General features: G+C 36.0%; 15 protein-coding genes across 27 annotated transcripts in view; 5 read left to right on the top strand and 10 right to left on the bottom strand.

The window, feature by feature from the left end:
• Nucleotides 1-143,571: 143,571 nt before the first annotated feature.
• Nucleotides 143,572-170,229, bottom strand: ugt8 (UDP glycosyltransferase 8). Its single transcript, XM_051114822.1, has 6 exons — nt 170,005-170,229; nt 163,373-164,199; nt 156,288-156,430; nt 151,064-151,140; nt 148,743-148,962; nt 143,572-146,122 (listed from the first exon to the last, which is right to left on the bottom strand). Exons 2-6 carry the CDS (start codon nt 164,195-164,197, stop codon nt 145,762-145,764), a joined length of 1,626 nt encoding a protein of 541 aa, XP_050970779.1. The 5' UTR covers nt 164,198-164,199; nt 170,005-170,229; the 3' UTR covers nt 143,572-145,761.
• Nucleotides 170,230-180,354: 10,125 nt separating this feature from the next.
• Nucleotides 180,355-245,206, top strand: spock3 (SPARC (osteonectin), cwcv and kazal like domains proteoglycan 3). Of its 4 annotated transcripts, none has more exons than XM_051114867.1 (11): nt 180,355-180,472; nt 200,645-200,755; nt 217,621-217,660; nt 223,605-223,713; nt 228,090-228,195; nt 228,390-228,489; nt 236,192-236,305; nt 236,430-236,651; nt 238,187-238,249; nt 240,682-240,819; nt 243,798-245,206. In XM_051114867.1, exons 2-11 carry the CDS (start codon nt 200,645-200,647, stop codon nt 243,938-243,940), a joined length of 1,146 nt encoding a protein of 381 aa, XP_050970824.1. In that variant the 5' UTR covers nt 180,355-180,472; the 3' UTR covers nt 243,941-245,206. The 4 variants fall into 4 exon arrangements, with proteins under 4 accessions (XP_050970824.1, XP_050970833.1, XP_050970816.1 ...); XM_051114876.1 differs by having other exon boundaries at nt 180,375-180,477; XM_051114859.1 differs by lacking the exon at nt 180,355-180,472 and adding an exon at nt 200,446-200,553.
• Nucleotides 245,207-255,837: 10,631 nt separating this feature from the next.
• tll1 (tolloid-like 1) lies at nt 255,838-303,028 on the bottom strand. The gene is made up of 22 exons (XM_051114810.1): nt 302,943-303,028; nt 301,459-301,904; nt 289,204-289,314; nt 285,880-285,960; nt 283,806-283,976; nt 283,607-283,724; nt 280,263-280,441; nt 279,318-279,423; nt 279,091-279,215; nt 276,871-276,986; nt 276,572-276,674; nt 276,332-276,448; nt 274,517-274,662; nt 273,714-273,909; nt 273,500-273,625; nt 272,389-272,549; nt 272,063-272,243; nt 268,054-268,179; nt 263,927-264,054; nt 262,131-262,344; nt 261,541-261,791; nt 255,838-260,281 (listed from the first exon to the last, which is right to left on the bottom strand). The coding sequence occupies exons 2-22, from the start codon at nt 301,634-301,636 to the stop codon at nt 260,147-260,149; spliced, it is 3,069 nt and encodes a 1,022-aa protein (XP_050970767.1). The 5' UTR covers nt 301,637-301,904; nt 302,943-303,028; the 3' UTR covers nt 255,838-260,146.
• Nucleotides 303,029-318,310: 15,282 nt separating this feature from the next.
• cpe (carboxypeptidase E) lies at nt 318,311-344,827 on the bottom strand. Its single transcript, XM_051114835.1, has 9 exons — nt 344,337-344,827; nt 331,311-331,507; nt 327,955-328,122; nt 327,748-327,865; nt 327,089-327,271; nt 324,355-324,494; nt 324,101-324,200; nt 319,920-320,038; nt 318,311-319,837 (listed from the first exon to the last, which is right to left on the bottom strand). The coding sequence occupies exons 1-9, from the start codon at nt 344,575-344,577 to the stop codon at nt 319,739-319,741; spliced, it is 1,365 nt and encodes a 454-aa protein (XP_050970792.1). The 5' UTR covers nt 344,578-344,827; the 3' UTR covers nt 318,311-319,738.
• Nucleotides 344,828-348,227: 3,400 nt separating this feature from the next.
• msmo1 (methylsterol monooxygenase 1) lies at nt 348,228-353,719 on the bottom strand. The gene is made up of 6 exons (XM_051114887.1): nt 353,590-353,719; nt 352,716-353,004; nt 352,453-352,601; nt 352,192-352,318; nt 350,193-350,347; nt 348,228-348,935 (listed from the first exon to the last, which is right to left on the bottom strand). The coding sequence occupies exons 2-6, from the start codon at nt 352,968-352,970 to the stop codon at nt 348,749-348,751; spliced, it is 873 nt and encodes a 290-aa protein (XP_050970844.1). The 5' UTR covers nt 352,971-353,004; nt 353,590-353,719; the 3' UTR covers nt 348,228-348,748.
• A 1,757-nt stretch (nt 353,720-355,476) lies between these two features.
• klhl2 (kelch-like family member 2) lies at nt 355,477-379,358 on the bottom strand. The gene is made up of 15 exons (XM_051118538.1): nt 379,021-379,358; nt 378,614-378,739; nt 376,101-376,207; nt 375,654-375,775; nt 372,418-372,580; nt 372,169-372,278; nt 370,039-370,155; nt 369,799-369,948; nt 365,286-365,403; nt 364,398-364,595; nt 364,107-364,208; nt 362,886-363,014; nt 362,423-362,563; nt 362,151-362,294; nt 355,477-356,843 (listed from the first exon to the last, which is right to left on the bottom strand). Exons 1-15 carry the CDS (start codon nt 379,035-379,037, stop codon nt 356,815-356,817), a joined length of 1,773 nt encoding a protein of 590 aa, XP_050974495.1. The 5' UTR covers nt 379,038-379,358; the 3' UTR covers nt 355,477-356,814.
• Nucleotides 379,359-381,110: 1,752 nt separating this feature from the next.
• rapgef2a (Rap guanine nucleotide exchange factor 2a) lies at nt 381,111-424,958 on the bottom strand. 3 transcript variants are annotated; one of them, XM_051106918.1, is made up of 29 exons: nt 424,255-424,958; nt 407,245-407,315; nt 407,104-407,160; nt 404,771-404,854; nt 404,614-404,689; nt 404,362-404,529; nt 403,610-403,627; nt 399,408-399,530; nt 398,740-398,917; nt 398,511-398,647; nt 398,274-398,432; nt 397,437-397,589; nt 396,138-396,302; nt 394,940-395,047; nt 394,631-394,834; nt 394,426-394,534; nt 394,085-394,328; nt 393,753-393,913; nt 391,058-391,298; nt 390,583-390,966; nt 390,245-390,456; nt 390,029-390,152; nt 388,893-388,916; nt 387,596-387,813; nt 387,213-387,341; nt 386,951-387,055; nt 384,290-384,449; nt 383,629-384,158; nt 381,111-382,028 (listed from the first exon to the last, which is right to left on the bottom strand). In XM_051106918.1, the coding sequence occupies exons 1-29, from the start codon at nt 424,321-424,323 to the stop codon at nt 382,003-382,005; spliced, it is 4,437 nt and encodes a 1,478-aa protein (XP_050962875.1). In that variant the 5' UTR covers nt 424,324-424,958; the 3' UTR covers nt 381,111-382,002. The 3 variants fall into 3 exon arrangements, with proteins under 3 accessions (XP_050962875.1, XP_050962877.1, XP_050962886.1); XM_051106920.1 differs by having other exon boundaries at nt 386,951-387,052; XM_051106929.1 differs by lacking the exon at nt 388,893-388,916.
• Nucleotides 424,959-439,720: 14,762 nt separating this feature from the next.
• On the top strand, nt 439,721-444,558 carry LOC127166536 (uncharacterized). Its single transcript, XM_051111898.1, has 5 exons — nt 439,721-439,829; nt 440,915-440,988; nt 442,583-442,751; nt 444,060-444,139; nt 444,262-444,558. The coding sequence occupies exons 1-5, from the start codon at nt 439,721-439,723 to the stop codon at nt 444,556-444,558; spliced, it is 729 nt and encodes a 242-aa protein (XP_050967855.1).
• Nucleotides 444,559-451,721: 7,163 nt separating this feature from the next.
• npy1r (neuropeptide Y receptor Y1) lies at nt 451,722-481,716 on the bottom strand. Its single transcript, XM_051120743.1, has 3 exons — nt 481,604-481,716; nt 472,050-472,888; nt 451,722-455,232 (listed from the first exon to the last, which is right to left on the bottom strand). Exons 2-3 carry the CDS (start codon nt 472,773-472,775, stop codon nt 454,816-454,818), a joined length of 1,143 nt encoding a protein of 380 aa, XP_050976700.1. The 5' UTR covers nt 472,776-472,888; nt 481,604-481,716; the 3' UTR covers nt 451,722-454,815.
• Nucleotides 481,717-484,848: 3,132 nt separating this feature from the next.
• On the top strand, nt 484,849-487,083 carry med28 (mediator complex subunit 28). Its single transcript, XM_051119095.1, has 4 exons — nt 484,849-485,042; nt 485,349-485,415; nt 486,177-486,289; nt 486,449-487,083. Exons 1-4 carry the CDS (start codon nt 484,881-484,883, stop codon nt 486,644-486,646), a joined length of 540 nt encoding a protein of 179 aa, XP_050975052.1. The 5' UTR covers nt 484,849-484,880; the 3' UTR covers nt 486,647-487,083.
• A 72-nt stretch (nt 487,084-487,155) lies between these two features.
• On the bottom strand, nt 487,156-492,246 carry tmem144a (transmembrane protein 144a). Of its 2 annotated transcripts, none has more exons than XM_051119078.1 (12): nt 492,033-492,246; nt 491,785-491,946; nt 490,937-491,062; nt 490,769-490,865; nt 490,609-490,689; nt 490,396-490,474; nt 489,898-489,974; nt 489,375-489,493; nt 489,178-489,297; nt 488,391-488,488; nt 488,243-488,296; nt 487,156-488,149 (listed from the first exon to the last, which is right to left on the bottom strand). In XM_051119078.1, the coding sequence occupies exons 1-12, from the start codon at nt 492,109-492,111 to the stop codon at nt 488,066-488,068; spliced, it is 1,176 nt and encodes a 391-aa protein (XP_050975035.1). In that variant the 5' UTR covers nt 492,112-492,246; the 3' UTR covers nt 487,156-488,065. The 2 variants fall into 2 exon arrangements, with proteins under 2 accessions (XP_050975035.1, XP_050975043.1); XM_051119086.1 differs by having other exon boundaries at nt 491,785-491,943; nt 492,033-492,245.
• Nucleotides 492,247-494,789: 2,543 nt separating this feature from the next.
• On the top strand, nt 494,790-500,698 carry LOC127170398 (membrane-spanning 4-domains subfamily A member 4A-like). 2 transcript variants are annotated; one of them, XM_051118280.1, is made up of 7 exons: nt 494,790-494,874; nt 495,367-495,538; nt 495,769-495,885; nt 495,964-496,020; nt 496,552-496,659; nt 499,487-499,573; nt 500,108-500,698. In XM_051118280.1, the coding sequence occupies exons 2-7, from the start codon at nt 495,380-495,382 to the stop codon at nt 500,114-500,116; spliced, it is 537 nt and encodes a 178-aa protein (XP_050974237.1). In that variant the 5' UTR covers nt 494,790-494,874; nt 495,367-495,379; the 3' UTR covers nt 500,117-500,698. The 2 variants fall into 2 exon arrangements, with proteins under 2 accessions (XP_050974237.1, XP_050974226.1); XM_051118269.1 differs by having other exon boundaries at nt 499,436-499,573.
• Nucleotides 500,699-507,422: 6,724 nt separating this feature from the next.
• On the top strand, nt 507,423-510,850 carry LOC127169928 (membrane-spanning 4-domains subfamily A member 4A-like). The gene is made up of 7 exons (XM_051117611.1): nt 507,423-507,458; nt 507,945-508,123; nt 508,355-508,474; nt 508,563-508,619; nt 509,508-509,654; nt 510,075-510,212; nt 510,392-510,850. The coding sequence occupies exons 2-7, from the start codon at nt 507,968-507,970 to the stop codon at nt 510,398-510,400; spliced, it is 627 nt and encodes a 208-aa protein (XP_050973568.1). The 5' UTR covers nt 507,423-507,458; nt 507,945-507,967; the 3' UTR covers nt 510,401-510,850.
• Nucleotides 510,851-520,466: 9,616 nt separating this feature from the next.
• Nucleotides 520,467-560,141, bottom strand: gria2a (glutamate receptor, ionotropic, AMPA 2a). Of its 5 annotated transcripts, none has more exons than XM_051108720.1 (16): nt 559,834-560,141; nt 559,485-559,625; nt 542,196-542,435; nt 540,336-540,532; nt 540,130-540,183; nt 536,795-536,953; nt 536,471-536,638; nt 536,274-536,378; nt 534,659-534,766; nt 534,356-534,562; nt 533,880-534,247; nt 533,158-533,356; nt 530,206-530,453; nt 526,659-526,773; nt 524,996-525,211; nt 520,467-522,458 (listed from the first exon to the last, which is right to left on the bottom strand). In XM_051108720.1, exons 1-16 carry the CDS (start codon nt 559,904-559,906, stop codon nt 522,294-522,296), a joined length of 2,763 nt encoding a protein of 920 aa, XP_050964677.1. In that variant the 5' UTR covers nt 559,907-560,141; the 3' UTR covers nt 520,467-522,293. The 5 variants fall into 5 exon arrangements, with proteins under 5 accessions (XP_050964677.1, XP_050964643.1, XP_050964653.1 ...); XM_051108686.1 differs by having other exon boundaries at nt 525,077-525,211; XM_051108696.1 differs by lacking the exon at nt 526,659-526,773 and adding an exon at nt 526,111-526,225 and having other exon boundaries at nt 525,077-525,211.
• Nucleotides 560,142-564,077: 3,936 nt separating this feature from the next.
• glrba (glycine receptor, beta a) overlaps nt 564,078-576,716 on the bottom strand; it is a 33,606-nt gene continuing 20,967 nt past the window's right edge. Inside the window, exons 9-12 of one of the 2 annotated variants that reach the window (XM_051105694.1) lie at nt 575,257-575,409; nt 572,788-572,936; nt 566,886-567,035; nt 564,078-564,841 (exon numbers count right to left, since the gene is read on the bottom strand). In XM_051105694.1, coding sequence (XP_050961651.1) covers nt 564,545-564,841; nt 566,886-567,035; nt 572,788-572,936; nt 575,257-575,409 — 749 coding nt within the window. In that variant the 3' untranslated portion in view covers nt 564,078-564,544. Of the gene's footprint in view, nt 564,842-566,885; nt 567,036-572,787; nt 572,937-573,095; nt 573,167-575,256; nt 575,410-576,716 lie in introns of those variants that run through there. The other variant, XR_007827429.1, reaches the window with a different exon arrangement.

Here is a 576,716-nt window from a genome sequence, read left to right as displayed (position 1 = left end):
AGAAAACTGTTATTTTAAATTGCAATAACATTTCATAATATTACTGTTTTTTCTGTATTTTTAATCAAGTAAAAATATTTTTTCTTGTCATATTTTTGTCAAGATCATTAAATCGTTTTATCATAATGATGCAGATTTTTAAACTTTGTCTTTGTTATTACAGATAAAGTCAAAAAACATCTTTCAACAAACATTATTCATCAGTAATTACGTCAATGACATTAAAACTGGTCTCGTGAGAGTGTTTTGTTATCACTAGTGCTGTACCAAAGGGCCTTATCTCCCAAGTAACAACCTTTCATAAATCCAAACAGCTTTTCCCAAACTGAAATAATCACTCACAATGATGCTAATAATACCTGTAATACATAAACAGCACCAGAGTTCCAAAGCTGTCATGCACTTCATTGAAATTACGTCTTTCAAAGAGTCACTTAGACATTGAAATCCACAATTTATTCATTATCTGAGACAGAGGACATAATATTCACCTCATATTGTGCAGAGAAAAATAATCTGGTCTGACTGCTATGCCAATTTGATGAGTTGTGTCTTTTTAAAATGCCTTCCATTCAGAGAGCAGAATGCAATTATATCAAGTCAAAAGAAATGACACGGAATCTGGGCAAAAATAGCTGAGAATTTAAACGTATGTGTGGGAGACGTGTTTAAACAGGGTTTTTTTTTTTTTATCTATCTAATCATGAACTGCTACTTGAAAACTTTGAGGAGTAACACTGAGATAACACAGATGAACCGCTTCATGAATTGCCTTGTGGCTGTGTAACAGTGTGTAGGGGGTTATTGTGTTATTAGCGCATGGTTAAAGTGTGTGTCAGTCACAAGTGTTCTTGTGGCTTAAACTGTAAACATGTTGAAGAAAGCACGTGGGTCTTGTGGGTGTTGTGGAGCTGCGTGGGAGTCTTACATAGTGTGTGTGAGAGTGTATGTACGTGTACTTGTACGCGTATATGTGAGTATTTCTCTGTGTTAAGGTAGATCGTCACCTCGGTCGCTGTTGTGGTGAACCACATCCCTCTCTCCCCTCCTCCATGTTTGTAAGGAGGACGTAGGCGTATAACTGCCGATACACACAACCTGCTCAACACACACAATTCGCAGCTTTTTCTTATAAGTCTTGATCATCCCTTCTTCACCAGCTCTCCCTCTTTTGCTTTCTCTCTTGACTGTTGTACCAGTCATAACTGAAAGAAAATCTGTCCTTAAGTTACTCACCCTTACGTTGCCCCAAACCCATGTGATTCTCTTTCTCAAGGAGATATTTTACAGAATGCCCAGGCCGCTTTTCTTTATATATAATGAAAACTTACAGAAGTGTTGAGGAGGTTTATTTCAATTTAAATTTAGTTAAATAATTCAATTAAACATATTTCTACTTTCTAGGTGTGTTTGTGAGTATAGAAAATATATATATCAGCCTTATATGTATAATAGTGATACAATAAAATAAAATAAAAATAAACCTTTATTTTACAAATTTTACAGAAAACTGGCTGCTTTTCTTTTAATATAATGAAAACTTACAGAAGTTTGTTAAAAGTTGTACATTAACATGTTTAGTTAAATTAAAAACTAGTTAAATAATTTAAATTAAACATACATTTACACACAAAACAAACGTCGGTGTACCTATCATTATAAGGATTTTCCAAAGACATAATAGTTTTTATACTATTATGTTAAATAATAGTATTATTTTATACTATTATAAAAATAATTATATTTTCATATATTTTCTATACACACAAACACACCTAGAACGTATAAATAGTTTCTAGGTGTGTTTGTTTGTATAGAAAATATATTCAGCCTTATTTATATAATAATGATGCGTAGCAATAAAATTTAATAAAATAAAATAAACCTTTATTTTACAAATTTTACAGAATGCCCAGGCTGCTTTTCTTTCCATATAATGAAAACTTCAAGTGTGTTAAAAGTTGTTCTGTCAAATTAAAATTTAGTTAAATAATGTAAATGAAACATACATTAACACATAAACAAACGTAATATTTTTTATACTATTATGTTAAATAAAAAACAACTTTGGAGTTTGGAAACTTCTTAAAATAAAATAAAATAAAAAATAAAACAAAACAAAACACACCTTTATTGTAATTTGCAAAAAGATCTAAAACTAGATAAATTTGTGTCTGTTGGTGAATTTGAAGGCATCATAAAGAGAGTGGTATTGGAAGCTTGTGATTGTTTTTGCTGTTTAAATATTATTGTAATGTGTATTTGTTGTATTTTAAAATTGTTTTACTGTATGGGTGCTACCTTGGCCAGGTCTCTCTTGTAAAGGAGATTTAAATCTCAATGAGACTTCCTGGTTAAATAAAGGTAAAATAAAATAAATAAATAAAAAAAATAATTACAGATTTTACAGAATGCCCAGGCTGCCTTTTTAGTATTAAAATAATGATATTTTCTATACACACAAACACACCTAGAAACTGGTTCTACTTTCTAGGTGTGTTTGTGTATATAGAAAATATATACAGCCTCATTTATATAATAGTGATGCATAGAATGAAATAAAAACCGAGGAATACACACTACAAAAAGTTCAGTCAGTAAATAAATAAATAAAGTAAACATTGATATAAAAAATAACCAAATAAATTTTGCTTTTACGTGTTCTATTTATCATAGTTCATAATAATAATCAAACTATAATCATACTTCAAATCACAGATTATAACAAAAACAAACAAACAAAAAACAGCCCAACTGTTTTCAACATTTATAATAATAAGAAATATTTCTGGAGCACCAAATCAGCATATTAGAATGATTTCTGAAGGAACGCGTGACATTGAAGACTGCAGTAATGATGCTGAAAATTCAACTTTGTCATCACAGAAATAAACTACATTTTAAAACTGTTATTTAAATTTTGATTCAGAAAAAAAAGCTCTTTGATCAAATAAATGCAGCCTTTTTAATGGTAATACACCTGCCGAAACGCAAGTGAACTACTGAATCATTTATTTGAACCATGTCTAAACTGATTCACTACAACTGAACATCATCCGTGCAGTCCATTATATTCTAAAAAAGGCCTGTTTCCACCTTTATTTCATCTCACAATTAAAAATAAAAAAAGGACTTCCATCATTTTCCAAACGAAGAAATGAAAAATTGTTGCCCTCCGCAGTAGCTCTCAAGTCTTATTTGTACTTAATTGCAATTATTCAAACTTGTTCTGTCGCAATCAGTTACGGGACAATTCAAAACAAATAGTTTCATATTTGGCTCAGCATGGTTTCACACAGTAAAAACAAATGTCTGTAAAAGATTAAATAGAACTTTGCAGGTGTGCACAATAATATCAAATAATCATTACGTTTTTTTCTGTGATTAAACAAATAACAGTTTCAATCACACATACAAAAATGCATGCACACACACAGTGTCTCCGAAGCTAACCTCTGTTGCAAAATATATGAAAGTGGGGCTCTAGAGCTTCACCAGTGCTTAACCCTGCAAGAGTGTGTCTGTGTGTGTAGGTTGTAGTAGCCTGTTGTGCCCCAGGCAAGGCAGTTAGCATTCAGCTCAGAGGCTTGCAAAGCCTTTCAGGAAAAAAGGGCTACACACCACACTCGCACACATACATGTTGAACTCATGCACAGGAAGACATCCACACGTTTTTGACTAACTATCATACATTAGCATATGTGCGTTGTTTACACTCCTGTCTCACGCTGTGTGACTGCGGGAGCGTGTCTGGATCTTAAAGAAAATCAGCCACATAGATTAGATTCACTCCGCTGAAAATTAATAGACAATAGTCTCCTTCACACTCTCCTGATAGGCGCACACACACACGGCTCTCACTAGGATCCCTGCAGAGTTTTTATTTTCCTCAGAGGCCAAAACTTTCCCATAGCACCTGCCGCTACAACAAAGCAGACACACACAAAACTAATGTTACACACCACACTCATTTTAAGTGGAAAAAGTCAGATGTGAAGCACCAGGAAACACACACACACACACACAAACACACACTGGAGTAGTGCTGTGAGGCCTGGCTGATTGGATTGGCTGGTAGCAGTGGCGTCACGCACCTTTTTTAATTTAAAGAGATTCAGTGACTTTCTAGGTGAGATAAGACATTACTAATGAGGAAAAAATGTTGAGTTCAAACACTGACTTAAAAATTCTTAATAAAGCTGATTGTCATTTGGACTGAGCAAATTTAAACTGAATGGGTGATTTCCACAGAAGTCTGTTCCTGTCCGAGAGTGAAGTATAAAAAAGGTGACTGTGAGATTAAAAAAAAGTATTGTAAAAAATTGCATTGTTAAAGTTACAATTACAATAAATAAAGTTGCAGTATTTGTCACAATGTAAGATATAGCTATGTTTATGGAAAAAAAAAATGACACTGAGAAGCCTCAATTTTAAGAAATAGTGAAATTGCAAGATGTTGTCAGGTCATTCTATAATTAGGGATACATTTAGAATTTGACAATGTGAAGAAAAGAGTTTTCTTTTTTCCCAAAAATCTGACCTTTAATGACCTTACATAGCTGCTTTGAAACAATTTATATTGTATGAAGTGCTATATACAGTCATGGCCAAAAATATTGGCACCCTTGTAATTCTGTCAGAAAATGCATCCCTTCTCTCAGAAAATTGTTGCAGTTGCAGTTACAAATGTATTGGTACTTACATGTTTATTTATTTATTTTTTTTGGTTTGCATTGGAAAAACACACACACACCAAAAAAAAAAAAAAAAACAGAGAAGAAAAGTCAAATCTGATACAATTCCACACAGAACCCAAAAAATGCACTGGACAAAATTATTGGCACCCTTAACTTAATATTTGGTAGCACCCCCTTTGGAAAAAATAACTGAAATCAGTCGCTTCCTCTAACCATGAATATGTTTCTTACACCTCTCTGCTGATATTTTGGACCACTCTTCTTTTGCAAACTGCTCCAGGTCATTCAGATTTGAAGGACGCCTTCTCCCGACTGCTGTTTTGAGATCTCTCCACAGGTGTTCTCTGGGATTCAGATCTAGACTCATTGCTGGCCATTTCAGAACTCTCCAGTATTTTGTTTGTAACCATTACTGAGTGCTTTTTGAAGTGTGTTTTGGGTCACTGTCCTGCTGGAAGACCCATAACCTCTGGTGGAGACGCGGCTTTCTGACACTGGCCACTACGTTGTGCCCCAAAATTCTTTGGTAATTATCAGATTTCATAATACCGTTCACACAGTCAAGGCATCCAGTGCCAGAAGCAGCAAAGCAACCCCAAAACATCTTTGAACCTTCACCATGTTTGACTGTAGGGGCTGTGTTCTTTTCTTTGAAGACTCATTTCTTTTTCTGTAAACAGTGCCATGATGTCCTTTACCAAAAAGCTGTACATTTGTCTCATCTGTCCACAGTACGTTCTCCCAGAAGGATTGTGGTTTCGTCACATAAGTTTTGCCAAACTCCAGTCTTGCTTTTTTATGCCTTTGTGTCAGCAGTGGTGTCCTCCTGGGTCTCTTACCATAGCGTCCCTTTTCGACGGATTGTGCAAGCTGACACTGTTGTACCCTGTGTCTGCAGAGCAGCTTGAATTTGTTTGGAAGTTAATCAGGATTCTTTATCCACCATTCGAACAATCCTTCGTTGTAATTTTTTTAAATTAATTTTGCTCTTCCGTCCATGTCTAGTGAGGTTTGCTACAGTGCCATGGGCTGTAAACCTCTTGATGATATTGCGCACAGTGACACAGGAACATTAAGATCTCTAGAGATGGACTTGTAGCCTTAAGATTGTCCATGATTTCCACATTTTTTTCTCTCGAATTCACACACAACTCTTTACACTTCCTTCTTTTCTCCATGCTCAGTGTGATACACAACACAAAGGTTGAGTCAATTTTCTCCATTTTAACTGGTTGCAAGTGTGATTACTATATCGCCCACACCTGTTACTTTCCACAGATGTGTCTAAATACAAATTACAGGAGCATCACATGCTTGAAAAGCAATTATTTCTTACAATTTTGACAAGGTGCCAATAATTTTGTCCAGTCCATTTTTGAGTTATGTGTGAAATTTTATCAAGTTTGACTTTTCTTCTCTGTTTTTTGTGTTGTTGCAGTGGAAACATAAACAATAAGCATGTGAATACCAAAACATGTGCAATTGGAACAATTTTCTGAGAGAAGTGTTGCATTTTGTGACAGAATTGCAAGGGTGCTGATATTTTTGGCCATGGCTGTAAATAAAGGTGATCTGTAGGAATATGTGCATAAAATACCATCTATGTTTGCTACTGTCCACCATGTTACCTTTACTGGGTAACAGAGTTGACAGGTAACTTAGTTGACATTTTTAGTGTTTTTAACCTGATTTTACCAAGTACGACATGTTCCTGGATCAACATCTTTACTGACGCTGGAACAACAGTTTATAGTTTTTGTGAAGTTTAGGCTTACAATCAGTGTTTGGTGGTTGTACATCAGTGTCATTCATCTATCATTTCCTCTGATTTTAGGGATTACTCATGGGTAAGTTTAGGTTTAGGTGTAGAGCTGTGGTCAAGATTAAAATTTTGGATTAAAATGTTGTTCCAGGGTCAACAAAATATGTTGACCCAGAAAACCATCTAACTCAGCAAAATCAGGACGTGCCTGTGCGTAACATGGAAGCCTGGAACTACTGAGCGTATGGTATGTTTAGAAATATATCAATGACTTGATAACCTTTCTGAAGGCAAAACATTGAAATTAATTTATATTTGAGGTAATTTTCATGCTTAAACGCAGCATAGAATAAGCAGAGGAGAATACCAGGGTTGTATATGATATGAACATCATTTTTGAACAAAAGATATGGCTTTTTCAACATATAGTAGTGTAATTGGGAAAAATATAATTGTGTACTAGAAAATTAAGCATCAGGGCTTTATATTAATAAAAATATATTAAAAATATACTTCACAGACATGAAATGTACCCACAATTATATAATGACCCATTCACACTGCAGGGTAAAAAGTCACATTTATGAGAAATAAAGTTGCTATTCTTAGAAATAAAGTCACAATTATGAGATATAAAGTTGCCTTTTTTATTATAAAATTTGTAGATGGGCTTTCTTAGGATTTTGCCTTAGCATAAATTGTTAAAAGAATACTTCACCTAAAATGAAAATTTGGTCACCCTCAGGCATTCCAACATTGTTTCTTCATCAGAACAGATTTGGAGAAATGTAGCAGTACATCACTGGCTCACCAATTTGATTTTCTACACTGAATGGGTGCCATCAATATGAGAGATTATAAAAACGTCACAAAAATCTATTATTAATCTAGATTTTTCTCCTGATTCAGATGAGATGACTTCAATATAAAAAGCAGTATTATGGATAGAAGACTTTAAATTTTAGCAGAAGCAATGGTCACCTTAGTTATGAGATATAAAGTTGCAGTTACACTCTCTTTCTCTAAAGGGTATAAATATGCTTCCTTAAGTTTTTGGCATAGCATTTCAGACAAGTATTTTTTTCCTTTAGTACTCTGCACATTTTAAATAAAAAATTAAAATGTATTAATAGTAAGATTGCACTGACTATTGTTTTTATATACAGTTATGGTTATAAATACCATAACCCTATCTAACAGAATTTTATTGTTATTTTTAACGTTATTTACTTAATTTTTATATCATTTGGACATCCCCAAAATAAGTACAAATTTGTCCCCAAAATATGGTGAAGTAGGTACACAGTTGACTTTCCATCATGCCTTTTTAAACTATGTGACTTTCTCCATATTTCAGACTGTGTCTTTCTCTTTTCATCTAGCCCACCTTTATAATAAGTTTGCCTTTATTCCCTCCATCTTCCATTCCCCTCATTTTCACCAGTTCTTCTTCATTCCCTGCAGCAGTGTTTGGCCAGCAGTGAAAGACTTTAATTTATAACTGCTGTAGAGAGATTAATTTCAGTAGCTGGTTAATTGGCCTTGAAACAACTTCCATTTAGAAACCAATCACAACACCACTTGGCATGATGGGTAAAATCTCATAGTCACCTCCTTAGAGCCTAACAGCATATAGGATTAGATCATACATTTTGTTGTCAGGATTGTGAGGAGGAGATAGAATGTGTGTTAAAAACATCAAGAACAGTCGTCCAGCACCTTGCAATTTCAATTAGGATAAATCTGTTCCACTTTTTTTCTGAAAATAATCTAGTATTTAAATTTAGTAATATTAATAAAAAAAAAAAATCCATATGAAGATGGATCAGACCTGTTGAGCAATATGTTTTGAATGCTTACATTTAAAAATGTATTTTGGGTCCCATTTTATATTAGGTGGCCTTAACTACTATGTACCCACATTTAAATTATTCATATGGTATAATGCACTTACTGTGTACATACGTTTTTACATTGTACTTATATTTTTAAAAATACCTATGTAATCACATCTGTTATTAATTTCTGTAATTACATTTAGAATTACACTGTTGACCCATCCCTTACACCTACCCATACCACCAAACCTGTCCCTAATCTTACCTGTAACCCACCTTAATAGAAGCAAAAGTGTTTTGCAATACAATATGACCACAAAAAGTACATTGTACTTATTTTTGGATGTAAGTACATAGTAGTTAAGGCCACCTAATGCAAAGTGTGACCGTATTTTTATTAAGTAAGCAGTGAAATATGCACTGGTTTAGACACTTAAATGTTAATAATTGATTTGAATATTAAGTGTTGGTTATAGAACTGATTATAGAAAATGATTCCTAACAAAGATCTAAAATGCACTTAAATTTTAGATATTAGAAATTTTAGATTTTAAAATATTGAGTGTTGATTATAGAATTGATTATAGGAAATGGTGCCTAACAAAGATCTAAAATGCACTTAAATTTTAGATATTAGAAATTTTAGATTTTAAAATATGAAGTGTTGATTATAGAATTGATTATAGAAAATGGTGCCTAACAAAGATCTAAAATGCACTTATATTTTAGATATTAGACATTTTAGATTTTAAAATATGAAGTGTTGATTATAGAATTGATTATAGAAAATGGTGCCTAACAAAGATCTAAAATGCACTTAAATTTTAGATATTAGAAATTTTAGATTTTAAAATATTAAGTGTTGATTATAGAATTGATTATAGAAAATGGTGCCTAACAAAGATCTAAAATGCACTTAAATTTTAGATATTAACTTATTGACTACTAGTTCAACTGTACTGTAGTTGACTGTAGCTCACATTTTAAAATATATTTTCTAAATAATTTTGATTTTTGATGCAGATTTTTGTGTTAAAGTGAAACTGAGGACAACAACACTGAAAATAATATTATTACTAAATATGATCACTTGATATTGATATACCTTTTAATATTATGACTAGTATAAAATGTCCTGGTATTTTAATAACAATTACAAAGTAGCATATTTTGCTATCTGTTAGAACTTGGAAAGGCATTTTGAGCAACTGCATTACCACCATCATCACTTACATTCATGTACATTAAGCATCTGGCTCATATTGGAGATCCATATTGGGGAATACATTAATCTCAATCTTTTTTGTTTTCATCTCCAAAATCAATATTTTGTTTGTCAACAGCTTTGTCATCAGATCAGAAAAAAAGGGGAATGATTGAATGATGATGTCCTAGGTCACAAAAGACCTGAGTTGCACATTTAAGGTTTGAAAGAAGTAAGAAAAGAGATGATAATATTAAGAAGCAGGAATGACCAGCACTCGATTCAAACTTTAAGACAATCAACAAAAAGAGAAATACTGCATGGGACATTTCTCAGAAAGATTGGTGTGTTTTACACAATATCTGTTGTTATTTATATTGTCAACAGTTTTGAAAAAGTCAAACAAATGACCAAAACAGAAAGCAGATGGTGGACCTCGAAACAAACTAAGGATGAAATCCCACGCTGAGCCAGAGGAAGGCTTGGAGTCTCACTTTCAATAAACCAGTAAGCTCAGTTTACTCTTTACTTGGTGTGACTTGGAGCTGATTTTGCAGTTTTGCACTACTCTCTCCTCACAGCAAAGAAAAAAAAAATAAAAAAAGATAGTATGCCGGAATTTGATTCCAGCCTGCTGTACTTGATGCTGAAATGTAGCTATCTGGCAATTTTAAAAATATCCTCAGAGCTTATAAAATTGACTCAGAATACATTGCTACATGAAAATTTTATCAGCACATCATTTTGAGCAAAATTTAAATCTTGGCTTCAGTCTGAGCATCCTGCAGGCTGGTTCTTTTATGAACATCCACATCTTACAAGAAAAAAGATATTCTTTTATAATGTACTGTTATTATGCAGACTAAATCATTCTTTCCTAGCAATGCTTGCATCACTTGACTTGACCTACAACTAAAAATAAATGAATACCTAAAATACCTAAAAATAAAGGTTCCAACACATTCCACTATTAAAAAAAAACATTTTGTTGATGGAAAGGCTGCAGGGATGTTACATGTCCTTCCGTGAACCATCAATGCCAGTAAAGAATATTTATTTTTAGTAATATTATGTTCATTACTGCAACATATCAAACCAGGCTTTACAGCATTCCATTTAACTTCATGTCATCATCTTGAGTGCCGCCCACTCTCTTCTGGAACTACATGGAAGACACTCGAACAACACTGGAGGAAATGAAGAGGAGTAGCGACTTGGCAACAAACGCAGCACGGTAACATGCAGAAAGGATGTAGAAGTACAGCACTCTACTAGAAGACATTAAAGGGCATGTCAAATTAACTTTCAAAAGTTCAGGGATGTGATAATAAGTCCAGCAAACCTGTGATGTGTGTGAGGAGAGTTATGCCTATAAATACAAGAGTAATGGCAGTGGTATTCTTTCATGACAATAAATTAATGGAACCCACGGGACTTTTTATACTGACATTTTAAACTAACTTTTCTAGGTTTTTTTGAGGAAACAAGAACTAGGAGAAAAGAGAGAGAGAGAGGGGTTGAAAAAGGTGAGAAAGGCAGTTTGCCAGAGAGTTGAGACGTTGCAGATAGATAGAGACATTTGAGTCCATCTCTATAATATACAGCACATATCATTCACAGCACTGCCTAATTCATTATCCACACTGCTGCGCAATTATGCAGCGTCGGCAATCCGGAGCACACACGCGCGTGCGCACACACTTCGTGTGTCACACTTTATCACCCGAGCTGAGGTCCGTCACACTAAATTACAGCGCCAATAAGACCTGTAGGCCAAAGCAAAGGGCCAGCCTTCCTCACTCACTCACACACACACACATACATATGAAATGTTATCACTTCCCGAAAGAGAGTGTGATGGTTACTCATTACTTCTGTGTTTATAAATGTCACGTCACACACGCTCGCATCACACCTCTACGGGCCGATCGGAGAAGCGGCTTTTTCTCATGCATCCCTTTATCCGCCTTCAATCACTCGGCGTCTTTCAATTTGGCACTTTGATCACCCTTTTCTCTTGGTGTTTCATTGTCTTTCCCTTCCCGCGTTCTCTCTCTCTCTCCATTTCCCTCTCGCCTCAATAAATGCCTCCGTAGAGACAATAAACAAAAACAACGACCTCTTTAAAAACCCTCAATATGGCTCACTAGCAAATGAAGTCGCAGGGGACAAATTACCGCGGCTCTTGTTAACGCCGACCTGCTTATTAATTCCGCATGTTTTTTTAAACGTCGGGTCGGGGCTGTATTTTAAAATGTCTTAATGGCCTCTGCCATTCCATTAACGTTCTGTTCCCCTTCTCTGCACTCTGACTGATGTGCAAGTCACCTAATTGCAGACAAATCGCTTTGCCACACACAATAATTTCGGTATTTTTGATGTTTAATTTCAGGAGCTGATTACGCGCAGGTCTTTTCCTTCTCTCTCGGTCGTTGTTTAACTCGAAGGCTATTTTTCTTTTGCATAAGGTGTGTAGTTTGTGTCTGTCTCGCAGCACGCATACACAATGAGGGGCACTGACTGCGCGGGAGATTGATTTCATAAATCACGCGCTTGTTTGTAATGGCTTTCTTTCCCTGGTGCTCTTTTTTCACCCAGCAGCAAAAGCCATTCAATAAATGGCACGTCACTGTTGTGTGTAATGCACGGAGACAAACAGCAAACTAATGACTGTAATGGGCTTCGCTGAATGCCAGGGTTGCCAAGTTTCAATATGCACGGGGGTGGGTTATAGTGCATAACCTGCTGCGTGGAGGCCCGTTGCTTGCATATGTGCTTGGCGTTAAAGTGAAGTTGGGTGAGAATGTGCATGTGCGATTCCTCTCACTACTCGCAACTAAGCCAAACAACTCTCCATCTTAAGGGGAGTGGCGATGAAACATCCACTACTTAATTGTCACTTTAACCTTTAGACTTTTTAAATGCGGCTGCCACCAGTGACAGCCTGTTTTAATCGATTTTCTCACTGCAGAGCACACTGTGGTAAATCATTGTGTGTGTCATCTTGCCTCCAAAAAGGGTAAAACTGTACAATATATATATATAACTATTAACCATGTGTCAATAAACTCCTAATAGTAGTTAGTTTTTAAGTATAGGTATTGCGTAGCATTAAGGGATCTAAAATGTGCTCATGCAGAATAAGGTGTTAATATGTGCTTTATAAGTACTAATGAACAGCCAATATGCTGGAAATATTCATGCTAATAAGCAATTAGTTAACAATAAGAACTCCCAATGAGAAGCCCATTTCCACCAGAGACAAAAATAAAAATAAAAATTAAATAAATAACAGTAATTTAAAAAAAAATGGAATTGCGACTTTTTGTCTCAGAATTCTATGTATTTTAAAAAATATTGGTGCAACTAACAGGCAGAATCAAAACAAAAATTTGGACATATCATATTGAGGTCAACACGTCTTGATAATCATAATTTGATTAAAATGTGCATACCCACAAGTGCATACCCATGTAAAACCAACATTAATACAAAGAGTACATTTCCAAGAACATGTTGGATGTTTTAAAATATTTATAGCGCTATATACTTTTGAATATTTCCATTTTCTTTATCATTAACTCTCATTTGTCACTGACCCTAATAACAAAAGATGTCAGTAGTGAGGTCCCACCATAATATAAAGCACTGGAAATGTTCTAATCTGTAGGGAACAAGTGACGCACAAATAAATTCAAGCCTTTCCATAAGACACTCTCTCAGGGTCTTTAAAAATAAGAATATACATAATATCTTTTTCCAACAAAATCAGCATGATTGCATGAGAGTGTGTGTAAGTGTGTACATACATGCTATAAGGAGGTTTGAACTAGATGTTTCGTATGCTGCCTTCAAAATAAGCAACACACATGCATTTTATTTCACACCATTTAGGCTAATCATTTGAAATGTTTTTCTATTATGCTTTATTGTTTATATATTTTAAGTTTGACAGGAAAACACTTATTCGAAATGTTAGTCTTTGACCTCTCTGTGAAAGGCGTGTCTGTGTAAGTGGAAATGATTCCCATCCATGAGTTTGATTCCTGAAGTGACCAGCCTCAGGACAGCGGTTAGCTATTGCTAGGCTAACTGACATGTTAATGAGGCTATAAAAGCATTACTCTTGACTGCTAATCATTAAAACCCATTAGCGAAGCTCCTAAATAAAACAACAGGAACATTATACTGCAGTCTCTCTCACTTTGAGTCTATACACAATACAAGAGGAAGTTTACCATATCAGCATTCAAACAGAGGTGTTCTCTATTTCTCTCTTTTCTTTCCTGCTGTAAATGTCAGCATCTAGATTTTGCTTCATAAAACTCACTCAACAGCACAACTTTCCTATAAAACGCAATTTAGACTTGTTGAAATCACTCATTTACACTCAATAATATAATTATTTATAGCTGGGGCAACATACTGACATTTATTCACATGATCGTAAAACTGATGCTAAATCTGTCAAAACACAGCAGTTAGCTACGACAGACTCTCACTAACAAGCACACAACAGCATGTATACAGATACGTTAATAACAGCAAGAACTCTACACCACTAATGCTAATGCACTAATGCTCTCCTCAGAATCATGCTAATGATGGAATATGTTTGTGCTATTAATTAGTGGTGACCAAATCACAGAAAAATGTTGCAGCATGAGTAGCACCAAAAGCCCATTACTTGCAGAGATTTGACAGCACTCTCGGTGAGTGACCAGCTCATTGCAAAAACTTTCTCCTAATTAGTACTTTACTCTTGTTTTTCAGTAAAATCATGTATTTTCTTGTCCCAAATGAACACTTTTTCTATTTTAATCAATAGTACATGGTACATGGTTACACAGGACAAGTTCTTGTGTTCTGTCTACAATATTTTTTAAAGGTTGGCCTTTATACAGATGCGTTGCATCACTTTTCACTGCTGTTCAGCATCTCACATCATGAGTGGCACATTTTTTAAATGCCATGTCATTTTAAAAACAATTATCTTTTTCTGTTGCACAGGGAATAAGTGCGGATTGTCTATCTAAACTAAGTGCAAATAGCCCGCCTTGTTGGCAGAGGCTATTTACGCTAACTCCGCCCATGAATGTGTGGTAGGGTTAGATAACATTGCAAAAGATGCAGGACTTCTAGTGGTGTAAGTAGTAAAGCGCGTAGCAATATTTTTTGACGTGATCAACCTAAGTACCAATCCACCTTTTGCTGAACTCATTCTTCTCCCTTTCCACATCACTTTGGAAAGGCATTTATTTTCAATAAAAATAAAGGAAATAATCGAAAATTGGAAAATAACACTCCTCACGGGTGTGAGCAGTACAGCCCAGAAAATGGAGCACAGGTGGAAGAAAAACAAAACTAGAGGTATTTCATCTTGCATGGAGGGAAAGTACTTCTACTTACAGAAAAGCTTTAAAACTGATAGATCTATTACTTTTTGTCTCTTTTACAAGAAAACAAACACAACACCAGGTATTTATTCGATACAGTGGCTAAATTAATGAAAAATAAAGCATTTATACAGATGCGTCAGACAGACAGGCAGACAGACGTTTAAGGTAGGAAGGACTTCGTTCTCCCAAAGCAGCATCCAATTAATACGTTTAATAAAAATTGTAATTTACACTCAATATGATATTTTTGCATACTGTTTTATAATGTACTACAATACTGAGGTGCAGATATCTGCCACTATTTGCACTAAGTAGTATACACATCATGTAACTACTATTATTGCAAAGGAAATTATCCTATCTTTACATAGTGTAAATAGAATATATTGCTATTTGCACTTAGTGTAAATAGAAAATAGAATGAAATCTGATTGTTCGTGCATTAACAAAAATCTGATTGTAATTAGATTTTAAACCACTAACAAAAGTGGTTTGGATTATGGACAAACTAACACTTGGTAAGTTGTAACACATGCGGTTTAATTATTTCCACACATGCTAGCATAACCAAATTTACGGTATTTACTAGTTGCCATAACAACACTATACAGAGAAAGAAGTGTACCAAAATTCAAAAGCCTTTTAAAGATATTGCTGAATATTTTGAAATTTTTGAAATTTTGAATATTTTGAAATTTTTTTCATCTCAGTTTTTAGTATTTATTTAAAATGAGACAAATCTGTGTCACGTATCGTGTGAGGAAGGGGCGAACAAAGACAAAGGTCAAAGCTAAAGTCTTTATTATATTCCACAGGTAAATACAAAACAGGTAAATCCACAGCAGAGGAAGTGTTTTTCTGAATGTCTGAACATTTCTTCATTTTTGCACATTGTTTTGAACTATACTGTGTGTTGTGGTCAGGGCCACCTCATGCATGCTTGCGATGTGTTCATTGTCAAACTTGTTACAACGTGCCCCTCACGTGTTAAATTGTACCCCACCTATGGGGCATGTTGTCACATTTCACTTCCTTTCTTTTGAGGTAAATAAAACAAGTAAATCCACAGCAGGAGGGTAAAACCATGCATACATTGACGAGACCGGACGACAAACACTGAACTGAGTGCAGCTTATAAAGACAGGTGATTACGATGAACATAATTAAGGCACAGGTGATACAAGGTTAACTAATGATGATTAAATGAGGACAGGAAACAGGAACAACCAAATATGGGCACAAGAGGGAGAAACCAACATAAACAGTCCACAGGGGTGTGACAATCTGCTATTATATTTTATTCTCCAGTCTGTTATTTATCAGTTTAGATCAGGGGTGCTCAACCCTGTTCCTGGAGATCTACCTCCCTGATCAAACACACCTGAACCAACTAATTAGGATCTGAAGGAGCACTTGATAATTACAGACAGGTGTTTTTAATCAGGGTTGGAACTAAACTCTGCAGAAAGGTAGATCACCAGGAAGAGGGTTGGGCACCCGTGGTTTAGATAGTTTATTAAAGCTTTGCAGACCAGCAGAAGACACTAACCAGTTTTAAATTACAGTTCCGCAGATGGGGAATGTTGCGTTACAATCTGCCTTGCTGTTATTGAACTTTGCTATTCTATGACATTAGCCATGTAATTTACACCATTTACTTTTATGGATTTTAATGAGAAACTACAAGAAACAGGTGAATAAAGACTGACAATCAATGTTTAATGTTCAGAAATTAATATTTCAAGAAATGTAAAGCATTTTGGTGTGTTCTATGAAAGGTGTGTGGAGGAAGTGTTTTTTCTGAATGTCTGAACATTTCTTCATTTTCGCACATTGTTTTGAACTATACTGTGTGTTGTGGTCAGGGCCACCTCATGCATGCTTGCGATGTGTTCATTGTCAAACTTGTTACAACGTGCCCCTCACGTGGTAAATTGTACCCCACCTATGGGGCATGTTGTCACATTTCACTTCCTTTCTTTTGAGGTAAATAACGAAAAACATATACACTTTAATTATGAAACAAAGCAACATTTTGTACTGGACAAATGTGAAATTAATGTGGATAAAGGGGCAGCCGTGGCCTAATGGTTGGGGAGTCAAGCTTGTAACCAAAAGGTTGCAGGTTCAAGTCCCAGGTCTGGCAGGGCCTCCCTGGGCGCCGCAGAGATAGCAATATGGCTGCTCACTGCTCCGTGTGTGTGTGCGTGTTTGTTCGCTACTCACTACTGTGTGTGTGTGTGCACTTGGATGGGTTAAATGCAGAGCATAAATTCTGAGTATGGGTCACCTTACTTGGCCTCATGTCATGTCCTTTCCTTTCCTTAAAAAAAATTATACTCTGAAGATTTGAGTCACATGGGTATATTGTATATTTTCAAAATATTAAAGCAATGGAATCACTTAATTGTGGTATCTTTTTGTTGTAAAAGATATATAGGTATAATTTTCTGTAACATTATAATTGTATTTATTGTAATTTAATGAATTGTATTTAATTGTATTAATTTCATTGCCGAATAACAGTATTAATCTTTTTGTATTATTAGAATATTACAGCTTAATTGTGGCCAAAAGCAATTTACCATCACCTATCAATTGTTTCTACCATGATTTCTTCAAAATGACTTGCCCAGCTCGAAAAGTCCAGCCTCAAATCATGAGGTAGGCATTTGTGTTGCCATTAATGTGTGCTCATCCTGTAAATACAATAATTCTAACATGGCTACAGGGGAAGCAGTAGAAAAGGTCTATTTTAACACTGTGGTGTTAAAGGTCTCTGTCGAGGAGTTCAGCAGTACATGTGTCCTATTTGTCTGGTCATTTTAGCTGCAGTGACTGTCTGGACTTGGTGCAGATCCAGAACTCCCCTGGGCATCTAATTAAAACAGGTCACAGGCATTTATCTAACAGTAATTACCCCTCACTCACTCACTGAGGAGAGAGAGACTGTTACAGACCAGGGTTCATAAAGGAACGAGAGAGGGAGACTGGGGAGAGATGGATAAACAGTATTGATGGCTGAACTGTGAAGCAGACAAATCAAGATTTCTATCTTATTTCTTTGAAATTATAACCTAAAGGAAAATGCATATCTGCAGAGCTGAAGAATTCTGTTTGGTTTTCTATAGCCACACAAAATACAACATGTATCAGTGATCATTGAGACACAAAACAAGTCCAGTGATGCAATTCGTTTTTACACCTATTTTTTTTTTCCTAATTACATAAGCATTATGATATAATTCCCTATTCCTAAAACAACATATCCTTAGACTCCACATTTCACCTAGATTTATATTAAATGTACAAAAACAGATATATAAGTACGTCTTTTAAACAAAACTTCCCAAGTTCCCAAATTTTAGGTTCATTTTAAAAGCAGCTTTTTTTCCTACAGTTTATGTTACAAATCTTTGTCAACACCAACAGACATGTATGAAAACATTTCTTTTACAAAAAGTCATTTTTCTAGGTCATGCAGACTCCTCTGAGTACATGGAGATAAAAATCATCTAATAGACTCAATTCATACATTAATTTTATACATTTAAGTGGATAGTATATCTGCCAGCATTTCTAAACTGATCCATAGAGAGTTATAGGCTAGTAAAAATCACACAAAAGAAAAGAAAATGACATAAGCAGGAGGTTACACCCAAACAGATGAATACATCTGAACATGTTGAACAGACTAATCCCGTACTAACCCATCACTCAAAAATCAAAATCTGAAAAAAGATGCCATGTGTGTGCCCAATGTCACCGATGCCTCTGTCCAGACAGAGTGTCTGGCCACCAGGTGAGTGATAAATTGCACTGCTAAGAAGGAGGGATGCCTGTCACATAAACACATACACACACACACAGTCCTGGCAGCTGATGTGTGTCCCATCTAAACACCTCAGTATAGAGACATCACGTCAAGGTCACCTGTGCCAGCTAATCAGGCGTGGTAGTGTGTGACCTGAAAATCACATTCATTGTGTGGATCAGTCAGCGGTTCCCAAAAGGCCTAATAAACATACTAATGTCTTCCTAAATTGTAAAAATAGAGAAAGCATTAGTGTTGGGGGACAGAAAATATAATTATCTCTGTATATATATATATAAAAAACAAAATGTCAGTGGAAATTGTGTCATGTCAACATGTCATGATGTTAATGCTGCACAAACATACAAACAAACATCTATTTTTTCCCAAATTCTGCTTTTACTGCTTTTAAAATTTTTCTAGATTATGTTTTTTGCCATTTAAATTTTTATCTATTTTAATTGTTAATTAAAAAATAAGTAATCAAAAAGCATGTCTAGTTAATTTAAATCGTGAAATTTTTTACGTGTTCATGTTTATAGCATTTTCATCTGTGTTTTCAACATCATGGAATTTGCAGGGCCCTGTTAATCATATTATTTTAGGTAAGTTTAATTTTTAGGTGTGGTTAATGTTTAAAAATATTTTCAAGTAAAAATATCAAAATATTCATAAAATAAGATTAAATTATTTGAGAAGTACCATTGGATAAGACTTTTTTTAAACATACATTTTGATACAAACATACAAATTTCAAATTAAACATTTTATCTTATTTTATCTTTATCTTATTTATATAAGATGTTAAACTGGTATTTCAAATTTATCTTAAACTGTATCAAAATATGAATAAAATAAGATAGCATTTCTTAAGAAGTAATATTGGATAAGACTTTTTAAAAATATTTTATTAAATATATATATTTTATTTCAAATATTAATATTTTATTTGATGCTTTTATTTTAGATCAAATATTTTATCGTAGATCTTGAATTAAAATTTAAAATGTATCTTAGATTATAATATTAAAATTTTAGTAAATTGAGATAAAAATACTTGAGAAGTAAATTTGGATAAGACATTTTTTTTTAAATATGCATTTTATTTTAGATAAAACATTTTACCGTATACGGTATACATATACATGCATTTTATTTTAAAGCAACCATTTGATTTTAGATTTTGCATTAAAATTTAAATGTATCTTAGATTATAATATCAAAATAATAATGAAATAAGATAAAATTACTTGAGAAGTAAAATTGGAAAAGACATTTAAAAAAAACCTTTTTCATTTGAGATAAAACATTTTACCGTAGATGTTAAATTGACATTTCAATTTATTCTAGATTATGATTTTTTTACATGAAGTAAACTTAATTTAAGACATATTCTCTGAAAACATGTTTTATTATCTCATAATTATGCTTGCAAATAGGGATTTATCTTCTGGAAAACATGACAAAAATACTAATTAAGATCAATTTTTGTAGGTCTGTATACTTGTGTGTGTGTGTTCTTGACTTTCTTTGTGCTGGCATTTAAACTTTAGTGTGTAAACTGATTGGTGTCCTCAGGTAAACCTCTATTCTCTGCTTACTTCACAGCTGAATAAATAAAGAATGATGTCCCAATTCAAATCATCTCAGATAGCTTCTCAGGTAAATCTCTCGCTCTTTTCTCTCTCATCTCTCTCTCTGTTCTTGTTCTCTCGTCTCTTCGTCTCGCTGTCGCTCATTGTGTCACTGATGAGGCTGAAGTGTAAATAGAGACAGGGAGCGAGGCGATGTGACGGCAGTGTTCATGTGTTAAACTCGATAGCGTCGTCTCAGATAACGCACTGCACTTCCTTTCCTGTTCCTCCACATCAGAAGATCAGAGACAACAGAGGTGTATGTGTATGTGTGTGAAAGTCGCCCCCTCTAAACCAGACGAGCGAATGGAGGCTTTGAATTGCATTCTAAAAACATATTCGCTTGCAAAGTATATGACAAAATCTCTTCCACAAACCCTAAGGGTAGAGAATATGTTCACCTTATCTGGAAATGAAATACATTGGCGTTTATGTGTGTGGGTGTACGTTCTTAGCTGTACTTTGGGGACAAATTTGTCCTCAGAAGTCAGCTAAAACTAACAAAACCCTCATTTAGGGACATCCTCAAATATCTACATTTGAAAAAATTAAAAAATAAAAAACAAAATTTCTGCAATTGCAATTTGTTACATTATGCTATTGTAGAAACACGCAGGAGATGCAAAGTAAACGTAAATCATCCTTTAACAGTGAAACACAAGGGATAATCCACAACACTGACTACAGCAGACACATGTACACCACGAGTAGAACCGACAAACGAAAGCTTCACAAAACAGGACCTAAATACACGGGGGAATAAGGGGAACACAGGTACACAGGATAACTAATTAGACTAAATAAGGACAGGAACATGACCATATACAGGCACACAGGAACAGAAAAAAGGTCGGAAACACAAGACAGGTCCACATCCCTGACATACTGCCCCGCTCCTGGAAGGCAACAGAGCGAGGCATGAGTGGGAACTTAAGAGGAGGCTCAGGAGGTGGACGGACATCCGGGAAAAGAACAAAGAGTCCATGGAGATGACGACAGAGGAAGGAGCCAAGGAGGAAACAGGAGGAGCCAGGGAAATGACAGGAGAGACTTGAAGTAGGCGGCGCCAGGTGGGACCCAGGCCACAGCCACACGGCCCACGGTGGAAACAACGGAGGGAGGAGCCATGGAGGAGGAAGAGCTGACGACTCCTGGGGGCTGACTGATAATGGTAGGAGGAGGTAGTGGAGGAGCCCGAGGCAAAGACGGAGAGCTGATGAGCCTGGGTGACAAGGAGGATCCAGAGGGCTGAGGTAGAGCCGGCAACCGATGCAAAGGCGTGGATCCGGGAGGCCTTAGTGGAGCCAGAGCGTCAGAGGACCAAGGTGGAGCCAGACAGATGGAGGAGCCTGACGGAGCCAGAGTGACAGAGGTACGAGATGAAGCTGAAGGAGTGAAGTCCCAAGTCCGGGATTGTGAACGACAGACCAAGGTGGAGGTGGAGGGACAAGGGAGCCCGGAAAAGCCAGTGGACTGCCGGGCCATGGCGGAGAGGAGGGAGCTAGCAGCCATGGTGAAGCTGCTGGGTCGTCGGGCCGAGGCGGAGTCCTGGACTCTGAGGCTGGATGCGGAGATGAGGAATCCTCCAGCCGTAATGCCGATGGAGACTGGCAGACCTGCGACAAGCCCACCAAACAGATGGAGTGCTGAGGGTGAGCAGAGGGGCTGCCAGATGACAGCGGAGAAGGAGCCACGAGTGGATGGGAGGACGGGTATTTGTGAGCCTCCGGGCTCTCGGGGATGCCCATAGGAACAGAGTCACTGTTTGGGTTGGGCTTGAAAACAGGAGCCTTCTCTGGGTTTAACACAGGAACGGGAGTCTCCTCTAGGCCAGATGTGGAAACCAGAGCCCTCTCTGGGCAGGATGTGGGAACAGGTGACAGAGGGCTCCAAAGAAGTCGGGAGAAGAGGGAGCAAGCCAGCATCCAAGTCAAAAAGATCATCCTCCGCATTCCTTATACCCAGAACCATAATAAGCTCACCCTCAGCTATGTTGCAGTGAGCGGAGCTCCTCTTCGCAATTTCACTGTGCATGGCATTCTCCCTCATGGTGGACTTTGCAGCCGGCTCTCGCACCTGCTCTGATGGCACACGCAGCTCTGGCTCCGCGGCAATGGACCTTTCTCACATTTCTGGGTTTCTCATAGCGGAAGTCATCATAGTTGGGTAAAATCCAAGAGCAGTGCATGGGAGAGTACCACAAATATATATTTTTTGCATTCCCATTTGCTCAAATAGGAAAAGAAAAACTACACAATAGTGTTTTCACGACTGATATCGGCAGTCAGAAAAGAGAACGATGTCAAATTTACTGTCCCTCTCATAGACACACCCTCGCATAGAGTTCACTTGATGAAAAGGTGATATAATACAAAGTATAGTGTTATAAATGTACATACATATTTTTAAAAATCTAAATATAAAAAACTTTAAAGGATTTATGATGATGATGACTGTTGAAACGCGTCGTCACAGGCTTGTGAAAAGGGTCCATTCTCAGCTTTGCCACTCCATGCGGTGATGGCTCATCGATCACGGTGGGCTTGGGCTCTCCATCATCGGTGGACTTGGGCTGATGCTCCGCACCACAGGGAGATGGTGGGCTGGGTACTGGGTCTTGGCTGTGTCCCGGATCGGAGGTAGATGCTCTCCAAACACTGGGTGTCTGGGAGGTTAATAATAGTAATTTGCAGTGAGTTCAGCGCAGCATCGTCAAACGCCAATAAATGGTGTGCTGGCTGAACTCAACTTCATACTTCAATAGGGAAAGGTCTTTGCGGGTGAGGGAGGTGAACCTTGCGGCCAGGGGATCCATTGGGAAACACTATGGAAACAAAAAATGAGAAACGAGAAACAAAATCGGGGGGTAAACATGGAGGGTCTTAATAGTGAAACACAAGGGATAATCCACAACACTGACTAGAGCAGACACACATACACCAGTAGACCCGACGAAGGAAAACTGCTCAAAACCGGAACTAAATACAAGGGGTAATCAGGGGAACACAGGTGCACAGGACAACTAATTAGATTAAACGAGGACAGGAACATGACCATATTCGAGCACAGAGGAACAGAAACAGGAATGGAAACACAAGACAGGTCCATATCCCTGACACAATTCTGACTTTTCCTTTCAGATTTGTTAGTTTACCTATTTATTCAGATATAAACTAAAACGTGTAAGATATGAACATGCAATTTTGTGACAGCTCAAAAGTCAACACCTCACAATTCAGAGTTGGGAGTTCATTATATCTGACAATTCAGACATTTTTTTCCTCAGAACTGAGAGATATAAAAATCTATGGATTTTAAATAATAAAAAATTGTGAGATAAAAATCTGCAATTAACTTTTTATAGGTTGGTTCTTATCTATATTTATAATTGGCTAAAAAGAATAGATCTACATGGTATGTTCCCATTTAGATATCTAGTCCAAACTTCCCTACAACATACAAAAAACAAAATACAAAAACAGCAAAATTATAAATGTACAAAGATGAAAGTAAAGACTTCTGAATGAATTTTGCTTTGGTCAGAGTTGGAGCGTGGGTGAAATCTCTGTGGGAGTTCAAAACATGCTCTTTTGCTTCATAGTGCGCAAAACTACTTTATGCAGCTGAGTGAGTGTCAGGCTTATTAAATGTTTCCGTCGATGAGAGAGAGAGAGGAAATGAGAGGGAGAGCGGGACTGAGAGAGAGAGTAATATTAATAATAATTGAGGGTTTTGCAGGTCTGGGATGTGGAGAAAGTTCAAAGCAACAATCACTCACCATTCAGTCAAACTGACATGATCTATGTGACAGGCCTTGCCAAATCTCTCCCTCACACACATAGAGAGAAGTTAAAATAAACTCATTGCATGTTGGTTCAGCTGTTTACTTGAATGAACTCTGAATACTCCTTTACTCCTACACACATACACCTCATGCATACATATATGCAAGAAAACATAATTATGTATGCAGATCTGTGCTATAAGTTCTAGATGTTTGTTGTCTTTCTGTATAACATGTTTGTCTATACAGTTTTCCCAAAATGTATTCGGACATTTTTGGACACAAGTCACACTTTAAAATATACAGTATGAATTTCTGTAGATAGATAAAATATTAAACCAGTTGACATCTAAAAACCAATGGGTCAATGACATTTAATCCTATCTATTAATTTATTTAAATTACAAGCAATTCATGCATGCAATGACTGGAATCTGGAATACATCTCTTATAAGCTAAGCATGTTTTTACTTTTCAGCCTATCTCCTGATAGCCTGATCATAATGAAGAAAAATATAAATGAATTATACATTTTTACAAAATTATAATTTTTATTATTTGATTAAGATGAAATAGAATCCGAAATATATTTATAAATGAATAATTCCTGATATTAGTACATATAAGTACTTTTTGCTTTTATATTTTAAAATGCATTTAATGGTTGAGCGATGCACAGTATATTTACATGTACTAAGGGCATGTTATTACTTTTTACAAGACAATCATGAAATAAAACGGAAAAAAGAGAGAGCCTGATATCCAAAATATATCTAAAAAAGTGCCAAAAGTTTTTGGTTTTGATTACGAAAATGTTTTGTTCTGGCACTGGATGTACAAGTGTTTCTGTGTTTGGCACAGACTTCTCAGTTATTTTTCTCTGTTAGAATCATTTAAAGTTATTAGTTAAAACCATATAAAGAAGAAACCAACATGAACACAAAGACTGCATTTAGAAAAACTTGGCACATGTATTTTCAAATACATTTTCAGAGATTTTTACCTTTTTTTTTTTTAATCATGGACACTCTTATCATTACTTTAACTAGTATAAGATCAGTTCTTATTGTCAAAACCTAACAATACAAAAATTAAATGTTAAATAAGACATGCATTATTTTAATCTGAATAAGTTTTGAGCCCACTGTATATACAGCTCTGGGAAAAAAAAGAGACCACTGCAAAATTACTATTTATAGTTATGTGTTTGAATAAAATTAAATTTTTTTGTTTTATTCTGTGAACTACTGACAAATCTCCCATATTTAAAACAAATATTGTCATTTAGAGCACTTATTTGTAGAACTAATTTGCAGTTACTAATGTTTAACTTAAAGTCCTGAAATCAATATTTGGTGAATAACCCTGATTTTCTATCACAGCTTTCATGCATCTTGGCATGCTCTCCACCAGTCTTTCAGATTGCTCTTAGGACTTTATGTCATTCTCTGTGCAAAAATTCAAGCAGCTCGGCTTTGTTTGATGGCTTGTGACCATCCATTTTCCTCTTGACCACATTCCAGAGGTTTTCATATGAGGTTCAGGTCTGGAGATTGGGCTGGAGTCTTGATCTGGTGGCCCTCCATTACACCTTGACTGACCTGGCTGTGTGGGATGGAGCATTGTCCTGCTGAGAAAAAAAAACAATCCTCAGAGTTGGGGAACATTGTCAGAGCAGAAGGAAGCAAGTTTTCTTCCAGGACAACCTTCTGCATGACTTGATTCTTGTAGCCTTCACAAAAACAAATGTCCCTGATTTCATCTTTGCTGAAGAACCCTCAAATCATTACTGATTCTCATTTCACAGTGGGTGGCTTGTAGGGCTCTCCAGGTCTCCATCTAACCATTAGATAGCCAGGTGTTGGAAAAAGCTGAAAATTGTATTTATCAAAGAAGATGACCTTACTCCAGTCCTCTATGGTCCAATCCTTATGGTCCTGCAAACCTCAGCCTGGCTCTTCTTTGCTTCTCATTGAAGAATGGCTTTTTTGCTTTGCCCTGCCTCTTGGAGCTTGTTTTGAACCATCCTCACCATGCACTTCACCTTAGCTGCCATTTTCCATTCTTTTTGTAGGTCACCTCATGTCATCCTATGGATGTTGGTGGTCATCTCAGTCAGTGAATAGTCATTTTCACCCTCTGCTGGTCTGTAGCTTTGTTATTTCCAATGTCTACAGCTTGACCTTGTTTTGTCTTTGAAATTTTGAGGATGGAAGCAACCTGATGTTCACTGTATCCTTTAGCCAGAAAAAAAAAAAGAATAGAACCCTTCTTTTTATCACTCAAACTTTTCTTTTTAACTTTTTTTGCACAGTCAATAGTTATTATTTGAGGGACTACTAACACTACTAGTCTTTACCATCCATTTGGTCCTGTTGCAAGAGGATAGTGATGACCACAGTAGTGGCTTTTTTACTTTTCCTCGATAAATAAGATTTGATTGAGGTGATCATTCAGCATCTGGCTCATATTCACAATCTCAATCATATTCGCAAAACTATCCTTTTAAATGAATTCAGAATCAATAGTTTAATCGATGACAGCTTATTCACCACATCCACCATCAAATAACAGTGACATTTATATTTTATTGCGCACAGTAATTGCTCTGGATTAAAGCCATTCAAACCAATTAAATTTTTGCTGTTTTATGCCTGTGATAATTACATGATGTCATTATTGTCCATCAAACAGTGCCACCTCGAGAAATAAAGGTGAACTGCACATATTGATTCATCAGATATTTACATATTTTTGTGCACAAAAATATACTTACACTATTACACACCTCGGGTCTCTAGGGACCATATACACTTAAAAAAAAATCAGAAAAAAGACATTCTTTTATATTTTGTTATTTTTTTTCTTGAAATATTGTTTATAATGAATAGATTGAGGAATACTAAGAAAGTTGATGTCAAACTTAAAAAAAAAAAAAAAAAATGAAGGAGGGAGAGGGTAGTGAATGACATCCCAGGGCGCAAAAGACCCGAGTTATGCATTTAAGGGTTAAAGGGACATCTGATGATCTGATTTTCCACAAGTTGGTATGATTCTTTAAGGATCTTCATGAAATGTCTGCAACATTGTTTGTCTAAAATTCCTCAATGGTCATGTAAAACAATACCCTTTTTACCTTGTCAAAAAAAGCAACCCGTGTTGGTGCATGACTCTTCAAATGATAATGAGCTACTGATCCCCCTCACCCCTCTCTTCCATTTTTTTTGTTTTTGTTTTGCGTGTGTATTTGGTAGTGCATTACCATCAAAACCAAAACTAATCCACTGTGTCCTCAGTGGCTCTGATGTTGGAAGAAAATGAAGACTCTTATGTACACTTTTACATCCAACTACAAAACATTGCTATAGCTGCTTGAGCACGGAGTAAATGGCGGTCAGCATACAACTGGCTGAGGGCAGAAATATGCTAATATGGGACAGTCTGTCAGTGGTTATGGGCCGGGCCTGAGGATTATGACACCATACTGCTCAGAAAATCTAAATGGCTTGATAAGTAAGACTGTTTAGATTTTTTGGGGATTAAAAAATAGGATTTTTATCATTGTAGGGTGGTTGTGTCCACACTGGTAAGACATTTATATGCAAACACCATGTAAAAGTGATTTTTGTTTCCAACGTCCCCTTTAAGAACAAATTGGAGTGGTCTCTTAATTTTTCCCAGAGCTGTGTGTGCTTTCACTTCAAATGACTTGAGTAACAAAGGAACTAAAGGGACAAAAAATTGAATTATCTGTCGCTTTGTTCATTCACTTTTTGTTCTTTTGTCAGCTGTATACATGAGTCATCTCCAAAAAGATATCCACCACCTCTTAATACCAATTACATTTGCCTCTCCTACCTCACAACTTAATGTGTGTGTGGGGCTGAAGCAGGGAGGACATGTGAGATGTGGAGGATGTTTAGGATTGGACCGTCTCCTTTGATCAGCGTTTCACAAAATTGCCACAGGCTGCCTGCAAACTCCACCACTCTCTCTTTTCCTGACACAGACAGACATGCACGCAATAGAGTGACTGAGAAAGAAAGGGATTAAAAAAAAAAAAAAGCAATAAAGTAAGGTAAATGAACGAAGTTGCTGGGTTTATTTGTAACATCATGTTTGATATGACAGGTACAGTGCATCATAGACACAATGTGCTCCCCGGTGTGTGAACTCCACAGATTTGCAATGTGTGCTAGACACAAAAGCCTGAGGTAGGATATTTCAGTCTCATGTGTGGCAGCAGCTTCTCCCAGATCTCATCAAACTGATTTGAGAACAGCTTTGAGAGTATAATAGAGAAGGTGAGGGTGAAGCGGCACCTCAATTGCTGTTAAAATTGGAAAAGGGTGGGTCAGCACAATAGCACATGCAACAATTTTTGTTTAGTGCTTCTCAAAAACAGCCATAGTCATGTAAAAATACGGATAGCAGTGAATAAAAAATTAGGCTGTTTTGCATGTTTTAAGCACAGTTAAGCACTGTCAGTATCATTGCACTTCATGCATCTTGAGGAAGTTCCACAGCTCTTCTATGGATTTATAGTGTCTCACATGCTTCTGTCTCCATGCAATCTTGGATGGATTCGATTATGGTTAGATCAGATCTGTTTGGGTCATACCATCTGCTGTAGGGCTCCTTGCTCATATGAAAATATCACTAGACTATTCTCAGAAGGAATGTGGGTATTTAAATTTGATATTTCCTACTGGCACACTAGCAAAAATCAACCATCTTAAAGAGATAGTTCACACAAAAATGAAAACTCTTTCATCATTTACTCCACTTATGTCATTTTAAAAACTTTGGTTAATCTTCCGAACACAACGTAAGATATTTTAATGAAACCTGAGAGGTTTATGTGCCTTCACTGAAAGTCAAGCTAACCAACTTAGAAAACACACAGAATCCATGTAAATCATACAATTTAATCCAAGTCTTGCAAAAAGATTATATCACTTTGTATTTTGAATTATTTATGACCTTTTTTCTTCTTTCTTCGTTTTGGTTTCTAAGACTTTCAATGGAGAGACAGAAACCTCTCAGGTTTCATTAAAATTATCTTAATGATGAGGGAATTTTAATTTTTTAGTTGAACTTTCCCTTTAACGCATGCATCTGTAAAGCATAGCACTGCAAGTTTGCGTGGCTCTCACTATTTTTGCTCTTTTTTGGATCACTTAAATGCTTTAAATAAATATCATTGCATCCTGCTGTTTTGCTGAGGTAAACTTGTCCAATTTTAAGAGATATTGAAGCAGGGGTTGTAGTAGGTTCAGACCTGAGACAGGCTTGTGCTCTTTAGTCAGCAGACATATCAAACCAGCAAGGTCTCATTAACCATCAGCAAATATATCAGCTAATCTGACTCAGCTTTATTTCAGCTGCTGTCCTCTCAAACACCCTGTCTCCATGTCTCTCTTTCACCCCGTTTCTGTCACTCTCTTTCACCCGATTGATTCAGTGTCAGTTCAATTAATCTTAAACTGTATTGCCTAGTCACTGCAATTGTTACATTTTATCTTACACATGATAAATGAAAACAAATAAATTATATTTACATTTGTAGCTAGCATTTCTGTGGTATCGTCTTTTCCATATATGTAAGGAAGTACTGTGTTTAGTCATAAGTCTGAAACAAATAATGGAATATTTCAAATTTAAGACATAAAAAGGGCTCTCTACCAGTGAGCAGTATTTGGAACAAATGACAAGAAAATTAATCTTAATTTTAATATTACTATAATTTGTTTTAATATCATTCATGAAACCTTTAAAGGGATAGTTCACCCACAAATGAAAATGCTATCATCAATTACACACCCTCATGTCGATTCAAACCCATAAGACTTACGTTTTTACTCACCTCGTGTCATTTTAAAGACTTCGGTTAATCTTCCAAACATAACTTAAGACATTTTAATAAACCTGAGGTCTCAGAATTGTGAGATATAAACTTACAGTTCTTTTTTTCTCAGAATTGCATGAGATATTGCAAGTTATTGCAGCTGCAAGTTATAAAGTCAGAATTGCAAGATTTAAACTCACAGTTCTTTTTTTTCTCAGAATTGAATGAGATAAACTCATAACTGCGAGAAATAAAGTAAGAATTGTGAGTTAAAAACACGCAACTTTGACTTTCTCACAATTTAGATTTTTTTTCCTCAGAACTGTGAGATATAAACTCGCAATTGCAAATAGTCAGAATTGTGAGATATAAAGTTGTGACTTTTTTCTCAGAATTGCATGATATAAAGTTAGAATTGTGAGAAATAGTCAGAATATCAAGTTAGAAAATGCAATACTGGCTTTTTTATAGAATTGTGAAATATAAACTCACAATTGTGAGTAACAAAGTCCAATTCTGAGGGGAAAAAAGACTGATAATGTATCAGAATTGCAAGTTATGTTTAATACTTAACTCCAATTCTGAGAAAAAAAGTCAGAATTGTGAGTTTATATCTCGTAATTCTGATAAATTTCTCAAAATTTGTGACTATTTCTCAGAATTACTGACTTTATAACTCACAATTGCAAGTTTATATCTCACAATTCTGAAAACTAAAAGTAAGAATTGCTGGTTTGTGTCACGCAATTCTGAGAAAAAATGCACTATTGCGAGATGTAAACTTGCAATTGCAAGAAAAAAGTCAGAATTGTGAGATAAAATGTTGCAATTCCTATTTTTCCATAAAACTGCATGCTTGACATGCAAGAACTAATGAGATGTATTATTGCACATCAAAGTTACGTGCATAGTTGTAATTCTGTACTTTGCATATTTTTCAGTGCATGAACATTTTGATTGTGTGGACTTTCAATTGACAAGCAAATAGGACAAGAGAATATTAAAAATATCTTCATTTGTGTTAATTGTGTAAAGATAAGCAAAAGCCTTTTGTGTTTGGAACAATACGAGGGTGAGTAATTGATGGCAAAATTTTCATTTTTGGGTGAACTATCCCATAATATTATACTCACAATAAAACCAAGTCACATTTTAGTTTGGAGACCAATTCTCACGATTAACTATTAACTATGACTTTTGCCTCGTTAAACTCCTAATTTGTTGCTTATTACTAGTTAGTAAGGTAGTTGTTAAGTTTAGGTATGGAATAGGATTAAGGGATCTAAAATATGCTCGTGCAAAGCATGGCATTAATATGTGCTTTATAAGTATTAATAAACAGCCAATACGCTAGTAAGATGAATGGCATGCTAATAATCAACTAAAGTGTTACCTAAAACTATATCAGTTTTCTTAATTTTATACTAAACTTAGTCTACATGCTGTTAATTTCTTGAGGACATTTTCATTAGTTTTGTATGTATAGCTTTAGAATTAACACAGTCTGAGTCAGAGTCTAAAACTAATTAAAGAGATAGCTCAAACAAAAATTTAATTTTGCCATAATTTACTCAACCCTAAGTCATTCCAAACCTGTATGCATTTCGTTCTTACGTGGAACATAAAAAATGATCTTTTAGATTTTCATTCTTGGGTGAACTACTGTACCTCTTCAAAGAGAAGCCAAAATGTTTCCCTTTACTGGATTTTTTTTTCCAACAGAAATTTTATTCCAATTTTAAGATTGTGACAGTGGTCACAACATTTTTATTTCTTCCGTCTCTGTCTGTCTCTCACTATGTCTCTGTATCTCCCCTGCCTATCTTTGTGTCTCCGTCTATCAGCCTATCAATGTCTCTTTGTCTCTCAGGTATCATGTTATGTACATGAGTGTGTAATGAATAATACTGTAGTTCCTGTATAGAGTATCAGGTCAGATCGATATCATCAACCTCTCCCTGTCTGCCAACTGCAATACCAAACCGCTGCGTGCCAGTGTGTGTGTGTGTGTATGTGTGAGGGAGCGTGCCAACTCCTGAAACATCTGATACACAGACGTTCGGATTTTAAAACATTGTCTAACACACACTTACACATGGACAGGAAGCTGGTCATCCTGAGATAAGATGACTTCTCTGACTTCCATTTCATGCACCGGTTTTTGAGCTACTGAAAAATACAGCACCTTCCTGTCATCTTTTTTTCCCTTCTGCCTCTCTGTCTCGCTTACAGGTGAATGGAATGGAAAATGCGGGAAACATGAAAGGTGATACCCGCATACAGACTGTTTCATCTGCTGAGTGCAGCGAGATGGAGCATTGGGACACCAAACTACATAACATTTCATAAGAAACACTGAGAAGCTGAGAGACTGCTGACTGATATTTTCAAATCATCACCTGTGGAGAGCAGTTTAAAATGAACCAAAACTGAAAAGAGTGTTGTATTTTCATAAGAAATAAACTGTTTCACGCTGAGTTTAACATTTTCAACAAATTCGAATTGGTATTGATTTTTTTCCTCACTACCTACCAGTATTAGAAGTATTCTCCTTTTCAAAGACCCCAAAGGGCAGACATGCTTTGGCATCAGGAATTATTCTTTCTCTTGGCACGTAAGTGGTGGGTCACAGATCTGTTCTGACAAAGCAGACAACAAAAGAAGGCTAAATACAAACAATAAATATCAATTAAATGTAAGTGCACATAATTAGTTGAATTGGACAGATGTCAGAAGGTTGCGTGTCTAATCAAACTCTATGGTCAGGGGTTCTCAATTCTGGAGTACCAAGCTCTCTGTGGTATGTGGCAGCATTTTTTAAATTAAATGTAAATACATGTCCCAGCCACATTTTCTTGGTTAAATAAACATTATTTACACTATCAGAAAAAGAATAATTTAAAGTAATAAAAACCAAACAAAACAGTGTAATCATTATTCTGTTTATTAAAGACAAGCATTAATCTCAGTCTGAATCTTAAGCATGAATCTTAAACGATATATTTTATTTGTGAACTTAAGTTAGCCTATTCTTTTTAATAGTGAACTATTTTTGCTTTTTTCGGATCATCAGTCATCATCAATTTTACCAAGCTTATTACTCACTAAAAACTCCCACAGATCATGGCATTTTCATGCCATTTTTAGTATTATTTTGATTTAACAAAGTAGTTATATCTAAGTGCGTGAGTTGTTTACTTACTTTTTAAATTAAGTTTTCCCAATAACGCCATAATATTGTTCATTCAGACTGATTCGTGAACGAGGAACGCACACAAACCCTAGAGGCAGGATTTATCAAATGAACCAATCATAGCCGAACATAACAAGTCATATCCAATCATATTGCAATGTGACTGGTCTGTTAAAACTCAATGGGCTCGGGAATGGCGAGAGAGACACAGACTCTCTGTAACTTTACTTGCTGGTGTTGCTGTCGGACAGAGTTTCTTTAGAAAAACAAGTGATTTCTGCACTTATTTTGTAAAACTGGCATTTTTGCACTACAATTTTTTTTCACCCAATATTTTGAGGAGACACTGCCTTCCTTGTCTCCTTGGAGGAAACATTCCTTTTGAAAAAATATATTTGAAATAGGTCTGCAATTCCATGTTGTTATCAGTGTTGTGGCTTAATATTTTTTGTGGAAATTGTGATGATTTTTTTTTCAGAATTCTTGGAGCAATAGAAAGAAACAACATTTCACCACCTTGGAATTATAAGGTTCTATCTGCATTCTGAGCAGTTTTGAGATATTGAGCTTCAAAGTTTTTGGGTATAGAACCCTTTTTGTGTCACGAACGCGGTCTCTGTGGCTCCCTCTGTCCTGCGCCAGCGGGAACCTTCGCCCGAATTCTGACTACATTACCCACAACCCCGTACCTGGGGACTCACGCTACCAGTTCCGGGTCTCTCTGTTCACTTCCCCTTTGGCGGCCATTTCAGCGTGCCTCGCCGGCTCGCTCGTTGCGAAGTTTTGCCGGCTATGTCCCCAACTCTGAGCGTTTTTCTATTGGACTGCTTTACTGTTGCCAACCGGACTGTCTTTATCGTGTGTGAACTCTTGCTGCCTGCCCTTTATCGACCCACGCTATTCCCACGGATTACTGCCTTTGATCGCCGCCTGCCCCGACCCTTTGCATGGACTTATACTACTCTTTTGGTTTTGCCTTCACCACGATTGTTTGCCGTTGTTGACCACAGCCTGTTTAAACTGTCCGATTTAAATAAACTGTTGCAAATGGATCCAACGTCTCATGACCCCTCTGTAGCCTCGTCACAGAAAACTTCGCCTAACACGGATCCAGCGACAGTCTCCCAGATCGCGACCGCTATGTCAGCCCAGGCGTCGATGCTGACCCAACACCAACAGCAACTCGATCGTCTAACCACCCTCACGGAGCAGCTGGTTCAAGCCATCCAAGGAATGCGGACCGCCCCGCCTCCCGTCCCAGTGCCTCCACCTGCACCACTCCCGGCGGCTCAACCAGTTACAGCCAGCCCGAAGCTCGCCTTCCCGGACAAGTTCGATGGTACCGCTGCTAAGTGTAAGGGGTTTCTTTTGCAATGCACTCTTTTTGTAAATCAGCAGCCTAACTTGTATGCCTCCGACGAGAGTAAGATCGCTTTTGTCTGCTCCCTCCTCACGGGGAAGGCTTTAGAATGGGCTACCGCGGTCTGGGATCTGGGCCACTCTACTTACCCCACGTTTGCCACGTTCCTTCGGAGCTTTAAGGAGGTTTTCCAACCGACTCCTGACAGCAGCGAGGCGGAGGAGAAAATTGTTTCATTACGCCAGGGCCGTCGCCCAGCCGAGGATTACGCGTTGGAATTCCGTACGCTGGCCGCTCAAAGTGGATGGAACGATGCTCCCCTGAAGCTCCACTACCGTAAGGGACTTAATCCTGATCTGCAAGTGGAGTTGGCGTGCCGCGATGAAGGTCAGAGCCTCAGTCAGTATATCGACTTGTCCATCCGTGTTGACAACGTGATGCGCGCTCGCAGACCAGCACGTCCCTTCACCATGCCGCTGCCGTCTTCACCCCCCGCGGCCTCAGGCTCCGAACCAATGCAGATCGGCACAACCAGGCTCACCATCGAGGAGAGGGAACGGCGGATTCGCAATCGTCTCTGTCTGTACTGCGGTGAGGCGGGACATATCCGGGCCACCTGCCCCACTCGACCACCTCGCTCTCCCACCTCGGTGAGTGTCTGTAGTCCCTCTTTAAATAAGTGTGAGTTATCTGCACTGCTCGTCTGTGGAGAGAAATCTATAAGGACCACAGCTTTAATTGATTCCGGCGCAGCCGGTAACTTTATAGACAAAGACTTTGCCAAAGCTAATCAGTTGCCTCTCCTTCCCTGTGTTTCCCCCGTGGCAGTGGCCGCCCTCGACGGCAGACCGCTAGGATCTGGACGCATTGAATTCATCACCACCGACCTCACCCTCCGACTTGAACCTGGTCACCAGGAAACCATCCGGTTCTTCACAATAACCTCTCCTCAGTCACCTCTCATCCTGGGATTCCCATGGCTGGATCGCCACGAACCCACCATCTCCTGGGCTAGTGGCATCATCACCCGCTGGTCTTCACGCTGTCTCCGGTCTTGTCTTCACTCAGCCCCCCTGGCGCTGCCCGGTGCCACCACTTCAAGCCTAAACCAAACCATACCGACCGAATACCAAGATCTGCTTGAGGCCTTCAGCACTGCAAAAGCAACTGAGTTACCACCCCATCGACCAGGGGACTGTGCTATAGACCTCACGCCTGGAGCTCTTCCACCTCGAGGCCATGTCTTCCCGCTCTCACAGCCTGAGTCGGAAGCAATGGAGCGCTACATCGAGGAGGAGCTCGCTAAGGGTTTCATCCGTCCCTCCACCTCTCCCGCTTCAGCTGGATTCTTTTTCGTAAAAAAGAAGGACGGAGGGCTGCGACCTTGCATTGATTACCGTGCCCTCAATGAAGTGACTGTCAAGTACCGATACCCCCTACCACTTGTACCTCCGGCCTTAGAGCAGCTACGGTCGGCACGTTTCTACACCAAACTGGACTTACGCTCGGCCTACAATCTGATTCGCATTCGTGAAGGGGACGAGTGGAAGACTGCCTTCTCTACGACATCTGGGCACTACGAATACCGGGTGATGCCCTTCGGCCTGGCGAATAGTCCATCATATTTTCAGGCTTTCGTCAACGAGGTCTTCCGCGACATGCTGAATCGCTGGGTGATTGTCTACATGGATGACATTCTCATATTCTCTAACACACGTTCTGATCACATCCAGCACGTAAGGGCGGTGCTCCAGCAGCTCATCCAGCACAGGCTGTACGCTAAGGAGGAGAAGTGCCTGTTCCACCAAGAAAGAATTGCCTTTTTGGGCTACGTAATCAGTCCAGAAGGCGTCGCTATGGACGATTCTAAGGTAAACGCTGTACGGAACTGGCCCCGTCCCAAGACCCTAAAGGAGTTACAAAGATTCTTGGGCTTTGCTAATTTTTATCGGAGGTTCATTCATAACTTTAGCTCCATAGCCGCACCCCTGACCTCCATGATAAAGAGGGGGAGTACTCGATTAAGCTGGTCACCAGACGCTCTGCAGGCCTTCCAGGACTTACGTCAACGTTTTACCACAGCGCCCATCCTCTGTCACCCAGATCCTCAGATACCTTTTGTTGTTGAGGTCGACGCCTCCAGCACCGGGGTGGGAGCTGTCCTCTCACAGCGCCAGGGTCAACCTTCTAAGACCTTCCCCTGTGCCTTTTACTCCCATAAACTCAGTCCGGCAGAGAGAAACTATGATGTGGGAAATCGGGAGTTGCTCGCCATCAAACTCGCCTTGGAGGAATGGAGGCATTGGCTGGAGGGGGCACGGCATCCCTTCATTATCCTAACAGATCATAAGAACCTGGAATATCTTCGCACCGCCAGGGTCCTTAATCACCGCCAGGCCAGATGGGCCCTGTTCTTTACCAGGTTCAATTTCATCATTAACTACCGCCCCGGCTCCCAGAATACCAAAGCCGACGCCCTGTCTCGGGTACACGAGCCCGAGCAGGTCTCCCAACGGACTGAAACTGTGCTGCCCTCCTCCATAATTGTTGCTCCTGTGGCATGGGATCTCATGACTGAGGTCACGGAGGCCCAGGCCCAAGATCCTCCTCCTGTCGACTGCCCCGAGGGCCTCACCTATGTACCGGCGGTCCTCCGCAAAAGAGTTCTCTCTGAGGTTCATTCTGTCCCCAGCTCCGGTCACCCTGGAATAGTGGCCACTGTTCACCTCCTCCAAAACCGCTTCTGGTGGCCTTCACTGCGCTCTGATACCATCACATTCATCAAGCAGTGTGTAACGTGTAACACCTCAAAGACCTCCCATCAACTCCCTGCTGGCTTACTGCAGCCTCTGCCAATCCCCAAACGCCCCTGGTCTCACATAGCACTTGACTTTGTAACAGATCTTCCCCCGTCCCAGGGACATACCACTATCCTCACTGTTATCGACAGGTTCTCCAAGGGCTGCCGTTTCATACCTCTTCCTAAGTTACCCTCTGCGATGGAGACCGCAGAGGTCCTATGCAACAATGTGTTCCAGTTCTACGGGCTCCCTGAGGACATTGTCTCGGATCGTGGACCCCAATTTACCTCCCGCCTCTGGTCCGCTTTCTTCCGGTTGCTGGGCGTTAACATCAGCCTCACATCAGGCTATCATCCAGAAGCCAATGGACAGGCGGAAAGATTAAACCAAGAACTGACCCGTTTCCTACGCTCATACTGTCAGGACCGCCAGGGAGATTGGAGTCGTTTTCTTCTCTGGGCCGAATATGCCCAAAACTCCATCCAGAAACCATCCACAAACATGACGCCCTTTCAATGTGTGCTGGGCTTTCAGCCGCCCTTGTTCCCCTGGTCCGGAGAACCCTCTGATCTGCCCGCTGTTGACTCATGGTTCCGACAAAGTGAGGCCACCTGGAACCTGGCGCATGTCCATCTCCAGAGAGCCGTCCGGCGCACCCAGACCCAGGCCAACCGTCGCCGCCGACCGAACCCCCCCTATGAGCCAGGACAGTGGGTCTGGCTGTCGACCCGGGACTTACGTCTCCGTCTGCCCTGCAAGAAGCTGAGCCCCAGGTACGTGGGTCCTTTTCAAATAACTCGTCAGATCACACCAGTATCCTTTAGACTAGATTTACCCAGCCAATACCGTGTCTCACCAACTTTTCATGTGTCTTTGTTAAAGCCCGCTGGTCGCCCAGGAGGGACAGAGGTCCTAGACGAGACCGCTCCGCAGAGGCCTGCCCCCCTGATCATCGACGGTGAGGAGGCGTATCGAGTCAATCTCATCGTGGACTCCCGGCGCCGGAGCGGTCGTCTACAGTACCTGGTCGACTGGGAGGATTACGGTCCCGAGGAGAGGTCATGGGTGCCCGCAGAGGACATCCTGGATCCGTCGCTCACCGCTGAGTTCCACTCTACCCACCCAGATCGACCAGGGCCCCGAGGTAGGGGTAGACCCCGGCGTCGGTTGCCTCCTCGTGCCAGGAGGCACTCGCAGGGGGGGGGCTCTGTCACGAACGCGGTCTCTGTGGCTCCCTCTGTCCTGCGCCAGCGGGAACCTTCGCCCGAATTCTGACTACATTACCCACAACCCCGTACCTGGGGACTCACACTACCAGTTCCGGGTCTCTCTGTTCACTTCCCCTTTGGCGGCCATTTCAGCGTGCCTCGCCGGCTCGCTCGTTGCGAAGTTTTGCCGGCTATGTCCCCAACTCTGAGCGTTTTTCTATCGGACTGCTTTACTGTTGCCAACCGGACTGTCTTTATCGTGTGTGAACTCTTGCTGCCTGCCCTTTATCGACCCACGCTATTCCCACGGATTACTGCCTTTGATCGCCGCCTGCCCCGACCCTTTGCATGGACTTATACTACTCTTTTGGTTTTGCCTTCACCACGATTGTTTGCCGTTGTTGACCACAGCCTGTTTAAACTGTCCGATTTAAATAAACTGTTGCAAATGGATCCAACGTCTCATGACCCCTCTGTAGCCTCGTCACATTTTGTTTTCTAAAATAAGGCCCAAAATGTACACAGCTTACAAGAGAAACACCACATAATGTAAATAAGTTGTCACAGAACAAGAATATGTGAATAACTAAATTTTGACAAAAACGTCAGATAGGACTTAATAATAATTCCAAGGCGACAATTTATTTATATTAAAAAAAAATTGTAAAAGTCACTGTAATTTTTTTTAGGTTATGGCAATAGTTTTTTATTTCAGTCTTTAATGTTAACGATATTACTTTTGTACGATAAACAATCAAAGGCAAAATGTAGTAAAAAAAAAATAAATAAATAAAAAAAAAAAAAAATGTAATGACCATTATATATATTTTACAGTTTTTTCTATTTTTTTTTCTAAATTTCAAACCCATTTGTCAGGACAGATCATAGTCTAAGATGTGGGTTTTCATTTTTTTTTATCCTACACATCTCACCACAAACCTTTGGGGTCCCCAAACCTTATTAGAAATCAATTGGTGTAAAAAAGACCTAGTTCTGGTCACAACTCAATGTGTAATTTCTGCATTTTGCCTTTGCATGGCAGTGTTTTGTGTCACATTTCTTTTGCACCTAGCAGACGGTTTAAAATGTCCTGTAGGAGATGTCTAGGTAAAGCTTTGTGTTCTGGGAAAGCTTGGTTTGTGTGGTTAGAGAGGAGCGGTGAGGCCAGAATTCACTCGCGTTTCAGAGTGCTATGCTACTGTGCCACTACAAACAGGCAATTATTGCCTCAGTCAAACCCACCTTAACAACCCATCAAAGCTTCCAGGGGGAAAAAAAATTGCCAGTCGCTTGAAGAATTACGATTTATTTTGCAAAGCTGTGACAAAAATAAATTGTGGAATAAATTCTGGGGAAGGGAGATGCCTCTCTCGCTCTCTTTCTGTTGCTCTCAATCTCTTCCTCTCTCTTCATCCATCTCTGTTCTGACACTCAGTGCTGCAGGGTTTAAACTGATATAGTAGAGTATGTGATGAAAATAATATACATTGATTTTGCTGAGAAACTTATAGCTGTTCATTTGCATTTTTAAACAGTATGCTGTATCATACATTTGGATTTGGAAAAAGCAAACAGAGAGGAAATTCCTTTCCCACTGGACAACTTAGCTGTTATATCACAAACTCCTACACCTGTCTACACGCAAAGCAACCAGTGATGCATGTCATGTTAGAGTGTTTACGAACACGGACCAATAAACTGCAACTTCATCAACAGTAAAATGGGTTAAAATCCTTCTTTAATTAGCATCCTTCTTTAAAAATGATGTCTAAGTATTGGTGTTGCCACAACTGGAGAATGAAAAAATAATTTTATGCATTCACAAATGCATTTGTAATTTGGAAAAGTTGCCATACATCGTTTGGGTAAAATTTGACAAGAATTTATTACCGTTTAGATATGACGCTCTAGATCATTTGCAGTAACTGAATTCTGATTGTATGGTAATGTGTGTTTGAGGCTAAAAACGCAGGGGTAAATGATGTGTATCAAAGAGTAAAGGTAAACTAGCAAAAAACAGTGACTGGAAAATGTAATATATTATCTATCTATCATCTATCTGTCTAATATTATTAAAATATATGTAGTTGATTTTATTTTTATTCAAGAGACTAGAAACACACCACAAGCTAGCTTTGATGTTATAGTGGAAAGGAAAGTTTTTGAATTATATAACAAATAAAATTCATTGCAAGTGGAAGTGGAGGTAAATAAGGTACCTGGAACAGTTCTGTGTCGTGTCAAAAATAGAAATGGGGTGTCTGAAGCAACAGACTCTTCCAGTGTAGTCAGCTTCATTTGTTACAATGTGCAAAATTTAGATTCTGTCTGCTCCCAATGCATTGTGGACCTGTAACCAGACAAGACATTTTTGTATATATGTGTCCATTATCCACTGCTTTAACACCTTTAACACTAAACTACTAACATACGCCTATTAGAAGGGGACCTGAGACCCATGGATGACTCACTAAATCTGTTTCAGACACACACACACTGAAAATCTTCCTGCCCACGCTTATTGATTAAAACACTTGCTGTAGTTCAGTACAGAGAGAAAGAGGGAACATTATCCTAATTTGGTATTCAGTTAAAGTTAAACATGATCCCGCTAAATGCCTCTAATTATTTCTGCTCTAATAGGGTAGAGTTTGGAGAGATGAGCCAGTTTAGAGTGTGTAGGTTAAGAGAGACAACCACACACAGACACACACACACACTTTTGAACAACATAACATGTAATTTGACAGCTATAAATCAGGAATATTAAAGGATAAATCAACCACCAAAATGTAACTTTCATATAACCATGCTGAAATACTAGATAAGCACTTTTAAAGGGAACGTGCATCAAAGACTGACACGGAAGAGAAGAAATTGTTGAATAAAGTTGTTATTTTTGTTTTCTTTGCATACAAAAATATTCTCGTAGTTTCATAAAATTAAGGTTGAACCACTGATGTCTGTTTTAACTATTTTAACAATGTTCTTACTAGGTTTTCTGGGCCTTGAGCGTGGTAGTTGCATTGCCGTCTATGCAGGTTTAAAAAGCTCTCGGATTTCATCAAAAATATCTTAATTTGTGTTCCAAAGATGAACAAATGTTTTACAGGTTTGGAATGACATGAGGCTGAGTAATCAATGGAAGAATTTTCATTTTTGGGTGAATTATCCTAGTCCCTTTTTTTTCTAAACTTAGGGGTGAAAACAAGTTTAAAATATCTTTGCAGCGGTATACTGTTAGTAAACATTGTAATGTGTTGTGACATGTAATGCACATGTTCCTTTCAATAATAATAATAATAATAATAAAAACAGCACAAAAATGACAGTGGTTGACAGCAGTTAAGAAAGCATCTGATTATGTTGACATGCATATGTTTGCACAAGCTCTGCAATTTGTCACTCCACTCCAGCTACATCATATTTATTACCACATTTATTTCAATGGCACATTATACAGTAGATTGCTTAAAGCAAGCAGCTTTAAAGTATTAAACATCAAAAAACAAAACAAACTTTAGTGTGCTCACTGCATGACAGATGGAGGCACCTTTGCAGCTATGTAGGCAATTCAAGCCTCTTTATTATGATTTAAATGGTTTATTAATAAAATAATGCTTAAAATGAACGACTACTAGTCGACCAGAAAAATCTTTAGTCGTAAAGTTTTCTGTTTATCTTTTGCAGCATTGTGCAGTGTAGCCAATCACAGAAATATCTGTTGATTTTTTTGGATGCTGTGGCCAATCAGATGCATTTAAAGGTGCAGTATGTAATATTGACAGCTAGAGGTCGAAATGGGTACTGCAGTCCAAATTCAAAATAGTGTTTCTCTCACCCCCCTCCTCTTCCTCCTCAGAAACGACGCTCACGCAGGTTGCCAGATTGAGAACACGCAAGAGGAATGAGCGCAATGATTTATCCATGTTTTAATATTCCTCTAGTCATACAACTTTTTAGATGGATGCCGAGGCTTTTTAGGTCAGGTAGACTTTGTGATCTCTCACCCAGTTCATTTGCCAACCTAGGCTCATTGGAAATATGTGCCTCTTTTGCAAAAAACGTAAAAAAAAAACCATGCCTATATGTATGAATCACTTAAGTTTCCAATTAAGTAAAACTCTGACAACTTTTATTCATTTTCACACAAATATTTACAGGTAGAGATCTGATTAATAAAGACTAATTTTCACACAATTACTTGCAGAATATTATGACTTGAAAACTGATACTTTTAAACGTTGTCATCACATATGCAGCTTCATGTTGTCTAATTCTGTATGTTTGCTCGATAGTTCATGCGATACAGTGCTGCACTTGAGTAATGAAGCGCTCTGGTACGAACACCGTGAAACTACGTTTCGACAAAACAGCTTTTGCATTTGTTAAAACTATCGGATAGTTTTAGGGTTGTGTTTGGTGTAGGGGATATTTTCTTTAGCGACACTACCTGGACATTTGAATTCTGAACAGCTCCAATGCGTACCTCAAGCTGCATAATAAAAAATGCAGCAATACGTGCCTGCACTAACATAATCAAAACTTTGAAACTGCCACAAAACGTACAGTAAGGTACGTAATTACAATGCTGCAGATATGTACATAGAGATATGTATTTTCATGAGCCTGGGTTGTCATTTGCTGGCTTCCATGGTTGCAATACACTTTGTTTTCTGCCAAGTGGCAACCCTGGGTGTCGAAATACTATTGGGTAAACTGGCACACCGACCAAAACAGACATTCCAACGCAGAACATACATTTCAAAGTACATTAATTGGCTGTACACTGTAAAAAATAAAAAACACAATTTGTTGAGTCAGCTTAAAATAATTTGTTACCCTGCTGCCTTAAAATTTTAAGTTCAGTCAGCTAAAATAAGTTTATTCAACTTGAAATGTTAAGTTGTACTAAGTAACAACTGAGATATTTGTGTTTGCTAAACTTAACAGATGGGTAAGTAACCCAGCTGCCTTAAAATTTTAAGTTGGTTCAACTCAAATATCTAAGTTGTCACTTAGTATAATTTAACATTTCAAGTTGAATAAACTTTTTTTGAGTTGACTGAACTTAAAATTTTAAGGCAGCCAGGTTACAAATTATTTTAAGTTGACTCAACAAATAGTTTTTTACAGTGTAGGATTGTTTTTGAGAGAAATAAGTATGTGAATTTTGCAAATATTAAGAAAACATGCTAACATATTATTTTTAAACTTAAGCACAGTCCAAAAATTTCATACAGCACCTTTAAATTAGAATCCAAACAAAGCTGTGTTTGTTCAGTGCTGAGTTCTGCACACTTATCTTGGAATATTAGTGTAGACACAATGTAAATAAGAGATTAATTGTGCGTTGTGGAGAGCTTCACTGATTTTAATTGAACTTTTGTGAGCTTGCAATGAATTAAGATTGACAGCTTTTTAGTGATTATGAAGGGAGCATTTGTCCGCTTTCTAGCTAAATATAATGCATTCAGAATTTGGCTAAATCATGCGTCACTGTTCCTACCACCAGTACAGAGAGTGAAAGAATTGTTTCCTTGGCCGGCAACACTGTCACAAGACAAAGATCAAGCCTGCATGCACCCTTGTCATTTTAACACACTTGCTCTTCTTAACGCAAATCAGCGATCCATGACTGCGAGTCCCGACCAAAGACAGTATGTGTCAGAAGCACAATGGTGGTGAATCAGCTACACTGTAAAAAACAATTGGTTGAGTCAACTTAAAATAATTTGTAACCTGGCTGCCTTAAAATGTTAAGTTCTGTCAACTCAAAAAAAGTTTATACAACTTGAAATGTTAAATTATACTAAGTGACAACTTAGATATTTGAGTTGAATCAACTTAAAATTTTAAGGCAGCTGGGTTACTTAACCATTTGTAAAGTTTAGCAAACACAAATATCTAAGTTGTTGTTTAGTACAAATTAACATTTCAAGTTGACTAAACTTATTTTATTTAACTGAACTTAAAATTTTAAGGCAGCAGGGTAACACTTTATTTTAGGCTGACTCAACAAATTATGTTTTTTTATTTTTTACACATGAATTTTTTGTTACTGTATTATAAACTAATTTGGACCAGTTGAGTGAAGATCTAAGTGATGTGAGCATAGATCTGTTTTTGCATGCTCATATTTTTCGATGTCAAAGATGCAGATGTTACAGTTACAAATTAACAAACTATAGTCTTTTTTTCATTCTGACAATAACAAAATGCTTAAGTATCCTAGGTTAATCTTAAGTATCTCGATTATTAGTAACTGACTAGCAGGCCCTTCTCTGGAAGATTTGCTAAACTCTTTCAAACTCCAGAAACTCCAAATGAATGTTTTGGCCCGATTTTGTTCAAAATGACATCACATGACTTTTTCTTTCAGTGCCTTTAAACCTATTTCTTTTTAAATAGACTCTTTGTGTTTCATTTTTAACTTGTTTTAATTAATTTTTAATTAGTTTCTATTTCTCTTTAATGGATCTTTGATGCTGAAGGCTTTCAAATATTTCTTATCATCTACTCTGGTTGACATACTACTGTCTGTATCTTCTCTTTTTATCCTTTCTTTTTCAATGATCTCCTTAACACAACACAAATCAGAGTCATGGGTCAGAAATGAGACCTTTCAGAGACTCCATGTGAAGAAAGATATACTAAAAATATATACTGTATGTTAAGTGTGCACTGTAGTTTATAACAGCTTGTTTTGTCAGAATGTGGCTTCACAAGAAAACAATTCAGTTCACCGGAATCTATAACTAACATTTTTGTGTGGATGTGTAAGTATGTGCATGAGAGAGAGAGAGATTCAGTGTGATAAAAGCATTCCAACTCTATTTATTTATTCATTCATTTATTTATTTAAAATATGCTTTGACATTCGTTCCTCTCATAAAAATTCATTCTCATTTATCAAGTGTGCTCCAGCCCGGAGCATCTTAGCAATTCAGACACATATAAAGCGTCCAGTTTAAAGGACAGCTTCGAGCCTTTTTCTTCCCTTCTTTCAGAAATTGTGGTTTTACCCTGAGAGCATACTGGCAGTGAATTCATCTCCCAGACCTTTTCACAGAGCTCAAATGCTCTGATAATGGCCCACTTGGACACTACATTAGCATACTAAAGTTACTGAAGGCACTGTCTAAATGAACTTATGCTTTACTACAAATACACCCGTGTCTCTTTCACATACTGTACCCGCCTTAACCCCTGCACTGCTTATCTAAACAGCGTTAGTCTAAATGCACTCCGAGCTGGCATAAATGTACTTAGGTGTCTTACTATAAATGCACTTTGGAACTCACTCTCAATCCATTTACCCTCAAATGCACTAATGTCCTTACATTGGGAGTAAAGACACCATGAGTAAAATATGGGGAACGACTGTCAAATAACAATTACTGCATTAATAAGGCTAAGAATTATACTAATAGCGACTTGACTCACTCTGACAGAAGCTAAATGATTCATAGTCTTAAATGCCCTGTGGCATAAATATCACATTAATTGCTGCACCGTTCTAATGTGTGCGTGTGTGGCCGTTACGGTGACTGAGATCTCACACTCGACCTTACATGCCCATTAGCTGTATGCTAAATGCTTTAATTGTTTAGTAATGAGAGACTCTGACCATATACAAGTGTCTGTGTGTGCTTGTGTGTGTTTGCAGTACAGGTACTCAGCTATAAACTGACTAGGGTTATGTTGCCATGGAGAGAGCTTTTGTGTTACAAATATTTTACTATCTTTTTTCTCAAAAAGCACATGATTTATGTTGCATTATGACTAACAGGCCTAACCAGGTCAAACAAATATTGGTTCTCTCTCATATTCACACACACTGACAAAAATAACAGGAGAAATGCCATCAGGATGAAACTGAGGTGGATAAACAGTAAACAGCAAAACAGTCACCACAGTAAATAATTTAATAATTACAATTCACAGCAATCTCACCCTTTGAAGATTCTGGGCAGCAGTTATAGATTGGATGGCTATGGTGCTTTAAAGGATAGTTCACCCAAAAATGAAAATTCTGTCATTAAAGGATACATAAAAACCACTTCCAGAACAATTTACAAATAATTTTCTCACCCTCTTGTCATCCAAGATGGTCATGTCTTTCTGTCTTCAGTCGTAAAGAAATGATGGTTTTTTAGGAAAGCATTTCATGATTTGTCTTGATATAATGGACTTCAATTGTGCCCCCGATTTTGAACTTCCAAAATGTAGTTTAAATGCAGCTTCAAAGGGCTGGGGCACAACTGAAGTCAATTATATGAAGAAAAATCCTGAAATTTAATTCAAATGTCCACTTAATCTAATAATATTTGTCCATTTCTTTATGACAGAAAAGCTACAGCCACTGTAATTTCTTAAATATTTCTTAAAATATTAAACTTTTATTTTGAAATCGCGACAAACAGTCAGCATATTGAAAAAGGTAATGATGTATTCTCATGTATTTGCATAGGTTTATAAATGATTTACCTTACAAATCTGATGAAATAGCCCCCGTTGCGTTCCCAGATGAACATTATAATAAACCCAAACTCACAACAACATGCAGAGATGGAGTTTGAGACACGTCCACTTGCAAAACAAAGATTATAATGTATTCACCCCATTGTCATCCAAGATGTTCATGTCTTTCTTTCTTCAGTCGTAAAGAAATGATATTTTTTGAGGAAAACATTTCAGCATTTTTCTCCATATAATGGACTGCTATGGTGCCCTGGGTTTGAACTTCCAAAATGCAGTTTAAATGCGGCTTCAAACGACCACAAATGTTGTTGTAAACAATCCCAGCCAAGGAAGAAGGGTCTTATCTAGCGTAACGATCCGTTATTTTCATTAAAATAATACAATTTATATACTTTTTAATGCCAAACGCTCGTCTTGTCTTACTCTGCCTGGACTGTTTTTTTCTGGTTCATGACAGTTAGGGTATGTCGAAAAACTCCCATTTCATGTTCTCCCTCATCTTCAAATGATAACAGTTTAAAGATGTTTAGTGAAGTCTTGTGCACACACATGCAATTTTAGCACAAAGATTGAATGGTAAGTAAGTAGGCAGTGACTGGCTTGTGAAAATTCTATTTTCTTTAATAGAAAGGGGGAGGGGGATGAAAATGCATGGAAGAAATGCAGAATAAAGTCGTTATTTTTGTTTTCTTTGCGCACAAAAACTATTCTCGTAGCTTCATTATGGTTGAATCCCTGTAACATGGCCTATTTCAACAATGTCATTTCTACCTTTCTGGGTCATGGAATGTTTCAGTTGCATTGCTATCTATGCAGGGTCAAAAAGCTCTCGAAATTCATCAAAAATATCTTAATTTGTGGTCCGAAGATAAACGAAGGCCTTACTGGTTTGGAACAACATGAGGGTGAGTAATTAATGACAGAATTTTCATTTATGGATGAAATATCCCTTTAATACAAAGTGCAAATGGGGCCTTTGAGTGACTTTTTAGATCTTGTTCTCTTTTTGTGTTCCCACAAGCAAACATGCACATTATATACACAACTGCCATGACTCACTTCTGGTGGAATAATGCACACAAACACACACACATTCACACACAGTTAACACATCGCCACACACTTTGGTTTTCATGTAGTTAATGGAAAAATATCACAAAAGTAATTACAGTTCTTACAAAAATACACACGCAGAGACTGTGTGATTGCTGTTGTGCTGGTTTCATTTAGGGGTGTTATCCATTGCAGCCCTTTGATGAACGTGATCTGAAATGTAACAGGCTAAAGTCGCTGCCACCACATACACCAAGAATGACCCCCAAATATTTTGACATTTACTGGCTCGAGAAAACAAAATGGCTACCTTAACTCCATCAAAAAATAATTTTGAAAAGATCATATGTAGCATGTTCATGACGAGTCCCTCAGTAATGGTGAACATAGTCATAAAAGAGTGCTAAAAATGACCTTAGTTCAGGGCATGACATTTGAACAAACTGAGGCATTAAGAGCAGAATGTGTGAACACAGGGAAAAGCTTAGCAATCGTGAGCGCACATGTATTTCCAACCAAAAACATGGTTCAAAGTCATTTTTGACCACACATTAACACCGATGATGGAAATATTTCATAAAAACGAACAAGTAACAAAATATTTTATCTACATCTCAAGTACATCTGTGAAGTATTAAGAGCGAGTTGTGTGTGTGTTGGTAAACTGAGTGATGTCCTTGCCGTGTGCTCTAGAGATTGCTAAAAGTGCTCTTATTTTAGACAAGTCTGATCTCTGAAGACCCATCGGCCTGCTATATGAAACCCTGCTAATGGATAACACATTGTCAGCCTGAGTGAGTGTGTGTGAGTGTAAGGAGGGCAGATACATCCATATCTGTGTGCTTGTACTCAGCGGTTGTATCAAAACTGAGCTCATTTCTTTCTAGCTTAGACTATATTTTCCAGTGAGTGAGTCAGCTGGCATATTCATGTTCTGAATAGCTTAAGTTTAAACCATAGATGGCTACAAACTCTCATAAGGTTGATGATTCACCTTATTTCTCAGGGTAGCAATATGTGCAGTAGATAGTCGGCATATATATAGCGAATAAATGCTTATATTCCAGAAATAAAATCACTCCAGGAACTGCATTTTTTCCCCCAACACATTTAACCAAGCACTATTGAAGCTCTCTCTCTCTCTTTTAATTGTTGCTACTATGGGATGACTTGTAGGCTCATTTTTTGTGTGTTTGTGTGGTTTAAAGGTTGCTTGGCAATACACACTGTAGTGTCATTAGGACTAATAGCTCACTTAAAAAGCTAAATTAATTCAGAGCATGAGCTACAAGGGAGGTTATTTTATTTAACACCTAATACAGTCCTCAGAGTGCACAGGTTATAAAGAGAGAACAAAACAACACTTGCTAACAAATTACAGTGGATTCAAGTCATAGGTACTGTAGTTACTAGTGAAAAAATATGAGATTGTTCTGGTGAGTTAATTGGACTGATTCATAAAGGGATAGTTCACCTCAAAATGAAAATGCTCCACAAATGTACAAACCTTCATTTAACTTGAAATCGGTATCTGTTTTCTTTTCAGATAGAACGTAAAACAAATAATTTAGCAGAATGTTCTGGCTGCTCTTTTCCATACAGTGAAAGAGAATAAGATCTAGGTCTGTCAAGGTCAAACAAACACCATAAAAGTAGCCCATTAGGCTTGTGCACTATATACAGAATCTGAAGTTCTTTGTGAGGAATAGGCTGAAAATCAAGTCATTATTTATGATAGAAGTAGGGCACCCAAACTTTTTATGCCAGAACCCACCTTAAGAGGTATAATCTTGGTAATATTTAGAGAGAATAATGAAACAAAACTGCAAGATAACCGTGAGAGAAAACCATAGACTGTTTAAAACGTGGACATAGTGTCCTTCTGGTTTCTGAAGAACATTTTTAAGCACAAAGTAGGCGGAGCCGGTCGCCGCCATCTTGGCAGTATGTCACTGCATGTCACTCCAGATAACTGATAATGGGCAAGGAGGTGGGACGTGGGTGGAGCTGAATTGCCTGGTTGCTGAAACCACGCCCACCTAGCTCAACGTAGTAGCGGCAATCCACCTGTCACTCAAATGGCCACGCCCTTAATTATGCAGAATTTTAAGGCTTAATATTATGGTGCAATGGTGCAAACATAAAGTCCAAACTAACAAAACTGTGACAGATCCCCACCCTAGGTGCAGGCGGGGATGCGGAAGCGACAGAAGACCAAAGTGGAGATGGAGGGCGGGACCCAATGGAGCTGGTGGACTGACGGGTCACAGCGGTGACAAGGTAGCTGTGAGCCATGGTGGAGCCGCTGGGTCGACGGGCTGAGGTGGAGTCCGGGGATCCTCCGACTACGGTGGAGCTGGAGACTGACAGACCTGAAGCGAATCCGTTCCATAGACTGGAAGCTGAGGATAAGCTGAGGGACTGGCAGGATGCAGCAGCAGCATGGCAGAAGATGGCAGATTGCTCATGAGAGGAGGTTGGAGAGGGAGGCTGGGTGAGAGTTCATGACAGTCGGGGATTTCAGGGATGGTGTATGCTACCCATACACACCAAATAGGGACTCCCAGCACAGGGAGTGCAGTAGACAGGAGAACGACCTCAATGGTCATGACATGGATGACAGGCAGTTTAGGGCATACAGATTCATTGCAGACCTCCATGGTCGTGACTGGACAGACGTGTGGCGGTGTTAAGGCCGCCGCGTAAGATAATCTGGGAAGGTATCGAAGGGAAAGATCGCTCAAGGCAAAGCATGCGGCGAAGTGGTCCATAAAGAAACAAACAAACCCACTGATCCAACAAATGATGTTTTATTAACAAGGTTCGGGAGGAGCGCGTCAGATACCTAGCCTAATTAACACAACAGGATTGACTCCTTTTGGAGCCTGTCTCAAGTGGTGAATTGCAGTTTAAGTCTCTTCTGTGTTGGATTCAAGAGAGAGACTGTAAGGTTGCCGCTTAGCAAAAACTTGACGGTGAGGTATATCTCAGAATATATCTCATACTTTCTTGATGGAACTGACAGCCTCAAGTAGTAACGTCAAGACTGATTCATAGTCATGATTTTAATGAGCATTTCTTTTAAAATGTTTTATTAAAAGCGCACATCATGCTAAAAAGTACACTTGTAGTGAATCCTAACAAAATATGCAAATACAAGTTATGCCCACCAATCATTTTTTTAATTAAATTTGAGAATTGACATTTTTCATATCTTTGACATTTTGCAACACAAAGTGGGAAAATGACTGGCATATAGTACTTTTATTGCACATTTTTGTAGTTTCACTTTTTTCCTAACCTTATTTGTACATATTTAAATTTTCTAGATGTATATTATGTTTTTATTTAAACCTACTTATTTACTTATTTTTCTATATTCTGTGTGTATGTATGCATATGTATTTATACCTTCTGGAAAATACACAAATTCCTTGTGTGCTTTGTGCACAGAGAATAATGCACATGCTGATTCTGATTCTAATTTTGAAAGTTTGACAGACCCAGTTCACAGCTGGGGCATTCTGCTATAATAAATAAAATAAGCATATTCTGTTTCACAGAAGAAAGAGAAACACATCATGAAGGCAAGTAGTTCATTTTGGGATAACTATTCCTTTACCATTTTGACTGATAATAATAATTGAGTATAGGTCTTTTGAACTTAATGTGAGGTTAATGTTTTAATATAACAATGGTGCCTTTAACACTGTGATCTGAACCTTGTTGGTTTCACACACATTTACATGTATGTAATTCAAAGGAGAGTGTTCATTCATTATGTTTAGCTAGAAAAACACCAAAGACAAAACTAATCAACATTTTCAAGGCAGCATCTGAGAGACTCCTGTGATAGTGCACTCTTTATAATGCAGGTGTGTATGCCGGTGTGTGTGTGAGTGCACTAAAACAGAGATTGGCCATCTGCTGTTGTTATGGTGTTGACTATAGGCCAGGCATGCACAGCTGTAATTTGCTGATGTCTTAAGACATATGGTGGACATGATAACATTATCTCTGCAGCTAAATTCACAAACCTGGGTGCACAGACATGCACGCAGATGAAGTTCAGCAGCTGTTGTATAAAGAAAATACATGTTCATTCAGTTGTATAAGCTTATACCTTATACGTATGCAACCGTGTGTCTCATTTCCCTTAAGCACCCATATATATTTCACAATACCGGTATACATGTTTCAAAGCTTGAGCTTGTGTGTGTACTTTATGTGATTTATTGAGTCCTCTGATCTGGAGCTGTTGCAATACTGCCCTATATACTGATAATCTGACCCCTCCATCGCAACTTCATGGACAGACCTCATTCGATTCTTACTCACATCAGACATTTGTATCCCATAACTATGATATTCATTGCATCTATAATTTATCTGCCCACATGCATGGCAGCCAGTGACAGCCAAGTTGCAGTATGAATAAAAAAGTAACATGAAATATTTTTATAACTGAACTAGACTTTGATGTAGCATCTGACATAGTGAAATCAGAGTGAAGTACTTCATAAAACATAAACACACCGCAATGGGACTGACATAAACCAATGCAGCCAACACATTAAAAACATGTGCATGAGCAACTGCAACAATATCACTACATAAAATGCTCAAGCGTGCAATCTGTAACGACACTCATATTCCAAGATTTTCACATAGGAAGCACTGAAAATATGGTTTTATATGGCTCATCATTTTAAAGTAAGACAGAGATAGAAAGAGGGGACAGAGTAACATACTTAAGAAAGCATTTACTGCATTAGGAACCGTCGCTTAGCTCTGTATGACTGAATAGTGTGCTTGGCTGAGAGAGCGTCTTCGCTCATGCAAGTCTCTTGGGTCCAGGCTCATGTTCTGTTATTGTAGTTGCGAGTATTTACTACAACTTCTGTGTCTAACGATCAATAGACCAAAAAGAAGACGATAATCAATCTCTTTTTTTTTTTCCATTTGTAAGTGCGGGTGGAGGAGAGGGCAAACAAGTTCGGGTTTCAAAAACCAACACACAGACTCCCATGTGTGTACCCAAACCTGAGATTAGGAGCTCACCGAAATGAATAATGTATTGCCCCTATTGCTGGACAGTGTGTCCTCTCTTCTAGTCGCAATGGATGCTTACATGAGAGAGTTTCAGTAGCGAAGACACACTAATGGTAACAACAATAAAATAAATCTAGCTGCAGGCAATCTCAGGTTGATAATCAGGCCAACAGCACAACTGTGAATGTGATGTGACTGCTTATGGTTAAACAGTTAAATAAACAAGAACTTGCCAATTTTTATTCTGCAAATAAAAATAGTTCTAAAGGAAGCCAAAGCAAGCACAAGCAACTCACAGTGTATTTAACAAACTGGTTGAGTAAATGATTCAATGACTCTCTCAGGCCTTGTCCACATTTATACATTTTCATTTGAAAATGCATCTTTTTCTCTCTGTTTTAGCCATCCACACTGAGATGAGCTTTTTGAAAATGCTCTCCAAAGTGGATAAACTTGGAAACGCTGTTTGGACTGTGAACATGTAGGCTTTTAAAAACAATGACATATGTTTAGTCATGTGATGCATATTGTACCAGATATCTATGTTTATACCGGTATTGTGCCCATTTTGTGTGCTACTTTCACACTGTTGCTAAAGATATTTTAGTTTGTACACTCTTCATATTACAGTCCTGCAAAGATGACAAAAAACTTACAATTGTACAATTCCTGGATGTGTCAGTGAATGGGGAGATATTTTACTAAATAAAATTATCCTGCCAGAAGAATTGTCATGTCTGTTCTAACTGTATCATCTCAGTGAGCTTTTTATGAGGTTTTACACATGAATGAATCAATCACTGTATTTAATAGGGGTTGAATGACTTCAGATTTTTAAAGTCGTCATTTATGAGATGAAAGCCGAGTCGATGTTGACATCATTAATGAAAAAATAAGCCTGAACCTTGAGCTAAGACTCAAATACCTTGTGCACAGCTATGGCATATAACACAGTGCTGCCCACATGGCTATTGGTCCTATAACAGCTCTTTTTTTTTATCAGTTCTTTTGTCTTTGGGTTGTTATATTTCTCACAGATTTCTAAATCAGATACAGATGAAGTAGCACATAAAGATTCGACTTATATGAATGCAATAGTGAGAGAGTGATTGTGTGTGGGAATTAATTCTACTTGGCAGCTTCTCTTTAATAATGGTCAAGCTCTGGGTTGTAGTAACTTATAAATATATGCTAGAACTTTTCAGTTTTGTAGCTGAGAAATCACAGAACAGTGTTGACAGTACATTTCCGCGCTGCTGAATGAGTCTGCATGCACGTGATTTTCGTGTGATGTACGAGCTAGTGTCTGTAGCCTGCATGTGTGTGTTGCAATTCAGCAGTGTATTCGATTAGAATAGCAACTAATTTACCTGTATAGTAAGCTGTTTAAAACATCCTTTTTTCCGCTAAATTTTGAGCATACAGATGGTGTAATTACACGTCTTCTGAAGCACTTTCGGAGTATGCATTTATTTGCATTTTAACGGTTTAGAAACAGAGCGTAAATGTGGGCTAAGATTTCTTATGCTGTTGTGCCCTCTACACTGTAAAAAACAATTTGCTGAGTCAACTTAAAATAATTTGTAACCTGGCTGCCTTAAAATTTTAAGCTCAGTCAACTCAGAAAAAGTTTATTCGACTTGAAATGTTAAATTATACTAAGTGACAACTTAGATATTTGAGTTGAAACTTAAAATTAAAATTAAAACATAAAACTTAAAAAAGGCAGCTGGGCTACTTACCCATCAGTTAAGTTTAGCAAACAGAAATATCCAAGTTGTTACTTAGTACAACTTAACATTTCAAGTTGAATAAACTTATTTTAGTTGACTGAACTTAAAATTTTAATGCAGCAGGGTAACAAATTATTTTAAGCTGACTCAACAAATTGTGGTTTTTATTTTTTACAGTGTATAGGACCAGCGACTAGTTGATGTCAAGCTTAAAGCGTCATGACACAAGTCGATTAGTCTGTGCAAGCCCTAGTACAGGGGTGCCCAACCCTGTTCCTGGAGATCGACTTTCCTGCAGAGTTTAGTTCCAACCCTAATCAAACACACCTGTCTGTAATTATCAAGTGTTCATTGAGATCCTAATTAGCTGGTTCAGGTGGGTTTGGTCAGGGTTGGAGCTGAACTCTGCAGGAAAGTCGATCTCCAGGACCAGGGTTAAGCACCCCTGCCCTAGTATTTAACAAACTGGTTGAGTATATTATTCAATGACTCACTCAATCAGCCATTGTGCTGATTGTGCAGTTGTGGCGTTACTGAATTAATCAGTGTATTTAACAAATAGGTTGAGTAAATTATTAAATGACTCATGCATAAACCAGTCACCTAACTGACAGCCTGGTTGGTGCAAATCCTGTGGTAACTCCTTTGGATAATTAGCAAAATGTCTAAGCTGCTTTTTTTCCTTAAAATGCAAGTGACTTGGGCCAAATTCTATTTTAAAACCATGGGAGACCACACACTTGATTGTAGGAATGATTTTACAGTGACACCAGACCTCACGGAGACTCACGAGATCAAATGTGACTGGAGAAGAAAAATGCAATTGACATTGTCAACTGGCTCTCCTGGCTTGTGTTCTGTTGTACAGTGCTATAGATGCACACAACACCTGGTAGCTGATGCTTGCTCACTCCCATTGGCTATCACATATATTTTGTCAGAGGCAGCCAGATCAAGAGTCGTAAAAATCAAATTTGTTCAGGGACGCTCTGTCTCGATCGGGAGCAGTTAAAGGGTAAGTTCACCCAAAAATGAAAGTTAGCCGATAATTTACTCACCCTGTAGGCATCCTTGGTGTATGTGACTTTCTTCTTTCAGATTAATCCGATCGGAGTTGTATTAAAAAATGTCCTGGCTCTTCTAAGCATTATAATGGCAGTGGGTAGGTGTTTTTGTTCAACAGTCCAAAAAACAGTGGGTAAAATAAGTACTGAACAGGTCACTTTTGTTTTTTTTACCGGTAAATATATTTTTAAAGGTGCCGTTGACATGAAATTCATGAAGAAATCCATACATGCAAATAAAACAAAACAAATAATTAAAAAAATGTAGTTATGTATAATTAAATGGAATGACATGGGGGAAAGTTGTTGAACTACTGAAATTTATTTAATATTTTGTAAATAAAGCTTTGTTGGTAATGACAGCTTCAAGACGCCTCCTGTATGGAGAAACTATTCACATACATTGCTCAGGTGTGATTTTGGCCCGTTCTTCCACAGAGTAAACAAATCTTGAAGGTTCTGTGGGCCTCCTCCATGAACTCTGATCTTTAGTTCTTATTTTCTGTTGATTCAAGTCAGGTGATTGGCTGGGCCATTCTAGCACTTATTCTCCTTTTTTGAAACCAATTTCTCTTTTTCTGAAACCAGTTGAGAGTTGTGCTTGGGATCATTGTCTTGCTGAAATGTCCACCCTTGTTCATCCTGGTACTTTAGGTGTTAGGACTGAACCAGCTAATAAAATTCCACTGACAAGGCGCAGGACTGCTTTCTAATTACTGATAGATTTCAGCTGATGTCTTGGCTTTCCATGCCTTTTTGCACCTCCCTATCTTCATGTGTTCAATACCTTTTCCCTGTATAAATCAATTTTATTACACGTAGCTTAATTTCTGAACTTATTTGTTTAGTTTTCTTTGTATGTATAGATTACTTGGGTTGTTACCAACATCTGGTGAACATTTCAAGTCAACAGCTTTAGAAATATATTTACTGAGAAAAATGGTGACGTGCAATAAAGTCCAATAAAGCACATCCATCCATAATAAAAAAGTGCCTCACATGGCTACGGGGGGGTGAATAAAGGTGCCCTGTAGTTTTTGTAAGAAAAATATCCATATTTTAAACATTCTAAACACTTTTCTTCAACTTCAGCTAACTGTGTGCAAGCCGTTCCGGGTGGATGACATAGAATATATGCGTAGCGCATGCGCCGGTGAGAAAAGGCTACTCTGGCAAAAAACAACTAAAGGAAGCGAAGTTCCTTTATTCACTCCCCGGAGCTGTGTGAGGCACTTTTTATTATGGATGGCTGCACTTTATTGGACTTCTTCTGGACTGTTGAACAAAAACACCTACCCACTGCCATTATAAAGTTTGGAAGAGCCAGGACAATTTTTAATATGACTCTGATTGTATTCGTCTGAAAGAAGAAAGTCATATACACAGTAGGATGCCTTGAGGGTGAGTAAATCATGGGCTTATTTTTATTTTTGGCTAAACTAAACCTTTAAATAATCATAATGACACCACACAATAGAGGATTTAGACAAAAAACTTTGACAAGCCTCGGATCGTGCCATGCTCCCAGTTTAAAATCAGCCTAAGTTAAGCAATATTTTACCATATAGTACAAGTATAGTATTACACCAGAGTAGCTTGATTGGCGAAGAGCTCTCTGAAGATTCATGAGTATTGTTTCCACCTGGAATTGCACTGTTGAACAAAAATAAGTTAGAGAAATAAGTTAATAATGCAGGCTAATGGCTTGAACTAAATTATATACCCTCGATTAACAACCTCAGAGCACACAATAGGTCTGCTTCTAAAGATTTATAAATTATTCTTCAAAATCAGTTTCCCTATGGAGAAAATGAATAGAATTTCTACTTCTGGAACCCGACTGTTGCACTCAGGTTGGTTTTTCAAAGAAATGGGTCAGAGCACTTGGAAAATAGTCAGCGAACTGCATGTACTTTTTTGCTGACACGCTTGGGTGCTTTAATTAGCACTAAAGTGAGTCATGACGTACAGCAGTTGTATCAAATTCACCCAACCATATATTAAACTATGTTAACGTTTGAAAAATTCATTATCTTTTTAAATAATTTTCATTATCCTTTTAAGTGAACTATCCCTTTAAGGTATGTTGTTGAAATTGAGACAAACAGCAAAAATGGTAGTAATTTATAGTCTCACACTGTGTGCATTTTTATAAACATCAGTTTCACAGACAGAAGTGAATGTATGACGGCTTTACATATTCATTTCTGTCTGCGCTTGACTTACGAAATCTTGCTGGGGTTTTTCCCCCCTCCAACTTCACCTTGACTGCCTGTGTAGGACGAAGCAGCCCTCAAAACCCAAGTGGATAGCCATTTTCACAGGAGTATGTGTGTGTGGTAATGCTAGGACTGTGTGAGTATGTGTTATTGGCAGGTGAAGGGGCTTGTCTTGCCCCTAGGGTCTCTGACATCTTCATCTTGATATTTCCTAATCTTCAGCTCAAATCCCAGACAAGGACAGAGACAGATTACCTTTAAAACTCTCTCTCTCTCTCTCTCTCTCACACACACATACACACACATACACACTAGCGGGCAACCACATGGCTTTAAGGGAGCCAGATAAAATTGGTACAAACATTCTTTCCTGTTTCATATTTGGGTACACTGCACACATCTAAATGGTTTGACCTGAAATGAATGACCTGACAGGGATTTAATCATATCATACCCGGTCAGATACAATTTTTTAACCTAAGCACAGAAAAAAAATACTAAATATTTAATATTCTTTGAAATATGGGATGCATATTAATATTGAAAGCAGAATTTGTTTTATAACCTTATTAAAATCTAGACATATTTAGGAATAGGTATGAAGAGTAACTAAATGATAGTTTACCAATCCAAAGAAATTAAAATTGACAATAATATTGTACTTGATAAATATTGTAATTGATTAAAATGCAAATGCATTTAAAAATGCATTTTAAACAGTAAAACCTAATAAACAGGCATGTAATTTAAATTAACAATGCAGCTTATTTTCTTTAATTCAGTTTTTAGGCTTAACTCTGTGATGGCTTATAACACAGAATAGGGCAGATTTTGAACGTTTTTTAGCTTGAGAGGAACATACATTGTGAATGAACTCTTCGTAGTTGCACAGGTTAGACAAATATAAAAATTCAGTTTCACACCCCGTTTGATGACAAACATTATAGAAATAACCCAGGTCAAATCTTGAAAGAAATGTATGTCTTTAATCAATCTTACATACAAGAGCATTCTCAAGTTCTTCATGACCTTTGTGAAGCTTTGAAACATTGTAATCCAACCTGTGTTATTAGAGGGGATAAAATGCTCTGGATCAATTTAGTGAGAAAGTATGGGATGGTATTTGCTGTAAAGACTTTAAAAGGTCTATGCGACAAGATAATGACAATTCCTTTTTTAGCTGCCGCAGAAAAAAAAAAAACGTTTGATGGGAGAAAGAATTGGCTCATTGAAAGACTAAAGCAGGGGTCTCCAACCCTGCTCCTGGAGAGCTACCGTCCTGCCAATTTCAGCTCAGCCCCAATCAAACACACCAGAACCAGCTAATCAAGGTGTTCAGGGTTACTTGATGGAAGATCTCCAGGAACAGGGTTGGAGATCCCTAGACTAGCACATAGTCCTATGAAGCCAAGATCCACAAGTGTTAGTTTATGCAATTGGAAATCATTTTGAACCATTTGAATGTAAGCAAAAGTTACAAATCAGCTTCCACTGATCTCCAGGTAAACATATGTGAGACTCTTCATGGCCATAAAACCAAGCTTAGGGCTGCTAACAAAATGGCACAAGTCAAAAGACCTGGCTGACCTGAGCAAATATCAATCTCTTTTCCTCCTCTTTCTCCTATAGTGTTTCCGATGCCAATGTCACCTACTACCACAACAAGATCAGCAGCATTTCAGACACCCACAGACAACATTCACTTCTCTCCTTTGCCCTCCTCCCCCTTTTTCCACCACCTTTCTGACTGCTTGTGACTTTTTCACTAATAAGGTGATCACCATCAATGAGTTTTCTACACCCACACCACCTACATGCAATCCTCTGTTTTCCTCTTTTCTTCTCTCACAGACACTGAAGTCTTGTCCTACAACCTGTTGTCTAGACCCTATCCTCTCCCGTCTTCTATAAGCGTTTTCTCCAACACTCACACCCAATCTCACATACACTGCCTATAGAAAATCATCATACCCTGTGAAAACCTTCACCTTTTGTCACATTACACCCTGGAAAATAAAATAAATTGACTTTTTTGAGCTGCATGTACACATTATAACCCTCATAATTAAAGTAAAAATATAATTTAAAAAATTCTGGAGGATTATTAAATACTAATCAGTGAAATGCCTGGTTTGGTGAAGTGATCAGCCCCTTAGAGTATAATAAACTTGCTCAGGTGCAAGCAATCAACTTCCAGATTAAACCCCAGGCTAATTGCCCCACCAGACATCAATAGTACTGGTGTTGATTACGTCAGAAAAAAAAGGGCTGTTTCTTGAAGATTCCACTGTTAGTAGTGTATGGCACGGCAAAGAATTCACCATGGTTGGAAAAATGCTTTCAAAAGACCTCCGGGATGAAGTTGTAGAAAGGCACAAGTTAGGAGAAGGCTACAAAAACATTTCAAAGGCTTTAGCTATCTCTCGGAGTACTGTTCAGAGCATCAAGAAGCGGAAAGTGTATGGTATCACCAGCACACTGCCTAGATCAGGACGTTCATCCAAAGTGGATGACAGAGCCGGCAGGACACTGATAAGAGAAAGGCAACTTTGAAGGACTTACAAGGCTTTATGGCTGGGTCTGGTCAGTCTGTGCATGTGACAACTATTTCCCAAGCTTTACACAAAGCTGGCTTGTATGGCAGGGTGGCACAAAAGAAGCCTTTCTCATTTGCGCTATGCAAAAACACATTTGGAGGAGTCTGATACCTTCTGGCAAAAGGTGCTATGGTCTGATGAGACCAAAATTGACCTTTTTGGACTGAACTCCAAGTGCTATGTTTGGCAAAGAGCAAACACAGCACACCACCCAAAACACACCATATCTACTGTAAAACATGGTGGTGGTAGCATTATGTTGTGGGGGTGTTTCTCTTCAGCTGGGACGGGGCGATTGGTCAGGAATGAAGGGAAAATGGACTACCAAGTACATCCAAATTCCCTCAGCTAGACAGCTGAAGATGGGCAGGTCATTCACCTTCCAGCATGACAATGACCCTAAACATACTGCCAAAACAATAATGAAATAGCTTAAGGATAAGAAAGTGGATGTCCTTGAGTGGCCAAGCCAGAGCCCTGACTTGGAAAATCTGTGGATGGATTTGAAGAGAGCAGTCCATTACCGCTCACCTCAGACTTTGACTGAACTTGAGCAATTCTGCAAGGAAGAATGAGCAAAAATTCCCCAATCAAGGTGTGCAAAACTAGTACAGACATATTCAAAAAGACTGATGGCTGTAATTAAAGCACAAGGTGGCTCTACTAAGCATTAAATCAGGGAGTTAATGACTTTTCCAACCCTGTTATTCAGTTTTTTGTTGTTTTTATTTCTTATTAATTTGCAGAACTGTTGTTTTTTCATTTGTTTGATGTTGTAAGACCAAAATTTTGAATAAAGCTGGAAAAGCTATTTGGAATGCGGTTTGATTTCAGGCTACAGGACAGATAAAGTAACTATTTCAAAGTGGTATGGTCATTTTCAATAGGCACTGTACAAATTAACCACAGGGTGCTCCAGGGTTCAGTGTTTGGTGCCCTTCTCTTCCTGACATACACTATTTTACTGGGGTCAGTAATAAAGACAAATGGTTTGTTCTGTACAGCACATACTTTATAAGACAAAAGACAGTGGTAGAGTTATACAACAGTGTTGTTTATTCCTCTCTTTACTAATTTTTCTTGGTTTTTATTTTTTCCTCTGGCTTTAAGTGATTTGAGTTGTGAATTCACTCTTCATAGTTAAAAAAAGAAATCAAGTTATATTTAGTTGAATCAAGTTTAAAATGAGTTTGACACCCCGTTTGATGGCAAATATTACAGTAATGACCCAGATAACATCTTAATAGATATGTATCTCTTTAGTCAATCTTAAATACAAGAGCATTCTCAAGTTCTTCTTAGCCTTTGCGGCACTGAAGTCTTCTCTCCAATTGTTCTACAACCTGTTCTCTAGACCAGGGGTGCCCAAATTCGGACCTGAAGGACCAGTGTCCTGCAGAGTTTAGCTTCAACCCCAATTACACACACCTGAATCAGCTAAACAAGCTCTTACTAGGCATACTAGAAAGTTCCCGGCACGTGTGTTGAGGTAAGTTGGAGGCAAACTCTGCAGGACAGTAGCCCTCCAGGACTGAGTTTGAGCACCCCTGCTCTAGACCCTATCCTCGCCCACCTTCTATAAGCTTTTTCTCCAACACTCACACCCAATCTCACATACCTATTAACCACGGGGTACCTCAGGGTTCAGTGCTTGGTTCCCTTCTTTTCTTGACAAACGCTCCTTTACTGGGCTCAGTCATGAATGCATATGGTTTGTTGTGTACGCAACATACTGTATAAGACACAAGAGAGCGGTAGAGTTATACAACAGTGTTCTTTATTCCTCTCTTTACTTCTTTTTTGCTTTAAGTGATTTAAGTTTTTATTTATTTTATATTTATTTATATGAATTGCTTCATAATTTTACAGATAATTAGGAACACATCTGACTGCTAGCCTACATCTGTGCTTCCACTTTTATGCTTTTCGTTATTACTTTTTTTTTTTATCACACTGAAAGAGAAAATCAATATAATGCCATGTTAGGTAAAAGCATAAGCATATGATTAACACATTCACACTGACAATGTGACATTTATCACTATATTGTGAATAAAAAATGTTTTACAAAGAACTTGTATTGATTAATGTTCTCTTTTATGAGAGCCATAGTATTATCAGAGCTGTATTATGGTCACGCATACTGCTGCTTCTCTTTTACACTTACGAATTAATGATTAAGCTCATATACCCTTTCTTATAGATGACAAAAAGTGATTAATAATAGACATACAATTAACACATATTCAGTGATAAGTGTTTGTTAACTAAATGTGTGTGTGGGGGAAATATCTAAAGCACGCTGTGTGTTTATATGTGTTAATTCTGAGAACACCAGTACACATGGGGATCATACTCTGTCATAATTATGTTCCATGTACTAATCATGCCTTCGCTCTCTCTCTCTTTGCATGCCACCCTTGCTTCCCATCTAATTTTCTTTTTCATATATTGGAAATTAGAGACCTTCTTTGGCACATCAACGTGCAACTCTACCATGTTAGGCACACTTTGCCCATAAGGTCACGCTAACATTTTCCATTTCACACGTATATTGAAAACTCCTGAACAGTAAATAACACTATCCATAAAACAAACCATGATGATCTTTCATGCTGCCACCCAGTCAATACTTTTTAGTCATGCACACAAAGCTAGATTAGTTCAGAATCAAATACACTGTGGCCATGAAGAAGCTTGGATTCCAGGTTTCAGGATGCCCTGTTTACTGCAGGGGGATTGTGCAGGGAACGGTACTGCAGCTGGTGTACTTTTGTCATTGCAGATTTTATAGTTGGCCTATTTTCTTTTACTCATGACTGTATATACCTTACCCGAGACAAAATGTTATAATAACATGATGGCTTATTCAAAATAAAAATCCTCTCGGCATTTATTTACCTAATTTGACGTGTCAAATATGTTCAGACTAAAATGGTGACCAGGGACTGTCAAGCTCCAAAAATAATGAAAAGCACCCTCACCATAAGTTAATAGACAACCAAATTCTGACAGAAATGATGTTCCTTAAGGTTAAAAATTTATTTATGGAGTTCTTATATCAGCTTCTTAGTGTTCAATTGATTTCTGCATCTCTTTCACCTTTTGCAACAGTATCGGCAGGAGCTTGTGAGCCACTGTGAATTAGAATCATTCATTTTGAAAACATGTTTCAGCAAGACAATATGACATTACAGGACAGTGCAGTTTTTTCTAAAGTGCTTCAATGGGGATAACAGCCGGTGTGTTTTGGCAGTTTTGTAAATATCACATTCTCAGCTCTTCCAAACTGTAACTTCTTGGGAGAGCAGGGCCACAATACTTCTGTTATTGCTTACTGTTAATCCAACTATATTCTGTGCCTATGACACAAGCAGATTCTAAAATCACCTGCTACTGTTTTTATTGTTTTATTCTTGTAGTGCCTCTTGTAAACACATTATTGTCATCTATTTTCCCACAGTTTAGTGAGTCGGTGTCTGTTCACAAGCACACATTGCCTTTTAGGAGAGAAGCTTTCGGTCAGCATTTGTCATGACAATGGAGAACTTTGTTGTCCCAACACAAATTGAATTTGTGGGCCTGACAAGCCCACTCAGTCAGCAGTGAACAGAAGTTCAGTGGTGAGAGGTCACCATATTCTGTGTGGACTTCAGGCTTACAGTTACTTTAAATCTAAGAGACAAAGGAACTGCAGTTAACTGAAAACACTGTTATTCATTCGTGGGAAAGCAGTGGTCTTTAAAATGAGTGAATAAGTAATCAATCATTCAATCACTCTATGCACACAGCTGTACAGACCAGTTTTCCTGATGCCATGTAATCTTCTATTTTTGATTCAACGGCAGGTGGATCCCAGAAAATTTGTATTTGAAATCAATTTTAAATCTTTAAGGCTGACAAACGTAACATGTTAATTTAGTACAGTTAATTAAACATTTTAAATATATAAATAAATAAAAAATGTTTGTGAAAATGGGGCATCAAGTGTACCTTGGACTTTGAGAAACTTGATTGTAAAACAGATTGCTGCTGACTGCAGGGCTGCAATGGGTTTGTCTTCATTGATATAGATGTAATCAATATACTGATTTCTAAAGTCACTTTTTATCATTTCAAATCTTTCTATCATCTCAAATCTATGATTCTTTAGGGTCTTCATGAAATGTCTGCAACTTACTTTGGTTAAAATTCTTCAATTGTTGTGTAAAACACCCTTTTTACCTTGCCAAAAACAGCTCTGTCCACAGCGACCTGTTTCGGTGCATTTCTCTTTAAATGATAATGTCTAATGATAATCTACTGCCTCGCCCCTCTCTTCTGTTTTTTGTGTAGGCTTATTTGGTGGTGCGTTACAATCAAAAACAAAACTAATCCACTTTGTCCGCTGTTCAAGCACAGAGAAAATGGCGGACAGCGTACAACTGGTTGAAGGTGGAAATATGCTAACATGGGACAGTACGTCAGCGGCTGTGGGCGGGGCCTGAGCTGGCTTAAAATGGACTGAAACACACACAGAATTACTAGAGGCAACAGCAATAATCAAAAGATGAACATTTATTATTAAGCATGAACACATGGACAAAATACAAGACAAATTGAATTTATTTGGGTAAATACAAGTTTACAATGTTACATACATTTAAACTCATTTAACAAGCATTTTAGACATAAAAAATGTAACATTTAAAAGAAGCATTTTAATTTTTGTGTACTGTTCTCTGTAATTGCTTATTACCAAAATAGCACTAATTTTCACGCCAATGTGTTGCTGAAATCTGAGCCGGTGAAGGGATGCTGTTCGCCGGGGAAGTACAAACTTCAGACCGTGGCCTCGCATTTCACTCATAGCTGAAAGATGTTGTGTCTGTCTCCAAAACCTGCCCATAAACTAACAGTACTGCCATTAGAGAACATATTTTAACATCAAAATTAAATTAAACTCAGTACTATAACAAATAAAATCCATTTATTTTATGCAAGGCAAAAGGTATTTCCATCATACGAAGTGACAGCGGCTGACGCAGCTAACATCTTGTCCTTATGTTGCGTTGCATAAATTAATACAATTTACAGCACAGTAAAGACTTTATAAATGAAATAAAATGTATGCAAACCTTTATTTTGCTTAAGAAGTGCAGCAAATCAGCAGCACTGGGAACCTCTCTCTCCTAAAGGGCTCAAAAAGCCTGTACACTGATTGTAACTCAGCAGCTGGGTTGTTTCATCAGTGACAGGCTTAACACAGCGGTTGGGGAGAAAAAAATAACTCGCGTTAAAAATGGCCTAGCTTAGTTAAAGAAAAACAACCCAGCACCTGTGTAAAAAAAAAATAAAATAACCCAATAAAATTACCCATCAAGTTGAACCCAGCATTTGGGTTAAAAAAAAAAAAGACCCAGCACCTGGGTAAAAATATTAAAAACAACCCAATAAAATGACCCAAAGGGCTGAACCCAGCATTTAGGTTTAAAAAAAAAAAAAAAAAAAAAAAAAACAGAATTTTTTAGAGTATAAATGTGAATTTTGCATCCGATGTTCCCTTTAAGTATACATATTTTTAAAGTAATATGTAAAAAATATGAACAGTCATTTTTTTATTTAATCAGACACTACCATAATTCCCTATATGACACATTTGATGTCATTTTGTTTAACACAATTTCTTGTTATTTTTTTTACGAACATTTGGTTTTATAGTTATTTATTGATCATTTCTGTATTTTTTTTTTTTTTTTTATAAATATATGTATATATTTAAGTATTTACCTCAGCTTGTAGAAAGGCTACTTGTGATTAACTCCCTTTTACCTATATTAGTACAAAAGAGATTTTATGGTCACACTTTAGTTTGGAGATCAATTCTCAATATTTATTAACTATTACTTTTGCCTCAGTAAACTCTTAATTTGCTGCTTATTAATAGTTGATAAGGTAGTTGTTAAGTTTAGGTATTGGGTAGGATTAAGGAATCTAAAATATGCTCATGCACAATAAGGCATTAATATGTGCCATACTGCTGTATGATATTTTGTGATCAAATGTGCAATTAAATCAATTTAGTTTTAATCAACCGACAGCCCTTGCTATTTTTATTGCATGCACAATTATCAGCCTCATTTTATGTACAGTATATATGAGGGGGAAAAAAAATACTGATCAGGAATTTAAAAGGAATCTAGGAATATAGCCGAAGGCCAAGTTGAATGCAGAATGAGTAATCACTGCAAGAAATATTAATATTTTTAGGGCTGTCTGTGTCCATTTCTGTCCATATCTATGGTCAAGCTATGTCAGTACTCAGACATGTGCATCATATGCCTTCGGTAATCTGTTGTTTTACCAAGGTTTACCAGTTTCATCTTAGAAAGAAACAGAAATAAGCCTGGCTTTTAATGCTGTAGTCATGCTCTCATGAGAATTCACACAACACTCAGTTCTCAGAGTCAAAAATACCCGTTCTCTGTAATTGGCATTTGGAGTCAAACCAAAGTTCTAGTAGCATTCAAAGTTTTTTGATCAACACATTCCTCTTGCTCATCTCTGGTGTCATAGCAACCCTTGTCCTTGCCATGGGCTTGGTTTGATGTGCTGTATTATCATTAGTATGTTTTGTTTTTATTAGCACAGCTCTGGAAAGGAATGGTGGGCTATTCTCTCATGCCATTAAGCTTTGAAAAATTTCACAGGTGGCGGGAAAAAAACCCTTTGTTTTCTGAAACACAAGTCACACAGAATGCAGTGCCAAATTAGCCGCATTGTTCATTAAATTCACTTTTCAAGCATTTCCACATAACGGCACTTTAAAAAGCAAACGAAGATACATAGTGGAGACATGGTAACGTTTGAAGAGACGGTGAGATGGCTAAAACCTGTGGGCAGAGCTGCTTCAGATGAGCCCCCTGACTGAGAAATTCTTTATGAATGGGGAACGCAGGGGGGCTCGAACGGCACTTATTATTAAAAGAAATGAATAATGAAATCTGTGATTCAGTGCAGATGGAGAAAATCTCTCAATTAGTGTTGTTCTGATAGCAGTACGGGGGAAAAGATAGAGTGAGCGAGGCAGGAGGGAGAACAGAGAGAAAAGAGAGAAGAAGGTTTAATGGAGTGAGGGAGAGAAAAAGAAATGGAAACACAAAAGAGACATTAAAAAGACTAGAAAAATCATTGTTTAATTACACTAAACTGCTCTTGTGTGTAAACTAATAGTCCCTTGTGATAAATATTATGCTCATTCTCTCTATCTCTTGCCCCTCTCTCCGAGGCACAGGACAATTTCAGCTTATTTTACAACCAATTACAGAGGATTAATCTATTCTTCCAGAGAGCAGCTCTAAAAGAGGGGAGCATGACTATGTGCTCTATATCAGAGAATGGAAACAGGTCAGTGAAGCGCTAGAACAACTTCAGTTTGAACAATTACAGCCAATGATGTCATTTTGAAGCTGCTTTCTTAACCTCTGATACTTAAATACATAGTGTTTATTGAAATTCAAGTTCATATAAAAATGAAAACTTTGTCATCATTTCCTCACATGCATGTTATTCCAAAATAGCATGCTATTCTTTTTTCTAATTTTGACACTTCTAATAATGTAGAGATCCATGCTCATCTCTTGTTAATTTGATGATATAATGATTTACGAGATCATTGATCAGGACACTGGTGGTGTGCCCATTCCGTTACACATCACCAATCAATAAACTCTTACTGATACACTTATCACTTATCCAGCATATACCCTTCCATAGCTGACCGGCTCAGTGGCTGACATAAAATGACAACAATACAATAAAAATGCTTCCAGGTCTACAACAAATAATTAACTTCACACATTAACCAATCATTAGGGGATGCACTGTTTGGATATTATGTAGGAAAATAACATTGGAGTCAAAAAATAAGAAAGAACAGAGAAAATGTTTTGGCTTTTGGTGATCAGAAAATGTTTAGCCTAAAGCTTTGAAATTCCAGAAGTTAAATGAACAATATCACACAAGTAGTTGTACAATATGGCTGTATATGAGCACAGCTGTGATTCAATCGTATGTAATCACAGCATGCTGATAAACAGCTATATTGCATGGCTACAAGTGTGATACTGCGTTTATACAATAGTTTGACAAGAGTATGTAAATAGATAAGAAACAACAACGGAATGTTCTTAAAAACCCTGCTTTGTGCAAACTACTTCCTTTTACCATGGATTGAAATTTCAAGCTCAGTTAAACATCTGAGCCCAAGCTAGAATTAGTGACGAAGGAACGCTGAGTTGCTTCATTGAAATCTTGTATTACTGTACGAATAGCTCAATGTATAATGTAAAGTATAATAAGAGAGATAGACTGAGCGAGTGTGATTACCTGCATCTGATACAGCAGCCATTATTCAGCTCAGTTTCATATTCGCAATAAAACGTTAGTTTAAATGTCTGCTGAGAAAAGCGATATCTTTGTCGTACTATCCTTTCATCTGTTAGGGGTGATTTCCGATGACAGCATTGCTCAGTGCATTTGTTGGCTGTGTCTTACAAGGTGTTGTTGAAAATAAAAAGCTTCCTTGTTTACAACCCCGTTTCAGTCTTTCAATTTAAAAAGTCTTTATTGCTGACTTACTCAAAAAAAACAGCCTCTAGTCGCTATCCTAATGGTGAAACAATCACCATCACAAACACACACACACACACACACACACACACCGTTTCTCAATTCTAAACACTATTATTAAATACTGCTATTATTTATATAAAATCTTATTTATTTAACAATAATATTTAATAAACAACAGCCATCATAAAAGTAGCTAGCATTTCAGTCATAAGTACCAAGGCATTGCTCTGATATACAGCATTAATGTTACATAAAATATGTATTTAATTTAGTAAAAAGTGTATAGGGTCAAGAGACCCGAGGTGTGTGTAACAGTGTAAGTATATTTTTTGTGCGCAAAAATATGCAAATATCCGATGACTAAATACATGCAGTTCACATTTAGTTCTCGAGGTGGCACTGTTTGATAGACAATAATGACATGATCTTTATCTCATAATTATCACAGGCATAAAACAATAGAATATCATCAGCAAAAATTGAATTGGTTTGAATGGCTTTACTGCAGAGCAATTACTGTATGCGATAAAATATAAATGTCATTGTCATTTGATGGTGGATGTGGTGAATAAGGTGCCAGTGATCAAAATAATAATTTTGAAGTCATTGAAAACAACAGTTTTGCGAATATGGTTGAGATCGCGAATATGAGTCAGATGGTTAATGTACCCGCTCTGAACCCCCCGTTCACACTACAAGCGACAGGCAGCGACAAAGCAACACGATCCCATTCATTTCAATGGAGAACTGGCGATTTTAGGTGACAAGAGCGACAGCGACCATTGGCGACCGGATGGGGCGTGTCTAGCGACGCGACAAAGTTCAGAATCCCTCAACTTTATGCAAATGAAAAGCGACTTTCGGGAGCAACAGCCAATAGGGAAAAAGACGATAAAGCTCATGTGATCTTTCTCCTCTCATACGTAGATAAACCAAGTGGCAACCTCCCGATCTCCCTCTTGAAGCCAACACGGAAGTGACTAAAACTGCAATTCATCGACTGACCGCTAGAGACTGGCTGCAAAAGGGAGTCAATCCCATAGACTCCCCATGTTAAAATGCCCAACTTCACAGCAGAAAAAAATATGTTTACAGCCTGGTTCAAAAAGTGTTTTTGGTCTATATAGCTAATTTTGGCCTTCATGTCAACTGTGAGGGGGGTGAATTTTTTTTTTAGAACTCATCCGTTTAATTTATATTAAGCCTTAAAGTTCTGCATAATTTAGGGCGTGGCCACTTAAGTGACAGGTGGATTGCCGCTGCTGTCACCACCGTCGCGCTAGGTGGGCGTGGTTTCAGCATCAGCTCAACCCACGTCCCGCCTATTTGCCCATTTTCGATTATCCGGGAGTGACGTGCAATGACGCGATTCCAAGATGGCGACAACTGACTCCCGCCCACTAAGAGCTTCAAAAATGATCTTCAGAAACCTACGGGTGACGTCACGGACACTACGTCCATGTTTTTTACAGTCTATGAGATAAACATACGCAATGGAAAAATATAGGCTCTGCTTCTCATTCGTTTTTGTTTGTATGTACAGATTTAATATATATTTATATTATATTTTGTCTTTTGCCTCCAAAATGTTTGAATTTAGCGGCAAGAAACCTGATTCGCTGTCAAGGCAACCAGCAGTGAGAAGGCCTACTAGCAACCTCGTCGCCATCCCCTGGCGACATGCAGCCAAGTATACCTGGCTGCAGCCTGCAGAACGTGGGGGTGGGGCTACACGCATCGCCCCGCCCACAAATGCTTTCATTGGCTAATGACATGTAATGACGTAGTCAACTCCGTAAACAGGAAATGCGGTTATGAGCATAGTTCAAGCTACGATTCATTTGTGATATTAAATATCTGTTACATATAAAATATTAAACAATATATTATAAAATTCGTTAATTATCTACATGTGATATTAATAAATGGTCCAGTTGGCTAATGACATGTAATGACGTAGACACCTCTGTAAACAGGAAATGCGGTTAAGAGCACAGCTGAAGCTATATATATATATATATATATATATATATATATATAGAATACCATTCGTGATATTAACTTACATACAAAAATAAACAATATATTATGAATTTGTTAATTATCTACACATTATATTAATCTATACCAAACATAATACATTATGTTTTCATTCATTATTTTGGGCAAAACTTCATTATTATTTCTAAGCAAGCATCCACTTCCTGCTTTCGACCTGTCATATCTTTGTGCATTAAGAACTGTATATCGCAACGATTAATGTTTATTTGCAAATTTAAATTATTTATGGGTTTTATTTACGCATTTACTTGTATTTAATGTATTTTTTTTTTTGTCATCAACTCAACACTTAAAGTTTCTTTGAAAATGTTGTCTTAGAATTATGAATTGATAAAGTGCCATTTTTATAAGAACTACATGACAGCTATTGCTTTGTTCTGATAACAAAACCTTTCACAATAAATTATGTGTACATGTAGAGATAAAATATAGAGATTACCTCATGTTAAAGAAAGTTGGAAGTCCAAAAGCGTTGGACTAAACAATATATGAAGAGGAATAAACTCAAAGAACATGAAGATAATGCAGTTTGAGTATTTCATTTTATTGGTCATACAAAACAGCAGTTTAACATAACTGTTTTATTAGCAGAGGCCCACCTGTTGTGTCTTCTGTTGTTACCACATACATTTAACATGTAATAATACACACACACACATACACACGAGGGCAGTCTTATTTTAACTACTTCACATCTCCTTATACAATCGCTCATTAGTGACATAATGAACGCAATGTAATCAAACATTACAACTAATCAAATAAGACAAAACTCGTAGCTCAACTACTCACCAACGCAGCGACAAACGAGTGGAAATAAAATCCTGCTGACCAATGATATAATTTGTGGGCGGGGTGACACATGTAGCCCTGCCCCACATGCAGCTCCACCCCATTCTGCAGGCTGCAGCCAGGACCTTCTCGAGTTTTATGCTATTGCAAAACTTAGAGATCCATCCGTGCTGGATATATGGGTTTGTTAAGTGATGACGTAATGTGTCCAACGAACTCACCAATGATTCTTTTTCCGGGTTCAAACCCCAACTCATTTCACTTTAGAATACTATCTCAGCAGCCGTTTATGAGCACTGTTTATTCATATTATACATTTAAGCTGAGTGTTTTCAAAAGTACGGTGCACACTAACAGTCTCCATACTCACAGCGTCCCAAACACAAATCATTTTTATTTTTATTTATTCTGGCTCTCTGAGATTTCGGTATGGAGTTATATGGTAGGATTATAATTTTTTGGTAGTATATCACATCACACATTGAGTGTATAATTAGTACCGCTTGTTTTCTCATGTCATCTGATATTGCGTTTGGACCCGGAAGTCACGGAAGAGGTGACACGTGACGTCAAACTTAAAGGAGAAGTCCACTTCCAGAACAACAATTTACAAATAATTTACTCACCCACTTGTCATCCAAGATGTTCATGTCTTTCTTTCTTCGGTCGTAAAGAAATTATGTTTTTTGAGGAAAATATTTCAGCATTTTTCTCCATATAATGTACTGATATGGTGCCCCAATTTTGAACTTCCAAAATGCAGTTTAAATGCGGTTTAAAACAATCCCAGCTGAGAAAGAAGGGTCTTATCTAGCGTAACAATTGATTATTTTAATAAAAATAATACAATTTATATACTGTTTAATGCCAAACACTCGTCTTGTCTTACTCTGCTTGGACTGTTTTTGTTCCATCTCATGTTCTCCCTCAACTTCGAAATCATCCTATATCGCTGTTTTAGCTTTTTTGTTGAGGGTGTTTGATCTTCTTTGCATATTCACGTTGCAAAGACTGTGTCAGAACTTCTGCAGCGATGTAGGATGATTTTGAAATGTCTTTTGAAGTTGAGGGAGAAAATACTATTGGAGTTTTTCGACATAGAATAACTGTCTTGAGCCAGAATACACAGAGCTCAGGGAGAGCAAGGCAAGACGAGCATTTGAGAAAGAAAACTATTTAAATTGTATTTTTTTAATGAAAATAACCGATTGTTTCGCTAGATAAGACCCTCCTTCCTCGGCTGGGATTGTTTACAACCACATTTGGGATGGTTTGAAGCCGCATTTAAACTGCATTTTGGAAGTTCAAACTCAGGGCACCATATCAGTCCATTATATGAAGAAAAATCCTGAAATGTTTTCCTCAAAAAACACAATTTCTTTACGACTGAAGAAAGAAAGACACGCATTTAAGGGTTAAATTTTGCATCTTGTAACTTTGTTTTTTGCAACTTCATATCCTTCATATCGTATTTTAACTTTATATCTACATATATAAGTTTAAAGTTTAAATTTTAAATTTACATTTTTATTTTTTTTTTATTTTATTTAGACATAAGCATACTTCCATTGTTTTGAATTATGTATGCATTAAACTATTTAATATCAGTGCCAAATGAAGAGCTGAAGAATGAAGAAAAGCCTTTACAATAATTGAACTACTTGTACCCTGTTTCTGTTTATCTTGTAAATTTCGAGGGTTTATATTGAGTACACAAAAATGGAGAAAGGAGGCGTATGATTTATTGCTAAATTGGACCTAGTTCAAAAACTTCTCTCCCTTCAACACATTTGAGGCTGATTAATTTGATTAGAGAGGTGTGATGTCTGTGTATGTCTAACACGTTTGGACTACAGCTCCCAGTGTTGCTATAGCGACAGTGCTGTGTGGCCAGATGCTATGAAAAGATGAGGAGAAGGATCTGAGTCTTAAACAAACATTACCATGAGGAAGATTAGAGACACACTTGCAAACACAAAGGCACAAAACAGAAAAATAATTACTTGTCAACTCAGAATAATTGTACACTCTGATACACAATGTTCTAACTAAGTGAACTTAAATACAGAATGAGGCACTCATACAAAACAACACTCACACGACTAAATGAACAGGTTGCAATTAGAGCATAATTAAAGATGAAGAACACAATGCATATTAAAATGTAGCTATTAGACATAAGTTATTTAAATATTAAGATCTAGATTTATAAACTTAAATAGATATTAAATATACAACAATACAATTCTAAAACAATGCTAATCACATTCTCCTGAATCATAAAAGTACACAAAGACAGAGATAACTGTGACACTGGGACAATATTATACTCATATATATACTCATACCCTAGACACATCCATATTATGAAGCACAAGCTGCTTTTATGACTTCAGAAAACATGTAAACAGTTGAAACTAGAAATACACATTTTAATATACTTTAAACCCCAAATATAACTGCAAGCAGCAATATGTAGGCTCCAAGATGAGCAGAAAGAAGTAGAAAATGGATTTCACAGATGTAACACAGCTGACACCAAAGTTCAGAACGAGTGTTTTAAGGACACCACATTTAAAGACAATATTGGACCTGGGATATTACATGACAATGTACAGAATTTGATATGGATTCAGGCCTTTGAAACCCTTAGGCTTAAGCCTTTTTCAGAGTAGAAGAGTCTTTTATATTCAGTATGACCAACGAAATAAAATATGAATCTATTACAGATAACTACAGGTACTGTAAAAAAGACAAGTGTAGAAGCACTCAGAACATCTCTAAAAGCTAAGTGATAAAATAACTGACTACTGCAAGTTAATGTATACTACAAATTATACACCTCTATGAGTTATCAAACCATGCTATTGCTAAGTGTTTGCAACAGGGTATTATTTATTTAGCTAGGTACTAGAAACACCAAGATTGTGGGTTTCGATGCCCACAGAACAGATAATAAATGTGTAGCCTAAAAGCATTATAAAGCACTCTTGGTGGAAAGCATTACATACCATTACATACACTATTGAAATGTTTGAGGGTAAATAAGATTTTATTTTAATTTTGTTTCAAAAAAAAAAAAATCCTTTTATTCAGTAAGGATGTCAGTATTCTATGTAAGATCGTTTCCACCACTGAATTAAAAAAGAAAAAAAAAGAAAAAAGGAAATAGTGATTTTTTTTATCTTTGATTTTTTTCTCCTATTTTTTTTTTTTAGTTTTTCTCCTCAGAATTGCGAGACATGAACTCACAATTCAGATTTTTTTTCTTAAAATTGAGATAAATAAACTTGCAACTCTGATTTTCTATCAACATATTGATATAAACTCGCAATTGCGAGAAAAAGTCAGAATTGCAAGATATAAACTCACACACAAGAAAAAAAGTCAGAATTGCGAGATGTAAACTCTAATTTGTGAGAAAAAAAGTCTGAACTGTGAGACAGACACTCGCAAGTCTGAATTGCAAGACAAACTTGCAATTGTGAGAAAAATAAGTCAGAATTGCAAGATATAAACTCGCAATTGCAAGAAAAAAGTCAGAATTGCGAGATACAAACTTGAATTTGCAAGAAAAAAAAGCCTGAATTGGAAAAAAACTCGCAATTGTGAGAAAAAAAGTCAAAATTGCAATATAAACAATTGTGAGAAAAAAGTCAGAATTGCAAGATATAAACCTACAATTGCAAGAAAAAAATCTAAATTGCAAGATATAAATTCTAATTTGTGAGAAAAAAGTCTGAACTGTTTGACAGACACTCGCAAATAGAAGAAAAGTCAAAATTGCGATATAAACAATTGCGAGAAGAAGTCAGAATTGCAAAATATAAACTCGCAATTGCAAGAAAAAAATCAGAATTGCGAGATAAAAACTCAAATTTGAGATAAAAAGTCAGAATTGGGAAAAAAAACTTGCAATTGCACTTAAAAAAATAGAACTGAGATATATATAAATTCACAATTGTAAAAAAAAAAAAAAGAGTCAGAATTGGGAGATACAAACTCGAATTTGAGAGAAAATAACCTTTTTTTAATATATATATATATATATATATATATATAATATTCAGTGGCAATTCAGTAAGATGTCTATTTTTTTTATCTTATTTATTTATTTTTTTAACTTTTTGAACTTCCTTAAGTTTTGCTTTTTTGTCGCCATCTCTCTTTGAAATCTGCAACTGCAGTTAATTGCAGAATATCTTTATATGGGTTGTGCATCGGCAGAGCTCCTCAGTGCAGTATTTCATTATATTACTGCTTTTACTGTATTTTTAATAAAATAAATGCAGCATTGGTGAGCATAACAAGCTTCTTTCAAAACCATTAAAAAAACATTAAAAAATCTTACTAATTTCAAACTTTTGAACAGTAGTGTACCGTATCTCACATATACAAAATTAAAGTATCATTTTAATTAGGTTTAATACAAGTTTAATTCCCTGGTATTTTCAGTGTCGACTGTATGAGGACGCACTGAGGAAAAATAGTGATGACTGTTAAAAATCTAAAGGAGAGCAACCTTATTCATGGCAGTCTGGAACTTCATGCAGAGTGTGGTGGGCGTATCTGCTTTCCGTTGAACTCCATGGGACTTAGAGTTTGAGTATCTGAAATCTGAACAAGACCAATACATGCCAGAACACCCCGAAGCTTCCTCCCGAATCTATTGATTCCAGCTCAGTTTCCAAAAAGCTCTATTTTTAGAAACTCTAAAGGAGCGTTAAACAAAACCCTACCGTTGAATGCATCAAAAAGTTCAGAGGCAACCTGAGCCAGATTAGCATAAAGGTTAGCGTTCGTACAGTAGCTGAAATTAATACACATACTGTAATTAAATAGAGTCAATGATTCATTATAGCAATTAAAGGCTAATTCACACTGCCTCAACAAATGCCACCAAAGTCCAGTGCTTGTAGGATCAACATGTTTGCTATCATGTTGACTATGGAGAACGTCAGATGGAGATGTGTAATTTGTTTATAATGTAGTTTTTTCTATTCTCCATCACAGCCAGAATGTGGAATATGTTTACTTGTGCTGTATCTCATATTGTGTCTCTCTGAAACAACAGACACATCTGGTCTAATGCAATACTCACACACATCTACACACACACACACACACACACATATATCAGGCCCATCAGCTGCTGTTTTTCAACCGTATCTCTCAAGGCCGTTTGCACACTCTTCATCTTCAAGGACGGATTCACCTTTGCACACCACAGCAGTATTCTCTCTCTCTTTCTGTCTCTATTTGTTGTACTAATGAAATAACACTTTTTCCTCTTTAAATCCCTCTGATGCTTTTCTTTTTCCAACCTTATAAAGAGATACAGAGTGAAAGTGAGAGCTTGTATTTCATGGCAGACCAATTTCAGGTGGCTTGTAGTCATCTAAAGGCCGGTTTCTATAAGCGTATGTGTGCTGGGTGTCCTCTAACTGACCGTGTTCAATAAATAGGGTCATTACAAAGATATCCAGCAGGCATCCCAGGTTAACCGAGCCAGTTAAAAGAGACAACTGACAAAACTGGTCAGAGAATAAAGTATAATACTCTAAAGTATTAAATAAGCAATAATTAAAATGATAAAAATGACTTAATCGCCTTGCAGGCCCCCTGAGACAAATCCCGATTATTATTACCCCACCATTTCTATAGCAATTTTAAAATGAATTTGACTTTTTTTTTTTTTTAGTAAAAGAAAACTTCCCTAAATATTTTTTCACTTTAGAAAAAAAAAAAGTGGGTTACCATGGTCCCTTGATGTACATTGTGGAACTGAATATGTTGACTTTAAGCATCTACCCACAGTAAGGTCAAGTTATATATTAGCACAAGCAAGGAAAAAAAAAAAAAAAAAAAAAAAATCGAATAGAGGCTGTCTTCTGAAGGCAAAATATCTGTTCCTGGGTTTAAAGAGGCTAAAGCAATATAGCACAACACACATGCTGAAGAAATGAAGGGTGTATGATTTCAATCAATAAGCACTCATGCCCTTAAGAAAACAGGCTGACCTCATCATATGCCTTTAATAAATAAGTGGAAGGAAGAGAGATCTCAGAAGTATGGAAGAATAGAGACTCTTGATCTGAATCCGAGCAAATGTGATAATTCTCAACTGATACACAGTTACAAACATAATCCTAAAAGATGAGCTGCAAATGAGATCTAATTGAAAATTATTCTTGTGGACTAAACCAGCATGAGGAAACACTGCCCTCTGTTGACTCTCATGAACACACACTCAAACATACCAAATTCACCTGACAGGTTTGAATCTCAAACATACACTTCGAATCAAAGTACATGTGCAGGTTTTCTGTATACCTTTGCAAGTAAACATATACAGGCACACATAACCCAAAACTGCCATATTGCCATTTCTCAGACCTGCTCGTATGTGTGCGTAAATGCCAGCAGTCAGAGTGACATCAGCTGCCCTGACATCTGCCACAAATGTCAATCATACAGCACATCTTATGTTCCGTCTCATTATGTGTGTGTGTTTGTGTGCCTGCCTGTCTGTTTGTAAACAACCAGGTGTTATGGAAGTCTAAATTATACTTACAGAGCAGTACACATATACAAAAAAAATATCTAAACTAAGATTAATACCAAAATGAATGGAAAATAAAAAGTCTGAAAAAAAAAATTAAAAAAGGAAACTTCAGTAGCTTAGTCTTTCTGCAGAGCATGCTGAATGTAACTAATGTAGCTGCTGCAATGATGACAAATGATGTGGAATTGTGAGCCTGCCCAGCTTGTTTCTAGTAGCAGATGCTTTTATCCTTAAAAATTAGAATAATATTCAGAAGCAAATTAACAAATGAGAAAATATTATTAGTGTTACAATATCAAATTTGAGTAGAAAAGTAGGGCTTGCCAGGGTTGGCTGGCTACAGTTCATTTCTGGTACATAAATGGATGCTCATTAAAATGTAATATTACAAAATGTTTGCCCTCTTGACCCACATTTGCTGATTATTATGAAGATTTTAAAACACTAAAACCACTTGTAGTGTGGACAATTTTTGATTCTACTATAAGATATATTATATATACAGTTGTATTCTACTTTATAAATTTTACTACATAGCAAAATACATTAAATAATAATAAGTATAACTAGTAGTAGTATTTATTATTTTAAAAAAGAATAATTTTTATTGTTATAGAACTATGTCGATGTCTTAACCGAAAACAACTAGACAAAACGACTCTTTGCAGGTTATGTAAATAATTTTTAAAGATATTACAAATTAATAATTTTGTTCTTTAAAACAGTTATACAGGGGTGAACATAAGTGGTGTGCAGGTGCGTATGCACGACCAAAATAATTATTTTTTAAAAAATGAGTTGGATAAATAGGAGTAGATTGTGCATTGTGGTGGCAGAAAAACACTGGTAATAAATGGAGGGAAACACGTAAAATTAGTAGAATGAGAGAAAAAAATATACTGTTGTGCCTTTGGATGTCAGAATTGGAATACAAATCATTTTTATAGAACATTGTTGTCAAAGACGCCATTTGAAGCTGAACATAGATGTTTTAAATGTTGCATAATGTTCATTTGCAGTTCATAGTACACATATTGTATTAACCCTACAGTTACAGCTAGGGCTGCCCTCAACTAAATATTTTTCTGGTCGACTAGTACTTGTTCATTTTAAGCATTGGTCGACTATTAGTCGCACGTTTATTAATAAACCATATAAATCATAATAATGAGCCTTGAATTGCCTACATACATAGCCTAATAAAAAAAAACTTACCACGACACACCGGCAGATAAAATAATTATGAATGTGTCTGGGAAAAACAGCAAGGAGACTGCATTACCGTTTTAATAATTTATTGATAAACAAGTGCTTTCTTTGTTTTGGGGTTAAGAGATCGGTGACACTGATTCGTCATCTGATGCGCCTGTATGCATGTTTCATACGGAATACTTATTCTCAGAATATTTGTTTACTATTTGAATTGGTTCATTTGAAAGTAGACATTTCACTCTCTATAAATATATTTTTCATGTCTGTAAGCAGTATACACAGAGTTTCGAAGTTTCACACTCAAGTTCACAGAGACCAAAACGGCAGAAAGTGCATCCTGTTTGCTTTCATTATTTTACAAAAGCACAACGTTTTGTTGTCATTCTGAGTGCACACAAATAAACGTAGAGTCTTTACAGATTCGAAAGATGTATTACTCTTATCTGTATGAGCAAAAATGTATTTTAAGAGCAAGTGACTGCACCCTCATGCAGGGAGCGTAATACTTCAGCTACCGCACTGACACTTTAATAGCACGCATTTTTCTAAGTTAACATTAGATTGAGTGGCCATGTAAAGTTGCTACATATATCTTTCAGATGAAAAGCCATATTTGAGGACAATGAATGATAGGTGATTCTTTTTTTTTATCTTTATTTTTTTGTGATTAAGCGACTAGTAAAATTATAGTTGAACAACCCCCTTTCGTCAACTAACGGTTAGTTGACTATTAGGGGGCAGTCCTAGTTACAGCATTAAATACAATTTAAAACTATAACATTTTACATCACATTTTATACAGTCTATTTTATCTCACAATTCAGACTTTTTTTCTCACAAATGCAAGTTTTTCTAGTTTATATTTATAACTTTAACTCAACAATAGCAATTTAACTCAACAATAGCGAGTTTGTCAAGTCTGAGGAAAAAAGTCAGAAGTGTGGGCTATAAACTATAAAGTCAGCATTTTTAAATATGAATTCAAATTTAACTTTTATTCCATGGCTTCCATAAACTGCTATTTGAAAACAGTAATTTTCCACTACCATATAGGCACCGCCCACAAAAAAAAAAAAAAAACAAAACGTCATCACTGTTTGCAAACACCAACATTGGGTTGTATTTTTAAGTGCACTGTAATTGTAATTGTCATTTTAAAATATAATATTATCACACTTTTTTGTTTTTATCATTTTATATTAAAAGAAAAAAATTGAAGAAAAAAAAAATATTACTACTACATATTGAGTAATATGAATTATTAATAAATGAGTCATGCTATGTGCAGTGTGAGCACCAAACCAAATCTTCAGGTGCTCCCATAAGAACCAGACTGAAAAACGTATGTACACCCCCTGGTTATATAAGACAAATATGTTTTTGAGCTATGCTAGTTTAGTCTGAATTAAATATTTTTATATTGTAATTTATATTTGTTGTTTTTCTCTTTAAACTAAAGCCTTTAAACACTGACTGTGCCAAACAATCCCACAACCTGTGCCAACTGTCCCTGTACAGAGTATGTTTTCTTCATTTTTGTTCCACTGGAGATATTCAACAAAGAATATGAATTCTTTCAACCATCCTTGGTCTCCCCACGATGACAGAGCAGATGTTTAAGTGCGGAACAGAAGAGAAGACTTTTTCAAGTGTAATACATTAAGGAATACATTAAAGACAGCATACATAGAGGCCAAATAAATGACCAGATTCTTTTGGCAGCTCAGCCATTATGGAGTGGGATGTTTGTACACACAGTAAAAAGAACAAGAGGCATGTGTTTATTGTTGCTGGCTGCAAACCAACTTTCACATCGTATGAGGTGACATACTTATTGTGTGTGTGAAATAAATATTTGAACAGCATCTGAGCTGGGTGACAGAATTATTTGAACAAACAATTACACATACAGTTGCTAAATTTAATCATTCATTTTCTATTATGCATTATAGTTGGGATTCATTCAATACACAGTGGTAATGAAACAGGCAGTGCGTGTGAGAGGCATGTGAAAGCACGTGTGTTGGGAAGAGTGTGCGGCACTCAAATGTTTCAGTCAGTCCCAGAGCCAGCAGTTTCCTGATCATAGCAGGACACCACTTAGTGAAACATGCAGATTTGAAAGAAAAAAAAAAATGTCTTATCAAATAAAATCAAGCTCACTAGGGGAGACCCTCAGAAAGAAGATTATAAGATGTGAAATTATTAAATATGTCTATATGCATGTGTGTGTGTGTGTCCTTGAGATGAGAGCAGCTTTCATATCAGCTAAATAAATGAAAGAGAATTATGAATAGCATTATATGGTGAAGAGAACAGATAAAATGGGAATCAATCTCACATGAACGGGAGGCTAAGAGAGTGTCCTGTTCTCACACACAAACACACACACTGCACACTTCTTAAGTAGCTTAACTTCAAAGACAACACTCAAAAATGAATGCAATTACAATAATTGTCATTATAGTTAGTGAATAAATAGCTGTACTGACAGAACTTTAGGCAACTGTTCGCATTTTACAGGTAAACTACAAAAAGCAGTATCAAAAAATGGGTCAAAAAGATAATTTGATTAGATTATTGATTAGTTTTGGGTTTCTTAAATGCATGGCTAAATGACAAAAAAAAATGGTAGAGTACAGCAGGGTTAATAGGTCCCTTAGGGCTTTTTTTTTACTCTCACAGCACTAAATAAAAACAAACACCACAGCATTTTCTTAAAACCTGTTCGTCCAGATGCACTGCAAAATGTTCCAACCTATAATGTAATTCTGTGCAATGACAAAAGGTTGATTCTGAGATGATATAATTATTCAAATAAAGTTAAAATTACACATAGGTCTTGGCATATAGGGTCAGTAAGATTTTTACACATTAAATGTACCTGTGGGAACTTTTTCACATGACACAAAATGCATACCAATAAGTACATATCACTGCAGTTTAACAAAAATGAACACTCAAAGTGGTAAAACAGAGAGCACTTGTAATCATTTTCATACACGATTACAGCTCCATGTTTCGCTTTGGATGTAACAATCTTGCTCGGTAGCTCTGCAGGCACGGAACTGGGCTCGATTGAAAAACAAGTTAAAATGGCATGCTTGTGATTGCAGTTTTATGACACATTTGCTTCTGTTCATACTATCAGGTAGGTTTAGGTGTAGTACAGATGGCACATTATTTTAAAATGTCACAAAGCATTACATTTACAGGACATTTCAAGTTAGAACTGTGGTGAAATGTACAAAACCAGCATCACATAAAACGTACCATAAGTACATTCATCCGGGCAAAAAATGAACACTCTTTTAGCGCCACTCAGTGGACATTTCACATCGAATATGTCACAAAACGTACATGGTGGTACGTGTTTTGCATCTTGCGAAAAAGTTTCCACAGGTACGTGTAACAGTTTTCTGAGACATTTATGATACATCACATTTGTGCCTATGGCCGAATGAGAGCCGTGCTGATATACAGCCATATCAAACTGCTTCGAGTGTGATATTTCCTTTATACAACAGTTTGACGGCACGAGTGTGGAAATACATAAGAAACAATAATGGAGTGTCTTTTAGTACCCTCTTTTGTGCAAACTATTTCCTTCTGCCACAAATTAAAGTCTCAAGTTGACAGTTTAACAGCTGAGCCCAAGCCTCCATTACTAATTCAAAAACATTACTTTAGAACTAGTAATGAAGGAACGTTAAGTTGCTTCGTTGAAAGCTTATTGCATTACGGCATTAAAAGCTCAGTGTATTATGTAGAGTATTATGAGCAAGGGATACATCTACCTGCATCTGATACAGCATTAATTCTTCAGCTCAGTCTCATATTCACATAAAACATTAGTTTGAATGTCTGCTAAGGAAACTATCCTTTCATCTGTTATGGGTGATTTCTTATGACAGCGCTGCTCAGTGCATTTGTTGGCAGTGTCTTACAGTGTTGTTGAAAGTAAAAACACCTTCCTTGTTTATAACCCTGTTTCAGTCTCTTTCTATATAACAGTCTTTACTGCTGACTCACTCATACAAAGTCTCTTGGCACCATCTAAAGTCAGACTAAAATGTAACTAAAATAACCATCACGAACACAGACACACACCATTTCCCAAAACTAAATACTATTATTAAAAACTACTGTTATTTATATAAAATCTTATTTATTGAATAATAATATTTAATAAACAACACCAGCCATCATAAAAGTTGCTAGGCAATTTAGTCAAAAGTACAAAGGCAGCACTGATATACAGCATTAAATTTACATAAAATATAACATGATGAGATTTTGCCCTCAGCCAAAACTACTTGCTCTGGAACAAATAATAGATTAATGAGACCAAAGACTACCCGTTAGATTTGTAAGGGATAATCAATGGTTGCCGTGCATTAAAGAATTTTAAATCCATGTGGACGCAAAGAACCGTCTGATGCGAAGTGGTGGGTGGTTGCCTCCGCAAAGTGCATTTCAATCATTCTGTCCATTTCAAATCAGACACAGAGATTAAATATTGCAGTGAGATCACATTTATTTAAATTAATTATAGCAATGATTTCAATTAATTATCGATCTAGAGAGACAGAGACAGAGAGAGAGATAACAGTTGTGTGTGCGTTACCTGTCTGCTGCGTATCTCTCTCCACAAACAGTTAATTCAAAAACAGCAATTTTACCACCTCATTGCTGAGGATTACAATGTAGCGATCTAGTATCTAGGATATTTTATTAATAAAAATTGCAGGGAAGTGTTGACAACAACCCTGTGTGTGCGCAGCGAAATCTGTGATCTCTCTCTCTCTCTCTCTCAGTTTGTGTGTTTGTGCGTGAGTGATGTGTGTTGGTTAGTGTGCATCAATTAAAGCAGCACATTAATATAGAACGCTGATTAAACTGACTTGGAACTACCTGTGCATTAAACGGTGTTACTGCATACCTGCCAGCCAATCAGAATCCAGTATTCAGACAGACCATGGAGTAATCCTTACATAAATTATATATCACTATAGAGACTTCAGAGCCACCGGCAAATTCCAGAAGATCTGGATGAGGTAAGGGTGCTGTTGGCGGGTTAATGAGTGCTGAACGGCTGCCGACACCTTGGAGCTCACATCTATGAAAACGTTGAAGCAAATTTTGAAACAGACGTTGTTATTATTATACAAACGGTATATTTGAAGTCTAAGCAAGTACATTATCTCCTAAAACTCTTAAAACTACATTCCATGACACAAATTATTAATAAAATTACAGTGGATTTGGGTGCCCGCCATGACACTTGCTGTGAGAAATACTGCAAGCGGAGTGATGTAAATGGTGAAATGGTTTGGAGATACGACATCACTAGAATATTGCACTCCTCTCAGCCAATCAGATTCAGAAACCAGAAAGAACTGCCGTGTCGGGTTGAAATGAAAAATAATATAGTAGCATCTCATAGACCCCTTAAAAACAGACACACAAAATGAAATCAATAGCAAACCACAACACCAATGGCACTGGGGATATTAATATGAAGCTGTGGATGGGTTCTCCTGCATTGTGAAGCCTATGAGCGATTTTCATCCCGTTATATATTTTACACCTGCTTTGTCACATCCTCATGCTTTGCTTCTCAGACAGAGCTGGGAGAGAGTGTGTGTTTGTGTTGGTGTTGTAGTGTGTGTGTACATACTCCACGCTTCAGTGACAGTGTCTGCTTATCTGGCTGTGCCACTATGTGAATTTGTGAGTGCGTGTTTACTCTTGATACACTCGTGCTGTATGTTCAGGGCTATCACTCTCACTGGAGTGTGACCATTGTCTTAATACGTCTAACAGGAAATGCCTGTATTGGAGTTTAGCCTTAAGGGGCACAGTTCTTTATCTGAATAAAAGATTTTGAGGGTCAGAGGAATATTTCTTGTTTTAAATTTGTACAGTCTGTAGGTCATTATGTTTGACTGACATTTTTTTTTTTTTTTTTTTTTTTTTTAATTGCATCTGTGACTTATAGAAATGTACATAAATATTATTTTATGCGTTACCCTTTACATGGTTAGATTTTTGGATGGGCTAAGATGAACGCAAGTGGGGGCTGAAGCTAAATAGAATAGCTTTTGGTGTGTATAGTATGCACACAGAAAGACACACTCACTATGCCATTTAAATCAGTCTACAGAATAACATGCACACATTTATCATTATTCACTGTAATTAAAAACCAGCTTCAGTGGTACAAAAATAAATGATATTTCACCCTGCATTTGAAACTCAGTTTTTGACAGAAATAAATGCATCAGAGAAGGTCTTTCAGGGCAAAGGTTCTCTATCATCTCAATCTCCAATTTGACTGGCTGACTTTGATAGAATAAGAAGCCACTCAGAGTCATTGAAGTTAAAACTACAAGTCACCTAAATTCTACTGTGTGATTTGAACCCTGTTGCATTTAGCAACATCAAAGCAGCAATTCATATTCATGGGGAGAAAGACCTTCATTTAATCCCGACTGCCAAGAACACACACACACATCTCCTTCATACACACAGACTATGATATAAAGTGTGTTGTTTGTAAGAACCAGTTATGTATGTGTGAAGTTGAGAGGCAATTTCCTTTGTCGTCTCCTGCTGCGTGATTATTAAGCTGACTTTTTTGTCTTTCATTTTCCCAGCGCCCTCTCTCTCTCCCTCTCTTTCTCCCTTGTGAATACAGTCTGTGCTAATAGACTGCATCTGTTAGCGGAATGTGGCTGCCAACCAATTTAACTGACCTGCCTCCTCAGTCTGGGGTTGTGTATGTGTGTGTGTGTTCTGTGCTGATAGCCGTACAATTGCTTTGCCCAAATTCCACTTCTCTATATAATCACGACAAAATCTGCTACGTAATCAGTTCGAGAGAAACAGAAGTGAAAAACAAACACTCCAACACTGTAATTGTAACAACACTTAAAGGCATACTTCAGGTCAAGTACAATTTAAGATCAATCCACAGTATTTGTGGATAGAGCATAGGGTTGCATAAGGTCCATAAGGTTGTTTATGACAAAAATGTATTGTCCCTAAATCTGGGTCACGGTGAGGCACTTACAGTATAATAGAGGTAAATATGGACAATATTATAGCCACAAGACACAATAAGCACATTAAAATTATTTTAGTGTAAAAAATTCCTTAATAACCTTTTCTGTGTTTTTGTATAATTTTACAATTACATTTAACTTTGTCACCCAATGTAACACCATATACCCTACGATGGTAAATTGACTGTAAAAATAATGAAGTAAAAGGCTTAACAGATCAAATAATACACGATTATTGGAAGAATTAAAGTGAATACGTTTTTACTTTGAAATATCAGCTTCAAAATCACTTTTATGATACACTGCTTTACGGCAGCAACAAATGCAGGTGTACAGAGATTACCACAGTGATATACAATATTTACGACAATGTCGCAAAAATACTCAAAGACAGACACAATGATTTTACATTAGTCAGGCATTTTCTACTTCTGTAGTTCCTGTCTGCATGCACCTGTCACAGATGAAGTGAATTCCAAGTAGCATTCACTAATTATGTACTGCTACATGTGACCATATAAAAAACAAAAAAACAATAGACACTATTATAAAATTTGTAATGGTTTTACTGGTTATAATGGGACTTCTATTGGTTTTAGAGGAACCCTGTGGACCCTTTTCACAACACTGTGATGATGCGTTTCAACGGTCATCATGATCAGAAATCTTTAAAGGTTTTTAGATTTAGATTTTTTTTTTAAATTATGTACATTTATAACACTATAATTTGTATTATTTCACCTTTTTCATCAAGTTTCAACAAACTAGTTAATGCTTGTGCGACGGTGTTTCTAATGATGCGTCTATTGGAGGGACGGTAAATTTGACATCGTTCTCTCTTCTGATTGCCGATATCAGTCTCTCACATTTTTTCCCTTTTGATTGAAAGTCGTGAAAACCTTATTATGAAGTTTTGTTTTTTTTTTTTGCTATTTGAGCAAATAAAAAAATATATAAATATATAAAACAAAACAAAAAATATATTTGTGGCACTCTCCTATTCACTGCTTTCCGATTTTACCCAACTATGACGACTTCCGCTATGAGAAATCCAGAAATGTGAGAAAGGTCCATTGGTTGCCTTTTATTGGTGGCCACTAAATCCTAATGGAATATGTCTCAAAACACACTACAGAAAACCGTTTTTTAATGGTTTTAATGGTTAAAAGTTGACGGTTTGTAATGTTTATAATAGTTTTTGTAATGGAAATCATTTGAATTTCTGTGATGGTTTCTACTGCTTTTTCAGCAGGGCCGTAAGACCTTCATTCATCTTAGGAACACAAATTAAGATATTTTTGATGAAATCCAAGAGCTTTCTGACCCTGCATAGACAATAACGCAACTGACATGTTCAAGGCCCAGAATGGTAGTAAGAAAATCAATAAAGTAGTCCATGTTCAGCCTTAATTTTATGAAGCTAGGACAATACTTCTTGTATGCAGGGTCAGAAAGCTCTCGGATTTCAATTAAGAATATCTTAATTTGTAGAGGTGGGACGATAAATTGATTTGTGGATCGATTCTGAGATCTTTCTGAGCCTAGATCTTAGCAGATGGCGCTCTAAAATCTAGTTTTTATCCACACATTAAAATGCTCATGAAGAAGATTGCTGAAGAGCACTTGTGTGTTCGACTAAGTCAAGTAATTTCACCTCGGCACAGAATGTTTTTATGACGCGAGATTAATGTAAACACAGCTCACTGTGCACACCCTTGTAATTCACTTAAACCTTTTCGAATTGTATGAATAATCATTTTAGGTTCAAGTGCATGTAAGGATTTGGAAACAAGCAGAGCACGGCTGTTTCTAAAGCAAGCAGTGCCATCTGCTCCCACTTGTAAGTCGCTTTGGATAAAAGCGTCTGCTAAATGAATAAATGTAAATGTAAATCTGCTGTTCAAAACTAAGCTCAGAATCGATTTGAGAAAGAATCACGATGTGTTCGGAAAATCTCAGAATTGATGCTGAATCATTTCTCGATTCGCGTTGCAATGATTTATCGTCTCATCCCTATTAATTTGTGTATCGAAGATTATTTTTTCCCCCATCAGTTTTATTTAGTTAAATATGAAAATTACATGAAATCACAGACATGAAAAACAGGTTTTGTTGAGCATTTCATTGTCACACATGGTCACTGTCATCTGTGAATCCAAGTCAGACAAAATTTCTAACCAGCATGGACTACTTCAAGTCAGATGCTGATCTGTCTGCACAGCATCACATGAAGTTGATCAGAGCTAATATCTCTTCTCTGATGACGTATATAACAGGATTGACCAATAGCCAGATGAGCTTCAATTCTTCCCTTTTAGCAACCTGTCACTCATGACACAATCACAGCAATTAGCTAAACAGCTCAATTCCCACCCTACATGTTCAAAAAGCTGTTTCACACATATACAACACAATAGATAAGAAAAAAAAGGTCACAATTTCCATTTCATGATGTCTTTTGTACTGAACTTAGAATATTCCTATAATATAAAGCAGCTCACTTCTGCTTCTGACAATGTTTTGCCAACAGCTTTTGCATAGAGAAGGTCAAGTGTTTGGGAGCTGAAGTGGGACTGTGGACTCAAATTAGGGCTGAAAGAAAAAGATGAAAGCATCACTTGTGTGTCCGCCGCAAGAAGGCCTTGAGAAAATCTACGCAAACACTATTGTAAGACAGTTCTACACACAATCACACACAGTTATGGAACCTCACAAGGTCCACTTGAGGAAGATTTGTGCAATTCTGTCATCACTGAAAGATAAGGGCAAAGAGAGGGGTTGAGGCATGAGTGAATGGGCAGCTGAGAGAGGGATAAATAAAGACCTGACGAGTGGATTCGAGCAAGAATGAGCAAGAGAATGATTAAGTGGGAAAATAAAGGACATGAGGGTGAGCAGTCAGAGTGGATTGTAATGCAAACTACTCACAGCGAGATCTGTTATTGTAAGGACAGAGTTAGTATGATGACTTAACGGCATCTGCGCAAGCCGCCCCTCAACCGTCTCATCTTTTTATTTTCATCCCCATTTAAAGAAATGAGAGTGAAAAATAGTCAACAGAGAAAATGGCAGGCTGATGACAGATTGAATGTGGAAACAACTGTTGTTGTTTTAGGTTTGAAAGGACATTATCTTACCAGAATCATGCCAGGTACAGCCAGGAAGGGAATAATGGAAAATCTGAGTGTGTTCCTACAGAAGAAGGTCATAGGGTTCATTTACAGTCTTAATCTTATCAATGAAACTATTCTGAGAAGTAAATAACCCAGCATGATATTTATAATGCAATAACAATGATGACTAATGTATAAAAATTAATTCAAACAATCCAATCATAGTATTGGGGATTGCACTGGTTTATGCTTGAGCTGAACATTGAACTGAAATACTTTGCTAGCAGGTTAATACACTCACTCAAACGCATCTTATATATATATGAGATTAATCGGCTGTATCCAACAATCTAAAGATAAAATTGCTGTTTACATTTGCTCAGGTATTGAAATGAATGCAGTGGTGAACATGAACTCAGTCACATGCACTAGTCACATAAGTGTACTGATGTAATATCTAATATCTGTCTTAAAAAATATAAATTCACACAGTAATTTATGATCAGTAGCTAATGCGTCAGCATACTCATTGTTTGATTTTATTGTAGGAGTTGGGCTTTTCATAAGAGCAGTTTTTATTTGTTGTATTTTATGTTGGCAATTCCATTTACATTACTGTTCTTTTTTTAAATTCAGCAACAATCTATTAAATTGATTCAAAGTGACAGTAATGACATTAGTAATGTTACAAAAGATTATTTTATCTAAATGCTGTTCTTTCCCATGCATCACTGTTTCCAATAAAATATTAAGCAGCAACTACTGTATTTTCACCATTAATAAGAAATGTTTTTGAGCACCAAATCAGCATATAAGAATGCTTTCTGAAGAACCATGTAACACTGTAATGGGATCTGAAAATCAATTTTAAAGATATTTTAAAATATATTACAATAGAAAATAGTTATTCAAAAAGAATATTTAACAATTGTACTGACAACAAAGGATACAACTGATGGATCCATCAAGGACCAGGTTATCTAGAGATTCATTGCACGCCGATGAAAAAGGTGATAAAAGGATTTTTTTTTTTTTTTGAGAGAAAATGTTGATTACACTTTTAAATGAGAGTATTGGGTTTCAGCTCCCTTGAATATCTAACAATACAAATGTACAAATGTAGAAAAGAAAAACTTTAAAGGGAACACAGGGTATTAAAGGAGAAGTCCACTTCCAAAACAAAATACACATATAATGTACTCACCCCCTTGTCATCCAAGATGTTCATGTCTTTCTTTCTTCAGTCGTAAAGAAATTATGTTTCTTGAGGAAAACATTTCAGCATTTTTCTCCATATAATGGACTGATATGGTGTCCCGAATTTGAACTTCCAAAATGCAGTTTAATTGCAGCTTCAAACGATCCCAAATGCAGTTGTAAACAATCCCGCGAAAAGCAGAGGAAGAAGGGTCTTATCTAGCAAAACGATCAGCTATTTTCATAAAAATAATACAATTTATATACTTTTTAATGTCAAACGCTCGTCTTGTCTTACTCTGCCTGGACTGTTTTTTTTGTTTTTTTTTCCAGTTCATGACTGTTAGGGTATGTCGAAAAACTGCCATCTCATGTTCTCCCTCAACTTCAAAATAGTCCTATATCGCTGTTATAGGTTTAGATAGATTTGTTTGGTAACGCTTTAGATTACAACCCGCAAAGAACTACGTAAGTAAACTGAATTTACGGTGTATGTTTCTGTAATTATAGTGTACCTATAAAGTACGTACATGTAGGTATAAGGGAACAATATGTTATATTTGGGTAATAAGGGGATAACAAACCAGATATTCAACCTGCAAAGAACTACATAAGTATACTGAATTTACGGTGTACGTTTCTGTAATTATAGTGTACCTATTAGTACGTATGTGTAGGTATAAGAGAACAATAGGCTATGTTACGTTTTGGTAATTCGGGGGTAACAACCAGATATACAACCTGCAAAGAACTGCGCAAGTAAACTTAAGTTACAGTGTATGTTTCGTATTTATATTGTACCTACGTGTAAGTATAAGGGAGCAATATGTTACGTTTGGGTAATAACGGGGTAGCAAACAGATATACAAATAATTTATAATGGAATTAATTGAAAACTTAACAGGAACCTGTTCTATTAAATCGTAAATTTGGTTTATCTATACGTAAGCTTTTTAAAATTACTGGGAAATTATACTCTTGTTCCATGTAGTTACAGGGTAATTGTGCCCTCTGCGGGCTGTAAATTAAAGTGGCGATTGTTCCCCTCTTGTTCAACGAAGTTACAGGGTAGGTACAATACATAAACACACAATTTGTTTTTTAATTTTTATAGTCGCTAATCCCACTTATACCTCTAAACCTAACGTTAACTATGACTGAACAGTAATAAAAATATAAAAAACAGGAAAGTGCAATCACAATCATTTATTTATTGCAAAAATGTCAACAGCCATACAAAAAAGTAATCCAAATAACGATGCGTTTGCAGCCGCAGTCCTCTCTGGCGGAATACAGTAGGTTTGAGGTGCAGTAGGATGAGAGCAGAATTTAAGTTGTTAATCGCTGAAAATATTATCCAGATTATTGTCTTGATCCACTCCTCGAAGGCGCCCGCGCGTCATTCCAACACATCTCACCAGAAACACGGCATGTCGTTATCTGTGACGAATGCAGGCGAGAGCCAATGAACGTCCGATTTTCCTGTCGCAAAATGCACGTTAGCACGGGTTTATGGCTGTTGCTGCTGGACTCGCTGCTAGAGATGGAGATGAAGATCGCCGGACAAAGCCTTGAATTTGGTTCTGGTCCTCGCAAATCGTATGGATTCTGAAGATCTGGGTTACAGCACACAAATAAAATGGTTTAATTTGTAATTATGATGCGTGTTCGGTGTATTTTATGGTTCTATTGTTAGTCACAGCATGTTAGAGAAAACGCCTTTGTGTTCCACCACGGCAAACGAAGTTAATATTACATGGATGATTAAACGATTGCAGAAATATTATTTATTTTAAGGGTTTACCGTGTAGTCATGATAACATTATGTAGACCTATTCTTGGAAACGAGCTGGCAACAGAAATCACACAGAACAGAATGAAATGTTATAATTTCATATTAAGTAAACGTTAAATGTTTAGATGATGAAAATATGTCAGTATTGTACATTTACTGTCTGTAAAAATGTAAATAAATGTACAGTTTGTAGAACCACATTTTACGTCGCGTTGTTATTGTACCTACCCTGTAACTTCGTTGAACAAGAGGGGAACAATCGCCACTTTAATTTACAGCCCGCAGAGGGCACACTTACCCTGTAACTACAGGGAACAAGAGTATAATTTCCCAGTAATTTTAAAAAGCTTACGTATAGATACACCAAACGTACGATTTAATAGAACAGGTACCTGTTAAGTTTTTTAAATTAATCCATTATAAATTATTTGTATATCTGTGATAAACGTAACCTATTGTTCCCTTATACTTACACGTAGGTACAATATAAATACGAAACATTCACCGTAACTTTAGTTTACTTACGCAGTTCTTTGCAGGTTGTATATCTGGTTGTTACTCTCTATTACCAAAACGTACCATATTGTTCCCGTATACTTACACATACGTACTAATAGGTACACTATAATTACAGAAACGTACACCGTAAATTCAGTATACTTATGTAGTTCTTTGCAGGTTGAATATCTGGTTTGTTATCCCCTTATTACCCAAATATAACATATTGTTCCCTTATACCTACATGTACGTACTTTATAGGTACACTATAATTGCAGAAACATACACCGTAAATTCAGTTTAATTACGTAGTTCTTTGCGGGTTGTAATCTAAAGCGTTACCATTTGTTTTAATAGTGGACTTCTCCTTTCAGACTTGTATGGCTTAATATAACACAAATGATGTCTCTTACTGAAATATGTAGTAGAAAAATCACATAATTTCATACATATTTTGGACTATGGGGCATCATTATTTCGATGACATGAAATGGTTGCACTCGGTGAGGAACTGCCGCTACCTGTTGCTATTTTTTAAGCACAACACAACTTGGAATACACAACTCAGAAAACAAAATACTGATACGATGCCACATTGTGCAGCTTTTGGTTGTAATTTTCAGTCAAAGGGTAACAAGAGATCTTTATGGTTTTCCTAACAGTAAGAAGAGGAGAAAAGGCATGTTTTGGAAGATGCCTGTGGACGAATAAAACTTCCTAAAGACCCATGTCTTTGTTCTCTAAAGCTTTTATTAGACCACAGCTACTGAAAGAGCTTACAATTGGCAGAGAAAAGAAATGCTAGATGCCATCCTGCCAGGATGTAAACATGCTGACGCTTGCCATGACGCTGCAGCCACTGAAGGGGCTTCTCAGTGCAGATTTCACTCGATGTGTTTAGACTCCTTGTGGAGAAAAATCGACATTTGGTTTAAGCCTATTCTTATTTCCAACGCTTTCCAACACAACGAGTTGTGTTGCACTAAAAATAGCAACAGGTAGCAGCAGTGCAACCATTTCACGTCATCAAAATAATTAATGCACCAAGGTGAGCATATTTAGACAGGTTGTGAACCCTGTTTATTTTTCAGACTGTTGAATATACTGAAAAAGTTCAGTAAAAATATTGTCACAGTTGCTAAGCGACAAGATCAATCCTTTGTAGGCTAACAACTTGGTCTGACCTTCGCAGCCTTCAAAGGATGCAGCATTCGAATTGCGACGCAGCTTAAGCCCTTCAGCTCCTTTGTCCAGTATTGTTGTGGTATACTTATGTGTAGACACACTGTTTCATTGCTGTGGATTTACCTGAGTCTGTTTTATTTAATACAGCCATGGCCAAAAATATCAGCACCCTTGCAATTTTGTCAGAAAATGCAGCACTTCTCTCAGAAAATTGTTCCAGTTGCAAATATTTTGGTATTCACTTGTTAATTGTTTTTTTTTGAACGCCAACAACGCCAAAAAAAAAAAAAAAAAAACAGAGAAGGAAAGTCAAACTTTCAAATTTCACACAGAACTTAAAAATGGACCGGACAAAATTATTAGCACCTTGTCAAAATTGTAGGAAATAATTGCTTTTCAAGCATGTGATGCTCCTGTAATTTGTATTTAGACACACCTGTGGCAAGTAACGTGTGGGCAATATAGTAATCACACCATCTGAATGAAAAGGGACGCTATGGTAGAAGACCAAGGAGGACACCACTGCATAAAAAAGCAAGACTGGAGTTTGCCAAAACATATGTGTTCCAGTGCAAACAAAAAATAAACATGCGAGTACCAAAACATTTGCAACTGCAACAATTTTTTGGAGAGAAGGGTTGCATTTTCAGAATTGCAAGGGTGCCGATATTTTTGGCCCTGACTGTATATATATATATATATATATATATTATTGTTTTGGAAACCTTCTGCATCATCTTTATCGTTATCGTACACTAAACGTGACACCTTGTTGAGCATAAGAAACTTCTTTCAAACATATTTTAAAATCATACCAACCATAACTTCAACAGTAGTGTACTTTATAATTGCATTGTCAAATTTTTACTTCGTTCAGCCATTACTTTTTTATAAAATTGTCAGTTCAACACATTAAATATGTATTTGGGACATTATATTTTATTAACTAATATTTAGTTTACTATGTAATATTTTATTGACTTAAATGTTATGCTTTTTCTTTTTCCTTAGAATAAAATAGGTTAAAATTAATTATGGAATAGTGAATAAACAGAATGGAGATTTTTCCAAAAGATGTCTAGAAATGTACATTTCCTATAAAAACAGAAACTTTAGACTCCACCGGGAGTAAAATAATACTCGTTTAACAAATCAATCAGGCCTCCAGCAACTCAAGGCCAAATCACATTAGCAACCGCAATCATTTTCAGCTTCAGTGAGAGAATCGACCTGACCAAGATGCTAATGCCAACGAAACAGATTATTCATTATCCATTTGTGTGATAGTTGGCTAAATGACAAATACCAAAACGCATGGGCAACTGTTAAAAATAATTTTTATGTGAAGTAATGTTTGGTTACACCAGTCAAATTATGTCAGAGCTCTTGGGAGCCCTCTTTTCTGCACCTTGAGGAATATCCAATGTTTAGCTGGAATCATTTAAACCATTTCAGTTGGTGATTTTACTGACTTGATTACCTTGACTTTAAAGCAGTGTTGAACTCTGTACCTAATGATGCACTAACTACATAATGTTTCCTATAAAATACCTGCTAGTAGAGTGTGTAAAAACAATTAATTCAGCACAATAGTGCACACAGAGGATATATTAACTTAAATGAATAAATAATCATGATTCGCAACTTTATATTCATAATCGGTTAAACTTCATCGCCTCATCTTTAATCTTTAATGAGAAGAGGGTCCATAGCATCAGTTTCACTTCTGCAAAAGCTTTTTGGATTTTGTGTGGTGCAATCAAGCATGTTTACTTTCTGGCAGAAAATCAATTTTAGATCACTGATTAAAGGTTGGATAAATGGGTTATTGCTGTATAACATTATTTTCATGCCCTGCATCATCATCTATATGTTAATATAGTAGATAAAAATACTGAACTTATCAAATCATCTTATCTTATCAAATATTTTTAGGAGGAATTAAATTTTAAACCGTTTTATACTTTGGTTTGGAGTGGATGCTGCCGTGCCGATGTCCTTGTGTTCTTTGTACTCACTAAAAAAAAAACTGGTAATTTTATATTCATTTTCATATTCAAAATGAAAAGATATTTTAATAAGTAACTTTTTTGTTTAGTCTGACACTCTTTATTTAATAAAGTAATAATATTATTAATCATCACATTAGCCTATATGAGTGCAATCATTTCTAATTCAAGGAAAAAGAAAGTGACCCCCCCCAAATTATTATTATTAGCCTTTATGTCTTATGAATCCATTTGGATTTTAAAAGAAAGTTCTTGAAAATGACACTTCAGGTATATTGAGTCACGTCTTCTGTAGATCATTTGCAGAATAATCTACTCTTCCTTATATTGTTAAAAACCCGCATGATTTTTCCAGTGTAATAAAATGTCAAAGCAGCTCAAATTTGCTTGTTTTATAAATAAAAACATACATGCCAGATCTGGATTGGAACCCAGGTCTATTTTTTTAAATATCTAGCCATCTAATAACTGGTGGAGCAGCCTTACTGATTTTGATGTCTCAACATCCATTCTACTGTAGTAGTAAGCCACTTCTACTGAGCAATGGCAAGTATTTATAAGCCCGTCTACCCGTCTTTTCCTCATCTTACTTTAAGCCTTTGTCTCATATACACGCATACACACCATTTATTTTCATTTAAGATGTCAGGCTACCCATTACGCACTATCACACTTTTTCCCCCTTTCACTGTTTTACATGTACAAGGCAGCTATGCTAAGATAAGATAAGACAAACTGTGTGTGTGTGTGTGTGTGTAGAGGAGGTCTTAGATGAAGTTTGCTTCAGCACCTTAAAGGTTAAGATATCTGTATCGACTGTAGCTTGACTCTCCTATCTAAACACGATTCTTTTTCCACCTCCATGCCTCTCTCATGTAGAATCTGTGAATTTACAGCCTTTCTTCATACAGATAGACACACCTAGATGGATTCCCTCATACAAATCTATTTCTGCTTTCAGATGACGTGTGCATCATCATGACACTGAGCTGTCCTCCAAATCTTAAGCACTGTGAGATTAACCTGTTATTATTATTAAACTGTTATTCCAATTAAATGAACCATAGTGAAAATGTTGTTTGTAGTATTAATGCTTTTTAAAACTAAAAAAAATTGAAAAAGGAACAAAATCTTGCTTTAAGAATAAAAAAACAAAAATCATTAAACATTGGGATTTCATCAAAAAAAAAAAAAAAGAAAAAGTTCTTCACTGTCAATATGTCTTAATTCTGCAACCAAATCATTCACTCACTGACTCAATGAATGATTTGAAATAACACCTGCTTTTATATGTATATATTTCAAAAGTTTTTAATGCTTTACTGAAGAAGTCTCTTCTGCTTCAGTAAAATTTTGAAATATTTTATATTAAAACAACTGTTTTCTATTTGGATATATTTTAAAATGTAATTTAATCCTGTGATTTCAAAGCTGAATTTTTAGCATCATTACTTCAGTCACATACTTCAGTCACATAATCCTTCAGAAATCATTCTAATATTCTAATTTGCTGCTTAAAAAAACATTAATTATTATTATTATTATTATTATTATGTTGAAAACTGTTAAGTTGGTTTCCTTGATGAATAGAAAGTTCATAATAATAATAATAATAATAATAATAATAAAGGTTTCTTGAACAGCAAATCAGCATATTAGAATGATTTCTGAAGGATCAGGTGACACTGAAGACTGGAGTAATGATGCTGAAAATTTAATTTTGATCACAGGAATAAATTAGATTTTAAAATATACTCATATTTAAATAGTAAAAATATTTCACAGTATTTCTGCATTTGCTGTATTTTGGATCGAATAAATGCAGGCTTGGTGAGCAGAAGAGAATTCTTAAATATATATATATATAATCATTATTGACAATAAAATATTAAATAATATTAATATTAAATAATTTTTCGAAGTATTTAAGTTTCTGTAGATGTTTATGCAATTAATTATTTTTTATTACATATTTTATTTAAATGTTTGTATTTTTTTTTTAACATAGTAAAATAAACCACAAAATAAAACACTAAAAACCAAATCAGTTGTTTTAAGCTACGAAGTAAATTCAGGGATCACAATGTTGTACAATATGGAAAACAGAGAAATAAATCAATAAAATACATAAAAAAAAAAAAAAAAATTCTATAACAGATATATTGTTTTCTCCTACTTTATTTAGATTTTCTCCAGCATGGCTGATTCTAGTCAAGTAGGGCATAGAATAGCACATTACACCTACCATAATGTATAAATTATTCAATTACGTAAAATCTTAGGCACTTACGACCATCCTTTAAAGCTGAACCTCTCAGATTTAGAATCTGATATTTTCTGACGGCTATGCTACGTGTTGTTTCGACCTTTAGGGTGTGACCTAATGCTGACAGTTAAATTGGGCAACGCATCAGCAGGCAAATTCTAACTCAAATGACGTGAATCTGACATGTTTTGACAACCTGTCTTTTGCCCACGTTTACAGCGAAGAGGGAGAGAATGTTCCAAACAGAGCGATTTTAAATGAACACAAGAGGAACCCGCAGTGTTTTAACAAGCCTCCTTCAGCCACGAATACACCACAGATTTTCACAGCAGAGAGAAAGCAAGTTTGATTTGAGAACATAAAAAAAAAAATGCTGTATGACATCCTTCCGAACGCACATACACACAAAAAATAACCCCATTTAACAGAAGTGACATCTGTGGCGCAGGTGATTTGCTTACAAGGTGACACTGCATCAGTCTTGGCGGCCATGTTTGGCAGCTTGTCAATAGAGGAAAGACTAGACATATGAAGATGGTGGAATGTGCAGCTTTTTACAATTTACGATTCCAACTGCCAGGAAGCCCAAACCTCAAGCTCAGAGGAAAGAACAGTCCGGAAAATCAATGACAAGGTAAATTTACTCAGGTTTAAATATTTCATGCTTGAAAATGTTTTTAAAACTCCCATTGCATTGAGAGGAGGGCTCGGCTGTCACTCCAGAACTTCTGCTTTAATGCAAACTTATTTTCCAAATTAAGTATTTTCCACCCACTCATTTTACCTCAGCCTTCAAAATGATTAGAAATCTATATTTCATACTTCCGTGCAGTACCGTGCCCCGCAACACTCACCCGGTTAGCCCTCACTCGCTCCCCTTTCATTCTCCCTCCCTCCTTTCATTTCATTTCAGATAATCTGTCTTGCCCGACTTCATACTCCCCGGTCTCACTGCGAGTTTTTTTTTTTTTTTCTCCCTGATGTTCAAATTTAGATTCATATGGATGTTATGCTTATTAAAAGCATGCAATAGGCTGATTCAATCTGGCCTTCTGTGTAATCTGCTAAATATATAGAGAGTCGGGGCAATCGATTTATGACATCATTTTACTTCTGATTGAATTTGTGCATTAGCTATTCAAATTGAAAAACAAACTTTTTGTGCCATGAGTGTTTTCATCTCGGGGGAAGAAAAGACAGAGAGTGGGGTGATGGAATATAATCATTTTGGGTGGAATAATTTAATAATAATGATTTTAGGTTTGTGTTTTTGCTTTCCATTTAGGCCTAGAACACAAGTGGAATGTGTAATGAAATAGCAGGAACAAAAAAGGTGCTGGAACAAACTGATATTTGAAATAGTCAAAATCCCCAGAGAACGTGAGATGCTTAGGCGCTGCTGCACTTCACTAAAAAGAGAAAACGATGGAGTACAGAATGCAGCGTAAATATGGTACAAAAATGATTTGGATAATAAATAACAAAGACTCTGCAGGACCATCTCAACCGGTATGAAAAGAGAGGCCTTTATGTTTCACATTTAGTACCTTTTTTGCAGTCCTCTTCAGCTATTTGACATCCCAGATGGAAAATACATAATGTGCTGACAGACACATATTAGAAATGTATGAGTTAAATCTAATTTCTCTTCCTTTTTTTAGTTTTGAAGGTAAATGTGATATTCTCTTATACAGATAAGACACAACTTATCATAAAGCACTTAAGGGAATGGTTCAGCCAAAAAAAGAAAATTCTGTCATTAATTAAGCACCCACATCTCATTCCAAACCCATAAGACCTTTGTTCATCTTTGGAACACAAATTAAGATTTTTTAATAAAATCCAAGAGCTTTCTGACCTTCCATAGACAGCAATGTAACTGAAATGTTCCCAGGCCCAAAAACGTAGTAAGGACATCAGTAAAACAGTGGTTACATTAGTGGTTCAACCATAATTTTACGAAGCTGTCTTAATTTGTGTTATGAAGATGAACGAAGGTCTTACGGGTTTGGAACGACATTGAGGGTGAGTAATTAATGACAGAATTTTCTTTTTTGGGTGAACTATCCCTTTAATTCATTCTATTTTCAAACTATGTCAAAAAACATAGGCAGAAAGGTAGATGAAGGTAAAAATAGAGGCAGAATGGTAAGGTGCATCATCGTGACACAAGCCCTCGTTAATTTCCGTCACTGTGACGAGGCAGAGATCAAAGAAGTTCACTTCTAAAACAAATATTTACAGATAATTTACTCACTCCCTTGTTATCCAAGATGTTCATATCGTTCTTTCTTTAGTCATAAAGAAATTATGTTTTTTGTGGAAAACATTTCAGGAATGTTCTCAATATAGTGGACTTCTATGGTGCCCGCAAGTTTGAACTTCCAAAATGCAGTTTAACTGCAGCTTCAAAGGACTCTAAACGATCCTAGCCAAGGAAGAAGGGTCTTATCTAGCGAAATGATCGATTATTTTCTAAAAGAAAATTGTACAATTTATATATTTTAACCTCAAATGCTCATCTTGTCTAGCTCTGCATGTGCTCTGTGCATTCCATTTCAAGAGAGTTAGGGTATGTTGAAAAACTCCCATGTTATTTTCTCCTCCAACTTCAAAATCGCCCTAAATTGCTGCAGAAGTACTGACCCAGTGTTTACAAAGTGAACGTGCAAAGAAGATCAAACGCCCTTTGCAAAAAAAGGTAAAAGTAGGATGTAGGACGATGTAGGACGATTTTGAAGTTGGAGAAGAAAATTAGTTTTTCAACATACCCTAGCTGTCTTGAACCAAGTACACGCAGACAAGACAAGCATTTGAGGTTAAAAAGTATGTATATTGTAAAGTTTAGAGCCCTTTGAAGCTGCATTTAAAATGCATTTTGGAAGTTCAAACTCACGGGCACCATAGAAGTCCACTATATGAAGAACATTCCTGAAATCGTTACGAATAAAGAAAGGAAGAGGGAGTGAGTAAATTATCTGTATATATTTGTTTTGGAAGTGAACTTCTCCTTTAAAAGATACAGTATGTGCTAAGTTTGCTATTACACTGATTTCTGAATTTAAAAGATAGAAAGAAGTCAATTATAAAAGGGAAAAATGGGGTGGGGTGATGGGGTTGAGGGCTGGTTAGGGGGACCCCCAAAATCTTTGACACAAATCAAACACTGACTATCAGAAAATTTAGAAAACAATTGAACATTGGTAGAAAGAAATAACACTTCAACCGTATAAAATTGACTGATTGCATGTTTTGGTAACAGTATGAACTTTGGAACTATTTATCAGTATTATTAAAGGCATTTTGTCAATTTTAATATAGCAGCAGCTGGACAGGATATGACTTAAGATCCCTGTGGTTAGGAAGTTCAACTAGACACTATTATTGTAAAATAACAGTAATAATAATAATAATAATAAACATTATATATGCTTTTCTGCTTTTTTTCTGCGTTTAAGCTACTGGCACTTTTGGCCCTCCGGTCATTTAGAAAATAAACTCCTAAAACCCTTTTCATACTCTTAATGGTTTAATTTGACTGCAAACAATGACCAACAGTGAACAAACATTTTTATGAAAAGCCATTAATGTTAAATCCATTAATGTGTCATTCCATTACATCTTAAATGATGCATTGTGATTAAAAACATTCTGTAATGAAAATGACTGATGGAAAATTATATTTTAAATAAGATGATGGCCAACCCTTGCTAGTCCTGATTTCATAGCCAACATTTTATATATATAAATAAAGGTTGATTGGAAATATGTACAATAAACTGTTGTATGTATTTATAATTTATTATTTTTAATTAATTAATTAATTAATTAATTATTATTATTATTATTGTTGCTATTGTGAGCCATGTAAAATCAACATTAAAATCCATTAAATACAAGGAATAAAAGGATGAGTAATCTGTGGTATGAAGTTATAATGCATAATTTCATTGTACACATTCTCAAGCCTTCAAAATATGCGACATACAAACCACATATACATGAAGGTTTTGAACACGTATTTATATCTCTGGTACTGCAGAAGAGAGGTATGATTCAGACTTCATGTTATTTATCTCTGATTTCTTAATTTAGTCTCCAGCTTGCCAACACTTTTCTTGGAAACCAAATGTTGGCAAATGTCACTGTGTCAAAAATGAAGCTGCCCTTGCTGTCTCATTCTCTTCAAACTCCTGACAGCATTTTGCTCAACCAGGTAATGATCAGCATCCAAGAAAATAAAGGCAAACCAAATCAGAATATCCACACATACAAAACTAATATATATAGCTTTTCTGCATATTAGATGATTAAGATGGGAATAAATGTCACACCATTTTTAATACGATTTGCTAGATTGTTTCTAAGTGTTAGTTCTCATTCATTACAGATTTCTGATGCACATGCCACGGCAATGAAGCAGCAGCATAGACCGTTGCCCATGGCAACACTTTAGGGCCATTTGTATTAAAAGAGCTCTTTGATGTGGTAAAGAGACTCAATGTCATGTGCCTGGTCTTTGTCTTCTGTATTCGTGTTTAAGGACTTTTATTTTGTAGTTTTTGTGTCTTATTGTTCCCTGCTTCCCTGTACCTCTGTTCCCTTGTTTGTTGCCATGGATCTTCATTGAACCACACCCACTCCCTCATCAGTTACCCCGGTTACCAATTAGATCATTACCTCACCCTGTGTATAAATAGTCCTTGTCTTTCCCCTGTATTTGGTCAGTTGTTTAATGTCTGTGATGGTTGCTCCCTGTTCTTGCCTGGATTCTAAGGGTTCCCCGTTCTGGATAATTTGTTGTTTTCTTTGGATGTACAATAAACTCTTGCACATAGATCCTCGTCTCATCTCCGCTTCGTTACAGAACAACTGACCAACTATGGATCTAGCAGGAGTTTATCGCGACCCTCTGAGCACTCTTTGCTCAATTTTTCAAAACGGCCGACCGATCGAATATTATGTGGAGGAGTTCCTTTATTACAGCCAGCTAGTGCCTGGAGATGACACCAAAATAAAGGACTGTTTCTGGAGTGGACTCGATCCAGAGGTTAGTTTAAACTTACCGGATGAGGACCCCAGCTGGACCCTGTCACAGTATATAGACTTTGTTTTGCTGTTCTGTGAATCCCCTTTTTCTGTTAAGGAAGTAGAAAGGGTAATTCACAGCATGGTCGCCACTCCTGAGTCTCCTTGCAAGATGGCCGCCAGCCCAGACCCACTGCACAAGATGGCCGCCACGCCAGAGCCAGTCGCAAAGATGGCCGCCACGCCAGAGCCTGTCGCAAAGATGGCCGCCACGCCAGAGCCTGTCGCAAAGATGGCCGCCACGCCAGAGCCTGTCGCAAAGATGGCCGCCACGCCAGAGCCTGTCGCAAAGATGGCCGCCACGCCAGAGCCTGTCGCAAAGATGGCCGCCACGCCAGAGCCTGTCGCAAAGATGGCCGCCACGCCAGAGCCTGTCGCAAAGATGGCCGCCACGCCAGAGCCTGTCGCAAAGATGGCCGCCACGCCAGAGCCTGTCGCAAAGATGGCCGCCACGCCAGAGCCTGTCGCAAAGATGGCCGCCACGCCAGAGCCAAAGATGGCCGCCACGCAAAGATGGCCGCCACGCCAGAGCCAGTCGCAAAGATGGCCGCCACGCCAGAGCCTGTCGCAAAGATGGCCGCCACGCCAGAGCCTGTCCACAAGATGGTCGCTGTCTCCAAGTCACGCCACATGATGACCCACGTGTTGGACTCACCCCTAATGGCTGTACGGACAGCTAAGATGGCGCTCCCTCTTGTTGCGGCAGCTACCCCTGATTCAAGTCAAGCTACAGGGCCGAGTCAAGCTACAGCAGCTGTTCCCCACGAGTCAAGCCAAGTCAATGTTGTTCCCGAGTCAAGCCATGTTGTTCCCGAGTCAAGCCATGTTGTTCCCGAGTCAAGCCATGTTGTTCCCGAGTCAAGCCATGTTGTTCCCGAGTCAAGCCACGTTACAGCAGATCTTCACAAGCCAAGTGACGTTATCGCTGCTGCTCTTCCCTTAATGGCAGTGGCCATGTGGTGTGTGTGGGCTACACACTGTGCTCCTGAGGTCACGCCTGTTCACAGGTCAGCCTCTGAGCTCTCGTCTGATCACAAGCCTGCACCAGAGCTCTCGTCTGGTCTCAAGTCTGCCCCAGAGGCCCCGTCTGGTCTCAAGTCTGCTCCAGAGGCCTTCCCCGTCGGAGAAGCTGCGCCAATGCCTCCAGAGGTGTCGGCGCCAGCCGTAGAACCTCTTACGGAGGGGGCGTTAACCACCAAACTCTCTGCTTCTCCCTTTTCCCTGTCTACATCCTCTGTCACTGTTCTCCCCAGGTCCCAGTCGATGACGCAGCCTCCTGTTCCGCCCGGGAGGGCTGCTCCGCCTCCTGTTCCGCCCCGGAGGGCTGCTCCGCCTCCTGTTCCGCCCGGAGGGCTGCTCCGCCTCCTGTTCCGCCCGGAGGGTTCCGCCTCCGCCTCCTGTTCCGCCCTGGAGGGCTGCTGCGCCTTCTCCCTCTATTCTGTCTGCCTCCTCTGTCCCTGCTCTCCCCAGGTCCCAGAGCGTGATGCAGATTCCTGTTCCGCCCCGCAGGGCTGCTGCGCCTCCTGCTCCGCCTCCTGCTCCGCCTCCTGTTCCGCCTCCTGTTCCGCCTGGGAGGGCTGTTGTGCCTCCGGCTCTGCCCTTGGGGGCTCTAGTGTCGCTGGCTCTGCCTCCGGCTCCGACCTGGAGGGCTGTAGCGCCGTCTGTTCTGCCTCCGGCTCCGCCCTGGAGGGCTCTAGTGCCACCTGTTCTGCCTCCGGCTCCGCCCTGGAGGGCTCTAGCGCCGCCTGCTCTGCCTCCGGCTCCACCCTGGAGGGCTCTAGTGCCACCTGCTCTGCCTCCGGCTCCGCCCTGGAGGGCTCCTGAGCCTCCTGCTCCGCCCTGCTGGGTACCGCCTGCTCCGCCGTGGAGGTCTTCTCTCATGATCTGGTGGTCCTCAGCTCCTCCCATCTGGCCGACTCCACCCTGGCCTCTTGCTCTGCTTCAGTCCCTTGTTTATCTCCCCTTACATGGACCTGGCCCTCCATCCCTTCCCCAGTTCTGCCTGAGCTCCTCCCCCTTCCTGGACTGGTATTTCTGTTTGGAGCGTCTGGAAGCCACTCTTTTGAGGGGGGGTTATGTCATGTGCCTGGTCTTTGTCTTCTGTATTCGTGTTTAAGGACTTTTATTTTGTAGTTTTTGTGTCTTATTGTTCCCTGCTTCCCTGTACCTCTGTTCCCTTGTTTGTTGCCATGGATCTTCATTGAACCACACCCACTCCCTCATCAGTTACCCCGGTTACCAATTAGATCATTACCTCACCCTGTGTATAAATAGTCCTTGTCTTTCCCCTGTATTTGGTCAGTTGTTTAATGTCTGTGATGGTTGCTCCCTGTTCTTGCCTGGATTCTAAGGGTTCCCCGTTCTGGATAATTTGTTGTTTTCTTTGGATGTACAATAAACTCTTGCACATAGATCCTCGTCTCATCTCCGCTTCGTTACACTCAATAAGTTAAAACTCCTCAAGAAATATCTAACACTCAGCCAAAATATGATGGACATCCTGGAAAGCACTGGAGTTTGAAAAATATATGAACACAGATTGGCACAGTATGAATTATAAATGATTTAACTCAAATTTTAAGGAAACATTCAACAAGATAAACATGATTTTTTTTTAAACCTCTTTTTTTGATCCGTTCCCCTCCCTCTCCGCCATGCAGGCACATTCTCTCATGGTCTCTGTCTAGCACCTGGTAATAAGTTGACACCCTTGCATTTCCTCTGTGTGAGAGTGACACCAGACCCAGGTTGCTGGCAGATCTGACTTCTGCTTTTTTTTTCCAGGCTTCCTCTCCGTTTTCATCTGTTAAATTAAACAAAGCAAATTGAGTACTGGTACTGCAATGTTTGTTTTTATGTGCACACAAAAATGTATACGCCATTCTAAGTAAATACGGAAAACTATAACATTATCATAAAAGTGGTATATAATGTTATATTTTGTTATGTTTCAAGTCTTCTGAATACTATCATAGCTTTCATAAATGAACAGACTGAAACTAAAGCTGCACCCGGTCCTCGCACCCAGGCTCACCGCCACCCGGTGGCTTTAGGAAAACACTGAGCGGTGAGCAATATGCATTTAAAGTGGTAAATATAGGACGAATATATCAAAGACATTTACATGTGCCAAACTTCCTGCTGCTAGCTGGTGGCGCTATAACTGAATATTGACATTTAGATGTCTTCAAGCCAGGATTAAACATATGAAGTTTGGTGCAGATTGAACATGGTATGTTTGAGTTAGTGTAAACCATGGCATATCCTGTTGCCAAAAGGTGGCGCTATGATTATAACTGAACATTGGCCTTTAGATGTCTTCAGGCTAGGACTCTTACTAAACATGTGAAGTCTAGTGCAGATCGGTCATTGCATGTGTAAGTTAGTGTAAACAAGTTATTTCCTGTTGCCAGCAGGTGGCGCTATGATTATAACAGAATATTGACCTTCAGATCGGCCTTTCTATTAAAGCTGTATGTACCACAACTTCCTTTTATATGGCGAAACATCGAAAATTTGTCATTCAGTCACGGACACCCCTTTAACAAAAATTCAAAAGCTTCCCAAATTTAACATTGCAAAGGCCTGTAGAGTAGACTGACCAAATATAATGTCATTAAAGGTGTGCTATTATGTTTTTTCACTTTTTGAACTTTAGTCAGTGTGTGGTGTGTATCTTTGGGCATATAAAAAGATCTACAAAGTTACAAATCTCAAAGTCCACTCCAAAGGGAGATATTTCGTTTTTAAAAAATCTCATTCCAAGAACTACAACAAACAGCTCCTTTGGACTACAGCGTTTGTTTTCCACATGCAATGATGTCACACGCTTCAACGAGCTGCAGGATGTTGGGTATAAACACAAGCATTGACTAGAATGGCCGCTTCAGAGCCGTAATGTGCCACAGACGTTTGCAGTACAGGGGGTTGAAACACATGCCGAAGCCATGATCTACTCCGGTTGCCGTGCCGGAGCCGTAACGCGGCGCAGACGTGGGCAGTGTGCGGTAAAAGATTTATTCATCGTACAGTGTAGATAGCTTCACTTATAACGCGAGTGTTTTTTTGAAATGCATAAACTTGCACTAGAATAGGCTAGGCTGATCAGTGATTATGTTTTTTGATAATGTTAGGCTGCTTTTAGCCTTATGCTGGAGCTGGTTTCGGGCAATGAAACTAAGTATGTAAAATAATTAAATAAATTAGCACGATAATTTCATGTATCAGCAATCTCGCAGGCTGACGATAGGACCCAACACTACTGTAGCGTATTATTTACTCACCCTCCATGCATCCTAGGTGTATATGACTTCCTTCTTTCAGACAAATGCATTCGGAGTGTAATAATAAGTCTAATAAAGTGCATCCATCCATAATAAAAAGTGCCTTACACGGCTCCCAAGGGTCTCCTGTAGCGAATCAACACATTTTTGTAAGAAAAATATCCATATTTAAAACGTAAGATTCACTATTAATCTAGCTTGCGCTAACTGCTTTGACAATCGCAACGCACTGGGTAGCTAACCAATCTTAACACATTTCCTTTTTTTGAAAGGCTGGCCTTCATTAAACCCGGAACTAATCGAGCTGTTTGTGCCAGGCTGGAAGACAGATATTGTAATAATGTAACTTATGTTAAAAATAATGTGTTTTTCAAACCACCAAGGATGAGAGCATGTTCTAAAACACCCCCAAAACAAAATCAAGACTTTGAAAAAGAGCATAATAGGACCCCTTTAAATCTCAAGGAGTTCATTAGAGCGTAAAACATGCCATTTCCTGTTGCCAGCAGGTGACGCTATGACTATAACTGAATATGGGCATGGACATGTGTTCAGGACAGGACTCTTATCAAACATGTGAAGTTTGGGGCAGATCGGACACTGTATGCCTGAACTGCAACAACTTCCTGTTTCATGGCGAAACACTGAAGTTTGTCAGGCCGCCACAGACACACCCTTTAATGAAAACTCAAGATCTTCGCAATTTAACGTCACAAAGGGCTTTAGATTACACTGACCAAACTTGGTGTTGATCAAATTAAATCTCTAGGAGAAGTTTGTTTAAATACATTGCCTGAAAATGGCAAAAACAGCACAAAACTTGCAGAGATAATTCAAAATAACAGACTTCCTGTTGGGTTTCAGACCTTATACCTGGAGACTTTTTGTATGTATTGGTGTCACATGAGTCTACCAAATTTCATAGATGTATATGATACATAGCTCAAATGGCACTTTGTTGAAATTTTATAGGCGCTGCTTTTGAGCCATTTTGCCACACCAACCTTTGAAACCCATTTCAGATGTAAATTTTCACCACTTCTGGCGCATGTGCAAAGTTTCATGAGTTTTGAGCACCTCAGGGCTCTGGCCCTAATTAATGTACTATTGGCTGAAAATCTGGAATTCTGCATTAACAGAAGTTCATTATGTATAGCTATGTCCAATTTGTGATAAGTCATTATTTCTTCTTCAGTGAATCATTTGATCCAGTTCACAGACCCGTTCTGAATGGTTTATGAATTAGACAGATGTGATTCCTGAGCTGAATGACTCAGTGAATTGGTCATAACAATTAACCACAGACTGGAGAAGATGATCAAATTTGAGTCTGTTCATCACACAAAGTTGTAGTATGACCTCAGAGTTAAAATATTCTTGTAGCTTTGTAAAATTACAGTTGAACCATTGATGTCACACAGACTATTTTAACGATGTCCTTACTACCTTTCTGGGCCTTGAACATGTTTGTTGCTTTGCTATCTATATAGGGTCAGAGAGCTCTCAGATTTCATCAAAAATATCTTAATTTGTGTTCTAAAGATGAACAAAGGTCTTACGGGTTTGGAACAACATGAGGGTGAGTAATTCAAATGCAAAGATTTATCTAGATTTAATCTGTCTTCTGGTAATAACTGGTAATAATAATTTTGCTTTGTTTCCTGCTGAGTCAAAGGTGGCTAATGAGAGGAACAGAGCATAAAGTGTGCATGTGTGCGTTTGTGAGTGTGTTTTATGTCTGGGCTAAATGTGGATTCATTGTGAGAGACTTTACATCACAGAACAAAACTGTTTTTTTCTCTCTCTGTCTCTGTCTCTCTCACACACACATACACACAAACACACACACACTTCTACAGGTTAAGCATATACACTCACATGCACTCTCTCTGACACACAGACACTTCAAGATTAGTATTCATTTCTCCCTGTGGGTGGGAGGTGTCTGCTTTGCCATTGTTTGTTTAGAGAATTAATTTAGCGCAAGCTCGGTGCCGTGCTCCGGCTAATTATTCGCACCGCTGCTCGTCAAAGCGGAACAGAACTGGTGACGGCAGGTGAATAGATGAGTGTATTTAACCTCAGCATCTTGCCGCATTAATGGCCTGACTCTCCGTTAACCGACAACACTGACAGTGACTCTGGTAGCCATGCAGAAAATCGCACCATTATTACATATTAGCTCTAAAAAGCATTCACATAAAAGGTATGAAATTAGGGCCCATAAACGGTACAGTACTCTTAGATTAAAAGCTGTCAATTTTTACCTTATTTACTTTTAAAAGGTGCACATTAGTACCTTAAAGTGTAATATTAGTAACTAAAAGGTACATATTAGTGCCTTTCGAAAAAAGGCTTTCTGAGAGTGTAGGAAAGAACTGATTTCCCATTTGTACCAATGTTAAATATCACAACTCTGAACACAAATGGATGTTTGCAGTAAATCATAACAGATTTTGCTAGGTTATTAGCTAGTGGTGATTTATTAATATTCTCTAGGCACTGCCGTTGTTGTTAGCACCGTAGCTAATGACACCTCAGCTCTGTTGTGACATCTATGGATTCATTCGGCTGTGTGAGCTATAATATCAATGAGTCTTTATTTAGTCTGGCTGGGGTGCCATTAATTTGGACAGTGGATGTTTAGCTGGTGCGTACAGAATCTCAGCAAGGGCTGCACAGACACTGACTTCTAACACAGGAACAAATTTAGATTTTTAATCAGTATTTTTCGTTTCTTATTTCTGTAAAAATGTGTAAACATTCTTATAATTGTAGCGTACATCCTTCTTTCAGAATCTGCAAAATGTTATTTTACCAAAATAAGAGGGATCATATAGTCCACAAGAGAAAATAATAGTTGAATTTATAAAAATGACCCTGTGTTTTATTTATTTATTTATTTTTTATCCCTTGGTCCTAAACCGTTAAACTGCCTGCTGTTCTTCAGAAAAATCCTTCTGGTCCTACAAATTCTTTGGTTTTCCAGCATTTTTGTGTGTTTGAACCCTTTCCAACAATGACTGTATGTTTTTGTGATCCATTTTTTTTACACAGGACAACTGAAGGATTCATACGCAACTATTACAGAAGGTTCAAATGCTCACTAAAGCTCCAGGAGGAAAAACCATGCATTAAGAGCCATATAACTATCTTCTGTAGCCTCTGAAAGGCAGTACTAAATGAAAACGTATGATATTTAGGAAAAATAAGAAAAAAGTACACATCTCCATTCTGTTCAAAAGTTTTCACCCCCTGAATCTTCATGCATCATTTTTTTCCTTCTGGAGCATCAGTGAGCGTTTGAACCTTCTGTAATAGTTGCATATGAGTCTCTCAGTTGTCCTCAGTGTGAAAAGATGGATCTCAAAATCATACAGTCATTGTTGGAAAGGGTTTAAATACACACACACAAACAATTGTATAGTCCCTCTTATTCTGGTAAAAATTGTTAACATTTTGCAGTTTCTGATGGGGGTGTAAACTTTTGACCTCGACTGTATGTCATGTGGTACATTTTTTTATATATATATATATATAAATTTGTTATATTTTGTTTTTTCATTTCCTATTTTGTATGCTGATTGTATTTCTTGACTTTCTTGGCCAACAAAAGGTTTTTTAAATAAGTCAAAGAAGTAATTATAAATATTGTTCCAAACTACCTTCATCAGAATTTGATCCTTTTAGATTTTTTATTTCTTTATAATAAAAAGCTGTATCTGGGTATTTTTGCTCTTATGCACTAAAAAATATCAAAATGAATTTTAATTTAACAAATTTAAAGCATTTTCATCACAGAAAATGTTTTTAAACCATTATATGTATGAATTATTATATGTATGAGTATTTAAAAAAAAAAGAATCTTGAACTAACCGATCTTTAAAAAGTGCTATGACTAATCAGTATTTCACGTAACCATCAGTCCACATTTATTACAAATCATTATTAATAGGTTAAAAAAGAAACAGCAATTATTACCTTCAGTGGTATTAAAGAGAAAACAAAGACTCATACACACACATTAATGAGAACCAACAACAACAACACACACAGAAAGCCACAGAAACTTCTTTCCATTAAAGCTAATTTAAATTGGGTCTAAACTTCCAAGCATGACCACTTTACTCCCTGTTGAGCATCTTTAAAAAGCTCCCAGAGCCTGTACAATACTCCCTAAAATAATAATCCACTCCTAAGGCTCTCTTGGAGTGTTGCTGTCATCCCCGTGCCCCACGAGACACAGAGGGTTGAATAGACCTGTTCTGACGTATGAATTTGTGGAATAACGATAGCGAGACAGAAATAAGGCCCTAATAAAAGAATCTACTCCCTCTAAAACCTGCTTTAGATAAGGGCCCCTGTATGCCGCCAGAGCCTTGAGAGCCACACAGAACAGAGAATTTCCATTTAGGTTAATCCACCCATTTTTCCCTATGGTTCAGGGGAGGGTGTTTGCACACACACAAATACACACACACACACACGCAATCTCTATTTCATACTGTTGTAAACACATGCACACTATTTCCTCTCATACACACACTTGTCCCTTTTTCTTTGTTAAATACACACACACTCAAACACAATGGCGGCAGGTCTTTTTGATTTGCAGGCTGCTGTTTTCATAAATTTAAGTGGGAACCCTGGAACAGATGTTGGCAAATCCTATAAGGAAGAAATCCCAATACCAACATAATCCCAAAACACAATGTTATTGCGCCAATCCTGCATCGTCGTGCACAAAATTATCCAAATCCAGGATTTCGACAGAGCCAAACACTGCACCGTTTCCAATCTCAAAACTCATTCTGCCTTACAGAGGAGCGAAGTTGTCAGAGGAGAGAAACGCGTTTAATAACAAGCATTAGTTCTCAAGGCAGACGCACCATTGGCAGACTTCAGTCATGTTCTCTTCTGGCTGAACAGTAGGCAAAACCGCAATCTTTCAGTCATACACAGTTTCTTCTTGTGAATTCTTATTCATAGGTTGGCTTGCTTCCACTGCTTTAGTTACACGGAGGAGTGTAAAAAAAAATGGAGAAACTAATATTACTTGCTACGGGTAATGTGTCAAAATACAATATTAAATACAGGATATCTAAACAAAAATGTACTCGAGTGAGTGTAAAAAACTAGGGACATTTTATCACATCATTAAAATATTTGGTTTCTAATAATACCCGGTATTAAAAACAGTTTGTTGCATTTGAGTGTTACGTAAGCCATAGTGCTCTCATGAACGGACATCAAAGACCGTCACGGAAGAGAGTCATTATTTTTAAATATTCTTGTTGGTTGAAACACTGATGTCTCATGGACTATTTTAATGATGACTACCTTTCTGGGCCTTGAACACGGTAGTTGCATTGCTGCCTATGCAGGGTCAGAAAGCTCTCTGACTTCATAAACAAATATCTTATTTTGTGTTCCGAAGATGAATTAAGTTCTTTTGGGTTTGGAACAACATGAGGGTGAGTAATTAATGACAGAGTTTTCATTTTTGGGTGAACTATCACATTAATTGAAGATATGACAAAGTGACATGTAGAAGGCCCATCCTCATATTTTATGTTTATAACCAATAGTACTATAACTTTAAAAAACAAATGTTTTGTTTTATTTGTAAAATAATTTGTAATAAATATAGTTGAGGTCAAAAGATTACATACACCTTGCATAATCTGCAAAATGTCAATTATTTTTACCAAAATTAGAGGATTCATACAAAATGCATGTTATTTTTTATTTAGTACTGACCTGAATAAGATATTCCACATAAGAAAATAAAAGAAAATAATAGCTGATTTTATTAAAATGTCCCCATTGAAAAGTTTACATACACTTGTTTCCTAATACTTTATCGGAATGATTCACAGCTGTATTTTTTTGTTAGTTTTTTTGTTTAGTGATAGTTTTTCATAAATCCCTTGTTTGTTCTGAACAGCAGTTAAACTGCCCGCTGTTCCTTATATAATCCTTAAGGTCCTACAAATTATTTGATTTTTCAGTATTTTTGTGTATTTAAATCCTTTCCAACAATGACTGTATGATTTTGAGATCCATCTTTTCACACTGAGGACAACTAAGGAACTCATATGCATCTATTACAGAAGGTTCAAATGCTCACTGATGCTTCAGAAGGAAAAACGATGCATTGAGATCTAGGGGTGTAAACTTTTGAACCGAATGAAAATGTGTACATTTTTCTTATTTTGCCTAAATATATATTTTTTTTTCATTTAGTACTGCCCTTCAGATGCTACAGAAGATACTTACATGTTTTCCAGAAATGGAAGGTGTATGTTTACTTTTGACCTCAACTGTAAATAATAATAAGCCCTGATATTATCAGTTTCCAATATCAGCTTAATGAGATACAGTGTGTGGTTAGGCAGGAGTCCATCTGTGTTACATAGTTTTTTTTTTATTCCTTCGTCAATATTTTTTCTGTATGACCATGTCTTACATAGTGTCATGGAGGACATTCTTTGTTTGCGGTTTATACAGGGAGGACACGACAGTTGTTTATAGAAGATAAACAGGTTTCCGTGAGCACATTTGTTCAACCGAGGGTTATGGCAGGATTTCTTGTTTGTTTGTTTTCGATTTGTACTCCTTGTCTTTGGAAGCACTGATTTGTGTTTGTCTTTGTATTAGAGTTTACGTGTATGTGTGTGTAAGTACGTATAGTTGTTTTGTCCATAAAGAGATTAATCTGTGTGTGTTTGTGTGTGTGTCACTGTGACAAGGTTCCAAAAGCCGCAGCCATCTTTTCCTTGTAGCCTCCCCTCTTCCCCGATCAATGCAGCTCCTGTCTTAGCCTTCACCTCCAAGAACACACATTAATTTCACACACACACACACACATATACACACCCTGGAACAAACCGCTGACTTTTCTGCAGAGCCCCAGCACACACACACATTATTTATGACCTGATGTGACAGATGGATCAATAGTTTAATATCAGTGTTTGTGGAGTGCAGTGTCTCTGTCTATCAGATATCCAGACAGGCTACGAAACACACACACGCGCAGAAGTAGCACTTGAACACGCACATTTGAGTGCCATCTGTTTGGTGGACAGACCGCTGCAAAAAAAATCATTGACACTCACTGACCCTCAAACATGACAACCACATGAGCAGCCCATCAGTGGGCTTTAGCAGCAACAGCCCAAGAGCTGTACTAGATGCCTGACCCAAAAAAAAAAAAAAAAATCTGTCTAGAGACAGAGCTTTTAAAGACCTCTAACCAAACAGAATGTGATCTCAGACATGGTTACTGGTCATTCATTATAACAGAGACAGATGCTCCAGACTTTCATCATTGATGACTTCTGATTATGTAAAATAACCAGATGACACAGTTAAGTGGGACATCACATTTGAAACGTAAATTCGGTTCATCATTCACAGCAGATTTTTGCATGTGGAGTAGATATGTACATACCAAAAAAAAAAAAAAAAAAAAAAAAAGAAAATTGTATCAAATTTATTTGAGAAGTAAACTATCAAATGTCAGTATGGCATTATTTCCTTTATGGAGCACAGAAGGAAAAACTTGTGAAAAATGTGATAGTTGCTCTTTTCCATGACATAACAATAAATGGGAACTGGAACTTGAAAAACAGTGAAAGTATTAAAAAAAGCAGTCCATAAGATCCATGTGTGATACTGCAAGACTGAAATTTAATTTCTGGGTGACCTGTAAAGTATGTAAGCCCGTTTGCACCACTAAATAAAAAAATAAAATTGCATGATATAAAATCGCAACTGCATGTTATAAAGTGAGAATTGACTTTTTTCTCAGAATTGTGAGTTTATATCTCGCAATTATGACTTTTTCTTGAACTGTGAGTTTATATTTCATCATTCTTACTTATTTTTGCAATACTGAATTTTTTTTGGTCAGAATTGTGAGATATAAACTCGCAATTACAAGTTATTGTCCAATTTCTGATGGAAAAAAAGATTATTGTGAGTTTATATCTCACAATTCTCACTTAACTAGCAGTTGCATATTATAAAGTCAGAATTGCGATATATAAACTCATAATTCTGAGGGGAAAAAAAGTCAGTTTCAAAATATAAACTCACAATTCTGAGAAAAAAAGTTGCAGTTGCATATTATAAAGTCAGAATTGGGAAATATAAACTAGCAATTCTGAGAAAAAAGTCAATTTCGAGATATAAACTCGCAATTCTGTGAAAAAAGTCAGAACTGTGAAATATAAAAAAAGTCAAAATTGTGAGTTTATATCTCACAATTCTGGGAAAAAAGTAAGAATTGCGAGATATAAATCGCGATTGTGAGAAGAAAAAAAATTGTGAGGATCAGAATTGTGGGATAAAATTACCTTTTTTTGTTTTTTATTCAGTGGTGGAACGGGGTTTCATAGCAAACAGATAGTTTACCTAAAAACAAACAAAAAAATTGTTTCATAATTTACTATATTTCATGACTCTCTATACTCTGGGAAACCCAGAAGACAATATTGTGAACTTTTATGTAAAAAAAAAAAAAAAAACCATTATCCATAATACAACAGAAAATAGAAAATAAAATGTAAAAATATTTTTGTTTACTTGCTTTTTTTAACATTTAATTTTCTTACCCACTGACAAATGTTTTCTTGTTTTCAGAATAATCTGCACTAATCATTGGTACATTTATTCTTAAAACATAATTATAAATCAACATTTGCCACTGGTGTAAATAAACTCCAGATTTAAATTATTACTCTTAGAGGAAAAGTCTTAAGTCTTCTTAAGAAGTCTTACTCTTTTTTCTCATTTGAATCTGTTTAGATATGTTTACTGGCAAACAAGACTAAAAATACAGATGAATAAAATGACTCTGTGATGTAATACACTGTAGAGCACATTGTTAGGTTTTTACAGCATTGCCTTAACACCAGGCGAGAACTTTATACATCTCATATGCGGCTTATTTGTCTTCTTGTTTAATGTTTTGTTTAGTCTGTTTTACAGCCAATCGGATTTCAGCCTCATCCGGGTTATTGATTGCTTGCGTGCCCTTATCCTCCAAGGCTGTTCCTTTAATAGACTACAGAGGGCTGTAAATATTATTGCTTACTGTGTGCCTGGCGCACAACAAATGCAATCACGGTTTTATGACAAATATAAACACCAGTGAGCCAGTAGATCAGAAGTTATCTGAGGTAAGCTTAAAAGAGAGATTTTATTCTTTTAATGTGTCGACCTATTTCCTTTCCCTTTCTTGTCTTCAGAGTTTTCATTTAAGCAGGTTGATTTGAACCTGCTGAGAGCCTTTTTGCTCAGACACCTTTTCTTAGAGCACCTAATGAAAATCATAGGGATAGTTTTTCACATTTAGTATTTCAGCAATCAGCTGTAATGTCAGACATTGCATCTACATATCAAACATTTATAGACTATCTGCAGGCTCTTTATGAATATGATTGACATAGCATCCTCAGCTGGGGGATGTCAGAGGCTAAGCACTTGAAAGCATGTTGTGCCTCTCTTATGGTTCCCTTGCTGCACTATTTTTCCACATTGCACATTTTCTATCTGTCTCATTCTTTCTGCTCCTTCCGCTTGCTCTCACTCTCTGGGAACGGCTGTCAGCGGAGAGTGCCGACAAGTTTGGAAAGTGTGTGTTCAGAGTTAAAAGTGAGTTAAATTACTGCAGGTTTCAGTATGTTCTCATAGCTCAGAATATATAGGCCCATCTAGGTAAAGTGCCACAGTTTCATTTCAATTTGGTTGGAAGTAAAAACATATGCATTTAGACATTTACAAAGACTACTAAACATTACTAAACAAATACTGAACATAAAATGTTTAAAATCATTCCTGAATTTGACCAGTCTAATCATGTTGCACTTTTCAGCACATTGTAGGGATGCTCCGATCCGCCTTTTTCACCTCCGATACAGATTCTGAAACCTAGGGTTTGGTGTAGGCCGATACCGATCCGACACCAGTGATGTTTTTTTTTTTTTTTATTAAAATAAATGTAGAATTTATATATCTCTGTGTGTGGAACTTATAATCGTTCTTTCACAATCTCACTAAATACAGACTATTTCATGATAAAGAAAAATAAAAAAATAAATATGAAAAAACATATGTACATTCATAATCTATGACAAAAATATATCATAAACTAGGTTAGTGGATAATTGAGCAGCAAAAATTATTCTAGAAAAATAAGTGTACATTAATTTCCAAACATTTAGTAAAAAACGTTATTTTGTGGGAAACAAATAAACTGTTGCACTAAATCTGGTAAAATGTTACAGATTGTTGTTTGTATTAGAAAATCCATTCACAACAAGCTATGCATCTATATATAAGTATATACTATAAAATTAAAATACATTTCTTTTAAACCGAAAATTGTCATTGACGGATTTTTTGAATCAGTAATGGAAAAATCTGAAGGCCGTCCGTCATTTTGACAAATTGCACTGAGGGTGATTTCTTGTAACTGTAATTCCCACCCCTGTCCAGCTGGTGGTGAGTGCACTCCAGTGTGGCAGCAGAGCAAGGAATCCAGAACAAAAACAAAACTGTCACGAATCATTTGCTATGTGTTTGATTCAAACAGCAACCTCCCGGTCTCCCTCTCGAAGCCAACACGGAAGTGACTAAAAATGCAATTCATTGACCGGCTGCAAAAGGGAGTCAATCCCATAGACTCCCCATGTTAAAATGCCCAACTTTATAGCAAAAAAAAAAAAATGTTTACAGCCTGGTACAAAAAGTGGTTTTGGTCTATATAGCTAATTTTTAAATTATATTAAGCCTTAAAGTTCTGCATAATTTAGGGCGTGGCCACTAGAGTGACAGGTGGATTGCCACTGCTGTCACCACCGTTGCGCTAGATGGGCGTGGTTTCAGCAACCAGCTCCACCCACATTCCACCTCTTTGCCCATTTTCAATTATCCGGGAGTGACGTGCAGTGACACGATTCCAAGATGACGTCGATGACCCCGCCCACTAAGAGCTTCAAAAATGCTTTTCAGAAACCTACGGGTGACGTCACGGACACTACGTCCATATTTTTTACAGTCTATGGTTTGATTACACACAGGCGAGTTTAAACTACAGCGAGCTTAAACTACTATTGCTTGCCCTGTATAGGTTCATGATTAGAAATGAAAATGTGAACAAAAAGCAACTAAATGTGTTAATATAATTAAAATAAGAAAATACAAATGACGGGTAATAATAGATTATGATAGAATTTTTATGACCCTGTTAAAGTCAAACGCAACCTCTGGCAACAACATATGATAGACGGGACAAAACAAATACAGTGCTGCATGAAGCACTTACAATACGCACATCTGGTCTGCAGAGTGATGTGCTTGAAGAGCAGCACGTAGCACTTGGCATTAAAAAGTTCAAAACACAGAGGGAAGAGAAATGATGCTGATGATGAAGTTTATTATATATGTGCAACAGTTTGAGCCTTTCTTTTAACAGTTTTAAATTTCAGTTACTGTGCACGTTAAAAACAATTTATAGTCTTTTCTACTCCCGTGTTTTGTTCTTATAGACACCCGGTAGCAAGTAACAGTATTTAGAAACAACATTAAACTCTGGCAAGATAAAGTACTTTTATGCAAAATCATAGACGTTTATCCCCAAATCAAGCATAATGAGAACACAGAATGATCTTGGAGAGAGCTTTACCGAGCTGACTGTCGTAACCGAACACGACCAGGGTTTGAAAGCTGAATGAATGACTGACAGCCACAGCGGATATAAGAGTTTATGTTAACTTTAATGTAAGGACTTAAATATTCATATGTTGTTTATTGATTTATGAAGCACATTTAGAAGGTTTTATTGTCTTTCTGAAAATGTTGTTCTTTTCCATAGTACGAACATGTATGACCACTGGCTGTCATGTTCAGTTCAGTTACACTTTGGCTTGGTTTATTAAAAATATATATTAAGTCAGGATTTGAACTCAAGTCGCCTTGTGTGCATTGTACCACTAGATATCTTCATCTTGTAAGCTGTAAAAGGTGTTATTTTTTTCTTTGGTCATGCCTTTTTGACTAGGACTGGAACTGCTTCCAAAAATCAGTGGTGGACGAAGTACACACAAATCAAGTACTTGACTAAAAGTACAGATACATATATTAAAATATTACTCCAGTAAAAGTACTCCTTTTTCAATTTTACTCAAGTGAAAGTACAAAAGTACAGAAAAAGTACACTTTTATGTACACTTTTAAAGTACAGATTTTTATATAGGCTACTTTTTATATAGGCTACTAATTTTATATTAATTCATATTAGCATATATATTAGATTTTCCCAAAATAACCACTATATGGAGTCAAGATATATTTTTGTTGTTGATATTGACTACGTTGATGAGAGTGATGTAGTAATGTTCTCTGTGAAGCTTACACTGCGATGTACCTGAGAGAAAACAGATTTGACCATCTAATTTTAACTAGTAAGAAAAAAAATGTTTTAAAGCTTGTTGTTTTGCATTACGTCACAGTTATATAGGACATGAGAATAAGGTCTTTAGTTAGCAAGAACATTTTAAGGAAAATATAATTATATCTTCAATGATGTTTTTTTCTTCTCAAACATTGTCTGTGGTGTAAAAACACCTCTGGCCAAACGCCCCCAGAGGGCATCACTTCCCACTTTGATAATTACTGTAGTTACCATGTTCTAAACATAACATCCTTTTTTTCCCCCCTTCGATGTAATCTGTCTAGGTGGCTGAATAAAAATATTTGGAATTTATATCTAAAAATTACATCAACTTAGCATCAGCAAGCTTGTTAGCTAAACAGTTAACATCAGCTAACTATATTTGCTTATTTCCAGTATGGTTATGAATAAACATTCATATCTGTCTCGGCTGGTTGATCCAAACAATATAAAAATGTATACTGTTGATAAACAATAAAAAGAGATGCCACATAGGGCTAAATTTTAATTAAACTGCTAACGTTATAGCAGCGGGGAATATGAACGTGCATGAGTTATTTTATTTAATCTGTGTTTTTTTTAATGTTTCATTTTTTGACCTAAAACAGACACACTGATGCTGATTTCAGTTGGCTTAAATAGATCACTCTTTACAGCATATGTAGTTCACAAACAACGGACAGTTTTGACCTAAATATGATTTCTAGCTACAATAATTAATCCTTAAATTCGACATTAGTAACTTATTTTTAGCAGCATCAGTTGCACGCGCTCACGCGATCTCCCAGTTCTTACTTGTGAATTCAGTTCACTGGAGACTCGCTCTAAACGGATCATTTTGAATCAGTGAGTTGTCGACTCGAGAACAGCTGCTGCAATCGGATCATTCCAGTTTGTGAATGAATCATTTGGTGCGATCTGCAAACCGATTTAACAGGTAAATTGAAAAGAATCAGTTTGTTCATGAATCAGACACTCTGCATCTCAGAGCACGTGATATATTATAAAGAGTAACAATATGTTTTATGAAATGCAGTGAAGTAAAAAGTACAATTTCGTGCTTTGGAATGAAGTAAAAGTTACTCAAAATAAAACTCCAGTAAAGTACAGATACTTGAAAACTATACTTAAATACAGTAACAAAGTAAAACTACTTTGTTACTGTCCACCACTGCAAATAATAATACTAATAATAGTAATAATTAAAAAAAATAAATAAACAGCTGATCTTTAAGCCTTGCCCAAAACCCAATAGTTTACCTTACTTAGATATAATTAGTTATCTTTACTTAGTTACTATACTATACTAGGTTTTATTAAGTTACAGCTACTTTCAAGGCAAATAAAACACTTTACTTACTGCTTTGAGTGATGTTTACTTAAAATATTCAAGTATCCACAAAGAAACCAAAGACATTAATAAACCAGTGAATATGTTGCTAATGTGCAACATAACACCAGAAGTTTTTGAGATGGGGCAATTTTTAGTAGACTTTTCACTCTTGCATTCACTCATTTCCCAAAGTCATCTTGAATGTTGAATTTTAAAACAGCTGAAATATTTGAGAGAACATCACATAAGCTGAATTCATAAATTAATGTTGATTTTCCTGAACATTTTTTTTTTTAATACACACCATTATAGTGAATAGTGTTACTTTTGGTCAGGCACTTGGAACTTAGTTTATATTACTATAGTTTTCTTTCTACTGATGGAACAATGCAACATGAAATCAGAGTTATTTGATTTAAAGGAAAGAAAAGTAATAAATAGGCTGCTTTTAGAAGGTGACCTATATTCTAATTAAATCATTAGGTTGTGTATTTTTCATATTGATTAATGAGCTTTTACAATTTTAGTTTTTTTAACTGGGTTGATACAATCTTTTAATATTTGGGGTAATGTGCAAGAGTCACACACTGACTTCAACATTCAGCACGTGAATCACAACAATGGTAACAATTCATTTTCATTTATTTTTCTTAACTCAGCCTCATCCTATCAATAACCATTTTATTACCTTTTTTTTTTCTTCCTTTTTGTTTTTTTGTTGTGCTACTACTGACACAAGACAGCAAATGAAATTGGCAAATACAAACAACAACAGTAAAGCAAAGCAAAGCAATTGCACTCTGGGAGTTAGTGAGTAGATATACTAAGTCAAGAGTAAACCTAAAGTAAAGAATCAAGTACCCCCAACAGTTCTTTGTTAGTTACTACAACTCTTGTGTAAGTAAACTATACTAAGTAAGCATTTGTCAGTACAACATACTATTCCAATTTCACTTTACTTAGTTTTTTAAAGGCAATCAGTTTCCACATTTTTTGTAAGTAAAGTCAACTAATTACATTTTACAGTGCAATTTTCCTAACTTTACCATGTAATCACATGGGAATCCTCATGGACCAAGGTCAAACCCACTAAAACGTGAAACTACCATTTTCTAATATCAATGTGGGGAGTAGCACCAATACTAAATTTCTGCCATGCTGCAATTTCATTTATATTCATCGGTATGAAGTGAGGCAGTAATTGTTGCCAGAACACCTCATGCCCATTCTGGCAAAATTGTCCCCTATTAGAGCAAGGAACCATGCATGACCAGTGGCTCTGCCATTATGATGCAAATGATAGAATGAAAGAATCAGTCAAACACATTCTAAAGTGAATTTGTTATATTCTATAATATTGCTTTCCAGTTCTGGAACCATTACCCATGGTTCCATTGTCTCTTCACTCGAGGTGAACTGATGGGGGACGAAATTGACTGTGACACTTCTGATGATGTGACTGGTTTGGAAACCCAGCTGTCAATCAATCAGAGAGAAACTATTAGGCAAATGAGGTGCTCAAAAACAAACATACATATTTGAATAAATAACAGTGCATCAACCAAGCGCTGCACTTAGAATCTGCACTTCGTCTGCACAAGTTTGAAACTGCAATTGCATTTTGGATGTTTTTAAACCAAAACTAGCTTCTAAAAGTTTGCAACTTAGCAGTGAACAATATCATCCAGATTGTTCAGTCCTTGAAAAGTCAGTTGAAATGCCCAGTTCGAAAGCCCATTGAAAGGAGCTGTACACTGTAAGTTTGACAATAAAATTGGGTTTATATCAGCTAAAGCATATGTAACATTTTTACCTTGCACTAAGACCCCAATGCAGTGTGTTTTTATTACAGTAACAAGCTATTATTATAAAGTCATCTTTTCCAACTGTCGGTTAACAAGTACTTTGTAGACACAGCAAGAAACGGTCCCTTTTGCAAAACACAATTCATTTAATAACACACAAAAACTCATTCTCTTTCTCTCCCTTTTTTCTGCATCTGCTCTAGCTTGTATACTAATCTAGCTAATACTTGAAACTTGGCATTGAGTACAGCAAACATTCTTGGCTGTAATGATAAATTGCTTGCAGTGTTCCTCATTTGTAATTCGCTTTGGATAAAAGCAACTGCTAAATTAATAAATGCGAAACGTAATGTAAATGATGGCGGCAGGCACAAGGTACACCTTTAATTTAAAAGAGCTTAGTGCTTGCTAAAAAAAAGTTGCTCATAGATCTTCATTTGAAGTAATTTCCATTCAGATGAGACCAAAAGTGATAATGTCTAAGTGGGTGAGCTGTTTACTTTTAGTTATTCTGTCTGTTTCCATCAGTTTCACTTATTCAGGCAAAACAGCCGTGAACATGATAGTCGGTTGTTGTCGCATTGACTAATTAGGCAATCAGAGCAACATGAGGTACTGCCTCCTCCCAATTGATGTTATTTTTAAAAAAATAGTGCTTAAAGGCCCGTCACACCAAGGACGACAATTATAAAGATATAGTTTTAAAAACTGTTCTCAATATTAAAGAATAGAAGAGTCCACACCACAGCTATAACAATAAAGGCACAGAGAAACAACATTATTGGAATCACTTTCAGAACAATTTTTTTCAGCTAATGAACGATAAAAACATTGACACCCAATCAGAATCAATACAGCTATAACAAGCTTGAGAATTTAAAGTGGCAGACGTGTGTGCTCAGAATAAAGAGACAATATTTTCTGCTGGTGTGGATGTTAATATCTTCATAGTTATCGTTCTTGGTGTGAACGGGCCTTTACACTTACCCTTTGATGAAAAAGCCCATGCTGTGTCACAGGGATAGTTCACCCAAAAATGAAAATTCTGTCATTAATTACTCATCAGAATGTCGCTCCGAACCCGTAAGACCTTCACTTATCTTTGGAACACAAATTAACATATTTTCAATGAAGTCTGAGAGCTTTCTGACCCTGCATAGACAGCAATGGAACTACAATGTTCAAGGCCCAGAAATAATGACTTTATTCAACCACAAAAAGTATTCTTGTGGCTTCATAAAATTAAGGTTGAACCACTGATGTCACATAGACTACACTCTTGGTTCTTTACAGTGATACCACAGAAGAACCATTTTTGGTTCCACAAAGAACCATTCAGTCAAAGGTTCTTTAAAGAACCATCTCTTTCTTACCTTTTTATAATCTGAAGAACCATCTTTCACCACAAAGAACCGTTTGTGAAACAGAAAGGTTCTTCAGATGATAAAGGTTCTTTAAGGAACCATTTAGACAAGGTTCTTCTATGACACCTTTATATGGCACACTTTTATTTTTAAGAGTGTATTTTAATGATGTCCTTACTACCTTTCTGGGCCTTGAATGTATTAGTTCTGTTGCCGTCTATGCAGGGTCAGAAAGCTCTTAGATTTCATCAAAAATATCTTAATTGTGTTCCCAAGATGAACAAAAGTCTTACGGGTTTGGACCAACATGACAGTGATTAACTAATGACAGAATTTTCATTTTTGGGTGAACTATCCCTTTAAATGATGAAGTACACTTCAGAATAGTACTACCATCCCTTTAAATGCATTTCTACAGTTCTGAATTTGAATTTTTTAAAGGTGCAGTGTGTAATTTTTAGCGGCATCTAGCGGTGAGGATTCGAATTTCAACCAACGGCTAAGTCCCCCGCTCACCCCGCCCTTTCGAAACGCATACAGAAGCTACGGAAGCTGACACAGGACAAAAATGTCGTCGTCTGTTACACCTGACAGTAGCCAATCAAGCGATGAGGTTTCTGTACAAAGGTAAGTCAAAGAATTATATTTACATAATTATTCAGTAAACCAATATGTTATTGCGAATATTACTGTTACTCATTGATCATTGTCTCAGGTTTATTTGCTGACTTTAGTTAGATTTTTTGTATGACAGTTAGTAGTGTTGGGCGACGTCTACCAAATTGGCATCGGACGAAGTCTACAGTGAAACATCATGATGAAAAGTGAAAGTGAAATGCGATCGTGCATACGAAATCAGTTTCAATGAGATGCACATTACTAGTGGCCCCCTGATGCCCACAATTTATATACAGTATAATTACTTAACGATATAACTGCGAGAGAAAGTAATGAAATATATATATTTTTCCATCTAATGTTTATTGCCTTTAAAACACAACTTTCTTTCCGAACATGGCATTGGGATGCGGTGGCTTGCGGGAGGGGAAAGGGAGGAGGGGGTGCGATGGGATCACGATGCCGGCTCAACATCGTTTCAACATTTCAACGTGGTGACGACACGAGCGGTCTCTTAAAACACCAACGAAGAAGTAGAACAACATACTGATGAAACGCGCTCTGTTTTGTCCGTTTAGGGCTACTATAGAAACATGGCGGCACTAAATGGCGACTTCCATGTAAGGGGATCCGCGTGTATGTAGATATAAATTGCTCGTTCTAAGGTTATAAAATCATAACGGCTTATTATGTAATGTCTTAACACACCTCTGAAAACATAGTTTTGTATGTTATATTGCATTTCTGCCAATAAATTCTCCTAAATATCACACACTGCACCTTTAAATGACAACCTTAGAAGGTTAAACATATGAACCTTACAAAGTCAGATTCATGACACACATAGGCCTATAGACCCATGTTAAATTAGCATACTGAAACTAAAGCCTGAGGGATATACTCAAAACAGTGCTCTCAAGTTAAAGACACTTTACTGAAACTGAATAAGAGTATGATAAGGTTATTCAAGGCTAATTTGAAGCCAGGACTGAAGTTAGGGAATGTTTCACATGTTGTCTTCCAAAAAACGGCTGCCTGGTATCATCTCAGAAATGAGGTTTGTCTTCAGGTGGGGGACTAGGATTATAGCAGCATGAATCTGTCCTCAGTCCAATATACTTTTAAAGGACATCTTACACTTGGTGACAAATGAGGGTAGGCTCTCAAAGCAGGGTTTAAACAGCGTCACAGAAAAGGTCGGAGGAGAAACATCTATCAATTCCTGACTCAACGTTGAAACTCACCGACAGTGATGGAGAAGACGAGTTAGACTATCGTCAAGGGTGAGAAAATTCCTCGTCTTTTTCAGAGCAACAAAAATGCTGATTAGAGGAGATGAGACGTGACTATATAACATGGGAGAAGACAATGTAGGAACTAGGGAGAAAATACTGATTTGAATTACTGAGAATTAAAAAATAGACAGATAAAAGGGAACACGTCAGGCACAAATCAAAGAGCTGCGTCACAATGTCTTACAAGACAAAAGACAAATAGACAAAGACAGGGAAAGGGAGGGAAAAGGAACAAGTGTAGGGGTAAAAAGAAAGATGATTCATGCTGAGTATGCTGACATTTGAGAAAGCTGGAGATGAAGACACATCAGAGGGAGTAAAATACAGCTTGACGTTTAAACCGATCACTTTTCATATGTTCATCCATCCACCACCATGACTTTCAAATCTTTTTGGCAGGTTTGTCACATTAAAGATCTGACTGTTAAATAAGTCAGTAACATCATAAAGGGGAACATGACCATTTTGAAGAAAATCAGCATATTTTCAGCAATTTTCTGAAAGAAATAAAAATGGAAACAATTCAATGCGATTCTGTTATTAAAGGAGAACTCCACATCCAGAACAACAATTCACAAATAATTTACTCACCCCCCTTGTCATCCAAGATGTTCATGTCTTTCTTTCTTCAGTCGTGAAGAAATTATGTTTTTTGAGGAAAGAATTTCAGGATTTTTCTCCATATAATGGACTTCATTGGTGCCCCGATTTTGAACTTCCAAAATGTAGTTTAAATGAAGCTTCAAACGATCCCAAATGCAATTGTAAATGATCCCCGCCAAGGAAGAAGGGTCTTATCTAGCAAAACGATCGGTAAATTTTTTTGGAAAATAAAAATTTTAATACTTTTTAAGCACAAAAGCTCGTGTAGCACAGGCTCTGGGATGCACGTTCATGTACTATTGAATCACGCCGAAAGGTAACGCGGAACGTAGGTGGAACCACAGACTCAGTGTTTACAAAGCGAACGCACAAAGACTAAGAAAGTGCAAGTAAGTCAAACACTGTTTACAAACAAAAAGACGCAATTCGTAGTAGTGATGGGAAGTTTGGATCAGCAAAATGAACAAAACTTGTCAAGTCATTTCATTAATTTTAGCAAAATCAGCATCATGTGACAGCCCCATAAGATGAACGAACGACACAAAAAAACGAAGACTCGAAACAGGTGAACTAACTCCAGTACAGAACCTAATAGGATGTTGTGCATACATGACTGAACGAATCACTCCCAGAGACGACTTGTTTCTTCCTGAGTTTCTTCCTTGGCTCTGCTCTTTGAAGCCGCATTTAAACTGCATATTGGAAGTTCAAATTCGGGGCACCAATGAAGTCCATTATACGCAAAAAAATTCTGAAATGCTTTCCTCAAAAACCATAATTTCTTTACGACTGAAGACAGAAATACATGAACACCTTGGATGACAAGGGGGTGAGTAAATTATTTGTAAATTGTTGTTCTGAAAGTGGAGTTCTGCTTTATAATACAATCTATGTATTTCAAAAAAAATAGCCTTAAATGGCACGTTTAAATGAAAAGAGATTACTTTTACATTTCATTAAGCACACGCTGTTATCCAAAGTAACTTACAAATAATGAATACAAGAAAAGCAACATATTTTAAACCATTTTTCTGAAATTAAATTACATGTTAAAATATAGCTGCAAGCAATGATTACTGGGGTTCAAGCACTTAAGGCATTTAAGCATAGAAGGAAAAAGACATTACACATTATTTAGCAAGGCTGTACCCACCTAAATCAATTATTAAAGCAAATCCAGGTCATTTACCATAGCAATACAGTGCTTTTGAGTCCTTTTTTAACTGTTATAGCACCAGTACAATCTCCTTAAAATGTTGCATGCTTGTTTAGAATCACCTGTCGCATGTGCTCACCAGGTTTTGTGCAGTTTTGAGATTTCCTTTAGGCTTTATAGGATTTGGGGTAAATTTAGACAGGCCCCTTTGTAAACAACCCATTATAGCCTCCCAAAGGGTAAATTTCAACATTTTTTGATAATGATTGACCTAGAGAGTCCAGAGAAGTGTTTTTTTCCAACATCTTCTCAATCATTTAACATCCGATTTGATTGACAGCAGTGGTTCTAGAGGCAAAGTTGTCAGGAATGAGGAGCGCATATGTGCAACAAACCGTGCAATGTACAATCGTTTACACCCTTGAAAAAAAGTGATATTGCACATTTTTCCCTCTAATAACACCACCAAGTGGCCAAACTCCACAATTTTTTTCCTGTGATCTTAGATTGAGCTTTTTCATAAGCATTCTGAGTTTGGCGAAGATATCTCATTCCGTTCAGGAGTTATAGGCATTTTCAAACGTTCTGTGGTCCCTTTGCGACGGTGAGTCGAAAGTTAAACTTTTTTTTTATATTTATTGATATTCACTCTCCAGAGAATCTTTCTGCATTGGTTTGGTTCCAATTGGGCAAAAAAACGTAGAACTAGTTCGCAAAAGTAGTTTTTTTGAAAAATGCAAAATACACAAAAAGTTAACTTGAAATTTTCAAGACACTTGAGCCTTCAACTGATGGTTTAGGTGTTATGAGCGATTTCGTACTTTTGTTTGCTGTAGTAGTGTTTGGTGATATGCTCAATTCTCATATCGTCCTATCGTTAGCCTCGTCATACACTGCATTGTTAAAGTTAGGCGCCTAATCTATTTTTGATGGATAATAATAACAATCATCTTGCTATCGTCAAATACACCAGCAACAGGCGATATCTCTGACTATCGTCGATACACGACACTATCATCTATCGAACAACCATATGCTGTAGCGCCCCCATTAAGCAGATTGGGGTCCATCAGGCCAAACCTTGGTCACGTTGTAGGCGGTGTGAGTACTACAATCCCTCAAAGTTTCAAGTCTCTACGACTTACGGTTTGGTCTGCAGAATCAGTTGAACATGGAGACATGGAGATCGCTGATCCATGACCATTCTAACACTTACAATAGGGTATCAGCGCTATGCGCTTGAACTATTAAATCTATAATTATGCCACAATCTATTTTAGAGAAATGCTGATGCCTTAAATGGCAAGTAAAATATGACAGACATGCTAATGCATTTGTTTAGCAGCCCCTTTTATCCAAAAAGAATTCCCAATGATGAACACAGAAATCAATTCATCTTCAAGAGGCAATAACACAAGTTTCAAACATTGAGCAAACCTAAAATGTGGAGAGATATAAGAAATAGTGAAAGGCTTTTCCTGTCAGCAGGACGCCGATAAGATTGGTTGGTTATCATGCTAGTCACATGGTCTCTCCCTGTCTAAATGGGCATTGTATAAGGTGCAGTGGGGACCAGACCTTATGCCTTTAAGTCAAAGGTCTTGCTATAAGAGATTTGCCTTATATAAACATCAACAAACCATGTAAATAAGGAGTCAGTTAAGATCAGTCGTAAGCCAATCTAAAAACTTCATTTCTTTTACAGATAAGAGACAGAAAGGAGACAAGGGATGCTGTTAGGCTGATGGAGGTCAAGAGATGGGTTGGAGGAGAGATAGAGATGGCAGATAACATCTGAACCTTTCAGCTGAGAGAGCCCAAAGCAAGGGTTGATAGAGGTGGTGAGATAAAATCAAACCTCCCTCGTGCCAACTACTAAAGGAGAGCAAGACAGAGAGAGACAGAAAGAGAGAGGAAGAGTATGAGAGAGGGGTCATATTCAGCAGTCACCTCTCCTCTCCAGACACCTCCAGACTTTATCATCAGACCATCAGAATGGCCTGTGGTCAGCACTGAGAGAATGACTCACAACTCTAGTCTTATGAGACCACCTGAAAGTAACACAGACATTTAATTCACACACTTCAGCATAATTTTATCCTTATGTTTACCTCCACCTTTTTACTGTACATCTGGGGGGAAAAGTTGAATAATTTGAATGAGGCAGAATTTAGCTTGACAACTCTCATGAGTTGTTGTAATAATTTGCATGAAAATTTACGATTTTGGTCACACATATACCTTCTACCCAACCCCTAAATCTAAAATTGACATTATATTGTCACAAAATATTTATATTTTAAATAAATGCTGTTCTTTTGAGCATTATAGTTTCAATCCTGTAACGTACACACAATACTAGGGCTGGGTTTTGACACAAATTTTACAGTTTGATTCAATTTTGATTCACAGGCTTGTGATCTGATTTGATTTCTGATATGATTCAGTTAGATTTGATTAGATCACATATTGTTTTTTTTGGATATATATCAGATACAGCACATTCCAAATTTTCTTAAGGAAAAAATATCTGATCTTAACAACTAATGCGGTGAAATGTGAAAAGAGAGTCAATTGGTACTACATTATTATAATATTGAAGGTTAACTTAACTGATTTTTATAAAAACACTTAAATTAAACTCAATTATATTTTTATAATAAGAAAGTTACAATTGCATTAAATTTAATATTTCTACCCAAATTTGTTTTTTAAAATATAAACATTTAAATGGTGGCTGTCAAATTAAATGTGCAGTAAAAATTATAATGAATATGTCATTTGGTGCATAAATTTAGCAAAATGCTCCTCTCTAGAGTTAATTTTTCTAGCTGACTAACAAGTTTATGGTCACCAAATATGTTTTTTTCTGAGGTAAATGTGACGTTACTGGACATATTGTTTACAAGCTGTTATACTGACGTCTTTCCGCATTTGAAACACTAATTGAACAATTACATGAGACAAGATATGATTTTGGTAAATTCTACTGTTTATTTTAATATACCTTTGGATGTTTATTAATTTTTAGTGCATGCTGAAACTGCTGAAACTTCTCTTAAACTGAAGCTGTTATTCCACTTTAAACAGCACCAAAACAGCATTTATTGTTTGAATACTGTAATAAAATGGGCAGAATTTAAAAGTAAGAAAGCACAAAGCTTATTCCGATTTATTGGATGGGAGGTACACTACAATATTCCTATCATTAACTGAAAACAGAATTTACAACCTGAGATTTTGTTTCATATCAAAAGAAAGCACAAAGCTTATTCTGATTTATTGGATGGGAGGTACACTATAATGTTCCTTTCATTAACTAAAAACAGGCTAGACTAATCAATTTTTGGTAATTTAAAAAAAAAAAAAAAAAAAAAAAAAAAAAAAAAATCAATAACGTTTCGTTAAAATGAGAATCGAGAAATTTTTTACCCAGCCCTACACAATACATGAAAGGATATCATAAAGGGACAATTTCTGGTAAAATTACACTGGTAATGCATGACCAGGTTTTCATGTAGAAAAGTAGTTCTAAAATGTTGATTTAAATAACTGCCAAACATGGCAGTATTTTGTACAGAGGAATTAATATAAGTGCTTTAACAGAACTATAACAACATTTCTTGTAAACACAATTTTGGCTTGTTTTTACAAAATGCAAAATGAATGAAAATTATTTTGTAGTAATCGACAGTCTATCACAGATCCTGTCAATTGAGCTTAACTTGCACTGAAACTAGAACATTCCTATGAATTTTAACACAACAATTGTAAGCCACCACTGTTCACCAAATGTGCTACACTAACAATAGTGCACAAGAGGGTTTAGGAGTAAATCCTTTTGCTGTATAGCATTGTTTGTTTTTGTGTATGTGTGTGTCCAATGTTTTGCCCCGACTCCAATTTTACTGAGCAGTATCCTGTCCTTTTTTCCCCTCCTCTCTCCCCATCTTTGTCATTGTGTTGAAATATCCGCACCCCAAATAAACGATTTGTCTTGATGAGGTCACCATACCCTGCATGAGATGACAGGAAAAGGACAGAAAAGCCTGCAGAATTGAGGTTGGTATAATCAGAGCCAGGACAACAGTTGGCTGACCATGTCCACTGGTTCTCTTCCAGCTCTCTTTTGTGTGTGTAAGTGTGTGTGTGTCGCCTGGTGTAGTTCCAGCTCATTTCAGCGTTAAACCTCCCAGAGATGATTCCTGAGTGTGTGTGTGTGTATGTGTGTACGTGCATGTCATGTCTAAGCTGTTTTCGGTGCTAAATCTCACTAAGACGACTACTGCTGGAAATGAAGAATTTAATCTTCAATCTACACACAACCTGTAAATATAAATCAAAAACACTCTCTCTCTCACACACACACACCTGACTTTGACTTGACTATGACTCAGTTGTCACAATCTTTGTGGGTTTGTGCAGGTAAATTTTATGTATTTATATACGGAAATTGTAATTTTGCACAAATATCCACAGAAGGATGAAAAACTAAAAACTTAATAAACATACTAAATAATTCAAATGCAGATCAGTTTGTATGAGTGTTATGTGCCCTTCAAGTGGATTTTTAATTATGAGTTCTGAGCACATGAATGACAGAGTCATATTTATGAGTGGGAAAATCTGAATTCTAGATGACACATAAATTGCTGAGTTGTGATGTTACAAGTCTCAATTTAAAACATTGTGGAAACATGAATCTAAAATAGAGGGTTCGCACTTACGTCACAATTTGGTCAGTTACCCGGGTGCATGGCCATGTCAGATGGATTGCATGGTAAATGTACTACTGAATACATTGATCTGCTAATCTATGCTGTCTAAACCACAAAAAAACGTGTGGAACCTGCTAAATCATATAGAGAAGGACTTAGTAAGCAGTAAAGGGTGCAGTATTTTGACAAACTTATAAAGTTAATAAGTGGTTAAGACACGTACAAGCAGTACTTAAATTTACTAAGTTATTAGCCAAATATGATAAGAACAAACATGAATATTGTCAAGATTCTTGCCCTGGAAATCCTGGTTCAGTTTGGTTAATCACAAACGCATTTTGTACCTTAGTTTTTAGCACTCTTCTTCTTGATTTGTAATAACTTTTGGCAGTCTATAGTCCAAATGTTTTTCCTCATCTGACCGATTAGTACAGCCCAAAATATGACAATAATCGACCATTTTCAGAAGCAATAACCAACAAAATATGAGGGTTTCGTTTGCTTCAGTTCAAATTGTTTTCATTTTACATGCTGTACTTTAATCCCTTCAAACGTGTGATGTATGGAACAGCTAATAATATTCAACAACATTCAATAATATTTAAGTTAATCACTCGATTTTCACGATTTGGTAGTGATATGCTCAATTTTATAATTTTAAACAATGTGTAAATAAGTGCTAAATTCAAACTTAGAGCTTATTCACTATATATATATATATATATATATATATATGTATATATATATATATATATATATATATATATATATACACACACACATATATATATATATATATATATATGTGTGTGTGTGTGTGTGTGTATATATATATATACACATATACATATATATATATATATATATACGTATACATATATATACATATACATATATATGTATACATATATATATATACATATATATATACATATACATATATATATATATATATATATATACATACATATACATATATATATATATATATATATACACATATACATATATATATACACATATATATATACTCATCTAAGTTACACTATACAGTTTATACTATTTACCGTACCGCTGAGAATGCAGTGTGTACTTGTGTTGGGTTTTGAATAATGTATGTATGTATATATATATATGTGTGTATGTGTATATACATATATATATACACATATACATATATATATACATATATATATATATACACATACACACACATATATATATATACATACATACATTATTCAAAACCCAACACAAGTACACACTGCATTCTCAGCGGTACGGTAAATAGTATAAACTGTATAGTGTAACTTAGATGAGTTCATTAAAGTGTGTTTGGTGCATTTATAGCAACTTACCTGAATGCTAACACACCCGGTTAACGTAAGAGACATTTGACTAAACTCTAACACCCCTTGACGTTTGTTTTTACCAGACTACGCAGGCGGGCAGGTCCCGCGTTGTAAGTTGGCCAAACGTTTGCGTAATTGAGAAAGTATCGATCGAAACACATCCGGTTTAATGTCAGTTGAAGGTAACTCTATCGCCCCCTTGAAGGTTTACCGCTATGTTTGATATTACACTGCTTTGTACATGGTGGGATTGCAGTTTGCCCCTTCGTTTGCGTCCTTGCGTTTAGCATGTTTATGTTTACATTTTCATTTAACCACATATTTCTGCCCTTAGGGTTAGGGGATAGAAAATCTCATTAGCTCATTATAAAAACAATAGATGTCAAAGACCTCATCCATTATCGAATTAACAAACGTGGGAGTGTTACATCTGAACATTACATGGTGTGTAATTGCTAGTGAGAGCAAATTTGTGGGAGTGTTTTATATTTTATCAGCATGTCCCCCTCCTGTATTTGACCCAACCTTGAGTCTTTTTTAACACTGTTCTAATCACAAGGTGAGGTGTCTAGGCTAACAGATGCATTTAGATGATTACAGCAAAATGTCTCTCAGCTGAAATAAAGCAATGTTATCTAAATGCACAGCAATATTATACCAGTAATATTATTTTTTTCTCCCCACACACACTAATTCTCAACATTGCAGAAGTTTACATCAGAAAAGCTGCCGTTCACTAATTCATCAGCGAGGACATGAGATGCAGTTATGAGAGTTAATGAGTGGAGAACAGAGCACCAGAACTGAAACAGCAAATATCCTTCATTTTACTAATCACTGTTTTATGCGGGTAAGTTTTATTTAATATTGGAAGCAACATGTAGTTCTGATTGTCTACGTTTATAAATCAACAGTGCCACCTGCTGTTTTCATAGAAATACTACATACATACAATACTACAGAAATACTTAAGGGCCTTGGATGCTTATGTAGAAATTTACAGGGCACACGCAAAAATTATATATATGTATCCAATCAGATCATATTAAACTCTCGAAAACAAAAAGTTACAAAAGCTGTCACTGTGGTGGTAAAGGATGCATTTTAGTAGGGTACAATGGGGCTAAAGGCACACCCTAAGTGCATTTTTAGGGCTTTTTACTGCGCCCAAGGTGTATGATTGCAGAAAAATATATACTTTTGCAATGAACATTTATGAAGCAACAGATTCTGAGTAAAAATAAATTATAGAAGTTGTTTATTTTGTTTTAAATCTTATAAAATGTATGAGGTGGCAGGGGGCTTTTACCCAACAAACAGGGTAAAGGGCTGAGCAGCATGGGGTAAAAGACACACAGTACTGATACAAATAATTTAGATAAAATAATGTTTTTTTGTTTTGTTTTGTTTTGTTTTGTTTTGTTTTTAATAAATAAAATTATTTTTTGTTCAGTTTAAATACTGGGATCTGAGTGTGAGTAGGGGAATGTGTTACTTGTTGTCTTTTATGTAATTTGTGTGATAATGTTAAATGTATTTTTGTGGTGAAGCCAAAGACAAATTTCCACTTGTGGACAATAAAGTGACTAAACTAAACTAATAAATATACTGTCATTACATATTTTAAAATACAGAAACAAAATCATTTTAAAACGTAAAGATTCTAAAAACTGCTGTTTTAATTATCTTAAACAAAACTGAAAATCGTTAAGAAGATCTTTGTCTCAGAATAGATTTTAAGAATTTTAACAATTCTCATTTGCTTCTTAAATCTACAACATTTTTAAAAACATCAAGTATGTGACCCTGGACCACAAAACCAGTCTTAAGTAGCACGGATATATTTGTAGCAATAGCCAAAAATACACTGTATGAGTCAAAATTATCTATTTTTCTTTTATGCAAAAAATCATTAGGCTATTATGAAAAGATCATATTCCATGCAGATATTTTGTAAATTTCCTACCGTGAATATATCAAAACTTAATTTTTGATCAGTAATATGCATTGCTAAGAACTTCATTTGGACAACTTTAAAGGTGATTTTCTCAGTATTTTGATTTTTTTGCACTCTCATATTCCAGATTTTCAAATAGTTGCATACCAGCCAAATAATGTCCTATCCCAACAAACCATACATCAATAGAAATCTTATTTATTTAGCTTTTAGATGATGTATTAAATATTAATTTCAGAAAATTGACCCTGATTTTGTGGTCCAGGGTCACATATTAGATGAAGGAAACACAGAATCGCGTCAAGGATCAAACCAGTTTGCACGTGTATCTTCAAAAGTGGATGTTTTGGAAAGTGCTAGCCACGTTTTTCCTGCCATCTAGTGGTTTAGAGGAAAATAATATCAAAGGCAGCTTTTACCCTGGGAGGCCTTTAGCCCTGTTGTACCCTACCTTAAAAGTACATATTAATACCTAAAATGTACACAGTATTACCTAAATGGTATATATAACCATATAATGGTATATATAACTTCAACTATAATCCAGAGAGAAACACACCCTCCAAAAACAGGTCAAGTAACCTGGAGACAGAACAAAAGACAAAGACAGAGCAGAACCCTATTTGGATAGATTTTCTGACCAACTAAACTGACTGTTTTTTTTTACTATTTACAGCAAAGGGTCAAGCATTTGCTGGTTAGCATGGCCCCATTAGCCTCTGCTGATACATTTTAATTACACCATCTGGCTGCAGAAAGCATCATTCTTAATTGCCATTCAATGGTCATGTATTCTATATACAAAGCAGCTATCTCACTGCATTTTAATATGATTAACCGCTTGCACTGTATAATATATACATATTTTTACCTGTTTGCTGCTTTTCACATCACAGCTCAGAATAGTTGCTAATGAAGGACTGTGCACATTCTTGTGGTGCCATCAGACAGTCAGTGCTGTCATGGCACCATTTTCCTGCATTTTCAGCTCTGGTGGGGTCCTGCCAGCCAAGCAAACTGTGATCAAGATGAATGAGAATGCTAATGAATTGTTTTTCTCTGTTATAGACCTCCTTGCTTTACCGATTATACAGACATAGGGATATTTTTTGTATGGAATGCAAAAAATAAATAAATAAATACATAAATAAATAAATAGAGAATATGTGCTTTTCTTTCTAAATAAATAAAAACAGCAACTTTAAATTCACAACAAATGGTCTTGTTCATCCCACAATATCAAGTTCTTGATCTTAATTTTATTTATATAAAATAAATTTTATTTATTCCCAACTCTCCAACGCCACGCTTTCCTGTCATTCTCTACTGTCCTGTTTCGTTAAAAAGCATGAAAAAGGCCAAAAACAAATAAAATATTATTAGTATTATTATTACTACTACTTCTACTACTACTACTACTACTAATATCTATCTGTCTATACACACACACACAAACACACACACACTATGGTCTTATCTTTTTCCCTGTCTGCTGCATTTAGACTTATCATGGTCATTAGGGAAGTACTTAGAACCATATGTACCCTGTGACGCCATCAGCCGGGCAGCGTTGTCATGACATCATTTCCCCTTGGTTCTAAACTGGTTAGTGTCATGATATTTACGCTGGGGTAATTGGCTCGAAAGCATGCAAGGTGCCCCACTTTGTGCCTGACAGGCCGATCAGGCTAGGGGTTGAGGCCTCATTAGCTTGTCAGGCTCAAATCGTGGCACCTTTCTGAATGAAGAAGAAAGAGTGCTTCTCAGAACACTAATTGATGCTTGTTTCCTTGCTCCTCTTTCAGCATCTGACCTGGAAATTGATTGAAGTTTGCCACTATGAAGTACATATCAATTGAACACACAGAGGATTCAAGGACTGCAGAGAGACAAAACGTCTAAAAGAGCTAAGAGCATCATACCTGGACCTTCCACTCACACTTCATGTTCCCAAAAGCACTCTCTTCTAATTGTGCCTCTACTATAGTTTTCAAAAAAACATATTACATACAATTCACTGTAGTTTCCAGCTGAAATTAACATTAGTGGTAGTAAAACACCAACAAAGCTTAGTCCTATTTACACAAATTACAAGGCCTGGTTATTCATCATTGAAGACTAATTTTTATGGTTCCTTGCACAAAACTATGTTATGATCTTAAAACAGTTTTACCACAGTGCATGATTTGTAAACTAATACATTTTGACATTTGCATCACATCATCAGTTCCGTATGTATGGCCTTTCTAATGTGGTAAACTTGCTCAGTAACTCACCTGGTACAGAATTGCACTTGCAATTTGCAGTGTTCATGTACAAATCCTGTGAAATACAAATCACAATAAAAGACCTAAAAAGGACTTAGAAACAAGCATGGTTGCTTCAGCAAATACTACTTATCTCCCGTTTGCTTTTTCAACACTACTGATTGTTTAATGTAGAGTTAAAGGCACAGTATGCAATTTTTGCTGCTATATTCTGGCACATATTCAAAACAAACAAAGGTGTAGATTGATGACGCTGTAATTGGGTGTGGAATCATAGGAGTTGCCGTCTTCATCCCCATAGCCAATGCATTCCGACGGGATTCTGGCAGAAATCATGTTCACGGATGAGCTAATGTGAAGTAGGGTGGGGTTAAAAGCCATGGAAGCGAAACGAGGCCACTGGAGTGATTGCTGGAGTGAATAAGAAACGAGCGTGACACGTGGCTCGAAAGCAGTGGAGCTTTTATTATGCCACATTAGACCGATTCCGCTCTTTTCAGTGTATGTGGGGTAAAGCAGCGCTGTTTTATCATACTAGATATATTTGTGTGTTTTGAAAGTTCTTTTATAATGCTACTCTGTGCGTCTGTCACCTGTCTAATGAAACGCAGAACATATTAAAATGTTTCCAGGTTTTCTACAAAATAAAAGCAGAATTGTGGGTATATATGCTGCCAAAGGCAGACTAGTTAAACTAGTTGAATTCTCTATTTCTCTGGATTTAAACATTCTTGGAAACATTTGGAATTATGTAAGTACACAAGTCAACAAAATATATAACACTTTTCTAGTGTTTTTTGGATATTTTAATTATAAAAAAAAAAACATACTGTGCCTTTAAGTGTAAGTGTAAGTGCACTATTTTCAAAAACAATAAAGCAGTAACCTTTTTAACCTTTACGTACGCCAACCAATATAATAACACATTGTCAGATTCACGTTCATAAAATGAGCTTTTATCGCCACTCACTGAATATTTCACTTGTGTCGCAAAACATGCACAAAGCAGTGTAATATCAATTTGCAGAAACATCGCCACAGGCTTTTTAAATGAGCCTGGGTTGTTTAATTGTGAAACCAGAAAAACAGTCTAATTAACACTAAACATACACAAGCATGCATGCTAAGACACACATCACATGCTAAACTGTCAGTGAATAATTAAGAGAAAGATGGGATAAAGTGTCAGTTTATCTCTTAATCAACACACACATACACACACACCCATCTAATGTGACAGTGCTGAAAACATAAGGACAACACCTGATACCTGTGGACCAACCAGCGTGTAGTTTTACAGTCCCTCATCCCCACTTGCAGTCATCTATTAACTAAGAAATCTGAAGTACCCTGCTGTTTTTTATTGCAAATTGTTAATTGCATTTAAAGTTCTCTTCACCATTTTTACAAGATAACAGTACTGAGTTAGCAAACCATATCAACCTGACAGCACCAAATGCTGTCACATGCAAGAACATTTTTTTGAATGAGGTTATCATTTAGACAAGTATCAATGAGGTCATGGGAAAAAAACGAGACAAAACACTTCAGGACAGCGTAACTTGAGAAAAGAAGTGAGATGCCCCACATGTGCTCTGTAACTTTCAGACTAGCTCACTGAATTTTCTTTAGTGTTACAGCTGCAGTGCACTGCGAAAGTATTCATACCCCTTCATTTTTTTTCGTTTTATGTTTTTCCCACATCAGTTTACACTCTATATGCCATAATGACAAAGCAAAAAAACAGATTTCTGACAACTCTGCAAATGTATTAACAATAAACACTGAAATAAGTACATTGCATAAGTATTCATACCCTTAACTCAGTAATTAGTTGAAGCACCTTTACAGCCTCAGGTCTTTCTGGGTATGATGTGACAAGCTGTGCACATCTGCATTTGGCAATTATCTGCCATTCTTCATCTCACCTCTTCACCTCTCAAGCTCTGTCAGCTTGGATAGGGGCTGTCAGACATTTTTAGGTTTCTCCAGAAACATTTATTTAATATTTAATATGTTCAAGTCAAGGCTTTGGCTGGGCCACTCAAGGACATTCAAAGTGTTGTCTATAAGCCACTGTGTGCTTAGGGTCATTGTCCTGTTGGAAGGTGAACCTTCTGCCCGGTCCTGAATGCTCTAGACTGGGTTTTCATTAAGGCTATCTCAATATTTTGGTGCACTGAGCTTTTCTTCTACTCTGATGTCCCTGCTGCTAAAAAATAGCCTCACAACATGAGGCTGTTACCAGCACACTGTACTCTTGGGATGGTACTGTGCAGGTGATGAGGTAATTCAAACATGATGCTTGGAATTGAGGTTCATCAGAGCAGAGAATCTTGTTTCTCATAGTTGGAGGGTCCTTTAAGTGCTTTTTTACACTGTCTTCACTGAAGAAAGGAGTTTGGCCACACCGCCATAAAGACCAGATTGGTGGAGTGTTGCAGTGATGTTTGTCCTTCTGTAAGTTTCTTTCATCTGCATATTTGATCATGGAAGTCAACTAGAGTGACCATCAGCTTCTTGATCACCAATATAACCAATCCACAAATCTTCACAAATCGATTGCTCAGTTTGGCCAGGAGGCCAGCTCTAGGAAGAGTCGTAGTTGTTCCAAGCTCCTTCCATTATGGATAATGGAGGCTACATGCTCCTTTGAACCTTTAATTGCAGCAGAATTTTTTTCTGAACTCTTCCCCAGATCTGTGGCTTGATGCAAGCCTGTTTCTGATCTCTACAGGCTTGGTTTTTGCTCTGATATGCATTTTCAACTGTTAGACCTTTTCTGCGAGGTGTGTGCCTTTCCAAATCATACTCATTCAAATGAATTTGCCACAGTTGAAGTGTAGTACATAAGCTAAATTTCAAGTGTCCCACAAAAGGGTATGAATACTTACGCAATGGAATAATTTCAGTTTTTTATTTTCTAATAAATTTGCAAAGTTGTTACAAACCTGTTTTGTGCTTTGTCATTATGGTGTATTGAGTGTAGATTGATGTGGAAAAAAGTATTTTAAAGCAGTTTAACATACAGTGCTGCTTGAAAGTTTGTGAACCCTTTAGAATTTTCTACATTTTTGCATAAATATAACATAAAACATTATCAGATGTTCACACAAGTCCTGAAAGTTGAAAAGAGAACCCAATCAAATTGAAAAGAGAACCCAATCAAACAAATGAGACAAAAAAATATACTTCGTCATTTATTTACTGAGAAACACGATCCAGTGTTAAAAATTTGCAAGTTGCAAAAGTATGTGAATCTTTGCTTTCAGTATCTGATGTGACCCCTTTTTGAAGCAGTAACTGTAGGTGACATATTTTATAACCGCTGATGAGTCCTGCACAACAGCTTTTAGCCCATTCTTCAGTACAGAAACACTTGAATCCTGTGATATTGGTTGGCTTCCTCCTATGAATTGCTTGCTTCAGGTCCTTCCACAACATTTTAATTGGATTAAGGTCCGGACTTTGACTCAGCCGTTCCAAATCATTAACCTTGTTCTTCTTTAGTATAATTACTTGTGTGCTTATGGCCGTTGTCTTGCTGCATGACCCACTTTCTTCTAAGATTCTGTTCTTGGACAGATGTCCTGACATTTTCCTTTAGATTTTGCTGGTTTAATTCAGAATTCATTGTTCCATCAACGATGGCAAGCCATTTGGGCCAAGATGCAGCAAAGCAGGCCCAAAACCATGATACTACCACCACCATGTTTACAGAATAACGTTCTTATGCTGGAATTAAGTGTTTTTCTTATGTTTCCAAACATAACACTTCTCATTTAAACCTAAAAAGTTTTATTTTGGTCTTATCCGTCCACAAAACATTTCTCCAATAGCCCTCTGACTTGTCCACATGGTCATGAGCAGTGTGTTTTTTTTTGTTTTTTTTTGAGAGTTGTGGCTTGTATATAGTATAGTTTAGTGATATATAGTAATGACAAACTATATATTTTCATCTCATTTGTTTGATTAGGCTTTTTTGGTCATATTTATACAGTAATATAGAAAATTCTAAAGGGTTCACAAACTTTTAGGCAGCACTGTAAGGCTGCAACGAAACGAAACATGAAAAAATGAAGGGTTATGAATACTTTCACAAGGCACTGTAGGTGGTTCTTATTGAGAAAGAGAATCACCAGACGACAGGTGTAAGCAAACAAAATATTTAATGTTTATTTACCATTAGTATTTTTGTTTGTCTTTTTATTTACATAACACAGACACACATTAAATCATTATGAAAAAAAAAACTAAAAAAATAAGACTAAACTCCTTCAAGCAGCCTTTAACAACTACTTCTACAAGGACTTTATCAGGAAACAGACTATGAGAGACAAAGAAAGGCATTGATGTACTGTAAGTGAAGTGGAGCATTGGTTTTAAATTATCAGTATATAAAGCCAAAGCTGGACACAAGTAGGCTCAAGCAACCCCATTCGAATGTACAAGCATACACATTTCACATATAAGAAATCGTAGTCTATAACCACTCACACACACACACAGCCTTTAAGGTTACAGCCCATCTGCAGCTTTTTCCTCTGTTGTTAACCATCTACTATTAATACTGAAAATCATACAAAACAAACAACTAGAAAAAACAATTATAATGTTCAAAGTGTGTGAGTGTGCGTCACTGTTTCACCAGTCATAGCTCTGATGCATTTGCAGCCATATTGCAGCCAGTGTATTTTCAAGTATGGACAGTCTAAAACAGTGCTTGGCTGAATAAATGCTTTAAACCTCGTGGTAAAAACAGTTTTTCAATTATTATGACGTCAGTGAATCTTCATTTAAGTCATTTTGGTTTAAGTGATTCGACTGTTTAGTGAACTGGGAAATATGAACAGTGTTGTGGTACATTTAAAACAATCACACTGAGAGTATTACTGGCAACAATTCAGTCTGACATTGAGTTGTAAAACCAGCATGTGATTTTATAACAGGTTGTCCAGTGGCATTGTTTTTTTAAATAAAACCTCTGAGGCTGAGAATGCACTTTAACGCACAAATAATGTACAGAAGTTCTGTTCAGTGCCACCTGGTGAAAAGTCACACAACTAAATGTTAGATCGACATGTTACCAAAATAGTACCTTTCACAAAACTTCCACTAATGAAAATGGCTGAAGGTTAAAAGAACCAGTAGAGCACCATGGGAAATGTTCGTTACAGTACCAAATTCCACCAGGTCACTCTAGGCCTACTGATTTGTGGGAACATGTCAGCAAACAATCTTTTGCAATCTTTTACTCGTCCAATACACGTTCTAATAAAAATTTGGGACATTTCGAGACACACAGGCACTCATGCATAAAAACTACTGTATCCTCCCCTCCCCCCGTTTTAAAAAAAATGTCCTCCTAAGCATGATTTGCTTAATAAAATAAACCATTGAGTAAAGATGAGGAAGAATTTAAACTGCAAAACCTAAACATCCATGAAGCAAAACAATAGTATGGGTAAAAAGGCCTAATAAATTGTATCAATTCGCTCATTTTAACCTATATCTGCCAACACAAGGATTGTGTGAAGGGATGTTCCACCTTATCTGAAACTACGCTAATTCATTAAATGAAATTAGCTGAGAACAGCTAAACAAAACGGAAAAGCGTACACCAGTATACTGGCTCCTAGCGTTCCAAAATGATTCAAGTTAAACTATCCCCAACAAACTCCCTAGCATTTAGCATTAGCTAGTGCAGATTTGTGTCTACAAGGAATACGGTTGTATGTTAGCAAAAGGAAAAGCGCATATTAAAGATTAAGGCAAGGCTGGCAACATAAACACTAGCAAAATGCTACCTTGCTAGCACTACTAACGTCCGAGAATTAATATTCCTGAAGAAAAGACAAAGTAGGGACGGAGTGCGTGAAACATAAATATAGAACATAAATTAAATTCAGTGCACAACTGTGCTCTGTGCACAAGAAGTATGAAATTTATATAAATAGATTTATATAATAGTTGTATTTGGATGTAGTAAAACCTGATGCCCCAGAGCATGATAGCTTCTTGTTAAAAACATTAATTTCTAAACTTCAAAACCGTTGCTTTTTCCACAAGGATAAACTCAACATTCAGAACCACAACTGAACATTAACTCCATTCACCTGGGGAAAAAAAAAAAACGTCCTCAGGACCTTTCCGTTTATGTTTTCTGGTTTCCTTTCTTTCTTCCTTACTTTGGCTTCCCACTTACAGTTTGTTGTTATAATGGTTGGTTTGTTTCTTTATTGACCCATGTATTTATTTCCTGGATAGGCCCTGCTCTTTGAGTGAAGAGTAGTTAATTCCTCTCTTTAGTGAAGCGTTAGTGTTGATTTCTCCTAGTGCTTTACTTTAGTTTCTTCTCCGTACTTTTAACATGACCATTTCTTTTGTGCTTGCCATTAGGAATTCCATTATGACAGTGTCCGTTCACCTTCTCCGCTGCAGATGAACCACGCCCCAGTCGTGATTGGATGCACTTGCCTATTCGGTATAGCACGTAGCCGAGTAGAAGCAGGCACACTCCTATCACCACAGCCACATCCAATAAGAAGTACTGGTAGGTGGGGATCTCATAGACTGCGGAGCGGAGGTGTTCGGCACCACGGTGACGGAGTATATAGCTTATCCAATAAACTGCCCGACTCACTGGATGACCAGGTTGATCTTTGTGAATCTGAGACAGCAGCTGTGCTCGCTCACGATACCTTAATAGAAAGAGAAATGGAGAGGTTTCAGAACACCTGAGACAGCACATCACCAACAGGATGTTGATCTTGATATAAAGGCCACAAGATGGCACTGTACCATAGTTCCATGAAACTGAACTTAAAGATAAATCAGGGCCTGTATTCACAAAACATCTTAAGGCTAAAAGTAGCTCATAACTTGCAGATTTGAAAGAAAATCTTAAAAACAATAAATAATCATATCCTAAATGTAGGACTTTTTGCTTAGAGTATTTCACAGCTCCTAAATCTGTGAAACATTAGGAGTAGTGAACAGGACTCCGAAGTCACTAAGATCAAATCACAATCTATCCTCCCTTCTAAAAAAAAACAATAGAAACCATCACAGAAATTCTAATGGTTTTCACTACAAATACTATTACAAACATTACAAACCTTCAACTTTTAACAATTAAAATAATAAAAAAATTATTTCCTGTAGTGTGTTTTTGGACATATCCCATTAGTCGTTTTAACCAGCCACCAATAGAATGTTTTCCTTCGCATCTTTTTTGATTTTAGGTTATCCCAACTCCAAATTTTCCTTTGATTATCCTTGTTTTTATTAACAAGTTGGGCAAGAAGCTTTGTGTTTGCATGTCTTGCTATCAGCCATGATTATTCTACTCTGTTAATTAAAAGGCTATTTATATGCATAATTGTCAGTAAGACACTGACAATTAACTGAACTTGTTTAATTAGTGAAAAGTAACCTGCATTTTAAAATCTTTATTTGATTTTTATTTTTCAACCTTCGTTTGAATATGGCAACATAATATCATGCTCTACAATATTTCTATGAACAATTTCCCCTATCAGCCAATCACAGTGTGCATAGTGTTCACATCATCCATAGCAATGAGGTCAACCCTTACTCTTAGCTTAAGACTTCTCTCTATTTAGGAGAACTCTTAATAGTAAGATACATTTTTTTATGAATATGGGCCCTGATCTTCATATTTTTGTGAATACAAATTAGAATAATTAGTTAATATTAATAACAAAAATATATTAGTAATAATTTTAACCCAGCACTGGGCATATGATTTACTCACACTCAAGGCATCCTAGGTGCATATGACTTTCTTCTTTCAGTCAAATCAAATCCGAGTTATATTAACAATTGGTTTTTCAAGCTTTATAATGGCTCATTGTTTTTTCATGCTTTATAATGGCAGTAGGCAGGTGTTTCTGTTCAACAGTCCACAAGAAGTCCAATAAAGTGCATCCATCCATGGCTCCGGGGGTTGAATAAAGGCCTCCTGTAGCGAATCGGTGCATTTTTGTAAGAAAAATGTCCATATTGAAAACGTAATAATCACTTTTCTCTAGCTTGCGCTAACTGTTGTAACAAAAAGACGTTCCGGGTATATGACTTAGGACATATGCAGAGGATTGGTAAAAAAAAAAAAAAAAAAAGTCAAGCCAAGAGGAGACTGGTTCTTTGCTAAAGTAAGGAAAATCTTGCTTCCTTTGCTCCTGTAAACAAAGCATATGTCCTACGTCATCCGCCCGGAACAGCTTGCACATATGACAGTTGGCGCAAGCTAGAGAAAAGTGATTGTTACATTTTAAATATGGATATTTTTCTTACAAAAACACATTGATTGGCTACAGGAGGCCTTTATTCACCCCCCGGGGACCATGTGGAGCACTTTTTATTATGGATGGATGCGCTTTATTGGACTTCTTTTAGGCTGTTGAACAGAAACTCTCGCATACTGCCACTATAAAGCTTGGAAGAGCTAGGACAATTAATATCCGATTGAATTCAGAGTCACAATCGGAACGTCACATACCTGTACACCTGGGATGCCTTGAGGGTGAGTAAATCGTGGGCTAAAATTCATTTTTGGGTGAACTATCCAAAAGTTTGGGTTAACATTTATTTTTTAAACTTTTAATGTTTTTAACCCAGCATTTTTAGAGTGAACATTAATGGGCTTCAATCCACCATAGTATGGGAAAAAACCCTTGGATATTTTGCTAAATATCTCTTTTTTTGTGCTGTGCAAGAAAGTCATTCCAAGTTGTAAAGCCAAAAATGCACAATAAATATTTAATAGTTATTGTCTCCCAAAAGAAAGAATCGACTGTTAACAGCCCGAATTCGAATACCACTTCCACTGCGGTTACACGTCACGGGGTAACACATTTGCGTGATACCTGCCTATGAGAATCACAGGAAAATGAGGTGATATTAAATGCATATTGTTTAACCTTGCATGCATGTAAATCTATTTAAGAACCTTAAAAGTGGCATAACAGGAGCACTTTAATACAGCTAAATCCTTCAAATTCAGCCTGTAGAATAAAACCTCTTTATGCTACATTGCTCACTGACTCCTTGGATTTGTTAAAACACTATGGGTGTGCAAATATTGACTCCATTGTGGGGTTTTCAACAGGTCTTGTTTATCATTAAACTTGAGTAACCCCAATTCCACAGTCATTAAAGATTAACCCGGCTCTGTGTGTGAGAGTTTGGATTTGTATTACCTGTTTTTTAATAGACGATTTACAATGACTGCAGATAGTACATGTTTAACAGTGCAACTTCATTCATTTTATACTGGCATTTTATACACATCTGAATTACCTTTCGTCTGTAATGACATTAACCATGGCGGTATAAAGGTCTTCTTCACTCATCCTTTTCCACTCAAGCATTATGCCCATGCCTTTGGCCTGAACTCGTGTCATGGTGTCATAGTGATCTCCAAACAGCGGCACACCGACCACAGGAACACCGTGATACATGGCCTCATAGATGCTGTTCAAGCCCCCGTGGCTCAAGAAGGCCCGTGTGTTTGGGTGGCCTGTGGGTGAACAACAGATGCAGTGTGAGAGGAAAAGACAACCATTATTGAAAAAATGTGCAATTTACGAACAGATACCATGAATCGCTGAACATTTACCATAATTTCTGCACAGTTCATCATTTAACTGTGGTATTTTGAGTGAGACTGTTGTAATAACAGGGTTAATGGATGGATGGCCTGGATGGCTCCACTTTACCCTATAACATTAATAACTATGGTTTCTTTAAAGGAAATCCTGAGTATTGAGACTTGTGTGGCTTAATATAACCTAAATTATGTCTCTTAGTGAAACTTGTAGTAGAAAACCCCGAAAGATTTACATTATTTAAAAAAATGACATAGTTTTTATACATATTTTGGACTATGGGGGCGCCATTACTTTGCTTGAGTCAAATAGTTGCTCTCTGTGATCAACTGGCGCTGCCCATTGCTATTTTTACCGCAACACAACTCAGAAAATACTGATAGGATGCCACATTGTTTGGTGTTTGGTTGTAATTTTCAGTCGAAGGGCAACAAGAGAAGCCATGTAAGTCTTCACCGCTTTCCTATCAATGAGAAGAGGAGAAAAGAATGGGACGGGCATGGAGATGGGCCTGTGGACACAAAGAGCCACGTCTTTGTTCTGTTGACTTTAGCCCTGATGTCTTTGAGGCTTTTAGAAGACCACAGTTTCTGAAAGAGTGTACAGGTTGCGATGGATATAAGCGTAGGCTTAAACCAAATACCGTACCATTGATTTTTCCCCACAAGATGTCTAAACACCCCCGGATATCGAGTAAAGTCTGCGCTGCAAAACTTCTATGCAGTTTCTATTGTGTTCTGGGTGGTTACTGCCACAAAATGAGTCCACCCCTATGATAATCTCGCTTCTAGATATGACGTGTGTCCCACCTACAGTTTATCATCAGCTGCTCGGATTTCTTAGAAAATTAAAGGCACGCCTCTCTTTGATAAGCGAATGGAGGTGAGATGAGTCAACAAAGATTAATACCGTGGATTTTGTATTCAGACAATAGTGATAAGTGCCTCACAGAAGCACAAATATAAAAATAAAAGTTAACAAGATTGAAGTTCTTCATTCAGCTGCTTCTGTATAAACATGAGCCACTCTTGGCCTTTACACCCATCCCTCCCTGTACATGCTAACTTCTTCCTCTGAATGAGTCACAATGAACACAGTGTTTTACTGGCCTTTCAGTGTCACTATTCGCTCATCTAGTACTCTTATATCTCTTTAAAAATACATTTAAAAACACATAGGAAAATCAAAGGGACATTTGCATATGTTTTTGTAAATTGGTCCGAGGTTTCTCACGGATAGGGTGGGGTTTGTACAGTATCACTCCCTCACAGGTACTGACATGAGGCAGGATATTTTTTTATTTTATGCATAAAGCTGCACACAGTATGTGTAAGTTTTTGAGCTCTGATTAAAATGGAATTCAAACTGTTGTTTATTATAGTATGTTGACCATGGGTCATTGATCTTGAAGTTCAATCCAGCTGAACTTTAGTCAAGTAAGTGTTTGTTTTAAACAGCTGGTTTGTCAGAGAGTTCCTTGGGTCCATTCTGTCTAAGGACTTTGCGTATCACAATGACTTTTTTTCTTGTCAATATTTTTAGTTGGATGAGCAATCCAAGCTGCTTTAAGATCAAAGCACAGAATGCATCAACTAGCTCAACAGAGAACAGGAAGTGTGGCAGACAGCAAAAAGATAGCGAGAGAAAGAGAGAAAAGAAAGAATGATGGAGACAGAAAGGCCCTCTGTGACCTCAAGCCCATGGTGCACAATGAAACAGAAACTCATTCACACAAACAAACACATGCACAGGCTTTGTGTCCTCTAATACAACAGAGACATTATACTAAGAAGTGCAGAAAAGAGCAATGAGGAAAATGAGCTTTCTCTCCCTCGCACAAAAAATCATGTTAACTAGTTTTCCAGTAAAATATATAAAGTGTTTTTAGAAAAAGAAAAAAAAATCTTTAAAAAGTTTTTTTTTTTTTTTTTTTTTTGCAGTGGGGAACATTCAAACTTCATATGCATTTCTGAATTCTCAGTGGTACTTAGTGAGCAATAGGATAATACTTACCCAACAGGTCATTCTGTGGCATCCAGTCCACTAGTTTAGTATTGTTGCCCAGATTGGAGGGAGGAACTCCAGAGAACCTGCAGAGAGATTGAACTCATTGAGATACAGGCATCCCATTCTACAAGTTTTTTAAACATTGTGGATGAGACAATCATCAGCTGACAAGAATGAAGAATTTGTTAGTTATTCAAAGTGTCATAGATATGAGTGAGATCAGGGGAGTGAGGTATACTTTGGAAAGGAAAGGCACATAGAGTATGAGAAAGACAGAGACCAAATATTTTGCATGCATAGATCAGATTAATACCAACGCGTACATTCAGAAGGCAAATAAAACGATGAAATACAATCAGCCAGCACCAAAAGGAAACCAGATCCCTTCTACCTTGTAAAGCTTATAAAGGCACCAAAAATGTTCTTTTTTTAGTTTTTTTGCAGTAATGCATGCCATATATTACACACAAACATGACAGTTATACTACTTATAAACATGAAATGAAGTTTGATGAAACCTTTGTACTTTTGAGAAGTAGGCAGTTTGTATTGAAGGCAACACGAAACTGTATTCGCAACCCATTTGAATATGTAAAGTGATGGATTTTCAAATGAAACAGAATATTCAAAGAGCAAAAACAATAATGGATGTTGGATGTTGAAGTAAATTATTGTGGTAAGCAACTTCTGGCAACACTATAGAAAGGTTGCTTTACCTACAACAGTAGCCTAAAACAATGCCTGAAAGGCTGTATAATGCTATAGGTTAGGATTTTTTTTTTCTTTTTTTTTTTTTGGCTGACCACATCAGCAGAAAAGAATATAACTTTAAGACTGTGAGTACAAATGATTTTGTCTTTAGAACATGCACTGATAAATCAATACAAAAAACACCAGAAACACACCACTGTTCAAAAGTTTGGTAGGATTTTTTTAAAAAGAAGTTATCATTTTTTATTCAGCAAGAACACATGGAATTGATTAAGTGAAGTAAATACATTCAGCATTTGTTCTGTTTCAAATGCTGTTTTTTGGATCTTTCTATTTATCAAAGAATTCAGAAAAATGCATGATAGTTTCCACAAAAATATTAAGCACAGAAATAAAGTCAAACAGTTTTATGCCATGAGGATAAAGTAAATAATGACAGAATGTTTGATTTTTGGGTGAATGACCACTATAAAATTTTACATAATTCCTATATAAATTAAGGTAGGGGTTTCAAAAGCCATTTGTGACCCTGGACCACAAAAACAGTAATAAGGAAATTGAGATTTATACATCATCTGAAAGCTCAATAAATAAGCTTTCCATTGATCTATGGTTAGGATAGGACAATATTTGAAAATCTGGAATCTGAGTGCAAAAAAATCTGAATATTGAGAAAATCCAGTTGTCCAAATGAAGTTCTTAGCAATGCATTACTAATCAAAAATTAAGTTTTGATCTTTACTTAATATTTTAATGATTTTTTGGCATAAAAAAAAAAATCAGTAATTTTAACCGATTTTGAACTTCTAAAATGTAGTTTAAATGCAGCTTCAAAGGGCTCTAACCGATCCCAGCTGAGGAAGAAGGGTCTTATCTTGGGAAACGATCATTTTTTTCGCAAAAATAAAAATTTGTATACTGTTTAAGCACAAAAGCTCATGTAGCACAGGCTCTGGGATGCACATTCACGATGCTACGAATTAGTGATGGGTCGTTCTTGAACAAATCTTTAATGTGACTCGGGAGGAAACAAGTCATCTCGGGCAGTGATTCGCTCAGTCGCGCATACGCAACATCCTATTAGGTTCTGTACTGGAATTAGTTCACCTGTTTCGAGTCTTCGGGTTTTTCGAGTCGTTTGTTCATCTTATGGGGTTGTCACGTGATGAACGAATGGCTCAAACCCGAAAACTTGTCAGATAAGAGGTGAGGTGAGCTAATTATAGACTAAAGACCCAGGTAAACAATGAATTCATCTTTTCTGTTTCTTAGCATTACAGTTTTGTCTTGTTTGCAGTGTAATCAATGTTTGTGTAAGTATTAGATGTGTTAGGGAAGTAACACAAAACATTTTAATTATATTTTGCTAAAATGAGCGAAATGAACGAAATGAATGATTTGACTCAAAAAAAGATTTGTTCATTTCGCTGAACGAGACTCAAAGGTCTGAGTCGGTAAAATGATCCGAACTTCCCATCACTACAACAAATTTAAGTTCATCATCTGTGTACCCCGGCTAAAAAAGGTAGAGTATGGCGAAAAACTCCATCTTATTTTCTCCAACAACTTCAGAATCGTCCGACATCATTGTAGCTTTTTGTTTGTAAACAGCGTTTGACTTACTTGCACTTTGTTAGTCTTTGCATGTTCGCTTTGTAAACACTGTGTCTGTAGTTCCGCATGACCTTTCGACGTGATTCAATAGTACGTAGTGGCGTGAACGCGCATCCCAGAGCCTGTGTTACACGGGCTTTTGTGCTTAAAAAGTATACAAACTTTTATTTTCCGAAAAAAATGACCAACCGTTTCGTTAGATAAGACCCTTCTTCCTCGGCTGGGATCATTTAGAGCCTGCATTTAAACTACATTTTGGAAGTTCAAAATCGGGGCACCAATGAAGTCCATTATATGGAGAAAAATCCTGAAATGCTTTCCTCAAAAACCATAATTTCTTTACAACTGAAGACAGAAAGACATAAACATCTTGGATGACAAGTGGGTGAGTAAATTATTTGTGAATTGTTGTTCTGGAAGTGGACTTCTCCTTTAAGACTGCTTTTGTAGTCCAGAGTCACATCTGTAAACTGTTTTAAAGAGTATTTGTCTCTGAGCCTTAAGGAATAGTTCACCCAAAAACAAGTTTTTTTTTTTTTACATTGAACAGTGTTTATTTCTTAATGCCAGTATGAAATCACATGCTTAACATAACATTGATTATTATCAATGTTAAAAGAGTAGTTCGCCCAAAAATGACAATGTTGTCATTATTTACTCACTCTCATATCGTTCTAAACCTGTATGAGTTTCTTTCTTATGTTGAACATGTACGTATATTTTGAAGAATGCTGGTAATCAACGACTGTTCTTCAAAATTCTTCAAAATATCTTCTTACATGTTCAACATAAGAAAGAAACTCATACAGGTTTAGAACGACATGAGAGTAAGTAAATAATGACAACATTTTCATTTTTGGGCAAACTACTCATTTAACATTGATACTAATGAATGTTATGTTAAGCATGTGATTTCATACTGGCATTAAGAAATAAACACTCAATTCTTTTGACATCTGCTGAATTTACTAATTAAACTAACAGTACAACAAGAGTTCTTGAGATCATTGGAAGCCTTTGTCTTTAAGTCTGGCTTGAGATTTAGTAAAGAGCAAACACACAGAGCCTAAAGGCCAATATGTGCCAAACCTAATGACAAACATTCTACAGTTACCAAGAAACCTGACAGCAGTCAGTGACTCTAATTACCATTACTATAATCTATGCACAGTGTGAGAGGGAAAGAGTTTGACCATATGTTCTTGACTTCATATCTGAATACGTAACACGAGTGGTATATTGTTGCAGCTCACTGTAGTGTGTCTGTCTATCTGTACAGCATATTTATGTATGTGTGTGTGTGTGTGTTCCCTTGGCATTTCCACTCCCAACAGTGTCCTCATTAGTAAAGTCTTGCCATGGCACATTTGCATGAATGCAAGAATGCAGCTGAGATTATATGGCATGACTACAGGAGTCATGACAATATGACTGCCTATGACAACAACAGGTGCTGCTATTTATAAGCATGCAGGTTCACTTAGGAAAAGACAAAGAGGAAAGAATAATAAATGCAGATGTAAATAAAATCAATTCAATGGGAAATTCAACGTTTACATGCACTTGTGACATTTTTTTTACACTTTTAAAAGTGTATGACGTCTCAAAATAATTTTATAAATGTTGCTTTATATAAAAGACAATTTAATAAAAAATATTTAAAGTAAATGAATCATTCCCTGAAAAATAAAAAAATTCGCCATTATTTACTAACCCTCATGTAGGTTAGTATTTCGCCCAGTGTGGTTGCTCTTTTCCATACAATTAATCCCTTATGGGGACTGCATGCAAAATTACCATGATTATCATTAAAGTGGTTTCCTATTTAAATTTTCATTTCTGTTTCGTCTATATAAAATTCTGTCATTAATCACCCTCATGTTGTACCAATCCCATAAGACACAAATTAAGATATTTTTGATTAGACAGCAACAGAACTGACATGTTCAAGCCCCAGAAAGGTAGCAAGGACAACGATAAAATAGCCCATGTGTTCAACCATAATTTTGTAAAGCTATGTGAATACTTTTTGTACACAAAGAAACTGATGTGAACATGCTTCAAAGACTGCCACAGAAGAGAAGAAATTGTTGAACAAAGTCGTTGTTTTGGTTTTCTTTGCACAGAAAATGTATTCTCAAAACTTCACAAAATTAAGGTTGAACCACAGATGTCACATAAACTATTTTAATGATGTTCTTACTACCTTTCTGGGCCTTGAACTTGGTAGTTGCATTGCTGTCTATCCAAGATCAGAAAAGCTCTCAGATTTCATCAAAAGATTTCAAAAATATCTTAATTTGTGTTCTGAAGATGAACGAAGATCTTGCAAGTTTGGAATGACATGAGGACGAGTAATTAATGACAGAATTTTCATTTTTAGGTGAACTATCCCTTTAAATGTGTATTACAGAAAAAGTTTTAAACTCTTACAACATAAAATAAAATTAAAAAATGATTATCAGAATAATGACATTTTCTTTTCTTGTCTTTTTAAGATTTTATGTAGATCATGACTTGTGGAGAGATCAAATATCCCTCTACTGCCGACAAATATATTGGGATTTAAAACAAAAATACTGAGATTTATCGTAATTATTGACAACGCTCTCAGTATATAACAAGTGAATCTGTACAATGCTTTAGTCCGAAATGAATACATAAAGTTTTGCATTTAGAAACCATTGGAAAGTCTAACGAAGCCACCAGATAATTTTGAATGAGGCTTTACTGGTTTGGAAATGGAAAACAAAATAGTTAGTTGTAGCCACAAACTTATCAGTGACCTGATACCACAGGTCAGCTGCCAATGGATACTATATGATAGAAAAGAAAAGTATAATGGAAAGACACACAGGTGATTTGATCTGTTGGATCACACGAAAGAAGAAATGAATGGCAATACCTCCAGATGACTCTCTGGGGAAGATGGCTCAAGGCTCCTGCAAGTTTCTGAGCAATGTCTTCTGACAGATACTTTACCCCCGCACCAAATGACACCACTACGAAACCATGCTCATCTGTATCCTTCACCCAGGCTTCAAACTCCTGTACACACACAAATCAAATACACAGTTCAACAACCTAGGATATATGTAATGACTATATTCACAAGACAAAGCAATTCAACATTATACGGAAGTCATTTTAAAGAATTGCACATTTCACGGTAGATGTAGTAGCATCTAAATTAAATGGTTTTGTTTGACTTTGTTTGAGTACATTAGGTTACATCAGAACTTACTTTAAGGGTCAGATAAGCTAGAAATATCTCCATAAAATTACAACTGTGCATAAATGCTGCTGTATATGAATGTGGTAATTATTCAGTACCACAGTTTTACCATCTGATACTATAGTAAGCACTTACCAGAAGAGATCAGGAAGTCTATTAGTGACACAATATTAAAAGTTTGCTCTGCGGTCATAAACATGCAATGAAATGTCTGAAGAATGTAACGTTTTATCGGTTTTCACAAGCACATTGCAACATAGTTTGTCCAAGGTTTAAAGGGACATTACTCACTTTGAACTTTCAATTTTTAAACAAGTGAAAACATTTTGTTCATAATATAAAATGGTTTTAAGGTGTGGACATTTATCTAGCTGCTTTACCTTTGACAGAAACAGAAACAGAATGCATATTTAAAAATCCCTCAACCTGAAAATGATCATGATTAGGATTTCTCAAAACCTGTTTTACCTATTAGGTCAGCCACAGAGAAATACCCTTTTTAGTGGTAACTGAAATGCCACCACAATGGATGAAATAAAAAAGACATTTACATTTGTACATCCCATTTGGTGGTGTAAATAAGACTTTAGACCAGGTGTGTCAAACTAATCGGACAAAACCTCAGGTTTTGTTGGATTATTTAAAAATAAATTTATTAAACCTTAAGCCTATAAAGCACATAATCACTTTATCCTGGTTTAAAAGCCAGTGTTGAAGTACATCAATAAGCATTACTAAGAGAATACAGATTACATACTGTACACATACAAAAATCAAAGAATATTAACCAAACAACAATATCACTAAGACAAAGAAACCCCCCTTACTGCTCTTGGCTGGATTTAGTATTAAAAGACCTTAGCTTTAATGAGCCACCTTAAGCAGAACATTAACACAAGGTTAAGACTACAAGGAGGTACTGTATGGCTAATATTAAACTTCAAAGTGAGACAGTTGTTTAAGCCAAAGATATTTTGTCATTTGATCATCACATTCAACATGTCTATATGAAGAGTTCAGATGCAAAAGCCCCTAAATCTATCTGACGTATTTCTTTAAAATTAGCATTTCTTTCTGGCTACTTTGTATAGGTTTCTATGTAAGTACTGGTACTTCCGATTGTGCTGAGGCTGGAATTTAACAAGTTTGAAGTAAAAGTATTTGATGGACGTATACTATGTGTCAGGAGCATTATCATTATCAGTATCATCTCATTTTTGACCGAGATGCCTTTTAGCTGGTTTTGCATCTGAACTCTTCATATACAGTTGAGGTCAAAAGTTTACCCCCCCCTTTCAGAATGTGCAAAAAGTTAATTATTTTACCGAAATAACAGAGAACAACTATCACTAAACAAAAACACAACTGTGGATCATTCAGATAAGAGCACAGCATTAAGAATCAAGGGGATGTAAACTTTTGAACAGGGTCATCTTTATAAATTCAACTATTATTTTCTTTTCTGGACTATATGTAAACATATTTTATGTGAAACATCTTATTCAGGTCAGTACTAAATAAACAATAGCATGCATTTTGTATGATCCTTCTTATTTTGGTAAAATAATTAACATTTTGCAGATTATGAAAGGGGTATGTAAACTTTCGACCTCAACTGTACTGTACAACTTTATCTGGTTAATTAAAAATCTGCTTATTCAGTTATAATAATGTGATTGTTTTTGGTTTAAAGGCTTTTTATGGAATAATAATTAAATTAATTTAACCAACTAAAAGCTTGAACCACACATGGAAGACTGCAGAATATATTTCTTTACATACTGTACACAGCAATAAATACACACAATTATTATAGCTGAAAGACTGAAATAAAATACATATCTATTGCTAATATTTACTGAGATTGTGTGCAGATGTATTCAATCAACTTTGTGGACCTAATTGCAACACAATGTTGTTAGACCCAGTAACTTTCACACAATATGTGCAAAATTACCAGAAAAGGGACATGATGTTACTATCTGTAATACACTGTTTACATTAAGTAAACATTTGAAACACATAACCAGAAGTTCATCCACCTAGAAAAGTAATCCCTTAAAAAAAACAGATTTACAGCTCAAATTATAGACTTAAATTATTATGAGTAATAAGTGTTTTACCAAAAACACAAGCATGCCATTTTAACCTTTTAATTAGTTGGTTTATATTTCTGAGATTTGACTGGTGATTGTTATATTACAACACTGTTTACATATTCAAAAGATGCTAGATACAATTCTAAGATGAGTAAGGCTTTGTGTTAGCTTTTAGCATCCATTAAAGCATGACTGTGGCCTATTACAATATTAACAATGCTAAGGAACTCAATTCTTAAACTGAGTGCATTATGGTAAGTAGAAAGTGCATTGTTAACACTGTAGTGCAGTTGTTAGCACAAAACATTAATGGTATTAATAAGACTTAGCATAAGCCTTTTGTGTTAGCAGTTAGCATAGCTTCAAAATGAGTAGGTTTTTTTGTGTAAGACCTGCTTTTTTGCTGCTTGAGGGAGTCCAGCTGCAGCTGAACAGCCTGCATTGGCCTGGCACTGACTGTCCGCTCCTCACACTGGTCTCAGTGTCCTTCATACACACCCGACAATGGCCACATTTACACACATAAACACACACTCTCACACCCAGCACTGACAAACACGCTATTTGCATTATGGCTTCACAGCATACAATGAGGCCATTTGGGCGCTTGGTATTCCAAAAGTGCAAGCTTAGGTTCAGAACCCCCACTCCTATTCAATGGACAGCTCCGCGCAATCACCCGCATCGATAAGAACAGCCTTTGTGAGCATAACGCCCACGAGACTTCATATTATTGAGCAGATATTACTGAGCAGAGATAATAATGACTTAAATACACTGGATATTTTCTTAATGTTTATATAGCTACTTGTTTATTTTCACCACATCCGGCCTGATGATATTTAAACTGGAAAGTGGACCTAGGTCACTTGTTTGAGAGGGTGGGTTGTAGCATTTTGTGTGAGGCTGGAGATTGGCATTCCTGTACATTTCGAAATAAAAATGTTCCTGCGTCAAGCGATCCCTATATCAGAACATGATGTCATTTTCAAGCTATTCATGAACTCAAGCGTCAAAAGCACTGCATGTGCACACACTGCATTTACTGAAAGAACAAGGGTACTTTGGAAAAGAAATTGGAACTGTAGTCCCAACAGTGGATTGTGGAGAAGACAAACACGTTTTGTTGTTTAAACTGATCCAAACATACAGTTCATTAGGTTTCCATTCAGAATGTGAACTAGGCAATAAAAAGATAAGCTGATAATTATTTTCATGCTAAGGCCAAAAACTGATTATAGGTCGATAATAAAATTCTCTACTAATTTATTTAAAGAAATAAAAAATAAAACACTAAAAACTGACATTTATTTTAAATGCTAAATTTAGGAATCAAATTATAATGTACAGTATGAAAACTGATGTTGTTTTATTTACTAAAGATTACATTTTATTACATACATTTTTAAATTATTATATACATTAATAAATTATCAGTGGTTTTAAAGATTAAGATAATGTTTGCAAAGGTGGAAAAGGTAATCCCTTTAGGGTATTGTCCCAGTGACAAGTTGTTGTACCCATAAAGGTACAATTTTTGCACTTTTTCTCTGACAGTGAATGCTACGGTGGCCCAGCAGAACACAATGCAGCAAAATTTAAAAAATCTTAACATAATTACTAACATTAAGCTACAGGGACACCCATGTTTTTAAAGCATTTTTTTCTTTTTAATGCATGATTTTATATCTGGTAAGTGCTATTTTCAGGCTCAGTAACAACAGTACAATATTCCTCATAAATAGACACATCAAAATTAAAATAAAGTATCAGTTATATGTTCTGTGAAGAGCCATCGCTTCTCTATATGTTGGGTATCATTGTGTCTGGTTTGTGCATTTTAATTCGCATAAATCCTACAAAATATGTAGTCTCTTAAAAACTGTGTCCTTTTTTGTCACATCGATAATGCATGATTATTTCCTTTTTTTAACATAGAAATTGTGTGCATTTACTGATATTTTTCTGATGTTTAGACACTATCAACAAGGGTTTATTAAAATATAAACAGATGGTTCGGTATATTGGTAACACATACATTCTCTAAGCATTTATATGTCACATCCATAACGCAACATTAGAATCAAGCCACAACAAAAATAACTAGATAAAAAAGTCTTTCAAGACAAGCTTGAGAAAGCCAGCCCAGGAAGTTTGAAAAAGTTTGAAAAAGTTTTATAAGCTATAAGTTTGAAAGTTTTCAGTATGAAGTAGTTTTAAAGATTACATTTTAAACATTTTGAATGCAATAGAGTCTATTAAAAAAATAAATAAAAAAAAAGATAAGTAAGTCTATGGGATTTTTATGATTTTTAATTTCAGCTTTATGAAAACCATAAGTCTAATCAGTTAGAAAAGATATAGCACTGAAGATCTGAAGATCAGCACTGAGTCTGAAGATCTGGGCTGAATTTAGTGGTTGTAGAGTTAAAGCAATAGGAGGAGTTAAAGTCAGAAATTTTAGTCTCATAAGAAAAAAGCTTTTCAAATAGCATTTCAGTAAGTTGGCTTTCTTAAACCAACTTAATTTCTCAGCCACACAGAGGGTGGTCTAAAGCAAGTGTCCTTAAAAAAGAATGGTACAGTCAAAACGGTTCAAATTTGTGGATTCCAGAGTTTCAAAATGAAACTCCCATATCATTTTCTCCGCCAAATTCAAAATTTTTTTTGTAAAGGGCATTTGAACTTCTTTGCACATTCACTTTCAGTAAACACACTGTCCGTAATTCTGCAGCGATGTAGGACAATTTTGAAGTTGAAAGAAAAGATGAGATGGGAATTTGAGACACTGTAATTTTATTTTAGAAAATACCCAATCATTTCACTAGATAAGACCCTTCTTTAGAGCCCTTTGAAGCTGCATTTAAACTGTATTTTGGAAGTTCAAACTCACGGGCACCATAGAAGTCCATTATATGGAGAAAATTCCTGAAATGTTTTCGACAAGAAAACATAATTTATTTACGACTGAAAAAAGAAAGACATGAACATCTTGGATGACAAGGGGGTGAGTAAATTATCTGTAAATTTTTGTACTGGGAACCAAGAAACATCACCACACCACATGACTACACAATACCTGGCTTGTGTGTGTGTCCATATGCAAAATTCAAGTGTTCATAGCAACAGACTGGTACAGTAAAACACATATGTTAGCTTTAACCTTAAATGCATACCTCGGGTCTTTAGCGACCCGGGACATCATTTACTACCCTCTCCCTCCTTCGTTTTTTTTTTTTTTAAATTTGACATCAACTTTCTTAGTATTCCTAAATCTATTCATTATAAACAATAAAACAAGAAAAAAAAAAAAAAAAAAAATATATATATATATATATATATATATATATATATATATATGTATATAATATATATATATATATATATATATATATATATATAAAAGAGTGTCTGTCTTCTGATTAATTTTTTGTAAAAAGTGTATAGGGTCGCTACAGACACAAGGTGTGTAATAGTGCAAGTATATTTTTCGTGTGCAAAATTATGTAACTATCCGATGACTCAATACATGTAATTCACCTTTATTCCTCAAGATGTTTGATAGACAATAATGACGTGATGTTTCACTCATAATTACCGCAGGCATAAAACAAAAGAATATCGTTAGCAAAAATTTAACTGGTTTTAATGACTTTACTGCAGAGCAATTGCTGTACGCAATACAATATAAATGTCACTGTCATTTGAAGGTGGATGTGGTGAATAAACTGTCAGCAATCAAACTATTGATTTTGAAGTCACTGAAAACAATAGTTTTGCTAATATGGTTGAGATTACGATTATGAGCCAGATGCTGAACGTACTGTGGAAGTGTGAGGATGACGCAATGGTAAAATCATCTGCTCAAATTTTCAAAAGGTAATGAAATATGCTTTATTTTATTCTTCTGTAATTGTTTTGAAAATACCAAGAGAGTTTTTTGCTATTGCAGAAGTTAGAGATCCGTCCATGCTGCATATGTAGGTCTGGGTTGCTAAAGATCTAAATATGTAATATTGATTGGCGAAACATTCATGCATTTAAGGGTTAACACTCTCTATGCAGTGGCTGAGAAACAGCACCACAAATTGGCCTTATCAAGCAATAGGGCAGCTCATTGTCTCCGGTGTGTTAGGGTGTATTGTCCCATATAAGAAGTCCAAGTTTTGAAAATGTAGATATTGTTAGGCCATTAGACAATGTACGATGCCAGGATCTTTTAGTGCAACTCAAACTGACTGGCTCATTCAACTGTAGTAATTGATATATATGAAGTACAAGTGTCCATAAAAAAGACTGGTAAAATAAAAATATGGATTATCGTAGATCACTGGAAACTGTATTAAATCCCTTTGTCTGATTTATTACACTTTTACAGGTGACAGAAAAAATGACTCATTGACCCTAAAGAGGAAGTTCACGCAATAATAACAAACTAATGAATAAGTAGTTGAATTTAGCCTTGTGATAATAGTTAGTTAAGTACACTTATGCACAGAAGCATTTCCAATGTTTCTTTTTCATTTTGTTGTAGCTTATTCCACTGTGTTAATTTATGCTTGCTTGCTTATTTTGTGCATCCCTAAAACTGATGCCACAAAAAATAGTAAAACAATGTTTAGAGATTGTTTAAATATAATAGCACTTGTTTCTTACCTGTGGCAAGGGGCTGGGGGGTTTGGTGAGGATGCCACCTACATAGACAACATGTGGCAGAGTGGGTCGTGGGAACTCGAGCGCCATGTCAGTACACAGCATCCAGAGTCGACTGTTTTGAACGAGATCATGCATGGACACAGTCGGTTGAATGTTATATTTCCTCATAATGCGATCATACTTGGGTAAAACCAGGAACTGGACACCAAATCTGGAAACCAGGTAGACTGCTGTGTTAGCTACCCGTTGGAACAATGACATATGGTCTGTTAGTAGAGAGTTAAATTCTGGAACGTATGATAGAGGAGCTGGCGCCCCAACTTCCGCAGGGTACCACAGTCCTGTACTAAACACTGCGTATTGGACACCCAAAATGTGAGCTATGACAAATCCACACATTTCATTGGGATCAACAAGCAGGAGGTCAAACTTTTCACGTTTTAGCTGCTCCATGACAGAAGCACTCCCAACAACGGCATCACAGTTTTGAGAATAATGGTCCAGGATGTCAAATAGCTCCAGTGCTGTGAGACGCCCTGAGAAGATGTTGCGAACTTTTGATTGAAGGAAGTCGTCAGCTGAGGTGCTGTTAAAGATTCCAGGGTAGCGCTGGAGACGATAATGGTTGGAAGGCGGGATCTCACGACCTTCGGACACCAGGAAGACTGTGTCGTGGCCCTCGGCGTGAAGAGCAGAGGCCAAGGTTTTAAAAATATACAGGTGGCTCTCAAACATAATTGGAGGAACTACCACGATCTTAGCTGCCCAGGAGAAACTCGTCGTTAAACACCACAGCAATGTGGCAAGCAGGAAAAAAGCCTTCATGACTGCAGAAAGAAAGACAACAAATGATTAGTGATACGTCTATCTTTGACCCTTGTACTGAGCAACTACACAAATCAATACTTTTGTGTTAGCATTTTAACATCCATGGAAGCACAACTGAGGACTGTTACAATATTGTGGTCTTCTGTTAACACTGTATTGCAATTATCACAAAACAGTAAATGGAAGTAAAGGAGAAGTCCACTTTTCAGGATTATCAGTCCATATAATGGACTGATATGGTGCCCTGATTTATAATGGCAGTGAATGGGTGTGATTTTGAAGCCCAAAAAAGTACATCAAACCATTATAAAAAGTACTCCACATGGCTCCAAGGGGTTAATAAAGGCCTTCTGAAGCAAAGCGATGCATTAGTGTAATTTAAAACATCCATATTTAAAACTTTATAAACCGTAATCTTGATTCTGCTAACTGTACATGTTTTCACGAAAGAGTGGCTTTCCAGCGAATGGCGTAGGACATAGCCTTAGTGTAAGCTCCAGCGGGAACTGACAAACACGGAAGTTCAGAGAAGAGAGCAAAACACAGAAAATAAGGATTTTTAAGACTAATAAAATGTAGCGTACAGCTAAAACAATTTAGTTCTTTACTTGGTTTTCTTTTGCTGTCAACAAAACTTGGATCTCGCGAGACTTACTCTATGCCAATAAGTCATAAAGTTTTAAATCTGGATATTTTTCTCACACAAATTCATTGCTTTGCTGCAGAAGGTCTTTATTAACCCCCTGGAGCCATATGGAGCACTTTTTGTGATGGACCTCCACTCACTGGCATTATAAAGCTCGGAAAAGCCAGGACATTTTTTAAACAACTCTGATTGTATTTATCTGAAAGAAAAAAGTCATACACAATCCTGAGAGTGAGTAAATTACTTTTGGGTGAACTATACCTTTAAGTACTGTTGCATGAGCTAAAGCTGGAAAACTTGTTTTTATTAACTGCTACTGTTAATGATTGTAAAATGTGTTTGTAAATGTTATGAGCTCTGACCATTCACCTGAATCTCAGCTACATAACAAAGCTTTTGCATAATCATAAAAGTGCAAATCTTCTAAATCTAAATCATTTATTTTGGCTGTAGTTATACAGCATTTGAACCCAAATAGAAAGGAATAGCATTTAGAATCAGTGACTGATTCAACCCGCTGGTCCAAGACGCACACTGTGTTCTCTGTGTGTCTGAGAAAATGTGCGTCATGACTGAGGTTATATGTGTGGGCCTATGACACTGTAGATTGTTTCCACTAATATAATAAGCAAAGTTCACTGCACATTCTGCAAACACACACTTACACAGACATTCAAGTCACTTCACCTTTACACACACATTTCACACAAAATAGCTTCATCGTGCTCCTAACTACACTGAAACGTTTATGGGTTGTGTACATTGTACACAGTTCCTATTTGTTAGTTCCTATTACATCTAATTAAAACAATCAGGTTTTCCCACACTCTTTTTAAACAATTGAACACAAGGAAGAATTATATTTCAGAATGTTCTTTTATATATACACTTCCAGTCAAAAGTTTTTGAACAGTAAGATTTGTAATGATTTTTAAAGAAGTCTCTTCTGCTCACCAAGCCTGCATTTGTTTGATTCAAAGTACAGAAAAAACATGTACATTTTCGAATGATGACAAATTAATCTTTGAGAAACAGTGTGAACTGATTCATGTAAGTGACTCAAACTTACCAAATCTAACATTGTTTTAGCTAGTAAAGTTTAAATCACTAAATCTCTTTTTTAACACTCCATGCCTGTAAGTCGTAAGTCTATTTTAATTACATGTTAATTAAACAGTCATAGTTGTCAGGGCCTTAAAAATACAATAAATCAATTAAAATGACCGATTTAGCACTGGTGCTCAGGAAACATCTGCATGCCTTAGCAAACCTAGACATTAATAACATGTTTTAAACAATCCCTAAGGCTTTGGTGTTCTCGTCTGTCATCTTTAAGCCTCTCTTTAGTCTCACACCTTAATTAAAGAACATATCCTACAGCAGGTCATGAGCCTGGGGATCCAATAAACAGGTGTATGCCAATGGTGTGAGGAGAGAAAGACAAAGATGCATATAAAGAACAAAAAGGCAAAGGTCTGTTCAGAAATTCTGAAGTCTCTATGTTGTTTCAAACAATTGTATCTTCATTTGGGCATTCATCCAAATGAGGATTACCACATTTCTCATCCCTCAGATAGCTAAAACAACAATGCTACATGGACAAACCCTCTTTAAAAACAAAAGCAATGTCCCTGTCAGTAAAAATGGAAGCTATGGATGTTTCTGCTGTGTTTAAGACTTAAAAAATGCTCCCCAATGACTATCCTAAAATGTCAAGAGTGATGAAATAAATCTAGAAACCCCTACCTGTAAGTAACAAACAGGTGTTTAGTGGTTTTCAGACACAGTGAAGCTTAAGAACAAGGAGACTTAAGAGGGTATGTTTCCCAGACCACATAAACCAGCTGTTGAGGTAAATTTCCTGTTTCTCTTGCTTTTAAATGACGGCTGTTGTTTCTAACGTGACCCTTCCACCATTTGGCTCTCTCAGTTTCAGGTGGGCTATCACTATTACAACATTTTTTTACCAGACTGTTGACGGTTGCCATGGAAACCCTGCCAGAGTCAAGCTGTACCCTAGCAACGTCATAGCTTGTGTTACTAATGGTTGGTTCAGGTTTCCTGCCCATCAGAAAGGAGAATCATTCGCTATTAAACACATGGAAAAGGTTGAGATGAACGATAAAACTGATATCGTGCTGTTTAGGCTTCCACACACACAAAAAAACACCAGATAAAAATATATTCTCTTGATTAAACTACCAATTATTTTCCATAGTTTTCTAAACTTATTTTAAAAGTAGATTCAGAATCAACCAATATTCCTTTTTTTAACTGATATGACATTGCTTTTGACAATAATGACTATATTATCATTAGACTACAAAAATAAAAACATATGAATATTTTACAAAAAAAAGTGTTTGTAAAATACAAATACTGTTTAATATTGTTGTTATTATAGTTTTTGTGATCTAAATGGTCAAAAAAGTTAATATTGGAAATAAAAAAATTATTATATAGGGTTGTCTGTCAAAGAATTCAGTTTATTAGACAATCAGCCTATCTCAAAATACTATTCCTTTTTTCCTTAATAACAAGATCTCAAAAAGTTATTTTTTTAAGAAATTCAAACCATAAATACCGTTTTGTGGCTTTTTAATGTGCTGTGACAGATCACTGTTTTGCCTTATTGGATCAATCAACACATGAACGTCTTATTCACTTAAAGTATGATATAAACATGAATGAACACCAGAACGTATTTTATTTTAACGTGGAAAGACGTCAATACACACAAAATTGTTCAAGTCCAAGTATGATTATGATTGGTCAGATCGCCTGTCAATCAAGCTGTTTGCAAAGGTTCAGTTGAACAAACACCCATATTTTGAAGTCATAGCCAAAAGTTTAGACTAATATGAATTTGTCTGCCATGTAGGTTAAAACCTTAGGGGTATTTGTGATTTTTTTCTCTTTATTTATGTATTCATTAAACAGAAACATTTTTAAGAGAAACACTGAATTTTACATTTAAGTAGTGCATGTGTCAGACTATAGCTTAACCAGGAACTTTCAAGGAGTCAGGGAGAGGTTATCTACACAAGAAGACATAACCTGATGTTATCAACATCCATTTTACATGCCTTTAAGACTTGAAGTCACATTAAGACATGTGCATTACGGTCGCATAACACATTATGACGGCTGCGATAGGTGATAAGAGATAATGAATACCTAGGCAATCTAAGTATCTATGTGAGTTTATCTAACAAACCTGTTTCCCAATTCACAAAAAAAACTTTTTATATTCAAACAAAGTATATTTCATGCTTTTTGTTGTATATTTGATACTTTAAGACTGAGCAAAAGGTACAAAAGTCAACACTGGTCAACTGACCGTCACAGGTCTTTTTCTGCTAAATTAGGCAACAAATGAACTTGATCTAAATCTCTAATGATTCACTATGGCCACACAACTGAAGTACTACAGGCGGCCAGATACAGCCTCATTCTAGGACCTTACATTGTAGAAAGCCCATGCTATTTAAGAACTCAGTTCAGAGGTTAATAAACAAACCCCCACCTAAGACCCCCACTGAAGACACTGCATACCTGGAAAGAATGACGTTAGTGAGAAAAAGCGATTGGCTAATGGATGCTTTGCGTGTGGTTGGCGAGTTCAAATGGACTTTCAATATGCAAAGAAATGCAAAACCCACTAGGCCACATCCTTTTCAAGGAAAAGATGTCCTCTATTCACAAGAGGACAAAACAGCTGATCATATCTTACAGTACTAATCCTAATGTCATGGAAAACAGATAGGATTGCTGTGTATGAAACTGATATCTTGCACAAAGAGCTAAGGAATAATCTCTGTCCAAAACAAACTTACGAACAAAATCATAAAACGCCAGTTACATCCGCAATTACGCCTTTTCTGATTAATCCTAGTAGTTTTCAGCAGAATTTCACAACATATACACACAGGTATAATGACAGCGGACTGAAAGGTGGAGTCCAAACAACAGGCGCTCATGAAGCAACAGACTTTAAACTGGCCTAACAGGATCTTCCCTTCCCCCACTGCACACATACAGTAAACACATTTACTAAATGCCCTCTAAATCATAATGCTCGATGAGATTGATGACAACAACTGAGAGCTGTGTGATAATTGGTGGGAGTTTTTCATATTATTTTTATTCTTATTTATGTATTTGTTTGAATTACATTAAATGGGACACTCACCCAGCACTGTAGTGCACAGGGACTAAAGGATATAATTCACATACATCAACTTTGAGAAAAACTTAATGTGTATGGCATGAATATTAGCAATATTATCATACCAGCATTCACCCAGGTTTCCATGCTTATTTTCATGGCATTGATTTATTAAGTTAATGGTTGGCATGAGTGGCTTGGCATAATCTTTTATTTTTATTGCTCATATTTTAAATATAGTATTCATTTTTGAAAAGTGTCTGTCTGAATGATCAGTGTAGCATAATTAAACAGACCCTTTTAAACTCATGACTGTGTCAAGGTCATAATTTTTTAACAATACATTTTAACGCAAAGGCACATTTTGTTCAAGTTGTTTTTGTTTACATTTTGTTAATTTTTGGGAAAGAGGCTGTGTATGTGAATATTATTAAGTAAAAATACATCACACCGGTCACAGTCAGAAACCATAACTATTTAACCCCCTTTCCAAAAACTGAAAATAATGATAACAACTGAAAACATATCGGAGACCAGGAAGAGATTTTCTATCAGAACTGATTTTATCTCTTCATGTTAGTTTCTTTCAGATGGATGTTGAACGGGAATTGAATGTCACTGGAAGATGCCCCCTGCTAAACTATCGCTCGCCGGTTAAATATTGATGAATGGGGCCGGTAAAAGTGAGCAGCTAAATCTTTCGATCAAGTCCCAAACACTCACTGGTTCCTAAGTTTTCAGAAAACAGTTTAAAACATGATGTGGCAGGTACTAACATATAAAACCCTATAATGAAAGCGAGCTTAGTTTCGACTGAACACCGAGAGTTCAAAACATGTCACATGCAGCTGTCTCCGCAAAATAATCCAGAACCCAAGGGACACACCTGTGTAGTCTACCTGTAAATAGAGAAGTCTAATTTTTCCGCACTCACTGAATGTTGCGCGCAACACCTGTTTCTAAACCGAAACACCGCCCTTCGCCGCTTACCTGTACAGGTGAACCCGGTAGATCTGTGTCCGAATGTCTGTGAAATTCACGTCCCCTCGCTCTCCTGAGCTTCTGACACTTTTACATAAATCCACAAATGGTGTTGGCCGGTTAAAACTGCCCGTTTGCCACAAGAGGCGAGGTGGTTTTCCCAATGGCTAAGAGATGGGGCGTTGAGTATCAGAACTCCAGGAGGGCGGGATATGCGAAACCTCAATTCACAGTCACTGCAGGGAGTGGTCTAGCCATAGCTGTGTAAACGCTAGAACAAAAGATAGACTTCGGCCTTCCCTCAGATCCCCTGGGAAGCGTCAGGTGCGTCGTTTGCTCTTTCGACACAGGTATATTTGCATTCGCGGTGCGTCATCACGGCGCTTCTATTTAAGCAGAGGTGTGCTATAAATATGAAGATAAAGTCGATAAAGGAGATTATAACATCATTCCACCTTTAACGTCAATTAAACAATACCTCCAACAATAAGCTAATAAGCATATCGAGTGCGTAATAGTTGTTTATAGTTATAATCATTTCGAAGGATGCCGTTCATAATACTTACTAAAAGTTTTCACTAGTTGGTTAATAACTACAACAACTGAGGTAGCCCACTAAGTAGTCTCTAAAGTAAGTTTTCTAAGATATTTTGAAATAAACAATAATTTTTAACCAAAACTTTATAGGTCTAGGATGAGGATGGGAACGGGACAATGACGCCTTTGTGTTTATGTGCATGTGCGTGTGCGTGTGTGTGTGTGTAAGTGAGAGAGCGAGAGCGAGAAATAGAACATGGGGATTGTGTTTGAATCATTGATGATTCTCTTCAGTTGGTGCGGCTCATGTTTCTGTGCAGTGCTTCTGTGGGTGTTTCAACACAGTTTAGAACCCCAACCCTTTCGAAATGTATTCAAGAGTCAAAAAAGTTACTGAAATGACAAAGAAATGCCTCAGGTATTTAAAATGAGCACCAGCTGAAGAATGTAGTGAGGGGGTTGCTGATAATCTTGACTGCTTGATTCCTGAATCTAGATTCAGATGGGCAGACTGTAGCCAATGAATTTCTTAGCTGAGTGTACAATGTGCTGTAGTCAAATGCTGAGACTGACCTATACCAGACATTTATGGATTGGGTCAAGAAACATTTGATGAAGAACTTCTGGACATGTCCCAGGAAGTACAACCTTTGTGGTGCCCTTTTAGTTATGAAGACGTCACCTTCTCATCTGAGCTTCTGAGAAATAATGATTCCTAGAAAACTAAAGGACTCAGCTGTGGTGACAGTTGAGCCCAGCAGTGCTGCTCCTAATTATGTGTTCAATGCCTCTGTAGACACTGCAGTGAGCTGTAGTTGTCAGATATCTCTGTTTGTTATTTCAAGGCAAGCGTTGTTGAATATGAAGCTATGAAGTTGTTTTTAATGATAAAAAGATATATATATATATATCAATAATAATAATGCATTAATTAAAATATTGGACAGAAATGGATTGCATTTTGAATTAAATTTTAAATGCTTATTTCTGACATGTATACATGTAGCAAAATATCAGGAAACAACCTCAACATAAATCCATGTGATACCAAAATTCCCTGTCACAGCTTATTAATACACCTTGATGATTAAGTCTTTAACTCAGAATGAAGATCTCTGACCTGTAAAATAAATGCAGACTGGAATTTCCAGTGTTCGTTCTTTATACCTAATAGAGGGTGTGGTGTTTGATAGGTTAGAGGAAATCTATATTATCAAAGGCTGTTAGCATTTCCATTCATCTCAGTGGCAGTTGTCATGATGTCACAAGATGACACGATTTCATCATACATTTCTACATCTGGTCCAGTTGCATAAACTTAGCCTCTATGTTAAGACAGTGTCTTAAGAAGTAGTTTAACCGACCAGCAGTTAACCAGGGGGTGTAATCAGTCTTGTATTGTGGATTCAGGCTAATGTAAGTTTTTATGTAACCGAATGTTAACATTTTGACCAGTCTTAAAGAAAAAATTAGATGACTAACTTTTAAGGCCAGTCTAAACCTTTAACCTTTATGCAACCAGCCCCAGAATGATGAAGTTACTCCCAGAATGGTATATCTGGCAGCCAGGGCTAACTGGCTAATGCTAACCAACAAAATCCTAACCATTTGTTTCAGTTTCTTTTATCTAAACTACCTTGCATGCCATTACTCAGAGTCATCATTAATTGGCCCAAACCCTTTGTGCCCTACTTAGAGTGTTTGCACTGTTTTTGCCAGTTAGATTAACAAGATTAGTCAGGTACATATAGTAGGTATTTATAACATTATGCAATATTTGCTTATTTTTTTAGAGTAATTATGGGTATAGTGACATTATGACAAGATTCAACAAATGTTATTATAGGCAATAACATTTCCTCGGTTGCAATATAACAACTAGGAACATTTCACAGACAGTTACATCCAAAGTTGCTCAAGGTTTCCTGGGACTGCCTTGCCAACACCTACAAAGCAAAGTAGTAATCTCTATTTGTGGATCTAATGATAATCCCTTGTTGTAACCATTAAGAAAACCCGTAACCGTTCTTCTGAATCTGTCCAAACACAAATTTCCTCAAACATGTTAAACAAACACTGGCTAGAATAAAAGAGTAGAAAATAAGAAAGAGAGAAGTGGACTAAAACCAGTCTGACATACAGAATGAGAGAGAGAAATACAGACTTGCAGTGCCATTACTACTAGGTAACAAGTGGTATTTAGGATTTAAAAATTAGTTCAAATGGACATTTGTTTTTTAACATATGCCATCTATAGTGCCTTGCGAAAGTATTCAAACACCTTCTTTTTTTTTTTTTTTTTTTTTTTACATTTTGTTGCTGCAACCTTATGTTAAACTGCTTTAAATAACTTTTTCCCCCACATCAGTCAACTCTCCATACACCATAAATGACAAAGTAATTTATTAAAAAAATTATTAAAATAAAAACTGAAATAAGTACATTGCGTAAGTATTCATACCTTTAACGCAGTACTTAGTTGAAGCACCTTTACAAGCCTCAAGTCTTTTTAGGTATGGTACAACAATGTTTGCACATCTGAATTTTCACAATTATCTGCCATTCTTTTACTCACCTCTTCACCTATCAAGCTCTCTCAGCTTGGATGGGGGCTGGCAGACATTTTCAGGTTTCCCCAGAATATCTGATTGCGTTCAAGCCCACTAAAGAACATTCACAGAGTTGACCACTCTTGCTGTGTGCTTAGGGTCATTATCCTGTTGGAAGGTGAACCTTATGCTCATTCTGAGGTTCTGAATGCTCTGGACTGGGTTTTCATTAAAGTTATCTCCATATTTTGCTGTGTTGAGCTTTCCTTCTACTCTGACGAGTCCCTCAGTCCCTGCTGCTGAAAAACAGCCCCACAGCATGAGGCTGCTACCTCCATATTTTGCTTTTGGGATGGTACTGTGCAGTTTATGAGCAGCGCCTGCTTTCCTCTAAACATGATGCTTGGACCAGAGAATTTTGTTTCTCACAATCTGAGAGCTCTTTAGGTGCTTTGTTGCAAATTCCAGTTGGGTTTTTATGTGTCTTCACTGCCACACCGCCATTAAGACCGGATTAGTGTTGCAGTGATGTATGTCCTTGTGTAAGTTTCTTCCAATTGTATGTAAGATCATGGAGCTCAACTAGAGTGACCATCAGCTTCTTGCTCACCAGTATAACCAAGCCCCTTTTCCATGGAATGCTCAGTTTGGCCATTCCAAAAGATTTCTAGTTGCTCCAAACTTCTTCCATTATGGATAATGGAGACTACATGCTTCTGTGAACCTTAAATGCACCAGAATTTTTTTCTGAATTTTTCTCCAGATATGTGGCTTGACGCAGTCCTGTCTCTGAGCTCTGCAGGCATTAGAGCAAGCATCCTGTCATCCTTTTTTGACCTCAGGGCTTGGTTTTTGCTCTGAAATGCATTTTCAGCTGTTAGACTTTTTATTGCAAGGTGTGTGCCTTTCCAAATCATACCCATTCTATTGAATTTGCCACAGGTTAACTCTACTCAAAATGTAGTAACATCTGCAATCGATATGAGTGCTCCTGAGCTAAATTTCAAGCGTATGAATACTTATGCAATGGAATCATTTCAGTATTTTTTTTTTTCTAATAAATGTGCAAAATTGCTACAAACCTGTTTTTTGCTTGTCATTATGGTGTATGGAGTGTAGATTGATGTGGGGAAAAAAAGTTAAACTTAGGGCTATTTAAGATGTGTGAAAAAATGAAGGGGTATGAATACTTTGGTGCTTATGGTGTGGACTGGCTTATGGTGCTTATTTGTTATTTCTCTAGCAGCTCCAGAAAAATCTATGTAAACATGCCTAGCACCTGCTTTTTATTGAAGAAAGAAAGTCATATGGATTTGAAATGACATCAAGTTATTTAAATCATGACAGGATTTGTAATTTTTAGAGACATATTACATTGTCATTGCCCACATCAAGTTATTTGAAAGTCTTGACTGTGTTCCAGTTATTTTTTTTGTATTTTTTTTTTTTTTTTTTTCAGGTTTATTTGACGGGGACAGTGTATGTAAATAATATGAATCTACAATGTGCCAGAATTAGCCAAAAAGTCATTTTATGGCACACTGCAGCATTGACATTATGCAAATTAGAATTCACCCTTGTTTCATTATGCTCACCTGTTTTCCATGTCTTGTTTGTTAATATAAGTAGCACCATTGTTTAATTTACATATTTGGCTTCCCTTTTCTTTCTCCACTTCTATACTGAGTGATGTTATCTTGTCTGGGAGGAAGAAAAGACCTCAACCTTATACTTCCTTGCATTATTATTTCAATACTCATTTAGCATTGAAATTTAGTGTATGAATGGCAACCTTTCAGGGCATCCATCCATTACAGAGAATCAACTGGTGAGGAAGTAATACTAAGCTTCTCCAAATCAGTTCCGATAAAGAAACGTTATCATCTTAAATGTTGAACTACAGAATAAAAGGACATCATTTTTTGAAAAGTCTGTTTTGAACTGTTAGAAGACTAAAAATACTTCCTATTGTTTTTTTGTATTTGGTATTTGTAATTTGAATAATTTGTAAAATATTATTGAAGTTTAAAATAACTTAAGATGTTAAACCTGAATTTTCAGCAGCGATTAATCTAGTCTTCAGTGTCACATGATCTTTGAGAAAGAATGCTAATATCCTTATTTGGTGCTCAGGAAACATTCTGTATTATCAATGTTGGAAAAAGTTGTGCTGCTTAATATGTTTGTGGAAATCTTGGTACATGTTTTAGGATTGTTTGATAAATAAAGTTTAAAGGAAAAGCATTCTGACATTTAATTTTCTGTAACAATGTGTACTCTCATGTTTGATTAATGTAATGCAAAAAACCTTACTGACACCAAACCCTAAAACTGATGCTAAACTTTCTGAACTTCCTTTTTTTTTATTCATTTGAAGTCAAGCATAGGGACACAGTGAGCGGAATGAGAACCATCCATGTCTAATAGTTAATGTGATGAACTACACCTGTAGTGACTCTACAGGTAGCACCTCTGTAAACTTGTAGGTAACTTACTTCATACACAGAATTATTTATTGATCACATTTACAAATAACAATTATAATGTAAATATACACTATTATACCTGTACTCTCATGCTTGTAGTAAAATCAAACAAAGATCTGACTCAGAATCTTTTCCAGGACTTATTTACTATTTGTCATTTGATCACAATTCAAATTTTACTTGTAATTTTAGGGCAGCAATGTGTGTGTATGTGTATGTGCGTGTGTGTGCGCGTACTGTCGCTTGGCTGGTATCATATGAGACACTTGAGACTGATATCAATACTTAATCACCAACTGATACTGAGAGATAGAGAGGAGGCACAGTACAGTGTAGTGCAGGAAGAAAAACAGAAAGAGGGAAAAAATGCTAATATTCGTATAAAAAGTCTAATTTAAAAAATTGTACAAAAAATGGTTAATGTAAGAACTAAATGGCAAGGAGAGAAAAAATGAGATAGAAAAACCAAGAGAGAGTGGTTTACGCAAGCTGCTTAATCATTCACAGCCACCATGGAGGATAACGTTTCCCTGTTATCACATTTAGAGGCAGCCTTGTACAAAGTCTAGTTTGAGGTCCAGAGAATGTAAAACAAAGGGTGAGATCATTTTATCTGTGCTGCTAGCTTTGGTGCAATGTCGTAATTATCATAATTAAGAGATTTCCCTTGTAAAAAGCATGTTATCACAACTCATAAACCCCAACTGCTCCAACATCATGCGGTAAAAGACAAAATGGCGGCAGCTCCAAATTTAGTGAAGTATCTTGTAATATTCTGTTTATTGATTCCTATGATTGATTCGGTAGCACTTTACAATAATGTGTAGTTAGTTAATGTTAGTTAATATATGAACTAACATGAACAAACTATGAACAACACATTATTGTTGTTAAAGTCGAAGTTCACTTCCAAAACAAAAATGTACAGATAATTTACTCACCCCCCTGTTATCCAAGATGTTCATATCTTTCTTTCTTCAGTCATAATGAAATTATGTTTCTTGAGGAAAATGTTTCAGGAATGTTCTCCATATAGTGGACTTCTATGGTGCATGTGAGTTTGAGCTTCCAAAATGCAGTTTAAACACAGCTTCAAAGGGCTCTAAAGTGTCCCAGCCGAGGAATAAGGGTCTTACATAAACGATTCATTATTTTCTTAAACAATTTTACAGTTTATATACTTTTCAGCCTTAAATGCTCATCTTGTCTAGCTCTGCGATGCGCATGCATAGTCTGTGTAGTCTGGTTCAATACAGTTAGGGTATGTCGAAAAACTCCCATCTCATTTTCTTCTCCAACTTCAAAATCATCCTACATCGCTGTAGAAGTACCGATCCAGTGTTTACAAAGTGAACGTGCAAAGAAGTTCAAACGGCTATAACGCCACGCCAGCAGAAAGAGCCCTTACCCATGCACTGACTGTTCCCGCTTCCTCTGCTGCTTCATGGGTTACTTCCTGTTTGGTGGCCATTTAAGGAGGCCTAAACCAAACTGGACTCCGAAGTATTGTTTTGCCTGTGTGGACTCTACCAAGCGTTTTTCCCTATTTTCATTGCCTTGTTTTTGTTATTTTCCTCGGTTTTGTTTCTTGTCATTGTTTTGCCTTGTTTTTTGCCATAGTTTTGTCTAGTTCCATTGCCATAGTTTTTGCCTAGTTTATTTGTTACTTCTGGACTGCTCACTTGGACTTTGACCTTCTGCCTGTTTATTTTGGATCTTGCTTTTGTCTTGCCTACGTGTAACTGTTTGTTTGGAGATTGACCCTGCCTGTCTTGACTACGCTGTGTTAAATAAAGCTCGCATCTGGATCTTACATGCTTCCCTAGAGTCCCGTTACAAAATACTTCGCCTACCAAAGATCCAGCGGCTTTTGTACACAGATAACCATGGATCCAGCATCACGCCTCTTCCGTCTCCGCCAAGGTAACCAGCCCATCGAAAATTATGTCATGGATTTTTGTGAACTCTCTCATGTGGTGCACTTTAATGATGTGGCCCTTAAAGACATTTTTCGAGTGGGTCTTAACGATCCCATTCTTTCCGGTTACCTGGAGGAAAAATTCACTGGACATTAGAACAATACATAGACCATGACTTATTATTAAGTGGTTTTGCTTTACTGTGGGGGTCGTGGATGAGGGAACCTGTGATCCTCCAGTAATCACCAAGCCAGCGCCTGCTAATGTCACGTCTGCCAAGCGACAGCCTGCGCTCATCATGTCTACCAAGCCAGAGCCCTCTCACGTCACGCCTGCCGCTCCAGGGCCTGCTCACGCCATGCCTGCCGCTCCAGGGCCTGCTCACGCCATGCCTGCCGCTCCTGGGTCTGCACCTGTCATGGCTGCCGTCCCAGAGCCAGTCCACAAGATGGCTGCCGTCCCAGAGCCAGTCCACAAGTTGGCCGCCATCCCCAAGCCTGTCCACAAGATGGCCGCCGTCCCAGAGCCAGTCCACAAGATGGCCGCCATCCCCAAGCCTGTCCACAAGATGGCCACCGTCCCAGAGCCAGTCCACAAGATGGCCGCCATCCCAGAGCCAGTCCACAAGATGGCCGCCATCCCCAAGCCTGTCCACAAGATGGCCGCCATCCCCAAGTCTGTTCACAAACAGAGATGGCTGCCACGCCTGAGCCACATCAATCCAAAATCATCTCATTTGAATCTCATCTCATATATGCCGCACCCAAAGTTAATCAAGTGATGCCTGATCCTCCGGTGTCAAGTCAAGTCAGGGCTGCACGTTCAGTGCCAAGTCAAGTGACAACTGTGATTCCTGAGCCACATCAAGTTACAGCTGTTACTTCAGAATCAAGTCAAGTTACAGCTGTATTTCTTGAATCAAGCCAAGTCACAGCTGTTCTCCATGAGTCAAGCCAAGATACAGCTGTTGTTCTCCATGAGTCAAGCCAAGACACAACTGTTGTTCTCCATGAGTCAAGCCAAGATACAGCTGTTGTTCTCCATGAGTCAAGCCAAGTCACAGCTGTTCTCCATGAGTAAAGCCAAGATACAGCTGTTGTTCTCCATGAGTCAAGCCAAGACACAGCTGTTGTTCTCCATGAGTCAAGCCAAGTCACAGCTGTTCCCCATGAGTCAAGCCAAGTTACAGCTGTTGTTCCTGAGTCAAGTCATGTTACAGCTGTTGTTCCTGAGTCAAGCCACGTTACAGCTGTTGTTCCTGAGTCAAGTCACGTTACAGCTGGGTTGTCTATGTTATGCCAAACCACACCTGATTTCCATGAACCAAGCCAAGTTACAGCAGATCTTCATGAGCCAAGTCAAGTTGCTGCTGTTGTTCCCGAGTCAAGTCAAGCCACAGTTGATCTTCATGAGCCAAGTCAAGTCATAGCTGACCTTCATGAGCCAAGTCAAGTCACAGCTGATCTTCCTGAGCCAAGTCAAGTCATAGCTGACTTTCATGAGTCAAGTCAAGCCACAGCTGATCTTCCTGAGCCAAGTCAAGTCATAGCTGACCTTCATGAGCCAAGTCAAGTCACAGCTGGTCTTCACGAGTCAAGTCAAGTCACGGCAGACCTCCCTGAGTCAAGTCAAGTCACAGCAGACCTCCCTGAGTCAAGTCAAGCCACGGCCGTCATGCCAGAACCTCGCCAGGTCCCGTCTGACCTCTAAGAGTTTTGTCGCGTTTCAGCTGACCTCATAGAGCCTCATCAGGTCTCAGCTGACCCCCCCAGAGCCTCGTCACGTATCAGCTGACATCCCGGAGCCTCGTCAGGTCTCAGCCGTCCTTTCAATGCCTCGCCAAGTCTCGTCTCATTGCCCAAGCCACGCAGAGCCCACGCTCCCAAGCCACGCAGAGCCCACGCTCCCAAGCCAGATGTCAACAGCGTCCACACCCTCAAGATCAGCAGGCATCCCACTACTGTGCTGCCTGTAATGGCTATCGCCATTTTAAGCGTGTGGGCTACACGCTGTACTCCAGGGGCCTCGTCTGACCACGAGTCACCATGGCTCCAGGCTCCTCTGAATCAAACATAGTGGACTTCTGCTCCAGTGTACCACTGCCTGCCACAGTCCCACGGCCCAGGTCCTCCAAGGTTCCATTGTCTGCCACTGCTCCACAGCCCAGGCCCTACAGTGTTTAACGATCTGCTACTGTTTCACGGCCCTGGTCCTCCAAGGTTCTACTCTCTGCCACAGATCCACGGTCCAGGTCCTCCAGTGCTTCACTGTCTGCCACTGTTCCATGGTCCAGGTCCTCCAGTGCTTCACTGTCTGCCACTGTTCCATGGTCCAGGTCCTCCAGTGCTTCACTGTCTGTCCCTGCTCCACGATCCAGGCCCACCTCCTCTGCACGGACATGGCCCTCCGTCCCACCCCCTGTTTTGCCTCTGTTCCCCCACCCTCCTGGACTGTTGTTGCTTGAGCGCCAGGAGTCGCTCCTGGGGGGGTGGGGATTCTGTAACGCCACGCCAGCAGAGGGAGCCCTTACCCATGCACTGACTGTTCCCGCTCCCTCTGCTGCTTCATGGGTTACTTCCTGTTTGGTGGCCATTTAAGGAGGCCTAAACCAAACAGAACTCCGAAGTATTGTTTTGCCTGTGCGGACTCTACGTTTTTCCCTATTTTCATTGCCTTGTTTTTGTTATTTTCCTCGGTTTTGTTTCTTGTCATCGTTTTGCCTTGTTTTTTGCCATAGTTTTGTCTAGTTCCATTGCCATAGTTTTTGCCTAGTTTCATAGCCTTGTTTATTTGTTACTTTTGGACTGCTCACTTGGACTTTGACCTTCTGCGTGTTTATTTTGGATCTTGCTTTTGTCTTGCCCACGTGTAACTGTTTGTTTGGAGATTGACCATGCCTGTCTTGACTACGCTGTGTTAAATAAAGCTCGCATCTGGATCTTACACGCTTCCCTGGAGTCCCATTACAACGGCCTTTACAATAAAGGTAAGGTAAGGTAAAGGTTTTTTTTTTTTTTTTTTTTTTAAACACTAACAGTTTCAAATAGTCAAGTGGATTCAAATTTATTTGTACATCTTAATTCATAATGTACATTGTTCCAACGCAGCTTTACAGAAAACCATGATGTAAATGTATATGTGACCCTGGACCACAAAACCAGTCTTAAGTCAGTATATTTGTAGCAATAGCCAAAAATACATTGTATGGGTCAGAATTATTGATTTTTCTTTTATGGCAAAAATCATTAGGAAATTAAGTAAAGATCATGTTCCAGGAAGATATTTTGTGAAATTCCTACTGTAAATTTATGAAAACTTAATTTTTGATTAGTAATATACATTGTTAAGAACTTTATTTGGACAGCTTTAAAAACAATTTTCTCAATATTTAGATTTTTTTGCACCCTCAGATTCCAGGTTTTCAAATAGATGTATCTCGACCAAACATTGCCCTATCCTAACAAACCATACATCAATGGAAAGCTTATTTATTCAGCTTTCAGATGACGTATAAATCTCAATTTTGAAAAACTGATCCTTATGACTGGTTTTGTGATCCAGGGTCACATATTCATGTCTTATAGTTACGTTTGCAGATTAAAGCTGGCCGCTGTGTGTTTTAAAATGAATTAAGGTTCTTAAAAAGAATTTAAGATTTTGTGAGGAAAACATTCCAGGATTTTTCTCCATATAGTGAACTTCAATGGTGGCCAACGGGTTAAAGGTCCAAACTGAAATTATAGTGCAGCTTCAAAGAGCTCTACATGATTTTTGAAGCTGGAGGAGAAACCTGCGTGTGACTTTTCCAATGTGATTACGCTACTGTGCGTGAAGACGTGCATGTGCTTTGCAGAGCTAGTGCGAGATGAGCATTTGTGGTTAAAAAGTATAAAAATTATTACTTTTTTTAGAAAATTACCATTTGTTTCGCTAGATAAGACCCTTATTTCTTGGCTGGGATTGTGTAGGGCCCTTTGAAGTTGCAATTTGGACCTTCAATCCGTTGGCCACAATTAAATTCCACTATACGGAGAAAAATCCTGGAATGTTTTCCTCAAAAACCTTAACTTCTTTTTTACTGAAGAAAGAAAGACATGAACATTTTGGATGACATGGAGGAGAGTAAAGTATCGGGAAAGTTTTACTCTGGAAGTTAACTAATCCTTTAATATATCACTATAGTTTAATATCATTTAGGTATGATTGTAAGTACAATGTTATATTAGTAATATATTTTAGTAGTTGACAATATAGATCACCGTGCAACACAAACACTGCCAGCCTTTCTAGAACACTGTAAATACAGACAAGTGGAGCGATGTAAATGGTTTGGATGTATATAAACACCCAAGTGCTATTATTTTAAATATCGCTGCTCTCAAAAAGCCACCACACTAATGGTCAGTTTTTATTGCCTTTTTATTGTCAGCCAGGCCGATCTCACGGCAATTCGTACATATTTTACAAGGTGGCTAATTCGTACGAATTCGTATGACCTCAAAATACGTGTGAATTTGAATCTGTTAGGTATGAATATGAATTTGTACGAATGCCCTACACCTAACCCCGCCCATAAACCTACCCGTCACTGAAAACGTACAAATTCGTACGAATTATAGCCACCTCGTAAAATATGTACGAATTGGTCGTGAGATAGCGTTACGTCAGCAGTTTTTTTCAGTCACTTTTCATAAATAATGTTACTGTTTACCCACAAGCAAACACTCTCTCCCAAGAAAGGGAAAGGAGCACACACTTACACACAGACGAATGGCAGAATGAACCCACTATTCCTGTTTTCGCTTCACACATTGCACTCTCACACACTCATGGCCAACTCAACAGATATCCTCTTAACAATGTGTTTATTTTTAGGGTAAACATATATTCAGAAAAACACATGCACACAATCTCAGGATCATCAGTGCTTGCTCGCCCTGTCGATGTTGATGGATAAACACCAAACCCGTGATTTCAGACTTGCTATCGAGATGCACACTTCGACTTCACTTGAGGTTGCTTGACAACTGTTAACAGACTATTACTGTATTATCCGTATGTAAGTGGACTGAAGCTATAGCACTTCATTCTAGACTTCCATGAATCACTAATAACAGGCCCTCATTGTAGTCACGTAACAAACAAATATTCAAAAGGTGTTATACAGTACAACAAGTGCAATTAAAAGTTTTATGACCGATCAAGATTTTCATTTCAACATCATGAGATCTGCTCTTTATTTTCATTTAATTGGTTAATTCATTATGAAACCAATCAGTTTTTAGTCATATGTCCTGAAGCATCATCACATATATATTCACATCTGAAATATTAAATGAAAGCCTGAATAAAAAAGGAAAAAAAGAAAAGTTACTTTTGAAAGATGGGAGCTTTTAAAAGCACTTAAATATTTTAAATTCTTCAAAATTGATTTTAGAAAAAACTCAAATCAATAAAAAGAAGAACAAAATCTATAAAAAAAGCTTCAGAAAAATGACACAATGCTTGTCTGGAGTTGTCAGTTACAGTAATACACTTTTATAATGAACGATTTTAGTATCAGCTTTGAGAAAAGGACTGAGTATCTCAGTGTAATAGATGAATTGTTCAGTGAAGCCCAGACAAATGAGGGTATCTGAATGTTTTAAAATTGCATTTGGAAAGTGCGAGACTTGAATGTCCTTCCACTAGTTACAGCTCCTACATAAATAATAAGACCACTGAGGGTCTGTTTTCACTGAGCTCAGACATAAAGTGGAAAAAGTGAATTATCTGAAGAGTATATATGTAGGCAGCATTGTATTGATAAATATATATCAAGCTCATAAAGCTTAGTGAGGTTTATGGTTGCTATACAATACTGTCATCCAGAGGTAAATTTAAAAACTGCATTGCGCTGTATTGTCCAATGCAAACCAGCAGAGGGAGACATATCCATATCCAAAATAAGTAAGCAGTATAATTTTCCAAGCTGAGTATTATATTGTTGGATTTAATGTTTTACCTGAATAACTGTGCTTCTATATATATTTTTGTGCTTCTATATATTTTAATGTATTTTAAAATGAAAATTATTACATTTATTTCTGTCATGGTAAAGCTGAATTTTCATAAGCCATTACTCCAGTATTCAATGTCACATGATTCTTCATGAATTATTCTAATATGCTGATTTGGTATTTGTATTTTTATCAACATATTATTTGTATTATTTTAAACATCAACAAAAAAAAAGCTGTGCTACTACTTTATATACAGTTGAGGTCAAAAGTTTACACACACCTTGGAGAATCTGCAGAATGTTAATTACTTTACCAAAATAAGAGGCATCATACAAAATGCATGTTATTTTTTATTTAGTACTTACCTGAATAAGATATCTTACATAAAAGACGTTTACATATAGTCTACAAGAGAAAATAATAGTTGAATTTATAAAAATGACCCCATTCAAAAATGTACATACATTTGATTCTTAATACATTGTTTTTACCTGAATGATCCACAGCTGTTTTTTTTTTTTTTTTTTTTTTTTTTTTTTTTTATAGTGATAGTTGTTCATGAGTCCCTTGTTTGACCTGAACAGTTAAACTACCCGCTGTTCTTCAAAGAATTTGTGGGACCTGAAGGATTTTTCTGGTTTTCCAGCTGGTTTTGTGTATTTGAACCCTTTCCAACAATGATGGTGTGATTTTGAGATCCATCTTTTCACACTGAGGACAACTGAGGGACTCATATGCAACTATTACAGAAGGTTTAAACACTCACTGATGCTCCAGAAGGAAACATGATTTATTAAGAGCCAGAGGGGGGCGGGGGCTTTTTGAGTTTGAAGATCAGGGTAAATGTTACATTTTGTCTTCTAGGAAACATTTCTTCTGTGGCTTGTGAAGAGTACTTAATGAAAATATATATACAACATTTAGGCAAAATAAGAAAAACGTACACATCTTCATTCTGTTCAAAAGTTAATGCATTGTTTTTCCTTCTGGAGCATCAGTGAGTGTTTGAATCTTCTGTAATAGTTGCATATGAGTTCCTCAGTTGTCCTCAGTGTGAAAAGATGAATCTCAAAACCATACAGTCATTGTTGGAAAGGGTTCAAATACACAAAAATGCTGAAAAAAACAAAGAATTTGTGTGACCTGAATGATTTTTCTGTTGATCAGCGGAAGTTTAACTGTTTAGGACAAACAGGACTCATGATCAACTATCATTAAAAGAAGAAGAAAGAAAGAAAAAAAAAAACAGCTGTGGACCATTCAGGTAACAACACAGTATTAAGAATCAAGCATATTTAAACTTTTGAACAAGGTCATTTTTATATTTTATAAATTCAGCTATTATGTCTTTTATGTGAAATATTTTATTCAGATCAGTACTAAATAAAAAATAACATGCATTTTGTATGATCCCTCCTATTTTGGTAAAATAATTAACATTTTGCAGATTCTGCAAGGTGTATGTAAACTTTTGACCTCAAATGTGTGTGTGTGTATACACACACACACACACACACACACATATATATATATATATATATGTTCTATATAAAAATGTATATATATTTCTTTTTTTTTTCAGGAAACTGTGATTAACGATTCTTTGATGAATAGAAAGTTTAAAAGTAAAAACAGCATTTATTTGCATGTATTTATAAATGTCTCTGTAACTTTTGACCACTTTAATGCATCCTTGCTGAATAAAAGTATTACTTTCTTAAAAATTCAAAAATCTCACTAACCCCAAACTTTAAGTGCAAGTGTATTTTGCGACAATTACAAACTGAACTTTGAAATCAAATTAGCAAGTGCTTACTGAGTGGTAGCTTATTATACACTAAATTTGCAATCCTGTTACTTAACGCATTTTAAATAGTAGGCCTCACATCAAGAAACTGCTGAAAATATCAAGTCTGCCCTTCAGCCATAGTGACAATAATCTCTTTTGCGTGAGAACAACCATACACACACACACATTTAAAGAACAATAAGTGTTGATAATAACTTGTTGTGCAAAGTTGCTAAAAGATTCTCTTTTCCTTTTGTGTGGTTCACACAATGAAGGACACAGGCGCACACATGGGTGTCCTGTGCTTTTACTCTCATTAATCTGATCTCTCACCTTCCTGTTTCCGTGTACACACGTACACGGAAACATACACACGTATTTGATTTTTGATTGCTTCTAATGGAACCATTTTGCCATTTGTGCACGATTACACACACACACATGCACTTGTAACCTGTAAGTGTGAAATCGTTATGCTTCACGTAAAACTCATTCGTGCCTACGGCACAACATGTCTGCTGAAAACTCGATTTAATTAAAGATTTATTCATTTACTTTCTGTATCTCTTCCTCTCTGTGGGCAGGTGCACAAGGACAAATTTGTCATGCTTAAAAAGCCCTCTGCGTTGAGATAACCCATCATGCATTTCTCTTCAGGCCTTTAATCTTTCTGTTGAGCCTGGTGGCTATACACTTGCGCTCCATTTTCCCTTTGTCTCTCTCATTCTGTCTGCATATATCTTATTCTGTTTTGCCTCCGTATCCTCTTGTATTTTTCTTTCTTTCTAATTTTAAAGGAATAACAAAGCAATTATTTTATCCTCACTTGTCTGCATTTAGTAGACTTAGATTTAGTTTTCCTCAATGCAACTGTAACATTTTTAGCAGTTTTCCTGAGAATCAAACACACAACAGTGATGTTGCTGACTACTGTTGGGTAGAATCAACAGTACTGTTTCAGAATCACATCCTCACCTGTAAAGCCATATGATAGCTTTGCGTGAGTCATTCTTCACATTCAAATCAATTCATTCATGCAAATCATTACTGTATGTAGCTCTCAAGTGACGTGAAATGAAGTATGACACCTATGGTGCAGGTTTGACACTCCAACCTGAGACATACAGAAAGTGCTACATATATTTTTGCATAATGAGTGTCATGAATGATTTTAGACGACAGTATGGAAAAATCTTAATCCTTAAAATCCTCCTTTTTGTGTTTTGGAGAAAAAGAAAAAGAAAAGAAAAAACATCTTGGAATGACATGTATGTTAGACCCTATACCATCTAAGCTACTAAAACTAAAAGTCATGAATTCCCTTCTGAATATAATTAATTGGTCATTTTCATTAGGATATGTCCCCAAAACCTTCAAACTGGCTGTTCTTAAGCCTCTCATTAAAAAAAAAAAACAAAACACAAATTGATCCTGGAGATTTAGTTCATTACAGACTGATCTCAAATCTTCCTTTTCTGTCTCCTCGCAATTGTATTCTTTCTTAGAGAAAAATTGTATCTTGGAGGATTTCCAGTCAGGATTTACACCGTATCTCTCATCAGAGTTACAAATGACCTGCTCTTATCTTCCAATCATTGTTGTATCTCTTTATTAGTGTCACTGGATGTAAGCACCGCGTTTGACACTATTGAATACAGCATTCTTTTGAATAGATTAAAAAATTATGTTGGAATTGCATTAGTGGAATTGCATTAGCATGGTTCAAATCATACTTATCTGACCATCATTAATTCACAGCAGTGAATGAAGAGGCGTCATATCTATCACAAGTGCAGTATGGCGTACCACAAGGCTCAGTACTAGGATCATTGCTTTTCACGCGTTACATGTTGTCGCTGGGAGATTATGATCAGGAAACATGGTGTTAGCTTTCACTGTTATGCTGATTATACTCAACTCTATGTATCTTTTGAACTGAGCTGGACGATGACATCACTGAATAAATGATGAACTGACTTTAACTGAAAAATTTAGTGTTTACTATTACCTTCTTGCATTATTTACACACATTTTTCCCACTGTTATGCTGCTTTGACACAATCTGTATTGTATAAAGTGCTATATAAATAAAAGTGACTTGACTTGACATGAGTAAATTATGACAGGATTTTCATTATTTATCAAACATTAATTTGAAAGATACTTTTTAAAACTCACTGCTTTTCTTTTTTGCACCATGAATAGTTAAAATTGCACTGGTAACCTACAACTGGAACATTAAAGAGCTCATTTAACCTGACTTACCTAATATAAAGTTTTGCTGGTTGTACACTACCAGTCAAAAGTTTTTGGACAGTAAGATTTTTAATGTTTTTAAAGAAGTCTCTTCTGCTCACCAAGCCTGCATTTATTTGACTCAAAGTACTGCAAAAACATAATTTTTAAAAATATATATATTTTTACTATTTAAAATATCTGTTTTATATTTGAATATATTTTAAACTGTAATTTATTTCTGTGATTTCAAAGCTGATTTTTTCGTTACTCCAGTCACATGATCCTTCAAAAATCATTCTAATATTTTAATTTGCTGCTCAAAAAAACATTAGTTTTTATTATGTTGAAAACAGCTGAGTAGAATATTTCAGGTTTCAGGAGAACAGCATTTATATGAAACGAAAATCTTTTGGAACATTAAAAATGTCTTATCATCACTTTTGATCAATTTAAAGCTAATCTAACCCATGCTAAATAAAAGTATTAATTTCTATAATTTCTTTCTCTAAATAAATAAAAACTTTATTTATTTATTTAGAACTCTTACATTTTTTAGAACTTTGGATCTTTCTATTCACCAAAGAATTCTGAAAAAAATTACTCAACTTATTAAATATTGCTAATACTACTACTACTAATAATAATAATTACAAATTATTGAACAGCAAATAAGCATATTAAAATGATTTTTAAAGGACACTGTGACACTAAAGACTGGAGTAATGATGCTGAAAATGTAGCTTTGATCACAAGAATAAACTACACTTTAAAAAATATTTAAATAGAAAACAGTTATTTTAAATAGAAAATATTTCAGAATGTTACTCTTTTTGCTGTACTTTGGATCAAATAAATGCAGGCTTTGTGAGCAGAAGAGATTTCTTTAAAAAAAAAAAAAAAAATTTGACTGGCAGTGCAAGTTAATGTATTTGGGTTGTATTCAGTGATGTTACATAATATTTTAGACTAGTTTAAACCAGTTGATTTAGATGTCACCATTTTTAGGTTACCATATACTGTGTGCATTTCTGTGTGTCTTTTATAATACGTATGTATATGAAATGCTAATATAGTAGATAGCAATGTATATATTCATATGTCCCAGTCCCAGGTGTCCCAGTTTGCCAAGGTGTGTCCCAGTGTCCTGTCAATTAAAATGTTAATATGTCCCAGTTCCAGTTGTCGGCTAAAATCCTCAATGTCCTTCTAGCTACTATCTCTGGTGACACGAAAGCTGACAGTGAGAAGGAAGCTGTTTCTTTGCCATTTCAAGTTGCTGATACTTTCATTCTAAAACATCTCTCAGCAAATTAGCTTGTAAATAGTTGCCATAACAACAACTAGCTGCAGGCTGCAGAAATGCCAAAACAAAAATGCTTTTTAATTAACCATGATCTGAAAGAACCCTATCTGCAGCATGTAAAAAGTGAAAAGAGGGATTTTGCTGTCACTGTAAATGTTATTTTTTTTCTTCGCCCACGGATGTAAATCAGACATTATAGATCACATTCAGACTCAGGCTACATTTGAAAAGAACATACATTGACACTCGCCACTTTTCACAAATTACAAGTGACTGAATGTTGTTTGTGCAATTACATCTTATAGTTTTGTATTTCTAATTTTTAAGATTTATTTTTGCCATTTTGCCTTTATTTTGATAGGATAGTAGAGTAATGATAGAAAGCGAAGTGAGAGAGTGAGAGGGGGGGCGGGATTGGGAAAGGTCCCCGACCGGGACCCAACACTGTATGTCGACGCGCTGCCCACGCGCCAGTTTTCATTCATTTTAATAATGCGAATATTTTACATACCAAAATATTGGCAAATTTACATACCAAAAGTCAATTTAAAAGGAATAGTTCCCCCCAATATGCAAATATACTCAGGCCATCCAAGATGTAGATGTAGATGTAGATGTTGCTCTTCAGTCAGCCCTCTGCAGTGAATAGGTTCAATTAAAAGCACAATATGTACGATTTTTTTATTAAAATATCCAAAACCACTACAACAATGTTATATATTTTGCTGACTTGTGTACTTACATTATCACATATATGGGTGCAGCCATTTGTACATTTTTTTGTGCCTGGCTTCCGGTCTCATTCACTTCCAGCTATTTTTAGCTGCACAAAAAGCTTGTTTTGCTGCTTGATATTACAAAATGGTGTGTCTTACCATATGATTTTAATGTATTATCTTAATTATGAACACATTGGTTTGTAGTGCAAACTGTTTAACGGTTAACTGCACTTCGATATTCTTCTCGTTATTTCCCTACGGTGGATTTTGAACCAGACGTCTAACATATTACCAGAAAACAGCTTATTTCCGCATTGAAAAATAAGGAGGATATTGTAACGGAGTCAAGGACGAATCCGGAGGCGTTGGATCCATTTGCAACAGCTTTATTAAACACTCAGACGTAAACAACAAGCTCGGGTCAACAACGGCGGACAGGTGTGGTGAAGGCAAATCCAATCGGGTAGTCAAAGTCCATGCAATAGGTCGGGGCCGGCGGCAATCAAAGGGGTTAATCCAAAGGAAACGCGAGGGTCGACAAAAGGCAGGCAGCAAAGGTTCACACACACGATACACAGTCCGGTTGGCAACGAGTAGGCAGTCCGAGAAAAGAACGCTCAGGATTGATAGCATGACTAACAAAACTTCGCGATGTGCGAGACCGCGAAGCGCCCTAAAATGGCCGACAGAGGGGAAGTGAACCGGGAGACCCGGAACCGGAAGTGACAGTCCCAGGCACGGGATTATGGGAAGGGTAGTTTCTAAAACTCCGGTGAGAGCTCCCGCTGGTGGGGGATAGAGGAGCCACAGAGACCGTCCGTGTAACAGAGCCCCCCTGCGAGTGCCTCCTGGCACGAGGAGGTAACCGACGCCGGGGTCTACCCCTACGGCGGGGGCCTGGTCGATCTGGGTGCGATGTGTGGTAGTCCGTGAGTAGAGAGGGATCGAGGATGTCCTCTGCGGGCACCCATGACCGCTCCTCGGGGCCGAAGTCCTCCCAGTCGACCAGGTACTGTAGACGACCTCTCCGGCGCCGGGAGTCCAGGATTGTGTTGACTCGGTAGACCTCCTCGCCATCGATGATCAGGGGGGTAGGTCCCTGCTGAACGGTCCCCTCTAGGTTCTCCGCTCCTCCCGGTCGACCAGCGGGCTTTAACAAAGAGATATGAAAAGTGGGTGAGATACGATATCCTGGAGGGAGTTCTAATCTGAATGAAACAGGTGTAATCTGACGGCTGATCTTGAAAGGACCCACGTACCTGGGACTGAGCTTCTTGCAGGGCAGACGGAGGCGTAGGTCTCGGGTGGATAACCAGACCCATTGTCCAGGTTCGTAGAGAGGACCCGCCCGACGTCTGCGGTCTGCCTGGGTCTTGGTTCGATGGATGGCTCGCTGTAGGTGGACATGAGCACGGTTCCAGGTCTCCTCACTCTGCTGGAACCAGGAGTTGACCGCCGGTAGCTCTGAAGGCTCCCCGACCAGGGAAACAAGGGAGGCTGGTACCCTAGCACACACTGGAAAGGAGTGAGGTTAGTGGATGGCTTACGGAGGGAATTCTGGGCGTATTCTGCCCAGAGGATGAAACGACTCCAATCCTCCTGGTGGTCCTGGCAGTAGGAGCGTAGAAACCGGGTCAACTCCTGGTTCAGTCTCTCGGCCTGCCCATTGGCCTGGGGGTGATAGCCGGAGGTTAGGCTGATGTTGACACCCAGCAGGCGGAAGAAGCTTGACCATAAGCGGGAGGTGAACTGGGGACCCCGATCAGAGACGATATCTTCGGGCAGGCCGTAGAAGCGGAAAACGAGTTGCACAGAGCCTCTGCCGTCTCCATAGCGGTTGGGAGTTTGGGTAGTGGGATGAAACGACAGCCCTTGGAAAATCGATCGACTACTGTGAGGATGGTGGTATGGCCAAGAGAGTTGGGTAGGTCGGTGATGAAGTCTACGGCAATGTGGGACCATGGTCGCCGGGGTGCTGGCAGTGGTTGCAGGAGACCGGAGGGTAGCTGACGAGGAGTTTTGGAGGTGCTGCACACGGAACAATTCTTGATGAAGGTGATAACGTCTGGGCGCAAAGATGGCCACCAGAAACGATTGTGGAGCAGCTGAATAGTGGCCTCTATCCCAGGATGACCAGAGCTGGGGGTCGAGTGAACCTCGGTCAGCACGCGAGTACGGAGGTTGAGGGGCACGTAGGTCAAGTTCTCGGGACAGTCATTAGGGGGCGGATCCTGGGTCTGACCTTCAGTAATTTCCGTCATTAGATCCCAGGCCACAGGAGCCACAATAACAGACGGGGGCAGAATGGACTCAGGTGGTGATACTGTGTGGTCAGGCTCATGGATCCGTGAGAGAGCGTCTGCCTTGGTGTTCTGTGACCCTGGCCGGTAGGTGATCTCAAAGTGAAAACGGGTGAAAAAGAGTGACCACCTGGCCTGTCGATGGTTCATGACCCGGGCTGACCGAAGGTATTCTAGGTTTCTATGGTCTGTGAGGATTGTAAAAGGATGAAGAGAGCCCTCCAACCAATGCCGCCACTCCTCGAGTGCTAGCTTGATAGCCAGAAGTTCCCTGTTCCCCACGTCGTAATTTCTCTCCGCTGGGCTGAGTTTGTGAGAGAAGAAAGCGCAGGGCACAGTCTTGGGAGGTGCTCCCTGTCGTTGAGACAAGACCGCTCCGACTCCGGTACTGGATGCGTCGACCTCCACGAGGAAAGGCTGGTTAGGGTCCGGATGATGGAGTATGGGAGCCGTTGTGAACCTTTGGCGGAGCTCTTCGAAGGCCTGGATGGCGGGAAGTGACCAGGAGAGACGAGTATCACCTTTCTTTATCATTGAAGTCAGAGGGGCGGCCACTGAGCTGAAGTTCCGGATGAAACGACGGTAGAAGTTTGAGAATCCTAGAAAACGCTGCAGCTCTTTCAGGGTTTTGGGACGTGGCCAGTCTCGTACAGCGGAGACCTTGGTCTCGTCCATAGCGACCCCCTCTGGACTGATGATGTACCCCAGAAAAGAGATGCTCTGCTGGTGAAACTCGCACTTCTCCTGCTTGGCGTACAATCGGTGTTGGATGAGTCGTTGGAGCACGGCCCTGACGTGCTGGACGTGTTCCGGGTAGGAGTCTGAATAAATCAAGATGTCATCAATGTAGACTATGACCCATCGGTTTAACATGTCCCGGAAAACTTCGTTAATGAAGGCTTGAAAATAAGAAGGACTATTGGCCAGTCCGAAGGGCATCACCCGGTACTCGTAGTGCCCCGAGGTAGTCGAGAAGGCGGTTTTCCACTCGTCTCCCTCCCGGATCCGGATGAGATTGTAGGCCGAGCGCAAATCTAGCTTGGTGTAAATCTTGGCTGTTCTTAGCTGCTCCAAGGCCGATGGGACCAGCGGGAGAGGGTAGCGGTATTTAACAGTGATGGCGTTGAGTGCTCGGTAGTCGATGCAAGGGCGAAGACCGCCGTCCTTCTTTTTTACGAAGAAAAAGCCGGCCGAGGCTGGTGAGGTGGAAGGTCGGATGAAGCCCTTGGCGAGTTCCTCCTGGATGTACTTGTTCATGGCCTCGGATTCAGGCTGCGAGAGAGGGAAGATACGTCCTCTGGAAGGAACTGCTCCTGGGACCAGGTCAATGGCGCAATCTCCGGCGCGGTGAGGAGGTAGGTGAGTGGCTTTGACAGTGCTGAAGGCCTCGAGAAGGTCCTGATACTCATCAGGGATGAGACTCTTGGGCTTGAGGGTCTCGGGTGAAGCAGAAGGTTGTACTGTAGGCTGACTGCAGTGAGGCTGGCAGCGGGAGGACCAGTGAGTTATTATAGCCTCGGACCAGGAGATGGAGGGTTCATGTTGGTGAAGCCAGGGATAGCCGAGGATGAGAGGTGTTCGGGGTGATGTAATGATGAAAAACCGGATGGTTTCTTTGTGATGGGGCTCGGTGTGGAGGGTGAGGTCCCCTGTAGTGTGTTCGATACGTCCAGTTCCTAATGGTCGCCCATCGAGGGCGGCCACTGCCACAGGGGAAACACAGGAGAGAATGGGCAGACGATTAGCCTTTACGAAGTCCGCATCGATGAAATTGCCGGCAGCGCCGGAGTCAATCAAGGCGGTAGCCCGAACAGATCTATCCTCATAACACAGAATCACAGGAATCTCACAGCGATTGAGATGCAACTTGTTTGAACTCACCGAGGCAGGCGGACGAGGTGGTCGAGTGGGGCAGGTGGCTCGGATGTGACCCGCCTGTCCACAGTACAGACAGAGGTTGTTCTTGAGGCGCCGCTCTCTCTCCTCTGCAGACAGTTTAGTCACCCCCAGCTGCATAGGTTCTGGTGAGGCCACGGGGATGGGACTGGTTGGAGGGATCATGGTGACTGCTCGACTGGGCTTGCGAGCGCGCATGACGTTGTCTATGCGGATGGACAGATCGATGTACTGGCTGAGCGACAGCCCCTCGTCTCGACAAGCTAGCTCCACCTGTAGCTCCGGCTGTAATCCCTTACGGTAGTGCAACTTTAGGGGTCCGTCGTTCCAACCACTCTGCGCCGCCAGCGTGCGAAAGTCCAGCGCATATTCGGCCGCGGTGCGTCGTCCTTGCTCTAATGCCATTATCTGTTCCCCGGCCTCACTGCTCTCTGGGCTGGGCTGGAAGACCTCCTTGAAGCTTTTGAGGAAGGCGGCGAAAGAAGGGAAAGTAGGCTGACCGAGATCCCAAACAGCAGTGGCCCATTCCAGAGCTTTCCCAGTAAGCAACGAGCAAACGAACGCAATCCGACCCTCGTCGGTGGGGTACAGGTGTGGCTGCTGGTTTACGAACAAAGTGCATTGTAGTAGAAACCCCTTGCACTTACCCGGCGAACCGTCAAATTTCTCCGGAAACGCCAGTCGGGGACTCGCGGTGACGGGCGGAGCGGCCGGGGACGGACTGGCGGCCGGAGGAGGAGAAACTGCCGGTGGTGCAGCGATCTGCAGTCCCTGTACGGCCCGTACCAGCTGCTCGGTTAGGGCGGTCAGATGGTCCAGTTGCTGCTGATGGCGTGACAACATGGAGGCCTGGGCGGAAACCTCGGATGCAATCTGACCTGCTGTCGCTGGATCCGTAGCTGGCGAAGTTTTCTGTAACGGAGTCAAGGACGAATCCGGAGGCGTTGGATCCATTTGCAACAGCTTTATTAAACACTCAGACGTAAACAACAAGCTCGGGTCAACAACGGCGGACAGGTGTGGTGAAGGCAAATCCAATCGGGTAGTCAAAGTCCATGCAATAGGTCGGGGCCGGCGGCAATCAAAGGGGTTAATCCAAAGGAAACGCGAGGGTCGACAAAAGGCAGGCAGCAAAGGTTCACACACACGATACACAGTCCGGTTGGCAACGAGTAGGCAGTCCGAGAAAAGAACGCTCAGGATTGATAGCATGACTAACAAAACTTCGCGATGTGCGAGACCGTGAAGCGCCCTAAAATGGCCGACAGAGGGGAAGTGAACCGGGAGACCCGGAACCGGAAGTGACAGTCCCAGGCACGGGATTATGGGAAGGGTAGTTTCTAAAACTCCGGTGAGAGCTCCCGCTGGTGGGGGATAGAGGGAGCCACAGAGACCGTCCGTGTAACAGATATAATGATAATTTTCTATTATAGATCAGTGGTTTTACCTCACATACGCATGACCAGAAGGAGCGGAAGCGTTAGACTGTGGCATAATAAAAACTCTGGTGCTTTCGAGCTGTGTATCGCGCTCATTCTTCATTAGCAATCTCTCCAGCATCCTCGTTTCGCTTCCACGACTTTCAGCCCCACCCTGCTTCGTACTACAGTGACCTCAATAAGCCTTTAATACATTAGCTCATCCACGGACATGATTTCTTACCGAGCCCCGACGGATCGGCTGTGGGGATGAAGAATACAACTTCCATGATTCCGTCATCAAGCTACGCCTTTGGTTCTTTGTTTGTTTTGAATTTGCGCCCTCTAGCAGCAGAAACTTACATATTGTCCCTTTAACATCTTGTGAAACAAAAAGCTGCATGTTTGTTATAAACAAATTTTTTTTGGGGGGGGGGGCTAAAATAGAGTCTTTTAAATATAATATTGCTTCCTACCAGTGAAACTCATCTGAATCAGGAATCAGAAATATGCGCAAATCAAGCACCATTTACAATAGCAAACAGTCCAAACAATTCTAAACAAATACTGATGTATTTTGATATGAGAGGTCAAAAGTGGATAGACTATTTCACTGGAGGAAGCATTATAACGGATTATGGTCTCATATTTCATCCAGAAGCAAAGGTTAAAATTTAAAACGCCCTAATGATGGGTTTCACTCACAAGACATTATTTCATGGACTGGATTCTTGTGGATTACTTCTGAATTTTTGAAGTTTTTGCGGTCACATTTGATGACACCCTCACCCAATCCATTGGTGAGCAAGTGATGTAATATTACATTTCTTCAAAATCATCATGTTGAAGAAGCAAGATGTACATCTTAGAGGGGTGAGGGAGAGTACATTTTTAGCAATTTTTCTAACTAAACTATTCTTTTAATAATACGTTGTACAAATTGCAAACCACTGCAAGTACTGCAAAGATAAGTTTTGCAGGCCTGTTTGTTAGGTGTGTTTGCAGACTTCCTTTTTTGAAACATCTGCTGAGCCATCTGTTCACACTTTCAGATTCCTTTTTGAAGAAAATATAGGTATGCATGCATTTACAAGTTAAAAAAAGTCCCATATTTTCAAAGGTAAATGAAAGAGGTCAAATTCTGCAAAAATGATATGAAATCAGCCACTTCCCCTGAAAACTCCTCTCAAAAAAAAAAAAAAAAAGCTTGAGAAAACATACCTCCCTTATCCCAGCTGCCAGCATACAGTACACATGTGGTATAGGTGGTAAGAGAGAGTGAAAGCTGAGGTGTTTTGTGTGTGTGTGTGTGTGTGAGAGAGAGAGAGAGTGTGAGCAGAAGGAAATCACTCTTTGCTACATCTCAAGCCTAGTACTGCATTTTTAATCATGCTTTAAATAATACAGAACATGCTGTGACCAGAACACTTGTCTTTTGCCCAGTGTGTATGTGTTTGTGCAAAACAGCAATGCACCTTAATGTAATTATTTTGTTTTTATCCAGAATTATTTTTTTGTTTCCCGCAAGTATGTTGGCACACAAATATCATACAAATTATTATTGTCCCATTATACCTCATCACTCAAAGAAAAAAAAAAAAACTAAACAAAACATGCAAAGTCATTATGTACAGTTTTTGACTTCTTTCAAACAGCAGAGGGTGCTAGACCTAGCCTTTGTTTTTCCTTTTCTAAGAATAATAGTTCCATCACACATTAAAAGCTTATTCTCACATCATTCTCCCTCATGGATTTAGGTGACCCACTAGCTCTTAGACCACTTTTTTTCTGTTTTAAATATTTCATTGGTCTTAGTTAGATGTGCCCCAGACTCCTTAATTTCGTACATGCTGCAGTACTTTCTTTGTCCACCATTACTTATTCATTTTTACTAGCCCAATAAACTCACCTCAAGTCCTGACTACAGATTCTCAGAAAATACTACCTTCCTTGCCTTTCTTTCCTCTGTGGAACATCTGTGTGTTCCACTGAAGAAAGACTGTCAGGTTTAGAATGACACAAGGGTGAGTGAATAATGACAGAATTTTAAAGAAATGTAGAAAATTTGTTGAAAATTAACTCACCCTCAGTTTTTAAATATTACATCACTCACCAATGGATCCTCTTTAGTGAATGGGTGCCGTCAGAATGACAGTTTAAGCTGCTGATAAAAACATCACAATAATCCTACACTATTCCTATCAGGCCTGCTTCACAATGCACACACAAACAATGTAAAAGTGAAGCAAAAACAAAACAAAACAAACAATCAAACAAACAAAAAAACAGAAATGAAGTGATTTCTGATTTCAGCCACGTTAATATGGTGCAGCATGTGAATACGAAGGAATTTTCCGTACTGATTTTTCAGTTCACAGTTCTTTTACATTAACCCCAACATGAGGTTTAAAAAACTGCTTACATCTAAAATCAGTCTTTTTCCCATTCTTTTATGTTTCTTCATAAAAGCCTATATTGCAAAAGATTGGGTTAATAAATAGCTTTAAAGTGCATTTTTTCGCTGAGTTCAGTGTGATACACAGCAAAAACAGGCTCAGCAAGAAACTATGTTCAGTGCCACGCCAGGGAGGATTCTGAGGTACAACATGCTCACGCGCACAGTGGGAATGCTGTAACCTGTTAATATAAGTGATGAAATGAATATCCGTTAGTCACACGTCAGAGGCTGTATGTGTGAAACAGGCCTAAGCAAGCTCTTGTGTTTGACGAGTGTAAATGTATGTTTAGTCAGACTTATTGTAAGTCTTATTGTAATACAAAAACTTGTATGCTGGTTTACGAAAATGTAAGACTGTATGCTGTGTGAAGGTCTGAGTAAAGTGTTTTAACCATTTTAGACTGATTTAGGATCCATAAGAGGAGTTTTAACTAGATGCCAATCTACGGTAATAAATGAATACATTTTAGATTGAAAGTTTTGATTTGATTCGACTTGCCAGAGCAGCTTTACAGAAAATAGAAAAATAAAGAAGTTCTATTATTGTTAAGGACTATTTGCTGTTTCTTCTTCAGGAAAAAAAAATAAAAAAAACAGTAGGGAATGCTAAGAAGGATTAAAGCTGAAGAAAATGTGAAGCAAAGCTTTTAACATGTCGTTCCAAAAACAGACAGAGTAAGTAAGAATTTGGTTTTAGCAAGTGCTGAGTGAGACTCTGTGAAGGCAGACTGGGCACAGGTGTGGGAGAACAATGCCAGGGGTAGATCTGGGTGTAACATGGAGCTAATACACCTCGGGATGAGCATCCCAAGGTGTAAGAGCATAAAAACAATGGCAAAAGGTATTAGTGACTTTAATAAAGTATATGGAAACATATCTTGCAGGGACTTTCATCCAAAGTGTTTTTTTCATGAGCTTATGTGACCCCTCCAACTGTTTGTGGTTGGAGTGCCAGTTTATGTACTTTGAGCTCCATTGTGCCTCAGTCCACTTAAAGGAATGTTTTGTGTTTAAAACAGCTTAAAGGGATAAACAAAAATAATGATTTTATTCAACAATTTCTTTTCTTTTGTGCCAGCCTTCAGCAGGTGCATTTACGAGAGTACCATGATGCACACGCATGGCGTTGCTGATGCAGGAGCCGGATATGCTGTGTTTACAAGCAGAGGAATGCATGCATGCAATGTGGAACTCTAATGAACGTGCATCAAAGACTGACAGATGAGAAGAAATTGTTGGACAAAATTATTATTTTTGTTTTCTTTTCACACAAAAGGTATTTTCTTAGCTTCATAACATTATGGTTGAACCACTGATGTCACATGGACTATTTTAACAATGTCCTTACTACCTTTCTGGGCCTTGAACATGTCAGTTGCGTTGCTGTCTATGCAGGGTCAAAAAGCTCTCGGTTTTCATCAAAAATATCTTCATTTGTGTTCCAAAGATGAACAAAGGACTTATGGGTTTAGAACAACATGAGGATGAGTAATTGATAACAGAATTTTCATTTTTGGGTGAACTATCCCTTTATTACTGTGTGTGGTAATCCACAGCATATGTGGCATGCTGATGACTACCAATAGACAATAATTATAGTGCTCATTTGTCAGAAAAAAAAACTGTCTGCACATAGTAATGCATGTCTAGGAAGCTTAAAATTTTAAAAACAAACAAACAAGCAAACAAACAAACAAAACACAATAAATAAATATATAATGCAAGATATATATAATATCCAAGATCACAAAAGATATGTTAAATGAACTGTGTATTGTTTGTCATTGCCAATAAAGACAAAATATAGTCTATAGCCATTTTGGTAGCCTTTCTTAAGACTTTTCAAGACTTCTAAGATATGTGTTTATATAAAGTTCATTTAGGAATTGACTTTAATTCATTTCTAATATATCTTTTTTTTTTCCTTTTTCCCCACACTTTTTTTTTTTTTTTTTTTTTTGAAATGTACAGAATATAAGTCATTTTTCCTTTTTAAATAATATTTTTGAGTATTACTCAGTTTTTACAGTCCTCATAAGAGTTTTAGGTAACACTTTACAATAAGGTTTGAGTTAACATGAGTTAACTACATTAGTTAACATGAGTTAATCACATTAGTTAACAAGAATCTTAACGTTAAATTCAGCATTTACTAATGCATTATTATATATAAGCTGTCAAACGATTAATGTGATTAATCACATCCAAAATAAAAGTTTTAGCTTGCATAATATATGTGTGTGTACTGGGTATATTTATTATGTATATATAAATATATACATATGCATGTATATATTTAAGAAAAATATGAATATAATAAAAATATTACTTTTAATAAAATTAAATATCAATATAATAAAAATTATATAATAAATATTCACAGTGTATATTATGTAAACAAAAGCTTATTTTGGATGCGATTAATAAACATGAACATGAACGATTGCATTTTTATTAACATTAACAAAGATGAATAAAAAATGTGGTAAGAGTACTGTTCATTGTTCGTTCATTTTAGTTGATACAATAACTAATGTTAACAAATGACACATTAGTGTCATCGAGTTTAATTTCTGGACCTTCCCAGTGAGACGTTTAAGCATGTCAGTAGTACTTTAATACGTTAACTTAGGGTTACTATTTATTTGACAATTTACATTTGTAATAGTTCTAATTCAGATGTAGGTATAACCCATATAGAGAGAAAATAATTAGAAACTCAATGTTAAATGGAAAGACAGCGCACGCGCCCACGTCCGCCTTCTCTAGCATACGCTTTATCTGGGAGAAAAGAGAGAGAGAGAGAGAGAGAGAGAGAGAGAGAGAGAGAGAGAGAGAGAGAGAGAGAGAGAGAGAGAGAGAGAGAGAGAGGTTGGTGAAGATCAGTTGAGTCTTAGCACGGAGCTGTTCAGTCAATGACAGCGCTCACATTCTCCTCTTGAAGGTGACGCATAAGGGATTACTGTAACGGTTATTCGGCATTTTATGTAGCTGTGTTTATCAAGGTGTTGATTTCTGTCTCTATCTCGATGCAGATGCTTGTGCTGGTCGGTGTTTGCGCGCTGCTGATCGCCGGAGCTTCTGCCCGCAACGGCAATTTTTTGGACGACAAATGGATGACCGGGAGATGGGACAAATTCAGAGATGTGAGTGCTGCTCTGCTTCATAACAGTTGCTCATTCCCTTAATCTAGAGAGCCGTCTACCTAGATAGCGTTTTGGGGCATCGAAAGCGCACTTGAATTGATGCTGACTAGATAGGCAGCTTATTTGGTTTTAAGACATCCTGTAATTTGGGTCTATATGTGTTGTTTGAGAGCGTGTCGTGTATTTTTACGGTTAGACGCTAAATGTTTAGTAAGAAGCAGCATGGGATTTCATTTGGCCTGTGTACAGCCCCAAGTACGCCTTTCGTAAATCCGTGTTTAGAGTTCCGTTTTGCATTAATTCAGTATTTCACGTAAGACAGTCACCAATCAATTAGACTCAGTGCGTCACTTCTGCGCCGCTAAGTGGGCTTTGGAAAGGCTATTTTAACCATGCACGAGCTAATACACTAAGACCAGGTCTATTAGCTTTGTGTCTGTCAGCCTGAGGACTTGGTTCGTTAGATACAAAGAACAGAAATGAGAGCATCTTACAAACAATAAGTATTTCTTTCACCTGCGGATGTTGCGATGCTTGACGCGTGTGTGTGTGCGTGCGTGTGCGCATGTCTTAGTGCAGTGATTTTCAACCGTGCTACTCTTACCCTAAGAAGTACTTGTTCTAGGGAAGATTTTTCTTTGCTAAATAGCACACAAATCATGATTTATGAAATTATAAAAATATTAGCACTGTCAAATTAAAAAATGAATATGCTGCACATGTGCTGATAGTCAGAACAACGACATAAAGATGTAGATATTGAGGAACTTTTCAGATAAAAACAGTGAGTTGTATTGTATGTTTCTTCTTTGTAAATAAAAATAAGTGCAAGAAGACAAAAGCATAAATCTAGTGCATGTCAAAAGTCAGTTTGGAATAGCTTATGTGATTTGTAACACTTGCACACTTGTAAACTCTGCTTTTAAAAAAAACACCGCTCGGCCAATTAAATTCAAGGACCGGATCTAACTATTGTGTAAACATATTAATGATAATGTCAAATATATTGAGTATTTTATGATGTAGGTGTAACTCATTTCTGGTTTTGTGTTGATTAAGATATAAAGCAAAGAAATACTGGGAAATACTGTGTCAGACCTGTTAGAACAATATGTGTTATAAATTTGCACACGGTAGCTGGCAAACCAAAAGTGGCGAGCCGTGATAGCTTATCTGAATGCACATCAACATCAAAACAACAATCAAGATGTGTCGAGTTACATAACAAGGTTCTTTATAAACATGATGTTAATTGACAGTGAACACTCAGTGTAATGATATCATCTGGACCAGAGGACTTCCATTTCCTCCTGTGTGCCTATTTGCAGTAATGTTGTTTATGTAAGGGATGTAGTTAAGACAGTCACATGGGTGGCATAGGTCTCGAACACAGGGCATGACAAATTGCTGCTTCACTACCTGATTATTCTGTCTCTCTCTCCCTCTCTTTTACTGTGTACCCACTCTCATTTTACTCAATTGTTCAAGTGTACTTTATGGGAGCACCAGTAAAAACTAACGCTTTTAAAATGGTAGAATCAAGAACACCGATGATATTGAGGTTTCATTTCAATATGAAGAATGTCATAATGCACTGACATTTTAATACCCGAGATTCTTACTGTATAATGCTACTTTCAGTCAGACAATATGTTCTCGTCAAAACTAAATGTTCGTCAAAACAACTAAAGGCTTCTTGTTCAACAAACTGCAAATTAATGCAAATTCACACAAAATTAATGTGAAAATTTGTTCCAGAGGACAACATTTTGCATTGCAAAGATGTTGCAGTAGTTTTGTATAGATAACAATGGCTTCAACAATTATCACAAAAATGCTTCATGAAATTCAACCAGTGCTGTGAAGGTTACTGTAATAAGTTACAGATTACAAGTTACTAATTTTGAATAATAAGCAGGGATATAATGGTATTATCAATATTGTGATATCACGATAACAAAACTTTCGATATTATCGTGGTCACATGACGATATGAAACGATAGGTCTTCCGGTGTAGTTTTTAAAATATATTTAAACTACTTATTCTAACATAAATGGTCTTTAAGTTGTGTTATGGGCCATTGAAAGCACAATATGGCTTAATCCCTTCATCAAGTCTGTTTTCGCTGCGCGTTTCAAAGCAAAGCGCGTTCCTCGTTCAGGCAATCAGCTCGTGATCCAGTGTTTTTCGAATGCAGTGAGCTCGTTTATTGCATGTTTGGAAATGAAACGTCCACCATTTATGCTTTATTTTCACGGCAGATGATTACAGCATTTCTTTAGATTTGCAGTGAGACGCGTTTTTGTAAGCCTGTTTTCACTGAAGTTGGAGTTTTCCATCAAAATAAAAGCTTAAAACTGCAGTATGAATTGTTGACAGCTAGCAGTTTAAATGGGTGATGTCAGTGCAGACCAAATTCAAAATATCTCTTTCAAGTGTAGAAATTAAAAAAAGAGGTATTGTAATTTCCCTACTGTAGTGTAAAGCAAAAAATAATGCACCTATGAAATATTAATTTTCATTTATTTTACAGTGTAGTTGTTTTACAATATATGGCTATTCTGTCATAGGAATAGCAATAATGTAAAATTGTTGTTATTATTATTATAGTCTAATTTGTTTGGCTTTCTAAACACCAGTATGTATGTAATTTAGACTGAGACAGTATACCACAACTAAAAAAGAGGGTTGAGTCCCCTTTAAAGTTCAGGTAAAGTAAGGTTCACTGACTTTTTTCTGACTTAAGTTTTCTTAGTTAAAAACATGGGTTGGAGCTCTTAATTTTGAACTGTCAAAGTGCATTAGACAGAATAAATTAACTTTAAAATGTACAAAATGATTTTTTTTCCCAAGTCTTCATTTGTCTTTTTTGTTTAATATTGCAATAAATATCACATTGTGGACTTCATATCAAGATATTATCGTATTGTGAGAGTTTTATATCATTACATCCCTAGAAATAAGTAGCGTAACTACTTCAATCACTTTATTGAACTAATGTAACTGATTACATTCGATTATTTTTTTTGATTATTTTTCTAAATTTCTAACGAATGTTTTCATTACAACTGTTATTCGTATTCAAACATTTAAACAATCAGGATTAACCTTACAGTCATTAACACTGAATACTGTCAGAGTTTAAAAATCCTTTATCACTTTAAATAAGATTATAAAAAAATTTATTTAAAACACAGGAACAGACTTTAGCACCTCTTTTTCACCTCTTTTGCACCACTTTTAACATTATAACAAGATATAGTTTAATAGCTATGATACTGTTTTTGAAATCAAATCGTTGCATAGCTATGACAGGAAACACTGGCGTCTAGCAATGCCTTGGAAAAAACAGTCAATCATAAAAAATAAAGCATATACAGTACATAAACCCAAATAGGAAATAAAACAGTTTTCAAATAAACGTGTCCAATTCTGTGTCCTAAACTCCTGAAACATCAGTCAATGCAATTGGGAAATTAATGAAGTAAGTAACTGTAATTTAATTACACATTATTCTCAGTAACGGCAACAGATTACAGTTACATTTATTTTTTAATTAAATTACGTAACTACGTTACATGTAACTAGTTACTCCCCAACACTGCAATCAACGAACAATAGAAAAAAAGATGGACTGTATTAACATACCATAAAACAAATAACTAGTCAGGCAAAACTATTCAGAGGTAACCAATACATTTAAATTCTGTCAAATTAAATATCTTCTTTTGTGTTCTGCACAAGGAAATGTATACACACAATACAAGGATGAGTAAATGATGACAGAATTTTCCTTTTTGTGTGAAGTATCCCTTTAAGAACAAGAAAGAAGAAATCAACAAACATTAAAACAGTAATTCTATAACAAATCCACATAATGAACTCATGATGCAATGTATGCTGGGAACTCACAAACCCTTAATAAATCAGCAACATTGCTCAAAAATAAACAGTTTGGGCAACAAGACAAGTTTAGAAGAAATTTAGTGTTTTTCTGAAGTTGAAGTATGTGCCTCAAAAATCACATATGCTGGATAAAACATAATTCCCTTTTTATTTTACAGTGCATGCACATATAAAATACTCTCTCAGTCGTCTTCTCTTGCTTCTTTTCTTTTCCCAGCTTCGCAGCTAAAGGCACATCAAAGATTACTTTCCATGTGACACTTCAGGCCATCAGTAAAGAGAAAGTGATTTATGCAGATTAGTTGTTCAGCAAACGCGGCTCAACAAGATTTTTTCCTGTAATCAACTGGCCCTTACAGCAAAGCAATTACTGAAAGACTCTGAGCCCTAAAATCACAGACCCCCAATCATATTTAAGTTCTGAGACACTGCACATGTACTGTACGGGAAGCACAGGCTGTCAAGCCTTTGTTTGGTGAAGTGTGTGTATGTGTGTGGCTTTGTGAGATTGACAGGCTGAAAATGGCCATCAGTAATCCCCCTGCAGTGTCAAACATCTTCTGTGTCTCTCTCTCACACACATACACACACTCTTGACTTCACTGTCAGCTGTGCTATAGTGACATTTTTAACGCTCTATCAACTTCAGGCTAATGCTGCCAGAGGAGGTAAGAAAAGAGTATAGAGAATTTTCTATGACTTTCTGAGAGGCTTGAATGAGAAACATAGCCAATCCACGGGCATGTGTTTGACTTTGGTGTAAAGGACACGACTGGAAAACATCCTAGTGACAGGAAGGACTATATCTCACAAAATGGAAAAACTGCAGTGCTTTTGCAGTACTATAATGGCATGTAGGTATGCTTAAATTCTGTTTGCAAATTCTCAAAGTACTGTTTATTAGAACCCTAAAATTTGCAGTCTAATTTATATATGCATTTACATGTGCATTACATGTATTCCGTGTTCGGAACTGGAGAAAATGCAATAATGTCACCAAAGCTACCATGAGTATAATTGTAATTTTTTCCTTAAAAGAGAAGTCCACTCCCAGAACAACAATTTACAGATAATGTACTCACCCCCTTTCTTTCTTTCTTTCTTCAGTCATAAAAAAATGTGTTTTTTTGAGGAAAACATTTCAGAATTTTTCTCCATATAATGGACTGATATGGTGCCCCGAGTTTGAACTTCCAAAATGCAGTTTAAATGTGGCTTCAAACAAGCCCAAATGCGGTTGTAGACAATCCCAGCCGAGGAAGAAGCATCTTATCTAGCGAAGCGATTGGTAATTTTCATTAAAAAAATACAATTTAAATACTTTTTAATCTAATAACGCTTAATAACGCTTGTCTTGTCTTGCTCTCCCTGAACTCTGTGTATTCTGGCTCAAGACAGTTAGGGTATGTCGAAAAACTCTGATTGTATTTTCTCCCTCAACTTCAAAAATCATTTAAAAATCATCCTATATCGCTGCAGAAGTTCCGACCCAGTCTTTGCAAAGTGAACATGCAAATAAGATCAAACTGCATTTTGGAACTTCAAACTTATGGGGAACCATATCAGTCCATTATATGGAGAACAATCCTGAAATGTTTTCCTCAAAAAACAATTTCTTTACGACTGAAGAAAGAAAGACATGAACACCTTGGATAACAAATCTGAAAAATGTTGTTCTGGAAGTGGACTTCTCCTTTAATAACATATCTAAACCGATAGCTAATATATATGTCAGAAAAGCTTTTTTTAGTTAATATTTTTGTAAATATTCAGTCCTCCTCCACTGACCAGTTTGTAAGACGTAAATATGCAAGACTGTGAGATGTATTGTAAAACATATGTAAACATACTTGCACTGCACATGCAAGGTATTTATTTAATTTGATTAAGAAAATATTCAGATTCAGACATTTATGTGCTTATTTATTTCTATTGCTAGGATTATTGCAGGTCTACACCAGCCAATCCAAATCTAAATGTTATACAGCTTGAGCACAGTCGGATCGATTGAGGTGTTTATATAAAGGCTTTACAGTCCGATTGAGCCATCAGTCTGATTTCAGTACTAATAGATTATTGAGGCATTTAACAAATCACAAAAGAAAAGCCAAAGTTACTGATATACTTCAGCTGACAAAGTTTATCTATAAAATCACCAATACTGTAATTCGAACTAAAGTTTACTAAAAAATTAAATTTTACATATTTTAATATCCTTTTATTTTTTGTATTTGAAGAATCTTCACACACTTTTACAATATTGTTTTTTAGGGCTGTTACGTTTCCTCGATTCAGTTCAAGTACTTGATTATAAAAAATCCTTGACTGCATTTTCCCCATTTCAAGTAAATACCGGAAGTGGCGCATTCCATTCAATGAAATATATATATATATATATATATATATATATATATGCGATGCAGGTTTAATGTATGCTCTTTAATTACTTACATTCATATAGGTTACTGTATTTCAGACCGGCTCCATTCACAGTAAATGCTGCTCCACACAAAGTATTTTACATTTCACACATTTACATGTGTGAAGCATTACAAACTCCATCTCTGCATATTGCTGTGAGTTTGGGTTTATTATAATGTTCACCATTTCATGAAGATTTGTAAGGTAAATAATTTATAAACCTACACCAACACATCATTATCGTTCTATATATGCTAACTGCTCATCACGATTTCAAAATAAAAGCTCAAACCCTCACCCTAAGTTTACACGTTTTGATGTCCACATATTCAAGAAATTACAGTGGCTGTAGCATTTCTGTAGTAAAGAAATGGACAAATATTAAAGATTAAGTGGACATTTAAATTAAATGTTGTTTAGTCAATATTAAACAAGGATTAGATCATGCTGTAAAGTGTAAAAACAGTGCCTTCTGCGTTATGCATTTTCACAGTTTTGTTCGATAAAACCATTTGATTACTTGCTTTTGATACTTTATTTAAACCTATTATTATTATGGCCTTATTGCTTTTATGTACTGTATGTATTTTAAGTAATTTTAAATGCTATTGTTTGCTTTGGTCTATTTTTATTACCTAAAAAAAATGTATAATAATTTTCAGGTTACTCGATTTATCGTCAGAATAATCAACAGATTACTCAATTACTAAAATAATCGTTAGTGACAGCCCTATTGTTCTTACTGAAGGACGTACAGTTTTTGAAATGTATGGAATCTCAAAATTAAATATGGTTAATGGGAGCAGGATGGCTGCCATAAAGGCTATTGGTTGCTTAGGTCTGTTTTTATTACCTCAAAAACAAAAATTATATATATATATATATATATATATATATATATATATATTTTTTTTTTTAATGATCTGTTTACTCGATTAATCATCAGAATAATCAACAGATTACTAAATTAACAAAATAATCGTTAGTGACAGCCCTGTTGTTCTTATGGAAGGACATACAGTTTTTGAAATGTCTGGAATCACAAAATTAACCATGGATAACAGGAGCAGGATGGCTTCCATTTATTTTAAAGCACAGGCCTTTGAGTGAAAATGTTTGAGACAGCTTTAAAGTAAGAAACATTACTGTTTATTCATTTGTAGGACTGTTGATTAATTTTGAGTGGTGCGATAAAAATGTTCCCCCTGGGAAATCACTGTTAGATCTCCCCCACAAAGACATTACCAATATTATTGAGAAGTAACAGTACATTACCACTGAGAATGAAATGTGATTTATAGAGTTTATTCTAAGGTCAAATGACTGGTTTTTGGACATTTGTTCTTTGTTCATCAATTCGATAGTGTTTCTCACTCTGAATTTCATTGTGGTTTCATAAACTCCTGTACTAGCAAATTGAGAGATTGTGTTGGAGAATATTAACTGAAGATAACTAATTCATACTCTGTACTTTGAATTGTATCTTCCTTTCTCTTTCATCCTTACAGCCTTGTCTCTGTGTCTGTCGCTCTGTTCTCTCATTCACCCTCTTTTCTTTGTCCTCTTAATGGAATGGAGGTTGGCAGTCTGCTTCAGGCCTTGAGCTAATGGAGAGAGAGAGGAGAAATTTTGCCATGTTTATGAAAATAGCCCCTAGGACTGTCCACATGGACACACAAACACAGACGGACAAGTGTATGAGTGATGCTAATATACATTCCCTCAACAAAATCTAACGCAGCTGATACTAATCATGAAGCTAATTGAATCTAGCTTTGCTTTACAAACCAAAGTGGCTGTGTGATGTGACACAATCACAGGGAGTCAAAAGATATTTGATGTTTAATGTGCAGTTTTTTATGGTGAAAATAAGACAGATTGAAGTGGTGATGATTATTCATCTCTAAGCTGCTGAATTTTTGAGATGTTGATTGAAGATATGATGATATATTAGCTACATTTTTAGTAGTATGATAGTAGGTTTTAAAATACAGAATAATTACAGACTGCTTTCCCCGATCAATACAAAAACTAAAAACCTGGCTGGATATACATCTTTTTTAATAGCATTTATGCATGTAGGCTATGCATGTATTTAGTGCTGGGCGGTTTCACCAAAAATCACTTTTTTTTTTTCTTTTTTTTTTAGGATTCTGGTGGTTTCATGGTTTATCATTGTTTTCCCCATTTGATTGTGCCTTTGTTTGAATCAGAATGCATGAAACAGTTTCAGAACCACTGCATTTTAATCATGATCCAAACAAACATATAGTATGAGCAGTTTTTGATTTAAATCAGAATGTATATTTTCAGAATTTAAAGCAAAAACATAATCGTCTTACCTTAGCTTTGTAAAATTATGCTACATAAAACATATCTGCACAAAACAGAAAATGCAGATGGGCTGAATGAGACGTAAATTCACTCTCTGCCAGCAGGTGGCGCTTATGGAAAAGCTGCAATATAGCAATACAGCTTGGTTTCAACTGTAAAGAAAGCAGCGCTGCACGTTTTCAAATAAGACATTATTATGCAGTAACACTTTAATATAGGGAGATTCTGAATATTAACTAGTTGCTTATTAGCATGCCTATTATTAAGACATTGGCTGTTTTTTAGTACTTATAAAGCACATATTCTGCATGACCATATTTTATATCCCTAATCCTACCCAATACCTAAACTTAACATCTGCCTTACTAACTATTAATATGCAGCGATTCAGGAGTTTATTGAGGCAAATGTCATTGTTTATGGTTTGTTAATAGCAGAATTGGACCCTAAAATAAAGTGTGAACTAATATGCATTATATAAAAGACATAAATAAAATCGTCTAAACTTTTTCAGAAGACTGTCATTTCCCCTCAAAAACACATTCATTTAATTTCAAATCAATATTTGTAAGAAATATTGTGAACAGAGATCTTGCTCTGCCTGCTACAGTATTTTTTCCTCTTTGCATCCATCTTCAGCACCTCTGGCTTCTGATAACGGTGGTTTACAGTTGGTTTATTTGCTACCTGGTCAAGGGTGAAAATGTACCTGTGGGAACTTTATCGCAAGACACGAAATACGTATCAATAACTACATATCACTGTACATGAGGAATGTACATATGGTACGTTTAATGGTAAAGGCCGGATAGTATACAGATGTACTGTACAATAATTACTGTTTTTGCATTATTGTAAGGGGTAGGTTTAGGGTTGGGGTAGATGTAGACATTAAAGTTTCATGAAACCCCAGACTACTTTTTCTGAGATTTGAGCAGAGGTGTTTATGTTGCACATAATATATGACAATGTTAGCATCCATTAATTTTAATTGTTGGAGAAAACTTGTTAATTTTTAGCTTTTTTGCTTTATTTTCATCTTCCGGGTTTAAAATCTACATTGTGCTGACGTCACAGTTTGTGTCGTGGCAGTGGACTATAGTACATCGATGACGCGTTGGTGTCTCAATTATTCATGAGGCTGCGCATTCTTATCCTATGAGAAAACGCTTAGTCTAATTATTCACGACAGCGCGTGTTGATTTGCTATGACAGATGCTTCGGACTGTGAGATTGTGTACAATAACTGAGAGAAACGTTAATGGTTTGAAGGAGACTGTTTGTATTTGTTTGCTTTGTAAGTAGAGTTCGGCACAAACGTGATTCATTCATAAGGTGAGTGTAATAGCGTTTTTTACAACTCTTTAACGCAACCTATCAAAAGGATTATGAATGCCACAAAATAAGCCTTAAAAGTTAATAGAGGTACAACAGCATGTTCATATCTTTGTTGTTGATGCAGAGTGCAAATGCCTGTGCATTTATTTGTGTTGTTAACTCAATGGGAGCGAAATGAAACTGTCTGAACCCGAAGTTGACTCTCTCCCATCTTCCCCCTCCGCAGCGCACCACGCCCACTTTTGCAGCATTTTTCAAAACTACGGTGAGAACTAACCAGTGCTGAAACAGGGGGGTTTCATGACCCTTTAATCAAACACTGTCCAATAGGTAGAAAATTTAATTTATTGTTAGTTTCCGGCCACATCTGTATCAGCTACATTTATGTGACTTTGGTTTTGTATGTGCCACTGCAGTTCTGACTTGAAATGTCCGTTGAGTGGCGCTATAACTCCAATGCTCCATGACAATTTAAAATAACGTACTATCTGCACTACACTGAAACCTACCCGATAGCATGAACAAAAGCAAATGTTTAGCTTGTTTTTTGATCTCTCATCTTTTAGCTCTTTCATCATGAGTCATGTTTTTCACAGGATTCGTACCCAAGGATTTCACATCCTAAGTCCAATTCCATGCCAGCTGAGCTACCGAGCAAACTTGTTTTCTCTGGTGTTCTGACAATTTGTGCTATATTGTTGTGTACACCTACCCCAAACCTAAACCTACCCTTACAGTATTAAAAATACAGTGTTGGTAACATAATCTGATGATTTGATAATCTGATCATTTCTGTTGGAAACTGCAGTGATATGTACTTATTGGTACGTATTTCGCATCTTGTGAAAATGTTCCCACAGATAAGTTTTTTGTCATGACAACAGGTTGTTTATTTGCCCAGTTCAAGAATTAGTTGTGTGTTATTAAGAGTTCTTTAACCATTAGTCCAAAATGTATTCAGTTAACAGGGATTTCCTCTAAATTCACGATGCGGTCTACATTGCTTAGCCACTTCCAGCTGTTTTTTGGCTTACCATTTGAACCGGTGTATCGCCCAGCACTAGTATGCTTGGGTGCATGCATGTTCACACCTCTATTTAAATTTAGATAATCACATATTTAAAAGATCACAAACAATCTTTCCAAAAAGTTTAAAAAAAAAAAGAATATTCTTCTGGTTTAACACCTTTAAAAATCAACAAATTTACAAGAATTTTTCAATTTGTGGTTCGCAAACAGCAATTTCTTAGTGATTTCTAAAGGATAAAATATTTTAGAGCTTGGAATAAGTAAAAAAAAATATATTCTTGTTATTTTCACACTTTTAAAGTCCATACATATATCCAGGTTCTCCAAGCAGTTTTAACCCTTATTCTTAAATAAAAAACTGAGGTTGAGGGACTTTTTTTTTCTTTCTGTCTTGGCCATTTAAATGCTTGTTTTTTTAAGGTAAAGTAATAGATTGATCAATATAAATACAAGATTCTGACCCCAGCTTGAAAACAGCTGTTCTAGTAGCTTCAGTGTGCAATAGATACTTTTTGAAAAGAGCAGCTTGATTATAGTCTAAATAGGAGATGACTAAACTTTAAAGCTTCAGCTTCAAATTAGAGTCTACTGAGCAGTGATCATAGTCTGCAGTCCCAATGGGAGTAACCTCATCAAATTGTTCTCATTTGCATAAAGCGTTGCCAACAGTCGCTGTCACTCATTTTGCAGGAAATCATCAACTGTCTTTAAAAATGAATGACTTTGTCACTAAATCACTGTAAGCTTGAATGCCTCTGAAGCGTTAGCTTTTATCGCTTGTATTAAGAAGCATCTGGTGTTGGAGTGGCATTGACTGATTCTGTTCTGATTCTGTGTAGTTTCTGCTTTCTCTGTAAGGTTGCATGTTCCTGTTTGTGGTACCCTTGTGAATGTGTATGTGGTTAAAGACTGGACAGAGAGGGGGGGGGGGTGCAGAGAGTCATAAAGAATGAATGATGTCAGAAGGGTGAGACGCTTCCGGCACTTTCTGCATGAGAGAACAGCCGCCTTGCTGTCATGCTGGCCGCCCTCTCTCTCTCTCTCTCTCTCTCTCTCTCTCTCTCACACACACTGACCTGCTCCTCAATATGCTAAGTGTGCATGGTGATGATAAAAAAGGGATTTTGCTGTACATTCTGTGCACTGTCACTGGTTAAATGTTGTACTTCTCTTAGTATTAACAGATTAATGTTGCACTGTTTCTTTATTGGTTATTCATTCGACATATGCTTGAAAGCCTTCTAATAATACCCTAGGAAATCCCTCTGTATGCTGAGAAATGCCCTTAAAGTGATTACAGTGGAAATAATCATGATTTATAGTGCTCAGACTATGCTAATCTGTTTGTGTATGTGTGTTTGAAGCATGAGAACTGTGGCGATAGAGAGTATATTTAAATGAAACAAATGATGGGAATTGCACACACTAATTAATTACTGTAGATTGAGATGCATTACAATGCAATATAATGTGACTTTATAAATCCCTGAGAAGCAATTTATTTTTGGCACAGGGAGGATCAGACAAACAGAAGCTGAGCTACAGGTGAAAACATGGGAATTCAATATGTTTAGATTGGAGTGTTAGGCTTACTTTAAAATGTCTTCCAGTAGCAAGATTCGCTTGTGCGAAGAAGCACTCTGTACCATATTTTAAAGAGCACTGATTACTAAAATAATATATTTATGAAATATACTTATGTGTGAATAGAATATCCTGGTTTTGGACACTTGACTGCATGTTAATTGCAACTTCATTAAAATCTATTTAAGTTTAAATTAAAATGAAACGCATGTAGCTAAACTTTAGTGTGTTTTTTTAGCCTTTTAAGTAAGACTTAAGTATATCTTTATTAAATTACTTATATTGTCTTTAAAATGTACTGTTTGTACTAAAACGTGTTTATGATTAAATAAATATTACATTTTAGACTTGTATGTCTTTAAATATATTTGTAATAACACATTTGTAATGATTAAGTTGCAGTTTAGTATATTTATTTAAATATAATTTAAATGTAATATTAAATAACACACTGCAGTTAAAGGGATAGTTCACCCAAAAGTAAAATTTACCATATGATTTACTCACGTTTAGGCCATCCTAGGTGTATATGACTTTCTTCTTTCAGACAAATACAATTTGAGTTATATTTTTTTTTAAAAATGTCCTGCCTCATCCAAGCTTTGTAATGGCAGTGAAAGGGTGTTGAGTACACATATTCATTCTGTTCAAAAGTTTAGACCCATGGCTCTTAATACATTGTGTTTCCTTCTGGTGCATCAGTGAGCGTTTGAAACTTCTGTAATAGTTGCATATGAGTGTTTGTCAAAAATGACGTATTTGGCATTATGATTGGTCAGATCGCCTGTCAGTCAACCTCCCTGCAAAGGGTCAATTGCTGCTTTTTAAATGTAACCGTAACAGAAAACAGTTACTCTTGTTGTATCACGATTATATAACACCCTTAGTAGTCCATTACTCCCTTAAGTGTTGTTGTGCACAATAAAATGTAATATGGAAAGTATACATAAATGTAAATAGGATAACCATAAACAGAAAGAATATACAACAAAATATATTATGGTATGTACAATACAAGATAGTGTACATAATAGAATAAAATATAAATAATTTGTACAAACTGTTATGAATCTATAATAATATCTGTAATCTTAGCATCTAAGACATAGTCTGGGGAATCTCTAGTAACAACTCCAGAGCTATCATCTTTAATGGCACTCATAATGTTTTGGGCCTCTTCTCCTGGTCTGCTGTTCATAGTGTCTAGACTTTGTAAGCCCACTCCAGTGGTTTCAGAGCAAATGTTTATGGTTTCCTGTTCTTGATTGTGTGAGTTGTGAAGCAGCAGACAATGGAGGAGCACAGATTACTATTAATATAAGAGCAGTAGAAAGGTTCGATGGCTTAATGGAGCATGCAGCATACACACACACACACACACACACACACACACACACACACACACACATATATATTCACCAGAAGAGAATGAGACCTTTACCCGAGCCAGGAAAAAAGTGAAACATGCAAGACATGTAAACACTCCAAATGAACTATTACATTAAATAAATATTTAGTTGAAAGTCAGTATATGGTTTCTGTGGTATCCTTGGTATGGTATTCCTTTATTTAAACACAATCAATCAAAAAATGTGATATTTGATCAATTAAGGACAATTTGTTTGCACTTTTAATTAGGCTTTTTTAAAAATAAAATTTGATGTGTTCTAGTACAACGGTGTGCCAAGTTTAATAAAAAAAATTGAAAATTACGAGATTAAAGTCGTAATATTTTAAGAATAAAGTTTAAATATTTCAAGAATAAATTGGAAATTATGAGAAAGTAAAATTTCAAGAGTAAAGTCGATATTTACGACAGTAAAGTCTAAATATTTTGAGAATAAAGTCAAAATGCTTCGAGAATAAAGTCAAAATTATGAGAATAAAGTCAAAATATTTTGAGAATAAAGTCGAAATGTTTCGAGACTAAAGTCGAAGTTACGTGAATGAAGTCGAAATATTTCGAGAATGAAATCGAAATATTTTGAGACTAAAGTTAAAATCGTAGCAATGGGAGCACCGAGAGAAGTTGCCAGGCCAACGGAATTTATTTGAATATATGTAGGATTATTAGCAAATCATACCATGCATTATACTTTTATTCTTGGAAATAATATTTCACATCTTCAATTGCATTCATTAGGCCTATTTGTAGTGCACCACCCACCCAATAATAGCAATAAGCTTTGTGCTTTTAGTACTTTTATTATAAGAAAGTCTCAGCTTTCAAAATCTGTCAGTTTTATAGTGAAAAACAAAGTGTCTTGCAATGTATTTTTCCACACTCTTTAATTATAGACAGTTATACACTATTATCAGCATATGTTGAAGTAGATTCGTCTCTTGTCGTCTCTGAGAGAATATGCACCTGAATGCAGACCTTCACCGGCATAACTTTTGTGCAAAGTTTGCACGTTGCTTGTGTTATATCCATTGGTTCACCATCATGGTTTAAAACAGAAATATTTCCAATATTGCAATGTAACCCCCAAGCGAAGCTATGTATCTTAAATGCAGGGAGACATGAAAGAGTAATCAACAATGCTGCACTGTCTGAAACACGTCTCTATGCTTGTGCGCGCTTTGGGCGAACATCCCACCCTCCCTGCAAATACTTTGTTCTCATAATTTCGACTTTATTCTCTAAATATTTAGAATTTATTCTCATAATATTTGGACTTTATTCTTGAAATATTACAACTTAAATCTCGTAATCTTAGAATTTTTTTTTTTTAACAATGCACGAAAACGCCGTCATATTCTAGTCTTTTTAATCAAATTTAATATTTTTAATTTAACAATTTAATTTAACTCATGTAATTGCCTCATTTAGTTGGGTTACTTTTCTAGATAGACAAGAAAATTACAAGAACTAAGCACGATTCCAACTTTAACACAGCAACAAAAATATTACCTAACCTAATTCCCTATCACTATTCCCTATCACAGGCATTTTACCAAACAAACAGAAAACTATTATTCATTATATTAGAGTAGAGAGTATATAAGAGTATATATAATATTTCCTGACCAGACCAAGTATCACCTTCCAGTCTGGCGAATGTACATGTTTGAAGCATCAGCAACAAGCAAGACAAGATAGGAGGACTGCAGTTGACCCATCTATTTACTTTGAAAACCATGCTATCACATGGCTTTCATAATAAGGGCACTTTCTAAGGCTATTCTATTTCTGTCCTGCTCCCTTACATTCTCTGTGTAGGTTATAGATGAATACAGTAATTGTATATAAAGATATAAAGTGAAAGAAAAACAGATGCACAAAATCAAATGTGATCTATGTGTAGATTGGGTGGCAGCTGTCTTTAGCTGCTGAAATGGAGGCACAAACAGGAGAAAAAAAACAATGACAGTGTTTACACGCACTGAGGCTGAGCAAGATAAAGTTCTTTGTGAGCGGGAAAGAATGGAAGGGATATTATGAATGACCAACGGAGACGCTGTAATGGATTTCATGTGCTGTTGTTTATCCCAAGATGCATTTGCATGCATGCCATACAAGCAAACACACACTCAGAGGAAGAAGAGAGTGAAATGGCAGTCATCAAAATGTGTAACTGCAAGAGGACCCGACTGCTGCCATATCACATCCATATCTCTGTGTGCCACCATATGGTGCTATCAGTCTTCGATGGACCTTTGATGGAAACTGACATATTAACTGTCTTAATTAATTAAGCATGAAGACAAGTGAAGACCAATCATTAAATGTGACAGGCAACAAATAGCCCAGTATAAACAGGCACAATGCCAATCCATACATGTGCATTTCATTATTACTTCTTTGTTTATGGAATATCTTGTTGTGGTCCATTTTGTGTTGTATTATTGAAGTGATGTGGGTTTAATGTTCTGTCTAATGTTTATTTGTTTTCTCCACAATGCTTCCTCTACAATCAGGAGGTGGAGGTTTGTATGATTGTGCATTTGTTTTTCCACTGGAACAGATTTTTTCTAATCTGCCTGATTGTTTGACGGAAAATTCTTCCAAGTTTACATTATTTGTTGTGTTTAATACTGTTGTAGTTGCATGATAATATAATAATGCAGTCTGCATTGAGTGTAATTGCTTGTAAGAATGCATAAGTACAGAGAAGGCAGGATAAAAATACATAGTTCGAACTGCAAAACTGATTACTTTATGTACCGTAACAAACAGAAGCTCAGAGAAAAGGAAATGAAGATTGTTGCTTAATTCTTCTGTTTATCAATTTCTGTTTTCTGTTTTAGGAACCAGGAACATGGAGCCCAGGAAAACCATTCGATCAAGGTAGGGCTGTCAGCCAAGGATAAGAAAATCATTGTGTTTTTCATGTGTGCAAAGTTGGAAATCTTTAAAGCAATTTTTTTACAACTACTTTTTCGTTTTTTAGTCAAATTCTTTCTCCTGACCAGCCAGACTCAGCAACAACTGCTTAACCAATGGCGTGAGTTTGAGGCGGGGTTATTTGTTTAACCAATTGAGAATCAGTGTTCATTAATAATTATTTTAAATAAAAGACATTATTTTTAAGTTTTTGTTCTTAAAACGCTCTTGCGTGCACAACTTTTTTCTAACATCACTGATTATGCCCAAGACGCCATTGCTAGTTTGAAAGCCTCACCCAAACCCTTGGCTGTTTCTAAGCAGTTATTAGAGTAAGGTTCTCTCTCTCTCTCTCTCTCTCCCTCTCTCTGTGTGTGTGTGTGTGTGTGGAGAGAATTTTGTGATGACCTGCATATACCCACAGCTTTCAGCCATACTGTAAAAAAAGTCTTTGAACAATAAAAATACATAAATCCTTAATACAAGATACATTTACTATACTTGAGAGACATGATAAAAAAAAAACTTTTAAAAATGTAGGATTACGAGATTAAAGTTTTATAGTGAAATACGAAAAATATCTTACAATAATGTGTTTTTCACACTATTTAATGTGGCACGACAGATTGCTGTATTCGCCTCATTAAGCAGCATGTGAATCAAACATCTTTTCAATTACAATGAGACGTTTGTTTCAATAAATTAGGCTATTCTGTTTTTTTCATGCCTTCTGATGTTTCTTCACATTTATATTGTGTTATAACTTGAAATAAACATGGAAAACACATTTCGTCACCTTAGAACGGTAAGGTTCTATCTGACATTTTTGTCAAAATTGAGTTATTTACATATTCTTATTTGGTGACAGCTTATTTACGTTATGTGGTGTTTCTTTTGTAAGCTGTGTACATTTTGGGCCTTTTTTTTTTTAGAAAACAAAAATGTTATCTACAGAAGTCTATGTAATGCAAAAACTTTGAAGCTTAATTTCTCAAAAGTGCTTAGAATGCAGATAGAACCTTATACTTCTAAGGCACTGAGTTATAATTTATATTTTGTGATAAAACTTATAGAATTTGAAAGCGGAGCTGTGTTATATTAAAAGCAACAAAGCACTAAATTATTGCGATTACTGGATGGCTGGCATGCTACAAATAATGAATGGATTTGAAGATGTTAAATATTTCCAATCATTTACTGTATTATACCATGAAACAGCTTGTGAATAGTCAATGTTATATAGCTTTAGAAAAGACAACAATATAACTTATGTTAATAAGTTGGAGCCCAATTCAACCTTTAAAATGTTTTATTGTTGTTTTTGAATTAAATACATATGAGGAATAAAAAGCTGGACGCCACAGATGTTTTTGCGGCGTAGGTAGTGGAATTTTCACAAAGAAAACAGTAGAATTAAATGAAATGAAGGTCTCATTGTAATGGAGCAATACAGCAATCTGTCACGCCACATGAAAGAGCATAAAAAACACATTATTGTAAAACACATTGTGTTTCACTATAAAACTTAAAGATTTAAAAAACTGAGACTTTATCAAAAGTTATCAAAAGTACAAAGCTTATTGCTATTACTGGGTGGCTGGCGCACTACAAATAATGAATGCAGTCGAAGACTGCATATTCTATGCTACATTCAAATCAATTCCAGTGGCCTGGCAACTTCTCCCGATGCTCCTGATCCGAGCAATTTGCATGTGCAATATAGGCTATACTCTCAAAAACTTAAATTGCTGCGATTTAATTCGTATAATTTCGACTTTATTCTCGAAACATTTTGACTTTATTTGACTTCATAATTTTGACTATTTTTCTCAAAATATTCCGACTTTAACTTTTAAATGTATAACTAATATATATATATATATATATATATATATTTTTTTTTTTTTTTTTTTACGTGGCACTAAAAACGTTGACATACTGTCGTTTTTTGTTGTTTTTAGAAATAAATACTTTTATTTAGCATTAAACTGATTGAAAATGACAGTACAAATAAAGTTCTGTTAAAGTTCTGCTCTTTCCAGCGATATATGAAGCACTGGTAGCTGCTTTTCTATTGGTCAGAGTGGCAAATTCACATGATCAACTTGAACATGAACAAAATCTGCTTTTTCTCCTTTTTTTTAACTTTTTCACACAAAACTCCCACTTGCACAAATTCCTTTTAAATTAATGGAATTCGTCTGCAAGATTTCACCAAGCAATGGTAAATGTGACTGCACTAATATGATAAGTACATCATAGTTAGTTCTAGAAAGTTAATCAAGATCCTGAAAAGTCTGTCAGCCAATCAGAACAAAGAATTCGGTGGTGTTGTGGTACTGTATACTTAATGTATGGGATTTATGCTTATAGGCAGTACAGTAATTTGCCAACATTAGCAACTTTACCAAGGATTAACTTTACCAATTTTGTTAGTAATAGAAATAGCAGCAGATTTGCCTTAATGATAAAAATGTTTTTGTTACAGGCTATTCATTTTATTGAGGTCAGTGGAAATGGAAAGATTTGAATCTCTGCTCCTTTGAGCCATAGCATCTTGTCGGTTATCAGTGTTGAGTGGATGTTAATCAGGCATATATGAGAACTCAGCTGTTGTGCTAATTCACAGTCACATGCTGTGGCCTAATACCCGTATCATCACGCTACATCCGTCTGAGAAAATGAGAAAACTGCTTTTTAAGACTCTCTATCACATCAAGCTCTCAGTGTGCAGTAAATCTTATGAGATTATGCATATTCGAAAGTCATTAGAAGCACGTTGAATATTCATCACGAGTTTGATATTTATGCAAATCACTATTGATAGAGCATTGAGTGAGTCAAAAAGAGCAAGCAGAGCAGTATGAAACAGATTCTGATCACACTCAAACATGATGATGCACAAATCAATCACAAATTCTGTCATAGACGCACACACACACACGGACAATGGACTCAGAGGGTGCTGAGGAGATTGGGATTGGATAAGCTCTAAAGCCTGTGCAGGATTTGACTAAGGCTCTTACCATGTGAGGTCAGAGAGCATTCGAAGTGTGGCTGTTGTGTGTGTGTTTGTACTTTGACAAGGAGAAGGTAAAGGATGAGTATGTTTGTAAGATATTGTCTTTCTTCCTCTTTGCATGTCTGTGAGCCTCTTAGGACTACAAAAGCACTTAATGGCATTAGGACTCTGTTACCCTTTCTTTCTCTCTCTTCTTCTCTATTCTTCCTTCTCGCTTACTTTTCGTCACAGAGCATTAGCCACTGCCCTATTTCAGGATATAACAGAAATAGAATCTTTATTCACACACACAAATCAGATCACACAAATATTACTTAGCATATGTTTGTCTGCAGTTGTATATGTGTCTTTCATGTATTTTTGTTGAAATGTGCACCTGAGATAATTCTTGGAGTTAAGTGGTTAGTAAAGGAGTTTACATTTGCTATTCAGCGGATGAATTGTGACCCTGGAACACAAAACCTTAACTAGCACGGGTATATTTGCAGCAATAGCCAAAAATACTCAAAATTATGACTCAAAATTATCCAGAAATCATTAGGATATTAAGTAAACATCACATACCATGAAGACATTTTGTAAATTTCCTACCGTAAATATATCAAAACTTAATTTTTGATTAGTAATATGCATTGCTAAGAACTTCATTTGGATAACCTTAAAGGCGATTTTCTCAATATTTTGATTTTTTTGCACCCTCAGATTACAGATTTTCGTATAGTTGTATCTCAGCCAAATGTTGTTCTATCCTAACAAACCATACATCAATGGAAAGCTTCTTTATTGACTCTTATAACTGGTTTTGTGGTCCAGTGTCACAATTTACTAAACCGTTTTTAGCGCAAAACCACCTGCAATCCAGTTTAACCAGGTGCTAAATGAGCTGAAATAGCACTTATAGGGCTAGTTCAAACAAAAATCAACATGTTATTACCCATATGACTTTTAATAGTCTTCAAAACACAAATGAAGGCATTTTAAAGGAAATCTAAAGAGATTTCTTGGCCCTTAACTGAAAGTCCACACAACAAACCTTTGATACTTCTAAAAGTTAGTAAAGACATTGTAAAAGTAATCCACATGAGACGAGCGGTTTAACATTGATTAGTGCTCATGTATACTGCAGAGCACATCAGATAAGATAAACAGCTGCTCAACCATACTTGCTTTAAATGCAAGAACAAACCTTATTCGAATCTGAAATGTGTTTGCATCACACACGAGTACAAACCTCATTGGTTCTTGTGCCATAAATAAGCATGTTTGAGCTTCTGTTTACCATATTTGATGTGCTCTATGTATGTGTTGATCAGTGTTTATATGTGAATAAAAATTCAATCTGTTTGTCATATAAAGTGTTTATCTTCAAAAGACCTATGACTTAAACGATAAGTTAATTTCCAGAATAAAAATTTCCTGATAATTTACCCCCATGTCATCCAAGGTTTTTGAAGGAAAAGTCCAGTATTTTTCTCCATGTAGTGGACTTCAATGGTGGCCAACAGGTTGAAGGTCCAAACTGCAGATTTAATGCAGCTTCAAATGGCTCTACACGATCACAGGTCTTATCTAGTGAAACGATCAGTCATTTTGCGCTAGCTCAACTTCATGCATTACGTAGTCACGTTGGAAAGGACACGTGGTGTAGGTGGAGATACCGACCCAGTGTTTACAAAGTGACGGTGCAAAGAAAGTCAAACGCCCTTTACAAAAAAATAATGAAACAACAATGTCGGATGATTTTGAAGTTGGAGGAGAAAATGAGATGGAGTTTTTCACCCTACCTTCCCTTTTTGAACCGAAGTACACAGACAAAGACCTAATCACGCATGACCTTTCCAAAGTGATTACGTAAAGTGTGAATCAGGGACGTGTATCACAGAGCTAGTGCAAGATAAGCATTTGTGGTTAAAAAGTATATAATTTTTCATTTTTTTTTTTTAGAAAATAACCAATGATTTCACTAGAGAAGACTCTTTTTCATCAGCTGGGATTGTGTAGAGCCATTTGATGCTGCACTGAACCTGCAATTTGGATCTTCAACCCATTGATCCCCATTGAGGTCCACTATATGGAGAAAAATTCTAGAATGTTTTACTCTTAAACCTTAATTTCTTTTCAACTGAAGAAAGAAAACCATGAACATCTTGGATGACATGCGAGTGAGGGGTGAGTAAATGATCAGGAAATTTTTATTCTGGAAGTGAACTAATCATTTAATCTTTTTCTGAACATTTTGAAGCATTTTTTTTTTTGTGTGTAAAGGACTTTCAATGAAAGGACAGAAATCTCTCAGATTTCATAAAACATTTTTATTTGGGTTTTGTAGATGAACAAAAGTGAGAGTAACTATATAACCCATTTGTCAAGGGGGTCATACAATGGACGAGAATTGCAGCAGTCTGCACCACTCACTTAAGTTTTCCATTAAATTACATAATATTCATCCCAAAATTATTTTTAATGTACATAATGTCGTCATGCTATGCTGGAAGATCATGTATTGTCAAACTCATCGATGCCACTTAATTTTTGAATTCTCACCTGTTTGGTACTGAACACGGTACTGAGTCTGATGTGAGTTGTCGTAGCCGCGGTGCGCCACTGTGCTTCACGTACAGTGGGCAACAACGTTCATTGTAGATTAGTATTTAGATTAGTCTTATATATTTTGTCTAATTCACAAAACAGTTCATTTCCAGTAAATCTGGTGCTAAAACAACACCGAAAACAACTGCAATTAACAACACTACAAGTGTCCATTCTTATTGAGTTTCCACCATGTGAAATAAATATTACACTCACATGTTCAGTATTTGCTATGTTTATCGGTTTTCATTGTTTGTATGCATGGGCTATACAAGTTTATTTTTATGTGTGTTTCAGCTCTGGACCCTGCCAAAGATCCGTGCCTCAAGATAAAATGTGGCCGCCGTAAAGTGTGTGTGGCTGAAGATTACCAAACACCCACCTGTGTTAGTCAACGTAGAATGAGGTAAACTTCCTCCACTCTATGTGACTCACAGTTTCTTCTCATTACTAAAACATGAGTAAAAACAGTGTACAGGTGTCGCCAAAATGATTGGCATACTTGCTGCCTTAAATTTGCGCATTACAAACACTCGAACATCATGGGTCAGTGATCTAGAACACCTCACAAAACACCCAGGAATGGTTGAAAACAAAACACTAAGTGGAAAGCAGAGCATCCAGAATTAATTTCTACTGAGTACCACTAGAGAAGTCTGAAAACAGCAGTTTGAGTAAACTGTTAACAAAAACACTGAATGTCATAAGAGGCTTTGGAACCGTCCAGTGGCTACACTACCAAATATCAAATTTATAGTGCCAATAACATTTGGTCCAGCTTTCAGTTTGTAATAATTCCATTTTCTTTTTTTCCAAGCCAAGTCCACTGCAAACTAAACAAACACATATGTGGATACCAGCAGATGTTTTATGTTTTTATTTGTTTTCCAGAAGAAATGTTTTAATATTTTAGGTAATTGTAATTGATTTTGGATTATGTAAATAAGTAAAGAGTTTCATAAGTTATGGGCTTGCTTTAACATTTTTGGAATTTTGTAAAAATTGATTTTACATGCGACATTTTCCTGCACATGTTTGATTCTAGATTTTTGAGAGGAAATAAGGACTGTTCTATGTTCTTACCCAGTCAACCTATACTGGAACTAACTGGGCATACTTGCCTGCCAAATCTGGGAAATGAGTTCTTCTGAGAGAGAGAGAAAGAGAGTGTGTGTGTGTGTGTTTGTGACCGAGGTGAAAATAAGGCACAGACTGACCTGGATTTTGCAAGCTACAGTTGTCAACAATGATTGTAGTTATGAAACTAATCAGTTGGTGAATTGGAGTGATAGCATAATACAATGTTTTTTTGTTTTTTTTTATAAATGGCCCAATGAAACACAAACAAGAAAATAAGTATGGAAAAAGAGAAGTATAAATAACAGAAGTATGGAAAAAAAACAACAACAACATTACATTCTCAGCTCGCACGCTACAAAAAGCAGTCACAAGTATGTTATACAGGGTTGTAGACATGAGGGAAAAATATTGTGATGTCGCTTATCATATAAATGTGTATATTTAAACAATAAAACAAAATGCTTATCAACCTTATCAAAAAGTCTTTATGTAATGTAGGGCCCTATGAAATCCATTTTATTTTTTCCCAAATTCTGTTTTATTTTTTCCAAATTCCGTTTTTTCCGTTTACATTTTTCTGGATTCCGTTTTTTCCTGTTTTAATTTTTTTTTAATGTTTAAATTAAATTTTATTAATCAAAGAGCATGTCTAATTAATTACAATTATTTTTTTCCCTCAGAAATTCTGTGTTGTGTATTTAATAAATGTTCTGGTTATCAAATGAAGGCATAAAACATTCATTTCATTTTTCTTTTAATTATTGAAAATTAAACAAACTTTTTTTATGGCAAACAAAGGGGAATTTACTATTAAAATTAAAACATGGAAAAAATGTTGTGTGATTATACCCTAAAAATAATGTTTGTTTCATTTTAGTAGTAGTAGTAATAGTAGTAATATATTTCTGGCACAATGTCTTCAAGTTAAACCGGACTTTTATTTTGACAGGTTGTCGTGTCTACCTTTACATGTATATGATATAACGCTAGTTTTCCTAAAATGGAACAGTCAAATGCTCATGAAGTGACATTCACAAGATATTGTTCATGTATTTATGTCCTCATTTAGTGAGACGACAGACGCTGAAATCACCACGAGCATCACAAGCACTTCAGTGTGTGTAGTAAACAAAACCGCTCCTCTGCTCCATTCACTAAAACGGAGACATGCAGAACCAGTGGCGGCTACTGGTCTGTCAAATAGGGGGAAGCTCATTTTCGGCCTACATCGTAAAATTGTCTATTTATTTATTCACAAGAATGTGCCTTATTGTCATAAGTCACAATGCAAACAATCGTAAAGCTTTAGTTTTATTATGCAAAATATGATGTATTTTTTCTTTTAGTCAGATGCTACTATATAGTATAAATATTTTGCAATTTAAATAAGGTTATTATGGAGATTTATTTATTTATTTATTTCTAAAGTATTTTAATAGAAATATAAGGTTTCATTATGTTATGTTAAAATTTTTCAAGATTACTATATATATATATATATATATTTATATTAATTTATAGTCATCCTCCATGTTAATATTTAATGTAGTAATCTATATATATATATTGATTACTACATTAAATATTAACATGAATGAATGAATGAACGATCTAAAAAAAATATTAAACTCTGTAAAAGTGAAACAAGGAATGTGGTGTATAATTGTGTGAAATGTATGATGAAAATCAAGCAATTTCGCCAAGCAAATATAAAGAAATAGGTTGCAGCAGTTTTATTTCGACTGAACTTGAGAAATCCACGATGGGACTGAGCGCGAATAGCTTCAGCGATTCCTTATAGTACAAAATCGCTGTCAGTCAAAAGGAGATGCAATCTTTCGACAGACCCTCCAATCATCACGCAGAAGCTCGGAGTCCAGGCCAGCCCACTCCTCATTTGCTCCTCATTCACCCCCAGAGACGCTGAGCGTCCGTGGGCGGGACATAATCGCAGCGTTTATCCAATGACCGTCTAGTTTCAAAGCACTGAAAAAAAACGTTCAAAGCAGCCCCATTGAAGTCAATGGACGCTGGGCTTCAACGGGGAAATGCACTGTGACGCTACGGGAATGTATGAGAAGAAAATCAAGTCAGCCGACCTGCTATATCTAACTGATTCTGAACGAACTCGTCTTTGAGATGAACGTTTTCTAACGCATTTTTAGTCAATAAAATGTTAATACAATAGTACATAATTTGACCATTAATTTTGTGACATTATAGGGGAAGCTGAGCTTCCCTTGCAGTCTTAAAGAAATCGCCACTGTGCAGAACATACAGGATTCACATTTAAATGGGATTTTTGCAGCGTAATATCTAAAGATACTAGTCCGTATTTCGGTTTTATTTAAGTGTAATGACCTACTTTGGATTAATTCATTCAAACTTTGACTAATTACGTGACATTCAGAAAATTTTGTCTAGTCTGGTTAGGCTTAGGGTTACAAGATATAATATAAGTCTCATGTGTCCCCAAAATGTGTCTGTGAAATTTCAGCTCAAAATACCCCACATATCATTTATATCATTTTAAAAAATGCCTAATTTGAGTGGAAGCAGAAACACTCTGTTTTTGTGCATGTCTCTTTAAATGCAAATGAGCTGTGGTATTGCAGCTCATACCTTAGATACTCTGCCAAAAAACATCAGTGTGGTTTGGATTATCATGTCTATCGCACACGAAATTATGTGTTTTAAAGCCATATTAGTTTAAACTTCTGATATACGGTTTTCAGAGTGCACACATCAGTAGCACGCACATAGAAAGCGGCTGTCACACGGCATGTGAGTGACTAAACTAAACTTCTCTTTCATGTCTTATTGCAGTTAAACTGTCAACAAGTTTGTGTTAAAAACACACATAAGTAATAAAAACGCAGTCGGTTTATGTCTGTGAAGGTAAACAGCTGGGAAATAAATCGCAAAAAAAAAAATGGTGACGCCGTGGGTAGAAACGTGCACATTAAGGGGCGGCAATATTATAATAAGATCCCCTTCTTAGGGGAGCGAAATCTGAGCGGCTCATTTTTTCACATGCTTGCAGAGAAAGGCTTACCAAAACAAAGTTAATGGGTTGTCATTTTCATGCACTTGGGAACCGATTATAGCACTTAAATGGAAAATGGTCTGATTTTCATGCTATGTCACCTTTAATTCTGGATTGGAAAATATCACTTTGGAATCAAATAGAAAAGCGAATGGAATAACACTGATTTACTGTCAACCCAAAGATTCATACTCCAACAAATTCAAAACAAACATCTCCTCAAAACCCATGAATGAAACTTTGTAAATAAAATAAAATATGAAGATATTCACTTAAAATGAGAATAAATATGATTTGTGTTGACCAGAATAGCCAAAGTGTGGTTTATGTGAAACCATCAGAGAGAATTTTTAAAACCAAAATTGCCTTTTTCCTTATTCAGTCTGTCATGTTAATAATGTTGCATACCGTTGGTCCATTAAATAAATTTCGATTGATTTTAGGTAAATTATTATTAATTACTTTTTGGTACTGTATTGGGTTGCCACTGAATCTCCCATGTAAATTACAGCTACTGAATCAAAAATAGTACAAAATCAGTGTAGCAGATGTTGGCAGGAAGAGGAAAAGTAAAAATAGGTTGCATTTCTGCAGATCAATATTGTTTGGTTCTTTATTGTTTGTGTTAAAAGAGCAATCTCTCTTTCTGTGTGCAGTTTTAAGGACATGAATTTAAACTCACCACTGCTGAAATGCAAAAGATGTCCAGTTGTGCACCCTTCACCTGTTTGTGGAACAGACGGACACACTTACTCCACCAAGGTAATGCGCACGCTACCTGATTGTGAGCATTGCCACTGTGTGTGTGTGTGTGTGTTTCTATACGTGTATACTGTCTGAATTGCTTTTCATAAAGCTGTGTTACAGAGGTATTCAACCAAGAGATTAATCCTCAATCAACAATGTACTTTACTTATCTCATCTTATCTTTATGTGTGTGTGTGTGTGTGTTGCAGTGTAAACTAGAATATCAAGCTTGCATCTCTGGGAAGCAGATTTCTGTGAAGTGTCCAGGACAGTGTCCCTGCCCTTCAGGAAATCCAGCAGAGAAGAGAGGTACACACATATTATTGATGTAGTTCATTTCTATCAAACCCATAAGGACACAAACACTGCCTTTGTTTTGAAAGGAAGATGTGCACTGCATACTGCATGGAGTATACACACTGAACATTTAATATGCAGTATGAACGCGCTAAGCATATGGGTCAGTGACCACGATAAAGAAAATGAAAATGCTTTAAAATTCTACTTTAAAACACATGTGAAATGTACTTGATATTCTTGTTGGTTTTGTATGGTTTTAGAAAAACATTTATGCCAGTTTTTAAGAAGAGTTTTAATTTAATGACACTAAAAATGTCAGGTGATATAACCAAGTAAAAAGGACATTTTTCCAGTCGCATTTTCCATTATTTTTTTCACAAAAATATAAAATATATACTGCTGTTACTTTGGGGCCAATAAGATGCAATAAATTTATCAAAAGTGATAGAAAAGGCATTTATAATTTTACAAAAGATTTTTATTTTAAATAAACCCTGTTCTGTTGAACATTCTATGGAAGCCCGTTTCCACCACTGAATAAAAAGGTTACTGCGATTTTTCAATCTCACTATTCTGACTTTTTTCTCAGAATTGCGAGATATAAACTCGCAATTGTGAGTTATAACGTAGACAAAAGAGATAAAAACTTGCAATTATGACTTTTTTTGTTTATATCTTGCAAAAGTTTTTATCTCGCAACTTTTTTCCTCGAAATTCTGACGTTTTTTGGTGAGATATAACTCGCAACTGCAACTTATATAGTCCAGTTTTAAGGGAGAAAAAAAGACTAATATGTTCTCAGAATTATTTATATCTATAGTTTATATCTAACAATTCTGACTTAATAACTTAAAACTGCTTGTTATAAAGTCACAATTGCAAGATATAAACGTATAATTCTGAGACAAAAAGTAAGTAAATTGTGAGTTTATATTTCACATTTCTGACTTGACTTTTTAGAATTGCGAGTTACTCGCAATTGCGACTTTATATCATGCAATTTTATAGTCACATTTTCATTTGTTTTTTTTTTCAGTGGTGGAAACGGCCTTCCATAACATTCTATTCATCAAAGAAACCTGAAAAATGTTTATTTTCAAATAAAAAGCAGTTTACACAAAAATATTAGGCAGCATAGCTGTTTTCAAAATGAATAATAGTAAGAAATGTTACTTGACCAGCAAATGATTTCTGATCATGTGACACTGAAGACAGGAGTAATGGCAGCTGAAAATTCAGCTTTGCCATCACAGGAATAAATTACATTTTATAATGTATTAAGAAAAAATATCATAATATTTCATAATATTAATGTTTTACTGTGTTTTTCATTAAATAAATGCAGCCTTGAGCATAAGAGTAAACAATCTTACTGAGCCCAAACCCGTGAGTCTGCACAAGTTTTCTTTCTTTTTTTTTTTTGTGAAATAATAATGGAAAGTTATGCTTAATTTTTCAACTTCATTTTAGGACAGTTAACACTATTACATTTTACACTTTATGCCCCCAGAAATTGCCTATAAATTTTTTTTTAACTTTGAAATTAAAAACATGCTCATCATAGACGAGGTGTATTCAAGTCCTTCTATGCATGAATTGAATTTTTTAATAGATCCAGACACTGTCATTGACCTATACTGCTTTCTTAATTAAAGGAATGGTGTTTAGTTATCAGCTTGTAAATCCAATTTTTTTTTCTGTAAAAAAGTTTTAGGTCTTGCCAATCTAGTGTCTAATGTGTTTTTTCTCCCTAAAGCCTTCATAAATGGAAAAGATGAATATCTTATGTCATTACTTGATGAACCAACAAATTATTCTATATCTGAAACTAATCTTTCATCTCTGTAGCTGTGGGAAGGGATACGTACTCTTTAGGGTGGGTACCTGGCATGTTTTCATCTGCAACGAGAGCAGCAAAGAGATTTCAATACACCAGACTAGTCTTATTTTGTGTAGAATCTCAAAGCTACTGAATCCCTTAGGAACTTATTAAATGTTTGCTGTTCCAGATTGGTTGTGTCAGTGTGTATTCGTGTACGTGTGAGAAAGACAGTGCGGTAATGTTTGTTTTCATCATTATCCCAATGAACATAAGAGGCCTGTCTTCAGCTGCTCTGCTTCAGGTCTGTAGAGGAAATTCACTTACATTCACCATCAAAAGATTGTCAGTGACACCTTAGAGCTCGAAGCAACGCAAACTAAACTTAAGATCATGGAACTGAAGTCACAACAGATTTCTGACGGGGTGAGAAGTATGAATATTGTTCTTACCAGCTGCCAAATATCGGCAAGATCAAAGCTCTTCATATAGACATGACCGTTCCAAAGTTTGAGGTCAGTATGAAATTGTTTTTATTTAGCAAAGAAACATTGCATTTATCAAAAGTGACGGTAAAGACTTATAATATTGCAAAAAAAGTTCCATTTCTTTAGAAGTGTGTTTAATAATCCTAAAAAAAAAATGCTTATGTAACACAACTATGTTTTTTATTATTGATAATAATAAGTTCCTTTAGCACCAAATAACCATTTAAAATAATTTCCGAAGGATCATGTGACACAGGAATATATTACATTTTAAAATATATAATAATAAAGCAGTTTTCAATAATATTTCATGTAATGTTTTTACAGTAGTTTGCTGAAAAAAGAAATGCAACCTTGGCAATCATCCTTGGTAATCAAGAGACTACTGGCAAAAATCTTATATATTATATATATATATATATATATTTTGTTTTTTTTGTTTTTTTAAATCAGTGACGGAAAAATCTGAAGGTCGTCCGTCATTTTGACAGATTACTCCGAGGGTGATCTATTGTAAATTGTAGCTGCAGTCCCACCCCTGTCCAGTTATCATAATGGCCCAAAATGCAACTTTAAAAATCTTTTATGTTAGAATAAGAAGTTTAAATATATTTATAAAACTACACGTTTTGCCTGGAATACCTATCGTTTTATATCGTCATGTGACCACGATGCTATCGAGATAATACTGTTGCATCCCTACATTATACGTATTTAGGCTAATAAACTTTATTTATTATTTATTTATTTATTCCTTTTATTAGTATTAAAGTTAGCCATTTATTGAAAATGCCTCTTTTATCTTATTGCTCTTGCAGACTTTAAAGGAGTAGTTCATTCCACAATAAATTTCCTGATGATTTACTCACCCCCATGTCATCTAAGATGTTCATGTCTGTCTTTCTTCACTGGAAAAGAAATTAAGAATTTTAAGGAAAACATTCCAGGATTTTTCTCCATATATTGTGTTGCCAAGTCTGCGGTTGTTTTTAATGTCCGCAGGTTGAAGCGACCCCAGTAACATCATATTTAGCCCCTGGATTGTGAATTTACCAGAGGAACCACGACAAACGACAAAAAGTGTGTATTTTAAACCCCAGAACTTGATTTTTAACGAGGGGACCCTCCTCAAAATGCAAATGGGCTAGTTTAGCAATTAGGTGGGTTTTGTTGTGAAAACCTGGCAACCCTGTCTATATAGTGGACTTCAATGGGGATCAATGTGTTGAAGGTCTAAATTGCATTTTCATTGCAGGTTCAAAGGGTTCTACACGATTCCAGCCAAAGAATAAGGGTCTTATATAGTAAAACGATCAATCATTTTATAAAAAAAATTAATTAATAAAAATTTATATACTTTTCAACCACAGGGTCACCCATGACGTAGGCGAAAGTATCGACCCAGTGTCTTTACAAATGTGGAGAAGTGTTATTATTATTATTATTACTTTTTTTTAAATTACCAATCGTTTGGCTAGATAGGACCCTTATTCCACACTGGGATCATGTAGAGCACTTCAGAGAACCTTCAGAGGACCTTCAACCTATCGATTCCCACTAAATGGAGAAAAATCTTGGAATATTCTCCTCAAAGACCTTAATTTCTTTTAGACTGAAGAAAGAAAGACATGAACATCTTGGATGACACTGGGGTGAATAAATGATCAGGAAATTGTAATTCTGGCATCAACTAATCCTTTAATAAAAGCAGTAAACCACTCAAGGCTGTGCGTTATAATGATTTTACAATGGTTAAAAGACATGCCATTCTTCAGAACACCTCTAACTTATAGTGAGAGGTGCAACAAATGGCTTCTTTTTGCTTTATCCGTTTTTCATTTTAATTGTGTATCCACAAGGGTTTATATTTGTCTGTGAGTTTTTATTTGCCAAGAGACATCAAATCATATTGACTGTTTTCCCAGACTTAATTATCCAGAGCTAATTAAAGAACAAACTGAAAAAAAATCCAAACATCCCATTATTATATATACTCAACACAAACTGATTTTCAAAAAAAACAGATACAAAATGTCAGAGGAGAAACAGCCTGATTTGTGTCTCTGCTAAATTCTAGAAACATTTAATAATTGCACGCAAGAATGGAAAAAGAACAAATCCGAAATTAGAGAACGTGAACATAAACCCCTTACAGCTGCTTCTGAATGCAAAGCCCCAACCCTTCCTTCCTTCCAGCACTACATCTTATCAACAATCAGCACAGATGTATGATGCACTAGCTACAAGAATTCAATCAGTTACGCTCATTAATTACTTACAACAAAACTAGATTTGTCAAATGCCCCAAACCATCCCCAAACAATATACACCGACTATTAAATCTAATGAACATATCAACACAAAACACATTGGATGCAGAAAATACAATCAAGTGAATTGGAAATTATTTATACATTGGATAAGTACACATCTTCCCAGCAGGCAGTTATTGTTGATGTTATCCAATATTATGGGTTTTATAGCCTGCAGCGTCACCAGGCAGGATGTACTGCCTACAGGACAATAATAGCAGGGATTGCTCTTCTCACCCTGAGGGTTAACTGGACTTAAGTACCTTCCTTAGGGGCACAAAGGTGAGAGAGCTGTTAGGTGAACAGTCACTCTCGACTTCATTGATAAGCCTTAAAACCCAACAATGAACCTGGATGTTTTATTTATTCCTAAACACTAATCAAGTTTATCTGTAATCAGTAAAGCTAGAATAGTGTTACTTGAAAATTTTTATACTCAAGTTAATAGAGTCCAACAATGTTCACACACATTTTCAGCAGCCCTGGGAATTTCCGCCATTCATTTAAATAGATTAAATGCCTGGTATTCCACAGCCAAAAATCTAGTTATCACTTTTATTAAAGGGGTCATCGGATGCTAAGTTCACTTTTACATTGTTTGAACATCAATGTGTGTTGGCAGTGTATGTACAAATCTACCCTGTAATGATAAAAATCCATGCAGTGTTTTTTAATTAATCTGTAAAAATAATATCCCCTTTTTCAAATCGAGCCATTCTCAGATGCCTGTCGTTGTTGCGTCACATCTGAGCTGTTGAAGATGCAGTGAATTACGTTTGTTTGTGAAGGGAATGCTCCTCCCGATCTACATATATCCGTCTATGTTCGCACAAATCATTCATGATCCAGCTTCACTTACAGCAGAAGTGAGTATAAGGTTTTTTTTTTTTTTTTTATTCTTTGCAATCGCCTTTCTTAATAATGTGCTAGTTAGTAAGTTTAGCGGCTAAATGTGGCTAAAGTAAACAGGCTCAGAGAGAAGAGAGGGGCGGGGCGAGCAGAGCTCATTTGCATTTAAACCAGCCACGACCAGAATGAGATGATTTTTGCAGAGCTGATTTTGGCAAAGTAAAAAGGGTTGTTTTACACAATCATTGTGAATTTTTAACCAAAGTATATTATACACTTTTCATTAAGACCCTAAAGAATCATATCAACTTGTGGAAAATGGGCATCCGATGACCCCTTTAAATTAACACATGTATATGTAACTGAAGTAGAGCAAAACAAGTACATAGGTATTTCTTAGATAATTTTGCCCATTTGGAGAAATGTGCCTACCACCACAGGCACAAATCAATAGAATCTGTTTATTTTACATCATCTAATTTACTGATTCATTATAGGCTTTATTTATTTATTTATTTATATGTATATATCTGTCATATTTCATATTATGAAGACTGGAAAAACAAATGCAAAATATTATAAGTGAAAATCCTAATAGTAATTCCAAATTGCAATAGCCTATGTTTCTCTATTCAAACAACAGCGGTTGCATAAGTGCATTTATTCAGCAATCACAAAACCAAACAATACAGTCGAGATCTCGTGACAGAACACAGACTGGTTGAGTGACACTTTCATTTTGATCGCTAAACTCCAGCTTGTTTGTCTGTGTTTTCAGATCATCATGGGCACTTCCGCAATGAAGAGCTAGCTTGTACGCATGGTTGCCAGATTGCTTCAAATAAGCAAAACACTGGGCAGAAAATGTATCCTTGTAACAGCGAAGCTCTGATTCAGGGATTTGATCTCTTGATATCTGGCAAACGCACTCATGAAAGCTCGCGTAGTAAAGGCGTGTAATACGTAAGGGGATGTAATATTGGACGTTCTGGACGTTCTTTTGGGAAAATATGCTTGAATTTGAAATATTCGATATTCACAATATTTTCAAATTTTATATCGTCGTCAATATTCAATATATCACCCAGCCCTATAGCAAGTCATAAATGATAAAATATAAAGTAACCTCTAAATGTTTGAAAATGCCCTTGCTACTTTTGACACCATCAGAATTTTTTTAAAGAGTGGGGTCAGAACAGAATAAAAATGATGCTTTTTTTTTCATGCTTGCTCATCGAACCATAAACAGTTATTATACAGGCACCTGTGGAACAGTCCTTAAGACACAGTTTACAAGCGACAGACAATGAAGGTCACAGATGCAGTAACTTAGGACACTAGAATAATCTCCTGATCACCAGTGTGAACAGGTCATAGTCCTGCAACAGTGAGGCATTAGGATGGCAGATGTGGCCAAAGCAAAAAACTGCATAATGTAAAATGCCTAAGACAGTGCTATGCAGACAGGAAGGACAGCTGATCATCCTTGCAGTGGGAAACCAAGTGTAACCATGTGTCCCTACAGAATGTGCAGGGACTTGCAAGTGCCTCCGTGGAAGAGTGAAGCAACATCTCACAGCAACAACTAGCAAACTGCTGCAATCCACGAGGATGAGATGCAATGTAGTACTTAGGCTACGTGCACATTTGAAAATGGTGTTTTTGTTTTAAAATGCTCTCTGTCCACATTAGCGTTTTCAAATGTTTTCCAAAAGTTTCTCATCCACACTGAAACGTCAGAAAACATTCAATTAGCCTTACTGTGCATATGTAAAACCTCACGAAATATGTAAACATCTTTTGTGAAATATCTTATTCAGGTCAGTACTAAATAAACACTAACATGCATTTTGTATGATCCCTCTTACTTTGGTAAAATACTTAACATTTTTGCAGATTCTGAAGGGGGGGGGGGGGGTAAACTGTTGACCTCAACTGTATCTGTACTCACTCTACTAAAAATATTTTAGCAGTCTGGCTCAATTATGTTATTCAAAATATGGCTTATGGTTAGAGTAATCTTTCACAGGAAATACTGCAACTAAACAGTCTTTTAAAAATGAAATCGCACTGATTAGTGTTGCTACAGGAGCACATATCATTGCTTAACATCACAGCCCCCAAGATAATCCCTAAAAAAGATTTCTCTTTGGAAAAAAAAATAAGGAGTGGTCATCTTCAGAAACTGTGTTGTGCTTGATTATTTAATTTATCTATTGGATGTTCTGTGTTTTTCTGTGTAGAGTGCGGTACCCCGGAGATGATTGAAGTGGTCAGCAGATTACGAGAGTGGATCACAGTTCTTCATGAAAGTGGCAATCCCAGCAAGAAATACAAGTTCCAGAAACCAGAGAAAAGTGAGCACATGCACACACACACAAATCCCAACAAGCTAATATTAGTGCTAACCTATTATCCATGATAATGAAATCAATGTCAAATTAAATTGTTTTTCTACGATCTCTCTGTATGTCTGTGTAGAGGTGGACACGAGTAAGGTGTCCCTCTGTAAGGACTCTTTGGGCTGGATGTTCTCCAGACTGGACACAAACTTTGACCTTCAGCTCGACCAATCAGAGCTGTCCGGCCTGAGCTCAGAGAAGAGTGATGTGTGCACTAAAGCCTTCCTCAGGTCATGTGACCCAGACAGAGACAGGCTTGTTTCCAGCCAGGAGTGGTGTTCTTGCTTTCAGAGATATCAAGGTAAACTTTAGCCCAATTCAGACAGTAATTATTTCTCAGGGGGATGTCTGTAAAAATAAATCTCAGTGATAAAATTCATGCATTCAGATGAAGATATATTCATGGTGGAGGTGTAAGTTTGTGATCCTCCTTGGTCAGTTACATTACTTGAATGAATAATAAAATAATATTTTATTTAATAATAGGAAAATTGTATAATATTTATGTATCAATAGCCTACCTAATAATAGGAAAATGGACACACTATTGTTTTTTCTGCGATACATTTTATCTCAAAATGATGGATGTCATTTTAAAAATGTTGAAATTAGTAGAAACAAGTTAATGAATCCTCCAGTTTACACAAGTTAACATATGACTCAGCTACTATTTCAAATGTTTAGATAAAATATTGTTGTACTGAAGGTGTCTGTCTTTAAAATGCATGCAAGTTCCTGCAAAGTTACTATACAGTACCTGGCAGTGGTCAAGAAGGATTTACAAAATAACTTTTGAATTTATCCCCTCTCGTAAACTCTTGAGATGTGGATTCGGACAGCAATTAAATTACCACAACCTTGGTGTTTGTCCAAAAAAAATGGATTGTGTGAGGAAAAAAAAGACATTTTGGATTCAGACAGCAGTAAAATTACAGACTAGGCCCTGCAAATGTGAAAATACCTTACATCCCCATGAGAAACAATTACTGTCCAAACAGGGATTTGTACAAACTTTTCCACTTGCTTCCAAAAAATTTAAGATGAAGAACTACTTTTTCTCATCCAACTCAAGTGTGTTCACATACTGTGGTACTAGCTATGAAACCTTTACACGAGCACACTACATAATAGGACTAAATACAGTTAAGTTACAAAACAGTTATGTAAGCCATAATAAACCCTGACAGGGAGATCAGGACCTTGGTGTTACGGTCCAGGACTTTGACGTGAACAGACATGAAAGTCTGAACACCAGAATGTTTCTACAGTATGACCATGGCTCAAATATAGTTTATACAAAATATAGTCTTTATACAAAAATATTTCAATAGGTAATGATATAATGTACCATTGAGAATTATGTCTTTCAGAGTATTTGGCTTAATAATAAAGTTCTATATGTTAACATTAATTAATTTGTTCTGAACTAACACTTTTTTTTTTTTTTTGTCTTACTGTTAATTTATAAATATACTATTCTTCATATACATGTAGTGTAAGTTCATAATGCTTTAGTTAAATGTTTTAATGTTTTTAAAATGTATTGTTTATTCATAAAATGAATAAATGTTAAAATACTAATATTGTTAACTTTACAAAACACATACAGCCTGGTGTGCAAGTTCATCTGAGAAAGAAAATTAGGACATTAAGAAAGAAAATCATTAACAGTTGCAACAGAAAGACATTCTAGAAATTATGCAGCATTGAGGGATAATCTAGTTCTGAGATATTTATATAGTAAATGACATAATGCCTGCAGTTAAAATCTCTCTACCAGAGGAATAATGGTGGAGGTATCTTTCTCACTGCTGATCTGAAATCAATGTGTTTCAGAGGCTCCCTGCCAGTCAGAGATCACCGTCATCCACAAACAGCAAGCTGGGAAGAAATTACTGGGTAAGTTCTTTCTCCTGTTTGTTTTGTTTATATATTAATTTATTAGTTTATCATAAAAACTTTTGGATTTTGGTAGCCCGAAATGAATTTGAGTAGCACAAAGTAGCAAGGTTCAGATCATATTACGAGTTTTGAGTCACAGGTCGGATCATTTTTCGGATGAGCAAAAATAAATACATACAAAAAAGATTAGGTTATCCTTGTTCCAGTTCCAAAATCTGCCAGCCTTCTTAAACGAGAAGTTCACTTACAGAACAAACATTTACAGATAATTTACTCATCCAAGATTCATGCCTTTCTTTCTTTAGTCATAAAGAAATTATGTTTCTTGAGGAAAATGTTTCAGGAATGTTCTCCATATAGCGGACTTCTATGGTGCCCCCAAGTTTGAACCTCCAAAATGCAGTTTTAATGCAGCTTCAAATAGCTCTTAACAATCCCAGCCAAAAAGAAGGGTCTTATTTAGCGAAACAAATTGACAGTTTATATACTTTTTATCCTCAAATGCTCGTCTTGTCTCGTCTCTGTGATGCACATGCGTAGTCTGTGTAATTCGGGTCATTACAGTTAGGGTATGTCAAAAAACTCTCATCTTGTTTTCTTCTTCAAGTTCAAAATCATCCTACATCACTGTTTTACGTTTTTTGTAAAGGGCGTTTGATCTTATTTGCTTGTTCACTTTGTAAACACTGGGTTAGTACTTCTCCAGCAATGTAGGACAATTTGGAAGTTGGGGAAGAAAACAAAATGGTAGTTTTTTGACATACCCTAACTGCATTGAACAGCAGACCTAGACAAGACGAGCATTTGAAGTTAAAAAGTATATAAATTGTCAATTTGTTTCGAAAATGACAGATTATTTTGCTAGGTAAGACCTTTTTTTCCTCGGCTGGGATTGTTTAGAGCCATTTGAAGCTCCATTTAAACTGCATTTTGAAGTTCAAACTTGGGGGCACCATTGTAAATTACCTGTAAATTTTTGTTCTGAAAGTGAACTTCTCCTTTAAAGCATAATGCACATTTAAAAAAATAAACAAATAAAAATACATGTATCTAAATACAACTCTTTTAAATATACATTATTGTTCAAAAGTTTGGGGTCAGTAAAACTTTTTTTGGTACATTAAATTGAACAGAAGTGACCAGTAAAAAAAATGAATTAATTAATTTAAAAAAAATCAAATAAATGTTGTTTTTTTGAAAAAAACATATCTCAGTTTCTACAAAAATAAGCAGCACAGCTGTTTTTAACATTGATAATAAGAAATGTTGTTGTGCACCAAATCAGCATATCTGAATGATTTCTAACGAATCGTGTGACTGTAGTAATGGTGCTGAAAAGTTCAGCTTTGCCATCATAGGAATAAATTACATTTTAAAAATATATTTAAAAAAAAATAGAATAGAAACAGTTAAAAACGTTTAAACTGTAATAATATTCTACAATGTTACTGTTTTTACTGTATTTTTTTTTTAAGAAAAAAAGCAGCCTTGGTGAACATAAGAGATTTTTTTTTTTTAAATCACATTATAAGTTAACTAATCCTATTTTAAATATGTATTTATAGACAGAAATTTTAATGGGTACTTTTATTATCTATATTAGCTAATTAATACATTAGTCTTGCACTGCAAATTCAAAAAAATTAATTTTTAAATTCATTTCTTTTCCAAAAGAAAAAAAATGTGCTATTTTTTTTTACCATTGTCATTTACACCTGACTAGACTACACAAACTAACATACCATATTGACAAACAAAATGCAGTAACATTAGACGCTAAAAATCTATTGTTACGCCAAAACATCCTAATACTTTACGAGCGTCCAGACTTTACCAGTTTTATTTCCCTCAGCATTTTACACCATGTTCATACAGAAAGCACTAGCATTTAATAACCATCTCAATGTCATCACAACCTGAATACACTTACAGTACAAGCAAGGTGTCAAACAGAGGGAAGCCAACATTAATTCTATTAAAGCTAGAAATCACTCTGAGTTTCTTTCCCTCTCTCTGAAGGTCGCGTGTTTAATTTGAGCAGGGGAATGAGATGAGGGGAAATTGGACATGAAAAGAAGGATATTTTTAACTGCTGTTTCTCCCCTGAGTGGAACGCACAGTGACGGCTCTATGGCTTCTGGCATTGAATTATAAAAAGACAAAAAAAAAGAGAAAGATTAAAAAAAAAAAGCTTGACTATGGTGATTCTGTAGAAAGAATCTGTGAAGTTGAAATGCAATGAATGTGCGCGAGAGACATAGAGAGAGCAAGCACTCGGAAGTGACAGTTATGTTCTCTGACATTGAATATATCATCTCCCTATCTGTGTGAGTGTGGCTGTGAGACACACTCTGTGGCTGTGTATAATCTTGTCTGTGATGTAACGTTTCCTGACATTAGGACTGATGCTAATGTGTGTGTGTGTGTAGGTCCGTACATTCCTTCCTGTGATGAGGATGGTTTCTACAGGCCTCATCAGTGTCATGGCAGCAGTGGTCAGTGCTGGTGTGTGGACCGCTATGGAAATGAGATTGCTGGGTCTCATACCCACGGGCATGCTGACTGTGGTAAGAGGGGGTGCCTCAGATCTTTTGATTCATTATCTAGTAATGAGAAAAAAAGTAAAAAAAGGAACTTGTAGGTTTATGTGATTTAACTTTTTCAACACAGAAGCACACAGGAAAGCCATGTCTTTCAGCAGATCCATCTATGTGCAGATATATTAGGGATCCGCTGACAGACTCTGCTTTCAAACACTTTTGTGTGCTTCTGTATGAGCGTGAAGCGATGATCATTGTAGCAAAATCACATTAATTTCTGTTGAGCACGTGAACACAATGGCCAATTAGCGCTGTTTAAAAGATCATCGGATGCCCATTTTCCACAAGTTGATATGATTCTTTAGGGTCTTAATGAAATGTCTATAATATACTTTGGTTAAAAATTCTCAACGGTAGTGTAAAACATCACCCTTTTTACCTTGTTAAAATGAGCTCTACAAAAAATCAATCGGTTCCGATGGATTGCTCCGTTAAATGCAAATGAGCTCTGCTCGCCCCGCCCCTCTCTGGGTGAGCTGTGCTCTGAGAGATTCTTTACTTTAGCCGCGAAACTTGCTAACTAGCACGTTATTAGGTAAGGTGATTGCAGAGATTCATTAAAAAAGCGCTTTAAATTAACTTGAATGATTTGCACAAACATAGACACATTTATGTAGATCGGGAGGCGCATTCCCTTCACAAACAAATGTAATCCACTGCATCTTCAGCGGCTCAGATGTCGAGAGTAAATTATGACCACTATGTTCATTATTACATCCAGCAACACAACACCTCAATCGCTTACATCCCTGCTCCGGCATCGAAACAATGGAGGTCGGACTGTTACAGCTGATTCAGGGTGGGTCTGAGGTAAGACGCTCATGTCAGTCAATTATCATGGGAGCGGCCTCTGTCAGTGTGGCGCCACAACGACAGACATCCAAGAATGGCTCGATTTGAAAAAGGGAATATTATTTTTACAGATTAATTAAAAACCACTGCATGGATTTTTATCATTATAGGGTAGATGTGTACACACATTAATGTTCAAACAACATGTAAAAGTGAACTTTGCATCCGATGACCCCTTTAAGAATCCGCTCAATGGCGTTTAAAGCGGGAAATTGACGTTTTTAAAATTTCAGTACCGACTGGTATCGGGGCCGTTACATTTTCGACAACACTATTCTGCAGGTATTTTGACCATCAAACCATCTACTTATTTTTTCAATGCGGAAGTAAGTCGTTTTCTGTGAATGTGCAAGACTTCCGGTTCATTAGCCGCTTCAAGGAAATATCGAGAAGAACAATAACGTGCAGTAAATGATAAAACTGTTTGGACTACAAACCACTGTGTTCATAATTAAGACAATACATTAAAACAATATGGTAAGATACACTAGTTTGCAATATGAAGCAGCAAAATGAGTTTTGTACAGCTAAAAATAGCTGGAAGTAGATGAGACCGGAAGTCTCACACATAAAATTTACAAATGGCCTTGCACACTCTTATGGGAAAAATAAGGTGGATAGCGAGTCCTTGGGCTCTGAGACTTAAACTGTTTTTAATTGGACACATTTTTCATGTAGTGTTCATGGCGTGAGATGCTGAAAAAAAAAAAAAAACAGTGAAATGTGGCACAACAGCCAAAAAAGTCTGACATCAATTATGCAGAGGAAACGAAAAAATGTGTCTTGTGTGAAAGTTTCCTTTGAATAAAATGAGCCCAAAAAAGCAAAGCATGAAATAATCTACAATATACTATATAGAACATGCTTTGAAGCACAAGTCTGGTGGGGTCTTGTGTGCACATTCCATATAAGATAAAAATAAAATATTACTGATTAAATTATTATTTTTAAAACGTGATATTAGTACTGCACTACATTTCAAAAGTTGGGGTTAGTGAGATTTTTAAAACAGTTTTGAATGCTCACAAAAGCTGCATTTATTTGACCAACTCTAGTACAAACAGTAATATTGTAAAATATCATTACTATTTAAAATTATTTGTTGTTTGTTTTAATATTTTAAAAAGTAATTTATTCCTGTGATGATAAATCAGATTTTTGCAGCCATTACTCTATTCTTCAGTGTCAAATATTAATATACCGATATGATGCTTTTTAATATTTCTGTGATACATGATGATAAATTATACATAGGATACATATTTTTCAGGATTTTTTTGATGAATAGGAAGTGCAAAAGAACAGCATTTATTTATTTATAGAAATGTTTTGTAGCATTATAAATGTATTTACATTCAATTATCAATTAAATGCATCCTTTCTAAATATAAGTATCAATTTCATATATACACTACCAGTCAAAAGTTTTTGAACAGTAAGATTTTTTACATTTTTTTAAAGACATCTCCTCTGCTCACCAAGCCTGCATTTATTTACTCACCCTTTATGTTGTTTCAAGCCTGAATGTCATTATTTTTTTCTTGTCAGTTGTCGACACTGTTAACAAAAAAAAAAAAAAAAAAAAAAAAAAAAATCAATCAATCAATAAAAAGTACAATTAAATTAGATCAAATGGCAGCTGTGGTTGCAAGTATGTCACTGCAATCAAGGTTCAGGTTTTATGGGATGGCATGTTATTGCCTGTATATTTTATAGCCATATATTTCTTTACTCATAAAACGTTAATATCTACTACCAATCTACTTGAAATATACATTTCTAAAGGTGACTGGAGTAATGGTGCTAAAAATTCAGCTTTGAAATCACAGGAATAAATTACACTTTAAAATCCATTCAAATAGAAAACAGTTGTTTTAAATAGTAAATTTGCTGTACTTTGGAATAAATAAATACAGGCTTGGTGCGCAGAAGAGACTTCTTTAAAAAAACATTAAGTTTAAAAACTTTTGACTGGTAGTGTGTGTATATATATATATATATATATATATATATATATATATATAGCAATGAAATGCATTCATTTTAACAGCTGAAAGTCTAGAAATCACAACAGCTACTGTTTTCCCTTACAGCCGCGGAGTCTTCTGGAGATTTTGGCAGCGGTGACTCTCTTCTCTCAGACGATGAGGATGGTGATGTTGTAAATGATGAAGAGGAACTGGGAGATGATGATGAATATGAACAGGTTGATGATGAGTATGGGTACCTGTCATAATCCATTTTCCGCTGTCTTTTTTTTAATTATTATTATTTTAAAACATTTAATGACAAGGAACCAAATAAAAAACAGACTTTCATTTGGTTTTAAAGCACGTTTGTAGGTGATCTCGGCGGAGTGCATTACTAACATTACTAAAGGGTTCATCTACCCCCGTGCCGTATAACATTTGTACAAAATTAATATCAAAACTCAATAACCACGTTTCATTTTTATTACATTTCTTATATTCATCCAAAGTGAATAAATATATTGACAGACCTAGAAGTTCAGGAATTCATACGATGGTTTGATGAGAGATTACTGAGGGTTAAACGTTTGCACTTATAAACATGCACACACATACGAAATCATGATTTCATGAGCAACTCGCTCTGTAACCTTTACACCTGCTAGGATGTGATTTTACAGTCATGCCATGAGGAGTTAACATCGATATTCACAGTCTCATTGATTTTTCTTTTTTTCCCATCAGCAGAATACTTAAAATTACAGATAAACTATCAAGATGTATCAGTGTTTGATATGTAAAGTTGGACTTTTTAGAGCAAACTTGTTTGAAATGGTTAAGACGTGCCTGGAGTGACCACACGTCAGACACACAATAAAATAGATGTGACTGCAGTCGATGTTAGGAGAGGACAGAGTCATGCTATTTACAGAGGCTTAAACACACACACGCACACACACTCACACACACTTATCTTGTGAACGCTTTGGCAGTCCTTGGGCATGAGGTGCCTTTGACGCAACATGGAGGAGCGGTGGAAACGAGGTCTGGGGAAAAAGAGAGAAGATATTTAGTGTTAGAATGTAGAACTTGACTGCCATATGAATCTTTAAAGAAAAAAAAAAGAGAGGTTTTTGCGTCACGTTCTCTGTTGTTTTGGTCTATAGGAGAAAGTGAAAATGATTAGTTAGTTTGCATATGTTACTGTAGACAACAAATCATATGATAGATGCTGCTGCTGTCACTTATTCTCCTCGTCCCTCTCAGTGCTTTTGCATTTTCTGTCAGATTTGTTTTCATGATGTGCATATGAAAATATAAATTTCCTTCTATGGACATTGTGGTGTTTTCTGAAAAAAAAAAAAAAAAGTTATTTGGTAAAATGAGTTTATGATAATCAGTTTCAGAGGTCAAAGGAACCACCTTTATCAGTGTTGTCCTGCTGTTGTCATAGAGATAACACATTTTGGTTTGTTTGTTTTTTACAGTATACATATAATTTGCTCAAATAAAGTTACACAGACCAAAACAGAGTTTTTTGTTCATTAATTCTGTGTGTGTGCACATGCGTGTGAGAGAGAAGGAGACAGAGAAATCCGGTGTGTCTGGTCTGGTTAGTGTTGCATTATGTATAAATGCAATTTTAATATTTCATATGCCACAATTTCTCATCTGTACACACACAAGTAAACTGGGGCATCTGTGAGGTTGAACACTTGTTCAATCATTAAAACACAATCATGTGCCTGTCAACTAATTTGTGTGTCTCTGGGTCATGATTACACTGTACACATATCCAAAATTCAAAATGTGATGCAAAGAGAAATTATTGGCTTGGAGACTACTAGAACATGTTAAATATGTTTCACATTTTGTACTATGCATATGTGTGATGCAAGGCTGTGCTGTGTGTGTATTAGTTTGTGTCTGTCTACAGCTCTCTACAAGGAACCAACTGGATAAACAGAAAGTGTTTTCATTCAACAGCTTTTACCCTTCCTGTCATAGAAAAATCACACTACTGCTGGCTTTGGTTTGAAATCACACACACACAAACAAAGGATCCTGAACGCATATAGTTAGGTTTGAATGCGAAGAGAGCCAATAGTATGTACACAAACACAAAGAAGCAACAAAACATTGAATTTCTATTATACAAGGTTTGCAAGCAGTTCTTTACAAAACACAAACTATAATTACAGGTGATCACTGGTTTTATCATGTTTTCAGGATTACCAGATGTTTTCCTCGTAATCTTAAAGAGACAGAGGCTTCAGATGGAAATTCGCTTACATAATCAGGCAAATTTGAAAAAGTTCAGCCTCAAACTGCCTAGAATACATAACAACATCCATGCATACAACATTGAGCCTTAGACTCTTTAAAAATAAAAAGCAAGGTTTATCCAGGTTTAGCTGAATAAAGACCTATTTAATTTTCCTGGAACACACACAAGGCCGTGATCTAAATGAATTTTTCATTGCACTTCAGAATGCTCAGATGAGGAGCAACCTAAATTTAGGAAACAATAGCACCCAAATATGCTGTATAAAGCCACTCCAGAATATCTTGAAGACATTTGGATTAGATATTGTGTAGTTCAGGGAATAGCAAACATAAAAATGCTTCAATTTGTCTACTCACTCTAAACTGTTACTCACCCTTTATGTTATTTCAAGCCTGCATGCCATTAATTTTTCTTGTCAGTTGTCTACACTGTTAACAAAATAAAAAAATAAATAAAAAAAATACAGTTAAATTAGATCAAATGACAGCTGTGGTTGCAAGTGTCAAAAATTATATATATATATATATATATGAGCGTAACACACAACACTAAAATAATGCAATAAACATACTAAATAAAATAAAACACTAACGCACATTACTGATAACAAAAATAATTGAAAAGAAAATAAAGAAAATATCATCAAACGTGATTTGATGTGCTTTTGCTTTTTGACTTTATGAAATCTACACGGACAGAGGTTAGACATGAGCTTTGAAGATTATAAGCATATACACTACCAGTCAAAAGTTTTTGAACAGTAAGATTTTTAATGTTTTGTAAAGAAGTCTCTTTTGCTCACCAACCCTGCATTTATTTAATTCTAAGTACATCAAAAACAGGAAAATTTTGAAATAGTTTTACTATTTAAAATAACGGTTTTCTATTTGAATATATTTTAAAATGTAATTTATTCCTGTGATTTCAAAGCTTAATTTTTAGCATCATTACTCCAGTCACATGATCCTTCAGATATCATTCTAATATTCTGATTTGCTGTTTAAACATTTATTTTAATATTATGTTGAAAACAACCGAGTAGAATTTTTTCAGGTTTCTTTGATGAACAAAGCTTAGAAGAGCATTTATCTAAAATAGGAAAAAAAAAAAAAAAAAAAAAAAAAAAAAAAAACATTAAATAAATTATACTAACTGCAAGCTTTTGAATTGTATAGTGTATAATGTTATTATATGTTTATTTCAGATAAGTGCTTATCGTTGGATCTTTCTATTCATCAAAGAATCCTGAAAAAATGTACTAAACTGTTTTAAATACTAAAAAAACTTAAAAAAAAAAAAAAAAAAAAAAAAAAAATAGTTGCTTTGAACAGCAAATCAGCATGTTAGAAGGTGAGCAGATAAGAATTCCTAAAAAAAACATTGAAAATCTTATTGGTCAAAAACTTTTGGCGGGTAGTGTACAGTCGGTCCTTTGATCAAAATACTGAAAAGCTTTTTTTAAAAAAAAAAAAAAGCAATAGCTAAGTCTTTCTAATTACTGTAAAAATATTTTGTTGTTAAACCAAGCAGTCATTGTCACAGGTGCAGACAGGCTGAAATAGATCCTTGACGTAATAATTGTCTGATAAATATGATTAATGCGTTTGCCTTCCTTTTCTTGTAAATAAGAAGCAGTGTAACCGGGTTCTACGTCAGAACACATTTTTGTGCACAAAAATTATTCTTGTAGCTTCATAAAATGAAGCTTGAACCACTGATGTCACATGGACTATTTTAATAATGTCCTTACTACCTTTCTGGGCCATAAAACCTGTCATTTGCATTATCTACGCAGGGTCAGAAAGCGCTCAGATTTCATCACAAATATCTTAATTTGTGTCCCAAAGATAAATGGTTGCATGGGTTTGGAATGACATGAGGGTGAGTAATCAATGACAGAATTTTAATTTTGGATGAACTTTCCCTTTAATATAAAGTATTTGGTTTTACCTACTAGGCCTGAGTTGTTGGCTAACTAACTGAGCACTGTTGAACACTGCTGCTGGAAGGTTTATCTTCATGTGTCATTTCTACAGCAGGATTAGAAGAGGAAGAAACATTTCCCCCATCCTCGCTCTCTCTGACTCTTTGTCTCTGTCCTTTCCTCCAATTTAATGTGAAAATCATTAGCTTCGATCAATGACTGTTCCACCTCCCTTATCTTGTGTGGAGCAAGCTGGCGGATTTTTTCTGCCCATATCAGCGTTTAAGAAGCCCATTAAAAACGAAGTGGTCACATGGCCAAGACAACTCTTCTCCGCTACACATCGATTCATAGTTTCTGTTATAATTGTCCTGTGTAGTTTTTATCAGAATGGTTTTAAATGGGTTTTCACCCAAGCACAGATTTTACTGTAAATGCAAAATACTGTCCCTAACCTTCCCTAGGGGTCATATTGATCTATTTGTGTGTATGTGTGTGAGTGTGTGTGTGTCTACAGTTCCCAGTAGAAAACTGATGGAGGTGGAATTGCATTGGGTAATAAACTATTTCCAGCATCGCTTAGCAACCAGAGCAAATAGAAGGCTGGGGAGAGTTATAGTTTGTAACTACTTGATGGCACACTTATAGCAGATGCCACTTTGTCCAATTCTGAGTCTTTAAAGGATAAGTTCAATTCCAGAACAAAAATGTACAGATGTCATCCAAGATGTTTGTGTCTTTCTTTCTTCAGTCGTTAAGAAATTATGTTTTTTGAGGAAAACATTACAGGAATGTTCTCCATATAGTGGACTTCTATGGTGCCCACGATTTTCAACTTCTAAAATGCTGTTTAAATCCAGCTTCAAAGGGCTCTAAATGATCCCAGCCAAGGCAGAAGGGTCTTATCTAGCGAAACGATTCAACATTTTCAAAAAAAAAAAAAAAAATTAGTACAATTTAGATACTTTTTAACCTTAAATGCTTGTCTTGTCTAGCTCTGTGATGCACATGTGAACTCTGTGTAATCCGGGTCATTACAGTTAGGGTATGTTGAAAAACTCACATCTCATTTTCTTGTCCAACTTCAAAATTGTCCTACATCGCTGTTTTACCTTTTTTTGTAAAGGGTGTTTTACCTTCCGGATTACACATCTTGACCCGGATCACACGTCTATTTTGCATGCGCATCGCAGAGCTAGACAAGACGAGCATTTGAGGTTAAAAAGTATATAAATTGTTCATTTTTTAAAAAGAAAATAACTGATTGTTTCACCAAATAAGACTCTTCTTCAGCTGGGATCATTTAGAGCCCTTTGAAGCTGCATTTTTGAAATGGAGAAAATTTCTAAAACGTTTTCCTCAAGAAACATAATTTCTTTACGACTGAAGAAAGAAAGACACAAACATCTTGCATGATCAAATTCAAAAATGTTTGTTCTGAAAGTGAACTTCTCTTTAAAGAGATAAATACACATCTCACTGATACTGCCTGGGTTTTTAAAATGAGTAACAATGTTTTTTTGTTTGTTTGTTTGTTTGTTTCTTTTACAAAACCTTATTGCAGTAGGCACACATCACAAAGGCCACATGAGCCACTGGAAGAAAGTAAGCAATACTTATATTTAATGTTTGTTTAGATGTTAAATGGGTTTCATTAAAAACATCTGCCAGTCCTAAAAGGCTGTGCACCATTCATAACTGAATCAGAAATGTCTTTTAAAATTCCATTTATATTGCTGAAACTGAGCTGAGGCAACAAACAGGATGCAGAATTGTGGTTAAAAGTTGAATTTCAGGAATGAAAATGTAAAAGAACTACACTTATATAACAACTGTATACAGTATTTATTCAGTCATTTTTTAGATATGATCCCCACAAACATGTTAAACACAACATATGAGGTATTTCGGTATATCCATTTGATTATATTAGAGTGATAAAATGCCATCTACAGAAGTATGATACATATATATATAGACAACAGTTCGACAGCACAGTGACTGTCTTAAAAAAATATTTTGTATGTAAACCCACTTCTTTGTGCAAGACCAGAACTATATATATATAGTGAGTTGCGCACTTGAAAACAAAGCCCACTAGACAGTGATCATGTGCTGATTCTGAACGCGATCCTCACTGATAAAGGAGTATCACGGTACTTTAAAGGCTTGCGCACTCAACTGTCTGCGAAGTGGAGCTTTGTGCTCTTGTATCCTACCTCTCTCATTCGACACAAATTCTACTATTCCATAATATTTTCATATTTGCGATACTAAATTTAATGTATTTCAAGTATTTATTCCTTGTATGTTTATATGTACTGCAGATTTTATAGCCTATATATGACAATTTGATATAATATTTAGTATTTTCACATGTAGGTGGAAAAATTGTAATTTGTACTACTGACTGTTTTTTTGTATACACCCCAATATATATATGGGGTTAAAAAGTGAGGTATATATTTGAGGTTAAGAATATATTTGAAGTAGTAAGTATATATTTTGTTAAAAAGTGTATAAATTTGTATTTCTTTTTAGAAAATGACAGATCGTTTCGCTAGATAAGACTCTTATTCCTCGGCTGGGATCTTGTAAAGCCCTTTGAAGCTGCATTGAAATTGCAGTTTGGACCTTCGACTCATTTACACATTAAAGTCCACTATGTGGAGAAAAATCCTGGAATGTTTTCCTCAAAAACATTAATATCTTTTCGACTAAAAAAAGAAAGCCATAAACATCTTGAATGACATAGGGTGAGTAAATTATCAGTATATTTTAATTCTGGAGTGAACTTGAAGCTTGAAAACATCACTCTAGATCTAGTAAGGAACGAACATTGAACTGCTTCACTGAAAACTTTTTATATTACTGTACTAAAAGCTTACTGTGTTATGTAGAGTATTATGAGAGCGAAATGGACTGAGCGAGTGTATCTCACAAAACTTGATGACTACTGAAATTCCTGTTGTGTGAATTTCTTTGAATTGTATTTTTCTTTTCTTGTTATTCTGATTTAAATTTCAATTTAACATCCAGTTCACACTCACAAACTGAAAGAGAGTTGATTGTTAAATTCAAAACTGTGCCGAAACTGCAGCCCATGTAATAATCATATCAACCCACATTTAAAAAAAAAAAAACAAAGGACCAGGAAATTTATTCTAATTAGTCTAACATTTAAAATAAAATGACAGGTTTTCCATGTCTGTCAAGGCAGGTTAATCCATTAATTGACAGTGTAGAAAAATAATTAGGTATGCGGCATAGCAACAGAAGAACTAAACCTACCACAACAGGTGTGTGCAGGGAATCAGCGTGTGTTTCCTGGAATTACTGTGTGTGATTGTGTGGGAATAATGGGGCTTTCCAGTTATCTGAGAGGTGGGTGATAAAAGGCTTTTACTGGCAGACAAAAAGAGTGTAATCATCATCATGATTAAAAAGAGGAAGGTGCTCAGAGAGAGAGAGAGAGGGAGAGGGGAAAGGAGAAGAGAGGAGAGAGATGAGGAAAGCAGAGGTTGTTTTCCACTGAAACTGTGTTGTTTATGGAGGTGACGCGTGTATGTGTGTGTGTGTGTGTTTTGAACAGATCAATGTAACTCATCCACTTAAATCTCCTGATCCATTCATCAATACAAACTAATGAAACAACCAGACACAGACAGACACAAATAGAGAGATGGGGGAGAAAGGGAAAATGAGAAAGACAGACAGAATGAAAAAATGGAAATACTGTTAATTACATACTGTACAAATATAACTAGTGCTGTCAAATGATTAATCGTGATTAATCGCATTCAAAATAAGTTTTTGGTTACATAATATATGTGTATACTGTGTATATTTATAAATACAAAGACATGCATGTGTATATTTAAGAAAAATAGTTATGTTTATATATATTACAAATATTTACATATAACAAAATGTAAGAATATAATATATAAATGTATATACATGTAAATATTTTCATAATATATACTGTATGTGTGTGTGGTTATATATACATAAAATAGTACAAATACATATATTATGTAAACAAAAACTTTTTTTGGATGCGACTAATTGCGATTAATCGCGATTAATCATTTGACAGCACTATATATAACATTAGCATTAGAACAATAACGTGTAGCTTGAGCTTTCAAGGTTATAAACAAAAATGTAATTATTATACAACATCACAAGTGCTATTGTAAGCCATAACAGTCCTGTTCATATTCAGACCAAAAGCAGGATTGTAAGTGTGATATTGTTATATAAAACGGTTTAATAAACAAGTTAATACTGAGTAACTTACATTTTTGGCCGGTTACTTTGTCTATTTTTTTTTTCTGAAGACGAAAACAGTACCAAACCAAGCCAAAGCAGATTCAATCACCTCAACGAGTCAATAGTGTTTTAAATGAATCAGTGGAGTGATTCAATGACTCGTCAGTGATTCAATGTAACTTGACACCACCTATTGGTGTAACAATATAACCTACAGAAAGTCAGTGTAAAACACAACGCTGTCAAACATAGTGATACAAACAGTGGTGGCTGAATATAAATCCAAACGTATTGATCTGTCATTCCTATATGTCTACAGTGGTTATGACCCTGCCTTATTGTACTAACGAGATACTAAAAAAACAACAACAAATGTGACTCTTTTCTAAAATGGTCTGTTGGCTCCAATCTAGCTATTAAAAGAGACCTATTAGTGCTGAGGGAAAATCCAATTAAAATCACAATGTTATCTCTGAGCAATTACCCAGAAAGAATGAGGGTGAAAGAGAAAGAAAGAATCCCTCAAACCTAGGACAACAGAGCAAACACAATCCAATCAATACAGCTTAAAAAACTAAAATAGTTATACAAACACACACTGGAGGGAAAATATAGAAAGATTCATACACAGTTGAACTGACGTCTCTTGTGTTGTTATGCTCAGAATTCAAATTCTACTCCAGACCACACTCACCTGATATTTTAAGTCACAAATACAAAACTTTGACAACGTTTGTTTAACTCATTTTGTTCTAGAGTCAATTTTGGCCTCGTGTTAATGTTAAAGAGGGTGCTGCCATCTGGTGGTGGTCTTTGATTAGCAGACGTTTTAAGTGTATTCCGGCTTTATCAAAACTGTTGTAATTTACAGGGCAATACGGTCACTGATAATATAATTTAACAAAATAAAATCATAGTATAATTCATCCCTGCAGAAAAAAACAAAACCGTAAGAAGCATCACAGAATTTGTAATGGTTTTACTGGTTATAATGGGAATTGTATTAGTTTTAATGGAAACTGTAATGGTGCCTTGTTACAACCACTAAATCCTAGTGGAATATGTCCCAAAACACACTACAGGAAACCATTTTGAATGGTTTTAATGGTTAAAGTTTATGGTTTGTAATGCTTGCAATGGTGTTTATAGTAGAAACCATTACAATTTCTGTGATTGTTTCTATTGTTTTATTTTTTTTCAGCAGGGATGTTATTTTAAATAGGCATATCTTAAAATGACAATAGGTCAGCATTGTTTTATAATTGTTTAATGTCATGTGATCCCTACAATGTAAAACACGATTCATGCACATAAATTATTTAAAAATGTCATGAGTTACTAGAAAGCTAATTATGAAATCTATTGATATTCCAGTATAATTTTAATATCAGTTAGTTGAATAGAATTACCTAAATAGTTTTTTTAATTAGCAATTCTAACTTTAACTTAGTCATCCATAAAGACATCTTTTACTTTTTATTTTTACTTAAATATGACGTTTGGATATTTTCCAACACTGGACGTTATGACATTTAATATCAGACAACAATTCAGTCCAGTTTAGTCTCTTGTATCAACCACCTTTTTCAAGACACATGAAAGCACATATTTACATATTTTTAAAAAAGAGACCTTATCAGAGAATATGTTAGTATAGTATGTTATGGACCACAACTGTAACAGTGTAAGTGTTAGCGCCCCCTTGTGTTTTGAGGGTTTAATTTTTATTTATTTATTTATTTTTTTTAGTTAATTTTGATATGTACATTAAATGTTAAACCTGAATTGCAACTATGTACAATACCAGTGAAAAGTTGATTTTAATGTATTTTAAAGAAGTCTCTTTTGCTTACCAAGCCTGCATTTATTTAATCTAAAATTTAATTTAAAAGTACAGCAAAACAATAAAATTCTGAAATATTTTTAGTATTTAAAATAACTGATTTCCATTTGAATATATTTCAAAAATTAATTTTTTCCTGTGATTTCAAAGCTGCATTTTTAGCATTATTACTCCAGTCACACCATCCTTCAGAAACCATACTAATATTCTGATTTGCTCCTCAAAAACATTATTATTATTGTTAAAAACAGCTGAGTAGATTTTTTTCAGGTTTTTTTAAATAATAGAAAGGTCAGAAGAACAGCATTTATTTGAAACAGAAATCTTTTGTAACATTATACATGTCTTTATCATCACTTTTGATCAACTTAAAGCAACCTTGCTAAATAGAAGTATTAATTTCTATCATTTCCAAAAAATAACAAATAAAATAAAAATAAGACCAAGCTTTAAAATGGTAAAGTGTATAATGGTACAAAAGCTTCTTATTTCAGATCAATGCTGATCTTTGGACATTTCTACTCATCAGATAATCCTAAAAAATGTACTCTGTTTTAAATATTAATAATAATCGGATAATACATGTTTCTTGAACAGCAAATCAGCATATTACAATGATTTCTGAAGGATCATGTGACACTGAAGAATGCAGTAATGATGCTGAAAATTTGGTTTTGATCACAGGAGTAAATTACATTTTAAAATATATTCAGATACAGAGCAGTTATTTTAAACAGTAAAAATATTTCACAATATTACTGCTTTTGCTTAAATAAATGCAGGTTTGACGAGCAGAAGAGACTTCTTTAAAAAACATTAAAAATATTACTGTTCAAAAACTTTTGACTGGTAGAGTATGTGTTTCTTTATTTATGTATGTATTTATGTAGGCTATGTACAGTGTATTTATGTATGCATAATAAATCATTTGGACAAAATTAAAAGGAAAAACAGCCAAGAAGTGTCCATAGCAATTGCTTCAGTATTTTTTAGGCTAAGACAGTGTTCAGCTGTGAAGCAGCTCAAATATAAAATAGTTTTGATTTTCCTATCTACATATACATATATCTTCCACTGGCCTTTCAAAAGCTCCACACACTACTAATGTGTCTAATGTACAAGAAGAGAAGAAGACAGTAAGAACAAATGAGACCATACATTTAATTGACCTGACATGAGTTTAATCACTGTTGAGAGTGAAGAGTCCTTCTTCATCATTAGGCTGCTGATATAACAGGTGAATAAATCATGTTTCACATTGTCAAACGTCATAGTTCTCATAGTTCATCTAGAGTGGAATCAACAGGAGCTTGGCACATACAGAAATACATGAGTCAGAACAGAGTCAAATGACCTGTGCTGCATAACACACAGACCAACAGATGCACACATACGTCACAGTTCACACAGTCTTACTGTCGACTTTAAAGCATTAAGAATGTAACATTAGTTTGTGTGTGCGTGTGTGTGTGTGCACACATGATCATGTATAAGCATATATGCAGACAAGTGTGTGTGTGTGTGTGTGTAACTGGACAGAAGGGGACGGCTTCAGGTCAGTCCATTTAGATTTCTTTTTTAACATAAAGGTTCAAGTTCTTTAAACTTAATATCAAATAAAATATAATAATTTGAAAAAACAAAAAACAAAATTATCTACAAAAACATCATGTGCAACAATGTACATTTTGGTTCTAAGGCAATAATTGTTCCTCCACAACACTAGTGCCGTCAATGCTGTGAGAATTTGTCAATGTTCTGTGTTGATGAGCAACATTATTCTAGCATGGCACCAACGCATTCACTGAATGGCTGGAGCATTGCCTTATGGGACCTGTCGTTTCTTTTTTTTTTTTTGAGACACTGAATAGCACCGTAGGAATTCCCTTCAACAGCGGCTTTGTCTTTTTTTTTCCAAGCAGGGAAAACTTGTCATTGGGAATACAGCAACAGAGAACATTCCCTTGCTCTGTGAGTTTTTTTCATCTTCACTGGTACTGCTCACGGCTTCATTTCCATGATTGGAGAGCACACAGTTCCATACAGTCTTTCTGTGTTAAGTGCATATAAAGCGCACAGGGTTAAGGTGGTTGTAGTCAGTTGTCACAGCTGTAACAGACATCTTATGCAAGGCTTTTTGACATCATTTCCTGTTCACATCATGTTCATTGTTCACTTCTTCAGGAGGCGTTACTGGAAGAGTGAGTAAACCACTGGCTTCGTCAACAGACAATTAGAGAATATTCTATCAGCTTTCTCTCTCATACACACACACAAAAACAATTCAAAACAATTCAAACAATTTTACGTTTTCTGCAATTCTTAAGAAGGCCCAGATGGAATCTGCAGATGTTTTCACATTTAAAAAAAAATGTATGGAAATCTGCTAAATAAAGTGTTACCCTGGACCACAAAACCAGTCATAAGCATGGGTATATTTGTAGCAATAGCCAACAAATACACTGTATGTGTCAAAATTGTTGATTTTTCTTTAAAGATCAGTAAAGATCATGTTCCATGAAGATACTTTGTAAATTTCCTAACGTAAATATAGCAAAACTAATTTTTGATTAGTAATATGCATCGCCAAGAACTTCATTTGGACTTTAAATGCGATTTTCTTAATATTTTTTTTCCACCCTCAGACTTATTTATTCAGTTGATGTATAAATCCCAATTTCCAAAAACTGACCCTTATGACTGGTTTTGTAGTCCAAGATCACAAATTGTGTGGAACACTCTTATTGATGGCTGAAAGCATTATAAAATAATCCAAAGTGTGAATAAACAAGGCGAGAAACTTTGTATAGTAAATGTAACTGCAGTGCAGATTCCTTGTGGGCCTGCTCACGAATGAAGCACAAGACACTGGGTCTCATTCACCTATAATTGAATTGCTCTTAACTGAGTATTTTTAAATAAGGTTATTTGCATAAAACACAGCAAATCCATCTCCATGCACAGCCGAAAGATCCTAGAGCAATGGCACTCTCAAATCCAGTTCAAACACAATCGACACAGCTATACATACATGTATCTGTATTGTTATATAAAGAAACCCCTCAGCTTGAGCTATAATGCTGCTTTTCATGGTATATGATGAAAAATGTTTGAGACTTGTATGGCTTAATATAACATAAAGGTTGTCTCTTACTGAAATATGTTGTAGAAAACCCATGAAAGATTTGCATCTTTCAAAAATCCACATTGTTTTATACATATTTTGAACTATAGGGGGCGCCATTATTTTGATGGCGTGAAATGGTTGCACTGTGAGCTACCGCTGCTACTTTTTTTGGAAAATAAAATACTGAAAGAATGCCACATTGCACAGCTTTTGGTTGTAATTGTCAGTCAAAGGGCAACAAGAGAAATTATGTAAGGCTACATTTACATTAGTGCGATTTGCGTTTTAAAAACTAGCGATGGGCGATATGGGCTTAAAAATGTATCACAATAATTTCTAATATTTACTGCGATAGCGATATCAATGACGATAATTCAGGAAAATCCTGTTTCTTTAAAGAAAAGTATTATCTTTCCTATTTTTACCCAAAATAGGGTGTTGTGAGCATTACTGAGTACACTGTTTAATTCACTGGATTGTGAATTAAATTGTTTGTACTTTCTGTACTGGAAGCTCCTAAATTTGACAAATTCCTTGTGTTTGAAACACACTTGGCAATAAAGCTCTTTCTGATTCGGAAGTCACTCAGTTGTCGCTGTAGCTGAATAAAATGCAGATAGAGGAATTTTTACTGAGGAAACTTAAAGACAATAAACATACGATTGATACAATATATGGTTTTGTCTGTGTTCTTCAAGCAATCTTGGGTATTTTAATAAGGATCAAGTATATAATGCAATGCATAGCCTTTATAATACTATAGAATAGTACGATTTCTGCCTCATTCTGTGATATGACGCCACGTCTGATCGCAAAATTCGCGTCATTTCAAACACTTAACTATGTTATGAAGTTAATCTGGAGAAAAAGCATGTCAATAATGCTTTGTCAACACTTGCTACTAGTACAGTTAACATTATTCAAGGCTCATATCGATTTTTAACCAAACCAGTTCCAGATTGGAGCTCCTCATTTAGCGATATACTAGTTTCACGTCCGCCTTTAGCATGTCGCACTGTCACACACAGAAATATGCCAACAACTAGACTTTATCGTTATTATCATGGGAAGACTAATTCTTATTGTGGAGAAAATTTTTACTGGTATATCGCAAACGATAAGATATCGCCCATCCCTATTAAAAATGCATAACTTTTGGTACAGTTACGCCTGACGTTTACACTACTCTGATGTTTTCAACCCTTGAAAACGGAGACTTAAAAAAACACTACAGACCCTGTTTTGGTTTGAAAACTCAAGGGTTGTGTTTCAGTGTAAACGGACCAAAACGGAGACTTTTGAAAACGATGGAGTTGCTGCCCAAATTTGCATTGTATGTCTTTTACGAATAAACAATGACATGCTCATTATAAATGATCATGTGACAAATGTGTTTTCGGTTGTGTAGTGTGGACAGAGATCGTTTCTGGACTGCAGTGAAAATGCCAGTGTAGACAAAGATTGGGTAAAAACGCACTAGTGTAAACAGGGCCTAAATCTTCACTGCTTTCCTGTTGATAAGAAGAGGAGAAAAGAATGGGAAGATGCCTTTGGATGGGTAAAACTTACTAAAGACTTGTGTCTTTGTTCTCTCCACTTTAGCCCTGATGCCTTTGTGGATTTTAGCAGACCATAGCTACTGAAAGAGCTTACAAATGGCAGAGACAAGAAACGCTAGATGCCATCCTGGCAGGATGTAAACATGCCGACGCTTGTCATGACGCCGCAGCCACTGAAGGAGTTTCTCAGCATGGATTTCACTCAATATCCAGGGTGACTCCTCATGGTGAAAAATCAATGGTACGGCATTTGGTTCAAGCCTGCGTTTATATCCATTGCCACCTGTTTGCTCTTTCTGGTAGCTGTCATATCAGTATTGTATTTTCCGAGTTGTATTGTGGTAAATATAGCAACAGGCAGTACCAGTAGCTCAGCGAGTGCAACAATTTCACGTCATCGAAATAATGCCGCCCCCCCATAGTCCAAACATAAATCTTTCACAGGTTTTCTACTACATACTTTAGTAAGAGACATAATTTCTGTTATATTAAGCCATATAAGTCTTAATACCCAGGGTTTCCTTTAAGATTAAACATCTATGTATAACATTTCACCCTAACATGATTATAAGGCCACCCAGAGCATGTGGTTTTTATAGAATACATTTAGAGTGAAAGGTGAATCATGATTTGCTTGCGAAAATGGTTGCAGACGTCACGCACGCTTTGTGAATAAGACCCACTGCCTTAAAACAGCTTTGTAATTCTAACCACTTGCATCAAATTCTGTTCGTCACAGCGTAAACAATGGGCTACATGTATGTAAGGAAGCTTATTGTTAAATAGGGCTACATATTTACTTTCGCACTTCTGAGAATGGGTTTTGCCATAAAGCTAACAGAATAATTGTAAAATTACAACCACATCATTTTAAAAACATCTGAATGAGTTCAGGCTGGTATTTGAAGGCCTCTCTCTCTCAAACACACACATCCACATACACACATATTTTAGTTGAGGTACAGTGTGGTGTGGCATCAGCAGCTAAACTGTCCATGCTATCCAGAGCAATATGAGCACACACACAATAGCAGGTCCTTGTCTTATTGTCATCGTCTCTTAGTTTCAGTGTGCAACTCTATATATAACTGGCTTATCTGAATGGAGAGCCAACAAAAAGTTTTTGGGTATGAGTGTGTGTGTGTGTGTGTGTGTGTGTTTTTTTTTTTTTTTCCAGGGGTTGATTTACTACACCGGTCCAGTCAGAGAACGCAGGATACCACTCCAGTGGGCGGAGCTATCCCACACATAAGAGCAGCTGATTAGTGTTTAGGGTCAATATGACAGCACTTCCATAGTGGCTGAACATAAAGAGGCAAATGCAATGCAGGAAACACATCACGGCAGGGTTTCTGATTGACATGAATCAATCTCAATAGTTTTCAGGAGTCTGTTTCTCCTTGTTGAAACATTTCATCCCTGTATTTAGTCTCTCTGGAGTCTCTCGGGGGGAGATGTTACTTGCGTGTGTGTAGCGCCTCCTGAAACTTTGTGCTAGTGTAGCGGATATGGAAGCCTTTCTTACTGATTGTGTCATCGGAGTGGAAATGAATCAACACAGATTCGCCAGCAGAGTAAAGCTCCTCACGAGGCTAAACAGAGAGAGGGGGGTTAGTTGAAGAAATATAAGAAGCTTTATAATACAGTTAAGGTCAAAATTTTACATCCCTCTTTAAGAATCATTAAAAGTGTTAATTATTTGACCAAAATAAGAGGGATCATACAAAATGCATGTTGTTGTTTATTTAGTACTCACCTGAATAAGATATTTCACATTTATAAAAATCATCTGGTTCAAAAGTTTACATCCCCTTGATTCTTTATATTGTGTTCTTACCTGAATAATCCACAGCTGTGTTTTTTTGTTTAGCGATAGTTGTTTATGAGATCATGTTTGTCCTGAACGGTTAAACTGCCTGCTGTTCTTCAGAAAAATCCTTCAGGTCCCACAAATTCTTTGGTTTTCCAGCATTTTTGTGTATTTAAACCCTTTCCAACAATGACTGTATGATTTTAAGATCCATCTTTTCACACTAAAGACAACTGAGGGACTCATATGCAACTATTACAGAAGGTTCAAACGCTCACTGATACTCCAGAAGGAAACACGTTGCATTAAGAGCCGGGGGTGAAAACTTGTGAACCAAACTGAGATGTGTACATTTTTCTTGTTTTGCTTAAATATCATATTTTTCATTTAGTAGTCCCCTTTAGAAGCTACAGAAGATACTTACATGTTTCCCAGAAGACAAAATAAATTTACCCTGATCTTTAAATTCAAAAATTTTTCATCCCCCGGCTTTTAATGCATCATGTTTCTTCCTGGATCATCAGTGAGTGTTTAAACGTTCTGTAATAGTTACATATGAGTCCCTCAGTTGTCCTCAGTGTGAAAAAATGGATCTCAAAATCATACATCCATTGCTGGAAAGAATTCAAATACACAAAAATGCTGGAAAACCAAAGAATTTGTGGGACCTGATAGATTTTTCTGAGGAACAGCAAAGCAGTTTAACTGTTCAGGACAATCAAGGGACTCATGAACAACTATCACTAAACAAAAAAAAACACAGCTGTGGATCATTCAGGTAAGAACACAGAATTAAGAATCAAGGGGATGTAAACTTTTGAACGGAGTCATTTTTATAAATTCAACTGGACTATATGTAAACATCTTTTATGTAAAATATCTTATTCAGGTCAGTACTAAATAAACACTAACATGCATTTTGTATGATCCCTCTTATTTTGCTAAAATAATTAACATTTTGCAGATTCTGAAAGGGGGATGTAAACTTTTGACCCTAACTGACCTCAAAGAAAATCCTAAACTCATCATTATCACACATACCCCAGATCCACAAAAGCGTCCGAGTTTGTGCGCTCCGGTGTCATAGCCATCGTAAAGTTCGATGTAGTCGTACCCGCAGTCGGCCTCCTCCTCTACCTCAAAGGTGGTGAAGGTGAGCTCGATGCCGTAACCCGACTCTGCCGTTATGAGCCACTCGCAGTCGGTGTGGCCGGGGTAGTTATTATCCCCAAACTGAGCATGAGAATACAGGTTCTTCTGCCGCGCTTCTGCTTTCAGCCTACCACCACATTCTATACACAAAGACACACACATATACTGTTGATCACCCTACATCCGATTAGTAACAGTTCTGCTCAATTATGTTCATGTTACCATTTGTAATAACTGACAAATATGTCTCTTCTATTATAAGTTGACTGTAATAAGAAACAATAACGCAGGTGGGCGGACAAGTCAAATGAGAAGGCAACACTTCAGGGACTGTAGTCACCATGCAATGCAGTAATGATCCACTAGAGGGATCTGTTAAACTGTCAGCATGACATTAGAATTGCTTCTGCGAACACTTGAATCAGATCTTATCCAAGTGCTATACATGCAAAAAATAAAAATAATGACAAGGTAGTTACCGGTGGAATGAGTGGCCTGAAAGCCTTTCCTTTGCACTGAGGCGTCGGAGATGAAGCGCAGGTACATCTTGTTGCCTGTGGAAATGAGCGGTTCTGGAATCTTACTGCCACATAGACGGCTCAGGATAGGCGTTTTGTCCGAGTCGCCGTCAAAGGCCTCCAGGTGATCATATGCACATTCTTGGTGCTGCTCAATTTCAAACTCATTGAAAGACTAGAAATACAAAGACACAACAGAGGAAAAATCATTAGGAGGCAAGAATTTAGCAGCAGTCACTGACACATCAATTCTAGCCAAACAACAGTTTGACCTCCTGAGCTAAAAGCTGGACACATCTGACATTTTTAAGAAGCAGATAAACATATTTGGCTGCAACTGCGACAAGCCAGTTTTCATTGCAAATCTCAAGTTTCAGTTAAAAGAGACAACTAACTTTTTATAGAAGCCTTGTTTGTTTTTTGTATTCTAAATTGTTCATGCATATTAGCAGGACTAAATAAAAAACAGTTACGTTTGAATAAACTGAATAACTGTTAAAAATACAAAACAATACTAAAACATTATTGAAAAGATACACTACTTTTTGAAAGTTTGGGGTCATTCATTTAAAAAATAATACTTTTATTCTGCAGTGATGCAGAATTTGATTTGCATTGTTACAAAAAACAATCCTATTCATCAAAGAATTCTGAAAAATGCATCACTGTTTCCACCAAAAACATTAAGCAAATCAATGCAGCCTTTGTTAAGTAATTCTTTGAAGCACTTAACAAATTTGCCAAAATATTTACTAAACAAACATGCACGGGTCAAGATGTGTGAATGATGGGTGTTTCAATTCTGTAGAGCTTTCTGTGGGAATAGGTTCATTGTGGGGCTAAACCGAAAATCGCAGCTTAAGGGCGTTGCCAAGATGGCCACTGAGTGAACTGGCTTGCCCTAACAAAACTTCAAACTGGATTGTGTTGGAGCATCCGCAAATCCCTGAACCACTGCATGAGTTTGAATTACATGTTTTAAAGTTGTATCTTTAGTGTTTACAACATTATCATTATGTAAAAAGCCAGCTGTTACTGCTAAACAGACAGAGCAATAAAAAGAAAAGCATGGTGATAAAGTTACTCTACAAATGTACAGTATAATGAGAACTTCAAATGTTAATGCCAAAATGATATATTAAATCTAATGGACCCTAAAACAATCAATCCAAAAACACTTCAACCTCATCCAAACAAACAATAAAAACCTCCTTTTTGTGACTTCACTTGCTTTCTGAGAGATGAAGGCCATTTAGAATCACTTTAGATCTAAAACGACGTCTTAGAAGTCAGATCCAGAGAAAAGTGGGAGACACTGAGGTCAGCCTCTAAACCCCTGCCATAGCTTTCTGCTAAAATGTTTGTTAATACGTTCAAATCTGTGAACTGAATTTATTAGATATCTTGGGTTACTTGTATGTTGAGCATGTTTGAGAGGTTTTGATGCACGTGTAAATGTCTGCATGGTCACGTGTTTGTTCGTTTGAGAGGAGATTATATGTGTGTTCGTGTTTATGTGTGATTTAAGATTATTTGCTTTTGAACATGAGAGGAACACAATAGGATTACATGTGTGTGTGTGTGTGTGTGTGTGTGTGTGTGTGTCTGTCTCTGCTCGGGTCAGTGACCGTAGAGGTCTGTGTGCTTGTTTTGTGAGACGTTTGTACTGAGTGTAAAGGTTAAGGAGATGTTTGTGTTTAATGTAAATGTTGTGTAACACATGTAAATTTATAGCACCAAATTATATAAAGACTCACAATCTTGACCCGGTGGCCAGGGGTGGCGGTGATGTCCCACGTGCACTCCTTCCTGCTGGGGTATTTGTCAGGCCAGTTGGGACTGCTGATGGTTCCACTTGTGCTGTGAATCTTGTGCTCACACTCAGCTGATAAACAAGTATGGGGTGAAGAGGGTAAAGATCATTAGAAACAGCGATGCAGCATAATAATAACACGCAAGTAGAGTATAGAGTTTAGATAACAATGACCCAGAAGTGCATCCAGCAAAATCTTATCTGTTTTGGGGGAAAATCTTTAGAATTCTGTGGATTTTAATATAGTGTTGTGCAGTTTGAATGTTTATCATTCAATAACTGAATTGAACAAATTTCCATTTCCAGGGTTCTCAGAAGCAAAAGTCATCATAGTCAGGTAGACTACAACAAATATATATATATATATATATATATATATGTGTGTGTGTGTGTGTGTATATATATATATATATATATATATATATAATTCCTATTTGCTCCAATACCAAATTAAAAAATCTTAAAGGGTCAATTAGTTTTCAGAAATTTCATGCCAAGGTAATATAACACAAGTATAGTGCTATAAAACTATAACACTAAAAAGATTCAGAAAAGATTTAGATTATGCTGTTATCATCACCACATCACGTCATTACATTGTTTTCACACGTGAAAAAAGTCCACTGTGAGTCAAAACACTGTTATGTCACAGACACATTTGTCTAAATGAAGACTAGCAACTAATACTTTGAACTTTGCCTTGGTTGTGAAGTGTGCACATCACAGAAACATCATTAGAAAATGCTTAACCTTTAGTATGTTTACCTGGGCGCATGGGTTTACCTGAGACTCACCTTTCCGGTAAGCTAGGGTAGATCTCTTTTACAAGAAACTAGCCTTCTTTAACCTACCCTCACTCATTCTACTACAAAATTTTTGGCAAAATGTGTCTGCATGAGTATGTGCACAATGACAAGTGATTACAGCGAGATCCACACTGTCAGTAAACCTGCTGTGACCCCAAGAAACCAGGTCAGACAAACATTTTTACCAAAAGAGTACAGTATACATGTTTGTTAGAATGGGTGCGCACCTCTCTTGCTAATTGTTATCTAACATTTATGACTAATAATAATCTGACCTGCTGTTGCTTTCTCTGTGTCCACATACAGATTGGACCAAAGTCTGAGAACACTAGTGAAACTGTTTGTATTTTGCACTACACATTGTATACACTACCAGTTTTTGAACAGTATGATTTTTCTCTTCTGCTCACCAAGCCTATATTTATTTGATCAAAATACAGCAAAAGCAGTAAAATTTTGAAATATTTTTACTATTTAAAATAACTGCTTTCTGTTTGAATATATTTTAACATGTAATTTATTCCTGTGATCAAAGCTATATTTTCAGCATGATTACTCCTGTCTTCAGTGTCACATGATCCTTCAGAAATCATTATAATATGCTGATTTGCTGTTCAAGAAACATCATCATTATTATTATTATCAGCATTTATCTGAAAAAAAAGTGTGTAACATTATACACTATATGTTATACATATACTATATAATACATTCAAAAGCTTGGAGTCATTTTATGGTACAAAAGAAATTATAAAGATTTTTTTTATTTATCAAGGATGCTTTAAATTGATCAAAAGTGATGCTAAAGACATTTATAATGTTATAATGTATATTTATAACGTTAAAGATTTCTATTTCAGATAAATGCTGTTGTTGTGAACTTTCTATTCATCAAAGAAATTTTGAAAAAAAATCTACTCAAGTCAGAATATTAGAGTGATTTCTGAAGGATCATGTGACTGGAGTAATGATGCTAAAAATTCAGCTTTAAAATCACAAGAATAAATTACATTTTGAAATATAATCAAATAGAAAACAGTTATTTGAAATCATTAAAATATTTCAAAATGTTACTTTAGATCAAAAGAGACTGGTGGTGTTCACTGTGAAAAGTTGAACTGATTAATGTACATGACTTTGAGTTTCTCTGTCACAATTTTGTCTTTAAGCCTTTTTTTTTTGTTTGTCTCTCATATTAATTTAATTTATGCAATTTTAATTTCTTTTCAATCAATTTATTCTTTATTTTTGAGTAGTTGTTATTGTACAGCTTTTTAATAAACCTTTTTATTATTTTATTACTTTTTTATTTTTATGTAAATCACTTTGAATTAAATGTGCACTTTAAATAAACTTTCACTGCCTTACGTTTTACTGACAATTCCACTCAAAATATATGAGAAATATATGAACTGAAGTTTGTGTATAACCTGATTTTCATCTTATCCAGCATGACTTGAGAATGTTCCAAGATCATGTGCTTTAAAGGAAGCTTCTGACCTTTTGTACAAGAGTACACATGATCAATGACACAAATTGCTTATTTGATTAGTGACCTAGATGTTCAGAACTCTAATTGTTTTTCTTGACTTTATATAAAATAAATAATCATTAAATTTATTTTAGTTTATTTCATGAATTTCTAAAACTTCTTGTTTCCAGATTTAAAGGTGGTATCAGACTTTTGGACCCCACTGTATCATGTACAGTATTGCCTCTATCACACTACACACACACACACACACTAAGTCTGGTTAAGCCTCTATTCTTCCCTCTCAAAATCAGGTCAGTGTGCATTAGTGAACAAAGGTATTTCAGTGTTCTGCCTCTGGTGTTCACACTCACACATGCACACACATACACACATGCTTCTCAAACACTGTGGCTGCTTCAAATGCTGTTGGTGTGCACATGTTTGAATGTGAATACTTAGGGTGACTTGAAAGGAGTTTTGTGTGTGTTTCTAGGTCATACTCTATATCCTCTAAGTGTGTTATATCAGCCCATAGGCTATCTGTGTTGCTCTTCTCCTCTCTGGTTTCACTGGACAAAACAAAATCATTCATTTTACAGTACCATCATTAAAGGTGCAATATCCCTCTTCACTCTTGTGTAAATACACTAGTAATACTTGTACATGCAACTAGTAAAGCTGGTCTAGTGCTGCTACTGAGAGACTTGTAAGAAATACACATCTTACACACATGCATAAAGGAAAATGAAAACAGAAGCAGGATTAAGACTTTGAAGCTTTGTGAAACTCCAGATGTTTAAAATCAGAGTCAACTCTGCTAGCCTTGAAGAGACAGTAAAGACTGAGTGAGTAAGTATGTTGTGTCAGTGTGTGTGTGTATTCCAGGATGCCGCTGGTTTAACTTCTTGACCCTGACTCTAGAGCTTAAAGGGTAATATCCCTATCCTCCTCTCCTCAGGTTTAGCTGTTTTTCTTTTCAAAGAGAAACACACACACTGCTTTAAAGTTTCCAAAGCCCACAAAAATGTTAAAAGGCCTGCAGGGCAGAGCTGCTCTGGAGGTTGACAGTGCTTGTGTGAAAGGCAAGGTTTAGTGGGAGACACTGTTTGACTCTAACAGACCATCTAAATGCTTCAGCATGTGCAGAGATCTGGAGGACAACTGTTTTAGCGTTTACTTTAACGCTTTAAGTTTGGTCACCTCATTCATTGTATTTATAATGGAGCTGTCAACAGCACAAACAGAGTTCTATTGCAAAATTATTAGATTAAATGTTTTTTTTTTAAAGTTTGTCTGTCTTAAATGTATCTGCCCTCACTCTGACTGTATAAACAGGGTTGTTTTTTGGGTTCTATGCCTTTAAGACCCCTGTGTAAACTGCCTCTTCGGATGAGAAATTATCAACTATGCTTTGTTGTGCACTGTAGGTTTGTTCCAGTGCAACTCCCCCATTCTTCATAACAAAATTTCTTCAAAGCATGCATTATATTGTGACAGGTTCACACAATAATCCCATTTGAGATGTTAAGATCAGATTGAAATCTTAGTCAAATCTTAATTGACAAAATGAGAAAAACCTGCCAGAAGACCAGTACAAAAATGATATTGCTCTGCATCTTAAATACGGAGAAGGTTGCATGGTTTTTTGCTGTTTGTGGGTTTTTACTTGTCCTCAGCAGAATGTAGTATGAATCAACATGCTTACACACGCTAGAAGCGCCACTGCTAGATGACTACCCTCACTTATCTATTTTTAGCCACTATTATTCTTTTGCGAGTACCTGTACATACCTTCTTTGCAGTCGTGTTTGTTCTCATGCAGAATAAAGCCGTTGCGGCACTGGCACACATAGCTGCCAATAGTGTTGATACACTCATGCTGGCATCCACCGTTATCCTTTGAACATTCATCTTTATCTGTAACAAAAGAAGAAGAGGGCGATAAATTGTTAGCTCATCTGAAGCAGAAGGACAACATGAGATTCAACCAAATCCTTTGATTGAGATATGAAAGCAATATGACAATGTGCTCTTCAGTGCAATGATAAATTCTGAAATCTGGAGTCTGATTTTGTTATTCATTTTTCTAAGAACAATTACAGTGAGCGACTGAGGTTAAATGCCTGTAACAGTTCATTAGCCAAAAGAGAAGGAGGAAAATCTTAAGAAGAACAGTGAGAAAAGACGAAAGAATATCACTTTTATCTGTGATATTTCACCACAAAAACCTGCACCTTCTTCGGTAACCAGGCACAATCCATTTAACCACATGGTGCATGAACTAAAATGCTAAATGTAAATAAAGCCATTGCCATTTTTGTAGCACAACCACACCTTCATTTTATGTAAATTAGGCTCATTATAGAAGCATTTATTTTAGATGTACTATTATCTGCAGTTAATTTGGCACAAAAACAATATCACTGGACATGACTGCCCGATTTTCCCGTTTTAAAACAAGAAAGGCAGGAGAGAATCATACTGTATGTGCTAAGCGATTAAGAAAAAGTGATAGAATATTTAGTCTGTGTGTCTGATAAGTGCAAACTAAACGTGTCACTTAATAGTTGCAAGCTCAGAAACAGTCAATGATTCCTTATGTTGTTTTTCTCCCATTGCGCATCTCTTCGCCCCCAGTGTCCCATGAGTCAGAAGCTTCATGAAAGCTGTTATTTCCCTGGAAGTCTCAGGTTTAGCTAATTATCACACTTCAACCACTGCTCAAAACCACCAGCATATTCATCATACAAACCCAACGAATGACAGATGGAGAGAGAGCAAAAGAGACCCAAGTCTTTGTGGGTTACCACACATTTTTCATAATTAATGCTGTTTTCAAAGCATGTATTATGGCTCTAACCATTTCCTGCTGTTAGTGTGCACATGACACAGTGAATAGCACCCTTTTTGTACAAAAGATCTTTTTTTTTCTTAAAAATGAATGCTTGATCATAAAATGCCACAGTATGCTTCTTAAAAATCAACCCTACTCCAAAGAAATGAACTTTTAAGGTCCGCCGTATAAGAATCTTGCTTCTTCCACATATGCAAGAAATGAATCAGCTCTTTCACTGTTTCCAGTTCAGCGCTCTCATTCGGCTCAGTACACACTCATACAGATTAGGAGTGTGTGGGAGAGCTCTGGGGACCTCCCTAAGTCTGCCGGCACTGGGCCAGCAAAAATCCAACCTCAGGGACTTCCAGACAATGAGACTGACGCTAATATAACTCACTGAGAGTTGAGCTTATTCTCTGTCTCACCCAGATACAGTGAGACTCATTCACCATGTGTGTGCGCCAAACATTCATTTGTGCAGGACAAATATATCCAGAAGATCCAAATACAAACAGATGAATCATAAAATAGCAGATACTGTTTGTGTTTTAGCTTAATATAATAAGCATAATAAGTTTTGTGATTTTTTAAACATGAATAATCTGTCTCTTATGAATTCAGATTTATGGTTATTAGATTAATTGATGGTAAAATCACTTATAGCACCTTAATACGTGTAGAATGTAATAGAATGTAATATTACCCTGTTTAAAAAAGCATATTCTGGTTAGGTATGTTTTGAAGCATGGTAACTGGTTTGAGATAGTTTAAACTGGTCCTTAGTTGGTCATTAACTGGTTTAAGATAGTCCTGAGCTGGTTATAAACTGATCCTGAGCTCAGGACAAGCTGGTCCTTAGCCTTGAGCTGGTTTAAACTGAGCCTTAGTTGGTCACATGCTGGTTTAAGATAGTCCTGATCTGATTATAAGATAATCCTGAGCTCAGGACCAGCTGGTCGTTAGTTAGTCATGAGCTTGTTTAAACTTGTCTTTAGTTGGTCATAAGCTGGTTATAAGCTAGTCCTGAGCTCAGGACCAGTTGGCCCTTAGTAAGTCATGAGCTGGTTAAACTGGTCCTTAGTTGGTCATAAGCTGATTTAAGAAATTCCTGAGCTGGTTACAAGCTAAACCTGAGCTCAGGACCAGCTGGTCCTAAGTTAGTCTTGAGTTGGTTTAAACTGGGCCTTACTTGGTCATAAGCTGGTTTAAGATAGTCTTGAGATGGTCCTTAGTTAGTCATGAACTTGTTTAAACTGGTCCTTTGTTGGTCAAAACTGGTTATAAGCTAGACCTGAGCTCAGTCCCAGCTGGTCCTTAGTAAGTCATGAGCTAGTTAAACTGGTCCATAGTTGGTCATAAGCTGGTTTAAGATATTCCTAAAATGGTTACAAGCTAAACCTGAGCTCAGGACCGGCTGGTCCTTAGGTACTCTTGAGCTGGTTTAAACTGAGCCTTAGTTGGTCATAAGCTGGTTTAAGATAGTCCTGGTTATAAGCTGATCCTGAGCTCAGGACCGGCTGGTCCCTAGTTAGTCATGAGATGGTTTAAACTGGTCCTTAGTTGGTAATATACTGGTTTAAGATAGTCCTGAGCTGGTTATAAGCTGATCTTGAGCTTAGTTTGTCATGAGCTGATTTAAACTGGTCCTTCAGATAGTCCTAAGCTGGTCCTTAAGATAGTCCTGAGTTGGACCATCTTAAACCAACTCATGGCCAACTAAGGACCATCTTAAGCCATCTTAAACCAGCTACCATGCTTCAAAACATACCTAACCAGCAAATGCTGTTTTTTCAACAGGGTAATCATAATATAATTTAAAATAATAAATAAAATATGAATTTTTAATCTTAATGTTGCTATCCCCTTGTCAAAGAGATTAACTAGTTTTAATCACAATTTTGTTGTTTATTTGGTTTATCTTCAGGAATCAGAAAATCTCTTTTTTTTTCTTTGTACCTTTGCCAACCAATTTGAGTCTTCTTGTATATTCTGGATCTCATGGGTGTAGTATGAAATAATAATAAAAACAGGGATTCACTGCATGGGGGATGAATCGTTCACAACTGATGTGCTTGTTTCATGAAACTGACTGGGCTATCTACTTCTGATTTATTATCAGCAGATATTAAAAACATATTTATACCCAAACTAATACTTCTATTGTAGTCTACAATGCATACGAGTATTATAATACTGTCACATGAATCTTCAACATATATTGCTTCTTTCATTTATTGCTAGTTTGTGAGCTCTTCAGTACAATAAAAATGGCTGCAAATAATATTTAACCATTTGCAAGAAAGTTACACAATCTTATTATCATGCAAGTTCAACAAATGCTGCTGACCCAAAAGGACGGGACATTTGTTGCCATAGAGACAGAGCCCAGTTTCCAAGAAGATGAATGGATTCTTAAAGGCACCTCAGATGTGAGGGCAAATCCATTCCCAAAAATCAATCAGGGGAGAGAAGGCTGTACCTGAAACACGCCTTGACATGACCTGCTGGCCAATCAAATCTGGCACATCATTATCAACGTCCTGGCAGGACAAATATATAAAGAGGCGCTCTTTGCAGCGAGCTGGCCTGTCTGTGGAAGAGAATGCCCTCATTCACACACATTTAAAGTTTCAGTGCACTTTTCATTTACAAATTACATCGTCAATGCACATTAACGTGCCTGAGTTTACAATCACACATCCAAATAGATTAAAACCATAACTGTGCTTAAGTCCAGAATCTAGTGTTTGGATTCCAACAAGGAACGTTTATAACCAAACCCACAAAAATTCTCACAATACAGTCGCGTGAGAGAGAGAGGGAGGCTTTTTACCTCGGCAAAGCTTTCGAAATTTACATTATGAAGTTCATGTATACAAGCGAGCTTGGGTGGAGGTGTCAAAACATAGCTAAAGACCTCCAAATCTCCATTTCAAATGAAAAGCGCTGACACGGTGGTCTTACCGGAGAAGAAATGAGCTTTGAAGCCTTTTTTGGAGACCGTGTTGTCGGATTTGAACTCGATTCGCATGTTGTTGTACTGGGAGGTGATGACCTCGGGAACCTCCGTACCGCAGTATTTCCCATGAAGCTTTGAGTCTGATGACAAGCCGCTCCGCACTTCAACATAGTCATACTTGCACACCTGCACAAATAAAATACACAAATAATACACTGATAAACATCCAGCTTTCTGTCTGTCGGTTTGTGTATCTACCTATACAAACAAAAGCACACTCTCCAACACTGGCACATACTGTACATGCACACACACAGTTAGAGAGTCTCACCTCATTTCCCTCTAGTTCAAAGGTTTCAAACTGCATGGATATGCGGTACTGAGTGGGAGCCACCACTTGCCACACACAGTTCTTATTAGGAGGATATTCCTTAGGCCAGCCTGGGGTTGTAATTGTGCCATTCAACTTAGTCAGCAAACCACCACATGCAGCTGAAAGAGAAAACGAGTAAGAACCAGTGTTATTTTAATATCACTAAGATGCTATGATAGTTTTTATTTAATAGTTTGAATTAGATTTATTTTTATATGTTCTGTTTTCATTTTAATTTTTGTTAAGTTTTAGTAAATTTATGTGTTTTTGTCATTTTGTTAGATTTTTTAATGCTGGGCAACGATTAATCGCATCCAAAATAAAAGTTTTTGTGTATAAAATATATGTGTGTGTATGTGTATATTTATTATCTATATATAAATATATACATATGCAATATTTATAATATATATATATTTATAATATAATATTATATTTATAATATAATATATATATAAATATACTTAAATATAATATATATTTAAGAAAAATGTTATGTTTATATATTAAATATATTTATATATACTATAAATTATATGAATATAATTATGTATGTAAATACCTATAATATACACAGTACACACACATATATTATGTACACAAAAACTTTTATTTTATTTAGCACTACTTTTTTAATTAGTGTTGGTTATGTATCTATATAGTGTTTAATAATTTTTAATTCAGTGTAAACTAATTTGATGCAAATGTTGATACAACCCTTGTTAGAACAAAGCTTTAAAAACACAGCAGCGAAAAATTCTGTCTTCAATACTCTGGTAGTATACAGACTAATAAGCTTTGAATTAAACAGCAACTTTAGCACACGTCTTTGATGGTTTTTGTGTTATTTTTGCCTAACCACAACACATTGTACTTTATTAATGACAGAAATCATATGGTTTCGGAGAAGCGAGTGTGGTCTAAGTGCTGTTTGTTCCTGTTGTTTTCCTGTTGACTGCTGATGTTTTCCTGAAGCATTCAGTTTGGCTTGAGTATCCGCTGAGCATGTTTGAGTCAGGCAGACGGATGCACCTGTGTGCAGTGCATTCACACACAAACATTCTCTTACCTTCACAGCTCTTCTTGTCTGGGGCCAGTTCGTATCCAGGATCACAGGCGCATTTGAAGCTTCCTAATGTGTTAACACATCTCTGTTCACAGCCTCCATTATCTGGCTTCAGACACTCGTCTTCCTCTGTTTTAATAAGACAGACATTAGTTGAATGGACAAGGGCCAACTCATCACCATTTGATCAGCAATATTTTGCTACATGTGTGCGTACCTTTGAAGAAGTTTGCAGCAAAGCCTGCTTTATTCACCGTCCCATCAGAGACAAATTTCATCCAGAGGGTGTTGGAGGTGGAACGGATGTCTTCAGGTTTATCATAGCCGCAGAATCGACCAATCAGAGGGCTGTTCTCAGACAGTCCATCTCTGACTTCTAGGTAGTCATATGCACAGCTGTCATGCCTCTCGATCTGCACAAACACAGGCACAATACAGTATGTGTTAATGGCATCAGCATGTCTATAGCACCTTAGGTGTTAGTGCCTAGGAAACAATCCAATAAAAACAGGATCTCAGGCGTCTCTGTGTATGTTATATGCTAGGCTCTTAGGTCTGGTACATGTCCTGCTCTTTACTGACTGTATGCGTGCAAAAGAAAGTGTGAATGTGTGTATGCAAAGGCAGAGAGTGTGTTTTCATTCCCTCTGAACAATTCAACACCTTTGACCTACTGACACACACAATGGTCTGCACACATACTTACGGTATGACTTGTAACAACATTCAGACGTTTTAGTGTAAATAATAAAACATGCCTGTCTTTTGGCCTCACACTCATGCAGTCTTATAGGAAATTCAATTTGACAAGGGGTGTGTCGATTTGTGTGTATATCATAAATATAAACGTAAGTCTAACTTTAAACAGCACACATGTAAATAGCAACAACTAGCCTTATTTTCTCTCCTTCTCAGAAAGAAAAGACAAGGGAAAAGAAAAGAAAGGCAAAAATGAAAACAGAACTTCACTGGAAATACATAAAGAGAATACAGCCAAAAGAGAGGAGACAACAACCTCACCTCAAAGACCTGAAAGCTCAAGCCCACACTGTAGCCCTCAGACACTGTGATCCTCCACACACATTCCTTAGATGGACGGTAGTCGTCTGGATAGTTTGGAGACTGAATCTGTCCAGAGTCTTTACTGATCTCCCCTCCACATATTGCTGCCAGACACATAGTAAAGAGAGAAAGAGAGAATTCGATTTTTACTTTGGCACTGGAAATATTTATATTTGTGTCCAATTAATGGAAGCCTGTTTCTGCCACTGAACAAAAATAAATGTAAAAAAAACAAAGGTAATTGCGACTTTTTTTTTCCAGAATTGCGTAATATAATAATTCCTCAGAATTAAGATTTAAACCTGCAATTTCAAGTTTATTACTTGCAATTTTGAGAAAAAACCTTGCAGTCCTGACTTTATAACTGGCAATTCTGATTTATTTTCTCAAAATTGCATGTGAGTTATAAAGTCAGAATTGCAAGATATAAACTCACAATTCTACTTTTTTCTCAGAATTGTGTGATATAAGCTCACAATTGTGAGTTATAAAGTCAGATAGCAGGATATAAACTCGCAATTGCGAAAAGTCCGAATTGCGAGATAAAAACTTGAAATTCTGACCTTTTTTCTTGCAAATGCGGGTTTGTATTTCGCAATTCTGACTTTTTTCTCACAAATGCGATATCTCACTTTTTTTCTCAGAATTGTGAGATATAAACTCACAATGATGAGTTATAGAGTCCAATTTTGAGAAGAAAAAAAACTGATATGTTCTCGCAAGTCGCAATTCTGAGAAAAAAGTCAGAAGTATGAGTTTACATCTTGCAATTCTAAGAAACAGTCGTGATTCTGAGAAAAAAGTCAGAAATGCAAGTTTATACCTGGCAATTCAAAGAAATAAAGTCAAAATTCAGAGAAAAAAAGTAAGAAGTGCGAGTTTATATCTCGCAATTCTAAGTGACAGTCGTGATTCTGAGAAAAAAGTCAGAAGTGCGAGTTTATATCTCCCAAATCTAAGAAATAAAGTCACAATTCTGAGAAATAAGTCAGAACTCTGAGTTTATATCTCGCAATTCTGAAAAATAAAGTCGAAATTCTGAGAAAAAAGTCAGAAGTGCGAGTTTATATCTCGCAATTCTAAGTAACAGTCGTGATTCTGAGAAAAAAGTCAGAAGTGCGAGTTTATATCTCCCAGTTCTATGAAATAAAATAAAAAATAAAAAATAAAAAATAAAAATAAAAATAAAATCGCAATTCTGAGAAATAAGTCAGAACTGTGAGTTTATATCTTGCAATTCTGAAAAATAAAGTTGAAATTCTGAGAAAAAAGTTTATATCTTGCAATTCTGACTTTATAACTTGCAATTGTGAGTTTATATGGCACAATTCTGAGGAAAAAGTCAGAATTGCTAGTTTGTATCATGCAATTCTGGAAAAAAAAAGTCTGAATTTCGAGATTGCAAGTTGCAATTACCTTTTTTTATTTTAGATTCAGTGGCGGAAAAAATGTTTCATATATATATATATATTAAAGCCACATTGTACTACTTTAATGCTGGTTTAGACCTATGATAAACCAGAAAAGAATGGAATTTCTGGGTTCTGCAAAAAAAGACCAAGTGTTATTGGTACGAACTCTCTACACTTGCCTACACATGTTTCCTGTGTGTGATACATTAGCCAAAAAAAACAAAAAAAAACAAAAAAAAAACACCAAAGCTTTTTTCCCCCCAAAAAATGCCTACAGACATCACAATAATTTTATCATCATTTGTCCATGATAATCTTGTAGTGGAAATCTGATATTGTCACAAGTGTAACACACACACACCTTCATAGACTGCTGCAAATCCCTTTCCAACCCAGTTGCTGCTACTGCGGAATTCAATCCACATCCGACTGTCTGTAGAGACCAACACTTCTGGAATTTTATCACCACAAAATCGACCTGCACAGATACACACACACACAAACATGCACAATAAATAATACTGCAACACAAGCATGCATTGCACTGGAAATACATATTATTGCTTAATTAATCCTAGTGAATCCACCAGCACGTATGTACCCAGCAATGGCGCCTTCCTCCAGTATCCGTCACGAACTTCAATGTAGTCATACCAGCACAGGCTGCTCTTGTAGAGGTCCATAGTGGTGAAGTTCAACACTATCTGAAATGGAGCACGCAGACACATGCAGCTGTCATATACGTCAAATTTCACACATTGGATCAGCGTATCTTTATCTACAACCTCACAGTGAAGACAATTACAGGAAGAAATGGATTAAAAATTGCAGATACAGACAAGCAGCTCAGTGCAATGAACCTTTGTAAAGTTACACACTTAACACACAGAAGTGTTTTACCTTCTCCCCAGGTGTGACGGAGATCCTCCACACACAGTGTGTATATGATGGGTATCCATTAGGATATCCTGGAGATGAGAAATTCCCCACCGAGTCCTGTAATGTTTCACCACATGCTGGAAAGAGACCAACACAATAACATGATCAATGAGCATTTATTATTAATTAGATGTTAACTTAGTAACCTCTTCATAAGATTCAGTGAATGATTTGTTTGACTGAGTCTTTTTGACCAATTCATCAAAAGAGCCAACTCAAAAGAGTCACTCACTCATGAATCGGACTACACTGGACGTGCAGTGTGTTTGTTCTTTCATGCAGCCGGGAAGACAACACAATAGAAAGATGTTCACAACTCAGCTAAAAATTCTTGTATCGTAGCACCGTATACTCCGCAGTGGCGGAGTGCCACCACTAAATAGCAGTGCAGGAAACATATACACACACAATGAAGTAACAAAGATCTATTGACTGTTCTAATGAGATCTCAGGAGCCAAACAGTGCAGGATAGGGGAGCAGATTCTCTGTTCAAGAGAAGCCAAATCATCTGCTTGCATTTGCCAAATGTTCCTCCCAATTAGTGATGTAGCGGTCGGCCAAACATTTGTCTGAGAGGCCTCTGTTTCTCATCACAGCTCATTGGAAAGTGATTGCGAATGGAGGTGCTTTTGAGTGTCAATTTCAAGAAAACATAAAGACGTAGTCACAAATCACACAACAATCCAATGCAGAGTTCTGCAGTAGATAAGCTGTTATCTTTGGCTTGGGTGGAGACAGTCACCCCTATTTTAGACAAAACTTTGACTCATAACCTGCATGTAACAGCACAGGAACTTTGGATGTACAACAGTAGCTTCCAAAACTTACAATGAAAATTGTCATCATTTACTTTACTATTATGTACTTCATTTACCATGTCATTGATGTCTATCTATTTTTCTTTTACACCCAAAACTTAAAAGCAGATGTTAGGCAAGCTGCATTTTCCATACAAATGAAAGCAAATGATGATTTACACAGTCAAGAACCAAAAATGACCAAAAAAAGTCATTTGGGCTACTTTTATAAAACGTTTATTATACTTTTGTCCTTATGAGCTTCTTTGATAATTGAAAAGACCTACCTTAAAGGGAAAACAGTTCTGTTTAACTTCTCACTTTGTGTTTTATTAAAACAAAATGGCTGGGTAATACTCCTTTTTGGCAAACTGTCCAATAAAAGTGGGCATTCAGTTCACAAATTTTGTCACAGACAGTGAATACTGTGGAAGAAAGAGCTTTGTCTTTGTATGTGAAGTAGGCCATGCGTCACGCATTTACACACACACACACACACACACACACATCCTCACTAGTAGTGCATGAACTCAAAACAATACAGCAGTAAAATAACACACTTATTTGCCACTCACATGGACATACACACACACGCGGGCAGTAGAGCGAGAGGGTCTTATCATGCTCTTTGTCCCTAAAATGTCAGGGTGGCCCTCTTTTCTTTCCTGAGTGAAAAGCACATCTATGCATCCATCCACCAACCAACTTGTCCAATGCAGGGTTGCAATTTAGCGTCTCCAATGCACTTACTTCACATAATTTTGGATTGTGGGAGAAACCAGAGCATCCTGGAGAGCCCACGCCAACATGTGACAAGTGATCTCATGCAAGCTAACACAAAATTGGGCAGAAGCAATTATCTGCACAGTGAGGTCATGTGAGGTCATTTTCATGCAGTTAACACCCTTGGTCTTCCATCATTTAAATTTTCACTCTCTCTCATAAACACTCATGGTGCTTTTCCACCCCATGGTACGGCTCGGTACAGTTCACTTTTAAGGGGTTTTCCATAGTGTACAGCACCTAGTATCTGGTACTTTTTTAGTACCACCTTGGTTGAGGCTCTAAGTGAGAAGATCAGTGATTGGTCAGAGAGAATCGTCACTACCAGCATTACTAGATTTACAACACAAGACACCAAACATGGTATTTAAATAGTCAGCTATGAACAACCATTGCACGTTATTTGAAAAAAGAAAAGGCTGTATCATGGTCAGTAGACTAGATGGTGGTGCAACTACACTACATCTATAATCCTACCCGTTTTGAAGCGTTTGAACCGTTTACTAAACTGCTGTGGAAAAGCAAACCGAGCCAAAGTAAAGCAAGCCGAGCTGAGTCGTACCACTAGTGGCAAAGCGCCATTATACACTGTAGGCCTACCTGGACATCTGTATAACTTCTTGGCCTGGGATATATCTCCTTTGCTGAGTCTAGTTCTCTGACCGATAGCAGGCCTGACGCCATTTTCATCACGAGAGGGAAGAATCGTGTCCAAAAACATTCCTCTACAGAAGAGAAAGACAAAAGGGAGAACACATATATTTGTATAGAAAGTTCTGAGTTAAATTACTGGCTGTGAAATTCATTTTGTGTGACAGAAGTCTTACCTGGAGAAAGTGTTTCTGGCATAATGCATGATGCTGTCGAAATCATACGGCTCACCAAGAGAGTTGACATCCCCTGGTTCCATCTTAATGAAGTTATACTCCTGACCTGAGTGTGCACATATACACTCATATTAAAACAGATAGGCTACATTCAAAAAGCCGGCATTTAGAACTGAATTCAACAGGTGTGACTCTTGAATTGTCCTTTTCATACAACAGCAGCTCATATACAGTGCCTTGCGAAAGTATTCATTTTCATTAATTGTTTTTTTTGTTTGCAGCAGGGACTTAAGGACTCATCAGAGTAGAAGGGAAGCTCAGCACAGCAAAATATAAAGATAGCCTTATTGAAAACCCAATACAGTGGATTCAGAACCTCAGACTGGGCAGAAGGTTCACCTTCCAACAGGACAATGACGCTAAGCACACAGCAGGAGTGGCTTAAAGACAACTCAGTGAATGTCCTTGAGTGGCCCAGCCAGAGCCTGGGATTGAACCCAATCAAATATTTCCGGAAAAACCTAAAAATGTGCATCTGCCCCCATCCAAGCTGAAAAGAGCTTGAGAGGTAAAGAGGTGAGGGGAAGAATGGCAGGTAACTGCCAAATTTTGATGTGCAAAACTTGTCACATCATACCCAGAAAGACTTGAGGATACTGAATACTGAGTTAAAGGTATGAATACTTGCAATGTAGTTATTTCAGGTTTTTAATTTTTAATAAATTTAAGAAGTTGTGACAATTCTGTTTTTGCTTTAACATTATAGTGCAGATTAGTGTAGGGAAAAAAAGTCATTTAAAGCAGTTTAACATAAGGCAGCAACATAATAAAACATGAAAAAAAATGAAGGGGTATTAATACTTTTGCAAGGCACTGTATTGTCAGTCATTCTGAACTAACAGTTACTTGGTAGGATGCAAAGACTTAATCATGGGCATGCAGTACCTGGTTGGATGTTGTCTCGAATGATGGTCACATGATCGTCACGGTCAGGTCGTGTGTGCTCGTGCCAAAAGCCAATTACGTGTCCAAGTTCGTGAACAACAATGCCAAACTTGTCACAGTTCTTCCCAATGGATATCGCCTGGGGACCATTGCCACGACGTCCGACATAAGAGCAACACCTTAAAAACAAATAAATAAAGAGTTAAAATTCTGAAAATGCCAATTCAAATGTCAGCATCTTGTCGGCTCGCTCCACTATTGAATAACTCAGATTCTGGTTATGTCACTGGAATGTCATAACGTGCTACAATATTTGTAATGAAGGGGGTGATGGGAGGTGAGCTGAGCTAACGCTTAGTTGTTTGGGGTAACATAGTTTAGTGTGGGGTGAACAGGGGATAGTGTGAAATGATGAGAGCTGATTAACGGTAATTAGGGTGAGTTGGGGTTAGCTTTCAGATTCTTGCTGTGTTGTTTCCTTAACGACAAATAAGCACACACTGTTCACCTCTGACAGAGTGCCAATGCAATGAATTGCAGGACAAAGACAAAGAGGAAAGAGAAAGAAACAGGTGGATCCCAGAATAAGTGCCAAAAGACAGCCTAAAGCAGTGGTTTTGCTGAAGAACCCAGATTTTAAGCTCGGCATCTAGTGGTAAATTTTGGCCACTTCTAAATCAAAATTGTTTATTTTTTCCACTGCTATTCATGATCCTCAGAACAGACCGGAGTTCCATTTGTAGATTTTTTGATTCATCAGTTAAGAACCATTTGCAATTGCAATTACAATTACAATATGTGGATATATGATTGTGTCATGTTGGAAAGACAGAAGTAACAATCCAGTCCAAAGCGAACGTATAAAGAAAGTCAAATGCCCTCTACCAAAAAAGGTAAAACAACAATGTCAGATAAGTTTTTCGCCCTGCCCGAACTTTCTAAACCGAAGTAAACAGGCAAAGAACTAACTTTTTTTTTTTTTATCTTTTTTCAGAAAATAACTGATCGTTTCACTACATAAGACCTTTATTCCTCAGCTGGGATCATGTAGAGCCCTTTGAAACTGCAGTTTGGACATTCAACCTGTTGGCTCCCATTGAAGTCCACTATATGGAGAAAAATCCCGGAATGTTTTCCTCAAAAAACTTAATTTCTTTTCGACTGAAGAAATAAAGACATGAACATCTTGGATGACATGGGGGTGAGTAAATTACCAGGAATTTTTTATTCTGGAATAGAGCTAATCCTTTAAGAGGTGAGAATATTTGGCACATTAGGGTGAATTGTTTCACTTGGTGGTGTTTGTACAAGCCCACAAATCCGATTATTATTAACAGAAATATTGCCAGCAGCCTCACAACCCTGCTGACTCCAAAGTTTGTGTTCTGGTCAGCTATGCTATGAGTATTTATTGTGCTGTTCGTTTTGACTGCCTCAATTGTTTTTCTGAATAAGCATGTTGAAAGTTATGCTGTATGGAATGAGCTGTCCAATCAGAGAACATATTAGTTTTTCAGTGTAGTAAGTGGTTGAGAATTTTTGTGATTTCAGAGACTCACCCTGGCCCAAAGGCCCTGTTTCCACCTGTTACTAAAATGCATTTTTGTGATTTGATTACAAGAGGTCAGTGCTAAAAGGGAAGGGAGGGCTATGGTGAAATCCAAACGCAATCTTAATACAAGGTGGAAACAGGGCCAAAGAAAGGTCAAACCTGTAAAGTCTGAGCTCAGGGAATCCAGATGGAATCTCAATAGTTCACCATTAAGCAAGTCTCAGACTCTCAAACACACCCACAAACAAAGCAGTAATCTCGATTCCACTCCCTCACTATTTATAACGTGGATTAGAACACCTTAATCCCTCATTTCATAGCCATTGATAGTGGAGAGTAGACACAAACACAGACATATTCAAACAAATAAAGGAAACAGACTGAAAATAAAACATTCACCAATCTACATCATAAAAAAGAAAAGAATATTTAGCTGAAACAAAAAAGTATCTATTTTCTGTAATGCTACTTTGGAACCATTTGTATTATACAACAAAAAGTGCTATACAAATAAAAATCAGTTGAGTTGAACTACAATAAATTGAAATTTTTAACTAGCAACAGATATGCAACCAACAAATATCTTTAATTTTAATGCATATTTATGCAAAAGAGACATCAAGCCTGTCAATACTTTTCCACATACAAACATACACACCTGAGTCCAAGCTTCATGCCAAATGCTTAAAATGCACAAACAGTGGTGTAGAAGGTTAACGCTCAGTGCTTGTGTTTACAGCTGAATGACGTCTGCTGATAATAACAGATATGAGCACACTGAGATGGATAATATTATGTAATGCTCTCGCTACCTCTCTCTCCTCCGCTCTAATCTAGCCCTGTCCTTCTGTCAATGGTCATTCTGCCTATTTCTCTGTAATCTATCTGGATCTGCCTCATTATTTCACCTCACCTTCCATCAGCATCATTTCCACACAGATATTTAACATCCTCAGTTTCCTTTTCGTTCCAGATTCCATAACATTCATAGACTGATAACACTTCTATGAGTGGTTAAAAACCTTCTTATCAGGTGTTGTGTCATATTAAACAATGTTATATGCGATACAATAATCAATTAAAAGCAACGTTTTCAGATACGAACAATCGCCAACAATGTTTATCTAGACTTATGCGATTTCCGTCTTCCCTTCTCCCTTCCCTCTCTCTTCCTTGTTAACACGTTGTTAGGATTCCATTCCTAAGAACAATGGGTGGTTTGCTCACCGTGGTAACAGGGAAGGAAGGAAAGCCAAGCCGACTGTAGTCATCTCAGTCGACTCTCACTCCCTCGCTCTCGCAAACACACACATACCTTTGTTTTAAACACACTTTACAGGATACACTCATAACAATGAGAGCTGAGTCTCTGAGTGAGTTCCTTAATGACCACAGCGTTTCATTCAACCTTTCAACATCAAATACGTGTAAACTATTAATGGAGCATAGATGTTAAGAATCTCTAAATTAGATTGTACCCCAGAAAAGTGTTTTATACCCCAACAAGTGGAACTGCGTAGTCAACCTTGAAGTGTTTCATGCATTTTCACTGCATAAAAAACTAAAAATATAAATAAATAAATAAATTATGGGCATAATTAATCAAATGTAGCTCGTGATTGTGAAGTTAAATGACTGTGGATGTAAACACCAACGCCAACATCAAGCACTATTACTGGATCTCAATGTCTTGGTGTCGAAAGAACAAGGGTTATGATGGATGGCACAGTATCAGTGTGTGCATTACTATTCAAAAATGTTATATAATGCAAATGAACACACAAATACGAACCCGCAGGGTCTGTAGGTGAAGACGATGTAGCTCTCCTCATCCGTTTTCTCGATGAAGGTCACACACGTCTGTTTCTCCCAATGTCTCATTGCTTGTTTTAGCATGGCCCTCTGACTTCCTATAAACACATACAGAAATTATGTGTAAATCACAGATTTATATACTGATATTAAACACAAAGTCACTCAGGTTCCCTTACCGGTGAAGTTGCCTCCTATGACGTAAGGGATGACCCCTCCGGGCCAGATCTTCTCAGCTCGGGATGTGGCAGCACGTGGCACTCGAGACTTCACACCTCTACCGCTGTTTACATTCCTCCCTCCAGCTTTGGAGCTTGACACATCTTTACTGCTGTTCACCGGCCACGACTCTACATCACAGAGAGAGAAGGCAAAATGATAGAAGACATCTTACAGTAACAATAAAAGTTTCATTACTTTCATACTAAGTTTTCTCAAGGAAAAAACTAATGCTGTAAAATCTACATGAGAGTCAGTTGGTACTGCATTAATATAATATTGATGGTTAAAATTAACAAATTTGCATACAAATGCTTAAAAGTTTTTTTAATAATTAAGACTTTAAAAAACTTTTAAATATATTATAAACATTTAAATGTTGGCTCATAAAAGCTTGACGGCTTTGTGTTAAATTAAACATTGAAGAACAGTAAAATTATAATGACTATGTTATATGGTTCATACATTTAGCAAAATGCTCATCTCTAGAGTTCATTTTTCTAGCTGACTAATGAGTTTATGGTCACCGAATTTTTCTGAGATAAATGTGACATGACATTGTTTACAAGCTATTATATTGGCGGTTAAAACACTAGCGGTTAAAACTGTTTCCACCACCCTGTTTGTATACGCATTTTGAAGTATCGCATTAGAAACGAGTGATGGAAATGGCACATTTCAAATGAAAATCCCTTAATTCACAAAAAAGGTTTTACTCTTGCTTGAGGTGGTTTTTGACTTGGATGGAAATGCATTTGACGAATAAATTCCTCAATACGCATAAGTCATGTGATTTTGTGCTATGGGACGGCAAAACCCGTCTAACCAGTGGACCGATCTCGTTCCACAGCATCTTGCTTATTGCGATTTATTGGATGGGATGAGCGCCTTAATGTTCCATTCATTAACCGAAGACAGGCAAGACTAATTGATTTTTGGGATTTAAGAACCGATATAGTTTCATAAAAATGAGAATCGATTAAAATCAAGAAATCAATATTTTTTTTTACCCAGCCCTATTAAACATGCACAAGCTCTTACTGCATTGAAATCCATCCTGCCAACACATGACAGCACTATTGTTATGATTCCAGTGCAATAAAGATTTAAATAACTAACTGTAAATAATGTCATGATTTTTATTTTATTTTATTTTGTTGTTCATTTTTAACAAACACAGTTTCTATTTCTGAAACTGTATCAAATGCGCAGATGCAAACAATTTACAAAATAAATCTGTATTTATTACATAACACAACATCTTCCCAAAATTTAGAAGAATAAATCCTACATTTGCGCAAACTGTTTGTCTCGTGGGAGGCACAGCATAGTTATTGAGCTGTCAAGATAATTAAAACCAGCCATGCAAAAGCTGCAATTCATTTTACATTTGTTACATTTGTTCACATTCAAATACATTTCCTGCTAGGACTTCCTTGGAGAAATATTATAAATAATTGCTCTTAGAACTGCATGGATGAATTGTTCACAATAAAATAGATAGGGTGAACAATGCTAATTTTAAATGCTGATGAAGTGGTACTTCAGGATTTATTAATGGTGCTGTGGGGTAAATGTGACCCTGGACCACAAAACCAGTCATAAGTAGCACAGGTATATTTGTAGCAATAGCCAACAATACATTGTATGGGTCAAAATTATTGATTTTTATGCCAAAAATCATTAGGATACTAAGTAAAGATCATGCTCCATGAAGATATTTTGTACATTTCGTACCGTAAATATTCAAAACTTAATTTTTGATTAGTAATATGCATAGCTAAGAACTTTATTTGGACTACTTTAAAGGCCATTTTTCTAGTATTTTGATTTGCTTGCACCCTCAGATTCCATATTTTCAAATAGTTGTATCTCAGCCAAATATTATCCTATCCTAACACACCATACATAAATGGAAAGCTTATACATACATCTCAGTTTCATAAAATTGACCCTTATGACTGGTTTTGTAGTCCAGGGTCACAAATAAGAAAAAAAAAAAAGCTGAGAAACAACCTAGCGTTTTCAACTTACCAAAACCTAACCGTCGTATTCTGTCCAGCAACAGATATAACGAACCTCTCTTCTTACTGGGATTATGCTCTCCTAGACCACCTGAGAGAAAGAAACATACATGGGAGTTATTTTGAGAATACTGTGAAAGTGATATTTTTAATATTGTGAGAATTGTCTGAGTGTTTTTGGCACATGTTGAGTAAACTTTCCTTAAATCAAGTTCGACTGGTCCCACTATAAGGTTACAAGAACACTGTCAGTGAGCCGAGAAACTTCCATCCCCGGCTCTCTGCCATTATCACACCTATTTTATCCATCTATCTTCACCTCACCTCATCCCCACATTCACCGGCCTCTTCTCCTTCATTCAACATCTCACCTACTCTTGTCTCTCACACCCAAGGTTCTCAACTGAACAACTCTATTCACACATGTCAGTTCCTCTGCTATCTTTCTTTCGCATTTACTCTCTCTCTCTCTCTCTCTCTGGAATTTCTCTGATGCGGACAGGAAAGTGAGGAAGAAACAATAGACTGAATCTGAGACACAGGAAAAGGCTGAGCTTTGGGATTAATGTGCACACAAACGCTCTATCTCATGCACATAACATTGGCAGGTACAATGACAGCATTATGATAAATCTGGAAATTTCCAAGTTAGACCTGTCCTGACTGGTTTGAACATGCATCAGTTCTCCTTCTATTCCTGGTCCTGATGCAGTTTGCCCTTCTGCCCCGGTGGCACATCCTGTAACAACCCCAGTCAAAACGGAAACACAAAGCTGAATCCTTATCGTCTTTTTGGCTGGACTCAGACGATGATAAAGGTGATGTTGCTGACACTGCCGCTACCCAGCAAGGTAAAGTTCTCTGCTAGTCTGTGTGTAGTCATTACTCAAACACCAGTGACTGTATCCTGTTTTAGACACTGAGAGTTTACCTTAACAATTTGGCAGTGGGAAAGACACACGCACACACATTTTGACTTCGGTCAGTTTAGATATCAGCAAGGAAGGATTTTGTTAACAATGTTTATTCTAACTCGAAAAGAAACAAACACTTGCACACACACAGGCTTCTGCACTTTTCCGATTACATAAGGAAGACAAAGACCTTGCTATGCAAACACACACACTGTTGTTTGCTGATGGTGCAGGGGAATCGAGACAGGAGCATTTATCAAGTCTAATCACTTGAAGCTATAAACTCCCAATATCCCCACACATTCTTCAACTTCAGTACAAATTTAATAAGTTTAAATCACCCACAGCCCACAACACAACGGACATCTATTCCATCCTTATGACAACTCAGCATCCGATCAAGACAATCCACAGAGAATACTGTATGTGTGTGTGTGTTTCGGTGTGTCACCCAGCAGTCGAGGCCAGCGCTAGTTCAGGGCATTTAACGCCTGGAGGAAGGTCTGACTTCAAACATGACATTAGGACAAAAAAAGCACATGGGCGGCTTCAAGGACTAAGTCAAACAGAAGCTCAAACCTTGAACCTTACTGTAGAAAGAGTCATTGTTGTCGTTCTGCACCAGAAACAACCCTCAGCAGCTGCTGACTGCAGCTTTAACCTCATCTACTGCACATCTGCTACTGAACTCAGCTGAAAAAACATGTGCATCAGAACCTCAAACTAAACTGAGGACCTTTCATTTTTTAAATCCAGATTATGTGACAGATTTATAATGCCTGAAGTGTGACGTACGGCTCTAGACAGAAACAAAATACTAGGACTAACATGAAACACTTAGTAAATAAAGCTTAATAAAGCTGATTGTTCAGAAGCATATGTAATATTTTTTGTAAAATGTGAATTCTGTTGAGGATATTTAACAAGCATAAAAATTTAAAGGGATAGTTCACCCAAAAATGAAAATTCTGTCATTAATTATTCATCCTCATGTCGTTCCAAGCACATAAGACCTTCGTTCATCTTCAAAACACAAATTAAGATATTTTTGATGAAATCCGAGAGCTTTCCGACTTTGCATAGACAGCAATGCAACTGAAACGTTCCCAGGCCAAGCTCTTGGATTTCATCAAAAATATTTAGGGCCTGAGCACCGATGGTGCGAGGACCCTATTAGAATTGGTCAGTTTCTTCTTCTTCTTTTCCAAAATGAATTGCATTTTTGAGGGCCTAAACATGCTCGAAAACTCATTAAACTTTGCACACATGCCAGAAATGGTGAAAATTTACATCTGATATTGGTTTCAGAAGTGGGTGTATATATATAAAATTTCAACGAAGTGCCCCTCGAGCTACAAAATTTGGTAGGTACATGTAACACACCAATACCTACAAAAAAGTCTCCCCATACGAAGTCTGAAACCCAACAGGAAGTCTGTTATTTTGCATTTTCTCTGCCAGTTTTTAAACATTTAACATTTAAACAAACACCTTCTAGAGATTTAAACACATCAACACCAGTGTAAGATCCTGAGTTTTCGTAAAAGGGCATGTCCGTGCCGGCCTGACAAACTTCAATGTTTCGCCATGAAACAGGAAATTGTTATAATTCAGACATACAATGTCCGATCTGCCCCAAACTTCACGTATTTGATAAGAGTCTGAACACATGCGCATGACCATATTTAGTTATAGTCATAGCACCACCTGCTGGCAACAGGAAGTGGCATGTTTTACGTTCTAACAAACTCCTCCTAGAGATGTAATGACATCAAAATTATATGTGTTCAGTCTAATCTGAAAGCCTTTGCGATGTTAAATTGTGAAAATCCTGAGTTTTCATTGAAGCACGTTTCCGTTGAGGCCTGACAAAGTTTGTTGTTCTGCTATAGATGTTTGCAATCTCCAATATGCCCCAAACTTCACATGTTCGATAAGAGTCCCGGCCTGATCGCATTTAAAGGCCAATATTCTGTTATAATACGGTATAGGATATTCATCCTATATTTACCACTTTAAATACATACTGTTCACCATTTACTGTATTCCTAAAGCCAACGGGTGGTGGCGAGCCTGGGTGCGAGGGCCCTTTCAACGCTGCTTGCAGCTTTAATTTAATTTGTGTTCTGAAGATGAACAAAGGTCTTACGTGTTTGGAGCAACATGATGGTGAGTAATTAATGACAGAATTTTTATTTTTGGGTTAAGTCTCAGTCAGCTGTGAACGTAGTAGCAGCTCAGACGATTTACTAAGTAAGTCTGATTCAAACGGCTAAATCACAAGTGAGTTTAAGGCCGTTTGCTACTGTGAATCCTAAAAAGAACTAGTTACTACGAGCCATATGCTCACAAATCGTCCAATTTCAGATGACTGTTCGACAAGTGCAGTCTGGAGCCCTGTGAAATCTGTTTTGTCTTACCCGACGTGTGTCCTTGTCTCCCGTGTGACTGCTGTGAAAGCTCTATCGTCCCATCGATCTGAAACATTTTCAAGTCCTCTTCATCCAAGGCAATATCTCCCCAAAATACAGCTGGAAAAAGAAACAGAGAAGGATATTATTAGAGGACACAAACACACACTCTTTGGCAGCATCATAGATTGATGATCTATGTGCTCGCAGAGACGCCTGAGACTCAGATCACTGTATTGACTGATGCTAATTTAAGGTTTGCCGCATATGTAATCGATTGACAAGTTAACATGAGAGGAAACATCTTGGATCGTCAACTTGCCCTTCGCTATCGCACCCCCAGATGCTGATTAAAAATTAACAAGCGGATGTCAGGGAACATGTTTATACATCCTGTTGCGATCACATAATGTCCGTATTGCGCTTGTCCCAACATTCTGAACGTTCAGCTACGGTCATGACATCATACTTCCTTAAATTAGCCTGTCGCCAAGGAGGTCCTAGAGATGGCCATGAAAAAGGAGATAATATTTGGAACTACGCCATGAGTAGTTTTGGCAGGGAATTCACTCTTCAGCCTTGATATAAAACAATAAACAATGAGGATTATGGTTTAAGATATCTTGATTGTTCCATATTGAAATAAACTCTGCCCTTGTGCATGCATGTGTGTGTGAGTGTGTATATGCGCATGTACACGTAACAGTGAACTGCAACTTCAGGCTGCCACTATTGTTTTTTATGCATTGTTTGTGTGTATGCACACGTGTTTACAAGCATCCTTCCCTCCCCCATCAACTCCTCAGACAATGTTCAGCTTTAACCTGTGATTGAGATCCGTATCACATTCATATAAAGCTGAAGTCTCCTGTGTATCACACCCTTCATAGAAGACTAATATTAGCAATGACCTAACCACACTCTCTGCTACAATCTAAAACAAAATGAACAATAAAAAATATTTTTTAATTAAAATTTTATAACTTTTATATTTAAGTTTACTTTATTTCAACTGTATATATATTTTTAGATAATTTAGATATTTTCAGATTTTAAATAATATTTAAAAAATATGATTGTACACATTTAAACGGATAGTTCTCCCAAAAATGAAAATTCTGTTATTAATTACTCACCCTCATGTCGTTCCAAATCTGTAAGACTTTCGTTCATCTTCAGAACACAAATTGAGATATTTTTGATACTTTTACTGCATAAACAGTAATGCAACTGACACGTTCAAGGCCCAGAAATGTCGTATGAACATTGTTAAAATACTCTATGTGACATTAGTGGTTTAACCGTAATTTTATGAAGCGTGAGAATACTTTTTGTGCACAAAGAAAACAAAAATAACGACTTTATTTAACAATTTCTTCTCTTCTGTGTCAGTGTTGAATGTGTGTTCATGATGTCCTTACTACCTTTCTGGGCCTTAAACAAAATCGCTGGAAGTTGTACAGTTGTTATAACTGTTCAGGAAGTTCAAAGAACAGCATATTCTTATTTCATATTAAAAGATGCAATTGCAAATTTGACTTTCTACAGTAAATCACTGTGTGGTCTCAAATAGTTTCGTCCACATTACCCAAAGGAATGAGATTTCATATCAATCAGCATCAAAGCACGCAAATCTTTCCCACAGACAGCTATGCATATTTCTGCTAAATAACTGTATACTTAAAATCTGACATGCGGTCTCTCTGCAGTTTTTATAACAGCCTTAACAATGAGACAAGACTGTGAATGTGTATTCAGATGAACAAGGCAAAGTGCTTAGACTTGACCACAGAGGAAAAGGCTTTGTGTTGAATTTGTACATTGATTTGTGAAGTCTGGGAGTGAAGCCCAGTAATGCCTCAGCAATCATGTATTCAGTTAACATCAATGAGTCTTTGACTGCACATCTTAACTTAGCACCACTCAATAAGTTCAGCTGTGATGATCGATAAACACAGGACAGAAGCTGTACTTAAGAATCGATTACGAACTGTAGGAGGGAAATCGGATGGGTTGTGTCTAACACGTGACTATCACAGTGACACAGGATTCTTAACTGTATGGTGTCTGTTTCTTTAAGCAAGTAAAAACATTTGTATTAAATTAAATTGAGTTTAACAGCTTTACATCTGCTCAGTTGGGAACAAAGAGACCTCTGCAGAATGTGTCATCTGGAGAGGGACTAAAAAGGTTTGGCCAAATATGAAATGATAATCTCAGTTCCAAGGTTATTGTAGCATGGCAGGAGGTGTGTTTTAATCTGGATGCAGTGATATCCGAGGATAAAATTGTGTATTAAAATAGGAGATTATCCTGGAGGTCACACTACAGTTCCAAATGAGACTCTCCAGGTTATCCTGGAAACATCCAAGTCATTCTCACTGTTTCCTTTGAATGATTTAAGAGTTCGCTGTAACCAACTGCGCATTCAGTTTGAGGAAACTTGTCTCGGCAAGTATGCAGAGACTCTGAGAAGTACTTTTTGAATTGCAAATTTGACCAAAAGTCATAAAATGGTGATACATTCGGTTAACCAATTCAAAATCTACGGTAGCTTCTCAGATAAAAGTTCCAAAACCTAATGAGATGCCTACCTAAACAACATTTTTAGGCATTATAAGCATTGCTCTTGACACAAGGCTGCATAATTATCAAGAAAGCAACTGACAGCAAGACAGCTTATTAGGCTTTGGAACAGAGCTGAAGACTGTACATGCTAGGATGAAGAATGGCCACTCTCTTGTAGACCTTCAGTTTGACTGGCAGACTGTTTTCATGTACAGAGACAGCAGATGTTGTGGAGAATCCTGGAGGGAGGCACCGATCAACACACACTACGGGTTTAGAAAGTCTGACCATATGTTGACGCTTCATTACTGTGATGTCAGTTTAATACCGAGAATCCCTTCCTCATTAAACCCACAGAAACATGCAGCTGAGTCTGATGAATGAGTATCATGGGAGCTGAAGGATGAGTGGGGTGTTTCTGTTTGTCAGTGACATGCGTAACTAAAGACATCTGCGCCACATGTCAGAAAGACATGACGCAAAGCATTTTGGGTGACAGCCCAAAAAACATTCCTGCGAGCTTGATCACAGGAAGCATCAGGGACAGACAAAACACACTCAAATAAAAACGAATATGCATCCAAAGACAATTCCAATAACTCTTTAAATGTCACCTTGCATCCTGACAATGTTAAAAACTGATGCCTTATTTTTTTTTAGACAACATTAATCATAGCAGTAAACAGGATAATGACATTTTATGTGGCTATATGTGACACCTGGCCAACTGAAAAAGCAATATTTTAAAGAGATATAAAGTTTTTTTGGTCCTGAGATTTAACTTAATCAAAAGTGCATCAAATGCATCACTGCTCAAGAGCATCAAACTGAGCTATAAGCATCAAGGGCCCGTTTACACATGGTTTTAAAATGCATCTCTGTGATTCTGCGATGAGATCACAAGTGGTCAGCTGAGACACACTGCTGTTTACACCTTGTAGTAACATGCATCTCAAATGTGTCTCCTGTGACCACTTTTGATTGGTGGGAAGAGTCTCTGATTTTGAAACTACATAGATTACTCACTACGTCAGAGTGTTACTGCAAGTTTATAGGGTGCAAAAAAGATATAACACCACAAAAAGTGAAATATATCTTTATACAAAAACAATGTGCAGTGCAACAGCCAAAGACATTACATATGCACATTGCTGCAGCCATGCTTTATAGGGGATGAATTTAAAGATGCCAAGTTCCATTAAGTCTTTTACATGTAGTCTTTTTTTTTTTTTGGATGGACATAAATGACCTTATGACAGCGATTACTTAACCACCCCCTTTGCTTCTCAAGGGTGAGTACTGTATTGTGCACCCAACAAAGTGACGCTGATGTGCGATATGCGTTTGTAACAAATTACTTCAAATGCAGTTTATAATATAAAACTGAAAGGACAAGCTTTTGTATCAAGTTATATCAAAACACTAAATATAATGACAGGATGAGAAAGTAGATACAACAGGAATTCTACCCAAGTGTCAAAAATTGTTTTTCTTAAACTTGGCCGTATGCATGTAGTCTTTGTATTTAACGGGGAAAACAAATCACTGAAGTGTAAAATGAACAAAAGTCGATGTCATATAGTATGACAAATGCTTAAAGTGAGAGTTCACCCAAAAATGAAAATAACCTCATGATTTACTCACCCTCAAGCCATCCTAAATGTATATGACCTTTCTACTCTCAGACGAATACAATCGGAGTTATATATATATATATATATATATATATATATATATATATATATATATGTATGTATGTATGTAAAAAACATAGCCTGGCTCTTAAAGCTTTATAATGGCAGTGAATGGGGGTCGAGATTTTGAAGCCCAAAAAAGTGCATCCATCCATTATAAAAGTACTCCACACAGCTCCGGGAGGTATATAAATCGCTGTTTTACCTTTTTTGTTGAGGGTGTTTGATGTTCTTTGTATGTTCCGTTTGCAAAGACTGGGTCGGTACTTCTGCAGCGATGTAGGATGATTTCGAAATGATTTTTGAAGTTGAGGGAGAAAATACGATCTGAGTTTTTTGTCATACCCTAACTGTCTTGAGTCAGAAAACACAGAGTTCAGGCAGAGTAAGACAAGACGAGCGTTTGAGAATACAAAGTATTTAAATTGTATTTTTTAAAATTAAAAACAACCAATCGTTTCGCTAGATAAGACCCTTCTTTCTCGACTGGGATCGTTTACAACCGCATTTGGGATCGCTTTAAACTGCATTTTGGAAGTTCAAACTTGGGTCACCATATCAGTCCATTATATGGAGAAAAATCCTGAAATGTTTTCCTCAAAAAACACAATTTCTTTACAACTGAAGAAAGAAAGACATGGACATCTAGGATGACAAGGGGGTGAGTACATTATCTGTAAATTGTTGTTCTGGAAGTGGACTTCTCCTTTAATATCCTAATGATTTTTGACATTTTTTAAAATTTAAAAAAGGTTTCTATAGCAGGGTTTCCATCCAAAGTTGTGCATTTAACTTATGTGCAAAAATTGGAATATTGCATAAAATATTTGCAAATAAGCACCGTTTCCATCCAACAACTTAGAGAGAACAAAATTGTCACTTCCTGATAAACTGACACTATATATTACTGAGAAAATATATTCATATATAATACATTACTTGCGCCTCAGAACGAGCAGACGAAACACAATAAATGTGATCATTTCTTTTGGAGGTGGATGCCTCCTGTTTGGGAACGCAGTCGTGTAAGACAATGACAGAAATTATACAGAAATACTTTGACAAAAGACTTTGCTCAGGCATTTCAGAATGACCATAAAAACATTTCAGATGCCGTGGAACGAGCAAAGTCACATGACTTTTTTGATGAGTATGGAGTAATGTATTCGGCAAATGCGTTTCCATCTGCCTTTATTCGCATTAACACGTTTTTGCACAAGTCAAAAAACACCTCAAGCGAGCGTAAAAACTTTTTTGGGAATTAAGGGATTTTTATTCGAAGTGTGACATTTCCATCACTTGTTTCTGATGCGATACTTCAAAATGCGCATAAAAACAGGGAGATGGAAACATAGCTTATGTCACAGACAGTTCAGTAAGCTTATAAGTGCAGTGATTTGATTGGCTTTTCGCGCTGTCATAAAACCAATTGGTGAAGTTTAAACCTCTGTTATAGGTTAATGGATGACTGACAGGTGAGTTGGCTTCACTGTTGTGAGATAAAGAGTTTACACTACAAGTGCTGTGTAGTCGCATGCATTTAACTACCTCTAAATATTGGAATGACTGGATCACAAAATGTTCTGAAGTCCATTTACATGTGTATTTATCATTTACAACTTGGAATCATCAGAAACAGATGTTAAACTGGTCTTGGAGAGACCAGCATTCACTGTCATCACACTCTCAGCAAATGTGCACGAGAGACAGACAGAAAGACTTCAGTCAGTGCCATTGTCGGAGCATCAAAGTACCTTTTCACACGTCAGGATGTGTAAAGCCGTAATTGTTTAATTAGCGAAATGCATTCTAGGAGGAAGTGTGCGGATCGCTGACTCATGTTTCCCTGCTCCAAAACAAACAGTCCATGGCGGAGCAGAGTGCTGACGCTGGAATGTTTGGGAATTTTCGGAAGCTGGCTGTCAGGCTACAGTGCTCCTGGAAAATCCTCTTTTATTAAACTGACCATCTCCATCTCACACACATACAACACCTCAACTACTCTGCTTTTGACAAGATGACTTCAAAGAAAAGTTTGAGTGAGTGCAGTCAAAGAGCCAACAGCCATCTGATGAAGTCTTCAAAGCTTTGAATTTTAATGTGAGTGTGTCTAGACTTGTCATGTGTGATGTGTTTTACATTCAAGTAAAAGCTGAATGAGTGTATTTGAATACAACTCTCAACACTTTCACATTGCAGACACTCAAACAATACAACTGCAAGTGAAAGTTTTTTCCCTTTTCACTCACTCACACTCTCTGTTTTGCTGTGTGCACAGTTTTACGACAAAACCCCTCTTTTGTACAGGGCATGAATGAAGGCGCGCGTGTGTGAGAGTGTGTGAGTGAGAGAGAGATTCTTCTCAAGCTAAGTGGCAGGATGCAGGCTACCAGGAAGAGATAAGTGCCTGAATGAAGTGGGCTCCCACATTCGTCACACACACGCGCACATACACACACAGTGAGGGAAATCAGCGTACAAAGAGATGGAAATGTGTTTAGTGCACTCTAATGGCATGAGATAAGCACACGGCCAAATATTCACATTCTGTTTTCCCAAGAACAACAGCAGTAAGATGATCAACCACACAGAGTCATTTCCACCGTACATACACACACATGCAAGGTCACAAGCAATATGTAAACAGATGGATATGAATCTGACACGTATGTAGAGGTGAAATTTACACCCAGCTCCACCACATAATATAACATAAACACAATTACACAGATGAAATATAAGACCGGACTACTGGGAGACTGATATGAGATCCTCCTACACATTAATCTGGCCAGCAGTTCCAATAGTAAAATGTCTGTGTTCAGAGTCCAAAATTAATGCTAAGCACCAAATGTGCATAAAATTGACTTTGGTGAGTAATTAAAACAGGGTAATTGTAATTTTATAAGGGGCTGCAATATATTCTGATTCTGAAAAATGGTAAGATGATACTGATTTGATCATGTCAAGCCAAATTTCCAACTGTTTTAGCGCCAAAAATGCACCTGTGGGAACTTTTGGCGAGATGCGAAATACGTAGCGGCATGTACGTTTCATGACATACTCGATGTGAAATGTCCACTGAGTGGCGCTAAAAGATTTTTTCCCCGGAAGAGATGAACGTACATATGGTGCATTTTATGTGCCGTTGCTTTTGTACGTGTCACCACAGTTCTGACTTGAAATGTTCATTGAGTAGCACTATAACCAATGCTCTCTGATGTTTTAAAATAACGTAGCATCTGCACTACACCTAAACCTACCCGATAGTATGAACAAAAGTGAATGTGATGTAAAAACACAATCGCAAACATGCCATTTTAGCTTGTTTTTCGATCTCTCATCTTTCAGCTCTTTCAGTCATGTTTTTAACAGGATTCGTACCCAAGGATTCCACAACCTAAGTCCATTTCCAAACCAGCTGAGTTGCCGAGCAAGCTTGTTACGTACGGAAAGCGAAAAATATCAATCTGTTATCATAACCGTGTACGAAAACGATTACAAAAAAAACACAATCGCAAGCATGCTGTTTCAGCTTGTTTTTCAATCTCTCATCTTTCAGCTCTTTCATCGCGAGTCTTTTTTATGGTATTTGTACTCAAGGAATTGGTTTGCTTGTTAGATCCGGAAAGTGAAACATATGGAGCAGTAATCATAACTGTGTACAAAAATGATTACAAGTGCTCAAAGTTTTACCGCCTCTAGTGTTCATTTCTGTTGGAAACTGCAATGATATGTAGTTATTGGTACGTATTTAGCATCTTCCCACAGGTACATTTTCATCATGAGATCAGGTAGCAAATTTCTTTGTAAAGCACTTTAATAACACATTATTTCAAAGCAGCTTTACAGAAAAGAATATTCGTTATAGCTTCATGCCTTTTAGTTGCATTTAGCAGATTGGGCGATAATATAGTGTGCATTTTGCAAATATACAAGCAGTTAAGATTTGCCTACGCAATATCAGAGATGTGAGAAAATCTGTAGCAATTTGTCTTTTAACTTTTACCTCAGTTTAAAAATGTAGTATGCTTTTTTCTTCCCAAAACTTCTTGCACTAAGCCACCAAAGCAATTATATTCAGTCCAAAAATATGTGTATTTTTTACATTTTTCGTGATAGGTGCAGTTTCTCAAAGACTCTATCTATCTTGCTAATCTTACTTATTAGCTTATCTTGAGTAAAGCTATGACTTGGCAGTGGTGCTGCTTATCACTAATAATAGGAAAATAAACAGCTAAACAAGTACAACTTGCTCTGTCCATTAAATTTTCACAAATTACTCGTGATTGTCATGCATAGCAAAAAATTCATTTCGGACGCTTTGTGCGAAGACAGCATCTCTTGGAGTACTTCTCTCTCATTAAGCTGCTCTTGTTTACTGGACACTGACTATTATAAACTAGAAGACTATAAACTACAATTCCACAAAATCAACCACTTCCCTCTATAAAAATAATTGGGAAAAAATGACTGTGTAGAAACAGTGAAGAATGAAGTGCAGAAAGTATCTGACAGGAACTGCAAACACTATGAAAAAACAATACAAAGGGGAAAAAGAGGGTAATAGTATAGTGTTAGTTTTAGTGGGTGTTACTTTGATGGATGATCAATTACTGCAATCCTGTGCACATATATTCACCCCTAAAGAATTCTATTTTCTTTTGTATTTCTCTTTACTTCCTATATTACTTTCTTTACCTGGCTTCATTTTTTTTCTGTATTGTATATTTCAGTATTGCAAGTACTGTGTAAACACTTTGGCAATACTGTAAATGCTTTCAATCATGCCAATAAAGCTGTTGACTCCTGCACTGAGAGAGTTGTGTTCGCCCCTTAGTCTGTCCGCATATACCCCCAGTGAACTCCCTCGGGTTTGTTTACGTTTCTCTTGCCTAAACAAGGAGGCGTGGGCTAAATTTGCATAATCAGAAAAGATTGGTTATTCTGTGGCAACAGTGTCGTTAGGTTTACAATGTCTTAAGATAACAGAAGCAGATAACATCGCCTAATGACTGTATAATGTAACTAGCCCTGTAGTGACCCATTGAAACCAATAGAGCTCCTGGTTTCTGTAAACAAGAACAGAAGTCCTAAACAATGCATTTACCTCATTAATGGAGCTAATAGCCTTCTGTTATGTCAACCAAAACAAACCATTAATAGGAACTCATGAAAGTGATACACCTTGAACATACAGAATTAAATGTGCACGCATTTCAGGTTTTGCAACCCTTGGGGTGAAATTTCTAAAACTGTATAATAAATAACTGCAAAACTTAACCAAACCAAACTGCCACAGCAAACCCTTCCATATAGTTAATAAATGGAGTGAATAATATCTACAAATGCAAAAATATGTATTTTAATGGTATGGTCAAAGACGAAATGTCCAAGGATAGGACCTTTTTTTAAAATGTGAAAGCACAAAGTCATCTGTGAGGGTTGTGTTTAGTAAAAGAGGCAGGTTAGAGAGTAGTTTATACAGTATAAAAATATTATGTGTACAGAAGACATGAAAACCCAATGTGTGTGTGTGTGTGTTGTGTCAAATACTTAAGGCCAAGGTTTAATACCGTACGCCTGTAAACAATTAAACTAAATTTGGGCCCATTCATCTGAAAGGCACAGCGGCTCCCCCCATTGACACCTTTCATTTAATTAGCATGGCTATTTCTGCTAAAACATCAACACAGCGGAGATATGCTAATGCAAGGCTACACTGCAAACGCGTTGGTAAAATGCTCCATCAGCTAAGAGAGTGGCTAACGTTAGCATTAGAGAGAGCTGGATCGAACACGCTCAATGACCTGGACAGTTTTTGGACAGTCAGCATTTCACCTGGTATGATGCAAAGATCTTCAAGCACTGTAACGCACTGTAATGCGTATCACTGTGTGGCAACCACATATAAAGTTGTGTAGTTTATGAATAACATCTGTTCCTTTTAATAATAACATCAAGATGTTTTGGAGAAGTGTCCTATCTTGGGGCGTGATGGCAGATTAACCATATCTAAAATATTATCCTAAGTAGTACATTCAATCATTTTGGGTGTACACTGGTATTTATAAGGGAGTTGGGTACATGTTCGTATACATGGTACAGGCTGTTTACAAGCGAATTAGGATCGCCTGTGAATATTTGATGGATATCTGACAGAACTGTGTGTAATAAAGATAAAAAGTGTTTTCTGTCTATTTATTTTAAGTGTGCGCTTAAAGTTTATGTGATGATAATGTTGTCCACCCTCTCCCTGTAGTACTGCTATCAACGAGCCTGTCAAATTTCTAGGCTGAATATTTCAGTTGTAAAAACAGAGGTCCTCCCTATAACCACCAAAGAGTCATACTCCTACATGCATACACCCAAACATAGACGCACTAATCCAAACACACATACACACTGCACGCATACAAACACTCTTGCAATCCCCTCTCAAAACCACTAAGATGCTTTTTTTTCCACTCCCATCAGTAATCCATATTGCTTGTGTGTACAGTATGCGTGCCCTCTGCGTGTGTGCATACATCTGCTTCATGAAAGCCTGGAAACAATGCCAACTCATTGCAGCAGAGAAAGAAATGCTCAGATTTATAGTTCCTGAGTAAACATGATATATACACAAAGGAAAAAGAGAGAGCGAATGTGGAGAGGGAGATTATGTGAGTAAATCTGTGTGTTGGCATTTTTACAAGAGCAATTTTACAAAATATAACTGCAGATGATGCACGTAAATATCTGTTCCGCCTTAGGTGGAGTTTACTTACACATCCAAAAGAGGGGAAAAAAAATCATTATTGGCCTTCTGTATGAAGATGTGTCAACATAAAGATACAAAACACAACCAAAACTGACTATGCAAACATATACAGATGGTCCCTTTCTGTAATCTTTACAGTTTAACCCTCCATTTTACATGAAAAATGTATACTATCTATAATCATTACACTATGTAAACGTAAAACACAAATACAATTATGCACAATGTAAACATATGTGACCCTGGGCCACAAAACCAGTCTTAAGTAGCATGGGTATATTTGTAGCAATAGCCAAAAATACATTGTATGAGTGAAAATTATCGATTTTTCTTTTATGCCAAAAATCATTAAGTAAAGATCATGTTTAATGAAGATATTTTGTAAATGTCCTACTGTAGAAATATCAAAACTTAATTTATGATTAGTAATATGCATTGCTAAGAACTTCACTTGGACAACTTTAAAGGTGTTTTTTCTCAATATTTTGATTTTTTTGCACCCTCAGATTCTAGATTTGCAAATAGTTGTATCTCAGCCAAATAGTGTCATATATTAACATACATCAATGGAAAGCTTATTTGTTCATCTTTCAGGTGATGTATAACTCTCAATTAAAAAAAAAAGACCCTTATGCTTTTTCGGTCCAAGGTCAAATATGAAAGTCACGGACTGTTTGTAATTACTCGTTCCTTTTTCTTACATAACAATTAATTATCCTAATAACATCGTCAATATCTTTTGCATGCCAGCTGTCAGCAGGTGAAGTACTGGACGGAGTGAACTCAGTTTCAACTTCGTCAGATTGATATAATAATTATATAAGAGAGAGTAAATCGTGCAGGCGCGCACTACCTGCACGGACAAACGTGTGTGTGGAAAGCACGGGTTTATGACAGCGGAGCGCACGTGGCCTCGCGAGTCTCGGGATCATCCCGGGAGAAACCGAATTAAAGCGGGCTAGATCATTTCAGCGGGGGAGGAGGGGTCGTGCGAGGCTTGCGAGGGATATTTCTACGTCAAAAAAGATTAAAAAACGAGAGGCGCACCAGAGGACTCGATGCATGACCCGTGCGGGTCTCCGCGTAAAGAGGAAAAAAAGACTAAAGTTTGGGAATATAAACCTCAACAACTCATTCATCCATACGTTTATCACTATAGGTTGGACTTATATGTTTATGCATTGCCCTTTGATCACCTCAAAGAAAGTAAAAGCAACAAAAACGCACAAAACGCCTTACCAGCTTTGCAGGGATCCTTGTAGTCTATCGTTTCTGTTTTCTCCTCTTCATAATAATCGTAAGTGTCATCATAATCTAAGCAGCTGTGCACGGACACTTTGCCCCAAAAAGTCAAGCCGGCCAGCAGGAGTGTGATCCAATGCATTTTACTGGTCAGTGCAGAGTGAAGGTAGTCCATCTGAAGTTTGAATGAGCGCGGATCAGAGTGGAGTGTCTCGTAAGAGTCCGGTAGTGGTGATTTAGCGCTAAACGCGCCGTGTGGACATCATCATCATCATCATCTTCAACTTCATTATCATCATTGGTCCGGTTCGACAGACGGGGCAGGACCGTCAGCGTCGCGGCATCTCAGCTGGACGCCCAAAGCATCGAACCTCTACAACTACAGCAGATACCAGCTCACTTTTCTTTTCTCTTGCACGGTCGGTTTTCCTGAAGAGGCAGAGCTGCAATGAAAGCCAGTCTTTAAATGAAACAAGTAAAGACACTGGTGGCAGGGGGTGAGGCGTGATGTATTTAAATGAAGACGTTTAACATATTTAAATATCTCAGAGCAGGCTTTTACAGAAGCTCAAAATCTAGATAGATAAATAGATACTTTTTTAAGAACAACAGACATACACCTTTCGTGCATTATAAAGACAGGAAACTGATTTACTTTAACAATACCAGCCGAGTTCACCCAAAACGAGCCGGTAGCTGTAAAAGTCACACGTTCACTAAAATTTGAGCAATAAGCCGGCAAAAGCACTGTTTTCCCGTCGCCTATACAAAACTTCAGGATGTAACACAAGTTCCATGTAGGTGAGATCGTATTTAAAAACTGTTATAAATACAATAGTTGCTTTATTAGGAGGTGACAGTAAAAGCGGCTGTGGTGTGACATTTAACAAACCCGTTTAACTCCCCTCATAAAGTAGGTCTGTCTCTCTCTTTCCCTGTCACACACGTCTCTGAACTAAAAGCAGTTTCTCAGTGTGTAATTTGCTGCGTGAGGCTGCTTTAATTTGGTCAGTGTGGACCTCAAAATAGCTGCAGCAGCCTGCTGAAACAAGGAAGAGCTGAGAAACACTAGAAAAAGGCAGACTGTTGGTAATTTATACTTTTGTTCCAATGCACACTCAATTTAGAATACAAACTTCTCGTCACTTAAGTGACTGTCAAAATGCTATCGGACTTCATGAAGCCAGCTTTGAGCTCGTTTATCCACTCACAGGTCTTGACTAATACAATTTACCGGCCGTAACCCCGGGGCCCGGTCTCCTTTAACGCCTATTTACCTCAGGAGAGTTTACTGCGAAGCCGTTCGGTTTAAGTGCGACCGTCACATCTGACAGAACAGTGCGCGCCGCGTCCAAGTACTTAAGCGCAAAGGAGACTCGAACCTTTATCGCGCACTACTTTACAAACATGAAGAATAGACGCGCCGTAGTTTAACACCGTGGCGTCAAACCTTGTTAAAATATGAGAGAGACGGCGCTTACCTCAGAGAATGCCCTCAGGGTCTAGTGTTTTACAGCCTCAAAGCGCAGGCTCATCTTGAGTACTGCCCTCATATTCCCTCTCTCCCTCTCTCCCTCCCTCTCTCTCTCTCTCTCTCTGGAAACACTTCTTCCACCGCCACTGGAATATTAGAGTGCGCTTGCTGACTGGTACCGCTTATTCCAAACGTGCCCATTTCCCTGGAGATTAACGCGTCGCTCTCTCTCTTTCCCTCTCTCTCTCCTGACACACACATACACACAGATTAATTCCCCCCTCCCTCACGGCAAGGTAACTGTGTTGACGTCACGCCATCAATCCATCAAGCTATGCCTCACTTAGCAAAAACTCATGCACTGCACGACAAGAGCACTAGAATTATTGTAAACGGGTTTTAGGTGGTTATAATGATGAATGACTACAGAGTGGACGAATTGCCGCTAACAATCCTGGCAGGAGTCAGAGGGAGTAGTAAACAATTCAGTGCAAAGATGTTCTTGACAGGAGGGGAATCTCCTTGGTTAGGTGGAACAGGGAAGATACTCTTAAGTAAAGTATGTGTGAGTGCATTTTGCCTACATTGTGGGGACCAGTCAAGATGGACATATTATTTGTTTTTCAAGTATTTATTTATAATTATTCATATTATTATTTGTTTGATTACAAAACAGTTTTATTGTGAAATATTGGCCTATTACAATTTTAATATAATTTTTTTATTTTAATATGTAATGTATTCCTGTGAATTGTTAGTTCTTCAGAAATCATTCTAATATGCTGATTTGGTGCTAAATTATTATTGGTGCTCAATTATTAATAATGGTTCTTATCACTGTTGAGAACAATTTTTGCTGCATTTTTGTGAAAATCATGATACATTTTTTTTCTCAAGTTCTTGTGAACTTGACGATTAGAAAGCTGGAGTAATGGTTGTATATAAATGCAGCCTTAGGGAGCGTAAGAGATTTCTTAAAAAAAAAAAAAAAAAAACTCCTTTTTTCACTCGTAAAGAATTTTTTTTTTTTTTAAGATTTATTTTTGGTGCTTTTATGCCTTTATTTAGATAGGACAGTGTAGTTGGACAGGAAGCAAAGTGGAAGAGAGAGAAGGGGGTGGGATCAGGAAAGTCCACAAGCTGGGATTCGAACTCGGGAGACCCACAGCACAACAGCGCTATATGTCAGCGCGTTAACCACGAGGCTATTGGCGTCGACGAAAGTAGGTTTTTTGAGGAAAACATTTTAGGAATTATCTTCATATAGTGGACTTCAATGGTGCCTGTGAGTTTGAATGTCCAAAATGCAGTTTAAATGAAGCTTCAAAGGGCCCTAAAGAAGAAGAAGGGTCTTATCTAGCAAAACGATTGGTCATTTTCTAAAAAAAAAAAAGTTTATACTTCTTAATAGAAGTTTATACTTCTTAACCTCAAATGCTCGTCTTGTCTAACTCTGCGATGTGCATGCATACTCTGTGTAATCCAGCTCAATACAGTTAGGCTATGTCAAAAAACTCCAATCTCATTTTCTCCTCCAACTTCTGGCTATGCTTTTGAGAGCCGACTTGAAAATATCCTTATAAATGGTAAAACATGTTGAAAAATTTGTGACGTGTGGCCAAGGATGGTGTCCCATACTTAGAAATCTGTGCTCTGCATTTATCCCATTCAAGTACACACACACGCACAGCAGTGAGCAGTGAACAAACACCTGGAGCAGTGGGCAGTCATTTTTGCTGTGGTGTCCGGGGAGCAATTGGGGGTTCAGTGCCTTGCTCAAAGGCACCTCAGTCATACCGGAACCGAGACTCAAACCACGGTCCTTTGGGTTACAAGTTCGACTCTCTAACCCAGGGGTGCTCAAACTTGGTCCTGGAGGGCTGATGCCCAAGGGTTAAGTTTACCAAATATCCTCTGCCATAAATGCCCCCTCTAATACAGTGAAACCAAGGGGCCGTTTACACAACGTTTTCAGCCAAAAACTGGAAACTATGCGATTTGCCTGTTCATTTACACAAAAAAAGGTGTTTTGGGGACTGAAAATGCAAAATTGTGCAAGTTTTTGAAAATGCCACCATTATCATTTCCATGTAAACACCCAATACAGGATTCTTAAAAAAAAGGTGACGTCATTCGTGTGTGTAGTACATGTTAGGTATGTAGACATGCGCAGTATGTGCCGATTTTAAAGGCAAGCAACTACTGGCCTGGCATACGTAATACAGCATTTTTGACAGTTTTCGCGGATATGTGTAAATGTGAAATAAATGTTAAATGTGTTTTAAAAACATTGTCGTAACTTTTTAAAAACACAAGGGAAAAACTTTTCAGTTTTTGACTACATTGTTGTCCAAGTGTGTGTGTGTGTGTGTATGTAGTGATTTCATAATTACACTCAATATTTTTCCAATCCAGTACATGTCAGCAGCTAAATACTGCATTTGATGAGACTTTCCATTAAAATAAATAACCCAATTAAAAGTGAGCAATCAACTCAGACTTTTAAAGAACGTGCTACTATCATGAGTTCTTATGGAAATCACCACATCTTAGTAAACCAATTAGACTAAACATTTATGACCAGGTAAGGCGCAGATTCCACTGCCCCCTGTACATACCACTAGAAGAGTAGGTTATGAGCTCTTAAACCTAAAATGTTTGAATTGCTCTACTGTAATCTAAATGCGGGTCTTACACTGCCAGTACTCCGACACTAATCAGAGGTCTGCTCCAGGACTTTAATGGAAGATATTTGATCCACAGTAACCTCAGCAGCAATCCAATGTTCATTGGGATGGACGTGTAAGTAAGAAAATGAATTGAATAAAGAGGTGTTTAGAATGGAGCTGCCAGACTGACTGACATAGGCTGCAGTTTGACTTGTCTTTGAATCTATCTTTGGATCAACTTTCTCATAAATTAACAAATCTCAAGTTCTCATGATCAACAAATCTCATAAGCTACATTCGAAATATTGTTAGAAATGTAATTGTTATTGATTTACCTCTGAAAAAAAAAATAAATAGCCAAAAAAAAAAAAAAAAAAAAAAAAAAGCGGATGTACGGAAAATCTTAATAGTTCAATATAACCCTTCTAATTAAATTATATATTACTGTGTTTTGGTAGTGACAAACTTGGGGAGAGAACAAATATTCCAAAACTTTCTGAAAATACAATATGAGACTTAACTGCATAATTACTAGAAATGTGTACCTTGGATATTATACAATTTGCATACATACAAATTTTTTGGAAAAAGGTCTTTTTTTCAAGACGTTTCCAACTCTGACTTTGGACCAGTTCTGTGGGAATGGCTCATATATGCATGGTCCTCAAACCTTTCAGAAGAGTGAATCCTATTTTTGTGCCAATTGGTGTTATGCAACTTTTTAATGCATTTAACACTTTGTGGGTGTTTGTCGCCTGAGTGTGTATGTAGTATTTTTATTACATTACTTACTAAGAGGAAGGCATAGACCGCTTCAGTGCGAGAGGTGAAGTCTGGTACACACTGTACGTGTAAGCGTGGAGTGAGAGACTGTGCCCTTTGACCCCGTGTGTGACCTCAGTTCTGGAGTGTAGTAGAGTCCTTCTGTGAGTAAACACACACTCAGCCAACGGGAAGAGAGGATTTCCTCTGTTTAAACACTGTGTGTGTGAGAGTGTGTGTGTTCCAAGAGTGAGGAGACAGAAGCAAGGTCAGAGAAATGGATGTACTGAGATTTCAAAATTTTACTGTTATTCTCTTTGCATTAAAAACCTCTAAAAGGCTGATTAAATAACATTTCTTGCTATTTCGTACAGAAATACTTTATAATAAAATCCATTTCCACTCACACCTACAAAGGATGGTGAGAATATGAAATAGGCAGACCAGTAGACAAGAAGCAGCAGTGGAATGAAAAGAAAACACATAAAGGCTTGGGGTTTACCATGAACACAATGCAAACTGTTTGAACAGAACTTAATTCAGCAATTGTTTATATTTTAATTTGAATATAAACCAGTGCAATTAGAGGTTTTCAAAGAAACAGAACAGCTGCAGAAGAAGAGATAGAAAAATATGCACTTGTAAAATGTGTGCTTGTACAGAAATGTACATTTACAATTACATGAGGTACACAGTCGAGTAATTTCTGAAAGGAGCTGAGCTTTCAACCCTGTACTAGCACACGGAAATCACCATGCTGTGATTTTCCTTGAGTAAAGAGTGTATGTGTGTGTCAGGAACTGGTGTCTCTTTGAGTCTGTGTCTCTGGCTGTGTGAGATATGTTTCCTCTCCAGAGTGGAAGTGCATTATGATCAGCTTTAGGGAGTGTGTGTGTGTGTGTATACGTGTGTGGACATTTCTGCAAGCACTTTGTGATTGAATGAAATCCTAATCTAACATACAGCATAAAAGAAAGTAATTTAAAACAAAATGACTGAATTTAATGACTAAATGTCATTAAATATGTTCATTCAGCTTATTATTACACAATATCATTCCCATGCTAAATTTTTATTTCATAATGGGTGTGTGTGTGTGTGTAACTCACGGGGTCATTTGCAGACCCTTGCATTTTTTCTCTCCCTCCATCACCTCGCTATGAAGGTGTGGACTACTCCAGATAAGATAAGAGCCATGCGGACCAAACCACTCGGGCTTTGCGGACAGGGGAAGATTGGACAGCTGAGGTGGCAGCGCCAACAGGAAATGGCCCCCTTTGAAACAGGAAAAGGACGTGAAGAGTGTTTGTCAAAGGATACTGAAAGGATTGTTACATCAACTTAAGGAGCTTCTGAGTGTTTAGGTTGGTGTTTGTGTGTGTGTCTGTGTGTACTTGTTTCAGTACTTGTAAAGGCCAGATTTCTGCGAATACAGTCTTTATTATAAAAGGACTAACTAACATCTTATTTCACATCTAAAATGCAAAAAAGTATACGATTGCATATGCAGACACACACCAAGACCCCAACCAGACTTTATTCTGTAACTCTGTCACAGTATAGTACGAACAGAAAAAGACCTGGATGCCCACTGTGAGTGACCTTCACCCTAGTGTCTGTTTTAATCTTTAATAATAAGGAGTAAAAATAGCCAGGATCTTAATGAGACAGGCCTTCATTTCCATTTGTCTTGCCATACAGTAATTCGCAACAAAACCACAGCCATTGTCTAATCAAGGGGGTCAAGCTTTTGCTGGTTAGCATGGGCAGGTCAGCCCTGCTAAACATGTAAAGTTACACAAAAAGCATGTTTTTCTATGTGCGTGGCTATTTAAAAGAAGCTATTAAAATTTAAAAATGAGGCAAGCAAAATAAATCACAAATGGTTCATATTACAGATAACATAGTAGATTTTTTTTTTTCATTTTAACTACACTTGTGCCACAGTTTCTTCAGAAATGGATCAATGCAGATGTTACTGGGGAAGACAGTTACCCATTAATTGCAGCAAAATTCATTTTTCAGCTGCACACCCATAGAAACCAAGTAGTGCCTTGATAAATATGATCAAAAACCATTATTACACATATAATACAGTTTTTTTTACAATGTCTTGATAAATGTTTATTTTATATTATAGTTATTATTATTATTTTTTTTTTTAATCTATTACTTGCCATTTAATAGTATTTTTAATTGTGATTTGTTATAGTTATATTGTGTATTTCCTTTGCTTTTCATAACTTGTTTTGTGTATAATGATTTGCCAATATTGTATATGGGCCATTCTACAGAATTGGTCCAAATCACTGTCCCACAACCAAGGGTGCGTCCAGGGTGGAGACGATGGAGGAAGGAGCCAAGGAGGAAACAGGAGGAACTAGGGTGGACCAGATGGAGGGAGGAGCCGGAGTGGGGCGACAGGAGGGACTCAGGAGGAGGATCTGGAGGGCCGCGGTGGAGCTGATGCCGGCGGCGACCGACGTGGATCCAGGAGGCCGCGGTGGAGCCGGAGCATCAGAGGACCGAGGTGGAGCCGGAGGGACGGAGGGACCAGGCGAAGCCGGAGGAGTGGATGCCAGACCAAGGCAGAGCCGGAGGGACGAGGGAGCCCTGTGAAGCCAGTGGACTGCCAGACCACAGCAGAGAGGAGGGAGCTAGGAGCCATGGTGGAGCTGCTGGGTCGATGGGCTGAGGATGAGCCCTTGGGGACTGAAACCCTTTCTAGACAGGACTTAGGAACAGAGTCTTTTTTTGGGTTGGACTTGGAAACTGAGTCTTTCTCAGGGCTTGACTTGGAAACAGGAGCCCTCTCTGGGCTAAACTCCGGAACGGGAGCCACCTCTAGGCTGGACATGGAAAGCGGAAACCCTCTCTGGGCAGGACGTGGGAACCGCAGCCCACTCTGGGCTGGACGCGGGAACAGGGGTGACAGAGAGTTCCAAAAAAGAAGGGAGGAGAGGGGGCAGGTCAGCATCCCAGTCTATAAGATCCTCCTGCGCAGTCCTTATACCCAGGTCCATTAAAAGCTCACCCTCAGAAGAGGCACAAATACATGTACATAACTTGTAGACCCGATAGGGGAGAAATAAATGGCTCAGGCTGATGCTTCGCACCACGGGGAGATGGTGGGCTGGGCACTGGGTCGGGAATGGAACTGGCGAGTTTTTCCGGAAAACAGGCAGGGAACAGAGATCCATTTCTTGCCAGTGTCCACTCAACAAAGACAGCAAAGAACGCACAGAACGCACCGTCCGGGTAGGTGGTGTGGTTTGCGAGGACCAGGAACAGTCTGTAAGTGGTCTTCGAGTGGTATTCCGGGGGAAAGGAGGAGATCCATGAGGGGAACACTATGGAAACAAAAAACTGTGCAAAAACGGGAAACAAAAACGGAGGGAAGACACAAAGTTTTCTGACTTCTTTCATGTAACGGCGTTTAGGAAGCATGCAGGAGGCACGAATAAACGTAAACAGTCTTTAATAACAGAAACGCAGGGGTAAATCCACAGGAGTACAGGAGAGGCACAAACACACATACATAACTGGTAGACCCGACAGGGGGAGAAATGAACAAACAGGAACTTATATACAAAGGGTAACTGGGAAACAAAGGTGCATTGGATTCTAACCAAACGAGGACAGGAACATGACCATATAAAATATATTTACAAAAATATATTTACAATGTAGATGTAAGCAAAAACTCATTTTTTTCAAGACATTTCCAACTCTGACTTTGGACCAATTCTGTAGAATGGCCCACATAAACACAATCAAGTCAATAAATGACACATTTTTGGCAGGCTTCTAAAAGCAGTACGTAAATTACACATTATTTTTATTCTCTCACATTCATAATAATCTACATTCACATTACTTTTGTATCTTTATTTTGTCATTCTCTCTCTTTCATTTCTAAACCTCAACACTCTCATCTCAGGAGAACTATTCATCGATTTTTCTCAGAATGAAATGGACGGATTGACAGAGGACAAGAAGAAAAGGTGGTAGCTTGTCCTTCAACTGAGGGTGTGAACAGCTGGATCAATATTAAAGAAGAAAACTTCCTGTGCGCTTCTTTCCAAGTACATCATTGTACACTTCAAATCACAGTGCACCACAATTTTATTTTTTGGTAGAATCGCTGCCATAAAATCATTTTTTAGAGACATATACATATGTTTTATTATATTTATATTTATTATATTTTATATCTTAGTATTTGGTTGCTGCTGTTCTTGTCATGAGGTTCCGAATTGATAACCTAAGATTTTGCAGACTGTATGTTTGGATTAGTAAGTGAAAATGTGAAAAACGTGTGAGCGTGTGTTTGAGTGTATGTGCCTGTATGTGCCTGGGGTACTGACCTATCACACGCGTCTCTGATTGGCTGTGGCAGGGTTCTGCCGGGGTCTGTGTGAGGTGTCTGTAGAGGTGACTGCTCATCTCTGTGATTGGCTGATCCCTAGCAGCAGCTGTTCTAATACATAAAACTCAAAGTCCAACAGCCAGCATTAAAACGCCTCCAGGGCATCTGTTTGTCAGACACCACCGCAGCCAGCAGGGAAACTGAGGGTTGGTGTGCTGGAGTACACACACACACACACACACACACAGAGAAAGAGAGTTATCACTGTATTCAGGATGTGACTTTCATTACAAAGACAAAGAACAAGAGGTTACACTGTGCTATTTAAATACAAGGAGAGATGCAGGATCATGACAAAGAAGATAAAACTGAACAAAAAGTATCAAAAGAAAGTGAAAGAGGTAAAGGAACACACACAAACACACACACTCTCTCTCACACACACAAACTTAATTTAATTCCCTGCTGGATTCCCCTACAGCAGCCCAGCATGTATCATGATTAATAGATATAGTTTAGAAGTGTTTCATGGGTAATTGCTGCTTAGCTTGAGTCAGTCACACGCACAGGTCAAAGAAGAGATTATAACACACACACCAACAATGTAGCCAAGAATGCCCAACTTTAGACTACACTCAGATATTGGTACAACTAAACTAGATTTTTTTTTTTTTTACATTCTGTATATGAAGAAAATGTGAGTGGTCCCAAACTCACTGACCTAATCCTATTGTGTTGCTATGCAGTTTCTATGGTATTCTGAGTGTTTTTAGTAAGCTACTATGTGGTTGCTGTAGTGTTCTGGGTGGTTGCTTATTGGCTCATTATAATCCATCAGTCTCCAGTGTTCAGATCCCTATATGGACTGGGGATCTTCTTCAATGCAAATCTTTAGGAATTTTTAGCCAGTTTTATTGCCCACAAAGGTAACATATCATGAAAATCTGACTTTTTCCATGTTTAAGTGCTACAATCAGTTCCCTAGTGAATCTACCAACCCAAAAAAAAGTGAAAAAGGACAACCCATTTGTTTTGGTAAGCCTTTCTCTGCAAGTATGCGAAAAAACGAGCGGGTCAGATTTCGCTCCCCTCGTGACGTAGTAAGGGGATCTTATTATAATTACTGCCCCTTAATCTGCACGTTTCCACCCACGGCGGAAAACATCAAAAAACGTTTTTGCAAGCGACAACGATGTACCAGTTCTAACATCATGGTAAAAGTTTGAGCAAAGCATGCTAACAGTTCTGTTGATGGCTGCACAGATGAGCACAGAACACTATTTAGAGTCCCAGCCTCAGAGGTGACAACAGAGAGGTGGATTAATTTATTTATTTACTGTATATTACAGTACTGACACACAGATCTAATATAAACATTTCTTTCCCAGCTGTTTACCTTTACAGACATAACCAACTGTTTTTGTAACTTGTGTGTTTTTAACATAAACTCGTGTATTTGACAGTTTAAGCGCAATAAGAGTTAATAGACTTAGTTTAGTACTCACATGCCATGTGACAGCCGCTTTCTGTGTGTGTGCTTTGTATGCGCAAAGAAAACCCTATATCAGAAGTTTAAACTGTTATGTCTTTAAAACCAGTGTTGCTAAGTCTGTGGCTTTCCCACAGAGTTGAACTATTTTTACATTGTTGCCACAGGTAGTTTTTGATGTCCACAGGTTGAAGCGACCCTATAACGTCTTATTTAACCCCTGAAATGCGAATTTACTAGGGGAACTCCAACAAGAAAACGTGTTATCCCCCGGAACGCAGTTTTTAATGGGGGACCCCCCTTGAAACGTAATCGGGCTAGTTTTGAGTAACAACTGGGTGGGTTTTGTTATGAAAACCTGGCAACCCTGTTTAAAACGTATGATTTCAGCGCAACAGACATGATAATCAAAAATTAACAGATGTTTTTTTTTTAGCAAAGTAACTGAGGTACAAGCTGTAAAGGTGCAGCTCTTTTCTGGAAAAGGGGGCGGAGAGCAGCAGCTCATTTGCATTTAAAGAACCATGCATGAAAACAGTGTGTTTCTGCTTCCATTTAAAATAGGCATTTTCAAAATTATATATTAAATGATCTGTGGGGTATTTTGAGCTGCAACTTCAGAGACACATCCTGGGGATGCCTAAGACTTATACTACATATTGTAAAAAGGGGTATAATTAGTCTCCTTTAATCTAAATATTTATTTTATTTTCTCCAGTTGATTGCTTTTCCTGTTCATGATACTCTGTAAATAGATCCTGCGTTCTAAAAAGGATTTTTTTTTTAATCTAGGTCCAGCTAAATAAAAAAAAAAAAAAACCATTTTTTATTATTTTATTAAAAATAATAATAGCAGTGATAATTGTCACCACCATTATTTTATTTCATTTTATTTTATATTGGAAAAATAATAATAATGATATGTCACCACCATTTATTATTTTTATTATATTTTATTTTGAAAAAATAACAATAGTGATACTTGTTACCGCTATAGAGAATGCCAAAGCCTGTAAGACAAAAAGACACTATCAAAGAATACAGGATGATCACATTCCATTATTACCATCACAATACAAATACTGGACCCAGTGACCCTTTTCAGCACCCCTCCACCACCCCCACCCCCCTATCTCTATCTCTCTCTCTCTCACACACATACACACACTTATACATACAATAACACCCCACAGACACACTCTCATACACAAACATTAACATACACTAGTTCAAACACACAGAAACTCACAAACATTGCCTAATTGTGATTTTCTCTCATTATTCTTTCTTTGTACACACACACACACGCATGCACGCACAGATTAGGACGGTGTTCACAGCCCAGTGATAGAAGGATATTTGGAGAAAGAAGAGAAGGTTAGGCCACCCAGAAGTACAAAAGAAAAATACAGGAGGGAAGCGGACAGAGAAGAGGATTTGAAACAGGTTTTAAATCAAAGCAACGCTGCCTCACTAACACGCACAAATATCCTTTTCTCCCATACACACTTGAATGTAGCATGTGACCATGTCTATCTCATGTCTTTTTCAGTCCTGATCCCTGAATTTCTCTTTTGTGTTCTGCGATTCGAACTTTTGTTTCATTTTCAGAGAGTTTATGTGTCTGTTATCCATTTAGCACCACAGCAGAGATCCTGCTTTTAACATTTTAGACCTTTAGGTTCATAATGTGGTCACCTTAAGAGTATTAGCCATCGCGTATTGACTTATAATGAGGTGAAACAACATTCTGTATCAGTTCACATGTTAGAATTAGTCTCAATTACATATAAGTGTGTGGAATATAAGTAGCCTACATTTAAATGATACATATGTAGTTTTATACATTAGAGCTGATTTAAGAAGTTCTAAGAACTTTTACTCCCATAAGTTATCATTCCTTGTCTATTTAGCCGACATTTACCATAAAATGTTTCAACAGCGCCCTCTGTTGATGATCACAAGAAATGTCTAGTAATGGTTTCACAGTGATGCAACTTCAATCATTCCATATAATTTTTTAAATTGCAATATTTATACATGTATTGCACTTGTTCCATTTCCATATAGGCCTAATCTTTTCACATGGCCATGTCTGAAAGAACAACAACAACAACAACAGAACTTTGAGGAAAAAGGCAGAGGGAGAAACAATCAGAAAGAAAGTGACCAACGTGCCAAAGTAAGCTAAGACTCCAAAACATACTCAAGTGCAAAAGTAATTGGCCATCTGTGAAAACTTTGTGCTGTTGTTTAATGCATTCAATTAGATATCGGTGTCAGCTCTCGTGGGAGGCTGGAGCGCATGTGTATTTTTAGCTCTAATTAAACACATATCAATGCTATTCTCACCCCTCTCGCCGGGAAGTAATGAGAGAAGCGGACCTTAGAGACATAGTATTGCTGTTTTAGGCATTCTGAGATCCCTTTGGGCCAACAGGAGAACTGCCATACAGTTGCTGTCTCCTCTCTGATCAATAGTATTGATCAGGATAATGCTAATAGGCAAGGAATGAATAATGGGTGAGACTGCTTGGATCTGCCATGCCAGCAACTATACAGAATAGAGCTAAATAGCGTGCCTACACAACTTTACATCACTGCAGAACTTTGTGAATAGAAGTAAAGAGTGGCAGAATTCAGTTTTAAAACTTTACCTTTACTGAACTTACGTAAACTTAAGAACTTTGTTCACAAACTTGCTTAATCTCACTGACATTACAACAACCTGAGACTTAAAGGAATAGGTCACCCAAAATTGTACTCACCCTCAGTCCACTCAAGATGTGAATGAGTTTGTTTCTTCATCAAAACATATTTGGAGAATTACATCACTTGCTCACCAACGGATCCTCTGTAGTCAATGGGTGCCGACAGAATGAGAGACCAAACAGCTGCTAAAAACATCTTGTAACGTAAAAAGCTGTGTTTGTAAGAAACAAATCCATCAAGGCATTTTAACTTTAAATCATCGCTTCTCACCAAAATATGAGACCATTATAATGCTTCTGCCATGAAAAATAAATAAATAAATAAATAAATAAATAAATAAATCCCCTGTTGTCATTTTGATATATATACGTAAATAGGGCTGGCCGACATGGCCAAAAAATTATCACAATAATTTTTTTTTGATCATTCATCAGTGAGTAAAAGCATCGGCTCTAGTAAGTTCGCTCTAGTTATATACATAAGTTGTTGCACTATGACCAATTTGATCCTAAGGAATCAACATGTTTTTGACAATTATACATTAAAAGATCAATACTCAAGAATTTTCATGTATTAATTGCTTTTTTACTGCCAATGTGAGAACAGCTTGTAACAAAACATTCAAAACAAAAAAACGAGACCTTCCCTGACTTCCTAGGTTGTCAATGGTGCTACGTAAATTACTTAAAAAGCGTAGTCTGTTACTGATTACAAATTACATATTGAAAACTGTAGTCAGTAATGTAATCAAAATTAGCTACTCATTTTAGGTATGTGTTCTGACTACTTTGGATGACTTTTAGATTACTTTTGGCATAACTTGTTTATGTCAAAGGGATTATTGTTATTAAAAAAGACAATAAAATGTAATTTCATTAACCGACATCAGAGAACAAAAGACTTTTTTTTATGTGCAAGACTCTGGATGTTTTTGCTAGGAAAACCAAAAGTATGTGATGCTTACACACATGAAATAATTGCTTACAGTGCTCAGGATAGTGCTGAAAGGGTTTTCTCTACAGAGGGTTTGCACTTATGTTACAATTTGGTCAGTTACCTGGCCATATTAGCGATACTCAGATGTAAACAACAGCATGGATTGCACAGTTAATGTACTACTGAATATGTTGTTTTGCTAATTTATGATGTCTAAACTGTGGGGAAAAAAACCATGTGGAAGCTGCTAAATCATATGTGAACCTGAACCACAAAACCAGTCTTAAGTCAATGGGGTATATTTGTAGCAATAGCCAAAAAAACATTGTATGGGTCAAAATTATAGATTTTTCTTTTATGCCAAAAATCATTAGGAAATTCAATGAAAAGATCATGTTCCATGAAGATATTTTGTAAAATTCCTACTGTAAATGTATAAAAACTGAATTTTTGATTAGTAATATTCATTATTAAGAACTTCATTTTTTAAGGCACTTTCTCAATATTTTGATTGTTTTGCACCCTCAGATTCCAGATATTCAATTAGTTATATCTCAGCCAAATCTCTTGTCCTATTCTAACAAACAATGCATCAACAGAAAGCTTATTTATTCAGCTTTCATATGATGTATAAATCTCAATTTCGAAAAATTGACCCTTATGACTGGTTTTGTGGTCCATGGTCACATATAGAGAAGGACTTACTAAGCAAGAAAGGGTGCAATACTAGGCAAACTAAAGTTAATAGATGATAAAGACACGTACCAGCAGTATTAATCACCTACCTGACTGGCAACGATAAGAGCACGCACAAATGTTTTCAAGATACTTGTTCAGTTGGGCCAGCCACAAATGCCTTTTGTTCCTCAGACAGTTTTTTTGCACTCTTCTCCCTGATTTGTTATAACTTTTGGCAGTCTATAGTACTCCAAATGTTTTTTCGTGGTCCGACTGATTAGTACATCCCAAAACATGACATTAATTAACCATTTTCAGCAGCAATAATCAGCCAAATACGCGAGTTTCATTTGGTTCAGTGGCATTGTTTACGTTCTGTGCCGCCAATATGGCCGACTGATGATGCCTCCTTAAAACACTCTATTATAATATAAATGTGAAATGCAAAGGAAAGTGATTCATTCAAACTACAGTTTTACAAGATCTATACGGTCTATTGTCTCAAAAATACTTTATAATCAAACTATTATAAGAGTGTAATTTTAATTACCTTATGTGTTGACAGTGAATTGGAGAGCTGGTGCAAACATACCCACCTTGCTGTGATTAGATGCACTCTTAACTAATGTTTTCTCACCTCTGTCATTTTTGTTGTGGGTTTATTTTGTTACTGAAAGGAAAGCGCCCAGCACATATTTTCATATTCATCTAAAAGTTGCTCTCAGCAGCGTGGACGGCGTCTGGATATTTGTTAACAGTATATTGCTGCAAAACTATTTCCAAATTCGTTTAACTTCTAAAAACTAAACGGAACTTCACCGTGAATATATACGGACTTTAATCACATCGCCTTATGATAGTCACTTCATGGGCATTTTACCGTTTCATTTGAGAAAAATTACCGTCATATCATAGACACAAACAAAACGCTTCATGGCAACACGTCAAAATAAAAGTTCGATTTAAAGTGAAGAAATTGTGATAGAAATTACTGTTGTAAGTAGAATGTAAGTTTATAAATTATTATTATAATTAATTTAATAATAATAATAATAATAATAATAATAATGAATAATAATTGTGCAGCACTTTATTTGTTTTCATTAAAAGAAAATTTAACGTTTTATGCCTTCATCTGATTACCAGAAAAATTTAAATACATAATACATATTTTCGGAGAATTTTTTTTTTCGGGCACTAAAAAGTTTGTTTTTCCGTTTAATTACAGATGCTTTCGATGAAATATGTAAAATTCGATTTTAAAATGTAATTAAACCATTAAAATGGAATGAAGAAAAATTAAAACTTGGTTAAAAATATAATGATAATATTATAAATAATAACATCATTATTTTTATGATTTCAATCAATTAGACATGCTTTTCGACTAATAACATTTAATTTAACCATTATACAGAGTCCAGAAAAAAAATAAATAAAATGGATTTCATAAGGCCCTACGTTCAGTCTCTAAGTTACTTGCACCAGCAATAAGATGCTGGCTGCAGTTCACTTAGCGACCACTAGTGTCGCTTACAACAAGGGTTTCTTAATTTTACATACTGTACCTATGGATTCCCTTTAATAACTTTAACTTGTGTGTGTTGACTGAGCATGAGTATATTGAAAATGACAGATTAGTTTCCAGATTCTACATTAATTTTTACGTTGATATGAATTAGTTCAAATATTAGCATTTGCAGCTATTGTGATGACAATTGGTTTATCTCATAGAAAGACAGGAAACACAAGAAGCAGACTGACAACAGAAAGGGAAGTTTATTTTGGTTGCGAATTGCATCTTTCAATTAAACCATCGTTACATTCATATACAAGACATACCACTGAAGTCTCAAAGGAGAAATACATAAGCAGACTTGAAATGTCATTTCATGACATTAATTTTGAAAGTTTAAGCTTGGGTTTCATTTAGATGTGCATGAAATTTCCCAAATCAGACGGGTTAACATCTGGATCAATGAGAAATTCTAAATGCAGGATTACAGACTTGATCATAATGTTGATTGATTTAGCATTAACATGTGCCATTTCATATTACAGAAATACACGAATTATAAAGATACTGAAACAGACAAAAAAAGACAATATATTACAGAATGTTCGATAAAGACTGCAGATAGTAGCACAATTGTGCATTTTGGTATAGATTACAAAACCATCAGATCTAAATAAACTGTTTAGTTTGTGCCATTAAAATCTGCTGTTGTATGATCTGAAATGAAACTTTGCTTTACAAACATAGATAAAACAGATTTATAGCTATCATCTATCATATGTTCAGAATTATTTAATTTCCTATATAGTTCTTATAACACAAGGTAGGAGTTCAATTGATAACCTCTTCCATTTTCTTTTCATCTCAACAATCGTCTGGATATGATATTCAACGTTAATTAAAGTATTTGTAAATGAAACAGGTTTATCAAAAGCACTCCCATTCAAAACATCAAGCATAATAATTTTATTTAAACCCACAGGACAGTGTCTGAACAGAAAGAGACTTAGGTGTAAATGAGTGCTGTCTACATTGGCTTCAGTCATAATCAGTCACGATCAGAATAAATAGTAATATTCATTGCTGACATGTACATTCATCACAACACAGTGCTCTCTGATTGGTTGGTGTGATTGGTGACCATAGCTAGAAAATAATCTCACAATATCAATGTAAAACACAACATTACAAAAGAGTAATAGATCGGTCAATATCAACTGTCTGTGTTATGCGTGATTCTTTTCGGTCAGTACATGTAATATTCTTTGCATGCCTGCAGGAAACACAGGCAGATGATACACAATGCTCTAAATTAACACTAACCCGGTTGATAGAAATCGCAAAAACCCTTGCGATAAGATCAACTTTACTTTAGGGGCACTTCACCAGACCTACATAGCATTTCATGCATTCATCCATATTTACAAGGACAACCATATCTGCAAATACTCAGCCCAGCTTTATCTCTGGTTGACTTTGTCAACATGTATGAATGGCTTCACATGCGCATATGGCTGTTGTAAATATCTTCGAATGCAGTGCCTCTAACATAAAACAATCAAAACAAACCAAAAATCTGAATTATGTCATTTTAAGTTGATGCGCACACACATATGACAACAATAAATATTTTACACCCATAATGCTTGTGATGGCGTCTGCCTCAGGTAAGTTAGAAGTTGAGTGTCTCTGACATCATCTTCCACCAATCCATGAGCTCCTCCTTCTCTTCCTCCTTCCTCTCTTCCAGCGACTCCAGCTCAAAGTCCAGCTGAGAGTGGGAAAAATGGAGACGTCAGAATAGGACATGAGATACAATGAGAATAGAGAGAGAATAGAGGGTCTGTGTTTACCCGTGTAGCGGGGCTGTGGGGAACAGCTACTTTCTTGACCACAGTGAGGTACCCAGAAGCAGATGCCGACACTTTGTAGTTACCGGGAGCCAACAAGCGCCAGTAATCGCCATCCTTAGCTAAAGCAAAAATAAAGAGTGATTGCATTTGAAATTTTATTTCCAACAGTGGCAAAAAATGGCCACAAGAGGGCAGACATACACACTTCCAAAACAAAGATTCACATATAATGTACTCCTTGTCATCCAAGATGTTCATGTCTTTCTTTCTTCAGTCGTAAAGAAAATTATGCTTTTTGAGGAAAACATTTCAACATTTTACTCCATATAATGGACTGCTATGGTGCCCCGATTTTGAACTTCCAAAATGCAGTTTAAACGCGGCTTCAAACGACCCCAAATGCGGTTGTAAACTAAATAAGGGTCTTATCTAGTGTAATGATCGGTTATTTTCATAAAAATAATACAATTTATATACTTTTTAATGTCAAACGCTCATCTTGTCTTACTCTGCCTGGACTGTTTTATTTTCTGGTTCATGACAGTTAGGGTATGTCGAAAAACTCCCATCTCATGTTCTCCCTCAACTTCAAAATCATCCTATATCGCTGTTTTACCTTTTTTATTAAGGGTGTTTGATCTTTTTTGCATGCTCACTTTGCAAAGACTGTGTCGGTACTTCCGCAGCGATGCAGAATGATTTTGAATTGATTTTGTCAGAATACACAGAGTTCAGGGAGAGCAAGACAAGACGAGCGTTTGAAATTAAAAATTATTTAAATTGTATTTTTTTTAATGAAAATAACCAATTGTTTCGCTAGATAAGACCCTTCTTTCTCGTCTGGGATCGTTTGTAACCACATTTGTGATCGTTTGAAGCTGCATTTAAAATGCATTTTGGAAGTTCAAAATCGGGGCACCATATCAGTCCATTATATGGAGAAAAATGTTGAAATGTTTTCCTCAAAAAACAATTCCTTTACGACTGAAGAAAGAAAGACATGAACATCTTGGATGACAAGAGGGTGAGTACATTATATCTGAATCTTTGTTTTGGAAGTGGACTTCTCCTTTAATAGTGAAATGTGTTTTTTTTACTGTTAAGATACTTTATGTACCAGCTTAATAAGACTATTCTACAAACAGTTTAAAAAGACTTCTTTAATGAACAGCAAAATATCAGTGTTAAAAGGATAGTTCACCCCTAAAATTTAGTTTCACTATTTTTAATAAAATCCGAGAGCTTTCTGACCCCGAATTTCAATGCAACTGACACGTTCAAAGCCCAGAAAGGTAGTAAGAACATTGTTAAAATAGTCTATGTGACATCAGTGAAACTACGAGAATACTTTTTGTGCACAAAGGAAACAAAAATAACGACTTAACCCAACAACTTCGTCTCTTCCTCATTTACAAGCAGAGGAAGATGCATGCTGCACATAAAACTGATGACTTGCAGTTTTTTGCCCTGCCTTAGTTATCTGAACCAGAGTATACAGATGATGAATTAAGAGAGATGGATGTTCTATGCCAGAAAGCAGATACCTGTATCAGTAGCAACACACATATGTTGTGGTATAAGTCGTTATTTTTTGTTTTGTTCGCACACAAAAAGTATTCTTGTAGCTTCATAAAATTAAGGTTGAACCACTGATGTCACATGGACTATTTTAACAATGTCCTTACTACCTTTCTGGGCCTTGAAAGCTTGAAATGTAAAAACTTAGACAAGATACACTCTTGCATGATTAGGAGGTTACTAGCATGTTTTAACATGATTAGCATGTTGTTAACATGTTTCTACCATGATTAGCATATAGTTAACATGTTGTTTGCATGATTAGCATGTTAGCATAAAGTTCGCATGTTGCTAGGATGTTATTAGCATTTCACTAGGATGTTTTTATTATGATTAGCATGTTGCTAGCATGTTTGTAGCAGGATTAGCATGTTGTTAGCATGTTAGCATTTTGCTACGATGTTTCTAACATAACTAGCATATTGCTAGAATGTTTGTAGCATGATTTGCATGTTGCTAGCATGTTACCAGGATGTTTCTACCATGATTAACATATAGTTAACAAGTTGCTAGCATGATAAGCATGAAGTTACCATGTTGTTAGCATGATTAGCATGTTGTTAACATTGTTAGGATGTTGTCAGGATATTATTAACATATTGTTATGATTGTTAACATATTAGCATGTTGCTAGCATGTTTGTAGCATAATTTGCATGTTAATAACATGTTGCTAGCATGATTAGAATGAAGTTGACGTGTTAGCATGATTAGCATGTTGTTAGCATATTGTTAGGATGTTTTTTTAACACATTAGCATGTTGCTAGCATGCTTGTAGCATGATTACCATGTTAACAGCATGTTGTTAGCATGATTAACATGTTGCTAGGATGTTTGTAACATGATTACCGTCTTGCTAGCATGTTCCTAGCATTACTGTCATGTTGTTAGCATGATTAGTATGAAGTTAGCATGATTAGCATGTTAATAGTAAGTTTTTAGCATGATTATCATGCTGTTAACATGTTGCTAGCATGTTTCTAGCATAATTAGAATGTTGCTAGCATGTTCTTAGTATTATTAGCATGTTGTTAGTATGATTTGCATGTTGTTAAAATGCTCCTAGGATGTTTTTAACATGATTAGCATGCTACTAGCATGATTTACAAGTTACTAGCATGTTTCTAGCATGATTAGCATGTTACTAGCATGATTCGCAAGTTACTAGCATGATTCTAGTTGCTAGGCTTGGGTAGTGAAAGATAGAAATAGAAGTGGTTTAGTGGTTGTAGCTTGAAAGCTCTAGAAGCATCTTTACACAGCAAAGGCGGCACAGAAACTGAATCTGAAGCGGCATAAAACCACGAAAATGTGCATTTACACAGACTGTTTAATGCTGTTCTGAATGCATTTACACAGGAATTAAAATAGTGGGAATTAAAATAGTTTGAACAAAAACAAATGCTATAAAATTAAATAACTAATATAAAAAAGAATAAATAATATAAAACACGAAATGAATAAAAACACGACATTTTAAAATCTAACAGCAATAAATTTAAATTTCCTGCGCATGCTACAGTGTATCTGCGTTGGACGGTTTGTCACAATGTTAGCTTCAGACGAGACGACAGACAAGACGATGGTGGAAGTTTGGCAATGTTTTTTATTTTAAAAAGCCTGTTGACTTTTGCCGTTACCTATGGTTATTTCGAGTTTTTTTTTTTTTTTTAAACATTCGTTTCTTATTTATTTGGTTCTACGGTGTTTGCTGATTTTTACTTTGTGTAATTTATTTCTTATTCGTTTTGCTAATAAACGTTCTACGTTTCTAATATTTATTTGGTTCCTTTTATGTAGGCCTAGCCTAACTTATTTGTTATTTTATATTAGGCATATAGCATGGTGTAAGCTATTTGTATTCGTTTTGTTAATAAAAGTTCCATGATTAACTTATAGGCTAAGTGAGTTTAGCCTATATTTTGTTGTTGCTTGAATTGTATGCGGAATGCAGCTATTTTAAAAGTGAAAGTAAAAATTGCAATGCGCATTAGCTATTTAAAAGCGAAGGAATGAGAGTGAAAAGAGGGAAATTGAAGATATGTGCCATTAAAGTTCGGAGCCAGTTTCCTACATTCCTCATAACTGAGAAACCTGTTTCTGATGTAACCAAACAGTTAACTTGCAAAAGCGGGAAAATAATGAAATGAGTAGCGACTTGCGAGGATATGGGGCTTAAATTGAAATTAATTTACCCAAAATGTACTTATTCTACCCACTAAAATAATAAGATAATATAAATAAAATGAAAAAACGTGACTGTGAATGTTTTGCGTTACATTTACACTGAATCAAAACAGCATTGCATCGCCTTTGATACTAAGGACTGAGGCGGGTCAGACCCGGCATATTTTAGGTCTGCTTTAATGTGGCATTGTGTCTTTACACTGAATTCTGAGCCATCACAGACCCGCTTTAGAGCAGCCTTAAATCGGCTGTGTAAAGATGCTTTAGGAGAAGTAGCGTTCAGAAGTTTTAGTCTCATAAGAATAATAATAAGAAGAAGAAGCTTAAATAGCGGATCAGACTGCTGTGTGTGTGTATATATATATATATATATATGTATATATATATACATACACAGTGTGTGCTTGTTTGTGTACCTGTGGTGATATCGTGGTCAATTCCTTCAATGGAAATAGAAGCGTTTGAGATGGGGTTTCCTTGGAGATCACGAACAAATCCTGCCATTCCTCTGTGAACCTGTGAAGGACACAAGGGATCAAAAGGGATGAAACCACCCTCTTCTAATCCTGACTCATGAGTCTGAGCTTTACAGAAAACAAAACAACCCTCTCTCCCTGTCAGCATTTTCAAATGAAAACTAGGCATTAGAAAGCAAAGGATTCGGCCGTACCTGCTCTATGTAGTTGACCAGTGAGTTTCGGTTCTGGTCCCAGTATTGCTTGAGTGTGTCCTCAGGAGGAAACTTATCACAGCTCAGCTCCAGAGTGATCTCAAAACAATTGCTGCTCAGATAGTTGAAGTCCTGCATACCTGATAGAGAGAAAGGGAAAGATCAAAGGTCAGCAACTGACATTAAGTGTCATTTTTCTTCTATTTTTTTTTTTTTTGTAACTATACGCTACATGGGCAAAAGAATGTGGACACCTGAACATACACTCATATGAGCCTGTTGCACATTTAATTTCAAAACCATCTGCATTAATCCCCTTCCAATAACAGCTTCGACTATTCCAGGAAAGCATTCCACTAAATGTTGGAACATGGCTGTGAGGATTTGAAAGAACATCAGTGAGGTCAGGAACCAGTCTTGGGTGAAGCCTGCAGTTCCCGTTCCAATTCATCCCAAAGATGTTCAAGTCAATCTGTCATGCTCTACCTAAACTGCTGCCACATATTTGGAACCGCACAATTCTCTAGATGTGATCGGCAGCTTTTGGCAAATTAATTCTTGCAAATCTGGTATTTATGAAAGCCCATTTCTGCCACTGAATAAAAAAGTACAAAGAGGTTATTGGGAATTTTTATCATACAATTCTGACTTTTTTCTCAGAATTTCATGATACAAACGTGCAATTCAGACTTTTTTCTGAGAATCGAGATATTGCAATTGAGCAAAATGAGATATAAACTAGGGCTGGACAATAATTCAATATCAATATATATCACAATATATTTTTTTGGAATAACAGTGATATGATTTGTAAGCACATTTCCGATATTTCAATATACATTACCAGTGTTTGCCATATATTATTTGTGGCAGTTGACTTTGTTGAATAAACATGAGCACTGCACGTTTCAAAATCAAAACGTGGCTTGGATTTTTTAGATGAATGTATCTTTGAAGGGAACCAACTATCTGAGTTTGATGACATTTTAATTTTTTCAGATAAACTAGCTTTCATAAGCACAGCTCTGCTTTGTGTACAGCCATTACCAGGGAAACTGCTGCTTTTACTGCTCCAAAATCAGCTCCTACTGGCAAAGAATGCATTCGCATTTTCAATAAGCCCATCTCCAGCAATGCTTTTGTTGTTGCTCACACTTTTTTCTGGTTTCTGCAGCAGCCCTGAGCACTTTTTATATTTGTTGTCCTGGCTGAAGCACTTTTGTTTCAGTCTATAAGAATAATCTGCTTATGTTATAACTTAAAGATATTAATATTAATAAGGTGAGTCTGAGAGTCTTAAAGGGGTCATCGGATGCTAAGTTCACTTTTACATGTTGTTTGAACATTAATGTGTGTTGGCAGTGTATTGTTTTACACAACCATTGACAATTTTTAACCAAAGTATATTATAGACTTTTTATTAAGACCCTAAAGAATCATATCAACTTGTGGAAAATGGGCATCCGATGACCCCTTTAAGTTTATTTGACAGTGATTTCACATTTCTTGTTTGTATGTAGGATAAATTCAACTAATTAATTTTGTAAATAGTTTTATAGAAGGAGGTTTTATAGACTTGGCAAATACATCTTTCAGAAGTTTATAAGTACAGACATCTGTTGTGGTCATTCTTGGCAGTTTTTCTGAGGCTTTTTTATATGTTCATAGTATGTTCATATGTTCATATCGATATCGGAATTATACCATATCGACCGAAATTAAGAAATATACCGTGATATAAATTTTGGCCATATTGTCCAGCCCTAATATAAACTCACAATTCTGACTTTTTTCTCAAAAAAAGTAAAAAAAAAAAAAGTAATAAAGAGTAATAAAGTCCCATTTTGAGGGGAAAAAAGCAATGTTCTTGGTTATAAAGTCAAAATTGTGAGATATAAACTCAGAAAAAAGTCAGAATTGTGAGTTTGTATCTCGCAATTTGGTCACCGTTGCTATGTCCGACAAACTATGCTGCTCTCACACAATAAAATACAGTTTTGTGTCTCTTTAATGTGTTGTAACAGATCACTGTATTGCTTCAGTTCAAGCTACACACATGAACCGATCGTCTTTTCATATTTACTTAAACCATTAATTGAACATGAATGAACATCATAACATATTTTATTTTAACTGTGGAAAGATGTCAATACACAATAGTTTTTAAGTTTAAGTCCACCGAAGTTAATCTACTCTGCTGTCTGATGTGTTTGTCGGACATGATGGCGGATTCGTCATTATGATTGGTCAGATCACCTGTCAATCAAGTTCTTTGCGAACGCTCAATTGCGAGTTCATGAAAGTTTTGCAAGTTCAATTGCAAGTCCGTATTACACAATTCTGAAAAAAAGCAATTGCGAGAAAAAAAGGCTTGAATTGTGAGAGAAAATTCACAATTACCTTTTTTTATTTACTCAGTGGTGGAAACAGGCTTCCATAGGTATTTATAATGTATATACACAGTAGGGTTCAATTTGAAAATCAGACATTTTAAAAATAATTCTTATTATTATAATTTATATTTTATAAAAGTATATAATAATTAGTGATAACTTTGTCAATATAAACAGAGCACAGTAGATATAATAGATATAAATAGAGCACAATTAATACATTATTATGCTGTGTGTAATACTACAACTACTACTAATAATAATAATTCTTATTATTATATTTCTAATAAATCACAACACAATTATGAGCGACTAATATTTACTGAAGCTGTGCATTATACCTCCAGGCACACTGTACCAGGCTCCTCCATTAGTGATGCCCTCTTTGAAGCTGGAGTCATCATCATTCTTGCGGCATGGCGGCCGGTTTGGGTCAGACATCACTGGGTTATAGCCGGAGTAGGCCTTAGCCAAAGTCTTAAACACCAGATCATCTGGACTAGCACTATATTCATGAGTAGAACCTGATGGACAAACAGAAAAAACAGGCAAATAGCCAGTCAAATTAATAAAATATATAAATTTTTCTGGTTTCACTGTATGAAATTGTATCTGATTCACTATACATGTGAGGGCCACATTTTTGGTAATATTTTCTAAAACTAACTAGTAAAAAAGGTCATTAATAGGTCAAATTATGTCAATGGTACAAACAGTTGTCTGTGGGTTACTGTGTATTTATATTATATTATACTACACTGTTCAAAAGTTATTTATGTGATCAAAAACACAATATATATTTAAAAATGTAATTTATTCCTGTGATGCCAAAGCATCATTATTCCAGTCTTCAGTGTCACATGATTCTGCTGATTTGGTGCTCAAGACACATTTCTCATTATTATCAATGTAGAGTTATGTTCTCTATTTAAGAATAGTATACAGTGAATGTATATATTTGTGTGGGATTGTTTTTTTGTGTATGCATGTGGTTTCTCACCACTGCGCGTCTCATCATATGGGTAATTGGCCACCACGTCTCCTCCATGCAGATTGGCTGACAGGACAAATGGAATGTCCATAATCCAGTGAATGACAGCCTTAGTTTCTGGTGCCAGCTGTAATACACACAGGTCGAATAAAGAAAAAACATTTTACCAACCTAATACTACTAATACCATGCTGCAATATTCAAACCATTTCTCACCTTGGTGTTTTCATCCACAGCTTTCTTCATGTTTTTCAGGAGATGGTTGTTGGCTCCTCCTTCTCTTTCATTCATGTAGACGATACGATCAAGATCTGGAAAGTTCCGGTTCAGATCAATGCCCTGAGCATTGCTGCGGCCCACAAACCAGTCCTTCATCTCACCAGGCTGCACATATATTATAATAATTAGCAGAATTACCATAATCTTTTAAAAAACACATAAAATTTGTTCCAAATGTATATGTTCTTCTCGTCACAAAAAATAATTTTTAAATGATCTTTATGAACGTCTTTTCTATACCAGTAAAGTACATATGTGACCCTGGACCACAAAACCAGTCTTAAGTCACTGGGGTATATTTGTAGCAACAGCCAGAAATACACTGCATGGGTCAAAATTACTGATTTTTATGTTATGCCAAAAATCATTAGGAAATTAAGTAAAAATCATGTTCCATGCAGACATTTTGTAAATTTCCTACTGTAAATATATCAAAACTTAATTTTTGATTAGTAATATGCATTGTTAAGAACTTCATTTGAACAACTTTAAAGGTGATTTTCTCAATATTTAGATTTTTTTGCACCCTCAGATTCCAGATTTTCAAATAGTTGTATCTTGGCCAAATATTATCCTGTCATAACAAATCATACATCGATGCAAAGCTTATTTATTCATCTTTCAGATGATGTAGAAATCTCAGTTTCGAAAAATTGACCCTTATGACTGGTTTTGTGGGCCATGGTCACATATAGTGACTTGTAAGGTACTTTTTTGGTGGGCATGTGTGTTTTCTTTTTTTTTTTTTTTTTTTTGAGCTTAACAGCCAAAGTCACTATCAACTGTAAACCAAATAATTCATTTTTAAAGGGTTTTAAAGGTTTTTGAAATTGAATCTTACACTCAACAAGGCTGCATTTATTTGATCTAAAACAGGATTTCTTGATGAACAGAATGTTCCATACAACAGCATTCATTTAAAGCAGTAAACTTTTGTAACATTACAAATGTCTTTACTGCCAATTTAATGCAGCCCTCCTGAATAAAAAAGTATCAATGGTTTAACAAAACTTACTGACCCTAAACTTTTGAATGGTAGTGTAAATATATAGGAAACCACCAAAAAAAGGGCGTTTAAGTTTTTTGGCAGGGCTGGCATAGCACAAACAGGTAAAAGTTGAACAGACTGAGATGTGGAGACTAAGTTTCAGACTGAGGAGGAAATCACTTTGGTTATTTGTCTTTTTTTAGACACTACAGGAAATGCCAGTCTCGTAAAGTGAGTTTGGCTGAAAGAGAAAGTCTGAATAGAACCGTTACAGTTTTAACGCACAAATAAAACCCATATCACCCATGATCACAAGTCTTTATTCCATCTGTGAGCTCTCTCCTACTAAAAATCATTTTCTAGTGATTTTTTTTTTGATGTACAGTTCCCATAAAAGATGCAGCCTTTATGCTCATATTTGCCAGGAAAGGACTTTCCATCCACTTCTGAAACAATCAAAAAACCCCACAGAGAACGCATGTTTGCTGTGCGGCCAGCATTGACATTTATCACAGTTGAAGCAGTAAAGCAGTGTGGTAAACCACATCCCATTGAGGTGTTAAATAATGCTTTGGTTTCTTCTAAACAAATGTGAAACTAAAAGTCCAGGGACCTCAAGTATAAAATATGTCAAATGTGACGTGAAATGTCAAAGCCCAAACTTGTTTGAGTACAGACTGCAGGAGGATGTGGTAAACCACAGTAAAGTGTTATGAAATCAGCACAACTGCAATCTGCCAACACAACTCTATGCTAAAATAAGGTGACCTTTTTTTTTCAGTTCAGCGGTCAAAATGTGACTGAAACCTATGGAAGCCCGTTTTCGCTACTGAATAAAAAATAAAAAAGGTAATTGCGACTTTTTATTTCACAATTCTGACTTTTTTTCTCGAAATTTCGAGTTTACATCTCGCAAGTCTGACTTTTTTTCTCAGAACTGTGAGATATAAACGCACAATTGCGAGTCATAAATTCAGAATTGCTAGATATAAAGTCAGAATTGCAGGATATAAACTCACAATTATGAGAAATAAAGTCAGAATTGCGAGATATAAACTCATCACTTATCTCGCAGTTCGGACATTTTTTCTTAGAATTGTGAGATATAAACTCGCAATTGCAACCTATAAAGTCCAGTTCTGAGGAGAAAAAAAGACTGATATGTTCACAGAATTGCGAGTTTATATCTCACAATTTTGACTTTATTTCTCAGAATTGCGACTTTACATTTCGAAATTCGGACTTTATAACTTGCAATTGCAAGTTTATATCACACAATTCTGACTTTTTTTTAGAATTGCGACTATATCTCAGAATTCTGACTTTACAACTCGCAATTGCAAGTTTATATCACACAATTCTGACTTTATTTCTCAGAATCGCGACTTTGTATCTCGCAGTTCTGACTTTTTCTCACAATTGCGAGCTTGTATCTTGACTTTTTTTCTCAGAATTGTGAGATAACAAGTCGCAATAACCTTTGTTTTATTTTTTATTCAACGGCGGAAACAGGATTCTATAGAAACCTCACTTGTTATTATCTTATTTTTTTTTTCGTATATTGTTGTGGGTTCCATATAATACTATTAATAAAATGGTACCACTTTACAATAAGGTTCATTAGTTAACATTGGTAAACTACATTATTTAACATGAACTTAATGTTAATTTCAACATTTACTAATGCATTATTAAAATCACAAGTTGTATTTGTTAACATTAGTTAATACACTGTGAACTAACATGAATAGACAATAAATGACTGTATTTTTGTTAACTAACATTAACAAAGATTAATAGTAATAAATGTATTTTCATTGTTCGTTCATGTTAGTTAACACATTAACTAATGTTATCAAATGACCTTATTGTAAAATCACAATGTGACACACAGTAAATGGTAATCAAACAGCAAAATAATATAAGTCTATAGTAGGGGCAGCAACGTCAATAAAAAAGCTTGTCAGTTGAATGTGGTTTTAAGTTCTGTGGTTTAAAAAAGTTATTTTAAACTGTTTAAGCACAATAAGCAGCAAAAATTTTGTCTGAGCGCACACACACACACACACATTAAGATGCTTTTCACGTGTGAAGTACTGAACTGAGTTATTTTTGGCATCTTATTGGGCTTAAACAGTCAAATACACACACTTACTGAATGTTAGCTGGAGAATATAGCCGTCTGTCTTGTTTTATAGTTCTAAATGTGATTCTCTGCATCATAAACAGTTTATGAAAATATAAAACTGTCTTCTGTTTACATCCTTTTTATATTCTTCTTCTTGTGCACGATGTGTGTGTTTACCTGTGAGGCTGCTTTCTCAAAGCCGTCAGGATTCATGGAGGGCATGATGTGAATGCGTGTGGAGTGGATCAGGTCGATGATGGTGTCGTTGCCCTCCTGGTACTCATTACAGAGATACTGAGCCAGATAGATGAGCAGCTCTCTGCCCACGGCCTCATTACCGTGCATGTTCCCAATATACTTGAACTCCGGCTCGCCTGCCACACAAAAACAGACAGAGTTAATGACACGAAAGTGTACGCAGATATGTGTTAAATGAACTGACACAATAACAACTAAATGATGCTTTGCCAGTTATTTTAAGCATTATCTCTTAAAAATTAAACAAATTAAAAAATTTTATTATTTGAGTTGTACGAATCACACATATAAATGTCAAAGATAGCGTAACCAGTATCAAAAGTAAATTCATGGACAATTTGTCAATCATTTAGCAATTATTATAATCATTTTATGATGTATTTTACTCAAAGTCATTTGCACCATGCTTTTTTATCACATGATATTCACTATCCACACTCACAAAAATTTGATTAAAGACTAAGCCATTTCTACTTGGAGGTCCAAATAAATAATTTATGAGCTGTTTTATTTCCTATTCATTTTATATGAGATGTTGAACTTCCTGTTGTTTTTTTTTAATGTTCTCTGTACTATTTCAAAAGCAGCCCTTTGTTTGCATAATCAAGACATGGTCTTGTTTGTGAACTTAAATGACCTTGGTTTCCCCTTGTTTATAGAGTGTGCTGCATGATTCTGGTCTAGGTTGTGGATTTACGGAGAATTACTCCTCCGAGAACACCTAGCCAGATGTCAAGATCAACACACTCACATAAAGACAGAGAGAGAGGACATTAATCTGCATAACATCCATAATGCTGGATTGACTGAACAGATGGGGTAGTAAATTAAGAAAGCATACATGTCATTTCAAATGTTTTCAGATGCACGTGTCTGTACATGTTTAAAGACATGTCCAGCTGAATAATACACAGGACAGAGGTGTACTCCTGCAACAGTGTTTTGTGCAAATACTGAACTCTGTGGTAATCAAATAATGTAATAATTTCCTGCACACAGATTTAACCTTACATTTCAAAGCTGTTTATACTGTGGTGCCGATACTCATATTTTATATTATTTTGTAGCTGATAAAATATTGTATTATTACTAGGAATGTTATGTGATATGTGACAATTCAAGTCGTTGAGATTTGCAATAAATTTGGCGGTGAGGTTTATATAAATATTTCTCTGAATGGAACTGACTGTCTGATCGTATTTTATTTTCATCTTGCCACTGTATAACACATATTAAAGTAGTGTTTATAAGCGCAACACTGCTTTGTTTACAGTAGTAACCAAGGAAATGCTGTATTACTGCTGTTTCATAAGCGCCACCTGCTGTCAGAGAGTGAATTTGTGTTCTCATTCAGCCCGTCTACTGGTTGTGTTTCGTTCAGATGTTTTGTGTTCTACAGTTTCACAAAGCTAAAATCTATGGAAGCCCATTTCTGCCACATAAATAAAAATAAAAAAGGTTATTGTGACTTTTTATCTCACAATTCTAATGTTTTACTAAAAATTCTGCTATACAAACACGCAATTGTGACTTTTTTCTTAGAATTGTGAGATATAAACTTGCAATTGCGAGTTATAAAGTCAGAATTGTGAGATACAAACTTTTTTTCTTAGAATTGTGAGTTTATATCTCAATTCTGACTTAACTCACAACTGCATGTTATAAAGTAAGAATTACAAGATATAAACTCAACACAATTGTGAATTTATCTCGCAATTCTGTCAATTTTTTTTATAATTGCGAGTTCATTTTTCAGAATTGCAAGTTTAACTCTTACAGTCGTGACTCGCTATTGCCAGTTTATATGATGCAATTCTGAGAAAAAGTCAGAATTGTGAGTTTATATCTTGCAATTCTGACTTTATAACTCGCAATTGCTAGTTTATATTTCACAATTTTTAAGAAAACAAAATCAGAATTATGAGTTTTCTTTTGTTAACTGACATTCAATTTCATAAAGAATGCACAGCATTTTGTCTGAGAAATAAAGGACACCTTTTCATTTATAATTTGCCTTAAATCTAATTTATTTTAAAAATCATGAGGAAATCATATAGTAAAATCAATATTGTAAATCTTATCGCATCATGAGTTGAGTGAATCATTAATTATTATGAAAAATGAAAGAAATCAATACCTTATTCAGCTTAAATTCAGCTGATAAAAAAGTGGCAGTGATGAATGAATTATATTGTTTAAAAAAATCTAAAATTCTACATAAATTCTATTTTTTTATGTTTCTATTAATCACAAAGTAAATTTTTAACACTGAGAAAATTACGAGTATTTTAAGAATGATTTGTAAAGGATCAAATGACACTGAAAACTGGAGTAATGGCTGCTGAAATTTCAGCTTACATTTTAATTTTAAAAATATTTTCAAATAGGAATAGTTACACAGTTATTCACAACCTTGAGCATAAAAGGCATCTTTCGAAAACATTAATAAAATCTTACTAGCCCCACACTTGTGAATGGTAGTGTACATTAAAATACACATGCATCTACAAAATCACAGACATTATACATCAGCAGCTGCAAACACTAAACCCAGTGCAAACATGGGCTCAGGTAATGTCCTTAGAGCTTCCAGAGTCCTCTCTGCTTTCACACAACAAAGCCCTGACCCACTTAAACCCTCCCCAACAATTCCATGCTCAAACATGAGCACTAACGTAGACAAACACATTTCATCCCTCAGGTAACAAGCACAAATCATCACAGGCCAGGAAAGGACACTAGACGTCCTCTTTGTTAAACTCCTAAACATGAACATCTGAGAACTCTTCTGCCTGATAAGCACACCACACTGACATAAGCACCTTATATAGGACATGGGCTTTAAAAAGAATGTTTACATTAGACAGACCTGTTCAGAAAAGCCAACACCCCAGTTAAGCAAGAAAACAAAGGCATACAGTACTGAATGCACATTTATTTGCTGTGTGCACACAGATTGGAAGCAGATGGAAGCGCTTTTTTGTTCAGCAGGGGTCCTTGCAAGCTCTGGCCTTTTTATAGCCGTCTATTTCACTGCCTCCCCTGAACATCTAAATATTCTACATCTCGCAATTAAAGAGCGGCATGTGCAGAAAATCCACAGTGTGTGTGTGTTCGAGCTACTAAATAAGGACGTATGTCCCTGTCACATTTACAACCAGACTTTGAAGCTCCAATTACTTCAAAATGAAATTACCGCCAAGCTCTTTTGCAGATGTTAACGTCAAAGCAAAGTATTCCCAGGCCTGTCTGTAGGAAATGTGCGTCTGAATGTGTAATGTGTGTGTGAGTGTGTAAATGGGTAGGTGGGTAAGAAAAAGTGTGTGACAAATTAAGAGACAGTAAGTGAAGGTGTTTTCTGATTTGTTTTTAACATATGACATAATGAGTACATTGAGTGTATTTTTAAATATATTTTATATCAGCTCGTAAGCAATCATGCAATAAATATAGTTTCAGTTGCACCTCACAATGAAGATAAAATCTATTTTTATGAGCTAATACTTGGAATATGTTCATTAACGTTTAATTAAGCTAAAGAAAAAACATGTAAATTAAATTGAAATACAACTACTTTTTTGTTTGTGCCAAAATATGCTGGAAAAAAACAGACATAAATAAAGGATAAATTTGTACTTTGCTGAATTACTGACTAAAGGAATCTGATGTAGAGAATTATTTGTTTCTGCAATAAATATAAATGTGTGCTTATTATACAATAACATTATAGTTACGAACAGTTGTTTTTAAAATTTTACTTGTAAAATAAGAGCATCTGCTAAATGTCTTAAATGTGAATATTGGTAAAAGTAAAACTGATAATCGTCTACACTATTTTACATAAATGAATATGTAATGTAATTGTGTAATGTAAAATGGACATACAAGCAAAAAAACTTCCCGTTTATAATGAAACACAGATATAAATGTGTGTCTTATCCAAATAAAGCAAAGCTGTTTTGATAGCAGTGATGAAGAAATCATCTGCTGTACAGATGAGGTGAAGTGCAGACAGGAAGGGGGAAAACTGCTAATCTATCAGTGAAACAGACAAACAAAAGACTAAAATAACACATTTCAAAGCCATACAGTCTCCATCACTCTCTCTGTAAACATACCCTGTAACATTAACACCATCTCTCACACACTCCTCTAATCAACTCTCTCCTCTCTTTGATTGATCTCTCTAGCTCTCTCTTTCCCATTCTCACACACAAAAAAAAAAAAAAAAAAAAAAAAACATCAGTTAGAAGAGAAGAACTGTTACACGGTATCTGTTGGCCTCGTTTAGAACAATAACTCACAAAAGAGAAACACAGCATTGTGTTTCTTGGTCAAATATAAATGTGACTAAAATGTCACTTTTGTTTAAACCAGTGTTAAAAGTGATTCCTTTAATAAACTCATTTAAGTGACATTTAGAAGCAGATATCAGCATTTATCAAAGGTTTGGTATACATGCAAGGATATCATACTATCATAATATCTGCCTCAAATAAAATTCTTGAATAAAGAATAAATATAACAGACCAACTCGTAAACATACCATATTTCTTTCAGCAAGCAAATTGTTGTTGTTGTAGGCTGTATTATGGGTCCCACAGTAAGATAAACATATACATTAGGACTGTTGATACACACAGTAAATAACAATTAATCTCACACATTTATGGAGCTAATCTCAAATTTGGCAATATTTTGTATATTAGGCTACACTGATTTGATCAAAAATACAGTAAACACTGTAATACTATAAAATATTATTGTAAATTTGTTAAAGATTTATATAAAATACATAAATAATTATATATTATATTTCAGAAACAATTTTAATATTTTGATTTGGTGCTTATTATCAATGTTGAAAACAGTTGTGCTGTGTGTGTATTTATACACCAGTCAAAAGTTTTCGAACAGTAAGATTTTTAATGTTTTTAATGTAAAGTCTCTTCTAAAGTCTCACTAAGCCTGCACTTATTTGATCCAAAGTACAGCAAAATATTGAATATTTTTGCTATTTATAAAATAGCAGTGTTTGAATATATTTTAAAATGTAATTTATTTCTGTGATTTCAAAGCTGAAGTTTTAGCATCATTACTCCAGTCACCGGATCCTTCAGAAATCATTGTAAAATTCTGATTTGCTGCTCAAAAAACATTTATTATTATTATATTAAAAAAACAGCTGAGTAGAATTTTTTCAGGTTTCTTTGATGAATAGAAAGTTCAGAGGAATTATCTGTATTGATCTGAAATAGAAATTTTTGTAACATTCTAAATGTCTTTATCATCACTTTTTTATCAATTTAAAGCATCCTTGCTTAAAAGTATTAATTTCTATAATCCCCTCCCTCCCCCCCAAGCTTTTGACTGGAATCTTTGGATATTTCTATTCATCCAAGAATCCTGAAAAAATGTACTCAACTGTTTTAAATAATGATAATAATAATAATAATAAATGTGTTTTGAACAGCAAATCAGGATATTAGACTGATTTTTGAAGGACCATGTGACACTGAAGACTGGAGTAATGATGCTGAAAATTTTGCTTTGAAATAGGAAGGAATAAATAACATTTTAAAATATATTTAAATAGAAAACTGTTATTTTAAATGGTAAAAGAAGAGAAAGAAGAGACTTCTTTAAAAAACAAAAAATCTTACTGTTCAAAAACTTTTGACTGGTAGTGTGTATATTATATATTTTTTTAAATATATTTTATATATATGTTTTTTGAAAACCGTGATACAGTATTCGGGATTCTCTGTTCAAAATAACTGTTCAAAATAACAGCCTTTGTTTTAAACAGAAATCTTAAATTATAAATATCTTCAGAAGTAAAGACATTTATAATTTAAGATTTCTATTTTGACCAATTTACTGCATCCTTCCTGAATAAAAGTATTAATCTGCATTACGCACTTCTAGTTTTGCATGTGTTAATTGTGTTAATGCATGCAGAAACACAATAAGATGCAATAAACATGTTTTATTGATGCCACAACAGTGATCTGGTGTTCTTCACTTTAACATTAATAGATCCGCCTGTGTTTTACTCAAGTGGCATTTAATATTTATACAGTTAAAAAGTAGTTCCAGTCTTCTAATCTTAATGGCCATTCAAAGACCAGAGTATTATATGTGAACGCCGCAGAACGGAAGCGTAATGAGGAGTGCGTGGGTTTTTTAAAATTGGGCATCAGCTTTGGTTTCTTTTAACATTCAAACTAACTATCCAAATTTAACAATTCCATGAAGACGTGTTTAATAGAAGGTTTGCTATTAATTTGTTGCCGCATTAAAAGTATTAGTTCCAAAAGAAAGCAAGGACTGACAAAATGCGCACCTTGATTTTCCTTGATTCAAAATGCAGATTTCTTATGAAAAACACATCATGCACTAGCACAGCATTATGTTTACTGGAGCAGGCTGCCCTTTCACAATCTCTCTCTCTCTGTGTTTTAGCCAGAGAGACACACGCTGAGAGAACAGTGAGCCCAAAGATGAGAAACACAGTGCCTTAGAGAGCAGAAACTGCTGTCTCATCTCCATGAGAGGAAAAGGGAGAGGAAAAGAAAAGGGATTTTATTCTAATCTGATCCTCATATGACCACATGATAAAAAAAAAACATCATTTACATAACATCAAAGACTGTCCTCCTTTCTAAAACCTCAAATATCAAAAATGCATCCTCAAATATTAATTATAATTCTAAATGTATTGAATCATTCAGCAGTGGATTCCATCTTATATCCTTTCATTTCTACTAAATCCATCCATCCATGAATCCATCAATTACAATCAGTCAGGAAATGCATGCTTGTGACGCAAGTCTATAACCTCCTAAAGACATACACAAACAGTTCCAGTAACGTCAAAGACACGTTGGTTTCCATGGCTGTGTTGACCAAAGGAGACCATTAACTCAAAATAACTGATTCAGCACACTCCTTCAGTGGAAAAACACACATATTTCATGAACGTTCAGGCTATGTATGACATAAGATGCATCTCAACAACAGATCCGACTGTAGGGATGATGTCTGTTTCAGGAGATAAAAATGATTTAAAGAAAAGGTTTGATCTACATACAGAATGCTGTACACTGTTCAAAGACTAAACTACATTCCTGTCCAAAATAACTAATGATCTCCTAGAACAGATGATGTGATCCATAAAAGAGGGAGAGAGAGATGAAAACAGATGTGGAATCCCTCCAGCATGTATTATTAATGAGCTTTCGCTCACTGGAAGAAACCACTTCTGTTCACACCCTGTGCAAAAAAACACAAAGAGCTTCAGATAAGCTCTTATTTTATGCACAATACATATGTACAATGCAGTGGAAATTGTATTGATATAATTAATTATATGACACTTTTCATAAATGAAGCTTGAAATTCTTCATTTGTGATCCTGGACCACAAAACCACAAAACCAGTCATAAGGGCATTTTTTGAAATTGAATAAATAAGCTTTCCAATGATGCATGGTTTGTTAGGATACAACAATATTTGGCCGAGATGCAACTATTTGAAAATCTGGAATCTGAAAGCGCAAAAAAAAAATCTAAATACTGAGAAAATCGCCTTTAAAGTTGTCCAAATGAAGTTCTTAGCAATGCATATTATTAATAAAAAAAATAAGTTTTGATATATTTACAGTACAAAATTTACAAAATATCTTTATGGAACATGATCTTTACTTAATATCCTAATGATTTTTGGCATAAAAGAAAAAACGATCATTTTGACCCATACAATGTCTTTTTGGCTATTCCTAAGTCCGTGCTACTTAAGACTGGTTTTGTGGTCCAGGGTCACAAATGGTCAGAAAATAGAAAATAGTCATTATCAACCTTATAAGTCAAAATATTGTCAATAAGCTATAAGCTATTCATATTTTTCAATAAACTTTAAATTAAAATTAAAATTAAAGGGATAGTTCACCAAAAATGAGAATTTGGTGAGTAAATGATGGCAAAATGTTAATTTGGTGGTGAACTATCTGTTTAAATATTTACATTAATCAAAATAAATAACATTTATCGTATTATATTTGTAAACTATGCCAATTTAGCCTATTGGAATTTAATTTAACCACTTAGTAAGGTCTAAATTGTTTATTACAAATTTTTGTTTTGTAGTTATTGATTAACTTTTAATTCAATTGGCTATAGGCTATAGGCTACACTACCAGTCAAAAGTTTTTGAACAGTAAGTAAGTTTTAAATGTTTTTTTAAAGCCTGCATTTATTTGATCCAAAGTACAGCAAAAATAGTATAATTTTGAAATATTTTAGTTTCAGATAGTTTCTGTTTTCTATTTGAATATATTTTAAAATGTAATGTATTCCTGTGATCAAAGCTGAATTTTCAGCATCATTACTCCAGTCATGATCATTGAGAAATCATTTTAATATGCTGATTTGCTGTTCAAGAAACATTTATTATTATTATCAATATTTAAAACAGCTAGGTTCCTTTTTTTAGGACCCTTCAAAGAATAAAAAGATCCAAAGATCAGCATTTATCTAAAATAAAATGCTTTTGAAATATTATACACTACACCATTCAAAAGCTTGGAATCAGTAACATTTTTGTTTTGTTTTGTTTTATTTTGGGAAAGATTGGGGAAAATTCTAGAAATTAATACTTTTATTTAGCAAGTATGCTTTAAATGGATCAAAAGTGATGATAAAGACATTTATAACATAAACTATTTTTATTTTAGATTAATGCTGTTCTTCTGAACTTTCTGTTCATCAAAGAAACCTGAAAAAATTCTACTCAGCCATTTTCAACAGTATAATAAAAATCTGAATATTAGAATGATATCTAAAGGATCATGTGACTGGAGTAATGATGCTAAAAATTAAGCTCTGAAATAAATAACATTTAAAAAAAATATTCAAATAGAAAAAAGTTATTTAAAACGCACTTTGGATCAAATAAATGCAGGCTTGGTGACCAGAAGGGACTTCTTTAAAAAACATTAAAAATCTTACTGTTCAGAAACATTTGACTGGTTGTGTACATATGCGATATTAATATACAAGACACTTGATCAGTTTGAAGAGCTTAAGGCACCGCTTTGAAAGGAGGCAGTAAAAAGGCTAGATCTTATCATGTGTAATAGTGTATATCTGATAAAGGTGTTGTCACATGCTCACTCAGCAGAGCACCAGATGGCCTGTTTCTGAGCGCATCCCAGCCCCCGTGGCAGACAGCATTGCACGCTAATTCTTCCACTCATCCTCTTCCTCATCTGACTGAGTACAGGGAAACGCATGGCTCATGGTGCTAAGCTGATCTGTTTCCAGGGCAACTGCTATTTCTGCCCAGCCGTAACACTCAACAAGAGCAGCACCCGACTGACGACGGGGCCTCTTTTTGAAATCCCGTTCTTTCTCTCGCATCTGTACGCTGCTGCTGAGGTGCAGCCAGCTGCCCGTAGCTACAGGGTGTGGGTGGTGCTGGAAACTCATCTGGTAGCAATAAAAGACTTAATGCAATGAGTCATATCTACGCAAACACACATACGGAGAGCCAACCATACTATTTAAGGAACAGGGGCCCTACCTTTAGGATAACAGCTCCCCTCTTACTACTCTCACTTGTACACACAGAACTCACCATCAACGCAAGACTGTGAATCAGTTCTGCTTAGTCAATAGATAAACTTAAGGTGTCAATAACAGATATCCAATGCATGACTTCAGCATTTTCAAAATAAATGAAATATTCATATTAGTATATGAATAACATATTAGCATATAGAATTTAAAATGAACCTATAGATGAATAAACGCTTTATCGCTACCTCACGATAAAGGGCTAGTTCACCCAAAAATGAAAATTCTGTCATTAATTATTCACCCTCATGTCGTTCCAAACCTGTAAGCCCTTCGTTCATCTTTGGAACACAAATTAAGATATTTCTGATGAAATCTGAGAGCTCTCTGACCCTCCATAGACAGCAAGGGTCCTACCACGTTCAAGGTCCAGAAAGGTACCCATGGGACATCAGTTCAACCATAATTTTATCAAGCTACAAGAATACTTTTGTGCACAAAAAACTAAAATAACAACTTTTTTCAACAATTCTTTATCCTCTGCATCACCCTAGCACCATTATGGAGAGTACCAAACAGGACCTGGTTTACAGTACGTTCAGAGTAAAGCAAGCGAATGTGTCGTGGTACTCTCCAAAATGGCGTGGTAGGACCGTGATGTCTACGGAGGGTCAGAGAGCTCTCGGATCTCATCAAAAATATTCTAATCTGTATTCCAAAATGAATAAAGGTGTACCTCAAATTGAGTCCAGAATACAATTTATCAAAATAGTAAAGGGGTCATGACATGAAAAATCAAATGTGCCTTGATCTTTTGGCATATAAGAGGTCTTTGCACCATTAAAACACCCTGCAAGTTTCATAGCTCGCAAGATGGTATGACCTGTAATAGTCTGTCAACAGTCAATAGTCATCAATAGGATAAATGAAATGAAAGAACGTTCGCTTTGACACATTAGTTTTAAACGGCTCATTCGCGTTTTTGTACAGATATCCAAAGAATCCCAGCGTAAGGAACAAGTGCATAGTTTATTTTAAATGGCATCCCGGATCATGTCAGAGGATTGTTCGGACTTCGGAGCATGTTGTTTTGTAATCGAGGCACAGTGTCATGGAAAGAAACATTTGTTGAAAGATGAAGCGGCACTAGATATGACTGCAGCTGCATCACAAACTGTAAGTAAATGGTTTCATAATGCTTTGTCTGGAAATGACTTTTTTTTATCATGTTGTCAAAACACTCACATTCAGTAGCGAGGGGGCATTGCTACTGTTTCCTATGCAATGATGTTAGCCAGTCATAACACTGGCAGATTACTGAGAAGTAGGGCTGTCAAAAAAATTAGAATATTTGTCAAATTTAAAATAAAACGTTGCAAAACGTTGCATTCGAATTTTAGGTGTGCGTCAGGCAGCCTTATCAGTGGCGCACGATATGCATTGACATTTTAATGTTTTTTTGGCCTATGCAGTTGAACCCACTGGATACGTTGTTCATTCAAAATACGGCGGAAAAAGAGAACGCCAGTTGAAGATGTTATTTACGTCAAAACTAAAACGAAGCCGTATTTTGCGCATTTTCTAGAGGGACATCTATCACCGTTGCACTCGCGTCTCACACAAGAAAGTAGGATGTTTTAAAATTACTGTCCTAAGTTCTACTTTGAGAAAACATGTGTTAAAACTTTATGGTGGAACAGGTGTCTCCCCATTCCACTGCATCTCATGTTTTTAAATGCAAAAAGTAAAGTTACCCTTTGTGATTGGTTTTCGGTGCTTTGTATTAAACTATGTATACAGGATGCTGTTTTGTTTCTAATTCTTTAATTAATTATATATGGTTTATAAACATTATTTTAAACATTTCATACTTTTTTTCAAAGATAGCTGTGTCATTTTATTGCTTCGAACAACCGTGGATTAGTAATATTTTGCAAGATGTGCCCTCTTGTGACCTAAGGAGAGAAGCCAAAAGCTTTTTTTCCCTTAACTGAAATATTGAAATTTTAAATTTGAATATAATTCGATAATATTTAAGTACAAAATTCTAATTTAGTTTTTCATTGTGACAGCCCCACTGAGAAGTCTTAAAAGCAAAAGCCTTTAAAACAGGTCGTTTCAGACAGAGGGAGGGATGAAAATAATTTTTACACAGGCTTTTTATTTATGTATTTGTGCAAAAAACTTCATGTAAACCTCAAGGAACATATCAAAATTTAAAAAAAAAAATCCATGTCATGACCCCTTTAACATGCCTAAACAATTGTAGGCTTCTATGCAGGTAACTATGTAGGGAGAACATTCTTTTGTAGGTTTCAGTATTGAGGTGTTCAGCAATTAGTTTAATCCGTCAGCCTAATTCCAGACTGTAAATGGAATAGATCCAAAATCTAAATAGGGCATACTAAATGAACTAATTACTATACAGCTTCAGATGAAAGATTTAAAACCATAGTATCAATGCCTACAATACACACACTAAATGATAGTATGAATATTACTTTCAAGTTTCAACTTATATTACTCAAACGTTAATTGCTTGTGCAACCATGAAATTGCAAGACAACAGCATAATTGGCCCTCATTTAGGCAATGAAGCTTCTTCAGTCATTGCTGTACTCTACAGTCCCTATAAAAGTAAGCTACAAAAATAATATAAATGATATAATCAATATTTATGTCTTTGTATCTATTAACTTGGTAAGAAGCAGTGCAATAAATCGTGTAATTGAGTCTATAATTGATCTGCAATTATAAATTCATTCTGCAACCCTCGCAAAATGGCGTCCACGCGCACAGTGAGCGGCTGTCATCACATCTTCGTGAGCGCGCAGACACACCAAAGCGCACCTGCGCATCACAGTGAGCAAAGACACATATGATTTATGAAACACTTGAAAAATTATTAAATGGAACAGTACACACCATTGCAACTATGTTTCAGTGTCTCTAAGACAATGACTGCTCAGTTTCACTAGGCGTATTACAGAAAAGTTAGCTTAGTCACAAATTTTGATGTTAAAATTATACATTTCAATAGCTATTCAGTAGATGTCTCCGTTCGCCGTGGGAGCACAGGCTGTTTTCGCCTCCTTTATAAACCTCTCATATCGAACCACAGAGGTTAAAACGTGATATAAACAAAAAAATGCCAATATGACTGATGTGGTTATTTTTTTACTGGAAGGGCGAGTGTAATTTGAGAACCCCCTTTATTGATTTGTTATTGATTAATGGCCTGATCTAATTTCATGTAGAATGGATAAACATGACACACAAAGGAAAATGCTTGCTTATGCTGCTCATTAGATAGTGCTATGACAGTGTTTCTTTATGATAAAACCTGCGATAATTAATGATCATCTCTCACCAGGCTCATGGATCCCAGGGTTGTCGCTCATCTCCAGCACGAGCAGCTCTCGGCCCTCGTAACTCTCCCCCACCGTGTAGATGCGGGTGATGGAGGGGCACTGTAGCCAAACGGACACCAGCGCTTTTCGCATCTCCTCATATCGGTGGTACTCAAAGGAGATTCCTCCTTCCCCCGCAGCATCCCCGCCCGAGGCCAGGGCCAGCATCAGCAGAGCCCCGCAAAACACCGCCGCCGTCATCACTCCCGTCTCTCGAAACGCTCTACACGTCTCTCTCTTCGACTATTTCTGTTGTCTCTCTTGACACTGCTGTCTGTCTTTCTTTCTTTTCTTTCCTGACTGTTTCTCCCTCTCGTTTGCTGTGTCGTGTCCCGTATGGAACCGCAGAACTGATGCGTGGGCGCGAGTCCTGACTACCTGTTTAGCCGCGGGGACGCGCGTGAGATAGCGGACGTGTGCACCGCGAAGCTGCTGAGAGCACAAGAATACACACGCGCAATTGGTGAACGCGCACGGTGCTACCCCTGCAGGGGCGTGGCTTTTGTAATGACGAACAAACGAATGGAATTGACGAACGGTGTTGTATGAAGTATCCAATCGTCAGATTTAATTAAATGTAAAGATACTACTATGGTTAGCATTAACAACCGAAGAGTTCATTCGCAAAAACAGATAATATTAATATTTTTTAATATAGTCATATTTTAATAACATTAGTAATATTTAATAATATTTAGTAATATTTTTGTTCAGTTGGGTTGTTTTGATTAAATATTAATAACACACACAAATACTGCAAACACAGTAAAACACAATAAAGACATAACACAATAAAAAATGATTTATGAAAATTAAGTTATCTGTTTTTGCAAATGACCTCAATCATTAAAAGAATTGCTCACCAAAAACTGAAAAACTGTCATTATTTAGCTACACATCTTCAAGTCACTTAAAAATCTATATGAATTTCTTCCTTTGCAGAACATAAATACATTTTTGGCTTTAATCTTAATGTTTACTATTTATAAATAATAATGTTTGATCATTGTTAGACAATGTTTGTTCTTAATGATGCTTCATCATAACTTTATTGTTATATTGAATTGTGCATCTTTATATTTAAAAATTATTTTCTTATACCATTAATTTATATTTGAAAATTATACCTATATGTCTGTCTATACAGTCATACACTCATAATTTAGTAATAGTGTGAATAATTGTAAATAATGTTTAAAAAATATTTCAATGCCCTTTATTAAAGTAAAATTCATTAAGAGGAAGAAGAACCCTCCCAGACTCCCTGTATGATTAGTCATGAGTTTGTTTGTTAAACATCTAGATGAAAAGATTGTGTCAGTTATATATCAAAATAAACAAAAATCACAAAAAGAGGATAATATCATTACTGGAACAACTAGTTTGTAATTAAAATGGATTGAAATACCATTACTAGAGCAACTGGTTTGTAATACCAAGGTCCAGTCGTTGGTAATACCCATCTAACCTTTTTGTCCTACTGACAAGCGTATTATTGAAGCATTCATATTAAAAAGAAAAAAGAAAAAAAAAAAAAAAAAAAAAAATATATATATATATATATATATATATATATATTGTCATCTTTAATGTCAAATTCAAAGGATTATATTTATAAGCTTTTTTCAAAATTCCTAATTAGAACAATAGAATTTGCCAATAAAAAATAATCTGTATTAACAAATCAATTTGTACTACAAAGATAGCACAGAAGAACGCAAAAGTGGCATGTAGGTGTATTTACAGAAATTTAACCGGGCTCAGGTAGCACGAGTGCAACTAAATTCATAAATTCATGTTGAGATTAATGTTTTAATATACCATTTTGAATATGGAAACACGAAATAATTTAAATAACTGAAATGATAATTGAAACTGACAGTAGCAAGTCACTGATTTTATCACTGAATCATTCATTTAGTTGATTCGTTCGAACAGCTGATTGATTCAGAAATGAAGCAAGAGACTATCTTTATGAATGGGAAATTGACTCACTAGATTCATTTAAAGACGTTCGTTTAATCATAAAGGAAACACCACTGTGTTTGCTTGGAGATGCGCAGCGGTTCAGTTGTGACTGTTTGTAACTGACAAAACAGAGCAAAATCAAGCTGTAGTGTTATAGTCAGATAATGTAAGTCACTTAATATTAACTTCTTGTTAATGTTGTGTAACGATTTGGTTAAACAACAGCATGGATTGAACAGTTAATGTACTACTGAATACGTTGTTCTAATTTATGCTGTCTAAACCATGGAAAAAATGTGTGGAGGCTGTTAATTCATATAGAGAAGAACGTATTAAGCAGGAAAGGTTGCATATTTTGACAAACTAAAATTATTAGATGGTAAAGATATGTACAAAAGTGTTCATTAAAATATTAGCCTAATATTTCACCTACCTGACTGGAAATGATAAGAACAAACACGAATGTTGTCAAGATTCTTGCCCTGGAAAACCTCGTTCAGTTCAACCATAAACGCCTTTTGTTCCTCAGACAGTTTTTTGCACTCTTCTCTTGATTTGTTCTAACTTTTGGCAGTCTATAGTACTCCAAATGTTTTTCCTGATCTGATGGATTAGAGCAGCCCAAAACATTACAATAATATAGTTTTCAGCAGCGATAATCAGCAAAACATGCGAGTTTCCTTCGGTTCAGTGGCATTATTTGCCCTCAGTGCCAGCAGTATGACCGACTGATGACTCATCGTTAATACACACTATATATACAGTAATACTGTATGTATATCCCACATCATATGACCAGTGTTGGGGGTAACGCATTACAAGTAACGCAAGTTACGTAGTAATATTACTTTTTCCAAGTAACTAGTAAAGTAACGCATTACTTTTTAATTGACAAGAAAATATCTTAGTTACTTTTTTCAAATAAGTAACGCCAGTTACTTTTCCCCCATTTATTGATTAAAAGCTCTCCTTTCCCCATGTTGAGAAAAATCAGGAGTAAGATGTTAGTTCTAGAATAAATGTGAACATGCATTAATTCATCTCACTCACAAAAAACAGATTAAGTATTCCTCAAAATGAATAAAAACGGTTAAACTCAACTTAGAATATGATGCAAACCTGCAATAATTAACTATGTTAAATAATACAAATATCCTTTATGCATTTAATACCATTTTATTAACCAACGTCTTTGCTGCCGACCTTCGATGACCCAATTCAACCATACTAATAAGCAACAATTACTCAAGATAATCTAACATTTGTTTTCCTTTTTTATTGCTGAAGAGTTGATATTTTTTCTTCTGCGGTCTACTGTACAGACGTGAATTTAGTGTGAACTTTTGGTGTGAAAAGGCTTTTATATTTGTCAAAAATAGAACTTTTTATATTAAAAACAAACAAGCAAGCCCTGCCCAGATTTAAAAAGTAACGCAAAAGTAAAGTAATGCATTACTTTCCATAAAAAGTAACTAAGTAATGTAATTAGTTACTTTTTTTAGGAAGTAACTCAATATTGTAATGCATTACTTTTAAAAGTAACTTTCCCCAACACTGCATATGACATGTTAAATACTATTGTATTTCTGTTCTGGGACTGTTTACCCATCTCATATGGCACTTTACATACTGTAATATGAGATTTGACTCGATGGAGAATGTGAAACCGTAAGGACAACACATTTTGGGAGCTGTGTTTGCGAGCTTTTACAGTTTAAAGAGAACACAACTGCAGAGTCAACATTTTTGTTAATTTGTTTTTATTAAGTTTTCTTTAAATTAAAGCTAACATCTCAATTAGCTTTCTCCCTTAAGAACCATATTTCTTTTTTCTTTTTCTTTCTTTGTTTCTTTTTTTTTTTTTTTTTTATTATTTTTTCCCCAAATCCTTTCCGAGGCATATCTATATGCTATAGGTGGTCACTGTGGAAAGTTTAAAATCTTCACAGAAATTAAGCAAAGAATCAGGTAAGGCAACAAAGCGAGAAAGCCATTACAAAAATAACAATTTCAAACATTGCGTCTTTGTTTAGGTGAAAGTAAAGTGCTTTTGAGGAACAATGTCATTATTACTTGAAACAGATGAATGTTTAATAACTGAGAGCACAGAACATGGGCTAACATTCTTTCATTCCTAACAAACAGTGCATTGGAGTAGCGTGACCAGTGGTCTAATGATAACTGTGGGGTGTGTTTTTTCTTTTTAAAGGCACATTGCTTTAAGAAGCTGGCATTGATTTGAATCCATTCAGTCTGATTTTAAATACTTTACAGTGAGTGTGTGCAGCAGGAGGCTATGCAAAAGCATCAAACCAACCAAAGCCCACACAGGAGTCCATGAGAGATAGATTGTTCTGGGTGATGGTGAAACATCAGTGTATGCGAGTGAGTGTATCTCTGTCAATCAGTCGCTCTTTACAGTTTTCTGTGAGTAATGTTTCTTAAACTGGGAATCAGTGTCGAAAAGCCTATCCCACCAGGTGAACGTAGATCCATAGTTGCCCACAAAATTCATGTGGTGGAAGTCATGGAAACGAGCTCCAGCATAGAATGGAATCAAATGCAGGGGGTTCAGAGGAATGTCGTAACCACTAAAGAGAGGACAAAAGAAGGAACGTCAAAGATTGTAACACATACATAGTATAAAACTGTCCATGCAATATTGAATTTAATTCAGAAAAATGTTGTTATAGCCAAAGTTGTGAATTCAAAGGTGGTGTCCACATAGTGGTGTAGGTGGTGTAGTTTAATTGTGCAAGGCTTTCAAATGCATGCATTGTCAATATAGTGCCCCCTAGTGTTGCAATAAGTTATTATCAACATGATGTGTGTTGACACTGCAAAATATAATTTTAATTTTGTCAGCTATTTTATAATTCTTAGTCCTGATTTTAGCATATTTAGTCAACCTTTCCTGTTTTTTTTTTTTGTTTAGTCAAGTTTTAGTTGAATAAAAGTCTGTGAGTCCAGGTTTAGTAAATAAAACATTTATTTGGCTCAAAATTGTAATTGTAATAATTTTTACTGATCATGATCTGAGTATTGTTTTGTTATTATATCTCTTTCACACTTTCACACAAATCAACAGAATATCAACTCAAATGCATGGTTTATTTTACTCCATTTACTCACCGCATTCTGATTTATTATATTATAATTTAAATAAACACTAGCTACATGAAACTGGTAAAACTCAACAGCTTCTTTTAAAATCTAAAACAGTAAAATTCCTAATATTTATTCCAATATTTACAAATTATGTTAATGTTTTTCTTTCGAAACAACAAACTAAGTTTGTTTTGTTACATTGAGGTTACGTATGTGCATTTATTTAGCAACCACAATCATAAACAATATAGTTGACATCCATATTTGGATTTATTCATATTTGGAGTTCATCACAGCTTAGATCACAAATTTGGTCACAGCGAACTGCATAAGAGGTCACATGTAAGAACACTGACTGGCTTGAACAAATTATCTCAGTGGAGATTGCTAAACTCCAATTTAGATGTGTTTTCAGATAATTGCCACCTTTTCCACATTGTAGAGAAAGTATGTGCACATGGTTGCCAGGTTGTGAATATTAAGTTAAACACATGGCATCCTAGAAGTTTTTTAGAGGAAGCTCTGATGGGGACGATATAAACTTTTGCAATCTGGCAACCCAAAGAATAAAATCTCCTAGAAGCTTGTTAAAAACAGTCTATATTTTTTTCTCCTCTTTTTTGACTAAGAATATATAGAGTGATTTTGGTAAAGTTTTTCCTCAATTTTTCAGCATAGTTTTCATTACTAAAATCAACACTACATCCACTACATAACTGCAGTGTGTGTACTGAGCTCACCTGTGAACATCAATGGTTTCAAGCAGCCGGAAAGTGACCCAGGCCCAGAGCAAAATCACGTGATTGCAGAAGATCATGATGCCAATGAAGAATCCAGCCCCCAGAATAATAGTCTCAGCAGGGTGGGCATATTCTGCCTGCATACCAAACGGAGCCTAGCAAACGAAACAGATGACAGATCAGCTATCATTATTAAGAATAAAATTAAAATACAAAATAAGAAATAGAAAAAATAGAAGTTATATATATAGTGTATATATATAGTGTATATATATATATATATGTACACACTACCGTTCAAAAGTTTGGGGTCAGTAAGACTTGTAATAGTCTTTAAAGAAGTCTCTTATGCTCATCAAGGCTGCATTTATTTGATTAAAAATATAGAAAAAAAACAGTAATATTGCAAAATGTTTTTACAATATAAAATAATGTTTTTTATTTTAACATACTTTAAAATAGAATTTATTCCTGTGATGAAAAGCTGAATTTTTATCAGCTGTTACTCCAGTCTTAAGTGTCACATGATCCTTCAGAAATCATTCTAATATGCGGATTTATTATTAGAATGATCAATGTTGGATAATATCAACAGTTGTGCTGCCAAATATTTTTTGGAACCTGTGATTTTTTTTTTTTTTTTTTTTTTTCAGGATTCTTTCATGAATAACAAGTTTAAAAAGTACAGTGTTTATTCAAAATATAAATATTTTATAACAATGTAAATTATTTATTATTAACTTTTAATACACTTTTAATTATTAACTTAATACATCCTTGGTGAATAAAAGTATTAATTTCTTAAAAAAAAAAAAAAAAAAAAAAAAAAGAAACAATAAAAATGTACTGACCCCAAACTTTTGAACGGTAGTGTAAATATATATTTTAATTACTTGGCTAAAATAAAACTATGGTGGACATACACTGCTGTTCAAAAGTTTGGGATCAGTAAGATTTGTACTGTTTTTTAGAAAAAAACTGTAATATTGTGAAATATTATTGTAATTTAAAATTGTCGTTTTCTATTTTAATATACTTTAAAATAGAATTCATTTCTGCAATGCAAAGCTGAACTTTCAGCATCATTACTCCTGTCTTCAGTGTCACACAATCCTTCAGAAATCATTTGAATATGCTGATTTATTATCAGTGTTGGAAACAGTTATGCTGCTTAATATTTTTTTAGAACCTGTGATACTTTTTTTAAGATTCTCTAATGAATAAAACGCTAAAAAGAACAGCATTTATTTAAAGCAGAAATGTTTTGTAACAATACACACTACCTTTTTTTTCTGTTCTTTTCTTTAAAAGAAATTAATACTTTTATTCAGCAAGGATATGTTAAAATTGATAAAAAGTAAAAGTAAACACTTATTTTGTAAGAAAAGATTTCTATTTTGAATAAATGCTGTTTTTCTTTTTAACTTTTTATTCTTTAAATAATCCTGAAAAAAGAATCACAGGTTCCAAAAAAATATTAAGCAGCACTACTGTTTCCAACATTGATAATTCTAATAATAAATCAACAGGCTAGAATGATTTCTGAAGGATCGTGTGACACTAAAGACTGGAGTAATGGCTGATGAAAATTCAGCTTTGCATCACAGAATAAATTATATTTTAAAGTATATTAAATTAGTAATCAAATCTTTGACAAGCAATAAGATTTCTTTAAAAAACATTAAAAATCTTACTAATCCAAAAGTTTTGAATAGCAGTTCATTGATCACTGTTTATATACGAATAAAAATCTAAATTAAATGTTCATTTTTGGGTGAACTGTATACAATACATATTGTTGCATTTTTGTATTGTGATATATTGTGACATGCTATATATTGTTACACATGTAGATATTACAATATAAAACTAACAAAATATATAACAGTATAAATTCACCAAAAATTTTATTTAAAATGTCTCTACAAGTGTTGGCTATCATACAGTTTCCTATTATCAGCACATTATGTATGTCTTTACGAGAGTGCGAGCAACTTACAGTGAAGTCATGATGGACTTTATGAATGTACTTGTAGATTCTGCGATGATGTAGGGCTCGGTGAAGGAAGTAATGCCATGTGTCCTCAATTACTGCACAACCAAAGCACTGGGCCAATATAAAGGGCCTGAGATGGTAAAAGAGATTATTAAAAAATGAAAACAAGGCATATCGGTTTCAAAAAGCCACAGTACAGCCTCAGGACTTCATTGGCCTATTTTTTAATTTCAATCATTATATAAATGCGAGAGGTGTTCTCACCAGCGAGGCATGGAGTCCCAGTCATAAGGAATGCTGAAGAACTCAGTAAAGTAATACGTCCCGCAGATGAGCGGTAGCTGGATACAAAAGTGATTAAACAGCAGCATCTTAAAGCACTTCCACTGTTTCTCCCATGTTTCTGGTTTATCCTGCAAACACAATGACAAAACCATATATGAGGAGTTAATAAAAACAAGATATTTTTTCTATTTTTAACTAGAAAAGACACTATAAAAATTCTAAATTCCTTTAATTCCACATACCGGTTGGATCTTATACTTCTGCATGAAAGGAAGGAATTGAAAGATAAATCCAGGCAGACAAAACAGGAAATAGATCAGTTCATGGACGATGAGTGAGCCCCAGGTGGCAATCTGGAATTTACTATAGTTCTGCAGCATGTGGTTCCACGCGTGCTTCAGAGGTTCCTGCAGTGGATTTGCTGGAAGAAACGAATCCACAAATTCCACCGCCAGATACGCCGAAGACAGAATGTTGGCTGTGCCGTTCACCTCCATGGCAGCGAGTCAGCTGGACTCTCCAAATGAGTGACTGTATAAACAAATGACATGAATAAAGATCAATGAGGCTCAGTTATCTATCTCAGAGTCTGAAGGACAGATAGTTAATATGGAACTGCATCATATTAGGACAGTGTTATATATGAACATGAATTACATCCTGACATGTTCAGATGCTAAAATATAACAGAGACACTATAATTGGTTATGTTTATCATATTTTTGTTGCCAGGCAAGACAAAATCAGCTGGTCTGGTTGCATAACCATAAATAATTAAATATACAAATGCTTAAAAATAATAAAAAACCGTAACTTATCTTAGTTAACTTATCTCTAAATTACGATTACTATCATGATCTATAATTATTTTATTTGTCTCTCAGAGGGAAATATATATCGAAATAATTTCCCAAATAACAAATACACTGTGTCATACAACAGTAATATTTACCTTCTCGCGTGTTTACATCATTCTGCAACTCTAACTAACGTTATTTAGGCCACTTGAAAAGCGGAAGTAGTTCTTAATGTCTTAAAAACATTTCTAAAATAACATTCCAAACAATATCTTAATGCAAGGGTCTGTATTTCTACATGAACGGGTTGTCGACTCACCTGTGAGAAGCTGTTCTTCTACCTGCGCTGGCAGAACGGTCGCTTTAATGTAATAGAACTTTACATAGCACCATTGGCTGAGAGAAGAGGAGACGATGTGTGAGGGCTGAGGCCGGCCGCTGATTGGCTGCGGAGAGAAGGAGATTGACGTATGCGGGTAGAGGCCACAGCCTGATTGGTTGAGGGAATGAACTGACGATAGTGAGACCTCGAGTTTCCGCGGCTCCAGCCAATCATGAACGCGTTTGTCTTTCATAATCTGACTGGACTGCACCTCCAAGCAATGAGGTGCTCTATGAAGTAAAGGATTTTTAGTTTTTTAGATGCTGTGGACCCCAAATATGACCATCGACGTGCGAGAGACCGTCATTCTAAAATTTAAAAGAAAACTGTATAGGTTCTTGTATAAAGAATCGAGACAGTATACAAAGTACATTGCGAATATGTCTAAAATATTATTTGGATATTTAGTTTTTTTAGTTTGAATTACGTTGTTCCCCACTCATTATGGTACTGTACTGTTATAGTGCTGTATTTATTTTTGTACTTATTTATAATTTTATTTATTTATTTATTTATTTGTTTTAGTCTGATTTTTATTTTATCATGTGTTTACTTATTTTGTATCTATTTTTTTACGTGAAAATTAAAATAAATATGCTTTAACTATTATTTGAAAAAAAAGGGTTTCTATTAAGCTATTGTAACATCATTTTTTCTGCTCATTATCATATTACATTTTCATAGTATTAATTTTATAGTACCATTTAATACATTTTTTTTACATATATTTTGAAACTTATTTGTATTTATAAATTATTTATTCACCCTTTTTTGACATTAATTTGTTTTTATCTAATTTATTTAAATCTTATGTTTGTTGATGTATTATTTATTTATTTTTTGTTAATCAATTTTTTTTTTTTTTTTTGTTTATATCTATTTGCATTTATGACATTTTTTGGTTTATTTATTTATTTAAATCTTATCTTATATCTTCATCTTTTAAATTTATTTATGACATTAATTTGTTTTGGTCTAATTTATACATTTTTTATCTTATGTTTGTTGATGTATATAAATAATTTTTTTGTATCTATTTGCATTAATTGCATTATTTTTGTTATTTTAATCTTATCTTAATCTTTTACATTTCTTTTCAGCATTAATTTGTTTGATCTAATTTATTTATTTATTTAATTTTATCTTATGTTTGTTGATGTATTTATTTTTATAAATCATTTTTTTGTTTATATCTATTTGCATTTATGACATAATTGTTAATTTATTTTAATATTACCTTAATTTTGTAAACTTATTTTTGACCATTTGTTTTGATCTATTTGCATTTATGAAATTCTTGTCATTTTAATCTTATCTTAATTTTTTACATTTATTTTCAACATTAATTTGCTTGATATAATTTATTTATTTATGTAAATATTTTGTTTGTTGATATATTATTTATTTTTATTAATCTATTTTTTTTGCTTATATCATTATTTTTTATTTATTTAAATCTTATCTTGTTTATTTTCAACATTCATTTTTGTTCTAACTTGTTTATTTAAATCTTATGTTTGTTAATGTATTTACTTTTTAATCTATTTTTTGTTTTTTTTTTGTTTGTATCTATTTGCATTATTTTTGTTAATTTATTTTAATCTATTTTAAAATGTAACATTTTTTCTAAAAGCAGTGTATTCAAACAAGATCTCTCGCTCTCATTTCTCTGCATTATTTAGTACCAAATACATGCATAATTTATCAAAATATACTTTAAGTAAAAAAGTTCACATGTGTTTTGCACAAGTTACTCTCACATTAGAAATAGCAGCTAACATTATATTTCAAACACAGACACTCTCCCACACGCAATCAAAAAATCTTAATGTAAGGTGTATTTACTAGAAGCATGTTTATTATTAATGATATAAAACAAGTTATGAAACTTCAAGAACACAACATTCCTCTTGACTGACAATTAATAATACACTGTTGTATATATATATTCATTAATAGGCTCGGTGACAGTAGTTAAAGAGAGTTAAATACTAAACAGCAAGAGCAGAATAGAGAAAACCATTGAAGTTACAGAAAACAAAGACTGAAAAAAAGAGAGTGAAGAAGAAGAGAACAAAAAGAAAGAGAGAGAAAGAGAGAAAAAAAAAGAGAAAGATTTATATAAGAAGTAGTACCTTTACACTTCTTCAGTGTTCAATACCGCTAGTACAGAGAGCACGTCACGTTGGTTAGTGAGTACAGCAGTAGTTTAAGAATGGCACACAAACATCAGTATTTAGAACCATGCAAAGCGGTTTAATACCCAAGCAACCAGCATCAGTCCACAGTATCGTGCATGCCGAAGCATTCGCGTTAACGTCTCAAAGATCGCAATTCCCAACGATCGGACCACGAGAAAAAAGCCAGAGGATATTAAAAGAAAAAGAAAAAAAAACAACAACAGACGGTTCAAACTTTAAGACTTCAAATGTTGTTTGGCAAACAAATTGCAAAATGTAAAAGTTTGTTCGTCTTCAATAGAGAGCCTTCTCGCATATAAGCAAGCGAAGTTTCAGCTCAAGCCATAAAACGAAATTCACATCATCATCCAACCTTCATAATGAAGATGGTTTAAGTCCAGTGACTTCATAAACAACCTTCCAAGAGGCAACAAAGTGCTGGTCCTATACTAGACACATTTTCCCTCAAACTTTATTCAAATAAGCGAAAACCATCAAGTGGTTCCTTCAGATCAAAAGATCAAGCAGCAAAAACCGCTACCCGTCCCCTCAGCTCAAACGCAGACGCGCTGGCCAAATATTTGCACCAGTCTTTTCTCAGAGCTTTTCGATTCTGCTTCGTCAGTGCTCCTCAAAGTGCAATAAACGTCATCTTCGACTACTCTCAAACAAGAGAAACAGAAAGAAAAGAGAGATAAAGAGTGTGTAAGTGTATATACTAGAGGCAAAAAGAGGTAGTGTGTGAATGCTTGTAGTTATGTATCTGAATGAGTGTGTGAATGTGTGTGTGAGAGAGAGGAGAGAGAGAGAGAGAGAGACAGAGAGAGAGAGAGAGAGAGAGAGAGAGAGCAGTATTCTCCAGGCCATGTCCATGATGAAGCAGTTCCACGATGAAGCCTCAGCCGTGGTAAGAGCTTCAGTGTGAGCGAATCCTCTGCTGTACGTCAGCTTCAGCTCCAGTATTCAACAACTCCACAGCCGCTCAGAGAGGCTTATCAATGACAGTCACACCTACACACACAGACAGCACGTTATTATACTCGTTGTAAAAATTAACATGATCATATATTTAATTAGACGCATAATTCAAAGCGTTCATTCATAGTGCATAATTCAATGTTTTTACATTTTTCCTATTATTTAGCATCAATATTCCCAAAGAAAAATTGAAACAAATTGTTTCTCATTCAATGCTGTAGATTTTGGAATTGACGTAGGTTGTCAGAGGCTGATACAGATAACTGCAAAGGCCAAATATAAGCTTGGCAGACATTTGGGTCTGTCATGAAAACATCTGTGACTTCTGAACACCAGGTCCTCTGTGGTTCAAATGCCACTACACTAAACAACCACTAGATGAAGCCCTTTCCCACTCTATGCTCTCATTTTTTTTTGGAGTCTGATGGGAGACTCTGGTATCTCTCTTAAAGGGACAGTTCACCCAAAAATGAAAATTCCGTCATTAACTACACTCCCTCATGTCGTCCAAACCTCTAAGACTTTAGTTCATCTTTAGAACATAAAATATGGTATTTTTGATGAAATTGAGAGCTTTCTGACCCTGCATACACAGCGACAGACCTACCATATTCCAAGGCACAAGGTAAAATAGTCCATGTGACATCAGTGGTTCAACCGTAATTTTATGAAGCTACGCGAATACTTTCTGTGCGCAAAGAAAACAAAAATAAATATATTCAGTAATTTCTTTTCTTCTGTCTTTGACGCTTTGACGTTCACAAGAGTACCACAACGCATGTGCATTGCTCTTCTTGCAAACAAGGTGCAGGCCATCCAGGTTTACATCAGAACAACAGCTCCTGCATCAGAAGCACCACATGTATGTGTTGTGGTGCTCTTGGCACGAGAAGATGTTCAAAGCACAAAAAGTACTCTTGTAGCTTCATAAAATTAAGGTTGAACCAGTGATGTCACATGGACTATTTTCATGATGTCCTTACTACCTTTCTGGGCCTTGAATGTGGTATTTGCATTGCCGTCTATGCAGGGTCAGAAAGCTATCAGATTTCATTAAAAATATATTAAAGGTGCAGTCCAAAACGTTTGGCACTCCAGCGGTTAATAAACAGAACTGCATGCTTCTTGCGAAAGAACACTGTAGTCGGAGCTCTCTGTTTACAGTCATGGCTAAAAATATTGGCACCCTTGCAATTCTGTCAGAAAATGCAACACTTCTCTGAAAATTGTTCTAATTGCGAATGTTTTGGTATTCACATGCTTATTGTTTTTGTTTGCTCTGCAACAACACAAAAAACAGAGAAGAAAAGTCAAACTTGATAAAATTTCACAGAACTCAAAAATGGACTGGACTAAATTACTGGGACCTTGTCAAAATTATTGCTTTTCAAACATGTGATGCTCCTGTAGTTTGTATTTAGACACATCTGAGGAAAGTAACAGGTGTGGACAATGTAGTAATCACACTTGCAACCAGTTAAAATGGAGAACAGTTGACTCAACCTTTGTGTTGTGTGTCACACTGAGCATGGAGAAAAGAAAAAAAGTGTAAAGAGTTATTCTGTGGATTTGAGAGAAAAAAAATGTGGGAAAACATGGACAATCTCAAGGCTACAAGTTCATCTCCAGAGATCTTAATGTTCCTGTGTCCACTGTGCGCAATATCATCAAGAGGTTTACAGCTCATGTCACTGTAGCTAACCTCACTGGACGTGGTCGGAAGAGCAAAATGAATGAAAAGTTACTATTTTAAATATTTATTTGAATGGTGGATAAAGAACCCCGATTAACTTCCAAAAAAATTCAAGCTGATCTGCAGACACAGGGTGCAACAGTGTCAGCTCGCACTATCCGTTGCCTTCTGAATGAAAAGGGGCTCTATGGTAGGAGACCAAGGAGGACACCACTGCTGACACAAAGGCATAAAAAAGCAAGACTTGAGTTTGCCAAAACTCATATGTGACATTATGTGTCCTACTTGGAGAACGTGCTGTGGACAGATGAGACAAAAGTACAGCTTTTTGGTAAAGGACATCATGGCACCGTTTACAGAAAAAGAAATGAGGCCTTCAAAGAAAAGATCACCGTTCCTGTGCCGCGGTGCTCCGGGCGTCCCGTGTTTGAATCTCGACTTGAGGACCTTTCCCGATCTCCCCCCTCCCCCCCACACTTCATTTCCTGTCAACTCTGATCTGTCCTGTCACAATAAAGGCAAAAAATGCCTTTTTAAAAAAACAAAAAAAAACAAAAAAACAAAACAAAACAAAAAACACAGTCCTTACATTCAAACATGCTGAGAACAGGATTGCATTTTCTGACAGAATTGCAAGGGTGCCAATATTTTCAGCCATGACTGTATGTCTATGACGAGTCATGCAGATACTGGGCTACTCCGCAGTGGTTCTTACCAGTACTAGTCTAAAATAGTCGGAATATAAAAACTTATTATAGGTGTACAATAGTGATTCAGGATAAGCCAAAAAGACTGTTTGGAAAACGGATTCATGATGTACTCGTTATTATATAAATTTTGTCAATTTTGTACACAAAAAAGTTGCAGTTTTCATTTGTGTTCTGAAAATGAACAAAAGTCTTACGGGTTTGGAAATGAGGTTGAGTAAATAATAGCTGAATCTTAATTTTTGGGTGAACTATCCCTTTAATATTTGACCTATTCCATAAAAGAATTTAATTAAGCACACTATGATTCCGTACTTAGAAGGTAAGCGTTACTTTATTCGTAACTGATGAACTGACTTTCTAAAAAAAGTCTACTAAACCGTTTTAAAAAAATGTTTTATGACTCTTTGAATTATGTGACTAGTAATATGCAATTTTAATACATCTCTTGTGCTTGAACCATTTTTTAATATGCAAATGTATGTCTATGTACAAAGAAAGTAATTTATATTCCATTATATAGTACACTTATATTATATCATTAAGATAAATAAAAATGGATATTTTTGTTAGGCACATGGAATTTGAAGAATGTAATTGTATCTCCTCCTCTATATAACGATTGATTTCTGTTTGTGTGTTTCTAAATATTTTTTTTTTTTTTCCTATGAAATATTTCAATATTTCACGGTCATAACAAATAATGAGTCAAAACATTTTTTGTTATTAATAAAAAAAACCAAGATGGCATTTAAAATAACTTTAAAATTCACCAGGTTCATTCATTATTCCTGGAAAATATAAGGTAAAGTAGAATACAGTAGAGTGCATTGTGGGAAAACAATGCAGGACATTTAGGTATTATATTACATAACTGTTCAAAAGTTTATGAAATCATTTTTTTTTAATGTTTTTGAAATAAGTATCATGCTTACAAATGCTACACTTTTTTTTTTCCTTTTTTAAAAAAAATACAGTAATACTGTAAAATATACTTACAGTTTAAAATAACAATTTTTTTAAATGTAATTTATTCCTGTGCAGCCATTACTCCAATCTTCAGCTTTACAGCTGAGATACAGATATTCACAAAAACAAAAACAAATTTATAAAATGATTAACTTCACATTTCAGCCTTTAAACCATTTTTAAGAAAATGCATGAGGCAAAAGTATCACTTATATTAATTTAAACAATTATCAATTATTAAATTAATATATTAAATAACATATAAATATATTTTACTGTCTTTATTTTTATACTGCATTATCTTCATGTCAATCCACCAGTACACATTTACAACTGTGTGTGTGCAGCATAAAAACACGGGCCACTTTTCGCTTTGGTCTGACCAAAAACAGCAGGCAAGCTTATTGAGAATGCAAATTCATTCTCTACTAGCAAGTGATGCTTTTGGAATGGCAGAAATATAGCGGTTTCCCCAGTAACGGCACTACACAGAGCAACGCACCACCTGACATTCAGCCCCTTTCACACATACAGTCTTTACTGGTAAATTACCGGCAAGTTACCCTTAAGAGAATATGCGTGAGCAGGAGCTTATACCGGTAAAACTGTTCTGGAAATTTACTGGTATGAGAAGTTGTAACATTACCAGTATATTACTGGTAATGTGCTCTGTGTGAACCCAGAACAAGATTACTGGTATGAGCATGTACGAGTTCAGAACGCCTTGACATAAGACCAGTTATAACATTCTGACACAGATGATGCATTTACTCTGCACTGTTCCTTTTTCACACAAAAAGGAAAACATCAACAAAAGCTCTGACCATGTATACCCTTGCATGTTTACAAACACAACACCAGGAGGCTCAGCTGATTAATGATGTCACCAAATTTACTGGTATTTTGAAACTGATGTGTGAGTAGTGCTTTACTGGTAAAAGGATGGAACGTCATTTACCAGTAAAGTTGTTTTAGTTATTTTACTGGTATTTACTGGTATTATTGTGTAAAAGGGGCTTTCGAAACATGCAGCACTCATATTTATTCAACTGAATCCTAGCCTTTTGAAGTTTAATTGTCACATTAAACCATATAGCTTGTCTTTCCTTTCCCAAACTTAAGACCTGTTGAAATCATAATTAAGAGTTTCTTTCTTCTTATGGCCTGAAATTTGATACAACTAAATGTAACATTTTTAAGGACCCACGGAAACCTTGTTTTTGTGGAAACAATTACACATTAAAAAATGCACTGAAAAAAACTTTTGAATGAATAGCACATACTCAGGGTTCCCACACCTTGGTTATCGTCAAATTTAAGGACCTTTCAAGGACTTTCCAGGTCCAATACCATCAAATTCAAGGACTTATTGTGGGGACACATTTCAAGTGAGAGCAAGGTTACATCGTGTTACCTTGTAAGATACATTGTTAAGTTTTCATGTGTCAAACACAACTATGCAAAAGCTTTTTGTTTTAGTTTTTTGTTTGTTTTTGCATTTATTTTTGGCCATATGACAGAGATACGATATTCTATTTGTCGCATTTCTGTTTTGCATAAAACTGATATTAACTTTTGCATGGATTTTATTGAAAAAAGCTTAGGCTCATGTAACTTTAAGTCAACTTAATGTGTAAATGCGTGTAACTAACGTAAAATCAAGCAAGCTAGTATGCACAGGCAACTAAGTGTTGGCAAAAAAAACACATTAGCAGACCAAAGAGAATAATATGGATTTTTTTCCAGAAAACATCTTGCACAAAAAAAAAAATTCAAGCACTTTCAAGGACCTGTATATGTGTTTTTATTTTCAAAAACTTTCCAGGGCCTTGACATTTTTTTTTTTTTTTCAGTTTCACAAACTTTCAAGGATTTTAAAGACTCGTGGGAACCCTGACTGCTCATAGTACACTAAATATATACCACAAAAAGTAGTGGTTTGCTATTTTGAACCCAGCCTCTTTCTCTGACCTGCGTAGCTGCGTCCTGTGCTCATGCAGGTGGGCAGTAGAGTCCATTTGTCAGTGTTTGGATTGAAGAACTCCACTGAAGCCAGGTTACATGAGCCATCATCGCCACCAATCACATATAGCAGGTTATTTACAGCACACACGCCTGAAACACAGACAGATTTGATTGAAATATACTGTTAATCCAAAACCATCACAGTTTTTTTTTGTGTCAGCTGGATGATGTCAGAGTGATGCATGTTGTGTTGGTTAGCAGTGATTCGGCCAACTCACCTGCATTCCTTCGGCACATATTCATATCAGCCACCTGTTTCCATGTGTTAGTGGCAGGGTCATAAACCTCACAGCTCTTTCGAACTAAGGGGCCGTCGTGCCCCCCTACTGCATACAGCAGACCTTTTAACACACCCACACCTGTCCAACACAAACATTTGTAGTTTACACAGATATACATTGTGTGAAGGTACCAAATGTCCCCACAAGGATAGTAATACCAGTAAATTTTGACCTTGTGGAGACATTTTTAAGGTCCCCAGGAGGAAACAGGCCTATAAATCATGCAGAATTAGTTTTTTTGAGAAAGTAAAAGTGTGCACAGTCTCCTGTGATGGCGTTTAGGTGTAGGGCGATAGAAAATATGGTCTATACAGTATAAAAACCATTACACCTATGGAACGGCCCAATAAAACATGGAAACACACGTGTGTGTGTGTGTGTATGTGTGTGTGTGTGTTACCTGCACCACTACGGCGGGTTCCCATCTCTGCTGTGTAAGACCATTCATTAGTGTTGGGGTTATACGCCTCAACCGTACTCAAACACTGGCGTGTTGCTCCGTCATACCCTCCGACTGCATAAAGCAGACCTAAAAAACAGATTTTGGAGGGTTTTTTTTTAGCAGTTAAAATCAGCTGTTCAAAATAAATGTTGAAAATGCATTGTGCAGAAATACAAAATACAGTTGAGGTCAAAATTTTACATAGACCTTGTGGAATTTTGCAAAATGTTAATTATTTTACCAAAATAAGGGGAATCAAACAAAATGCATGTTATTTATTTTAGTACTGACCTGAATAAGATTTTTCACATAAACAAAACATTTACATATACGTCCACAGGGGAAAATAATACTTAAATTTACAAAAATTACCTCGTTCAAAAGTTTACATACACTTGATTCTTAATACTGTGTTGTTACCTGAATGATCCACAGCTGTTTTTTTGTTGTTGTTTTTTTCAAAAAAAAAAATCTTTCAGGTTCCACAGATTCTTTGGCTTTTCATCATTTTTGTGTGTTTTAAACATTTCCAGCAATGACTGGATTTTGCGATCCATCTTTTCATACTAAGGACAACTGAGAGACTCGTATGCAACAATTACAGAAGGTTCAAATACACTGAAATGCTGAAAAACCAATGAATTTGTGGGACCTGAAAGAACAGTGGACAGTTAAACTTTTCAGGACAAACAAGGGACTCAACAACTATCACTAAACAAACAAACAAACAAAAAACAGCTGTGGATCATTCAGGTAACAACACAGTATTAAGAATCAAGTGTATGTAAACTTTTGAACAGGGTTATTGTTATAAATTCAACTATTATTTTCTCTTGTGGACTAAAACTATTTAAACATGTTTTATGTGAAATACCTTATTCAGGTCAGTACTAAATAAAAAATAACATGCATTTTTTATGGTACCTCTTATTTTGGTGAAATGAACATTTCGCAGATTCTGCAAGGTGTATGTAAACTTTTGACCTCAACTGTATATAAATGTGCATTGAAAAGAAAATTAAGATAGATCAAACTAAGCTAAAATTAGAAAGCTAAAGTTTAGGCAATGTTTCATTTTACTCTGAATTCATCAATATCAAATGCCAAACAAAAGCAGAACGGCCATGTACATCTATTGGCTATGGCTGTACATGGCTTTTGTTTTGTTAAGTCACAAACCTCCAACAACGCCAACACCAACACTGCTACGCCGGGTATTCATAGGACTGACGTGGAACCACTCATTGGCCTTAGCGTTATATGCCTCTACAGTAGCTAAACCTGCAAACCATCATCATCATCATCATCATCATCATCAGAATGGTCACAGATATAGGAATATAGTTCATGTTCCCATCATTCTCATTTTCATTAGTATCTTCATAATAATGAGCATTGTTACTATAACAGCTATGCACTTCTCCATGTAAACAATATGCAAAATAAATAAATATACTGTGCATGTATTACCTGTGCTGCCATCAAAGCCCCCAACGGCATAAAGCAGTCCATTGAGGACAGCGGAGCCTAAAGTTGACCTCCGGTCCTGCATACTGCTGACACAACACCACTCGTCTTTTATTGGGTCATATGCGTCCACCGTCCTCACTCGTAATGACCCGTTAAAACCCCCGACAGCATACACAACACCACCCATGTACACCACACCTACACATACATACGTTAAAAAAAGTCAACTCTATCTTTAAACTTCCAAAATTTATAATGAAAAATCAACACATTTCTGCATATGCTAATATTTTTTTTATTAGGCCAAGTTGTCACAGGCAGGTTTCTGTGACATGTACTGACACAATATACTTGTTGATAAGGCTACATTTAATCAAAAATACAGTAAAAGCTGCAATATTGTGAAATACATTATTATTGCAATTGCATATTATTGCAATTTAAAAACTTTTTTTTCACATTTCTATGTTAATATATTTAAAGATGAAATTTGTTCCTGTGATGCAAAGCTGAATTTTCAGCAGTCATTACTCCAGCGTTCAGTGTCGCATGATCCTTCAGAAAATATTTTAATTTGCTGATTTGGTTTCCATCACCAGGGTTAAATAAACAGCACCACATTTTAGCAGCATACACATCACAACAGATTCCCCAGCAAATAACATTCAACACACCCCAGAGTATCCAACATTATTTTCAGTGCATGGTTAATCAGTATCACCATGACAACCTTTAGAACCAAGGCAATTACAGTAAGCAACACGGTCAACTGAGTACTGGAGGGATGAAGTGAAGTTCTAACAAGCAGAGCTGTTAAATGTAAGATAAGTCATTTTGGCATCTGCACAGAATGCTGGTCATTGTCAGCGATATGAATGTGGAGCTCACCTGCTCGACATCGTCTGGAGGGTAATTCTGCTACTTGGAACCATCTCTCCTCCTCGAAATCATAGCACTCCACACTGCGAATGGCTTTAGGGGCCTGTCCTCCTACCACCATCATCACCTTTAACACACATGAGAAAAGACTACAATTAAAACCCGCTAAAACACAGCTTCTCAAATGTTATCTAGTTTTATTTGCTTTGTTAATAAAGACATCAGATGTCCATTTTCCACAAGCTGGCATGATTTTTCAGGGTCTTTATGAAATATATGCAACATACTTTGGTTAAAATTCTTCAGTGGTTGTGTAAACAACACACTTTTTACTATGTCAAAAACAGCTATGTTCACAGCGACCTGTTTCGGTGCACGTCTCTTTAAATGATAATGAGCTACTGCTCACCCCACCCCTCTCTTCTGCTGTTTGTGTATTCGGAGGTGCGTTACCATCAAAAACAAAACTAATCAACTGCGTCCTCAGTAGCTCTGATGTTGGGATAAAGTGAACCCTCTTTTTGAACTTCCAAAATGTGTCTTTAAACGATCCCAAATGCACTTGTAAACGGTCCCAGCCGAGAAAGAAGGGTCTTATCTAGCAAATGATCGGTTATTTTCATAAAAATTATACATGAAGAAAGAAAGACATGAACATCTTAGATGACAAAGGGGTGAGTACATTATCGTAAATTGTTGTTCTGAAAGTGGACTTCTACTTTAAGCACGGAGAAACTGCCTGGGCAGAAATATGCTAATACAGGGCAGTCCATCAGCGTACATAGGCGGGGCCTGAGCAGTATAATGTCATACTGCTCAGAAAGTCAAAACGGCTTGATAATTGGGACTGTTTAGTTTTTTGGGGATTAAAAAAAAAAAAGATTGAAAGGATCTTTGTGACCCTGGACCACAAAACCAGTCTTAAGTCGCTGGGGTATATTTGTAGCAATAGCCAAAAATACATTGTATGGGTCAAAATGATCGATTTTTGTTTTATGCCAAAAATCATTAGGATATTAAGTAAAGATCATGTTCCATGAAGATATTTTGTAAAATTCCTCCTGTAAATATATCAAAATTAAATTTTTGATTAGTAATATACATTGTTAAGATCGTTATTTGGACAACTTTAAAGGCAATTTTCTCAATATTTTTATTTTTTGCACCCTCAGATTCCAGATTTTTAAACAGTTGTATGTCGGCCAAAAATTGTTCTATCACAGCAAATCATACATCAATGGAAAGCTTATTTATTTCAGCTTTCAAATGATGTATAAATCTCAATTTGGAAAAACTGACCCTTAACCAGTCGGTTTTGTGGTCCAGGGTCACATTTATCATTATAGGGTGGTTGTTTCCACACACTGCTAAGACACATTTATATACAAACACCATGTAAAAGTATTTTTTGCATTTGATGTCTGCTTTAATGTGGTTTAAAACATGTGAACACTTTACTATAAGGTTCATTACTTAACATTAGTTAACATGAACTAAGAATGAACAATACTTCTACAGCATTTATTAATATTAGTTATTTCAGCATTTACTAAGTCATTATTAAAATCAAAACTTGTGCTTGTTAACCTTAATGCACTGTGAGCTAACCTGAACAAACAATGAACTGTTTTTTTATTAACTAACATTAACAAAGATGAATAAATACTGTAATAAATGTATTGTTCATTGTTTGTTAATGTTAGTTAATACATTAACTAACATTAACTAATTGAATGTTATAATGTGTCAATTCTTAGAAACATATTCTCTGTATTCATGATTTTTCAAACTATAACATTTTGACCATTTTTGCGAAGTTGTGTAATTTTTATATAATTTATATGCTATTATAATTTGTATTAATATTTTGAATTTGTTTCTTATTTTAATATTTTTAGTTTTCATTTTACATGCATCTTCAATACACACAAGAAAAGAGTCCATATAAAAACTATCTAAAAGTGTGGTTCTCAACCTTTCTGACCCCAAGCTATTATATATTTATATTTAAGATATTATAAATTCACATGACTTTTTAAGGTTTTCCACAAAACTACGTTATATATCCTGATTCTTCAAATTTAAAATAAAGAAAGAAATAAATAAACTAAATTTGAAAAAAGTTGTTGACGGGGTAAATTAAAATAAGAAATACAGTGCCCTCCACTAATATTGGCACCCTTGGTAAATATGAGCAAAGGTGGCTGTAAGAATAAATCTGCATTGTTTATCTTTTTAATATTTAATTAAAAAATTCAATATTCTAACCTATCATTTAAGTAAAACTGTGGAAATCAGGGGGAAAATCTTATTATGAAATAAATGTTTTTCTTTAGTTCATGTTGACCACAATTATTGGCACCCAATTATTGCAACGTCCTTTATTCAGGATGACAGCTCTGAGTTTTCTCCTTTAATGCCTGAAGAGTTTGGAGAACACCCGACAAGAGATCAGAGACTATTCCTTCATACAGAAACTCTTCAGATCCTTTAGTTTCCCAGCTCCATGCTGGTGCTTCTTCTCTTCAGTTCACCTCACGCATTTTCTATAGGGTTCATGTCAGGCAACTGGGACGGCCATGGCAGAAGCTTCATTTTATGCTCAGTGACACATTTTTGTGTTGATTTTGATGTTTGATTTGGATCACTGTCCTGATGGAAGATCCAACCACAGCTCATTATAGAACTTCTAACAGATGCAGTCAGGTTTACATTTTTTATCTGTTGGTATTTGCTAGAATCCATGATGCCATGTATCTGAACAAGATGTCCAGGACCTCTGGCAGAAAAATAAGCCCACAACATTAAAGATCCAGCAGTATATTTAACCGTGGGCATGGGGTACTTTTTGTACCAAACCTATCTTGAGTGTTTGCTGCCAGAAAGCTCTTTTTTTTAGTTTCATCTGACCACAGAAGCCATTCCCATTTGAAATTCAAGTTGTGTCTGACAACTGAATATGCTGGAGTTTGTTTTTGGATGAGCAAGGAGGATTTTTCTTGAAACCCTCGTGAACAACATGTGGTGACGTAGGAGCTGTTTGAATTTTTTTCTTTAGTCTTTTGGCCCCAAGACTCAACTATTCTCTGCAATTCTCCTACTGTGATCCTTGGAGAATCTTTGGACACTTAAACTCTCCTCTTCACCATGCATTAGGACGATATAGACACACGTCCTTTTCTAGGCAGATTTGTAACATCTTTAGTTTAATTTGACTTCTTAATTATTGTCCTAATGATGGAAATTGGGATTTTCAATCCTTTAGCTCTTTTCTTACAGCCATTTTCTATTTTGTGAAGCTCAACAATCTTATTCTGCACATCAGAACTATATTATTTGGTTTTATTCCTTGTGATGGATGATTAAGGAAATTTGGCCTTTGTGCTCCTCATATTTATAATCCTGCAAAACAGGAAGTTATTGCTGGACAATATCATACTCCTAGTCATTCTAGTGTGCTAAATAAATGCAAATATGAATGGGAATATACTTCAGAGATATTGAACTCATTATAATTTCTAAGGGTGCCAATAATTGTGCCCAACATGCATATGAGAAAAACATTTATTTCATAACGTAAGTTTCCCCCCACTTTTAATTGTTTTACTTCAATGAAAGGTTAGCATTTTGTGAATTTTTTGAATGTAAGATCATAAAGATAAACAAAGCAGATTTATTTTCATAGCCGTCTTTGCTCATATTTACCAAGGGTGCCAATATTAGTGGAGGGCACTGTATTTCGATTTTTTTTTAAAATTAAAATAAGAAATATTTAAATTTGTAATTGTTTTGGTGTATTTTAATTAACTGAGGCCCACTAGGAAGTTTGCTGAGGCCCCCTAGTGGGCCCTTGGACCCCTCGATCACTACAGTTTTTTCAGGCAGATTTATTTAAATCATATTTGTCAAATCTAATTTCCTTTTGACAATAACATCTGTACATTTCATATTGATGTTATGTCATGTTAATATGATATTAAATTGGTTTCAATTGCGTGTTTTAATGCTTTTTTTAAAATACTTAAAATACTTTAAATATATTTGAACTAAAATGCCCACAAATCAAATTAGAGATATGAACTAGCAGTTGGTATCCATTCTAAATTGAGCCAAGATGCTCAAATATGTGGCAAGAGTTTGAAACCAGCTTGCATTAAGTGCAGAACATGTTCTCCTATCTCCATCCACTGACTTCCTTCTCTTTACAATGGAAGCTTGTTTCTACCACTAAATAAAATATAAAAAAGGAACTTTTTATCTTGCTGTTGCAAGTTTATATCTCGCAATTCTGACTTTATAAGTCGCAATTGCCAGTGTATATCACACAACTCTGACTTTATAACTCGCAACTGCAAATTTATATTATGCAATTCTAAGAACAAAAGTCAGAATAGTGAGATAAAAAGTTGCAATAACCTTTTTTTATTTTTTTATTCAGTGGTGGAAATGGGCTTCCATACTTTACAGCTAATGAAAATGTCCAAAATAAAAAAAGATTATAATCAAGACTGTCCAAATAAACCTTTGGGTAGCTGATGGGTGTTCTGACTCTGGTGCGGATGGTCTTCATCAGAGAGCGCTGCTCGGCTGGCAGCAGGTGGTACTTCATGGCTTCAATTAAGTAGTCTTTACAGGCACTGCTGTTCTTCACTAAAGTTTCCTCCTCCACTCTCTTCATACACACACACACATACAAAATTAAATTACAACTACACAACAAAGCAAATACTCACTAATGCATTACTAATGAACACACACGTACCTGTACGAGGTATTCTCTGGAAAGAAGAGGCAAGCGAACGTGTTCCATCAGATGAGCCATGTGTTCCTGACGCACATCTTTATCATGTGTGACCCAAGCTATGACCGCTTCAAATACCTATAAATAAAAATACCAGTCACATCTGCTATACCTATGATTAATCACAAATCATCAGCATGAAACACCGGTGTAAACAAGGTTCAAAACATTTGAGATCAGATAACTGCAATCACATATAGAGACAGTCAAAAATGCATGTGACCTCTTGGCATTAGCAGTAGTGTGAACACTAATACGTCGTGGGTAACATCAAAGCACAGCCCACTCATCTGTCAATCATTCCACTGCACTGACAAATGACACAATAAAGATGCCAAGTTCTCAGAAACATACTCTTTGTATCTCTTTTTAATGTTTTTTTTTTTTTTCTATAACAATAAAATGTAAATAAACAGTTCACCCAAAAATGAAATTTTTTTCTTTTGTTGAATTTTGAAGAACAACAGTTGGAAGAAACTCATACAGGTTTGGAACAACAAGTGGGTGAGTAAATGATGACAAAATTTTCATGTTTGGGTGAACTATCCCTTTAATGCAGAGCAACCATCAAGTAAAAAGTAATGACATATCTTATTACATCTTGAATGCATGTGAGTGCTTATATCTTTAATTATAAATTCATATGTTTATAATGTTTTCAGGGTCAGTTCAGAATTATTTATATGCTATTATAGTTTTTATATATATTTTGAATTAGCTTTTATTTTTATACGTATATTTCCAGTTTTAATTTTGGTCATTTTGATGGTTTTTATGTTAGTAACTTATGTGATTTTTAATTTTAATTAGTTTTTTGTTTTTTAATATTAGGGTTTAGTAGGGCTGTCAAATGATTAATCACAATTAATCGCATCCAAAATAAATGTTTGTGTGTACATAATATGTGTGTGTATTTACATATACACTAAAAATATACACAGTATTATGTAAAAACAAGAAACGTGTTAGATTTATATTATGTATATTTATTTATTTATTTATTTCATATATTATATATATATATATATATATATATAATTTATTTATTTATTTTTGGTCATTATATATATTTTAATCTATACGTGCATGAGTGTGTATTTACATATACATTAAAAACATACACAGTAGTATGTAAAAACAAGAAAAATGTTATATTTATATTATATTTATTTATTTCTTAAAAAAAAAAAAAATAAATAAATAATAATAATAATAATAATAATAATTATATATATATATATATATATATATATATATATATATATATATATATATATATATATATATATATATATATATATATATATATATTTTTTTTTTTTTAAGAAATAAATAAAAATATAAATATAACATTTTTCTTGTTTTTACATAATACTGTGTATGTTAAAACAGAAAAAAATTACACATTTATAATTTAAAAAAATGTGTGTTTACTTGTTCTTGCTACATTGTGGGGACCAAATGTCCCCACAAGGATAGTAAAAACTGAAATTTTTGACATAAAAAATTTATTAAAAATAGTAAATGATGTTTATCTGAAAATGTAACAATGCAAACATATTTTCTGTAATGGGTAAGTTGAGGGTTAGGGTTGGGTTAGGGGATAGACAATATCGTTTGGTCAGTATTAAGACTATAGAAGTCTATAGAAAGTCCCCACAATTCACAAAAACAAACGTGTGTGTACATACACACACACACACACACACACACACACTTGCATGTACTTATTTTGGAGATGCGTGTTAAGACTTTCATGGCTAGAGACAAATGTTAATACCAGGTGGAACAAGCCAGACGTGGAACTAAAATTAACTATTAAAAACACAAAAATATGATATCTTTAGAAGCTGCTGTTGCCATGGCAAAAAAACAGCATGGTGCCCACGCCTTGCATCTTCCAACTCCTGTTTCCATGACGACCAACAAACTCTCACCAGCAGCTACAGCTATTCCCATAGTGTTACTGTACCAGCAGCATGTTACCATGGCAACAGAGCTTCTAAAGTCTGCATGATAAAATCACCTGTGTGCTGCTATAGTTACAGATCACGAGCAGCAGTACGAGCCTCCCATCAAATGTGACGTTACCTTTTCTTCTGATGGAATGGTCAGTTTGTCACTTGCTATGAGGCTGCACACTTGCTCCATGCCCAGATTGAGAAACTCCTCACTCTGCACGACCTCTGAGAAGTGTTGCTCTGTGAGTGTCAATGAGTGGGAGAGAGAGATTGAGACTGTCAAACAGAGTTACTGACACACATCCAGTAGGGAACATAACTATTATGACTATGGTGTGCATGAATTTCTCAGTTTTCTCTTTTATGGACGAACACACACCTGCATACGTGTTGGCGAGATTGAGCAGCTCCGTGCAGGCGTGCAAATCGGCGAAGGCGCGGATACCGAGGCAGTTGGTTGGGTGAAGTTGAGTTATGAGAAACTCGCAGCAGGCCTTTTTAACTTCCTGTAGCTGCAGAAGACCAGCGGCGGGCAAGAGCACCTGAACACACACACATACACAAACAGAAAAGACCTCACAGACGGCCTCAAAACAGGCTTTCAAGAATTTTGTCTGCTGTATTTTCACTTGACCTGGCAAGAATTTTACATGCATAAAGGGATCATTTACCCAAAATTAAAAATTCTGTCGTTAATTTCTCACCCATTACAAACTCATAAGATTCATCTTTGGAACAAAAAATAAGATATTTTTAATGAAATCCAAGTGCTTTCTTCATGTGACATTAGTGGTTCAACTGTAATTTTATGAAACTACGAGAATACTTTTTGTGCGCAAAGAGAACAAAAATAACATTTTTTTCTACTCTTTCGTGTCAGTCTTCAGTCTGTCTTTCTCTGCTTGTAAACAAAGCACAGTGCATCCAGGTTCTACATCAGAAGCACCACATGCATGCGTCGTGGTACTCTCGTGAATGTGTCAAAGACTGACATAGACATTGTCGAATTGTCAAATAAAGTCATTATTTTTGTTTGGGTTTTTTTGCAAACAGAAAAATATTCTTGTAGCTTCATAAAATTATGGTTAAACCACTGACGTCACATGGACTATTTCATTGATGTCCTTACTACTTTTCTGAGCCTTGACCGTGGTAGTTGCGTTGCTGTTTATGCAGGGTCAGAAAGCTCTCAGATTTCATCAAAAATATCTTCATTTGTGTTCTGGAGATGAATGAAGGTCTTATGGTTTTGAAACAACATGAGGGCGAGTAATATTTTGGCGAACGGACCCTTTAAAGGAAAAGTTTACTTCCAGAACAAAAATTTGCAGATAATTTACTCAGCCCTGTGTCATCCAAGATGTTCATGTCTGTCTTTTTATGTTTTCTGAGGAAAACATTTCAGGATTTCTTTACATATAGTGGACTTCTATGGTGCCCACAAGACTGAACTTCAAAAATGCAGTTTAAATGCAGCTTCAAAGGGCTCTAAACAATCCCAGCCGAGGAAGAAGCAAATATATATATTTATATACTTTTTAACCTCAAATGCTCGTCTTGTCTAGCTCTGCGTGTACTGTGTATTCTGGTTCAAGACAGTTAGGGCAGTTCGAAAAATTCCCATCTCATTTTCTCCTCCAACTTCAAAATCATCCTACATTGCTGCAGAAGTACCAACCCAGTGTTTACAAAGCGAACATGCAAAGAAGATCAAGTTGGATAAAGTTTGAAGTTGGAGAAGAAAATGAGATGAGTTTTTCGACATACCCTAACTGTCATGAATCGGAACACAGAGTTCACACAGAGCTAGACAGGACGAGCATTTGAGGTTAAAAAGTATATTATAAGTATAGTAACTTGTAATTTGTTTTTAGAAAGTGACTGATCGTTTCGCCTCGTCTGGGATCATATAGAGCCTTCTGAAGCTGCACTGAAACTGTATTTTGGAAGTTCAAAATCGTGGACACATTGAAGTCCACTATATGGAGAGAAATCCTGAAATGTTTTTCTCAAAAAACATAATTTCTTTACGACTAAAGAAAGAAAGACATGAACATCTTGGATGACAAGGGGGTGAGTACATTATCTGTAAATTTCTGTTTTGGAAGTGAACTTATCCTTTAAGACAAAAAAATGAATGATAGTTCAATAACAATTTTTTAAATATCCTGTTTCACTCAAAAATACATCAAATTACATAACGCCACCTTGGAATTATAAGGTTCTATCTGACATTTTTGTCGTAATTGAGTTATTCACATATTCTTATTCGGTGACAATTTATTTACATTATGTGATGTTTCTTTTGTAAGCTGTGTACATTTTGGGCCTTTTTTAATCTACAGAAGTCTATGGAATGCAAAAACTTTGAAGCTCAATATCTCAAAAGTGCTCAGAATGCAGATAGAAGACCTTATTGCAAATGTGGTTTCTTGACTTTAAGGAAGCATAAACATAGGACACTCTCCCGTAAAACTATATTGGACCTGTGAAATGGGTGTCTTTGCATTGCATCTCACTTTTTTTTAAGCATCTCGTTCCACTAAATGTTACATCAAGTTAGAAGTAGGCCAAGTTGCATTTCATCTGGCTATTTTATTAGTGCAACAACGTCTGTATATACCCTGTATATATACACTGCCCTCCAAAAGTTTGGAAACGCCCTAGAAAAGTGGGGTTTTGGACAATATTGGCATGAATCCCTTTTTAATTTGTGATAATTTTGCACTGATAAGGGACAACACAAACTACGAAAACATATTTTATTACATAAACAGTTTATACAAAAAAACCCCGTAAATTTTCGATTCATCAAAATATCCACCATTAGCAGCTACTACAGCTCTGCATAATCTGGGCCTAAATTCATTGTATTCTAAACTTAATTGACAATCAATTGTTGAAGCTATTAAGGTGTGCTGACCCAAAAATCTTTTAAAAACCTGGGCCAAGTTTAAACCAGTAACCAGGCATCACAGCTGGCAAAGGGGCATGTCTGACTTCAACATGTATATAATGCCATTATTATGTAATCAAAATAAAACTATTCTTGCTGGTCTTCAATGAAAATGTCAAGTTACTTTAATGTATTTGCACCAAAAAATGACGAGGATTTATGCTGATATCGTCCAAAACCACACTTTGCCAGGGGTGTTTCCAAACTTTCGGAGGGCAGTGTATATAATCCTGTATATACACCCCTAACTCTTTCACCTCTATTTGCTCTGTGAGAGAAGCTCAATGCACATGCAAACTGAATTGACAGCATTAATGATAGACCAACAGATTATGGTACCGTCAGCTGGCCCTGGGTCATTCTTATTGTTAAGCGTTGCAGCAAAGTTTGGATTTGAGTCCCTTCCTTAAAAATTCAGCCTCATTTTAACACCCTCCGTCTAGTCAAATGTGCAGACACAGACACATAAGCTACTGACACCCACCCACACAACACACACGCATGCACACTTCCCGGATGTGATTTTATGTCCTCTCAGAGTAATACCAAAGAACACAACATGAAAAGAATACACATTCAGTCAACTGTGTTTTAAGGTCATATTTTCCTAGCATGGGAAGAACAAATGTGGTGCTCCAGACACCCACACACACAGTTACCTGCACATTCTCCTCTGTTACTTGGATTTCAGCAGTGTAAACATAGTCAATCAGCATTCCCAGAGTCCAGCCGTCAATCTCTTTGATTCGAACCTTCTTCTGACGGCTCTCGGTCATCTCTCCTACATGCACAAAATATTCCTTTTTGAATGTTTTATATATATATATATATATATATATATATATATATATATATATAAGCCTTAGAGGATAACATTGGGATGAGTACAAAACCTGACTGACTCATTTCAATTTCTCATAATGAGATCAAAGCTCTTCTTATTTGACTTTTTATTTTTTCTGTAAATATGTACTCAAATCATATCAAAAGAATGTGTATAAAGCATTTGATTTATTACCAGTCTATTACTATAATCCATCAGCAGATGGACTGCCCTAATGTGACCCTCCACTGTTGTGAAAGTGTGTGTGAGTTTGTGTTCTCACCTGTAAACATAGCGTGGAAGTACGGACACCCCGCAGCTAAGACGACTCGATGAGCAGCTATCTCCACATCCTCCGCAATGATGGTGACATCACACAACACACTCTGACTGCAGAGAGAAGAAAGATTTCATACATGCACACTGATCAGTTCTTACACACACAGTGGCCACAAAAAGTATTGGGACAAAATATCTGAATGACATTCAATAGACTTTACAAAAGTCAAACCTAGCAGAATCTGCAATTACAGGAAGGAAGTCCACAGAACTAACTTCACTTTTTCTGAACAATTTTGCAATGATTTTTAAGCAGCTGGTGCCAAGGTGATTTTAGTGGATGTATGTATGGAGACACTTTCTGGTTGTCAAACATTAGTGGAACATGTCCATAATTAGTTAATGTAATGAACTACACCAGTGGTTTACTTTGACTTTACACAATGCACTACTCGGTATTTAAACGATTTTTAATGTATTTTAAAGAAGTCTCTTCTGCTTACCAAACCTGCATTTATTTGATTCAAAGTACAGAAAAAAAAGTAAAATTTAGAAATATTTTTACTATTTAAAATAACTGTTTTCTACTTGAATATTTTAAAATGTAATTTATTCCTGTGATTTCAAAGTTGATTTTTTAGCATCATTACTCCAGTCACATGATCCTTCAGAAATCATTCTAATATTCTGATTTGCTGCTCAAAAAACATTTATTATTACTATTATTATTATGTTGAAAACAGCGGAGTAGAATTTTGTCAGGTTTTTTTGATGAATAGAAAGTTCAGAAGAACAGCATGTGAAATAGAAATCTTTTGTAACATTATAAATGTCTTTATCATCACTTTTTTATACTGATAAAAAAATTATACTGAATAGTTTAGTGTATAATGTTACAAAATATTTTTATTTCAGATAAATGCTGATCTTTGGATCATTCTATTCATTAAAGAATCCTGGAAAAAGTTCTCAGCTGTTTTAATTACAGATAACGATAATAAAATGTTCCTTGAACAGCAAATCAGCGTATTAGAATGATTTCTGAAGGATCATGTGACACTGAATACTGGAGTAATGATGCTGAAAATTTAGATTTGATCACAGGAATAAATTACATTTTAAAATATATTCAAATAGAAAGCAGTTATTTTACATAGTAAAAATATTTCACAATATTACTGCTTTTGTTGTATTTTGGATCAAATTAATGCTGTTTTAGTTAGCAGAAAAGAATTCTTTAAAAAAAAAAAAAAAACACATTGAAAATCTTTTGACTAGTAGTGATTGTATTAAGTCAAAGGTGTAATTCATTACATTAACTAATTATGGACATGTTCCACTAACATTTGGCAACCAGAAAGTGTCTCAATATGTTTCTTTCTTAAATTACGTGTTTTATTCCTAAACAATATTAAATATTCCAGCAGCTCTAACAGGATGACCAGCCAGTCAACTGCCCTAATGTGACCTTCCACTGGTTTGTCATTATTTTAACAAATATATCTGTTGTTTTATATTTTGAAACTTGATACATTTCTGGAATGTTTGGCTTTAAAACTTTGGGGTCAATTTTTAAACAGAACAGAAATATTGTAAAATATTAATACAATTAAAAAACAGTTTACCATCTTAATATATTAATAAATTGTAATAATAAAGTATAATTTATTCCTGTGATGGCAAAGCTGAATTTTCAGCTGCCATTACTCCAGTCTTTCAGTGTCACATGATCCTTCAGAAATCCGATAATGATCAAGAGTCATTTTTTATTATTATCAAAAGTTGAAATTTGAAAACAATTTTTGTGTTAACATTTCAGGAAATCACTGATAAATAGAAAGTTCAAAAGAACAGAATATTAAAAAAAATGTCACTTTTGATCAACTTAACGCAACCTTGTTAAATAACATTAATTTTTTTTCTTCAAAAAAATAAATAAATAATAAAATCTCACTGAGTTTAAACTTTTTAACAATTCTGTATACTGTAAATACATGTGTGGTTTAATATTTTGCTATAAAATGCAAGGTCATGTACTCATTTTTAAACGTGGTTAAAGCATCCAAATACTTTCTGTGGCAACTACTCTGTTTCAACAACAAGTAACATCTCCACACACACACCTGCAAAGGTTTTAAATTATATATATATATATATATATATATATATATATAAAAGAGTATATCACCCAAAAATGAAAATGTTGTCTTTGTTTACTCATCCTCATGTCATTTCAAAATTGTGTAACTTTCTTTTTTCTGTAGATCACCAAATGCCATATTAGACAGAATAGTTAACCTCAGTCACCACTCATTTTCATTGCATCTTTGGGTGAATACTGGCAGTGGGAGGCTGTTATTCTGCCAACATCATTTGTGATCCGCAGATGAACGTAATGACAGAATTTTCATTTGTAGGTATTTATGTAAGAGCAGACACATATAAAACAGTGTAAACTTAATGTTATTCAGAGGCACTGCATTTCTACCAGTATCACAGACACAAACAGACACACACCTGCGGAGCTCATTCATGATCCTGAAAGCTTTCCTCATGTGACGTGGATTGATGGTGACCGCACTCTGTTTCTCACACACATCATCCTTCAGCTCCACAGCTTTATGATGGCAAAGCTTAGTGCATCTGAAACACACACACACACACACACACACACACACACACACACACACACACACACACAGGTTCATCATCACACACCACAGTACCATTACACAAGAAGTGACCATATGGCAACTGTCAAATGTGACATCAGTTCCAAAACATGTGACATAAAGATTGTTGGAGGTGTGTGGACAAAGACAGAGATGTCATGTGATCTTATGGCTGACCACATTTACTCTATATTGACATTACAGTAGTGTGAACACACACAGGTCTCTCACACACACACACATAGCTCTTACAGTGGATGAATCTCCATAGCGCTGGTTCCGTTCACATCAGTCTGCGTCTCTCCATCTCTGGTCGGGCTCTGTCGTTTAAATCCCCGCTGTGTCCCGTCCACCGAACCGAGCCGAACCGGGCTGGACTGAGTCCTGGTGTGCGGGTCCAGCTCCGCTAATGAATATAATAAAGGAAATCGGCCTCAGAAACGGTGTCAGTGTGACTGACGTGACCGGATAATGAGCGGCAGACAGGTCCGTTGTGTGGGTGAGGACAGGACACATCCAGAGACTGAAACGCTACAGCTCACATACAAAAACAAGAGTGAAGGAAAGACTGACACGCTCCTTCGGCGAAACACAAAAACACGAGCGGCCCCACAGCGTCCCCTACTGCTGGAAGACCTTATGACAGACTACTGAGAGACGGTACGTGCATTTGACTGTATTTCTGAGGCCATAAATAACTGTTTTGAGTCAATGTGTATCTTAAAGAGGACATCCTGTGTCACACTGCCGTTCAAAAGTTTGCTATCATTAAGATTTCTATTGTTTTTAAAATAAGTCTCTGTTTATGTCTGCTGTTTATTTGATCAATACAGGAAAAAAACAGTAATATTGTGATATATTATTACAATTTAAAACAATTTTCTATTTTAATATACTTTATGATTTATTCTTGTGATGCAAAGCTGAATTTTCAGCATCATTACTCCAGTTTTCAGTGTCACATGATCCTTCGGAAATCATTTTAATATGCTGATTATCATGTTGGAAACAATTGTGCTGCTTAATTATTATTATTATTATTTTTTTGGAAACTGTAATACCTTTTTCAGGATTCTTTAATAAATAGAAATTAAAAAAAAGTACTGCATTCATTCAAAAAATAATAAGTTTTTACCTCCACATTTTATCAATTTTACACATCCTTGCTGAATTAAAATATTTTCTTTCAAAAAAAAAAAAAGAAAGAAAAAAACGTACTGACCCCAAAATTTTGGACAGTAGTGCATATTGTCACAAAACATTTCTATTTCGAATAAATGCTGTTTTTATAACTTTTTATTTCTTAAAGAATCCTGAAAAAAGTATCACAGAAAAAAAAGTTTCCAACATTGATAATAAATTAGCATATTAAAATGATTTCTGAAAGAGCACGTAACAGTGAAGACTGAAGTAATTATGCTGAAAATTCAGCTTTTTTTAATCACAGGGATAAATTATATTTTAAAATATATTAAAATAGAAAACTATTATTTTAAATTGCAATATTATTTCACAATACTTTTTTCACAATTACTTTTTTCTGTATTTTTGATCAAATAAATGCAGCTTTGATAAGCATTAAAAACTTCTTTAAAAAGCATTACAAATCTTAAAGCTCCCAAAGTTTTGAATTTCAGTAAATAAATAAATATATTATTTCCCCCCAGGATTTTTTGAAGTATATAAAGTACAAAATTACTTTATTAAAAAATTACTGACCCCTTTATATTATAATAGATAGTTATTCATAACAAAATCATTTTCTGTCAGTAGCTTATAATAAGGTATCACTTTTTATTTCAGTGAATATTTCTAAGTATTTTTTTTAAAATTCATTTCTGTATAGCTAAGTCCTGAAAAAGTCCTTAAAAAAATCATCACTGTTTTTGCAAAAAAAAAAAATAAGTAAAATATTTTGTGACACTACCAATTACAGGCTATTAAATTTAAATTTACCATGTATTTCACCATGTATAAAATGTCCCCTAACTGACAGGAATCAATAGAAATATGTGTTAGCCAATCAGAAAACATGTAGGTGGCTCTCTGCCAATGGCATGAGTGTTGGGCGGGCTTACTTGTTTGTCAGAATAATGTCAAAGATCTCTTTTTTCATCTTTAAGATTCATTGTACACAATTTTAGAGCGTCAAATGTAACAAGGATGGAAATACAAGACATGAGATTTCATTGCTACAGTGTTTATTTTCCCTCAGTCATTTATAGCTGAATTGTCAGATAAACGGAATAAGTCTCTGAAATCTTTAACAAAATATAACCAATATTTACAGTAATTGTATTAAAAATACAAAAGTAGTTACAGACTTTGCCAGTTGTCTTTGTAAAAGACGTAGAAATACATGTGATTCTTATAGATTTGGCTGGGCAGAAACACAAGCGATACATTTGAACTATCACAAACTCATGACATTCTAAGTAAAATACACTGTTGTAAGCATTTACTGACCATAATATGACCACCTATTATCTATGTAACAACTATAATTTATATATTTTTGACTACAATCTCTTGCTTCTGAAAATCTGTGCAACAATTCATGATTTGTGCTATACACTCAGATAGTCAGAAACAATGGTACTGACAGATAAAATTAAATAAAAATACAAAACATAAAATCTTTTCAAACAGAAACTTGTGGGAACATTTGGAAAGTTTTAGGAGCACGATCAGGCATGTTAAAATGACCATATACTCATGAGTAACATAAAAACACTAATATCAGCACAGAGTAGACGTCTGAGACGATTGAGGTTTGTGAGAGGCAGCTGCTCAGTCTTTTCTTTGTCTTCAAGTGTCCAAAGAGATCTACATCTCCCTCTGTGATTAATTTCAACACTCCCTCTCACACGTACAACACACACACTTTTTTTTTTTTTTAAACATGTGACGTACTATAGTAACATTGCAGATTAAAACTTTAATTGAAATAATACTGTTTCTATGGTTTTGTAACACTGATATTGCATCATGTGCAACACCTCTCATCATGCTATACTTAGAATGAGACTGTGAGCTTTGTTTGTTCCTTCTTGCCTTTGTTTTGCAGAACTTATGTTAAAAGTGCCAACATTTTATCTGCTCCTGTCCTCATTCACAGTGATCTCCATTAAGGTCCAAAATGCACTGCTGTAGTTCAGTCCATGGCCACAATTGCATATCAACTGTCATGTGAATGTTGTCAAACTTTGGGACAGAGATGTGAAGTGTCTCTTATTAAACCGCAGATATTTGCTCATTTTCTGTAGAGAAGAAAGACAAAATAAGAGCTTGAGTTAGAACATTAAAACCATAAAACTGAAAATTAAAACCATTTTTAAAAATCCATTAAATGAAATGAAGTGAACATTATCTGAAATAAATAAAAACCTTATTTATTTATTTATTTGCTTGCTTGTTTGTTTATTTGCCAGTATTTATTCATTTTCTGACAATAAAGAACTTGACTTATTATTTCCAAATATATTAAAAAAAAAAAAAAAAAAAAAAAGTAAGAAATAAGATAGTTTTAACAGATGGGCAAATATCCTGTCTCATGACCAGGGTTATTTCTTGTTAAACTAAAACTGAAATTACAACCATAAAAAAAATGAAATAAAGTAAACATTATCTGAAACAAATAAATACATAAACATATTTGTTTGTTCATGTATTTATTTGTAGATATTTGCTTGTTTTCTATAGAGGGGAAAAAAAAGACAAAAAGACAAAATAGGAACTTGTTATTTCCAAACTTTAAAAAAAATAGTAAAAAAATTAGATAGCTTTAACAGATGGATAGATATTGTGTCTTATGACAAGGGTTATTATTATTAATCTAAAACTGAAATTAAAACCATAAAAAAAAAAACATGAAAAAATAAACATTATCTGAAAAAAAAAAAAAAAAAAAAAATACCTGAATTTATTTATTTGTTTATTTATTTGTAGATATTTGCTCATTTTCTGTAGAGGGGAAAAAAGACAAAATAAGAGCTTAACTTATTATTTCTGAATATTAAAAAAAAACTTTAAAAAAAAAAACATTGTCTCATATGACCAAGGTTATTATTGTTAAACTAAAACTGAAATTAAAACAATAAAAAAACATCCATTACATGAAAAAGTAAACATTATCTGAAATAAATTAATAAATAAATATGCATATATTTGTTTGTTTTCTATAGAGAAAAAAATTCATTACATGAAACAGTAAATTATCTGAAATAAATACATAAATTTAATAATTTATATGCAGATATTTGCTTGTTTTCTGTAGAGGGAAAAAGACAATATAAGCTTGACTTATTTCCAAATATAACAATAAATAAATAAGTTAGTGAAAAAAAAAAAAATTAATAAGATTGGACAGATACTGTGTCTCATGACCAGGGTTATTATTGTTAAACTAAAACTGAAATTAAAACCATTAAAAAAAAATCAATTACATGAAATAAAGTAAACATTATCTGAAATAAATAAATACATAAATGTATTTATTTGGAGGTAAAAAGAAGACTAAATAAGAGCTCAACCTTATATTTCCAAATACTAAGAAAATAGTATAAAATGTATGCCACAGTGAAAAATAACACTGCTCATTAACAATACAGATTATTTTCATATTTCATTTTACAATTAGCAATGTGCAGAATTGCTTTTTAATTGTTTTTCCTATTTATCATAAACTCAAAATATGATTCAGAACATTTTATTTTCTATGCAAAAATTCCGTAATTGTTAATCTACATATTTCTTTCTTGGCTGTTGTTTAATAAGCTGAATGACTATCCAAACAATAAATTACATAAATGTATGTAAATTAGTTAGTTGTTAGTTGTTACTTCATAATCAAATACTCACCATCCGGTTGTGTTCGTCGCGGTGACTGGCAGTGGTTGTATGCTGGCAATCTACTGGATGGGTGGAGTGGAGGAGGATCACATGACCTTTTAAGGAATCGAGACCTCTGCAGAGCTGCTGTGTAATCTGGTGGGCGTCGCCCATGTGCGTGACTGTGGCTGTCTGCCTCAGCCAATGACAGAGCAGTATAACCAGGTGGTGTGGGCGGTGGCTCTCTAAAACGTCCATCCCTCCGATTTGGAGTATTCTTGCTTGCGTTTGGAGTCTCGTCTTTCCCACCTCTACGTTTTATCGTTCCTGTGTCTCCTTCCAATTCATCGGCCCAGTAACCAGTAGGTGTTGTCACGTGACTACGTCCCATCCCTTCTGAAAGTGTCTCCCAGCTGCGATTGTCATAATAACCCACACGCGGTGGAATACTTTGGATGTTGTCATGGGAACCACTGGAACAGGACGTCCAACTGCCACGGCCACTGTCTGCTGCATCCAATGATGCACGGTCACACTGATCCTGAGTCAAGGAGTAGGACCTGAGAGAAAGAAATACAGAGAGACTTTAAAAATAAGGTACTAGACCAATTATACTGACTGAAGACAACTTTGTAACTTTTTAGACAGAATTTTTTAACTATATATATATATATATAAAAATATATCTTACCCCAGGCTTATTTGGTCAGGTTCAGCTCTACGTGCGCTGAGTGGGTGTGCAAGCATATGGGGCTGAGTATGGGTGTGGTCATCAACCATGATGAGATCAGAGGAGGAGGAGCTTAACAAACTCAGCTGATCTGATGCTTCACTCACCACTAACTGTGGGGCTAAAAAAAAAAAAAAAAAAAAAAAAAATTAAATACATAAAATTATATATATAAATGTATTAAATTAAATATATAAAATTAAATATATACAATACATTTTATTAATTAATTCTTACACTGTTTCATTAGAATATGCATTTCTTAAACATCACTTATTACAAAAACTATGTATCTTTACACATTGTATAATGCAACATTCAATATGCAATATGATAAACAAGTAAATCAATTCAAATTAAAACATTTAAAAAACAAAAATTGTATAACAGACATACTATAGACGGTCCAAATTTTCAATAATTTCATGTCATCTTGATCAGCTTTTTTTTTTTGCAAGTCATAATTTATTATAATAATTACAGCTAAGTTAACAAAAACTTAATTCTTTTTATAGCAATTTAAAGCAGATTCTGAAACTCAAATGAATCATTACATACCCATTTCAGTTCATTACATACAGATATCAATTTAAATTTTGAATTGCACTTTATTTTGCAGTATGCTAACTTAGTGTGACGACACTGTACTTAATGGGAACCCTGGGTATTAATACTTGTATGGCTTAATATAATGTTATTTATTGTCCCTTATTAAAATATTTAGTAGTATGGTGGGGCGCTGTTTTTTCAGTGATGTAAAATGGTTGCACTCAGTGAGCTACTGGCATTACCTGTTGCTATTTTTACCTCAACACAACTCAGAATACACAACTCGGGAAATAAAATACTGGTACAATGACCACAGCTACTGAAAGAGCTTACAGGTGGCGATGGATAGGGTTGGGTATCGTTTGAATTTTATTGATTTCGATTCTGATTCTGCTTATCGATTCCGGTTTTTAATAATTCCTAGTTTTGATTCCAATAACATTAAAAAGTCAATAAAAAAATATAAGGCCAAACATTTTTATTCTGTATTTTGACAAAGCTTTCTGTTGCAGCTGAATAACATGAGCAAAAATCAGCAGCCTACAGGATACTAGGGCCTAAGAGGAACATTTGCCTATTTTTTTTTTTTTTTTTTTTGGCTTTTTTATGCCTTTATTTGATAGGACAGTGTAGCTTGACAGGAAGCGAAGTGGGAGAGAGAGAAGGGGGTGGGATCGGGAAAGGTCCACAAGCCGGGACTTGAACTCGGGTTGCCCACAGGGCAATGGCGCTATATGTCTACGTACTAACCACAAGGCTATTGGCGCAGACATTTGCCTATGGTTTTAACAACAACAACAACAACGAAAAAAAAAAAACACCACGGCAAAAACAACTAATAAATGACCAATATAAATTTCGAACATTAAATTTTTAAGAGCAAGTAAACAGTCAGCAATAAAAGAGGAACAAGAAAATAAATTAGCAATAGCGTAAATAAATACAATTGAACAAATTACAGGTATAGAAATTTAAATCAAAAGCTTAAAAACACTGCAACACTAGTTTTTTTTTTTTTTTCCATAAATAAAATATAGACTTACTCATTAAACCATCATCAAATTTACAAAAGATATTCAAGATCAGTGAATTATTTTTTGCTCCTGCAAAATCCTGCAGCACTTTATTAGGCCGCTGTCTCTTTAACATCAAAAAATAGTTACACTTGCACTTTTTCTCAACTGTTTACTTTCACTTTCGCCAAAAATTGGCTGTGTTTATGACGATGTACTGACGCATTTTGTGAGTATATGTAAAAGAAGTCAGATTCAGCCCGGAAAGACCTTTCCTGCAGTGGAAATGCACGGGATGGTTCATGAACGGACACAGGCCGGGAACCCGTGCTAGGACTGCGCTTAAATCATTTCATTTTAAACTTTAAAATAGAAAACGTATAAAATCCTTCAGTGGCTGCGGCATCATGACAAGCTTCGCATGTTTACATCCTGCCAGGATGGTATCTAGTGTTTCTTGTCTCTGCCGTTTGTAAGCTCTTTCGGTATCTGTGTTTTACTAAAAGCCTCATCAGCGCTAAAGTGGAGAGAACAAAGATGCGAGTCTTTAGGAAGTTTTATTTGTCCACAGGCAAATAAATCGCTAGGAAAGCAGTGATGACTTATATCGCTTCTCTTGTTCCCCTCAACTGAAAATTACAACCAAAAGCCGCACAATGTAGCACTGTATCAGTATTTTATTATGCGAGTTGCTTATTCAGAGTTATGTTGCTTTAGCTCCAGTAGCTCCCCGAATGCAAAAAAATTTACATCATCAAAACAACCGCACCCCCATAGTCCAAAATATGTATAAAATAATGTGGATTCTTTAAATAACATAAATCTTTCATGGGTTTTCAACTATATACTTCAATAACAGACATCTTCTACGTATATTAAGTCAGACAAGTCTTAATACCCAGAGTTTCCTTTAAGAAAAGACTGAGTAACATAAGGGAATACTTCAGGTTTAGTACCTAGCTATTATATTACATACACAGCAAAAAACATGTAGAACAGAGGACTGCAAAATACAGTGCTACCCACTACTCTTGAACCAATTCTCATCACCAGTACATACCTTTTCTCGGTGTGCTGTGAGGTGAGGTACGTGGAGAGGAGAGTAGAGATGAAGTATTTGACTGGCTGTCCTCAGGTGGCTTTCGCTGTCTGTCCCGCCCTTCTTCTAAAAGAGACAAAATCTTATGAAAAGACTGAGGTGACTGAGCACTTACATAGACAAAAACCTGATCTCACTACAAACAAAACTTACAAGTCACCAGCAGAGGGCACTCTAATGATAGCAGATAATTTGTGTAAGTAAAACAAAAGAAAGCTCTTACCGAATGGTGGTAGGTCTTTGCTAAGTGATTTCTTGCGACCATGATTTCCATTAGTTTGCTGTGGAGTGGTGCTTCTTTGACCGACAGGAGATACATCCACTCGCCTCCTATCACCTGAGTTCTTCATTGCTGAAACCACAATCACAAACACATACAACTTTAACAGGGCCCTTTTTTGACACCACACCTGCGATTTTTTAACAAACATAAAATGAGTAGGTCTTTTATGCATTACTGTTGTATTGTTTTCTCAAGATAACAACTGAGAACATAAAAGACGACAACTAGACATTTATAATTAATTACTCTTAATATTGTTCAAAACAATCAATGAAATCCAAAAGGCAATGTAATGGCTTTCTAAAAATGTGTGTGCAACTCACTTGAGCTGCTGGCAGGCTCACACTGCAAAGAGAGTTCATGGAGTTTGTCCTCATCACTCTCGTGTGAGTGCGTGTCCAGATACTGCCGCACGCGTCTGCTCATCATCTCCACCTCATAGAGTTTTTTAGCGCTGAGAAAGGAGCTCCGCCTCCCCTTCCTCTTCCCACCCATTGTTCCAATGTCAGAGAGAGAAGAGCTGCTCACCTGACTTAGAGACCTACATGCATTAGAACAAAAGAAACAGTGAATTCAAAATGTCCTTACTGAGCATGTCAAATCAACAGTGGAAGTTACTAAGATGAGTAGATGAATCAGCCAGAGAATTTTGCTGGGGAATTAAGACCATTTTTAACATGCACAAAGAAAATAATTGAGAAAAGTGACTATTTTAGAAATCTACAGGTTAATGAAATATATATATGTCTGGAAAGTAGGGATGTACATGAGTAATCAGGTACTCAATTCTGCAACTAAACTGCGACTTCAATGGGGATCAACGGGTTGAAGGTCCAAACTGCAGTTTCAATGCAGCTTCAAAGGGCTCTACATGATCCCAGCCATGTGACCTTTCCAACGTGGCTAGCTGGAGACTAGTCGTGACTAGTGAGCTAGTGCAAGATGAGTAAATTTTAAGAAGAAAATGACAGATCATTCCACTATATAAGACCCTTATTACTCGGCTGGGATCGCCCTTTGAGGCCCAATGAAACTGCATTTTATTTTGCACCTTCAGCCAACTGGTCCCTGTTGAAGTCCACTATAATGGAGAAAAATCCTGGAATGTTTTCCTCAAAAACCTTAATTTCTTTTTGACTGAAGCAAGTCAGTCATGAACATCTTAGATAACATAGGGGTGAGTAAATTATCAGAAAATTTTAATTCTGGAGTGAACTAATCATTCATTTATGTATATATTATTATTTTTTTTAACAGAAAAGCATTTTAAATTGGTAGTCATGATGCAACATGAGTAAATACAAAAGAAATACATCTACATTAGAGTACTCCACTACATTACTCTATGCCCATTCCTACTTAAGTAGCAAAAATACTTTTATACGATCACATAAATCATTGTTGAAAACACTCATAACAAAAATGCATGCCTTTCCAGACAATGACAATGAGCGTTTAGGAGAAGGAAGTCAAAAATGAGATTTTACATACGCAGTGCAACTAAAACAAACTAGACTACCGAGGGAAGCGTTAGTGTGGTTTAGTATCACACAGCAAAAAATGATTGTTAATATAACGTGAAAGAAGGAAAGAGAGAAAGACAGCAGCAATCCCACTTACCCAAGACTTCTCCACTTTTTCTTCCTAAAACAGTGCCACGAAGTGCCAAAGAACAAGAAAATTAAGAGATTGAATAAAAGGAGACATAAGACACTAGTGCTTAGACAGTGAAGCCCACAGAGCAAAGGCCCAAAAAACAAGAAGTCCAGTAAGACACCAAGCACAAAAATGACCGTGAGCAGAAACTATCAGCAGTGGATATACGCCACACTGTTCAAGAAACTACCTCGGTCCCAATCCCTGCCTACAAAGGAAACATCTTAAAGCATCACAGATATGGATCTTAATTGACTTTAATGTGTACACTACCAGTCAAAAGTTTTTGAGCAGTAAGATTTTTAATGTTTTTAAAAGAACTATGACTAAAAATTATACTTAATTGACTCCAAGCTTTTGAATGCTATAGTATAATGTTAAAAAAAAAAAAATTATTTCAGATAAATGCTAATCTTTGGATCTTTCTAGTCCTCATAGAATCTTGGGGAAAAAAAAAAAAAAAATTAAATATTGATAATAATAAAAAAAATGTTTCTTGATCAGAAAATCAGTCTATTAAAATAATTTCTGAAGGATCATGTGACACTGAAGACTGGAGTAATGATGCTGAAAATTTAGCTTTTAAAATCTATTCAAATTTAAAAAAGTTATTTTAATTGAAAAAATATTTCAAAATGTTACTGTTTTTGCTCTACTTTGGATCAAATATATGCAGGCTTGGTGAGCAGAAGAAAATTGTATTTTTTAAAATCTTAGGTAGTGTATCTTTTAATGTAGAGGTAAAAAATATTTTTTTTTAGTTTTGATTACTATGGATGAATAATGTTACAAATTAAATTAATAAATAAAGATTATTTAACCCTCTTTGTGTGTATATGTATTTTTACACTTTATATCAAGTCTCCTGTATGGAGTGCTATTTGTGTGGCATGCACTTCCCCATCTAGTATATTTCAAATCGGTCACTAATAAAAATCGGTTGCATTTCCTGTGCAGGTAGCAACGCAGCTCAGTAAGTTTTAAAAATCACCTAGTGTGTCCGTGTAATTATGCTTTTATTATAGGTTTTATTGATGTTATGTGTTTGTATGTATGAAATATCATTGCTGAATAAGCGTACACTTTGTAAGTGAGTGTACCTAGTCTTAAAAAGCAATGCAGGGTCCATGGTGATGGAAGCCATTCGAACCACGTGTCTGATCTCTCGGGCAATCATCCTCAACTTCTCAAAATTCACCAGACCGTCCACCTTGGAGTTGTTGCCTACAAGCACAGGAGTTTGACCGATTCATACTTCATATTCAAACCAAATTCCAATTTATTAGGCAAGAGGAACAGAGAAAGGTGTACATTACCCTCATGAAGAAAGGTGAGGTCTTTCTTAATGACAGGAAACAGAGGGATGACCGGTGGCTGAAGGTTGTGTTTGTTGAGGAGGTTGCGGTATTTGGCCATATTGCGAGAAGGGTCAAAAACATCCTGTAATTCTGCAAGAAGCTTCTCATATTTTCCAGGCAACCGTTCCCATGTAGATCTCAACCGAGCGACCGGTGCTAAATTGAACCCACTGCAAGACACACAGATAGACAAGGATAAACGAAGGTCTTACAAGTTTGGATTGACATGAGGGTAAGTAATTAATAAGAATTTTCATTTTTGGGTAAACTATCCTTAACAGACACTTAAACTTTACCTAATTATGGCAAACATGGAGTTGAAGTTCTTGCAGTCACGGCAGTGAAGGGCAATCTTTATAAAGTGCTTGATGATCTTCACTCTTTTGGCCAGGTTGGTTTCCTGTACTATCTCTGTGGCCACCCAGAAGGTCTCCTGGTTTACAAGACCCTCAAAATTGCGCAGGTTGGTGGGAGGCTCTTGTGGATGAAGCTTAAAGAGGTCACTGATGTAATCTGTTGGTTCAATGCTAGAGAAAAGCAGATAGTTTCGTGCTGAGAGCTGATTGGCTATCTCCATGGAGCTCAAGGACAACAAAGGGACCACAGATTCTCGTTGCATCTCCTGTGCTTCCACATCCGAACACAGCGTTTCTGTCTCCATGTTGCTCTTCAGGTAGTACCTGACAAAGCAGAAAAAAAACAGCCATCATATATAAAACCAAAACACCAAAATCACCATCTCAAATGTTAAAACTAAGCTTAAGACCAAACCTGGCACTCAGCTGTATCCTGTCGGCCAGTTTAGAAAGTTGATCAGGTAGCCGTCTCTGTTTAATAACTCCCTCCTGTGTGACTGACACCTCACACAGCGAATAGGCTTCAGGACTTGCCGTTAAGCCAAACTCTCGCATTGCCTGATTGGCTGCCTCTCTTGCTGTGGTGTCCCTATTGATCAGTAAGTAACGACTCTGTTGGTCTGCCTTGAAAACACGCAGCACCTGGTCTTGCAATTCTGTGGATGAAAGAAGTCAACAAACAAACCATTAAATAACTGTCTAGGAAGTATGTAAACCTCAATCAGAACTAGGATCCGAACATTCCTGCATAGCACAGATTACATGCAACTTCTAGAACTATATTAGGTAAACGAACGTGGTAGATGCCTATGAGAACAAGTCAAATGAAAAGAAATGAAAGGAACCCTAACAGCAGAGACAAAGAGGTTAACTGGGGATCCAGATCAAGCAGAAGTCAGAGGAGGCGTCTTGGCACTAATGAAAATAAAGTATGTACACTCAGAGTGAAGTAGAGGTCACAAGGAGACTATTTCTGTGAAGACAGAACTTTGAGTTTTATTGGAAAGCTGAGCTGTCAAAAGTACAGGTTCTTCAGTAACGTGTTAATACTAAAATGAAAATATAATGTTACGACAATATCCGACAATTGCACATCTAATATTTATCCAATTTTGCATTTATTCAAATTTATATTGCTGGTCAAGGTTGAAAATGATGTGATATAAACAATCAAGCAGTTCATATTTGTTAAACAGTTTATTGTTTTTACTGTTACTATTACTTTTGCGATTGAAAGCAATGTTTACTTTCGGAAACACTTTAAGGCAATGCTAAGCATGAACAGAAGCTACAGAAAGAGAGCTGTAAATAAAAAGACAAAGCAGTAAGAGTGGTACATCAATCAAAGTCTGAAAAACAGAAATGTAATTTAATTACACGACTTGGCCCAGTGGCAAGTTTAGCAGATCGCACCAAGTACATCAATCTACACAGACAGGTCAATGAAATAAACCAGAGACAATGTAATGAAGTGTGGATATAGTCCCACGGCCTTAAGGCATTTTTAATTTGACCCAGAGCATGAGTCAGGCTTGCCAGACAACTGGCAAAACAGTCTACTGGCAAAAAAAAAAAAAAAAAAAAAAAAAAAAAAACATGGCAACAGTGCTACACCCCTTTTTACTTTCAAGAAAAAGAGAACTTCCCTTAAGTCTTTTTTTAATCAAGTGACAGATTATTCATGGTGATACCCCTGTGTGAAAACATTGCCACTGACTCAAGTTCGCAAAAATGAAAATATCTGTACAAGAGAGACACTATATAGAGCTAAAAAGATCAGAAGAACAGAGAGAAAGAAATACAGTCAACTAGATAAAACTGTATTACAGATACTGAGAGAGAGAGACAGGCAATTACGGTATCTAGGAAGACGAACAGCTATCTGGAGAGACGAGTGGAACTATACGAGAGGTGTCTAAAAAGACGAGCAGAACCGCAGCAGTGCACAAATACTCACGAGTAAATCCAGGTGCTGTGAGCAAGGAGAGGGTAGCGGGATCATTAGTACAATCGCACAAATATAACAAAAGGAAAGGAACACAAAAAGCAGCAGAGTGGAATGCATTTATGAGCAGAAAATTATAGCAAAGGTGCTGTATGTAGAACAGAGCCAGTTCATGTGCAGCATTATATTGTATGTTAAAATACAGTAAACAGTTATTAGGTTTGAACAATCATCTAAAAAAAAAAAGTTGTGAAGTTCAAAAGGTGCTATGCAAAATCATTTTTTTGTGTGCCTAAGTGTCTATACAGTTGAAGTCAAAAGTTTATATACACCTTTCAGAATCTGCAAAATGTTGCATTATTTTACCAAAATAAGAGGGATTTTACCCCTTTCCAACAATGACTGTATGATTTTGAGATCCATCTCTTCACACTGAGGGACTCACATGCAACTATTACAGAAGGTTCAAATGCTCACTAATGCTACAGAAGGAAAATCGATGCATTAAGAGCTGGGAGGGTGAAAACTTTTGAACAGAATGAAGGTGTGCACATTTTTCTTATTTTGCCTAAATATCATACATTTTTTTCCATTTAGTACTGCCCTTCAGAGGCTACAGAAGATACTTACATGTTTCCCACAAGAGAAAATAAGTGACATTTTCCCTGATCTTCAAATTCAAAAAGTATTTACAATTAATGCATTGTGTTTCCTTCTGGAGCATCAGTGAGCGTTTGAACCTTCTGTAATAGTTGCATAAGAATCCCTCAGTTGACCTCAGTGTGAAAAGATGGATCTCAAAATCACACATGCTGAAAAAACACAGAATTTGTGAGACCTGTAGGATTTTTTTGAAGAACAGCAGGCAGTTTATCTGTTCAGGACAAACAAGGGACTTGTGAACAACTACAAAAAATAAAAAAATAAATAAATAAAAAAATAACATGCATTTTGTGTGATTCCTCTTATTTTGGTAAAATTGACATTTTGCAGATTCTCTCTCTCTATATATATATGTGTGTGTGCTATATATAGAGAGACACACAAACAAACATATACAGTACATATAAGCACACACACTATTGAGATAAGATATATAATTATATTACATTAATATCTTAAGATGATTTTTGAGTATGCATTTGAGTATTCTATATGCTTTTACCTGGTGGCTGTGTACTGTAGTCAATGATGCGTTGCTGGCCTTGGGCCAGGTCAGGGTTACTGGATGAGAGATTTCCACTGACTGCCATAGTGGGCTGAGACTGTTTGTTCTGGCGTAATCCCACAATGCTGTCATCCTGAGTCTGCCCTAACCCGAGGTCACTATACAACAAAAGCACAATGACTCAGCATGACTCGGTAGGAGGTGAACAATAATCAGAATTTCACATGCGTCAAAAGCAGTGGATGTGAAATTAGCACTGCTGTTCATTCTCCTTCAGGACTTGAAATAGTCAGCAATAGTGTCAGAAGTATGTGTGCTTGCTTGTATACCTGTAAGGTTTCTGAGGTAGGATGCTCATGCGTGTCTTGTCTAGAATCTTCATGAGTTTGTTTCGGCCGCCCATTGTGTGCGCTTTGACCTTCTTGCTGACCTTTTCTTGACCTATTACATCAGAACCAGCCCCAAGTTCAGGTACAGAATAACGGCTATTTTTCTTTCCGTCACCAATCTTTGGAAGATGAGGAACGCCGTTTTTCCTTTCCTCTGCCACTCTGGCCACCAGCTCCTTGAAGACTAAGAAGAATAAAAGTAAGTAAATGACAAGAAAAACAAATTGATTTTTATCAACAGCTTGTGTTTATTGAGAGGTGTACAGACGTAGGAATCTCACCCAGGAGGTTGGTTTTGACACTCATACAGAGCTGTGTATTGTTTTTGAGAATTTCGGTTGCTTTGGACAACTGCACGTTCTCAAACGTCTGCCCATTCACCTCTAATATCTGCATGAGTGTGAAAGATTAGATAAGGAAAAAAAGTGTAAAGAATATGCTTCAGCATCTTAATACTGCTTTATAATGAGGTTTCAAAGGTGTCACCTGGTCTCCACGTTTGAGCCCCGCTTCCTCTGCTTTGCTACCAACTTCCACGCTGCTGATAAAGAGGCGCGTTCCTCGTTCAGCTCCTCCAATAAGTGTGAAGGGGAGGGGCATCTCTCGTGCAGGCCTATTTATAGTAATCACTCTGGGTTTGGCTTTAGCAGCACAAGCTATGTTGAGCAACCGCAACTGACCTGTCATTTTCTGTTTGGATAAACAGAGGAAGTTAATACCGATGCATGTCTGATAAAGTGATGACTAATGCATGTATTAAATATGCATTAAAGTAATGCTTGCATGCTGTTTCACCTCTCTTTCCAGATTGCTCTGGAACTCCTCCAAAAAGCTGGTCATATCAGGATCTCCTTCAAAGTCACTGAAATGATTGTTCACCCATAATAACACAACTCGGGTCACCTGATTAGAGGAGAGAGGAAAGAACCATGAGTCCTGTCCAGTTGAAGCTTAAAGGATTGTTTCACCCAAAAAAAAATAAAATTAGTCCATGATTACTCACCCTCGAAGCATCCTAGATATATACGACTTTTTTCTTTCAGACAAATCCAAACTGAGTAATTTTAAAAAATGTCCTGTCTCTTCCAAGCTTTATAATGGCAGTGGATGGGTGTTTTTGTTCAACAGTCCAAAAGAAGTCCAATAAAGCGCATCCATTCACAATAAAAAGTTAAAATTAGGGGGGTGAATAAAGGCCTCCTGCAGTGAATTGATGTGTTTTTGTAGGAACAATATCCATATTTAAAACATTACAAACAGTTTTCTCTAGCTTGCGATAACTGTCAAACGCGCAAGCCGTTCTGGGCGGATGATATACGATGTCAGCGTAGCACATGTGCCAGTGAGAATATGCTAGTCTCGCGAAAACCAACGTTTGTTTACAGGAACAAAATCAACAAGGAACAGGAACAAGGAATCAAAGTTTCTATACTTCAGCAAAAGAAAACCAGTCTCCTCTTGGCTTATATTGAAATCCTCTGACATTTTTCTTTATCAATCCTCATTATATACTTAATTCATGACCGGTATTTTGTTTTGCTCTCTCCTTTGCACTTCCATGTTCGTCACTTCTCACCACCGCATTCGCTACACATACATCATCCGCTGGAATGCCACTCTCTTATGAACGTACGTACAACAGTTAGTGGAACAAAGTGAAAACTCTCTTAAATATGGATATTTTACAAAAACGCATCGATTCGCTTTTATTCACCCCCCAGAGCCATGTGAGGCGCTTTTTATTATGGATGGAAGCACTTTATTAGGCTTCTTTTAGACTGCTGAAAAAAAACATCCACCCACTGCCATTCTACAGCTTGGAAGACCCAAGGCATTTTTTAAAACAACTCCCATTAGATTCGACTGAAAGAAGAAAGTCATGTACACCTAGGATGTCTTGAGGGTGAGTAAATCATGGGCTAATTTTCATTTTTGGTTAGCTAACCCTTTACTGTGTGCTTCTTTAAAAAAAAGACTTATTCAGTCACACTACCTTGTCCCGTAAACTGGGGTCATTAAACCAGTCCAGAAGTCTCTGTCCTAAAATCAGAGGACTAGGCAGGAAGGTACGATAGGTCAACAGGAAGTCCTCAATATATGTGGGGTCGACAATTGAATGATCCTCCACCAAGTGCTGCATCAGCCTTTCAGCAGTACCCTGAAAAGTGTACATCAGATACATCAGACATGCAAAATGTGAGGATATCAAACAATAATACAAAGGATAACATCAACAATAATACAGAAAATAATGAGAAAATCTGACATCAAAAGAGTAAAATGTAGATAGGACAACATAAGACAGAATAAACAGAGGTCAACTTAAGAAAGGTAACATTCTGAAATTCAGACAGATTATTGGCAACTTGGCAAGACAGAGTGATCTGGGAAGGGAGTTCCAAAATGTAGGGGTAACAACACTTAATGATGATACAGTGAATAAACCATACAACGCTGTTCAAAAGTTTGAGGTCAGTAAGATTTAAGATTTATTATTTTTGAGAAGTGTCTTATACTCCCCAATACTGCAAATATGTGACCCTGGACTGGTCGTGAGTAGCACGGATATATTTGTAGCAATAGCCAACAATACACTGTCAAAATGATAGATTTTTCTTTTATGCCAAAAATCATTAGGATTTTAAGTAAAGATCATATTCCATGAAGATATTTAGCAAGTTTCCTACTGTAAATATATCAAAACTTAATTTTTGATTAGTAATATGCATTGCTAAGAACCTCATTTGGACAACTTTAAAGGTAATTTTCTCAATATTTAGATTTTTCTGCACCCTCAGATTCCAGATTCTCAAATAGTTGTATCTCGGTCAAATATTGTCCTATCCTAACAAACCATAGATCAATGCTGTATGCTTATTTATTCAGCTTTCATATGATGTTTACATCTCAGTTTCAAAAAATTGACCACTATTTTGTGGTTCTGGGTCACATGTATTGTGAAATATGATTAAAATTTAAATTAACTTCTCTTTTTTTAATATATTTTATAACTTAATTTATTCCTGTTATGGAAAAGCTGAATTATCAGCAGCCTCCAGTCTTCAAAGTCTTAAAAAAAAAAAAAAAAGTGTGCAGGGGACATTCAATAGTTTTTTCTCAAAAGCTCAAAAGTATGTTCTATTAGTTCTGTGGGCTATTACATTCTCATAACATAAAAAGTCAGATTAAAATAGACCAGATTCATTAACTTCAAAACTGTAAAGCTGAAATCTTATTTCCCAGTGGAGTACCTTTTCAAGTCAATCAGATTTTTTTCAAAAGACAAAAATACCTTGACAACAATGTGTCCCTTGCGGGTGCCTGTCCGGTCGAGTTCTCTGTGTTCTTTTACCATGACGATTTCTCCTTCCTCTTCCACTCGCTGTGTGTTTTGCTCAACCTGATTAAGAATGCAGCAGTAGTCCTGCTGGGCAATACACACAAACTACACACACACACATACACAAAATGGGAATGTTAACTGGTGGCTTTTTTTATGTCAACATTTTATGCATAATTTGTGTTACAAATAAAGCTTGTATGGGGCTTTTTTTAAAGGGGTCATGTACTGAGAAACCAAAACTCCCTTGAAATTTTGACATAGAGGTCACTGCACTATAAAAAAATCCTGTAAGTTTCAGAACTCAAAACTTTCTCATTAGTCTAAAAACAGCTTATATTAAAGCAAATCTGCCAAAACAGCAGGTCGTGTGCCACTCTACACGCCTCCGCAGAAGATCATCAACACCTGCTTTTACATCAGCGCCCACCGATTTGTGCTTGTAGTGTAAATAACAAGAGGCAAACACAGTTCTACACAGAAACCAAATAATAAATATGGCTCTGAACTTCTGAGTCTACAATCCGCCATGCCTACTCAAACAGAGCGTTCTGATGAGGGGGGTCAAAACAGGACAGAAAAAAGCCCATTACTAAATTATGATGTTTTTAATGTAAAAATCTTGATCAAATTACATGGGGACCTCAGAGAACCACCATCACCACATAGATATTCAATTTGGATACAATTTCTAAACTAAAACACTACATTTACAAAAATTAAATTTACTGACATAAGCTGTTGGGTGGCTAGTTCACAATTATTCCCATCTTTAGTATATAGTCTTACCTGACAATCGTCCACTTTGGTCCTCATGACTCCAGTCATCAGCTGTTTCTCCATAGAAGGGGAGACACCAAAACTTCCACCCATACACACACTCTCACCGCTGCCATCTGGATAGATCACCTCTACTGCTCCATTCAGAATGACTGACCATGAGTCCAGCTACAACACACACACATATGCCTGTTATCAGCTGAACTCAAACGTAGAGATGAAATGCTGCAGTGGGTCCCGTCTCACCTCTTCACCGTGGTTGAGCACGATGGTTCCGGCCCGCTCCACGACGGCAAACACCATGACGGCACAGAGTTCCCTCCGCACCGAAACACTCAGACTGGCAAATGCCGGAAGCTGCTGCACAAACTCCAGTAACTGTTCTGTTTACAGAAAGAGAAATGAAAATGAAAGTGTAAATGAAAGTAGCATGGTGAATTCCCATCGATGAATAATTCAAAGCACAAAAGTGTACCGATGTCATCATCTGTACGGTCCATAGGATCTTTCTCCAGACAGTCTCTCACGATATCTCGACTCATAAGAGGGTCCGTTCCCCTCCCTACGTCCTCATCATCATCATCCTCGTCCGAGTCCACCGCTGTTTCAGGAAGCCCACTCAGATCCATGTCTCCACATTCACTCTCAGTGGCCTGTAAAATAAATCACCCGAGTATGAATTTTCAGCTGATGATGTTCATAGACATTTATGGCTGACATATGATTTATGGTATACTGTCTTTCTGTTCTTTGTGACCCGCATTTACAAATATACAAAGCAAACCACACAAATATGATTGTGTTTGTACAGACGGTGTGTCAGCACAGAAGTGTGCGTTGGCACTCTGAGCCGACCGTGTTTGTAAATGCGATGGATGTTTGTCTGTGGATGTGAAATGCTGATCTGTGGATCAAAAGGTATGTGTGCTTGATGACTGACATGAATAGGTTATGGAGAGGTGACAGATGGACCACAGAGGAGGGTGGGGGAGTCCTCTACAGGATAGGATTTAAATGTGTGTGTGTGTGTGTGTGTGTGTGTATGTCCCAGATGTTCATAATAAATCTCTGTCAGGATGCGCTTCTGTTGCAGTATGTAAGGAGATTGCTTTCTAGAGGGATAGAAACTCAGTCTCTTATCACCTGGTAAATATCTGATAGGCTGCTACTTCCTGAATCGCTGGCAATGCTGGAACGTGATTGGCTGGAGGTCATATGGGAGTGGCAACTGTCAGAGGGGTGGAGCTTGGAGAAGTCAGCAGGAAGCTGCAAGAGAAACACATATTGTTACAAAAAAAAGTCATAAAGAAACAAAAATAAGCATGTTTAAAAACAGATTTTTATTATATAAAAGAATACATTTTAGGTTAAAATGTACACTACCAGTCAAAAGTTTTTTTTTTTTTTAATGATTTTTAAAGTCTCTTCTGCTCACCAAGTCTGCATTTATTTGATCCAAAGTACAGCAAAAACAGTAATTTAAAAAAAAAAAAAAAAAAAAAAAAAAAAAAAACATTTTTACTATTTAAAACAACTGTTCTCTATTTAAATACATTTTAAAATGTAATTTATTCCTGTGAGTTAAATGCAGCATTTTTAGAATCATTACTCCAGTCACATGATCCTTCAGAAAAAAAAAAAAATAAATAATAATAATAATAATAATTATAACTGATATAATTAACTGACTCCAAGCTTTTGAATCGCATAGTGTATAATGTTATAAAACCTTTTTATTTCAGATAAATTCTGATATTTGGATCTTTCTATTCAAAGAAAAAAAAAAGTACTCAACAGTTTTACATATTGATAATAATAATCCTAAAAATGTTTCTTGAACAGCAAATCAGCATATCAGAACAATTTCTGAACGATCATGTGACAGTGAAGACTGGAGTAACGATGCTGAAAATGCAGCTTTGACCACAGGAATAAATTACATTTTAAAATATATTCAAATAGAAAGCAGTTATTTTAAATAGTAAAATATTGTAATATACAATACTACTGCTTTTGCTGTACTTTGGATCAAATAAATGCAGGCTTGGTCAGCAGAAGAGACATCTTTTAAAAAAATCTTAGTGTATACGAGGAAAATGTAAAATTTTAGGTGCTGTAATTGTTTGACTTGTCTTTTTTATTAACATTTTAAACACCTTTTAGCTTTAAGTTAATATACATTGTCCTACAGTGACAAATTAATTTTTAAAAGTACAAATATTCTATGTAGACTTCAATTAATATTAAACTAACTATACTGCATGTATAATTATATTTATATTATTGTGTAAAACAGTTTTTGCTTGAGTACTGCAAGTCACATCAAAACCCACTGCTGTCATTGCTACAAATTTCAACTATGTATACTCATAAAAACAGCACAACAATTCTTCCCTGGCACAAGCTTTTGAGCATTTGTGCAAATATAGTGTTTTCCCTTCTAGTTCATCAGGAAATCAAGGATTAATTTTAAACCCCTGTGTGACTGTCAGCACAATTACTCCGGGTGATGTGTTCTCACACGCACAAGTTCAGCCAAATGGAATCCATCTACTCTGAATCACTTTAGTTATTGGTTAATAATAAAAAAAAATAAAAAATAAAAAAAACCCATACACAATGAAGTAGCTAGCGGTGTGGCATACACCAACTCTTTCCATGCCTGGCAATCACAATGCCGTGATACTAACAAACACACAGCACCATAAAAAGGTCCAAAAAGTATACAAATGTATTGATTAATGACAGAAGCTTTCATCAGTTAATAAACCAAAGTAACATTCAGACCTGCTAACACACACACACAAACACATACATCCACCAACACCCTACTGTATAACATACCCTCAGGCTTACTACAGTAATGTTGATGGGTTCATGTACTGATGTCCTAGATCAGATGGCCTACATATACTGACCCTACAACATCACATGTAGAATATACTCATGCAACTCAAAAACTTAATAATGTAACTCCACAAACAAATCATAAATTTGACTACTTATGGACATGTATTAAATAACGACAGGAAAGCAACTTCCAAACACTTGCAAAAACATATTATTGTAATGCAAAAATGCAAAAACAAGAATTAAACTGCATAACAAAACCAGAACCAAAATTATTAACATTAACAATTTGAATAGAATTAATAAGAAACACTCAAATTTAAATTAAATTTAGATTAAATTTAGATAAAAGCATGTAGATTGATAATTGAAACAGAATTAATTAAAAATAAAATTATAAATGTAACTAAAATTAGGCTGCAGGCCAAATTTGAATTACTCATTCTAACTTCTGCTTATATATTGTAAAGTCAAAACTTAGTCCACCCATAGTCCTGCTCTCTAATACTTTATAAAATGAAGCATGCATAGCTAAACAAAGAATGCATGTTTACTAATGCAAGCTTGTGTTTAGCCTGTTGTTGCAAAATAATTTTTAATGTTGTTCACAGGTTTTTGGTGTTTCTCAAGTGTTTGCGTGTGTGTGTGTGTGTGTGTGTGAGAGAGATACTCACAGTCCTGGTCTCCTGTCCCCTGACTCCATAGCCATGAGACAGGACTAGCTGTCTCATAGCCTGCAATACTGAATGCCCAACCATCCTAGGGCATTTAAACTAACCTCTAAAACACTATCAGTCTCTTTCTGTGCCACACTGCCCTAACCGCACCTATTTGATGTTCAAATATCTGTCTCCCCAGTGCACTCACTCAGACAGAGCATCCCTCTCTACTGAAATCTGCCCATCACCACAGTAACAGACAGCACTCTGGCAGAGAGGGATGTTTCTGCAGACACAATTTTCATCAGACCCTGCCCCTCTGTCCCATTCACACACACACACACCAAAGCGAGATCATGGGATTATCAAGAGGCTGGTATTGTTTAGGCGGAGGGGGGAGGGGGATGGTTGACACCCACTGCCCTAGTAAACCAGTCACCAGGGTCAACCCTCCAATGATTGACAGCTCACAGAACAATCAGGATGGCACATATATCTGTTAAGAGCCCGCCTTCCTGCTGTCAATCATAAACAGGTCCATTACAAGTCAGAGGATAATAAAAAAAAACTAATGCAGAGACAGAGACTTAAATGCTCAAAGTGCCACAAGGGAAAAACTGAGAGTGATAGAAAAGAAGATAGGGAAGCTTTTACCAGATTACATTTGCTAAGAATGTAGCCAAGACTATGGCTCTGTTCCAAAACCTAGTGATTGCTGTCTACATAGGGTGGTGTCTTCTAAGGCAGCAGTTCTCCAATCACAAATGGTCAGCAGCTTCAATTATTGTGAGATGCATTACCATGTACACCTGGTCTTAAAGGGACAGTTCACCCAAAAATTGTCATTAATTACTCACCCTCAAGTTGATCTAAACCTGTATGATTTTTGTTAATCTTCAGAACACAAATTAGGATATTTCTGATGAAATCCGAGAGCTTTCTGGCCCTGCATAGACAGCAACGTAACTGATAGGTAGTAAGGACATTGTTAACATAGTCCATGTGACATCAGTGGTTTAACCGTGATGTTATAAGGCTATGAGAATACTTTTTGTGTGCAAAGAAAACAAAAATAACATTCAGTGATTTCTTCTCTTCAGTTTCAGTCTTCAACATGCATTCACGAGAGTACCATGATGCCTGTGTGTGGTTCTGAAGACAAGCAAGCAAGCAGAAAGCCCTTGGACTTAATCAAAAACATCTTAATTTGTGTTCTGAAGATGTACGAAGGACTAATCATGAAAGTAATTAATGATAGAATTTACTAGGGCTGCCCCCTAATAGTCGACTAACTGTTAGTCGATGAGAAGACGATTGGTTGACCAAAATTTTATTAGTCACTTAGCCTGAGAAAATCTTTTTTACAGGAAGTGGTAAAGTCACACACTGAAAGGGGTGAACCACCCCTTTAAGACCAGATGTTAATGGTTATGCATCTCAGCTGACCGCTTGTGATCGGAACACAGCAAAAACATCAGATATACCAGGTGGAAATTACATCACACATTGTCAGCGAGCCAGAGCAGAAGCAGACAAGGGAAGTACATTTTCAAATTCACTGTGTCAGTATGGTTTACTGTGTGAAAGTTGCAATGTGCACTTTGTGTTACCATCAAAATAATGAGACCAATATTTTCAAATCTGAGAACTTGCATCAATGTGTCTATATTAGAATATCATGCTATAGAGTCAAAGCGTTTACAATTTTTGAGGCAATCAACCTCTGAATGGTTTACTTAATAGTTGTCTCAGCACACAAAGCTGACAGAATGAAGCATTTTAACAAAAAATACACAAAGCAGCTTTGATATTCAATAGTATTAAAAGGTAAATTACCTGGGATTTTGAGCATTCCTGCAGCAAGACAAAATTAAAAACACATTAATACACATTCCACATGTTAACTTACACAAATACAGCGACACTTTACATATTTAAAAGTTAAAAAAACAACACAAGATGAGGGATTAATAAGCTTCTTTTTGTGTTAAGATGTACACACTAACATTAAAACCAAATCATGCAAAATAAAAATGTCATGGTGCAGTCAAGATTACCATTGTTTGAAAAATGTTCATAAAACAAAGTAGTTTTAATGGGAATCTATGTGATTGAGTGAAAGATTTCTCTTCACAGATTGTTGCAAGTCGGTCACACAAATTTGCCACATTGAACAAAAGAAAGCTTCTTCTATGTGAGAAATTTTGCTAATGTGACCACACTTCAACACTTGCAACTATTTGTATCCACCTTTTTCTTCCTGTATGAGTGGGTGCGGCCATTTATAAATGTTATGGGTCTGGCTTTCAGTCTCATTCACGTCCAGCTATTTTCAGCTGTACAAAACAGCTCATTTTGCTGCTTGATATTGCAAATTGTGTGTTTTACCATATTATTTTGATGTATTACCTTAATTATGAATACATTGGTTTGTAGAGCAAACAGTTTTAGCGTTTACTGCATGTTGTTATTCTTCTCGTTATTTCCTTATAGCAGCTAATGAACCTGAAGTCTCACCCATAGGCTTCAAAGAATAAGGTGGATATCCATAATGGCAGATTTCAAATTGTACATATGTGTGAACACACCGAGTGATATCCTGGTGGCAGAGGAGGCTTGCTGACTGGATAATGATCGACCGTATCGATTATAGTCTGTCGCTCTCCACGCTGGTTTATTTTGCGGAATCTTCTCCTTGACTGCCGATGAGATGCTTGTCTTTGGAAATACTCATCGTTGTCATCCATATAGTCCACCTGAGAGAGACAGAGAGTGGTTAACTGTATCCCCATCTAACTGACACATGGCTTAGTGCACATATACAGGCCTGTGAAACTCACCACAATCATTTCTGAAGCCTCAAGGACGATACACTCACAACCACGACGCAAACTACCAGCAGAACGCTTACCAAAACTGAAATAAAACAACATACATCACACAAAACACTGAACAGGACACGGAGAGGAAACAATGGAGCCAAACCAACACTCGTACCTGCTGCGGGGCAGAAACATAGACTCCTTTATAAAGACTGAGCCAGAGAGGAGGATATACCAGCAGGTCCCAATGTCATCAGGACTATAACACAAACACAGACATATATTACAACATTACCCACAAAACCAAAAAACACACAATGATATTATTTTAGCTCATTCTTAGTATTATATTCCGGGTGGAGCAGTGACCTAACAACACATATGCCACGTTGGGCAAAGGAAACAAATGTGATGAATCATACTAATGTGGGCGAATGCATCTTGGTCAATTCCCAGAGCAAAGGGGCACCAGTGGTTTGCTAGCCTCGCGTAGCCAGACTTTCCCAATTAGATGGGAAGACCCCTTTTCTGACCAGCATTTAAAATGACCAACCACAATCTTTTTATTTTAATGTTATGTGTATGGACGCAATATCTAAGAACTGTTTTAGAAAGAACAAGAGGAAATGAGTAGGGGTGTAACGGTATACAAAATAGCTAAGATAGCTCTTCCTCAGAAGCCAAATACTCAAACATGATTTTGTTCCCCAGACTGACTGAAACATGCTATTTTAAGAAAGCACTTGCCATTTCCGTGTGCAAAACGATTCGGAGAACAAACTGTTGGTGGTCCTTCGGCATGCCATCTGAGGTTGAGACTATTGGGTTTTAAACTATGCTGAGGGAAACCATATGAGCCTACGCATTTTGCACAACTCAATTCCCAAAGGAAAAGAAGCACATGGCTGACTTTGTGTGTTTTGGAAAGCACAGGCTTTGACAGCCTGGTTAATGTAGGCATTGCACCACAGTGAAGATTTACTGCAGATAATGGGAGGTTACAGTTAGAAAAACGTGGGGGGAAAAAAATGGGGAAAAGTACATAAGTGATGGGGAATGTTCCAGGTTTTGATGAGCTAGCATGACTTCACTTTTCCATACGAAATTTTGGCCCAACTGTGTTAAAAGGTTTCCTTGAACATTTAAGTAAGAATGCACCGGATTTGATACAAATTAGGCTCTATCAACAGTATTTTAGGTGTTATGTTTACAAAAAGCAAATGTAATGTGTAAAATATGAAGATTGTACTTTTGTTAAAGTAATGGTTCACCCAATACACTGACCTTTGTTCGAGCTTTCTGACTCTGCATAGACAGCAACAGTACTACCACGTTCAAGGCCCAGAAAGACAGTAAGGACATCGATAAAATAGTCCATGTGACATCAGCGGTTTAGCCTAGGTCTGTCACTTGTGATTATTTTGGTAACTGAGTAATCTGTCGATTATTCTGACAATTATAATGACTAGCAATAATAATAGCAATGAGACAATAATAATTAGTTCAAATAAAGTATCACTTTACTGCACAATTTAATCTGTTTAATACTGACTAAGCAACATTTAATTTGAATTTCCACCTTAAAAGTTGAACCACTGAAGTCACAAGGACTATTTTAACAATGTCTTTCCTACTTTTCTGGGCCTTGAACGTGTCAGTTGCATTGCTGGCTATGCAGGGTCAGAAAACTCTTGGATTTCATCACATTTTTTTGTTTCCCAAGATGAGTGAAGGTCTTATGGGTTTAAAATGACATGAGGGTGAGTAATTATTGACAATTTTTATTTTGGGGTCAACTTTCCCTTTAAATCACAAAACAATCAATAGCTTCCTGTTTATTATTGGACTGTAAATCATCCTATGTAGAAGAATTTATGGTTATATTTTACTGATGTAATGCCAACAAGTGAATGTAAACAGACCTTTCTGGGATGCTAACAGGCTAACAAAGTCACTTCAAGTCAAAAGTTTGAATGTAACTTATTACTTTACACAGACAAAAATCAGCAAATTATTGTCACACTACTCTCATGCCAACGTGTATACGGTTTATGTCCTCTGGTTATATATTTGTAACAGTGTGTATTTTAATTACCCAAAAATATTTTCTGTGGTAATTGACATTGTGTCACTAATACTGTTAATGAGCTTAACTTAATGAATGCGGAAAATTCCTTAATTTATATCAGCCCAAATGGGGGTCCTGAACAGAATGTTTCATTTTAACAGACAGAGTGTGTGTCTATATTCAAAAAGCCTTTAGAAGCTTAATCCCCGTCTGTAGATGGACGTTACAGATTTAAATGAACTGAGCACCAGAGCACCAGACAGATGTCGGTGCGTGTTTGTGTCTGAGACAGAGAGAGTAAGCAGATGTGTGTGTGGACAAAATCATCCTTGTGACTTTGATGTAAACCTCTGATAAACTGACCTAGATAGAGATACATTTTCTGACAGCCTTTGTGAGAGTGTATCAAGTATGTAATGTGTGTGTGTTTGGATACTCACTAGTATAAAACCTCATTAGCTTCATGCTGTTCATATCGAACTGTCTCACACATCAACCTGCAAGTGAAATAAACAGTGTTAAGCACATTCTCTCTGTAATGTAGTAATGAAAGTACTCTCACACAAACTGTGCACTTGTACCTGAGCTGGTGTTCCCTCAAGTTGGACAGTGCTTCCATGCCATGGAGGTACGAGTACACGATCTGCAGATCCTGCAAAACAAAAATATAGGAAGTCATGCTTACGTTGATGTACACTGATGTCACTTTACAGGAATAGCTCTGTCCAGTTTGGCAAACAACCATTAATTGTTCACATTTAGCATCCTTCCTATTACACCCATGTCATTCTGATCTTTTCTAGAGCATGGAGTGGGAAAAAAGTAAATAATCTTATTCCAGATTTCAGAACTTTTTACAGAAATTTTATTATTGACTGCATTTGTCAATAATATAGTACTGAAGTTACTGCCGGGGGAAAAAGCATTTTTGAAGGGTTAATCACCATGTTTCACTCGCAATTGTTGGGAAAAAACATACCAAAAAAAAAAAAAACACAAAACACAAAAATGAGAAGCAATAAATAAGCAGAAGCAAATAATTTTTTTTTACATACAAGTTTACTAATTAAACCTGCGTTTTCCCTCCTCACAAGTCATTTAAAACCTGCCTGTATGTACATCAAAGCACCAGTAGGAGGTGCCCTATATATGTGAATATATAGACAAATAATAAATACCCATCATATACCAAACACACAGTATGCACAACCCTACTTAATCATTATTTAACTCGGCCCACCTTAAATTACGTAATTAGCGTTTTACAAGAAAGAAATGTTTGCAGATACTCCATCATTCACTCCTTCACTTTCAGGTCTCTTTTTTTCCCTCACTTCTGTTTTTCCTCTCTACTTCTGTCATTATTCAGTTCCTCTCTTGATATAATAAAAGACAATATAGATGCGTACCACAACCCTAGTTTTTGGGTATTATTTTTAAACTTGCTAGACATTCATAAAATGTCAAATAAAAAGCCATAGGTAGTTTATTAAGTTGACCTATAACATTGTTTAGCAAATATTAAAAGTATTTAAAGCTAGTGACGTAAAAAGGGTTGCTGATGTTTGTTACTGCCACAGTAATGCAACGTGTGCATTGGGAAAGAATATGTTTCTTTGTTATACGTGCTTCTGGTCTAATAGACACCGTTCCTCAAATATGCTTGTTGTCTATAGATGCTTTTGTTAGCAAATTATAGATTAGGAAAATCTGGTCAGAGAAATAATTTCATGGTTAAAGACTTCTGTTCAGGCAGCTGAACAATCATTCTGTTCAATGAGGTTATATGAACCTGTTATGCAAGTGCGTGTTGAATATCAGGAAGAGGAAAGAGCTACACAGCAGATACAACCACATTAACGCTAATATAGAAACCCTTTATTTTCACACCTCTGCAACGCGAGACAACAGTGAGACAGAAAAAACCTCAAACCGAGTACAAACACCTTCAAACACCCATACAAATTTTCACAACAGGAACTAAACAGTGGCTGAAATCTAGTGTTATCACAACACTAAGATATCTAACTTTGATACAATACTGTAAAAAATACTGACATTTTTGTATACTTTAAATGTCAATGTGATGCACTTTTTGTTGTGATACTGTCTCAGTCCACATCACACTGACATTTTAGAAAGCCAAACAATTTGAATACAATAATAAAAATAACTTTATTATATTATAATAACTAAGAATGGCATTATGTTAAATTATATTATGTGGTAATACAACTGCACTATTTTTACTGTAGTAAAACTGCAATATGTCTTCATTTTTACACACAAAAAACTACTAGAAACTGGCTACCACCACTCAGATGTTGAACAGAAAAATATCCTTATGATGCATTTTACTAATTTTTCTTTAAAGGTTTGTATTTTAATATGGAGTAAATTGGTATTGACATTTTTTTGTAACTGCAAAATAATTCAGTGTTCCTTAATGACAAACGTCATTGGGTACCTGTAATGATGCTGAAAAGTCAATAAATCAATAAATAATTTAGACAAAGTTCAAACATTATAGATTATCAAACATAAGACAAGTGAAGTTAGTCATAAAATAAGAACAAATAAATTACAACCAGTGGCACAAATAAATATAATGACTTGAGAATGATAAGAACTGCTACAATTCTTAAATATATCTTGAGACAAAGGTCTTCTTAACGATTTTCAGTTTTGCTTAAAATAATTAAAACCGTTCTTACAACATGCATTTAAATAACGAAAGAATGGTATTTGCGGTAAAAAGCGCCCCCGCTGTTAGGGCTAAAAGGCACAATAATTAACATGATAATTAACAGAAGGCTGACTTTTCCATTTGTTGACATGATTTTGATTTAGATTCAGATGGTAATTATCCATCTTAGAGACAATCACCATGTTTAGAATGAAACCATCATATTTAAAAACTTGCTATTAATCATAATAAAATACCAGTTGTTGATACTACTGAATCTATATTAAATTACTATGGGATCTCCTTCAATCAAAGTTTTCAGAATATTCACATTTTAAAATGGTTTTGTTCCTGTATTTTAAAATACGTTTTATATTAACATATTTTAATGACAGTATATCTATTGAACAAAAAAATAATTATTTTATCAAAATAAGCAGAACATAGTACAAAATTTGTTAAAGTTTTAACTTAAACATTATTAAAATAATAAAAATAAAAAATATATATATTTTATCTAAAGTATCAATACTGTGTACCCTGTGTGTGGGGCAAAAGGCCCCCCTTGCGACCTCATACATTTATACGATTTTTAAACAATATAAACGACTTGCATGATTTTTTTGTCAGACAAAATCTGTTGCTCCATAAATGTTTAATACAAACATCTATATTTTTCTGCAATCATACACTTTGGGTGCAGCGAAAAGCGCATTTTTTGTCTTGAAGGTGAGCCTTTAACCCTTTTGTACCCTATTGATATGTATCAATATATAGATATTTTTGACAACACTACAAACCTGTGAAAACATTTATTTTCACAATCCTTAGTTTTTAGCTTGATTTACCAACATCTTAGCTTGCTTAACACATTCTTAAAGGGCCAGTCATGAATTCCTGTTGACACAAGTTTAGTGTTACCAACTAAGATTTCCTGTGATTTAGTAAAAGATTTCAACACTTCATTGATGCGATGAGGTCATACTGGCTCTGTGCTAAGGTTATGATGACAGCTTGGTACTCACTTTAAAAAAAAAAAAAAAAAAAAAAAAAAAAAAAACCTACATACAATGAGGTCCAAATATAATATAATATAAAGCAAAGGAAAAAAAGCTTATTTATTATTACTGCTCATTTCTGGGTTTAAATCTGATTTTGAACTCCAGATTTCTCATAGTTTGTGAAGTGAACTGTGAAGACCTTTAAAGGCCACAACATTCAAACAAATAACTGTCCCATCAGCTCTCCACAGTAATCTCACTTAAATGGGACATCAGAGGCGTCACCCTTTCCTTCTAACATTCCAACAACCTTTCTCATGTTCTTTGACTCCCCTCCAACCCATCCATCCATCCCTCTCATCTGCACTCACTACAGTCAAATGAAACTAAATTCAAACTGCCCAATAGGTTCCAGTCAGGGGTGGTGTGCTGTGGTCTGCAATTGGTTGATTTGAGTAGAAGGGCAGGAATGTTTATTCTTGGACTATGGCATTTCCTCTTTGAGAGGCAGACACGCACATAGAGTTCTGATTATGGCAATGGACTGAGTCCTCTGAGTCAAGAGAGCAAGGTCACATTTCAGTTAGTTGTAGAAGAGCCGGCCATGGATCACTGAATTCAATCTTGAAAATACATACTTGCACACGTGTTGGCATGTCCCATATGACATGCACTTTCATTTTCACATATAAAAGTACCATTTTTGAAACAATGAAAACTTCAGGCCAATTCTGTCAGTGTAACTAAGTTCCAGTTCCTTTTCAATAACATATCAACAGTTGCTGTTTCCATTCTCTCACAGCCTGGCATCAGAAGTTTCAAATCCGTAAACTAGCCCTGTTTATCATATGATCACCTCTGACTAAATCTGAAAATGACTCATTATAAACAGGGTTTTCGTACTTTTAGATTCAATTTTCATTGTTTCATTCCAGTTGTTTGGAATAACTGAATCATTCAAATTCAGTCAAACTCAGATTCATACATATAATCTAAAAATCAGTTTAATCATGTACAGAATAAAAATCAACCCAAACTATTTTGCTTAGTCAACAGCTACAAATTCGTATTTAACATTTTACATCACTTAATACACATACATAAATTTAAACTCCATGACAACAATTCATCTAGGAAACTCAACTTTCTCTTTTCTGTTTGCACTATGTGCCACTAACAGGCTTTTCAGCACAACTTCCTTCTCGTACTAACATGTTTGAAATCAGATAAATTTACAGATTAAAATTCAAGGCCACAAAAAGGCATTTACTTTCCATTCTTAAGGAACCCCAGAGCTTCATTTCTCGTCAGAGCTCTTAACTCTATTTAAATTGTTCAGTCCAAAAGTTTTGCACCACTCCTCCTCCATTTGGAAACTAATAGCCAAATTACTGGTACTATACAAAAAACGAAACACACATTTCCGCATGGAATCGTATTCTGCCATTTGTGTAGTTGAGGACATCAGTATCACTACCCTGTTTCAGCGGATATTTTTAAAGAAGTTCTCACAGTATCACCTGTTGACACATGCCAATGTTCCTCTACATGTTTTAGTATACAAATTCTTTTTTATCCTCTGTCCTCCTTTCTTTCATGCACAAATGAAACTGTGTTATTCACACAGCCATCTCAAAATCAAACAACCCAATGCAGAGGAATAAAGTTTACACCCACTTTCCTTTCAGTTCTCTCACGGTTCTGTGGAAAGGTACATAATAGTAAAGCTATGCAAACAATTATAACTATCTGTGAGTCACTAATCACACAAATTAGTAATGAATATTATAACATTAGTGATAATCAGATGAAAACACTATCATTAACACACTAGCACCACATATTAGTACTTAAAAACGAAAGATAACCGCCATATACCATGGAAAGGTACAAAAAAAGCACCATGGAAATACCATCTTGTTTTTAGGAAATTTACAATTTTACACCATGATTCTCTGAAATGCTTTGGAGTGCTATAAACCATGATCCTGAATTACTGCCACATCAATGAACTATATGAACTACTATAGTATTTACGAAGTACCGCGCTTACTGTCCGATTTTCTTTTTTTTTTTTTCAATTGCAACATCTATATAAGTATCAGTTTATACAGAAGATCTGTCAGCAGCAAAAAATAAGTGCATTATTGGCTTCGCATGAAATGTTCTGTTCTAATTCTGTCAGACTGATCAGGTCCTCTTTTGTATGATTGGCAAACACCGAGGTAACCGAGTCTAAACATGGTGACCACTCATTATATAATTCATGTCTTTTTTTATAGTCCAGAACAAATTCCTTTTTAGAACTGAGAGATCTTCAATGACACAACATAAGGGGAAAAACATCTATGCGAACATGACTTGTTTAGAACATGATTCTTTGTTTTTCTATTAAGGGAACTGACCAAACACTTAAGTTGTTTTCTTAGGAAAGTGTTTGTGAAAATGCAAACTAAAATGTACAAATGAAAATTTAAAAGCTAACGGTTGCCCAGCATCTGTGTTTGTGCGGTTTCTGAGTTTCACAACGCATTCTGTGTAAAGCGTGAAATTCCCCCCACCCCGGTGTCTCGGTGGCAGGGTTAGCAGGTGGGAAAAACCATTATAGCCAGCTGGGTGAACAAGACGAGGAAAGATTTAAGAGCAACACCACAAATGAGAAAGAGTGTGGTGTTAAACTGAGTAAAACATTGTCTGAGATGGTGAATAGGCTATCGTTAATGCACCAAATATCCATATGCATCCTGTACACATATAAATGCTGAATAAAACAATCGCCTAGGAGGACTACATAAATTCACATTCTGACCTCTGACCCAGAATTACTCACATTCCAGTTAGTCCATTAAAAGCACGCTAACACTGTGTAACTAGAATGCTTGTGCTGTGGATGTGTGTTACGGGAATGGTTGTTCATTCAAATTCAAAACACAACAGTCTACATTTGTTTTTTACATTTAAAGGGGTCATCGGATGCTAAGTTCACTTTTCATGTTGTTTGAACATTAATGTGTGTTGGCAGTGTATGTACAAATCTACCCTATAATGCTTCAATATCAAAAGTAAAAAGTCAAAAGTATATTAAAGACTTTTCATTAAGACCCTACAGAATCATATCAACTTGTGGAAAATGGGCATCCGATGACCCCTTTAAAATGTTAAATAGTCTCAACCGTAGGTTGCTTCCCCAATAAGAGCAAACATTTCAATTTGTTGAGCATCTCAGCCAGCTTGAGTGCAACAGAAATTACACTTAATGGCCCTGGAACTACTTTTGATTCCAAGTAAACATCTACCAGCGGGCAATAATAACTATGAAGCAATACTGCTCTGGTTCATGTCTTTCCATAACATCCACAAACTCCTTACAGCTATCAGACTCCTTAAGGTTATCAAGGAGGAAATCCACAAACACCAAAAACATAATTACAGAAATAGGCAGGCTTTGCAAAACTGTTCTAACACTAGACCACACGAGAAAGTAGAAACATTACATCATGTCCACTGAAAGACAAACAGTTTAGTAAAGTCAACGGAGTCTTTTCATTATTTTTCCCTCCTGAGAACAAAGCATTGTTCTGAGTCGCCATTCCTCTGGAAAATCTTAAAAGATCCCACACACTTATACTAAGGGCCTGTCATACCAGAACTAAAGTAATGAAAACATCCACCTTCACATTCCTGCTATTATCCCACTTTTTAATTTGACTAAGCATGCATTTATAAAAAGGCTAAAGTAGATTGTTCAGTCATGGCTCTGCTTAAATATGTAATAATGCATTTCTGTACCCACATTTTGACAAGTAAAGAGTTACTTTATCAGCTCTGATTAATGCAGAGGATTGAGGAGAACATGGAAGGAGGAGAGGAAAAGCTGATAAGACATTATTATTAATACAGAAATGTGTGCCAATGCACTTTTCAGCACTGACACATCACTTCAATGAAGGGAGAGAGGAACAGAAAAACGTGTCAGGATAGGAGAAATTACTCTCACTCCAGTCTCACACGCTCAATGAGCCTAACTGGGGTAAAAACGGAAACGTCCTTTACTAAAAATACTCCAATTCAGTTCACCACTGACCTTAATGATGTCACCAAAGTTCTGGGAAAAGAATAAATGGATCACAGCTGAGAATTTGGCCCCGGACTCAAATAAAAACATTTCCAACCTCTCCAGTAGTGTTTTTTTCTATTAGCTTTTTCTGTGTGGTGTACTTGAAAAGCAGGCATTCATGCTCTACTTATAACACCAAAAACTTATTTCACAGTACATGTTGGCGCACTAACCACAAGGCTATTGACGCCGACAAAACACTTATAACTTGTGTGTGTTGATATCAAGCTAATATTTGCATACCGCAAACAAAACAATAACAAAATCTCTAATGATAGACACTTTACACCATCTTCACAATATATACCGTCATACCTCCCAGCCCTATTCTGCATGCAAAATTGATATGCATATTGATACTAGGCCTGGGCGATAATTTGATAACGATAATTTTCCTCGATAAAACGATATGAGGAGTTCGATAAATGTTCGATGTAATTTTTATGTGCCAAAAGCGGAACGAAACAGCGCGACTCATTTGAATCGCGCCACACGGACCGTTTATCCACTTGGACCAAAGCTCAAAGTGCTGCTCTGCATGAGCTCACTAGAGAAGATGCATTTATTATCCCAATGCGGCGTGGACGCATCTGGAAAAACCGAGCGTGCTGCACCGCATGCACGTCCCTTCCATTATGAGCGCAGCTGCCGCGCGCCTACATTTGAAATAACAAACTTGAACGCGCAAAAGATGCGATATGTGAACGGCTCCGTCATGCGAGCACTAAACAGCGCTGTGAGATCCAGTGTGAAACACTTGAATTCAGAGATGAACACAATTGACTCTGTGATTCAAACTAGTTTAAAGCTGTGTGCAACGAGACAGACAGAAGGCTTTTCAATCTACACATCGCCATCATTTACCATGGATTTACTGTAGTAACACTCACTGCACCATGGTATTGTGGCAGCAATGTGGGATATTCACTTTGAATTTTATTACAGGAGTAATGGTATATAATTATAGTATGTATGTATTTGTGATTAAGCTATAGCATGTGTGCATTTATCCTGAATGTTTTTAGAACGTTTTTCATACAAATAGGCTACCTATAAAACCATGTAGATTTTTACCATGGTATTGAGGTACCATTATGTGTGGTTTTAACTGTGTTTATCATGATTTAAAATGTATGCTTGCTACTATGGGAGACCAATGCTTAATAAAACTGAGGTTGCTACAATTTTTATAGATGTTACTGACTGGTAATGAACAAAAATTTACCTCTGCATCCTCAAGCTACTATCAAATGTGCATTTCTAAGAGACAAAAATGTGATATTATTATTATTATTATTATTATTATCAGACAACCCAAACCTGTTTCTTGATTTGAAACAATTTAACTCATTAGAACATGCAGAAATTGATTTTTCTATTTAGATATTTATTTTGTTAAGGAAAATTAATGGTCTGGCTTCTACAATTTCCACTCTGGAGCAAAAATCTGATTTTAAACTGGAAAGAAATAAAGATTTGACATTCATCGTGATAATTATCGATATCGACTGATATGAAAAAAAATTATCGTGATAATTTTTTTGCCCATATCGCCCAACCCTAACTGATACGCACACAAATTAAGAGTGTTTTGTCGGCATTGATAGCCTTGTGGTTAGTGCGCCAACATGTAGCACAACTGTGCTCGCTGTGACCTGAGTTCGATTTCCGTCTCAAGGTCCTTTGCCGATCCCACCCCACTCTCTCCACCCAATACTTTCCTGTCTGCTCTCTACTGTCTATCCAATAAAAATAGCCACAAAATAAATACAAAGCCACAAAATATAATTAAACAAAAAACAAACTATAAGTGTTTAAACACATCCACTAATTAGGCACTAGTAAAAACAGAACTTGGCATTATTTTTATTATCAGTAACTAGCAGCAGCCATCTATATCATAAGTACCTGGTGGGTTATCAAGATCAGCTGGCTTTTAAGTTGAGTCTTGTGGTATTGCAAAAGATAACAGCAAAAAGTGTTTTTATTGTTTAAAAACTCAAAGAACATGTGATTCTGCACTATTTAAAACACAAACAACATGTTCGCATTTCTCTAAAAGCCCCTTCAGTTGGTCTCATTCACTAATGGCTGATCCGCTACTACACAAAAACAGGGGGAGGAAATAAAACCATTGTTATGAAACTGCAGGGCTAATGCGTTTCGGAAGAATGTGAATCAGTTCCAAAGTCCTTTTTTTTTTTTTAAAAAAAAAAAACAACACAATGCCAAGGTAAAATTAGACTGTATAAACATTGATCTTTTCTCGTACATCACAACATGAGACCTACAAAATTATTTTTTACATTTTGTGATACAGATGTCAGGTTTTTTCAAATGCACTGAAACATAATATTCAGTAAATAGTAATCAGAGTATACATGGGATCACTGGAGAGCTCATATTTTTCAAAACTTTCTAGATGTCCTAACACAACATGAAAAGCCCATAATGGATCAAAAATGATCTGAGCATATGGTTCTTTTTGAGCTTTGATGTACGTTTCGAACACATCAGCAAGCTTAAAAGATTGAGCAAACCCTGTCAAACAGATGTCCCACATTAAGTCATCATGCAGATGAAACATGGCACTTCCATGGCTTGAAGGAAAAAAATTATAAGATTTGTGTGGGTGGCATAAATGTCAAGATTTTTTTTTGAGCATGGCACAGTTTTTGGTAAATGGAAAAAAAGTAACGTAACAATTACGGCACAAGGGTAACTTTCATGAAAGCCTGAGAAGCAGGAGTATCGAAGAAAGAAAGTAAGAAAGACAGAAAGCTAGAAAGCAAGCTAACTAGTTGCTGGGCTGGATAACTTTAGCTTTTACAAGTTATCTAAACCAACATTAACATAAAACTAAATCTAAACGAAACCTTACAGATGGTTTAATCATTGGATGTTTATAAACAATTGTTTACTTTTTACATTTATTATTTTAAGTTGTATTAAAAGGAAATGAACTCAAAAGCTGTTTAACAAAATATAAAAAAAAATGGTTCACAACAAACAAGAGTGTTTCATTGCAGCTAAAAAAATATACAAATATCAAAAATGAATTTGAAAGGTTTTAAATATTAATTTTCCTTAACTTAACAGCACTCTTGTCAGACTGTATTCCTTCACAGGTCATAATCAGTCTGTGGTTCGTATATACCGCTCTACAGTGTTTTTGTGAACGTACTACATTAACAATCTTTAATTAAAAATCTTAGTCACATTTAATTTTCAAATTAGTCTCATTTAAGAATTACAACACCTTCAGCCTTACAATTAACACTAAAACAGCAATTAAAGACTAAAGTTTACTGCCTAGATTTCTATCTCGAGTTGTTTTCGCTTTTCTGTTCGTCTCTCTTGTTCCCTTTTCCTCCTTTTCTTCTACTCCTCTCCTATCTCAGTACATCTCATTCTTCTGCTCTTTTCCTGTTGCTTTCAGCAGAAAGCACACCAAGGCGAGGGGTCATTACATTAGGAAGTAACACCTTAAAACTCTAAAGCCCCTGTTGTACACACACTTACCCTATTATGTGTGTGCTTGCGGACATAACAGGCTTATAAAACATAACTGGCACGGGAACACAGACAATTGGTTATGTAAGGAGAGAATGGAGTCCTTGGTTAGGCTAAAGCTTCAATATCCTGAGATGTTTACAAATGGATAGGAGCAAACAGCACACAAACATATTTCCTTACATGCACACACACACAGTCGTGAGAATGTTGTGCACAGACACAATCACAAGTAAGGTTCAGCGTGGCTTTCCGGTCTCATTGTGGGCATCTGGTATCATAACTACGTCTGCCTGAATGAGCATGTGAAACAGAGAGAATGCAGGAAGAGAGAAAAACACTAGATTAAAAAGATATAAAGGAAAGACAATTAATTATAGTGTGAATTAGGGCAGGATGATATTCGTGTTATAGTTATGGTTATTTTACTTATAAAAACACCGTCACAAGTGAAGTGATTTCAATGGTTTTTCTAAATACTTATTAGACCGGTTTTGTCTTGCAAGCAAGAAAGTGTTAAAATGTTTCTCAAACTCTGATTAAAGCAAAAACAGCATCAGAGTAAGCAAGATTTATGCGAATCAGCACAAACATAATGCATAGACCTAGCGGAAAGATATTTTTGCATAGAAATAGTGTGACTAATTCTTTGACCTATGCCACTGTTTCACAAACACCTGAGGCCCTGACCATAAACCAAATGCAGCAATGGTACATTTACTTGTCTACATGATGGCATCTGTGCAAATGCATATAGTAAGCAATAAAAAAAGAAACAGGAAAATGGCAAAAAAGAAAAAAGCCAATGTGGCAAGTCAATTTGTTTAATTTGTCTCAACTCCTTTTTAATGGTTACATTAAATTTGATTAAATCAAAGAGCATGTCTAATTAATTTAAGTCATGAAACTTATACAATTTCACATCAATTTAATAAAGGTTTAAAAAAAATGACATGTTTAGGGCCCTATGAAATGCCCTATTTTTTCTCACCATGTTTTATTGTTATCAAATTCTGTGTTTTAGCATGTATAATTATTTGAATGCATAGTTAATTTATTCAAATTTATTCTGTTTACCCTCAGAAATTGTGTTGTGTATTTAAAATGTTCTGGTTATCAAATGAAGACATAAAACATTAATTTCAATTATCTTAATTATTTCAATTAACAAAATTATTGAAAATTAAGCAAACTTTTTTGGCAAACAAAGGAGAATGTACTATTAAAATAAAATAAAAATAAAAAATGGAAGAAATGTTGTGTGATTATTCCCTAAAAAATAATGTTTGTTTCATTTTAGTAGCAGTAATAGTAGTGATATATATCTGGCACAATGTCTTTAAGTTAAACCGGACTTTTATTTTGACAGGGTTGCCGTGTCTACCTTTACATTTCTGTGTGTATATGATATAACGTAAAAAGAAACGGTCAAATGCTCATGAAGTGACTCTCAGCAGATATTGTTCATGTATTTATGTATGCATTTAGTGAGATGACAGATGCTGAAATCACCCCGAGCGTCACACAGACTTCAGTGTGTGTAGTAAACAAAACCGCTCCTCTACTCCATTCATTAAAACAGAGACACGCAGAACATGCAGGATTCACATTTAAATGGTATTTTTGCAGTGTAATATTTACAGATACTAGTGCATATTACAGTTTGATTTAAGTGTAATGACATACTTTTGATTAATTCATTAGAACTTTGACAAATTCCGTGACATTCAGCATTATTCAGTAAGTTCCAATTTTATGACTAGATTCTGTGATTCTGTCCACGTTTTCCGCATCGCGGAAATCATAGAACCCTATAAAAGTCTTCATGAAAGACTCAAATGCATGTTATAGATTTTATTGTGAATGATTCACCCAGTGTGTTTAATTTTTTGTAACCTCTTTATTTACAATAACACTTCTAAAAACTTCTTGGTGATGCATGCCGAACTTCTCCAATCATTTAGTATGTTTAAACCCTGCCCCTCCAAAAATGAGTACAACTTTATATTGTTTGTTTTTTCCTCAATACAGAAGAAAAGAGATGCTGCTACTTCCATTTAATCACACATTTAACTGTATGCAGCTGTATGTCACTGAGAGATCATGACTGCATTTGAGAGTTACATGCAGGGGAGAGTGGGACTATTGTTCGAACAATCAAAAATTAGCTATGCTGGGAAATCACTATCATACGTCCTTTAAAGTGATGGTATATGATGAAGTTAAAGAATTTAAATTTATCTTTTAAATCAAAAAGATTTTTTTAGTTATTTAGATGTAAAACAATGAGACAATCTTTTCATCTACATGTTTAAAAAACAAACAAACTCATGACTAATCATACAGGGAGGCTGGAAGGATTGCTTTCCAATGCAGTTCTACAAAAACCACAAATGGGTGTATGTGCCACAATCATCAGAGTGACTAACCAACATGCACAGTCTGTTTGACCACCACATTAAATTAATGAACAAAATGTTAACGATCAAATGCAATTGCTGCAACAACAGCACTCTTCGTACCAGACATTAATTTACACTGTTTGGGGATAAGTGGTAGAAAATTACTGCAATTTGTAAATATGACGTCAAACTTTAAGAGACAACAAAAAAACTCAGTTACAGACACACACTAAAGGCACCATATGCTTCAAGTCAAATCGAACAATGAACTGGTGTGACGTCATTTTGAACAAAATCAGGCCAAATCTAAGTTTGTTTGGAGTTTCATGCATTCCAAGCATCTTGCCAAAAAACAAAACAAAAAACTTCCCAGAAAAGTTTGCTCTGGCTTTTTTGATGTAGAAATCTCCAGTTAACTTCTCCTGCTCAGTCCGAGATCAGACGTCCCTGAGTGAAAGCATGAACACATTCTCTGTAATCCTAATTGAAAGACACACAGATGCTGTATTTTTTTTTTTTTAAGGGGTCATCAGATGCCCATTTTCCACAAGTTCATATGATTCTTTAGGGTCTTAATGAAAAGTCTATAATATACTTTGGTTAAAAATTCTCAATGGTTGTGTAAAACAACACCCTTTTTACCTTGCCGAAATCAGCTTTGCAAAAATCATCTAATTCTGGTCGAGGCTGCTTTAAATGCAAATGAGCTCTGCTCGCCCCGCCCCTCTCTTCTCTCTGTGAAGTGACGAGCCTGTTTACTTTAGCCGCATTTAGCTGCTAAACTTGCTAACTAGCACTTTATTAGGAAAGGCGATCACAAAGATTCATAAAAAAATACTTCTGCTGTAAGTGAAGCTGGATCATGAATGATTTGCGCGAACATAGACGGATATATGTAGATCGGGAGGCGCATTCCCTTCACAAACAAACGTAATCTACTGCATCTTCAGCGGCTCAGATGTCGGGAGTAAATGACGACCACTATGTTCATTATTACATCCAGCAACACAACACCTCAATCGCTCAATCGAAGATATTCTTGTCTAACTTACATCCCTGCTCCAGCATCCAAACAAAAGAGGGCGGACTGTTACAGCTGATCTGTGGTAAAACGCTCATGTCAATTAACTATCATGGGAGTGGCCTCTGTCGGTGTGACGCAACAACGACAGGCATCTGAGAATGGCTCGATTTGAAAAAGGGGATATTATTTTTACAGATTAATTAAAAAACACTGCACAGATTTCTATCATTATAGGGTAGATTCGTACATACACTGCCAACACACATTAATGTTCAAACAACATGTAAAAGTGAACTTAGCATCCGATGACCCCTTTAAATACTGTAAGGCAGCATGTCCACCAAAGCTTTTTTCATTTGAGAAGCTGTGGTAGTTATGATACAGAATATCAGCTTTAGTAATATGGCAGATGCATCATGAATGAAATGTTTCTTAAAGCATTATATATTTTCATAACAATACTATGGTAGTCCAGCAATTCCATCTGGTAAAGACATAAATACTTTATTTCAGAAATACTGTATTGTGCACTTACATTTTTCTGGTAAATATTCCTTAAAAAATAATGTTTTAAAACTAATTTTATAAGTGGTAGAAGAACTATCATTACATTAAGTAATATATTTCTGTCACAGTTTCTTCAAGTTAAACCAAACCTTTTTTAACAGGTTGCTGTGAAGACCTTCAAGCTTCTGTTTATATATGATACGATGACAGTTTATCTCAAAAGAAATGGTCAAATGCTCATGAAGTGACTCTCAGAGCAGTTCTAGAGATTGTTTTCTTGTTCATGTACTCCTATATTGAGGCAGTAGAGGCTGTAATCACTAAGCATCAGTATGCATGCATTTGCACCATTCATTCACACAGAGACAGGCAGAACATGCAGGATATATATTTAAATAGTCTTTTGCAGCTTAATATTCACAGACACAAGTGCATATTGCATTTTGATTTAAGTGTACTGACCTACTTTTGATTTATGCATCACAAATTTGGGAAATTCAGTAACATTCCACGGTATACAGGAAATTATGTTTTTGAGACTAGATTTTGCGATTATTTCCGCACCGATGTACACACAGCACATATTTACATATTCATCTAAACACATTGGGATGTTCACTAACAGTATACCACTTCAAAGGTATTTTGAACTTCTTTTTACCCCTGAATGAAAAACGAAAAAAACTTTGCGGTGAGTATACAAGGGCCTTAACCAAGCCTGGTCCTTAATGAAAATACTACTTTAACATGTTAATCTGATTACCACAAAAACCCACATTAATAACCAACTGAAAATCTCCCAGCTAGTGGATTACCCTAACATTACTAATTTATCATTGAGCTGACACTTATCCAAAGTGACAGTCATAAAACTCTTTTTACTGAAAAAACCCACTGAAAACTGGAAGTAAGTTGCTTGCTAAAGCACACAATTGTAATAGCTCAAGCATTAACCGATGGCAGATTTAAACATACAACCTTTTGGTTGCTTTCCCAGATTTTTAACTAACAGGTTGCAGTCAGAGACACAATGCAATTAATTATGCAAAAGTTAACACAACATCAAAGGTGCAGTAATGTGTTCAGAAGGTGTTAGTGCTTATCTCTTCATTTATTTCACACTGTGCCAGCAGTCACAGTACACATCCAAACAGTGGATTTTGGATTTCTCTCAGCTTGAGGCCCCTGAGAGTCAGAGGTCCCAGGGCCTGATCCGTAACAATCCTATCTGGGCTACAGAGTATTCTTTTCGAACATAGTGGTGTACCTGAACATAAAGGCAAAATATGAATTCCTTTAAGGAAGTGCTTTAATTATTTATAGCAGCACAAAGAGGCCCAGATCTGAAGGGCTTACACTATAAACCACATTCCTCACATTCTTTTGATTCATTAAATTCCTGGGCTCAAACTCACAACCCAAAAGTCCCACACACAACTCAAAGGTAGTTTTAGTGACCACAGAGTTTTAGTGTGCGCAGATACAATGATGGTAGTTTACTCTAATGAGCTTTTGGTCTGGGACTAAATGGTGCTGTGACGTTTGTTTATTTCAGATGGTTTAAATGAGGATGATCTAGTCTGGACTGCAGGGCATGGGAAGGAAACACTCCCTTCCGACAGATGAGTAATACACGTCTGAAATACCACAGAAAAAAGGTCCTACCAACTCTGATGAGTGTAACTATATTAAGCAGCTCTTTAAAAAGCCCCGTGGGCTCTGATTACGACAAAACTGAGCGTAAATGTGGAACAAAACAGTAACTTGCTCGACTCTGTTTTGGCTGCATACTAAAGGGAGACCACAATTCCCCCAAAATGAATACAACTGGAGCTTGTGGCGCCTCTAAACAAGCTGGTCTAAATGAAACAATGTATTCAATGTCTGATCCCGCTATGAACTGGCAACACAATCTGGACATTTTAAATCAACTGTACATGAAAAAGTCCACATTTAACCATTTATACATCACAAGCTTATTTAAAAATGTTTAAATAAACAATTAAGGCAGCTTGAATTGTATAAATTGTTTCCTCGAGGCGTTTTAAATGTTGTCTGAACCGTTTTACTCAGACATTAAGTCAGCTTGAATTGCATAAACACTTTTCTTGAGACATTTTAGGACAGACTTAGAGTTGTATAAACCGTTTCTAGGTGTATAAACTGTGTATAAGCCAGCTTTAGTTGTATATTTTGCTTCGTTTAGACAGTCCACAGTTTCTCAAAACAATTGACGTTATGTCTATTGTGCAGCAACGTAAGTAAATAAACAATCATAAACACACAAACCGTGTCTTAAAATCTAGTCGGGTTCCCTAACTAGGCAACAGTGGTCTCTTACCTGTTGCGTCCTGTCGGCAGGATTCTTCATGATCGCATGCCGAAAACTATTGTCCACATATGACGCCATTCTGTCCGCGTGCAATCACATGTAACAAAGGATCTCCTTTATTAAAGTTCAAACATTTCCTTTAACGCTTCCGACTCCTTTGTTTAAGCTGAGCCGTCATTTGTAAAACCCCATATGTTCCCTAAAAGACAAATGTCTCGTCGTGGGCCAGTTTCTGAGCCCCGGGCTGGAGTTGTATTGAAAGCACGGGTAACAGTAGATCCTCGCAGCGGCGTACAGGGAGCAAATATTTACCGTTAAAAGTTTGTAGCATTCAAATATGTCTTTCCAACGCGAGCGTAATGGCTACAATGTAACACAATCACGTTTTGCCGAGTAGCATCACTGAAACAACTATACAACAACAAAACACGTCCACAAATGTCTGAGCATTGTCTTGGGTCCGGATAGAGGTTCACCGATATAACGGCTAAAACTCCGTTGTTTCGGGGTCGCTGTTCATCACTCCGCGTCCGGCGAGTCTCTTCCGTTGCGTCTAAGGCGAAAGCCGACACTAAACGTCCGTTAATCCAAGTTGGAGGAGTTTAACAAAGTGACGTGCGTCCATAGCGACTCTGCGACAGACACCGGACGAACGAACGGGCGGGGTGAAACTGGACCGGTGACAACGCCGTGATTCACAAGATTTGAAGCAAGAAATTAAACGGCGGGATCTCTAGCGCCTCTGCTGGACAAGAAGTTTAGTCAAACTTTAAGGTAGGGCTGCGGCGACCAGTGGACAACAAAGCGCATTGCATAATAAGAAAATGTCCTAGTTTTTTGGCTTTGAAAAAGACTTTGGATCTAAATTCTCATATTTAAACGCCTTACTTTTTTTTTTTTTTTACTTTTAATTGAATTAAAAAAATAATTGTTTCTGGCTGACAATTGGTTCACAACCGGTATAAATACACTACCTGTCAAACGTTTTTGAACAGTAAGATTTTTACTGTTTACAAAGAAATCTCTTCCGCTCATCAAGCCTGGATTTATTTGATCCAAAGTACAGCAAATAAGTACATTTAAAAAAATATATATTTTTACTATTTAAACAAGTTTTCTTTTTGAATATGTTTTAAAATGTAATTTATTCACGTGATCAAAGCTACATTTTCAGCATTACTCCAGTCTTCAGTGTCACATGATCCTTCAGAAATCATTCTAATACTGATTTGCTGTTTAAGAAACATTTTTTTTTTATTATTATCAATATTTAAAACAGTTGAGTACATTTTTTCAGGTTTCTTTGATGAATAGAAAGATCCAACGAATAGCATTTATCTGAAATAAAAAGCTTTTGTAACATTATGTACACTATACCATTCAAAAGCTTGCAGTCAGTATATTTTTAAATACTTTTTAATACTGCAAGGATGCTTTAAATTGATCAAAAGTGATGATAAAGACATTGCAAAAGATTTCTATTTCAGATAAATGCTGTTCTTCTAAACTTTCTATTCATCAACGAAACCTCAAAAACTTCTACTCAGCTGTTTTCAACATAATAATAATAATGTTTTTGAGCAGCAAATCAGAATATTAGAAAGATTTCTGAAGGATCGTGTGACTGGAGTAATGATGCTAAAAATTCAGCTTTGAAATCACAGGAATAAATTGCATTCTAAATTATATTCAAATTTCAAGTTATTTTAAATAGTCAAAAATATTTCAGAGTTTTACTGTTTTTGCTGTACTTTAGCTCAAATAAATGCAGTCTTGGTGAGAAGAAGACTTCTTTAAAGACTTCTTTTGTATCTTAGAACAAAAATTGCTATCACATGTATATGGCATTTACCTGTTTTAACATTAAATATATAACAGCACAATGAAATATGTGGCACAGTAACCAACAACGGGCTTTTTTTTATCTCTGACTTTCAGACATCATTAATTAAACACTGAGCCATTAGACTCATTATTCATTTAATATTAGGCCTATAAACAATTTAGGATGTGAACATTCTAATCAATCAAACTTTTACTAAAGCTATAATTTGGGAAGTGTTTAGGCATGTTTTATAAGCCGTTTAAACCTATTTAATGAAGTGTTATTAAGAATATCAGAGAGTTTAATTGTTTTGTAGAAGTGAAGGCTGTTATCTGTTTATATGTTGAACCTAAAACGACCAGCAGGTTGCGCTAGATTACTGTATATTTAGTGAACACTCGAGTTAGTTTGTAATACGAGGTTCAACTGCAGATGGTTCTTGAACTTGTGATAGAAATGCCGAAGCCAAATAAAATAAATAAAACACATTTTAAATTATTTATATTTTAAATAGCGTATAACATATAATTTGCTATAATTTACTGTTGTTTTATTTGCAGTAACGAAGCACTACATTTATTGGGCTATTTATAAAAGTTTATTTACTGAAAATCTCAGGAGGTACTCAAAGTAAATAATTTACATTTTACATCATTTGCATATAATCTGCATTGGAGTTCAGCTGATAAAGATAGAAACATCTAGGCAAGATTTCTCATGTGCACGATCATATTTACAGTGTTTGCACAGTTTTATTTAGGGACAAATGTCTTCCCAGACATCCAAAACCTCCCTTTGGGACAACCACGAGCATCCTAAATTAGATAAAACAATCCGTAAATAAAGCATAAATAAAGTTTTCTTTTTAATATTCTTTAGGGTAAAGTTAAGGTTAGTCCATAACAATTATAAAATATATTCTACACTGACTTATGGGAACTTGTGTCACTGTGGGAACCTAAATTGAGGTCCCCATGGGTAAACAAGCTTGTAAATCATACAGAATATTTTTTTGAGAATGTAAAAATGCAGAACGTTTTCTGTAAGGGGTAGGTTTAGGTGTAGGGTTAGTGTAGGGCAATAGAACATACGGTTTGTACAATATAAAAAACATTACGCCCATTGAGAGTCCCCACAAGGATAGTAAACCAGACGTGTGTGTGTGCGTGCGTGTGTGTAGGTTTGGCTGTCCTTGTGAGGGCCAAATTCTTAAAAACATCCTTACAAATAGTGAAATATTTTGAAAACTTGTCAAATGTTTCTTGTCAAAAGACATTTGAAATATTTTCGATTTTTTGAAAGACTCACAAAATCCTTTGTTGTTTTTAAATTATAAAGCATTAATTTGGTGCTATCAAAAGATCAGTAATGGTGTACAGCCTAATACTTGACAGCAAAATCACACTTCCCAATTGTTTTTAATAAAGTGATCCAGAATTTATCCACCACCCGCATTCAGACAAAGAGAAATCACACATAACACACGCCTACAGAGATGTGATGCAATGCATCAATTTAAGTGTACATAAACAGGGTGTTTTGAAGCTCTCAGACTTCATGTACTTAGACGGAAAAAAGGACTGGTGTAAATCACGAGGTCAGTAATATATCTACAACAAAAGAGCTGGGAAGCATCAGATGCATACACAAAGAGAAAAGAGCAAGGGTATGATGAAAGGAGTGTGGGATGGTGGGCTGAGGGAAAAAAAAAACCCAGGGCAGATAGAAATTCTTCGGTTTCTATAACAGTTCTGTATATCAGAAACAAGGGTCACTAACATGTGTGTGCAAAGATCTATATGACACTAATTACCACCATGAAGATGGGTGTTAGAAGTCTGTGACTAACACCAAGGGTGCTAGTGCTCTGTTCCCTTAGCAACAAAGAAGTACTGAAAATATTGCTGTTTTATCTACCTAATCTATATGGCCAGATGGTTAAAGCATGGGTGTGTGTGGGTATATAAGGTATCTGTGTGAAAGTATATATAGGCGCTTGTTTATGCCATGATTTATGGCTGCTTTGTATGCTTACTGTTCATGTGTTATTTCAAACCTTTATTCATCCTGTAATTTACATCCACAATCAAAACTTAGCAGCATACAACAAAATATAACTTTGTCATCCTGTAAAAGCAAACACTATGCCCACCTATATGTTTTTTTCTCTCTCTATCCTTTTCATCCGTGTACGATTATGCAAATATTGCCTGTGAGTATTGTATAAAAGTGGTTTGGATTTTTCATCGTTATTCTGGGCTGCTCTCTGATTTATTTGAGGTAATGATGGAAGAATGATTGCTATAAGGAAAAACAAAGGTTTGATGTTTTTCTACACAAACATACACACAGTTTAAATATCAAAGGATCCAAAATTCAAAATGCATCTGTGCTTACAGTAATTACTGATTTGCGTGTGTACGTGTCTCATCACATGTTGTTCAACAGCTGTTGTCACTCTTCTGTCCAATTGCATCGGTCTCTCAAGACATAATAGCACTGCTAGAGGTAATACATGAACAGACACAAGCACCTGCAAAATCTCCAAACAGAACATGGATTGATCACACAGTGCCAACAATCATATTGTTATGTGACTCATATTATGACTCATATATATACACAACATGACCAAAACTATGTGGCAACCTAAACAGCCTGAAATGAGAAACCTGCACGACGCTCTTTCTTCTGTGAAACACAAAAGAACTGTTTTTGGCCACACAATGAAAGTCAGTGGAGTTCAAAGCCAGAGAAAGATGGAGAGAGATTTTCCAAAATAAATAAATGTGCTTTGTATATAACAAAATGTTACAACTTTGTTGCTGTAAATGGTGTAAACCTTGAAAACCTTAACACTACTGTATATATTTTTGAGCTTTTTAGCAGGACAGGACAGGACTTTTTAAAAATGATAGTTTTTATTATTAGTTTTTATTTCATATTTTCTGTTTTCATTTTAAATTTAATTTAAGTTTTTGTCATTTTGTTGTGTTTATGTCATTATTATTAGTATTTTTGGTAACACTTTACAAGAAGGTTCATTTGATAACATTAGACAACTACATTAGTTAACCATTAGTTAACATGAACTATGAATGAACAGTACTTCTATAGCATTCATTAATCTTAATTAATGTTAATTTCAGCATTTACTAATGCATTATTAAAATAACAAGTTGTGTGTTAACATTAGTTAATGCACTGTAACTAACATGTAAACTAACATGAGCAAACAATGACTGTATTTTTTCAACTAACATTAACAAAGATTAATAAATAGCATAGAAAATGTATTGTTTATTATTTTGTTTACCAAAATATAACTTTTTTTAACATATAAAATACATGTTATTGTTTATTTAGTGCTTACCTGAATAAGATATTTCACATAAAATATGTTTATATATAGTCCACAAGAGAAAATAATAGTTGAATTTATAAAAATGACCCAGTCCAAAAGTTTATGGCCCCTTGACTGTTTTGTTACCTGATTGATCCACAGCTGTGTGTGTGTGTGTGTGTGTTTTTTTTTTTTTAGTTCATGAGTCCCTTGTTTGTCCTGAACAGTTAAACTGCCTGCTGTTCTTCAGAAAAATCACACTTTTAAAAATTACACTGAGGACAACTGAGAGGCTCATATGCAACTGTTACATAAGGTTCAAACACTCACTGATGCTCCAGAAGGAAAAATCATGCATTAAGAACAGAATTAAGAATGTGTACATCTTTCTTATTTTGCCTAAATTACATCTTTTATTCATTTAGTACTGCCCTTCAGAGGCTACAGAAGATAGTTACATCTTTCTCAGAAGACAAAATAGGTTAAATTTACCCTGATCTGCAAATTCAGTAAGTTTTCACCTTGGCTCTTAAAACACTGTGTTTCATTCTGGAGCATCATTGAGCATTTGAACCTTCTGTAATAGTTGCATATGAGTCTCTCAGTTGTCCTCAGTGTGAAAAGATGGATCTCAAAATCATACAGTAATTGTTGGAAAGGGTTTGTGGGACCTGAAGGAGCCGGCAGTTTAACTTTTCAGGACAAACAAGGGACTCATGAACAACTATCACTATACAAAAACACAGCTGTGGATCATTCAGGCAACAACACAGCATTAAGACTCAAGGGGGTGTAAACTTTTGAATCGGGTCATTTTTATAAATTCATCTATTATTTTCTCTTGTGGACTATATGTAAACATCTTGTGTGAAATATCTTATTCAGGTCAACTGCACCACAAATGCTGTCGACTGAGTTTAGCTACTAAATCCTTTAAAATTTGTCACCGCTATATTTTCTCTAAAAGCCAAAACTGTCAATTTTAAGCAGAGTGTTCACTTACTTTTGATCATGTGGTGTAGATAAATGTACACATTTTTGTACAAAAATGAAATTTGTTCAATAAAATGTAAGGACTTTTATTTTTATCTTTGAAGACCTGACATCCCCTTTGAAGGATTTGAATCATATCGTGTTTGATCCTCAAGAGCAGCTGAGCTGGTTGTGTATGAAAATAATGAGCTGGGTCTGTGATTTGGGCAGCACTTCAAAGATGTGTCTCCTCATTTGTGTCTTCCTCAGAGAACCTTATTAAACATGCAACATGCTCACACTACTTTCTGCTATTGCAGACATTTTATTGTAAATTATAATCACCTTTGGCATCTTCTGAAGACAATGTCAATTTACTCAAAGGTTCAAAGACAAAAAGTGTTTCCCCACAGACTCAAGAAGAATCAGAAGACAATATGATAGTTTAAAAATAAAGAATAAAACATTTAATTAAAAAATGTACAATTGAAAAATACAAATAAATTAGCTGTTTATATTGTAAAAATCAAGGGATAATGACATAAATATTGCAACTTGAAGTAAATCATTTGCATTTGTTTTTGACTACTTTGAATTGGATTAATTACTAATTTGAATATGTCCCAGAAATCATCATAAAAAAAAAAAACACTATATGACACATTAAAGGGCCTAGATAAAATATCAAGATTAGTTTAAAGGGATAGTTCACCGAAAAATGAAAATTCTGTCATTAATCACTCACCCTCATGTTGTTCCAAACCCATAAGACTTTTGTACATCTTCCGAACACAAATTAAGATATTTTGGATAAAATCAGAGAGCTTTCTAACCCTACACAGACAGCAGGGTGCTGCTGACGTCATACACGAATGCTCTGTGCCTTGTTTATGTGCAAAGCACACTTATGCATTGTGATACTCTCCATAATAGCACTAGGGTGACGCGGAGGAAAATAATTGTGGAGTAAAGTTGTTATTTTTGTTTGCTTTGCTCAAAAAAAAGTATTTTCATAGCTTCATAACATTACGGTTGAAGCACTGATGTCACACAGACTTTTTAACAATGTCCTTATGTTTCTCTGCCTTGACTGTGGTAGTACAGGGGGTCAGAAATCTCTCGGATTTCATCAAATATATCTTAATTTGTGTCTCGAAGATGAATGAAGGCCTTGTCAAAGGTCTTTAATAGAGCTTAAATAACTTCTACTAAAACTGGCACCGCATACTTGCTAGGTCACGGCACAAGTATGTAAGGTCACCGATTTTTATGTAGAGAGATAATATAATTGATGTTGGTCTTGCTGTCAGCAGAAAAGTAACTAGAAATTAAACATCCTTTTCATTTTGTAACCATATAAGTCCATTTTTGTGCAGTAGCATAAAACATATTTGACTTCAAGAATTTTCCTTAAGATTAAGATTGTAGGAACAACACACTTTATCATACTTCCTGACATGCACAGTGCCTCCACACACAAATACACCCACACTAACACACACAGACGCCATCTAGATGAGCCATATTCATCTAGGAAACACTTCCTGTGCAGAGGCTGTGAGGAATAAATCACATTAATAACATTCATCATCTAAAACAAATGTAGTAAATCCTTTTAGATGTTAACAATTCTACATTAACCCGTTTAATCCCAAATTTTTCCCAGACATGAAAATATCCGAATGATGTGTCATTAGTAACCCTCTGAAATAATCAATTTTTTTTTTTTTGGAAAAGTGTGTGAAAAATTGTGTTTTATGGTCAGTCACAATTGTGACCAGTGGGATAATGCGTGTACTGAATTAACATATTTCTGCAGTCATAAAAAATGTTATATATCTTAGCCCAGCGATTTTAAACTGTTTGATCACATTCTACACTGTAAAAAACAATTTGTTGAGACAACTTAAAATAATTTGTAACCTGGCTGCCTTAAAATTTTAAGTTCAGTCAACTCAAAAAACGTTTATTCAACTTGAAATGTGAAATTATAATAAGTGACAACTTAGATATTTGAGTTGAGTCAACTTAAAATTTTAAGGCAGCTGGGTTACTTACCCATCTATAAAGTTTAGCAAACACAAATATCTAAGTTTTTACTTAGTACAACTTAACATTTCAAGTTGAATAAACTTATTTGAGTTGACTGAACTTAAAATTTTAAGGCAGCAGGGTAACAAATTATTTTAAGCTGACTCAACAAATTGTGTTTTTTTATTTTTTACAGTGTAGTGTTACTATTATGCATAAAAAACCTTATACAACACTGATAGGAACACTGAGATAAAAGATAAAAATTACAACATTAACATATTTCAAAATGATTAGTTTTTTTGTAAAATATAACATCAAATTTTTATATTAGTGCTACCAGTATTATAACATCAATACTGTAAATTTTTTGTAACGTTTGATTTTTTTGATGTAGTGCAATATTTTGTCATTGCACCATTTTAATGTAATTTTCACTAACAGCTGTAATTGGATTTATATTGTATATCATTCTATGACCACACTCAACACAACTGAGTATGTAAATTCATACACTGATACTAGACACCTTTAAGATAATGTGTACCAAAAATCTTTGTCATATCTTTATTTTAACATACTAGCCTTTCGTTTTGGAGCTTCGATGCAGCCATCATCTTCTCAAGGTGCAAACAGGAAATGAACTGCTCTGGTCATGTGACAATTTGCACTAATCATGTGAAACTGCATATATTTAATTGAGACCCTTTATTTTTTTCCATATTTGCAGGAAGTGCACTAAAACATCAATTATTAAGGTTTTTAGAGCTTTATAAATGAAAACCTTCTTTTACAGTCACTTTTGTGACTGGTGGGATTAAATGGGTTAAGTCAATAAACACACAATTCATTTTGTGATATCTCTATACCGTATATCTCACTCAGTTAATATATGTGACCATGGACCACAAAACCGCTCATAAGTGTCTTATGATTTATACATAATCTAAAAGCTGAATAAATAAGTTTTCCATTGATGTATGGAATATTGAAGGACAATATTTGGACAATATTTCGAGATACAACATCTTGAAAATCTGGAATCTGAGGGTGCAAAAAAATCTAAATATTGATAAAATCACCTTTTAAAGTTGTCCAAATCTCTTAAGTTCTTAGAAATGCATATTACTAATCAAAAATTAAAGTTTGGTATATTTATGGTAGGAAATTTACAAAATATCTTCATGGAACATGATCTTTACTTAATATTCTACTGATTTTTGGCATGAAAGAAAAATCGATCATTTTGACCCATAAAATGTATTGTTGGCTATTGCTATAAATATAACCGTACTTATGACTGGTTTTGTGGTCCAGGGTCGCATATCTTTCAATAATTGGCATCAGAAGTATATTGGTATTTCTTCAAAATATAAATGTTTTTGAGTTTGTAGATATTTAGATAATAAACTCTCTCAAAACACAGCTAGACTGTTCACAACAATGTCAAGTCAAATCAACTTAATTTTTATAATTTTATGCAGCTTTATAGAGATAAACAGGAAAATAGTGCAGTCAGTTATGGAAACTCAACTACGAAGACAATTCAGATTCTGCTGTAAAAGACAATAGTGTCATTATTTGGCTCACGTCAGTACAGATGAATTTATGTCCAAAAGAGGACATCCCTAAATCGCGCAAATTCTTTTGGTATCTTTTTTTTTTCTTTTTTTCTTTATTCTTTATCAATAAGGCAGTAGATTTTGAATGATATTGCCAATGAAATGGCAGTTTTATGATGGAAATGTTGGTGATGAAAATTACATTTTAAACATGGAATAACATGTAGACTCCTTTGTCCAATCTGATTGAAAATATTGTTCATATGTTATTTATTTATTTATTTATTTATTTAAATTTTTTGCACATCACATATCTTAAATAGGTTTGTGTACAGGTAGCCAAGTATACTTTATAAATCATAAATTTGTTACTTTATTATAGAATTTATATTTATATTTACATTATTTATATAATTTATATTATTTTATATTTATGAATATTTTTATATTTATATAATTTATATTATTATATAATTTATATTTATATATTTTAATAGTGTGAAAATTGTTGTAATGTTAAAATTTTTTTTTTTTTTTTTTTTTTTTTTTAAATGTCTAAATTAAGAAAAAGTAAGGTAAAGATTATTTCTTAAAGGGACAGTTCACCTAAAAATGAAAATTCTGTCATTCATTACTTGTTCCAAACCCGTCGTTCATCTACTTTAGCAAATGCACATCGAAGACTGACAGTGAAGAAAAGAAATTGTTGAATAAAGTCATTATTTTTGCTTTCTTTGTGCACAAAAAGTATTCTTGTAGGTTCATAACTTTAAGCTTGAACCACTGATGTCACATGGATAATTTAATAAATGTCCTTACTACTTTTTTGGGCCTTGAACATGTTATTGTGTTGCTGTCTATGCAGGGTCAGAAAGCTCTTGGATTTTATAAAACATATCTTAATTTGTGTTCCGAGGATAAACAAATGTCTTACTGGTTTGGAACGATATGAGGATGAGTGAACTAACCTTTAAGAAATTTCCAGTTTTTACATTGGAAATAAGAAAACTGTGAGTTTAATATTCTGGGGTGATGAAAATGTACTACGTAGCATGACCCACATATGCCAGGCATGAACATATCCAGCACATAATGGCACTCTCTCAAATGAATTGGGGCAACACACACACAGACACACACACCCAGACACATACACACAAAAGTGAATACTCAAACCGGGGAAACTGAACACACCATAAAAAATAGGGTGCTGGTATTATGAAAGCACTGTCTCTTAGGACACTGAGTAGCCCATTTGAATTTCCTTGCCTCAATGTGTTTCTCTCTCTGTCCGGTTCATTATGAACTCACTTCATTAAGATGGTTTCTAATCTCTTCAGTTAATAATAATGGACTAAAATGACTAAGCTCTCAGCAGCAGCCGCAGTCTAGAGGACCTTTATTCATCCACTTCCACACAACATCATTAAAACATCCTGGACGTAAGATGTGGATGAGGTAAGAATTCTCTTCAGCTGTACAAAAGGGGAGAGAACAAAACGCACAGCAATGCAGGCGTTCTCATTATGTGCGTTACGTCTGTTGTGTTACAGCACTTGCTCTAATGATGGCCCCTAGTGTTTCTGCCACTGTTCTTTGGCAATGTCTGCCACCGAAAAAGAGAATGAGTCTGCTTTCAGATGCTTAAAAGCGTCATTCATACATTTGTCAGAGTTGAAAAGAATTACTTGTATTATTAGAGCTTTGTTGTTCAACAGAAAATGCTATAAGAACAAAGCGCAGAGGCACAAAATAGTTTACACTTATACACTCACCTTAGCTCACCGCTAAACGTCTTTTAGCACTGAGAGCAATGAGAAAACAGTTAAGATTAAAACTGTTTAATGTTTTAAAACATACATTTTTTTGGGTTGTGCGTGTATAGTGTGTAAAGGTAGATTTTGACTGTACAAAGGACTTGGATGTTTTTGTGTAGCAAATATGAGTATTTCTTCCAAGGGTAGCAAGTAGGGTATTTTGATATTTCTGGTTGTCTAAACAATAAATTATTGTAAAAATGCATAACAGTGTCTCCACTAGGTTAACAACTTTGGGAGGTGGGGGGATGGATGGGGCAGGGGTGCCGCTACCCAACAGAATTTTTTTTCGGTACTTTACTCTCTGTATAACAAAAATATTTATTTCAGTGAAAAAAGAGAGTCCAAAACTTTTAATTTTTTGGATAACAAAGGCATTAAACATTTATTTATTTTTAATCAAATGAAAATTAAACCCTTTTATCTTTGGCAAACAAAAAGAGGTTTACTGTTAAAATTAATACATGGAAGAAAATTTGTGTGAATATTCTGTTAAAAAAAGTTAATTGTAGTTTTTTTTCTACAATTAAGTGGTTAATCTGGTTGTAATATTTATTTGCATCATTGAATTGTTTTATTTAAATTGGCCAGAAATAGAAGTATATAGAGACGTACATTATAATGAAAAAAGTAATACAAGAGTAATGTATTTCTGTTACACTGTCACGTATTGTGTGAGGAAGGGGTGAACGAAGACGAAGATCAAATATAAAGTCTTTATTATATTTCACAGGTAAATCCAAAACAGGTAAATCCACAGCAGGAGGGTAAAACCACGCATACATTGACGTTAAAGTTGACGTACACACTGACGAGACCAGACGACAAACACTGAAATGAATGCAACTTATAAAGACTGGTGATTACGATTAACTTAATTAAGACACAGGTGATACAAGGTAAACTAATGATGACTAAACGAGGACAGGAAACAGAAACAACCAAATAAGGGCACAAGAGGGACAAACCAACATAAACAGTTCACAGGGGTGTGACATACATGTTAAACTGTACTTTTATTTTGACAGGTTGCTGTTAAGTTTCTGTGTGTATACAGCATGATATGATGCTAGTTTTCTCAAATGAAATGGTAAAATTCACATGAAATGACTCTCACAGCAGCTCTGGAGATGAAGTTCATGTGTTCATGTCGTCATATAATGAGAAGCAGAGGCCGAAAATCACTGTGAGCCTCATGTGTGCTTCAGTATTTGTGTAGTAAACAAAACCGTGTTTCCGCCATTCATACATACAGAGCCAAGCGGAACATGCAGGATTCATATGTAAACTGTCTTTTTGCATTTTAATATTTATGGACATTAGTCCATATTGAGATTCAAATAAAGTGACAGACCCAATTTTGATTTATTTGTCCAAAAATCGACCCCCTTAAAATAATGGCAGGGGCAATGCATAAGCTACACCATGACTATTTGTTGTTTCCAAGACCCAGATTTCCAGTCTTAAAATATTAAAATGTATCCAGTAAATTAAATATGAATTATTACACTTGATTTTTTCCGCAGAAAGATTGTTTTAATTGGTAGTGAATAAACATTTCTTTAACAAACAAAAGGCAGGTAAATGGACAATATTAGCAATAGATTTTGTAAATTCATTGTTGCTATTTGTTCTACCTTTAAGATTATTGTAAAATAAAATAAAATAAAAATATAAAAAATACATTTTATAACATATATAAAAAACATTTTAACTTTATTTAAACTAACTTAATCCCTAATGTAGGCTCTTCATTTCCATCCCATCTGTTTTACCTGACTTTATGGGATCTTTTTATTGCCATTATAAAGTAAATAACCCTAACACTAAATCGTCTTTCTGTTAAGCCATTTTAACAATCAGATAATTCATTAACAAACCTGTCAAGATGCATGTTTGAATTCTCCCATAGAGGAGATGAAACTAGACACTAGACGCTATATCTATCCAATATCTGTACTAGCACCAAAAATAGTGTTTACACAACCCCCACCACAGCATTATAGTAAATTAGCCAGTATGACTGATGTTAAGGCAATTGCAAAACCTAGGAAGAAACAGTGTAGCATTTTAAAAATGTCCACTGGCTGTCTTGGCACACTGCCAACATTGTTTTTTTTTTTTTTTTTTTTTTTAAATGTGATTAAATGTATAGAAAGAGATCTTTTAGATATAGGAAATGACTTTCAGGCATTTTTCCAAAGTGTATTAAAATCTCTGTTAAGTCCCAGTCCAGATAACTGCACTATACAATGGCAGATCTATCTTGAATCTTCATTTCATAGGCGAAATCAATGTGAAAGTTATCTTCATTTAGCAGAACAAATTTGTAAACGCAAACTGATACCTGGACAATCTCCAATCTGCTTAATAATATTTGCCTACATACATATTCAAGTACATGCCATTGCCGATATAACTACACCCTAGTCCTGCCTTAGATATTGTCATCCACAGTATACTCCAAGACAGACAGGAAACCTGGACAACACTCTCTGAGATGGACCTCAGCTGGTTTAGATAATATTTAGATATAATATTTAAACAGGTCATGAATGGCCTTTTTATTATTTTGTACTGTTCTCTGAGGTTCACTTATAATGTTATCAGGATTTTGCATCAAATAACATCATAATTTAGAAGTAATAGGCTATTTTCTATCCTGTTTTGACCCCCTCATCAGAACACTCTGTTTGAGTAGGCGTGGCAGATTGTAAACTTAGAAGTAAACGCCCACTGCTATGATTGGCTAATAGTTGTGTATGTTTGACAGCCTACGTCCTTAGATGGACGCTGATGTGATTTAGCTTAAAAAACATATAAATACTCGGTACATATCAATCGATTTGCAAAAACAGACAAAGCAATAGTGACCTTGTAATAAAAACAGTTACTCACGCTTGTGTGGTGTGACATTACTGTCGGATCCAGTATAGTCGCACAGCATCGTCTTTTAGTTTCAACCTTTATGAAAATCCTGATTGGAATTTTGCCCTGTTTGAAATTTAATCCACAGTAAGATAAAGTGAACAAAGGACCAAGTTCTTACTGATGTGGTCTGGAACTTCCTTAAAAATAAAGTCATCCACTCTTTCCAAATGTTGGGACCAGCATTTGCCTCTCTTTTTGGGAATGTAAAAGTAGGAGTTGATCTTCTTCTGCTGCGGCATTGTTTAGCTACACAATTAAGTGGCACATTCACTGTCAGAAAAAAAGGGTACGGTTGGGGTCCGTTTATGACACTTAGGGTACAAATTGTGAAGTTGTACCCTCAATGGGTCATAGTCGCACCTTAGGGTACTCATATGTACCATTTAGGGGTGAAAAGGGTACAAATATGTTTCCAACTGTCAGAGAGTCCATTATTGGACCATTTAATCCCCAAACAAAGGTACAATCACTTGTGTGACAAAAGGAGTAGGCCAAAGTGTATAAAACAGTCACCCCAAATAGATTAAACAGAGAAGATAATAATTTTCATGAGTTGTTGGTTATTTGGAAGAGATGCATAAAATAACCAAATATATTTAACAGCCCACATCTTCACTGAGTAGTTCTGAACAGTACACAAGCACATGACATTTTGATTATGCAGATCATCAAGATAATAACTTTTAAACATAAAGCACATGCATTAAAGGAGGCTGTATTTTTAATTGTAATTTTAAACTGATATAAGAGCTGTTTTAGGTTTTGCTTTTACTTTAGAGTTAAACAAATACATGTACTAATCTTTCTTAGCAAAATCACAATGTATTTAACGTTTATTTAACATTACACGGTGAACTACTTTGCCTCAAAATTCAAGTATACGCATTTTCTCAGCCACTCTTCTTTAAATTCTTGTCGTCCAATGGGATTGTACCCCGCGCGGTGCATTTTATGCGCGCGAAGAAGTTGAGATTGTGCACGACGGTTATTGGACATGGACATCATGGCTGACTCACTGCTGATGCTGTCGACGGAGGATCTTCTTCAAAGATTAAAAGAAGCTGGAATAAACGTCTCTGAAGACGAAGCAAAGAAATTCAGAGGTAAGTTGTGTTTTAAGTACTGTGAAAATCCGTTGATTTAAGTTCGCTTGACATTGCGTCTGTAGCTAGGCCTAATGTTACCTGACGCGTGAGGGAAAACTTCGAAAACACTGACCTGACAAAACCAACACATTATTACATTTAAGTTTTTTGTTATTATTACAGTTGTTTTTATTATGTAGACAGAAACTAAGATGTACATTTTCGCATAACTTATACTCTACCGCGACAGTGCTCAAGACGCTGAACAGGCCATAGAAACAATTCAAAATCATCCTGTTTTCTGTGAATCGGCAGATCTAATATTCAGTTTCCCACAATTTTCTTACTACTGTAACGTTAACGTTACCCGTGTTCACTCCGGACGCGAGCCTGTCCGGTTTTATTTTAACGTCTCTCCTAATCAGTCTGAAATTCTATCATTTACGAATATAATCCGTGTTGATTAATATCATATACGTTCTGTACATGCGAATGATTTGTCCTGTTACGTCGGCATTGAGCCCTTCCAAGGACAACAAGTGAAATGTGTTTAACGTTACCGTTATTTATCAAAACTGGTGAACTCGTGAAATACGTTCTTTGAGCTGCTAATTTAAATAATTTTGCTTCTAATCAGTCACTCTCAGAAAAAAAAATGCATTTCTCTGTTAGTACGTTAAGAGTACATATTGGTACCTTTTAGCTTTTGTACCTTAGGGTACTACCCAAGTGACAGTTTTGTACCTTTTTCTGAGAGTGTAAGGTTATGCCAGAGGTTCTCAACTCTGGCTGGCGAGATGCATTTACCTGCAGAGTTTAGCTCCAACTTTGATCAAGCTCACCTGCCTGTAACTTTCTAGTGATCCTAAAGACCTTAATTAACTTGTTCAGGTGTGTCTGATTAGGACTGGAGCTGAACTTTTTGCAGGAAAATGGATCTTGCAGGTCAGAGTTGAGGACCCCTGGTGTATACGTACAGAGTTATTGTGTATTTTTCATTTATTGTGTATTAAATGTTCATTGAAAAAGACATTGATTTTATTGTTGCTGTTAACCTCAAGCTGACACTGATCATTCTTTTTTTTTTTTTTTGGATACACGAGCTGAAGGAATTGGTTACAATAACACTAGGACCAGTGCCAGCAGAATCCTATCAACAAACTTTGACTACAGAAATGTAAGTATAACATTATGTATTATGTATTATATTTGTCCTATGTTTAGTGGTCGACTGATATAGATTTTTTTATGCCTGATGCCGATATCTTAGAAAGCAGGGTCCAAGTAGCAGATGCAAAGAAACTCAGTTAACATGCTGTGCTAAACATTCAAAATGTGGATTTTTTATATTATTTAATATACTGTGATTTTTGAATTATAAAAAAAATTACACCTGTAAAAAATCTGTAAAATTAACAGATTTTAAACATTGTAACTTATACATTTTAACTTCTTGATTCCGTAATCCTATTATAGTATTTTCCCAAATCTAGTAGTTGATGAAAAAGTATAGTGTTTGCCTTTCTAATATTAAAGTGAACAAAGCAAACACGATTATTTTTTTTGTTTGTTTATCATCTGCTTTGTTCATTTAAAGGTGAAATTCACTTCCAGATCCAAAATGTACAGATAATATACTTACCCTATTGTCATCCAAGATGTTCATGTCTTTCTTCAGTCGATAAGAAATTCTGTTTCTTGAGGAAACCATTTCAGGAATGATCTCCTTATAGTGGTCTTATAGTTTGAACTCCACAATGCAGTTTAAATGCAGCTTCAAATGGCTCTAAATGTTTCCAGCCGAGGAAGAAGGGTCTTATCTAGCAAAACAATAGGTCAATTTATATACTTTATAACCGTTAAACACTCATCTTGTCTACTTTAAGACAGCTAGGGTATGTCAAAAAACTCCCAACTCCAAAACCACCCTACATCGCTGTAGAAGAACCTAACTGATGTTTACAAAGTGAACATGCACCGTTTTTCGACATAGCCTAACTGTATTGACCCCGATTACACAGACTACACATGCTTATCGCAGAGACAAGACACAACCAGCATTTGAGGTTAAAAAGTATATAAATTGTCAATTTTTTTAAGAAAATGACTGATTGTTTTGCTAGATAAGACCCTTCTTCCTCAGCTGGGATCATTTAGAACCTTTTGGAGCTGCATTGAAACTGCATTTTGGAGGTTCAGACTTGGGGGCAGTATTGAAGTCCACTGTATGGAGATAATTCCTGAAATGTTTTCCTCAAGAAACATAATTTCTTTACGATTGAAGAAAGAAAGACATGAACATCTTGGATGACAAAGGGGTGAGTAAATAATCTGTACATTTTTGTTCTGGTAGTGAACTTCTACTTCAACAGTTCTGTCTAGTAATTTATTTGACAACTATTTACTCAGTAACAGATTACTCTAAATTGAAATGTTGACCTGCATTCTCTGTAAAGCTGCTTTAAAACAATATGTATTGTGAAATGCGCTAAACATATTAATGTGAATTGAACTATTAAATGTAGGTAGGGCTGTCAGATGCGATTATCATGTGCATCTTGTAAGTAATGCCGGTTCTGTGATTAGTTGTAAATCTCATTCACAAAGCGGCATTTACTACACAGAGCCGTTGTTCACTAACAAGCTATGCAATATTGCGTGCATTATCAGAGATGTATCGCCTCTGATTATGCATGCATTATTGCGTAGCTTGTTAGTGAACTACTATAGTTAATGTGAATAATTATATTTCTCTTTTTGTCAATTTTCAGTTGTGTGATGAAGTTGACCGGATGCATTCATCAGCTGTCAGTTTAAGCCAGCGCTTCAAGGAAGTCTTTACCAGTATTGTGCCAAAAGTGCTTGAGCTTCAAAGAAATACTCCATTGGCCAAAATCTACAAAGAAGCAAGAGAAGAGATGCTTGCTGAAGATCTACCAGGTATTGACAAAACATTTTGTGATGATGTGTTTGAGGTTTTTTTTTTTTTTTTTTTAGAGCTGATAGTTTTGTAAATTAAAATTATAGGTGCTCAGCAAATATATTTGTTGAAAATTTGTGCTTAGTGTTCATACAGTATCTCCATGAGAAACTGTCATCTAGCAGTGGGTGATATGACCAACATCTTGTATCACGATACAAGTAATTGTATTTTATGATAATAATACATCACAATATAGTTATTTTCGCAGTAAATAAGTTTAATGAAAGGAGAAGTTAACTTCCAGAACAAAAATTTACAGATAACGTATTCACCCCCTTGTCATCCAAGATGTTCATGTCTTTCCTTCTTCAGTCATAAAGAAATAGTTTTTTGAGGGAAAACATTTCAGGATTTCTCTCCATATAGTGGACTTCTATGGTGCCTGCATGTTTGAACTTCTAAAATGTAGTTTAAATGCAGCTTCAAAGGACTCTAAATGATTCCAGCCTAGAAAGAAGGTTTGCTTATTTATTTTTGCTTGTCCTCAAAAACTTAATTTTTTTAAGACTGAAGAAAGACATGAACATCTTGGATGACAAGGGGGCGAGTACATCATCTGTATAATTTTAGTTCTAGAAGTGAACTTCTACTTTAAAAAAAAAAAGTGTCTACTAGTCTAATGTAGAGTAAAACATTTTCAAACCTAAAGTAGAAAATAATAACTAATATGTAATTACAAGCTATAAGACAAAAAAATTACAACAGAAAAATAAATTGGATGGATAGAATAGAATAAAATAAATTAAAAATAAATGGAACAAATTAAATGTAATAAATGTTTTTTAGGTGTGATTGCTGTAGATTATTAGGCTGCAGTTGCTTTAAAGCGTCAGTTCACAAAAAAATGTCATCAATTGATCACATTGTTCAAAACCCTATTACTGTTATTCATTTTCGAAACACAAGTTAAGATATTTTAAAAAGAGGTTTCTTTTCCATTCAGCTACAACTTTGTTGCTTTGAAAAGTTCATAAAGCGATCATAAACTAATCAATAAGAAACTGTTCAGTCCAAATTTTCTGAAAAGACTTGATGGCTTTATATGATGATCAGATTTAATTTTAGACACCGCACTGTAACATGCAAGTGTATAGCAGTGGAGACAATAGTCCAAATTTTGTTTATTGCCCACTCCTACTCTGATCAGCAGTTTATGGACCTTACTGAGCCTAATTATTTTAAAATCTAAATGAATGAATAAGAAAACAGGCCATTTATAATATTAAATTATTGAAAAGTACTTAATTTATTTATTTTTACAATAGATTCTGACTTTCGTACAGCACTGATTCTGCTGCCCCACATCTTTAAAGAGAAAGCTGAGAGCTTAATCACATTGGGAGAGGTATGGAACTATTTGTTAAACTCTCACTTTGTAATAATCTGATACAGGTCTGGTTATGTAGTTGTGACAGATGTTGCATTGCTTTACTAATGGATGTTTAACATTTTCTTTTCTTCTCACAGTGTGATGCTGATAATCCATACCCAACCATACAGTTGGTAGAAACTGACTGGAAAATGGCTTTCTCCAAGAGGGTTCAAGTCCTTGTCAAAGCAGATGGTGTGGAGATGTGCAGGGGAATAGGAGTTGAAGAAAGGACACTTGCAGCCTGCAGTGCTTACTATGTTTTCAACTTCGCTTATCCACCCTACATGAAGAATACACTGACCTTCCTGCAGCATGCCATAGCAAAGATTACTGTGGTGGGTGGCAAGCCCCTTCCAATAACTGTCACCCAAGTACTTAATATCCTGTGCTAAAAATGCCACAACCATATCGATGCACAAGGTGTAGAAGAAAAACCTTCACCTTAATGAAACTAGTTCAACATGTTGGTCTGGTTCACAACCACGAACCCAATTTCAGCATCACCTGTGGACTAAATAACTGCAAGTCATCTTTTACAATATATGATCTTTCGGGCGTCATGTCTATCGAAAGCATACGAAGCTTGTTCTACCTCCTGATGATATGGATGCTACTGAAAACATGGACAATGACGATGATTTTGAAAACATGGACTGTCACAATGATCTGGAGAATAATAATGAGCTCCAGCCTAGGGCAGACGAAATGCATCCACCTAGTAGGAATGAGCTTTTGACAAATTTTGAAGAAAATCTTTTCAGTTTTATTCTAAAATGTAGAGAAAAAAAAACAAAATTCCCCCATTCAAAGTCAATCAAAGTTGACTTTGAATGGAGTGTAATAAAACCAGGGCAAGAGATGGACTTTCAGGCGCTTGATATGTACTCTGCTGATGCTAAATTGTTTGTGATACTCAAGAATGTTTAAAACATTCAAATTAAATGTGTAGTACTGTTTATGATCAAATGTTTTAAGGGTATAAAGTTACAATTAATGTGTAATGTGTACAAAAGTTTGCTTTGTGAATCTTGATGTTCAAAACTCGTTTTAGAAAATTTAGAATGTAGTAGAAAAATTTACAGTACTTAACATGAGATCTAGTGCTGTTTTAAAGTGAAATTACTATTCTTAATGTTAATGTTTTAATAGAGTTTTAAAAAAAGTTAATGAAATGGAAATACAGATTGATATTTTTGCTGTTTACAATTTTTATAAAAGGTTTTACATGGTTAAAAAGAGTATAAAAAATTGTTCACTATGCATCCTTTTGACACATTGTGATAGAGATTAAAACATTCATCCTGTGAAAAATATGAGAATGTAATAGTTTTGAATGTTCAATAAATGTCATGAATAGCATTTTTGCCTTTTTAATGTGTTGTATGGAGTACAGATTTGCCATCACAAGGTACAAAAGGCTTGTCACTGGGGCAGTACCCTAAAAAGGACACATTTGCACCTTTTTTAAAGGTACACTATGGTACCATAGCACTATAAGGTACAATTTAGTCAGCAGGAGGTACATATTTGCCTTTGAAAGGTACATACTGCAAGGGTACAGATATGTACCCATGTGAAAGGGTACAACAGGTGTACCCTTGAGGGTACTGCCCCAGTGACAAGCCATTGTACCCCTGAAGGTACAAATTTTGCACATTTTTTCTGACAGTGTTCCATAACCTTTCATTTTGGTAGATTGGCTTCAATATAAGCAGTTTTTAGACTAAGGAGAAAGTTCTGAGTTCTGAAAATTACAGGATTTGTTTTTTATAATACAATGACTTCTTATGTCAAAAGATCTAGGGAATTTTGATTTGTCAGGTCATGACATCATTAATGTTTATGTTAAAGGGGTCATTGGATGCAAATCTCCCTTTTACAAATTGTTTGAACATAAATGTGTGCTGGCAGGTGGTACACAACCACCCTATAATGATAAAAATCCACCCAGTGGTATTTTTAAAATCTTTATAAGTAATATCCCCTTTTTCAAATCAGGCCATTCTCAGCATCTTGTCTGTGTGATGTCACACCGACCAAGGCTGCTCCCATAATAGCTGATTGACACGGTTGTCTCTGATTGAGCGATTGAGGTGTTTTGTTGTTTGGATGTAATAATGAACATGGCAGTTGTCATTTACACACAACATTTGAGCCACTGAAGATGCAGAGGATTAACGTTTATTTTCGTTTGTGAAAGAAATGCACCCGGCGATCTACATAAATGTGTCTACGTTCACGCGAATCATTTGTAATCTAGCTTCACCTACAGCAGAAGTGAGTATAAGAGTTTTTATGCATCTTTGCAAATCGCCTTTCTTAATAATGTGCTAGTCAGCAAACTTTGCAGCTAAATGCAGCTAAAGTAAACATTACGGCTTGTCACCCCAAGGAAGAGAGGGGCGGGATGAGCAGAGCTCATTAGCATTTGAAGACAAATGCACTAAAACAGCTCACTTTGAAAAGGACTGATTTTGACATTGTAAAAAGAATGCTGTTTTACATGACTGAGAAACCAAAAGTATCCAAAGTATAGACTTTATAACCAAACTATGTTATAGACTTTTCATTAAGACCCTAAAGAATCATATCAACTTGTGGAAAATGGGCATCTGATGACCCCTTTAACAACTATAAATCTGTTTAGCGCACCTATGAATTGTGGAGTCCCCAGGGTTTAATCCTGGACCTTTTCTGTTTAATCTGTATATGCTACTACTATCATCCAAAACTCAACATTTTTTACCAAAGCTATGCAGAATACACCCATATCTACCTAGCTCCATCAACAAGCTGTTACAGCTCCATAGACTCTCTATGCATGTGCATTAGTGAAAAACATATTAAAAGAAAAAATAAGAATTACGTTCTTTGTATCCAAACAAGACCTAGAAAAATCATTCAGAAGTGCTGTCGTATGTTGGTGCCGATGACCTTGTGGACATACAGCACAACAGTGCTTGCGGCGACCCGAGTTCGATTCTTGTCTCGAGGTCCTTTGCCGATCCCGCTTCCCTCTCTCTACACAGTACTTTCCTGTCATCTCTCTACTGTCCTGTCCAGTAAAGGCACCAAAGCCCAAAAATAGAACTTAAAAAAAGAAAAAAATAGAAGATCCTGTCATATGTTGCACAAGTATTTTTTTCTTACACTGTACTGATATCAATGTTTTTGCATGTGCCTGTCTGTGAGATAGTAAGTTATAACTTTGTCAGATCTGCTTTTATCTGATTGATCTACCGTACACTATCAATCAAATCAGATAAAAGCAGATCTGACAAAGGTACAAGGTAAGTCAGTATCTGTCCAGCCATTGTGCATAAAAAGAGGAGGAAGTGAGAGTGTGTCTTATGTCATGTGATTTTGTTTTGACAAGGTAAATGCAAGCTAACAAAACTGCCATCAGAATATTAACGGTTCCTAAAACCATATAATGCAGTTGACACATAATACTTTCATTCTCACGTGTAACACACAAATACACCCACATACACTTTATGCCAAAGCCCTCCTTTTCATCAGAGGTAACGGTGCGTTCAGTTAGTTTATACTGATTAAAAACAACATTTACACACAAAGAAATTAATAGCACTTTTGATAGTACTTATGTCTGCTTACATGCACCCAAACCCCATTTCAAAATCTCAAAACATTTAATGCTTAAGTTTTTTGTTTTTTTCTTTTAAATGATGAAAGACATCTGTTTCAGACAGAAGAGAAAAAGTTGTGTAAGAACCACAACTTCGAGATGTCTACCTCTTGTTGCTAAGCAACAGATTTTGCCTGGGATACACTTTATTACACCCCCTGTTTTAGAGCTCATTGGAAATGTGAGTTTTTAAACTGTAGTATCTTGTCAAGTTTTGCATCATAAAACGAAGCCTGCTGTGTGGCATCTTTTGTCACGGTATCTATTCATTCCCAGCAATTGTCGTCACTGCTCCTTGTTGTTAGAGTAGCTCATGGCGGCTGTCAGGAGTGTTTAACTGCATGAGGCTCAAAAGAGAAGGAGAGGTGACCATCCTCCCTCTGGTTAGACTCATCCTCACATTCATCACATCCTCTCCTATTTCTATTCCCCTTCTCTCCATTACCCTTCACACTTCCTGTCCGACTGTCGGACATTTCTGTTCGATTAGTAGCCAACAAGTGACGAATGACTAAAAAATTTATCAACTTTTATGTTGAGGGAACATAGTTGATCCTTCCTGTAGGTCACAAAGAATTATTTGGTCATTATTTCAGTTTTCTGTAACGTAGATCACTGTCCAGTTCTATTACTTATTCCCACAGCTAAATGAATGTTAGTTAAACATTTAGGATTCAGGTGTGTTAATGAATTGTTCTATGAATTGTGGAGTCCCCGAAGGCTTAACCCTGGCACCTTTTCTGTTCGATCTGTATATGCTCTTACTATCATCCAAAAAACCAAAGCTATGCAGAATACACCCATAACTCCTAGCTCTATCACCAAGCCATTACAGATTCATAGACACTCTATGCATATTCATTAGTGAAATTAATTTTAACACTTAACACATTTAGAATTTAAGTGTGTTAAATACCCCTATATACAACTAGATCCTAGTGTTGCCTTTGATAAAGTCATCCACAATATACTCCAAGACAGATTGGAAACCCGGACAACACTCTCTGAGATGGTCCTCGGCTGGTTTAGAAAGCAAAGATTACTCATATGCTCTTACTATATGATTACTCTATGCTCTTACTATACTTCCAAAGCTATGCAGAATACACCCATATCTGCCTAGCTCCATCACCAAGCCCTTACAGCTCCATAGACTCTCATATGCATTAGTGAAAACCGTAAAATACATTTTTACATTATATTTTTTTGCCAATATAACTATATCATAGTGCTGCCTTAGATACTGTCATCCACGATATACTCCAAGACAGACAGGAAACTCTGACAACACTCTCTGAGATGGTCCTCAGCTGGTTCAGATAATATTTAGAAAAGCAGAAATTACTCATATTAACAACTATAAATATGTAAGGGGCTCCTATGAATTGTGGAATCTCCCAAGGGCCCATAAGATGAACGAACGTCTCGAAAAACCCGAAGAAACAGGTGAACTAATTCCATTACAGAACCTAATAGGATGTTGCGTATGCGCGACTGAATGAATCACTCCCCGAGACGACTCGTTCTTCCCGAGTCACATTAAAGATCCGTTCAAAATTAATGAATCATTCAAGAAAGTGCATTCCAGAGCCTGTGCTACATGAGCTTTTGTGCTTAAAAGTGTCCAAACTTTTATTTTTCAAAAAAAATGACAGATCGTTTCACTAGATAAGACCCTTCTTCCTCGGCTGGGATCGTTTAGAGCCTTTTGAAGCTGCATTTAAACTACGTTTTGGAAGTTCAAAATCAGGGGCACAACTGAAGTCTGTTATATAAAGAAAATCCTGAAATGTTTTCCTCAAAAACCATAATTTCTTTATGACTGAAGACAGAAAGACATGAACATCTTGGATGAAAAGGGGGTGAGTAAATTATTTGTAAATTGTTGTTCTGGACGTGGAGTTCTCCTTTAACAAAGCTATGCAGAAAACACCCGTATCTACCTAGCTCTATGCATACGCATTAGTGAAATTAATTTTGACACCTGAAACATTTAGAATTCAAGTGTAGTGTTTTAAATACCCCCATATGCCAAAAACAAACAAACAAATAAAAGACCAATTGCCGTAAAATACATTTTTTCATGACATTTTTATTGCCGATAGTGCTGCCTTAGATACTGTCATCCACAATACACTCCAATACAGACTGTAAACCCGGACAACACTCTCTGAGATGGTCCTCAGCTGGTTTAGATAATTTTCAGAAAGCAGGGATTACTCATATTAACAACTATAAATCTGTGAGGGGCTCCTATGAATTGTGGAGTCCCTCAAAGCTCAATACTGGCACCTTTGCTGTTCAGTCTATATATGCACTTACTGTCATCCAAAAAGAAAAAAAAAAAAAACTTAACAAAGCTATGCAGAAAACATCCATATCTACCTAGCTCTATGCATTAGTGAAATTAATTTTAACAGTTGAAACATTTAGAATTCATCTAGAAGACCAAATACCACAAAATACATTTTTACATGACATTTTTATTGCCAGTACAACTAGATCCTAGTGTTGCTTGTGATAATGTCATCAACAGTATACTCCAAGACAGATTGGAAACCCGGACGACACTCTCTGAGATGGTCCTCAGCTGGTTTATAAAGCAGGGATTATTCATATTAACAACTATAAATCTGTAAGGGCTTCTATGAATTGTGGAGTCCCTCAAGGCTATATCCTGTGACCTTTTCTGTTCGATCTGTATATGCTCTTACTATCATCCAAAAAAGCTCTACTACCAAACCATTACAGCTCCTTAGACTCTCTATCAATATGCATTAGTGAAATTAATTTTGCCAATATAACTCGATCCTAGTGTTGCCTTAGATACTGTCATCCACAGTATACTCCAAGACAGATTGGAAACCTGGACAATACTCTCTGAGATGGTCCTCAGCTGGTTTATAAAGCAGGGATTACTCATATTAACAACTATAAATCTGTAAGGGCTCCTATGAATTGTGGAGTCCCCCAAGGCTCTATCCTGGGACCTTTTCTGTTCGATCTGTATATGCTCTTACTATCATCCAAAAAACTAAATTTCTTACCAAACCTATGCAGAATACACCCGTATCTACCTAGCTCTACTACCAAACCATTACAGCTCCTTAGACTCTCTATCAATATGCATTAGTTAAATTAATTTTGCCAATATAACTCGATCCTAGTGTTGCCTTAGATACTGTCATCCACAATATACTTGGAGACAGATTGGAAACCTGGACAACACTCTCTGAGATGGTCCTCAGCTGGTTTATAAAGCAGGGATTACTCATATTAATAGCTATAAATCTGTAAGGGCTCCTATGAATTGTGGAGTCCCTCAAGGCTCTATCCTGGGACCTTTTCTGTTCGATCTGTATATGCTCTTACTATCATCCAAAAACACCAAAATTTATTTCCAAAGCTTTGCAGAATACACCCATATCTACCTAGCTCTATCACTTAGCTATTACAGCTCCATAGACTCTCTGTGCATATACATTAGTAAATTAATTTTAACACTTGAAACATTTAGGATTTAAGTGTGTTAAATAACCCTATATGGCAAAAACATACAAACAAAAAAAAAAAAAAAGACCAATACATTTTTACATGACATTTTTATTTCGGATAGTGCTGCCTTAGATACTGTCATCCACATTATACTCCAAGACAGACTGTAAACCTGGACAACACTCTCTGTCCTCGCTGAGCTGGTTTAGATATTATTCAGAAAGCAGGGATTACTCATATTAATAACTATAAATCTGTGAATTGTGGAGTCCCCCAAGGCTTAATACTGGGACTTTTTCTGTTCAATCTGTATATGCTCTTACTATCATCCAAAAACAAAATTTCTTACCAAAGCAATGTAGAATACACCAAAAAAAGAGAGAAAAAAAAGAAAAGACCAAAGACTGTAAATTAATTTTTTACATGACGTTTTATTGTTTGTGTGTTCATAATATAAAGAAAGGTTGTGTCAGAAGCCATGTGATACAATTCCCAATCAGAGAGAAAAGATCACTGCACTCAGTGAAGCAAACATGGATGAGTTTGATCTATAGTGCACTGCAGAACATCTTTATTAGACTCGACGTGTCTGAACGTAACAATGAGACACAGTGACAGAAAAACTGCCATAGAGAAAGCATAAATATGAGCCATACAAAAAGTAGAACATCACTGCAGAATCCACAGGATATCCACACTGGCAGTAAAATATTCCATTAAATTAAAAAAACACTGTACAGTTCCTTTCAAATATAACAACTACAGATACAACACAGTTGGAATATTCAGGATGAAAACAGCAGGTTTTGGAAATACATATTTAATTATTTTGCTTGTTATTTTCCCAGCACACTATTTCCCCTTGATTCCCTATAATGGTGGTGAGAGCATCAGCGCTCACTTACACTTCAAAATAAATAAATAAATAAACTGTCAAATGTGTTTGCTTGTGTTGTGATATTTTTGTTGCTCCAATTCTGGCCCAGTGTCGCTAAGCTCTTGTGGGAAGTTAAAGAGCTTTCTCTAACGTTGAAAGTAAACATGAACTGCTTCTTACTTTTTCAAGAGATGCATTTTTGCTCATTTGTTTGCACCAGCAGCTGTCATATTGATGACATCTGTTTCTACATAAAAATAAAAACGTCTTTTTTTAGGAAGGAAGAAATCGGTTAAACTAAAAGAATTTCTATTAGGATATACAGTATTGTTTAAAATGTGTTATCAGTATTGCGCTCTGTATTTAGAACAAACAATGGCCTTTTTGAGGAAGAATAAAATAACAAACATGCAAAAATTGAAATCTGAAAAAAAAAAAACTTTAGTAAATAAAAGTTATTATTTGTAACCATATGTGGAACCTTCTGGACACAGAAAGCACGGTGACTCCTTTGTGCTGGGTTGATTTTTTTGTGATAATGTTGTTGTGGTAATTTAGAACGGATCTATCACTGATGTTGGGAAAATCCCAACAATACCACATGACAGTCTGCTCAGCAATAGAGGAGCTTGATAACACCTTCAATTGCCCTCTGTTTATCATGTTGTAATTTTTAAGGGTAAATCATTAAACACGCTTTTTTTTTTCAAATCCTGCAATTGTTTCAACATAAAAATATTTTTTGCTACTACACTTTCAATAATAGTCTAAAAACTAAAAGTGACCATAAAACAAACAGCGAAGGCATTACATCGGCAAATTTTTTTCTTCTTCTAATAATGAATGAGTAAATCTGCAAAATATGCTGAAAGTTTGTCAGTAAGCAATAGCGGAACACACATAATAAAGTAGAGGTAATATCATTATCAAATTAGAAATAGCAAAAAATTAATTACAATCATTATGCATCAGTTAAGACATACATTTATTAAACTACTCACATTCCTATTTATTTGTTTGTGTACAATGTTGATTAAAAGTAACAAAACATAACAAACAAAAAAAGTCTTTAAAGGGGTCATCGGATGCAAAACTCACTTTTATATGTTGTTTGAACATAAATGTGTTTTGGCAGTGTGTGTACACAACTACCCTATAATGACAAAAATCCACCCAGTGGTATTTTTTTAATCTTTATAAGGACTATCCCCTTTTTCAAATCAAGCCATTCTCAGCATCTTGTCTATGTGACGTCACACAGACCAAGGCTGTTCCCATGATAGTTGATTGACACGGTCGTCTTACCTTAGACCCGCCCTAAGTGAGCTGAGTAAGCTGTAACAGTCCAACCGCCATTGTATTGCCTCCGGTGCAAGGGAAGACAAAAACGTCTCTGATTGAGCGATTGGGGTGTTTTGTTGTTGGATGTAATAATGATCATAGCAGACATCATTTACTCCTGACATCTGAGCTGCTGAAGATGCAGAGGATTAACGTTACTTTCGTTTTTTAAGGAAATGCGCCAATCCCCGATCTGCCTAAATGCGTCTATGTTCGCACAAATCATTCGTGATGCAGCTTCACCAGAAGAAGAGATTATAAGGGTTTTTTACACTACCACTTAGAAATGTTAACCAAAGTATGTTATAGACTTATCATATCAACTTGTGGAAAATGGGCATCCGATGACCCCTTTAAAGAAGGGTTACCCAGTCCTAACTAAAGACCTTGGTTATCTGGTTCTGGTGTGTTTTAATTCTGGTTTAATTATGGTATGGAGATAAACTCTCCAGGACACAGGCCTTCCAGGAGCAGGACTGGACACCCCTGGTTTAAAATAAACCACTGTGAGCAATAGGACAGCAGCCTTGTTTACACTGACAGCTTTTAAATTGCTGGAGGTGGCGTGCTGTCCTGCACAGCTTTGTCACATCGCCAACAGTCGCTGTCACTCGTGACATCAGAAATTGCCAAGTCTCTCTGAAAATGAACAATGTCAGGTCACTTTGTTGCTGCAAATTGCTGTCCGCGTGAATGCCTCTTAAAACCAGGCTTTTACTTCCTGCAGGCTTGGTTTGTCAAAGGAATAACTAAGAAGAAGATCAATTTAGTTTTGGTTTCAACACTCAGAACTCAAACAAATCAATCCAGTACAGAAACAGTTCGGGCTTCCTTTTTAAAAAAGTCACATCTGACATTCATTAGACATTTAAATCCATCTTTGAATTTGTGACCTCTTGGGCTTTGCATTAATTTTCATTTCTTCTTTCTGCACTCCAAGTCAAACACACAGCAGGAAGATTTCATCTTAGTGATCAAAAGCACAGTCCACTCGTCTGAACCTCGATTTCTGTTATGTCTTCAGAATTTTACTTGGAGCCCTCACAAGAAATGTATTCAGCATCCTTGCTTGATTTTGTATGTACAATTTTACGATCATACTATAATACAAGGCTTGAAAAATAGCTGCTTTCTTGCAGCAAAAGTCATGACATCAATCGATATGTTTACTAACAATCACTCTTATTATAAATGCACACTTTTTTTCTTTTTGAACTAAATCTAAAGAGATGTTCTATTAAGTGCATTTTTCAGAACACAGACACAAATATAATTTACAAAATTGTACTAGAGATCTAGGCTACTAATTTTCAGTGACATCTTGGATACATCCGTGTGAATAGTCGACATGGCAACCATGTCATATTCGTTCTCCCGTACTGACACAATCTTGCAGAGTCGGAAGGCCCGGAGGTCACGCTGGAAGTTGCGGTTTAGGAACCCGTAGAACACCGGGTTTATGCAGACCGAGCACATCGCAGTCAAATGACACAGCGAGAACAGGAGATTGTGGGTACAGTTCATAGCCACTTCGTGGTTCCAGTCGATGACAGCGTTAAAGACGTTCAACGGGAGCCAGCAAACCGCAAATGCCACGACAATGGAGAAGAGCATGATGTTTATCCGTTTAGTCTCACTGCTGCGGTATTTGTTCTCACGCATTCTGTCCATCATGTTATTACGCCGCTGCAGACGTGTGTAGATCTGAGTGGAGGAGAAGACAGGGACAGATAAACAATTATTTATTCATATCTCATATAAAAGTATTTCTCCAATTATAGTATGAATGTTTTTGGCCTTGGGGACATTTAGAAAATTATCTATATAAAAATGAAAAACACAATTTGTTGAGTCAGCTTAAAAGAATGTGTTACCCTGCTGCCTTAAAAATTTAAGTTCAGTCAACTCAAATAAGTTTAGTCAACTTGAAATGTTAAGTTGTACTAAGTGACAACTTGGATATTTGTGTTTGTTAAACTCAAAAGCTGAGTAAGTAACCCAGCTGCCTTAAAATTTGAAGTTGAATCAACTCAAATATCTAAGTTGTCACTTAGTACAACTTAACATTTCAAGTTCAATAACCTTTTTTTTTAATTGACTGAACTTAAAATTTTAAGGCAGCCGGGTAACAAATTATTTTAAGTTGACTCAACAAATTGTTTTTTTTTTTACAGTGTACCGTCTCAAAATGTTGTCTAAAAATGAAAACTTAACTGACCACAGTAACAAAAAAGTATATATGTGACCGTGGACCAAAAAAACAGTCAAAAGTACATTAAAAAAAGAGAGAGATTTATACATCATCTGAAACCTGAATAATAAGCTTTCCGTTGAAATATGGTTTGTTATGATAGGACAATATTTGGCCGAAATACAACTATTTGAAAATCTGAGGGTGCAAAAAAATCTAAATATTGAGATCACCTTTAAATTAATCCAAATGAAGTTCTTAGCAATACATATTAGTAATCAGTTTTATTTTATTATTATTTTACATTTTATGTAGTTTTATTTACATAATTTTATTATGTATCGTGAACACACAAACACATTTTTTTTTTAAATGTCTAAAAAGTTGTTCATGAACATAATATTTTGAAATGGTTTATGTTAATTTCACTTTGTTTAAATTATTATAGTATTAAACATGTGTTAATTAATATTTTTATGATGAATTTTCATAGTTCATCACTGAAAGTCTAGGGCTTGGACAAATGTAAAACATTAAGTTATACACAAAAGGCATTTGTGACCCTGGACCACAAAACCAGTCATAAAGGTAAATTTTTTGAAATGTAGAGTTTTTTTTGTTTGTTTTTTTTTTCAAATCGAGATACATGATACACTTGAGATCTGAATAAATAATCTTTCCTTTGATGTATGGTTTGTTAGGATATAGGACAATATTTGGCCGAGATACAACTGTTTGAAATTCTGGATTCTGAGGGTGCAAAAAAAAAAAAAAAAAAAAAAATCAAAACATTGAGATAACTGCCTTTAAAGTTGTCCGAATGAAGTTCTTAGCAATGCATATTACCAATCAAAAATTAAGTTTTGATATATTTACGGTAGGAAATGTACAAAATATCTTCATGGAACATGATTTTAATTTCCTAATGCAAAATTGATACTTTTGACCCATACAATGTATTTTTGGCTATTGCTACAAATATACCCGTGCTACTTACGACTTACTTATGGTTTTGTGAAGTCACAAAAACAATGGTCCAAAGCTTCCAAATGCTTTTTAAAGGGATAGTTGAAATGAAAATTCTGTCATTAATTACCCTCATGTCGTTCCAAACCCATAAGACCTTTGTTCATCTTCAGAACACAAAATAAGATATTTCTGAAGAAATCCGAGAGCTTTTTGACCCTGCATAGACAGCAATGCAACTGACACATTCAAGGCCCATAAAGATAGTAAGGACATTAATAAAACAGCCTGTGTGACATCAGTGGTTCCACCTTAATTCTACAATGCTATGAGAATACTTTTTGTGTGCAAAGAAAGCGTGAGTAATTCATGACAGAATTTTCCCTCTTCAAATCCTCTTCATCAAAAAGGTTACACAAATTCACACAGAGTATATTTTCTATATACTTTAATTAGACTCACAGTCTAAAATCAACACCCTACACCCAAAACCACAGTACACAACCCTATGACACGCTCGCGGAAGCTCATAAACTATAGCTGACCTGAGGGCAAACCATCATTAAAAACACAGTGGGGGAAAAGCTGCTCTGACATTTCAGATGATGATCTGTGTGTGTGTGTGTTTTCAGGCTCTGTGTCTTTTATTTTATTGAGTCAACACAAACTGACGGACGGAATACAAACAGAACACTCTTTAAGGACCACAAACACAACACTGCAAGCTAAATAATGGTGTTACAACATCACTGTGAATGTTAAAGTGGCTCAGTACTGTAAACACTGAACTTGGCAAAAACATATAAAGGCAAATGCATGGAGATTTCTCTTATTCCACTCTAATAACAAACAGAAACAGGTAAAAGGACAAGAGGGGCTGGGAGGCAGGGGTCTGACCCAAGAGGTTATTGGAATATTGGATATTATAGGATATTGGAATTACAATATCTGGGTCTATAAAGAGCATCTTTCTACATTGACAACCATTTAAAAATAATAACTCTAAGTATTTTTTTAAGAACAGTTAAATTGCAAATTTTTAATTGTATTGTGATATTCAGTAGACCAGTTTGGAGTAGACGTCACAGTTATGTCACCTGCAGCTGTGGCAAAAAAAACTGGTAACAAGCGAAGTGAAATGGGTAAATGCATGGAATGAGAGAAAAAATGTATTGTTGTGTCTTTGGATGTCAGAATCAGAATGCAAATCATTGTTATAGAATACTATAATCAAAGGTGCCATTTAAAGCCTAACTCATATGTTTAAATGGACAGACTAATGGCTCACCTGCTATGATTACTCTACTTTTAAAGCATACATTTGATTTAAACAATTTGTCTACATAATATTCACATATGCAGTTCATAGGGGACATATTGTATTAGCCCTAGAGTTACAGCATGAAATATTATTTAAAGGGGTCATCAGATGCCCATTTTCCACAAGTTAATATGATTCTTTAGGGTCCTAATAAAAAGTCTATAATATACTTTGGTTAAAAATTCTCAATGGTAGTGTAAAACACCCTTCAGCTCTGCAAAAATCATCCCATTCTGGTTGAGGCTGCTTTAAATGCAAATGAGCTCTGCTCGCCCCGCCCCTCTCTTCTCTCTGTGGAGTGACGAGCCTGTTTACTTTAGCCGCATTTAGCCACGTTTAGCCGCTAAACTTGCTAACTAGCATATTATTAGGAAAGGCGATCGCAAGGATTCATAAAAAAAAAACCTTATACTCACTTCTGCTGTAAGTGAAGCTGGATCACGAATGATTTGTGCGAACATAGATGGATATATGTAGATCAGGAGGCGCACAAACAAACGTAATCTACTGCATCTTCAGCGGCTCAGATGTCGGGAGTAAATGACGACCACTATGTTCATTATTACATCCAGCAACACAACACCTCCATCGCTCAATTCTTGTCTAACTTACATCCCTGCTCTGGCATCAAAACATAGAGGTTGCTGTTACAGCTGATCTGAGCTAAAATGCTCATGTCAATCAACTATCGTGGGAGCGGCCTCTGTCTGTGTGATGCCGCAACGACAGGCATCTGAGAATGGCTCGATTTGAAAAAGGGGATATTATTTTTACAGGTAAATTAAAAACCACTGCATGGATTTTTATCATTATAGGGTAGATTCGTACATACACTGCCAACACACATTAATGCTCAAACAACATGTAAAAGTGAACTTAGCATCCGATGACCCCTTTAAAACTATAACATTTTATATATAATTTACCTGTTGTATCTCACATTTCTGACTTTTTTCCTCGCAAATACAAGTTTATATCTTCTAGTTCGGACTTTAAAACTAGATTTTACTCAACAATAGCAAGTTTGTCAATTCTGAGGGAAAAAAGACGTGGGATATAAACTCATAATACTGAGCAGAGGAGAAATGAGAGAATGACGAGTTGATTTTTCTTATCAGAATTGTGAGATACAATCTCAGAATTGCGAGAATGAAAATTGAATTTTGAAAATATTCTCAAATTGACCTTTTTAATTATTTTATTCCATAGACCGCTACTTGAAAACCCTTATTTTCTGTCACTACATAAGCTCCACCCACCAAAAATATAATCACTGTTTGCAAACTCTGAACTGGTCTATATGTCAAATTATAACATATCATATTAGATGTTTTTGAGAATCCAGCACCATGTAAAAACTATTGCATACGTCCATGGGCTCTGTAATATGATGTAAATCTAAATATATATTTATAAGTCTGAATATATAAATGTCAATTATTAATATATATAAAAGTAAAGCATGAATATATGGTTACAATTCTGAAAAAAAACAACAACAAAAAAACCCAAATATGTGTATGTGTATATATATATATATATATATATATATATATATATATATATATATATATATATATAAGCGACCCTGGACCACAAAACCAGTCATAAGTTGCATGGGTATTTATGTAGCAATAGCCAACAATAAATTGTATTGGTCAAAATTTTCGATTTTTCTTTTATGCTAAAAATCATTAGGATATTAAGTAAAGACCATGTTCCATGAAGACATTTTGTAAATTTCCTACCTTAAATATTTTAACATTTTTGATTAGTAAACCTAATTTACACAACTTTAAAGGCAATTTTCTAAATATTTAGATTATTTTGGACCCTCAGATTCCAGATTTTCAAATGAGATGTATCTCGACCAAATACTGTCCTATCCTAACAAACCATCAATGGAAAGCTTATTTATTCAGCTTTTAGACTATGTATAAATCTCAATTTCAAGAAATTGACCGTTATTACTGGTTTTGTGGTCCTGGTTCACATATATATTAGTATATATTTAATTGTTATTGTTAACGTACTAAATCTAAAGCTACTTTCTTACAAAGCATTTTGATTAAAAAACAAACAAAAAAACAATTAAAAATTCAAAATAAAATGACAAATTTTGCCTTGGAATATAACTGAAATAAATATATACTAAAACTGCTAAATCTTAAAACTGAAATAAATTAAAGATTTAATTTTTTACTTAATAAATAAAATGTCATTTTTAAATATAAGAAATAAAAGGAAATATCAAATATTAATATATAGCATTTAAAAAAAACCCTAAAAACTAAAATAACACTGATATATTGACATTCTTACAGGCTTTTGCTCCAGTAAACACACAAGTAAAACAGCCACTCAAACAGAAAGTGGTAAAGCAAATAACCAAGCAGTTTTTCATAAGATCATTATAGAACTCAGATAAAACAAATACTGTCATTATGTCATTTACATATTAAATATGCCATAAAATGTTAGCCTTTACAATATCTTATTTGGCTCTAAAAGGCTTAACGATTAACCGCATTTAACGTTTCCCTCAAAATTTTCTATAGATTTAAAAAATAATAATGTCATAATTCACACAGTGCCATCATGTCTAATTGTGTGAGATTTGATAGCTATGGGACAGAATCAAAAAGCCTCGTCTTTCTTTCCCAATGATGGAAACACAGTCTGTCCACTTACAACAGAACATCTGTACAAGCTCCACCCAGCCCATGTGCATTTGCATGCCTTATTAGCGCGACAAGAAAAATGAATTAATCATTAGTTCATTAGTCTCACTAGTTCACAGATCAGAGTCTTGCAAACACAACTGACTCCAGTCTCTATTTCTCTCCTCTTTATTTCCAGCTCTCCTTTCCTCTGTTTTTCATTCTCTCTTTTTATTTGATGAATGGCAGCGCTGGCACAGAGTCCTGTGACCTGAAATAACTGCATGACACAAAACCCAGAGGCAGAGAGAGAGAATGATTGCACAGACTCAGATGCATGTGTTCATAACTTATTATTTACTTCAGCTCAAATCTGAAAGCCAGACTGAAACAGTGAATTTGTATACAGTATGGTGTGTAATTTGTAGGTTTTACTCTATATCTAAATTATTTCAATGGAAAGATGGAGATGGCGGTGTTTAGCAGGCTGATTAAATGTGATTCTAGGTCGATTTTACTGACAGCTGAACAAAAAAAGTCCCTCAGTCATTAGGACTCATAAAGTCGTTGGCTCATACAGAGAGAGAGAGAGACTGATCTGATGCAATCCGACAGTTGCTGCCCTGACCGGACAGCCAGAATCTTTGTTGGCGTCACATTCTGAAGTATTGGACCGTGGGATGGTTGGATGACAGTAGCACCTAAGGATCCAACTGAATATAAATGCTTTAGTCATACTATGTGGTAGTGATAGACCAAGATAGGCCAAAATATTGGCTAGGGTGATTAATTGGCTGGTACATGGGCATTTTGAGATCGTCTGTTACAAAATTAATCAAAATCTACTAACAGTGCTGTCAGTCAATAGCACATTTTAAATATCTGAAGTACACTCTAAAAATGCTGGGTTAAAAACAATCCAGTCTTCACTGTAGTTTTACTTAAATCAACTATTGTTTAAAAATTACTACATGTCTTGCTTAAAATGAACCTAAAATACACTGGAAATGTACATTTATTAATCAGTTTAATAAATAATAATGAAACAATAATTGCTTATCAATAAATGTTTACCTTTTGATTATTGATGATACCTCTAGTAATTATGTGTCTGATTTTTAATTTAAAACCTATTTGGGGTTCATTTTAAGCCAGTAATATAGTAATTTTTAAACGACAGTTGCGTTAAATAAAATTACCCAAAAGGTTGGGTTAAAGTTAAGCATTTAACCCAATAGTCAAACCATCCCAATTGCTGGGTTTGTTTAAAGATAATTTAAAATACTCATTGATTTAAAATCAGAGCAATTATTACAAGGTCTTATTTGGTGTAAAGTTCAACTTCAGCATTTTTATTTTTGTTATACAGAGGTCTTGGAAACATTTTACAATGCCTCCATCATTATTTTGGCTACTTTTGTGTAGATTTAATTGTTTTACCCTTGAAAATGTTACTGTTTTACTATGAAAATTCAATATAAAAATATGATTGAAAAATATTATTGCCTTGTAATCTAAATAAAAAGCAAAAAAGACCATAAAGCATTTTGGTCCCAGTTGTATTAAAAAAAAAAGGTCAACTGCTACAAAAATACAGCTGTTTAAAGGTTTTTGGCATTAATTTACCATGTCAAGTATCCTTGTTTACCAATTAACGAGAAAGTGGCTGATATGAAACATAAAACATGCTATTTTTAGAACAAAATAAGATTTATTGCTTTTTTAAAACTATAAACAAAATGCAAAATAATTATTAAGCATTATGGTATCGATGGTGTGAAAAAAATGATCAACTGCTACAAATATACAGCTGTCCAAAGTTTTTTGGCATTATTTTACCATGTCAAGTATCCTTGTGTACCAATTAAGGAGATGAAAGTGGTTGATAGGAAATACGAAACATAATATTTGTAGAACAAAATAAGATTTATTGTCAGTTTAAAACTATAATCTAAACAAAAAACAAAATAACCATAAAGCATTTTGGTACTGATTATGTGAGAAAAAAAAAATGTCAACTGCTACAAAAATACAGCTGTTCAAAGTTTTTTTGGAGTTATTTTGCCATGTCAAGTATCCTTGTTTACCAATTAAGGAGATGAAAATGGTTGATATGAAATATGAAACATGATATCTGTAGAACAAAGCAAGATTTATTGCCTGTTTAAAACTATAATCCAAACAAAAATAGTCAAAGCATTATGATATTGATGATGTGAAAAAAAAGGTCAATTAGTAGTATTTGTAGAACAATTTATTATTTATTGCCTGTTTAAAACTATAATCTAAACAAAAAAACAAAATAATCATAAAGCATTTTGTTTGATTATGTGAGAAAAAAAAAGTCAATTTCTACAAAGACACAGCTGTCCAAAGTTTTTTGGCACTATTTTACCATACCAATTAAGGAGATGAAAGTGGTTGATATGAAATATGAAACATGATATTTGTAGAACAAAATAAGATTTACTGCCTGATTAAAACAATAATCTACACAAAAAGCTAAATAATCATAGCAAGCATTTTGGTACTGATTGTATGCAAAAAAAAAAAAAAAAAAAAAAAAAAAAAAAAAAGGTCAATTGCTACAAAAACATCCTTGTTTATCAATTAAACAGATAAAAGTGACTGATATGAAATATGAAACATGATACCAATTGTGTGGGAAAAAAGGTCACTTACTACAGCTTTATTTTTACCACGTCAAGTATCCCTGTTTACCAATTAAACAGATGAAAGTGGCTGATATGAAATAATAATATTTGTAGAACACAATGAAAAATCAACGTAAATATCACTTGTGGATTTAGCAAATAAGCAAAGCGGGTGAAAATATGATTTAATTGTGTGTATTTAGAAAAAGCCAGCAACAAAATTAGTACCAAATTAGCACCAAAATGTGATTTCCATCACATCATTATTTCCAACACAGTATGTTATCAAACTAAATACATAATTTCAGATGTGGGTTTTCATGGCTTTCATAAATAAAAATGACAAAAATGCTTGTGTCCACTGCTTGACAAATTAGTGTACAAAGTGTTTTTGTTTTTCTGTGATGCAATTTGGTCCAAACCACAAAAAAGCACCATTTTAAAATGACGGCAGCAGAGATGGAAAAAACGAGCGCGGGAGAGGGGAAGAGAAAGAATGAGACAAATATGGATATGTGTGCATGTGGGTGTAAGTGCTGTTCCATTTTTGAACTAACCGCCTGTGGTTAATTGGGTGTAAAAGTGACAAGCATCCTTGACAAAACTCGGTCATTTCACTTGAACACCAACAAACGCTCCACAGCACTTGACAAACTGAACAGTGAGCCATCGTCACAGTGACGGCAGAACGCTCATTCTGTCACCCCACACATGCATTTTAATTTTTACAACTCTATTAGCATAATAATCTCCATATTAAACCCATTACTGAGAAGCGGGAGCTTGTCACTTACATCTTCCTTTCCGTTTATGCTGTTCTTACACATCACAAAGTTCTGAATCCTTTGTACTGCACCATATCTTTCTGTTTCTTTATTATTGTTACTACTATTTTTGTACCCTTTGCGGATGAGCGATTATGACTCATTCTTGTGATCTTGGGGGGCTTTGAATTTTTAAATGATCAGTTTTTACACAGACCCTTTCTTCTCATCTTCTATCTGCCTCTTACTCATTTATTCTCTGACCAATCCCACCCTCTCTCTCCTTTCTTTCAAAACCTGCAGCAGTACTGAGTTTGTGCTGGCAATGAGCTGATGTGGCAGGTCATGTTGGCTGCTGGTCATGTTCAGTCAGAACATACACTCTGTTTCACTGAGCTATGTCCAAAGCCACCGTATTCTAGGACGAGAAACCTCAGCAAAAATCTTTAGACAATACAGCAGAACGGAAGAGACGTGCATTTTTGTTTGTGTGTGTATTTATGATTGTACTTTCTGAGACTGCAATAATATTCCACGTGTAATTGTCTCTACTCCTAAAGTGTTAACATACATGTTCTAATTCTATAATTTGCAGTATTTCAGCATAAAACTGGATATATGACAGGATATTTGCTTAAACAGTGGTTAACATTATTCAGTTCTCACATGTTCAAAGTGACATCAGTGAGAAAGGATTAATTTGATGAATCATTTAAAACATGAATGTGTATAGCATATAGGTCAGTTTTTATTTTAGTTGACTTTTAAGATCAGCCTCAATTTATCTTTACACAGAGGACCATCAGTTTAGATGAACACACACGTCCATTACTTCCTAAAATAGATTTATAAATGTTATCAAATAATGAAGCTTTAACTGAAAAGATAAACGGAGTACAAAAGAGTAAAAAGTCAGACTTATAGAATCTCATGTTGAGTTCAGTTCAAGTCAGCCATTCACCTCACAGTCACTAGGTCAAACAACTGAATGACTCTTTTGCTTTTTTGGCTTAAGGCTTTATAAAGTGTCTTGTTACTGGAATGTATAACGCATCATTTACCATGGCGGAAGTTTGTTATGCAAGAGGATGCCTGGAAGTCAGATGAAAAAAAAAAAAATAGATAAAAATTGGATTTACAAAATGTAATTTTAGGGCTGGCAGGATTAAATTAAGATATCAATTAAATATCCTAACAAATTTACACATTTAACAAATATGGATTTTATTCTCCTTTTGAAAATCATACAATTAATCTTGCTTATTTTATTGTACGGACTATTTAATAGTATATTTTATAGTGTTTAAAATATTTAAAAATATTTTAAATATTTTAAAGGTTTACACATCTAGCATTATTGTAATACAAACTCAACTTAAAACAAATACATTTTCAGATTATATTTTAATAATTAGCTTTAGTATAATGACAACATAAAAGCTAATTATTTACTTTAAAAAATGCCAGAATAATACATATAAAACGTATTTTAAACTTTAAAGGGACAGTTCACCCAAAAATGAAAATTCTGTCATTAATTACTCACCCTCATGCTGTTTCAAACCCGTTAGACCAGTGGTCTCAAACTCAATTCCTGGAGGGCCACAGCTCTGCACATTTTCGCTCCAACCTTAATCAAACACACCTGATCCAGCTAATCACGCTCTAGCTAATCTAACCTCTGCGTTAGACCAATGTTTCTCCACCCTGGTCCTGGGTGCCCCCCCAACATTGCACATTGTGTATGTCTCCCTTGTCTGACACACCCATTTCAGGTCCTGGAGTTTCTTCTAATGAGCTCATGAGTCAAATCAGGTGTGTTTGATTAGGGAGATACACAAAATCTGCAGTATTGGGGGGCATTCAGGACCAGGGTTGAGAAACATTGGTCTAACACAGAGGTCTCAAACTCAATTCCTGGAGGGCCGCAGCTCTGCAGAGTTTAGCTCCAACCAGCTCCAACTCACACCTGCTTGGAGTTTCTAGTAATCCTGAAGACCTTGATTAGCTGGATCAGGTGTGTTTGATTAGGGTTGGAGCGAAAATGTTCAGAGCTGTGGCTCTCCAGGAGTCGAGTTTGAGACCACTGGTCTAACAGGTTTGAAACAACATGAGGGTGAGTAATTAATGACCATTGGTCTGAAACTCAATTCCTGGAGGGCAACAGCTCTGCACAGTTTAGATCCAACCCTAATCAAACACACCTGATCCAGCTAATCAAGGTCTTCAGGATTAGTAGAAACTTCCAAGCAGGTGTGAGTTGGAACTGGTTGGAGCTAAACTCTGCAGAGCTGCGGCCCTCCAGGAATTAAGACTGAGACCTCTGCGTTTGTGTTCGTCTTTGGAACACAAATTATGGTATTTTTGATGAAATCCTAGAGCTTTCTGACTCTGCATAGACAGCAGTGCAACTGACACGTTCAAGGCCCAGAAAGAGTAAAATGTTTTATGTAAAGTCAACAACACCAAAGCTCCAAAAATATCAAACATTTATTTAAAAAACTTTCGCATAGCATGTGACATTTCGAGCATACAGGCCACACCAGACCATCATTTTTAAAATACATTTTTGATATTTTTGGAGCTTTGGTGTTGCCGACCTTACCTAAAGATTTTTTTCTACTTGTTTTTTTACACTGCAAAAAATGTTTTTCTTACTTATATTTTTTGGTCTTGTTTCCGGCCAAAATATCTAAAAATTCTTAAATCAAGAAGGATTTTCTAGACAAGAAAAACTGTCTTGTTTTCAGAAAAAAGACATCAAATTTAAGTGAGTTTTTGCTTAGAACAAGCAAAATAATCTGACAATGGGGTAAGAAAAATAATCTTATCTCAAGCAGAAAACAAGATTATTTTGCTTACCCCACTGGCAGATTATTTTGCTTGTTTTAAGCAAAAAGTCACTTAATTTTGACTTGTTTTTTCTGAAAACAAGACAATAATTTTTGCTTGTCCAGAAAGTCCTTCTTGATTTTAGAATTTTTAGATATTTTGGCTGGAAACAAGACAAAAAAATCTAAGAAAAGCATTTTTTTGCAGTGTAGTCGAACAGCTATTTGAGACTGTGCTTTTGTTTGCTTTTTTTCATAAAAGTAAGGCAACAAATGCGTGTCAAAGACTGACACGGAAGAGAATAAACTGTTGAATAAAGTAATTATTTTTGTTTTCTTTGTCCACAAAAAGTACCACGCTGTTTTTATGTGCATTTTGAAGTATCGCATCAGAAACGTTTGATGGAAATAAAAATCCCTTAATTCGCAAAAAAGTTTTTACACTTGCTTGAGGTGGTTTTTGACTTGTGTGACAAAGGGTTAATGCGAATAACGGGAGATGGAAACGCATTTGCCAAATAAATTCCTCCATAAGCATAAAAAAATGTGACTTTGGGCTATGGGACGACAAAACCCGTCTAACCAGTGCACCGATCTCGTTCCACGGCATCTAAAATGTAGTTATGGTCATTCTGAAATGCCTGAGCAAAGTCTGTCGACAAAGTATTTCTGTATAATTGCCTTCCCGAACTGTCTTACACGACTGCGTTCCCAAACAGCAGGCATCCACCTTCGAAAGAAATAATCACATTTACTGTGTTTCGTCTGCTCGCTCTGAGGTGCAAGTTATTATATATGAAAATTACAGTGTATTATATATAGTAAGATACAGTGTCAGTTTATCAGGAAGTGACAATTTTGTTCTCTTTGATAAATTTGTAACTATGGATGGAAACCCAGCGTTTGAACCACTGAAGCCACATGGACTATTTTAACGATGTCCTTACTACCTTTCTGGGGCTTGAATGTGTGAGTTGCATTGTTGTCAATGCAATGTTAATTTGTGTTCCAAAGATAAATGAAGCTCTTACAGATTTGAAACGACATGAGGGTTAATAATTATTGACAGAATTTTCATTTTCGGGTGAACTATCATATTTGGGTGGCATCAAAAGGTTTGAAAACCTCTGGCCTAGGGTACCAAACATGAAAAAAAATTCTAAACATTTTTACACATTGCAATTATGCACATTATTAACTGTTTACAAAACTGTTTGTTTATTTCTTTACTTGACAAAGGTTTGTGGAGTCTGGGCTTCTTGTGCCTCAAACTCAATTCCTGGAGGGCAACAGCTCTGCACAGTTTAGCTCCAACCCTAATCAAACACACCTGATCCAGCTAATCAAGGTCTTTAGGATTAAAAAAACAGTTTGTTTATTTCTTTACTTGACAAAGGTTTGTGGAGTCTGGGCCTCTTGTGCCTCTTCTGATGGATAACCACTCACTATTAAATTGAAATCTATTAAGTATGCCAGCTTAACATTTACAAATAAGTACCAAACCCACTTAGATAAGCCTGAATAAATGTCAAACTGCAAAGCTCTTAGTGGCATCTCACCCACCCCTAACCTCACTGGTCAGACATAAGCTGAACTACCCAGGGACAGGAAAAGAGCAACAAACATGTACAGTACGTTTGCTTGAATATCATAGTCTTTCACAAGACACGTGTACTAGACTGTAGGGCTTGGTTCTGTTCAGCCTAACATAAGGATATGGAATAAATTGTGTCTTCAAGTGTCTTCAAACTGACTGAAAGAAATGAGCATGTAGCACCCCAAAAAACAATACATTATTCAGTGCCGTGGAAAATTGTATTAGGAAGTCTTTTAGGAAAAACCTTGAAGGGAAAATCAAATTTTCAACTTCAGTTAGTATTCTAAAGTAAACCCATTGGAAACAATATAAGAGACTTCTATAGTACTTCTCACTGAGACAGCAATGAGAAGTGTAACATTGATCTTTTCCATAAAGCAACCGTTCATAGCGACCACAGACTACAAGCTTCAAAAAAAGACAAAAACACATTAGTGGTCTGTATGATTCATGCACTACAAGCCAACCCTTCTGAAAGCAATATAATAGCCTTTCGTGAGGAACAAGCCGTAATTTAAGTAAATTATTTCCTGATCATCTTGATCTCTGCAGCAGCTCTCAAATCAAATATTTTGTCTATGATTCCTAGAATGATGTCTAGGGTTCTACATCATGACATGTGGTCAAGAGACACTCAAGAACCAGCGATGACGTTTGATGATGCTGACATCCAGTATGCGTCATAGGTGGCATATCTGATTAGTGAATTTGAACAGTGAATAATGACTTCAGCACAAGGTCAATCTATTAAAATAACAGCGGAAAAGATTTATATATAGATATTCAGTGTATGTATTTTTGTGTGTTTGTCTGTTTTTGAGTGTTCCACAGAAAAATTAATACACTGCAAAAAAGGCTTATCTTAGTATTTTTTGTCTTGTTTCTAGTTAAAATGTCTAAAAATTCTTAAATTAGGATGCATTTATTAGAAAAGCAAAATGACATAAGATATTTAGTCTAGTTATCCAAAATAAATCAATCAATCAATCAATCAATCAATTTTGCAATTTAAGAATTTAGCTTAAAACATGTAAAATTATCTGCCAGTGGAGTAAGAAAAATAATCTTGTTTTAAGAGTATTTTACTTTCCCCACTGGCAGATCACTTTACTTGTTTTAAACAAAATTCACTTAATTTAGACTTTTATTGCCCTCAGAAAACAAGACTAAACATCTTATGTCATTTACTTTCCTTATCTAGTAAATCCATCTTGATTTAAGAATTTTTAGATATTTCAAGACTACAAGACAAAAATACTAAGTAAGATAAGCTTTTTTTGCAGTGCAGCAAGCAAGTTTTTCAGAGTACATAATGGCAGAATTTTCATTATTTCATTCATTATTTAATCTTTCTCTCTCTCTCTCAACATATATTATTATACTTTATTTTAGCAATGTAAAAAGTCTTTACTGTCACTTTCGAAAAATGTAATGAAGCACTGCTGAATAAAATGTGTAAGCCTGTTTCCACCACTGAATAAAAAATAAAAAAGGTTATTGCAAAGTTTTATCTCACAATTCTGACTCTTTTTCTAATTGTGTGATACAAATTATTATTTCTGACTTTTTTTCTCACAAATGCGAGTTTGTATCTCGCAATAAAGACTTTTTTCTCGCAATTGTGAGCTTATATCTCACAATTCTGACTTTTTTCCTCAGAATTGCATGATATAATATCACAATTCTGACTTTTTTCCTCAGAATTGCACAATATAAACTTGCAATTCTGACTTTTTTCTTGCAAATGTGAGTTTTCATCTCACAGTTTTAACTTTGTTTTTGCAATTGTGAGCTTATAAAGACAGAATTGTGAGATATAAACTCAAAATTCAGACTTTTTTCCTCAGAACTGCACAATTTAAACTTGCAGTTCTGACTTTTTTCCTCTGAACTACGATATAAACTCAAAATTCAGACTTTTTTCCTCAGAATTGTGCAACATAGACTCGCAAATCTGACTTTTTTTCTCAGAACTGCAAAATATAAACTCACAATTGAGTTATAGTCAAAATTGCAAGATTGTGAAATTGCACAATTCCGACTTTTTTCCTTACAATTGCGTAATACAAACTCGCAATTCTGACTTTTTTCTCGCAAATGTGAGTTTTCATCTCACAGTTTTGACTTTGTTTTTGCAATTGTGAGCTTATAAAGACAGAATTGCGAAATATAAACTCAAAATTCTGACTTTTTTCCTCAGAATTGCGTAATATAAACTTGCGATTCTGACTTTTTTCTCACATATGCGAGTTTGTATCTCGCAATTGACTATTTCTCTATATAAACTCAAAATGCACTTTTTTCCTCAGAATTGTGTAATATAAACTCGCAATTCTGACTTTTTTCTCGCAATTGTGAGCTTATATCTCACAATTCCGACTTTTTTCCCCAAGAATTGCATGAAATAAAATCACAATTCTGACTTTTTTTTTCTCAGACATGCAAGATATAAATTTGATAGATATGATTTTGACTTTGTTTTTGCAATTATGAACTTATAAAGACAGAATTGTGAGATATAAACTCAAAATTCTGACTTTTTTCCGCAGAATTGAACTCTCAATTTTGACTTTTTTTCCTCACAAATGTGAGTTTGTATCTCGCAATTTTAACTTTTTTTTTCACAATTGTGAGCTTATATCTCGCAATTCTGACTTTTTTCCTCAGAATTGTCATATAAACTCATGATTCTGACTTTTCTCTTAGAATTTTGAGATATAAACTCGCAATTCTGAAAAATAAGTAAATTGTGAGATATGAACTTGCAATTCTGAGAAAAAAAAAGTTAGAATTCTGAGTTTATATCTCATAATTCTGACTTAATAACTCACAGTTACAATCTGTCTGACCTCAAACAATGAATGATACTGCTTTATGTATGCATCTAAATTTATACATATACACTACCGTTCAAAAGTTTGGGGTCAGTACATTTTTATTGTTTCTTTTTTTTTTTTTTTTTAAGAAATTAATACTTTTATTCACCAAGGATGTATTAAGTTAATAATTAAAAGTTTATTAAAAGTTAATAATAAATAATTTACATTGTTATAAAATATTTATATTTTGAATAAACACTGTAATTTTTAAACTTGTTATTCATGAAAGAATCCTGAAAAAAAAAAAAAAAAAAAAAAAATCACAGGTTCCAAAAAATATTTGGCAGCACAACTGTTGATATTATCCAACACTGATCATTCTAATAATAAATCTGCATATTAGAATGATTTCTGAAGGATCATGTGACACTTAAGACTGGAGTAACAGCTGATAAAAATTCAGCTTTTCATCACAGGAATAAATTCTACTTTAAAGTATGTTAAAATAAAAAACATTATTTGTTTTTTTTTCTATATTTTTAATCAAATAAATGCAGCCTTGATGAGCATAAGAGACTTCTTTAAAGACTATTACAAGTCTTACTGACCCCAAACTTTTGAACGGTAGTGTACATACACGACTCACACATGACATAGACTTACATTTATATTTTTACAGCATACCACCATCCCTTCTCACTTGTCTCTCTGGTCTTACCTTCAAGTAACAGATGAAGATAAATGTAAGAGGAGTGATATATTGCAGCACCAGCATGCCAGTGGTGTAGGTGAGTTTGATTTCTCTAGAGGGCCACTCCTCCACACACACCACCTTTCCTCTGTACTGCTCCTGAAACACTGAAGGCAACTGCTTCAGAGGGGCGTCTGTCACCCTGGAGAACAACAGAAAAGGTGTAGCAGTGAGGGCAGCCAGGGCCCAAGTGAGGCTGATGCCCAGACAGGCATGGTTCAGGCTGGGCCTCCATCCGCGAGGGTGCAGGATGAGCTGGTGTCTCTCAATAGCGATCAGAACCAAGGAGAAGATGGACACTGAGACGGAGCAGCACTGGACCAGGCTGTTGAGTTTGCACATGACTGCGCCAAAAACCCAGTGGTCCATGAAGGTGTAGATAAAGGTGAATGGCAGACACACTAGGGACATCAGCAGGTCTGAAACAGAGAGGTTTGCGATGAGGACATTTGTGACGTTGTGAAGTTCCCGCTGTCTTGTGATGACAAGGATGAGAGTCAGGTTGCCGATGACACCCAACAGCACCACGGCACTGTAGGCAATGGCCATCACGACAAACAAAGAGTGGCTGCCGTAGCACTCATCGCCATATGCGATTGTAGAGAGGTTAGCGAAGGAGCAATTTGATGCGTCCAAAGAACAGTTCAGAGCAGTGATTGGTGGAGCTGGTGGAGAGAAGGCAGAGTCTGGCATTGTTCCGCCTCCTGTGCAGTTAGTTAGTGTTGGTTTATATCAAGTCATCATAGACTTCTTCCTTCCAGGTAACAATCTTTCCAGGACCATGTTTTTGTAATTCTGACAACACACTGTGGAGACATAAGAAAACATTTAAATCAATACTCAGAAAAGACAAGCCTGTCTCTACTGTCACATGTATAAGTGAACTGCATCCGATGACCCCTTTAATAAAGAGTTATTTTAATCTTCAAGCATCACATTTTCTATTGACCTTAGCCTTGTTGACCTTTATTTCTAAGACTTATATTACACTTTGAAAGGGCAAGTAATGCAAATTTAATTGCGTAATTATCTTCAATCATCCAGCAGAATTCCACAGGCGATGTAATGACATTAAAAAATAATAATAATGTTTTCCATTTCTAAAAGCTATTTAATTAAGCCTGCATGGTATGCATGGAATTAAGAAGTTAATTAAGATTTTGGCACTCAATTCTTCTTAAAATTAAAAAACTAAATACTCCTGGCTGAGCTACTGGGTAATATTTTGAATGAAACCATTGGATTTCAGCCTATACACATACACACACATCTAAGCATTTTCCATTGACAGTAATACTTTATTTTAACATGTAGTTACACATGTTGCATGTACTTACCAGGGGTGCTTCCTCTCATCAAAAAAATTGGATGAGAAAAAAATTGTATTACAAAATATAACATTAAAAAGTGTATAAATCACTCGTTTTTCGAAAGAAGCACTGTCCAACAGTGACACCAGCAGGTAAAGTTACAGCAGGAGTCAGCGTCTGTCTTGCTTCCCCTGAGCCCGTTGAGTTTCAACAGAACCCCTAAAGTGTGCGGTGGGTTTAGTGGGGGGTAATTAAGAATGAGTGGGGCAAAGTCACATGAGTCACGCCTCCATTGCAATATGATTGGTTATGATCCCCTGTGGTTGGTTTGTGCGATAAAACTTGCCTCGTGTTTGTATGCGTTCTGCATCGCGAATCAGTTTAAATAAACAATATAATGACGTTAATGGAAAGACTAATTTAAAAAAGTAAAACAACTCACATACTTAGATATGAGATATAAGCACTTTGTTACATCAAAATAAGGGCCTGAAAAACATGATCTGTGGGTAATCAGCTTGGTGAAATTTAAGGTAAATCTCTGTGTCTGTCACCAATATTTACAGAGTTTTGATGACTGATGATCCAAAAAATTCAAAAATAGTTTAAAGTTAACTATTAAAAAACAGCTGAACATATGTTTACAAATAAAATATATTGTTTAAATTGTTACTGCCTTGAGTTGTTATTTTAGAATAAATGTAAAATGATTAAAAACACTAACTATACTTATCTTTAATAAACATAATATTGATTACTAATGTAAAAATATAAAATAAAATTTAATTGTTGTTCTCTCTCTCTCTCTTTCTGAAAATGCTTATTTTACCATGAAAAATGTGACTGGGACATGAATTTACATTTGATAAAACAAACAAAAAAAAAATGACTTTTTTACTTGTTTGTGTAATTACACTGTAACAACAACACCTCAAAATAAACTGTAACCTCACTGGCTTCAATATTCATTGGTTTCTATTCCCTAAACCACCTTTCTGCATTTTTACATATTAAGACATCACTAATTCTCTTCAAATTTCTTTAAAGGAGAAGTCCACTTCCAAAACAAAGATTCACATATAATGTACTCATCCCATTGTCATCCAAGATGTTCATGTCTTTCTTTCTTCAGTTGTAAAGAAATTATGTTTTTTGAGGAAAACATTTCAGCATTTTTCTTCATATAATGGACTGATATGGTACCCCGATTTTGAACTTCCAAAATGTAGTTTAATTGCGGCTTCAAACGATCCCAAATGTGGTTGTAAACGATCCCAGCCGAGGAAGAAGGGTGTTATCTAGCATATCGATCGGTTATTTTCATAAAAATAATACAATTTATATACTTTTAATGTCAAACGCTCGTCTTGTCTCACTCTGCCTAAACTGAATTTGTTCCTGTTCATGACTGTTAGGGTATGTCGAAAAACTCCCATCTCATGTTCTCCCTCAACTTCAAAATTGTCCTATATCGTTGTTTTACCTTTTTTGTTAATGGCGTTTGATCTTCTTTGCATGCTCACTTTGCAAAGACTGGGTCAGTACTTCTGCAGCAATGTAGGATGATTTTGAAATGATTTTTGAAGTTGAGGAGAAAATACGATTGGTGTCTTTTGACATACCCTAACTGTCTTGAGCCAGAAAACACAGAGTTCAGGGAGACGAAGACGAGCGTTTAAGAATAAAAAGTATTTAAATTGTATTTCTTTTATTAAAATAACCGATCATTTTGCTAGATAAGACCCTTCTTCCTTGGCTGGGATTGTTTACAACTGCATTTGGGATCATTTGAAGCTGCATTTAAACTGCTTTTTGGATTATGAAGAAAAATGCTGAAATGTTTTCTTTAAAAAAACCCAGAATTTCTTTACGACTGAAGAAAGAAAGACATGAACATCTTGGATGACAATGGGGTGAGTACATTATATGTGAATCTTTGTTTTGGAAGTGGACTTCTCCTTTAAAGGATTAGTTCACTTCCAGAATAAAAAAATCCTGATAATTTACTCACCCCCATGTCATCCAAGATTTTCATGTCTTTCTTTCCTTAGTCAAAAAGAAATTAATGTTTTTAAGGAAAACATTCCATTGTTTTTCTCCATATAGTGGACTTCAATGGGAGCCAATGGGTTGAAGGTCCAAACTGCAGTTTCAATGCAGCTTCAAAGGGCTCTAAACGATTCCAGCTGAGGAATAAGGGTCTCATCTAGCGAAACGATCGGTCATTTTCTATAAAAAAAATACAAATGTATATACTTTTTAACCATAAATGTTCGTCTTGCACTAGTGATGCGCATGCGTGTCTTTGCGCATTACATAATTAGGTCAAGCGTTGTTAGTTCTATGTCTGTGTACTCTGATTCAAAAACCAGGCACAGGGTAGGGCAAAAAGCTCAAAAAATTGTCCGCCATTGTTGTTTTAACATTTTTGTAAAGGGAGTTTGACTTTCTTTGCACGTTCGCTTTGTAAATACTGAAACGGTACTTCTGGCTACTTTACACGTGCATGATTACGTAATGAGTGAGGTCAAGCTAGAGCAAGATGAACATTTGAGGTTAGAAAGTATACAAATTTGAATATTTTTTAGAAAATGGCTGATCGTTTCGCTAGATAAGACCCTTATTCCTTGATTGGGATCATGTAGAGCCCTTTGAAGCTGCATTGAAAACGCAATTTGGACTTTCAACCCGTTGATCCCTATTGAAGTCCACTATTGAGAGAAAAATGGAACGTTTTCCTCAAAAACCTTAATTTCTTTTTGACTGAAGAAAGAAAGACATGAACATCTTGGATGACATGGGGGTGAGTAAATTATCAGGAAAATTTCAATCTGTAAGTGAGCTATGATATATAAACACACATACAGTATACATCATGTGTCATAATTTTACTTTCAGACATAAGTACAGACATAAACTCTATGAATAACTTGCATTGGTCTGTATATCAGAATCTGAAACAGGTTGTCAAGGTAACAGAGGTGGCAAAGCCTCCTGGTTTTAGGTCTCTGGTTCTTTCATCTCCCGCTCCCTTTTCTTCTGTCTCTATCAGCAGCCAAATTCAACTCCAAATTCACTGGTTTATAATTCCACATATTCAGTTATTGTAAATAAATTGCCTAAATATGAATTCAAACAACAGAAATATTACTGGAAGCCCTGCCGTGAATCTCTAACTAACCTTTCTTAGTCATAGCAGGCCAATACGCTTACAGTACCATGGTCTCGTAGCGCATGAACTGCAATGGGATATGCAGTCGGTGGCTAATCCCGATAGACTGAGGCTAAATGGCAGGCTGTTCACATGCTCTGTGCAGAGTATTCCCTAGATGGTACCGTTCTACAAAGTGACCTTAAGAGTAGAGTGGGCTACAAAGGGAATACGCCAGCATTTGAAGCAGGCACTTAAATGTCAAGATGGAGCAGGAGTCATTCATTTGCCTTTGCATGCCTATAATGGGAAAAAAAACTAATTAGGTATTAAAAATGTATTTCAGCGATGTTAAATTAGATAATAAGCTACTGAGAAATCACTCAGAAAAACAATGTCATTTAAAACTCAAGTAATGTTTGAAAGAAGTTACCAATTACTGTAAGGGTATGTTTAATTTATTTTATCATTATAGACAACATATGGCAAACGCTATGACAAATAACACAACCAAGTGCTTAATGCTCCAGCAGAACCTCATTAATACATAAACTGTGTGAATAACAGTCTCTTATCGCACTGACATTTATCTTTAATCATTTAACAGACTCTTTTATTCAAAGCGACTTAAAAATGAGCAGCGATTCATCCTTTGGAAGTGGTAACATGAGAAGTGCTGCCATAACTTCCAAGATTGTTCAGAGAACTAGACACTAGAACAGAGATAAAAGGAAGAAACGGTGAAAGAAAAGTGTCATTGCATTTGCAGGTTTGAGTCGAGTGCTCGCAGTCTTCAGATGTTTTTTTAAAACTTGCAAGAGGTTTGGCTGTTTGGGTATCTTGGGTATATAATGTATGCATAAAGCATATCTGGGTTATGTTTAAGACTTTGGTAGTTTTGCTTCAATAGAAAAGAGCATTCACTGAATGACAATCTGACAGGTCTGTTTGTCTCTTGAAAAGAACTGTTTAACAGACATAAAACCTTTCAGACAAGCTGCACTCTTTTAAGTTGGCACAAAATGGAAATTCATCCCCTCTACTTTCCAGACGTATTGATTTTTTTTAACAAAATGTCATTACTTGAAATTCCAGTAAAAACAACTTGCCTCTGGTTGCATATACTGGACTTCTCCAATTATTTCTTCCTCATAAACATCAAATAACAACCGATGGACTGAACAAGGTTCCTGCCCTACTTTTGTTTTTTGACATTCCAGTGCTTTGTTTTAGGATCTGCCTGATTTCACATTTGCCATCTTTTCTTTGATCTAGTGTCCACTGTTTCTTCCAGAGTTGATGGTCACAGAGTTAATTCCCAGCTGTTCTAAGAAGATCAGTATTCCACATTAGCGTAGGGGGTATAGGTGACCCAAAAATAAAAATTTGGTTATTATTTACTCACCATGAAATTGTTCCAAACCTGCATGTTATTTTTTACAGTGAAGGTTTAGGCAGAACCTTGACACATCATTAGTCAATGCAAACTGTGTGCTATATTAAAATTTATCTAAAAACTGACCGAAAGAATAGCTCTATTAGTTTGGTCTGATGTGAATGAGATAAGAAATCATCATTTTCACAGCATACATATTAATGAATCTCCAGGTGAACATTATACAGCGATTGCATTTGACATGTTGTCAATAACAATAAAATAAAACAAACATACTTGATTATTCTGACTTTTTATTTATGAGGCTCCATGAGAGAATTAAAGGGATAGTTCATCCAAAAATGTAAATTCTGTCATTAATTATTCACCCTCATGTCGTTCCAAACCCGTAAGACCTTTGTTCATCTTCTGAACACAAATGTGACCCTGGACCATACGTAGCACAGGTATATTTGTAGCAATAGCCAACAACACATTGTATGGGTCAAAATGTTTCTTTTATGCCAAACATCATTAACATATTAGGTAAAGATCACGTTCCATAAAGATATTTTGTAATATTCATACCATAAATATATCAAAACTTAATTTTTGATTATTAATATGCATTGCTAAGAACTTCATTTGGACAACTAAAGGCGATTTTCTCAATATTTTCTCAGATTCCAGATATTTAAATAGTTGTATCTTGGCCAAATTTTGTAATATCAACAAATCAACAATATTAATATGAACAAATCATACATCAACGGAAAGCTTATCAGCTTATCAGCTTTCAGATGAGGTATACATCTTAACTTAAAAAAAATTGACCCTTATGACTGGTTTTATGGTACAAGGTCACAGATTAAGATATTTTGATTAAATATGAGGAGCTTCTGACCCTGCATAAACAGCGATGCAACTACCACGTTCAAGGCCCAGAAAGGCAGTAAGAACATCCTTAAAATAGTCCATCAGTAACATCAGTGCTTCATCAGTAATTTTATGATGCTACGAGAATACTTTTTGTGCAGAAAGAAAACAAAAATAACTACTTTATTCATCAATTTCTTCTCTTCTGTGTCAGTCTCCACCACGCATTCATGAAAGCAGAGGAATGCACACACTTGTGTTGTGAATGCACACTGACTGACACAGAAGAAGTGAAATTGTTTAATAAAGTAGTTATTTTTGTTTTCTCATAAGTATTCTCATAGCTTCATAAAATTACGTTTGAACCACTGATGTTACATAGACTATTTTAAAGGAATAGTTCACCCAAAAATGAAATTTTGAGTTCATCTGCTTACCCCCCCAGGGCATCCAAGATGTAGGTGACTTTGTTTCTTCAGTAGAACACAAACAAAGATTTTTAACTTAAACCGTTGAAGTCTGTCAGCCATATAATGGCAGTAAATGGGACCCACGGCTTTGAGAGTCAAAAAAACATACACAGACAAAACCAAATTAAACCTTGTGGCTTGTGATGATACATTGAGGTCTTAAGACATTAAACAATCGGTATATGCAAGAAACTAAACAGTATTTATAGCCGGCGCGTTGTGCTTCAATGTGCTCTGGCATAGTAGACGCATGCGCGGAAGCGAACTGAACCAAATCCTGATTGTTGCAACAGATTAAAAACTAAAAGATTGTTGTGACTGCGCTCAGGACAGTTGGACATTGCGGTGGATCAGAGGTAAAAAATGATATAAATACCATTTCAGTTTCTTGCACAGACCAATTGTTTTGTGTCTTAACACCTCAATGTATGGTTATGAGCCGCAGGGTTTAATTTGGTTTTGTCTGTGTATGTTTTTTTTGACTCTCAAAGCCGTGGATCCCATTGACTGCCATTATATGACTGACAGACTGCAATGGTTCAAATTAAAAATCTTTGTTTGTGTTCTACTGAAGAAACAAAGCCATCTACATCTTCGATGCCCTGGGGGTAAACAGATAAACATCAAATTTTCATTTTTGGGTGAAATATCCCTTTAACAGTGTCCTTGAACGTATCAGTTGAATTACGGGTCTATGCAGGGTCAGAAAGCTCTCAGAATGTTATCAAAAATATCTTAATTTGTGTTCTGAAGATAAATGAAGGCCTTACTGGTTTGGAACAACACGAGGGTGAGTAATTAATGACAGAAATTTCCTTTTGGGATAAACCTTCCATTTAAACAGAAGGGTGTAATATTTGTCACAGAAGTGGCCGTGTTGATTATCTAGAACTATAAGCATTCCAGGCACATTTGTGACTTCAAAAAATGAGTATGGTCAAGATTGCTCCATCTTTAAAATGAGCTGATAAGCTATAAAATGAATGTGTTTATTGTCTGTCAGTGAATCAGCAGACACTTTTAATGCCATTGCCATGACAATATAATTAGGTCATCGACTGTGGTCTTTCTAGAGCCTCATGGAGACATTCATTGAAGAAATCGAGAGATTGTGTGCGTAATCAATCTGATATGATGGAACCTTCAAATTGAGCATTGAGAAGAGATGAGTTTATATTAAAAAATATGAAATTTTCTTTCCAAGAAGAGTCATTGGGAGCCATGGGAACCAAACAAGCGAGAATCGCAGTACAAAAAGACAAGCACTGAGATATAGAAGGATGGATGAACACAGTGACATTTTGACTGACAGAAGAAGGCAAGGAGAAAAATAAAACAGTGAGACAGAGAAAGCATGTCTTAAATGAAATCTAATGCCTGATGTCTTTTTTTTGTAGTGTCTGATAGACATTAAAACTGGATTCTTACTCATGCGTGTAGAAGTCTAAGTCAGGTGCTCTAAACACTTCCAACGATGCAAAATTAAGGGCGAAAAAATATGTCAGAAGCACAATAATTATTCCACAATCCACGATTAAAATATGAAAACATTACTGTCTTTCATAACACACATAGCATCAGACATCCTTAGGCTAGAAGAATAATGACACAAAATGAACTTTGATATTTTCAGTCTACACCAGGAATTTATAGAGCACCATAAAAAACAAATCCACAGAATATGACAGCAGTTACAATAATATGTATCTAGTGCTGAAATACAATCTTGATAAGACGCAAAAAGATTGGATTTTGATCTTAAGGATTTAATCTTCAGGATTTAATGCCACATCTGAAATGTGCCATTAAATCCTTAAGAGAAAAAGAACACATCCGAGGAGAACATTTAGGCGTGCGAGGCTTCTTCTCACTGTCTTTTCGTTCTCAGGAGAGACCGTTTAGCTGAGAGCATTAAGATCAATTATTGCGCGTTATTCGCCTGCAAACTCCTGAGTTAAGTGCTTTCGTTTAATGTTTCGTAAACAAAGTCCTCCAGGTAGTCCACATAACCTAATGATCCATTTCTTCTTGCCCACCAGCTGCGCTCGGTATCGCGCGTCTGTGCGCGTAAAGTTTATTTTATAACGCATTCTGAAATTAGCAAAACCTATTTATCCTATACTTCACTGCGTTTTCACCTGCAGCCAAAACGTGCTGTTGTGAATCCCATTTTAACGAACCAGAATAACATCAACCGTATAGAAGAAGATTGAATCGCACTGCGTGGCTGGTTGTTCTTAAATAATAACATGACATTTTCGTGCGCGGAAAAACAGAAATAATGACGCTCGAGTGGAGAGGTTCGGCATGTTTCCAAAAAACGCGTTCCGGAGTCTTACCTGCGGCGGTCAGACCTGAAGGTACGCGCGGGTCTCCATCAGTCTGAATGAGTGAACGTGTGTGTGCGCAGCACTGACACTTCCCCGCGCACACTGAACTGACAGCTGGCTCAACTGCGCCTCTGCACAAGCGTTACTCACGCGGGGGTCCATGGCTGTCCGAAATCACCCAACGCCACTAATTCACAACATGACGCGGTGATGCATTCATAGCATGACACTTATTCAAAAGCTGTTGAAAACTGGTCTCTAGTTCTTCTAAAAGCGTTGCCATTTAATAAATATGACACTTAAATATATATAAATTGGAATATGGTTCCACGAAGAACCTTTAACATCACTGCAACATTTCCATTGTACAAAAAAGGTTCTTTATAGTGAAAATATTGTAACAATGTTCTTTAGGCTACAGTAAGAAATAACTGGTTCTTTTAAGAATTCTGTCCACTGAACGGTGCATTTTGCCTTTCATCTTCTTCTTTGTAAAATTTGTTGAACTTTCTGAGCATTCTTTTAGTGGATTTGTAATGGTTGACGTATATTAACGATACGTTTTTAATGTTTTCTAAACGTTCTGTAAAAAAATATGTTTATTAGACAATCATCCAAAACATTTAGCAAAAAAAAAAAAAAAAAAAAAAAACCTTCCAAGAACAGCAAGATTTTTAATGTTTTTAAAGTCTCTAAGCCTGCATTTATTTAAAAAAATTAATGAATAAATAAATAAAAAATAATATATATATATATATATATAAATATAAACAAACATATATATATATATATATATACATATATATATATATATATATATATATATATATATATGCTGCTCCAATCACATGATCCTTCAAAAATCATTTTACTATTTTGATAGATATTTTGATAAATGAAAAAACATTTATTATTATTATTATTATTATTATTATTATTATTATTATTATGTTAAGTAAATATTTTTCAGGTTTCTTTGATGAATAGAAGGTTCAGCAGAACAGCATTTATCTGAAATAAAAATCTTTTGTAACATTATATATGTCTTTATCATCACTTTTGATCAATTTAAAGCTTCCTTGCTCATTTTTTCCCTTAAAAAAGTTCTACTGACTCCAAACTTTTGAACGGTATAGTGTATAATGTTACAAAAACTTTTTATTTCAGATAGGCTAAATGCTGATCTTTGGATCTTTCATCAAAGAATCATGAAAAAAATGTACTAAACTGATAATACTACTACTACTACTACTACTAATAATAAATGTTTCTTGAACAGCAAATCAGCATATTAGAATGATTTCTGAAGAATCATGTGACACTGAAGACTGGAGTAATGATGCTGAAAATGTAGCTTTGATTACAGGAATAAATTACATTTTAAAATTCATATAGAAAGCAGTTATTTTAAAAAGTAAAACTATTTTACAGTATTATTGCTTTTGCTGTATTTTGGATGAAATAAATGCAAGCTTGGTGAGGAGAAGAGACTTAATTAAAAAAAAAATAAAATCTTTAAAAAGCTTACTGTTCAAAAACTTTTGACTAGTAGTGTGCGTATAAATGACGCTTGTATGTGTGTGTCTGTGCTAACGTTTTCAGAACGTTATTAAAGACCAGATAACTTTGAGCGAACATTCTACTGATTTTACTGGAAGAATGTTTGTTTATAACTTTAAGAGAAACTTGCCAAAACATTAGTCAAAGTTCTGAGTACTTTCTTAGTTAGGGCATAGGAAAAATATAGGGGGCCCCGGGGCAAGTTGTCACAGGGTTCAAAGTTTCAAACATAGGCTATAGTCCAAAACCCTTTTAAATGACAGTATTTTCTCTGAATTCTGTCTTCCAAACTGAAATGTCAATATTTTTGTAATAGCTCCTGTAAACAAGTGAACACGATAAATCACACTGGCACACTAACGCAAGAGTCAAATATAGACTGATGATGATACATTTTAACCGAAAGATTGAATTATGTTCTCAGAACAAAAATTTGTCATTCATGTCAGGTGGTCAAGGCAAATTCAAGTTGCCACATGCATTTTAATAGTACATTTCATACAATTCATCCAGTTACCTTTACATTTTAGCTGTTTTGTAAATTGTTTTTACAGTTTAGATTTTGCTGAAAATTTCTGGGTGTTAAAAGTGTAAATATTCAGCCTCTTTTTGTAGCCAAGACGTCTCAGAAACTGGCATTTAAAAAATAAACTTACCTGACAAAAGCTGTGGAATTAGTTCCAACACACCCAGTGAAACGTTCCAATAGAGCTGTAGGTGTGATGTTGTGAAATCTCTCTTACTGAATGGAGCAGCGCCATCTGGTGGAATAAAGTAGTGAGAAAAAGTGAGTTCAAGTGTATGTTAATGGATAGAAATCCATATGAACATAACCGAAAAGGTTTGCTCTATTTAAGAGGTTCTTTAGCTCTTCTAAAATAATTTTGCTGTCATTGTAAATCATTACTTTCTTTCTTGTTCCATTGGACACGAATTAGACACAAAATTTGGTAAAACTATGTTCTCCAATAACTGGAAGCCCACAGGTCACTGAATACGCTTTGAAACACTCTTCTGACACTTAATGACAACTAGACAGATGCTCTATAGATTTTTCTGCCAATTACATTAGAAGTAGCTCCGAAGCTCAAGCTCTTTTAAATGTCAGTGAACTTTCTATTTGACCTGTTTGTGCGAGCTGTCACTTTTCATCTGGCTGGTACTTTTTCCTCAGACTTCTGTGGAAAAAATCAGTGGGAAGGTCGAAATGGCGAATTTTGAGCTGTTATTCATCCGTGTGTGTGTAATGAACAATGTCCAATGGCACGAAGCTGAAAACTTCAAAGTCTGGTTTTCAGGACACAATGGATACAAAAGTGTGGGTAGCCCACTTTTATGTCTCAAGGATTGGTTTTATTAAAACAGATTTAAATTTTCTTTCTTTTTCCATAATACATACATTGAATAAATAAGTTATGGCTCACAGTTGTGGCATCTTCCAGCACGCTGAACAATTTTGCCCCTAAAGTTTAATAATATTGATGAAGAGCTTGAGATGTGTGATGTGATGTGATCTATCTATCTATCTATCTATCTATCTATCTATCTATCTATCTATCTATCTATCTATCTATCTATCTATCTATCTATCTATCTATCGCATGAATACTTGGCATGAATGAATTGCATTACCCGTCCTGTGCACTAGGTGGGGTACATTACACCTTCATTTAGACTGTGACGTCTTTTGACGCACGGGAAGAAGAGTTGTTGTTGATAGTGGAAAATGGCGTCGTCCATGGGCGGTATGTTCCCTGGTCAGCAGCCTCCTGGATCCCATCCACCTACGGGTCCTGGGGGTCCAGGTCAGCCAGGGCTTCTCACAGGTCCTTCTGGTAATAGAGGGGCAAATAACACTTTAGTAGATGAGCTGGAAGCTTCTTTCGAGGTGAGGAGATTGAGAAAACTGCTGCTGCGAGTAATAGATTTTCTGTACAATCATACCAAGAGCGACGGAAACTTATATATATATATATATATATATATATGTTTAACATGAATGTGTTCTTCTTTTATATTTAATTTAAACAACGTTAAGCATTTTATGCATGCAGTAGAAATTGTTTGCATGTTTGTAGATTGAAATGATTTTATTTTTGTATTTTGTATTTATAGTTTAGTCTATATAATCAGTGGTGTCATTATTTTAGATTTTGTCTTTTAATCTGTCCTTTAATGTGTTTGATTATCACAGGCGTGTTTTGCATCTCTTGTCAGCCAAGACTACGTGAACGGAACAGACCAGGAAGAAATTCGGACTGGTATTTTTAATTATTTTTTTCTTTCTTCTATTGTTTCTTATAAAGATAATCACAAGGGAACGTTGATAAATACTTAATAATTACCATATTCATTATATATATATATATATACACACATACTACAAGCTGTTTCAAAAAAAAAAAAAAAAGAAATACCATGATATTACAGTAGTGTAATATGAATACTGTGGTATTACAAAAGTTTGGTTTCATTTTGTTGATTTACTGGAGTCAATAGTTTGTACAGATTTTTTAATCACCCCACAAATCAGAAAATACTGTCAAAAGCCAGGGAAAAAAATCACCATGTTTTAGGAACAGAATGTAAGCCTATACAAATGAGGCAAAAAATATAAGAACAGATTTCTCTGTAAAAACCTTTAGAATATAGACAGGAATAAACCTGTAAGTTTGGTATACAGTAGTCAACATTTCAAGTGAATCAAAAAACTTAATCAATGTTGTCTTAAGACAAAAACAGGTATTGTTTTATTTTAATGATAACTCTTCCACTTCAAATGTTGACTAGTGTATGTAAGTTCTGCTGAAGCAGAGATTTCTGGCCTAGCAGTTTTTTTTTAAAGGTATGTGTTGTCATTGAAATCAACAGACACGGTTAATTTTACAGACATAGGTAAAGTGTATATTGAATTTTTTCCCCACTAGTCATGAAAGTAAAATAGTTAAAAATCTCAAAAATGGCCAAAGCATGTAAAACCGTGGCTTTACCTGTAATTTTTTTTGTGCGTCATGTATTGCAGGGGTTGATCAGTGTATACAGAAATTTCTGGATGTAGCCAGACAGACTGAATGTTTTTTCCTTCAGAAAAGACTGCAGCTGTCTGTACAAAAACCAGAACAGGTGGAAAAAGAGGTAAACCCATATTTTTGCTTTGTTAAATTATCTGTAGCATTGTTTAAAATCCAACCATAAGTTATTTAATCCAATACCAACTTCATGAACATTTTAAAACTCTTACAGTTCCATTGTAACATTTGAAACATTGATTATATGTGCTGTTCTGGGTTTCAGGATGCATCAGAACTTAAAAATGAACTTCAGAGGAAAGAAATGCTTATTCAGAAACATCTTACCAAGATCCATCATTGGCAGCAGGTGTTGGAGGACATCAACGTCCAGCATAAGAAGCCCACAGAACTGCCACAGGGTCCACTGGCTTTCCTAGAACAGGCCTCAGCCAACATCCCTGCTCCCATGAAACCAAACTGAAGCATGTACAGGGATCAGAACCCTGTTCAGACTGTTCCAGGGGCCACTCTCTCTCTCTCTCTCTGTGTTCAGCTTTTGTTGTGGACTCTTGATGTTTTTGTCATGTTATGTACATCTATGATATGTTTCAAGAGGTGCTAAAGGACATTACTGACACTTATCTCTTATGAGGAATCGGTAGATCGGCCAGGAGGTCATCATTCTGAAGTCATAGGTATACTTAAAACTAAATTTGTTAGGTAGGAAATGTGATAAGTTAATCACATTTTTAATATTTCAAGTACATGTTTGTAGAGCTAAAATGAGCAGAAAGGGCTTTAGTTAGAGAGAACTAAGTGGCATAATTTTTTTTTACATTGTTCATATTTTATTAAAACACATTTTGTAAAGTTTAAAATAAACATGTTTTGTCATAATTAAAAATTGTGCGCTCTATCTCCCTTGTATTACATCTTTCTCTACTCAGCTCTTTTTCCATTTTATAATATAATCAACATTTTCAAGTTATTTTTCAACTACCCACAAATCCATAAACTCACAAATTCTTTGCATTTGTGACTGAATTTTTATTTCCCTTTTAATAAAGTACAAAACAAATAAAAAAAAAAAACTAAGGCCTGTGACAAAATTTGGCAGCAATGAAATAACCTATTATAATCTGTTTATCAATAAATAGGTTAAACTAGTAAAGAGCATTACAAAATGTCATGACTTTTCATTACAAAATCAAATAAAAGAAAAAAAGAAACTTCATAACATGTTATATATAAAGAAAATAAAGCCTACTTTTAAAACCATTAACTTTTTTTGCATGGTGACATTCATGATATTTCCCCCCGATTATTGTAATGCAAAAATCACTGAGGGGAAAAAAAACACCTCAGACTTAAATTTAATATACAGAAAAATAAAATACTCTATTACAATACTGAGAATCACCATTGAGAATAACTGGAAATACAAAAGAAGAATTTGGAGAGAAAATATGCATTGTCAAGGTTCATTTGCCATTTATCCTGCAGTAAATGCATCAGTATCAAAAAAACAACCATTACATGTGCAAACATACAGTAAAATGAGGTCCATTACAGTGTAAACATGACTTCTAAAAAGTGTGTTAATGCGAATACAACAAAAATAAAAAAAAAAAACATTTAACATAACATCTGTGCTGATATTGCTGTAACAGTTCAAGTATCTTATATATTTTAGGACCATATCCCTCCCTGATATAAACAATATTGTTCTTCAGTATGTTCAGGTTTTTGTAGCTGCATAACCTGTATAAAATGCATGATAAATCTAATTTGCAATATTTAAAACATCAGAAGTGATTTTAAAAGATAAACCTAAAATGTTAAAACTAAACCTGTTTTTTTTTCCTTTGCATTTTTGCTTGTCTAAAATAAAACAAGACCTTTAAACCTTTGAAAATGCAGTCAATAATGCCCCAGATAAAACAAGACAGAAAGCAATGATGAGGACAATGTAATTTCGACAGCCCTGAGGGAGAGAGAGGAGAAATGAAGAGTTCAATACAAAAAGACAAAAGCAGTAGACAGCGGGAACAGAACTCATACACACACAAGTATTTACCTTCACTTCTCTGAACACAACAACACCCCAAAGAGCTGCAATCAATCCAGGAACCTGGAATGAACCAAACACACATTATTTGAAAAGAAAAAATACTGTGTGAAAGTTACAATAAGATACACTCTTTTGAGATCTCTCTGTCACTCACTGTTGTGATAATGGGGAAGCTCACTACAGGGCTGAGGTAGTGGTTGGCAAGAAACCAGCAGCATGTGGCTACACCCCACATAATGCCAGAAAGGAATCCTACAAGGGAAAAAATAACATCATGTACAACATGACATCAGGTATGCAAAGGTATGCGGAAGAAAGAAAATGAAACTAAAGGAAATGTAAATTACAGGAATAGTTCAGCCAAAATCCCCTGCAGTGAATGGGTGCCATCAGAATGAGAGTCCAAATAGCGGATAAAAACATCATAATAATCCACATGACTCTAGTCCAAATATGAATCCTCTTTTTCTAAAATATTTTATTTGTGAAAAATGTATCTAGTCGAAATCAGGAGAGAATTATGCACAGATCAAGCAAAATTTACAAAGGAAGAGAGTCTAAATCAGATCTGAATGCATTATTATGAACTCGGCCAAAAGCAATGGTTTATTAACCGGTTTTAAATTTAGTGCCTTGATGGATTGTTTCTGACAAACATGCAACATTTCACTTCACCATTTTACTTCACAAGGATGGACTTTTGTCATGTGAATTAATTATTGTGATGTTTTTATCAGCTGTTTGGACTCTCAATCTGATGGCACCCATTCAGAGGATCCATTGGTGAGCAAGTGATGTAAAGCTAAATTTCTCCAAATCTGTTCCAATGAAGAAACAAACTCATCTATATCTTGGATGGCCTGACAGAAAGTACATTTTCAGAAAAACGGTCAGCACATTTCTGGGTCAACTATTCCTTTAAATTGAAATGTTGGTGTTACCTGGCAGTACTGCTCTAGAAAAAACTTGAGGTCTGTTTTTTTTGATGGCACAGTACAGGAGGAAATACACTGTACTAGTTAGGAAAATCCCACTATATTGTGCAAAGACATAATCCAGATCTACAAAGAAACCAAATGCATAATAGGTTATATTTAAGAATTCAAATAATGCTTATAATAAGGTAATCTGGATTTACCAAACTGGCTAGCCCCACTGTATTGGCTGTTTGGATCTGATGCATGATTTTTAATATACAGAACTGGAACAAATGATGATCCATACAGCAGTCCAGCCACAACAGCAAGAAATGTTCCACTGCAAAACATAACATTTACAGCTCTTATTATAAACAAATTTATAAATGCATTATTCTTTTAGATATGACTATATGTAAACGTCTTATGTGAAATATCTTATTCAGGTCAGTACTGAATAAAAAAATAACATGCATTTTGTATGACCCCTCGTATTTTTGTCAAATAATTAACATTTTGCAGATTGTGCAAGGTGTATGTAAACTTTTGACCTCAACTGTACAAGTACAATTTGCAAAATGCAAAATGCAGAATGCAAAAAAAAAAACTAAAATATAAAATAAAGGTTGATTTTTGATGCTGATGATGTATAACAATTGAAATTATTGGTCTATATACAAATATTATGTACGTAAGGTGCTAGAAAAGTGTGTAATGGGTCACATAACTGCGATATGTACATACACAAGACGTTTGTTGCGTGGTCTTAATGCATCCACCCAGGAATCATCCGTTGTTACCACAGTTTCTGCGTTCACAGCCTTCGAGTGAAATTAATGAAATAAATTAACTGGATTATTCGAACACAAAATATTTAAAAATTTAAAAGCTTCTAAAGAAACACGGTGATGGAAAAAAATATGAGATGTGAGGAAAATATATATTTAAATGCTTTTCCATTCCTCTGAGAAACATTCTGTTAGCTCCTATAGAACAATTTGGAGCAAAACCAAAGATTATCAGGGGAACGCAATGCTTTTGAGTCGTCTTGCAAATATTTTGTGTTTCTCCGATAAACTTTGCACTCACAAATAACAGTTTTACATGCAAACGTGTGTTTTTTCAAGGGAACACAAAAGCACTGAAAAATTATTTTTCCTTTAATCTCATTTTCCCCCAGTCTCCATGTCTCTTAGGCACTCTATAAAAACTTAAATTCATTAGCAAATAGTGTCAACATACATGGTCTATTATTAATGGTGTTTCTTCAGATGTTGCAGATCTTTGAATGTCAGTCTTCACAAAGAAAAAAACAATGGCACTGTAAACACATACAAAAATTAAAAGAAAAAGGGTGAAGGAAAAAGAAGTGCTTAAAACTTAACAACTTAAAAGTAACATCACATTTTGAAATTTCTGACTCACAAAAAAAAATATGAATGCATGCATGTTTACCTAAGTAAACAAAGACCTGCTCCACAGGAGTTCAGTATTGGTTTGGAAACAGTCTCTGCACCAATACCAAACCAGCCAAACCTAAAATCAGCAGCAATAATCAGTGTGCCTGTGTGTTTATGTCACTGATAAATGGATTCTGAAATCAAATTTCCCTTACCGTGAGCTGGCCCAACCCAAAAGCAGATTAAACAAAGCCCATATAAGAAGACCAAGACCGAGTCCAATAGTCTTTACAATAGGAACTACAGTTATATATACACATACATAAGGCTTTACGTTTGATCATACTGTATCATCATTAACAGCATATTAAATAATAAGATGTTACCAGTAGCCCAGATGGCACCTCCCAGCATAGCAAGAGGCCAAAACTTTGGACTATGCAGAATGATGTTTACCACTAGGGAGACTGTCCATATAGCAGCACATAGAATCCACTGGAAAAACATACCTGCACATAAACACAGTAAGGTAAACTGAAAATTAATTAAATGTTATTGAACAAACTCTAACTGCTACAACATTTTCTTTTCTTAGAATCATCAATCAGCCATATTGGCGGCATGGAACATGAACAATGCTACTGAATGAAACACACATATTTTCCTGATTATTGCTGGAGAAAATGGTCAATTATTGTCATGTTTTGGGCTGTACTAATCGGTCTGACCGGGAAAAACATTTGGAGCACTATAGACTGCCAAAGTTATAACAAATCAAGGAGAAGAGTGTAAAATAAATGTCTGAGGAACAAAACGCGTTTGTGGTTGGCCAAACTCAACCGGGATTTCCATCCGGGTAACTGACCAAACTGTGATTTAAATTCAAACCAGCTATTTTGGCAAATCATCCATTATTTACTCTAGTTTCCAAGCCTATATGACTTTCCATGGAACATAAAAGAGACAGGACATCCTCAGTTACCATTCGCTTTCATTGGGTGACTTTAACATACAGTGAAAGCAAATAGAGACTTCGACTTTTGTGGCTCCTTTGTGTTCCACTGAAGAAATAAACTCATACAATTTTGACACTGAGGGTGGTTCAATGAAGGCAGACTTATTTATATAACAAGGGCATTTTTGTTGACAGTACCACAAACATGTAATGTGGCATAAAGAATACAGGCAAAATCACAACAAAGTGTCAAAAACTAAGAAAGGACTGACTAACCATCACCAGTGTCTATTTTTTTCACTGGTACGAAGTTGCTCCCATAGAAGACTACTGCTACAGCGCAGGATATGAATCCATAAGTCAGATCAGATGAGTTGGTGCTGTTGGATTCTTGCTGAAGCTCCACGGATCCGCTTGAACCGTCTGATAGCCACTCTACTGAATCATAGTTGTGTGTTTTACTCATCAAGGTCAGCAAGTGTTTTTAGTTATGCAATGCAGTTAATCCATTTTTTATTTGTTACCTGTGTCCAGGTGTTGCGCGGCGCCGATGGACAACACGCAGAGGAGCGTAAAGATGAGCGCGGCCACGCGAGAACTCATGTTATAGATACACAAGCAACAGCATTCAAGCAATTAAAAATGTTTATAAAAGCTACTTTGAGGCGGAGATCGCCTGAGCTGTTCAATGAAAAAGTGTGAGTTTACTTCCGTGTCAGCTGACAGGCAGTATCACATGATTGTTAAAAGACACATCTTTGGTACGCGTGTGACGAACCACATGCTTTTGAATTTGATGAGTAGCCACAACAGTCCGGCGACATTTTTGTCGCATTTATGGCTGTCATATGAAGACTCGGCTCAGAGACATGCAAATATTAATATTTTACTTAATTAAATAACTACATTTTTGCAAAATAATCTACTACTATAGTCTAAACTGTTCAATTTTCAGTAAACTATCTCTTTTATTGTTGAAATGTAGTTATGTTTTATAACACAACTCGTTTACTCCTAATTAAAAACAAAAACTGTACATTATACTTAATGAAATTAACATAAGAAAAAGAATATTACAGAATTTTACAAAATGCTTTATTGCAAAGCCTTTTGTTAGAAAGTTGAAAAGAACAGCATTTATTTAAAATAAATATTTTCTAACAATATAAATATATACTATCACTTTTTATCAATTTAACACAACCTTGCTGAATAAAAATATGAATTTCTTTAAAAAAAAAAAAAAAATAAAAGAAAAAAAAGAAAGGAAATTTGCTAACCCAAAACTTCTAAACAATGGTGTATATTGTCAACAAAGATTTAAATTTTGAATAAATGCTGTTCTTTTTAACTTTTCATTCAGTCCAACAGCATGGGATCAGTAAGATTTGTAATGCTATTTAAGTTACATTTGTTCAAAATACAGAAAAAAATAGTAATATTTTGAAATATTTCAATTTAAAATAAAAGTTTTCTATTTTAATATACTTTAAAATATAATTTATTTCTGATGAAAAGCTGAATTTTCAGCAGTCATTACGTCAATATGTCTTTACCATCACTTTTTTTTGTTAATTCAACACATCCTTGCTAAATAAAAGTATTAATTTCTTCCAAAAAAAAAAAAAAAAAAGGTTACTGACCCCAAACATTTAAACAGTAGTGTATATTGTTACAAAAGATTTATATTTTAAATAAATGCTGTTCATGCTTTTATTTATAAAAGAATCCTGAAAAGTATCACAGGTTCCAAAAAAAATATATATTAAGTGGCACAACTATTTCCAAAATTGATAATAAATCAGCATTTTAGAATGATTTCTGAAGGATCATGTGACACTGATGACTGGAGTAAAAAAGTAATTTAAAATAGAAAGCCATTATTTTAAATTGCAATAACATTTTACAATATCCTACTGTTTTCTTCTGTATATTTGATTAAATAAATACAGCCTTGATGTACATATACAAAACAAATTAAAAAATATTACAGATATTACAGATCGCAAACTTTTGAACCAGAGCAGGAGTTTTAATACATTATGGTAAACATAATTTTTTTTTAGATGTCAGTAAACAAGGTAAACATTTGTATTATCTAAATTTGCCATTGGGGGTCAGTAGCTCTCAGACTGAGCTTGAGTCTGTCAGCAAACACACACACAAAGTTGGGCTTACATGTTTTAGGGGGACCTTCTATAGGCATATATATTATACTGTACAATTGTAGTATAATTTATAATCTGTTTGGTCTTATTTGGTTTTGTGGTTTGTGTTCAGGTCATCCTCTGTATCACTTCTCAATGCTTCAGACCAATTTTTCAGTAAACAGAGTAAATGGTTTTCATATGCTATAGTATGTTGCACACATATCTTGTGCTTGTTCTTAAAGGGATTCTAATTTGGCCAGTGCTCAAAACAAGAAAGGACTGGTGTGCAAAGTTAACATATCTGCTCAAATTAAGGTTTTGTAGATAAACATCTCGCATTGCCCAAAATGGCAAATGTACAGCAGTTTAAGAAGGAAATAACAGGCAACCACAAATAGTAAATGATGAACCACCTTCAACCTCTGCTCTTTGAGCTGCAAGTACACTATATTTTACTTCAGTGCAGATCTAGGCTATTATTATATGGCTATTGATAATTGAATACAGACACAAGAGCTGGTGTTCTTTTAAAGGTTCTGATTGTTCTTACCAGTTTTAGAAAACAAACCAGAATGACATTTGTAATGTCTAATTAGTTCATGAGGCCCAAAATGAATGAATTTGCAGCAGTTTTTGTGTCACTTTGCAGTGAAAATCCGTCAATAATCATTATGTATTTATGCATTTATGTATAAATTTGTGACAGTAAATTGTGCATAATTACTGAAATCATTGATACTCTTGGCCCTCCAAGCATATCCAGTAAAATGATGTAAATATACAACTGAAGACAGACATTATGAAAACTATCGAATATTAATATTATTATAGCTTAATATTGTAATTAAACATCTTGTCTAAAAACTTGAATTTTGTTTCATGCTTAACATTAAATTGGTTTTGTTTAAAAAAAATCTCTGAAAAATCCTGTGGAAACTACTACTACTACTACTATTATTTGCCTGTACAAAATGTGTAGGAATATATCTTAATAATGCATTCTTTATCATTTATAGAGACACAGATATTTTTGACCTTCATCAGTGGATAGAAGTTATTCTGCCCTGGAGTATTTGTCGTCTATTTGTACAGCAATTTGTATTTTAAGAGGAAGGCTGCCATCAACAGAAACTTACTAGCCCCTCCTTCTTTACAAAGTCCACATACAAAAAGATACAGCAAAAGAGCTACCAGACATCAACAAATCTTATTTCAGGTACAATATATATTTTTTAAATACATGCATTTTTTATCACTTAACATTCATGTTCTTTTTTTTCTTTGTATGTTGTCTGTGTTTCAAAAGTTGAAGATAATGTTCTGACTAATATTATCTTTTGCACCAGTTTATTGCTTTGTACTAAGAACTAATTTTGAATGTTTTATAATTTTTCGACATTAAACTGCAAAACTAATATAGCCCATTTCAAAATAATATGAAATACAATGCAAATTTTGATCTCTGAGAAAAGAGGAAGATCTCCAAAGGCATCTTTGTCAAAAGTGACACATTCATGTAAATTCGTTATCTTAGACAATCAAATGATTATATTTATATGAATATCAATAGCAATGTTTTCACACCGTTTTTTTTTTTTTTTAAAGGTATTTAACTATGAGAAGAACAGATCTTTTTGTCATCTTTAAATAACCACAACTGTTCACATTTCCTAATGAACGTGAATAAATTTGGACATGCTTATTACAGGGGAAATTCTAGAATGGAAATCAGCGAGGTTTTCTCAACTGACAAAGCTACAGTTGTCATCCAAATAAATCCACATGCAAAAGACAGCATTATTTATGTTGATGGACAGGAGACAGTAAAACATGATGCGGCTCTTAAAGGATTTTTCAAAGCACAGCCAAAGGCACTGGGGGTAATGCATTTAATGATGAATTACAATGATATGTGATTTTGGCAATATTCTTAGCTTTTATTTTCTTTTATTTTGTCAGAGAGTCTAAATGCTGAGTCCAAAGATATGTGTTTGATTCAATTTAGTGTGTGCACACTAATAATCAGTATAGATTTTGTACATTTTTGTATATCCAAACATCAGTGTTAGGCCATCATGAATAAAACGTCTAACCTGTATCTGTCGTCTAGATTGTCCAGATAATGAGTGGAATAACAATCTTCTCACTTGGTGTTTTTCTCACCATCAATGTCGAGTTTCCCAATATTGTTGTTATTTCTGGCCTCACCTACTGGGGATCTTTAATTGTAAGTTAGTTTTGCTTTATTTGTTTGTAATTTTAATTTCCAGCATGAAATTGAACATATCCTGTGTTTCTTTCTCAGTACATCGCTGCTGGATCTCTGTCTGTTGCTGCGCAGAATAAACGTCATCTGCGTTTGGTAAGTTCGTACAGTCTCAATCACTGATTTCAACACATTATATCTTTTTGTCACATCATTTCTGATGTATTTCCACACGAATTCTATTTATGACGGTGCACTTTAACCTCAGTTTATAAAAATGTAGCAGAGGTTCAGATATCATCTGTTAGCAGCAAAGCTTTGATTGTCTCACTAACTTATAAAAAAAAGTGGCCAAAAACTGTGAACTGTGATCAAGATTTGTAACAGAATTTGTCTCAGCTATTTGAGAGGTTCAGGATGGTTGTACTGTAACACTTTTTGTCAGGGTGATTATATATAACACTGTCCATTATACATAAGCATATATAAGTGTCCGATGCTGGCTGAAAATTACCATTTTTGCACTCCTTAAAGGTCCATTAGAGATAAATAGGGAAAGTCATATTTTGTGCTCAGACATCATTTTTCTGGATTTATTTATACATTTATTAACAGTGATGAGTTTCTGCAAGCATTTTCAATCTGTTCTTTGTGTAATTGTCTGAATCTAGTGCATTGTTATTGTAGGTGAAGGCCTCTCTTGGAATGAATGTGTTCAGTGCCATAACTGCAGGACTATCTATTTGTCTGATGGGTATACAATTAGCAGTATCATCGTATCGTGCAAAGTATGAGGTATTACATGCACAATTTTCTGGTCACTTAGTAACATACAAGTACAATGATGGTGGATGGTGCTCAAGTCAGTTCAGATCAATAACAGTTCAATTTCTCAAAAGACAGCAATCTCATTATTCAGCTCGAGTTAGTTGAGTGTTGATTAAATTCACTTTAATACCAGTTTCTGTGTTCCAAAATGTGATTCAGTTGTAAAGCAGCTCTACAGAAGATTATTTTTGCCATCTTCCTAAGTTAAGTACCCCAACTAAGATCCTAACTAAGAAGAACTAAGAAGGTGACAATGGCAAGGAGCCTAAACAACCTTTAGGCGACAGAAACTGAGAAAAAGAAAAGTGATACTGTTTAAGGTACATCACACTGGTATGAAAATGAATAGTCTGTTCAGCAGGTTGGAAAATATGAAGATTAGAGCTGCCGTTTATCCAGTAGTAGACAGCTGGTTTAAAGGGATAGTTCACCCAAAAATGAATATTCTGTCATTAATTACTCACCCTCATGTCGTTCCAAACCCGTGAGACCTTCATCTTCAGAATACAAATTAAGATTTTTTTTATGAAATCATAGACAGCTAGGGTCCTACCATGGTTAAGGTCCAGAAAGGTACAGAGAGCTCTCAAATTTTATCAAAAATATCTTAATTTGTGTTCCAAAAAAGAACGAAGGTCTTATGGGTTTGGAACGACATGAGGATGAGTAATAAATGACAGAATGTTCATTTTCGGGTAAACTATCTCTTTTAAGGACTTCCAGAACAACAATTTATAAATAATTTTCTCATCCCCTTGTCATCCAAGATGTTCATGTCTTTCTGTTTTCAGTCGTAAAGAAATTATGGTTTTTGAGGAAAACATTTCAGGATTTTTCTTCATATAATGGACTTTAATTGTGCCTCCGATTTTAAACGTCCAAAATGTAGTTTAAATGCAGCTTCAAAGGGCTCTAAACAATCCCAGCAGAGGAAGAACAGTCTTATCTAGCGAAACGATCTGCCATTTTTTTTGAAAAATAAAAATGTGTATACTTTTTAAGCACAAAAGCTTATGTAGCACAGGCTCTGGAATGCGCGCTCTTGAATGATTCGTTCACTTTGAACGGATCTTTAATGTGACTCGGGAAGAACAAGTCATCTCGGGGAGTGATTTGTTCAGTCGTGCATGCGCAACATCCTATTAGGTTCTGTACTGGAATTAGTTCACCTGTTTCAAGTCTATGGGTTTTTTGAGTCGTTCGTTTATCTTATAGGGCTGTCACGTTATGAACGAACGACTCAAACCCGAAAACTTGTCAGATAAGAGGTGAGGTGAGCTAATCATATACTAAAGGTAAACAATGAATTAATCTTTTCTGTTTCTGATAGCATTACAGTTTTGTCTTGTTTGTAGTGTGATCAGCATTTGTGTAAGCAGTAGATGTGTTAGGGAAGTAACACGTAACATTTTAATTATATTTTGCTAAAATGAACGAAATGACTCGGAAAAAGATTCATTTATTTTGCTGAACGAGACTCAAAGATCCGAGTCGGTAAAATGATCCGAACTTCCCATCACTACTATGAATCACGTCTAAGTTCATAGTCCGTGTACTCCGGCTCAAAAAGGTAGACAATAGTGAAAAACTCCATCTTATTTTCTCCTACAACTTCAAAATCTTCTGACATTGTTGTGCCTTTTTGTTTGTAAACAGCGTTTGACTTACTTGCACTTTGTAAACATTGTGTCTGTAGTTCCGCGTGACCGTTGACGTGATTCAATAGTACGTAGTGTCGTGAACGCGCATCTCAGAGCCTGTGCTACACGCGTTTTTGTGCTTAAAAAGTATACAAATTTGTATTTTTCAAAAAAAATGACAGATCAATTCGCTACATAAGACCCTTCTTCCTCGGCTGGGATCGTTTAGAGCCTTTTGAAGCTGCATTTAAACTACATTTTGCAAGGTTCAAAATCGGGGGCACAGCTGAAGTCTATTATGTGAAGAAAAATCCTGAAATGTTTTCCACAAAAATCGTAATTTCTTTACGACTGAAGACTGTTACCGGGAAGGAGAGACGTGAGGCGAGCGGATCCACATGCGAGCTTTTATTGACATTTCCAAGCAAAGACATGGTCGTACAGGCAGGGTCGAGACGGGAGCAGACAGGTATATCACAGGCAGTCGAAGAGAGTAATCCAGTAAACAAGCGTGATAGTCCAAAAGGCAGGCGGCTAGACAGTCAGAATGAGAAAACCAGGCGGGAAAGACAAAACACTGGGGACTAGGAACTCGAAACCAGAAACTAAGAAAACGCTAACAATACAACAATACAACAATCCGTGAAGTGCACTGGGAAGGACCGGGGCTTTTATAGAACGCCTGATTGGTCATGGGGGCTGACGCAATCAGTGCGGTGGAGGATGGGAGATGCAGTCCGGAGTGTGGTGCAACAGTCAGAGTGTGTAGGTGAGGTGTTTCTTAAGTTTAAGAAAAATAAAGATATAGCAGTCTGTTCCTCCCACAAACTAACTGACTTTTGGTTTATGTCGTCTTTGAAGCTTGAAAGCTCCAGTTACCATTTATTGTAATTGCATGAAAACAATGTCTTCAAAATGTGTCATGTTCCACAACAGAAAGAAAAGGCATACATGTTTGGTATATTTTACTGACCTATTGCTTAATCCTGACTTTTTATTTTTTTTTAAATAATACCTGCTTTAATATAATTTATGGAACACACTCAGTAGCTGATGTCATTTGTGGAACTGCTTTCATATATGGGCATGTTGATTTTTTGCAGGAATCTATTTTGCGGTCTTCTGGAATAATACTGCTGTTCACTATTTCTCAGTTCATCATCTCAATCTGTGTCTCAGCACTTGCCTGCAAAGCCACCTGCAACATCCAATCTACAGTGGTTAAAGTGGCACTAAACCAGGTAAATGACTTAGATGTGGTAATTCTATTTTTGGCATTACAAGCTTGGCAGTTTTATTACACCAATTAATAGATATTTTAATTAATCAATCACAGGCAGAGTTATTTTAGTATCATTCAGATACCATTATTAGTGTCCTTATTTTATTACATTTTTATTTCTGTTTTAATTATTTTTGTGCATCAAGTTAAGCTAAATGGAAATTAGAAATATTGCTTTAGCAACTAGCTAAATTATGTATTTATATTGTATTTCAGTTAACAGTTATTTTATTTCAAGTCACAAAGATGTAATTTTATGGTTTTAGTTAACTATATGATCATTTTGATCAAAACATGCTACACTGTAAACGTCAGCCCTTCTTCAACTTCTATTGCTTTTTAAGTGGATTGCAGTGGGTTCTTCTTTTTATCATTAATTTGATCAAAGACTGAACAGCCTATGAAAATGCTGTGTTTATAGTGATTGAATCCTTTTGGCAGAATTAAAATTGATAATGATTCTGAGTCTGATTCTTTGTCTGTTACTTCTCAGGGATACTGAGTGATGGTGAGGAGATCCTAGTGGCCAAATGCTACAGAGAATTAAAGTCTTGTTATTTTAGATTTAAAAAAATCTGTTTTAATGTCACGGGCAATGATATGTGTGCATATTTTATAATTATATATGAAATGGATTTTAATATGCTTCTAAGCATCAGACATGGCCCAATGTTTTATAATGTATTTTTTATTTAATGTTTGATAAGGACTAAAGATTGTTTTTATTAACCAGGATTCTTAATCTTAATCTTAATTCTAACACACACACATACACGGTTACTTAACGGTGAGTACTTAGTGCATTTACTTAATACTAAATTGGGACATTTCATAGACATCGATTGTTTTTATATACAGCTAGATATAAATATAAAACTACCTGTGTGTATATATATAGAGAGAGAGAGAGAGAGAGAGAGAGAGAGAGAGAGAGAGAGATTTTTACATGAAATGTTTTTAAGTGAAAGTCTTTAAACATTTACATTAAACTGGCCACATAAAAAAGCAAGGATAGCAAAATTATTCAGAATGAGACTTTATGACGGTCACTGGCAATAAGACAAACAATGTCTTGAGAAAATCTTCGGGGGAAAAAAAGGTAAAAAAAAAAAAACTGTGGCTTCATAATTAAAGCATTTGTCCCATAATGTCTGTTTCTACAATCCATTGATAAATGTTTGAATTAAAATTACAATTTTTTTTAGAAGAAGTGGCTTTGTGTGATTTGGGGAACTTCCTTACTAATTCATCCTAACAGAACAACCGAACAGCAACATTTCTCAGTGTTGCAACACTACAACTCCATGTGGTTTCAATGGACAGAGGTTACAACGCTATCTCACGACCAATTCATATGTATTTTACAAGCTGGCTAATTTCATACAGCTAAATTTGTCTAGACCCCATTAATGGGTAGGTTTAGGGGTGGGTAATTCATACAAAAAGATTGGGCTGGAGGTTATCAGTTAAGACCTCCTGGAAACAATAACGCGTGAGAGTTAATGAATGAATCTGTAACAACAGAACAAGAATTGTCATGTATTTGTCATGTGTTCATATTTCATGTTTGACATGGACCAAAATTTCTTAACCTTTTCAGACCTGAATTTTTTTCACGGCAAATTTTTTTTTTTATCCACTTGATATTTCCTCTTCTCCAACATATAAATGGGTCTAAAAAAAAAAAGATTTTTGCCAAGTCATTTTTTGTTAGATTTTTTTGAAGAATAATAAAAATCAGCATATTTTAACCATACATAATAAGTAGAGTTTGTGCACTATAGTTGAACTAGTGTTTGAGATTTTGAAAAAAAACACATACTGTAAGAATGAACAATGCAGTAAGAATGTGGAAAAAAAGGTAAGATGATATGAAGTCTCAAAAAAACTGATCTTTTTTTTTTTGGTTGATGTGGGTGAATATGAGTATATGTATAAATGTCTTTGTGTGTATGTGAATGGGGTTATGTGTACTTACGGATTGTATTGATGATTTTATGATTGTGTGCACTATAGCATCAAGGCATCAGTGTGTGTGGAGGAGGTGTGAGCATGTGTGTTGCTGTGTATTCACTGATCTCACATCCACTATGGCTGTTTCTCACTAAAGCCAATGAAAAATTGATTTACAGGTTATAGTCACTTTGAAGACATAAATGAAATAATATTAATTTAGTAATATTAATACATTATACATTAACATTAATGTTCATAAAACATTAAAATTAGAATTTGTAGCTCTGTATTTGCCTTTGAAATGCTTTGACAAATTTCTCAACCTATTATTCAACTAATACATGAGGTTCCTGCTGATATCGTTCAAGACCTGATGTCCATTGCGAAAGACATTACATTTTTAAAAAATCCTAGGTGCAAGTTTATGAGGCTACTATTAACATATCTCTGCATATAAAAGGTAAAATGTGGGCTTCATCCGCTTCCTATCTAGTTGGTTATCATGTCTCTCCTTTGTGATTTCTGTAGTTCAATCAGATTCTTCATTATGATTGGTTGATCAGGGACCAATCAGTGACCAGGCATCGCTCATATTATAAAAACAAAAAATTGTATTGGTTTAAACAAAAAATCATGTGATGTCCATTTCAATGTAAGTAGGGTCTGGAATGTTCTTTATAAGCATTTTTAACTAGTTGCTCACTATTCTGTGTTCAACAGGTTTCACTTTATTAACGAGGACATTTTTGAATAGTGGGGTCACAACCTGTACACACACACACAGGTTTGTTTTTGTGAATTGTGGGGACTTTCCATAGACCTCTGTTGTTTTTACACTATACAAACCATATTTTCTATCGCCCTACACCAATCCTACACCTAAACCTAGCCATCACATATAGGGACACTCAGATCTGTTCTACATAGAGAGATCAGTATTTGATTGATGCAATTTGAGAATTGAAAGTAAAGAATTCAAATGACTTGACTGCAGACACAGTCTGTTGTTCAAACTAAAAAAAAGTTTTCTGTGAGCTAAAATATCTTGTTGGTTACTTCTCAGGGATACTAAGTCACACTGACATGGTGAGGAGATCATAGTGTGCAGAGTCTTCTATTGTTACTTTAGATTCAGATACTTCAGAACTCTTTTTTAGTATTACAGGCAACAATATTTGTGCACATTTTATAGTTATATATTAAATTGATTATGCTTTTGCATGTTTTGTAATGTATTATTTTTATTTTAAATATGGCTAAAGTTACATGCGGATATCCTGAACTTGTAAAGTCTGTTGTGATACAATGGTGCAAACACACGCTCAGTGTTTGACTCTTCATTGATTTTAATATATACAAACTGTGTTTTTATCCCCTTACCCTAAGCCTACACCTCACACAAAACTACTGCCATTTTTTGAATGTCAAAAAACATTGTCCTCATAAACCATGTTTACACTGTAACTATGATTTAATAAAATATATAAACACATAAATTGTCAAAAATGGTTTACAAGGAGTTGTCACTTATATATAGTATTTTTTTTTTTTTTATTTTTTATTACAATACAGGCTAATGTAGGCCTTAGTCATTGTCTTGTTTGAGGAACCCTGGCAGTATCATATTTTATGACATTAGTCAAGAGCATCAGCTAACACTTTAAAAATGCAGATGTACGTATATTTCTGCACATATAAGGAAGTTCTTCTAACCACACATAACCACTTCTAGCAAAACATGTGTTTGTTGATTCAGTAGACTTTAGAAAAGGATATAATAAAACTTAAAGCTGACATTATGCGTAAAATGTAAGAATTATCATCCCACAGTTCTGGACTAGTTTTTTACAAAGATAGTCTCAAGACACTGTTTGTGTCAGTGACACTCATGAAGTTTTGTTTTTCATCCTGAATAGTTTTTCTGTCCCTGCTTGTTTATCTGGACAGTTTGTGTTTAATGTAAATGTTTAAACCTTTAACCAGTTCACTTAAACACACACACTGTCCTGTTCTACATCAGAGAGTAATGTAATTTGTGAAATGAAGGTAAAGAATTCAAAGAACTTGTTTGCTTACACAAAGCACTGAGAAATGTCACCAGTTTATTTTTTTAAATTGCTTACGGTTTTAGTTTTTTTTCGCACATTTTTATTTTAAATTTGCCTCCACAGTTTCACTTGAGGCACAACCTGTGAAAAACGGAGTGTGAGTGCCATGAGGAACTGCACTGCACTGCACACTCAACAAGCAAAATAAACAAGACAGTAGTGTTTCCCCCTTACAAAAATCAACTATGGTTTTATTGTAATGAAAGTAACCATGGGTTTTTTGGCATATTGATTACCATTTGTATAACCACAGTTTTACTACAAATACCATGGTTAAACCAGTTAGCAAAACCCTAGACACCATGTTTTTTTTTTATTTTATTATTTTTTGTTTTATTTGTAGTAAAACCATGGTTAATTTTAATAAGGGACAGCTGTCATATCCATGTGTAGTTTAGTGTGTATATGTGTAATCATTTGATGTTTGTGTGTAGAGTTACTATGCAAAAAACACCGTAAATCGTATAAAATCGTTCTAAATCGTTCTAAATCGTTCTAAATCGTTATAAAATCATTATAAATCGTTATAAAATCGTACCCTCTGGTGGAGCAGTTGGTAGTGAGCAAAGCGGCGTTGTGGAGCCGGTCGCACGGCAGCTGCCTCACCCATCCAGGTCCCTGCTAAACCTAATGGCAAGCTAAAGAGCTGAGGCCCTGAGAAGGGTGACCTGGAGATGGAGGGAGCTGTTCTGTTGCGTACATCAACCAACAAGGTGGTCTACGCTCCCGTCGCATGTCGCAACTCGCCCGCCACCTCCTCCTCTAGAGTCAGAAACATCTGAAGTCACTTCGTGCCATTCACAATCCGGGCTTGCACAACCGTGCAGCCGTACAGCTGATAGTGGGGCCTGCACAAGTATGCGTTTCCCCCAGTGAGTCTTTTCACAAAGGCGCTGTGCAAGATCATGGAGGACGAGGAGCAGGTCCTGCTTGTGGCACTTTAACCGTCCACTCGGACCTGGTTCCCAGAACTAATGCTCCTCGTGACAGCCCCTCCCTGGCAGATTCCTCTGAGGAAGGAATGGGCACCCTGTGGTACACACATCCAGACCTCTGGAAACATGTCTGGTCCCTGAACGGGACGCAAAGGTTCTAGATGACCTACCCCTAGGGGTAATAGACACTATCACTTTGGCGAGAGCACATGCCGACGCCTTGAAGTGGAACCTGTTCGATGAGTGGTGTTCCTTTCACCGAGAGGACCCCTGAAGATGCCCAGTCAGAGTCGTGCTGTCCTTCTTGCAGCAAGGGTTGGAGTGAAGGCTGTCTCCCTCCACCCTTAAAGTCTGTGTTGCTGTGATTGCTGCATACCACGACCCCATGGAAGGGAAGTCGGCAGGGATGCATGACCTGGTCTTCAGGTTCCTTAGGGGGGAAGAAGGTTAAATCCTCTCCGGTGCCTCTCCTTGGGACCTGTCTCTAGTGCTCAGAGCACTACACTACTCCCTTCAGCGAGACAATTATTGAAGAGGACTGAGCAGAACCTATGCAAGCACAACTCTTACAGGACATTTCAGAATGGTATATTTTTGTTTTTGGTATAATTTTTAGATAAGCTGTTATTTGTAAATGTTACTGCTGTTTATGTTATCTTATACGGTTTTATCCTTGCTAAAGCGCTAGTACTAAATTTGACTACAGTCCTCAAAGGGATTATTTGATTACAAACTGCAGATATACAGTGATGGCTACTGACTGTATAGCACCATTAGTGTTGTCTTTGTAGAATGAGTGTAGCCAAATATCTGTTGTCAGAACTACAAGCCCATTGCGAAGACTTACCATGGCTTTACTACAGTGGCCAAATCAAACACAGAACCATATTTAGCATGCCTGTAGCTAAACAAGCATAAAAGCTATAATGAAAGAATAGTTTACACTGATCACATAAGGGTTTATGTGAATTTCAGAGTTTGTGAATGTTCACACTACTTCCATTAACGTTTTTTCAAAGGTATTTAGCACAGAACATTCTTAAAATAATGTTTATAGAATGTTCTAATAACGTTATTAATGGTTGATTTACATTCTCGTGACATTAACAGAAAACATTCTCTGAACGTTCTTTTGATGTTATTTGTACATAATTGAGGTTCTTGTAATGGTAAAAGAAAACGTTCTTAAAACAACATATTCAAAACATCCTTTTGATGAAATTTGTATCTCTGAATGTCCTTTTGTTTATTTCTTCTTAACTCCATTTCAGCATCTATGGCTATATTCATGGTGAGAACAAGTTAATCTATACACACACTTTGGGGAAGGGCAATTTCACAAACCGAAGTAAACCTATGCTACACAGGGAGAACATGCGAACTTTACATAGAAAGAACTCCCGACCCAGCCTCAAACCAGGGATCTTCTTACTGTGAGGCAACAGTGCTACCAAACTTTCTCATAACATAAAATATAAGTGTTTCAAACACAGAAAACATTCCAATATAAGGTTCTCATAACGTTATTTCAATGGTAGATTAGAATGTTCCTCAACATTAAAAAAGGACATTTTGAATGTTCACAAAACATTCAGAAATACTTCGCTTTCATAACTTACAGCAAAACGTTCTTGGAACACATTATTGTTAGCTGGGCCAGCCGTTTGTTGTAGGCCTTACAAAACGAATTCTGTAAAAGACAATTTCTCACTTTGCCATGAACTATGAGCATCGCAACTTTGCAGAACAACATTACACACTAACCAAACTTAAAAAGGTGAAACTCGTAATCAATGACCCCTTTAAGTTCAACTATTGGTTTATATTTTATCTTGGTATCAGCACATATTTACACTCAACTGGGGGACCAGGCATATTTGTAATGTCTGGAATCAGAAAGCTGATGTCATATTATCAGTTAAAACCAAGGTTCAGTTTAACACACTAGACATGAGAACACATCAATGGTAAGCATTTGTGATCTATTCATTCTCTGCATCTGGTTTCAGTATCTTATTATCTCACTAGATAAAATGAATGGTTTTGGTAATAGTGTTGTTGTGACAAATATTAACCTGGATTGCAGGTGATGTTGTATTTATGTATGCTCATGAAATGGCAACCTAAAACTTCCAGAGTGAAAAAGTACCGCATTACTGCAGTCTGCTTATGTCAGATACAGCAGTCTCCCCACACTGTCAAAAAGAGCAAAGTTACAGCTAACGGAATGGAAAGGAAATATCAAGCAACCACAATGGTAAACTGTCACCTGATTGGTGTAAAACGGCATTCTGCGGTAGCTGTCTAAACTCAAAACAAGGCATCCTTATTTATTATTAGATTAATAAAACAGTGTAAAAACAGTGTCTTTCTGTGTTTCACATCACTCATATTTCATTATATGTGAATTGTACAGTTATTGAACTCAACACTAAACTGACTTGAGCTAAATTATGACAATATTGTTTTGTTAGAGCTGTTTTACAGCAGAATTTGGATTTGCCACATTGATTCTTTTACTTTCCTGTTTAATATCAAGCTGCTTAGAGAAAAGTCTCTATTTTATAAAGCACTATACAAAGATGACTTGATTGACAAATACAAAAATACTGCCAAAAAATTGCCCAACTGCAAAATAAGTGTATTTTGAACACAGACAGTCTGATTTTTGCCTTTAATCAAGCATTATCTTTGTTAAGTGTATCAACATAATCTTTTAAAGTGTAAAGCAATTAAGTTCATATGACACAAGCTCCTCCTTAGTGGTTCTTTACAGTCCATACACACAAAAATATACCATAAGAGTGATCAACCATCCACATCACCACAACTCATTTCATTTCAGGTAAAATTTTTCTTATTATAGTTTTTTTTCTTATTATAGTGCCTACATTTTAAACACTTTGATACATCAACTACAAATAAATTAATAATACATTTTGACTTTCGTATTCTTTGACACCAGTGATTGTTTTAGTGTAATTTGTTGTTGCTTTTGGTAATTCTTTGGTACCTAAAATTCCATGTAAAGGTTTAGAGATTAGCTTGAATATCAGGGTACAACAACAGTATAAATAAAGAACATAACTTTGAAAATGTCAAAAACAAGTGAAACATGAGGTACAATTATGTAAAATTCAAGTTCAATTTTACATTATAATCTTTCAGAATAGAGGAAAAACTTCAAACATTCACAACTGTTTATCTCAGACAATCTAAAGCTTTTTTAAATATAAATGTAGATGTACATAAAAAGAAGAAAAATCTGTATTATATGCATATTAAATTATATTATAGTTATCATTCAATGAAATTTAATGCTTAATTACAGGGAATTCCAAAGCTTAACTTGGAATGGAAATCACTGAAGTTATCTCAACCGACAGAACTGCAATTGTCATCCAAATAAATCCACAGGCAAAAGACTATGCTGATGAACAGGAGGCCAGAGGGACATATCACAATTCAGCTCTTAAAGGATTTTTCAAAGGACAACCAAAGGCACTGGGGGTAATGCATTTAATGATAAATTACAATGATTTGTAGTTTTGCAAATGTTCTTAGCATTTCATTTCTAGATCGTTTAAAACAACAGAAGTCTCTTGTCGTAAGTGCAAAGTGCAACATGTGTTGCTCTGATTCCCTTTAGTGCAATAAAATCAATGGCTTCTACTTTTGTGTCTCCAAACATAAATGATAGGCCATCATGAATAAAACACCTGACTTATATCTGCTCTCTAGACTGTACAGATAATGATTGGAGTGATGGTCTTCTCACTTGGTATAGTATACAACGCAAATATCAACAGAATGGTTACTATATCTTTAGCTGCTGGCATCAACTACTGGGGATCCGTCATTGTAAGTTTCATTTATTAGTTTTGATTTATTTCTCTTTTAATTTTAATTTCCAGTATAAATTTTAACATATCCTATTTTTCTTTTTCAGTACATCAGTGCTGGATCTCTGTCTGTTGCTGCGCAGAATAAACTTCACCCGTGTGTAGTATGTATACATAATGTGCTGAAATCTGTGGGTGATAACTCCGCTGTCACTACTTATTTATATTACTCAAGAAACTTTTGAGCAACAGTCCACACATCATAATTGTTATCAGTAAAGCCCTCATTGTAGCTTAAGATTGGTCATACAAGGTTCTTTGATTGACATTTGCATCAGGTGCACAACTGACCTTACCAAACTCACCTGATATTTAACAGTTACAAGTTTCTGCAAGTTCTGAAGTTCTAAATTATACGTTCTTTGAGTAAAGACTACATGTAATAGGGTACAATGGGACTACGGGGTAAAAGACCACTTTGATTTTATTTTCATCTTTAAACACTAAAACTAATGAACAAAATGCTATCATTATACAATTGTCCACCAGATTTTTTAATGTGCTGCATGCTGGTTCAGCTAACTCAAAAACTTGCGTACATGAGCTGAGACCTGACGTGAGATTTGATCATAGCCACCACTCACGTCCATATTGATAAATTCCCAGTTTTGCATAGCAATGACCTTACGGCCAATCTTCTGCTGTCATAAAATGAAGCGCATTTTGTTACTCCAATATTCAAGAAAAATAAAAATTATTTTGATCACCATATATTTTGGGAATAAAAATTACCTCAGTGGTCTGCGCAAGAGAAAGTCCAAAGTATAGCCAGTGAGTAACAATAAAATGAATAAACATTCTTTTTTATTATTATTTTTATTTTATTTTATTTTATTTTATTATATTTTTTTTTACTGCTAAACATTCATTTTTTCCTGCTAAAAGATCAAAATATCGAACTCATTTTTACTTTACAGAGGTAAAAACAGAGTTAGGCCACTTACATTCAAGCCATTACACGTCCTGTCACTTTAAAGCTTTTCTCCCTGTAGGTGAAAGCCTCTCTTGGAATGAATGTGTTCAGTGCCACAACTGCAACAATAGCCATTCTTCTGATGGGCTTGGACTTCTTCAACCCACTGCCCCCTTATCATTGCTCCTACCACTATTATGGTGACGATGACTGTGTAATATCTAAGGTACTAAATGTGCAATATTTTGTTTTAATGTGTATATTTAGCTATTATTAGCTGTTTTATTTATTTAAAAGTTCACCCCGAAATTAAGATTGTCATCATACTTTTAAGTCAGTATTTATGTTTATTGATTGACTGATTGAAGCGTGGAAGCTCACGCTGTATTCATTGTTACTGCATAAAATTAAAGTCTTCAAAATACCTTTTTTGCTTTTAAAGAAAAAATAAATGATAGAATGACAAGAGGGTGAGTAAATGATGACATAATTTGTGAACTTTATATCCTGATTTTGAGATATATCCTCATCAGAATATCTGTTTGCTGTATAATATAATTTTTCAATATAACTTTTGATAAACTCAATATAATTGCTGGGATGTTATTTTTGGAACCGCTTTCATAAGTGAATGAATGCGTTTTAGGGATTTGTTTTGGGGATCATTATACTATTGCTGGTGTTCTCCAGCCTTCAGTTCATCATCTCCATCTGTATCGCAGCATTTGCCTGCAAAGCCACCAGCAATAATAACTCTACAGTGGTCAGCGTGGAACTAAACCAGGTAAATGACTTAGTGATGCTGTAATTTCTATAACTAGAGTTCCAGTCAGTTTTATCCTAAAAAGCAATTATTTTAATAGTTAATTTAATCTAGATAAGACAATTTTGCTGGTTTTCACTCTTGCGTGTGAATCTTTTTAGTCTCTTGTGTACTAACATATCTTGTCTGATACTTCCCAGAGATACTGAGTGAGAAGATCCTAGCGCCCAAAATGTGCAACTGCAAGGAATTAATATCTCATATTGTTACTTCTGGCTGAAGCAAGTTTTTTCTCTAGTGTTTCTATCTGTAGAGAGCAAGCATGTTGTACATATTTTATAATTATTGAAAAAAGCTACCTCGAAACCCTGATCAAACGTGAACAAGCAAATCAAGGTCTTCAGGATTTCTAAAAAATGACAGGCAGGTGAGTTGATCAGGGTTGGAGCTAAAGACTGCAATGCCATACAATAGACCTTAAAGGCCATAGTTGTGAAACCATGTATTTTGACATTATTTTTATATTGTTTTTATAATTTTTATATTATTTGTATACTATTACAGCAGATTGTACAAATAACCACAGTATTTACATTGTTAAATATGTTCCTTTAATATGAGATGTGGTTACATGTCTAAATCTGCACAGAAAAAATAAAGGGGAGGTCTAATGCTTTTTCATGCATTCTCTCAAATTTGCACTGTTAAAAAGTTGAATTCTCATGCTAAACATGGCCAAAGTTACAGAAAACATGATGGATGTATGACGGATGATGGATGTATAAGTATTTCTGAGCCAAAACTTTTTTTTTTTTTTTGACCCCGTATGACATCATAAAGGGTGAAATTCCTTGTATAGGCACTCCTGAGCCCAATATGCAAATTGGTTACAAAATTGGCTACACTCCACAGGACTTGCTCGAGAAGGATTTGTTTTTAGCTGTGAGGGAAAGATAACCTTGTTCAGCTTCCTAAATAACCCAGGATGTGGTTTGTTTCGTCAGTAAGCATTTCTATGACAAATGCTTTAAATAACAGGATGATGCAAAACCAGCTAAATCCATCTGACGTGTTTCTTTAAAATTTCTTCTTTCTGGCTACAATGTGTAGGTTTCTATGTAAGTACGAATCAACCTTTGCCAAAATCCAGTGTTGAACTGACCCCCGTTTGTGATGCAGTCCAGCGTAAAATGATTGGCACAAACATATAGAACTTTTTTTCCAAGTTGTGCATCCCAAAACACAACACTTCTAATGCCTCTTTAGCAATGACATTATGTATCTCCAGCAGTTACAGCAAGAAAACAGTGCCAGACTGCTGCTTCTCACTCAGGGCTGTGTCTATGCTAATGGGGCAGAGATTGCCACAAATGGGCGGGTTTTCTCCCTACCATGATGTCAATGTAGGGAGAAGTCTGGAATTACATGCTCAGAGAGACTGTTTATGATTTATTGGGATTATAAAAAAATAAGTGGGTGGATTTTTACCATTATAGCCTGGTTGTTCTCACACACTGCAGTCACGAAATTGTATTCAAACACCTAAACATGATTTTTGCATAATAGGTTGCCTTTAAGGAAGGGATACATCTACGACCTCCAGGGCTTACTGGGTATGCGCACATCAGTATTGCGTCATTTTTGTCATGCTGAACAACAAATACTGTATTTGCATTATTGTAAGGGATAGGTGTAGACATTATTAAAACAGTCTAATAGGTAGCAAATTTAAATTTATTGTTACTTTTCGGATGTAGCTGTATCCCTCCCTGGTGAAAAAAACAGCATATGCTAAACCTACCTAACCAGCATTCCAGCATCAAAATATACCTACCATCATATGCTGTTTTTTTCACCAGGGTGGACGAACATATTATGATCCTGGGTCGATTCTACAGAATATATATTTATATATTTTATATGTAGATCTCTTTAATTATTTATTGCTATCAGGATGTAAAGAGACTTTCAACCTGTATAACACAAGGTTTGGAAAAACCTTTAAAGGCTTTGCTTGTCTGTTACCAGCCTTATCGGTGTGCAATCACCACCACTAGAGGGCAGTCGCATTCTCAAACATATTTCACTGACTTCTGCAGTCTACCATATTCTTTTACACATTCACAGCATAAACACTGATATTCTCTTTTATTTTTTGAGCCTGTCAACTTTTAAAAAATGTATGGTAACCAGGCAGGGGCTAATGAATAAAATGACCCAGTAATAGAAATCCATACCTGCTTTATTTCAGAATTTGAAATTTTCAGTGTGATTTTTGTTGATTGTCAGCCCGGAAATAATCTGTATCAGCCTGGTCGTTTCAGTTTTGTCCCTTAAAGAGATAGTTCACCTAGTTGTCATTTACATCTTTGAAACAATGATTTCTGTCCCTCTGTTGAAAGTCGGCATGACAAGTGAAGAGATGATCACTTTCTGTTTCACATCGATGAACCAACCAAAGTCATGGCATGAGGTTAAGTAAATGCTAGGTGAGCTATCTCTAAGGTGCTGTAAACATTTTTTAAAATACCACACGTAATGTCGATATCACTGAAATAACTGTCCTTCGAAATCAGAACAAAGAATCAAAGGGGTGGCCCATGCTGTTTTATCACAAATCACATTGTGTGCATTCAGGTTTCCTGAGGAGTTCTTCCATGTGGGTAAAGCAAAGGCTGCAAGTCACGTTTGCATGGCCAAAGTAAAATTCTTTTACAATTATTATTTCTCATTATCATTTTTAAATATTTTCAATGATCTTTATTTAAAATGGTAAGACTACAAACACAAATCACAACTAATCATGGCCACAAACAGCTTCGACCATAAGAATGAATAAGTGCCTTAGTGGCCTAACATGAAAATATTGATTATTTGATGGGCCAAGGGAATGTCTGTTGTATCCCAGTGCAGCTATTACAGTTAATAATGTAGGCCATGCTTTATTAGGCATTTGGATGTTGTATGGACACTGAAAAAGAGTTAAAGCACTTTCTCAGCTCAAAAGGCCTCTAATCGACTAATTTGAAGGGGAATTTCAAACCACCCACTAAAGACACCTCACTGCACAGATCAATCATTCCTTTTTATGTGAACTATAAAAAGATGCCACCATCATAATTGTCTCATGCATGGATGAGACAATGAAAATGAAGGATTTGACAACTTTCCTAGATTTCACTTATTTTTATTTAATGCAACTTACGAATGATTGATACTACAAAACTGGTTCATCCTAGGGAGAAAATAATATAAGCAATAAAAAAATGTGAGAATTGTTCAGAAAACTATATTTCAATACAAATTGGGACACAGTAGGACAACATTTTGAACTAAAGCGCATTTATTTTTTGTACTGCAATAACACTTATAAGCCAGGAGCTCTCAAAAAAAGTTTTCAAAGGTAGAGAGAAAATCAGCTGTTGTGATTAATCAGTATTGATTTTGTGCCTCTTTGTGTTTGTGACATGACATACAACTGACTCACTGACCGCAGATTTCTGAAGGGAACATAGATTTGCTTAGGCTGCATATCCAGTGACTGTTCTGTACACAAGCATTAGTGCGTTGAACTCAACTGGAAGTCAGTGAAGCGAAACATGTATCTTCTGATTACTTAAGGTCTATACACCACCCCATTCAGCCTAATAGAAATTTAATTTGGACTAAGTTTACTTGACGGTTATTACACTCAGACTGAGCCATTAATCCAATTATTTGTTTGCATGTAAAATTCGATAATGAGAGGTGCAATGCATGTTTTGGTAGCTAACATTAACCTAAAAATAGTTTTCGGGTGCCTGTCTTGCATTTTGTTCTGAGGGGAGAAAGGAACCTTGTGTGGGAACGTGCCATATGTGCAGAGCGGCCCAGGGGTGTTCAGCTCATACTCTGTGTACCAATAGCTCAGCTTCCTTTGGAACCCTCAGACTTTAAGACTTTGAAGGCCCTTGATAGTCTGATGCCCCAAGGCACTGGCCCCATCTATAATCCTGGATGGTGTTATTGTTGATGAGCCTAGCTAATGATGTTGTGATGAATTGCCAAGCTGTCTGGGAAGATGAGGAGCTCTCTCTTGGCTAGGCTGAGCTGGAAGTGGTGTTCTTTCATTCAGGCCAAGGTCTGTGCAGTCCCTGTGGGATTGTAAGGCTGAAATGAGAAGTAGAGCTGTGTGTCGGTGCCACATATGTAAGAGAAAACAAAGTACCTGGATGTTTGGTTCCAGCTATATTGTGTATATTGAAAAGAGGTTTGGGCCCAGCACTAAACCCAGAGGTACCCCATTAACCCTCTAGTGTTGCTCATTAATTTCAGTGAAATGAATGCACTATATTTTAGTTTGATGTTTTTGCTACCTGATCTCATGACGAAAATGTATACCTGTGGGAAGTTTTTCGCAAAATGCAAAATATGTAGCAATAAGTACATATCATAGCAGTTTCCAACAGAAATGAACAATAGAGGTGGTGAAACAGCAAGCACTTGTAAACATTTTTGTACACAGTTATGATCACAGCTCCGTATGTTGACCCCCGCCATATTACTACCCCCCTAGTATTGGTAGGTTTAGGGTTAGGTGGGGGGAAGGGGGTAGGATTAGGCAATCACGTAGTGATTTCAATGAGAGGGGGTAATAATTTGGCAGGGAGATGAAAATGGACATAACACCAAATGTAACAAGCTTGCCCAGTAGCTCAGCCGGCATGGAATTGGACTTAGGATGTGGAGTCCTTGGGTACGAATCCTGTGAAAAACATGACTCATGATGAAAGAGCTTAAAATTGAAAAATAAGCTAAAACGGCATACTTGCGATTGCATTTTTACATCACATTCAATGTTGTTCATACTATCAGGTAGGTTTAGGTGTAGTGCAGCTGATATGTTATTTTAAAAAGTCACAGAGCTTTGGAGTTATAGTGCCACTCAACGGACATTTCAAGTCAGAACTGCGGTGACATGTACTGTACAAAACCAACGTTACATAAAAAGTACCATATGTACGTTTATCTGTTCCGGGGACAAAAACCGAACACTGTTTTAGCACCACTCAGTGGACATTTCTGTTGGAAACTGCTGTGATATGTACTTATTGGTACGTATTTTGCATCTTCCAACAGTTATGTTTTTGTCATGATATCAGTGTGTTTTTTATTTAATATTTTATTTTGTTAGGGGACTTTATGGTGTTAAATTATATTTATGGACAGTGCTGGGGGTAACGCATTACAAGTAACGCAAGTTACGTAATCCGATTACTTTTTTCAAGTAACTAGTAAAGTAACGCATTACTTTTTAAATTACAAGAAAATATCTGAGTTACTTTTTCAAATAAGTAATGCCAGTTACTTTGTTTTCCCATGTATTGACTGACAGCTCTTGTGTTGCCATGTTGAGAGAAATCGGGAGTAGGTGCAGAGGCGTTGTGTGTGCTGTGTATTTATTTGTATTTATTTATTTATGTATAAATATTTATAAATGTATGTTTATTTATATTTATGTGAGAACATGATGTTACTGTAGTTATAGACTCACTTGCACAAAAAGATATAGCATTCCTCAAAATGAATAAAAACAGTAAAATGCACAAACTCAGAATATGACGCAAATCTGCAATACTTAAATATATTAATTAACACAAATGTCCTTTATATATTTAATCCCATTTTATTAACCAATGTCTTTGCTGCTGATCTTCGATGATCCAATTCAACCATACTAAAAAAAATTACTTTAGATAAACTAACAATGGGGCTTCTTTTTTTTAATTGCTGAAAAATGTTGAAATTTCTTCTCATGCATGAATTTACTTTTCCTTCACCCTGAGGCTTATACTTTTCACTTTTGGTGTGAAAGGGCTTTTACGTTTGCCAAAAATAGAACTTTTTATATTAAAAACAAACAAGCAAGTCCTGCCCAGATTTAAAAAGTAATGCAAAAGTAATGTAACACATTACTTTCCATAAAAAGTAACTAATGTAATTATTTACTTTTTTTAGGGAGTAACGCAATATTGTAATGTATTACTTTTAAAAGTAACTTTGCCCAACACTGTTTATGGAATAGCTATGATCCACTTATTACCTGGGGACCAGTGTTTGTGCATAGAACATGAAAATGAAATTTTCAACTTAAACTGTGATAGCCTAAATATTGAATGCTTTGGAGCGCACTCTAAAGTTTAGTCTCTTTTTATGGAAGACGCTTGGCAGATGATTGCTGAAAAACCAATTGTGCTCTTAGCACAGACTCTTGGTGTTTTTAAAATGCATTTAAAAACATATTTTATAAGCATGCTTATTATTGATTGTGATCTTCCCGTGATCTTTTGTATATTCTGTTTTCTTGTTTTAATTTTACATGTATACTCTTACATTTTAAAGCACTTTGAGAAGCTCTTTAAAGGTGCTTTAGAAAATAAAGTTATTATTATTATTTAAAAAAAATGTAAAAAGGGAAACTAACTATAGAAGTTTTTAGATGAACTATAAAAGTGTATTATTACGAAATTTTACTATTTTAAAATGTTATATGAAATATATATTTTCTAGAACATAAATCTAAAGAAGCTGTGTTCCAAATTTTAGGTTGATATCTCAAAAAATTAGCTTTCAGTAAGATTTTGTTTAGCCGCGGTTCCAAACGTTTGTACTGGACGAAATTTCCTTCCCATTAATTTCAAGTGTGGTAATTTTAAAGGGGTCATCGGATGCTAAGTTCACTTTTACATGTTGTTTGAACATTAATGTGTGTTGGCAGTGTATGTGCAAATCTACCCTATAATGATAAAAATCCCTGCAGTGGTTTTTAATTAATCTGTAAAAATAATATCCCCATTTTCAAATCCAGCCATTCTCAGATGCCTGTCGTTGTGGCATCACACCGACAGAGGCCGCTCCCACGATAGTTGATTGACATGAGTGTTTTACCTCAGATCAGCTGTAATAGTCCACCCTCTTTGTTTCGATGCCAGAGCAAGGATTGTAAGTTAGACAAGAATATCTCCAATTGAGCGATTGAGGTGTTGTGTTGCTGGATGTAATAATGAACATAGTGGTCGTCATTTACTCCCGCCATCTGATGTCCATGTTTTTTTTTTGTTTTTTTTTGTTTTTTTCACATAGCAAGGGGCAAAACCTTTACAAAGTTTCATACCATTCCGATAAAATAAAAAAAGTATTTTGTTTTTCAAAAGAGGGTTAACTACAGTATGCTTAATGGCAAATAATAACAATTGAAGTTAAAATGTTAAAATGAGCAATCATAAACAGCAGAGATTGTCTCACTACAGGGAGATGAGAGGGCCTGTATTACTTACTATTGGAGAAAGTGTAACGGCTAACTTAAATCACGGGTCCCTTAATAACCATTCACATTACAGCCTTGACGTCACTGAATTTCAGTCAGAGTTGTGCAACACTCAATCGCCGTTTATGAATACCATAGGAATAAATGAGGACTGCCGTAAGCTGAATCCCACCTGTCGCAAAAAGTCAGTGACTTCTCTTATAAAACAGCATTTTTTTTTGTGGTAAACTCTAAAAATAGTTCAATCCAAATGTACTGTTTAGTGTAAAACATGTTAAAGATTAACAGATATTATTAAATGATAAGCCTTTTCCTCTAAAATGCTGTTTAACCAGCATAGTAAAACCTCTTCTCCAAAAAACGGCTTCTGGTCTCCTTTTCCATGTACTGCCAGCCCGGAAGCATTAGCTTTAGCCGTTACACTTTTTCGGCTAATGGTTGCAGGCTTGCCTTCTAGTGGCTTTGATAAACACAACCATGATTACAAACTCACCTGAATGTGCTTTGTTAATTGATTTGACGCTGAGCGTTAATTGGCTGCAACAGACTCAACTATGTTTGGCTACAGGAGAATACTGGTTTCTTATTGGCTGATAAAGCTAATAAGGAACTAGACACAGCAAGAGGAAACTCAACTGCTGAGCTGCAGATGCTATGTCAGTCTGTTTGCCTGGGAATCTTGCCTAAAAAGAGACTGTGTGTGTTTGTGTGTGTTCCAGAACAATAACATGATATCAACTGAACATCAGGTAGTAGGCACTGGTCCTTCACAAAGAAATCAATAAGAAAGCACACTCACAATTTTCCTCACCCCAAAAGATTACGAGGCAATCAGAAACACTTGGTTAAAATACCGTAGCTTGTTTATGAGTATATGGAAGCACAACACTAATGTGTCCCCAGTTCATACTGAGCAGGGCCACATCTGTTCCTGTGTTACTGAGTTGCTCAAAGCACATTAGCTTGAACAAATCAACAAATTCTTTTCCGCGGCTCAGAGCTCTGTCAGTGCACAACATGCTATTGGTAAAAAGGCAGAGAAAACAGTGAAAGAAGGACAACTGCTATTTGTATACGGGTCATTCTACAGAATTGGTGCAAACTGCTGTCTCACAACCAAAAAACACATTTAAAAAGCATTTAAGTATTCAAATCTTAGATGTTTACTAAGATCCTACTATTACGTATTGAAATCCACAATAATATTTAAAATATCAGTAAGCTTACTATATATAAAACCATAATTTATTGAGTACTTTCAATTAGGAGGTGACTGTCTCGAACCCTAACTCCTATATTTCAATTTCTGAAAATTATATTGAAATCATCTTTGTATTTTTTTTTCCATTGTTATTTTTAAAAGTATCTTTTTGATTCTTTTAAAAAGTGAAGTTCAAAAAAAAAAAAATTTGGTGGTGTTTCGGTAGTTACTTCTTTGGGTTTTTTTGGGGGTGTTTTCAAACAAAATTGTCACTACCAAAACATTTGGTGGCGTTTCGGTAGTGACATTTTTTTTTTTAGGTGTTTTCACATAAAATGATCACTACCAAAATGGTCAATACTACACCAATTGGTTGCATTTCGGTAGTGACATCTTTTAGTTTTTTCCATAAAATTGTCACAAAATAGTGACATCATAGTTTGTTTTTTTTTTTGGGGGGGGGGGGTCCATAAAATTGTCACTACCGGAACACTACCAAAACATTTGGTGGTGTTTTGGTAGTAACGTCTTAGTTTTTTTTCTTTTCCCATAAAATTGTCACTACCAAAACAGTCACGACAGAAACTTTTGATGGCGTTTCGGTAGTGACATCTTTGTTTTTTTTTTAATAGATATTTTCCCATAAAATTGTCTCTACCAAAACAGTCAATACTAAAACATTTGGTGGTGTTTCAGTAGTGACATCTTTGTTTTGTTTAGGTGTTTTCCCATAAAAGTGTCATTACCAAAACAGTCATGACCCAAAACATGTCATTGTTTGGGTAGTGACTAAAGGGAACACGTAACCTTTTATTTGGGGCAAGTAAACAAAATTTTATTTATTTTTTTGTATTTTAGTATGTTTTAGTATGCAAGTTAAAATTCTGTAATGTGATTTGGTCGCTACCAAAGCATTACTGTCACTACCGAAAATGTGCAGTCAATACTGAAACATGGGTTTTGTCAAAAAATAAAGTATACTGAATTATCATCTAAGATGTTATGATAGTTTTTGGTTCAGTGTATATTCAAAGTAATAATTCCTTAAGTTTGAAATCAGTATGATCAACTTTTTGTCTTTTACAAAGAAAAATGTGAATAATTTTTCATTTTTCAAAATGTTTCAAAATACAACAAATCTCAAAAATGTAATAAAATAGCAAAAAACATATTTGCAATGTAGATATAAGCTAAATCTTAATAGGTCAATATAACCTTTCTAAATAAATTATTATTACTGTGTTTCAGTAGTGACAAATTTGTTTGCACAATTACTAGAAATGTGTACCTTGGATATTATATAATTTGCATACATACAAAATGAGATGTATTCAAGATGAACTGAGAATTCTAGTACTTTCTTACTGACCATGAAAATGTACTTTAAATTACTTTACATTTATTTTGTATTTTACATTATTTTTACATTTTTATTCAAAATACATTTTGTCTTAATGGAATTATTTAGCTTTTTACTATATCAGTCCAGGTCACTGAGTTGCAGCAGTCACCGCATTTCTGTGAAGCTGCAGCTGTCACAAAAACATGACGACACAGATTTTGTTGCTCGCAGTTTCGTTTTGGCTTAATGTGAGGAATATTTCACATATATGTTGCCACGTGTTCTGTAAAAAAGCCATTTCAACGTTTTCATCTTCTCTGTGTGAATTTGGACCCAAGATGCGAATTCATGAGTGAACAGCTGACGTGCTTGTCAACCCCCTGCGGCACTTTTCTCCTTTGCCATGAAACAGAGCGAAACAGAATATCAGAGGATTCTCAGTCTCTGTTTATTCCAAAAGATTCCAAAAAATAAAGCAATCGGTCCACATTCCATTTAGAAAAACGTCCTCCATTTCATCCCATGGCAGACTCTCCAACTGAAACGATGCTAGTGATGACAAGTCCATTTGTGTGGGAGACGGTCATAGGTTCCCAAACGTGCTCCCAAATGCACAATATGAGCAATCCTCTTGTGTGCGTCTGTGTGAAATTGGTGTGTCATCCAAGATTTTAAGTTACATGAATGTTTTCTATTTACATGTACAGTACATATACATATAAAACTAATGAACAAGATTTCAGTTACACAGCATGGCATAGAAAAGGGTGATCGGCTTATACTTTATCAATATAACTATCTTTAATAATCATCTCCATCTCTTAGTCTTCAGGTCATAACTGGACTACATAAATTAAAGTCCTAGTGAACTAATATTAGTGATATACGTAATCATCGCTTTTATAAAACAAACATAACTAAAGGTTGTCATGCTTTCACAGTTAAAACTGCATATCGTAGTGCACCTTATTAAAAGTACAATGCATCTGATATGAAAAACAAAACAAAAAAGCCAAAGATGACATAAATAAACCCCTGATTACAGGATGCTAATTTTTCAGTCTTCACATTTCCCCATATAGAGACAATATTAATAAAATGCATCTGAAATGCCTTGACATATTTTGGCACACATCAATATTTGGCATTTTTGGGGTATCATAATATATCAAGTCCATATATTAATATACAGATCCATCTCAACCAATATACCATCTAAACTGTGAAATGCAGAAGGTAAAGTATTCTTGGATTTTTTTTTAATTAAAAGACAGAATTATAAAACTACCGCTTGCATCGGCCATAGGCAAGAAAAAACGGATCCGAACACAGTGATCCAAAAAATTAACATCACAACAAATCAAACCAGTGAGGAGGAGAAACAAAACTACTCAAATCAGTTTTTTTTTTAAGTCAAGCATTTGCATGGTAACATTAACATCAAATGAACAAAAAGTTGAATTATATACATAATTTATTATACATATCTCATATAATAAGAAATGATTCTAGTCAAACATTTTTAATATATTTATATATATCGTGTAGATCGAGTAAACAAAATCACATTTGATGCAGATGTTTCGTGTGCTTGAGTTCTTGAGAATCAGAGATTCCAAAAACACGTTGCTATGGAAACAGGTGTCGAGATTTTCCCATAGGAATTATTTTCAATGTGTAACGTTGTTCCTCAGTGCAGCATTGCAATGTCATCACTTACATTGTGAAAACGTCTATGAAAACCAAAGTGGGGCAAGTTTGTGAATACATGAGCGAAATGAGGTCATATTATATGTGCGTTTTCAAGTGTGTGACAAAACGAGAACTTGGAAATGCGGTTATGTAAAATATACACAACAAGAAACTGTATAGGACTGTGGCTACACAAGGTTTGTGAAGTTATCTGCATATGTACACACAGCAATGTGCCTGTATACTTTTTTTTATGTGTCTGTCAGCATGTTTTTTTGCAAATGTTGGTTGTATACATCACCGCTGGTCAAAATATGATTGCACTGAACAGTAAACACAGTGTGTCTATGTATGTATGTATCTGACATCCTCTGTTTAGATGTCGTAATTCATTGTATATGGTATAATTAACTATTATTATGTATATATATATATATATATATATATTTCTATGTGTGTAAGAATATGTACACATGTGTGCATATGTATGAAAGTGGAGGTACAGCATGCTTGCACCAGTGTGTGTGTGTATGTGTGTGTGTGTGTGTGTATGTAAGGCACTCAGGACAGCTCGCTCACACTCAGAGGCATTGCCATGCCAGGTCTCAGGTACGGCACAGCATGGACGGCTTTAGAGAAGTCTGGAGTCAGCACTCGCCCGTTCTCCCCTGTACTGCCCGTTATAGACAACCTGGCCTTACTGCGCATAGCATCTGTGAACGTCATCTGTTACCAAACACACACCCACACAAACAGAATATATGAATACGCAGCGATTCACACCCAGATTCACACACATGGAGACAGAAAGAGAAAAACATAAACATTCATTAATGTTATACTGTGCATCTTATCTGAAATACTGATTTATATTATATATATAACATCTATATAAACTGTAAATGTTTATGAAGAGCAGATGGGGTGGAGAATGATTGACAGCTAATGGGTCTCGCATTTAGATGGCGGAGCCTTATATCAAAAGCAAGCGGTGCAGCCAATCCACAAACAACCACAAACGTCAAAGATGATAAACAAACAGAAAATGATTTCTTGTTGATCCATTTTTTTTAATATTTATCCATACATTTTACTCTCCCTTTGTTTATGCTTTGTCTACCTACACCTCTTTCTTTAATCTTGATGACACAAGGTGTGTGTGTAGGCACAGTTTACCAAAACTGTGTTTTTTTTATTTATTTAAAGAGGTCATATCATGAAAAAAAATCGTATTTTCTTTCATTTTTTGATGTACAGTTCACAATACTGACGCGGAAGAGAATAAATTGTTGAATAAAGTCATTATTTTTGTTTTCTTTGTGCACAAAAAGGATTTTTGTAGCTTCATAACATTTAAACCACATGTCACATGGACTGTTTTAATGATGTCCTTATTACCTTTCTGGGCCTTGTAGTTGTGTTGCTGTCTATGTAGGGTCTGAAAGCTCTTGGATTTCATTAAAAAATATCTTAATTTGTGTTCTGAAGATGAACGAAGGTGGGTTTTGGAACAACATGAGGGTGAGTAATTAATGACAAATTTTCATTTTGGGTGTACTCTCTTTAAGTAGCACATTCCATAGTTGGTTGCTTTGTAAACCTGTCACAGTATAATACAGACTTTGCTAAGAGGCTGTTATGAAGGATAATCAAACTATACATGACTCGATTTTTGGTTTTCACAAACATTTTTTCCTAAAATCTTGAATCGTTTACAATACCACATAAAAACGCTGGATGGAAATGCCAAAATGCAAATAAATTCTAAAAATGCGCATAAAAAAACGTATGCGCACAACTGAGTAGGATAAACCTTTTATCCGATAACGCAAAATGCACATTACCTATGATGGAAACACATTTATCGAATAAATTCCACCATGCGCATCAAAAAAAGTCATGTGACTTTGTATGCCTGAGCAATGTCTGTCATCAAAGTATTTCTGAATAACGGCATCCATCCACCTCCTAAAGCAATGACCGTATTTATTGTGCTTTGTCTGCCCGCTCTAAGGCGCAACTAATATGAAAATTATTATAGGCCTATTCAGAGGCTTCTCCTACTTTTCTCAGTGATATTTTAATGCAAGTTTATCAGGAAGTCACAAATTTGTTCTCATTGACTCTTTGGATGGAGACAGTGCTTTACTTGCAAATGTTTTATGCGATAATCCAGTTTTGCGCAAAAGTTAAATTTGCTCTCTAATAGGACCTGAAAACATTAATTAAATATGGTCCGTTTAGATTTATTTTTGGGAAAAACGCCCCATTTACACTACCAGTCAAAAGTTTTTGATTTTTAATGTTTTTTTTTTTTTTTTCAAAAAGTCTCTTCTGCTGACCAAACCTGCATTTATTTGATCCAATTTGATTTTGATCTCAAAAACATTTATTATTATTATTATTATTATTATGTTGAAAACAGCTGAGCAGAATTTTTTTAGGTTTCTTTGATGAATAGAAAGTTCAGGAACAGCACTGACCTGAAATAGAAATCTTTTGTAACATTATACATGTCTTTATCATCACTTTTGATCAATTTAAAGCATTCTTGCTAAATAAAAGTATTAATTTCTATAATAATAAAAAATACTGACTCCAAGCTTTTGAATGGTATAGTGTATAATGTTACAAAAGCTTTTTATTTCAGATAAATGCTGATCTTCGGATCTTTCTATTCATCAAAGAATCCTGAAAAAAATGTGCTCAATTTTTTAAATATTGATAATAATAATAAATGTTTCTTGAACAGCATATTAGAATGATTTCTGAAGGATCTGGAGTAATGATGATCAATGAAAATTTAGCCTTGATCACAGGAATAAATTATAAATTTGAAAATATATTTAAATAGAAAGCAGTTATTTGAAATAGTAAAAATATTTCACAATATTACTGCTTTTGCTGTTTTTTTGAATCAAACAAATGCAGGCTTGGTGAGCAGAAGAGAATTTTTTAAAAACATTACAAATCTTTTGACTGGTAGTGTAATTCTCAGAAAGTCAAAGAAAAATAAATTACTATCTTACTAGTGGACTCAGGGAAAAACAAAGAAATTGTGATATGAAACGTACGATATGACCCCTTTAAATGTTTGACAAATGCGTGTCAGCATGATGCCTGGAGAATCGTGCAGTGGCGATGAAGCGTTTGGTACACGATAAAAAAAATGACAAAAAAACAAAAAACAGTGATCAAACGACAAAAATAAAGCCTCTGCCGTTCCTACCCCACTAGATCTTAACACTCTCCAGCCCATAAACGTTGTACCCTTCCTTATAAGTAGCAAAATTCTGAGAATTCTGCGAGGAAGAGGAGGGATTTAGAGCCTGAGTCTTGGCAACCTTCATGCGTTTGGCCTCCGCGCGAGACTTGTAGCAGAACTCCACCAGAGCGACCAGCATGGCCAACCCGAGGCCGCCCACCAGGATGTAGAAGACGCCCGCAACGTTACTCAGGCTGAGGGCACTAGTCTTCTCCTGCAAGGGGTTGAAGGTCAAAGGTCAAACATAAGGGAGCGAACAGGTGACAGTATGCCAATACTACTGATTATCATTAACACATTAGACTTTAATTACGCTATAAAAACAGTACAGTACTAAGTGTGTATATGTGAGCGTCTAACAGTAAATCACACAGAATACACAGACGGCTACAAAAGTACAACAGGACAATGCGGTGCAGTGTGTGCACATAAAGAAGGAAAAAAGACGCCACCTACAGAATTGCAATTAAAGACAGCTGAAGTAAAAGGCAAATATACAAACAACATTTACAGCATTGGTGAGGGAGAAGGAGAGACCGCATGGGAAAGAGAAAGAGAGATAGGAGGGAGAAAGAAAGAGTGTAAGAAAGATAAATAAATAAAAAGGAACAGGACAAGTTGTCAATAAAGCACACAGAAATACAAAGGAGCACAAGGAAATTCTGAGCCTATACAGGTATGCGTGTTTGTGCGTGAATCAAGTACGCACTTAAGCGTACATTAAATACGCTATGTGTCACTCCCATGCATTACTGTGTTTATATTACATCCCTGTTCGTATAGGCATCATTGATTGTATACATAGGTCAGGCTCTGATTCATGCGGTGGTAAATCTGTGTAGGGGACTTGCTTTGACACACACACACACAATCATCATAGGCTGTATTCAGTTTTTTTTTGCACACGCTTCCTTTCATATCACTCTCATACTCTTTTCCTCCCGCACACACAAGGACACACACATACACACACACAGTCTGCTAACGCTTGGGTTTGGATCACCCAAATCGAGACAGTGTTTTCACAAGTTTTCATGCGTACACACATACACATTCTAGCCCTGCCAGACACACACGCGTGCGCGCACACACACGCTCCCTGCAGTGACTGACCTTACTTCCAGAGTCCTTGGCTCCACATTCTCCCTTATCGTACCACCATTTGTTTTTCAGCTTGTCTAAGATGCCTTGCTCACTGAGTTTCAATACTGCAAGGTTTACTGGCGTTCTTCGCGTATGGGAAATAACATAAATAACATTACCAATGTTATTTTATGTTATTGTCAGTAACATTTGCACTCGCTAACAGCGCTGGTAATGATTCAGCCCTGAGCGTGGTGGCGATCGACAGTCTGCGCTCCATTTGGCAGTCGGCAAACGCGGCTTTGCCGTGCCAGATGTGCACAGACTCATCGCCGCGAGCAGGAAGCAGAAACAGCGCCCGCCGACGAGCCGTGTACCTCTGGGAATGTCTTTTTTAGGTGTTTCGATTTCATTCCGGAGCAGATGTGTCTGACTGAAAGCTCCTGCTGACCAACTGACGGTATGTTTAAATTTGTCGGTGCCTCGGCTTGTTTCCTGGAATGGCTGGTTGTGCTTCCTGCTCATTTGCATTTTGTTCATTTCATTTTTTACCCATAAATCCCGAGCACGAGTCTGACCTTTGACTCCCCGCCTCCGCTGCCGCACTCTCCTTTGTCGTACCACCATTTGTTTTTCAATTTATCCAGAAGCCCCTGCTCGTTCAGTTTTAGCACTGCAAGGTTTACCGCGTTTCTTAAACAAACGATAAAACATACTTGTCAGACAGCATTAGGGGGGGCGGGGCTGCAGCGGGCCACGCCCCCCACAAGTTGCATAGAATGAATGGAACATTGGGTTAGACAATCCATCAATCAGTCAATAAATCAATCAAATCAACCAACCAATCAAAATGACGTTAAACAACCCATTAAAATATTAGGTGGTCGAGCTTTAAGAGTTCTTTTTTTAAACTTAAACTCTTGAGGCAGGAGGCTAGAACAGAGGAGGATCAGCAATAGTATCAGTTATCACACAACCGCACATACAGATCCTCAAATCAGTTAGCAGAGAACACTTTAAGCATTGAGGCAAACAAATCTGGTTAGAGGTATCAAGAGAGACAGCATGCATAGTTCAAACAGTGCATCATCAAATGCATTCATAATCAAGTTACTGTTTTCAGCCTCTGAGTCATCATTCTTTAATGCTTATGGCGACCATTCAAAATTCAAGTGCCCAATCACATGCATTGATTATTACTCATTATCAATAAATAGCTTTTGTCATAACACAGTCTGGTTGCAAGAGGCCATCGCTTCAGTCATTAAGAATAGACATGCATTCAATAAAACAGATACTAAAGGCAAACATGAGTAGAATGGGTCATACTAACCACAAGGAAACAAACATATTATTAGTTTTTCACTACTACACTATGCTTCGCCTTAGAGAGGGTTTAACGTTAGTAGTTTAACGTTTGTCATTGTTTGCTTCACTGAACACATGGCAGTTGATTATCAGGAAAACAGGTGGAAAAAAGGCTTCAGAACTTGAAGACTATTGGATAAAACACATCCGAAACCTTCTCTTCAATTATTTACTGAGCTCCATGAGTCAATCTGTTAATTCCTGGAAAAGAATCACATTAACTAATCTACTATGTTTAGGGCTGTCAAAATTAGAATGATAACACAAGCAATTTATTTAATTGTTTAACACCATTAACGCATTTTTCACAAACCTGAACCAACAAAATTATTGACAGAGAGAGACAATTCTACTTAATGGCCAATCCCATTATTTATGTTATAGATAAATATTTACATTACTCAGATATTGGTTTTATAATATCAGATCAATGATAAAAGTAGGAAACTTTTCATTAGAAACAATTTATGAGTGGAATTCCAAAAAAATAATCGCTTACGGATAGGGCTGTCACGAGTACTTGATTTTAAAAAATCCTCGACTGCATTTTGCCCATGTCGAGTAACTGACAAAATAACCGAAGTGCTGCATTTCATGGACGGGCATCCATGAAACACACTATTAGACTGTTTTCCAAGGCTAGATGATATATTAAACCCATTGTAAAATCATAATAAAGCATAATGCTATTGCAAATTCACAAACGCTAAGATTCAGTTAAATGAATATATGCAACGCAGGTTTAATATATGCGCTTTTATTATTTACATTCGTGTAGGTTACATATGTGCTTGTCTGAGTGGCTCCCTTCACTTCATGCTGCTCCACACAAACTGTTATCAATTACATGTGTGGAGCGTCTGCACCATTTCATCAGATCCGTAAGGTAAGTTATTTATTATCCTATGCCACAACAGGAGAATAAAGCAATATCTTTCTCAATATGCTACCTATTCATTGTGATTTTAAAAAAAGTTAAATGCTAGTTTACATGTTTTGATGCCCACATATTCAAGAAATTACAGAGGCTGTAGACAGAATATTAAAGATTAAGTGTACATTTGAATTAAATGTTGTTTAGTCAATATTAAACAAGGATTAGATCATACATTAAAGTGTAAAAACAATCGTCAGGTCTTTGGCATCCTCTCTAGTCATCTGTTATAATATGTAATGTACATAAGCGCTATTGTTTATATTGTTTTGTTCAATAAACCCATTTTATTGCTTGCTTTTGATACATTGAACTAATTATTGTCCCCTCATTGCTATTATATTTTAAGTCATTTTAAAGGGTATTTTTTACTTGAATCTAATTTTATTACCACAAAAAATTAATTATAATTACCCGATTGCTTGATTAATTGCCAGGGTAATTGACCAAAATAACTCGATTACCAAAATAATCGTTAGTGACAGCCCTACTTACAGCACTGTTATGGTGCGTGCACTGCACACTAAAAGCGAACTTCATTATTTGCACGAGTGGATAAAGTCAATGCAACGATGCAGATTTGCATCGGATGACGTGAATTGGGCGCCGCGACTGGCGCAAACAATCTCCTCAATCGCGTTTGCCGCACAAGTTGAAAATGTTTAATTTGAGCGAAAAGTTTGCATGATATGCTGTCGCGTAAACCAAATAGCGAAGAGCTTATTGACATGTCCAGTTTGAAAGTGACACAGATTGTTACACTGTTTAATTATTGCAGACTCATAGCCACAAATTACCTCAACTCAATAATACAAGTATTATTAATACAAGTAATTACAAGTATTATTTCACTTTCCAAAAAAAAAAAAAAAGCAATTGACCCTTCGCAAAGATTGACTGACAGGCAATCTGACCAATCATAACGCCGAATCTGCCATCTTGTCCGACAAACAAATTCGGTGGACTTAAACTTTAAAAAAGGTTGTGTAGTGGTTGAAATAAAATACGTTCTGATGTTCATTCATGTTTATTTCATGCTTTACGTAAATACGAAAAGACTATGCATTCATGTGCTGTTTGAACTGAGGCAATGCAGTGATATGGCACGACACATGAAAGAGCCACAAAATGATATTTACTGTTTTCTTTTTAAAAAAAAGACAAAATTTGAAAGCTGAGACCTTGTTTCATACCAGAAGTAACCCGGTCTGTCTTGTCTGTTGGCGTGTTGTCAGTTTTCTCTTTGCTCTGCGTATTTTTCACTGTGTGAGAACATGATGTGTAGCGTAAGAGCGCATGGCTTGTTGAACATAGCAAGAGTAATTAAGGAGGGCAGGTTTTTGCGAAGGGTCAATGGAATGCGTTAATGTGTTAAATACAAAAAAATTATTAAATTATCCACAGTCAAATATTTTCATCTGACAGCCCTAATATTTTTATAATTCACTTTGCAGTTTATTACGATGCTCACTCACTTCCTATTAAAATCTTAAAACCTAATTTGTTATTAAGTTTATGTTAAGAAAATGAGCTATTTGTTTAAGACTCCACTATACTCCATTTTCTACACCATCACTCTCGAGAGCACTGGTTGCTAGGTAACCTGCTTGTCAGTTGTCAGCTAGGCTTTTTAAAGCCCTCACTATCTGCAGTTTCCTTGGTAACTCTCTACACTGCTGTTTTTGCCTAGGTTGCCATTCATCCCTACACTCAGCACTGCTATTACCTAGTTTACCTCATTTTAAAGAGGGACCCCCGGCCTACATCAGGGTAGGTGGGATACTATAACAACATGGGCCATATTGTTATACTACTCCACCCACCTTAAAGCAGATCCCTTGGGTGTAGCGATGCCGTAGCCTTTAGAGTCAAGGTTCCCTCCGACCTTCATGGTGTCACAGGGCTTGCGCTGCTCGATGTACTCATTCATAGTAGACTCCAGAAGGTAAGCATATTTGCCTTTGGATTTTCGTACACGCAAAACGCCTTCCACTGTGTTTTTAACAAACACAGAAGGCTCTGCGCTCTTCATGTACTGCCACATCTTGTCAAAGAGTGCAATCTTAGATCTCTGGTTAAAGTGAAGAAAGAGACAAAGAGAAAAAAGGGACAGGTTTAGATTCAGGTTAGTGAGGGCATGATGATTAGCTATATCAGTGTTTTCATTGTAGATCTCAATGTCAAGAATAAATTAATGACATGACATATTAAAAAATACTGGAGTTTGTTTTTCATCTGAAAATATTGGAGAAATTTAGCATTAAATCATTTGCTCACTAATGGATCCTCTGCAGTAAATGGGTGCCATCAGAATTGGAGTCAAATTATGGACTGGTATGGCCTTAATGATGAATTGTATATAACAAACACCGTTTTTTGCTTCACGGCATCACTTGATGGACTGGAGTGGTTTAGATTACTTATAGATTATTGTGATGTTTTTTATCAGTTGTTTGAACTCTAACGGCACTGTCCATTACTGAGCAAGTGATGTAATGTTACATTTCTCCAAATCTGTTTTTAAATATGATTAAGAAACAAAGTCATCCACATCTTGAATGACCTGAGGGTGAGTAAAGTGTTTTTTAAGCATATTTTCATGTTCTCTTAAAGGGATAGTTTACCCAAAAATGAAAATTCTGTCATTAATTACTTGCCCTCATGTTGTTCCAATCACGTAAGACCTTTGTTCATCTTCAGAACTCAAATGAAGATATTTTTGATGAAACCAGAGCTTTCTGACCATGCATAGACAGCAACCCAACTGACACGTTCAAGGCCCAGAAACAGCATTGTAAAATTAGTCCATGTGAGTTCAGTTGTTTAACCGTAATTTTATGAAGCTACAAGAATAATTTTTGTGTGCAAAGAAAAAAAGAAAACACTTTATTCAACAATTTCTTCTCATGTAAATCTTCAACATGCGTTTACGAGAAGGAACCATGACATATGCGTGTGTGCTATGGTGTTTTAGTACCACTTTAAAAAAAAAAAAAATAAAAATTTTGAGATTAAAGTTACAATATTTTGAGAATAATGTTGAAATATTTCAAGAATAAAGTCAAAATTATGGGAATAAAGTCGAAATGTTTCGAGAATGAAGTTGGAATTATGTGAATAAAGTCAAAATGTTTTGAGAATAAAGTTAAAATGTTTCAAGAATTAAATTGTAGGAATTAAAGTTATATTGCGAGAGTATAGCCTGCACATGCCAATAGCCTGTATTGTGAGCACCGGGAGAAGTTGCCAGGCCACCGGAATTTATTTGAATACATGCGGGATTATTAGCAAAAATCATACCATGTGTTATATTTGCAGGAACAGTATGCTTGGAAATAATATCTCACGTCTTTGATTGCATTCATTAGGCCTATTTGTAGTGCGCCAGCCATCCAATAATAGCAATAAGCTTTGTGCTTTTGGTACTTTTAAAATAAAACAAAGTCTCAGCTTTCAAAATGCAAACAATGTGTCTTGCAACAATGTGTTTTTTCACACCCTTTAATGTGGCGGGACAGATCGCTGTATTCATGTGAATTGATCATCTTTTCGATTACAATGAGACTCATTTTATTACAGTTTTCTTTGTGAAAATTCCACCACCTACTCCACAAAAACATCTGTGGCATCCAATCTTTAATTCCACACGTATTTAATTAAAAACAACAATAAAACATTTTAGAAGTTATACTGTTGTCTTTTCTTTATAGTTTTGTCTTTTCCTGTGTACATGACTATTCACAAGCTGTTTTATTCACAGTATAATAAAGTAAACGATTGGAAATAATATTTAACATTTTCCATTTATTATTTGTTTATTTATTTGTTGCTTTTAACATAACATAGCTCATCTTTCAAATTCTGTCAGTTTTATCACGAAATACAAATTATAAATGTGTTCTTTCTCTTTATTTCAAGTTTATAGCATGATATAACATGAAGGAACATCAGAAGGAATGAAAAAACAGTATAGTCTAATTTAATGAAACTAATGTCTCATTGTAATCGGAAAGATGACTGATTCACATGACGCTTAAACTGAGGCAAATACAGCGACCTGTCACAGCACAGTAAAGAGAGTGAAAAACATATTATTGTAATAGACATATTGATTGTATTTCACTATATAAAATATTATAATTGAATTAAATAACTTTAATCTCGTTATTTCTACAAATTAATTCTTGAAATATTTTGACTATTTTCAAAACATTTCACCTTTATTCTCATAATGTTGACTTTATTCTCAAAATATTGCAGTTTTTTTTTTTTTTAATATGGCACTAAAACGTATTTTCATAGCCGTATAAAATTATGGTTAAACAAAAAATGTTTCAGTTGCATTGCTGTCTACTGAGAGTCAGAAAGCTCTCAGATTTCATCAAAACCATGCAAATCCTATGGGTTTGCAATGACATGAGTGTGAGTAATTAATGACAGAATTTTCATTTTTGGGTGAACTATCCCTTTAAGCACTGGCAGAGGTTTTTTTTTTTTAAATATTATAAACATTTGAAGAACATTCATCTTATTTACGACATAACAAGGTTAGTTCAAACCCCACAAAAAATAATGTCATTTATGAATTAATAATTCATGATTAGTAAAAAAAATAAAATAAATAATAATAATAAATAAATAAATAAAATATATTGTATCTTTAAAAAAAAAAAAACATCTAAAACATTTCTTGAAAATTATGTGTGCACTCATAAAGTTCAAAGGAAAATATATTATTTTTTTATTGATGGTTGGGCCATGGCTTGTCCACTTACCCTAAAGAACTCTTTGGTGGAGCCTGCATCCAATGTCCCATAAGCAATCTCAGTCTGTTTGGCCAGGTCTTCAGCACTCTCAATAGGTGAAACCATCCTCTCCACAGTGAGAAAAGCAGCCAGGTTAGCCGTGTAGGAGGAGATGATGATGAGGGTGAAAAACCACCACACACCACCAACTATACGGCCAGACAAGGACCTACACACAGCAAACACAGTGAGCCACACAAACGCTCACACACTCCACCAACAGAACCAGCATTTTGTTACTGTAATATCCGAAAGAAAGAAAGAAAGAAAGAAAGAAAGAAAGAAAGAAAGGAACCCCTTTCACTTTAGAGAAAATGGGGAATATGCAGCCGAAACACGGTACCACTCCAAGAGGGCAGGAAACGGCGACCTTGTGCATCTTACCGTTCCCAACCTGGTGAGTACATGTTCACAGAAGAAATGTTCAACCAAAGTTTAAACTACAACATTGATTAAACATTTCTAATCCTGTGTTAGCTCTTTCTTCTTACCCATGGAACACTTAATTTGGGGATAAAGGAGTTGAATGTAACTCTTAAATTATTTCAAAAGGAAATGGGTATGAAGCACGAGCTGCAGGAGCGTGAACATACACAAACCACGGCATCTTTGGGAAAACTGACGATGCACAAAGCCGAAAGCACACCCCACGCGCTAGCCAGCTAGCATTAGCGCCCACTGCATGCACCAACCTTGGCGAAATATCGCATCCCTGCTGCATAAAAGCGCCCAGAGAAAACCACAGACTATTAAAGATCCCAAATTCGTTCGTAGATTCGCTAGGGCCCAGCTGCCCATCCTCAAACTCCTCAGTGTGCCACTCGTAAGGGCTGAAGCGGCTAACAAGGAAGAGCACAACGCTAACTCCGATGTAGGCGAATACAATGCACATCCAGATCTCGTAAGCCAACGGGTCCAGGAAAGAGAAGACACCCGGCTTGGATTTCTGTGGTTTCTTGATCATAATGGATATGCCCAGACTCATGAACGGTTTTGAGAAGTCGATCACCTCCTCTCTGACCAGAGTGATGGTAAGAGGAGCTACAGCTATGTCTGCTTTCTGTCAATAGTCAAAAGAGGAGGAATTAGTTGAATGACACACATACTGACACTGATAGTACATAGTACACTCTTGTGTGTGTGAGTGGGTGTATGTTTTACTTCTCACCCCGTACACCAGTTCCCCAACCATGCCATTCCAGATCTTGGTCTCAGCATCTCGTGCGCCGTACTTTCCATCTGCTACAATCCTTAGCTGATATTTAAAGCCACAATGCTTTGCGATCTCGGCGGCCAGGTCCACACAGTATCCCTCATAACGTTCATTATCGGTGAATAACTCTGCATTCTTTTTCAGCATTACATACGGTGCCTCCTACAACAAACAGGCAGGGAGAGAAATACAGTATGTTGAGATATCTTCAAATGTATGCAATTTCATTTGCTCTTGATATCATGGAATATCTCTTACCAGGATTGTTGTAACAACAACAGTTTTATTCTCCATTCCCATGGTGTCGTTGGGGAAAAGGTCAGATTTTGTCACCGCCATTTTGTCCACCTCATTCCAGTAACCAATCTGAGAAAAAGCACACACTCATGAAATGGAACTTTCTGAACACTCCTGTTGAGAAAACAAAACCAATAATCAAATGTTTACTTTGACAAGTGTTAAAAGCTGGGGATCAAGAATCTTACTCAGAACTGTTCTTCTGGACATTTTGGTTCAGTTAAGGGCTCTACAATGATTTTTTTCCTAAATGTGAATGGAACGCTGTACTTAAATATTCTGATAGTGTTTCGTGCATCACTATTCAGCAGTGGTGCTGTGGTACGACTGAATCAACAGTGCCAAGAAAAAAGAAATTATGTTGCTGGGCTGTCTGCTTGCTGTCTGACTTGAATGTGATGAAAGAGGAGGACTGCGTGCAGTGAAATAAGACAAAGACGATAAATTGTCAACACACCTTTATACTGCGTTACCCACACTGGCTGCACAAACATCTTTTAAAATGTTGTTCATTGATTACTTTTAAGAACTAGTTCTTTGTAATGAATTACAAAGGCTTAAGAATCATTCTCGAACTCATGCCCATCACTTACAAAATTCATTATGCATTAATTTATTAACTATTTATCAACTAATTCAGTTTTTTATGAAAACATATTTTTATTAAGCTTTCGGATACCAAAGAAAATGCCGGTTTCAGATCAGTTTCAGAAACAGTTTCTGTCAGTTCATAGCAAATTATAGCTTGTGATACTTGTCAGATGATAACATACACATGTAACAATGCGGTTCAAATGTTCTGGGTCAGTTTTTTTAAAGAAGTCTTTTCTGCTCACCAAACCTGCATTTATTTGATCCGAAGTACAGCAAAAACAGTAACATTTTGAAATATTTTTGCTGTTTGAAATAACTGTTTTCTATTTGAATATATTTTAAAATGTAATTTATTCCTGTGATTTCAAAGCTGATTTTTTTAGCATCATTACTCCAGTCTTCAGTGTCTCATGATCCTTCAGAAATCATTCTGATATAATGATTTGCTGCTCAAAAAATATTTATTATTATGTTGAAAACAGCTGAGTAGAACAGGTTTCTCTGATGAACAGAAAGTTCAAAAGAACAGCATTTATCTGAAATAGAAATCTTTTGTAACTATATAAATGTCTTTATCATCACTTTTAATCAATTTAAAGCATCCTTGTTAAATAAAAGTAATAATTTCTATAATTTATATATATATATATATATATGTATGTATACATTTGTTATTATTATGAATTTTGAATAGATAGTTTCAAAGAACAGCTTTTGTTTGAAATAGAAGCTTTTTGTAACAATGTAAAAGTCTTTACTGTCACTTTTTATCAGTTTAATGCATTCTTGATGAATACATTAAAAAAGTACTGCTTTAGATTAGATTTCAATTATTATATAATTAGAACTAATTGTAGGACAGAAGAGGAATGATCATTATTTGGTATCATTAAGTGGTATTGAAATCAGAATCTTTAGTACAAATTCTTGCAATTCCCAACCCCACCACAAGTACTCAAGCTCATGAAAATGTCTGTGTTACCTTCACAGGGCCGCTGTTTTTCAGCTCCATGACATTGACTGTATAATTCACTCTTCTGCCGTACTGATCGAATTGAATGTTTCCTGTCAATCCATCCACACGTACCTGATCAAACACATTCACGTGCACAAATGTTAAATGTTATAAAGCTGTCACACACAGACAACAGGCTTTGATAATGTGCTGGCAGGGCAGACCTGTTTGAGAGCACGCTCTATCTCCACCCCCTGAGCCCACGGCACCGCAGGATTGGCCAGGCAGTCTCCGTTGTTGCCACGGCGACTGATGTCAATCCTTTGTTTATGCAGAAAGCGGAATGCCTCGGTCATTACTTGCACAGCATCATATGTGAGAGCGGAAGTGTACTGCAAGGGAAAGAAATATGAAGACCATAAAAATGTCTTTTGGTGTTTTATGATAGATATAATAACATCCATAATATATAGAGATAATGACTATGTTCAAAATGCTGTCAGCTGCATTTTTATTTCAGGATAGTTTAAATATTTGCACTCCTTCACCCTGATTCTGCTGTCTGCTCCAGGGTACTCCTTCTCCTCCAGTGCCTCCCAGCGCTGGTCAAATTTAGCAACAAGCGGGTCATCAAAATCCACTATCTGAAATCCAGATACATTCGCTCCTCCGTACTGAATCTTGGACAAGTCTCCATCCACAAAGCCCTGAAACACACACATACACAAAACTGTAAGCTGCTGTATTGCTGGTATCACAAACATGAATTATGTCAATTCTGTCATTATTTTCATTGTAATGTTCTAAACCCATATGACTTTCTTTCATTTGTATAAAACAAAAAGAGATGCTTGGAAAAATGTCCAAGTTGCTCTTTTCCAAACAACAAATGCATTTAGAAAAATCATACCTTACATTCTGGTAAAATTGGTAAAAAATTCTGGTAAAAAAGGCATAATATTGTGTGAACAAATTCTAAATATTTAAAGAAAAAAAAAAGTCAAATTATTAAAAGAAATGGTGTTATTATAACATTAGGAATAGGCCTGCATCAGTGGGCTTCTGCAACTCAAGAAATGGATGTTTAGGATTTAGTTAAATCTTACATATACAGGACAGGATTTACCAACAAAGCAGCTTTTAAGCAGTGGTTTATCATTAGTTTCCGGACACTGCAGCGGTTATGTAGGAAACTGAATTTACTCAGGAGAAAAAAAAACAGACAGACATTCCGGAAATTGCCTCTTTTGTGCCATCTGAAATTGACTCCACTCTGATGTTACTTTTTTTTTTTTACGACTTCATTATCATAGCTAATATTATGACATTAATCTCATACTGATATGACTTAATTCTCATAATTTTGACTTTATTCTCAAAATATTACAACTTAATTTTTGAAATGTAATTTTCTAGTAAAAGGCCAATTATGAGGGTTTTTTTTCTTGTGACACTAAAAAGTGCAAAGCTATGTTTTTAGCTTTAGACCTTGCATATAATGCATAATAAGCCATATTAGCCATATTAGCCATATTATCTTGTGCTTTTTAAAGGGATAGTTCACACAAAAATGAAAATCCTGTCATTAAGTACTCACCATCATGTTGTTCTAGATCCGTAAGACCTTTGCTTATCTTTGGAACACAAATTAAGATATTTTTCATGAAATCTGAGAGCTTTCTGACCCTGCATAGACAGCAACGCAACTAACATGTTAAAGGCCCAGAGTAAAGAGTCAAAGACATTGTTAAAACAGTCCATGTGACATCAGTGGTTCAGTCCTAATTTTTTGAAGCTACGAGAATACTTTTTGTGTGCAAAGAAAACAAAAATAATGATTTTTATTCAACTAATTCTTCTCTTCCGTGTTAGTCTTCAATGTGTGTTCAGACGCTGACGCAGGAGCTGTCTTAATCATCTGTATATTCTGGTTGAAATAACTAAAAACTGAAAGTCACCCTCTGTCAAAATCTTTATTAATTTTAATGTTTATGAAGACTGTTTTATGTACTGCGACAGCAGCACCACACACATACATCATTGTATTTTTGTGAACATGCATTGAAGACTGACAAAGAAAAGAAATTGTTGAATAAAGTTATTTTTTGTTTGCTTTGCACAATATTCTAGTAGCTTCATAAAATTACGGTTGAACCACTGATGTCACATGGACTTTCTTAATGATGATCCTTACTACCTTTCAAGGACTTTAACATGGTAGTTGCTGTCTTTACACTGTCAGAATACTGGATTTCACCAAAAATTATTTAAGGATTCAAGCATGTACCGCTGAAACCCTATTGTAATTGTTAAAATGGCAAAGAATCAGCAATCTCCATATAAAACTGATTGTGCAGACCAAACCATAAGTCACAGAGACTTGAAACCTGGTGGGATAGGAGTAATCACACCACCGACAGCGTCACCAAGGCTCACCCCAATCGGCCTGACAGGGGCGCTACAGCGCTCAAAAGTAAAAAAAAAAACAAACGAAAAAAGGCTATTCTATCATTCTAAAATCATTTGGAAAAGGGCCTGTCCAAATTTACCCCAAATCCTATAAGGCCTAACGAAAAACTCAAAACTTCACAAAACTTTCTGAGCACATTCGATTCTAAACAAGCACGCAAAATTTTAAGGAAATCGGACCACAGCTGGCAATATAACATAAATGTTAAAAAACATAACATTTCTATGGTAAATTACCTGGATTTGTCAAAAATGCTTTTTTTAAATCATTGATTTGGTGATTATAGGTTTGCTAAATAATGTCTTTTTTCATATGTGCTTCCATATGCCTTAAAGCGCTTCAGCATTTTTCAGGATTTTTCTTCATATAATGGACTGATATGGTGCCCCAAGTTTGAACTTCCAAAGTGCAGTTTAAATGCGATCAAACGATCCCAAATGCGGTTGTAAACGAATCTAACCGAGGAGGAAGGGTCTTATTTAGTGAAATGATCGGCTATTTTCATTAAAAAAAATACAATTTAAATACTTTTTAATCTCAAACGCTCATCTTGTCTCGTTTTTCCTGAATTCTGTGTATTTTGGCTCAAGACAGTTAGGGTATGTCGAAAAACTCCAATCGTATTTTCTCCCTCAACTTCAAATCATTTCAAAATCATCCTACATCGCTGCAGAAGCACCAACCCAGTCTTTACAAAGTGAACATGCAATGAAGATCAAACACCCTTAACAAAAAAAGGTAAAACAGCGATATAAGACGAATTTGAAGTTGAGGGAGAACATGGGATGGGAGTTTTTCCACATACCCTAACTGTCACGAACCGGAACAAAAACAGTTCAGGCAGCGTGAGACATGACGAGTGTTTGACATTAAAAAGTATATAAATTGTATTATTTTTATGAAAATAACCAATCGTTATGCTAGATAACACCCTTCTTTCTCAGCTGGGATCGTTTACAACCTCATTTGGGATCGTTTGAAGCCTCATTTAGACTGCGTTTTGGAAGTTCAAACTCGGGGCACCATAGAAGTCCGCTATATTAAGAAAAATTGTGAAATGTTTTTCTCAAAAAAATTCTTTACGACTGAAGAAAGAAAGACATGAACATATTGGATGACAAGGGGGTGAGTACATTATATGAGAATCTTTGTTTTGGAGGTGGACTTCTCCTTTAAAGACAGAATTTTCATTTTTGGGTGAACTATCCCTTTAAACTTATGGAAGCTTGACGACTGCATGACTGAATTGCATAATTTAGCTATATGGGATTTTTTTTTTTTTTTCTCCTTAAAACAATGAATATCAAGTTTCGGAACAAAAAGAGGGTGGGTAAATAATGATAACATTTTCACTTTTGAGAGAACCATTTTTTTAACCGACAGCAGTAAAAGAAATGATCTTTGACAACTTACAAAATTTGCAATGATGTAATGATATCCTTTCACGTGTCGACCGATCGTGATGACCTGAGAAGAAGCAGGCAAAAAACGTTGTTCACAAGAGCAATTTAATTAAAGCGTCACATAATGAATGTTGAAGGTGTACGCAGTACATCATTCTTTAACTACAATGCTGACCTTACACGTGTGCCGTAATGTGTTTTTAGTGCGTCATTCACCTGCTCCATAATGTCCTTGACTTTGTCCTGTTCACAGTCTAAAATGACTCTCCTCTCTTTCTTGTTCTCCAGGTCCTGAAAGAGGGAGCGATATGCCTCGTCTTTCCACTCATCCTTCAAGTTTCCAACGTTTATGGCCGTTACCTGCCATTTCCTCTCTGCTGCTGTGTCCAGCACTGCCTGCAGGGTAGACAGACCTACATAGGGAGACACACAGCAGTGTGCATGTGAGTGCCTCCCATCAAATGTCTTCATAAAATTTTTCATCAATCTGCTCCAGCTTTAATTACCTTCCTAACGTGTAATTGCTTTAAAACCCCACGTCTACTAGCTTCACTGTGTCTTTTTAAATGAGATTCAATCTCAATTACGGTTACTCTCTGTTTTAACCACTGTTCTACTTTAATCAACCACTACTCCAAATTACACCCAGAGACCTTGATATCAGAAGTATTTTTATTGCACTAGAAGGCCCCTTGGGACACTTTTTCTCCTTCATTTATCATTTCTCCTCCCTGCTCTCTTTATTTCAGCGTTCTCTCTTTTGGTCATTTGCCCTTTCATACTCCTCTTCTCTATTAAGCTTCCCTCCTTACTGCACATCTCTCCCTTCACTCCCTCTCTCTATCTCTCTCGGTTGATTTCATATCTAGGTCTTGGGGGAGAGATTTATTTCGCCGCCTCAAACCAGAGATGCAGCACATAACGGACACTCCAGTCAACAGTGAAAACATTCAGGAAGCATTCAGCTAACATGGTCGCAATATCAGAAATTCTGAGAAAAAAAATGTTAGGTAAGAGCTTACAGAATATGTCCAAGAGAATATAGTGATATTTTTAACCCTTTTACATCAAAATTTGTATGTATTTAAACCTTATTTATGATTAATTATTTCCAGTCAGAAGAACCATCATTTCGACTAAACGGACATTGATTCAAAACCTGAACATATCTGAAGAAAAATAAAATGACAAAGTCATGGATATTTTAATAGTGAATATGCGTATTTCTTGATTTGTTATAAACTACTTTATTGGCTATAAATTGCTCTTTATGAGTGCAATATCTATAAAATGCTAATAAAATCTAGTAATAACAATTATTATCCAGTAAAAAAGATGGATTCCAGAAGCAACTGTAAAAGTCAAATTGACTGGTCAAAAGATGTGGGAAACATTTTAATATGTAAAAAAAAAAAAAAGCTGTGTGAAACAAGTTTTGAGGAAACTTAATCAGCAAATTAAAATTAGGGCATTGGCAATGTTACTTGATTTTATTTTACCAGCAAAATTGTCACAAAACAGTGTGAATATTCAATATGTTGGCCAACTGCAATACAATTATGCAATAAACAACACTGTATCCTAACCAGCTGTGGCTATGACAATAGAAACCTGTGAAATGTTTTGTTCTACTTCTGCGCTATCGTACTTCATATAGCAGTGCATTACACATAAAATATTAACTGATCAGCTAAGACTGTATCATAATGCAATTTGTACCGATAAATTACTTGTCAAGAGAAACCTATGATGTCACATCTTTTAATTTTACATTTAAAAATTAAAAGATGTATAAATGAAGAAAAAAAAAACAGATTAAGAGAGAGAGAGCAAGAGAGGGAAGGAGGAAGAAAGAGAGAGAGAGACTGTAATGTGCTTATCTGTAAGCACTCCCAACTCGCATGCTCTTTCTCCGAGAGGCATTTCACCACAAAGTAATAGGACTATTGATTGAATTCTCTAGTGTATGTGTGTTTAAGTGTGTGTGCAAGCAGCTCTGAAAGAGCCTTGGCTGAGAAAAAAAAAGATAAAAAAAATGCATACATTTCTCAAAAGACAGAGAGAGAGTGTGTATACCTCGGTCGCTGTCGTACAGATAGGCAAACTTCTCCCACTTGTAATACTCCACCAGGCTGATGAGAGGACCTTTGATATCAGGCCTCATCTGCAGAACAAACTGGTTTAGTCCATCAGCTGGAAAACTGGGCGTGATGAAGGACACGTGCAGCGTCTCGCAGAATGACGTGATGGTGTTCACCGACTTCTTATCGTAAAAGCCGAAGATGGCATACACTCCTCTGGAAAACTGTGAGCAAACTGAAAAAAAAAAAAACAGACAGACATCAATATACAGTAGCTAAAACATTATAAGATAACAACATTAAAATGCTCGCCAATACCAATAAATGGCCGATATTAGTTTAAAAGTAACCTTTTTTGTCTAAATGAAAAATGGATATATATTTTCAGATTTGCTAAATATTACATTTAACTAATTTACCATTAACATTTTTTTTATGTCCAACAGCGACACCCGCAGGTAAAGTTACAGCGGGAATCCGTGTCTCTCTCGCCTCCCCTGAGACCACTGAGTTTGCTGGGGGGTAATTGAAAATGGTTCATGCAATAAATCCCGCCTCTCGTGTTTGTGCGTGCTCCGCATTTGCAAATCAGCTTGAATGAACAATATAAAGGCGTTAAAGGAGAAGTCAGTAACAATCAGTTATTTTCATAAAAATAATACAATTTATATACTTTTTAATTTCAAACACTTGTCTTGTCTCACTCTGCCTGAACTGAAGATGTTCTCCCTCAACTTCAAAATCATCCTATATTGCTGTTTTACCAGAATACACAGAGTTCAGGCAGAGCAAGACAAGATGAGCATTTGAGATTAAAAATTATTTAAATTGTATTTTTTTAAAAATGAAAATAACCCATTGTTTCGCTATATAAGACCCTTCTTCCTTCACTGGGATCGTATGAAGCCGCATTTAAACTGCATTTTGGAAGTTCAAACTCGGGGCACCATAGCATTCCACTATATGGAGAAAAATCCTGAAATGCTTTCCTCAAAAAACATAATTTCTTTACAACTGAAAGACATGACCATCTTGGATGACAAGAGGGTGAGTACATTATCTGTAAATTTTTGTTTTGGAAGTGGACTTCTTTAATGGGAAGACTAATTAAAAAAAAAAAAGTAAGTAAGCAACTCGCACACTTAGAAATAACCACTTTGTTACATCAAAATGAGACTTTAAATAGCATAAAACGTGATCTGTGGGAGTTTTTAGTGAGTAATCAGCTAGGTGAAATTTAAAGTAAATCTCTGTGTCTGTGACCAATATTTACCGAGCTTTGATGACTGATGATCTGAAAAAATAAAAAATAGTTAACTATTAAAACTATTAAAAAGAACATAAGTTCACAAATAAAATAGTTTAAATAGGCTTCTAGCCATTGGTTGTTGATTATTTGTAGGCAAATGATTGGACTAAATAACTAGAGAAAACCTGCTTACATTACCAGAGTGAAGCCTGTTATTTAACTGCAAGATTGGACTGAGATTTGTCATTCTGCTGATTAAAAATGAAACATATGCACTGATAAATCATTTACAATGCAACTAATGCATTTACAAAACACATAACGTGAGATTTCATTTAATCCCGACTTTAAGTGAACATGATGCCAGTGGTAATCTAAATGTAAAAATGGGTTGAAATTACTGTTCCCAATTAAATATCCAGTGTCATAATTAAAAAATATATATACAGTTAGTTTATTTTTAAAAAATGATTAATTATCAGCCAATAATAGTGTGACTGTAGTTAGATTATGGGAGGTATGGCTGGGCACCATTTTGCAGTTTTGTTTTTGCTGTAAATTCAATGCAAAAAAAAAAAAAAAAAAAGAATATAACCATCTAACATTAGAAATAACCATGTGATAATGATTTTTGGATAATCTGACTTCACTGAATGAGTTAAAAACTTGACAGAGCAAACAAAAGACGATTATTCATAACAAATAAATTGTTCAAAGAACATTGAAAATTGTTTTAAAATCACTGTAAAATTTCAACATTGTTTTGCAACCAACACTTTTGGCTAGATTTACTAAACAGGGCAAATTAGCGTTAGAGCGCAATTCCATAAAAGCACCAATGGGAGGGGAAATTCTGCATGTGATTTACTGACAATGCGCACATTAAAGATGCAGCAAGATCATTTCCATAATGACCTGTGCAATTTGCCAAGAGCAGCGTAAATTACCGCCCACTTCAAGACATGCGTTTTTGGACATTAAATAATGGCATAAATAGCAGTAATTTGGTGAGCGCAAACATTAGTAATTCATGTTGCATGATTAATTTTAATACTCTCCTCCCATAAATTTTGTGTCTGTAAGGAAAACTCCTACAAACGCATATTCAGTAAGGTCAGGTGTCCATGTCTTTTCAGTGCTGTCTTTAGTAAATCCTAACACACTATTACAGTTTGCACTGATGCAAACTGCTAGTAAATTTGGCCCTTTATGTTATAAACCCTTTAGTTGCAATCCTGCACTAACAGCCATGAAAATATATAGGTATTAAAAAACTGTATGCAATATATCTACTAGTTTCTACTGTTCTATGTTACAGTATATTTGTCATGCTGCAAAACCTTATTGGTATTAAATATTTGTCTGGATGACAATGTATTAAACTAATTTAATTGTGCAGCCCTGAAAAAAAAATATAGAGGAAAAGTCTCATATAGACTAAGGAAAGGGAAACAGTTCATAAAGCTCAAAATAAAGCTTTCCAGGACTCACCACTGACCGACATTCCAGAAAATATATAACTTACATACAAATGTAACTTTTTTAACTATTGAGAGTGGTAAGCTCATTGTCACTGGTGTGAGGTCAGTTCTCTTATGCTAAACTTAGGAAGGGGACTGAAGAGCTAAATCAGTGCCTGTAGTTTTGTTGGTTGATAGACTAGTCTGAGAGTATTGAGCTTAATCTGATCTGAGAATGTGTGACTGAGCATTGAAGAGAAAGAAATGGATTAGACACAGATCCTAACGCCCACTCCTAAGCCAGCCTGGCTTTTTAAACACAATAAATCTATGCAAACATGATATAAACACTAACTCAAACCACTGCCAACAATCTAAAGTATTTAATCTTTAGTTGATATAGAGTCTGTTATTTTGACAGAAGCCACTGAATGATCTACACTCTAAACAACAGGACAGAAATCAATTGGAGAATTAATTGTGTTTGCTTGCACTTTGAAAGTTCAATTACAAGTCAGATTAAGGCAATAAATCATCTTTTTAAAACATCATACAATCTTTTTAGTCTAAGTGAAATCATGCCAGTATGGAGCAAAGTCGGACTATAGATCAATGCACATGCACTTAATGTTGGAGAAGGTCAGTTGATCTAGTAGTTTTTGTAACAATTTATCGATATTATCAGAATATTGATCAATATTAAACACTGAACTGACTTAAAAAAATCCCTTGGAAATCCATTCCAAGGGTCAAACATTGTTAAACTCTGACCCTGGTATTAGTCATTAAATACTGACCGCTAATGTGAATATCAGAGCAACTTGTCCCCCTCAGTATATGTATATGTCATGAATCTGGTCCTGATCGCCAGTCCTCTCACCATCAGAGGTCTCCTTGCCATTTCACATTACACAGACTGTTGCACTACACCCCGAACTACATTTCCCATGCTCCACCTCACTCATCACGCTCACAGCTGCAGCCAATCACAAACGGTATAAATACGAGGCCCTTCCCACTATTCTGGGCCAAGTATTGCCTTGCGTTTAACACTCTCTTTGTGTTAGCTGCCGTATGGAGCCACCTTGTTCATCCTTAGCCTAGTTCAGTCGTGTTTCTAGTTAGTTTCTCCTAGTCTTGTTTTCTATCCTGGTTATATCTTCTTGTCTGCCTTCTCTCCTGTCGTGGATTGAACTCTTTACCTTGCGTTTCGGACTCTGTTCACCCCTCAAATTAACTCTAGCCTGCCTATTTGGAACACCCGTTTTCCTCGCCCCTTGGATTACGTTCGCACCTGATCAACCCTCGCCTGCTTTACAGATTACTCTTGTGTCTTGCTCTTATATACCTGTTTGCCGATGTTCGACCCTGCCTGCTGTTTTGACTATGTCTTTGTTCAATAAAGCTTTGCGTATGGATCCCCCTGCTTCCCGTCTCCCTCGCTCCGTTACAGAAAAGCTCTATCAACAAGCAGTCCGGTATATCAGAGTAGTTAGCCATGTCCAAATACTCTTGAATATAGCCCTCGAGTGAACGCGTACCCTGCTCGAGGGCTAATAACAGTCTTGCAATGTCCATACCATTCCAATGTCCGTGCGAAAAGCTACTGGATACTTTTTCTTTTTACTTTTTTTATGCTCGCAAAGCTTTATTGAACAAAGACGTAGTCAAAACAGCAGCCAGGGTCGAACACTGGCAAACAGGTATATAAGAGCAAGACACAAGAGTAATCCATAAGGCAGGCAAGGGTCGATAGGCTGCGAACGTAATCCAACGGGCGAGGCAAACGGGTATTCCAAATAGGCAGGCTAGAGTTAATTTGAGGGGTGAACAGAGTCCAAAATGAGAAGGTAAAGAGTTCAATCCACGACAGGAGAGAAGGCAGACAAGAAGATATAACCAGGATAGAAAATAAGACTAGGAGAAACTAACTAGAAACACGACTGAACTAGGCTAAGGATGAACAAGGTGGCTCCATACGGCAACTAACACAAAGAGAGTGTTAAACGCAATGGAATACACAATAGAATAGTGGGAAGAGCCTTGTATTTATACCGTTTGTGACTGGCTGCAGCTGTGAGCGTGGTGAGTGAGGTGGAGCATGGGAAATGTAGTCCGGGGTGTGGTGCAACAGTCTGTGTAATGTGAAATGACAAGGTGACCTCTGGTGGTGAGCGGACTGGCGATCAGGACCAGATTCATGACAGTGTGTGTGGTCTACTTTGTGTATGTAATTCCATGTGTATATGTAGTGTCTGTGCTCATCGAACTATGAAACATATTCATAATCCACGCTGCAACTTGTGCTCACACAGCCTAATCGCAGAGAGTCCGCATGCAGTCGGAAAGCTAAGTATGAGACTTTGATCAGCAGTCACATGGAAAAGTAAAGAGAGCCTGCTGCTGTGTCTGAGCTGGCACAGCCACACATCAGGGCTTATGGGACATGCCTGTGTGTGAATGGGGCTGCACACATACATGCACTGGGGATTCATTTGTGTGTCAATTGCTCTAGCTGTCTAAACGTGTTGTCAGTACAGTAGGGAATTTCAGTATGGCAATTTGTATGCCATATTCATACTGGGAATCGTGACCAGAAAACAGTGTTCTTTCCAGCTTCCAGTTCTTCCATTAAAAGGGTTTCATATAGCAGCAAAAGTGGTTCTGCTGTTCTTACAAGCCAAAGTTCTGGTACTGAACTATTTTTCTATAGTGTGCATTTTTGGTTGTGGTTTTATGGATTTTCAGATTACTGAGAAGAAGGTAAACTCTGTCAACTAATTGGATCTGTCAGTTGTTATTGGCATAGACATTAAAGTCAATTGACAAGACAGCCTATCCGTCAATCAGTGGTAATCAGAAATCATGGGTGTTTCTGCATTTGACCTTGGACGAGGGAGAGATGCACCCCCATTTGCATTTTTTTCCAGGGCATTAACATATCACTCCTGTCATTTATAATTTGAATATGCAGATGTTATTAAGACTTTATGACAGAAAATGAGCTTTGTTAAAGTGTCAAAGCCTCTCCTCATAAGTTCAGAGTGAATATTTCATGAACATCACACATAAGCACACACTACAATGTAGGGGTGCATAAAAATCAAATTGTATCGTACCATTGATTGAATACAACAGCAAGTTCCGGTTTCACAGTTAATTTCGCTTCACTTCGTCTGTGATTTGGGAAAATTTACTAAACCAGAGCTTAGTAGTCTGTGTGCTTGCATTTACACACATTAAAAAAGGGAATGTGATATCATTTGGCCCTGGACCACAAAACCCGTCAAAAGTAGCATGGGTATAGACTTTTTTCCTGAGTAAACGATGAGCGCCGCCATTATGAATTCTAACTTCTGACTGGATGCTCTTCTGCTTCGATCTCCATAGGAACCTATTCAAATAGCGCCCATCAGTTTTTAATGTAGATAACGTCGGCAGCTTCGTGTCCTCTCCACACTCATTAAACTTTGAGGAGTGGGGCACTGACAAATGACGGTCATTGCGACATTGCAAAGTGATGGCGCTATGGAGCCATGTGCTTTTTAAAAACATTTTAATAGGTTTAACATTAGATTACCAACACGGAATATACGCTAATTTGACTAGAAACACTGGACATCGGAAATGCAAAGCATTCTTCAGGTTAAACTTCCACGTTCAGGAAAAATGTCTATATTTGCAGAAATAGCCAAAAATACATTGTATGGGTCAAAATTATAATTTTTTCTTTTATGTCAAAAATCATTAGGATATTAAGTAAAGATCATGTTCCATGAAGATATTTTGTAAATTTCCTACTGTAAATATATATCAAAACTTAATTTTTGATTAGTAATATGCATTGGTAAGAACTTCATTTGGACAACTTTAAAGGCAATTTTCTCAATATTCTTATTTTTTTGCACCCTCAGATTCCAGATTTTTAAATAGTTGTATCTCGACCAAATAGTGTCCAATAGTTATTTATTCAACTTTCAAGCAATGTATTAATCTAAATTTAAAAAAACTGACTGGTTTTGTAGTCCAGGGTCACATATATGTTAGTACACATATGCTGCCTTCAAGTGCCCCTGGAAAAATCATACTTCAGGTTTGAGCATTCGTTCTTATGACGTCAAATATTTAAGTCTGGAAAAGTAACATAGAAATAGTCAAAGAATTATATTGTGAAAAATAATCCCAAAAAAATACATCTGAATTCAAAATGCTGAAAAATATGAATTTCTATCACATATTTATACACAGTGTTGCAACTAAATATTTTGTTACACACAGCAAACCACAAAAGTTGAATGATTCACTTTAGACAATTTGCTACAGAGCTGCTTTCTGCTTGCTGATCTCTCTCTCTCTATATATATATAAAATATGAAATTAAACTATTATTCATCAGTATTTTCACCAAATTTCAAATAGACATTCCCCTTCAACGTCACAACTAATCTACTGTATCACCAAGAACTACTTAGACCTCCATTTGAAGGACACAATACTTCTTCCTTTCCCAAACAGTACATCATCACTGTCATTTTATAATTCAGTTAACTAGCACTATCAGTTTACTATTATTGAACTAACACTAAACTGATTCTGTGGCCACTGTAAGTTTACACACTGTAAGTTTCAAGAGTGAAAACTGCATTTAAATGCGAGAGTGAGTCTTGTAAATTATCGTTCCATGTGTGTACGAAACAGGAGTCACTCCCGCATTTGTAACCATAGGAACATTTTGGCATCTTGCGGGAGTGGATAAGAATTTAGCCATTTGGTATCTGCCATTTTTTGGCTAAAGACATTTTTTGTCTGCCAATTTTAACTAAACTACCGCTGATAGATGTACTGTGTTTTGTTTATGCTCAAGAGGCTGATTTAGAGAGTGTTGTCGTGCAGTGTTACCATGTCTTCATATTTACAAGCGCTTTTAGGCATGTTGTTTGGTCTTAGCTCATAAAGTGTTAAAAACTTTATGGGGTTAATAAAGTGGTCTATTGCAGATATGAGATATATGATTTTTTTGGTGTGTTATAAAACAAAGCATTTGGGTGTTTTAGTTTTTTTGTACTTGTCCTAGTTTGTTGTTTTTTTTCTATGAAGATCTGGCAACACTGACGCTTTACCGCAGGGCTCATGAACGCAACTAGCCCCGTATCAAAATGTGCTAAGGTTAAGACTTCTTTCACTGTTATTTTCTTGCATCTCACATACAGACGAATTTCTGTAAATGCGGTTGTCACTACCTGTATTTTTCGAGAGTTAATGCAGTTGTCAATTGCAATTGTCACTCCTGTATTTTAGTGAATTATGTATGTACAAAATGCGATTACAGAGTAGAAGGTGAACTGACAACTGAATTTAGCTCCAGTATGCACATGGCCTATGGCGCTCAAAGGAGAACTCCACTTCCAGAACAACAATTTACAAATAAATTACTCGCCCCCTTGTCATCCAAGATGTTCATGTCTTTCTGTCTTCAGTCGTAAAGAAATTATGGTTTTTAAGGAAAACAATTCAGGATTATTTTTCATATAATGGACTTCAATTGTGCCCCTGATTTTAAACTTCCAAAATGTAGTTTAAATGCAGCTTCAAAAGGCTCTAAACGATCCCAGCCGAGGAAGAAGGGTCTTATCTAGCGAAACGATCAATCATTTTTTTCGAAAAATAAAAATTTGTATACTTTTTAAGCACAAAAGGTCGTGTAGCACAGGCTCTGGGATGTGCGTTCACGACACTACGTACTACTGAATCACGTCAAAAGGTCACACGGAACTACAGACCCAGTGTTTACAAAGCGAACGTGCAAAGACTAACAAAGTGCAAGTAAGCCAAATGCTGTTTACAAACAAAAAGCTACAACGATGTCTGATGATTCTTAAATTGTAGGAGAAAATAAGATGGAGTTTTTCGCCATACTTTCACCTACCTTTTTGAGCCGGAGTACACAGACGTGATTCATAGGGAAGTTCGGATAATATACCGACTCGGACCTTTGAGTCTCGTTCAGCAAAATGAACGAATCTTTTTTGAGTCATTTCATTCATTTGAGCAAAATATACTTAAAATGTTACGCGTTACTTCCCTGACACATCTACTGCTTACACAAATGTTGATCACACTACAAACAAGACAAAACTGTAATGCTGTAAGAAACAGAAAAGGTTAATTCATTGTTTACCTGCATCCTTAGTCTATGATTAGCTCACCTCACCTCTTATCTGACAAGTTTTCGGATTTGAGTCATTCGTTCATCACGTAACAACCCCATAAGATGAACGAACGACTCGAAAAACCCGAAGACTTGAAATAAGTGAACTGATTCCAGTACAGAACCTAATAGGATGTTGCGCATGCGCGACTGAACGAATCACTCCCCAAGAAGACTCGTTCTTCCCGTGTCACATTAAAGATCTGTTCAACATGAACGAATCATTCAAGAACATGCATCCCAGAGCCTGTGCTACACAAGGTTTTGTGCTTAAAAAGTATAAAAAAAAATGTTTTTTGAAAAAAAATGACCAATTGTTAATTGTGAACTTTGCAACATTCATACTGTTATTGAACTAAATGTAATTAACAATAAACTAACCTTAAAAGTCTTAAAACAGCTTCACAGTAATAGAAATAGCTGCAAAGTTCTTTAATTATGAAACAATTAAAATTTCAGCAGAGAATCAGCTCTAAAAAGACTATAGTGACTTTATTTAGCTGTATTTTATCTGTATTGTATAATGCGCTATAAATGTGACATGACCCTCTTGCTTCAGTGATATGATTAAACATATATTTTAGCTTGAAATCTAATAAAAAAATGTGGTAATGCCTATTTTCAGATAATCCAGACAGGTACTTTGAAAATACAAATAAGAATATTAAATCTGACTCTTATCTTTTTCTTTTTTTGATGGATGCTAACTAAAACATGATTTTTTTTTTTTACAAATGTGGCAATACATGTGACAGCACATCAATTGAATTATATATTAACGTGCCAGTTTCCGACATTGCACCCATGAACAACTATCTGCTTGTGTCACACCCCACAATAACAAGTTCACTTCTTAATAACTAAGTGTCATGTCGCCCACTACTTTCTTATCATCTCACTTTTGACTGATTGATGGCCTCATCTGTCCTCTAACAACACGCAATCATCTTTAACCTTCAAATACATGTTTCCTCTGTAATGATCAGGTTATCCTTGCAGGCACTTACACATTAATGACTTTAAAACAGCCCTTTTCCCTGCAGAGCACCAAACCATCACATCACATACACATTCCTCATTCAAATGTCGACTGTGTTCTCCTGATTAACTAATGCCTTTAAATAAACCCCCGCTTTACTTGACCCCCCCGCCCCTGTCTCTCTCTTTCTGTTCCTCAAGGTGATTGCAGATTGTTGGGATTGAGGGACTGTCAGTAAAGGAGAGAAAATGCTCAGTCACTCGTTTTTCATCCTGTCTTCAGCACTAAATCCTCCACACCCCCTTCTGGACACGCTGATGTGAATATCTTTAATATAGCACACACGCATATAACACACACACACACTATCATCATACTGCCTTCATCATGCTGGTATTTATGCATGTGTGAGAGAGACAGATTTAGATAGCAGAAGTGACTGAGAGATCACTTTATTAATGCTGAAGACATTATACATGTGCCAGCAGAAACTACCATTTCTGTGTGTTTTATGTATCATTAAATATAGGGTACAATGGGGCTAAAGGTCCCCCGGGGAAAGGCACCTTTGATATTATTTTCCTCTAAACCACTAGATGACACAAAAATGTGTCATAGCACTTTCTAAAACATTCGCTTTTCAATATGCACATGCAAATTTGTCTGATCCTTGATGTGATTGTGGGCAGCAGCGCAAAGTTGATTCTGTGCTTACTTGATCTAATATTAAAATGTTGTAGATTTAAGTAGCAAACAAGAATTGCTAAAATAAATGCCTATATTTTGAGAAAAAAAATGTCTTCTTTATGATTTTCAGGTTTGTTTAGGATAACTAAAGCAACAGTTTTTTAAAAACCTAAGAATAAGTAAAAGTACGGTATTTGGGGTAAAAAGCGCCCCTGCTGGTGGGGCTAAAAGCCATAATAATTAACATGACAATTAATAGATGGCTGACTTTTCCATTTGTTGACATGATATTGTTAGATTGATCAGATGGTAAAAATCATATATTATGTCGGGTGTCCATCTTAAGAGTTAATCACCATGTTTAGAATGAAACCATCATATTTAAAAACATGCTATTAATCATATCATATAATAAAATGTCATTTGTTGTTACTTCTGTACATTCTGTACACAATTACTATGGGATCTTCTTCAATGCTTTCAGAATCTTTACTTTTCAAAATGATTTTGTTTCTTGTTGTAAAAAAAATTTTTTTTTAATAACAATATATTTATTGAACAAAAATAATAATAAATAACTAGTACAAACTTTGCTAAAGCAACTGTTTTGAACAAGTAGTTTGAACAAGATATTATTTAAAAAAATATATATTTTAGCTAAAGTGTTTATATCAATACTGTGTGCCTTTTGCCCCATGCTGTCCCCCCGCCTTGCCACCTCATACCTATATAAAATTTTAAATCAAAATAAATGACTTGTATGATTTATTGTCACAAAAAATCTGTTGCTCCATTAATGTTCAATACAAACATATTTTTTTTCTGCAATTATACATTTTAGGTGCAGTGAATGGCACATTTTTTCTTAAGGTGTGCCTTTAGCACCGTTGTACCCTACTTATAAAAGTATTATTTTTCAGGTTTACAATTCAATTCCAATATATTGAATTATATCCAATATATCCAATATATTGATTTCCAATATATAGATTATTTTGGATGTATACCAGGTTCAGTACATGCCACATTTTCTAAAGGAAAAAAATATCTGCTGTAAAATATACAAGAGAGTCAGTTGGTCCTACATTACTCTAATATTAAAGGATAAAATGAACTTTGTATAACATTTAAATTACACTCAATGAAGTTTTTAGAATAATAAAGTTACAATTACATACTTATATTTCTACTCCAATTTGTTTTTTGAAATATAAATATTTAAATGGTGGCTGTCATAGAAATGGATTTTTTCAAATGTAAATTAAACATTGAAAAGCAGTAAAAATTATAATGAATATGTTATATGGTGCATATATTTAGCAAAATGCTGATGTAAATGTATATAGATGTTACATAACATATTGTTTACAAGCTGTTATAATGACATCTTTTCGTGGTTAAAACACTGAATGAGCGATTACATGAGACAGGGTATGGATCTTTGTAAGTTTTACTCCTTCTTTTAAAATACCTTCAGATGTTTATTCATGTTTATGTCGTGCTGAAACGGGTTAAAGCAGAGGAGAAGATCAGTTCACATGTGCTTTGTGCTGCCGCTGCTCTTAAACTGAAGCGTTACGCAATCTGTCACTACACATTAAACAGCGCCAAAACAGCATTTGTTGTCTGAATTTTATAATAAAATGGACAGAATCTGAAATTTGAGACATTGTTTCATATCAAAAGTAACAAAGTACAAAGCTTATTGCGATTAATTTAATGGTAGGTGTGTTACAATGTTCTATTCGTTAACTGAAAACAGGCTAGACTAAGCGATTCTTGGGATTTAAGAATCAATAATTGCTTAATGAAAATGATAATCAATTAAAATCGAGAAATCAATATTTTTTACCCAGCCCATCCAGTGACTTGAACAGAAACTAAATATAGCCCTCACAATATGTTACATATGTATACAATTATTATTTTTTACAGTATAAATTGGGTTCCTCACAAGAAAATCATTTTTGGGAGCATTATATAAAATAAATAAAAGCAGTAATGTGCAGTCAGCCTGTCATTATGGAAAAAAGACCCTGACATGGTGGTCTTGTATCATTCTAAAAGGGTTTATTTTTCATTAGAGCTGTCTGATTGTACATTATCCTGTTCATATATAAATGCCCTTGAAATATTGATTTGAGTTGAAAATGTATATAATAAAAGGTTATAATGTGACAGTAAATTAATTTAGTTGTCTGGCAAAACAGACAGATTTATCAGTGAACAAAAAAAAACCCTGACCACATTAATGCTGCGATTCACCAACCAGAATCAAAAAATCCACAGAGCTGTGGTGTGTTCCAGTTGTTGGTGTGTCACAACAGGTTGTTGTTATATGTTGAAAGCATCGCATAACTGGCGGCAAGCTGGAGGCATAGTATGCTTAGTGTTAACATTACTGTGTTATTCAATCTGACAATTGAAGAAAAGCTGTTGTGTTCCAGTAACACAAACTCTATTATTATCAAGTAATATACATAAGCAAATGGGAGTATCCAAAAACAAACATGCTTTTGAAAATGTTTGAACAGAATGACAGAGTCGGCTGCACACTAAAGAATATAACTGTTCTGATACAACATGCAACAGCAACAACAATGCTGAAAGCTTTCTCAGGCACATATCTGTCAATAGACTTGGATGGGTCTCAGATGAGTCACTTCAACCACCTCAAGGCCACAAACAAGTGATAACGGAGTGTGTATGCTACGACATAAATGTGTTTTTTTCGCTATGGCAGACCATAAACCGTCTAAACAGTTGGCTCATATATTCATATATTGAGTCATTGATATATCAAAAAAAAAAAAAGATAAAAAAAACAAAATACAATTCAATTTTGTATTTTTACATTAACAATGTAATTAATATTCTAATGATTAAAACCAAGCATAAATCTTTTAGTGGTCAAGCTAGTGTTTTTGAAGGATTAGTTCACTTCCAGAATAAAAATGTCCTGATCATTTTCTCAACCCCAAGTCAGCCAATATGTTCATGTCTTTCTTTCTTCAGCTGTAAATAAATTAAGGGTTTTGAGGAGAACTTTCCATATAGTGGACTTCTATGGTGGTCAACGGGTTGAAGGTCCAAACTGCAGTTTTATCACAGCTTCAAATGGCTCTACATGATCCCAGCCGAGGAATAAGGGTCTTGTCTAGTGAATCAATCTGTCATTTTGTTACAAAAATTAATATATATATACTTTGTAACCACAAATGCCGATCATATGATCATATCCAATCATAACTCCTCTCACGTGACTTTATCCCATTCATTCTTAATTACCCAAGATTTAGGGGGTCTGTTAGTGGGTTCAGGAGTGGCAAGAGTGTCACGGCCTTCCACTGTAACTTTACCCGCTCGAGTTGCTTTTGGATAGTGTTACTTTAGAAAAGCAAGTGATTGCTATACACTTTTTAATGACATATTTTTGTAATATTTGCTTTGTTTTATTTTTGTGTTACGGAATATTTATGGTTATGGTCCCATTTTTTCCCACTTCCCTTGTTTCCTTGAAGGAAACACCCCTTATCAGCATGTGGGTAAATTCAACAGCAAAGGAAATCTCTTGTGTGCATTAATTAAACATACAACATTATGTAGGTCTAGGCATATTTGCATATAGCAAGACAAAATAATAGGCATATATATCTTCCAGGTACATGTGCTATACTTGCAGGGCCAACGCAGTAAACACAGTCCCCATTCAAACACCTTCTCAAGCTATTTTCAAAATGTTAAGGATGTGTACCCTGAAGTATCATTGAGATTTTCAGTGCATGATGTGTGTATGTGTGGGAGGGGCATGTGGGGGTGGGCAAGCCATTCGCATGAATCAGCGGCAGTTCAGGCTGTTGAAACACAGACTTGTCGCAGTGAAGCTCACATCGCGAAGCATCAGTATTTGACATCAAAAGGAGCCATGCACACCGAGAGACAACTCATTCAGGTTAATGGTTGTGCGAAAACTAAAGAGGCCATTCAGGTTTGCGCACCTCTTGTCTTCAAAGACCTCAGTCAAGAAATGTGTTTGCTTGCTAAAGTAATGTCTATATATAATATGCAATATGCAATTGTTAAACAAAACATAATTTAACATATATACACAGTACAATATTAATATTAATAATTGTTAGATTCCAGAGTAGTGATTTGAGAAATGACTTATATCCAGAGCTGGGAAGTAACTGATTACATGTAATCTAGATTATGAAATCAGATTCCAAAAATTAAGTACTTGTAATTAGATTACATGACATTTAGAATACTCATTATCAGACTACAGTTACTTTTTTATGGGTTACATGATTACATATTATTCACACAATAGTAATAAATTATTCAGAATTAATTGATTCTCCCTAATTCCTCTTTTTCATCTTTTAAATTTTCCTTTCCTGAAATAGCCTACCACTTACATACATTCAGAAAGTCTTGCAGTTTTTTTGGACATTCACACAAAGATTAGTCATTAGTCAGATGGCGACAGCATTTGACCACTGATTTACAAAAACATTTCAGGTTTAGGAAGTGTTTTAACACTGTATCAGCTACTGATAAACACATTTTTATTTGAACTATCACTCTGTAGGTTAACCATGTATTTCTGTCCTTAGAAGCCTTTTGTCTTTCAGACACATTAAAATGCACAAATTCATGATTTTTTTTTTCTCATCTGATCCTCTTTCACCTAATATATTTACTTGAAGTACCCCTGACATTTTAAAATAAAAACATTTAATAATTAAGCATCACATGTGCATGTTCAAGGTTTGGTTATGGTTACATGATATGCGGATAAACAAATCAAATATGTATTTATTTATTTATTTTTAGTAAGAGTTTTATTTTGGTTAATTTTATAATGACTTGTTTTGATTTTACTTTTTTTTTTTTTATTAGCTTTTCATTAAACTCATAAACCCCCTGCAGTTCCTTCACAAACCCCAGTTTGGGAAACCTTGACATAATGTTTAATGCACTTCATGCTGTTACAAAACACTTCATGTTGTTAAAAACAATGAATGGACTATATTTTCTTACTCCTTGTATTTTTATATTAAATCAATATTTAAATCAATGTGATAAATGAGAGTAATGTAAAAGTAATGTACAAGTAATCAAAAAGTAGCCTGATTATATTACCTAAAATGTGTAATGGATTACATTACTAACCACAGTTTTTGTCAAGTAGTTTGTAATCAGTAAAATTAAAAAGGAGAATCGTTTCAAAGCATTAAGAGGTTAAAAAACATTAAATTATTCATTTGCATCAAGCTTTGTTTCTGTCATTCCAACATGACATTATAAATGCACGTAAGCTTTTTTTTTTTTTTTAAAATACACTTGTATTTTTATACATTTTTGTAACTGGGTTTGAAATCAATCTGTTTCAAGTGTTTAAAAAATGATTTAATTGTTCACTGTGTCACACATCATTTTCAAAAGTTTGTTCCTGACATGCTGGTGTGACATAATGCTCTAAAACATTTAAAAACAAATGTAACACATACTGTATTATTTACTGTTTTCCCCCAGTTCAGTCTGTTGCAAAGATGATTCAACTCCTAAAATCATAAATGCCTTCATATGAATATAAATAGCATTTACATCATTACAGCCGACTTCAAATCTCCAAGACGTTTTATTCATAACATTTTTCCTGCCAAACAAGTAACTTTTCACCCCATCAAATGCTCTCATTAGTTCTCATTGGCTCATTACGAATCGTTCGTAAGTTGTTGACTCGGAACTGCTCAGACCGATTCAGTCGAATTCGTGAATGAATCATTCAGGCCGGTTTTGTGAATCCATTGAACAAACCTGGCTAGAACGAATCTGGATGCTGCGTAAGGCCAACAGTTTTGAAGAATATGTTATATTTACACAAAATCACACGCACTAATAATTAATCGCATTTTTGAATCGTAAAGCGTTTCATCCTTCAGTACTGGTCTTCATGCCTCAGATGTAAGATGCGTGGGGGAGGGACGCGCAAGAGGTCCATTTTTACGCCCTCGTGCCTCGCTTGTCATAAACCCTTAAATTATATAAATCGCAAAATAAAATAAAGAAATTCGATCGCAAAACATTCAACAACGACAAAAGGCACTTGGTTACTTTCGAGGGAGGCAACCTGCTGTTTCATTTGCCATCGAATTGTGCAGATGCTGGTAAAACGGGGCCATCTCCTCTCCTCCTCCGTTACTGTGGAAACCATCATCATGCTGCTCCCGCGAATGCCAATTATCACATCCCCCAAAAAACTGGTTTATATAACGACAGTCTTCCCCACACATAGTTTGCACATCTAGACAGCCAGAACCACAATGTCCCACAGTTCAGACTCATTAGAACCAAAGTGCTTGGATGATAAACCGATTGTTTGCCAACATCCAGCCCCCGGTCCTTTCAAGGGTTGCGTAAACGAGTGGATAACACAGCAGCGTTAATAATAGAACACATGTATTCAGGCGATAGCTATTCTGTCTTAACTCGAATAGGAATAACGCACAGAACCTGCCATAAAGGCTCCTGTAATATTTAACGCTGAAGCATGACTGGAGGATGAATGAATAATATAGGGAGGGAAACTAGCTGCCTTATGATCACACCTGTGCGTGGGTAAGCTAATTCACATCAGCACCCAGATACATGGGAAAAACAATTCAAGTGGTAAAAACTCCATGTTGACTTACAGCAATTTGTTATGGCGAAGCTGTTAGCCACCTCCAGGTTATCAATGTGAGGAGTGAGGCGGAATTCGGCCGTGCCGAACTGAACCATTCCGATCCGAAATGCGCTGTACTCTTGATCTGCTCCTCTGGGAAACAGGCCACCTGAGAAAAGAATACATTAAAAATGATTCAAAATTAAATCATAAGACGAATCACGTCTCGTATTCCAAAAATAGACACGTTATATTGCTTAATTATGAAAATCTCTCAAGGCGCACAAGTAAAGAGGACGTTTGGCATGTCGTTTTTCTTATCAAGTCGAGATTTGATGCCTGTGATCTAAAGGCGTAGACAGGTGAAGTGCGCTCACCGATTTGGACGCTTGGAGATCCGCCGAGCGCCAGTCCCCATAACGCGGGGAAAAGGAGACCCGACAAAATCATCGTCTTCTGCTTATCCACGCGACCACATCCACCAAACGCGCACTGTTCACAAAACAGCGGACACGATATAGAGTCGACACATGTTAAAAATGACCACAGTTAAAACGCAGAGGCTCTCGATAGACCGTGGTGCTGATGAGGGAAAGAGCGGGCGCGATGATGCGGGAGTCTTGCCCTCCTCCTTTGCGGCTCCGTCCCTGAGAATCGTTTCAACTCAGAGGACACGGTAAGAATACTGATGAAGACGAAAAAAGCCGAGCGGAGCCGAAGCTGCTTTTAATTTTGAACGCGCATAGAGAGAGGTGCGCGCTCGCGATGAAACATTGGCTCAGCTGCTTTGGGGAATAGGATTACGATTAGTCGATCTTATTCATTAGTTTAATACATGTCGTATGATTTCTTTTGGTTATGAATTTATTGAATTAGAAGAAGCCTAATGTGTGTCCACTACAGGCAGAGTGGTGACAGATGTTCCCTTGCAATTCAATAGGTTTGGGCTCCCCCATCTTCTGAAATACATAATGAACAGCTTAACCACCTTCACCAGGCTTAATCAATAACTGACATACAGCCATTACATATTACTTTCTAGAATGGTATCCTTTTTCAGAACACAGACCTTTTGGTGGATAGAGATGGAGCAGGACCCCTGTATAAAATTGTGTCTTAAAGGAATAGTTCACCCCAAAATTATAACTTGCTAAAAAAATTTTTTACTCACCCATCAGGCCATTCAAGAAGTAGATGAGTTTCGTTCTCGGAGTCTTGGAGATATTTGTGACCCTGGACTACAAAACCAGCCATAAGAGTCCTTTTTTTGAAAGTGAGGTTTATACACCATCAAAAAGCTGAATAAATAGCTTTTCATTGATGTATTGTTTGGATACAACAATATTTGGCAGAGATACAACAATTTGAAAATCTGAAATATGAGGGTGCAAAAATCTAAATTAAGTTCTTATTATTATATGCATTATATTACTAATCAAAAATAAGTTTTTTTTTTTTTTTTTACGGTAGGGAAATTTACAAAATATATTTATGGAACATGATCTTTACTTAATATCCTAATGAATTTTGGCAAAAAAGAAAAATTGATCATTGCGACCCACACAATGTATTGTTGGCTATTGCTACAAATATATCAGTGCTACTTATGACTGGTTTTGTGGTCCAGGGTCACATTTAGCATTACATCTCACCAGTGGATCATCTGAAGTGAATGGGTGCCATCAGAATGAGACCATTTAACTTAAGAAATCTTGTCTGAATCAGGAGAGAAATATGCACAGATCAAGCACTGTTTACAAGCAAAAACAGCCCAAAACTGTTCTAAACAGACATGTTGGTGGATTTTGATGTGAGAGGAAAACGGGGGATGGAGTTTTTCCTCAAATTTTCTGTTCCAAAATCTGTTCCAAAGATGAAACAAACTCAATCTACATCTCAGATGGCCAGTTATTGGCAAATCGAACACTTATCCTTAGTTCGAGAAATGGGCCAGTACATAGAATCTGAGCCTGAATTGTGCTTGTAAGCCTTTTGCATGTAAACTGAGGTACGGTATACCTACCTACTTTTTTTAACTTAAGTAAAACTGAAAATGAAGTGTAGTTCTGACTAACAACATTATAATATAGGTCACAATTATAAGGCATTTATCATTTATCAAAGTGTATAGATTTTAAGCCGAGAGTATGGCATAGTATCAGTATACAGACAATTATAAATAAACCACTGACTTCACGAACCATGAAACAAAACAACATTAGGTTTAGATACTGAAGGAGAGTCTAGATGCCATTTGTACATCTCTTATCCAATACTGCCGAATTTGGCTATTCAAGATCTACAAACGTCAAAGTAGTTTCCCGGATGACCAGCAGAGAGCAGTGAAGTGCTGTGGAAGCCTAACTCTACAAATGCTAAATAGTCTAGTATAGTCTTAATTCTTTTAATACACATATGCTATAGGCTATATGCAGTGTACCAGACTTATACATAGTCTGAAATGTTAAAAGTTCATTTTATTATACACAAAAATATACAGTATGCAAGTCTGTTTTTCTGCACCATTAGAACAAACTAACTCTTATCTATCTACCCACTCACCTGTCAGTCTAACGTTATCCATCCATCCATCCACCCAAATTTAATGATTTTAATTCACAAACTGTATACTATAAACTGCAGTGTGTATGACCTACACATAGCCTACTATGAAGCTTTAAAATTTCACTTTATTATTTACCTTTTTTCCGTAACAGCGGGCGCGGCCATTTGTAAATTTATGTAACTTACCAGGCTTCCGGTCATCTGCTTCGAGCTATTTTATCTGTACAAAACAGCTCATTTTGCAGCTTGCAGTCTTATAGTGATGTTACGTTCAACACGAAAAGTCTTTTGTCTTTTGTCTTAATTATGAACACAGTGGTTTGTAGTGCAAACAGTTTTACAGTTTACTACACTTTGTTATTCTTCTCGCTACTTCCCATCGGCTAATGAACAGGAAGTCTTGCACATTCGCAGGCTTATTTCCTGCGAAAAATAGAAAAATAGAGGGTATGCATTGACGTCACTCTACCGCGGGAACACGCCCCCTCAGCCGGACTGAGTGGCAAAAAAGGCAACTACATGAATGGATGTAATAGGGCAGCTGCAAAAACGCAAGTAAAACAAACGATAATCAGTTTAAACTAAAGGTTGCTGGACTCTATATAGTGGTGCTTGGATATTGATATGCAGCCAGAAATTGTTTTCAGACATTTATATTTGCCTGATTTCAACACCAAGGAATATAAAGCAAATTTGCCTGTAAACGCATTTTGTAAATACTAAATAGGTTGGTGTATATCTGGGTGATCAATTATACCAATGTTATATTTATCGTCGTCCAGCCCAAAAACTTATATAGTTTTTGTCAGTATTTATTTAAAAACATCCAGTTATGCAGAATTTAAGATGGTAAATATTTAATTGATGACATTTTAACATGAAATTGTAACTGTAAATCTGTGGACTGCCTGAAGTCCATTTGTTCTGCAAATTGCAGCGATTCATTTGCTTTTCTTTTCTGTAGCTTTCAGCAGTCTGTAAAAATATACCTCAGATTTCTTGTCAAATCTCTTTGTACAATCAATTATAAAGCTCTTTCTTGTTTTAGATGTGATTTGTCTTTCTGTTGCAGCATTTATGCTGAAACCAATGCTGACACGCCTTTTTGCCACTCAGTGGGCAGAGCCAGATACAATATGCAAATTATTATAAAGTTTAGACAATATGCAATTTTTGTATAAGTTAGATGAATTTAGACTTTATTGAAGCCAGATAAAGCAGCAGTTTTGCTGAGGCAGTGATTTCCCCCATTCCTTTAATCAAATTGAAAATTAGGCAAATTAGGCTCAAAACGATTTAGCTAGTTGTATGATTAACCATGATACTCAATTTCCCCACTTTTCCAATGTTTGTATGTACAGGCTATGTAGAACTGGGATTCATTGTTACAAATGTGTTAATTTTGCTACGAAAGTGGTTTGCTACATCTGAGTAGGTCTTTATGTGATATTTTAAGTGCATATTTTAAGTAAAGAGTTAAATGTACACATTTAGCACAACCAAACGTGTTGCACAATGGACACAGACATTTATTAGTAGGCCAATATTAATATTCTAAAATGCTAAAATTCCAGTCCTACAAATATAGAAGTATTTATCTAGTTTTGTATCGTCAAGGAAAGTACTTGCAAGACAGCAGTATTGTAAAATTGTAGGTATTCTGTGTCTCTGTCTGTATAAAATGAAATGCTGCGACAGAGCCGTTGTCATGGCACTGACCATGTGTCTTGTTTTCAGGCGACTGCACACAAGAGTCAACACAAGTGCAGCATAAAAGCAGCTAAAATTACTCAAATAGCTGTTCGAAAGACAACCAGTTGTAATTCAGTATGGAAATATTACAACGACATGATTGCATTTGGTTACAGTTTGAGTATTAACCATTGTATCAAAGCACGTCAGTGGGAGATTTTGACTAAAATAAAATGTTTGTATTTTAGGTTTGTATTAGTTTGTACATAAAGTTGCTTGAAATAATTGGAGAAGTGTAGGGTTAGGGGTTTAAAACCAACTCATCTGATCATCCAAAATAATAGAGACATCAGAATGTAGCTAATGAAGGATCTTTATTGTATGGCTCGATAACAGCAGTTAAATCGCTTCATATTACAGACTCATATGCAATAAGCCCGTTATGAATACTGCATGCTGTCTGTGTCAGAATCTGATACAGTCTTTCTTTCCATAAGCAATTTTTGCCTGAGTTTATAAACAATAGACATTTATGGATGTTTTGGCATGGGACATCATAGAGTGAATCACTATCTAGCACTTTGGGCCAAACATGGCTGAACACACTGTAAAGTCATGCTGCAAAGTTTGCTTGTATTAAAGCTACACATTTCAAAAAAGCGACTTATAAGGAAAAGTACAAATAAGCAGGACTATTTAACTGACAGACCAAAATAACAGACATTACAGGATGAAAACAATGAACATTTCAACGCTTTGTTCATGCTTGATTATCACCCTCCTCAACATAAAAGCACACACACACACACACACACTTACACTCTGTCATGGTCACAGGTAGACAGACCAGTAAATAACATTGAAGAAGAGGAAGGTGAAAGGGAACAGAGCTCGTGCATAGAGATCAATCTGTTTAGCAGCAGAAGGGATGACTGGTTTTGGAGGTGGTGGCTTCTTGTTGTTCTTGTTTTGTGATTTGCCGGCAGCATCTGTGACCTCTATGGGCTTACCGTAACAGTCAAAGTTTGAGAGTTCGAAATCTCGTGGGAGAGAACCGACAATACTGAAATCATTCGAGCGCAGATCAGATTTCGAAGTACACACCTTCTTACAGCGGTTTTCCACAACCTACACAAACATAAACCACACAAAAGACAGTCAAGTACATACAAGGAAAACCATCTATCCATCTGTCTGTCTCTTCATCCATCCATCCGTTTCTCCTTCCATCCAACAGTTGAACAGTTAACTAGATGGATGATGGATGGATGGATACATGGATGGAGGGATGGATGTCCATCTCTTCATCCATCTATCTATCTGTCTGTCCATCTCTCATTCCATCCATCTATCTGTCTCTCCATTCATCCATTTATCCATCCGTCCGTCCGTCCATCCATCCATCCATCTATTTACCTATCTATCTGTCCATCCATCTCTTCATCCATCCATCCGTCTATCCATCCATACATCCATCCATCTATCTGTCTGTCTGTCTCTCCATCCATCAGTCCATTTGTCTATCCATTCATCCATCCATCCATCCGCCAGTCTTTCCATCCTTCCATCCATCCAACCATCTATCTGCCTTTCTATCTGTCCATCCATCTCTTCATCCATCCATCCATACACCCATTTATCTGTCCGTCTGTCCAGCCTCTTCATCCATCTATCAACCCGTCCATCTCTCCTTCCATCCCTCCGTCTCTTCATCCATTTATCCATCCATCTGTCTCTTCATCCATCCATTCCTCTCTAAATCCATCTATCTATTCAACCATCTGTCCATCTCTCCATCATCTATCCACCCTTCTATCTCTCCTCCCATCATCCGTCTCTTCATCCATTTATCCATCCAGCTGTCTCTTCATCCATTCCTCTCTCAATCTATCTATCTATTCAACCGTCCGTCCATCTGTCCATCCATCCATCCGCCCGTCTTTCTATCCTTCCGTCCATCCATCCATCTATCTACCTATCTATCTGTCCATCCATCGCTCCTTTCATCCATCTCTTCATCCATCCATCCATCCATCCATCCATCTGTCTGTTCGTCTGTCCGGCCTCTCCATCCACCTATCCACCCGTCCATCTCTCCTTCCATCCATCTGTCTCTTCATCCATTTATCCATCCATCTCTCTTCATCCATCCATTCCTCTCTCAATCCATCTGTCTATTTAACAGTCCGTCCCTTTCTCCATCCATCTGTCCACCTGTCCATCTCTCCTTCCATCCATCCACCTCTTCATCCATTTATCCATCCAGCTGTCTCTTCATCCATTCCTCTCTCAATCCATCTATCTATTCAACCGTCCATCCATCTGTCTCTTTATTCATTTATCCATCCGTCTCTTCATCCATCCATTCCTTTCTCAATCCATCTATCAATTCAACCGTCCGTCCGTCTCTCCATCCATCCATCCGCCCGTCCCTTCATCCATCTATCCAACCGTCCGTCCAACCATCTATCTCTCCATTCATCTATCCATCTATCCGTCAACTCTCCATCCATCATTCTCTCTTCCTCTCTTTCTCTCTCTCTCTTTTTGTGTTACGGTGTTAATCTAACAAAGTATAGAATGATTTAAAACTTGTGTCTTGACAAGAACTGTTTAATCATTTCGGTCAATTAATTGCTAAATGATGAATGTATGATTGGAGCCCTATATTTTATTCTAAAGATGACCAGGTTCTCATTAACTTTAATCTCCAGGGAAGCCATTGCAGTCATCCTCACAAGACATTTCTCTTAAATATTGTTTGTAATATGACCTCTCCCCTTCACACATACACACATGCAAGTGCACACACAATTGTGAACCCCTGTGCTGCTCTCTCATAGCTTGAGGCCTCAGTGCTGTCGGGTCACATTACTCTCAGTCCCCCAGAATCCTCTGCTCTTCTCTGCACCCATGTCCCACTGAGCGCGCTCTGAGCAGTAGACTCAATTACAGCCATTTCATCTCCCCATGTACCCATTAACACACACACACATTCATCTTACATAAAGAGAAGACATACACACACACTCACACATTCTACATAGAGAGAACACATGCACACATGTACAAGTACATACGAACACACATTTTTTTTCATAAAGAGAGCACAAACACATGAATGCATACATTCATCTTATATAAAGGAATACACAGACATACACACACTGACCTGGAGTGTGCTGACATGTATAGGTGTCCCACCAGTGCCATTGGCACTGTTAGTTTTAGCTGGTGTCTTGTTCTCTTTTTCTCTGGCTTTATCTTTCTGAGCCATCTTTGCCTTCTCTGCCTCAATGCGCTTGGGACTGTTCAGCATCACCTGGGACACAGCACACAGGCAGAGCAAATTCATGCAATGCAAACGTTCCCTAAGGACCTCCGAAAACCAAAAAACATCATGAGACAATACTGAACAGCAATGTGAACAGTAAGATATGTTATATGATTCTATTAATTAAGTGGCATTTGTTTAAAAAGAAATAAAGTACTTTTTTATCTAGACATTTGACAAAACGTCTTGGGTTGTACATGTAACCATGATTTCCCGAGAGGGAACGAGACACTGCATCCTCTAGTACAGGGGTGGCGAACTCCGGTCCTGGAGAGCCACAGCCCTGCAGAGTTTAGCTCCAACCCTAATTAAAACTCACCTGCCTGTAGCTTTCTAGTAACCCTTCAGACCTTGATTAGCTTGTTCAGGTGCGTTTGATTAGGGTTGAAGCAAAACTATGCAGGGCTGCGGCTCTCCAAGACCGATGTTCGCCACCACTGCTCTAGTACAATGGTTTTCAATCCTGGTCCTGGGAACCCACCGCTCTGCACATTTTGTATGTCTCACTTATTTAACACACCTGATCAAATCACCAGCTCATTAAGTGAGAGCTCCATGAACTCAGCTGAGTGTGTCAGATAAGGAAGACATACAAAATGTGGAGAGCAATGGGTCCCCAGGACCAAGATTGAAAAACACTGCTCTAGTGGACACTATGTGGATGCAGTGCAAATTCCTTTGAAGGGGAATGTTTCAGGTTACGCATGTAACCATGATTTCCCGAGAGGGAGGGAGACACTGCATCCTGTAGTGGACACTATGGGGATGCAGTGCAAATTCCTTTTAAGTGGAATGTCTTGGGTTATACATGTAACCATGGTTTCCAGAGAGGACACTACACCTTCTAGTGGACACTATGGGGACGCAGTGCAAGTTCTCTTGAAGGTGAGCATGTTGGGTTAGGCATGTAACCATGGTTCCCCAAGAAGGAACAAGACATTGCATTCTCTAGTGGACACTATTTGCACACAGTGCAAGTTCCGTCTTGGAGACGTGGAGTGGTTCTCAATTCCAGTCCTAGGGGACCCCTGCTCTGCTCATTGATTGAGATCATCAGCTAATTAGTTCAGTTCATGGATCTCTCTCCTAACAAGCTGATGATGATGTGTTAAATAAGGGAGACATGCTAAATGTGCAGAGCAGGGGTCCCTCAGTACTGGAATTGAGAACCACTGTTCTAGTGCAGTGGTTCCTAACCACATTCCTGGAGGCCCCTCAACACTACACATTTTGCATCTCTCCTTTGTCTGACACACCCATTTCAGGTCTTGGAGTCTCTACTAATGAGCTGATGATGATCTGAATCAGGTGTGTTTAATAAGTGAGACATGGAAAACATGCAGTATTGGGGGACTACAGGAACGTGGTTGGGAACCACTGCTCTAGAGGACACTATAGGGGCGCAGTGCAAGTTCCCTTGAAGGGAGACGTCTCGGATTACACATGTAACCTTGGTTCCTTGAGAGGGAACGAGACACTGTGTCCTCTAGTGGACACTATGTGGACGTAGTGCAAATTCCTTTGAAGGGTAATGTCTTGGGTTATGCATGTAACCATGATTTCCCGAGAGGGGATGAGACACTGCATACTCTAGTGGACACTATAGGGACACAGTGCAAGTTCCCTTTAAGGGGAACATCTTGGGATACGCATGTAACTATGGTTTTCCCAGAGGGAACGAGGCACTGCATCTTCTAGTGGACACTATGGGGACGAAGTGCAAGTTTTCTTGAAGGGGAGCGTGTCGGGTTAGGATGTAACCATGGTTCCCCAAGAAGAAACGAGAAGCAGTGCAAGTTCCCTTGAAGAGAGACATCTCGAGTTATGCATGTAAGTAAGATTTCCAGAGAAGGAACAAGACACTGCGTTCTCTAGTGCAGTGGGGGACCCCTGCTCTGCACATTTTGCATGTCTCCCTTATTTAACCTGATTAAGATCATCAGCTCCTTAGTTCAGTTTATGGATCTCTCTCCTAATAAGCTGATGATCTCAGTAACCATGTAATTTAACCATGAGTAACCATGATTTCCCAAGAGGGAAAGTGACACTGTGTTCTCTAGTGCAGTGGTTAGGAGAGAGATCCATTAACTGAACTAACAAGCTGATGATCTCAATCAGGTGTGTTAAATAAAGGATGCAAAATGTGCAGAGCAGGGGTCCCCCAGGACTGTAATCTTCTAGTGCAGTGGTTCTCAACTCTGCACATTTTGTATGTAACGCACCTTATTCAGATCATCAGCTCGTTAGGAGAAAAATCCATGTGTATCAAAATGTGCAGAGCAGAGGCCACCAAGGACTGGAGTTGAGAACCACTGTTCTAGTGGACACTAGAGGACACTGCATCTTCTAGTATCTCAGGTTACACATGTAACCATGGTTTCCTGAGAGGGAACCAGACACTGCGTCCTCTAGTGGACACTGCCTTGGAATGGGGAATGTCTTGGGTAACGCATGTAACCATGGTTCTCCTAGTCTTGCATAGCCAGAACTTTAGACTGACGGCAGAAGGTCTGGGAACTTTGGCCAATTTGAATGGCAACCAATCATGTTTTGTTGTGCGCCGTGTCATGTTTAGGGGCGTGGAAATGTCACCACAATAACAGACATATTTTAAAGATTCTATGCCACAAACTTTAAATTTTTCACATACTTCTGAAAATCCAGTGTTTAGTTGATCCTGATAAGCACTCGTCATCACAGTTCTAAACATGACATCATTCTTCTTTTATGAGGGGGTCTGGCGCCACAGCATTTTTGTTTCCAGGCGGAACATTAAAGAACACAACACATACATCTCCCAGAAATCTTGTATAATCTAACCAATCCAGTGACGACTTTGAAACTCCTGAAGTGTTTCCAACTAATTGTGCCGTATGCATCAGACGTTCAGCCAGCAGTTGGAGGGTGTGATATCTGAAGCTGAAACTATGGTTCTCCAAGAGGAAACGAGACACTGCGTTCCCATAGTCTCCACTAGAGGATGCAGTGTGAGTTCCCTTGAAGGGGAAATAAGTTCAATATTTGGGTACTTTCTGGCTGTTAAACTAGCCATATTAATATGACGGACTACACAAGAGATAGTCAATGCCTTTTATGCAGTTACACCAGTGTGAACCTGGAGAAAACCTAATAATATTGCGAACAATAACTGAAAACATGATTGAAGTACAGATCCAGACACCACTTGGTTTGACATTTTGTTATCTAATGCAATGAAATTCATACACTTTTAAGTTTAGCTTAAGTGTCCTAGTAACAGATACTGCACATCCAAAGAAAATGTACAGTAGCAATCTTCTACCCTTTTCTCTCTGTTGTATTGATTGTTTAAACATCTCTCTAATGGTAGAAATAATATTGCACTCATACAGAAAGAAAATGGCTATTTTAAACAAAGAAATAATACTGCTTTGTTGATTTTTCCCTGAGGGATTTCATATTTAAAAGTAAATATTGATTTGCACACAAAATCATTTCAGGTCACTTTCATACACTGTTTATAGTTCTGCATTTTCAGCACAAAATTAAGAATACATTATTCAGTAATTGCAGAATGGAAATTGCAGTGTTATCCAGCTCTGTGCTCCCAGAGCTCTTACCCCAGTTTTCTAGGATTGATGGACAATGTAACCACAGGAACTGTATATCTGTTTCATAGTTCAGGAGGAGTTCGTTGTTCCTTACTAAGGATTTTTCTTGCGGTTTCTGTTCTGTTTTCAGTTTTCAGGCTTTGATTACAGATCTATTTTCTTCTCTCAGAAAGAGTGCATTTCCATGTCAGCCTTTTCTCTTCCTATTTAAGGAATAGCTATATAAGAAATGTTGGGTACTGGGATAAAGTTTTAAGAGTCAAAGTCAAACAATTTAGAAATCCTGCTGATATGGCTAAAAACAATATACTGTTACACGAGCAGAAATGTATTACAAAACGTATAGTTTAAAATAGTGTCAGGCCTAAGAAAACTCCTTACCTGTGGTAAAATCACTGTAATGAACAACCTCTCATGGTTTATTGCTTTTAGCAATGTAATTTTGCCTTTGCAGCAATAGATAGGCTGTAAGTGTTTAAAACTGGACAATTAAAAACAGAATCTAACTTTATATATTTAAAGGTCACAAATTCCAGTTATACCAGTTATATATATATATATATATATATATATATATATATATATATCACAAATGCAGTTATATTGTACACAAAAATATTTCAATTTTTAATGTAATTTTTTTTTATTCTATCTGTAAGTTTGTGAAATTATGCAAAAAGTATTAAAATAGCATTTAATATGTTTTAGGATACATATAATGCTATCCACGTTTTAGACTCCCGGTTCATTATTTGCTATAGGGAAATAAAGAGAAAAAAAAACAAAGTGAAGTAAAGGTACAACTGTTTGCACTACAAACCAGTGTACTCATAATTAAGATAATACATAAAAAATAATATGGTAAGACACACCAATTGGCAATATCAAGCCACAAAATGAGCTGTTTTGTACAGCTAAAAATGGCTGGACGCAGATGAGACCAGAAGCCAGATCCATAAAACTTACAAATGGCCACACCAACTCTTAAGGGAAGAAAAAGGTGGATACCTCTGAAATGACAACTTAGCAAGACAAAGCAATCTGTCATTTTACTCCAAAATTCTGTGACAGAATGTTATTAAAAGCACATAATTTTATGCAGCTGAAATGTTCATCAGCTCATTAGTTCAGTTCATGGATCTCTCTCCTAATAAGCCGATGATAATGTGTTAAATAAGGGAGACGTGCAAAATGTGCAGAGTAGGGGTCCCTCTGGACTGGAATTGAGAACCACTGTTCTAGTGCAGTGGTTCCCAACCACGTTCCTGGAGGCCCCCCAACACTACACATTTTGCATCTCTCCTTTGTCTGACACACCCATTTCAGGTCTTGGAGTCTCTACTAATGAGCTGATGATCTGAATCAGGTGTGTTTCATTAAGGAGACATGGAAAACATGCAGTGTTGGCCTACAGGAACGTGGTTGGGAGCCACTGCTCTAGAGGACACTATAGGGGCGCACTGCAAGTTCCCTTGAAGGGAGACGTCTCGGATTACACATGTAACCATGATTCCTTGAGAGGGAACGAGACATTCTGTCCCCTAGTGGACGCAGTGCAAATTCCTTTGAAGGGGAATGTCTCGAATGTCTCAGTGTGCTCATAATTAGGATAATACATAAAAAAAATATGGTAAGACACGCCAATTGGCAATATCAAGCCACAAAATGAGCTGTTTTGTACAGCTAAAAATGGCTGGACGCAGATGAGACCAGAAGCCGGATCCATAAAACTTACAAATGGCCACGCCAACTCTTAAGGGAAGAAAAAGGTGGATACCTCTGAAATGACAACGTAACAAGACAAAGCAATCTGTCATTTTACTTCAAAATTCTGTGACAGAATGTTATTAAAAGCACATAATTTTATGCAGCTGAAATGTCCGCTGTGCTAAAAATATTTATATTCAGGAAATTGAAAGAAAATAACTGAATTCTCTTGTGACGTGTGTTTGTCCACTGCTGGATATTGTTCGCAGTTAAATAATGTGAGATGTGAAATGTGTATTTTAAGAAAGTTTATTTACAGGGCCCAAAGTGTGAAACATCCATACAGTGTGCCGAAGAAGCTAAAACTGTAGTTCTGCAATGTACTGAGTCAAGCAAATGTAAATCTTTCAGTACAAGACGATAGCAGACATGTGCATACACACCTGAACCACAGCATACTCCACGAGAGAGGCAAAACCAAACAGCAAACAGGCAATCATCCAGATATCAATGGCTTTCACATAGGAGACCTTAGGAAGTTCAGATGCTAGAGACATACTCTCGGACGACAATGACAGAACAGACAGAATACCTAAAGAGAGAGTCAGAGAGAGAGAAAAAAAAAGAAAAAGAAAAATTCCTTATGTAGTTCATAAATTACTATACTTTGCCCTGATCTTGAACACTTTCTTCTCACTTCTCACCACAAGATATAAAATGAACTATATTGCTGTAAACTGTTAAAACTGACCTGGGAGTAACAGCCATCCCTGGTATGGACAGATGAACAAATGAGTGAAAGGAAAGAAGGAGAGGTGGAGCCTATGAGAGGAGGAATATGAAGAGATGAGAGAGGAAAAACGGGTTGGATTTTGGGTAATCATGAAAATGATTGACGGATGAAGTTCCCAGTGTCCAAATGGAAAAATGTCTCTCTTTCTTTAGTATTTTTACCTGTTTGTATGTCCAGATGTTTCAAATAAATTTCAAATAAGGTTGGTCACGTTTTAGTTTGGGAGCCAATTCTAACTATTAACTAATTTGCTGCTTTTTAATAGTTTGTAAGGTGGTTGTTAAATTTAGGTATGGGGTAGGATTAAGGCAGAATAAGGCATTAATATGTGCTTTATAAGTACTAATAAACAGCCAATATGCTAGTAAAAGGTATGGTAATAAGCAACTAGTTAATAGTGAGAATTAGTCCCTAAAGTGTTACTGAAATGTTTATAAACAAATAATCCTAAAACTATTTAATTTTTAATACTTATCAAAGATGATCAAATGCTTCATCAAAAATAGTACAAATTTTAATTTTAGTAAATTATATTGATGTTATTTTTAATTAAAAATTATATAGCATAATATATAGAACGGCTTTTAGAATTTCTTCTTTTGGGGACGATTATAGATAAATGAAAGAAAAAAAAACAGAGGTGGCTATAGGATTTAAATCTTAGAGTATTTAGAATCTAATCTAAACATTTGTATTATTGTTCAGTTTGAACATTAATTAATGAATACATTTTGCAACAATGTATTCAATTATTATTAATTATAGTTACAAAAACTATTTCAAGTAAATGTTCTTTTGAACATTTTATTCATCAAAGAATCCTGAAAAACATCTATCACTATCACAGTTTCCACAAAAATATTATGCAGCACAACCATTTTCAACACTGATAATAAAAAGAAATGTTTTTTAAGCATCAAACTGCTTTATCATCAGTGTTTAGATAATAATTCCTAAAGTATCATGTAGCACTGGAGACTGATGAGTAATGGCTGCCTAAAATTCAGCTTTGAAATAAATTGCATTTTAAAATATGCACGTTCCTGGAACGATTTCACAATATTACTATTTTGTTGTATTTTAGATCAAATAAATGCAGCTTTGGAAAACATAAGAGATGCTCAACAATATTTTTAAAAATCTTACAGACCCCTAAGATTTAAAGTCTCTGTTAAACCAAAATTATTTTTTTGGCTTTAAGTATGAATATGCAGGCCTTAAGGTTATCTATAAGATAGTGTGCTTCAAAACAATGATTGCATTTACAAGATACAAGCATTCAAAACTTTCCGTCAATATGGATCATTATTTTTTTTTATGACATCATCCTGCATTTCAGCTTCTCTTCAGACTTTCTGTCCAATCAAATGCTCTCTAGAATTCGAAACGTACCGCCCCCTACACTATAAACAAATACTGCTGTAATTGGTCAGTTTGTTCTCAGAATTAGTATTTTCTGGATGGCACATAGTGCATTATATACAGTAGGGGATAGGGAATGATTCAGACAGTGTAAATAGGCTATGCTTTCGATTGGACTGAGAGAAGACTGGTTTCATGCTGTTTCACGGTCCAGAGACACAAGAACGCAGAGTGCATTATATGCGTGAACCGGCACAGGCGATAAAACGCATCAAATGTATCTGAATTCTACACAGAATGGTATATTTTTTTGCGATATGGATGAAATTGTGAATGCATACACTGTCAAATGTGGCTTTACCAAGCTCAACGGCTCTGGACCAAGCTAATATAAACAAAACACTATTGGCTATTTTAAAAAGGGGGCGGGACTCCTTTATATGTCCCGCTGTCTGTTCCTGTTTCAGTTGAAATTATGTTAACAAATAGAACAACTTACGTGGACCTTTAAACAGGAGTGTATTAGAAATATTTGTTAATTTTTAGAAATTGCTATTACCAAAGCCTGAAGATTTGATCACCCCAGTCACATAAAATCCCATGACTTATTAAAGTCAATAAATGGGCAATATAACAAAGACCAAGCTGTAGCAACTCTGATAAGGGTCATGAACCACAAGACTCCAATTCCAGTAACAGCTACTGTATGTGGTGTTCTTTTGTTTTAACTGACAGCTTCATTTAAAAGCTGACTCACCCAAGGGGACTCGAGCTGCACTGGCATCTGGGTTGATCCAGAAGGACAGCCATGATAGGACGACAATGAGCAGGGTGGGAGCATAAACACCCATCATATAAAAGCCCACCTGCCTCCTGAGAGTAAAGATCACCTCCACACATGTATAATAACCTAGAGATTTTGAAGAGAGAACAAGAGAGAATGCATTAAAAAGTTATATGCACGTCTTGAAAGTGTTGTAATATATCTTCACCATTTACATTCCTACAAAATTCAGACTTTGAATCTTAAAATGTGAAAATCTCATTAAAATATTACATCAGTAATCTTAACATAGAGTGAAATAAACCATTTAAACCGTTATTGTTATCATTTTTACACTAATTACAACAATATAGCACAGTATTATTTCCATGACAATTAATCATTTTGCTCCTTACAGTTTTTTTAAGTAACTGCACTTGGTTACCAAGGAGACAGCTGTGTCAGTGGGGAGCTTGAGATGAAATATGAGATGATGGTGTGAAGTAAATTCAAGATATTGTAAATGTCACTTCTGAACAAAATATTTTTTTTGCATGTCATTTCCAATTAAGATATCATTTTCTCAAAACATTAAAAAAATTCAATTCTGTGTTTTTAGGATACATAAAATCCTAGCTATGAAATTAGCCTTAGTAAGACAAAGGAATCTGCCATATTATTCCAAAAATGTTTCCATCATTTTCATTTCCACCACAGAATGTTATCAAGCAAAATACATAAGTTTGTGTGAATGTGGTGGAAATGTCTTTTCCTATTTACATAAAATGTCAAAACTAAAATAGTGAGTTTGAAAAATGTATTTTATACAAGTCCACAGGGCCAAAAATTTGCCTATAGCTGAAGAAACACCATCTATCTGTACACTTCACCAGACTACTGATTCACGAACACATGTTCCCAGTACACATTCTTGGTCCAGTGCTTGTGTGTGTGTGTGCATTTGCAGATTCCCTAAGAGGAGTTCATCTGTCTCCTGGGGTCACTGTGAAATTAGTGTTAAACACTGAACATCTGTCAAAAAATAAATAAATAAATAAATAAATTACAATAAAAACAACACAATGAAAAAATATCATTAAATCTGAGGAGCGCGAGCTCTATTTTGCCACATTAAGTGGAGCAGAAATGAATCCATTAATGTCTATATTTAGCTGTCTTACACATAATTATTCACATACTGCACATAATTAATAACATATTGTGCATATAGCCATAAATATTTATGTTCTTTGCAATATATGATAATAAATAATGATGTTGAATAATAATACAGTAAATTCAGTGATCAACTGGCATATAATGTATTTCTACATATTTTCAATAGGGGAAAAAATAAGAGGTTTAGCAAATTGCTATGTGCATTCTTGCTCGCACAGTTGTCATGTTTTTGTTTTTTTTGTTTTTATTTAGTCACCTTTAATATTAAAGGTGCA

The sequence above is a fragment of the Labeo rohita genome, chromosome 1, assembly GCF_022985175.1.
Source record: "Labeo rohita strain BAU-BD-2019 chromosome 1, IGBB_LRoh.1.0, whole genome shotgun sequence".
Lineage (NCBI taxonomy): Eukaryota > Metazoa > Chordata > Actinopteri > Cypriniformes > Cyprinidae > Labeo > Labeo rohita.
This window is presented reverse-complemented; position numbering and strand designations above follow the sequence as displayed.

Coding starts and splice junctions, on each gene's coding strand:
- npy1r (XM_051120743.1), bottom strand. CDS start 472,775: ATGCCAGACTCTGCCTTCTCTCCACCAGCTCCACCAATCACTGCTCTG. Junction 455,233..472,049: donor TCTTCATCTGTTACTTGAAG/GTAAGACCAGAG, acceptor TCCTCCACTCAG/ATCTACACACGTCTGCAGCG.
- LOC127170398 (XM_051118269.1), top strand. CDS start 495,380: ATGGAAATCAGCGAGGTTTTCTCAACTGACAAAGCTACAGTTGTCATC. Junction 495,539..495,768: donor CACAGCCAAAGGCACTGGGG/GTAATGCATTTA, acceptor TCTGTCGTCTAG/ATTGTCCAGATAATGAGTGG. Junction 496,021..496,551: donor ATAAACGTCATCTGCGTTTG/GTAAGTTCGTAC, acceptor TTGTTATTGTAG/GTGAAGGCCTCTCTTGGAAT.
- cpe (XM_051114835.1), bottom strand. CDS start 344,577: ATGACGGCGGCGGTGTTTTGCGGGGCTCTGCTGATGCTGGCCCTGGCC. Junction 324,201..324,354: donor TGGTCAACTACATAGAGCAG/GTACGGCCGAAT, acceptor TGTCCTTCACAG/GTTCACAGAGGAATGGCAGG. Junction 320,039..324,100: donor TGACCACGATATCACCACAG/GTACACAAACAA, acceptor TTTTTGCTTTAG/CTAAGGATGGCGATTACTGG.
- rapgef2a (XM_051106918.1), bottom strand. CDS start 424,323: ATGGCGTCATATGTGGACAATAGTTTTCGGCATGCGATCATGAAGAAT. Junction 404,530..404,613: donor AGGCTTCAGAAATGATTGTG/GTGAGTTTCACA, acceptor TGTCTCTCTCAG/GTGGACTATATGGATGACAA. Junction 398,648..398,739: donor CCGTACAGATGATGACATCG/GTACACTTTTGT, acceptor TTCTGTAAACAG/AACAGTTACTGGAGTTTGTG.
- tll1 (XM_051114810.1), bottom strand. CDS start 301,636: ATGGACTACCTTCACTCTGCACTGACCAGTAAAATGCATTGGATCACA. Junction 276,675..276,870: donor CCGTCACACCTGGGGAGAAG/GTAAAACACTTC, acceptor GCTCCATTTCAG/ATAGTGTTGAACTTCACCAC. Junction 264,055..268,053: donor CAAACACGACTGCAAAGAAG/GTATGTACAGGT, acceptor CTTGTTTATCAG/CTGAGTGTGAGCACAAGATT.
- LOC127169928 (XM_051117611.1), top strand. CDS start 507,968: ATGGAAATCACTGAAGTTATCTCAACCGACAGAACTGCAATTGTCATC. Junction 508,124..508,354: donor GACAACCAAAGGCACTGGGG/GTAATGCATTTA, acceptor TCTGCTCTCTAG/ACTGTACAGATAATGATTGG. Junction 508,620..509,507: donor ATAAACTTCACCCGTGTGTA/GTATGTATACAT, acceptor TTCTCCCTGTAG/GTGAAAGCCTCTCTTGGAAT.
- gria2a (XM_051108720.1), bottom strand. CDS start 559,906: ATGATTTTGTCGGGTCTCCTTTTCCCCGCGTTATGGGGACTGGCGCTC. Junction 536,954..540,129: donor ATTACATCATTGCAAATTTT/GTAAGTTGTCAA, acceptor TGTGTGTTTCAG/GGCTTTGTGGATGGAGACTT. Junction 536,379..536,470: donor TAGAGCGTGCTCTCAAACAG/GTCTGCCCTGCC, acceptor GTGTTTGATCAG/GTACGTGTGGATGGATTGAC.
- LOC127166536 (XM_051111898.1), top strand. CDS start 439,721: ATGGACATCATGGCTGACTCACTGCTGATGCTGTCGACGGAGGATCTT. Junction 439,830..440,914: donor CGAAGCAAAGAAATTCAGAG/GTAAGTTGTGTT, acceptor TGGATACACGAG/CTGAAGGAATTGGTTACAAT. Junction 444,140..444,261: donor GCTTAATCACATTGGGAGAG/GTATGGAACTAT, acceptor TTCTTCTCACAG/TGTGATGCTGATAATCCATA.
- med28 (XM_051119095.1), top strand. CDS start 484,881: ATGGCGTCGTCCATGGGCGGTATGTTCCCTGGTCAGCAGCCTCCTGGA. Junction 485,416..486,176: donor CCAGGAAGAAATTCGGACTG/GTATTTTTAATT, acceptor CATGTATTGCAG/GGGTTGATCAGTGTATACAG. Junction 486,290..486,448: donor CAGAACAGGTGGAAAAAGAG/GTAAACCCATAT, acceptor TCTGGGTTTCAG/GATGCATCAGAACTTAAAAA.
- ugt8 (XM_051114822.1), bottom strand. CDS start 164,197: ATGAAGGCTTTTTTCCTGCTTGCCACATTGCTGTGGTGTTTAACGACG. Junction 156,431..163,372: donor CCCCCAGCCCCTTGCCACAG/GTAAGAAACAAG, acceptor GTGTGTGTACAG/GAGTTTGAAGCCTGGGTGAA. Junction 148,963..151,063: donor GCCACAGAATGACCTGTTGG/GTAAGTATTATC, acceptor GTTCACCCACAG/GCCACCCAAACACACGGGCC.
- msmo1 (XM_051114887.1), bottom strand. CDS start 352,970: ATGGAGGTGAACGGCACAGCCAACATTCTGTCTTCGGCGTATCTGGCG. Junction 352,602..352,715: donor AGAAGTATAAGATCCAACCG/GTATGTGGAATT, acceptor TTGTGTTTGCAG/GATAAACCAGAAACATGGGA. Junction 350,348..352,191: donor AAGTCCATCATGACTTCACT/GTAAGTTGCTCG, acceptor TTCGTTTGCTAG/GCTCCGTTTGGTATGCAGGC.
- spock3 (XM_051114851.1), top strand. CDS start 200,639: ATGCAGATGCTTGTGCTGGTCGGTGTTTGCGCGCTGCTGATCGCCGGA. Junction 228,196..228,389: donor GACACACTTACTCCACCAAG/GTAATGCGCACG, acceptor TGTGTGTTGCAG/TGTAAACTAGAATATCAAGC. Junction 228,490..236,191: donor AAATCCAGCAGAGAAGAGAG/GTACACACATAT, acceptor TTTTCTGTGTAG/AGTGCGGTACCCCGGAGATG.
- klhl2 (XM_051118538.1), bottom strand. Junction 364,596..365,285: donor CTCCAGACGATGTCGAGCAG/GTGAGCTCCACA, acceptor ATGTATGTGTAG/GTGTGGTGTACATGGGTGGT. Junction 356,844..362,150: donor CACAGGACGCAGCTACGCAG/GTCAGAGAAAGA, acceptor CTGTGTGTGTAG/GTGTGACTGTCATTGATAAG.
- tmem144a (XM_051119078.1), bottom strand. CDS start 492,111: ATGAGTTCTCGCGTGGCCGCGCTCATCTTTACGCTCCTCTGCGTGTTG. Junction 490,690..490,768: donor TTGGGTTGGGCCAGCTCACG/GTAAGGGAAATT, acceptor TGCTGATTTTAG/GTTTGGCTGGTTTGGTATTG. Junction 488,489..489,177: donor TTCTAGAGCAGTACTGCCAG/GTAACACCAACA, acceptor TTTCCCTTGTAG/GATTCCTTTCTGGCATTATG.